A 429,683-nucleotide genomic window follows, 5' to 3' on the forward strand; every position below is an offset into this window, starting at 1 on the left:
CTGATACCATATGGAACATTATACTAAGTAAAATAATCCAGACAGAGAAAGACAAATACTGTATGAGCTCACTTATATGTGGGGGAAAAAAAGGTTGAACTCATAGAAACAGAGAGTAGAATGGTAGTTACCAGGGGTTGGAGGTGGGGAAGATGGAGAGATATTGGTCAAAGCGTACAAGCCTTCAGTTATAAGATGAATAAATTCTGGGGCTCCAACATATAGTATGGTGACCATAGTTAATAATACTGTGTTGTATACTTGAAATTTACTAAGAGAGTAGATCTTAAATATTCTCACCACACACAAAAAAGATAATTATATGAAGTGATAGATGTGTTAATTAACCTGATCGTGGTAATCATTTCACAGAGTATACATATATCAAATCATCACATTGTAAGCTTTAACTATATACAATTTTCTTTGTCAATCATGCTTCAATAAATCTAGATTAAAAAAAAGAATAATTTAGTAAGATTTCACCTTAAAAAAATGTAAACTGCTCAAACATTTCAAGTTGGGCTTCCCTGGTGGCACAGTGGTTAAGAATCTGCCTGCCAATGCAGGGGACACAGGTTCGAGCCCTGGTCCGGGAAGATCCCACATGCCGTGGAGCAACTAAGCCCATGTGCCATAACTACTGAGCCTGTGCTCTAGAGCCCGCAAGCCACAACTACTGAAGCCTGCGTGCCTAGAGCCCATGCTCTGCAACAAGAGAAGCCACCACAATGAAAAGCCCACGCACCACAACGAAGAGTAGCCCTGGCTTGCAACAACTAGATAAAGCCCAAGTGCATCAACAAAGACCCAATGCAGCCAAAAAAATTTTTTTTAAATAAAATAAATAAATTTATTTTAAAAAAAAGCATTTCAAGTTGGTTACAAAGCTGCCATTCTACCAAAACAAATCCACCCTCTGGTGACAAACATATAAAACATCAAATATGCAAAGCCATCTTTTTTAACACAAAAATATTCATATAATGGGTCTCTTAAATATTTCTATACTTTATTCTAAAGCTTCCCAAGTTAAAAGATGTTTACCCATCTAAGAAGGCAGTTAAAATACTAGTTAAGTGAAGCTATTTACTAGCAGACACTTGGGGTGGGAGGCTGAGAAACCTTGTTTGAGGCCCTAATGGGCAACACTAAACTTGATATATGATTATGTTAATGATTCCATAACTTTAAGGTGGGGAGATAATTGAATGAAATGATACGATGTCTGGGATTTGCTTTAAAATACTCCAGACAAAAAAAGAAAAAGTTAATACATAAATACTGTATATCTAGGTACATAAATAGGGAGTGATCACCTAGCTGGCTTCCCTGGGTTCAATTTTTTTTTTTTTTTTTTTTTTGCAGTACGCGGGCCTCTCACTGTTGTGGCCTCTCCCATTGTGGAGCACAGGCTCTGGATGTGCAGTCTCAGCAGCCATGGCTCATGGGCCCAGCCGCTCCATGGCATGTGGGATCTTCCCAGACCGGGGCACGAACCCGTGTGCCCTGCATTGGCAGGCAGACTCTCAACCACTGCACCACCAGGGAAGCCCCCCTGGGTTCAATTTTTATGTTAGTTTTTTTTTCTCCCTAAAGTCTGCAGTTCCTACCCAAGTTGATCAATTTATTGAGTTTTGAAATTTTAAGATATATAAATGTATACATGTTGCTTAAAAAAGTAAATATATGTAAATGTCTCCAGAGACTCTTAAACTTGATGTTCTGTAGTAATGTCTTTTGCATTTAATTTTAACGTATAGCACCTGATGGAATTGGGCATTTTTCACAATCATAGGACTATATAGCTCTTAAGCATCCTTAAAATTTGATCCAGTTGAATTTTGGATATTTCGCATGGCTTCTTCTGACTCAAGGTCAGAACTTAAAAGGTTCATTCTACTAATATTCCCCTTGAGTCAGAAAATGTCTCCTAACTGCTCTCCTTAACAGTTTCTATATTCTTCATAATACCAGTAAAAGAGTTAATACTAACATGATTAACAAGCTCAACAGTAATCCTCAACAGTGCCTAAATTCTTGATTCTTTGATTGTATTTCCTTTCCTTTTAGACTGAAAACCTTGATTCCTAAAATAAAACACATCATCACTATTATGTGTTTTTGCATCAAATACAAGAAAATGTTTTTTAAAATACAGTATTAACATGATCAATAATGTTACAGAATAAAGTCCAAAAATAAAGAAGCACTCCTGATCTATTCCTCTGTTGATCACTTCAGACAAATTCACTTAGTATATGAAAAGTGATCCTTATTAAACACTACCAAGTTGTTCGCATTCAATTCTTGTAGTTGAGTGTTGAAAGGATACGGCAAGAAGAAGAAAAGCAAGGCAGCAACAAAAAGGCTACTGCCAAAGAGAGGTTTTGGAATTCATTTACACAGTAAACATTTATTGAGCGCTTACAATGTGCTAAACTCACTGGGGATACAAAGATTAGTGGGACTTTGTTGCTATCACTATGGATTTACAGTCTAATGGGGATGATATTGTATAAACAGAAATATTACATTCCAGTGTAGTAACTGCCATTACAGAGCGGTGAACAGAATGCTATAGGAACATAGAGGGCAGAGCAATCATTTGTGTGTAATACACATTGTCTGAAGCACAATGGTTAAAGGTTCAGCCTTTGAAGGGCTGTATTTAAATCCCACAATTTACAAGATGGAAAAGTTATTTAACTCCTCTAAATCTCAGGGGGTTTTATCTATAAAATGATAATAATACCACAGTATTTTTAAAAATATTTATTTATTTAGGCTGTGCCAGGTCAGTTGCAGCACATGGGATCTTTGTTGCAGCATGGGGGCTTCTTAGTTGCGGAATGCCAACTCTTAATTGCAGCATGTGAACTCTTAGTTGTGGCATGCAGACTTCTTAGTTACAGCATGTGGGATCTTCATTGCAGCATGAGGGCTTCTTAGTTGCGGCATGCCAACTCTTAGTTGCGGCATGCAAACTCAGTTGTGGCACACAGACTTCTTAGTTGTGGCACGCGGACTTCTTAGTTGCAGCACGCAGACTCTTCGTTGCGGCATGCATGTGGGATCTAGTTCCCCGACCAGGGATTGAACCCCTGCATTGGGAGCACAGAGTCTTACCACTGGACCACCAGGGAAGTCCCATATGACGGTATTGATTGAGGATTAAAATAAGCTAATGAACATAAATTTCTTAGTAAAACTGCTCAATAAATGATAGCTAGTTTGTGTTTCCTGAGAAGACATGTACACATTTTTTCCCTGAGAGTTAGAAGGTTATAGTGTGTACAAATGCATGGAGGTAATAGCATGTATGCAGGGATTTGAAATTCTGTATGGCTGAAGGTGAAGTGTTAGGTTGAAGCATGAAATCTGTCATTCATTCATGCTATAGGTATTTATTGCAGATTGTCTACATGTCAGACATGTGGAAGATGCTGTAGGGAAAAAAGCAAATTCCCCTTCTTAGACACCTAGGACATTGTCAGGTGAGGAAGAAAGAGAAGGACGTTCTAAGAGGGAATACAATGTGTTAAGACATGAGGACATAAAAGGGCCTGGTGTGTTTGTGGAATGGTGAGAAGCTTCATAGCTGGAGTTGGTGGTGGGGTAGGAAGTGAGGCTCATAAGGTAGACTGGATCCTAATATGCTAGACCAAGGAGTTTGGATTTTATCCTGTAGGAATTTGGAAGTCAAAAGAGTGGTTTTGTTTTTGTTTTGTAAAGATCATTTTGAAAGCAGTGTGGAAGCTGAACTGGTCTGGAGTGGGGAGGGAATGGTGACAGGACTAGTTAGCAGGTGTTGTAAGTAAGTAGTTCAAACTACTATTATAAGAGCCTGATCCCAGATTGTGGCAGTGCAGGCCAGGTTTGGCAGAATTATATTTCTGAGGTAGAATCAATAGAATTGCGTGCTGCTTGATTGAATATGCAGGGTTAGGAAGAAGAGGTAGTTGGGGCAAAAGCAAAGGTTTCTAGTTTGGGAACCTGGTTTGTGACTGAGAATGAGAATATAATTAAGGAATCCAATATATTGTGGAGGATTGGGGCAGTAGAGAACACAAGTCTGATTTCAGACCAGTGGAGCTTAAGGTACCCTTGTAGTCTATAGGTAGAGATGTTTATAAGTAACTTGGAAAGCTTAAGCAGGAATTTGGGGCTAGTATTAAAAAGTTGGGGATCTAGGGGCTTCCCTGGTGGCGCAGTGGTTGAGAGTCCGCCTGCCGATGCAGGGGACACGGGTTCGTGCCCCAGTCCGCAGAGCGGCTGGGCCCGTGAGCCATGGCCACTGAGCCTGTGCGTCCAGAGCCTGTGCTCCGCAGTGGGAGGCCACGGCAGTGCGAGGCCCACGTACCGCACACACACACACACACACACACACAAAAGTTGGGGATCTATCACTGTATAGTTGATAGTTGAAGCTGTGTAAGCAGATGAACTTCTTAACCCCAATGAGTAAGGATTGGACAGAAGAGGAGCGTCTGACAAAGGCAAGAAAGAAGAATGAGGAGACGGTAGTGTCCCAGAAACCAAAAAGAAGAACTTTTGAGAAATAAAAACAATAAATAGCTTTAGGCAATGTGACTACAAGCCAGTGAATTCAGCAACCAGGAAGCTTTCCTTTATAGTTTTATGGAATCTTGGCAGAAGCCAGACTGTAGTGAATTGAATGAATGGAAAAGGAGAAAGTACTGACAGTGGATATAGACTAATCCTTCCAGAAATCTGGCTATGAATGGAAGGAGGGAGAAAGGATAGGAGTTTGTGATGAAATAGGGTGGATATAAGTGTTTGTAGTTTGTTTCGAGTGGAGAAAGTTAAGTATGTCTGTAGGTAGACAAGAAAATGTTCCATAAAAAAAAAAAAAGAAAATGTTAAAAATAGAGGTGGGGCTTCCCTGGTGGTGCAGTGGTTGAGAGTCCGCCTGCTGATGCAGGGGACACGGGTTCGTGCCCCAGTCCGCGGAGAAGCTGGGCCCGTGAGCCATGGCTGCTGAGCCTGCGCGTCTGGAGCCTGTGCTCCGCAACGGGAGAGGCCACGGCAGTGAGAGGCCCGCGTACCGCAAAAAAAAAAAAAAAAAAAAAAAAAAGAGAGGTGAAAGGGGAAAATTGATAGAGACAGAGTCTAGAGAGACAGTCTTCCTTACAGAATCTTCTGGTGACCACCACATATAAGTTGGCTTAGGATGCTCAGAGTGTGGAACAAAACCAGAGAAGAGGCAAGAGAGAGAGAGACACAAGAGAACAAAAGCTTGGACTCCTGTCCATAACTTCCTTTTATATTCTAGAGAATACTTATCATAGAGTACAATCAGTCTCTCTCTGGGTCTGATCTACCGTGTTACTTTGTCCTAGAAGATTTTGTTTACTCCCTTAGTTGAAAAAGCTACTAGAAAATGCAACTCAGTTCAATTACTATTAAATGAACTGTCTCTGGGCTTCCCTCGTGGCACAGTGGTTAAGAATCCACCTGCCAATGCAGGGGAAAAGGGTTCGAGCCCTGGTCCGGGAAGGTCCCACATGCCACAGAGCAGCTAAGCCCGTGCGCCACAACTACTGAGCCTGCACTCTAGAGCCCGCGAGCCACAACTACTGAGCCCATGTGCCACAACTACTGAAGCCCGCACACCTAGAGCCCGTACTCCGCAACAAGAGAAGCCACCTTAATGAGAGGCCTGCGTACCGCAACGAAGAGTAGCCCCAGCTCGCTGCAACTAAAAAGAAAGCCTGTGCACAGCAACTAAGACCCAACGCAGCAAAAAATAAATAAATAAATAAGTAAATTTTTAAAAATAAATAAAAGAAATGCAAAAAAAAATGAACTGTCTCTCTGTTAATTGTTTTCTCCAGCTTTATTGAGATATAATTGACATATAACATTGTATAAGTTTAAGGTGTACAATGTGTTGATTTTATACACTTACATATTGCAAAATGATTACCACCAGCCACATAATTACCATTTCTTTCTTGTGGTGAGAATATTTAAGATCTACTCTTAGCAACTTTAAAGTATATAATACAATATTATTAATTATAATCACAATGCTGTATATTAGATACCCATAATTTATTGATCTTATAACTGGAATTATGTACCCTTTGAACATCTCTCCTTCTCCACTCCCCAGCCCTTGGAAACCACCACTATGCTCTCTGTTTCTATGAGTTCAGCTTTTTTAGATTCCACATATAAGTGATAGCATACAGTATTTGTCTTTCTCTGTCTGACTTATTTCACTTAGCATAATGCCCTCAAAGTTAATCCATGTTGTTGCAAATGGCAGAATTTCTCTTTCTTGAGGCTGAATATTCCATCGGATGTATGTATGTGTGTGTGTGTGTGTCTGTGTGTGTCTGTGTCTGTGTCTGTGTGTGTATCCCACAACTTTTTTATCCATTCATCTGTCAATAGACACTTAGGTTGTTTCCATATCTTGTCTGTCATGAATAATGCTGCAGTGAACATTGGGGTGCAGGTATCTCTGATATTCTGTTAGTTTTTTGAGGAACCTCCATACTGTTTTCCATAGAGGCTGTACCAATTTACATTCCCACCAACAGTATATAAGGGTTTCCTTTTCTCCACACCCTCTCCAGCATTTATTGTTTGTAGACTTTTTGATGATAGCCATTCTGACGGGTATGAGGTGATATCTCACTGTAGTTTTGATTTGCATTTCTCTAATAATTAGTGATGTTGTGCATCTTTTCATGCACCTGTTTGCCATCTGTATATCTTCTTTGGAAAACTATCTGTTCAGGTCTTCTGCCCATTTTTTAAATTCGGTTGCTTGATTTTTGATATTGAATTGTATGAGCTGTTTATATATTTTTTGATATTAACCCCTTGTTGGTCATATCATTTGCAAATATCTTCTTCCATTCCATAGTTTGTCTTTTCATTTTGTCAATGGTTTCCTTTGTTGTGCAAAAGTTTTTAAGTTTAATAAAGTTCTGTTTGTTTATTTTTGCTTTATTTCTTTTGCCTTAGGACACAGATCCAAAAAAATATTCCTGTGATTTATGTCAGAGAGTGTTCTGCCTATGTTCTCTTCAAGGAGTTTTATAGTTTCCAGGCTCTGGTGGGGTGTGTGTGGAGAGGGACTCCAGTGACTAGCATCAGCAAATGTGAGTACCTATGGAGCAAAGATGGTGAAATCTTTAGAGGGTCTTCAGCGGCTGGGTTGGCCTTTAGTTTCTTCAGTGGCAGAATCTGCTGTTTGTCTGCAGGGCAGGTCACTGTGAACTGCGATTGCTGCCACTGAATGACTGTATTGGTAGCCCCTGTTTTTTCCTTATTCCTAGCCATCTCTGTATGTCTCAGTTTTGATGGTCTGGGTGGAATGAAACTGAAGTGGGACCTTCATGTGGTGCCCAAAAGGCTGGAAACTGATCGCCCATCCCACTCTTCCTTTTCTGGTGAGGGGAACCCTCTACCTGAGAAAACCCCTCTTGGTACTGAACAATGCTTACTTGGGGGATGTGATGATGCAGGCAAAATGAACCTATCTTTTTTCTCTTCTTGGGCAGTTATTCTCAGGTTTTGTTTTTCTACTGTGTTGCCAAAGTTTCTTAATTGGACTACAGAGCTCTCCCACAGCTGTTTTTGTTAATGGATAGCTGTCTAATTGTTGATCTTTGTTGGGTGATGGAGGCCAGGGTCTCCTATGTCACCATTTTGGTGACGTCCTTAATAAATTTTATTGTTTGGAGTTTTTCTATTATAGTAGTTAACATGTTTATTTTAGGAACTTCAGGAAATACAGATAAACAAACAGAAAAGATAGAGAACTTGGGTACCCTACTCCCCAGAGATAATCAATACTAGCATTTTGGTATATGTTCTTCAGGCCCTTTTTTCTGTGTGTAATAGCTGTGCATAGAGCCAAACTCGATCTAACCACTTCCACAAGACTTTCATCTGTCAGATTCCAAATGGTCCCAGTTAGGTTTCTACAGTACTTATTTGATAAGCCACACAGTGTATTATGTTAATGTTATTTCTTCTGGGAATCACCAAGGAGTCACATTTTCATTTTCCATACATTCTAGATTTGAAAGCGTATCACTAACCATCTGTTTTAGGGATTCTAGTTTTTTTGTTCCTTCTTGCTACTGGACATGACTGTCTTACAATTCTCACTGGGAATTGATTAGTGTATAGATATTGCCAGGTAAAATAATTAGTGCTATAATGAGTATGTTGGAAGCTAAAAACTTGGAAAAAGAATTACTTACTGAAATTTTAATAAGAATTGTCATCTAAGAGATGAGATTAGCCATCTGTAGAAGTGGTTTACAAGTGTGTTATTAATGGAAACATAGGAAACAATCAAATTAATCAAGATACAGCTTTAGAACTGGGAGGTAACTAAAGAAAGCATTTCTACAAGCAATTTTTATAGGCTTTTAAGATTACAACAGTATTTCTACATGTCTTTTCGTTTTTCTACAACAGAAACTATGTAGAAATACTTCCTTGTTCGTATTACAGATCTGTCTCATTTTTCCCTTTTTTATTATGGTAAAATGTACATAGCCTAAAATTTACCCTTTTAATCATTTTTCATTGTACAGTTCAGTGGCATTAATTACATTCACATTTTTGTATAACCATCACCTCTATTCATTTCCAGAACTTTTTTATCATCCCAAGCTGAAACTCTGTACCCATTAAACAATAACTCTCCATTCCTCCCTCAGCCCCTGGAAACCACTATTCTACTTTCTGTCTCCATGAATTTAACAACTCTAGGTACCTCATGTAAGTGGAATCATACAATATTTGTCTCTTTGTGTCTGGCTTATTTCACTTAGCATTCTGTCTTTAGGGTTCACCCATGTTGTAGCGTGTTCAGAATTTCCTTCCTTTTTAAGTTTGAATAATATTCCATTGTATATATATATATATATATATATATATATATATATATATATATACCACATTTTGTTTATCCATTCATATGTTGATGGTCATTTGTGTTGTTTTCACCTTTTGGCTATTGTGAGTAGTGCTGCTATGAACACAGGTATACAAATATCTGTTCGAGTTCTTGTTTTCAGTTCTCTTTGGGTATATACCTAGATGTGGAATTGGTGACTCATATGGTAATTCTATGTTTAATTTTTTGTGAAACCTCTATACTGCACCATTTTACATTCCCACCAACAATGCACAAGGGTTCCAATTTCTCCACATCCTCACTAACACTTATTATTATCTTTTGATTTTTTAAAATAATAGCCATCCTAATATCCTAATGGGTATGAAGTGGTATCTCACTGTGGTTTTGATGTGCATTTCCCTAATGATTAGTGATGTTGAGCATCTTTTCATGTGTTTTTTGGCTATTTGTATATCTTCTTTGGAGAAATGTCTATTCAAGTCTTTTGCCTATCTTTAAATTAGGTTGGTTTTGTTGTTATCTTTTGAAGGATAAATTTGCTGGATACAGAATTCTAGGTTGGGTTTTTTCTTTCAACACTTTAGATATTTCACTGCACTCTCTTCTTGCTTGCATGGTTTTTGAAGCGAAGTCTGATGTAATTCTATCCTTGTACCTCTAGGTAAGGTGTTTTTTAACCCTGACTTCTTTAAAGATCTTGTCTTTGATTTTCTGTAATTTGAATATGATTTGCCTGTGTGTAGATTTTTTTTTTTTTTTGGTATTTATCCTGCTTGGTGTTCTCTGAGCTTCCTGGATCTGTGGTTTGTTATCTGTCACTAATTTTGGAAAATTCTCAGCCATTATTAGTTTAAACATTTCCTCTGTTCCTTTCTTTCTTTCTTCTCTTTCTGGTATTCCCTTTATGCATATATTACACCTTTCATAATTGTCTCACAATTTTTTCATATTCCATCTTTTTTCATTCTTTTTTCTTTTTGCATTCCATTTTTAGAAGTTTCTATTTACATATCTTCAAACTCACTGATTCTTGTTTTAATTTATTTTTTATTGAAATACAGGTGATTTACAATGTTGTGTTAATTACTGCTGTACAGCAAAGTAACTCAGTTATACATACATATATATATATACATTCTTTTTAATATTCTTTTCCATTATGGTTTATCACAGGATATTGAATATAGTTCCCTGTGCTATACAGTAGGACCTTGTTATTTATCCATTCTGTATATACCACAAACTCACTGATTCTTTCCTCATTTATGTCTCATCTACTGATGTGCCCATAGAAGACATTCTTCATTTCTGTTACAGTGGTTTTTATTTCTATCATTATTTTTTGGTTCTTTCTTAGAGTTTCCATTCTCTCTGCTTACATTACACATCTGTTCTTGTATGTTGTCCAGTTTTTCCAGTAGAGCCCTTAGCATATAGTTATTTTAAATTCCTGTTCTGGTAATTCCAAAATCTCTGCCATATCTGAGTCTGGTTCTGATGCTTGCTCTGTCTCTTTATACTGTGTTTTTTGCCTTTTAGTATGCCTTTTAATATGTTGTTGAAAGGTAGACATATGATATACTAGGTAAAAGGAACTCAGGTAAATTGACATGTAGTGTGAGATTGTATGTTTATTTGGCTAGGAGTTAGGCTGAGTTTACTGTTTACTGTAGCTGTGTCAGAGGTAAAATTTCCTACAGTGTCTGTTTTTTTGTCTCCCCTGTCATCTTTGAGTTTCCCTAGAGAGTCCTTCTTAAATAAGGTCTGAGATGTGCAGTTCTTTCCATTGTAATTCCCTGTTTTATACACGAGTCTTACTGATGTGGTGGTATGATATCAGAAGATGGGAAGGATTCTATATTCCTATTTCCTGGGCTGTAATCTTTATAAGTGCTTTTTCATTCCACACCCCACCCCTTCTTAGGTGAAACAGGAAAGCTAGAGGGTGCTGGATTGGGTATTTCTATTCCTCCAGATCAGCTAGGCTCTGATAGAACCCAAGGTGGAATCTAATCATCTGCAATGTTGGTGACTCCAACTTTAGAAATAATGAATACTGGACTTCCCTGGTGGCACAGTGGTTAAGAATCCACCTGCCAATGCAGGGGACATGGGTTCGATCCCTGGTCCGGGAAGATCCCACATGGTGCGGAGCAACTAAGCCCACGTGCCACAACTACTGAAGCCCACACGCCTAAAGCCTGTGAGCCACAACTGAGCCCACGTGCCACAACTACTGAAGCCCGCGTGCCTAGAGCCCATCCTCCACAACAAGAGAAGCCACCACAATGAGAAGCCCACACACCACAACGAAGAGTAGCCCCTACTGGCCACAACTAGAGAAAGCCCTCACGCAGCAACGAAGACCCAACGCAGCCAAAAATAAATAAATAAATTTATTTAAAAAACTAATAAAATAAAAATTAAAAAATAAAATGATAAGCATCTTCTAAAATATTGGATATTAATGCTTAGTGAGCTCTCAGGTTTGTAGTTCCTATGTCTGCCATGTACCTTCACATTTTCTATAGTGAGCCATTCCCCACCCCCCAACCCCTGTCCACGCATTTGCTTAATGTTTTCTGGCTTTCAGAATCAAGTGGCTGAAGGAAGAAAAGCTTAGTAAAGGGACTTAGGTTCCCTTTTTATCTACTGCTTCTTTATTGGCACCATTTCCTACTCCCCAAACAATAATTAAAAAAGCAAAAACTAATTTTCAATAAAAACCCTTTTATATTAACAGTTTTATGGCAGGTCAATGCCATATTGCTTATTCTTGGATTGTGGGGAGTGTATCTGTGGGGTTTCCCAAGACAAGGAGCCCCTAGAAAGCTGGAAACATCAACCCAATTATGCACTTAATTCCTTTGTCAAGGTGCTGTAACCAAAGACCACACAGAGATGGTAAACCATAACGGTTATATTTAGTATGAAGGGAAGAACAGGCATATAGAGGGATCACTCCAAGACTGTCACTTCGGGGACTTGCGGCCTTTCCCCAGTTCTCTCTGCCTGCCCAGTTAGTATTCCTACAGGAAGTGGGGCTATTGTTAGGGATGACCTTAAGTGAAAGTGCTTAAATGTTTTCTGTGTGAGGTTTATATGATAATAGTCAATCTTAGTTCTCTCTCTCCTCTCTTGCCTGTCTCTCTGTCCCCCACCACCACTAACAACTTTTACAACTACTGTGATTTATCTAGAAGTGAAATACCAGTCCAGAGAGCTCCAAAGTCAACATGGAAATGAAACCTCAGCAGAGCAATGTCCATTCTGTTACCTCCTGTCCAGGGCACTTTTTGCTACCCAGAGGTAGGCTGAGGCCAAAATTCTTGGTGGGTTTAACTCACCCCAGATAGTCAGAAACCAGATAGACAGGGAAGATAGGAAGGAAGGCTTGGTCCACAGAAACTGAAACGGCTCGACATTATAGTCAACTTAGTGCCGCTTGGCCCCACCTTAAACCCTTCTAATCTCTTCTGTACCTATCCCTGAAACCTTTATGACTCTGGCCTTTGTGTTCTTTTCTAGGTGACCAGGGTGATATTTAAAAGAAGACAGGAAGCTATAGTAACATGTAAAGCAGATTTGGAATTAGGGAATGTTCTCCTTGGCTCCAGGTTCCAGACTTCAATTTTTTCATTCAACTTAAATTTTATGAGTACTTACTTAGGCCAGGTATTTGGTGAGACTTTGAGATAAGGATTTGGGTAAGATTTAGTCCCTGTCCAGGAAGAGTTCATAATTTGGTGGGGAACACACAAATATGAACAAATAATTGCCATATTATAAAGTGCAAGTACTAGAATAGAGGTGCTGTGGGGGGCGCTGTCCGTAAAAAAATCCTCAGCCAGTCTGGTTTTGGGGCCAGACCCAGTCGACTCCTGCTGGTTTCCGGAGACAATCCGGAAAAAAGAAACTCAGGTGGAGTCTACAAGCTCATAATGCAAAGGCTGCGGAGCTGGGAAGGGGTAGTGGCTTGCCCACCACCTCCAGAGGCAGTGGGAGGGGGGCGGCTCAAGGAGCTCAGCGGGTGCCGTCACCTGTTTGCTCATTGCTCCCGAGGACCATCAGGGTCTCCTTCATTTCCCTCTACGGACACCAGAGCTGTTGGAAGGTAAGCTGAGGCATATTAAAATTTGGGGGAATTTGAGTAAAAACCAATTTGAATTGGGCAGCGCCAAACTGGAGGTGGTTGGGGTCGCTCTAACTATAGGAGGTGGGGGGAGAGACTTTTGTGGAGAAAAGGCAGAAGCAAAGTAAGGAAATTATTGATTGGCTATTACTTAAAGTCTAGTTGGCTGTGTGTGATTGGTTGTCCTTATCGCTGTGATTTTGAAACCTTGAGGCGTTTATAGGCTTAGATTCTGGCCTGCTTACATAGGCCACCATGGCATTAGAGCCACATCAGTCTAATGGCCTCCTTATTTAATTAATTTAACAACATATATATATAAATATTTATACATGTATCTGTATTAAGCTAAACATGAGTTCTTACTAATGTCTCCAATTCATATCTATTACCCTGTGGATCATTTTAGCTTCTTCCCTTTGCTTATCTGTACCTTCTCACTCCAACAGTAAGAAAACTGGCCCCTATAATCCACCATCAGGTACGTAATTGTTTAATTCCAGTATACATGTATAGTGGTTTCAGAATTGCTAGCCTGTACCCTCAGGGGAAACAACTTTATCAACCAGAATAGAGTGCTATGTACAATCCCTTTTGCCTATATTCTTAGACACAACTCATTTACAAAGTTACTTAGGTTTGCACCTTTGCCCCCACCCACTTCAGGAAGGTTCTTTCATACATTTGTAACACAGATTCTTTTTTCATATTCTGCATTCTGACCTTGTATCTCTTGATCTCCTAAATGATTTTTTGTTTTAGTTACATATATTAAGTTTTACTCTTTGTGCTATAAAGTTCTATGGCTTTTGAAAAACGTGTAAAGCATCCACCATTACAGTATCATAGAGAATAGTTTCACTGTCCACGAATATTCCCCTGTGCTTCACCTATTCAACCCTCCTCCTCTTCTCCAAATTCCTGTAAACCAGTGATGTTTTTACTGTCACTATAGTTTTGCCTCTTCTAGAACGTCATATAAATGGAATTATACAGTATGTAGTCTTTTCAGACTGGCTTCTTTCACCTAGAAATATATATTTATGATTCATCCATGTTTTTGCATGGGTTGATAGTCCATTCCCTTTTATCCCTCAATAGTATCCCGTTATTTGGATGTACCACAGTTTGTTTATTTAGTCACTTACTGGGGAACATCTTGGTTGCTTCTAGTAATTATGAATAAAGCTGCTATAAGCATTCACATCCAAAAAAAAAAAAGATCCTCACAGAAGAAATATTTGAGCTGAATATTGAAGGAAAAGGAAAAGTTTACTAAGCAGAATGAGTGAGAACAGCATGAGGAAGGGCAGAGAGGGATGAAAGAACATGGCATGTTTGGGGGCCATCAGAAAGTTTTCCCTAATTGAAATGGTACATTTATGATGACAAAGTTGGAAAGGTAGGATGGGACTAGATCATAAAGATTCATGGAGTGTGGACTTTATCCTTATAGACCAATGTTTTCCAACTTCACTTATTCATATTCTACCTTCACCATTTTAATTTCTTAAATCTAGGCAATAATATCTTTGAAATCATGAGTTTAATATATTTTCTTATGAATATTAAAATAAAAAGTATGCCTATTAAAATAAAAATGTATTCATTTGTCTCCCAACAGTGGTACACTATAACTGTTTAGAAAGATAATTCTGAGAGCGTTATATGAGAGAGAGTGGATGGAGGAGTCAAACAGGGGATTACTTTAAAGGCTATTGAAATACCGAGAGATGATGAAGTTCTGAACTAAAAAAAGCCTTATTGGCAGGGATGGTAAAGAGGGGAAGGACTTTAAAAGAGATTTAGGAACTAGAATAGACAAGATTTATTAATTAGAGGAAGGTAAGGATATTTATGAACTAAAATCTGGATTTGGTGACTAATTAAGTGGAAGGGTGGAAGATTACAGAAAAGGAAAGATCTAGAATTACTTGTAGGTCTCTTGTCTTGGAAGTGAATGATGGTACCAGTTCACCCAAGCAGAGAACAAGAGCAAAATTAGGTTTGAGGGAAAAAATTTATCTCGAAAATTTATTTAATTGAAATTTTCTTTTAAGTTACAAATACAGTATGTTCTCACTGTAACAAGTGAAATAAAAAATGCAAGAAGATAAAGTTAAAAATCTCCCCTTTCATATTCCCCTCCCCTCCCCTTGTAACATTGAGGGTACCAATTTGTGCAGCCTTTCACACCTTCTTCATGTGTGTGTATTTATGCACACAGATACGATGATTTTTTTTTTTTTTTTTTTTGTGGTACGCGGGCCTCTCACTGTTGTGGCCTCTCTCGTTGCGGAGCACAGGCTCCAGACGCGCAGGCTCAGGGGCCATGGATCACGGGCCAAGCCGCTCCGCGGCATGTGGGACCTTCCCAGACCGGGGCACGAACCCGTGTCCCCTGCATTGGCAGGACTCCCAACCACTGCACCACCAGGGAAGCTCGATGATTAATTTTTATAAAGATGAGGTCATATTCTCTCTCCCTCCCTCTCCCCCCTCCTCCACCTCCCTCTTTCTCCGCTTTGCGCTTCCCTCCACAGCACCTGCACATCACTCCGCAGTGGTAGCAGGCCCGAAGGGGTAGGTAACAGCAAGAACAGGGGGCCAAGAAACACAAGTCAGTAACAGCCATCCACGGGAGGCAAAACTCGTAGCTCGTATTGCACAGGCACAGGTCTGTATAGTCTCCCTAGGGTCCGACATACAGTGATAGAGCATGCTGTCCTCACCACATACAGCTCACCGCTTGAAGCAAAGTTCTCACGGAGTCAGGCGCGTCCTGACAGTGGCCCCTCTGGTTTTCCTCATGGTTGAAAGCGTCCTGGCAGTACGCGCACCGCCCACTCGGAGCGCTCCCTGTCCTCCTTCCACCACCGGGACTTGCCCCGGAATGGCTGTGTCTTGATCATGCTGGCCCCGCGCTGATGCCAAAGTCTGAGGAGTCCTCATGGGGGTAATTGTAGTCGTGCTTAAGGACCTTGTCCTTGGCGAAGCGCAGGTACGAGCCCGCGTCTTCCAAGGGGTTCAGGTATTTGTCCCTCGCCGGCGCCGGTAATCCTCGTAGTGTGCGTCATCCAGGTCTTCTCCCTGGGTTGATGTGCACGATCTCCTAGTCGTCCAGGAAGCTCACCTGGCAGTAGGGCCTTGCCATCAACTGTTCCAGGTGATAATGGTCTGTGGGGTATGTGTCGTGGAGGTGACCCAGGGTATAAATCCTCTGGTGCTCACAGGATGTGAGGGAGGAAATTGTCCGAATAAGTTGTTCCTTCTTCTGAGACGGATTATTGATAGAAGAACTGTCTGTAGCTGTTGTAAAAACGTCATCGCAAAGCTCACCTTCACTACGGATGGTGGAAGATGATGTTGAGCTTTCTATAAGGTCTTCGATTGCTTTCCTCACTCAAGGCTTCAGACAGTAAGTCAAAACTTACTATTGTTTGACCTTCCAATGATGAAAGATTGGGTTGGCTTTGGTGTAGGCCAATTCGTTTCTTAAATAGCGTTCCAATACCACCAGTCTGTCTTTCTGTCGTTCACCATGGATGAGAAAGCCGATTTGTCATCCGGGTGCGTGACCTTACCGATCCCACCTTCCTTCCTGTGGAAACCATCCCACCCGCTGGAGTCATCTGAGGTCATAACCACAGCTTTGACGCACACAATATAGCTGTCCTCACCTGCGTGTGTTTCTTTGGTCATTTTCCTGGTCACCTACATACCTGTCCTGTGGCGGTGGGCAGCCTTCATTTTGCTGTCCGCTCCCCCTCTGCTTTATTCACATCTTGGAGATTGCCTGATTTGGTTGGGGGTGGGGTGGCTAGAGCAAGGCGACTGAAGCGCCTGGGCAGGGGTGCATAGGCAAGGTGGCGGGGGCGGGGACTGAGCACCGTGGGGCCAGGGGGTGGAGGCCGGCAGGGGCTCTGGGGACTTGGGAGCGGGTAGAGGGGAGAAGGGAGTGATTTGGGTGGAAAAACAAGTGTGCCGCTGAGAGCCGGGGAGTGCTGAGAGAAGGAGAGGGCCAGCTGCCGGAGGGGGTTCAGTCCCAGGTTGCCCCCCTTCCCCACCCAGGCCAGACCAATCACGGTTTTGGAGGAGCTGTGCCTGCGAGGCGCTGCAGGGTACCCCACTGAGCTACATCTCTCTACTCCACCGATATACTCCATATGGGATTCTTACCATCGTCAAGAGGAGGAGCTTCCCTTTTCTTTTTTTTTTTTAACATCTTTATTGGAGTATAATTGCTTTACATTGCTGTGTTAGCTGCTGCTGTATAACAAAGTGAGTCAGCTATACATATACATATATCCCCATATCCCCTCCCTCTTGTGTCTCCCTTCCACCCTCCCTATCCCACCCCTCTAGGTGGTCACAGAGCACCGAGCTGATCTCCCTGTGCTATGCGGCTGCTTCCCACTAGCTATCTATTTTACATTTGGTAGTACTTTTAAGTCCATGCCACTCTCTCACTTCGTCCCAGCTTACCCTTCCCCCGCCCCTCAAGTCCATTCTCTACATCTGCGTCTTTATTCTTGTCCTGCCCCTAGGTTCTTCAGAAAACCTTTTTTTTTTTTTTGGTCCATATATATATGTTAGCATACGGTATTTTTTTTCTCTTTCTGACTTCACTCTGTATGACAGACTCTAGGTCCATCCACCTCATGACAAATAACTCAATTTCGTTTCTTTTTATGGCTGAGTAATATTCCATTGTATATATATGTGCCACATCTTCTTTATCCATTCATCTGTTGATGGACACTTAGGTTGCTTCCATATCCTGGCTATAGTAAATAGAGCTGCAATGAACATTTTGGTACATGACTCTTTTTGAATTATGGTTTTCTCAGGGTATATGCCCAGTAGTGGGATTGCTGGGTCGTATGGTAGTTCTATTTTCAGTTTTTTAAGGGACCTCCATACTGTTCTCCATAGTGGTTGTTATCAATTTACATTCCCACCAACAGTGCAAGAGGCATTCCTTTTCTCCAAACCCTCTCCAGCATTTATTGTTTGTAGATTTTTTGATGATGGCCATTCTGACTGGTGTGAGGTGATACCTCATTGTAGTTTTGATTTGCATTTCTCTAATGATTAGTGATGTTGAGCATCCTTTCATGTGTTTGTTGGCAATCTGTATATCTTCTTTGGAGAAATGTCTATTTAGGTCTTCTGCCCATTTTTGGATTGGGTTGTTTATTTTTTTGATATTGAGCTGCATGAGCTACTTGTATATTTTAGAGATTAATCCTTTGTCAGTTGCTTCATTTGCAAATATTTTCTCCCATTCTGAGGGTTGTCTTTTTGCTTTGTTTATTGCCAAAGCAATCTTGAGAAAGAAAAATAGAACTGGAGGAATCAGGCTCCCTGACTTCAGACTATACTACAAAGCTACAGTAATCAAGACAGTATGGTACTGGCACAAAAACAGAAATATAGACCAATGGAACAGGATAGAAAACCCAGAGATAAACCCACGCACATGTGGTCACCTTATCTTTGACAAAGGAGGCAAGAATATACAATGGAGAAAAGACAGCCTCTTCAATAAGTGGTGCTGGGAAAACTGGACAGCTACATGTAAAAGAATGAAATTAGAACACTCCCTAACACCATACACAAAAGTAAACTTAAAATGTATTAGAGGTCTAAATGTAAGGCCAGACACTATAAAACTCTTAGAGGAAAACATAGGCAGAACACTCTGACATAAATCACAGCAAGATCCTTTTTGACCCATCTCCTAGAGAAATAGAAATAAAAACAAAAATAAACAAATGGGACCTAATGAAACCCTTTTCTTATAAGGACAGAAGTCATATTATATTAGGGTCCACCCTGATGAATTCAACTTTACTTGACTACATCTGCAAAGACACTTGCTATAGACTGAATCTTCCTGTTCCCCCAAAATTCATATGTTGAAATCTGATTTCTAATGTGATAGTATTTGGAGGTGGGGGGCCTTGGGGGTGAATAAATTATGAGGGTAGAGTCCTCATGAATAAGAATTAGTGCTCTTTCAAAAGAGACCCCAGAGAGCTCCCTTTGCCCTTTCTGCCATGTGAGAATACAAGTCAGCAGTCTGCAACCAGGAAGAGAGCTCTCCCCAGAATTCAACCATGCTGGCACCCTGATCTCAAACTTCCAGCCACTAGAACTGTGAGAAATAAATTTCTGTTATTTATAAGCTACCCACTCTGTAGTACTTTGTTATAGAAGCCTGAACTAAGACAGCCCTATTTCCAAATAAGGCCACATTCACAGGTACGGGTGTTAGGACTTCAATATATCTTTTTATGGGATACAATTCAACCTATAATAGTAATTATTGATATGTTAAGGCTTGAGTCTGCCATTTTATTATTTCTTTTCTGTTTGTTTCCTCTGTTTCCTGTTCTTCTTTCTCTTTTTTTGCTTTCCTGTGCTTCCTTGAACATTTTTAAGGATTCTATCTTGATTTATTTATAGTATTTTTGGGCACACTGCTTTATATAGTTTTCTTAGTTGTTGCTCTAGGAATTGTAATATAAATATGTAACTTATAACAGTCTATTGATATTGGTATTTTACTACTTCAAGTGCAGTAGAGAGACCTTACTTTCATTTAGATCCCTTTACTGTATCCACTTTAAAAATGTATAATTGTCTTAAGTATTTCCTCTACATACACTGAGACACCACATCAGACGGTGTCATAATTTTAGCTTTAACCATCAAACATGGTTTCTTAAGAGGATAGTATACCCTTATTTTTGCCCATTCTGATGTTCTTTCCTTTCTAAAGTTCCAGGCCTCCTTCTTTTATCATTTCCTTTCTGTTTAGAGAACTTCCTTTAGCTGTTCTTTAAGGGCAGGTTTGTTAGCAACAAATTCTCTCAGTTTTCCTTTGTATCAGGGATAGTTTTACCAGACATAGAATTTGTGGTTGACAGGGTTTTTTTTGAATAATTATTTTTTAGAACAGTTTTAGGTTTACAGAAAAATTGAGAAGATAGTACAGAGAGCTTCCATATACCCCACATTCAATTTCGCCTATTGTTAATATCTTATATTAGTACATTAGTATGGTACATTTATTACAATTAATGAAGCAATATTGATACCTTATTATTAAAGTTTATACTTTATCCAAATTTCCTTTGTTTCAACCTAATGTCCTTTATCTGTTTCAGAACCATCCAGGATACCACATTACATTTAGTCATCATGTCTTCTTAGGCTCCTCTTGGCTGTGACAGTTTCTCAGATTTGTACTGCTTTTGATGACCTTGATAGTTTTGAGGATCACTGGAAAGCTGTTTTATAGAATATCCTCTGCTGGAATTTGTCTGATGCATAACAAAACTGGAGTTATGGGTTTTGTGGAGGAAGACCACAGAGGTGAAGTACCATTTTCATTGCATCATATCAAGGGTACATATTATCAGAATGACTTATCACTTTAGATATTCACCTTGAGCACCTGGCTGAGTTGGTGTTTGTCAGGTTTCTCCACAGTAAAGTTACTCTTCTATCGCCCTTCCCATATTGTACTCTTGGAAGTCACTGTGTGCACCCAAACTTGAGTAGAGTTTTGCTCTACCTCCTTGAGAGCAAACTATCTACATAAATTATTTAGAATTTTGATTGGGAGATTTGTCTCTTTCCCCCCATATATGTATGTATGTGTGTATGAATAAATGTATGTTTGTATGTATGTATTTATCCATCCAATCAGTCAATCATTATATCAGTATAGACTCATGGGTATTTATTTTATACTTTGGATTATAATCCAATACTACTTTTTTTTTTTTTTTTTTTTTTTGCGGTACGCGGGCCTCTCACTGTTGTAGCCTCTCCCGTTGCGGAGCACAGGCTCCAGACGCGCAGGCTCAGCAGCCATGGCTCACGGGCTCAGCCGCTTCGCGGCATGTGGGATCTTCCCGGACCGGGGCACGAACCCATGTCCCCTGCATCGGCAGGCGGACTGTCAACCACTGCGCCACCAGGGAAGCCCCAATACTACTTTTTTGTGTTGCTCAAATTGTTCTAGCTTTTGCCATTGGGAGCTCTTTTAGTTGGCTCCTGTGTCCCTTTGACATACCCCTATCATTGTGGTTATTTTTCCTTTTGAGCACTTTCTTACTTTCTGGCTCTACAAGGTGTTCTAGGCTCATCTTATGTGTTTCCTGCCCTAATCTGACAGTTCTGCTCTTTCTGTGCTTGAAAAATTTTGTGCCACTATCTTCTGGCCTGCTTGGTTTCAGGTGAGGAATCTGTTATCATTCAAATTGATGTCCACTTATAAGTAGTGCATCTTTTTTCTTTGGCTGACTTCAGGATTTTTTCTGTTTTTCATTTTCAGAAGTTCAATTATGATGTGTCTTAGCATGGATTTCTTTGTAATTCATCCTTTCTAATAGCCGCATACTATTCTATATGTGGAGATATCACAATTGAAATGTATGCTACAGACATATAATCACTAATACAAAAATATACATATAAAGAATATTTATTGCAGCATTATTGTTAGTGGCAAAAATTGGGAATAGACTGTAAGATCAAAGAGAGTGTGTTATTAATTGGGGGGATGTCCTCAGTGCTGTGGGCTGAGGGAATCATATTCCTCAGTTTATAACATATTGTCATCGTTGGCCCATGCAAGATTCCTCCCTTGTTTGTATGTTTTCTTTTAGCCCCATTCTCCACTCCCACCCCTCTTCACCCCTCAGGCAACCATTCCTTAATGTATATCCTTTTGTTTGAATATATTCTTATAAAATGCAATTTGTTAGTTTATGTGTATATTATTTTAATTTACATAAATCATATTGTGTTAGACATTCCAATGTTTTTTTTTCACTCTGCACACTGTTGTAGAAGCCACTCCAATCAGATGCTTGGGATGAACACAAACACACTACTGTATAGAAGATATATAACCAGCAAGGACCTACTGTATAGCACAGGGAACTGTACTCAATATTCTGTGATAATCTATATGAGAAAAGAATCTAAAAAAGAATGAATATATGTATATGTATAACTGAATCACTTTGCCATACACTTGAAACTGACACAACATTGTAAATCAGCTATACTCCAATAAAATAAAAAACAAAGAAAGAAAAAAAAGCATCTAAGGCATTCCCTCTAACTGCCGTATAGTACTCCAAGGTATATGTCTACCATATTTTCCCTATCAGCTTCTCCAGTGATGGACAAGCAGATTACCTTCACCTTCCTGTTAACACAAACAACAATGTGATGAGCATACTCATACATGCACCCTATGGACCTGTGTGGCAATTTCTTTGGTATATAAGGGATATATATATACATGTATTTCATATTTTAATAGATATTGCCAGATTACTTTCCTGAAAGGTTACAGTAAGTCTTACTTCTACCAGAGGTGTATGAGAGTCCCTATTATCCCTAATCTTTGACAACATTGGATGTTATCATTCTTGTGAATTTTTGCCAGCCTTGGTGAGAAACATTGCACTTATTGCTTTAATTTGCATTTTCCTGATTACTAGGTGAGATTGGGCATCTTCTCATATGTTTTTGGCAACTTGAATTTCTTCTGTAAATTGCCTTGTTTAGAATTGAATTCTGAATGTGTTCAGTTTGTCATCTAGGAGCATCTAGATGACCTGTCTAGTAGGCAACTCAGAATATGAGTTTGTAGTTCCAAAGAGAATTAGAGTTGGGAGATAGCAAATTGAGAGTTGACAGTTTATAGATGAGAGCCAAAATCATCTAAATGGGATCTAAATGATAGGATCATCCTTGAAAACAGTGTAAAGTGAGGAAAGAGCTGAACAGAACCCCTGCAAATACATTTAAGCAGCAGATAGAGTCAGGAAGGATGCGAGAAGGAAAAGTTACAGAGGAGGGAGAGAAGCAGGAGAGAGTGATGCCAGGGAAACCAAGGGAGGAGAGATCATCAAAGAAAAGGATGTGATCAGCCATGTCCAAGGCTACAGAGAGGCCCAGTGAGATTAGGACTGAAAAGTATCTGTTAGATTTGCAATTAGGGCATTATTTGTCACTTTAGTGAATGTAGTTCCAATAATATGGTGAGGTCAGAAACCAGATTGCAGCGGTTGAGAAGAGACTCAGAGGTAAGGAAGTAGATATAGTGAGAAATAGATGATCCTTTAAAGAAGTTCAGACCTAAAGGGAGGGAGAGAAGGTAGCAGTTAAAGGGATTATAAGGTTTGGGGAGGGCTTCATTTGTTTTAAGAGAAGAGACTTGATCATTTGTACAGGCTGAGAGAAGGAGAGGTTAGAGGCAAGAGGAAGAGAGATTTTCTAAAATGTCCAAAGTGGAATTCCTGATTTCCCTTCCAAAGTTGCTTCCCAAAACTTTCCAATCTCAGTAAATGGCACCACTATCACTTAGTTTCTCAACCCCCAAACCTGGATATGATGCTTGAGTCCTCCCTTTCATCCCTTTCTCTCATTCCATTTCATGAACAAATGGGAATGCTGGGAGAGCACCTACATTTTCTAATATTCCAATAACCTTACCTGGCTCATTGAAGCCCTCCCAGAGCAGGATGTAGGAGCCACGCAGGTCAGGGTCAGAAAGAGGGTGAGCTTGCTTTTTATTTCCTGACCACGTTCAAGGGTAATAGTCAATTTTGAGAACAGAGCAGATGCTAGCCTCTTTAGATATTAAGAACAATACTTTCGCTTCAGTGCTGTGTTTAGAATTCATGGTGAGAAGCATCAGCAAAATAGCACAAACTTGTGATGTAACTCCTCTTCATAATAGGTATTAATTCTGCTCTTCCTTCTAGTTCTCTGGCAAGGAAGAGAGAGGATTCGGCTCCTGTCTAATAATGAAAGAGAAGGACATGGGTAGGGGCTGAGTGTGAAGGAAATTAGCCTATGTTTGAAAATCTACTCTGGGCCTTAGAACTCACTAGACTTAAATCCTTAACAGCAAGGACTGTGTCTGTACCCTCAACACCCGGCACATAGTGTCGGTGCTCAATAGGTGTTTGAACCTAAAGAGCTAAATTACCTCATTTAATCCCCGCAATAACCCTATGAGGTAAATAATTTTACCCACATTGTATAGATTTGGATACAAAGGCTTAGAGAATTTAGTAGCCTGCTCATTATGGGAATGTGCATGTATAAAATGTGGTGCAGTGCAAACGCAGGTCTGTGGTTTGGGGTAAGGGGGTGAGGCTGTGGCAAAAAGGGTAGCTCTTTCTGGGCACTGACCTGTTTTAGAGCAGGGTTTCTCAGCCTTGAAATTTGATACTTACAGCTGGGTAATTCTTTGTTGTGGGGGGCTGTCCTATGCATATAAGACGTTCACTAGTATCTCTGGCCTCTACCCACTAGGTGTCAGTAGCACACCCTCCCACCCCACCACATGGTGCCAGTCAAAAATGTCTCCAGACATTGTGGACAGTTAAAATCACCCCTGGATGAGAATCATTGCTTTAGAGGCTCACAGAACAGGGCTGGTGCTGCCCAGGAGCCTCTTTATACTCAAAGAGAGGGACTCTTCCCCAGTCTTTTCTCCCTACAAAGTCAGTGGTAGAGAAACTGAAATGAATACAAGTTGACGTTGGCCAGTTCTAAGTCATAGACCTTTTCTGTGCCCTTTATTCTCCTTCCTCTCTTGTATATTTCTGTTTTTCCCTTCCTTGGGTCCCCCAACCCCGCCCCAGCCCTTTCTCCCATTTAGGCTAAAGTTATGCTTTGTATGAGAACCGCACCCCATGGGCACTAGAGTAGCAGTCACTCAGGGTGTTTTTGAACTTTCTGGTAAAATCCAGGCCCTTTCTGCTAACAAACTTTACTCCAGTCCCTGAGGCTGGTTGGCTCTCTCCCCCATGGTCTCCTTTGTCACATGGAGATACCAGTCATATTTGTGAGATTCCATCCATTATTAACAAAATGGTGGAGTCAGATCTATCCGAATCCAAGGCCCGTGTTCTTACCTTTACCCCTGTGGTTTTCAAACTTTAGCATGGGTCAGAATTACTTGGAGGTCAAGTTGCCAGATGTTGAAAAAATAATAAAAACCAACCAAACAAACAAAAACAAGACGCCCATTAAATTTTAATTTGAATATAATTATGTACCAAATATTGCAAATATTTATAGGAAAAAAATATTTGTTTATCTGAAATTCAAAATTAACTGGGCCATTTTGTATTTTATCTGGTAACCTTGTCTAGAAGGCTTATTAAAACACAGCTTTGGCTTCCCTGGTGGAGCAGTGGTTAAGAATCCGCCTGCCAATGCAGGGGACACGGGTTCGAGCCCTGGTCTGGGAAAATCCCACATGCTGCAGAGCAACTAAGCCCGTGCGCCACAACTACCAAGCCTGTGCTCTAGAGCCCGCGAGCCACAACTGCTGAATCTGCGTGCCACAGCTACTGAAGCCCGTGAGCCTAGAGCCCGTGCTCAGCAACAAGAGAAGCCACTGCAATGAGAAGCCTGAGCACGCAACGAAGAGTAGTCCCCACTCACCGCAACAAAGAGTAGCCCCCGCTCACCGCAACTAGAGAAAGCCTATGTGCAGCAACGAAGACCCAACACAGCCAAAAATAAATAAATAAATTTAATAAATTAAAAAAAAAACACACACAACTTGCTGGGCCTCACTTCCCAGAGATTTTGAATCTGTAGGCCTGGATGGGGCCTGAGAATTTACGCATGCTGGTCTAGAGACCACTTTTGAGATCCATGGCACATAGGTTAAATGGTGAAAGATAAGAATGTTTCTGTGAAGCTTTTCCCTTTGATCCTCACATCCCACCAAAGCAGAAGGGAAGAAATGGCTAAAACTTAAAGCAGGGTTCTACTTTTTTTTTTAACTACTGAACCACCTGATCAGAAATCCATTTGTGAAGGTATATGAATTTTTATTGATAACAATAGTCTGCTAGCTATTCAAAACTATGAATTTTGAACAATAATACAACAACATTCTAAAAGTGAAATTAGGAAACTTTATTCATACCATTTACCAAAGCCAAGTGTTAGTCATTGCTCAATTTTGGTTACGTCAATGAGAATGCTTCGTTTTATAAACTGATTCCTGAGAACTATGTGATTATCACAGTCTTTAAATTTTTTTCTTTAATCACTGCTTTCACTAATCACAGAAGTAATGTGTGCTCATTAAATTTTAAACAGACAACCTAGAAAGTTGTGACTTTGAAAGAAAAATTCTCTGTAATCCTAGTCCCAAGAGATAAGCTCTGTTAACTATTTGCTGTACATTTATAGGGGCCCTTTGCATAGTGCTGATATGTATGATTTTATTTATTTTTTAAACAAAAATTAAATCATTATGAACTCATGGATTTGAATATGTTTGATATCTCGGACTCACCTTGCACATTTCCTGCCCCAAACCTGGAATCAGCCACTTCTCCAAAAAGGCCTGGTTTCTTTTCAGTGGGAAATGGTATTTCAAGGCCACAGTCTAGATACTAGTGGTGCTCATAGGTGCAGGGCTGGTCACTATTTCTAAGCCTTTTAAGAAAAAATGCCTCATGAGTTCACACAGATATTTTAATTCAAAGTCAGGCCTACGGGATTTTAGTTAACTCCTGTGTTTTATTTGAATCTCCTTTCTTTCAAACTTGAGAATCTCGGTTCCCAAAGATACAGGGAATAATAGAATATCACATAATTATTCATTTGCTTTGTCCCACTGACATACACAACTGTCTCAGAATAACAATATTAATACTACCACCACCAGTATGATTACAAAAACAATTAAACATTTCTTTTGCATGTCATCTCTCCATTTACCCCCCTTCTGTAGCAATTATATTCTATGCTCTTACTTAGAACGTTCATTGAATCTTAGTGTGTGTGTGTGTTTATTATATTTATTTAATGCTCACTACCAGTCCTTATGTCAGTGTCTTTCTAGTTATTTTGGTTTTCTGAAGTTTATTCTCTAGTAGATTCCTCAGATAGGGTTCACAAGACCAATCTTTCCTGAGTGATTACATGTTGATAATATTTGTAGGCTCTAATCTAGAAAGTCAGTGTATTAGTTAGCTAGGGCTGCCGTAACAAAATATCACAGACTGGGTGAATTAAACAAAAGAAATTTATTTTCTCACTGTTCTGAAGGCTAGAAGTCCAAAACCTAGGTGTTGGCAGGTTTGATTCCTTCTCAGGCCTTTCTCCTTGGCTTGCAGATGGCCAACTTCTCAATGTGTCCTTGCATAATCTTTGCTATGTGCATATACATTCCTGGTATCTCTCTTTGTGTCCAAATTTCCTCTTATGAGGACAGTGGGATTGAATTACGGCCCACTCTGATGGCCCCATTTTAACTTAATCACCTTGAAAAGCCCTGCCTCCAAATATAGTTCACATTCTGAGATACTGGGCTTCAACATAAGAACACTGCGGGGGGGGGGACACAATTCAGCTCACACCAGTCAGTTTAGCTGGATATGAACTCTTTACCTCACATTTTCTTTCCTTGTATATCTTGAATATGTAAATTAATTTTCTTCCGGCATAAACCATTTCTGTCAATACATCTGATGACTGGCTGATTTTCTTTCCCTTGTTCTCTTTACTTGGATACATAAGATTTTTTTCCTTAAAGTCCAGTAATTTTACTACAATATGATCATTTTGGGTTAATCTTCTCAGTTACACAAATTCCCTTTTTTTTTTTTTTTTTTTTTTTTGCGGTACGCGGGCCTCTCACTAGGCTCACAGGCCTAGCCGCTCCACGGCATGTGGCATCTTCCCAGACCGGGGCACGAACCCGTGTACCCTGCATCGGCAGGTGGACTCTCAACCACTGCGCCACCAGGGAAGCCCCACAAATTCCCTTCTTAAATGTTGTTTCAAGTGTGTCAAAAGTTATTTCAAGAAAACTTTCCTATGGTCTTTATTATTCATTCTTTTTCCCTTCTTTGGTTTTCTTTATGTATGTTGGATTTTCTTTATCTTCTGAATTTGTCACTTTTCCTCAAATTTTCTATCTCTCTTTTCTTTTTAGTTTTAAATTTTTTCCTTCTTTTCATTTTCTTTTTCTCTTAAGGCATTGTGTGTTGCGTTTATTCACTCTTGTGCTCCTTCTAGTTTCGAATTCATTTCTGATTTTTTCTTTTATTTCCAATTCTTTCCTTATTTCTATCACCTAACTTTTGAGTTTTTCTAATTCTGCATTATGTTGTTCTTTCACATCTCGTATCATTTTCTTAATGTCTTTTTACTTGTTTTAAAATAGTAGGTTATAGTTTTCATATTTTGTTATTTATCTGCCATGTTTTTGTTGTCAAGGGATGTTATAAGCCTTATTTTTTCCATTATAATAAATATAACCTTGATCCTTTTCTGCTCATTTTTACATGAAAAGTTTTGTTTTTTTTCAAATTTTACAAGAAGGTTGGATTTAGAGTAGATTTTTAAATTTCATGGCTTTTGAGCTCCCTCTTCTGTTGCTTTTGTGTAATATTAAAACAAATGATATCATGGTGCTGCTCCCCTCTCCTATTTTCATCTGGACCTTCTATTGCTGCACTGCTTAGTTTGGATTCTACTCCCAGAAGTTTCTCCTCAGTGTGGGCTTTATCCTAGGATGGAGCTTTAGCTGGTTAGTTTTGAGAGTTCATGGGGCTCACACTACTCCAGGCCCAGATTGTTCCAGCCTCTTTGGGTCTTACCAATGCCCTGCTATAATCATGTGCAAAATCTCTCCCAGTTTTAGCTGCTGTCCTTAAATTGTCCCTCTGAGCTTTCCACTGAGTAACTTTGGCTATTTAGGGATTCTCTTGTCTTTTAGATGCCCCATTGCTTCCCTCTGCTTCCTTTTGCTGAAACCCACATATGTCTTATAGGTGCTGGTAATTTGTCCCCTTTCCTCATATTTTGAGGTTCATGGGGGTATCTTGTTACCTAGTTTTGTTGCAGATATTGTCCATAGGTTTTGGGTTTGGCTATCCTTTTTTTTTTTTTTTTTTTGTGGTACGCGGGCCTCTCACTGTTGTGGCCTCCTGTTGCGGAGCACAGGCTCCGGATATGCAGGCTCAGCGGCCATGGCTCACGGGCCTAGCCGCTCCGTGGCATGTGGGATCTTCCCGGACCAGGGCAGGAACCCGTGTCCCCTGCATCAGCAGGCGGACTCTCAACCACTGTGCCACCAGGGAAGTCCCTATTTTTTCTTTTCCACCTTCCAAGAATCACCCTGTCCCTTGTTTTTTTTCTTTTTTAAAAAAAATTTATTTATTTTTGGCTGCTTTGGGTCATCGTTGCTGTGCTCAGGCTTTCTCTAGTTGCGGAGCAAGCAGGGGCTACTCTTTGTTGCAGTGTGTGGGCTTCTCATTGTGGTGGCTGCTCTTTGTTGCAGAGCACAGGCTCTAGGCATGTGGGCTGCAGTAGTTGTGACACGTGGGCTCAGTAGTTGTGGCTCACGGACTCTAGAGCGCAGGCTTGGTAGTTGTGGCGCATGGGCTTAGTTGCTCTTCAGCATGTGGGATCTTCCTGGACCTGGGCTCGAACCCGTGTCCCCTGCATAGGCAGGTGGATTCTTAACCACTGTGCCACCAGAGAAGTCCCTCCATTACGTTTTAATTGCAATTATTATATCTCTCATTTTTACAAGTTTTTAAAGTTTTTAATCAACTTTCTGAAATATTATTTACATAAAATAAAATATAATACAGTGTACCTATTCTACACATATAGTTTGATGAGTTTTGGCAAATAAATACACCTGTGTAACTACCACCACTGTCAAGAGAAAACATTTTTATCATCCCAGAAAGTTCCCTTGTGCTCCTTCCCAGTCAATCCTTCTCACTCATGGCACCAGACAACCATTTATTTGCTTCCTGTTACTATAGATTTGCCTTTTCCAGAATGGCATATAAATGGAATCAACAGTATGTATACTTTTTTGTGTCTGGATTCTTTTGCTCAGTGTAATGTTTTTGAGATTCGTTATGTTGTTGCCTGTATCAATAGTTTGTTCCTTTTTAATGCTAAGTATATTCCTTTGTATGGATATGCCACTGTTTATTCATTTATTCTCCTGTTGGTGGATTGGTAATGTTTGACTTTTATTAATAAAGCTGCTATGAGTGTTCTTATACATGTCTTCTGATGGATATATACATTAATTTCTGTTGAATGTTTACCTAAGAAGTAGAATTGCTGAGTTGTAAAGTAAATGCATGTTTAGCTTTATTAGATACTACCAAATAGTTTTCCAAAGTGATTATACCTATTTACACTGCCATTAGTAATTATCAGTAATTATCACTCCACATTCTTGTCAAAATTGGTATTTTCAATATTAAAAAAATAGGCTTTCTGGTGAGAGAGGTGTGTTTTACTCATTTCTGAGAGTGAGCTGCTCATTTTCCTCAGGAAATTATTTGTGGGAGTTTTTCGAGGAGTAGGGTAAAAGAGCATTCTTTCAGAAAGCTAAAATCCAGGGGTACAGGAAGAAGGCTTTTTTTAGACTCCCCACCTTGGAGGGACCTAGGAGTCCACAAATGTTTTAGCTGAAGGTCACCAGGTTTTGCAAATGCTCCCAGGGCAAAACAGCTTCAGTGCATCACATGTCTATATGGGTTCCCTTTTATCTTATTAATTCTTTTTATCTTACCAGTTCTTTGATGCTTTTAATAAGGTGCTTTATGTTTTATCCAGTGTCTTAAGTGGTTTTCTGTCGGAGGTTTTGTTCAGATACCTAGTCCACCATATAACCAGGAATGCTTCATATTTCTGTTATTATTCTCCTGTATAGTTTTGTTTTTCCTGGATTTTCTAATTGCCTTTTATATTTTCTTTTTGAGGAAAGAGATCACTTTTTCTAATCATTAATATTTTCTAGCTTCTTAATTTATCCATCACTTGGAATCAATTTCATTCTTCTTGAAGACATTCTTTCTGTAGCACTCTGGTTTCTTATTCTAAATTGGACTGATTGCTTTCCAGGCCTACTTCCCAGTTGTCATCCTAGAGGGTTTTTGTCACTGGATTCATGAGTTAAGTCTCCTATTTCTTGTTTCCCATGTCTTTTTCTTTCTGGGATTTACCCTGGTTTTGTTGAAGTACATCTTAGAGTAACAAACTAAGAAAGGCTGTGCAGGAGTTATTCTTTTGAATCTTTACATTTCTGAAAATATCTTTTTGTACTCATACTTGATTGGTGATTTGGCTAGGTTTTAAATTCTAGGTTCAGAATAATTTTCCCTCAGAATTTTAGAGAGTTATTCTAACATCCAGTGTTGCTAATGAGAAACCTGATTTTTGTTTCTTTACAGGTAACCTGCTTTTTCTTTCTGGAAGCATTTATAATTTTCTCTATTTCTCATGGTATAAAATGATATAGTGTCTAAGTATGGGTCTTTTTTCCCCTTTGGTCTTAGTAGGCCCTTAAAATCTTCTCTTCTCTGAATTATCTGTTTCCTCTGAGGTTAATTCTGCTTGCTTCTCTTGGCCTTTCTTTTCATAATGCTGTTTTTCTTCATATGTCTGATGGTCTTTAATTGTCTCTTCATATTTATAAATGAAAGAATAGGCAGTTGATATAGGTTTTTCTGCTTTATGTATGTAGATCCATTTTCTTACTAGTTCTCTCCTCTAAATAAGGGATTGGACTAGACGTCTTTGTAACTGGTCAGGGCTTGTGACTAGCAGCCTTCTATTTAGACTTGTGTTTGGAAGTTGCCTTTAGGCGGGGGGACCCCAAATGCCAGATTAAGAAGCGTTTGCATTTGCACTGGAGCACCAAAACCTATACTACCCTTTAGTTTTCTCCAGGTGTTTATTTTATTTCTACTGAGTCCTCGTCTTCTTTTATTTTTTCTTTTTGTTTCTCTCTTTTCTTTCTTCCTTTCTCTCTTTGCTTGCTTTCTTTCGTTCATTCATTCTTTCTTTTTCTTCCTTTTCTTTTCTTTTTTTGCTGGGAGGTAAAGATTGGGTGAACTATGCTGAATGTGAGGATGATGGGTGGGGAGATCATGGGGAACCAGTGAGGACATTTGTTTCATAGACAGGCTTTCAATTCACCCCACAGTTTTCAGACTCCCTTCTTAGTTTGACCTTGAATACTTGCCAGCTCTGAAATAGGAGCCTTTCTGGGATTCTGCCAGGTACATTGCCTTGTTCCATTCTGTTTCATCAGTTGACACATTTCCAATCTTCCAGAAATTCGTTAAGCCCATTTTTTTCACTGTTAAGGCCTTATTCCTTTATTATCATTTTAATGGATGTCAAAAGGGAAGAGATAAGCACACATCTTTACTCAGATATCTTCAATTAGAACTCTCTTATCTTTATAATGGCTTCATGGTAGACCTTTGTGTAGATGTAATATAGTTTATTAAAGGTCCAATTGATGGGCATTTGGGTTCTTTCCAGTGTTTTCACTATTCAGACAATGCTGCAGTAGACATCCTTTGTACATACATCTTTGGGCACCCATGCAAGTATTTCTGTAGGATAAATTCATAAAGTAAATTTGGTAGATATTGCCAAATTGTACTCTTAAAACATAGACCCACATCACACTCCAACTATCAGTGAATGAGAGTATCCTCCCCCCACATCTTCACAACACTATTTGTCATTTATCATTTTCCATTTTTGCCACTCAAATGGGCAGAAGTATGCTCTCTCATTGTTTTAATTTGTATTTCTTAAATATGAGTGAGGTTGAGTATTTTTTCGGATGTATTAGTCATTAACCAATTTCTTCTGTGAATTGCCTGTTGATGTCCTTCGCCCATATTGTTTGTCTTTTTTGAGTTGATTTGTACGAGTTCATTTTATATTATGCATCACAATTCTGACTCTGGGTTTACATAATTAATAAGTTTGGGATGTGCAGAGTGAAACAAAAGCTTAAAAAGCCTTTAGTGTGATAATGTACATTGTGAAAAAGTGAATTTAGTGTGCAGCATTTCCCAAACTAATCTGATCACAGAACTATTTTTTTTCTTGGAGTATCTTAAGGAACTAATTTTGAGGGACCAGTTTGGGAACTCCTGTCTTATCTAGCACTTAAACTCAGTGAGAGTGAAGACAATGTCTGTCTTATTCACCACTGTATATCCAGCGTCCAGTGCCTGGCACGTAGTAAACTCTAAGTAAATATTTCTTGAATAAATGAATGAATACTTTTTTTTTTTTTTTTTTTTTTGCGGTACACGGGCCTCTCACTGTTGTGGCCTCTCCCGTTGCGGAGCACAGGCTCCAGACGCGCAGGCCCAGTGGCCATGGCTCACGGGCCCAGCCACTCCACGGCATGTGGGATCTTCCCGGACCGGGGCACAAACCCGTGTCTCCTGCATCGGCAGGCGGACTCTCAACCACTGAGCCACCAGGGAAGCCTGAATACATTTTTTAATGCCCTATAATTGAGCTTTTTTTTTTTACACCTACTAGTATGGTACTCTAATTCAAGATGTAGAACTTGTATTTCATCTAATCTGAAACAGCATTGACTGTAAGACATACCCTTGTTTTATGCACCACTAAGAAAGAAAAAAAATTCACTTTGCTGTACACCAGAAACTAACACAACATTGTAAATCAACTATACTTCAATAAAAAATTAAATAAACAAAAAAGAAAGAAAAAATACAGCCAAATAAATTATAACACAATACTATTTTAGCTTTTATAATTTATACTTTATAATTATTGGGAGCGTTCTTTAAGACTTGTTTAGAAATGGATTTTTATCATCTATAACTCTTGTACATATGTTACAAAGAACCCTGAAATGAAAATTGGTTAAGGTATTTCTAAAACATCTTCACATTTGGAATCTGAGTCTTCTGAATTACTTTTTGGCTCAGTCAATATGTTCTGGATTTTCCTCACAATAGTATTCTTTGTCATTAAGGATATTGGCAATACAGTATTTCTGGTGGGGGGAAAGAAGTATTCTACTTTTGTCCAGGGTTTTCTTCCACGTCGCTGACAACCATTCTGCAAGTTTTGATGCTGGTACTTTCTCGATCTTACCAGAAGGTGTCAGGCAATGACAATTATATCACAACTGCTGCCTGGCCAACAGCAATTGTGACATTCCATTAATTATAAATTGCATGCCAATTTCAGAAATGTTAAAAACATGAAGAAATGTGCATTTAAAAATTTTTTTTATTTTATTTTCTTTGCGGTACGCGGGCCTCTCACCGTTGTGGCCTCTCCCGTTGCAGAGCACAGGCTCTGGATGCGCAGGCTCAGCGGCCATGGCTCACGGGCCCAGCCGCTCCACGGCATGTGGGATCCTCCCGGACCGGGGCACGAACCCGCGTCCCCTGCATCGGCAGGCGGACTCTCAACCACTGCGCCACCAGGGAAGTCCAGAAATGTGCATTTTTGAATCGATGAAATGCTATTAGATATTATCACTGTGCCCTTCCTGAATTCTGCATTTCTCTTTAGTTCAATTTATTTTTCTCTCTTCCTTCATAGCTCTGCTTTTAAAAAGAGCAGTCTGTATTTATTGTCTTCCTTTCCTCCCCTTTCATTCACCCTTTAATCTACTACATTCTAACCCCCATCACTCCAGTGGTGGTCTGCTTTCAGTCCTTATGCAGATTCATTCACCAGCCAGTGAATTCTTATAGTCTGTTTGGGAAGATAACAGTAGTATGGAGCAAATCACAGAATCTTAGAGCTAGAAGATTTCCTAATTCTGACCTTTTTTATGTGGCAAACCATCACATATTTGACTATTGTTCGTGGCTCCTTTCCCATCTGCCCATTTTAGATTCATTTTATTTAAGTTCAGTAGTTCTAGCTTATTTAGCCAGTTCTCATATGACAAGGTTTCCAGAAAACTTCCCACCTTTGTTGAACTTACATGTAGCTGGCAGAGCCCTTCTTAGATGTGGAGCCCCAAGTGAAATGCACAAAGCCCCCAAAGGAACCACAGTGACCTAGCAATCCTTTCACTATTACTAGCTAGATTTTGCTCCCATTCCCCATAGATGCTGTTTCAAACCTTCCCTCACCTCTCTTCTCAGGTTGCCTGCTCCGTCTCCATTCCCTCCCATTTTGAAGATGTTCTTGCCTCCCCTTAATAAAGAAAATTGAAGCCAAATACCAGCTCTTCTACTTCAAAATATAGTTACAAAATTTGTGCTCAGCCTTTCCTGTTTACCTCCCTTTGTGAAAAGCCAATAATCTTCTGCCTGTGCTCGGCGTCCTATATCCTCCCATCTCTACAGGGTCCTGACTTGGCCAATATTATTCCTTCTCTTTCTTATCTCTTAAACTTTTTTATCTTCATTACAGATTTTTGCCCTCAGCTAGTAAACATGCTTTAGGATCTACTGTATTGTGAGAAAAATGTATGCTTCATTAATTCTATATCCAGCTTTAGTTAACTTTATTTTCTTCCTTTTTTCATAAACTTAACTTAAAATTTTTATTAATATTTCTTTTTTTAAGATTTTTTTGATGTTGACCATTTTTAAAGTCTCTGTTGATCTTGTTACAATATTGCCTCCACTTTTTTTACCTTTTGGTTTTCTAGCCGCAAGGCATGTGGGATCCCAGATCCCTGACCAGAGATTGAACCTGCACCCCGCCCCCCCACCCCACCCCCTGCCACACTGGAAGACAAAGTCCCAACCAATGGACCACCAGGGAAGTCCCTATTAATATTTCTTTTTTGGTTCAAGATTCAAAAGTTATAAAAGGTCATACCAGGAAAAATTTCCCTCCCATTCCCATCCCAGTGGGAACCAGGGTTTTCAGTTTCTGCATACACACCCTTTGCAGCGCAGCCCTAATGCCCTAAGGCAGTGGTCCCCAACCTTTTTGTCACCAGGGACCAGTTTCATGCAAGACAGTTTTTCTACAGACCAGGGGTGGGGATGGTTTCAGGATGATTCAAGCGCATTACATTTATTGTGCACTTTATTTCTATTATTATTGCATTGTAATATATAATGAAATAATTATACAACTCACCATTATGTTGACAGGAGTTGGAACTCAGGCGGTAATGTGAGCAATGGGGAGCGGCTGTAAATACAGATGAAGCTTCGCTCGCTCACCTGCCGCTCATTTCCTGCTGTGCAGCCTGGTTCTTAACAGGCCAAGGACCGATACCGGTCCATGGCTCAGGGATTGGGGACCCCTGCCCTAAGGCATCCGTTGTATGTAATGAATAAACTTATCACCCGTGCATCTAGAATGGCATTAGTTATGTACAGTTCTTGGGAAAATTAAGAAAATATTCACACAAATAATGTTCTATAGGGCTTTAATCTCTGAACCCCAGTTGAGAAAAGCAGTAGAGATAAACTATGTATATAGCAGCAACTGTGCATATATATATTATATATGTATATAATTTTTCTTCTTTTTTAGAGAAATGATGTAATCTTATATGCTGTCTTACATCTTTATTCACTTAACCATATGTATTGGAGATCTATGTATGTATCTACATCTATTCTATTAGAGATATATATGTTTGTATACATCCACAAACCTAAAGATCTCCCTCATTAAAAAAAATTCACTTGGGGCTTCCCTGGTGGTGCAGTGGTTGAGGGTCCGCCTGCCGATGCAGGGGGTGCGGGTTCATGCCTCGGTCCGGGAAGATCCCACATGCCGCGGAGCGGCTGGGCCCGTGAGCCATGGCCGCTGAGCCTGTGCGTCCGGAGCCTGTGCTCTGCAACGGGAGAGACCACAGCAGTGAGAGGCCCGTGTACCACACACACACACACACAAATTCACTGGTATATTAAAAAAAAAGCTTTATTGAGCTATAATTCATGTACCATACAATTCATCTATTTAAATGGGTTTTAGTATATTCACAGAGTTTAGCAGTCATTCCTCATTCCTCTCAACCCTCCCAGCCCCTGGCAGCCACTAATATATTTTCCATATCTATAAATGTGCCTATTCTAGATATTTCATATAAATGGAATCATACAGTGTATGCTCTTTTGTGACTGTCTTCTTTCTCTTAGCATACAGTTTTCAAGGTTCATGTTATAACATGTGGCAGTGCTTCATTTCTTTTTCTTTCTTTTAGTATTTTTTTTAGTACTTCATTTCTTTATAATGAGAAATAATATTTGACTGTATGGACATACCACATTTTATTTTTCCATTCATCAATTGATAGACATTTGTTTCTATTTTTGGCTATTATAAATAATGCTGCTATCAATATTTGTGTACAAGTTTTTTTGTGGACATATGTTTTCATTTCTCTTGGGTATATATCTAGGTGTACATTTGCTGGGTCATATAGTAATTCTATGTTTAACCTTTGGAGAAATTGCCAAGATTGTTTTCCACAAAGACTGCACCATTTTACATTCCCACCAGCAATGTATGAGGCTTCCAATTAATCTACATCTTCACCAATACTTGTTATTATCTGTCTTTTTGATCATTCTAGTGGGTGTGAAGTGGTATATTACTGTGGGTTTTTTTTTTTCAGGGATCGAACCCACGGCCCCTGCAGTGGAAGTGTGGAGTCTTAACCACTGGACTGTCAGTGTGTTTTTTTTTAAATAAATTTATTTTATTTATTTATTTTTTTTTGGCTGTGTTGGGTCTTTGTTGCAGTGCGCGGGCTTCTTATTGCAGTGGGTTCTCTTATTGCAGCGAGCGGGGGCTGCTCTTCGTTGAGGTACACAGGCTTCTTATTGCGGTGGCTTCTCTTGTTGCAGAACGCAGGCTCTAGGCACACGGGCTTCAGTAGTTGTGGCACGCGGGCTCAGTAGTTGTGGCTCGCTGGCTGCAGAGTGCAGGCTCAGTAGTTGTGGCACCTGGGCTTACTTGCTCCGCGGCATGTGGGATCTTCCTGGACCAGGGCTCGAACCCGTGTCTCCTGCATTGGCAGGTGGATTCCTAACCACTGCACCACCAGGGAAACCCCTTATTGTGGTTTTGATTTGCACTTTCCTGATGGCTAGTGATGTTGAGTATCTTGTCATGTTCTTTTTGGCCATTTGCATATCTTCATTGGAGAAATGTCTATTCAGATCCTTTGCCCATTTTAAAACTGAGTTATTTATCTTATTTTTTATTGTTGTAAAATATACATAACATAAAATTTACCATTTTAACCATTTTAAAGCGTACAGTTCTGTGGCATAAAGTATGTTCACAGTGTTGTACAACCACCACCACCACCCATTGCCAGAACTTTCTCATCTTCCCCAGCTAAAACTCTGTACCTATTAAATAATAACTCTCCATTCTCACCTCTCCCCATCCCCTAGAAACTACCATTCTACTCTATGTCTCTATTCATTTGACTACTCTAGGAACCTCATATAAATGGAATCATATAATATTTGTCCTTTTGTGACTGGCTTATTTCCTCTAGCATGATGTCTTTAAGGTTTATCTATGTTGTAGCACATGTCAATATTTCCTTCCTTTTTAAGGTGGAATAATAGTCCATTGTATGTATATACCACATTTTGTTTATCCATTCATTTGTCAATGGACACTTGAGTTGTTCCACCTTTTTGGCTATTGTAAATAATACTGCTATGAGCATAGGTGTACAAATACCTGCTCAAGTCCCTGCTTTCAGTTCTTTTGGGTATATACTCAGAAGTGGAATTGCTGGATCATATAGTAATTCTATGTTTAAATTTTTTAGGAATCACCATACTGTTTTCCACAGCAACTGTACCGTTTTACATTCCCACCAGCAAGGCACAACAACACTTGTTATTTTCTGTTTTTTTTTTTATTTTAATAGTCGTCTTAGTGGATGCGAAGTGGTTATCTTTTTATTATTGAATTGTAAGACTTCATTATATATTCTAGACACAAATCTTTTATCAGATAAATGATTTGCAAATATTTCCCCCTATTTTATGGGTTGTCATTTCACTTTCTTCAAGGTGTCATTTGAAGAACAAAAGTTTTTAACTTTGATGAAATCCAATTTATCTATTAATTCTGTTGCTTGTGCATTTGGTGTCATATCTAAAATCCATTGCTGACTCCAAGGTCATGAAGATTTACACCTATGTTTTCTTATGAGAATTTTATAGTTTTGGCTTTTATATTTAGATCTTTGATCCATTTCGAGGTAATTTTTGTGTATGGTGTGAGATAGGCATCCAAAGTCATTCTTTTGCAAGTGACTATCTAGTTGTCCCAACATAATTTGTTGAAAAGATTATTCTGTCTCCCATTGAATTATCTTGGCACCCTTGTCAAAAATCAGTTAACCGTAAATGTGAAGGTTTATTTCTGGACTCTCAATTCTATTCCATTGAGTTATATATCTGTCCTTATGCCAGTATCACACTCTCTTGATTACTGTAGCTTTGTAGTAAGTTTTGAAATTGGAAAGTGTGAGTCTTCTAACTTTGTGCTTCTTTTTAAAGATGATTTTTACTATTCTGGGTCTCTTGAGTTTCCATATGAGCTTTAGAATCAGCTTGTCAGTTTTTGCAAAGAAGCCCATTGGAATTTTGATGAGTATTGCCTTATATCCATAGATAAATTTGGAGAGTATTGCCATCTTAATGTCAAGCCTTCTGGTCCATTAGCATGGGATGGCTTTCTTTTTTGTTGGTTTTTTTTTTTTTTTTTTGCGGTACGCGGGCCTCTCACCGCTGCGGCCTCTCCCGTCGCGGAGCACAGGCTCCGGACGCGCAGGCCCAGCAACCACGGCCCACGGGCCCAGCCGCTCCGTGGCACGTGGGATCTCCCCGGACCGAGGCATGAACCCGCACCCCCTGCATCGGCAGGCGGACCCTCAACCACTGCACCACCAGGGAATCCCCTGGCTTTCCATTTTTTAACATCTTCTTTGATTTCTGTCAACAATATTTTGTAGTTTTCAGAATGTAAGTTTTGTACTTCTTTTGATAAATGTATTATAAGTATTTTATTCTTTATTCTTTTTGATGCTGTTATAAATAAATGGAGTTACTTTTTTATTTCATTTTTGGTTTGTTTATTGCTCCTGTATAGAAATACAATTGACTTTTATATATTGATTTTGTACCCTGAAACCCAGCTGAACTCACTTATTAGTTCTGTTGGTTTTTAGTGGATTTCTTGGGATTTTCTATATGCAACATCATGTCATCTGCAAATAGTGACTGTTTCCAATCTGCATGCATCTTGTTTCTTTTCCTTGCCTAATTGCTCTAGCTCAAACTTCCAATGTTGAATGTAAGTAGTGAGAGTAGACATCTTTGTCTTGTTCCTGATTATAGGGGGAAAGCATTCAGTTTTTCACCATTAAGTATGATGTTACCTGTGGATTTGTGTGTGTGTGTGTGTGTGCTTCAACCACCTTTATTTTCTTTAATTAATTTTTATTGGAGTATGGTTGCTTTACAATGTTGTGTTAGCCTCCACTGCACAACAAAATGGATTTTTATAGCTCTTGAGAACTGCCTCTCCTCCTGAGCTAAGTCTCTGAGCCTCTACTCTGGAGATCAGGTCAGGGACAGTGGCCTCTTGGAGTGACACCCCTGTTTTATGAGCTGGGCACTGAAAAGGGCTGGTAGCCTCTGGTCTTCTAGGCTTGCCAGTGTGGAACCTCTGCCCTACAAGCTAGCTGGCCAAGGGCCTTAAGGACTTGCAGTAGTTTTTTCCTGCTGCACCTCCCCTCCCTGCTCTGAGATTAAAAAAAAAAAAAGATGTGTAGGATTTTTCCTAGTACTGTTATGGTTTCATTTTATATTTAAGTTTTTTATCCATATGGAATTTATTTTATTGTATTTTGGTACAAGATATATCTATGAATCCAACTTATTTGTTTCTAGATAGCTACCTATTTGTTCTACAGAATAGGGACGATTTTTCTTCATGTCTGCATCTCCAGTGCCTAACATAGCTCCTTGCCCATTGTAGGTTGTCTGTAAATGTGATTTGAATGAACAAGATGGATACTGTGCTTCTCTTATAATATTTAGTACCTGCCTTACTGGGGTGGACATACCCTAAAATGACCCCCAATTTGTCACACCCTGTATAATCCCCTCCCCTGAGTGCAGGTAGAACCTGTGACTTGCTTTTAATCCATAGAATATGGCAAAGGTGATGGTATGTCACTCTCATGATTACATTAGGTTATATAAGACTCTATCTCAGCAAACTAGAATGAGAGAAACTCTCCTGCTAGCTTTGAAGAAGCAAACTGCTAGGAAATAAACTGCCTATGGAGAGGGCCATGTAGCAGGGAACTGCTGGTGGCCTCTAGGAGCTGAGAGTCTCAGTCCCACAACCATAAGAAACTGAATTCTGCCAACTATGTGAGTTTGGAAGAGCATCCCAAGTTCCAGATGAGGCCCCAGTCCTGGCCTATACCTTGATTTCAGCCTACTGGGATCCTAAGCAGAGACCTAGCCAATCTGTGCTGGGACTCCTGACCCACAGAAACTATGCAGTAATAAATGGGATTGTTTTAAGTTGCTAAATTTGCAGTCATTTGTTACACAGCAACAGAAAACTGATTTACTTAAATTGTTGACCCATTTAGAGCTTCCAGGTTTTCTTCATATCATTTTAAGCCAGTTTATTCCATCTTATTCCTTCAAAGTCAAGTTTTAAAATTGAATATATGACATTTAAGTATTTATTACCATTAAATCCCACCTTCTTGGTTTGGAATCAGTGTTCTAGCATGTAGATTATTTGATAGGTTTTATCTCCTATTCTGTGAGTTCTTCCTGGATGGCTTTTCTCTTCCTTTTCCCCTAATACACTGTGGATTGTTCTTTCTTTTGAGATACAGTAAGTCGCCTGCATACGAACCTTCAAGTTGTGAACTTTCAAAGATGTGAACGTGCATGCCATCAATGTCAGGCGTGAGTGAAATTGCAGCTTGCCCTCTGTCTCCTGTTGCTGACGATCCTTCAGCTCTACCATCTCCCACCTCCTCTCCCTCCTCCAGTCAGTAACCCTTCTTGCCTGTTCGCTCGATGCCAGCCCCTGTATGCCAGCTGTTGTACTGTACTACTGTACTTTTCAAGGTAAGATTAAAAATGTTTTCTTTATTTTTGTGTTTGTTTGTTTTTTATGTATTATTTGTGTGAAAAGTATTATAAACCTATTACAGTATTGTACTATGTTGCCGGTTGTGTTAGTTGGGTACCTAGGCTAACTTTGTTGGACTTACGAATGCGCTCTCGGAACGGAACTCGTTTGTATGTAGGGGACTTACTGTGTAATAGCATTATTACAGCGTGTTGTAATTATCTGCTTACACGCTCATCTTTCCCTACTAGACTATGAACTCCTCAAAGACAGGGACCTTGACTTTTCATGTCTTAGTGCGGTGCCTGACATGTAATAGAAGCTCAATAATTCTTTTTGTTGTATGAATAAAATGAAAGAAGAGGTGATGAATAACAGGAAATGCTTCATAGGACTTAAACAGAAGAGGTTGAAGGAAGATACGATTTGAGGTCTCCATGAAAATTTCAAGCCCCCTCTAAGGTGAATTCTGCCCCTATTCTGTCACTTAGGGATAGAGTTATGATCATAGGCCTCCCTATGTCCATTGCAGCTTATGGTGACCCCTTTCCTGACCTAGCTGTGCTTGACAGGTACATTTAGTTCAAGACTATAATTCTGCACCCAGTTACAACACGCACACGTGTTGTTTTTCCCACACCACCAAGCAATTCTCAGACACTAGCTGGGTGTCCTAAATTCAACACAGTTCTGACACTATGTACCTGGAGATAACATCAGATCCCACAGGCTCAGTCCTACAAGACTGCCCTGCCTCCAACTTCAGACATCAATTCCAAGTCCAGGTTGTCACCTGTGCTTCTGAATGGCCAGCTATAGAATGGAGGTTCCAAAACCCACTCCTTGGTTTTAATTACTTGCTAGAGTAGTTCACAGAACTCAGAGAAATATTTTACTTACTAGATTACCAGTCTATTATAAAAAGGTACAACTCAGGAACAGCCCGATGGAAGAAATACATAGGGTATGAAGAAAGGGCACAGAGATTCCGTGCCCTCTCTGAGAGCACCCAGACCCCAGAAGCTCTTCAAACCTCCGTCTGTTGGGGCTTTTTTTTTTTTTTTTGCCGCACCACACAGCTTGCGGGATCTTAGTTCCCCGACCAGAGATTGAACCCAGGCCCTCGGCAGTGAAAGCGCCAAGTCCTAACCACTGGACTGCCAGGGAATTCCCTTTTTGGGGAGGTTTTTATGGCAGCTTCATTACATAGACATGGTTGATTATATCATTGGCCATTGATGATTGATTCACCCTCCAGAACCTTCCCCTCCCCCAAGGTCAGAGGGTGGGACTGATAGTTGTTTCTCCTGGCAACCAGCCCCCATTCTTAGGCTAGGTCCTAAAGTCACTCATTAACATAACAAAAGACACCTTGATTGCGCTCCTCTTTTAGGGAATTCCAAGGATTTTAGGATCTCTGTTCAAGAAAGGAGGCAAAGACCAAATCACAATATCACAAAGACACTCTCATGGCAGAAACTAATGGAGCCTGAGTACCTGAGTCACAGGTAGAATAGGCTAAATACATTTCACAGGGTAGGGAATTATTGCCAGCTCCTCCTCTTTCTGATATCTACATCAGTGCTTATTTCCTACTTTGTGATAGCGAACCCCCAAGAGTTGGGAGTGGAATCAAGAACTGACACCCTCTGAGCGTAGTGTATTACTTACGAGGCAAGGACATTCCCTAAATTTTTATCAGGGAAACCTGAATATCTTCCCTAACCTAAGGAAGAGCTCAGAGTAATTCTCAGATCTAACAGAGGGTATCAAGGCTAATCCTCAAGTCTGGAATGTAACCGATGTAAAGAAAATGAATTCATTTAATTGTATTATCAATTTAATCTGTTTGAGGTTGCCAGAAAGTTGGTATTCTATGAGAAGAATAGAAATAATGGAACCAAAAGTAAGAATTTGTGAGTATATCACCAGGCTTGACCTTGAGAGCAGACATAATTTTCTCCAGAGTACAGTACAGGAGTTAATCCAACTATTCTTATTTGATGAAAAATATATCTAAGAATATCCAATTTCCTATTCATTGAAGCATTCTTTATAATAGTGAAAATTTGAGAACAACATCAATTTACCATAATAGTTATTTTAGAATACTTCAAAAGGATATTACAGTAGATTTTGAAGAATGTTCAATGCTAAGGGTAATAGTTTACTAGAGCTGCCATAACAAAATACCACAGACTGGGCAGCTTAAACAATAGATTTTTATTTTATCATAGTTCTAGAGGCTAGAAGTCCAAAATCAAGGTGTTGGCAAGTCTGGTTTCTTCTGAAGCCTCTCTCCTTGGCTTGCAGATGACCACATTCTTGCTGTGTTCTCACATGATTTTATTTTTCAGTGTGCACCCATCCCTGGTGTGTCCAAATTTCCTCTTATAAGAATACTAGTCAGATTGGATTAGGGCCCACCCTGATGGCCTCATTTTAACTTGAAAGGCCCTATCTCCAAATAGAGTAACATTCTGAGGTCCTGGGAGTTAAGGCTTTGACATGTGAATTTTGGAGGAACACAGTTCAGTCCATACAACGGGAGAAAGTTTTACAATATGAATAAAAGTGAAGGATATAATATTTAGTGTGATTCTAATCGTATAAACATATGCTGAAAAAGACTGGAAGGAAATACTCAAAAATATTAATAATGGTTTTCTTAGGGTTTGGGAGTTATGAATAATTAAAAATTTTTCTTCTTTATGTATTTCTGTATTTTCTAAATTTTCTACAATGAGCACGTATTCTATAATGGAAAAATGCAATAAAAGTTACATTAAAAATTCATTCCTTTTTCCCTTAATTCTATGACTAAATCAATTTACCTTCAAGAACAGAAGACAAGGGGAGATAAATGTGGCAGAAAAATTGATATCAATTGTTAAATTATAAGTGGCATTCTGTTATAAGTCAAGCTCTAGTGAGGTTGACCCTATTGACTGGTTCTCTTTTGAGTAAAATAATTTAAAATGACTTGTTTTTATGCGTGAAGGGGATCAAAAGGTAAAACTTCCAGTTATAAAATGACTAAGTCATGGGATGTAATGTACAGCATGGTGACTATAGTTAATAATACTGTATTGCATATTTGAAAGTAGGAGAGTGGATCTTGAAAGTTCTCATCACAAGAAAAAAAAATTTTGTTACTGTGTGTGGTGATGGATGTTAACTTGGATTTATTGTGGTGATCATTTTGCAATACATACAAATGTTGTATCATTACATTGTACACCTGAAACGAATATAATGTTATGTCAATTGTACCTCAATTAAAAGATTTTTTTTAAACTTGTTTTTTTAATCTGAAAACCGGGGGATTCATTTCTGGACTGCAATAACACCACTATCCACTACCCTACAATGAAACCCTTGTAGAACCTTTCATCTGGCCCTTTCTTTGACATCTAACTATGAATTCCCATCCTGAGAAGATGTTTAAATCAAAGCATCCATATCATGTACTTTAGACTACTAATTTTCTCTTTCTATGGGACCACACTGTAAGAGATGTCAAAGCAGGAACCTTGTATTGCTGTGGTCTTCCAGGTTCATCCAACTATGATATTATGTCTCAACATATGAGCACACAGATTCCAAGCAACTGTTTCCAGATACCTTTATAATCACCTCCATTTTTACACTTTAGTATATCTGTGCCTTCTTATTGCTTTCTTTTTGGGCTCTCTCTTCCCACGCTGCTCTCAGCTCTGAAACTGCATACTTTTGCCCGTTCATCAGGAGCTGGTTCATCCAACTCTAGCATCCACCTTTGGGTGCATTTTCTCTTATCTAGTTCAAAGGTCATTGAATCATACGGGCTCCCCTCCATGAGGCAAACTTGCAGAACCTGTAATTAAGGAGACATAATCTAGATGCGGGGCAATATGGTTTTCATTAGAGTTAGCATTCCTAATATTAAGAGCTTATTAAAAGGCTAATAAGTAAGCATATAGATGAGCAACTAGTGGATGGAATCTAATGAAATTTCGAAAACCGTTTTTGAGAAGCTTTTATTTCAAAGGTCATTCAAAAGGAAATATCCTTTTTCTTTCCTCATAAAGACCAGCAACTTAGCAAGATACCAGGTGCTGGGGTTAGAAGAATAAAATGATCTTTATACTTGAGAAGGCCTGCCTAGTGGGGGATACGAAAAATATGAACACGATTATTCTTTTTTTTGGCCATGTGGCATGTGGGAGCTTAGTTTCCCAACCAGGGATCGAACACCTGAACCTCCTGCATGGGAAGCATGGAGTCTTAACCACTGGACTGCCAGGGAAGTCCCTGAATACGATTATTCTTTTATAGAAGAAGTACTATGTTAGATATATAAACAGAAGAAAAAGCTCTCTGGGCTCGGACCTAGGTTTTGGCGACATGGCTAAACGCACCAAGAAGGTCAGAATCGTGGGTAAATACGGGACCCGTTACGGTGCTTCCCTCAGGAAAATGGTGAAGAAAATTGAAATCAGCCAGCACGCAAAGTACACTTGCTCCTTCGGTGGCAAAACCAAGATGAAGAGATGAGCTATGGGCATTTGGCACTATGGTTCCTGCATGAAAACGGTAGCTGGTGGTGTTTGGACCACACCACCATTTCTGCTGTCACAGTGAAGTCTGCCATCAGAAGTCTGAAGGAATTGAAGGACCAGTAGAAGCACCACCTTTTGAAATGTTGCTAGCCTATAATAAATGGTTAATTTATGTAACAAAATTACTTTGGTTTGTTGTTAATTTTATTAGTTAAATGTTCTTATTTGCATTGCATTAATTTTGCTTTCTAAAAGAAGACTTGGATATTAAAATCCTTCTAATTTTTGTTGGAAAAAACAAAAACAAACAAACAAGACCAGAAGAACAAGAGATTAACACTACCTGAGTAGTGGATGTTAAGGTTTTAAAGGAGTCAATACATAATGCTTCCTTTTCCCCCTTCATAATTTCTAACCAACTGAGAAATAAGGCATAGGAGACCAGTAAATGGAGATTAAAATGTCAGCATTCTTACTGATGAAACTGTTGAGTGGACATGACTTTAGAGCTGCAGTCAAGTGGGCCTTTTAATTTTCTTTAATTCTCTGCCCTGAATTAGAGAGACTTAACTCACCTGGTCGGGCAACCTAGGCCACCCTCACAGAGAGCAAATCAGAATGCACCCTCTCTATAGGCAGGATGGTTTCAAAAGTGGGATTTCTGCTAAAATTGTCGCCTTGGTAGATCAATCGCTTTGGAACAAAATCTCATTTTCAAAACAAGCAAGATAGCAGAAATGACTGTGAAATGACTGTCTCACTTTGAAAAATAAACTGCTTGGAGTACTTTGTAAAAGGAGTAAGTTTTGCCTTAACAAATGTTAAAATATGGTAAAGCACCCATTATTTAAAATGTGCTGGGAAAAGAAACTAGAAACCACATAAATGTGCATAAATAGGAGACTGGTTAAATAAATTATGGGCCACCCCTACTGTGGAACACTAGGCAGCCATTTTAAAAAGTGAGGGGGGCCCATGAATACTGATCTGGAAAGCAGTTCAAAATATATTTTCAAGAAAAAAACCCCAGAAGAACATGTATATATAGTATAATCATATTTGTATTTTAAAAGGCTATCTGGGGACTTCCCTGGTGGCGCAGTGGTTAAGAATCCGCCTACCAATGCAGGGGACACGGGTTCGAGTCCTGGTTGGGGAAGACTCCACATGCCGCAGAGCAACTAAGCCCATGTGCCACAACTACTGAGACTGTGCTCTAGAGCCTGTGTGCCACAACGACTGAGCCCGCGTGCTGCAACGACTGAAGCCCACTCGCCTAGAGCCCGTGCTCTGCAACAAGAGAAGCCACCACAATGAGAAGCCCGTGCACCCCAACGAAGAGTAGCCCCCGCTCGCCGCAACTAGAGGAAGCCCGCGCACAGCAAGGAAGACCCAACACAGCCAAAAATTAATTAATTAATTAACTTAAAAAAAGCTATCTGTATTTAAATTATGTGTATATTTTCTTGTATAGGCACGGAATCTAGAAGAAAGCAAACCAAACTGTTAACAGTGGAGATCTCACAGTGGGTGGAAGTGGATTTTTATTTTCTGTCTTACATGTTTTGCTTTTGTAATTTTTAAATTAAAAACTAAATTTAATGTGCTGGCATAAAAGCAGACATAGATCAGTGAAAAATAGAGAATCCAGAGCTATATGCTAGTATATTTGAGAATTTACTACACGATAAAGTAGACATAATCAGACAGTCGAGAAAAAATGACTAATGAATTGTGTAAGGTCGGATCTTAACAAACGGCACCGCGAAACAGAGGAAAGCTTCAAGTGAGCTTTATTAGGGAGCGCTCCGGGGCGAGGTTCACTGGTCCGAGAGAAAGGGGCCAGAGAAGTCGCACCCGGGAGAGGGTTGGGCAAGATTTTATAGGGGAAGAAGGGAAAGGGGTGTGGTGAATCTGGGAGGGCGCAGGGTATTCCTTATTTGGTGGTCTTTTCGGGTATCCTGGGGGACCGTTAGTCCCGCCCCTCGAAAGGCGGGAAGGCTGGGCGGGGTGCAAAGTCCCCAGGTCATTTCCTGGAACTGGGTGGTCCCAAAGTCTCCAGGTCAGTTTCTGGAACTGGGTGGTCCGGAGAGTTTCGGTCTGATGCAACCTGTGAATCTGATTGTGTTCCCCTGCCTCGGGCTAGTTGGCCTTACAAATTGTATTAGGCCGACTGATTTGTATTTTGAGAAAACTTCAAATTATTTATATACATAATATATGTAATATCACATTTCAAATACCAAAGTAAATTCCAGATGGATTACAGGGTTAAGTAGAAAAAGTGAGATATCATCTATAAGAGGGTGATCATTTAAAACTTTTTTTTTTTTTTTTTTTTGCGGTACGCGGGCCTCTCACTGTTGTGGCCTCTCCCGTTGCAGAGCACAGGCTCCGGACGCGCAGGCTCAGCGGCCATGGCTCACGGGCCCAGCCGCTCCACGGCATGTGGGATCTTCCCGGACCGGGGCACGAACCTGTGTCCCCTGCATCGGCAGGCGGACTCTCAACCACTGCGCCACCAGGGAAGTCCCATTTAAAACTTTTAATTAAAAAAAATTCAAGCCTATGGATAATTTTAGTAGTGTAATGAATACCCATATACTGTTTACCTAAATTCACCAATTGTCAGTGTTTGCCACATTTGCTTTCTTTCTCTCCCTCTACACACACTCTCATGTGCATGCACGTGCATACACACATATGCACATTATTTTTGCTGACCCATTTGTGACACTTAATCCCTAAATACTCAGCACGTGTCTCCTAAGAACAAGGACATTCTCCTACATATACCATTATCATGCACAGGAAACTAGTACTGATACACTATCATCATCTAATACATAGTCCACATTCAAATTTCCCCAATAGCCCCAATAATGTCCTTTATAGTTGTTTTTAAAAAATATCAGAGTTCCATGGGCTTCCCTGGTGGTGCAGTGGTTGAGAGTCTGCCTGCCGATGCAGGGGACATGGGTTCAAGCCCTGGTCCGGGAAGATCCCACATGCCACAGAGCAACAAAGCCTGTGCACCACAACTACTGAAGCCCGTGTGCCTAGAGCCCGTGCTCCGCAACAAGGGAAGCCACCAGAATGAGAAGCCCATGCACTGCAACAAAGAGTAGCCCCCACTTGCTGCAACTAGAGAGAAAGCCTGCACGCAGCAAGGAAGACCCAACGCAGCCAAAAAAAAAAAAAAACCCCACAGCTAGCCATCATACTTAATGGTGAAAACCGGAGTGCTTTCCCCCTATAATCAGAAACAAGGCAAGGATGTCTACTCTCACCACTTCTATTCAACACTGTACTGGAAATTTGAGCTAGAGCAATTAGGTAAGGAAAAGAAATAAAGGGCATTCAGATTGGAAATGAAAAAGTGAAACCATCTCTGTTTGCAGATGATATGATCTTGTATATAGAAAGTCCTAAGGAATCCATTAAAACACTTTTAGAACTTATAGGTGAGCTCAGCCAGGTTGCAAGGTACAAGATCAATATACAGATATCAATTATATTTCTATAGGATCAATGAAAAAAATAAGGAAACATTTTATTTACAATAATATTAAAAAGAATAATATACTTGGGAATATATTTATCAAAAGAAGTACAAAACTTACTCTTTGAAAACTATAAAATATTGTTGACAGAAATTAAAAAGACCTTAAAAAATGGAAAGACATCCCATGTTCACAGTTCAGAAGAGTTGATATTGTTAAGATGGCAATACTATCCAAATTGATCTATGGATATAAGGCAATATCCATCAAAATTCCAGCTGTCTTCTTTGCAGAAATTGGCAAGCAGATCCTACATTTCACATGGAAATTCAGGGGACCCCAGAATAGTCGAAAGCATCTTGAAAGAGAAGAACAAAATTAAAGGACTTGCATTTTCAATTTCAAAACTTACTACAGAGCTACAGTAATCAAGAGTGTGGGACTGGCATAAGGACAGACATATAACTCAGTGGAATAGAATTGAGAGTCCAGGAATAAACGCTCACAATTTTGGTCAGCTGATTTTTGACAAGGGTGCCAAGACAATTCAATGGGGGAAAGAATAGTCTTTTCAATAAATGGTATTGGGACACTTGATATCCATTTGCAAAAGAATGGATTTGGACCCCTACCTCACACCTTGTACAGAAATTAACTCAAAAATGGATCAAAGACCTAAATATAAGAGGTAAAACCATAAAACTCTTAGAGGGAAATATAGGTGTAAATCTTTGTGACCATGGATTAGGCAATGGTTTCTTACATATGACACTTAAAGCAGAAGCAATCAAAGAAAAAATAGATAAATTGGACTTTGTCAAAATTAAAAACTTTTGTGTATCAAAAGACACTATGAAGAAAGTGAAAAGACAGCTCATAGAGTGGGCAAAAATATTAGCAAATCTTATATCTGATAAGGATCTAGTGTCTAGACTCTACAATAAAAAGACAATCCAGGGCTTCCCTGGTGGCGCAGCGGTTGAGAGTCCGCCTGCCGATGCAGGGGACACAGGTTCGTGCCCCGGTCCAGGAAGATCCCACATGCCGCGGAGCGGCTGGGCCCCTGAGCCATGGCCGCTGAGCCTGCACGTCCGGAGCCTGTGCTCCGCAACGGGAGAGGCCACAACAGTGAGAGGCCCTCATACCGCAAAAAAAAAAAAAAAAAAAAAGACAATCCAATTAAAAATGGATGAACGATTTAAATAGATTTTTCTTCAAAGAAGATGTCCAAATGGCTAATAAGCACATGAGAAGATGCTCAACATCATTAGTCATTAGGGAAATGCAAATCAAAACCACAATAAGATACCACTTCACACTTACTAGGATGGCTATGATAAAATAAAAGATGGATTATAACAAGTGTTGGTGAGAATGTCGAATAAATGGAACCCTCATAATACTGCTGGTGGGAATGTAAAGTGGTGCAGCCTTTGTGGAAAACAGTGGGGCAGTTCCTCAAAAGATTAAAGATAGAGTTACCATATGATTCAGCAATTCTACTCCTAGGTATGTACTCAAAATAATGTAACACATATGTCCACAGAAATACTTGTATACTAATGTTCATAGCAGCATTATTCATAATAGCAAAAAAAAAAGGGAGACAACCCAAATGTCCATTGGCTGATTAATGGATAAATAAGTTTTTTTTTCCCATACAATGGAACATTATCTGGCAATAAAAAGGAATGAAGTATGTACTTATACATGGTAGAACATCAATGAACCTTGAAAACATTATGCTAAATGAAAGAAGCTGGTTCACAAAAGACCACATACTGCATGGTTCCATTTAGGTGAAAATGTCTAGAAAAATAGGCAAATTTATGGAGACCGAAAGTAGAATTGTGGTTGCCTAGGGCTGGAGTGAGGGGTTTGGGAGGAAATAGGGAATGACTGGAAATGGGAACAGGGTTTCTTGTTGGGATGATGAATATGTATACAATTGATTGTAGTAATGGGTGTACAGCTCTGTGGCTATACTAAAAACTAGTGAATTGTTCACTTCAAAAGTTTGAATTTTACTTTTTTTTTTTTTTTTTTTTTGGCGATACGCGGGCCTCTTACTGTTGTGGCCTCCCCCGTTGCGGAGCACAGGCTCCAGACGCGCAGGCTCAGCGGCCATGGCTCACGGGCCCAGCCGCTCCGCGGCATGTGGGATCCTCCCGGACCGGGGCACGAACCCGTGTCCCCTGCATCGGCAGGTGGACTCTCAACCACTGCGCCACCAGGGAAGCCCCAAAAGGTTGAATTTTATGGTATGTGAATTTTATCTCAATTATCAAAAGAGTACGTACTATATGTTTCCATTTATATAAAGAACAAAAACAGGTAAAAAAAAATCTAGGCTGTTAGAAGTTGGGACAGAGGTTGCCCTTGTCAGAAGGGAAAGTAGTTACTGGAAGGAAGCATGAAGGGGATTTCTGGGGCACTGATAATGGTTTGTTTCTTGATGTGGGTGCTGTTACAGGAGTGTGTTCATTTTGTGAGCATTCATTGAGCTGTACACTTACGATACCAGTGTGCACATTTCTCTGTGTATACCATACCTCAATAAAAAGTTAAAAAATTTTAAGCTCTGTAAATGAAAGCAACAAACATAGGAAAATATTTGAATCGAATATTACAGAAGAAAGGCTAATATCTATATAAAGAATTAATTCTCATTTATGAGGAAAGGATCAGGACCCAAATAACTAAGTTGGAAAAAGAAAAGATATGAATAAACAATTTCCAAAAGAAATAGTAATTCTAAACAGAATGCACTTCTACTTTTATTTTATTAGCAAATGACTTGTTTAAATTATAGCTATGCTGGTGAGATTGTGGTAATGTTGCTTTGCTGTAACATGGCTGATAGCACTGTAAACTGATAAAAATCCTTTGGGAAAGCACTGTAACAAGTATCAAAATTTACAAATATGTTCATTATCTTTGACTCAGTAATCCCAATCCTGGGAATGAAGCTTAAGAAAGTAATTCAACTAGAGACATTGTATTAATGAAGGTGTTTCTTAGAACAAAGGAAAACTGGAAACAACCTGAATAAATGTTTAAATGGTTAAATAAATAATGGTACATCAGTGCTATGGAATATTATGCAACCACTAACAATGACAATTTTGAATACTAGAAGTAATTTGAAAAATATTTATTTGATCATGAAAACAGAAGCATGCAAAATTATATGATAATATTGGGTGGTTTTTTTCTTTTTTTGCAGTTTTCATTAGTGTTAAATTGTTTTATAATAAAAACAAACAAAAAAATTCAATGTTTTGCACCTGGCCATTATACCACAAGAAAGAGTTAATGAAGCTGGAGAAATCCATAATGGTGGAGGACATCAGGGAACTTCTGGAAAAATAAAAGCTGAGGAAGGAAATACGGTTGAATCCTACAAATTCATGAAAGGGATAGGTAGGTGAATGAGAAGAGTTGCATAAAATCTTGGAACGCTACAATTGGAGAGCACCTCCTAATGCTTCTAATTAACTGATCAAGTTTTTATTGAATAATTGAATGCCTATTAAGTCCACTGTTAACCTGCACATGCTAGGCTAGTCTCTACATGGGACCCTGACTTTACTTCATGCCTCAACCCCTTGCAAACTAAGAGGCCTTATTAGTTTCTACTTAGTTACTACTTCTTAGTATTCCAGTCTGTACCAAGGACTTCTTTCCCTGAATATTTACAACAGCAACTTGTTGATTAATCTCATAATTGAATCAATCATCTAATCTAAGTAACCAAATAATTATCATACACACCAAAGTATTATTCTGAATATGAATTAAGTTTTTATTGAATACTTCCCATGTGCCAGGCAGGAAGAGTTGACTTCATAATCTCATCTAAGCATCTCAACCACCCTGTGAAACGTGTATATTATATCCAAAAACTGAGGCTCAGAGATGTTAGGTAATTTGCTCAAGGCCACACAGTATCTGAGCTGGAAATTTAACCTAGGTCTAACGCCAAAGACTGCACTCCTAACCACTAGGTAATACAGTTTCAATTGTATTGTGTGTGTGTTCTTTCCCTAACTAGATTTTTAAGACTACGAGGGCCAGGATTTTATTTTCTGTATCCTTTGTAGCCTCTTCATTGCTATGCTAGCTGCTATACATAGTCAGTGCTCAATGAATACTTAAGGAAAGCCAAAATGGAGCTGTAGCTAGCTGAAACTATCAGTTACTTCAAAAAGGATTTATATTTTAGATAGATTTATTGGTGACATATTCATAATGGATTATTTAAAGGAAACAAGGATATTTAGGCCCATCCTTAATCCCTGAGATGTCTTGGTGGAAGAGAACCACACCTTCACAACCCTTGGTGCTCCATTCTAAGAACTGATTAGGCTGGATGGGGTTTTAGGGTCTGATACCTGGTGTGATCTTTCTTTGATTCTTCTGCTCCTCTTCTGTTTCCCAGAAACTGCTAGCCTAAAAGGGCTTGTCTCCATGCTGGTGCTTCTCCTGGTTTGGCTTTGCTTGCTGCCATGCCTCCTTTTCTTGCGCATTTAAGTGAGGTATGGTACCCATAGAGGCTGGTATTGAAGTCCAATACACCAGGTTTTACCAGTAAGGTGGTCAACAAATAATTATGGTGTATGTCAGGCAAGTTATGCCTCTGAGCCTCAGTTTACTCATCAGTAAAATGGAATTAAATAAGCTCCCTCCTCTAATATTTCAGTATTGTCAGAATTTCATAGTTAATATTTAGTTTAACATTTATAGGTAGCTGGAGGTACACTATGGAGAAACTGGGGCCTAGAAATCTAGATGGGATTAATTATCTGTGTACAGGTGGTAGTTGAAATCATCTTCCATTCTCCTGCTGACTGCATTAGGAAACACCCACAGTTGAGGGTCAGGGCTGAGGGGTTGGCGTCAGATGGCTGTCCACAATCTGGTAGGGTCCTTGGGAAAGATTTCAGGGGTGAGGTAACCTCATGTAGAAAAGAAAGCTTAGTAAGAATGAGAGTTGAGTTGGAGACTCCCCGGTGCTGTTTTCCCCTCCCCCTCTCACCCCCCTCCCCCTCTCACCCCCCTCCCCCACTCCTGCCAATCACCGATTCTGACTATCAAGGCACAAAGGTAGAAAATCCCCTGGGGTTTCAGGCCAGGAAGCCTCTTATTGTCCGGCTCTGACGCTCAGCGAGGAGAATGGGAAAAGGCTGCCCTCCCCCCTTTCTCGCTCCCTGCCACGCTCGTCTTGCTTTTGCAAGTGGGAAGCAATGTCAGGCCCCACGCAATCCCTTTTGCAAAGCTGGAGAGAGAGAGAGAGAGAAAGAGAGAGAGGGAGGGAGGGGCGGGCGAGAGAGAGAGAGGGTGTGTGTGTGTGTGTGTGTGTGTGTGTGTGTGTGTGTGTGTGTGTGTGTGTGTGTGTGTGTGTGTGTGTGTGTGTGTGTGTGTGTGTGTGTGTGTGTGTGTGCGCGCGCGCGCGTGTGTGTGTGTGTGTGTGTGTGTGTGCGCGTGTGTGTGTGTGTGTGTTGTGTAGCGAGGAGGATTGGGGGTGGGATTTCATGACGTTACCGGCTCCGCCTCCCGGTGTATAAAACGGGCGCTTGGCGCGCAACGACCCCAAGCAGCAGCTTTGAAGCTTGAGCAACCGAGCTCGGCATCCCCAACCCAACTCGGCTGAACTCAGCCTCACCGAACCCTATCCGAGACGCTCCGCGCTCTGGGCTTGCAAAAGCTCCCCGGTAAGCGTTGGAGGCCGACAAGTGTGTCGGAGGGGGCGGGCGAGGGTCTGGGCATACCTAGGATTCTCTGGCAACCATGGCATGCAGTTGCATCAACACGGCCGTGACCTGTTGCTGGCGAGACCCCAGCCCTGGGAGCCAAGGCTCCCATTTCCACCTCAGCCCCAGACCTTTTCTAGATGGGGGCATAAGAAACTGGGAGCTGAGTCGCGGGGCATAGGGCGGAACCCCTCCTCTCGGATGTGAGCAATTTCTGGCTGCTCAGGGGCCCCTCTCGGGGGGCGTCTCCAAATCTTTAGATGTCGAAGCCCCGCCTCACTGTTGATCCTTGCTGGTCAGCCTTGCTGGGCGGGAGGAAGTGGGGGAACATTTGCTTACCCCCCTGGGCGATGGCAGCGCCAGTTACACGGTGTGGGCTTGGAGAGGAAGGATGGAACTGAGTCGGTGCTCACTTTTGATCTGTAGCCGAGGTCGGTCCCCCCTCCCTCCGGGAGATCTAGGAACCTTGCTTATTTGAAGCCCTGGGGGCGAGCGCCGAAAAGGAATGTGGATATTGGGTGTGAGAAGGGGGTTCTCCCCAGAGCTGCTGGCCTTTCCTGGGTTGAGTTCTGTTTAATCCCCAAAGAACCACAGGCCAGGGAACGGACACAATTGAGCTTCTCTGGCTCCTGGGTTGGGGTCTAGGATAAACGCTATAGTTTCCCCGCCAAAGAAAGAAGAGACTAATATTGATTGATCACCTACTAGGTGCCAGGCCACTGAACTATCGGGAGGTTTCACATGCCTTTTCTGAAATTAGTCCTTCCACAAACCTGTGAGGTATTGTTATTCCTACTTGCATATGAAGAAACTGAGGTTAGAGGAAAAGTGACTTGCCTTTGTCCCTTCAACATCCTCCTCCCATCCCCCCGCCAGCTCCTTTACTTGGTGGAGTGGGTATTGTAATTCACTCTTAGAGCTTAGGGATAATGAGCCCTATTGAAGGTCTTTTGTCTTGTTTTTCACCAGATCCTTCCTAGCATCCTCTTCAATTCCAGCCAGAATGCTGTGGCAGGCGCTTTGCAGATTTGGTCAAAAGCTGGTACGCAGACGTACACTGGAGCCAGGCATGGCTGAGACTCGCCTTGCTAGATGCCTGACCACTCTGGATTTAGTGGCCCTAGGTGTGGGCAGCACATTGGGTGCAGGCGTGTATGTCCTGGCTGGCGAGGTGGCCAAAGATAAAGCAGGACCATCCATTGTGATCTGCTTTTTGGTGGCCGCCCTATCTTCTATGTTGGCTGGGCTGTGCTATGCGGAGTTTGGTGCTCGGGTTCCCCGTTCTGGTTCTGCGTATCTCTACAGCTATGTCACTGTGGGTGAACTCTGGGCCTTCACCACTGGCTGGAACCTCATCCTCTCCTATGTCATCGGTGAGATGGTGGGGCAGGGGGCAACTGCACAACCAATGAAGGGGCATGGAGTCAGGAAATCTGGGTGGAGTGGTGAAGTGAGGTGTTCATTCACAGGACTTAAATATCCATAAATGCGTGTATTTGTTGGGGGGCTGGGAGGGTTGAAGTTGTGGAGAAATTGTTTGTTCTACTTACCTCTGTCTTGGTGTCCTTAATTGACTGGCTTTGGTTCTTAAAAGGTAAGAGTAGGTGAAAATAGCAGGTATTCTTGTGAGACTGGTCTGGGGGAGGGAGGAGAGGAGAGAGGAAACTTGACCCCGTGTTTCTGCCTCTGGTCCACCAGGTACAGCCAGTGTGGCCCGGGCCTGGAGCTCAGCTTTTGACAACCTGATTGGGAACCACATCTCTCAGACCCTGCAGGGGAGCATCTCACTGCACGTTCCCCATGTCCTCGCAGAATATCCAGACTTTTTTGCTATGGGCCTTGTGTTGTTGCTCACCGGTGAGGCAAGGGACAGGGACAGTGACGGGGGTGGGGCTAGTGGGGACTAGGCCTGGGAGCTTGTGGAGGTGAGAGCAGTGAGAAAGAAGAAGCTGGGAAGGAAAGGTCTGCACATAGAGGCAAGGAAACAAAGCTTGGACTGAGGCCTTTCTTTCCCACAGGATTGCTGGCTCTGGGGGCTAGTGAGTCAGCCCTGGTTACCAAAGTGTTCACGGTGGTGAATCTTTTGGTTCTCGGTTTTGTCATCATCTCTGGCTTCATTAAGGGAGATCTGCACAACTGGAAGCTCACAGAAGAGGACTACAAACTGGCCGTGGCTGGACTCAATGACACCTATAGGTTAGGAGATTCAGGAGATGCAGAGCTGGGAGCATGACGCGGAACAGAGGGATCTGCGCTGAGGGATTCTGGATTGGCAGTGGGGAGGAATGGGAGCCTAGGCCTTGAAGACCCAGCTAAATAGTTGGGCCTTAGAGAAAAGGAACAAGAGTTGGCTGAACACGCTCTTACCTTTTCTACCCCTTCTTTCACTTTAGCTTGGGCCCTCTGGGCTCTGGAGGGTTTGTGCCTTTCGGCTTCGAGGGGATTCTCCGTGGAGCAGCGACCTGTTTCTATGCATTTGTTGGTTTCGACTGTATTGCTACCACTGGTAACACAGTCATTCCGTTCTGTCTGGGGCTTGGGCATCTGCGTGTGCTCAGGTGGTGTGCGGGTTGGAGTGGTAGAGGAGCGAGCCTGCTTCTCTGATTCAGAACCTTGTGCCCCTTCCTGCAGGGGAAGAGGCCCAGAATCCCCAGCGTTCCATCCCCACAGGCATTGTGATTTCACTCTTCGTCTGCTTTTTGGCCTATTTTGGTGTCTCTTCGGCACTCACACTCATGATGCCTTACTACCAGCTTCAACCCGAGAGCCCCTTGCCTGAGGCCTTTCTCTATACTGGATGGGACCCTGCCCGCTATGTTGTAGCCATCGGATCCCTCTGTGCTCTTTCTACCAGGTCAGTGTCAAATGTTTGTTTTCCTCTGCTGTCAGAGTCTCAGGTGATAGCGTTCCACACCAGAGAATACCCCTTAAAAGGCCCTTAAGTAGTCCCTAAAACGGCTGTGAGCAGAAGGTGGAGACTCGTTAAGCTCACAGTCCTGAGGACAGAGATGCCCCGTCAACGCCGCTCTGGGCGTACTTCTCTCCAGCCTCTTGGGCTCTATGTTCCCCATGCCTCGGGTGATCTACGCGATGGCAGAGGATGGCCTCCTGTTTCGTGTCCTTGCCCGGATCTACACCGGCACACACACCCCCATTGTGGCCACTGTGGTCTCTGGCATTATCGCAGGTGAAAACTCTTCTTTGCCCTTCCCCTCGTTGTTTCAGCAACTCCGTTCACTTTGCTCTTGCCTTTGCTCATGTTTTCTGCCCATCAATTTCAGCATTCATGGCATTCCTCTTTGAACTCACTGATCTGGTGGACCTCATGTCAATTGGGACCCTGCTTGCTTACTCCCTGGTGGCTATTTGTGTTCTCATCCTCAGGTGAGACTCCTTTCCTCTGCATGCTGTGGTTTGGGTTTTGAGTCTGAGATGAGGAGTGATGGGGACCTGCTCCTCCTTCTCTTCCTTCATCATCCTGACTTTCCTTGAGGAATAGGGACATCCCTCCCTGCCAAAAAGAGTGGCTACCCTTAATGGTGACGAGGAAGGTTAAGCTGCCTGGGAGAAGATGGTATAGTGGTTAAGGGTTGTTCTTAATACTGCCATCTTCCTCTTGTCTCAGGTATCAGCCTGACCAGGAGATGAGGAATGAGGAAGGTGAAGTGGAGTTGCAGGAGGAGAAGATCCATGAAGCAGAGAAGCTGACCCTACAGGGACTATTTTGTCCACTCAACTCCATCCCCACTCCACTCTCTGGCCAAGTTGTCTATGTTTGTTCCTCACTACTTGGTGAGCATTGGCATTTTTCTCTTGGGTCAGCACGATGGGAAGGAGGGGAGTGTGTGGCATTTGGTGGCTGAGAGAGGGTGACCCTCCTTGGAGCGGGGTGCCTAATGTCTTAATATGTTGCTCTCAAGAACTGGTTTTGATGTTTCTCAACTTGACCCTTGAAGCTCTACTGCTGAGTGTCCTTTGCCTGGTGCTGGCCCAGTGGTCCACTCCACTGCTTTCTGGAGACCCAGTGTGGATTGCAGTGTTTGTGCTGCTCCTGATGCTCATTACTGGGATCACTGGAGTCATCTGGAGACAGCCACAGAGCTCCACTCCACTTCACTTTAAGGTAAATGACCTCTTTTTTTCCCCTCCACCAACCCATCTTGGAAGAATACGTTCCAGATACCTTGCAGTCTCATACATATTCTTTCATTGGACAAGAAGGGAAAGATATAGGAGATACCTAGGCCAAAGATGTCTTCTCTGACCCTTCCTTTTCCATTTCCACAAATTCTGCATATTCTTGGAGTCCCATATGAGGTACACTACATGAATGGACACTGAAATACACAGCATGAGTAGGAGTCGGACTCTCCCTTTCCTGGCTTGAGTAGGTTAGGGATCTCTTTCTATATCACCCTGTGGTCTGTACAAAGAAGATTTTGCTTTGTTCCCAGGTACCTGCTTTGCCTCTCCTCCCACTAATGAGCATCTTTGTGAATATTTACCTTATGATGCAGATGACAGCTGGTACCTGGGCCCGATTTGGGGTCTGGATGCTGATTGGTAGGTATCCACTTGGGAAGAGTAGGCCTCTCGGGTCTCCTTTCCCACCTCCTTTCCCTCTTGAGAAGGAGCCCTATTAAGCTTTTACAGGCCACTATTTCCCCTACCTCACAGCTACCTTTCCCTACTAGGGTTTGCTATCTACTTCGGCTATGGGATGCAGCACAGCCTGGAAGAGGTTAAGAGTGACCAACCCCCACTCAAGTCTAGGGCCAAAACTGTAGACCTGGATCTCAGCAGTGCCTGTACACATTCGATTTGACATCATCACACCTGAATGCTGTCTGTTCTCCCCGCACAATAATGGAGAGTACTCCTGACCACACAGAGAGCTAGGCTTCCCATGGGATGTTGGTGGGGCAACACAGATAGAGCTCTGTATTTATTATGGAGTGAAGGATGTGTCTGCTCTTTCTTGTCTTTTTTTTTTTCACTCGTCTACTTTTTAACTGTATCTGTAGCTGCTTACTGGCTTTTAAAAAATTATTAAAAGAAACTAGAAATAGAAACTATGTCTTGTTCTTTGCTTACTGGAGATGATATGGAGCCTGACTTTCAGTGTGGAGAGCTTCAGATAAGTGTCCTTTGTTTGCTGCCGTCACCGCAAAAGTATCTGCTGTGCCTGTGTGTGCTTTCTTGTTGGCTTGGGGTTTGAGTAGGGTGGTGTAAGTAGCCATCTAGTCTAGTCACACTTCAAGGAACGATCTTGAGATATGTTTTCCCCTTGCTACACAAAAGGTTAGGTTCTGAATCAGTAGACAGCAAGACTCGTCTCTGGGATTTGGGGGTGGACTCTGATCTCAACACTGGCATTGGTCAGGGCCTACACTGAGACCATTGTCTTCTGTTCCACCCCTTCTAGTTGGACCAGTCCCAGACTCCTATGACTACCTGGACAACAGAAATTTTGGCTGTGGTGTTTAGTACTTCTGGGAAGGGGTGGACAATAGGAGAGGATGGGTAAAGGACTGTGTATATGTATAGCTACTGGTTGTTGTAAGGAAACTGAGGTTAGAGCTGCTCAGACCAAGAACTATTCATTCCTCCATTTACTCAACAAACATATGAGGAGTGCCTGTAAAATGCTAGGCCCGTGCTGGGTGCTGGGGATACGAACATGAATAAAACATAGTCCCTCCCCTCAAGGAACTCACGATCTAGTGGGGGAGACAAGCAGGTAAACAGGAAACAATGCGATTTGTCTCAGGGCAGGGGTAAGTGCCGAGAGCTGCAGAGGCACAAAGAAGGATGTGCTTGACCTGAGTGCACCCTGCGGCTTGTGGGATCTTAGTTCCCCGACCAGGGATTAAACCCGGACCTTCTGCAGTGAAAGCGTGGAGTCCTAACCACTGGACCGCCAGTGAATTCCCTTGAGTAGGTGTTCATGCAGTGGACTGAGGGGGAGGGCTTATCTGCCAGTGAACAGTGTGAAAAGGCGTACTGTGTTGGGGGTATGACATAGTTTAATGTGGCTGGAGGGCAGCATATATGGGGTTGTGGTGAAAGGTAAGAGACCACACGAATAGCCTTGTATACCCTACCTAGGAATTCAGATGTTATCTTAAAATGGTGTGTGTGTGTGGAGCGGGGGAGGGGGTGTTGTCACTGAATGATTCCAAGCAAAAGGGGTGGTTGGATTTATTAGTCTGGCAGCAGCAAGGAGGATGGCTTGGAAGAGGGTGGGGGAAGTTAGAGCAGTGTGATAATAGCTGCCATTTATTCAGTATTTATTTTATGCCAGATACTGTGCATATAATCTCTTTTTAGTTCTTGCAATGACCCAATGAAGTAGATGTTATGGTAATTATTTTTTACAGATGAGGAAAACAGGTTTGTGGTAAGAGATATGCTGTAGGTCACATAACTTGGAGTGATCAGGGCTGGGATATGCACCCAGTTCTGACTCTGCAGCCTGTGCTCTTTAACCACTGTGTGACATTGCTAGCAGTAATTAGTTAGAAGAGCATCATAGTCATTTGGGCAAAATATTTCAGGATTTTTGGTCATTTGGATGTTGGAGCTAAGAAAGAAGTGGATGACTTAGATTTCTGGGTGAACTTTCTGGGTGAATGGTCAAATTATTAGCCAAGATGGAGAGCGTAAGAGGAAGAGCATATCTGGGGAAAGATAAATTCAGTTCCAGATATGCTGAGTTTATAAACATGTACATGAGTTTAGCTTCATATAGGTGAAGATACATAATCACCCATTGGAACTTGGAGCTAGGCTAGAGGTCTAGGCTAGAGTTACAGATTTAGGAATCATCAACTTAGAGGGCAAATGAGTATGTAATGGAAGCTGTGTGTGGGGCTAAAGATTGCCTTGGGGCAAAATAAACAATCAAACTTTTGAAGCACAAATGATATCATTTCCTTTATGTACAAAGAACTCATAAAAAATAAGAAAGATGAATAACTTGATAGAAAAATGAGTACAGGTTATAGTGTTCAGAAAAAGAATATCAGATACCAACAAATATAAAAAAAGATACTGAACCTCACTCAACAAGAAATGCTAATTAAAACAACCATGAGAATTCAGTTCTTACCTTCCAGACTGGCAAAACAAATTTCGATGACAAGGCATTGGCAAAAGTGAGGGTAAACAGGCAATCTTATACATGATGGGGATATACATTCTTGTGACTTTTGCGGAGGGTAATTTGATGATACCAGAATTAAAAACACATTCTTTTTGATCTGACAATTTCATTTATAGGAATTAAAAATTTACATATATGAGGATATTTACAGTAACATTATTCATAATAGTGTAAAACTTGGAAGCTACCTGATGTGCACTGGCCAGGAACTAGTTAAGTTATATTAATTCAGTGGAAGACATACAGCCATTTAAAAGATGAGATCTTGCTTTCCTGGACATAAAAGCTCATTATAAATCTAGGTTAAATAAAACAACATGGCATTTACTCAAAAAAAGAGAAAAAAAAGATAGAATTATATGTGCCAAGAGGTGATATGGAAAGAGCTCCAAGTCACACTTTAAGTAGAGACAAAACAAAATGGAACAAAAACCCCAAGGTGCAGAATATTTGTGTGAAAGAGCAAAAGAGGATGCATTTATACCTTTTATTTTTTTTGAAAAATTAACCAGAAACCTCTGGTTTCTCCTCTGTACTTTTTCAGTTTTTCACCAGGTACAAACATTATTTTATTTTATTTTATTTTATTTATTTATTTTTTTTATTTTATTTTTTAAAAAATTAAAAAGAAAAATTTTTTTTGGCTGCACGTATGGGATCTTAGTTCCCTGTCCAGGGATCCAACGTATGTCCCCTGTGGTGGAAGCGTGGAGTCAACCACTGGACCGCCAGGGAAGTCCCCAAACATTAGTTTTTAAATTCCTTTTAAAAATCATTATGATAGTAAAAGATTGGAGGAACTCTAACATTGAAGTGATACAGGAGGAGGAGGACTCAGTGTAGGAGGAGGTGGAAACAGGAGAGTGATGTGGAAGTCTAGGGAGGAAGGGACCTCTCAGGTAGCAGTCAACAATGCCAAATGCTGCCTAGAGAGCCGAGTTAAATAAGATGAGGACAGAAAGGGTTCATTGGTTTTGTCAGTTAGTAGGTAATTGATCACTTCAAGAACAGTTTCTGTCAAGATGGTGGGGGGGACTGCAGTGGATTGTGAATGGAGGGTGAGGAAGAGGACCTGGGCTATAGGCGAGCATTTCAGGGCACCGCTGGAGGGAGCTGAAGGAGAGGTTTGGGTTTTTTGTTTTGTTTCAAGATGGGCAATTCTTGCATTTACATGCTTAAAGGAGATTGTCAGTGGAGAGAGCGATAAATCCCGGCACTACTGTTTAAATAAATCTTTTGTGGAGGAAGGAGTAGTTCTTTGATTTGGTACTCTAGGTCTTTTTTCATTCAGTGCCGTGTTTCCCAGACCTCAGACAGGTAAGTATAGCCTTCATGAATTTTTCTCTTTTTGTGTAATTCCTGTACTATTTAAAAAAAAACACCAAATTTTAAGCTTAAATACACTTCTTTAAAAAAGAAAACATTTACCACTATCATAAGTGGAAAACAAAGTATTTTCCTAATACACATTAAAATATCCAACTATTAAAAAATGTTTGGCTGTGCACCACCTAAAATAATCACATATACCATATTTTGGAAACAGTTAACACAGTGAATAATATCTCCGTAGGACACTATGCTTGACGCTGGAGTAGAAAATTGCTTTAGGCATGGTCTAACCTTGATCTCCTCAAGGAGCCAGAGATAAAATTGGCCCAAATAAGTACAGACACAAAGTGGGAAATAATAGAGGTCTAAGAGAGGTCTGAACGAAGTACCATGGGAATTCACATGAAGGAGTTCTGTGAAGTCTTCATGGAAGCTGAGGCTTTTAAGCTGTGCTTTAAAGGATGGGTAAAATACGTAATTTCAGATATGGTGGGAGAGCATTTCAGGAAGAGGGAACCTTGTGCACAAAGGCAAGAAGATGGGAAAGTTTATAATTCAGTTTGCCCAGAGCCTAGGATTTTGAAGTGGTGAAGTGGAAAAAGAAGGCAGGAAAGGCAGATTCCAGTCACTCTAGAACTCAATTCCAGGGCCTGCAAGTAAAAGGCAGGAAGTGTGTGGACAAGAGTGTTATAATATGTGAAGGAGAGAGTGGGTCTGTGATTTGTTTCAATGAATTAACCTCAGCTACCTACTCATATGGTTATATCCTAGATTTTGCCAGAATGTCACCTCTGAAATCACTATTTCAAACATCAAATTCTCTGTCTACATCTTCCCAAGCTCCAGCTCATTTGCTCAAGTAACCCCACTGCAACAATTCTTTGACCTCGTGAATCCTCCAATTCACACTCCCCTGCTCCCCAGATACACCTTCTCTGTGTTTATCAGTTTCCTCCAATCTTTGCTTGTTCCCTTTACCACTTAAATTTCTGAATTTATTATCATTATCACTCTTGCGAATATCTTCACCTCACTAGGCAATACTCCCGAGTCCTCTCCACCCCACCCGGAGGAATCCAAACATCTTCTCCATACTGTCACCTGTGTAGCTCAGGATTGTTGGAGGCAATCACACAGCTGGGCAGATTAATGATCATCAACCTTGATCAGGCCCTCAAAGAGGATTTCTGCCGGAAATAATCTTTTTCTCTCCGATTCCCCTGCTCTCTGAGACAACTGTTTCTTACCTTCCTCACATTCTTCAAATCTCTCCCTCCTACTGTCTGCTGTTGACTTTGCCTCATACTTTATTGCAAAAACGCATGCCCATCAGATAAAAACTCCCTTACCTTCCTGTGGATTTTTCTTTTAATGGAAATAGCTTTTCTTTTTTTCCCCTAATGATAAAAATGTGTTCATTGTAGTACATTGAAAAACTGAAAGATATAAAGAAGAAAGTAAAGATTCTCCCAAATCCCAACACTCAAAGATAAACATTGTTAATATTTTGGTAAATACTCTTCCAGACATTTTCATTCAAATATGCATACATAAGTGTTTATCTTTTCTGTGAGACAGTTTACATATTAGTGGGATTGGTTGGTCGCTGTAGCCACTTCTGTCTCTTCCCATTCACACCCAGGTGGAGACCATCCCAATAGTTTTCTTAAATTGAAGTATATAGTTGATTTACAATATTCTGTTAGTTTCAGGTGTACAGCATAGTGATTCAGCTTTGTTGCAGATTGTTTTCCATTTATAGGTTATTATAATATATTGGCTATAATTCCCTGTGCTATACAGTAAATCCTTGTTGCTTATCTATTGTATGTGTAGTAGTTTTTTTAGTCACTCAAATCTATAAAATCATACTTCTTAAAAATTAGTTAATTAATTGATTTTTATTTTTGGCTGCATTGGGTCTTCATTGCTGTGTGCGAGCTTTCTCTAGTTGCGGCGAGCAGGGGCTTCTCACTGCGGTGGCTTTTCTTGTTGCGGAGCACGGGCTCTAGGCATGTGGGCTTCAGTAGTGTGGCACGCAGGCTCAGTAGTTGTGGCACACGGGCTTAGTTGCTTTGCGGCATGTGGGATCTTCCCGGACCAGGGCCCCAACCCGTGTCCCCTGCATTGGCAGGCGGATTCTTAACCACTGCACCACCAGGGAAGTCCCTACACCTTTTTGAGCAGTTGGTAACTTTTTTCTTTTTTTAAACTCAACGGTAGGATATAGGTATTTCCCAAGTTTTATACCTCTACGTTGTTTTCACAGCAGTGTTTTTAAAGGCTGTATAAGTATGCCACTATATGGTACTAATGTACACTAGGTTGTATAAATAGTCCACATTTAACTAGGTGAACACATAAGAGATTTACAACGCCTCAGTGAACATTTCTGTTAATCTATCTTTGCAAAATTTTCCAATTTCTTCTTTAGGAAAATTCCTAGAAGAGGAATTGTTGGGAAACGGTACACACATTTAAGACTTTGATACCAATTGCCAAACTGCCCTCCAGAAAATTTGCAGTAATTTGTACTCCTAACCAACAGTGCACAAGAGTGCCTGTTTTGTGCATCTTGTCAATTTGAGGTTTTGTTAATCTTTTTAACCTTTGCCAATCCGATAAATGAAAAAAATTCACCTTGCTTTATTATTTGCGTTTCTTTGATTACTGGTGGGGTTGAACATCTCTTCATGTGTTTATTGGCTATTTATATTTCTTCCTGTGCAAATTGTCTGATCAAGTCCTTCGCTGATTTATGTGCTAGACTATTTGTTTTTTTAATTTTAAGAGCTCTTACTGTTTATCTGTTATATATGTTGAAAAAATCTTTTTCTTATCTGTGGTTTGTCTTTCAACCTTGCTTATAGTACCATTCAGAAGATTTTAATTTTTATGTGGTAAAACTTATCATTATTTTTCCTTTTGATTCTGGTTTCAGGTCACGTTTAGATCTTGTCATGTTTATAAAATACTCACCCAAACTTCCTTTAGAAGTTTTATGATTCAATTTAATCTTTGATGAATCCAGAGTTCATTTTGGTATATGAAGTAAGGCAGGGATCTGGTTTTATTTATTTTTTTAAATGGCTATCCGGTTGTTTCAATACTTTTTCCGGACCAGCTCTTTTCTCCACTGATTTGAATCATTTCTATATATACTCGGGCCTGTTTGTGGACTGTATTTTGTTCCATTTATCTGTCTGCATGCACTATTACCATACAGTTGTATTTACGGTAGTTTTAATATCTGGTAGAACAAGCCCCTGTCCCTTACTTTATTATTACTTTTGTTTTTAGAATTTTCCAGACTATAATTGCGTATTTACTCTGGAGGTGTTTTTCTTCTTTTAACAAGGTGTAATGCTACCTTCTGCACTACTTTGCATTCTCGGTTGCTTACTCTCTTTTAATCCAGTCTATTAATGAGAGTCTTAATAAGCGCTCATTAGAGTCCAAGTTGTTCACCTGCCTTATGTAACAATCTCTTTCAACATTTCTGCACTAAATTGTTAAAGGGTTGCAGTGGAAAATTTATAGTTTATGCTGGGGGTAAGGTAAGATAATTTACAGCATGTTGAGTGCTGCTTAATGGTATTTTACTACTCACTCTTGCATGTCCTCCCCAATATGTAACTGCTTCTTTTATGATCTCTTTTCCTCTTCTCTCTTTGACTTTTTTTTTCTGTCTCTTAATTCTCATTTACTTTTAACATCTAGAGAGGCCATCTAGATCAAAACCAAAAACATTGGGGCCACCCATACAACATAAGGGTTTTTTACCCTTTCTGCATATTTTCCTTTATTCCACTGGCCCTTTCAGTGCAGTGGTGTCAGCTCAGTGAGTAGCCCTGACTTTGGAGTCTTATTTGCAGTCAGTATTAATCAACAGAGTCATTTGATTCCTGTATGCCTGATATAATCTTGGATAATATAATATCCATTCTACTACAGACATTATTAATCACTAAGAGCTCTAAAAGGACCCCTGTGGGCTTGAGAGCTGAGGTCTAATTATTGTCCTGTTTCTTCATCTGTTCATCCGTGAACAAAGGAGTTATGCTAGAGCCAGGAGCTTGGGTGGAATGATAGAAGTTGGGAGCCCTTAACTGCCAACCAGGAAATGGGGAGTGATAATGGGAACTAACATTCTTTAAGTACCTACCATATGCCAGCCACTGTTCTAGATGCTTTATGTACACTATTGCATTGAACCAGAAGCCTAGAATTACTTTTACTTTTATTCCCATCTTACAGATGAGGAAATTGAGGCGCTGAGATTCTAAGTAGCTAGCGCCAGCTCACGCAGTATGTAGTGCGTGAGGATTCAGTCAATTATGGGATACCACCAGACTTCTTCCCCTAATTTAGCAATCTAGGATTGTGAAATATATATTAAGTTGCAGGATTTAATAGAGGAGGATCCAAAAGAAAAGTAGTTAATAGCAGTACTTCCTGTTTTCCCCCTTTTCTTCACTATACTATGTGATCTAGATGCAGAAAATTTTGAAGAGGGAAAAGAAATTATTTTTAGAAATCCCATCTTTTCCACGATAAATAACGACTGACTCTGAGACTCTTAGGGTCAGGAGGCAACTCTGTTAGTGTTCCCAGACTTGAAGCCACAATCTCTTCTCTTCATCTTGTTAGCCAGCTCCACATCTGGCTTGACTGAGGTGCACAAGGCTTAAAAGAGGGATATGTGAGGGAAGGGGTGGGAGGCTTGTTAATGCTTTGATTTGGCGTGTCCCCAAATTTGGAGGCCTCATGCCTTAACACTGTTGTCTCTGAGTAGAGATTTCAGTAGAGGCCAACTCCTTGGTTGCAAGCATCACTCATAGATTTAGCTGGAATCAAACATGTTCACATATATATATTCCACACCATCCCTGAAACCATTTGTTTGGAGTTGGGTAGGACCCCTGCCCTTGCTGTGAGCCTGCAGGGGAGTCACTGTGTAGTTTCCTTCAGATTTGACAATGGCAGGGCAGCAGAAACATGTCTTGGAACTACAGGGTTGTTCAGTCTCCTCAACTTCTTTTTTTTTTAATTAATTAATTAGTTTTTATTTTTGGCTGCATTTGGTCTTCATTGCTGCTCGCAAGCTTTCTCTAGTTGCAGCAAGCGGAGGCTACCCTTTGTTGCTGTGCGTGGGCTTCTCATTGCAGTGGCTTCTCTTGTTGCGGAGCATGGGCTCTAGGCGCGTGGGCTTCAGTCGTTGTGGCTCTCCGGCTCTAGAGTGAAGCCTCAGTAGCTGTGGTGCACGGGCTTGGTTGCTCTGAGGCATGTGGGATCTTCCCAGACCAGGGCTCGAACTCGTGTCCCCTGCATTGGCAGGCGGATTCTTTTTTTTTTTTATAAATTTATTTATTTTATTTATTTATTTTTGGCTATGTTGGGTCTTCGTTGCTGTGTGTGGGCTTTCTCTAGCTGCGGTGAGTGGGGGCTACTCTTCATTGTGGTGTGCAGGCTTCTCACTGCGGTGGCTTTTTTTGTTGCGGAACACGGGCTCTAGGTGCAGGGGCTTCAGTAGTTGTGGCTCACGGGCTCTTAAGAGTGCAGGCTGAGCAGTTGTGGTGCACGGGCTTAGTTGCTCTGCGGCATGTGGGATCTTCCCGGACCAGGGCTCGAACCCGTGTTCCCTGCATTGGCAGGCGGATTCTTAACCACTGCGCTACCAGGGAAGCCCTTCTCAACTTCTTATATTTCTGACCTTTGCACTCTTGAATAACCATTGGGCAATACTGTTTACTTTCCGTTTCTTCCTCCCTCCCTCTGTCCCTGTTCTTTCTTTTGTTTGTTTTTGCAGTATGCGGGCCTCTCACTGCTGTGGCCTCTCCCGTTGCGGAGCACAGGCTTCCGGATGCGCAGGCTCAGCGGCCATGGCTCACGGGCCCAGCCGCTCCATGGCATGTGGGATCTTCCCAGACCGGGGCACGAACCCGTGTCCCCTGCATCGGCAGGCAGACTCTCAACCACTGTGCCACCAGGGAAGCCTTTTCTTTTTTTCTTTCTTTTCTTTTTTTCTTTCGAAGGCCTGCTCTCCTCTTTCCTGTAACCCTCGCCATCTGCACTCTTCCCGCAGTAACTGCAGTATGTTTCAGTATTGCACTATACTCCCTCACTTTCATTGATTCTCACCCCGGCTCTCTGAACTGCATCCCCAGAACTTCACGCCTGGACTGTGCCCAGAAACTCAGGCTTCGAGATGAAGGGAAAACGTCAATTGGGAGAGGCCTCTCATTGACATCGCTATGGGGGGAGGAGCTTTCCAAGCGTCTTCACTGGCACTGGGGACTTGGTTTGCGCAGGGAGCACTGTGGCGTCGGCTGTCCTGGCGGAGGTGTACAGGTTAGTTGTTTCTAACTAGCAAGGAGATGCGGTCATTAGGTCAACACTTTTTAAAGTGGCCCTGAGGCAGTGATTTTGAACTATGGAGCTGACTCTCCGGTGAAGGAAGACGGGGAAAGACAGGGTTTTGGGACTTGAAGTATGGGGAGTGGTGCGGCGGAGGGACTTGGATGAAGTATGTGGAGTGGTGCGGCGGCGCGGGACTTGGATGAAGTATGTGGAGTGGTGCGCCGGCCCGGGGGTGGGTGGGTGGGGGGGCGAAGGACCGTCAGTGATTGGATGCTTAGAACGTATGTGCGTCGGGGTCAGGGGATTTTGAACCAATTAGGCGGATTGTCCTTAGAAAAGAAGTCCGACGAAAATTTCCCCTGAGCCGGAAAGCCGTGGCCGGAGTCCCGTTGCTGGACCGCTTGCTGCTGCCTCTCATTAACTGCTTTTTCTGGGTTTTAAAATTTCATCAGCATTTTTTTTGGGTAACAACTAACAGGAAAACTTTGAAAAGAAATTTATTGAGAAGCTGGAGAATAAAGGACAGAATATTAAAATATTTTCTTATTTCGTAGGCCTGAACAGGAGATTTAAAAATGGACGCCGTTGATATTCGTTTCATGGACTTTAAAGGTATTTAGCTTTGCACTAGAAAATGTCAGACTGTTCGCTACCTTATCTAAGATCTTCTGAATGTATTTTCTTTCCTAATTTTATCTCTTTGGCCTATCCACAGCTCCAAGTTTTCTCCTATAGGTATCGGAAAGCAGTGTTGATGTTTAAGACACCGGAACCCTTTTATAAACTAGCGTAGGGAAATAGAATTCACAATTCACAGCTTGTTTTCTCAGGATTTTTGTGGCATGCATAATAACACTGGTTTAATCTGAAATAGAAATCTCCTGCGTTAAAAGTACATTAAAAAATTACGGCTAGATCCTGAAGTGCCTTTCCATAATCATCAGTTAAAAATAAATTATATCCTGTGAAGCTTTAGTTTTTTTTTTTTTTTTTTTTGGCGGTACGCGGGCCTGTCACTATTGTGGCCTCTCGCGTTGCGGAGCACACAGGCTCCGGATGCGCGGGCTCAGCCGCCATGGCTCACGGGCGCAGCCGCTCCGCGGCATGTGAGATCCTCCTGGACCGGGGCACGAACCCTTGTCTCCTGCATCGACAGGCGGACTCTCAACCATTGCGCCACCAGGGAAGCCCCCTATGAATGATATTTGTGGGAGTTCTTAGTAAACAGAAGCAATTCGATGGACTAGACCCCAGATTCCTCGACCATGCCAGATATGGGAGAGTTCACCATACTTCTTTTTTTCTGGGGACATGATTAGACCTGTGGTACATTTGCATTCACGTTTATATAATAATGAAATATGTTGTAACCAGGGTGGCTACAAATCTATGCTTTAAGGAAGTTTAGGTCAGTATTTTGTTAATGCTTGTCATTTTAAAACAACAACAAAGCCCACTACCACCTACCAGAAGTTTTAATTTAGGATATACTATCTTAAAGATATAAGTATTGAATAGGGATTATGACTTTTAAGTATATGATATTTGAGACCTGGTATTTACATAAATATTTGATGCACACAGAAAAGTAAGGAGAATAATATAATGAACGCCTCTAAAACTACCACTAAGTTTTGTTGAATCTTCACATTTTGTCATATGCTTCAGATATTTCACTGTTCCAAAGAATGAAAAGATTGAGGTGCCTGTTTTTCATCATTTGAAGTATTACATAAATTGTATCATTTTGTATAGTTTTTTCACTGCAACTTGTATTTTTTGCTCAGTATTATGTTTTGGATATTTACCCATATGGATATTTTAGCTCTAGTTCATTTATTTACACCACTGACTAGTAATAATACATTGAATATAAGTGTACCACAATTTATCTAATCTCAACAGCATTACAACATTGTGTTTTGTAGTGTTTATTAGGAGCTTTCAAAAATTTTTGACTGCCACCTATGGCAAGGAAATATTATATTTTACATCACATCCCAGTATCAAAAGTTTAATGAAATCATTTTACCCTTATTACACACAGCACACTATGATATTTCCTATTCTATGCTTTTTCATTTACAAAATGTTGGTTATGACTCACTAAATTTATTTCTTGAGCACTAGTGGGTGAGGCTCTAGGGCAGTGCTGTACAGTTGAAACACAGTGCAAACATAAATAATTTTATATTTCCTAGTACCATATTAGAAAAGGTTAAACAGATGAAATTAATTTTAACAATACAGATTATTTAGCTCAGTACATCAAAAATGTTATCATACCAACATGTAATTGATATAAAAATTATTAATGATATTTACATTCTTTTTTTTTCTGTACAAAGTCTTTGAAGTTTGGTATGTATTTTATAGTTAAAGCATATCTCATTTTGGACTTGCCACATTTCAAGCGCTCAATAGTCACATGTGGCTAGTGGCTGCTCTATAGTGGCAGTGCTATTCTCGGGTGTACATTAAGAAGTTTTACTGCTGGGTCAAAAGCTACAAGCATGTTTAACTTAACAAATATTACCAAATTGCTGTCCACAGTAGTTTTAACAATTTATACTCCCTCTTCTTTTCTCTTTCCCTATATTATTGCTAATACTCGGTATTGCCAGACTTTAGAAATTGTTCATGAGTGAAGGGTTTTTAAAATTAATTAATTAATTAGTTTTGGCTGCATTGGGTCTTCATTGCTGCGCGCAGCCTTTCTCTAGTTGCGGTGAGTGGGGGCTGCTCTTTGTTGTGGTGTGAAGGCTTCTTATTGTGGTGGCTTCTCTTGTTGCGGAGCATGGGCTCTAGGTGTGCGGGCTTCAGTAGTTGTGGCACGTGGGCTTAGTAGTTGTGGCTTGCAGGCTCTAGAGTGCAAGCTCAGTAGTTGTGGTGCACGGGCTTCTTATCGCGGTGGCTTCTCTTGTTGCGGAGCACGGGCTCTAGGTGCACGGGCTTCAGTAGCTGTGGTACGCGGGCTCTAGAGCGCAGGCTCAATAGTTGCAGTGTGCGGGCTTAGTTGCTCTGTGGCATGCGGGATCTTCCCGGACCAGGGATTGAACCCACGTCCCCTGCATCGGCAGGCGGATGCTTAACCACTGCGCCACCAAGGAAGTCTGGTGGTGGTGTTTTTAATTAACATTTTATCCTGGGGTAATGTTAGATTTACAGAATAGTTACAGAGATAGTGCAGAGAGTTCCCAGAAACCTATCAGCCAGTTCTATTTTTCTCTCATGTTATCATATTACATGGGTGTTTTAATTTGCATTTCTCTGTCAACTAGTGAACTTGGATATATTTTCATAAATTTATGGACCATTTGAGTTTTCTTTTCTGTGTACACAGCCTTTTCAGTCAGATTTTGTAAAAATGGACCACAAAGGGCCATGTGATGGCTTAGCTTATTTTCTTCTCAGGGAGAATTGACATAACATCCCTCTTTTTGTACCATCAATTCCAATCAATTTCAAGGCCAAAAAGGAATACAAATTGGTCTAAGTTATACTCACTGGGTCTAAATAATTATAATTCCTTTTCTGCATGTCAGCTCTTCAACTATTTGAAGGTAGTTATGTCCCCTGGGAAGTCTTTTCTTCAGATTCAGCATTTTTAGTTCTTTTAGTCATTTCTCATATTACATGGTTTCTAGTCCTCTCATCATTTTGTGTGCTGTCCTCTGAACATGCTCTGTTCCTTTCATGTTATTCCTTAAAGTATGGTACCCAGAACAGAACACAATTCTCTAGGTTCGATATGATCAGCTCAAAATAATCTTTCTCTTTAGATTTAGGAATGATCATCATTGTCTTTAGATACCGATATAGCTAAGATTGATTTTTTTTTTCTTTTTTTGAGTGGTGGCAGTCACACCACACTAATGACTCATTTTGAGCTTTTGGTCCCCAGAAGACCCTCAGTCTTTTTTTTCTTTTTCCGGTACGTGGGCCTCTCACTGTTGTGGCCTCTCCCATTGCGGACCACAGGCTCCGGATGCGCAGGCTCAGCGGCCATGGCTCACGGGCCCAGCCGCTCCGCGGCATGTGGGATCTTCTCAGACTGGGGCACGAACCCGTGTCCCCTGCATCGGCAGGCGGACTCTCAACCACTGCGCCACCAGGGAAGCCCCCTCAGTCTTTTCTTAATACATGCTTCTATTAAGCTACATCTTGCCTGTCATATATTGGTGCAGTTAGTTTTGGAGACATAAGTGCAGGGCTTTAATTTTTTCTTACATTAATGTCATTGCTATAACTGGAGATTTAATTTTTGTTCCTGATTATATCTTCTGTCTTATTTGTTATCTGTTTCTCTCTCAACTTCTTCATCCAAATCATAGATAAATTTGTTAAATAGGAGAGGGCCAAGGACAGAATGTTATGTCATTAAAAACTTCACTTCAGGGACTTCCCTGGTGGTCCAGTTGCTAAGACTCTGCGCTCCCAATGCAGGGGGCCTGGGTTTGATCCCTGGTCAGGGAACTAGATACCACATGCTGCAACTAAGAGTTCGCATGATGCAACTAAAAATCCCGCATGCCGTAAGTAAAGGTCCCGCATACCTTAACTAAAGATCCCGCATGCCACACTGAAGATCCCACATGCCACAACTAAGACCTGATGCAGCCAAATAAATAAATAAATATTAAAAAAATAAAAACTTCAGGTTGACATCAGTTCATTAAGCAGCAAGCTCGAGTATGCTTTTTAAAAAATATTTGTTTATTTTAAAATTAATTTTCATTGGAGTATAGTTGATTTACAATGTTGTGTTTGTTTCTGCTGTACAGCAAAGTGAATCGGTTATACATATGTCCACTCTTTTTTAGATTCTATTGCCATATAGGTCAGTACAGAGTATTGAGTAGAGTTCCCTGTGCTATACAGTAGATTCTTAGTTATCTATTTTTTTTTTTTTTTTTTTTTGCGGTACACAGGCCTCTCACTGTTGTGGCCTCTCCCGTTGCGGAGCACAGGCTCTGGACGCGCAGGCTTGGGCCATGGCTCACGGACCTGGCCGCTCCGCGGCACATGGGGTCTTCCTGGACTGGGGCATGAACCCGCGTCCCCTGCATCGGCAGGTGGACTCTCAACCACTGCGCCACCAGGGAAGCCCCCTAGTTATCTATTTTATGTATAGTAGTGTGTATATGTCAATCCCAATCTCCCAATTTATCCCTCCCCCCTCTTTCCCCCTTGGTGACCATAAGTTTGTTTTCTACATCTGTGACTCTATTTCTGTTTTATAGATAGGTTCATTTGTACCATTTTTTTAGATTCCACATATAAGTGATATCACATGATATTTGTCTTTGAGATCTACTTCACTCAGTATGACAGTCTCTAGGTCCATCCATTTTGATGCAAATGGCATTATTTTGTTCTTTTTTATGGATGAGTAATATTTCATTGTATATATATATACCACATCTTCTTCTTTCATTCCTCTGTCGATGGACATTTAGGTTGCTTCCATGTCCCAGGTATTATAAATAGTGCTGTAGTGAACATTGGGGTACATGTATCTTTTCGAATTATGGTTTTCTCCCGGTATATGCCCAGGAGTGGGATTGCAGGATCATATGGTAGCTCTATTTTTACTTTTTTAAAGGAACCTCCGTAGTGTTCTCCATAGTGGCTGCACCAATTTACATTCCCACCAACAGTGTAGGAGGAGGGTTCCCTTTTCTCCACACCCTCTCCAGCATTTATCGTTTGTAGATTTTTTGATGGCCATTGTGACTGGTGTGAGGTGATAACTTGTAGTTTTGATTTGCATTTCTCTAATAATTAGTGATGTTAAGCATCTTTTCATGTGTCTGTTGGCCATCTGTAGCCTTCTATGGAGAAACGTCTACTTAGGTCTTCTGCCCATTTTTTGATTGGGTTGTTTGTTTTTTTGATACTGAACTGCATGAGCTGCTTGTATATTTTGGAGATTAATTCCTTGTTGGTCGCTTCTTTGCAAATATTTTCTCCCATTCTGTGGGTTGTCCTTTTGTATTGTTTATGGTTTCCTTTGCTGTACAAAAGCTTTTAAGTTTCATTAGGTCCCATTTGTTTATTTTTGTTTTTATTTTCATTACTCTAGGAGGTAGATCAAAAAAGATCTTGCTGAGATTTATGTCAGAGTGTGTTCTGCCTGTTTTCCTCTAAGAGTTTTATAGTATCTGGTCTTATATTTAGGTCTTTAATCCATTTTGAGTTTATTTTTGTGTGTGGTGTTAAAGAATGTTCTAATTTTATTTTTTTACATGGGGCTGTCCAGTTTTTCCAGCACCATTTATTGAAGATACTCTCTTTTCCCCATTGTGTATTCTTGCCTCCTTTGTCATAGATCAGTTGACCGTAGTTGCGTGGGTTTATCTCTGGGCTTTCTATCCTGTTCCATTGATCTATTTGTCTTTTTTTCTGCCAGTACCATACTGTTTTTTTTTTTGTGTGTGGTATGCGGGCCTCTCAATTTTGTGGCCTCTCCTGTTGTGGAGCACATGCTCTGAACGCACAGGCTCAGCAGCCATGGCTCACGGGCCTAGCCGCTCTGTGGCATGTGGGGTCTTCCCGGACTGGGGCACGAACCTGTGTCCCCTGCATCGGCAGGCGGACTCTCAACCACTGCACCACCAGGGAAGCCCCATACTGTTTTGATTATTGTAGCTGTGTAGTATAGTCTGAAGTCAGGGAGCCTGATTCCTCCAGCTCCATTATTCTTTCTCAAGATTGCTTCGCTATTCATGGTCTTTTGTGTTTCCATACAAATGGTAAATTTTTTTGTTCTAGTCATGTGAAAAATGCCATTGGTAATTTGATAGGTTTTGCATGGAATCTGTAGATTGCTTTGGGTAGTATAGTCATTTTGATAATATTGATTCTTCCCTTCCAAGAATATGGTATAGCTCTCCATCTGCTTGTGTCATCTTTGATTTCTTTCATCAGTATCTTATAGTTTTCTGAGTACAGGTCTTTTGCCTCCTTCGGTAGGTTTATTCCTAGTTATTTTTTTTCTTTTTAATGCGATGGTAAATGGGATTGTTTCCTTAACTTCTCTTTCTGATCTTTCATTGTTAGTGTATAGGAATGCAAGAGATTTCTGTGTATTATTTTTATATCCTGCAACTTTACCAAATTCATTGATGAGTTCTAGTCCTCTGAGTATGCTTATTCCACCTGCCTGATTTGCTCTAGTATACTGAGAATGCCTATTCAACCTGCCTGACAAAGCCTGGCAACTGTCTTGTTTTATACTTGGCTTTATCTCTAGACTTAGAATTTTCGTTCATCTCTTTGAAGGGTTCTTGGGGCTCTCTGTATGTGAATGTCTGTTACCAACTCTTATTCAACGTTTTCTCCTAGCTTTATTGAGATATAATTGACATATAATATTGTATAAGTTTAAGGTGTATGGCATAGTGATTTTTATATATGTATGTACTGCAAAGTGATTATGGAAATAATGTTAAGACATTTGTCACCTCACATAGTTACAGTTTTGGGGAGGGATGAGGGAAATGGGTGAGGGTGGTGAAAGTGGACGAACCTCCTGTTCACCGTTGAGGCTGCCTTCTTGATGGTGAACAAAGTTTGATGCCACACTATGCTATCCTGCTCCTGACCTACAGCCTCCAGGGATTTCAGCTCTGTAGTACTTTTTCCTTCTTTCTCTCTCCTCAACTTCCTCTTTCCTTTTCCTTTTCTTTTCTTATTCTTTCTTTCTTAGAAATTAACTTTATTGAGATATACTTTACATACAATAAAATTCACACACTTTAAAAAACAGTTATTTATTCTTTGGCTGCATCGGGTCTTCGTTGCTGCATGCGGGCTTCCTCTAGTTGTGGCTAGTGGGGGCTACTCTTCGTTGCAGTGTGCGGGCTTCTCATTTTGGTGGCTTCTCTTGTTGTGGAGCATGGGCTCTAGGCATATGGGCTTCAGTAGTTGCAGCACGCAGGCTCCGTAGTTGCAGCACATGGGTCCTAGAGCACGCGGGCTTCAGTAGTTGCGGTGCGTGGACTCTAGGGTGCGTGGGCTTCAGTAGTTGTGCGTGGGCTCTGTAGTTGTGGCTTGCGGGCTCTAGAGCACAGGCTCAGTAGTTGTGGTACACAGGCTTAGTTGCTCCACGGCATGTGGGATCTTCCCGGACAAGGGATTGAACTTGTGTCCCCTGCATTGGCAGGCGGATTCTTAACCACTGTGTCACCAGGGAAGTCCAAAATTCACACACTTTAAGTGTATAGGTTGATGCTTTTTGTGTGTGTGTGTGTGTGTGTGTGTGTGTGTGTGTGTGGGCAAATGTAACCTGTATAACCGCCATTACAATCAAGAAATAGAACATTTTAATCTCAGAGAATTCTACCATACCCCTTTGCTGTCAATCTACCCACAACCCTCTACCCCAGTCAACCACTGTTCTGATTTCTGTCACTGCAGATTAGTTTATAAATGAAATCATTCAGTATATACTCTTTTTTCCTATGGTGTCCTTTTTTTTTTTGCGGTACACGGGCCTCTCTTGTGGCCTCTCTGGTTGCGGAGCACAGACTCTGTGGCCATGGCTCATGGGCCTAGCTGCTCCGCGGCAGGTGGGATCTTCCCGGACTGGGGCATGAACCTGTGTCCCCTGCATCAGCAGGCGGACTCTTAACCACTCTGCCACCAGGGAAGCCCCGCTATGGTGTCTTTCACTAAGCATAATCGTTTTGAGAGTCATCCATATTGTTTCATATATAAATAGTTAATTCTTTTTTATTGTTTAGTAGCATTCCACTGAATGACTAGATCACAATTTGTTTATTCATCAGTTGGTGGACATTTTCGACTATCGTGACTAAAGTTGCTATGAATATTCATGTATAAGTTTTAAGTGATTTAGGTTTTCATTTCTCTTGGGGAGAATATCTAGGAATGGATTTGCTGAGATGTAAAGTGCTTTTGTAACCAGGTTTTACAGATTATTTCCTTTTTGGAGGACAGGTTTTGAAAGGCCCAAATTCTTAATTTAAGAAACAGTAGCATCTGGGCTGGGGGTGTTTCCTAAAACTGTCCTGCTTGATTCAGAAAGAAAAAGTTCCTCATCTTGACAAGCACCAGGACCATACAAAATAGAAGGTGACTTAACATGGGAATAGCAAAAAGTTGAGTGTTGTTGAATAGTAGTACCAAGATAATTCAGGCCAGTTTTCCACCTCAACATGAGCGTTATTTCTTCTTAAAGAATGGCAACTGTTTATCAAGCTTTGGAACTCCCTTTCCTGTTGTTAATTTGAAGACAATTCTCCTTTTTCTAGATTTCTAACATCTTTGTATTTGCTCTAATGTAAATATCCTTATGGTCTATTAAAATAACCAAGTTTTGGGGCTTCCCTGGTGGCGCAGTGGTTGAGAGTCTGCCTGCCGATGCAGGGGACGTGGGTTCGTGCCCTGGTCCGGGAGGATCCCACATGCCGCGGAGCGGCTGGGCCCGTGAGCCATGGCCTTTGGGCCTGCGCGTCCGGAGCCTGTGCCCCGCAACGGGAGAGGCCAAAGCAGTGAGAGGCCGGCGAAAAAAAAAAATCCAAGTTTTTACTTTCTTTTTTCTGTTAAATCTGTGACAACTGTTAAGGAAGTAGGTATTAACAAGTTTGTATCATTAAATCTTCAGAAGCCAATGACAGTATATACTTTAGACCAGCCCTGTACAATAGAAATATAATGCGAGCTACAGTGTAATTTAAAAATTTCTAGTAGCCACATTTAAAAAGCAGAGAGAAACAGGTACAATTATTTTAAATAATAATAATAGTAATAATAATTTTGATACTCTGTTTATAGCCCTACACATCCAGAATATTATTTTAACATCTAATCAATATAGAAGATTACTGAGATATTTTACATTTTTTATACTAAATCTTTGAAATCTGGTGTGTACTTTACAATTATAGCCCATCTCAATTTGGACTAACGACATTTCAGGTGCTTAGTAATCACATGTGACTGCCATGTTAGACTGCAGGTCTAGACTGAAAAGTTTAGTAGGAAAACTCATCAAGATAATTGACTTTCATTGAATCTCAAAGGACTTTATTCATTTGAAAGCCTCCCTCAACAATTTTTTCCCATTCCTTTAAATGCCACAGTGGGATCCTCAGATTAGGAGTGATGGAATTATTAGGAAGTGTCCCAAGAGTGTGCCATGTAGCTCAGAGTCATAAGCACAGCGTCTGTTTGGCCTGTGCAGAAATCTTGTTGATATACTTGTTGGAGTCATCTGGTATGCACATATTAGGTAGAAATAATATAGTTTATGAAATAAAGAGACAGTGTTAACTAACAAAGTGGAACTTTGTTAGTATACCATACAGTGTGTTTCAAGCTCTGGCCCCTACATACCTTTCTAATGGTATTTCCTGTAATCTTCCTTTACCCTTTTTTCCAGCCATACATAACTACTTATGGTTATTTGAACCCATTGTGCTTTCCACACCTGCATGTTTTTTCCTTCTGTTTGGTATGTTGCCTGGCAAACTCTTAAGTGATCCATCAAGACCCACCTCAAATAGCACTCAGTGAAGCCTATTCTGCCATCCCTATATCCCAACTCTCAAACGGGTAGTTACTTAATTCTTCCTTTATATTTCTGTAGTGTCTTGCACTCACAGCACTTATTATTTTGTAAGTTTTCTCATTTTAATTCCTGTTAATATTGTGTGATCTGCTTGATGGTATAGACTGTTTCACTCATCTTTGTATTCCTAGTAAGTAAGATCCCTAGTATCTGCCTGATACCAAGCATTCAATAAATGTTTGTTGTATTAACTTTTACAAGGAGAAATATAGACACCAGCCAAAGCAGAAAGTACAGTTGTGGATTTTGTTCATGCTGTACTACTAATAGCTTTGATCTTGGGCAAGTTAATTAACTTTCCTGTAGCTTATTTTAATTAATTGTAAAATTAGAGTGGGTTACTAGAATTTTAAGGTGACTTAGAGCTCTAAAAAGTTGGTTGATTGATACATGTGTATACCATACATCTTGTGTGGAAATGTGTGTAAGCTCCTCAAGGGAGGGAACTGTGTCTTGTTTACATTATTCTTGGTGCTTAGCAGAATACTTGATTATCATTAAATGTTTATTGAATTAATGAATGAAATAACTCTTGTCTCATTCATTCATATTGCCCACAAGGATAGTAACACTGTCACCAGGAATGATGCTATATATTTCTGATGATGATTTGGAAATGCACATGGGCTCAGATAAAACTTTCCTGTGTTATTCTATCACCATCAAAAGCAGTTCATGGGGCTTCCCTGGTGGCGCAGTGGTTGAGAGTCCGCCTGCCGATGCAGGGGACACGGGTTCGTGCCCCGGCCCGGGAAGATCCCACATGCCGCGGAGCGGCTGGGCCCGTGAACCGTGGCCGCTGAGCCTGCGCGTCCGGAGCCTGTGCTCCACAACGGGAGAGGCTGCAACAGTGAGAGGCCCACGTGTCGCAAAAAAAAAAAAAAAAAAAAAAAAAAAAAGGCAGTTCATAAGATGCTTAATTGTTTATGACATTTTGCTTAGCAATCCTCTAAATAACTAGTGCATTCTGTTAGGAATGGAAAGGCTAAAGATATCTTGTGTGGAAGATTAGCCGTCATGCATTTGGTTTCATTAAATATTTGACGTCTTTTGCAAGCAAGTTTTATGTGTATTATGTGTAGTTTACAATAGTATAGAGAGAAGAAATCACAAAGACAGTTGAATCAACTTAGGTTTCTTTCTTCCTTCAAAGACCTCTTTGGTGAGAGTTGCTATAATGTACTCAGCTAATCCACTTCAACCTTCCAACTGTGTTGTTATAGTCTACTTACTGCATTCCCAACGTTTCTATGTATGTTTTTGGTCTGATTTAGATGTGAATCTACTGGGAAGGTGTCTTGGATAAGTCTGTCTTCAGTGCCTAGTGCATTGTTAACACTCAGTAAACAAGTTAATTAATTAAGTTGTTAAATAGACAGAAATAGCCTTTGGTAACCATGGTAACTAAAACAAAGCAGATATTAGCTGAATAGAAGACTCAGTCAAGAGCAGTAGGGTTCAGCTACAATGGGTAAGATGATGTAATGAGAATAAAAGAGTAATACATACAGATACTTTGTAAATATATACAGATGCTTAGGGGTAGGATTGGATGAATTGGCAAATTGAGATTGGTTATTGACCTTGCATTTTATAGGAGTGTGAAAGAAATAAAATACCAGATTCATTGCAACATTTATACAATGTGCATTTGGTTGAAAGGACTAAGTTGTGGCTTTTTTGAGATATTCCTCCTACTGCTATGGTTTGTTCAATGTAAGTATAATTCTACCCTTTAGTCTTTAAAGTTTAGTACCCTGGATGTGACTGGATGTCTTTCCTCACCAGAATCAAGTTGGAAATTCCTTTTTTGGTTAGCATGATATAGTCAGCTCTTGCCTTTTTACCTCCCGCCACCATCCAGCCAGTTGCCCTCCAAAATTTTACATAGCTTTATCTCCTAATGAGCCCAGGTCTAGGTTTGTTTCAGTCCCTGAGCCAGTTCTGTACAGGGCAAGAAAGAATAACAGTATTATGTTGTAGGGAAGAGACTCGTTTGGAATGAAGTCATACTGGCCATCAGATTTGAGATTTAACATGCTAGGGGCATACTGTAGGCACCTGTTGAGCTTTAGAACTGTATCTTTACTGACTGTCATGATTTTCATGGAGCGAGCCTGCCCTGTATCCTTTCCTAGTTGCTCTCCAGGACCAAGATGCTGCTCAGAACTACAATACACTGCTGTGAATAATTCTCTTGGAACTATGGTTCATGCAGTTTCATCTGACTTGTGCATTATGAATCGCTGCTTGGATTCTCTTGTGCCATACCCAGTTTGTCAGTTGGGTCCTCCTGGAACATTGTATATGAAAAATGATCGTCTCTCTGACCATTAGATAGAAAGTATGATTTACAGTGTGGTTTTATCTGTCACTAAACCTGTTTGTCCTGAGTTTGCTTGAGTTTTTTTGCCATGCCCTTTTGATACTGTTTTGGACATTTTGACTGTCCTCATTAAAAGTAGCCTCTGCTGGAATAGTTTTTCTTAGCTTACAGTCAGAATTATAGCTATTTTACGTTTGGTAGTGTATATATGTACATGCCACTCTCTCACTTTGTCCCAGCTTACCCTTCCCTCTCCCAGTATCCTCAACACTCTGAATGGTGTTGGCTCATTTTTTCTCTTTCTACTGTTTTTTAGTTGTCTCAGAGTCCTGGCAAGTCAGTTCTTCCAGACCTTTTCCAATAGGCCTAGTATAGTGGAAGGACAGGATTTCAAATTAGAAAGCCTGAGTTCAGCTCCTAGTTTGCTACTTCCTCTTTCTGTCACCTTTGAGAAGTCACTATACTTTGTTATATCTCAGTTCCTGCGTCTTATAAAAGTATCTCCTTTACAGAGTAGATTGATGATTAAATGAGAATGCATGTGAAAAAGCTTTGAGACTGTAAAGCATTATGCAAATGTTAATTTTATTGTCATTTTTGGTTCTTTTCTCACTGAAGAAATTGCAAGTAATCATTGTGATTTGGAGTAAAATCTTGAATTGACCCTGGCAAGTCTTTGAACTGCTTTGGCTTTTGAATGACTGGTTGAGTTGATGGAGGTCACTGGGAGAGACTTGGCAGGACTGTTGATAGATTTTTTTCCATGTTGTAACAGAAGCTCCCTTCCTCAAGGAAAGGGAAGAAGTTTATTTTCTATTATACTGTACCTAGAATGCTGTCTATCTAATCAGAATTAATTGGTACAGATTAACGTGGTTGCCTCAATAGAGTGACTCCCCAGTTTTAACTAGGATGCATCTCATTTAAATTAAATAGACTGGGGGCTTCCCTGGTGGCGCAGTGGTTGAGAGTCCACCTGCTGATGCAGGGGGCACGGGTTCGTGCCTCGGTCCGGGAGGATCCCACATGCCGCGGAGTGTCTGTGCCCATAAGCCATGGCTGCTGAGCCCGTGCGTCCGGAGCCTGTGCTCCGCAACGGGAGAGGCCACAATAGTGAGAGGCCCACAGATCGCAAAAAAAATTAAAAAAAAAATTGACTGCAATCATGTTGTAAATCATAGTTTATTTCGGTAGCCAGGAAGATAATTTAATCATTTTTTTCAAAATGTACAATATTGCCTGATATAACCTTAATACAGAGTGTTGTTTTCACATCTCAGGAATAGGCTGTATTTATAGAAGCTCTTTTCTGAGCTTCTCCCAGAAGCAAGTCTCTCCTTCATAGTGTAACTCTCAACCATTCAGCTATGTGATCTCTATTACTTACTCAGCTTTGCTGACTGCATTTTATCCTCAAGAACTGCAGTGCTCTCATTGCCTCAGCTGGTGTTAGTCAAGTTGCTCAACTGAATGACACTGAAAATATGTTTTGAAAGGACCAGAATTATTTTGACAAAGAATGAATTATATAAAATATTAAGAGAACATTCACAAATCAAAATTAACGCCTTCACAGTCTCATATACTATGTCACTAGGACTTATAATTGGTATTCTAATAAAATATATTTGGATTTTTTTTAAAAGGAAGTCAAATTAAAAAATTTATATTGGATTTTTTCTTTTCAAAAACATTTCAAGAAATCTGTTTTTAAAAGATATTTGGATTTTTAAAAACACTGTTTAAAAACTTTCCTAATTATTTTTTAAACTGAGGTATAATTGACGTACATTATATTAGTTTCAGGTGTACAACATAATGATTCAATATTCGTGTATATTACAAAATGATCAGCACAATAAGTCTAGTTTAACATCCATCACCATACATAGTTAGAAAATTTTTTTCTTGTGTTGATAACTTTTAATATTTACTCTTTTTTTTAAACATTTTTATTGGAGTATAATTGCTTTACAAAGGTGTGTTAATTTCTGCTTTATAACAAAGTGAATCAGTTATACATATGCATATGTCCCCATATCTCTTCCCTCTTGCCCCTCCCTCCCTCCCACCCTCCCTATCCCACCCCTCTACGTGGTCACAAAGCAACGAGCTGATCTCCCTGTGCTATGGGGCTGCTTCCCACTAGCTAGCTATTTTACGTTTGGTAGTGTATATATGTCCATGCCACTCTTTCACTTTGTCCTAGCTTCCCCTTCCCCCTCCCTGTGTCCTCAAGTCCATTCTCTAATAGGTCTGCGTCTTAATTCCCATCTTGTCCCTAGGTTCTTCATGACCAATTTTTTTTTTTTTTAGATTCCATATATATGTGTGAGCATACGGTATTTGTTTTTCTCTTTCCGACTTACTTCACTCTGTATGACAGACTCTAGGTCCATCCACCTCATGACAAATAACTCAATTTCGTTTCTTTTTATGGCTGAGTAATATTCCATTGTATATATGTGCCACATCTTCTTTATCCATTCATCTGTTGATGGACACTTAGGTTGCTTTCATGTCCTATCTATTGTAAATAGAGCTGCAATGAACATTTTGGTACATGACTCTTTTTGAATAGTGGTTTTCTCAGGGTATATGCCCAGTAGTGGGATTACTGGGTTGTATGGTAGTTCTACTTTTAGTTTTTTAAGGAACCTCCATACTGTTCTCCACAGTGGATGTATGAATTTACGTTCCCACCAACAGTGCAATTAGGGTTTCCTTTTCTCCACACCGTCTCCAGCATTTATTGTTTGTAGATTTTTTGATGATGGCCATTCTGACCGGTGTGAGATGATATCTCATTGTAGTTTTGATTCACGTTTCTCTAATGATTAATGATGTTGAGCATTCTTTCATGTGTTTGTTGGCAATCTGTATATCTTCTTTGGAGAAATATCCATTTAGGTCTTCTGCCCATTTTTGGATAGGGTTGTTCGTTTTTTTTGATATTGAGCTGCATGAGCTGCTTGTAAATTTTGGAGATTAATCCTTTGTCAGTTGTTTCATTTGCAAATATTTTCTCCCATTCTGAGGGTTGTCTTTTGGTCTTGTTTATGGTTTCCTTTGCTGTGCAAAAGCTTTGAAGTTTCATTAGGTCCCATTTGTTTATTTTTGTTTTTATTTCCATTTCTCTAGGAGGTGGGTCAAAAAGAATCTTGCTGTGATTTATGTCATAGTGTTCTGCCTATTTTTTCCTCTTAAGAGTTTGATAGTGTCTGGCCTTACATTTAGGTCTTTAATCCATTTTGAGTTTATTTTTGTGTATTGTGTTAGGTAGTGTTCTAACTTCATTGTTTTATGTGTAGCTGTCCAGTTTTCCCAGCACCACTTATTGAAGAGGCTGTCTTTTCTCCATTGTATATTCTTGCCTCCTTTATCAAAAATAAGGTGACCATATGTGCTTGGGTTTATCTCTGGGCTTTCTATCCTGTTCCATTGATCTATATTTCTGTTTTTGTGCCAGTACCATACTGTCTTGATTACTGTAGCTTTGTAGTATAGTCTGAAGTCAGGGAGCCTGATTCCTCCAGCTCTGTTTTTCTTTCTCAGGATTGCTTTTCGGGGTCTTTCGTGTTTCCATACGAATTGTGAGATTTTTTGTTCTAGTTCTGTGACAAATGCCAATGGCAGTATATTGGGATTGCATTGAATCTGTACATTGCTTTGGGTAGAATAGTCATTTTCACAATGTTGATTCTTCCAATCCAAGAACATGGTTATACCTCTCCATCTATTAGTATCATCTTTAATTTCTTTCATCAGTGTCTTATAATTTTCTGCATACAGGTGTTTTGTCTCCTTAGGTAGGTTTATTCCTAGATATTTTATTCTTTTTGTTGCAGTGGTAAATGGGAGCGTTTTCTTGATTTCCCTTTCAGATTTTTCATCATTAGTGTATAGGAATGCCAGAGATTTCTGTGCATTAATTTTGTATGCTGCTACTTTACCAAATTCATTGATTAGCTCTAGTAGTTTTCTGGTAGCATCTTTAGGATTCTCTATAGTATCATGTCATTTGCAAACAGTGACAGCTTTACTTTTTCTTTTCCGATTTGGATTCCTTTTATTTCTTTTTCTTCTCTGATTTCTGTGACTAAAACTTCCAAAACTATGTTGAATAATAGTGGTGAGAATGGGCAACCTTGTCTTGTTCCTGATCTTAGTGGAAATGCTTTCAGTTTTTCACCATTGAGGACGATGTTGGCTGTGGGTCTGTCATATATGGCCTTTATTATGTTGAGGAAAATTCCCTCTGTGCCTACTTTCTGCAGGGTTTTTATCATAAATGGGTGTTGAATTTTGTCGAAAGCTTTCTCTGCATCTATTGAGATGATCATATGGTTTTTCTCCTTCAATTTGTTAATATGGTGTATCACATTGATTGATTTGCGTATATTGAAGAATCCTTGCATTCCTGGGATAAACCTAACTTGATCATGGTGTATGATCCTTTTAATGTGCTGTTGGATTCTGTTTGCTAGTATTTTGTTGAGGATTTTTGCATCTATGTTCATCATTGGCCTGTAGTTTTCTTTTTTTGTGACATCTTTGTCTGGTTTTGGTATCAGGGTGATGGTGGACTCGTAGAATGAGTTTGGGAGTGTTCCTGCCTCTGCTATATTTTGGAAGAGTTTGAGAAGAATAGGTGTTAGCTCTTCTCTAAATGTTGCATAGAATTCTCCTGTGAAGCCATCTGGTCCCGGGCTTTTGTTTGTTGGAAGTTTTTTAATCATAGTCTCAATTTCAGTGCTTGTGATTGGTCTGTTCATATTTTCTATTTCTTCCTGGTTCAGTCTTGGAAGGTTGTGCATTTCTAAGAATTTGTCCATTTTTTCCAGGTTGTTCAGTTTATTGGCATAGAGTTGCTTGTAGTAATCTCTCATGATCCTTTGTATTTCTGCCGTGTTAGTTGTTACTTCTCCTTTTTCAATTCTAATTCTACTGATTTGAGTCTTCCTTTTTTTCTTGATGAGTCTGGCTAATGGTTTATCAATTTTGTTTATCTTCTCGAAGAACCAGCTTTTAGTTTTACTGATCTCTGCTATCGTTTCCTTCATTTCTTTTTCACTTATTTCTGATCTGATCTTTATGATTTCTTTCCTTCTGCTAAATTTGGGGTTTTTTTGTTCTCCTTTCTCTAATTGCTTTAGGTGTAAGGTTAGGTTGTTTGAGATGTTTCTTGTTTCTTAAGGTAGGATTGTATTGCTATAAACTTCCCTCTTAGAACTGTTCTTGCTGTATCCCATAGGTTTTGGGTTGTCGTGTTTTCACTGTCATTTGTTTCTAGGTATTTCTTGATTTCCTCTTTGATTTCTTCAGTGATCTCTTGGTTATTAAGTAGTGTATTGTTTAGCCTCCATGTGTTTGTATGTTTTACAGATCTTTTCCTGTAATTGATACCTAGTCTCATAGCGTTGTGGTCGGAAAAGATATTTGACACGATTTCAATTTTCTTAAATTTACCAAGGCTTGATTTGTGGCCCAAGATATGATGTATCCTGGAGAATGTTCCATGAGCACTTGAGAAGAATGTGTATTCTGTTGTTTTTGGATGCCATGTCCTATAAATATCAGTTAAGTCCATCTTGTTGAATGTATCATTTGAAGCTTGTGTTTCCTTATTTATTTTCATTTTGGATGATCTGTGCATTAGTGAAAGTGGGGTGTTAAAGTCCCCTACTATGCTGGTGTTTCTGTTGACTTGCCCTTTTATAGCTGTTAGTATTTGCCTTATATATTGAGGTTCTCCTTTGTTGGGTGCATAACTATTTACAATTGTTATATCTTCTTCTTGGATTGATCATTATGTAGTGTCCTTCATTGTCTCTTGTAATAGTCTTTGTTTTAAAGTCTTATTTTGTCTGATATGAGAATTGCTACTCCAGCGTTCTTTTGATTTCCCTTTGCATGGAATATCTTTTTCCATCCCCTCACTTTCAGTCTGTATGTGTTCCTAGGTCTGAAGTGGGTCTTTTTATACAGCATATATACGGGTTGTTGTTTTTGTATCCATTCAGCCAGTGTATGTCTTTTGGTTGTAGCATTTAATCCATTTACATTTAAGGTAATTATCGATAAGTATGTTTCTATTACCATTTTCTTAATTGTTTGGGGTTTGTTATTGTAGGTCTTTTCCTTCTCTTGTGTTTCCTGCCTAGAGAAGTTCCTTTAGCATTTGTTGTAATGCTGGTTTGGTGGTGCTGAATTCTCTTAGCTTTGGCTTGTCTGTAAAGGTATTAATTTCTCCATCAAATCTGAATGAGATCCTTGCTGGGTAGAGTCATCTTGGTTGTAGGTTTTTCTCCTTCATCACTTTAAATATGTTCTGCCCCTCCCTTATGGCTTGCAGAGTTTTTGTTGAAAGATCATCTGTCAAACTTATGGGGATTCCCTTGCATGTTGTTTGTTGTTTTTCCCTTGCTGATTTTAATATTTTTCTTTGTAATTAATTTTTGATAGTTTGAAATATGTGTCTTGGCGTGTTTCTCCTTGGATTTATCCTGTATGGGACTCTCTGTGCTTCCTGGACTTGATTAACTATTTCCTTTCCCCTATTAGGGAAGTTTTGAACTATAATCTCTTGCAATATTTTCTCAGTCCCTTTCTTTTCTCTTTTTTGTTTTTGTTTTTGTTTTGCGGTACGCGGGCCTCTCACTGATGTGGCCTCTCCCGTTGCGGAGCACAGGCTCCGGATGCGCAGGCTCAGCGGCCACGGCTCACGGGCCCAGCCGCTCCACGGCACGTGGGATCCTCCTGCACTGGGGCATGAACCCGCGCCCCCTACATCGGCAGGCGGACTCCCAACCACTGTGCCACCAGGGAAGCCCCTCAGTCCCTTTCTTTTTGTCTTCTTCTTCTGGGACCTCTGTAGTTCGAATGTTGGTGCGTTTAATATTGTTCCAGAGGTCTCTGAGACTGTCCTCAGTTCTTTTCATTCTTTTTTCTTTATTCTGCTCTGCACTAGTTATTTCCACTATTTTATCTCCCAGGTCACTTATCCGTTCTTCTGCCTCAGTTATTCTGCTATTGATCCCTTCTAGAGAATTTTTAATTTCATTTATTGTGTTGTTCATCACTGTTTGTTTGCTCTTTAGTTCTTCTAGGTCCTTGTTAAACGTTTCTTGTATTTTCTCCATTCTATTTCCAAGAATTTGGATCATCTTTACTATCATTATTCTGAATTCTTTTTCAGGTAGACTACCTATTTCCTCTTCATTTGTTTGGTGTGGTGGGTTTTTGCCTTGCTCCTTCATCTGCTGTGTGTTTCTCTGTCTTCTCATTTTGCTTAACTTACCGTGTTTGGGTTCTCCTTTTTGCAGGCTGCAGGTTCGTAGTTCCCATTGTTTTTGGTGTCTCCCCCAGTGGCTAAGGTTGGTTCTGTGGGTTGTGTAGGCCTCCTGGTGGAGGGGAGTAGTGTCTGTGTTCTGGTGAATAAGGCTGGATCTTGTCTTTCTGGTGGGCAGGTCCACATCTGGTGGTGTGTTTTGTTGTGTCTGTGGCCTTATTATGATTTTAGGCAGCCTCTCTGCTCCTGGGTAGGGTTGTGTTCCTGTCTTTTTAGTTGTTTGGCATAGGGTGTCCAGCACTGTAGCTTGCTGGTCGTGGAGTGAAGCTGGGTGTTGGTGTTGAGATGGAGATCTCTTGGAGATTTTCGCCGTTTGATATTACGTGGAGCTGGGAGGTCTGTTGTGGACCAGTGTCCTGAACTTGGCTCTCCCACCTTAGAGGCATAGCCCTGATGCCTGGCTGGAGCACCAAGAGCCTGTCATTCACACGGCTCAGGATCAAAGGGAGAATAAAAAGAAAGAAAGAAAGGGGAAGATAAAATAAAGTTATTAAAATAAAAAATAATTTAAAATTTTTAAGTAATAAAAAAAGAGGAGGAAAGAAATAGAGAGCAACCAAAGCAAACCAAAAAACAAATCCATCAATGATAACAAGTGCTAAATACTATACTAAAAACAACAGCAACAAAAAAAATGGACAGACAGAACCCTAGGACAAATGGTAAAAGCAAAGCTATGCAGAGAAAATCACACACAGAAGCACACATATACACACTCACAAAAAGAGAAAAAGGGAAAAAAATATATATCATTGCTCCCAAAGTCCACCTCATCAATTTAGGATGATTCGTTGTCTATTTAGGTATTTCACAGATGCAGGGTACATCAGGTTGATTGTGGAGATTTAATCCGCTGCTCCTGAGGCTTCTGGGAGAAATTTCCCTTTCTCTTCTTTGTTAGCACAGCTCCTGGGCTTCAGCTTTGGAGTTGGACCCACCTCTCTGTGTAGGTTGCCTGAGGGTATCTGTTCTTCGCTCAGACAGGACGGGGTTAAAGGAACAGCTGATTCGGGTGCTCTGCATCACTCAGGCTGGGGGGGAAGGGAGGGGTACGGAGTTTGGGGTGAGCCTGCGGCGGCAGAGCCCAGCATGACGTTGCAGCAGCCTGAGGCGGGCCATGTGTTCTCCCCGGGGAAGTTATCCCTGGATCCCGAAACCCTGGCAGTGGCGGGGTGCACAGGCTCCCGGGAGGGGCGGTGTTGATAGTGAACTGTGCTTGCACACAGGCTTCTTGGTGGCTGCAACAGCAGCCTTAGCGTCTCATGCCCCTCTTTGGGGTCCGCGCTGATAGCCGCGGCTTGCGCCCGTCTCTGGAGCTCCTTTATGTGCACTCTGAACCCTTCTCCTTGCGCACCAGGAAACAAAGAGGCAAGAAAAAGTGTTTTGCCTCTTTGGCAGCTCCAGATTCTTTCCTGGACTCCCTCCTGGCTACCTGTGGCATACTAGCCCCCTTCAGGCTGTGTTCACGCAGGCAACCCTAGTCCTCTCCCTGGGATCCGACCTTCGAAGCCCGAGCCTCAGCTCGCAGACCCCGCCCGCCCCGGCGGGTGAGCAGACAAGCCTCTCGGGCTGGTGAGTGCTGGTCGGCACCTATCTTCTGTGCGGGAATCTCTCCTCTTTGCCCTCTGCACCCCTGTTGCTGTGCTCTCCTCTGTGGCTCTGAAGCTTCCCCCCTCCGCCACCCGCTGTCTCCGCCCGCGAAGGGGCTTCCTAGTGTGTGGAAACCTTTCCTCCTTCACAGCTCCCTCCCAGAGGTCCAGGTCCCACTCCTGTTCTTTTGTGTCTGTTTTTTCTTTTTTCTTTTGCCATACCCAGGTAGGTGGGGAGTTTCTTGCCTTTTGAGAAGTCTGAGGTCTTCTGCCAGTATTCAGTAGATGTTCTGTAGGAATTGTTCCACATGTAGAGGTATTTCTGATGTATTTGTGGGGAGGAAGGTGATCTCCACGTCTTACTCCTCTGCCATCTTGAAACTTCTCCCAAGATTTACTCATAACAGTTTTAAAATATACAGTATAGTAATAACTATGGTTGCCATGCTGTATATTGCATCCCTATGACCTATTTATTTCATAACTGGAAGTTTGTACCTTTTGACTTCCTTTACCCATTTGGCCCCCCCTCCACTTCCTGCTTCTGACAACCACCAGTCTGTTTCCTGTATCTCTGAGCCTTTTTTTTAAAAAAAATGATTCCACATGTAAGTGAGATCATACGGTATTTGTCTTTCTCTGTGTGACTTATTTCACTTAGTATAATGCCTTTAAGGTCCATACCTGTTGCAGATGGCAAGATTTCATTCTTTTTTATCGCTGAATAACATTTTATTGTACATATTTAGCACATTTTTTTAAGCCATTCATCGATGGAGACTTAGGTTCTTTCCACATCTTGGCTATTGTAAATAATGCTGCAATGAACATGGGGTTGCACAGGTCTTTTCAGGTTAGTGTTTTCATTTTCTTCAGATAAATACCCAGAAGTGGAATTGCTGGATCATATGGTAGTCCTATTTTTAATTTTTTGAGGAACCTGCCTACTGTTTTCCATAGTGGCTGCACCAATTTACATTTCCACGAACAGTGTTGAGGGTTCCCTTTTCTCCACATCCCCACCATCACTTGTTATTGATTGTCTTTTTGTGATGGCCATTCTAACAGGTGTGAGGTGGTATCTCATTATGGTTTTGCTTTGCATTTCCTTGATGATTAATGATGTTGAACATCTTTTTTTTCATGTACCTGTTGGCCTTCACTGTGTTTTCTTTGGAAAAGGGTCTATTCAGGCATTTTTAAATTGGATTTTCTTTTGCTATTAAATTGTATGATTTCTTTATATATTTTGAATATTAAGCCCTTATCAGATATATGATTTGCAAATATTTTCTCCCAGTCTAAACTTTCCTAGTTCTGTTATCAATATTTTGAGCAAGGACTATAATATATATATATTTCTCAGCCTAATGCTTACCTAATCTTAGATGAATCAAGATATTTAATATTAGTCCTTCTGTTAACCAATTTATGGGATTAAGGAAGCTAGAGGGTTTTTTTTTCATATGTATCATTACTTGAGGCATATGAAATATGTATGGTATATTTTCCCTAATATCTTTGATCATGCAGTGGGTACTAAAGAGTCTATGAGCTTTAAAAAATGTTTGAGTGTATTTGAAAATAAGTTTCTTTGTGAAGTCTCTATGTGAATCTGTTTTCTGATATTTAACTGAAAAGTTTTCTTTTTAAAGAAATATTTTATTTATTTATTTATTTTTGGCTGCGTTGGGTCTTTGTTGCTGCTCGCGGGCTTTCTCTAGTTGCGGCGAGTGGGGGCTACTTTTTGTTGTGGTGTGCGGGTTTCTCATTGTGGTGACTTCTCTTGTTGCAGAGCATGGGCTCTAGGCACGCGGGCTCAGTAGTTGTGGCTTACGGGCTCTGGAGTGCAGGCTCAGTAGTTGAGGCGCACGGGCTTATTTGCTTCTGTAGAATGTTGGATCTTCCTGGACCAGGGCTCGAACCCGTACCTCCTGCATTGTTAGGCAGATTCTTAACTACTGTGCCACCAGCAAAGTCCTGAAGATTTTTCAGTTAGCAGATTTATTGTTTGTTGTAGCAGGTTAAAAACCTGTTTATTGTAGCAGATTAAAAATCTTCCAGAAGGTGCTCCTTATGGTATTGTTATGAATGTTAACAACATTCTTTTTAGTTAATGCTCAGAAATGTTGCAAGAAATTAGAGACATGTAGGTTATGGAGACCTCTGTTACACGAGTTTGGAAAAACCTCAATTTTGATAATATGAAAGGCATCAATTATGGTTCTACATCATGTTTGGGTTTTAAGGAATTCTATGGCCTAATAAGATTCAGCTATATCGGGTCTGGAGCTCAAGACCGTTTAGAAAATGGTGACATCATTTGTACAGATTCAGTAACTGGTTAATGTTGTTGCTAATTGAGCATGTCATTTTTTTTCTCTCAAAGTAAGGTCAAGACTTCAGCGTATGTCTGTCTAATGCTTTAAAGTATTAATAAGTATTTTAGTTTTACAGGGCATGTATCTAAGTCTCCCTTCAGAATTTCTACATTTTGTAATTTTGAAGACATTGTTAATTTCTCTTCTGTAGTTTTAAGATGACCTATAATAACATGACTATTTGTGAAGTCAATGCATTTTACTTTGAGAATGAGTAATGATGATTAAGTTATCAACAAGTGACTCCCAGGAAATACAAATGTTATTTGAAAATTATACTTTGCCTTTAGCTAGAATAAACTTTATCTCCAGTTTGGTTTTACTCTAAGGAGTATTGAAGTTTCTCCATGCTGTATTCATTTGACAAAAGGTCTAGGAACAGATTTCAGAATGATTTGCTACTTTCAGCCAGTGGTGATAGTTCACAGCACTTTTATCATTTATTGTTATTTCAGAAATGGTTGAAAACCTGCTTATAAAAGACGGTTCATCTATGATACCTGAGACAATTGATAGACTCTTCGCGGACATAGCAAATATCAACAGGGAGTCTATGGCTGAAATGCAGGACTCTCAGGTTGGTATTTTGTTTATAAGTTTTGATGATTTTGTTTATAAGTTTTGATGATTCACTGTTTTAATTAATGTATAAGTAAAAAAATAGACTTCATGATTAACATGAAATCTAAATACATGGAAATCAAGCCTAATGGCACATTTAGGGAAAATACTGTTTTAGAAACCAATGGAAAAATATGCCTCAAATTTAATATGTACTATTTAATCTGTCTAGGCTTCAGTTTTCTCATCTGTTAAAAGGAGCATAATAAAACCCACCTCCCAGTGTTGTTGTGAATAGTAAACAAAATAACATATTTAAGGTCCTGGGTGCATAGCAGTTAGTCACTTAATAATAGTTCTTGGGCTTCTCTGGTGGCACAGTGGTTAAGAATATGCCTGCCAACGCAGGGGACATGGGTTCGAGCCCTGGTCCTGGAAGATCCCACATGCCACGGAGCAACTAAGCCCGTGTGCCACAATAAGATAAGCCACTATGATGAGAAGCCTGCACACCACAACGAAGAGTAGCCTCTGCTCGCTGCAACTAGAGAAAGCCTGCGCACAGCAGTGAAGACCCAACACAGCCAATAAATAAAATTAATACATAAAAAAAATAATAATGTTCTCTTTTCCTTCCTTCTTCAGCAAAGTAAGAAACTACATGGTACTTGGTAGTGGGGAACTCAGTTGAATATAAGGCTTCAGTGGTGCTTTTTTGGGTTTTTTTTTCTAGTGTTTAATTGGAGGTCTGTCACTTAATTTAGAAATTGCCTTGAGGTTCTGAAATACTTTTGGGAATGTTTACCTTGGGCAGATCCTTCCATTTTGGTGATTGCACACATGGAAAGGTGAGAATAAAGTTTGTTGTAAATACGTCTCATATATATATAACTTTATATGTAATTCATATGCCATATAATTTACCCATTTGAAGTGTACAATTCAGTGATTTTTAGTATTTCACAGAGTTGCGCACCCATCACCACAGTTAACTTTAGAACATTTTCATCACCTCCAAAAGAAACCTTGCACCCATTCACAGACACTCTCCATTTCCTCCTCTCTCCTCCAGCTCTAGGCAACCTCTAGTTTACTTTCCATCTCTGTGGATTTGCCTATCCTGGACATGTTATATAAATGGAATCATACAGTATGTGGTCTTTTGGGACTGACTTCTGTCACTTAGCATAATGTTTTCAAGGTTCTTCCATGTTGTAGCATGTATCTGTACTTCATTACTTTTATTTTTAATTCTAATTTCCATTTGAAAGCTTGAGTTTTATTTATTGATTGATTGGCTGCGTTGGGTCTTCATTGATGAGCGTGGGCTTTCTCTAGTTGTGGCGAGCGGGGGGCTACTCTTTGTTGTGGTGTGAAGGCTTCTCATTGCGGTGACTTCTCTAGTTGTAAAGCACCGGTTCTAGGCACGCGGGCTTCGGTAGTTGTGGCTCGTGGGCTCTAGAGCACAGGCTTAGTAGTTGTGGCACATGGGATTAGTTGCTCTGCGGCATGTAGGATCTTCGCAGAGCAGGGCTCGAACCCATGTCCCCTGCATTGGCAGGCAGATTCTTAACCACTGCGCCACCAGGGAAGTCCCATGTACTGCATTACCTTTTATGGCTGATAATATTCCATTCTTCGGATATATCATGTTTTGTATATCCATTCAACCGTTGATGAACGTTTGGGTTGTTTACACCTTTCGGCTACTATGAATGATGCTGCTATGAACATTCATGTACAGGTTTTTATGTTTTTATTTCTCTTAGGTATATACCTAGAAGTGACATTGCTGGTCATATGGTAACTCTGTTTAAATTTTGAGGAACTGCCAGATTGTTTTCCAAAGTGACTGTACCATTTTACATTCCCACCGGCAGCATATCAAATTGGGTCAAAAATTGACCCAGTTTTTCCACATCATCACCAATACTTATTATTAGCTTTTTGATTATAGCCATCCTAGTGAGTGTGAAGTAGTATCTCATTGTGTTTGTTTTATTTTTAGTTGTGGTAAAGTATACATAATGTAAAATTTACCATCTTAACTATTTTTAAATGTAAAATTCAGTAGTATTGAATACATTCACATCGTTTTGCAACCAATCTCCAGAACTCTTTTCATCTTGCAAAACTGAAATTCTATACCTATTAAACAACAACTCCCAATTCTCCCTTTCCCCCAGACCCTGGCAACCACAATTCTACTTTCTATCTCTATAAGTTTGACTACTCTTGGTACTTCATATAAGTGGAATCATACAGTATTTCTCACATTGTGACTGGCATATTTCACTCAGTATAATGTCCTCAGATTTATCCATGGTGTAGTATGTGTCAGAATTTCTGCCTTCTTTTTTTCCCCTCCCCCAGAATTTCTGTCCTTTTTAAGGCTTCATAATATTCCTTTATGTGTACATACCACATTTTGTTTATCTATATATCAGTCCATAGATACCTGAACTGCTTCCACCTTTTGGCTTTTGTGAATAATGCAGCTATGAACATGGGTATAAAAGTATCTGTTCAAGTCCTTGCTTTCAATTCTTTTGGGTATATACCCAGAAGTGGAATTGCTGGATCATCTGGTAATTCTATTTTTTTTTTTTTGAGGAACTGCCATACTGTTTACCATAGTGGCTGCACCATTTTAAATTCCCATCAGTAGTGCACAAGGGTTCCAGTTTCTCTGCATCCTTACCAACACTTGTTATTTCTATTTTTTGATAGTAGTCATCCTAATGGGTGTGAGGTGGTATCTCATTGTGGTTAATTTGTTTCCCTGATGGCTGATGATGTTGAGCATCTTCTCATGTGCTTATTGGTCATTTGCATATTTTATTTGGAGAAATATCTATTAAGATCCTGTGCCAATTTTTAAACTGAGTTGTCTTTTTATTATGAGTAGTAGGAGTTCTTTATATATTACAGATACAAGTCACTTATCAGATACGTGACTTGCAAAATATTTTCTCCCATTCTGTGAGTTATCTTTTCACTTTCTTGATTGTATCCTCTGAAGTAAAAAAGTTTAAAATTTTGTAAAAGTCTAACTTATCAAGTCTTTCTTTTACTGTTTATACTTTCGGTGTCATATCTAAGGAGGCTTTTCCTAACCCAAGGTCGTGAAGACTTACTGTTATGTTTTCTTCTGAGAGTTTTATAGTTTTAGTTCTTACCTTTAGGTTTATGATCCATTTTGAGTTTACTTTTGCATATCATATGAGGAAGGGATCCAAATTCATTCTTTTGCATGTGGATATCAAGCTGTCCCAGTATGTTTGTTGACTGTTCTTTCCCCATTAAATTTGTGTTAGTATCCTTATCAAAAATCAATTGACCATAAATATGAGGGTATATTTCTGGATTCTCAGGTCTATTCCATTGATCTATATGTCTGTCCTTATGCCAGTACTACACTCTCCTGATTATTGTAGCTTTGTAGAAAGTTTTGAAATTGGAAATGTGAGTCCTTTAACTTTGTTCTTCTCTTTTAAGATTCTTTTGACTATTCTGGGGTCCCTTGAATTTCCATATGAAATTTAGGATCTGCTTGCCAATTTCTGCAAAGAAGACAGCTGGAATTTTGATGGGTAGTGCATAAATCCATAGATCAATTTGGGGAGTATTGCCAACTTAACAATATTAAGTGTTCTAAGCCATAAAATGGCGTGTCTTTCCATTTATTGTTTAATTTTTCAGCGTTTTTAGTTTGGAGTGTAAGTTTTGTAGTTTTTTGTTAAATTTTCTACGTTTCATTTCTTTTGATGTTATCATAGATGTACTGTTTTCGTAATTTAATTTTCAGATTATTCATTGCTAATGTAATTGTTTTTCGTGTATTGATCTTGTATCCTGCAACCTTGTTAAATTTGTTAATTAGTTCTAAAGTTGTTAGTGTATTTTTTTACATAGAAGTCTCTTTTTAGAATGCTCAACATCATTAATCATTAGAGAAATGCAAATCAAAACTACAATGAGATATCATCTCACACCGGTCAGAATGGCCATCATTAAAAAATCTACAAACAATAAATGCTGGAGAGGGTGTGGAGAAAAGGGAACCCTCTTGCACTGTTGGTGGGAATGTAAATTGATACAGCCACTATGGAGGTTCCTTAAAAAACTAAAAATAGAACTACCATATGACACAGCAATCCCACTACTGGGCATATACCCTGAGAAAACCATAATTCAGAAAGACTGATGTACCACAATGTTCATTGCAGCTCTATTTACAATAGCCAGGACATGGAAGCAACCTAAGTGTCCATCAACAGATGAGTGGATAAAGAAGATGTGGCACAGATATACAATGGAATATTACTCAGCCATAAAAAGAAAAGAAATTGAGTTATTTGTAGTGAGGTGGGTGGACCTAGAGTCTGTCATACAGAGTGAAGTAAGTCAGAAAGAGAAAAACAAATACCATATGGTAACACATATATATGGAATCTAAAAAAAAAAAAGTTCATGAAGAACCTAGGGGCGAGACGGGAATAAAGTCGCAGACCTACTAGAGAATGGACTTGAAGATACGGGGAGGGGGAAGGGGAAGCTGGGACAAAGTGAGAGAGTGGCATGGACATATGTACACTACCGAATGTAAAATAGATAGCTAGTGGGAAGCAGCCACATAGCACAGGGAGAACAGCTCGATGCTTTGTGACCACCTAGAGGGGTGGGATAGGGAGGGTGGGAGGGAGGGAGAGGCAAGAGGGAAGAGATATGGGGACATATGTATATGTATAACTGATTCACTTTGTTATAAAGCAGAAACTAACACACCATTGTAAAGCAATTATAATCCAATAAAGATGTTAAAAAAAAGGAAGTCTCTTTTTAGATTATAACCTCTTTTTACTCTGTTAAGTTGTTAGTGAAAAGAGGTTATGAGGTTCAGAGTAAGAGTCTTGGTCTTATTTTGCAAGAAGTTCTGTTTGGTTTTAGAAGTACCTTGAATTTTTCTTTTCTAGAAAGCCTAATCATCATATTATTTACCTCTGCTGCATATATTTATTGTGTTTATCATTACACATTTATATAAACCTAGCACAAGTCTTGCCACATATTAGGTGCTCAGTATATATTAGCTGAATAAATCTGCATTTTGTGAATATGCAGTGTTTATAGTCAGAATTAATCTTACCCTTTTATTTTTTTGCAATGTCATTTTTTAAAATTAAAAAGAATTTTATTGAAGTATAGTCGATTTATAATATTGTGTTAGTTTCAGGTGTACAGCAGAGTGATTCAGATATATGTTCTTTTTCAGATTCTTTTCCATTATAGGTTATTACGATACACTGAATATAGTTCCCCGAGCTATACAGTTGGTCCTTGTTTACCTGTTTTATATACAGTAGTGTATATCTGTTAATCCCAAACTCCTAATTTATCCCTCCCCCACATTTCTTTTTTTCTAAATATTTATTTGTTTCTTTATTTTGGCTGTGCTGGATCTTGGTTGCAGCACTTGGGATCTTGGCTGCAGCATGTGGGATCTAGTTGCGGCATGCTGACTTCTTAGTTACAGCATGTGGACTCCTTAGTTGCGGCATGAATGCGGGATCTAGTTCCTTAACCAGGAATTGAACCTGGGCCACCTGCATTGGGAGCACAGAGTCTTACCCACTGGACCACCAGGGAAGCCCCATAAGTTTGTTTTCTGTCTGTGAGTCTATTTCTGTTTTGTAAATAAGTTCAGTTGTATCATTTTTTTTTTAGATTCCACAAATAGGTGATATCATATGATATTTGTCTTTCTATGTCTGACTTACTTCACATTATGCACATGGCATTATTTCATTCTTTTTTTTTTCCTTTGGCCATGCTGCATGGCTTGTGAGATCTCCGCTCCCTGACCAGGGATTGAACCCAGGCCATGGTAGTGAAAGCCTGGAGTCCTAACCACTAGGCAACCAGGGAGCTCTCTCTTTCTTTTTTATGGCTGAGTAACATTCCATTGTGTATGTATGTATGTATACATATACACACACACACACACACACACACAAACACACACATATACCACATATTCTTTATCCATTCATCTGTTGATAGACATTTAGGTTGCCTCCATGCCTTGGCTATTGTAAATAGCACTGCTATGAGCATTGGGGTATATATATCTTTTTGAATTAGTTTTTTGTCTTCTCTGGATATATGCCCAGGAGTGACATTGCTGGATCATATGGTAACTCTATTTTTGTTTTTTTAAGGAACTTCCATACTGTTCTCCATAGTGGCTGTATCAATTTACATTCCCACCAACAGTTTTCTCCACACTGTCTTTAGTATTTATTATTTGTAAACTTATTGATAACTTGTAGTTGCCATTCTGACTTGTATGAGATGATACCTCACTGTAGTTTTGATTTGCATTTATCTAATAGTGATGTTGAGCATCTTTTCATGTGCCTGTTGGCCAGCTGTATGTTTTCTTTGGAGAAATGTCTATTTGGGTTTTCTTCCCAATTTATTTATTTTTTAAAAAATGTTTATTTTTTATTTATATATTTTTTAACATCTTTATTGGAGTATAATTGCTTTACAATGGTGTGTTAGTTTCTGGTTTATAAAAAAGTGAATGAGTTATACATATACATATGTCCCCATATCTCTTCCCTCTTGCATCTCCCTCCCTCCCACCCTCCCTATCCCACCCCTCTAGGTGGTCACAAAGCACCGAGCTGATCTCCCTGTGTGCCCAATTTTTGATTGGGTTTTTTCGATACTGAGTTTTATGAGCTATTTGTATATTTTGGCAATTAAGCCCTTATCAGTTCCATAATTTGCACATATTTTCTTCCATTCTTTAGGTTGTCTTTTCATTTTGTTGATGGTTTTTTTTTTTTTGCTGTGGAAAAACTTTTAAGTTTAATTATGTCCCATTTGTTTATTTTTAAAAATTAATTTATTTTTGATTGCATTGGTTCTTCATTGCTGCACGCGGGCCTTCTCTAGTTGTGGCGAGCAGGGACTACTCTTTATTGCGGTGCGCGTGCTTCTCATTGCGGTGGCTTCTCTTGTTGCGGAGCATGGGCTCTAGGCGTGCGGGCTTCAACAGATGTGGAACGCAGGCTCTAGAGCGCAGGCTCAGTAGTTGTGGCACATGGGCTTAGTTGCTCCGTGGCATGTGGGATCTTGCTGGACCAGGGCTCGAACCCGTGTCCCCTGCATTGGCAGGCGGATTCTTAATCACTGTGCCACCAGGGAAGTCCCTAATGGGTTTATTTTTGCTTCTATTTCTTTTGCCTTGGGAGACAGATCTGAGAAGATACTGCTATTATTTATGTCTGAGAATGTTTTGCCTATGTTCTCTTCTAGGAGTTTTATGGTGTCATGTCTTCTATTTAAGCATTTAAGCCATTTTGAGTTTATTTCTACATATGGTGTGAGGGAGTGTTCTAACTTCATGGATTTACATGCGGCTGTCCAGCTTTCCCAATACTAGTTGCTGAAGAGATTGTCTTTTCCCCATTGTATATTCTTGCCTCCTTTGTCTTTGTCATAGATTAATTGACCATAGGTACATGGGTTTATTTCTGGGCTCTCTATTGTGTTCCATTGATCTATATGTCTATTTTTGTGCCAATGTGACCACTATTTTAAATGGATGAATAATATTCCTTCTAGTGGATTTAGCGTATTTTTTCTGTGTATTTCTTTATTATTGGACACGTATGTTGTTCTTAACTTTTCACTATTGTAAATAATGATTTATGGAACACTATTCAGTGCAGAGGTTATCCCCTCCATATTTTGGATTATTTCCAAAGGATAGAGTCTCAGAAAAGCAATTACTGTGTCAAAAGATACGAACATCACAAGCACTGACACTGAAACTGTGATTAAAAATCTTCCAACAAATAAAAGTCCAGGACCAGATGGCTTCACAGGCAAATTCTATGAAACATTTAGAGAAGAGCTAACACCTATCCTTCTCAAACCCTTCCAAAATATAGCAGAGGGAGGAACACTCCCAAGCTCATTGTACGAGACCACCATCACCCTGATACCAAAACCAGACAAAGATGTCACAAAAAAAGAAAACTACAGGCCAATATCACTGATGAACATAGATGCAAAAATCCTCAACAAAATACTAGCAAACAGAGTCCAGCAGCACATTAAAAGGATCTTACACCACGATCAAGTGGGGTTTATCCCAGGAATGCAAGGATTCTTCAATATATGCAAATCAGTCAATGTGATACACCATATTAACAACTTGAAGGAGAAAAAGCATGTGGTCATCTCAGTAGATGCAGAGAAAGCTTTTGACAAAATTCAACAACCATTTATGATAAAAACCCTCCAGAAAGTAGGCATAGAGGGAACTTACCTCAACATAATAAAGGCCATATATGACAGACCCACAGCCTACATCGTGCTCAACGGTGAAAAACTGAAACCATTTCCACTAAGGTCAGGAAAAAGACAAGGTTGCCCATTCTCACCACTATTATTCAACATAGTTTTGGAAGTTTTAGCCATAGAAATCAGAGAAGAAAAAGAAATAAAAGGAATCCAAATCAGAAAAGAAGAAGTAAAGCTGTCACTGTTTGCAGATGACATGATACTATACATAGAGAATCCTAAAGATGCTACCAGAAAACTACTAGAGCTAATCAATGAATTTGGTAAAGTAGCAGGAAACAAAATTAATGCACAGAAATCTCTGGCATTCCTATACACTAATGATGAAAAATCTGAAAGTGAAATTAAGAAAACACTCCCATTTACCACTGCAACAAAAAGAATAAAATACCTAGGAATAAACCTACCTAAGGAGACAAAAGACCTGTATGCAGAAAATTATAAGACACTGATAAAAGAAATTAAAGATGATACTAATAGATGGAGAGATATACCATGTTCTTGGATTGGAAGAATCAACATTGTGAAAATGACTCTACTACCCAAAGCAATCGACAGATTCAATGCAATCCCTATCAAACTACCACTGGCATTTTTCATATAACTAGAACAAAACATCTCACAATTTGTAGGGAAACACAAAAGACCCTGAATAGCGAAAACAATCTTGAGAAAGAAAAACGGAGCTGGAGGAATCAGGCTCCCTGACTTCAGACTATACTACAAAGCTACAGTAATCAAGACAATATGGCACTGGTACAAAAACAGAAATATAGATGAATGGAACAGGATAGAAAGCCCAGAGATAAACCCATGAACATATGGTCACCTTATCTTTGATAAAGGAGGCAAGAATATACAATGGAGAAAAGACAGCCTCTTCAGTAAGTGGTGCTGGGAAACTGGATAGCTACATGTAAAAGAATGAAATTTCAACAGTCCCTAACACCATACACAAAAATAAGCTCAAAATGGATTAAAGACCTAAATGTAAGGCCAGAAACTATCAAACTCTTAGAGGAAAACATAGGCAGAACACTCTATGATATAAATCACAGCAAGATCCTTTATGACCGAGCTCCTAGAGCAATGGAAGTAAAAACAAATAAACCAAGGAGACCTAATGAAACTTAAAAGCTTTCGCACAGCAAAGGAAACCATAAACAAGGTGAAAAGACAACCTTGAGAATGGGAGAAGATATTTGCAAATGAAGCAACTGACAAAGGATTAATGTCCACAATTTACAAGAGCTCATGCAGCTCAATATCAAAAAAACAAAGAATCCAATCCAAAAGTGGGCAGAAGACCTAAGTAGACATTTCTCCAAAGAAGATATACAGATTGCCAACAAACACGTGAAAGAATGCTCAACATCATTAATCATTAGAGAAATGCAAATCAAAACTACAATGAGGGGCTTCCCTGGTGTTGCAGTGGGTGGGAATCTGCCTGCTAATGCAGGGGACATGGGTTTGATCCCTGCCCCAGGAAGATTCCCACATGCCACAGAGCAACTAAGGCTGTGTGCCACAACTACTGAGACTGTGCTCTAGAGCCCATGCTCTGTAACAAGAGAAGCCACGACAATGAGAAGCCCACACACCACTCGCTGCAACTAGAGAAAGCCCATGCACAGAACGAAGACCCGACACAGCCAAAAACAAAAACAAATACAAATAAATAAATTAATTAAAAAACAAAAAACTACAATGCGATATCATCTCACACCGGTCAGAATGGCCATCATCAAAAAATCTACAAACAATAAATGCTGGAGAGGGTGTGGAGAAAAGAGAACCCTCTTGCACTGTTGGTTGGAATGTAAATTGATACAGCCACTATGGAGAACAGTATGGAGGTTCCTTAAAAAACTAAAAATAGCACTACCATACAACCCAGCAATCCCACTACTGGGCATATACCCTGAGAAAACTATAATTCAAAAAGAGTCATGTACCACAATGTTCATTGCAGCTCTGTTTACAATAGCCAGGACATGGAAGCAACCTAAGTGTCCATCAATAGATGAATGGATAAAGAAGATGTGGCACATATATACAGTGGAATATTACTCAGGCATAAAAAGCAACAAAATTGAGTTATTTGTAGTGAGGTGGATCAACCTAGAGTCTCATACAGAGTGAAGTAAGTCAGAAGGAGAAAACCAAATACCGTATGAGAACACATATATATGGAATTCAAAAAAAAATTTGTCTTGAAGAACCTAGGTGCAGGGACTCCCCTGGTGGTGCAGTGGTTAAGAATCTGCCTGCCAATGCGGGGGACATGGGTTCGAGCCCTGGTTTGGGAAGATTCCACATGCCGCGGAGCACCTAAGCCCGTGCACCACAACTAGTGAGCCCGCGTGCCACAACTACTGAAGCCCACATGCCTAGAGCCTGTGCCCTGCAACATGAGAAGCCCGCGCACTGCAACGAAGAGTAGCCCCTTCTCGCCACAACTAGAGAAAGCCCGTGAGGAGCAGTGAAGACCTAAGGCAACCAAAAATAAATAAATATATATATTAAAAGAAAAAAAAAGAGGACTTAGAGGCAAGGCGGGAATAAAGAGGCCGACCTACTACAGAATGGACTTGAGGACGTGGGGAGGGGGAAGGGTAAGCTGGGAGAAAGTGAGAGAGTGGTAGTGTATATATGGACATATGTACACTACCAAATGTAAAATAAATAGCTAGTGAGAATCAGTCACATAGCACGGGGAGATCAGCTTGGTGCTATATGACCAGCTAGAAGGGTGGGATCGGGAGGGTGGGAGGGAGGGAGGCGCAAGAGGGAAGAGATATCGGCACATATGTACATGTATAACTGTTTCACTTTGTAATAAAGCAGAAAGTAACACACCATTGTAAAGCAATTATACTCCAATAAAAATGTTAGAAAAAAAAAGGTATGAACATTTTTTGGCTCATGTTGTGAAATTGCTTTCCAAAATACCCAAAGTGGCAGCTTTAAGCTGTTTTACTGTGCATGTTTATTTTTCCACCTAAATACCATTTGTTCCTCTGGAAATTTTTTTTTTTTTCCTCTGGGAAATTTTAAGTCAAATATTAACTCCATGTGCTTCTGATGAAACAAATCAAATAATATTTCATATGAAAGTCATCATTAGGTCAACTGTGGCATGGGGATACTGTGTGAGAGAGATGGAGATGAGCATAATAATTAGCTGCAGAATAGTAGTGAAATGATGGCCATGCTACATAAATAATCCATTTAAAGGGAAGCTCATCAGGGAAATGAATTGTAGGGGGAAAAAGTGGTCTTGAGGAAATAAACTAAAATACAATTGTGCACCGTTATTGTACACAAACTGAGTTTAATTTTTTTTCCAGTTATTCCTTTTAGTCATATTACTACCAATATGTTTATGATAAGATAATGGTATATAGCTTCTATCATAGTCACTATAGCACACCAGAAGATTTAGGCCAGAGGTATGGCATATTGGTCTGAGGCAATAGTAGCACCCAGGACCAACTGTTGGCCTTCAGAGATCTCTTGCCAGAAACCAATCTACTGCAAATTTTATTCCTGAGATACTATGAGCTTGATTTATTTTTCCGTCCAGTTGACTGTGTTCCATCTGATAGATAAAACCAGAAGAAGCTACTAGAATCTTTGCCCCCATAATCCCTAGAACAGAACATAATAAAACAATAAATCTTATTATTTTAATATGTATTCTTTATTTAGCACTTTGGCAGGTAGTATAAGTGCTACATAAATTGAGTGAGATATGATCTTTGATTTCAGGGAGTCTAGTTGGGAAATGAGAGTAACAATAAAAACAAAGAATAAATGATACACAGTAGCATAGTTAATTGCTCAATTATGTAAAACTTAGTTAATATAGGAATTCAAAGAAGAGAGAGACCAATGAAGACTGTAATGGTTGCTGAAAACTTTATGTATGTTCTTGGTGCGGGTGAATTTGGATTTGAGTTACATAAAGATCATGGGAGGAGGTATATCAGGTGAAGCCAACAGTATGAATAAAGGTACGCAGGAATGAACAAGTTGTGTTCATGGGACAATAAGATAATTATTCTGTGGGTAAGTTTTTGGGAGAAAAGTTAAAATGGGACTAGATTATGGAGGACCTGTAAATGACCCACAGTAGTCACATAAACGTGAAACATGCACGAAAGAAAATATTATTGGAGGTGGACAGTATTTTAAGTGGCTAAGAAAATGTTTCTGTTGTACAGATTGAAGAAATGGCAGTAAACCTGTGGAACTGGGCAATTATCAAGAAAGGAGCTTTGGGTTTAAGTGAAGAGCAGAGCGCTAAATGTACGTATATGTTTTGTGACTCATATTATGAGGAGTATTCTTATTATACATGAGATTGTGTTCCTGCAGTTTAAATAATATTTTGACCTGTTCTTAGATGCAGATTTGTTAAAAGAAAACTAAACAAAACAACCCATAAGCAGTGGTTTCCAAGCAAACCCTGCCTTGGTTTTGTGGTTTTTCAGAGCTTAGCTCCTTATTAATAGAAATTTAAAAGCGTAACTGCAAGAAATAGTCTGCTGGTGAAAAATGAGGCAGGAAAATGAGAACTTGAAAAATTTCAAAGGACGTGGATTATTTCCTTGGAGGAGAGATGATCAGAATCTTCAGGATTCTGAAGAACCATCAAATAGTAGTTTTTCCTCTCCATTAATTAATAAAATAATGAAAAATGTTGCTATGTGAGGAATTCAGATTAAAAAATCTGTAAAGAATAGTGTCTTCATGAGGTGGGTTAATGAACATTGGACTGAGTTACTGAGAAAAATTATAGAAGTTTTTTGTGAGAGCAAACAAGAATAATAACAACAAAACAAAACCCCAAAACCATATTCAGCTGCTTAGATGTGTTAAATGTGATCTACTGTCTGGCAGAGTTTGAGTGCTTTAGCTAAATGGGCAGGGTCTAGTGTGCTGACAGTTAACTGATTTCCATCAAGGATAGGGACAGTTAATGCATTTATGGAAAGTATATGTCCCATTATAAAGGATACATTGAGGCAACAAACCAAGAGGTGAATCTCTGGAGTGCTTGGCTTGTAGACAAATGAATTTTGTCTGTATGCAACAAATAGAATTTAATACTAAGTATTTATCTTTATGAATATAAACCAAACTGTATACGACTTCAGTGTATGTATAGGGTAATTAGTGGTTGATACAGTCAATAATATACTGACTTTTTAGCCCACTCCTCTATTAGGATGTTTAGAGAACAGTTCTGTCTCTTTAACTCTCAGATAAATGTTGATATCATTGCTCCTAGAAGCCTTAGATCTTATAGTTGTGAGGAGGGAAGAGTTGGAAATTCATCTGTGGGAGAAATTTAGTACACAGGTGAACTGTGCGATGTTAAAATGCTTTAATTCTAAACTTCTCGCATTCCGCATATCAAGGAACATTGCTCTGGCTGTTTTTCACTGCTTGTCAAATAGTGGGGATTTGGTAGATGAAGTGGGAGCTGCAGCCCTAGGACCGACCTTTCCTAATGTACTTACTCTGTATGTAGCAGTTCTTAGATATTTGGGTGCTTATTACGTGTATAATACTTTTAAGATACAGTGGAAAACAGGGTGTAGTGCAGGAAGCCTCTGATTTTAAAAAGTTTTATTCTCAAAATCTGTTGATTGGAAGATACTTTGTCTCAAAAACAAATTCAGTGTGCCTGGATTGTGTTGTGATCAAAACGTCATTAAGATTTATGCACTACAATTTATTATTATTGGGAAGAATTATGGAACAATGAACAGAAATAGGAAAGGCAGAAGTAGAAGAATGACTCTTAAACTTTAGTTTTAGACCTGTTGTATTTGAGGTGACAATAAGGTTGGAGATGTGAGACTGGAGCTTGTGAGAAAGGTCGGGCTGCCTGTAGATTTGATGGTTATTCACATGGAGATGACTGTTGAAGCCACAAGAATTGTTGAGTTCTCTGAGGGAGAAAATAAAGAGCAGTGGTTCTTAGATACTGGTATAAATGAGAGTAACCTGTGGAGCCTTTTAAAATACAGATGCCCAGGCTCCACCATTGGAGGTTTTGATCTGGGGGGTTTAGGATGAAACCTGGGCATGTCTGTAATTTGAAAAAATTTCTCAGGAATTCTCATGCACACCAAATATTAAGAACCAATGGTGTTGAGAGAACAGAGTACTGAGATTTTAACCTTAATTCTTCCAGTTACGGACTGGGAAGAAAAAGAGCAAGGATAGGATACCACAAGTAACAGTCAAAATATTATAGAGGAGACTCGCTACCCACTTATTGAGTACATACTGTCTCTCTCTTTTTTTTTTTTCTGGTACGCGGGCCTCTCACTGCTGCGGCCTCTCCCGTTGCGGAGCACAGGCTCCGGACGCGCAGGCTCAGCGGCCATGGCTCGCGAGCCCAGCCACTCCGCGGTATGTGGGATCTTCCCGGACCGGGGCACGAACCCGTGTCCCCTGCATCGGCAGGCGGACTCTTAACCACTGCGCCACCAGGGAAGCCCGAGTACATAATCTTTTATAGGGTTGTCAAACCATGTTATGGCAGGCAGTAGGTGAAAGGGACAAGGTAAGACTCCAGGGCAAAAATACCAGGCATACATTATGCTTGAGGATTTAGGAAGGAATGGGTTAAAGCTAAATAAACAGTAAAAATAAAGAATTCACAAATGCCAGAGGATGCAAATTTATATGTTGTTTAAAGTCAATTCAAATACCAAGCTGTGGGCACTGATGGAGCAGAGTAAGGCAGATGCAAGGAGTCAGTCAGCAAGCACCTAACCAAGATGTTTATAGTATAGAGGGGCCAAGAAGAGGCTGATGAGAAGACAAGGGTAGAGCAACAGCAACAAAGACAACATCTTTATACTGAAGTAGCATTCTGTCTGAGCCTCAGGTGCCTTTGGCCTGAAGGCTTTATTGGTGATAACTATATACACAGCTGGATCAAGAATGTGGGGCTGGAGCAAAGTTCTTAGACTAAGACATTTCCCACAGAGGGACACTGCTCAATGCTGAACCAGGATAGAGTGAGGCATAGGAAGTAGTATTTTTCAAAAAGGTTATTATGATCATTGTGAAATGTAGGTGTGAAGTCAGGGAAGGTGATCTTTGGGAGTGCAGCTTTAGTAAAGTGGTAAAGATGCAAAACAGATTGCAGGGCATTAAGGAGACGAGGGAGTAGCAATAAAACATAGTAGCTCATTCAGTTCAAGAAGTTTGACAATGGGAGGAAGAGGAGAAATGGGAGGGAAGCTTGAAGCACAGTGGGGTTAGTTGAATTTTTTCAAGGAAGGGAGATGGATATATTTGAAGGTAGAGGGAAAGGAGTAAATTGAGAGGGAAGCACTGAAGATATCTTTGGAGAGGGAAAATAATTGAGATCAGGGTCCTTGAGAGTACAGAAGAATTAGTAAACTTTGAAAACAATAAAGGAAACATTTTCAAAACTGGAAATGTGGGTTTCCCTGGTGGCGCAGTGGTTGGGAGTCCGCCTGCCGATGCGGGGGGCGTGGGTTTGTGCCCCGGTCCGGGAGGATCCCGCGTGCCGTGGAGCGGCTGGGCCCGTGGGCCGTGGCCGCTGGGCCTGCGCGTCCGGAGCCTGTGCTCCGTGGCGGGAGGGGCCGCAGCGGTGAGAGGCCCGCGTACCTCAGAAAAACAAAACAAAACAAAACTGGAAATGCAGGACAATGTAAATATATGTTTAGAAATTATTTTACTGAAAGTTTTTTTCCCAGAAACAAATTAAATTTGTTGAGGGATGAATAAATTTTACATTTTGTAATGTTAATAAAAATTTGACTACATGGGGCTTCCCTGGTGGCGCAGTGGTTGAGAGTCCGCCTGCTGATGCAGGGGACACGTGTTCGTGCCCTGGTCCGGGAAGATCCCGTATGCCGCGGAGCGGCTGGGCCTATGAGCCATGGCCGCTGAGCCTGCACGTCTGGAGCCTGTGCTCTACAACGCGACAGGCCACAACAGTGAGAGGCCCGCGTACCGCAAAAAAAAAAAAAAAAAAAAAATTTGACTACTTCAATTACCCGTAATTTAAGCTGGGCAAATCTTCTCTTTTTCATTGGAATATTAATTAAAAATGGTGTTAGCATAAGTAGAATGGCTGCTGAGATTTAATAACATCAAGACAACTAGTTCAGTTATATGTGAAGTCATCTTTAATAAATTGGGTATGTTTTATGATGAAAGAAACCACACAACTAAAGAGGTTACAATTATTCAAACTTTCCTATTTTCAGGGTAAATGAACTGTGTAATGACGATACCTGTATTTTCTAAGTTATGCTTCAAGAACTTTTACCTCATCTGCAGAAAATAATATATTTAGACCGTTTCACATTTTAGGAGAATAATCTTAAACTATTCTGATGTTCAGGAATTTTGTCAGATGTTGAATAGCTTTAGATTCCAATTCTACTTAGAATTATTTTGCTGCCAGCATGGTACATACAAGAGCATCATGTGAGTCTTTGGGATTTAAGACAGGCAGAAATTAAAATTTGAAAATTAGATATCTGTCTGACTAAAGCATTAAGCCCATGATTCATTTGGTAGTTTTCAGGTCATTTACTTTTGATAATTGATTTTTTAAAAAGACCTTTAAAGTTCTTATTTTTAACAACAAAAGTGGTTTCACTTCACTCCTCTTTTCTCTTTATATGTGTATATAAAAGGGGAATGAATGTTTTGTGTTTATGGGTATCTAATTACTGTTTTGCAGTACGGCACGTTGCTTGCAAGTTGATGTGTATGTGTGAAGGCTCAGCTGCTTCAGAAGAAGCTATTCAAAGACAAATTTTGGTAAGTCCTAATTAAATCAGGAGAAAGTGCAGATTCAGTGAGAGAGTCATTATTCCTGTGTAGATGGTTGAAGTTAGTGTAAACCTGGAAGGGGGTTATATCCTTTAGTTCTGGCAATGTTACTTTTATAATAATTATATCTATTACAATTAAAGGTCTCAGCAGTACTGTAGTTGTTATTACAGTGATTTAGTGGACTAAATATTGAACTTATAATTCAGGATTTATGAAAAGTAAGGAAAATAATAAAAGGTAATAGTTTTCTGCTCCATCCCTTTCTACCCCCTGTCTTGCTTCCTAGAGGCAAGTATGTTTTTTTAGTGGAAAGTATTTTTCCTAGTGTTTTAAAACAATATTTTATTGAAAAGCTCAAATGTACACATGAAGTAGAAAAGATAATATGATTCCCCTATTTACCTATCACTCAGCTAGAGTAATCATCAACTCATGACCACTCTTGTTTCTTCTATATCTCCTCTAACAGCAAACCCCTGGCCCCATGGATTATTTTGAAATAAATCCAAAGAAGCATTATTTTTCCCATAAATATTTCAGTACATGTCTCTAAAAGACCGGATATCTTTTTTATTCAAACCCAATATCCATTATCATACCTGATAAAATTCAATAAAGATTTTTCTAAAATCATCAAATATCTAGTCTTCCCTCCCCCCAACTCTTCCCACCTCCCTCCCCCCACTTCTTTCCAGTTGGTTTTTTAGAATCAGGATTAAAGTCCACACCTTGTATTTTGTTAATATGTTCTATAGTTTACCTAAATTCTGGATTCTGATAACTGCATCCTTATGGTGTCATTTAATGTAGTACTTTGTCCTCTGTTTTTCCTGTAAACTGGTAGTTAGATTTAGAAGCTTGATCTGATTCAGGTTCATTTTTGTCAAGAATAATTCATAGGCGGTATGGTGTACTTCCATCAGGAGGCACTAATGTCTACTTGTCTCTTTTCTGTTGTGTTAGTGTCCTTTGATGATTATTGTCCCCAGATCCATTATTTCTGTGGGGATCTGCATATTCTAATTCTGTAGTTATTTTGTTTATTAACTGGAATAGAGAGAAACTTTCATCAACTATTTGGTTACTCTGAAGTATATTTTGTATACGAAAGTCCTGACTCTTCCCCTTTATTTAACAGTTTTCAGAATAATGAGTTGATTCTGTAACATCCTTAAATGATGACTGAGTGGGTTTTTTTTTTTAAAGTATTACTGTGAACTCATGGATTTTAACATATTTAATGACTTTCAGTTCATTGTAGTTATTATGCTTATTGAAGCACAATGTCCTATTTTGGGCTGGAAGGAGCTTCTTTAAGTGATTCTGAGTCCTTTTGGCACGACCTCAGCAGTCTTTAATAGTTTCATTTGGTTTCCGATATGGCAAGATATCCAGGCTTATCTTGTATAGTTCCTACCCTAGACCTGGAATCAGCCATTCCTCTAAGGAGCTCCGCTTTCTTTTAGTGGAGAATGTTGTTTAGAACCCACAGTCTGGACGTCACAAATGCTCATTACTATTGCATTGATTATTGTTTCTAGACCTTTTTAGTGGACAGAGCTATGACATATATATTTTTTAAGAGAGAAAGTATATAATGAGTTCATACTGATATTTCCAATTGATAATTAGGATTATAGGGTTTTACTTAGCTTCTTGATTTTATATTTGTGTGTCTTTGGTGCTAAAAATCTTGGTGCCTAACATTAAAGTAATGAATAACCTCTTTTATCCTAGAAAATGTATTTTTGAAACAGTTTCAGGATATAGCAATATCGATATTATTACTAAGAATGATTTCTAAAAACGTTTAGGAATTTTTTTGCACTTTTGTTCTTAGGATATACCTCACTAGGGATGTACAGTCAAAATATTGTGTTCATATTATTAAAATATCTTAAAATTACCTGAAATAATTCCTTTCCCTATGATTAAGCTATCGACTTGATATATAGCTAGGTTTATTTGCTTCTGCTTGCTTTTGATTTTTGTGATTGCTCCCACCTACCCATTTTGATTGAATTTTGTTTTATTTTATTTATTTATTTATGGCTGCATTGGGTCTTTGTTGCTGCACCCAGGCTTTCTCTGGTTGTGGCGAGCGGGGGCTACTCTTGTTGCGGTGCCTGGGCTTCTCATCACGGTGGCTTCTCTTTGTTATGGAGCACTAGCTCTACGCACGTGGGCTTCAGTAGTTGCAGCACGTGGGCTCAGTAGTTGCGGAACGTGGGCCCTAGGGTGCGTGGGCTTCAGTAGTTGTGGCGTGTGGGCTCAGTAGTTGTGGTGCACGGGCTTAGTTGCTCTGCGGCATGTGGGCTCTTCCTAGACCAGGGATCAAATCCATGTCCCCTGAATTGGCAGGCGGATTCTTAACCACTGCACCACCAGGGAAGTCCCTGAATTTTGTTTTATAATTATGTAAAATACTGACATGGTTCTGAAGTCAAGTCAAATCTAAAGGAAGTATATTCAGAGAAGTCTAGCTTCTATCTCTGTCCTCTTTACTCTGTTCCCTCCCTTCCCCTGTTGGTAACTATTTTGTTTATTTTATTGTTTATCCTTTTGATATGTGTGTATGTATGCATGTATGTATGACTTTATGTATTTTATTGAAGTATAGTTAATTTACAATAGGAGTTTCATGTGTACAACATAGTGATTCAATATTTTTATAGATTATACTCCATTTAAATTTATTTCAAAATAATGGCTGTATTTCCCTGTGCTGTGCAATATACCCTTGTTGCTTATTTATTTTATACATAATAGTTTGCATCTCTAAATCCCCAACCCCTTTCTTGTCCTTTCTTCCTTCCCTCTACCGACTGGTAACCACTAGTTTGTTCTCTATATCTGTGAGTTTGTTTCTGTTTTGTTATATATATTTGTTTGTCTTATCTTTTAGATTCCACATATAAGTGATAACATAGATTATTTGTCTTTCTCTCCTATTGTTTTTTTGAAACTTAAAAATATTTATTAATTCATTTATAATAACAATAATCAAGGTATTACGTGTCAGCATAAATCACATTTTTAGCAGAAAATATCTATATTTTCCAAAGCAAGAGAAAATATGTGAGAAGAGTGACATTGTTTTGCATTAAGTTCTTTTTACATAAAGTTACATCACATTTTTTTATTCAAACAGAAAGTCACAAAAATTATCATCATCCTCATCAGTTCACTCACTCCCATGTAATTAATATTTATTTCATCTTGATCTGTTGTTAGCACTTTTATGAATTCATCAGTTTTCCATTAGAGTTCAGAAAATGCTTATTCATTCAGTTCAGCAGTATAGTCAGTTACCAGAAACCTGTACTTATCAGAGTCTTTTCCATGAATTCCTTGAAGATGAAACCCTTTTATAGGAAAATTTTTTTTTTTTGTGGTACGCGGGCTTCTCACTGTCGTGGCCTCTCCTGTTGCAGAGCACAGGCTCCGGACGCGCAGGCTCAGCGGCCATGGCTCACGGGCCCAGCCGCTCTGCAGCATGTGGGATCTTCCCGGACTGGGGCACGAACCCGTGTCCCCTGCATCGGCAGGCGGACTGTCAACCACTGCGCCACCAGGGAAGCCCTATAGGAACATTTTTGCAAAAGAATCAGAGTACAGGCAGAACTGTCTGTAAATGACAAAAGACTTAAAAATGACCACGGTTAAAGATTTGATGGAAGTTCATAATAATGCAATTGACAAGGAAATCTAGTTATTTCTGACATATACATTTTAAAGTAATAACTAGAATTATGACTTATAACATTATACCAGAACATATAAGATTTTTAGGAATTTCATGTAATGTCTGAAACATTTATATTAACATATTTCCATACAAATAACCCAAAGAAAGTTTAGTATTAGTTTTTTTAAATTTAATTTTATTTTTTTAAATAGCAGCTTCTTATTAGTCATCAATTTTATACACATCAGTGTATATATGCCAATCCCAATTGCCCAATTCAGCACACCACCATCCCCACCCCACCGTGACTTTCCCCCCTTGGTGTCCATACGTTTGTTCTCTACATCTGTGTCTCAACTTCTGCCTTGCAAACCAGTTCATATGTACCATTTTCTAGGTTCCACATACATGCGTTAATATACAATATTTGTTTTTCTTTTTCTGACTTACTTCACTCTCTATGACAGTCTCTGGATCCATCCACATCTCAGCAAATGACTCAATTTCGTTCCTTTTTATGGCTGAGTAATATTCCATTGTATATATGTACCACAACTTCTTTATCCATTTGTCTGTCAATGGGCATTTAGGTTGCTTCCATGCCCTGGCTACTTTAAATAGTGCTGCAGTGAACATTGGGGTGCATGTGTCTTTTTGAATTATGGTTTTCTCTGGGTATATGCCGAGTAGTGGCATTGCTGGATCATATGGTAATTCTATTTTTAGTTTTTTAAGGAACCTCCACACTGTTCTCCATAGTGGCTATATCAGTTTACATTCCCACCAACAGTGCAAGAGGTTTCCCTTTTCTCCACACCCTCTCCAGCATTTGTTGTTTGTAGATTTGCTGATGATGCCCATTCTAACTGGTGTGAGGTGATACCTCATTGCAGGTTTGATTTGCATTTCTCTAATAATTAGTGATGTTGAGCAGCTTTTCATGTGCTTCTTGGCCATCTGTATGTCTTCTTTGGAGAAATGTGTATTTAGGTCTTCTGACAGTTTTGGGATTGGGTTCTTTGTTTCTTTAATATTGAGCTGCATGAGCTGTTTATATATTTTGGAGATTAATCCTTTGTCCGTTGATTCGTTTGCAAATATTTTCTCCCATTCTGAGGGTTGTTTCTTCATTTTGTTTATGGTTTCCCTTGCTGTGCAAAAGCTTTTAAGTTTCATTAGGTCCCATTTGTTTATTTTTGTTTTTATTTCCATTACTCTAGGAGATGGATCAAAAGAGATCTTGCTCTGATTTATGTCAAAGTGTGTTCTGCCTGTTTTCCTCTAAGAGTTTTATAGTGCCCGGTCTTACATTTATGTCTCTAATCCATTTTGAGTTTATTTTTGTGTATGATGTTAGGGAGTGTTCTAATTTCATTCTTTTACATGTAGCTGTCCAGTTTTCCCAGCACCACTTATTGAAGAGACTGTCTTTTCTCCATTGTATATCCTTGCCTCCTTTGTCATAGATTAGTTGACCATAGGTGCGTGGGTTTATCTCTGGGCTTTCTACCCTGTTCCATTGATCTACCTTTCTGTTTTTGTGCCAGTACCATATTGTCTTGATTACTGTAGCTTTATAGTATAGTCTGAAGTTAGGGAGTCTGATTCCTCCAGCTCTGTTTTATTCCCTCAGGACTGCTTTGGCTATTCGGGGTCTTTGGTGTCTCCATACAAATTTTAAGATTTTTTGTTCTAGTTATGTAAAAAATGCCATTTGTAATTTGATATGGATTGCCTTGAATCTGTAGATTGCTTTGGGTAATATAGTCATTTTCACAGTATTGATTCTTGAAATCCAAGAACATGGTATATCTCTCCATCTGTTGGTATCATCTTTAATTTCTTCATCAGTGTCTTATAGTTTTTTGCATACAGATCTTTTAACTCCCTAGGTATGTTTATTCCTAGGTATTTTATTCTTTTTGTTGCAATGGTAAATGGGAGTGTTCTCTTAATTTCTCTTTCAGATTTTTATCATTAGTGTATAGGAATGCCAGAGATTTCTGTGCATTAATTTTGTATCCTGCAACTTTACCAAATTCATTGATTAGCTCTAGTAGTTTTCTGGTGGCATCTTTAGGGTACTCTATGTATAGTATCATGTCATCTGCAAACAGTGACAGTTTTACTTTTTCTTTTCCAATTTGTATTCCTTTTATTTCTTTTTCTTCTCTGATTTCCGTGGCTAGGAGTTGCAAAACTATGTTGAATAATAGTGGTGAGAGTGGACATCCTTGTCTTGTTCCTGATCTTAGAGGAAATGCTTTCAGTTTTTCACCACTGAGAATGATGTTTGTCATATATGGCCTCTATTATGTTGAGGTAGGTTCCCTCTCTGCCCACTTTCTGAAGTTTTTATCATAAATGGGTGTTGAGTTCTGTCAAAAGCTTTTTCTGCTTCCATTGAGATGATCATATGGTTTTTATTCTTCAGTTTGTTAATATGGTGTATCACATTGATTGATTTGTGTATATTGAAGAATCCTTGCATCCCTGGGGTAAACCCCACTTTATCATGGTGTATGATTCTTTTAACGTGTTGTTGGATTCTGTTTGCTAGTATTTTTGCATCTGTATTCATCAGTGATATTGGTCTGTAGTTTTCTTTTTTTGTAGTATCTTTGCCTGGTTTTGGTATCTGGTTGATGGTGGCCTCATAGAGTGAGTTTGGGAGTGTTCCTTCCTCTGTGGTTTTTTGGAAGGGTTTGAGAAGGATGGGTGTTAGCTCTTCGCTAAATGTTTGATAGAATTCACCTGTGAAGCCATCTGGTCCTGGACTTTTGTTTGTTGGAAGATTTTTAATCACAGTTTCAATTTTATTACTTGTGATTGGTCTGTTCATATTTTCTGTTTCTTCCTGGTTCAGTCTTGCAAGGTTATATACCTTTCTAAGAATTTGTCCATTTCTTCCAGGTTGTCCATCTTATTGGCATAGAGTTGCTTGTAGTAGTCTCTTAGTATGCTTTGTATTTCTGCAGTGTCTGTTGTAACTTCTTTTTCATTTCTAATTTTATTGATTTGAGTCCTCTCCCTCTTTTTCTTGATGAGTTTGGCTAATGGTTTATCAATTTTGTTTATCTTCTCAAAGAACCAGCTTTTGGTTTTATTTGCTATTGTTTTATGTGCTATTGTTTTCTTTGTTTCTATTTCATTTATTTCTGGTCTGATCTGTGTGATTTCTTTCCTTCTGCTAACTTTGGGTTGTGTTTGTTCTTCTTTCTACAGTTCCTTTAGGTGTAAGGTTAGATCGTTTATTTGAGGCTTTTCTTGTTTCTTGAGGTAGGCTTGTATAGCTATAAATTTCCCTCTTGGAACTGCTTTTGCTGCATCCCATAGGTTTTGGATTGTGTTTTTATTGTCATTTGTCTCTATGTACTTTTTGATGTCCTCTTTGATTTCTTCAGTGATCTCTTGGTTATTTAGTAATGTATTGTTTAGCCTCCATGTGGTTGTGTTTTTTACGTTTTTCTCCCTGTAGTTCATTTCTAATCTCATAGCGTTGAGGTCAGAAAAGATGCTTGATGTGATTTCAATTTTCTTAAATTTACTGAGGGTTGATTTGTGACCCAAGATGTGATCTATCCTGGAGAATGTTCCGTGCTCACTTGAGAAGAAAGTGTAATCTGTTTTTGGATGGAATGTCCTATAAATATCAATTACATCTATGTGGTCTATTGTGTCATTTAAAGCTTGTGTTTCCTTGTTTATTTTCATTTTGGATGATCTGTCCATTGGTGTAAGTGAGGTGTTAATGTCCCCCACTATTATTGTGTTACTGTCAATTTCCTCTTTTATAGCTGTTTGCAGTTGCCTTATGTATTGAGGTGCTCCTGTGTTGGGTGCATATATATTTATGATTGTTATATCTTCTTCTTGGATTGATCCCTTGATGTAGTGTCCTTCCTTGTCTCTTGTAATATTCTTTATTTTAAAGTCTATTTTATCTGATATGAGTATTGTTACTCCAACTTTCTTTTGATTTCCATTTGCATGGAATATCTTTTTCCATCCCCTCACTTTCAGTCTGTATGTGTCCCTAGGTCTGAGGTGGGTCTCTTGTAGACAGCTTATAGATGGATCTTGTGTTTGTATCCATTCAGCAAGCCTGTGTCTTTTGGTTGGAGCATTTAATCCATTTACGTTTAAGGTAATTAACGATATGTATGTTCCTATGACCATTTTCTTAATTGTTTTGGGTTTGTGTTTGTAGGTGCTTTTCTTCTCTTGTGTTTCCCACTTAGAGAAGTTCCTTTAGCTTTTGTTGTAGAGCTGGTTTGGTGGTGCTGAATTCCCTTAGCTTTTGCTTGTCTGTAAAGCTTTTGATTTCTCCATAGAATCTGAATGAGATCCTTGCCCGGTAGAGTAATCTTGGTTATAGGTTCTTCACTTTCATCACTTAAAGAGTATCGTGACACTCCCTTCTGGCTTGTGGAGTTTCTGCTGAGAAATCAGCTGTTAACCTTATGGGAATTCTCTGGTATGTTATCTGTCATTTTTCCCTTACTGCTTTCAATAATTTTTCTTTGTCTTTAATTTTTGCCAATTTGATTACTATGTGTCTCGGCGTGTTTCTGCTTGGGTTTATACTGTATGGGACTTGTTGCGCTTCCTGGACTTGGGTGGTTATTTCCTTTCCCATGTTAGGGAAGTTTTCGACTATAATGTCTTCAAATATTTTCTCTCGTCCTCTCTCTCTCTCTTCTCCTTCTGGGACCCCTATAATGCGAAAGTTGTTGCATTTAATGTTGTCCCACAGGTCTCTTAGGCTGTCTTCATTTCTTTTCATTCTTTTTTCTTTATTCTGTTCTGCAGCAGTGAATTCCATCATTCTGTCTTCCAGGTCACTTATCCGTTTTTCTGCCTCACTTATTCTGTTATTGATTCTTTCTAATGTAGTTTTCATTTCAGTTATTGTATTCTTCATCTCTGTTTGTTTGTTCTTTAATTCTTCTTGGTCTTTGTTAAATGTTTCTTGCATCTTCTCGATCTTTGCCTCCATTCTTTTTCTGAGGTCCTGGATCATCTTCACTCTCATTCTGAATTCTTTTTCTGGAAGGTTGCCTATCTCCACTTCATTTAGATTTTTTTGGGGGGGTTATCTTATTCCTTCATGTGGTACAAATCCCACTTGGCTTCAAAGTCTGATTCTCTAGGAATTCCTCCTTCCGTTGCCGGACCCCCAGGTTGGGAAGCCTGACATGAGGTTCAGAACCTTCATTCCAGTGGGTGGACTTCTGTTGTATAAGTGTTCTCCAGTCTGTGAGTCACCCACCCAGCAGTTATTGGATTGGATTTTCCTGTGATTGCGCCCCTCCTACCGTCTCATTGTGGCTTCTCCTTTGTCTTTGGATGTGGGGTATCTTTTTTGGTGAGTTCCAGTGTCTTCCTGTCGATGATTTCCAGCAGCTCGTTGTGATTCTGGTGTTCTCACAAGAGGGAGTGAGAGCACGTCCTTCTGCTCCACCATCTTGTTTCCTCTCTCTACTTTTGCTTTTTAAATATAAGCAAATAGGTATTTATTCATATCTCTGCCTGCCCCGAGTGTCTTAGATAATTGGTAGTATTCCATATGTATACTTTTCTCCACCTTTTTTTTTACCCAATTTAACATTATATCTGACAGATCACTCCATAGCAGTATATAGAGATATGCGTTTTTGTTTTTTTTTTAGCTACATAGCATTCAGTTGGTGCATGTAACTTGTCATATTCAAGCAGCCCTCTTTGATGGACATTTGGATGTTGCAGTGAATTGCCTTGTGCATATATCTTTTCCTATTTTAAGGCTATTGCTTGTAACCATTTTTGTTTTTACTTCTCACGTTTACTTTCATATATCTTAATCATATGGTTGTATCACTGTATTAGTTTGCTAGGGGTGCCATAACAAAATACTATACAGTGGGTGGTCTAAACAGTAGAAATTTATTTTCCCACAATTGTGTCCAATATCATGATCCAAAATCAAGTCCAGGATCAAGGTGTTGGAAGGTTTGTTTTCTCCTGAGGCCTCTCTCCTTGGCTTGCAGATGGCTGCCTTTTCTCTGTGTCCTCATATGGCATTTCCTCTGTGTGGGCACACACCTGGTGTCCCTTTGTGTGTCCAAATTTCTTCTTAAAAGGACACCAGTCAGATTGGATTGGGGCACACCTAATGGTGTCATTTTAACGTCATCATTTTGTTAAAGGCCCTATCTTTAAATACAGTCACATTCTGAGGTACTGGGAGCTGGGACTTCAACTTATGAATTTTTTGGTGGGAGGGGTCGACACAATTCAGCCTACAATAATTAAATCTTGATTTATCAGCTCCGTATATGATCTGTTTCTTTCTGTTATGATAGATGAAGATTTATCTCATCATATATTACCTCCCCTACTCCTTTCAGTTTTTGTTAATGATACTGTTTTTAATTTATTTTATTTATTATTATTTTAATTGAAATTTATTTATTTTAATATATTTAAGTTTTTATTTCTCCATCAGTTTTGGAGAGTATATCTTTACTTTCAACTCTGTGAAGATATTAGTACCTTTATCATTCTCTCTCCCTTTCCCCACCATTACCCTTCCAACTTCTGTTACCTCTCACATTTGCATTTTTGGCTTTATTGATTTCAAAGAATGGAACCTAAAAGGAACATTTTATCGATTATGACTACTGTTTAATTCTGTGGATAATAATGGTATTTCTCTTTTTATGTTTCCATCTACTTGCTGTCTTAATTCTATTTCCTTAGGTATTCTGTTTGTTGAGTGTGATGTCCTTTCATATTATTGGTTACCCTCAAACATTTGGTGATTCTTGCTTGTATTTAATTTGAGATTCCTTGATAGTCTTCTGTGTCACACTATTTACTGTAACTGAATCCAGTGACTGATGGAGAATTAAGATCAGAGGTTTTGCATTGACCTGTGTTGTCAGCCACCTGGAACTCTGTTTTTCTCTAGCCTAAGTGATTGTACTTACTGTTCCTTTATGGGGAGGAGGGGAGAATATATCTGTTGGGGATGAAGCCTACTGCCTGATACTCCTCCTGTTCATATCCAGAATGTTTCCACATTTTGCATTTTCGTGCATTTTAGGATATGGGATTTTGCCTCATTCCATTTGCTGTTTTTCAGAGGTTCTTCATTATTTCATATCAACTGAAAATGCCCCTTATTTTTCAGGACTATTATTAATAAGAAAAATATGTATATTTTTCTTTTATTTCTAGAAAATATATATAAATCCCTAGAAAGGATATATATATATATATATATATATATATATATATACTATATCATATAAATATATATATATATCCTTTCTAGGGGTTCATAGTATATAAAATTTATAGTATATATTATATATATATATCATAGTATGTACTATATACACATCATTTCTAGGGATTTATAATAGAAGGGGTGGCTGTAGTGTGTGCTCAATCCTCTATCTTGATTCAGTCCTTGTTTGCTTCCACAGTATTTGTGCATATTACTTAACTATTTATTTAGGTGTCTGTCAGTTATAATACTGTGAGCTTCTTCAGGGTGCCTGGCATGTAAAGGATACATAATAAACGTTTGCTGGATTAAGAAAAATTTTATTAGAGACATAGTTAAAAACTAGAACCGAGGTATGTTGACTTACAGTCTAGTGCTTATCATATAACTTTCTTCAAGTATGTGAGGCATTAAGTTTTTCTTTTTAAGATGGTGGTAGGAGTTTATTAATTTATTTTTGCTGTGTTGTGTCTTCGTTTCTGTGCATGGGCTTTCTCTAGTTGTGGCAAGCGGGGGCCACTCTTCATGGTGGTGCGTGGGCCTCTCGCTATCGCGGCCTCTCTTGTTGTGGAGCACAGGCTCCAGACGCGCAGGCTCAGTAGTTGTGGCTCACAGGCCTAGTTGCTCCGTGGCATGTGGGATGCTCCCAGACCAGGGCTCGAACCCGTGTCCCCTGCATTAGCAGGCAGATTCTCAAGCCCCGCGCCACCAGGGAAGCCCCAGGCATTAAGTTTTAGAACTTTCTCTTCCTGTCTCAATTACCTCAATGTTTTCTTTTAGTATTTTCTTAGAAGATGTGTTTTCAAGTATATTAATTTTTTATTATTGCTTTTCTTAAGACCGTTTCTCTTTAATTATGGAGTTCTGAGGAGAGCACAGAAGTCTAATAAATGCTGTTAGTTTTTTGTTTTCTGTGGATTACACTACTGAATATGAACAGAGGATTAAATATTTTCTCCAATATAATCCTCAGTCAGTTTTGAAGAGGTGTGAGTTTTTAAAAATTATTTTCTAACTTCTTTCTTCCAGCTGAATATGAAAACAGGAAAAGGATGGGTGGATGGTGGAAATGCTGTGATCGCTGATGAATTTTTTCAAGCTGCCATGGCTGTAAGTTACCATTGATTTTTAGCTGTGGCAGTTATTAGTAACAATTGTGGTTATTCTCATCATTACATTGTATTGTGGTTTATTTTCCAGGGTCTGGAGAAGTTATATGTCAAATTAATGCAGAGTTGCTCCACTGAGGTCCATGTGACTATGCAGAAGACTGCTACGGAGAGTGACCTTTTCAGAGTGCTTTCTTACCAAGCAGAGTCAGTAGGTATCATAGTCAGTAGGGCCTCACAGTGGGGCATTTTATATACGTAAATGCAAAAGTGATGACATATAACCTATTAGAAGAAAGTCAGGTGTCATTGGTCTTTTATAGGATATTATATTTGGCCTTTTAAATCTCTGTTTTATATCTGAAGGTGACATTACTAATGGTGATTGGTACCTATCGGGGTGGGTGAGATTGAAAAGACTTATATAACTAATCATCATTTTCAACCACTGCATGTAATACTTATCATTTATTTGTGGCAGTGGCTTCTACTTGAAATACCTGTCTCTGTGGATATCTTACATTCACAGTCTACCTAAAATATTTGCCCAAAAAGAGCCTTCACATTTGCAATTATTCTGGGTTGTTTGCTGATGTTTTCTAAAAGTCTGCTGGTGTCAGTGTTCAGAGTTGTACTTTACCTCAGTTTGGCTTGTGGGTTTTCTTCTTTTGTCACCATGCAGTTAGGTGTGCATTTTCAGTTGAAAAAATGTAAGCTGTGATGAGTTTACTCTCTGAAATTATGTAATTCTAGAAATGAAAGAGACCTTAAGAATCATCTAGCGTAATCTTAGTTTTATTTAAATAATAAATAATAATAATAAATAATAATAATAAATCTTAATAATAATAAATATATAATAAATATAATATATATATAATAATTATATATAATAATATATATTATATTATATATAATAATTATATATATAATTATTATATTATATATTATAATAATTATTATAGTATATATTATATACATTAATATATATTATATTAATATATATTATAATAATATATAATATATAATATATTATTATATAATAATTAATATATTAATAATTAATATAATATATAATATATAATATATATAATATATTATTATATATTATATTATAATAATAATTATTATATTATATATTATAATTATAATATATATATAATAATTACATATATAATAATATATATAATATATAATAAATAAATATATAATAAATAAATAATAATAAATAATAATAATAAATCTTAGTTTTATTTCTTAACATCTTCATCATATTTATAATTTGTATACTATAAAATTAACACATTTTAAATGTACAATTCAATGGTTTTAGTATATTCATAGAATTGTACAACCTTCACCACAGTCTTAAGTTTAAAACATTTTCATTACCCCAAAAGAAACCCCCTATCCATTAGCAGTCACTCCCTATTCCTCCTGACCCCAGCACTAGCAACCACTAATATACTTTCTGTCTTTATAGATTTACCTGTTCTGGGCATTTCATATAAATGAAATCATACAATATTTGATCTTTTGTGATTAGCTTCTTTTACTTAGCATGTTTTCAAGGTTCATCTATGTTGCAGCATGTATCAATATTTTTATTACTAAATAATGTTATACTGTATGGATATACCAGATTTTGTTTATCCATTCATCTATTGATGAACATTTGGATTGTTTCCAGTTTGGGGCTATTATGAATAACTCTACTGTGAACATTCATGTACATAGTTTTGTGTGTACATTTTTACATTTGTCTTGGATATATACCTTGGAGTAGAATTGCTGAATAACATTATTACTCTATGTTTAACCTTTTGTGAAACTGCCAGACTGTTTTCCACTGTGGCTGTACCATTTTACACTGCCACTAGTCTCTGAGGGCTCCAATTTCTGCATATCTTTGAGTTTTATAGATTTAGCACTTACATTTAGGTCTTTGATCCATTTCAAGTTAATTTTTGAGTATGGCATGAGGTGGGAGTCCAGCTGCATTCTTTTGCATATAGCTATCCAGTTGTCCCAGCACCATTTATTGAAAAGACTATTCTTTCCCCATTGAATGGTCTTAGCACTCTTGTCAAAAATTGATTCTGGCGAGGCTCTGGAACTCTTATTTGACTTTGTGGCGTGGAGAGTTTGTGAGGTGGTGTTATCCCGGTTTTACAAATGAGGAGCCTGAAGCTCAGATAGAATGCCCTAAAACCAATAACAGATTGAGTAAATAATACTTAAATAAGAAGGCTACTAGAGGAGAACTTCAGGATGGCAGAGGAGTAAGACGTGGAGATCACCTTCCTCCCCACACATACATCAGAAATACATCTACATGTGGAACAACTCCTACAGAACACCTACTGAATGCTGAAGAAGACCTCAGACTTCCCAAAAGGCAAGAAACTCCCCACGTACCTGGGTAGGGCAGAATAATAAAGAAAAAACAGAGACAAAAGAATAAGGATGGGACCTGGACCTCTGGGAATGAGCTGTGAAGGAGGAAAAGTTTCCACACACTGGGAAGCCCCTTCCCTGGTGGAGACAGCAGCTGGTCAGGGGAAGGTTTGGGGCCGTGGAGGACAGCGCAGCAACAGAGGTGCAGAGGGCAAAGCAGAGAGATTCCCACACAGAGGATTGGTGCGGACCAGCACTCACCAGCCTGAGAGGCTTGTCTGTTCACTTGCTGGGACGGGCGGGGGCTGGGAGCTGAGGCTCCGGCTTTGGAAGACAGATCCCAGGGAGAGGACCGGGGTTGGCTGTGTGAACACAGCCTGAAGGGGGCTAGTGTGCCACAGCTAGCCAGGAGGAAAAAGTCTGGAACTGCCTAAGAGGAAGGAGACCACTGTTTTGGGGTGCACGAGGAGAAGGGATTCAGAGCACCACCTAAACAAGCTCGAGAGACGGGTGTGAGCTGCGGCTATCAGCGCGGGCACCAGAGACGGGCATGAAACGCTAAGGCTGCTGCTGCAGCCACCAAGAAGCCAGTGTGCAAGCACAGGTCACTATCCACACCTCCATTTCCAGGAGCCCGTGCAGCCTGCCACTGCCTGGGTCCTGTGATCCAGGGACAACTTCTCTGGGAGAAGACACGGCACGCCTCAGGCTGTTGCAGCGTCATGTTGGTGGTCTCTGCTGCCGCAGGCTTGCCCCACATTCCATAACCCTCCCTCCCCCCCGGCCTGAGTGAGCCAGAGCCCCCTAATCAGCTGCTACTTTAACCCCGTCCTGTCTGAGTGCAGAACAGACACGCTCAGGTGACCTACACGCAGAGGCGGGTCCAAATCCAAAGCTGAACCCCAGGAGCTGTGTGAACAAACAAGAGAAAGGGAAATTTCTCCCAGCAGCCTCAGGAGCAGCGGATTAAATCTCCACAGTCAACTTAATGTACCCTGCATCTGTGGAATACCTGAATAGACAACGAATCATCCCAAAATTGAGGCGGTGGACTTTGGGAGCAACTGTAGACTTGTGGTTTGCTTTCTGCATCTAATTTGTATCTGGTTTTATGTTTATCTTAGTTTAGTATTTAGAGCTTATTATCATTGGTACATTTGTTTATTGATTTGGTTGTTCTCTTCCTTTTCCTTATATATATATATAGATAGATAGGTAGATACTTTTTTCCTTTTTCTCTTTTGGTGAGTGTGTATGTGTACACTTCTTTGTGTGATATTTTTCTATATACCTTTGCTTTTACTGTTTGTTCTAGGGTTCTGTTTGTCCTTTTTTTTTTTTAGTAGAGATTTTAGTGCTTGTTATCATTGGTGGATATTTTTTTGGTTTGGTTGCTCTCTTCTTTCTTTTTTTCTTGCTTTGCTTCTGAGCCGTGTAGCTGACAGGGTCTTGGTGTTATGGCAGGGTGTCATGCCTGTGCCTCTGAGGTGGGAGAGCCAAGTTCAGGACATTGGTCCACCAGAGACCTCCCGGCTCCACGCAATATCAAACAGCGATAGCTCTCCTGGATATCTTCATCTTGACGATAAGACCCAGCTCCACTCAACGAACAGCAAGCTACAGTGCTGGACACCCTATGCCAAACAACTAGCAAGACAGGAATACAACCCCAGCCATTAGCAGAGAGGCTGCCTAAAATCATAATAAGGTCACAGACACCCCAAAACACACCACTGGTCACGGTCCTGGCCAGCAGAAAGACAAGATCCAGCCTCATCCACCAGAACACAGACACCAGGCCGCTCCACCAGGAAGCCTACAGAACCGACTGAACCAACCTTAGCCACTGGGGGCAGACAACAAAAACAACGGGAACTATGAACCTGCAGCTTGCGAAAAGGAGACCCCAAACAGAGTAAGTTAAGCAAAATGAGAAGACAGAGAAACACACAGCAGATGAAGGAGCAAGGCAAAAACCCATGAGACCAAACAAATGAAGAGGAAATAGGCAGTCTACCTGAAGAAGAATTCAGAATAGTAACAGTAAAGAAGATCCAAAATCTTGGAAATAGAATGGAGAAGATATAAGAAACCTTTAACAAGGACCTAGAAGAACTAAGAGTAAACAATGATGAATAACACAATAAATGAAATTCAAAATTCTCTAGAAGGGATCAATAGGAGAATAACTGAGGCAGAAGAATGGATAAGTGACCTGGAAGGTAAAATAGTGGAAATAACTACAGCAGAGCAGAATAAAGAAAAAAGAATGAAAAGAATTGAGGAGAGTCTCAGAGACCTCTGGGACAACATTAAACGCACCAACATTCAAATAATAGGTATCCCGGAAGAAGAAGAGAAGAAGAAAGGGACTGACAAAATATTCGAAGAGATTATAGTTGAAAACTTCCCTAATATGGGAAAGGAAATAGTTAATCAAGTCCACGAAGCACAGAGGATCCCATATACAATAAATCCAAGGAGAAACATGCCAAGGCACATGTTAATCAGACTATCAAAAATTAAATACAAAGAAAAAATATTAAAAGCAGCAAGGGAAAAACAACAAATAACATGGAAGGGAATCCCCATAAGGTTAACAGCTGATGTTTCAGCAGAAACTCTGCAAGCCAGAAGGGAGTGGCAGGACATATTTAAAGTGATGAAAGGGAAAGACCTACAGCCAAGATTACTCTAGCCAGCAAGGATCGCATTCCGATTTGATGGAGAAATTAAAACCTTTACAGACAAGCAAAAGCTAAGAGAATTCAGCACCATTAAGACAGCTTTATAACATATGCTAAAGGAAATTCTCTAGGTAGGAAATACAAGAGAAGGAAAAGACCTACAGTAACACACCCAAGACAACTAAAAATGAAAATAGGAACATACATATTGATAACTACCTTAAATGTAAATGGATTAAATGCTCCAACCAAAAGACATAGACTGGCTGAATGGATACAAAAGCAAGACCCGTATATATGCTGGGTCACTTCAGACCTAGGGACACATACAGACAGAAAGTGAGGGGATGGAAAAAGATATTCCATACAAAGGGAAATCAGAGGAAAGCTGGAGTAGCAATTCTCATATCAGACAAAAGAAAACCTAAAGAGTATTACAAGAAACAAAGAAGGACACCGTGTAATGATCAAGGGATCAATCCAAGAAGAAGGTATAACAATTGTAAATATGTATGCACCCAAAATAGGAGCATCTCAATACATAAGGGATATGCTAACAGCCATATAATGGGAAATCGACAGTAACACACTCTTAGTAGGGGACTTTGACACCCCACTTTCACCAATGGACAGATTATCGAAAATGAAAATAAATAAGGAAACACAAGCTTTAAATATATTAAACAAGATCGACTTATTTGATGTTTATAGGAAATTCCAACCAAAAACAACAGAATACAGTTTCTTCTCCAGTACTCATGGAACATTCTCCAGGATAGATCGTATCTTGGGTCAGAAATCAAGCCTTGGTAAATTTAAGAAAATTGAACTTGTATCAAGTATCTTTTCCGACCACAGTGCTATGAGAGTAGGTATCAGTTACAGGGAAAAATCTGTAAAAAATACAGACACATGGAGGCTAAACAATACACTATTTAATAACCAAGGGATCACTGTGGAAATCAAGAAATACCTAGAAACAAATGACAATGAAAACAGGATGGCCCAAAACGTATGGCATGCAGCAAAAGCAGTTCTAAGAGGGAAGTTTATCGCAATACAATCCTACCTTAAGAAACAAGAAACATCTCAAACAACCTAACCTTTCACGTAAATCAGTTAGAGAAAGAAGAAGAAAAAACACCCAAATGTAACAGATGGAAAGAAATTATAAAGATTAGATCAGAAATAAATGAAAAAGAAATGAAGGAAACAGCAAAGATCAATGAAACTAAAAGCTGGTTCTTTGAGAAGATAAACAAAATTGATAAACCATTAGCCAGACTCTTCAAGAAAAAAAGGGAGAAGACTCAATAAAATTAGAAATGAAAAAGGAGAAGTAACAACTGACACTCCAGAAGTACAACGGATCATGAGAGATTAGTACAAGCAATTATATGCCAGTAAAATAGACAACCTGCAAGAAAGGGACAGATTCTTAGAAAAGCACAACCTTCTGAGACTGAACGAGGAAGAAATAGAAAACGTAAACAGAGCAATCACAAGCACTGTAATCGAGACTGATTAAAAATCTTCAAACAAACAAAAGCCCAGGACGAGATGGCCTGACAGGCGAATTCTATCAAAAACTTAGAGAAGGGCAAACACCTATCCTTCTCAAACTCTTCCAAAATATAGCATAGGGAACGACACTCCCAAACTCATTCTATGAGTCCGCCATCACCCTGATACCAAAACCAGACAAAGACATCACAAAGAAAGAAAACTACAGGCCAATATCACTGATGAACATAGATGCAAAAATCGTTAACAAAATACTAGCAAACAGAATCCAACAGCACATTAAAAGGATCATACACCATGATCAAGTGGGGTTTATCCCAGGAATGCAAGGATTCTTCAGTATATGCAAATCAATCAATATGATAAACCATATTAACAAATGGAAGGAGAAAATCCATATGATCATCTCAATAGATGCAGAAAAAGCTTTTGACAAAATTCAGCACACATTTATGATAAAAACCCTCCAGAAAGTAGGCATAGTGGGAACTTACCTCAACGTAATAAAGGCCATATATGACAAACCCGCAGCCAACGTTGTTCTCAGTGGTGAAAAACTGAAACGATTTCCACTAAGATCAGGAAGAAGACAAGGTTGTCCACTCTCGCCACTGTAACTCAAAATAGTTTTGTAAGTCTTAGCCACAGCACTCAGAGAAGAAAAAGAATGAAAATGAATCCAAATCGGAAGAGAAGAAGTCAAGCTGTCACTGTTTGCAGATGACATGATACTATGCAAAGAGAATCCAAAAGATGCTTCCAGAAAACTACTAGAGCTAATCAGTGAATTTGGTAAAGTAGTAGGATACAAAATTAATGTACAGAAATCTCTTGCATTCCTATACACTGAGGAAGAAAAATCTGAAATAGAGATTAAGGAAACACCCTCATTTACCACTGCAACAAATAGAATAAAATAGCTAAGAGTAAACCTACCTAAGGAGACAAAAGACATGTATGTAGAAAACTGTTAAGACACTAATGAAAAAAATTAAAGATGATACAACCAGATGGAGAGCTATATTACGTTCTTGGATTGGAAGAATCAGCATTGTGAAAATGACTGTACTACCCTAAGCAATCTACAGATTCAATGCAATCCCTCTTAACTTCCCAATGGTATTTATCACAGGACTGGAACAAAAAATTTCACAATTTGTAGGGAAACACAAAAGACTCCGATTAGCCAAAGCAGTCTTAAGAAAGAAAAACAGAGTTGTAGGAATCAGGCTCCCGGTCTTCAGACTATAGTACAAAGCTACAGTAATCAAGACAGTATGGTACTGGCACACAAGCAGAAATATAGATCAATGGAACAGGATAGAAAGCCCAGAGATAAACCCACGCACATATGGTCACCTTATTTTTGATAAAGGAGGCAAGAATATACAATGGAGAAAAGACAGCCTCTTCAATATGTGGTGCTCGAAAAACTGGACAGCTACATATAAAGGAATGAAATTAGAATACTCCCCAACACCACGCACAAAAATCAGCTCAAAATGGATCAAAGACCTAAATGTAAGGCCAGGCACTATCAAACTCTTAGAGGAAAACATAGGCAGAATACTCTGACATAAATCACAGCAAGATCCTTTTTGGCCCACCTCCTTGAGAAATGGAAATAAAAACAAAAATAAACAAAGGGTACCTAATGAAAGTTAAAAGCTTTTGCACAGCAAAGGAAACCATAAACAAGACCAAAAGACAACTCTCAGAATGGGAGAAAATATTTGCAAGCAAAGCAACTGAGAAAGGATTAATCTCCAAAATTTACAAGCAGCTCATGCAGCTCAATATCAAAAAAACAAACAACCCAATCCAAAAATGAGCAGAAGACGTAAATAGACATTTTTGCAAAGAAGATATACAGATTTCCATCAGACACATGAAAGGATGCTGAACATCACTAATCATTAGAGAAATGCAAATCAAACCTACACTGAGGTATCGCCTCACACCACTCAGAATACCAGCATCAAAAAATCTAGAGACAGTAGATGCTGGACAGGGTGTGGAGAAAAGGGAACCCTCTTGCACTGTTGGTGGGAATGTAAATTGATAACAGCCACTATGGAGGGCAGTATGGAGGTTCCTTAAAACTACAACCGTGCAATCCCACTACTGGGCATATACCCTGAGAAAATCATAATTCAGAAAATGTCATGTACCACAGTGTTCATTGCAGCTCTATTTACAATAGCCAGGACATTGAAACAACCTAAGTGTCAGTCAACAGATGAATGGATAAAGAAGATGTGGCAGATATATACAGTGGAATATTATTCAGCCAGATATATACAGTGGAATATTATTCAGCCATAAAAAGAAAGAAAACTGAGTTATTTGTAGTGAGGTGGATGGACGTAGAGCGTGTCATACAGAGTGAAGTAAGTCAGAAAGAGAAAAACAAATACTGTATGCTTACACATATATATGGAATCTAAAAAAAAAAAGAGGACTGAAGAACCTAGGGCCAGGGCAAGAATAAAGATGCAGACATAGGGAATGGACTTAGGACACAGGGAGGGGAAACGGTAAGCTGGGAGGAAGTGAGAGAGTGGCACGGACATATATACAGTACAAAATGTAAAATAGATAGCTAGTGAGAAGCAGCTACATGGCACAGGGAGATCAGCTCGGTGCTTTGTGATCACCTAGAGGGGTGGGATAGGGAGGGTGGGAGGGAAGCGCAAGAGGGACGAGATATGGGAATATATATGTATAGCTGAATCATTTTGTTATAAAGCAGAAAGTAACACACCATTGTAAAGCAATTATGCTCCAATAAAGAAGTTAAAAAGAAAAAGCCCCCAAAAAGGCTATAATTTTTAGATCTGTGTCAACTAAACATAGGAGGAATAGAGAGTTACAATAATGTTATCTTTGAAACTAAAAATCAAGTTTAATGATCTAGAGAACAAATCAAATTGATCTAATTTGGCCACTGTTTTTAAAAATTTTACCTCTATTTATCAGTCTGGGATTGCACCGCCTTTCCGATTCCAAAGGCTGTTCCAACCAAGAGCCTTTTGATGAGGAAATGACACAGGGAATGGAGTGTAATAAAATACCAAGTGTGTTATTTTGAATTATTCTCATGCTTTAGAATGGAAATACTTTAAGCTTTGTTAAAATGGTGCAATTTTATATTTTCCATTTGACTACCTTAAAACGTTCATTGTCTTTTAATGAAACTACAGGGGGCAAGAGCAGAGATGAAAAGATGTGATACTGTAAAAGGGATGGCTTTTAGCTTCTAGTACTTGAGTGAAGACACTACAATAAAGTAAGATGGAGTGCAGCAACAAGTTTTGTGCCTTGAAGCCTCCTCTTCTCTGTGGCAGTGATTTGGAGTTAATTTGTGCAGCTTCTCAATAAAAGACTTTGTGTTTAAAAAAAACATTAATTGATCCTAAATGTGAGGGTTTATTTCTGGACTCTTGATTCTCTTCCATTGATCTATATGTTTGTCCTTTTACCAGTGCCACACTGTCTTGATTACAGTAGCTATGTAGTCAGTTTTGAAATCAGGAAGTGTGAGTTTCTAGCTTTGTTATTTTTCAAGGTTATTCAGCTCTTCTGGGTCTCTTGCATTCCCATATGAATTTTAGGATATGCCTGTCAATAATTGCAACAAATCAGCTGGGATCCTGATAGGAATAGCGTTCAATCTGGATCAGTTTGAGGAGTATTGCTATCTTAATAATGTTAAGTATTCTGATCCATGAATATGAGATATCTACCCATTTATTTAGGTTTTGTTTAATTCCTTCTTATTTTTTAAATGATGAAACTGAGGTTCAGAGAGAAGGTGTGAGTTAGTTGAAGATCTAAGACCAGAACCAAGATTTTCTGACTTTTAGTCTAACGCTCCCTACCCTACAACGTAGGTTGACTATTTAAAAAGAGAACCCCTTGTGGTAATTTTGTCTTGCCTTGTAATGTTAATATCCTTTGTGGGCTACTTTAATGCAACTACTATAAAAAACTGATATGAAGTCCAGCAGGTCTTGGTCTTATATCTCACCTATTACACGAACTTGCTGTATGACCTTGGGCTGTTACTTAAACTTCTCAAGCCTATAAGATTTCAATATTTAAGAAACCAACTCCCTGTGTAATACACTGTGTCACTGGTACATTTGGCTTGATAGCAGTTCACGTGAGAAAAAAACCTGAGTGCTTTATATAATTTTTTATTGACATATACTTGATGTACAATATTATGTTACATGTGTACAATATGATTGACAATTTTTAAGGTTATACTCCAGTTACAGTTATTATAAAATATTGGCTATATTCCTGTGTTACACAGTACATCCTTGTAGCTTATTTTATACATAGTAGTATCTTTTTCTCTTTCTTTTTCTTTTAAATTTTTTAAACATTTTTATTGGAGTATAATTGCTTTACAATGGTATGTTAGTTTCTGCTTTATAACAAAATGAAACAGTTATACATATACATATATCGCCATATCTCTTTCCCCTTGTGTCTCCCTCCCTCCCACTCTCCCTATCCCACCCTTTAGCTGGTCACAAAGCGCCGAGCTGATCTCCCTGTGCTATGCGACTGCTTCCCACTAGCTATCTATTTTACATTTGGTAGTGTATATATGTTCATATATACACTACCACTCTCTCACTTTGTCCCAGCTTACCCTTCCTCCTCCCCGTGTCCTCAAGTCCATTCTCTAGTAGGTCTTCGTGTTTATTCGATCTTGCCCCTAGGTTCTTCATGAGCATTTTTTTTTGATTCCATATATATGTGTTAGCATACGGTATTTGTTTTTCTCTTTCTGACTTACTTCACTCTGTATGACAGATTCTAGGTCCATCCTCACTACAAATAACTCAATTTCGTTTCTTTTTATGGCTGGGTAATAGTCCATTGTATATATGTGCCACATCTTCTTTATCCATTCATCTGTTGATGGACACTTAGGTTGCTTCCATGTCCTGAGTCTTGTAATTAGAGCTTCAGTGAACATTGTGGTACATGCCTCTTTTTGAATTATAGTTTTCTTACTCAGGGTATATGCCCAGTAGTGGGATTGCTGGGTCGTATGGTATTTCCATTTTTAGTTTTTTAAGGAACATCCATACTGTTCTCCATAGTGGCTGTATCAACAACTTACATTCCCACCAACAGTGCAAGAGGGTTCCCTTTTCTCCACACCCTCTGCAGCCTTTATTGTTTGTAGATATTTTGATGATGGCCATTCTGACCAGTGTGAGATGATATTGCATTGTAGTTTTGAGTTGCATTTCTCTAATGATTAATGATGTTGAGCATTCTTTCATATGTTTGTTTTCAATCTGTATATCATCTTTGGAGAAATGTCTGTTTAGGTCTTCTGCCCATGTTTGGATTGGGTTGTTTGTTTTTTTTGATATTGAGCTGCATGAGCTGCTTGTAAATTTTGGAGATTAATCCTTTGTCAGTTGCTTCATTTGCACATATTTTCTCCCATTCTGAGGGTTGTCTTTTGGTCTTGTTTATGGTTTCCTTTGCTGTGCAAAAGCTTTTAAGTTTCATTAGGTCCCATTTGTTTATTTTTGTTTTTATTTCCATTTCTCAAGGAGGTGGGTCAAAAAGGATCTTGCTGTGATTTATGTCATAGAGTGTTCTGCCTATTTTTTCCTCTAAGAGTTTGATAGTGTCTGGCCTTACATTTAGGTCTTTAATCCATTTTGAGTGTATTTTTGTGTATGGTGTTAGGGAGTGTTCTACTTTCATTCTTTTACATGTAGCTGTCCACTTTTCCAGTTTTATGGTTTTTATAGTTCAGTTTGTTAATATGGTGTATCACATTGATTGATTTGCGTGTACTGAAGAATCCTTGCATACCTGGGATAAAACCCAGTTGATTATGATCCTTCAAACGTGCTGTTGGATTCTGTTTGCTTGTATTTTATTGAATATTTTTGCATATATGTTCATCAGTGATACTGGCCTGTAGTTTTCTTTTTTTGTGACATCGTTGTCTGGTTTTGGTATCAGGGTGATGGTGGCCTCGTAGAATGAGTTTGGGTGTGTTCCTCCCTCTGCTGTATTTTGGAGGAGTTTGAGAAAGTTAGGTGTTAGCTTTTCTGTAAATATTTGATAGAATTCGTCTGTGAAGCCATCTGGTCCTGGGCTTTTGTTTGTTGGAAGATTTTTAATCACAGTTTAAATTTCAGTGCTTGTGATTGGTCTGTTCATATTTTCTATTTCTTCCTGGTTCAGTCACTCAAGGTTGTGTATTTCTAAGAATTTGTCCATTTCTTGCAGGTTGTCCATTTTATTGGCATATAGTTGCTTGTGGTAATCTCTCATGATCCTTTGTATTTCTGCAGGGTCAGTTGTTACTTCTCCTTTTTCATTTCTAATTCTATTTTTTTTTCATTTCCAATTCTATTGATTTGAGTCTTCTTCCTTTTTTTCTTGATGAGTCTGGCTAATGGTTTATCAATTTTGTTTATCTTCTCAAAGAACCAGCTTTTAGTTTTATTGATCTCTGCTATCGTTTACTTCATTTCTTTTTCATTTATTTCTGATGTGATCTTTATGATTTCTTTCCTTCTGCTAACTTTGGGGTGTTTTTGTTCTCCTTTCTCTAATTGCTTTAGGTGTAAGGTTAGGTTGTTTATTTGAGATGTTTCTTGTTTCTTAAGGTAGGATTGTATTGCTATAAACTTCCCTCTTAGAACTGCTTTTGTTGCATCCCATAGGTTTTGTGTCATTGTGTTTTCATTGTCATTTGCTTCTAGGTATTTCTTGATTTCCTCAGTGATCCCTTGGTTATTAAGTAGTATATTGTTTAGCCTCCATGTGTTTGTATTTTTTACAGATTTTTTCCTCTAATTGATATCTAGTCTCATAGTGTTGTGGTCAGAAAAGATACTTGATACGATTTCAATTTTCTTAAATTTACCAAGGCTTCATTTGTGACCCAGGATATGATCTATCCTGGAGAATGTTCCATGAGCACTTGAGAAGAAAGTGTATTCTGTTGTTTTCCGATGGAATGTCCTATAAATATCAATTAAGTCCATCTTGTTTAATGTATCATTTAAAGCTTGTGTTTCCTTATTTATTTTCGTTTTGGATGATCTGTCCATTGGTGAAAGTGGGGTGTTAATGTCTGCTACTATGATGGTGTTACTGTTGATTTCCTGTTTTATGGCTGTTAGTATTTGCCTTATGTATCAAGGTGCTCCTGTGTTGGGTGCATAAATATTTACAATTGTTATATCTTCTTCTTGGATTGTTCCCTTGATCATTATGTAGTGTCCTTCTTTGTCTCTTGTAATAGCTTTGTTTTAAAGTCTGTTTTGTCTGATATGAGAATTGCTACTCCAGCTTTCTTTTGGTTTCCATTTGCATGGAATATCTTTTTCCATCCCCTCACTTTCAGTCTGTATGTGTCCCTAGGTCTGAAGTGGGTCTCTTGTAGACAGCATATATATTGGTGTTGTTTTTGTATCTATTCAGTAAGTCTGTGTCTTTTGGTTGGAGCATTTAATCCATTTACATTTAAGGTAATTATCGATAAGTATGTTCCTGTTACCATTTTCTTAATTGTTTTGGGTTTGTTATTGTAGGTCTTTTCCTTCTCTTGTGTTTCCTGCCTAGAGATGTTCCTTTAGCATTTGTTGTATAGCTGGTTTGGTGGTGCTGAATTCTCTTTGCTTCTGCTTGTCTCTAAAGGTTTTAGTTTCTTCATCAAATCTGAATGAGATCCTTGCTGGGTAGAGTAATCTTGGGTTGTAGGTTTTCCCCTTTCATCACTTTAAATATGTCCTACCCCTCCCTTCTGGATTGCAGAGTTTCTGCTGAAAGATCAGCTGTTAATAACCTTATGGGGATTCCCTTGTGTGTTATTTGTTGTTTTTCCCTTGCTGCTTTTAATATTTTTTCTTTGTATTTAATTTTTGATAGTTTGATTCATATGTGTCTTGGTGTGTTTCTCCCTGGATTTTTCCTGTATGGCAGTCTGTGTGCCTCCTGGAGTTGATTAACTATTTCCTTTCCCATATTAGGGAAGTTTTAAACTCTAATCTCTTCAAATGTTTTCTCAGTCCCTTTCTTTTTCTCTTCTTCTTCTGGGACCCCTGTAATTCGAATGTTGGTAAGTTTAATATTGTCCCAGAGCTCTCTGAGACTCGCCTCAATTCTTTTCATTCTTTTTTCTTTATTCTGCTCTGCAGTAGTTATTTCCACGATTTTATTTTCCAGGTCACTTATGTTTTCTTCTTCCTCAGTTATTCTGCTATTGATTCCTTCCAGAGAATTTTAAATTTCATTTATAGTGTTGTTCATGATTGTTTGTTTGCCGTTTAGTTCATCTAGGTCCTTGTTAAAGGTTTCTTATATTTTCTCCATTCTGTTTTCAAGATTTTGGATCATATTTACTATCACTATTCTGAATTCTTTTTCAGGTCGACTGCCTATTTCCTCTTCCTTTGTTTGGTCTGATGGGTTTTTGCCTTGCTCCTTCATCTGCTGTGTGTTTCTCTGTCTTCTCATTTTGCTTAACTTACTCTGTTTGGGGTCTCCTTTTCGCAAGCTGCAGGTTCGTAGTTCCCGTTTTTTTTGTTGTCTGCCCCCAGTGGCTAAGGTTGGTTCAGTGGGTTGTGTAGGCTTCCTGGTGGAGGGGACTAGTGCCTGTGTTCTGGTGGATGACACTGGATATTGTCTTTCTGTGGCAGGTCCACATCTGCTGGTGTGTTTTGGGGTGTCTGTGACCTTATTATGATTTTAGGCAGCCTCTCTGCTACTGGGTGGGGTTGTGTTCCTGTCTTTCTAGTTGTTTGACCTAGGGCATCAAGCACTGTAGCTTACTGTTCGTTGAGTGGAGCTGGGTCTTGGCGTTGAGATGGAGATCTCTGGGAGATTTTTGCCGTTTGATATTATGTGGAGCTGGGAGGTCTCTTGTGGACCAATCTCCGGAACTTGGGTGTCTCACCTCAGAGGCACGGCCCTGACCCCTGGCTGGATCACCAAGAGCCTGTTATCCATATGGCTCAGAATAAAAGGGAGGAAAAAAGAAGGAAAGAAAGAAAAAGATAAAATAAAATATAATAAAATAAAAATGTCATTAAAAAACAAAATATAGTTATTTAAAAATTCTTTTAAAGTAATTGAAAAGAAAGAAAGAAAGAAAAGAAGATCCAAACAAAAAAAGAAGTTCACCAATGATAACAAACACTGTAAAGTATACTAAAAATACCCCCCAAAAACGGACAGACAGAACCGTAGGACAAATGGTAAAAGCAAAGCTATACAGACAAAGTCACACACAGAAGCGTACACATACACACTGACAAAAAGGGAAAAAGAGAGAAAAAAATATATATCATTGATCCCAAAGTCCACCTCCTCAATTTGGGATGATTCGTTGTCTATCGAGGTATTCCACAGATGCAGGGTATATCAAGTTGGTTGTGAACATTTAATCCGTTGCTCCTGCGGCTGCTGGGAGAAATTTCCCTTTCTCTTCTTTGTTCACACAGCTCCTCGGATCAGCTTTGGATTTGGCCCTGCCTCTGTGTGTAGGTTGCCTGAGGGAGTCTGTTCTTACTTAGACAGGACGGGGTTAAAGGAGCAGCTAATTCAGGGGTCTGGCTTACTTAGGCCAGGGGGAGGGAGGGGTGCGGATGCGGGGCAGGCCTGCGGCGGCAGAGGTCGGCGTGACGTAGCATCAGCCTGAGATGCGCTGTGTGTTCTCCTGGGGACGTCTTCCGTGCATCTCGGGATCCTGGCAGTGGCGGGCTGCACATGCTCCTGGGAAGGGCGGTGTGGATAGTGACTTGTGCTAGCATACAGGCTTCTTGGTGGCTGCAGAAGCAGCCTGAGCATCTCGCTCTTAATCCCCTCTCCTCACGCACCAGGAAACCAAGAGGCAAGAAAAAGTCTCTTGCGTCTTCGGCAGCTCCAGACTTTTTCCCAGACTCCATCCCGGCTAGCTGTGGCACACTAGCCCCCTTCTGGCTGTGTTCACGCAGCCAATCCTAGTCCTGTCCCTGGGATCTGTCCTCCTAAGCCGGAGCCTCAGCTCCCACCCCCTGCCTGTCCTGGCGGGTGAACAGAGAAGCGTCTCGGGCTGGTAAGTGCTGGTCGGCACTGATCATCTGTGTGGGAATCTCTCCGCTTTGCCCTCTGCAGCCCTGTTGCTGCGCTCTCTCCATGGCTCCGAAGCTTCCCCCCTCCGCCACGTGCAGTCTTTGCCTGCGACTTGGCTTCCTAGTGTGTGGAAACCTTTCCTCCTTCACAGCTCCCTCCCACTGTTGCAGCTCCCGTCCCTATTGTTTTGTCTCTGTTTTTTTCTTTTTTGTTGTGGGCTACCCAGGTACGTGGGGAGTTTCTTGCCTTTTGGGAGGTCTTAGGTCTTCTGCCAGAGTTCAGTAGGTGTTCTGTAGGAGTTGTTCCACTTGCAGATGTATTTCTGAGGTATTTGTGGGGAAGAAGGTGATCTCCGCGTCTTACTCTTTTGCCATCTTGAAGCTCCCCTCTACCTATTTATTTATTTATTTATTTATTTATTTATTTATGGCTGTGTTGGGACTTTGTTGCTGTGCACAGGCTTTCTTTAGTTGTGCTGAGTGGGCTTCATATTGTCGTGGCTTCTCGTTGTGGAGCATGGGCTCTAGGCGCGCAGGCTTCATTAGTTGTGGCACATGGGCTCAGTAGTTGTGGCTTGTGGGCTCTAGAGCTCAGGCTCAGTAGTTGTAGCGCACGGGCTTAGTTGCTCCGCGGCATGTGGGATCTTCCCAGGCCACAGCTCGCATGTCCCTTGCATTGTCAGGCAGATTCTTAACCACTGTGCCACCAGGGAAGCCCCTACCTATTTATTTTTAAAGAGACTCTCAAACGTTTTTTTAGAGTGGCTGTGATATTTTAATTCCCACCAGCAGTATATTAGAGATCCCATTCTCTGCATCCATGCCAGCATTTGGTATTGTGACTTATTTTAGCTGTTCTATTAGATGTGTTGTGATAGCTCATCATTTTCAGTTTGCCTTTCACTAATGGCTAATGATGTTGAATTTTTTTTATGTACTTATTTGCCGTTTGTATATTCTGTTTTTTAAAAAGTTTAGTTATTTGTTTATTTTTGGCTGCTTTGGGTCTTCGTTGCTGTGTGCAGGCTTTCTCTAGTTGCGGCGAGCGGAGACTACTCTTCGTTGTGGTGTGTGGGCTTCTCATTGTGGTGGCTTTTCTTGTTGGGGAGCACAGGGTCTAGGCACACGGGTTTCAGTAGTTGTGGCAGTAGTTGTGGCTCAGTAGTTGTGGCTTGTGGGCTCTAGAGTGCAGGCCCAGTAATTGTGGCGCACGGGCTTAGTTGCTCCGCCGCATGTGGGATCTTCTCGGACCAGGGCTCGAACCCATGTCCCCTCCATTGGCAGGCGGATTCTTAACGACTGTACTACCAGGGAAGTCCCGCCATTTGTATATACTCTTAGGTGAGATGTCTCTTCATGTCTCTTGGCCATTTTGTCATTGGATTATTTGATTTTTTACTGTGAATTTTGAGAATTATGTATTCTAGATTTGAGTCCTTTGTCCAATATGTGTTTGTAAATATTGTCACTTAGTCTGTAGCTTGTCTGATCAGTCTTTTAATCGGATTGCAGAACAAAAGTAATTTTGATGAAGTGCAGTTAATTTTTTTCTATTATGAATTATGCTTTTGGTATTCTGTCTCAAAACTCTTCACCAAGCCTTAGATCTGAAAGATTTTTCCCTATATTTTCTTCTAAAAGTTTTATAGCTTTACCTTTTACGTTTAAATCTGTGATTGATTTTGAGTTATTTTTTGTGTAAGGTGTGAGGTTTAGGTTGAGGTTCCTTTTTTGTTTATGGATATCCAATTGCTCCAGCACCTGTAGTTGAAAAGAGTATCCCTCCACCATTGAATTGCTTTTGCTCATTTGTGAATTATCAGTTGGCCATACTTGTGTGGATGGATCTCTTTCTGCGATCTCTATTCTTTCCTTTTGATTTATGGGTGTATCCTTCTTTCAGTACCACACTGTCTTGGTTACTATAGCTATAAAGTCTTGAAAATGTGTAGTCATTCTTTCCATTTTATTATTATTTTTCAGAATTATTTTAGCTATTCTAATTCCGTTTTCTTTACATATAAATTTTAGAATAATCTTGTTCACATTTACACAGAGTTTTTGCTGTAATTTTCATTGAAATTATGTTCAGCCTATATATCAATTTGGGGAGAATTGACGTCTATTATTTTCATTTGTTGCTTGTGCTTTAGTTGTCATATCTGAGAAACCATTGCCTAATCCAGGATCATGAAGATTTACTCCTGTATTTTAGTCTAAGAATTTTATAGCTTTTAGCTTTACATTTAAGCCTTTGATCTACTTTGAGTCAATTTTTCATATGACATGAGGTAGGTATTCAGTTTCATTCTTTTGTATTGGGTATTCAGTCCTAGCACCATTTTTTAAAAGAGACTGTTCTTTCCTCATTGAATTGTCTTTGCAGCCTTTTCAAAAATCAATTGACCCTAAATTTAAGCATTTCTTTCTGGACTGTTAGTTTTATTCTGTTGATTTATATGTCTCTCCTTATGCCAATACCATAGTCTCGAGTGTGGTAGCTTTGTAGTAAATTTTGAAATAGTAAGTGTGAGCCTTGTGACTTTGTTCTTGTTTTTCAAAATGGTTTTGCTTGTTGTGGGTCCCTTAAATTTTTAGATGAATCTTAAGATCAGCATATCAGTGTCTGCAGAAAAAGCCATCTAGAATTTTGATGCGAATTACATTGAATCTTTGGCTCAATTTGTGGAGCATTGCCATCTTAAGACTATTAAGTCTTCTGATCTGTGAACATGGGATATCTGTCTGTTTATTTAGGCCTTCTTTAATTTCTTTCAACAATGTTTTGTAGTCCTTAGTGTATAAGTCTTGCAGTTGTTTTGTTAAATTTATTTCTAATTTTTTGTTGTAATTTAAGTGGAATTGATTTCTTAATTTCATTTTTGGTTTACTCATTGTTAGTGAATAGAAATACAACTGATTTTTGTTTATTGAACCCTGTAACCTGGCTGAACTTCTTTATTAGTTCTTCTAGTTTTTTTGTGTGGATTTCTAGGGATATTCTCTGTATAAGATCATGTCATTTGAGAATAGAGAATTTTATTTAGGGATTATACTCATGAATAAATTTAACAAAAGAAGTGAAAGAAAGCCATAAAATTTTATTGAAAGAAGTTAAGAAGATCAAAATAAATGGAAAAATATTCTATATTCATGGATTGGAAGGCTTAATATTGTTAATATGGCAATATTCCCGCAAATTTATCTACAGATTGTATTCAATCCCTATCAAAATTCCAGCTTCCTTGTTTTTTGCAGATATTGATACCCTTATCCTAAAATTCATATCAGCACTCATGAGACGTAAAACAGGCAAAACGATCTTGAAAAAGAACAAAGTTGGAGGACTCACATTTTTTTTTTTTTTTTTGTGGTACGCGGGCCTCTCACTGTTGTGGCCTCTCCCGTTGCGGAGCACAGGCTCTGGATGTGCAGGCTCAGCAGCCATGGCTCACGGGCCTAGCCGCTCTGCGGCATGTGGGATCTTCCTGGACTGGGGCACGAACCCGTGTCCCCTGCATCAGCAGACGGACTCTCAACCACTGCGCTACCAGGGAAGCCCGGAGGACTCACATTTGTTAATTTCAAAACTTGCTGCAAAACTATAGTATCAAGATAGTGTGCTGCTGGCGTGAAGACAGACATATAGATCAATTGAAAAGAACTGAGAGTCCAGAAATATAGCCCCATATTTATGGTCAAATATCTAAAAGTAAGTGTTGAAAATATAAAACTCTTAGAATAAAACATAGGTATAAATCTTTGTGACCTTAGGTAAGGGCAATGATTTCTTAGATATGACACCTCAAGCACAAGCAAAGAAAAAATCGCTAAATTGGAGTTCACCAAAATTTTAAACTTTCTTTTATAAAAATTTATTTATTTATTTATTTTTGGCTGTGTTGGGTCTTCATTGCTGCGTGCAGGCTTTCTCTAGCTGTGGTGAGTGGGGGCTACTCTTTGTTGCTGTGCACGTGCTTCTCATTGCGCTGACTTCTCGTTGCGGAGCACGGGTTCTAGGCATGCGGGCTTAGTAATTGTGGCTCGCGGGTTCTAAAATAAGTGTCGGATCCTGACTTAAAGCCTGCCACCAGATGCAACTGTACAATTGAAGTACATCAACTCACTTGCCACTATAAAGCCTGGCACCAGATGGAGCTTAATTGTCTCTCGCCACTCACTGATAGGGTTTTGATATGAGTCTGCAAGCGATTGATTTATTATGGTCTCTGTGCAGTCAAACCTCTCTGCTAATGATAATCTGTATTTGTAGCCACTCCCCAGCTCTAGCATCACTGCCTCAGCTCCACCTCAGATCATCAGGCAGTGGATTCTCATAAGGAGTGCACAACCTAGATCCCTCGCTTGTGCAGTTCCCAGTAGGGTTCACACTCCTATGAGAATCTAATGACGCTGCTGATCTGACAGGAGGTGGAGCTCAGGTGGTAATGTGAGCGATGGGGAGTGGCTGTAAATACAGATGAAGCTTCGCTCAGTGGCCCGCTGCTCACCTCCTGCTATGTGGCCTGGTTAGGGACCCCTGCCGCAAGCCACGTGAGTGGTGTGGCCAAAAAAATAATCATGTTAACGTGTGGTTCCTCTCTTATAGGAGCTTAAGGTAAGTTTTGTGGAAGATACAGATGTATAAGCAGATATATTACACTAGGATAATTGCTTTCATATGAATGAAGTTCCAGTTCCACAGTAAAACAAAAGGTGAACAACTAATTATGCTGTGAAAAATTAAGAAGATTGTGAATTTTCTCTGGTTAGGAAAGGGACATAAGTTAGGTATTTTACACTGCAAAGAAGAATTAGATGTTGAGGAGCGCATGAGTTTTTTTTAACAAGGTGGCAGGTGAAGTAATTTTTGGGAGAGGTGCAGTAGGAGGTTGTGGTATGTTATGGAGCACTTGAAGAATACGAAGAAGGGCTGGAACATCTGGGTGGGAAATGACCTAAGAAAATCAACAAAGAAGGAAACTAATTTTTACTGAGCATTTACTATATACTTGACATGGTACTAGGGGCTGTAACATTCTTGTTTGCTGAGCTAAAGTGAAGGTCCAGTTGAAGTTAGCATAAATTTTTAGTGGATCCATTCAGCATAGTTTACTGTCTTTGGATTGATTGTGTTGTCATCATCACTTAGTAGCATATTAGGTGATAGTCTGTCTAACATTTAATTCCTTGCATAATGGCAATAATCCTTTGCAGCAGCAGTTCAGGTCCAGCCTTGGAGTTTTTCTTCTCTCTTCTAAGGAAGGGAAACTTAAGATTCCTTGATCCATTAGTATAAGCTATAATACTTTATAGACCTGCTAGCATATGATTTTACAAGCAATGAGTACCACACAAGAACAGATAACTTCCTTTGTTACAATTCTTGGCACTGGTGGTAGTTTTGACTGTTAAATATGTTAACATTTTTGTATACTGCCTTACAGTTTACAAAGTGCCTTCATATCTGTAGTCTCATTTGATCCTCATAAGATCAGTCCTGTGTGGTAGACATTACTATCCCTATTTTACGGTTAAGGAAATTGAGGCTCAAAGAGGTTGTGACTTGCCTAAGTTCACTGAGCAAAGAAGAGGGGAAGCTGGGAATCCAAATCCTATATTCTTTTTACTACATCAGTATAGGCTGGGCATTGTCCTAGACCTAATGATTCAGAATCTCCAAGTGGTGGGACCTGGGCGTGTGATTTTCAGAAAGCTCCACTGGTAAGTATGATGCTCACCAAAGGTTTCTACAGCATTACATCATGCTGCCTCTTCCTTAAGACTTCTTTTACTGGAATTCTATATTGTTTGGATTTGAAATATTGATTTCTGGCCCAACAAGATGAATAAATTTTCAAAACTAGCTTGAATTATTAGACCTGTTATTTCCTCTGTGATAAAATCTCAGTATATTTTTTGTTATTGAAAGAAAAAGATGTTTAATTTTAGATACTTTACTTAACAATTCAAATTTAGAAATTAAATAAAACAAGATCCAAACTCTATAAATATAAACCTAGATGGTTTTGAAAGGAAATACACCCGAATATCAGTAGTGATCATCTGAGTTTGGAGATTACAGTTGATTTTATTCTTTAAAAATATTCTTTTTTTTTTTTTCGGTACGCGGGCCTCTCACTGTTGTGGCCTTTTCCGTTGTGGAGCATAGGCTCCAGACGTGCAGACTCAGCAGCCATGGCTCACGGGCCCAGCCGCTCTGTGGCATGTGGGATCCTCCCGGACCGGGGCACGAACCCGTGTCCCCTGCATCAGCAGGCAGACTCTCAACCACTGCGCCACCAGGAAAGCCCATTCTGTATTTTTAAAGATCTCTGTAAAAGTCATATATTCTTTTTTAACAAGAAAAAACCAATAAATTGTATTTTATCAATTTCTCATTGAATAAGTTTTTTTTTTTTTAAGCCCTGCCTTCCCTGGCTCTTAGCCTCATTCTCCCATCTTCAAAGGCACCAGTGTTGCATCTCTCTGTGCCTTTATTCAGTAGTCAGGACTTCCTCTGACCACAGCCAGGAAATGTTCTCTCTGATTTTTTAAAATTAATTAATTAATTAGTTTATTTATTTTGGGCTGTGTTGTGTCTTCATTTCTGTGTGAGGGCTTTCTCTAGTTGTGGCAGGTGGGGGCCACTCTTCATCGCAGTGCGTGGGCCTCTCACTATCGCGCCCTCTCTTGTTGCGGAGCGTAGGCTCAGTAGTTGTGGCTTTTATTATCCAAAGCACAAAAATATTTGACACCACGTAAAGAAAAGAAAATAGTGAATGTAGGGATTTTTCCCCCGAGAAAGTACTTCAGAAAATTATTTTTTTGTGTATGTCCACATTTCTTTTAATATGCCTCATCAGCTAAATTCTTTAATGACTGAAACAAGCCTCTTCTACAGGTGTGGAAGTAATGTGTGATTGATGTTTTTGTTCATTTAAGTGTCATAGAATGGTAGAGCTGAAAGAAATCTTAAGAGATAATTTAGTACAGTATCCTCGTTTTATAGATGAGGAAGCTAAAGCCATGAGAGCATAAGGTTCAAGGTTATACGTAATGAATATCAGAGTAGCTCTTCTAGCTCCAAGATAGGATTGCACTAAACTGCCTTTCATAGCAGATGCTCACAGCATTTCAGACTATGAAGTTACTATGAGCCTGTTTTAGGACAAAAGACTGCTATTTAATGTAAAAAACTCCTCTAATGTGGAGATAAATACAAGAGCTCTTCAAGCTGGGGAAACATTATCAGACATGGCATTATATCATAATATAATAACATAAGATTGTATAATACACCAATTTTGATATTTCCAGAAAAATGAAATAACTCTTGTCATTCAGTGTCAACTTTGTCTTACCCAAGATTCTTATCACTTATTTCTCTGTATTTTGAGCTGGCTATTATGTTTAGCTCAACCAGTTAGCATTGCTAAGAAGATTAGAAAAGAAATTAAGACTTTTTAACACCAGTTAAAAATATGTTAGATTTGACTTATAGACAAATAGCTTGTTATTTCATTTTAACCAGTTACTGACTTTTTTTTGCTTTCCCAGGCAGTTGCTCAACAGGATTTTCAAAGAGCATCTACATGTGTACTGCGCTGTAAAGATATGTTGATAAGGCTGCCCAAAATGGTGAGTGAAATCTCTGCCTTTATTCTCCAAGCATTTGAAAATATGCTATATCAAGTTCTAGGAAGAATCATTACTACTTCATGTGATCCTTTAGAGGTTATATTTTAGATCAGATATACTTACTTAGCCAAGCTTTGAAATATTTTGCTTCCTTTGTTCTTTACTAGAAAGGGTTTCTGAAAAAGTGATACGGGTTATTTCTTTTTTTTTAATAGATTTGATTGGAGTATAATTGCTTCATAATACTGTGTTAGCTTCTGTTGTACAACAAAGTGTATCAGTCATATGCATACATATATCCCCATATCCCCTCCCTCTTGAGACTCCCTCCCACCCTCCCTATCCCACCCATCTAGGTGGTCACAAAGCACCGAGCTGATCTCTCTGTGCTATGCAGCAGCTTCCCACTAGCTATCTGTTTTACATTTGGTAGCATATATATGTCCATGCTACTCTCTCACTTCATCCCAGCTTATCCTTCCTTCCTCACCCTGTGTCCTCAAGTCCATTCTCGATGTCTGTATTCCTGCCCTACCACTAGGTTCATTAGTACCATTTTTTATTTTTTAGATTCCATATGTATATGTTAGTATACAGTATTTGTTTTTCTTTTTCTGACTTAACTTCACTCTGTATGACAGACTCTAGGTCCATCCACCTCACTATAAATATATCAATTTTGTTTCTTTTTATGGCTGAGTAATGTTCCATTGTATATATGTGCCACATCTTCTTTATCCATTCGTCTGTTGATGGACACTTAGGTTGCTTCCATGTCCAGGCTATTTGTAAATAGTGCTGCAGTGAACATTGTGCTACATGTACGTTTTTGAATTATGGTTTTCTCAGGATATATGCCCAGTAGTGGGATTGCTGGGTCATATGGTAGTTCTATTTTTAGTTTTATAAGGAACCTCCATACTGTTTTACATAGTGGTTATATCAGTTCACATTCCCACCAACAGTGCAGGAGGGTTCCCTTTTCACCACACCCTTTCCAGCATTTATTGTTTCTAGATTTTTTGATAATGGCCACTCTGACCGGTTTGAGGTGTTAACCTCATTGTAATTTTGATTTGCATTTTTCTAATAATTAGTGATGTTGAGCATCTTATCATGTGCCTCTTGGCCATCTGTATGTTTTCTTTGGAGAAATGTCTATTTAGGTCTTCAGCCCATTGTTTAATTGGATTGTTTGTTTTTTTGATTTTGATCTCCATGAGCTGTTTGTATATTTTGGAGATTAATCTTTTGTCCATTGTTTCATTTGCAAATATTTTCTCCCATTCTGAGGGTTGTCTTTTCTTCTTGTTTATGGTTTCCTTTGCTGTGTAAAAGCTTCGCAGTTTCATTAGGTACCATTTCTTTATTTTTGCTTTTATTTTCATTACTCTAGGAGGTGGGTCAAAAAAGATCTTGCTGTGGTTTATGTCAAAGAGTGTTTTTCCTATGTTTTCCTCTAAGAGTTTTATAGTGTCTGGTCTTACATTTAGGTCTTTAATCCATTTTGAGTTTATTTTTGTATATGGTGTTAGGGAGTGTCCTAATTTCATTCTTTTCCATGTAGCTGTCCAGTTTTCCCAGCACCACTTACTGAAGAGTCTGTCTTTCCTCCATTCTATGGTCTTGCCTCCTTTGTCATAAATTAGGTGACCACATATGTGTGGGTTTATCTCTGGGCTTTCTATCCTGTACCATTGGTCTATATTTCTGTTTTTGTGCCAGTACCATACTGTCTTGATTATTGTAGCTTTGTAGTATAGTTTGAAGTTGGGGAGCCTGTTCCTCCAGCTCTGTTTTTCTTTCTCAAGATTGCTTTGGCTATTCATGGTCTTTTGTGTTTCCATACCAGTTGTAAAATTTTTTGTTCTAATTCTGTGAAGAATGCCATTGGTAGTTCCATAGGGATTGCATGGAATCTGTAGATTGCTTTGGGTAGTATAGTCATTTTCACAATATTGATTCTTCCAATCCAAGAACATGGTATATTTCTCCATCTGTTTATGTCATCTTTGATTTCTTTCATCAGTGTTTTATAGTTTTCTGAGTCCCAGTCTTTTGCCTCCTTAGGTAGGTTTATTCCTAGGTATATTCGTCTTTTTATTGTGATGGTAAATGGGATTGTTTCCTTAATTTCTCTTTCTGATTTTTCATTGTTAGTGTATAGGAATGCCAGAGATTTCTGTGCATTAATTTTGTATCCTGCAACCTTCCCAAATTCCTTGATTAGTTCTAGCAGTTTTCTGGTAGATCTTTAGGATTTTCTATGTACAGTATCATGTCATCTGCAAACTGTGACAGGTTTACTTCTTCTTTCCCAATTTGTATTCCTTTTATATCTTTTTCTTCTCTGATTGCCATGGCTAAGACTTCCAAAACTATGTTGAATAAGAGTGGCGAGAGTGGACATCCTTGTCCTGTCCCTGATTTTAGTGGAAACGCTTTCAGTTTTTCACCATTGAGAATGATGTTTGCTGTGGGTTTGTCATATATCGCCTTTATTGTGTTGAGGTAGGTTCTCTCTGTGCCCATTTTCTGGAGAGATTTTATCATAAATTGGTGTTGAATGTTGTCAAAAGCTTTTTCTGCATCTATTGAGATGATCATATGGTTTTTATTCCTTAATTTGTTAATATGGTGTATCACATTGGTTTGCGTATATTGAAGAATCCTTGCATCACTGGGATAAATCCCACTTGATCATGGGGTATGATCCTTTTAGTATGTTGTTGGAGTCTGTTTGCTAGTATTTTGTTCAGGATTTTTGCATCTATGTTCATCAGTGATATTGGTCTATATTTTTCTTTTATTGTGATATTTTTTTTGGTTTTGGTATCAGGGTGATGGTGGCTTGGTAGAATGAATTTGGGAGTGTTCCTTCCTCTGCAGTTTTTCGGAAGAGTTTGAGAAGGATTGGTGTTAGCTCTGCTCTGTATGTTTGATAGAATTAGGCTGTGAAGCCATCTGGTCTTTGACTTTTGTTTGTTGGAAGATTTTTACTTATAGTTTCAACTTCATTATTTGTGATAGGTCTGTTTATATTTTCTAATTCTTCCTGGTTCAGTCTTGGAAAATTGTACTTTTCCAATAATTTGTCCTTTTCTTCGTGGTTGTCCATTTTATTGGCTTATAGTTGTTTGTAGTAGTCTCTTATAATCCTTTGTATTTCTGCAGTGTTAGTTGTGATTTCTCCTTTTTCATTTCTAATTTTATTGATTTGCATACCCTCCTTTTTTTTCTTGATGAGCCTGGCTAAGGGTTTATCAATTTTGTTTATCTTTTCAAAGAACCAAGTTTTAGTTTTATTGATCTTTGCTATTGTTTTCTTCACTTCTGTTTCATTTATTTCTGGTCTGATCTTTATGATTTCTTTCCTTCTACTGACTTTGGGTTTTCTTTGTTCTTCTTTCTCTAGTTGCTTTAGGTATAGGGTTAGATTGTTTATTTGAGATTTTTCTTGTTTCTTGAGGTGAGATTGAATTGCTATAAACTTCCCTCTTAGAGCTGCTTTTGCTGTGTCCCATAGGTTTTGGGTCATTGTGTTTTCATTGTCATTTGTTTCTATGTATTTTTAAAATTTCTTCTTTAATTTCTTCAATTTCTGACATTTTATTTAATTTCTTATTAAATCTTATTAAACATCTTCTTTAATTTCTTATTTATTAGTGCACTGTTTAGCCTCCTTGTATTTGTGTATTTTACAGATATTTTCCTGTAATTGATTGGCAGTCTTACAGCATTTTGGGCAGAAAAGATGCTTGATATGATTTCAATTTTCTTAAATTTTCTGAGTCTTGATTTGTGACCCAAGATGTGATCTGTCCTGGAGAATATTCCATGTGCACTTGAGAAGAAAGTGTATTCTGCCAGTTTTGGGTGGAGTGTTCTGTAAATATCAGTTAAATCTATCTGTGTCTATTGTGTCATTTAAAGCTTGTGTTTTCTTATTTATTTTCTGTTTGGATGAACTGTCTATTGGTGTAAGTGGGGTGTTAAAGTCCCCTACTATTATTATGTTACTGTTGATTTTGGCTTTCATGGTTGTTAGCATTTGACTTATGTATTGAGGTGCTCCTATGTTGGGTGCATACATATTTATAATTGTTATATCTTCTTCTTGGATTGATCCCTTGATCATTATGTAGTGTCCTTCCTTATTTCTTGTAAGAGTCTTTATTTTAAAGTCTATTTTATCTGATACGAGTAATGCTATTCCAGCTTTCTTTTGATTTCCCTTTGCATGGAATATCTTTTTCCATCCCTTAGCTTTCTGTCTGTATGTGTCCCTAGGTCTGAAGTGGGTCTCTTGTAGACAGCATATATATGGGTCTTGTTTTTGTATCCATTCAGCCAGTTTGTGTCTTTTGGTTAGGGCATTTAATCCATTTACATTCAAGGTTATTATTGATATGTATGTTCCTATTGACATTTTATTAATTGTCTTGGGTTTGTTTTTGTGGGTCTTTTTCTTGTCTTGTGTTTCCCCCCTAGAGAAGTTTCTTTAGCATTTGCTGTAAAGCTGGTGTGGTGGTGCTGAATTCTCTTGCCTTTTGTTTGTCTGAAAAGCTTCTGATTTCTCCGTCGAATCTGAATGAAATCCTTGCTGGGTAGAGTAATCTTGGTTGTAGGTTTTTCTCTTTCCTCACTTTAAGTATATCCTGCCACTCCCTTCTGGCCTGCAGAGTTTCTGCTGAAAAATCAGCTGATAACCTTATGGGGATTCCTGTGTATATTATTGTTTGTTTTTCCCTTGCTGCTTTTAATATTTTTTCTTTGAATTTAATTTTTGTTAGTTTGATTAATATATGTCCTGATGTGTTTCTCCTAGAGTTTATCCTTATGGGACTCTCTGCACTTCTGGACTTAGTGACTATTTCATTTCCCATGTTATGGAAGTTTTTGACTATAATCTCTTCACGTATTTTCTCAGACCCTTTCTTTTTCTCTTCTTCTGGGACCCCTATAATTCGAATATTGGTGCATTTAGTGTTGTTACAGAGGTCTCTGAGATTGTCTTCAATTGTTTTCATTCTTTTTTCTTTATTCTGCTCCTTGGCAGTTATTTCCACCATTTTGTCTTCCACCTCACTTATTCCTCCTTTTGCCTAAATTCTTCTGTTATTGATTCCTTCTAGTGTATATTTCATTTCAGTTATTGTGTTGTTCATCTCTGTTAAACATTTCTTGTATTTTTTCAATCTGTGCCTCCATTCTATTTCTGAGATTCTGGATCATCTTTGCTATCATTACTGTGATCCTTTTCAGGTAGATTACTTACCTATTTCCTCCTAATTTATTTGATCTTGTAGGTTTTTACCTTCTTCATCTGTGGTGTATTTTTTTTTCAGAACCTGTTGGGGGTAGGAGTTTATTAATTTATTTATTTTTGCTGTGTTGGGTCTTCGTTTCTGTGTGAGGGCTTTCTCTAGTTGTGGCAAGCGGGGGCCACTCTTCATCGTGGTGCATGGGCCTCTCACTATCATGGCTTCTCTTGTTGCAGAGCACAGGCTCCAGATGCGCAGGCTCAGTAATTGTGGCTCACGGGCCTAGTTGCTCCGTGGCATGTGGGATCCTCCCAGAGCAGGGCTCGAACTCATGTCCCTCGCATTAGCAGGCAGATTCTCAACCACTGCGCCACCAGGGAAGCCCCTGTGATGTATTTTTTTTGCTGTCTATGTTTTTTTTGTTTGTTTCTGATTTTTTGATGAGTCGGATTGTGTTCCTGTCTTACTGGTTGTTTGGACTGAGGCTTCCAATACTGGATTTGTAGGCTGTTTGGTAGAGCTGGGTCTTGGTGCTGAGATGAGGACCTCCGTGAGACCTCATCCTATGAATATTCCCTGGGGTCTGAGGCTCTCTGTTAATCCAGTGGTTCAGACTTGGAGGTCCCACCGCAGGAACTTCAGCCCAACCCCCAACTTGTGAACCAAGATCCTGCAAGCCACATGGGGTGGAAAAGGAAAAAAGAACAAAAACAAAGTAAAAAATAAAATTAGACTAGGAAACTAACAGACATGTTAGAAAGAGTATAAAAATAAACATATAGATGAAACAGCTGGAAGGTAAAACTGAACCACAATAGTAAAAAAGAGGAGGAGAAAAAAGAAAAAGTGGAAAAGGCCTTGGCTGTGGTCAGTGGGGCCTAAGCAGGGGCAGGGTTTGGATGGATGGTGGGTGGGACCTATGCTTAGGACCCACAGGGCTGGAAAAGGCCCTTGGGGCGTTTAGGGGGTGGGGCTTAGGCTCAAAGGAACTGAAGGGGTCCTGGCATGTCCCCCACCCCTGATCTCCCTGGCCTCCCTCCTATGCCCCCAGGACCCACGTGGCCTCGAGGGGGCCATTGAGGGCGGGGGACCCGACCTGGGAGCCCAGCAGGTCTCCCGGGCTTGGGTTGGCAGGGCCAACGCCCTCCACTCCTCTCCCACTCCTCTGGTCCTGGAGGGGCCCTCCTGACTGCCTCTCTTCTCCCCTCCACCTCTGGCCTCTCCTGTTCTCCCCCTGCACTCCCAGGACCAACACGGCCCAGAGGGGGCCTCTCATGGCGTAAGACCCTGCCCGAGAGCCAGACAGACTTCCCCAGCCTTGAGCAGGGAAATGCTGGGTGCACTCACCCCTGATCCAAGCCCTCGAGGGTCCCTCCAGGTGTGGTAATCCCTCCTGCCTCTCAGCCACCCCTCAGGGGTTACAAAACTATTATAGGAATAGTACAAAGAACTCTTGTATACCCTTTTACCAGTGACCCCGTTCAAGTTTCTCAATATTGTTCTTTACACAAAATGGATTCAACGTAGGATTTATCTAGTCACCAGTCTCTTTCAGTGGAACACTTTCTCATTCTTGCCTTGACTTTCATGACCCTGACACTTTTGAAGATCACAGAACAGTCATTTTGTAGAATGTGACTTAATTTGTTTTTTAAAAATTAAAAAGAAATTTTATTGAGATATAATTGACATATAATATTGTGTAAATTTGATGTGTATGACCTGTTGATTTGATACACTTATATGTTGCAGTATGATTACTGCAGTAGTGTTAGCTAACACCTTTATCATGTCACAGTAATATCGTTTTGTTGTGTTGAGAACAGTTAAGCTCTAGTCTTCTAGCAATTTTAAAATTTATAGAACAGTATTGTTGACTGTAATCACTATGTTGTACATTAGATTTCCAGAACTTATCTACTAGTTGCAAGTTTGAACCCTTAAAGTATATCTTCCCAGTTCCCCCATCCTAACCAAATTAAGGTTTGTTCAAAGTTTCCTCATGATTAGACCAGGTTATGAATTTGGGGCTAGAAAATCACAGAAGTGATTCTATTGGGTGGCATGCAGGATCAATTTACTCTATTGTTGGTGGTGCTAACTTTGATTTCTTGGTTAAAATGGTGTCTTCCAGGTTTTGCCAGTATAAACTTATGTATTTTTTCCCTTTGTTATTCCTAAGTGTTTTGTGAGGTGATAGTTTGAGACTGTGTAAAATCCAGTTTCTCATCCCACTTTCACCATCCATGGAGACTTCTTGCCTAAATTAGTACTGTGAAGGTTGACAACTGGCTATTTTTCTAATTCCATCCTTCTTTTTATATTCATTTGCTGACATTCTACTATAATTTTTACTACGCTAAAATATATAAAATTTGCCATTTTAACCATTTTAAGTGTACAATTCAGTGGCATTAAGTACATTCACAGTGTTGTACAACCATCACCACTCTGTACCCATAGAAATTCTGTACCCATTACACAATTACCCCTCATTACTGCCTCCCCTGGTAACCTCTAATTTACTTTCTGTCTCTGTGAATTTGCTTGTTCTAGATATTTCATATAAGTGGAATCATACAATATTTATCCTTTTGTGTCTGGCTTATTTCATTTAGCATTAATATTTTCAGGGTCCATGTTGTGGCATGTATCAGAACTGTATTCCTTCCTATGGTTGAATAATATTTCATTTTATGTATATACCTCATTTTATTTATCTGTTCATCAGTTGATGGATGCTTGAGTTGTTGCCACCTTTTGGTTATTGTGAATAGTGCTGCTGTGAACATCGATGTACAAGTATCTGTTCGAATCCCTGTTTTTATTTAATTCTTTTGGATATATATCTGGGACCGGAATGTTTGGTAACATGGTAATTTTATGTTTAACTTTTTGAAGAACCACCAAACTGTTTTTCATAGTGGCTGTACCATTTTACATTTCCACCAGCAGTTGAATGAGGGTTCTAGTTTCTCCACATCCTCACCAACACTTTTTATTTTCTGGGCTTAAAAAATATATATTATTATAGCCATCTTAGTAGGTGTGAAGTGGTTTCTCATTGTGCCTTTGGTTTGCATTTTCCTGATATCTAATGACATTGAGCATCTTTTCATGTGCTTATTGGCTATTTACATAGCTTCTTTGGAGAAATGTCTATTAAAGTTCTTTGCCTCTTTTAAAATTGGTTTTTTTTAAGATTACAAATGTATTAATATCATGTTAAATGTTGTTATAAATGGTGTTATAAGCTGATGAACATTAAAAATATTAGCATTTCTGCTGGTGCCAGTTTTTACAAAATGCTGTGAACTGAACTGTGTCCCCTCTGCCCCAGGTTCAGATGCTGAAGCCCAAACTCTCAATGTGTTTGGTGATAGCACCTTTGGGAGGTAATTAGGTTTAGACGAGGTAGGGCCCTTGTGATGAGATTAGTACCCTTATAAGAAGAGGCACCAGAGAACTTGCTTTCCTCGCACCCCCTGCCCCCACCATGCAAGAAGGAAGCTGTCTGCAAGCCAGGAAGAGAGCCTTCACCATAGAAGAGTGTTGGCTAAACCTTGATCTTGGACTTTCTAGCCTTCAGAACTGTAAGAAAAATTCTTCTGTTGTTTAAATAAAAAATAAATAAATAAAATTGGGTTGTTTTTCCTATAGTGAGGTATCACCTCACTCCAGTCAGAATGGCCATCATCGAGGGACTTCTCTGGTGGCGCAGTGATTAAGAATCTGCCTGCCAGTGCAGGGGACAAGGGTTCGAGCCCTGGTCCAGGAAGATCCCACATGCTGCAGAGCAACTAAGCCTGTGTGCCACAACTACTGAGCCTGAACTCTAGAGCCTGCGAGCCACAACTACTGAGGCCACATGCCACAACTACTGAAGCCCGTGCACCTAGAGCCCGTGCTTCACAACAAGAGAAGCCACCACAGTGAGAAGCCTGTGCACTGCAACGAAGAGTAGCCCCTACTCGCCACAACTAGAGAAAGCCTGTGCGCAGCAACGGAGACCCAGTGCAGCCATAAATAAATAAATAAATAAATTTTAAAAAAATTTAAAAAAAGGAATGGCTGTCATCGAAAAGTCTACAAATAATAAATGCTGGAGAGTGTGTGGAGCAAAAGGAACCCTCCTACACTGTCAGAGGAAATGTAAATTGATGCAGCCACTCTGGAGAACAGTGTGGAGGTTCCTTAAAAAACTAAAAATAGAGTTACCATATATGATCCTGCAATCCAACTCCTGAGCATATATCCGGAGAAAGCTATAATTCAAAAAGATACTTGCACCCCAATGTTTATTGCAGCACTATTTACAGTAGCCACGACATGGAAGCAACCTAAGTGTCCATCAACAGATAAATGGATAAAGAAGATGTGGTGTGTGTGTGTATATATATTTATATATATATAAACACAATGGAATATTATTCAGCCATAAGAAAGAATGAAATAATGCTATTTGCAGCAACATGGGTGGACATAGAGGTTATCATACTAAGTGAAGTAAGCCAGCCAAAGACAAATATGATACTGCTTATATGTGAAATCCCCCAAAAAAGATACAAATGAGCTTATTTACAATATACAAACAGACTCAGAGACATAGAAAACAAACTTTTGTTTACCAAAGGGGAAGAGTCGGGGGAGGGATAAATTAGGGGTTGGGATTAACATATACACACTACTATTTATATAAAATAGATAACTAACAAGGACCTACTGTATAGCACAGGGAACTATACTTCATACTCTGTAATAACCTATATGGGAAAAGAATCTCTCTCTCTCTCCCTCTCTCTCTCTCTCCCTCTCTCTCTCTCTCTCTCTCTCTCTCTCTCTCTCTCTCTCTCTCTCTCTCTCTATATATATATATATATACACACACACATACACACACACGTATATATAATATACATATATATGTACATATATAAACATGTATATATATATACATACGTATATATATATATCTGAATCACTGTGCTGTACACCTGATAGGATGACATTGTAAATCAACTATACTTCAGGAAAAATAGGGTTGTTTTTCTTTTGGTTGTTGAGTTGTAAGACTTCTTTATATAGTCTGAATATTAAACCCTTATATGATTTGCAAGTATTTTTGCCCATTTTGTGGGTTGTCTTTTCACTTTTTTTGATAGTGTCCTTTGATGAACAAAATTTTTTTCATTTTGATGAAGTACAATTTATTGGTTTCTTTTGTTGCCTGTGCTTTTCGTGTCATATTTAAGAAACTATGACCAAATTCAGGGTCATGAAGGTTTTCCCCTATGTTTTTCTCTGAGAGTTTTACAGCTTTAGCTCTTAAATTCAGGTATTTGATCCATTTTGAGTTAATTTTGTGTGTGGTGTAAGGTAAGGGCCTAACTTCGTTATTTTACATGTGCATATCCAATTATTCTAGTAAAATTTGTTGAAGAGATTATTCTTTCCCAATTGAATGGTCTTGCATCCTTGTCAAAAATCAATTGACCAGGGGCTTCCCTGGTGGTGCAGTGGTTGAGAATCTGCATGCTTCTGCAGGGGACACGGATTCAAGCCCTGGTCTGGGAGGATCCCACATGCCGCGGAGCAACTAGGCCCGTGAGCCACAACTACTGAGCCTGCGCGTCTGGAGCCTGTGCTCCGCAACAAGAGAGGCCGCGATAATGAGAGGCCCAGGCGCCATGATGAAGAGTGGCCCCTGCTTGCCACAACTAGAGAAAGTACTCGCACAGAAACAAAGACCCAATGCAGCCAAAAATAAATAAATTAATGTAAAAAAAATCAATTGACCATAGATATCAGAGTTATATTTCTGTGCTTTCTGTTGTATTGTATTGGTATATATGTCTATCTGTATACCAGTACCACACTGATTATTGTAACTTGGTTGTACTATACATTTGAAATAGGGAAGTGGGAGACCTCCAACTTTGTTCTTTTCCAAAATTATTTTGGCTCCTCTGGGTCCCTTGAGAATCTATATGAATTTTAGGATAGGTTTTCAAAATTTCTTCACAAAGGGCCATTGGGCTTTTGGTAGGTGTTACGTTGAATCTATGTATCTCTTTGGGTAGTGTCATTTTTACAATACTGTCTTTCTACCCATGAGAGTGAGATGTTTTTCCATTTATTTAGGTCTTTAATTTCTTTCAGCAATGTTTTCTAGTTTTCAGTGTACAAGTCTACACCTCCTTGGTTAAGTTTATTCCTAAATATTTTATTCTTTTTGATGATATTGTAAATGGGATTTTAAAAAAAAATTTCTTAATTGATTGCTCATTTCTGGTGTATAGAAATGTAACTGAGTTTTGTGTGTTGGTTTTGTAACCTGCAGTTTTGCTGAATTCACTTATTACTTCCACATTTTTAAAAGGTTCTTTAAGATTTTATACATACAAGATCATGTCACCTGTGAATAGAGATAGTTTTACTTCTTCCTTTCCAATATGGATGTCTTTTGTTTCTTTTTCTTGTTTAATTGCTCTGACTAGAACTTCTAGTACTATGTTGAATAGAAGTGATGAAAGCTGGCATCATGTCTTATTCTTGATTTTAGAGGACAAGCTTTCTGTCTTTCACCATTGAATATGATGTTAGCTGCTTCTCATATACAGCTTTCATCATGTTGAAGAAGTTACCTTCTATTCCTAGTTTGTGTGTTTTTATTGTGAAAGGTTGTTGGATTTTGTGAAATGCTTTATTTTTAATCAGTTGAGATTTGCGTGTTTTTTTCTGTAAATTTTGATACATCATATTGTTTTCTTTATTGAGAGAAGATTGCACTCCTCAGGCAGCTTTACTGCTTAGTACTTCAGTGTATATTTCTTAAGAATAGAATAGCCCCTCTTTATAAACACAGTACAGTGATCAAATTCAAGAGATTTAACATTCATAAGTTCTTTTTTTTTTTAAGGGCATGTCCTAAAGTTTTATTTTATTTTATTTATTTTTTGGCTGCTTTGGGTTTTCATTGCTGCATGCGGGCTTTCTCTAGTTGCAGCGAGCGGGGGCTACTCTTTGTTTCAGTGCACGGGCTTCTTATTGCGGTGGCTTCTCTTGTTGCAGAGCACAGGCTCTAGGTGCACAGGCTTCAGTAGTTGTGGCTCGCGGGCTCTAGAGCGCAGGCTCAGTAGTTGTGGCGCACGGGCTTAGTTGTTCTGCGGCATGCGGGATCTTCCTGGGCCAGGGATTGAACCCGTGGCCCCTGCATTGACAGGTGGATTCTTAACCACTGCGCCACCAGGGAAATCCCATAAATTCTTTAATGTACAATCCATATTCTAATTTTGTTAATTGTACTTTATTATTAATTTTTTTAAATAATTGTTTTTTGGCCTCGCAGCATGTGGGATCTTAGTTCCCTGACCAGGGTTCAAACCTGTGCCGCCTGCATTGGAGGCACGGTGTCTTAACCACTGGGCCACCAGGGAAGTCCTAATTGTACTTTATAGCATATGTTTTTCCCCTCCAGTCCAGGATCCAGTTCAGGGTTATGCTTTGCATTTAGTTGTTCTCTCTCTTTAGTATCCTTAGTAATTTGCCTTTATCTTTTATGAAATTGGCATTTTCAGAAGAGGTTTATTGAGGTATAGTAAATCACATACATTTAAATTGTACAGTTGTATGAGTTTTGGCATATGTGTACACCCATGAAACCATCATTACAGTCAAGATTATGAGCCTTTCCATAACCCCCAAAAGTTTTCTTTTGTCCCTCCTCTTCCCCCTCCCCTGCCACCTCCTTCATACCCAAGCACCACTGATTAATTTTCTGTCTTTACAAATTTGTCTGCATTTTCTGGAATTTTTATGTAAATGGAATCATACAGTATATATCCTTTTTTTTTTTTTTTTGTGGTACGTGGGCCTCTCACTGTTGTGGCCTCTCCCTTTGCAGAGCACAGGCTCTGGACGCGCAGGCTCAGCGGCCATGGCATACGGGCCTAGCTGCTCCGCGGCATGTGGGATCCTCCCGGACCGGGGCATGAACCCATGTCCCCTGCATCGGCAGGCGGACTCTGAACCACTGCGCCACCAGGGAAGCCCTATCCTTTTTTTGATTTGGCTTCTTTCACTCAGTATAATGAGTTTGAGATTTATCCATGTGTTTTTTCATATCAATAGTTTGTTCTTTTTTATTGCAGAGTAAAATTCTGTTATATGGATATACCACAATTTGGTTATCCAGTCACCTGTTGATGTATATGCAGATTATTGCCAGTTTTTAGCTGTTTTTAAATCTAATGCAAGTAGAACTGCTTTAAATATTCAAGTATAAGTTTCTGTCTGGATATATGTTTTTATTTCTCTTGGGTATCGTAGGAGTGGAATGGCTGAGTCACATGTTAGATGTATGTTTAACATTTTATGAAGATAGTACAGTGTTTTCCAAAGAGGTTGAACCATTTTATGCTCCCACCAGCAGCGTATGAGAGTGCAGGTTGCTTTACATCCTTACCAACACTTGGTATGGTCAGTCCTTTTACTTTTACCTATTAGAGTTGTGATATAGTGGTTTTATTGTTCCTTTATTAGAACTGCATTGTTTTTCTATTTGTTTTCATGATTATTCCTTTGTCTTTAGTTTTCAGCAGTTTGCTTATGGTGTGTCTGAGCATGATATTTTTTGGACTTATCCTGTTAGGGATTTGCTGAGCTTCATTTTTTTAAACAATTTTATTGAGGTGTGATTGACAAACCAAAAACTGCATAATTAATATATAAAGTTTGACAAGTTTAGAGGTAAGTATACATCTGAGAATTCATCACCACCAATCTGTGCCACAAACATATTAATTACCTCCAAAAGTTTCCTACCACCCTCTTCATTTATTATTATTTTTATAAGAACATTTAAATATAAGATCTACCCTCTTAGAAAAATTTAAAGTATACAATACAGTATTGTTAACCACAGGCAATATGCTGTAAAGTAGATCTCTAGGACTTATTCATCTTGCATAAGTGAAACTTTGTACCTTTTGACTAGTATCTCCTCATTTTCTCCTTCCTCCACCCCTGGAAGCTACCATTTTACTCTATTTCTATGAGTTGGACTATTTTAAATTCCTCATATAAGTCAGATCATGTAATATATTTGTCCTTTTGCACCTGCTTTTTTAATGTAGCATAATGTCCTCCAGGTTCATCAGTGCTGTCACAACTGGCAGTTTTTCCTTCTTTTTTTATGGCTGAATGATATTCCAGTGTATACCTATACCACGTTTTATCCATTCTTCCATCAGTGGACATTTAAGTTGCTTCCATGTCTTAGCCATTGTGACTAATGCTGCAGTGAACGTGGCAGTGCAGATATCAGTTTGAGATTATGATTTCAGTTCCTTTGGTTGGATCACGTGGTAGTTATGTTTTCAATTTTTTGAGGAACCCATAGTGTTTTCCATAGTGGCTGTACCAATTTACCAATTTACACTGCATTACAAGGATTCCATTTTCTCCACATCCTCAGTAGCATTTGCTATCTCTTGTCTTTTTGATAATTGCCATTCTAAAAGGTGTGAGGTGATATCTCATTGTGGTTTTGATCTACAATATCCTGATGATTAGTGATGTTGAGTACATTTTCATGTACATATCAGCCAAGTGCCTGGGACACCAATGGTTGGGAATTTAGGGTTTTTTAAATTATAATATTATAGGTACTTGATGCTCTGTTCTCTTTTTTTTCAGTCTTTTTTCCTGTCTGCTTTTTAGACTGGATAATTTATATTGATCTATTTTCAAGTTTACTGTCTCTCTCCTTTTTCACATCCATTCTGCTATTGAGTCCATCCCATGAGGTGTTTGGGTTTTTTGTTTTTTAATTTTGCTTATTATATTTTCCAGTTTGAACATTCCCATTTGGTTCTTTATAGCTTCTATTTCAGGTGTTAGCAAACTTTCTGTAAAGGACAAGGTATCTTTTAGGCTTTGTGAATCACGTACAGTCTATGTTGCATACTCTTTTTCAACAATCTTTCAAAATGTAAAAATAATTTTTGCTCATAGTCTGCGTTGGCCCACAGCTTGCAGTTTGCTGATCTCTGTTCTGTTTATTTGATGAGAGTTTCTGTTTTTCTGTTTCTGTTGAGAGTGTTCATAATTGCATGTTCAAACAGTTTTATAATGGCTGCTTTAAAGTTCTTACTTGGTAATTCCAAATTCTGTGTCATCTCATTGTCAACTTCTGTTGATTGTCTTTTTTCATGTGAGTTGAGATTTTTAAGGTCTTCATAGATTAGTTTTTTGTTGTGTCTAGATATTTTGAATATTATGTTATGAGTCTCTGGGTCTTGTCTAAATTTTATAGAAATGTTGATGTTTTTATTTTAGCTGTCAATCAACCTGGTTAAATTCATGCCACAGTTTTCAAATTCTGGGGGCTGTGGTTCCAATATCAATTTAGTTTTCAAAGCCTGTGCAGTGCTATTCAGATTTGTCCTGCATATGCAGGACACTCATTGGTCAGTCTGGTACTAGTGGATGTCTGTCCCTTAGTTCAGTTCTCACAGTCTTTGGTATGCTAATCAGGATCAGATCCATGCTTGCTCAGGCTGTTTATAAACAACATGATGGTGTTACTTTTCTGGACTCCTCTCTCCATCATCTTTTTAGTAGTTTCTGGTTCCCTTGAGCTACCCTTTTCAGTCCTCCAGCCAGTGACTCTCCATATCTGCAGTCAGACTACATCTGGGGCCAACCAGTGGGAAGTCAGAGAGGAAAAAAGCAATGTTTTTTCCCCATCCTCTTGGAACTGAAGCTCCCTGAACGGAGAGAAAGGTTTCTCTCCTCAAAGTTTCAATTCTTGTGGTTTCCCCTAGCTGCATTGTTGCCACCATGGAATTGCCTGGGGACTGAGTCACAGAGAATGGAGGAAAGAAAAAATAAAAACCAAAACAGGATTTCTGTACTCTCTCTGAATAACTCAAGCCAGAACTAGAGATGCTTTCTCAGTCTGAAGCACAATGCTCACTGCTTAGTTTTTGGCTGTGCATTAATTTAGACTAGGGTATACCAGAGGAAAAGAATGGTAAATTCACTACCAGGTTGGTGTTGCTTTGAATTCTGGTATTCTTCCCCTATCTGCTTTTTGTTCTTTTCTCTTCCGAGACTTTGAATAGCTCCATGAAGTTAGTTCAGGTTTTATAGTTAACATTCAGTGGGAGAGAAAGGGTGGCATGTGTTTATTACATCTTACGTACTCAGAACTGTAACTGCATTTATTTTGATACTCAAATTTTCCCAGATTTGGCCACTAGGAGCCCCTTTAAGCTGACTTCTATGTCTTTTTAACATATTGCCATCACTTGTGAACATTTCTTTCCTTTCTGGCTCACTAAAATGTTCCACGCTCATCCTGTACTCTGCTGCTCAAGCCATGGAATTAACTCTTTTTCTCTCAGGAGCCTTGGTTCCTTTTGGTGGAAAATGTTATTCAGAAGCCAAAATCTGGGCACTAGGTGTGCTTATTGTTTTGGGGTGTCACTGCTGTCAGATCCTCTCAGTGAACTGAGCATATTATATACACTTACACTTGTTTATATACATATATATTTATATATAATATATACATATGTAATATATACACACATTTCTACCCATATTTATCTGTCATCTATCTATCTATCTATCTAATCTACTGAAAACCATGATACCTTCAATTCTAGTCCAACACCAAAGTATTCATCTTAGTGTTCTTCCTTTCCATGTTTCTAATTGTCTTCTCCAGTAATGAGGAACCTGGCTTCTATTAGCCTTAATATATTTGCTTATTTAATCAGTCCCTCTGTATGTAACCAGTCTCCCATCCCCTCTGCCACCCTTTCCAGTGTGAGGGTGCCCTACTCTCCCTGTTCATGCTCTGAATCTTTATTCTGGGTGTACATCCTCCTCACCCTGGTCCAACACCGTATGCCTGGCCATTACTCCATGTAGATGCTCTGTTACTGGGCTCTGACTCTCTATGCTCATCCCCTGGGTGAATGAACAATACATTCTTATACTGCTAGAATCTTATCAAGGAAACCACGCAGTCGCCAGAGTCTCTCTCCCTCTGGAAAATTATAGAGCTATAAAAATAAATTCCAAAAATCCTGTAAGTCAAGTGATTATGTTACAGAGAAGAGAAAGTATACACAGAAACTGGGTATGAGGCATGGCTGACTTGATGTCAACATGTCTCTATTCCTTAGAATAGGATTTTATGAAGTTCTAAAAAACCAAAAACCAAAATACCTACTCTAAAGTAAAACTTAATTAGCTTCTATTTTAAAGTACATGTATGCCACACAACACTTCTAGGAGCTTGATGGAAGTGTTGCAAAATCATTGAGAATCATGCGAAATAATGAAATGGTTGGAAATAATTGGTTTGGTGTATAGCTTATGTAGGTGCATAGTGAAAAAATTAACTGGATTAATTGGGACATAGTGATATGTTGTTTAACTGAACTTCGTTTTGTGAGAGTTAGAAAATTCTAGTAATTTAAGCATTTATTTAAAAGTTTGCATATACTTACTTACCTTGGTAAGTAGAACATAGAGACACTTTCTTTGATATTTGAGACTCTTGTAATTACTCAAAACAAGGTTCATGATCTGTGTAGAATATTATAGAAGGGGCTACTTACTAGTGTGGCCAGTGGTAAGATACTTCACTGCTCTGAAAATCATTGTCCTCATCTGTAAAATGATTGCATGACAACAAGTTCACAAGTGTCCCTTCAGTACAAAAATTCCTACTTCTTGATTTAGCGAAGCCCTGGGCCAGATCCTAGAATGTATGTGTCTGTGTGTGCATTTTTTTTTTTTTTTTTTTTTTTTTTTTTTTTTGCGATTCGCGGGCCTCTCACTGTTGTGGCCTCTCCCGTTGTGGAGCACAGGCTCTGGACGCGCAGGCTCAGCGGCCATGGCTCACGGGCCCAGCCGCTCCGCGGCATGTGGGATCTTCCCGGACTGGGGCACGAACCCGTGTCCCCCCCATCGGCAGGCGGACTCTCAACCACTGCGCCACCAGGGAAGCCCTATGTGTGCATTTTTAATGGCAGAAATCTCTTAACAGGGTTGTTTACTTATTTAACTATTTCTCCTCAAAGTTTGAAACTTTAATCAGAATTTTATTTTCATTAGTTGATTTGTGTGTTCGACTGCTTTTATCTTTCATTTCTATTCTTAGCTTGCTCTAGAATTTATTTTCAGTGTAGAGTTCTAATTCATTATGAAAGTTTCATTTACACAAGGAAAATGGCCAGTGGGCCTCTGGAACCCTTCGAAGTAATTAATTCAAGATTCAGCTAGATTTCATTGCTATTCTGTAGGGGCACAAAGCTTTTAAGTGAAGTCTAGGCTGCCTGGACTTTATTACCGTGATTTTATTCTCTTGCCTACTTAAACTTACCATCTTATAGCCAAATATTTGAAACATATGTGTAAGATTGTGTACGTCTCTCCTTCCATAGTAAAATCTAATCTTATAGCACACAAATGAATTACTCCTCTGAAAGTAAAATTCAGTTTTCTGCCTGTTGTGGCTAGTGGGATATGATTGCATTCTCTGACCCTTCCCACCCACTGCTTCGTGTATCTGGGAGAGCGTTAACTCACTTAAGGGTATCAACTTCATTACAAACTCAGAATCATTTGAGCCTTAAATATGACTTACTGGAATCTTTGTAATGGCATGTTCCATTAAATGTTAAGTGAGTTATATACTTTTTAACTAAATACCTATAGCATATGGAAAGCCTGGTCAGACTTGTTTATGTTCTTGGCTGCAGTGAGGCTCTTTATGTAGCCATTAGAACATTAATGCTTCCAACAAATATCGATGTTTATTTTTAATTCAGGCTATCATTGTTATTTTTAAATGTATATGGTTAACTCCTTTTTTTTTTTTTTTGCGGTATGCGGGCCTCTCACTGTTGTGGCCTCTCCCGTTGCGGAGCACAGGCTCCTGACACGCAGGCTCAGCGGCCATGGCTCACGGGCCCAGCTGCTCCGCGGCATGTGGGATCTTCCCGGACCGGGGCACGAACCCCTGTCCCCTGCATTGGCAGGCGGACTCTCAACCACTGCACCACCAGGGAAGCCCTGGTTTACTTTTTATGCCTACTTTTTATGCATAATTTTAATTTTTTATCAGTGTATATATGTACATAGTTTAAAGAGAAAAATAATTCTACAATTCATGTTTCAAAATTACCTGTCCCACACCCCTCTTCTTTTAGTACCTTTAAAATGTTATGCTACCATCACTTCTATCTAGTTACAAAACATTTTTAGCACCCCAAAGTAAAATTCCATACTGTTGGAAACACCAATCTGCTTTCTATATCTGTGGATTTAATTTGTGACTGAATGATATTCCATTGTATGGATATACCACAGTTTCTTTATCCATCATTGGTTGATGGACATCTGAGTTGTTTCCACCTTTTGACTATTGTGAATATTGCAGTTATGAACATTTGAATACAAGTATCTGAGTACCTGTTTTCAATTTTTTTAGATATATACCTAGGACTGGAATTGCTGGGTCATATGATAATTCTGTGTTCAACTTTTTGATGAAGTGTCAAATTGTTTTCCACATTGGCTATATATACCACTTTACATTACCATCAACAATGTATGAGGGTTCCAATTTCTCCATTTCGTCACCAATGCTTCTTATTTTCCGACTTTTAAAATTAAAGCCATCGTAGTGCGTGTGAAGTGGTATCTTGATTTGCATTTCCTTAATGACTTAATGTTGAATGACTTAATGTTGAACATCTTTTCATGTGCTTGTACAAATGTTCACCATTTGTATGGCCATTTTCTGTTCTTTGGAGGAATGTGTGTTCAAGTCTGTGCATTAAAAAATTTTTTTTTAATTAAAAAAATTTTTGACTGTACCGCATAGCTTGCAGGATCTTAGTTCCCCGAACAGAGATTAAACCTGTCCTCCCTGCAATGGAAGTGTGCAATGGAAGCGTGGAGTCCTGACCACTGGACTGCCAGGGAATTACCATTTGCCCATTTTAAATTGGATTATCTTTTGGTGACTGAGTTGTAGTATTTTGGTTCCTACACCTGTGTCAGATATATCGTATGATTTGCAGATATTTTCTGTATATTCTGTGTTGTATATTCATTCTCTTGATAGTATCCTTTCACGTACAAAAGTTTAAAATTTTTTAAAGTTTTTTTAATGCTTTTCTTTTTTTAAAATTTATTTAATTTATTTATTTTTGGCTGCATTGGGTCTTCGTTGCTGTGCGTGGGCTTTCTCTAGTTGCGGAGAATGGGGGCTACTCTTCGTTGCGGTGCATGGGCTTCTCATTGTGGTGGCTTCTCTTGTTGCATAGCACGGGCTTTAGAGCGCAGGCTTAGTAGTTGTGGTGCACGGGCTTAGCTGCTCTGTGGCATGTGGGATCTTCCCAGACCAGGGCTCAAACCCGTGTCCCCTGCATCGGCAGGCAGATTCTTAACCACTGCGCCACGAGGGAAGCCCCAAAAGTTTTAAATTTTGATGAAATCCAACTTATTCACTTTTTCTTCCGTTGCTTGTGCTTTGGGGTGTCAGATCTAGGATTCCACTGCCAAATCCAAGGTTATGATCGTTTACCCATGTGTTTTCTCCTAAGATTTTTTTTTATAGTTTTAGCAGTTAAAATGGTAAGAATCTTTGACTCATTTTGACTTAATTTTTGTATATGGTGTTAGGTAGGGGTCCAAATTCATGTAGAAATCCAGTTTATCATTTGTTGAAGAGAGTAATTTTTCTCTTAATTGGTTTTGGCACTTTTGTCAAAAATCAATTGACCTTAGATGTCAGAGTTTATTTCTGTGTTCTCAGTTCTATTCCATTGGTCTCTGTGTCTTTTCATTATGCCAGTACCATACTGGTGTTTTAAATTTTTTTATTTTACTTATTTTTAAAATTTTATTTTATATTGAAATAGTTGATTTACAATATAGTGTTAGTTTTACGTGTGAAGCAAAGTGATTCAGTTGTACCTCTACATATATCCATTCTTTTTCAGTTTCTTTTTCCATATCGGTTATTACAGAATACTGAGTATCGTTCCCTGTTATATACAGTACCATATTGTTTCAATTGCTGTAGCTTTGTTGTATTGTACATCTGAAAAACAGATGTTTGAGACTTCCAAATTGTTTTTCTTTTTCAAGATTATTTTGACTATTCAGGGTTCATTGCAATTCCATCTCAGTTAGAGGATTGGCTTTTCTATTTTTGCAAAAAAAGGTTATTGGGATTTCGATAGGGATTCCATTGAATCTGTAGATCACTTTGGGGAGTATTGCCATCTTAACAATGTTAATTTTCCCATTCCAGGAACATGGGATGTCCTCACATTTATTTATGTTTTCTTTAGTTTCTTTCAGCAATATTTTATAGTTTTCAGTGTACAAGTCTCGTACCTTCTTGATTAAATTTATTCCTAAGTATTTTAATCTTTCTGATGGTGTCGTAAATGGAATTGTTTTCTTACTTTCCTTTTCAAGTTGTTCGTTACTAACATATAGAAATATAACTGATTTTTGTGTGTTGATTTTGTATCCTGCAACTGTGCTAAATTCACTTATTCTAGTAAGAATGTGTGTGTGTGTGCACTTAGCTTGTGTGTATTCCTCAGTATTTTCTACATTTGAGATCATGTCATATGTGAATAAGAGATAATTTTACTTCTTCCTTTCTAATCTGGAGGCCTTTTATTTGTTTTCCTTGTCTAATTCCTCCAGTTAGAACTTCCAGTACAATGTTGAATGAAGTGGTGAAGGCAGGCATCCTCGTTCTTCATCTTAAGGGGAAAGTTTTCGGTCTTTTATCATTGAGTATTATGTTAGCTGAGGGTTTTTCACAAATGCCCTTTATTAGATGGATGAAGTTCTCTTTTTTTTTTGAAGTTCTCTTTTATTTCTAGTTTGTTTAGAGGTTTTTTTCATGGAAGAGTGTCGGGTTATTGTTAAATGCATTTTTCCGTGTCAGTTGAGCTATCATGTGTTTTTTTTTTCTTTCATCCTATTAATGTGGTGTGGTACATTGATTTATTTTCTTATGTTGGACCACCTTTGTATTCCTGGGATAAATTCCACTTGGACATGATGTATAAATTAATCCTTTTTGTGTATTCCAGGATTCTATTAGCTAGTACAGTAAGTCCCCTACATACGAACCTTCAAGTTTAGAACTTTCAAAGATGCGAACGTGTGTTTGCATGTCCAGTCATGTAAGTTAGTTCACGTGTCTGGTGTACATTGTCTGTGCATGCGTCCTCTACAAGTGGTTGTGCTTTTTTGTGCTTTAATGTACATTACTGTATAGAGCATAGTAGTACAGTAACTTTATTTCAAGCCCAGGATGTCTGGAAGCAAACGTAAAAGCAGCGGTGATGTAGCTGGTACTGCTAAGAAGCGCCAAGCGATAATGATGGAAACAAAAGTGAAAATAATTGAGAGAGTGGAGCAAGCGAAAAGATGGTAGACGTTGCTCATTATTATAACATGAGTCATTCAACCATCGGCACGATTCTAGAGAACAAGGACAAGATCATGGAACATGTGAGGTCTGCTGTGCCAATGATGTCGACAATAATATCGAAGAAGTGTGGAAAAGTGATGGAGGAGATGGAGAAACTTCTCAGTGTGTGGATGCAGGATCAGCATCAGCATTAGCGTCGAGTCCTCCTCAGTTTAATGCTGATTCAAGAGAAAGCTAAAAGGCTTCAAGAGAAACCTAAAAGACTTGAGAAAGAAACATGGCGAAGAATCAGAGGGAGCATCTTTTAATGCCAGCCATGGGTGGTTTCATCGGTTCAAGGCTAGAGCCAGCCTTCACAACGTAAAAGTAAGTGGTGAGGCAGCGAGTGCAGATATGGTAGCTGCCTGGTGAGGCAGCGAGTGCAGATATGGTAGCTGCCTGGGAATTTCCTGAAACGCTTTGAGAAATTATTGATGAAGGCACGTATTTACCTGAGCAGGTTTTTAATGTGGATGAGATAGGACTGTACTGGAAGAGGATGCCAGACCAAAGTTACATCAGTAAGAAAGAAAAGTTGATGCCCAGCTATAAAGCAGCAAAATAGGCTAACTCTGTTGTTTGTTGGCAATGCTTCTGGCAATCTGAAGCTGAAGCCTCCCTTAGTTTATCATTCAGAGAACCCAAGAGCCCTTAAAAGCATAGCCAAGGGCTCTCTTCCTGTTGTGTGGAAGAGTAACCCCAAAGCCTGATTACACAGGCCATTTTCCATGACTGGTTTTTCCACCACTTTATCCTGGAGGTAGAGAAATATTGCTTGGAGAAGGACATCCCATTCAACATTCTTTTGCTGCTCGACAGTGCTCCAGGCCATCCCCCATTCATGGACGACTTTCATCCCAATGTCAGAGTAGTGCATCTGCCACCAAATACTACTGAATACATTGCTCATCCAGCCTATGGACCAGGGATTTATAGCGACTTTCAAGAAATGTTATTTACGTCACACTTTTCATCAGACAGTAAAGGTTAGTGACGAATCAGGAACAACTTTGCAGCAATTTCGGGAGGATGATAATATCTACAAGGCCATAAAAAACATTGACTTTGCTTTTTGTGAGGTTACGGCTGTCACCATGAATGGGGTTTGGAAGAACCTTTGGCTGCAGTTTGTTCACGATTTTTGTGGATTTGAGAAGGTAGATGAGGAGTCCAAAGAGGTCTTCAGCAACTTAGTGACCCTCAGCGAGAAGCTGGAGCTAGATGTGCAAGAGGACGACTGCACTGAACTCCTTGCTGTGCAACACGAGGAGCTTACTAATGAAGACCTGATGGAATTGGAGACCCAGAGAAAGGACGAAGAGAGACAAGAGGAAGAAGTAACTGAAGTACTGAAGAGATTCACGATGCAGGAAATGGCAGCGGATTTTCTTTATTTGAGGAGGCACTGTTAGTTTTTGAGGCATAGGACCAAACGTAGAACAGTGCGCGAAGGTTGTAGCAGCCGTTCAGAAAGCAATCCAGTGGTATGGTGTCACCTATGACGAGAAAAAAAGAGCTACTACCCAGACATCACTGGACCGTTTTTTCAAGAGAGTAGATAGAATTGAATCCAGCAAGGAACCAGAACCTGTGCCACCAGCATCAGGCATGAGTGAAATTGCAGCTTGCCCTCCGTCACCTATTGCTGATGATCCTTCAGCTCTACCATCTCCCGCCTCCTCTCCTGTTCACTTCACTCAGTGCCAACCCCTGTATGCCAGCTGTTGTACTACTCTACTTTTCAAGGTACTGTACTGTAAGATGAAAAATTTCTTTGTGTGTGTTTTTTATGCATTATTTGTGTAAAAAAGTACTATAAACCTATTACAGTAGAGTACTATATATCCGATTGTGTTACTTGGCTAACTTTGTTGGACTTATGAACAAATTAGACTTATGAATACGCTGTCGGAATGGAACTCGTTTGTATGTAGGGGACTTACTGTATTTTGTTGAAGATTTTGCATCTGTATTCATAAAGGACATTGTAGTTTCCTTATTTTGTGATATCTTTATGTGGCTTTGGGATTAGGACAATGTTGGCTTCATGGCATGAGTTAGGAAGGGTTCCCTCATATTGTATTTTTTTGGAAGAGTTTTAGAAAGATTGGTGTTAAATCTTCTTTAATTGATGGATAAAATTCACCAGGGAATCCATTTGGTCCTGGACTTTTTTCAGAGGAGTTTTTTGATTCCTGATTCAATCTCTTGTTATAAATCTGTTCAGATTTTCTGTTTCTTCTTGAATCAGTTTTGGTAGTTTATATGTTTCTAGGAGTTGTCCATCTAGGTTATCTTACTTCTTGGCATACTATGTTCATGGTAATTTCTTATAATCCTTTTTATTTCTGTAAGGTCCATAGAAATATTCCCACTTTCATTTATGATTTTAGTAATTCTTTTTAGAAACTTCTTTTTTTGTTAGTCTAGCTAAAGGTTTGTCAGTTTTATTGATCTTCCAAATAACAAACTTTTGGTTTGATTAATTCTATTGATTTTCTTTTCTCTGTTTTATTTATCTCCATTTTTTTATTATTTTCTTCCTTCTGCTAGCTTTTGGTTTAGTTTGCTCTTCTTTTCCTACGTGTTGATTTGAGATCTTTATTTTTAAAATTTATTTTATTGAAGTATAGTTGATTTACAGTGTTGTGTTAATTTCTGCTGTACAGCAAAGTGACTCAGTTATACATAATTCTTTTTCATATTCTTTTCCATTATGGTTTATCACAGGATACTGTATATAGTTCCCTGTGCTATACAGCAGGACTGTTGTTTATCCATTCTATATATACTAGTTTGCATCTCCTAATTCCAAATTCCCAATCCATCCCTCCCCCAACCCCCTCCCCCTTGACAACCACAAGTCTGTTCTCTATGTCTGTGAGTCTGTTTCTGTTTCATAGATAAGTTCACTTGTGTTGTATTTTAGATTCTGCATATAAGTGATATCATATGGTGTTTGTCTTTCTCTTTCTGACTTCACTTAGTATGATAATCTCTAGGTCCATCCATGTTTTTGCAAATGGAATTATTTCATTATTTTTTGTGGCTGAGTAATTAATATTCCTTTATATATACACCACATCTTCTTTATCCATTCATCTTTTGATGGACATTTAGGTTGCTTCCATCTCTTGGCTATTGTGAATAGTGCTGTGAACATAGGGGTTTATGTATCTTTTTTGAATTATAGTTTTGTAAGATCTGTTTTTTTTTTTTTTTTTGTGGTAGGTGGGCCTCTCACTGCTGTGGCCTCTCCCGTTGCGGAGCACAGGCTCCGGACGCGCAGGCCCAGCGGCCATGGCTCACGGGCCCAGCCGCTCCGCGGCATGTGGGATCTTCCCGGACCGGGGCACGAACCCGCGTCCCCTGCATCGGCAGGCGGACTCCCAACCAGTGCGCCACCAGGGAAGCCCCAAGATCTGTTTTTTTTAATGTAGGTGTATATAGCTATAAATTTCCTTCTGAGCATTGCCTTTGCTGAATCCCGTAAGTTTTATTTGCATTCATCTCTACATATTTTCTAATTTCGTTTGTGATTTCTTCTTTGACCCATTGGTTGTTTAAGAGTTTGTTGTTTAATTTACACATATTTTTGAATTTTCCAGTTTTCAAGTTTTATTCCATTGTGGTAGGAAAAGATGCTTTGTATGATTTCAGTGTTGTAAAATTTATTGAGACTTGTGGCATAACATATGGTCTGTCCTGGAGAATGTTCCATGTGTACCTGAGGAGAATGAGTATTGTGCTGGTTTGGGGTTGAGTGTTCTGTATATGTTTATTAAGTCTAGGTGGTTTATAGTATTGTTCAAGTCTTCTATTTCCTTTTTGATCTTTTGTCTGGCTTTGTACATGATTGAAAGTGAGGTGTTGATATCTCCAACTGTAATTGTAGAACTGTTTGTCCTTTCACTTGTGTCAGTTTTAGCTGCATATATTTTAGGGGTCTGTTGTTAGGTGTATATATGTTTATAATTGTTATATTTTCTTGATAAATTTACCCTTTTTTCAATATGTAATGTTCTTTGTCTTTTGTAACAATTTTTGACTTAAAGTCTATTTTGTCTGATATTAGTATAGGCACTCAGCTCTCTTTTGGTTCCTATTTGCTTAGAATATCTTTTTTTCATGTTTTCACTTTCAATCTATTTTTGTCTTTGGATGTAAACTGAGATTTTGTAACCAGCATATAGTTTGATCACGATGTGTTTTAAAAAAAAAATTTAGCCAATCTGCCAATCTCTGCCTTTTAATTGGAGAGTTAAATTACATGTAATTACTGATAAGAAAGGTCTTCTGCCATTTTCCTGTTTGTTTTCTATATATCTATATATGTGTCTTATATCTTTTTCTTCCTCATTCCCTCCACTACTACCTTCTTTTTTGTTTAATTGCTTTTATCTAGTATTCCATTTTGATTTCCTTCTCATACCTTTTTCACCATATGTTTCAGTTACTTTCTTATTGGTTATTCTGAAAAATATAATTAACGTCATAAACTTGTAAGAATCCAGTTTGAATCAATACCTATTAGCTTCAACATTATACAAAAAGTCTGCTGCTATACATCTCCATTTACAAATTACATATTTGTATATTATGTGCCCATTAGCATAGACTTATACTTTTTTTTTTTGCGGTATGCGGGTCTCTCACTGTTGTGGCCTCTCCCGTTGTGGAGCATAGGCTCCAGACGCGCAGGCTCAGCGGCCATGGCTCATGGGCCCAGCTGCTCCGCGGCATGTGGGAATCTTCCCGGACCAGGGCTCGAACCCGTGTCCCCTGCATCGGCAGGCGGACTCTCAACTGCTGAGCCACCAGGGAAGCCCTATGCTTATTTTTAAGTGTATTTTTCCTTTAAATCGTATAGAAAAAAAAAAAAGAGGAGTTATGAACCAAAAATGCAATAACTCTGACTTTTATATTTACCTAGTTACCTTTACCCTTATTTGTATTTATTTGCATTACTACCTAGCATGCTTTTATTTCAGCCTGAAAAATTCTATTTAGCATTGTAGAACAGGTCTACTAGAGACAAACTCTCAACTTTTGTGTATATGAGAATGTCTTAATTTCTCCTTCATTTCTGAAAGGATAGTTTTGCCACATAGAGAAATTTTGGTTGAAAGTTGTTTTTTCATCACTTTAAATATGTCATTTCACTGCGTTCTGGCTTGTATGGGAAATCAGCTGAAGTTTGAGGATCCCTTGTACATGACTAAGTGCATCTTGCTTGTTGCCTTCAAGATTCTTTGTCTTCTGATGGTTTGATTATAATGTGTCTCAGTGTGGATATCTTTTTTTGTTGTTTGTTTTTAATAAATTTATTTATTTAATTTTGGCTGCGTTGGGTCTTCATTGCTGCGTGTGGGCTTTCTCTAGTTGCGGCGAGCAGGGGCTACTCTTCATTGTGGTGTGTGGGCTTCTCATTGTGGTGGCTTCTCTTGTTGTAGAACACGGGCTCTAGGCGCAAGGGCTTCAGTAGTTGTGGCACGTGGGCTCAGTAGTTGTGGCTTGCAGGCTCTAGAGCACAGGCTCAGTAGTTGTGACGCATGGGCTTAGTTGCTCTGCGGCATGTGGGATCTTCCCGGACCAGGGCTTGAACCCGAGTCCCCTGCATTGGCAGGCAGATTCTTTCTGTTTTTTTTTTTTGCGGTACATGGGCCTCTCACTGTTGTGGCCCTTCCCGTTGCGGAGCACAGGCTCCGGATGCGCAGGTTCAGTGGCCATGGCTCACAGGCCCAGCCGCTCTGCGGCATGTGGGATCGTCCTGGACTGGAGCACGAGCCTGCGTCCCCTGCATCGGCCGGTGGACTCTCAACCACTGCGCCATCAGGGAAGCCCTAGCAGGTGGATTCTTAACCACTGAGCCACCAGGGAAGTCCTGGATATCTTTGTGTTTATTCTATTTAAAATTTGTTTAGCTTCTTGGACTTGCAGATTTGTATCTTTTTATCAAATGTTGAAGTTTTGGGCCAATATTTCTTTGAGTATTCTTTCTGCTTTTTTCTCTGTCTTCTCTCCTTCAGGGACTCTGATTTTACATACATTGTTGTTGTCTCATGGGTCTCAGGCTCTGTTCATTGTTCTTCATTCCTTTTTCTTTCTGCTCCTCAAACTGAATAATTTCTATTGATCTTACTTTCAAGTTTGTTGAAAGCTGTGCTATGCAGCTGCTTCCCACTAGCTATCTACCTTATGTTTGGTAGTGTATATATGTCCATGCCTCTCTCTCGCTTTGTCATAGCTTAGGGGTAAGACAGGAATAAAGACACAGACCTACTAGAGAATGGATTTGAGGATATGGGGAGGGGGAATGGTAAGCTATATGAGGTATTTAAAGTAGTCAAACTCACAGAAACAAAGTAGAATGGTGATTGCCAGTGGTTTAGGGAGGGGCAAATGAAGGGTTATTGTTCAATGGGTAAAGAGTTTCAGTTTTACAAGATGAAAAAGTTCTGGAGATCTCTTGCACAACAATATGAATATAGTTAACACTACTAAATTCTACACTTAAAAATGGTTAAGATGGTACATTTCGTTACATGCATTTTACCACAATTAAAAACTTTTCTTCTTTTACTATCATTTTACTGGGGTGTTAGGAGACAGCAGAGGTAGTTGTGTGTGCTCAGTCTGACATCTTTAACAGGAATGTGATGCTGGCTTTTTTGTTTGTTTTCTCTGCTTTTTGTTTCCTGTCTACTTTTTCCCACCTTCCTGTGGGTTAGATGAACATTTTTAGAATTACATTTTATCTATATTATTTTTGAGTTCTGTTTTTGTAAGGACAGTCATGATGGATTTAGGATGCACCCTAATCCAGTATTACCTCACCTTGATTATACTGCAAAGACCCTATTTCCAAATAAGGTAAAGTTCACTGGTTCCAGATGGACATGAATTTTGGGAGGAGGGCATTATTTAACTCAGTATAGTCTTGATAGCATAAGTCCTTTTACTTTATTCTTCTTCAATGTTGTTTTAGCTGTTCTGGGCCTTTTACTCTTCTATATTCCTTATAGAGTCACCTTGTCAAGTTTGGTGAAAAACTATTGAAATTTTGATTGAAATGGCATTTGATTTATAATTAATTTGGAGGGTATCACTGTCTTTATAATGTTGAGTCTTCTTATCAATGAATGTGATATGTCCTAATTTATATAGTCGTCTTTAATGTATTTCAACATAGTTTTGTAATTTTCTGTATAAAGATATTTCAGTCAACTTGCTGTCATAAGTGATATCTTAAGAGTTTACATTTTTATTTGTCATTGGTTGCATTTCAAAGCAATTGCTTTTAAATGTTTATTTAATATCCAGCAACTTCTCTGAACTCTTTTATTAATTCTAATAATTTCATCTGTAAAGTTTCTTGGATTGTTTGCATTTGCATGTTTTTACCATCTCTTTCTTTTGTCTCCAGCTCTGTTGCTATCTATTTCACATTATAAATTACTAGAGGACGGACACCTTTCTTTAATATGCTTTGTAGAGTAAATGGACATTGAATTGCATATTGAAAGATATGAAAGGAGACTCATAGCTGGTGTTTAGGGAAAGAAAACGTTTGGTATCTTGCACAGAGTTAGAGATGATAAAGGGAAAAGCAAATGTAAAGAGAGGGGAAAGGACTGAATTAGAGGATCAAGGATATGTAACAGAAAAGTAATTATTAACTATGCCTTCGTTAGGATGGGGCTACCAGTAAAGGACCTTGAAGTTCAGAGTTGAGAGTTTGTATATTGTTTAGAAGGTGATTGATAAAACTATACTGCTAGAAAACTCATGATTTTCATTCTAAAGGTCAATGAAATTATTTAGTGTGCTTTTGATGGGCTTAAGGTTTAGACAAGACCTGAAAATCCAGGGCAAGAAATCTTATAATGAGAGGAAATGATCGGATAAAGGTTGGAGAGGAGCTAACTGTAGTGTTATTCACTTAAAAAGAATTAATGAATTAAATAAGCCAACTCTCTTATTTCTGAGACATCCTTCCTGTATCCCAAAACTAGATTAGGAATTACTTAAGGTGTTGACATGATGGCAGAAGGTAATGCTGTATTGTTTAGAGGCAGAGAAATAAAGTGTTTGGAAAATTGTATCTTAGAGCACCAGGAGAAATAACGAATGACCTGTTGTTTATTATTACTGAGACATCTGAGGATTAGAGAAAGCTGAGTAAGGGAGGATTGGAAGGTAAACGTCTTAAAGCCATTAAGGAAGAAAGGCAGGCAATTATCATTCAGTTATTGTTACACAATTATAATTGAACAAAATGTAAAAATACATGATCTATAAATGTTTAAAAGACAGCAAAATCACAAAGAAAAATAACTTGGAACTAAAAAAATAATAGGTTTGCTTTTTCTGAATTTTAAGAACCTAATTTATAAAGTAATTCACAGAAAATGAAATTATCTAGTTAATTAAAAATAAAAAGGGGACTTCCCTGGTGGTCCAGTGGTTAAGATTCCGTGCTCCCAGTGCAGCGGGCACGGGTTCAATCCCTGGTCAGGGAACTATCAATAGATACCTCATGCCACAACTAAGAGCCCGCATGCCGCAACTAAAAGATCCCACATGCCGTAACTAAAGGTCCTGCACACCTCAACGAAGATCCCGCGTGCTGTAGCTAAGACCCAGCACAGCCTAATAAATAAATAAATATTTTTTTAAGAAGCCTCATACTGAACTCAGAAGTTAGTGATCAAACTCATTTTCAGCTGCAGTATCTAACTGAGTTTTAAAAATCATCTATATAGTCTCATCGTGGCATTGTAAATTAGGTATTCGGTTGGATCTTTTATTTCTGGGCCAGTAGATGTAGCAGTGGCTGGAGTTTCTAGAGATTCCATGAGTTCTGGTCCCATACGTCCGTTTCTATATGACCAATATACAACAGACTTACAGATCTACTTTCTTTGTGTTTTTTTGCCACTGTGTATTACTTGCAAAACGAGATGTTACCACTCCATGGAAGGCCAGGAACGTATTTTTTAAAGAGATATTTGTATAAATCTTAGTACTAAATACCCCATTAGAAATATTTCATGAGGACAGAGATTTTTGTCTGCTTTGTTCACTTATATGTCTCTAAGGCCTAAAATAGTACCTAATAGATAAGACATGCTTAGTAAATATTAATCATTGAATATATAAATGAATGAGTGAATGGAGCAGTACTGGTAGTTAAAAGATTTTTTTTCGGTCATTACATTGAAAATATTGTGCAGGTCTCTTGAAAGATATCTTAGTATTTTGTAGCTTTGGTCTTATAAGTTTATTGTTTTGTATTCTTTTCTCCCTTAGGAAGTAGTATATAATGTAAGTACACTTGAAGGGATTGTGAGGGAAGAAAAAAAAACACTGAGGAAATTGAATAAAGACTCAGTACATTTAAATGTTCATCAAAAGTTTTACTTTCCATTTTTCTCTGTGTAAGTTAGTTGCAAGCCTCTCTACAGCAAGTGGGTATAAGCTGCATTATTCCAGTATAGCTACATAACTGGTGTAGCCCTGTGTGAACCTATGGGATCTGGGGCATGTAATGAGTTAAGCTTTTTCTGCTGAAATTTTTCTGCTGAAATGTCGAGAATGCATTTAAATACTTCTGGATTCTTGCCAGACCCACATTACCAAGACTGTTCTTTATTTTAGATTCAAATATGCAGTAGGTCTGATGTGCTCAGGCATGCATATTGAACTTCTGCTTTCTGAATGTACTGTACTGTAATTCAAAGGGAAACTTTTTTGAAGCAAGACAGCTCTTTACACATTACTTATGAATAACTTCCCTCAGATCTTGGATTCTTAATTGAGGATCTGCTTCTGTAGTCTTACTCAGGTTAAACTTATAAAGGACTCCTTTATATGGATATAATCAGTTTCTGGATAGATGGTTTCTATAAATAGTGATGGGATATTTGGGTAAATTATTAGAATTAAGGTTTTTTTCTTTTATGCCATTTCCCAGTATTTTGATGAATGAAAATTCTGTATGATATGACATTCACACAGCGACTGAGATGCTGATTAATCTGTAAGAGTATTTTCCTATGGCATCATTCACATACTTGTTCCTACCTTCATCTCAGTGGTAATTTATGTAAAGAAAATTTTTGTTGTTATCAAGAGATCCATTAAATTAACTTTCTAAAGTCTTATGACTAGATAGTGCTTTGGACACATTTCACGTTTTTTAAAGTTGTCTTAATTTTGAAAGGTATTCATTCATTTTTTTGCCCCCCTCAGTGGTGATTTTGTTTTCTTTGAATATACTCTTTTCTAACGCCTTTTACTGAATCTGGCAACCTACAGAGGCATTTTTAGCCTGCTCTTTTGCTGGGCAATGATTAGTTTTCCCATTTCCTGTTACAAAGGACCTTTTAGTAATGTATTGTATTACCTTTCCATAGGGAACTAATGCCACACCCTGAGTATTTTTTAGTTCCTCTTTATATAAATTGAGAGGTTTTGATAAGGATGAGTGGGTTATTTTGATGTACAGAACACTAAGTATGTCTTAAAGACTCTGAAATGCTATAGATTTTTTTAACGTTAAGAGAATCATGAATCTGACGTATCTTGTTTTTTTTTTTTAATATTGTAGAGCGGATATCTTCATATTCTCTGTTATAGCTTTGGAATAGAAACCTACAAGCAGAATAAATATGAAGAAAGTTCTTTCTGGCTCAGGTAATATAAAAAAATAATGAATATAAATTAACGATTATTATCATAGAGTTCAGTTAATACTTACTGTAGGGTACTTTGGCAGTTTAAACATTTTCTGATTTCAAAAGTCAACATGCTAAATTTAGTTACTCCTTTAACATGTATTGTTTATTATTCTTATATGTTGCCAGTTGATAGAAAAATGTATTCTATTGTTAATAACATAAAAGCATGTTCTCCCTCCATTCCTCCTGTGTATCTTCATCAAGAATATGGAAATCCTTATTTTTTGCTTTGGTATGTATTGCTGTCTGCTAACCCCAGAGTATAAGGGCAGGTGGGTAAATAGTAGGATCACCTAAAATTATTAGTTTTAAGAGAATCTTGGTATTTTAATATCAGTTAAGTAAGTATATATTAAGCACTTACTATATGCTTAGAACTACACTAAGATTTGTACTGTTGTGTTGAATCTGGAAATACCAGGGAATAGTGCAAAAATACAGCAACTATATGCAAGAATCCTGTGTTTCACTGAATACCTATGCCCAGTACAGGTCCTGACATAATAGTAGATACTCAGTAATTGCTAGTGAATTTCTGTGAAAAATCTATTTTTCTGGAGATGTCACATAAAGTGCTTCGCATTTTCTTTTCCTTTTTAATTAATTAATTAATGGCTATGTTGGGTCTTCGTTGCTGTGCATGGACTTTCTCTAGTTGTGGCGAGTGGGGGCTACTCTTCTTTGCAGTGCGCGGGCCTCTCATTGCAGTGGCTTCTCTTGTTGCAGAGCACGGGCTCTAGGTGTGCGGGCTTCAGTAAGTTGTGGCTCGTGGGCTCTAGAGTGCAGGCTCAGTAGTTGTGGCGCATGGGCTTAGTTGCTCTGTGGCATGTGGGATCTTCCCGGACCAGGGCTTGAACCTGTGTCCCCTGCATTGGCAGGTGGATTCTTAACCACTGCACCACCAGGGAAGTCCCAAGTCTTTTGAATATCAGAAGATTATGGAGTAAAATATAGCAAATCAATTCCTAAATGTTTCCCTTCTTTGAGTATGGGGTTAGTTCTAGTTATTTGGAGATATTCTCTTGATTAGTCTAACTATTGTGAAAATTACATTTACCATTAATGAAATAAATAGAAATATGGTCATTAAGATTATAGTACTCATAGGCGTATATATCTCTAATAAAATACTTATGCAAATAACTTGTTTATGTAAAAGACTTTTTAGAGCTCAAAGATTGATCAAACTCTGTAATGAACTATGCCTGACAGAGCAGGCTTATGCAGTTACAAGAGGTATACTTGTCTCAATTTAGAATGTTTCATACAAGTGGAATATACTTGAAATGTTTATTATAAATCACATTTATCAATTGAATTATTAAAAATATACTAAAGGAGCTAGCTAGTTTAGCATAGGTTTACAACAAGTTTCCTTTAAATGAACAACCTTTTTATAAAGTGAATTGAATGAGTTCTATTCCAGGATTTGGCAGTATTTAGGGGAGCAGCAATCACAAAGGTTATGGCATCAACCTATCAAAAGATTAGTATGCCAAGGAGACAGGAATGGGAAGGACAAAAAAAAAAAAGAAAAAAAGGATACTGTGGTGCCATGGATGGCTTCTGGAAGCTTAAGACTATGGAGGTGAGCCTGTAGTTTATGCCAGAATGAACATAAACATGAATGCTCTCTAGCAACTGCTTATAAGAGTAGGCTGAGGCTTGAAGTGGCATAAATGTAGGTTATTATCGTATATGCCATGGATTGTTGATCTCTTATCTGTCATCATCTTTTTTAGAAAACCGTACAGAAGGAAAATATGACAGTGACAGAGCATGACTGATATTTATATCATAAGCTGACTATATCAGATTTTTACTCTGTTTAGTGTCTGTATTATTAGGAACATTATTTGACCCACAGTCATATTTAGATAATAACAAATTTATAGAGCACCACTATATTTTTGACTCTTTTTGTATTCTTGTCACTAGAATGAGATTGGGAAAAACAGGAAGGACTTGAATTCTAGCCCTAGTTATTATATATTATTTTAATCTTTCTGCCAGATTATTTTTCCACATCTTTTGGGGATATAAAAATAACTTAGTGAAGTATTGTCAAATGCCTTGAAAAGGGTTATATTTTAATGTATTTAAAAAGAGGCAAAAATAATTATCAACATTGTGATACCTACTTTTTAGAATTATTCTAGAGATTAAATACGATGATGCATATATTGTAGAGTATTTAGTAACATGGCTTGGAAAATAGAAACTGCTCAATATATGGCAGTAGCTGCTGCTATTGCTAGGTGATGTGTTTGCTATTTACTGCAAATGGGCACTAATGTGGCTGCTTCACTAGTATATTCTAAAATTTATCACAGTGAAATCAAACACAGATTACTTGTTGACTTCCCAAGTAAAAATATTATAAAGACAGACACCCACATCTTTTTATCATATACTGCCATTCTTGGGGGCAGTTCTTCTTTGTGCTTTAATTATCTGTGTGTTGAGAAAACTGTTGGGAGGAGTTGGTGATACAAGCAGGAATGAATAGCTGCTAATTAAGCACCTTTCTCTGTAGGTTTTGTACTAGAAGGAGGGCATGGAAGGTGAGTGTACTTTCTACAGGCTTAACTCTTTTGAGAACAGTGGATATCTTAAGCTAGTGGTTACATACAATTTGGAAATACCCATTCAGTCTAAAAGGGAAACCCCTCATTTTTTCACAAATGATAAGATACCAAAATTGCTGTAGTATATTAGAATTTTGTTGAAGTAGAAGCCTAGAACATAAAGGGTGGTAGTGGGTATTGCTTATAAAGCTCTTTTCTTTCTCTCAGTTCTTGTTAACAGATCTCAGTTTAGGACCTTGATCAGTCTTTGTCTCCCTCTTGCCTTTTCTTTTGCTAAGAAAACTTCATAAACAGCTGCTGCTTTCCTTGATTTCTGCCACATTTTTTTGCGGGGGGGATTTTTTAAAAATTTATTTATTTTTGGCTGCTTTGGGTCTTCATTGCTGCATGCAGGCTTTCTCTAGTTGCAGCCAGCAGGGGCTACTCTTCGTTGCAGTGCGCAGGATTCACATTGTGGTGGCTTCTCTTGTTGCGGAGCACGGGCTCTAGGCACGCAGGCTTCAGTAGTTGTGGCTTGTGGGCTCTAGAGCACAGGCTCAGTAGTTGTGGCTCACGGGCTTAGCTACTCCACGGCATGTGGGATCTTCCTGGACTGGGGATCGAACCCGTGTCCCCTGCATTGGCAGGCGGACTCTTAACCATTGCGCCACCAGGGAAGTCCCTCTGACACACTTTTTTGATTATGTCCCCTTATTAGAGATGCCACAGATTAAGAAAGGTCGCTATAATTCTGAATGAAATTGGGAATCCTTAATCTTACTTTACTGTTGGCGTCAAGGTACCTGCCTCATTGTATTCAAATGACAAATTCAGTTAGGACTCCATAGAATATAAAATTTCAGATCTTTGAAATGAGCTTTGGAAATATGTTTAAGAGGTTTTCTTGTTTAATAAAGTACAGTTTTTCTTTTTCTCCCCTTTTGTAATTCTTGCTATACTGAGCTCCTCTGTCTGCTCCTGGCAAAGGCAAGAATAAGTAGGTGGGAAGAGACTCTTGATATAGAACTTTCTTCTGCGCTCTAGGGGATTTGTTAGTGGCCTCTCAGTTGCCCTGGTAGAATTTAAATTTAGTGTTTAGTCTTTTAAAGTCCTGTCTAACAATTTGGACATATATTTTGCTGAACTTGGCTTTTTAGAAAAGGTTTACAGAAATTGTGCTCTAACTAATTAGTATTATACAAGAAGTACTGTAAACCAAACAATAGAAATGAGTCCAACTCAAAAGGCTTTGCAATTACACTGATTTACTGCAAAGACTTTGGAGATTATTTTTCCCCTGGGAGAAAAATGTCCTCATCCCCATATCTTAGTCATATTCTTTTTTTTTATCATGATAGAATTTGTTTATTTTAAATTTATTTTAAAAAACTTATTTATTTTATTTATTTTTGGCTGCGTTGGGTCTTCATTGCTGCACGTGGGCTTTCTCTAGTTGCAGTGAGCGGGGACTACTCTTCCTTGAGGTGCGTAGGCTTCTCATTGCACTGACTTCTTTTGTTGTGGAGCACGGGCTCTAGGCACGTGAGCTTCAGTAGTTGTGGCACGTGGGCTCAGTAGTTGTGGCACACGGGCTTAGTTGCTCCGCGACATGTAGGATCTTCCTGGACCAGGGCTCAAGCCCGTGTCCCCTGCATTGGCAGGCGGATTCTTAACCACTGCACCACCAGGAAGTCCCACCTTAATCATATTCTTTATCAAGGATGATTTTTCCTTGATTTCTAGTAGTTCTTTCTAATTCACTCCTGTGTTCCTTGGAGCTACTGGCTGGTAAACATTTGGGGAGCCTTACTTTTCCCCTTTTGCTGTAAGACCTATTTTCTAATTACGGCAAATTAAATTTGGGAGCGAAGAATCAAAATGAAAGGGTAATACCCATGGATATAGTAAAAATAATGTTTAAAACTTCTTTGCTGATTGGGGACTTCCCTGGTGGTCCATTGGTTAAGACTCTGCACTTCCGGTGCAGTGAGCATGGGGTCGATCCCTGGTCAGGAACTGAGATCTCACATGCCACGCTGAGTGGCCAAATTAAAAATAAATAAATAGAATTAATTTTTAAAAAAACTTATTTGCTGGGCTTCCCTGGTGGCACAGTGGTTGAGAGTCTGCCTGCCGATGCAGGGGACACGTGTTCGTGCCCTGTTTCGGGAAGATCCCATATGCCGCGGAGCGGCTGGGCCCATGAGCCATGGCCGCTGAGCCTGCATGTCCGGAGCCTGTGCTCCGCAACGGGAGAGGCCACGGCAGTGAGAGGCCCGCGTACCGCAAAAAAAAAAAAAAAAACAACAACAAAAAAACCTGCTTTGCTGATTAAAGCAGTTGTATGTGCTAAATATAAAAATTTAAATGTCGCAGAAAAAGTAATATGGAAAGTAAAAGTCCCCTGTAATCCCACACTCATAAATGCTCAGTATTAACATTTTACTTTGTTCTCTTTATTTTTTTTCAAAAATAGTTTTTAAAAACTCTTAATATATTAAACGACAAGGAAAACGTGAGAATCCTTGACATGTATTTGGAAGATTTAAGGAGTTGTGTTTTTACAAAACGTATAGTAAATAAAGAAGGTTAGTGAAATGAAACTGAGCCCAAAACTATACACAGGAAAATTCCTAATTGGTGACCTCTTGTAGTAGAGACAGTGAAATAAATTGGGAAAATGACAGAAAACATTTGAATTGGATAGAATCCTGAAGAATTGGATAAAACCCTCAAAGTGTTTTGTAAACAATAATCTAATATTGATCTTAATAACTGAAATTTAAATGACCCTGCTGCCTTAACCTACACGTCAGAGACTAAGTGCTTATAAATTTCTGAAGAGGAGAGGCCTTTGTAGGTTACCAAAGATGAGAATATTTCTCAGCTCCTTGTGTGAGGGGCCTGGGTTGCTTTTCTCCTCTCAGCATCCAAAGAAAGCATGATTTCTTTAGCATCCTTCTGAGACCATAAGGTCTCATTTCGTATTTTCTTAAAAACACACACACACACACACACACACACACGCACACACACACACACACACACACACACGCAACCTAAACTTAATGTTGCTAGACTTTTGGATGTGAATAAATAATTGGGTAAGTAGTATGTTAGAGGAGGAGTAATTTTTTAGCCCCTTTTCTAACACCATTTTAAATTTCTCTAAAACGAATCTAAAGCCTGTCTTAGTTGGCAGCTAATGTGAGTTGTTTCTTAGTAGTTGGGGATAGTTTTTATGTTAGACGTAGTATCCTCAAGTGGGAAGAGAAGTGTGTTTCTTTCCTGTTCTATAAAACTTTTTGTATCTCTTATGGAATCGAAAGAGGAGAATTTAACAAAAATTATAGTGTTAGTTTCTAAATTTATAGTGCTTAGAGTTAGTAAACCCAGATTATGTAATTTCTATGATGGTTTTAAAAAGTAGTTATGTTTACAATAAGGACAGTATTAATGAGATATTTTTATTTATCAGTATTTAGCCTTTACTATGGTTGTATAGGAATATGTGACACCAGAGGTCTTCTAATAAGAAGGGAAACAGTAAAGGAAATATACATAAATGGATTTATATGCACAAATATTAATGGTTCAGTATATGAGCCCAAGGGCAGTTTGTATCAGTTTTAATGCTACTTAATATTCATTGCTTTATTTTTGCTTCTGTCTCAGCCTGAGACCTTGAGATTTTGACAATATTATCTGTAATCAGGCAGTGTGATCCAGGGAAAGAACACAGAACTAGCATTAGAAAATCTGTTACTAATCAACTGTGTGACCTTGGGTCACTTACCTAACTACTATGTGCTGTGATATCATCATCTGAAAAATTAGTGCAACATTATTTGTGTAGGTGGCTTGTAATGAAGATAACATAAGTAATACAATAGTACTTTGAAAAGTTAAGGGTATTATATGATCATAGACTATGATAAAATTATTAACTGTAAAAATGATCATATAGAAGACATGTTTTAATGGAAAATGGAATGTATTAGCACCATCTTGTGGAAATATAACAAATTGTATAGTAGAAATTTTAATAAGATAATTTACTATAGATAACACTTTATAGCTGTAAGAACCCTTACAGATCATCTAGTTCAGAAATTAAGAAACTGTTCTGTGGTACCCTTAGGTTCTGCCAGAAGAGCTTCAGAATCTCCTTTAACAGGAGGAGACTTATTCACACTTCTCCAAGATCCCCATCTTGCTTCAGAGAAATTAGGCTTTAATCAGTTTCCTATGTAGTATGTCCTTTTAAGATTTTGTTTGAAAAAAATGATTCATCTGCTTAGAGTTTAAAAAATGATATCGATCAACTTCATCTTGTACAGATAAGGAAATGGAAATTTGGAGAGATTAAGAGATTTATACAAGAGATTTATGAATAGTCTTTCTCCAAATGTCAGTAGTGATGTCACCCCTATTTGATTCCTGATTTTAGTAATTTGAGTCTTTTCTCTTCTTGGTTAGTCTAGCCTAGCTAAAGTTTTGTCAATTTGTTGGATCTTTTCAGTGAACCAATTTTTGGTTTTCGTGATTTTCTCTATTGTTTTTTTAAGTATTCTATTCCATTTATTTCCACTGTAATCTTTATGACTTTTCTCCTCTGTGCTTGCTTTAGGTTTAGTGTGCTGGCTTTTTTTTCCCCCTAAGATGAAAGGTTGAGATCTTTTTTAATATTGCTGTTTATGGCTAGGATATTTCCCCTAACCATTGCTTTAGTTCCATCCAGTAAGTTTTGGTATGTTTTGTTTTCCTTTTTCATTCAGCTCAAGGTATTTTCTAATTTCCCTTGTGATTTATTCTTTGACCCGTTGGTTATTTAGGAGTGTGTTGTTTAATTTCCAAATAACTTCTTTTTGTTCTTTACTTCTAATTTATTTCCATGTAAGGAGAGAACATATTTTGTATGATTTCAATCCTGTTAAGTCAACTGAGGCTTTTTAAGGCCTAGAATGTGTTCCATTCTAGAAGAATGTGTAGTCTGCTGTTATCTGGTGCAGTGTGGTGTAGTTGTCTGTTAGGTTAGTAGGTTCATAGTGTTGTTCAAATCTTCTGTATCCTTTTTGATGCTCTGCCTAGTTGTAATATGCATTACTGAAAGTGGGACACTGACACCCCCAAATATCATTGTTTAATTATGTACCTCTCCATTCAATATTGTTGACTTTTGCTTCATGTATTTTGGGGCTCTGTTGTTAGGTCCATATATGTTTATAATTGTTGTATCTTCCTGATGGATTAGCCTTTTTTATCATTACAAAATATCCTTCTTTATCTCTAGTAACATTTTCTTTTGTTTTGAAGTCTGTTTTGTCTGATATTAGTATAGCTATTCTAGTGCTCTTATGGTTGTTATTTACATGGTATATCTTCTTCCATTCCTTTACTTTCATCCTCTTTGTTTCTTTGAATCTAAAGTGTGTCTCTCATCAACAGCATATAGTTGGATCTCGTTTTTGAATTTAGTCTGAAAATCCCTGCCATCTGACTGTATTGTTTAATCCATTCTTATTTCATGTTAATATTTTAAAAATTTAATTTGCTTATTTATCTGTTTTATACATACTAGTGTATATATGTCAATCCCAATCTCCCAATTCATCCAACCACCACCACCCCCTCCCACTATCCCCCCTTGGTGTACATACGTTTGTTCTCTACATCTGTGTCTCTATTCTGCCTTGCAAACCAGGTCATCTGTACCATTTTTCTAGATTCCACATATATGTGTTAATATACGATACTTGTTTTTCTCTTTCTGACTTACTTCACTGTGTATGACAGTCTCTAGATCCATCCACGTCTTTACAAATGACCCAATTTCATTCCTTTTAATGGCTGAGTAATACTCCATTGTATATATGTACCACATCTTCTTTATCCATTCGTCGATGGGCATTTAGGTTGCTTCCATGACCTAGCTATTGTAAATAGTGCTGCAATGAATATTGGGGTGCATGTGTCTTTTTAAATTATAGCTCTCTCTGGGTATATGCCCAGTAGTGGGATTGCTGGGTCATCTGGTAGATCTATATTTAGTTTTCTGAGGAACCTCCATACTATTCTCCATAGTGGCTGTATCAAGTTACATTCCCACCAACAAAGCAAGAGGGTTCTCTTTTCTCCACTCCCTCTCCAGCATTTTCTGTTTGTAGATTTTCTGATGATTCTAACTGGTGTGAGGTGATACCTCATTGTAGTTTTGATTTGCATTTCTCTAATAATTAGTGATGTTGAGTATCTTTTCATGTGCCTCTTGGCCATCTGTATGTCTTCTTTGGAGAAATGTCTGTTTAGGTCTTCATCCCATTTTTTGATTGGGTTGTTTGCTTTTTTGATTTTGAGCTCCATGAGCTGTTTATATATTTTGGAGATTAATCCTTTGTCCATTGATTCGTTTGCAAATATTTTCTCCCATTCTGACAGTTGTCTTTTCGTCTTGTTTATGGTTTGCTTTGCTGTGAAAAAGATTCATTAGTTCGCACTTGTTTATTTTTGTTTTTATTTCCATTACTCTAGGAGGTGGGTCAAAAAAGATCTTGTTGTGATTTATGTAAAAGAGTGTTCTTCCTATGTTTTCCTTTAAGAGTTTTATAGTGTCCAGTTTTACATTTAGGTCTTTAATCCATTTTGAGTTTATTTTTGTGTATGGTGTTAGGGAGTGTTCTAATTTCATTCTTTTACATGTAGCTGTCCAGTTTTCCCAGCACCGCTTATTGAAGAGACTGTCTTTTCTCCATTGTATATTCTTGCCTCGTTTGTTGTAGATTAATTGACCGTTGGTGTGTGCATTTATTCATGGGCTTTCTATCCTGTTTCATTGATCTATATTTCTGTTTTTGTGCCAGTACCATGCTGATTTGATTACTGTAGCTTTGTAGTATAGTTTGAAGTCAGGGAGCCTGATTCCTCCAGCTCCGTTTTTTTTTCTTAAGATTGCTTTGGCTATTCTGGGACTTCTGCATTTCCATACAAATTGTGAAATTTTTTGTTCTAGTTCTGTGAAAAATGGCATTAGTAATTTGATAGGGATTGCATTGAATCTGTAGATTGCTTTGGGTAGAATAGTCTTTTTGACAGTATTTATTCTTCCAGTCCAAGAACATGGTATATTTCTCCATCTGTTTGTGTCATCTTTGATTTCTTTCATCAGTGTCTTATAGTTTTGTGAGTATAGGTCTTTTGTCTCCTTAGGTAGGTTTATTCCTATGTATTTTATTCTTTCTGTTGCAGTGGTGAATGGGATTATTTCCTTAATTTCTCATTCTGATCTTTTGTTGTTACTGTATATGAATGCCAGAGATTTCTGTGCATTAATTTTGTATCCTGCAACTTTACCAAATTCACTGATTGGCTCTAGGAGTTTTCTGGTAGTATCTTTAGGATTATCTATGTATAGTATCATGTCATCTGCAGTGACAGTTTTACTTCTTCTTTTCCGATTTGGATTCATTTTATTTCTTTTCCTTCTGATTGCTGTGGCTAGGATATCCAAAACTGTGTTGAGTAATAGTGGCAAGAGTGGACATCCTTGTCTTCTTCCTGATCTTAGAGGAAATGCTTTCAGTTTTTCACCATTGAGAATGATGTTTGCTGTGGGTTTGTCATATATGATCTTTATTATGTTGAGGTAGGTTCCCTCTATGCCTACTTTCTGGAGAGTTTTTATCGTAAGTGGGTGTTGAATTTTCTCAAAAGCTTTTTCTGCATCTATTGAGATGATCATAGGGTTTTTATTCTACAGTTTGTTAATATGGTGTATCGCATCGATTGATTTGCATATATTGAAGAATCCTTGCATCCCTGGGATAAATTCTACTTGATCATGGTGTATGATCCTTTTAATGTGTAGTTGGATTCTGTTTGCTAGTATTTTGTTGAGGATTTTTGCATCTATCTTCATCAGTGATATTAATCAGTAATTTTCTTTTTTTGTCATATCTTTGTCTGGTTTTGGTGTCAGGGTGATGGTGGCCTCGTAGAATGAGTTTGGAGTTCCTTCCTCTGCGATTTTGTGGAAGTGTTTGAGAAGAATGGGTGTTAGCTCTTTTCGAAATGTTTGATAGAATTCACCTGTTAAGCCATCTGGCCCTGGACTTTTGTTTGTTTGCATTTTTTTTTTTTTCTGCAGTATGTGGGCCTCTCACTGTTGTGGCCTCTCCTGTTGCGGAGCACAGGCTCCCGACGCGCAGACTCAGTGGCCATGGCTCACGGGCCTAGCTGCTCCACGGCATGTGGGATCTTCCCGGACCGGGGCATTAACCCATGTCCCCTGCATTGGCAGGCGGACTCTCAACCACTGCGCCACCAGGGAAGCCCTGTTTGGATATTTTTAATCACAGTTTCAATTTCATTACTTGTGATTGGTCTGTTCATATTTTCTGTTTATTCCTGGTTCGGCCTTGGCAGGTTATACATTTCTAAGAATTTGTCCATTTCTTCCAGGCTGTCCATTTTATTGGCATAGAGTTGCTTGTTGTAGTCTCTTATGCTTTGTATTTCTGCGAGGTCCATTGTAACTTCTCCTTTTTCATTTATAATTTTATTGATTTGAGTCCTCTCCCTCTTTTTCTTGATGAGTCTGGCTAAAGGTTTATCAATTTTGTTTATCTTCTCAAAGAACCAGCTTTTAGTTTTATTGATCTTTGATATTTTCTCTTTTTCTATTTCATTTATTTCTCCTGTGATCTTTATGATTTCTTTCCTTCTGCTAACTTTGGGGTTTTTTTGTTCATCTTTCTCTCGTTCCTTTAGGTGTAAGGTTAGATTGTTTATTTGAGATTTTTCTTGTTTTTTGAGGTAGGCATGTATTGCTATAAACTTCTCTCTTAGAACTGCTTTTGCTGCATCCCATAGGTTTTGGATAATTGTGTTTTCATTGTCATTTGTGTCTAGGTATGTTTTGATTTCCTCTTTGACTTCTTCAGTGATCTCTTGGTTATTTAGTAACATATCGTTTAGTCTCCATGTGTTTGTGTTTTTTACATTTTTTCCCCTGTAAATTATTTCTAATCTCATAGCATTGTGGTCAGAAAAAATGCTTGATATGCTTTCAGTTTTCTTAAATTTACCAAGGCTTGATTTGTGACCCCCAATATGTGATCTATCCTGGACAGTGTTTTGTGTGCACTTGAGAAGAAAGGGTAATCTTCTGTTTTTGGTTGGTATGTCCTATAAATATCAATTAAATCTACCTTGTCTATTGTGTCATTTAAAGCTTCTGTTTCCTTATTTATTTTCTGTCTGGCTAATCTGTCCATTGGTGTAAGTGAGGTGTTGAAGTCCCCCAGTATTATTGTGTTACTGTTGACTTCCTCTTTTATAGCTGTTAGCAGTTGCCTTATGTATTGAGGTGCTCCTGTCTTGGGTGCATATATATTTATAATTGTTATATCTTCTTCTTGAGTTGATCCCTTGATCATTATGTAGTGCCCTTCCTTGTCTATTGTAACATTCTTTATTTTATACTCCATTTTATCTGATGAATATTGCTACTCCAGCTTTCTTTTGATTTCCATTTGCGTGGAATATCTTTTTCCATCCCCTCACTTTCAGTCTGTTTGTGTCCCTAGGTCTGAAGTGGGTCTCCTGTAGACAGCATATATATGGGTCTTGTGTTTGTATCCATTCAGCGAGCCTGTGTCTTTTGGTTGGAGCATTTAATCCATTCACATTTAAGGCAATTATCAATATGTATATTCCTGTTGACATTTTCTTAATTGGTTTTGGTTTGTTTTTGTAGGTCCTTTTCTTCTCTTGTGTTTCCCACTTAGAGACATTCCTTTAGCATTTGTTGTAGAGCTGGTTTGGTGGTGCTGAATTCTCTTAGCTTTTGCTTGTCTGTAAAGCTTTTGATTTCTCCATCAAATCTGAATGAGATCCTTGCCAGGTAGAGTAATCTTGGTTGTAGGTTCTTCCCTTTCATCACTTTAAATATATCGTGTCACTCCCTTCTTGCTTGTAGAGTTTCTGCTGAGAAATCAGCTGTTAACTTCATGGGATTTCCCTTGTATGTTATTTGTCATTTTTCCCTTGTTGCTTTCAGTAATTTTTCTTTGTCTTTAATTTTTGTCAATTTGATTACTGTGTGTCTCAGTGTGTTTCTCCTTGGATTTATCCGACCTGGGATTCTCTGTGGTTCGTGGACTTGGGTGGCTATTTCCTTACCCATGTTAGGGAATTTTAGACTATAATCTCTTCAGATATTTTCTCTGGTGCTTTCTCTCTCTCTTCTCCTTCTGCGACCCCTATAATGCGAATGTTGGTGTGTTTAATGTTGTCCCAGAGGTCTCTTAGGGTGTCTTCATTTCTTTTAATTCTTTTTTCTTTATTCTGTTCTGTAGCAGTGAATTCCACCATTCTCTCTTTCAGGTCACTTATCCGTTCTTCTGTCTCAGTTATTCTGCTATGATTCCTTCTAGTGTATTTTTCATTTCAGTTATTTTATTTTTCATCTTTATTTGTTCTTTGATTCTTCTAGGTGTTTGTTCTGTAATTCTTCTAGGTGTCTGTTAAGTATTTCTTGCATCTTGTTGATCTTTGCCTTCATTCTTTTCCGAGGTCCTGGATCATCTTCACTGTCAGTATTCTGATTCTTTTTCTGGAGGGTTGCCTATCTACTACATTTAGTTGTTTTTCTGGGGTTTTATCTTGTTCATTTATCTGGTACATAGTCCTCTGGCTTTTCATTTTGTCTCTCTTTCCGTGAATGTGGTTTTCATTCCACATTCTTCAGGATTGTAGTTCTTCTTGCTTCTGCTGTCTGCCCTCCTCATGTGTAATATTATTTTTGGATTTATACCTGATATTTTGCTTTTTGTTTTCATGTTTTGTTTCATAACTACTTTCCCCCTCTTTTTCACCTTTACTACCTCCTTTTGTCTTAAAAGTGGATATTTTTTGAAAAGTAATGCATTTATTTTTTATTGTGGTTATGTATATATCATAAAATTTGCTATTTTAATCATTCTAAGTATAATTCAGTGACATTAATTACATTAGCTCTGTTATGCACCTCTCATCACTATTTCCAAAACCTTTTCATCAACCCAAACAGAAACTCTGTAACTGTTAAACATTAGCTCCTACTTCCTCCCTCCCGCTCATCCGCAGAAAGCTAATCTGCTTTCTGTCTCTATGAGTTTGCCTATTCTGTGTACTTCATATAAGTGGAATCACACAATATTTGTCCTTTTGTGTCTGGCTTATTTCACTTAACGTGATATTTTCCAGTTTCATCCATGTTGTATAATGTATGGATACTTCATTCCTTTTGTTTTTTTCTTTTAACTCATGACTTATTTTACTGTGGTAAAATGTATATAACATAAAGTTTACCATTTTAACCATTTTGAAGTGTACAATTCAGTGGCACTTAAGTACATTCACAGTATTGTGCATCCATTAGCACCCTCCATTTGCAGAATGTTTTCATCACTCCAATCAAATTCTGTTCCCATTAAACAATAACTCAACTCCTCCCACTCCTCTCAGCCCCTGGTAACCTCTATTCTACTTTGTCTCTATGACTTTGCATATTCTAGGTTGATCATATAAGTAGAGTCATATATTATTTTTTCTTTTTTGATTGGCTTATTTTACCTAGCATAATGTTTTCAGGTTCATCCATGTTGTAGCATGTATTAGTATTTCGTTGCCTTTTATGGATGAATAATATTGTTTTATGGATTTACCACATTTTGTTTATCCATTCATCAAGTGATGAACATTTGGGTTGTTTCCATCTTTTTTGCTATCGTGAATAATGCAGCTATGAACATTGGTATATAACTCTGCTTGAGTCCCTGCTTTCAATTCTTTTGTGTATATACCTAGAAGTGGAATTGCTGGGTCTTAAGTGGGTATTTTATACTGTATCATTTAAATTTATTGAGCAATTTCAAAAATTATATATTCTTTGAGTTATTTTCTTTCTGGTTGTTCTGGGGCTTACAACATACATCTTAATTTATTAGAAGTTACTTCGGATGTATGCTAACTTTATTCCAGTAAAATATAGGAACTTCTATATAACTCCATTCCCTTCTCTCTTTTCTTTGCTATTATTTTTATACATATGATGTCTGTATATATTTTAAAACTCAAGAATATATGCTTATAATTATTGCTTTATATAATCTTAATGTATTCCAAAGAGTAGAGAAAAAAGGAGAGCATAAATATATTTATAGAATTTTAAAATATATTGACCTTCTTATCAGTTTTGGTTTTCTTCATTTATTCATGTAGATTTGAATTACCATCTGGTGTCATTTCCTTACTCTAATTATAATTTCATTCCAACCTGTGCTTCTTTGTGTTGTTATTGTCAAATATATTACATATGTAATGCCCCAACAATAAAATTTTATGGACTTTTATACAGGTGCTTTTTAAATAAGAAAGGAAAAAGAAGAAATATGTAATCATGCTGTTTTTTTAAATAATTATCTACTTAATTACTTTACTAACACTTTTTTTTTCTTATGAATTCAAATTGATATCTGATGCCACATGCTTTCAGCCTGGAGACTGTCCTTTTGTCTTTTATGTAAGGCTAGCAAGAAATTCTCAGTTTTTGTTTGCCTGGGAATGTAATTTACTTAGTCTTCATTTTGAAAAATACTTTTCCTAATATAGGATTCTTAGTTGATAGTTTTTTTTTCTCTCTGAGCCTTTTGAATATGTCATCCCTGCCTCCTGGCCCCCACTGTTTCTGATGAGGAGTCAGCTGTTACTTACTATCATTCCCTTTACATGAGGAAACATTTTTCTCTTATTGCTTTCAGTACTTTCTCTTTGACTTTGAATACTTTGACCATAATGTGTCTGGTTATGGATTTCTTTGTGTTATCCTACATGGAGCCTTTTAAGCTTCTTGATGTGTAGATTATTGTTTTTCATCAAATTTGGGACATTTTCAACCATTATTTCTATCCCTTTCTCTCACTTCTCTCCTTTCGGTACTCTTGATTGTGCATATGTTGGTGTGCTTAATGATGTCTCACATTTCTCTGAGGCACTGTTCTTTTTCCTCATCTTTTTTTATTCTTTAGATTTGTATAATCACTATCAGTCTATCTTCAAGTTTATGTATTCTCTTTTTGCCTGCTCAGATCGACTTTGAGCCTCTTCTAGTGAATTCTTCATTTCAGTTATTGTACTTTTCAACTTGAGAATTTCCACTTTTTTAAAATGATTTCTATCATTTAATATATTCTTACTCTCTATTTGATGAATCATTGTTATTCTTCCTTCCTTTAATTATTTAAACATGGTTTCCTAAAGTTTTTTTTTTTTTTTTTTTTGCAGTTCGTGGCCCTCTCACTGTCACAGCCTCTCTCACTGTGGAGCACAGGCTCCGGACGCGCAGGCTCAGCGGCCATGGCTCATGGGCCCAGCCGCTCCGTGGCATGTGGGATCCTCCCAGACCGGGGCAGGAACCCATGTCCCCTGCATCAGCAGGCGGACTCTGAACCACTGCGCCACCAGGGAAGCCCTCCAGTAGCTTCTTTGAAGTATTTTTCTACTAAGTGTAATGTCTGGGACCTCTCAAAGGCAGTTTCTATTGCCTGCTCCTTTTCTTCTGTATGAGTCACATTTTACTGTTTTATTGCATGTCATGTAATATTTTGTTGAAAACTAGACATTTTGGATAATATATTGTAGCAATTTTGGATACCAGTTCCCCCACTTTCAGGAACTTATTTTTCTTTTTATTGCTTGTTTGGTCATCTATTTGTTTGGTCACTTGACTGGACTAATTCTGTGAAGTCTATTTTTCTCACAGTATGTGACCTCTAATGTCCCTGCTGAGAGTTTTTTCTCCTGTTTTTATCTTTTCATGGTTTTCCCCTGCATCTGGATACACAAGCCCCTTGTTGGTCAAAGGTTGTTTTAAGCCAGTTCAACTTTCACTCTTTCCTGTTGGATGTGTGTTTGGCTTAAAGACTATCTTCACAGTTCAGTGAATTTATCATTTTGCCCTGTATTCATCCAGGGGGTGGTAGCTAGTAGGTCCTTTCTCTGGTCATGCCTGAGTAGGCAGTCTTGAGCATGTTCACAGTCTCCAACACCCCCCTCCCCAGTTATGAGTGTGATTTGATTATTTTTAAGACAGAATTTTTTAGAGCAGTTTTAGGTTTACAGCAAAATTGAGAGGACGGTACAGAGATTTCCCACATACTCCCTTCCCTACCACATGCATAGCCTCCCCCATAATCAATATCACTCACCAGAATGGTGCTTTTTTTTTTAACTAAGGGTAAACCTACATTGACACATCATAATCACCTAAGTCCATAGCTTACCTTAGGGCTCACTGTTGCTGTTGTACATTCTGTGGGTTTGGACAAGTGTATAATGATATGTATCCATCAGTATAGCATTTTAGTATCATACAGAATAGTTTGACTGCCCTAAAAATCATCTGTGCTGTGCCTATTCATGTCTCCCTCCCCACAACCCCTGTCAACCACTGATGTTTTTAGTCTCCAAAGTTTTGCCTTTTCTGGAATGTCATATAGGTTGGAGTCATATAGTATGTAGCCTTTTCAGGTTGGCTTCTTTCACTTAGTAATAATACATTTAGGGTTCCTTCATGTTTTTTCTTGGCTTGATAGCTCATTTCTTTTTCATGCTGAATAATATTCCATTATCTGGAATGTACCACAGTTTATACATTCACCTACTGAAGGACATCTTTGTTGTTTCCAAGTTTTGTCACTTATGAATAAAGCTGCTATAAGCATCCATGGGCAGCTTTTGATATAAGTTTTCAGTTTCTTTGGGTAAATACCAAGGAGCATGATTGCTGGGTTATATGTTAAGAGTGTGTTTAGTTTTATAAGGAACCACCTAACTGTCTTGCAAAGTGGCTGTACCATTTTGCATTCCCACCAGCAGTATATGAGTTATGTTCTCCCACATTCTCACCAGCATTTGGTGTTGTCAGTGTTTTGGATTTTGGCCATTCTAGTAGGTGCATAATGGTATTTTATGATTGTTTTAATTTGCATTTCCTGATGACATATGATGCATGGAGCATCTTTTCACAGGCTTATTTACCATCTGTATATCTTTTTTCATGAGATATCTGTTAAGAACTTTGGCCCATTTTTAAATTGGGTTATTTGGTTTTTTGTTAAGAGTCTTTGTACATTTTGGACATCAGTCTTTTATCAGATGTGTCTTTTGCAAATCTTTCCTCTGACTCTGTGACTTGTCTTCTAAATCACTTGATATTATCTTTCACAAAGCAAATGTTTTTAATTTTTAACGAAGTCTGGCTTATCAATGAGTTCTTTCATGGATTGTGTCTGTGTCTTTGGTGTTATATACTTCTTTTAATTTTATTTTTGGCTGCATTGGGTCTTCATTGCTGCATGTGGGCTTTCTCTAGTTGTGGTGAGTGGGGGCTACTCTTTGTTGTGGTTTGCAGGCTTCTCATTGTGGTGGCTTCTCTGTTGCAGAGCATGGGCTCTAGGCACACGGGCTTCAATGGTTGTGGCACGGGGGCTCAGTAGTTGTGGCTCACAGGCTTAGTTGCTCCATGGCATGTGGGATCTTCCCAGACTAGGGATCGAAACTGTGTCCCCTGCATTGGCAGGCAGATTCTTAATCGCTGCGCCACCCGGGAAGTCCTTTGGTGTTATATCTAAAAAGGCATCACCATACCCAAGGTCATGTAGGTTTTCTCCTATGTTATCTTCTAGAAGTTTTATAGTTTTGCACTTTGCATTTCAGGCTATGATCCATTTTGAGCTAATTTAAAATTTTTGTGAAAGATGTAAGGTCTGTATCTAGATTCCTTTTTTTTTTTTTGCATGTAGATGTCCAGTTGTTCCTGCACCATTTGTTGAAGAGACTAACTTTGCTCCACTGTATTGCTTATGCTCCTTTGACAAAGATCAGTTGACTATATTTATGGTGGGCTCTCTATTCTGTTCCACTGATCTATTTGTGTTTTCTTTTGCCAATATCTTGATTAATAAGGAACTGTCTTTGTGAGCTATAGCTTTATAGTAAGTATTGAAGTCAAGTAGCAGCAGTCCTATATTTGTCAATTTCTTTTCCTTCCATATTGTGTTGGCTGTTTGGTCTTCTGCCTCTTCATAGAAACTTTAGGATCATTTTGTCAGTCTCTAATATAACTTGCTAGGATTTTGATTGGGATTGCATCTGATCTATATAGATCAAGCTGGGAAGAATTGATATCTTGAATTTTTCTATCCATGAACATGGAATTTTCTCAACTTGTTTAGTTTTTCTTTGATTTCATTTATCAGAGTTTTATAGTTTTCCTCATATATTGAAATAGATCTTGTACCTATTTTGTTAGATTTATATCTAAGTATTTCATCTTTTGGGTGCTAATATAAATAGTATTTTTTTTTGTTTGTTTTTTTTTTAGTATTGTGTTTTTAATTTTAAATTCCACATGTTCATTACTGGTACATACGAAAGCTATTGATTTTGTATGTTAACCTTGTATCCTGAAACCTTACTATAATCACTTATTAGTTCCAGGAGTTTTTTTGTTGATTCTTTCATTTTTTGTAAATTTTCTCTTTTTTTTTTTTTTTTTTTGTGGTGGTACGCAGGCCTCTCACTGTTGTGGCCTCTCCCGCTGCGGAGCACAGGCTCCGGACGCGCAGGCTCAGCGGCCATGGCTCACGGGCCCAGCCGTTCCCCGGCACGTGGGATCTTCCCGGACTGGGACACGAACCCGTGTCCCCTGCATCGGCAGGTGGACTCTCAACTGCTGCGCCACCAGGGAAGCCCTGTAAATTTTCTCTTTTTAAAAAATTAATTAATTAATTAATTTTTGTCTGTGTTGGGTCTTTGTTGCTGCACACGGGCTTTTCTCTAGTTGTGGCGAGCAGGGGCTACTCTTTGTTGCAGTGCATGGGCTTCTCATTGCGGTGGCTGGCTTCTCTTGTTGCAGAGTACGGGCTATAGGCACACGGGCTTCAGTAGTTGTGGCTTGCAGGCTCTACAGTGCAGGCTCAGTAGTTGTGGCGCACGGGCTTAGTTGCCCGTGCATGTGTGATCTTTCTGGACCAGGGCTCGAACCTGTGTCCCCTGCATTGGCAGGTGGATTCTCAACCACTGCGCCACCAGGGAAGCTCTTTGTCAGTTTTCTACATAGATTATCATGTCATTTGTGAGCAAAGATAGTTTTATATCTTCTTTCTCAATCTGCATATCTTTGATTTCTCATTTTTGCCTTACTGCATTTGCAAGGACTTCCAGTATGATGTTGAAAAGGAGTTGTGAGAAGGGACATCCTTGTCTTTTTCCTGAATTACTGGAAAAGTTTCAATCTTCTTACCATTAAGTATGATGTTAGCTGTATATTATTTGTAGGTAGTCTTTATCAAGTTGTTACTAGTTTAATGAAAGGTTTTTTATTTTTTGATCATGAATGGGTATTTGATTTTTTTCAAATGCTTTTCCTGCATCTACTGATATGATTATGTGATTTTTTTAGTCTGTTGATGTCATAGATTACATTAACTGATTTTTGAATGTTGAACCAGCCTTGCATATTTGGGATAAATCCCACTTTGTTGTGTATAATTTTAAAAAATTTGTTTTTGGATTCAATTTGCTAATATTTTGTTGAGGATTTTGAGGATTTTTGCATCTATGTTCATGACAGATATTGGTCTATTCATTTTCTTTTAATGTCTGTTTGGTTTGGGTATTAGGGTAATGTTGGCCTCATAGAATGAATTAGGAAGCTTTCCTTCTGCTTCTGTCCTCTGAAAGAGATTATAGAGAATTTATATAATTTCATCCTTAAATATTTTGTAGAATTCCAAAAAACTACTAGAATTCATCAGTGAATTCAGAAAAGTTGTATTTCTGAATTCTGTTATATTTCTATACTTTAACAATGAACTTATCAGAAAGAGAAATTAAGAAAACTATCCTATCAATCACATCAAAAAAATATCTAGGAATAAATCTAAAGAGGTAAAAGATTTGCATTCATACACAAACACACACACACAGTGGAATATTACTCAGCCGTAAAAAGAATGAAATATTCTCATTTGCAACAACATGGATGAACCTAGAGAGTATTATGCCAAGTGAAATAAATTTAGAGAAAGATAAATACTGTAAGATTTCACTTCTTTGTGGAATCTAGAAAGAAAGCAAATGAATAAATATAACAAAAGTTATAGATACAGAGAACAAACGAGTGGTTGCCAAAGGGGAGGGGTTGGTGGGGAGGAGAGAAATAGGTGAGGGAGATTAAGAGGTACAAACCTCCAGTTGCAAAATAAATGTCAGAGGTATGAAATGAATGGTATGGGGAATATAGTCAGTCAATAACTATCTAATATCTCTGCATGGTGACATATCATAACTAGACTTATCATTGTGAACATTTTGAAATGTATAGGGAATGTCCAATGACTGTGTTTTGTAACAGGAACTAACATAGTGTTGCAGGTCAATTATACTTCAGAAACAAACTCATAGGAAAAGAGATCAGATCTGTGGTTACTAGAGGTGGGGAGTAGGGAGAGGGAGGATTGGATGAAGGCAGTCAAAAGGTGCAAACTTCCAGTTATAAGATAAGTAAGTACTAGGATTTTAATGTACAACATGATAAATATGACTAACAGTGCTGTGTGTTATATATGAAAGTTGTTGAGTTAATAAATCCTAAGAGTTCTCATCACAAGGAAACAATTTTTTCTATTGATTTAATTTTGTATCCATATGAGATGATGGATGCTCACTAAATCATTGTGATAATCATTTCACGATGTATGTAAGTCAAATCATTATGCTGTACACCTTAAACTTGTACAGTGCTGTTTGTCAATTATATCTCAATAAAACTGGAAGAAAAATTTGATAGAATTCAGCCATGAACCCATCTGGGCCTGGTGCTTTCTATTTTGGAAGGTTAATAATTTTTTTTTTGATCAGCTCTTTCTTTTAATGTTGCTCCATAGAAGTTCAGAAACACTGACCTGTAGGGTCAAGTGCAAACTCCTTAGAGCAACATGTGTCTTATCTCCATCACCCTCCAGCCTCCATCCTGCACCTTCCCCCATGCCTGCTTCTTACTTGACTAGAGCTGGAAGGTTAATAATTTTTGATTCAATTTATAAAATAGATAAAGGTCTAATCAGACTGTCATTTCTTTTCATGTGAGTTTTGGCTGCTTGGGTCTTTCAAAGAATTGGGCCATTTAATCCAGGTTCTCAAATTTGTGGACATAGAGTTGTTCATAGTATTCCTTTTAATGCTCTTTAAATTTTTCAAGGGTTCTATAGTGATGTTCCCTCTTTCATTTCTGATGTTAATAATTTGTGCCTTCAACATTTAGAGAAGAGCTAACACCTATCCTTCTCAAACTCTTCCAAAATATAGCAGAGGCAGGAACACTCCCAAACTTATTTTATGAGGCCACCATCACCCTGATACCAAAACCAGACAAGGATGTCACAAAGAAAGAAAACTACAGGCCAATATCACTGATGAACACAGATGCAAAAATCCTCAGCAAAATACTAGCAAACAGAATCCAACAGCACGTTAAAAGGATCATACACCATGATCAAGTGGGCTTTATTCCAGGAATGCAAGGATTCTTCAATATACGCAGATCAATCAACATGATACACCATATTAACAAATTGAAGGAGAAAAACCATATGATCATCTCAATAGATGCAGAGAAAGCTTTCGACAAAATTCAACACCCATTTATGATAAAAACCCTGCAGCAAGTAGGCATAGAGGGAACTTTCCTCAACACAATAAAGGCCATATTATGACAAACCCACAGCCAACATCGTCCTCAATGGTGAAAAACTGAAAGCATTACCACTAAGATCAGGAACAAGACAAGGTTACCCACTCTCACCACTCTTATTCAACATAGTTTTGGAAGTTTTAGCCACAGTAATCAGAGAAGAAAAGGAAATAAAAGGAATCCAAATCAGAAAAGAAGAAGTAAAGCTGTCACTGCTTTCAGATGACATGATACTATACATAGAGAATCCTAAAGATGCTACCAGAAAACTACTAGAGCTAATCAATGAATTTGGTAAAGTAGCGGGATACAAAATTAATGCACAGAAATCTCTGGCATTCCTATACACTAATGATGAAAAATCTGAAAGTGAAATCAAGAAAACATTCCCATTTACCACTGCAACAAAAAGAATAAAATATCTAGGAATAAACCTACCTAAGGAGACAAAAGACTGGTATGGAGAAAATTATAAGACACTGGTGAAAGAAATTAAAGATGATACAAATAGATGGAGAGATATACCATGTTCTTGCGTTGGAAGAATCAACATTGTGAAAATGATTCTACTACCCAAAGCAATCTACAGATTCAGTGCAATCCGTATCAAACTACCACTGGAATTTTTGATATAATTAGAACAAAAAATTTCCCAATTTGTATGGAAACACAAAAGACCCCGAATAGCCAAAGCAATCTTGAGAACGAAAAACGGAGCTGGAGAAGTCAGGCTCCCTGACTTCAGACCATACTACAAAGCTACAGTAACCAAGACAGTATGGTACTGGCACAAAAACAGAAAGGTAGATCAATGGAACAGGGTAGAAAGCTCAGAGATACACCCATGAACATATGGTCGCCTTATCTTTGATAAAGGAGGCAGGAATGTACAGTGGAGAAAGGACAGCCTCTTCGGTAAGTGGTGCTGGGAAAACTGGACAGGTACATGTAAAAGTATGAAATTAGATCACTCCTTAACAGCATACACAAAAATAAGCTCAAAATGGATTAAAGACCTAAATGTAAGGCCAGACACTATCAAACTCTTAGAGGAAAACATAGGCAGAACACTCTATGACATAAATCACAGCAAGATCCTTTGTGATCCACTTCCTAGAGAAATGGAAATAAAAACAAAAATAAACAAATGGGACCTAATGAAACTTCAAAGCTTTTGCACAGCAAAGGAAACCATAAACAAGACCAAAAGACAACCCTCAGAATGGGAGAAAATATTTTCAAATGAAGTAACTGACAAAGGATTAATCTCTAAAATTTATAAGCAGGCCATGCAGCTCAATAACAAAAAAACAAACAACCCAATCCAAAAATGGGCAGAAGCCCTAAATAGACATTTCTCCAAAGAAGATATACAGACTGCCAACAAACACATGAAAGAATGCTCAACATCATTAATCATTAGAGAAATGCAAATCAAAACTACAATGAGATATTATCTCATACCAGTCAGAATGGCCATCATCAAAAAATCTAGAAACAATATATGCTGGAGAGGGTGTGGAGAAAAGGCAACACTCTTGCACTGCTGGTGGGAATGTGAATTGGTACAGCCACTATGGAGAACAGTATGGAGGTTCCTTAAAAAACTACAAATAGAACTACCATATGACCCAGCAATCCCACTACTGGGCATATACCCTGAGAAAACCATAATTCAAAAAGAGTCATGTACCAAAATGTTCATTGCAGCTCTATTTACAATAGCCAGGTGATGGAAACAACCTAAGTGTCCATCATCGGATGAATGAATAAAGAAGATGTGGAACATATGTACAATGGAATATTACTCAGCCCTAAAAAGAAATGAAATTGAGCTATTTGTAATGAGGTGGATGGACCTAGAGTCTGTCATACAGAGTGAAGTAAGTCAGAAAGAGAAAGGCAAATACCGTATGCTAACACATATATATGGAATTTAAGAAAAAATGTCATGAAGAACCTAGGGGTAAGACAGGAATAAAGACACAGACCTACTGGAGAATGGACTTGAGGATATGGGGAAGGGGAAGGGTAAGCTGTGACAAAGTGAGAGAGTGGCATGGATATATATACACTACCGAACGTAAAATAGATAGCTAGTGGGAAGCAGCCACATAGCACAGGGAGATCAGCTCTGTGCTTTGTGACCACCTAGAGGGGTGGGATAGGGAGGGTGGGAGGGAGGGAGATGCAAGAGGGAAGAAATATGGGAACATATGTATATGTATAATTGATTAACTTTGTTATAAAGCAGAAACTAACACACCATTGTAAAGCAATTATACTCCAAAAAAGATGTAAAAAAAAAAAGAACTAAGAAAAATAATTTGTGTCTTCTTTTTTTCTTAGCCTGGTTAACAGGCTTATTAATTTTATCAGTTGTTTAAATACCAGCTTTTGTTTTCATTTATTTTCTCTATTGATTTCCTTTTTTAAATTTCATTGATTTCTGCTCTAATTCTTATTATTCCTCTTCTTTCTGCTTGCTTTTGATTTAATTTCCTCTTTTTTCCAGTTACTTAAGGTGGAAACTTACTGATTTTAGATATTTCTTATTTTCTAATATATGCATTGAATGTTACAAATTTCCTTCTATGTACTGCTTTTGCTGCATCCCACACATTTTGATAAGTTGTGTTTTCATTTTCATTTAAATTATTTTAAAGTTTCTGTTGAAATTTCTGCTTTGACCCATGTTTTATTTACAGTATTGTTTAATCTCTACATATTTTGGAATTTTCATGTTATCTTTCTATTATTGATTTCTATTTTAATTCCATTGTGGTCTGACAGCAGATATTATATGATTTCTATACTTCAGATTTGTTAAAGTATGTTTTATGGCTCAGAATGTGGTCTTTCTTGGTGAATATTCCATTTGAATTTGGTAAGAATGGATCTAGTAGTCTGTACATTTCAATTATATCCAATTGATTGATGGTGTTGCTGCATTCGACTATGTTCTTACTGATTTTGTGCCTGCTCTGTCTGTCCATTTCTGAGAGAGAGGTGTTGAAATCTTCAAAAATGATAGTAGATTCATCTGTTTCTCCTTGCTGTTCTATCAGTTTTTGCCTAACATAATTTGATGCTCTGTTGTTAGGCTCATACATGTTAAGACTTGTTATGTTTTCTTGGAGAACTGACCTCTTTATCATTATGTAATGCCCTTCTTTATCCCTGATAATTTTCCTTACATTGAAATGTGCTCTATCTGAAATTAATATAGCTACTCCTGCTTTCTTAGGATAGTGTTAGCATGGTATATTTTTCTCCATCCATTTACTTTTTATCTCTATGTGTCTTTATATTTAAAGTGGGTTTCTTGTAGACAATGTATAGTTCAGGCATTTAAAAAAATCCGTTTGGACAATCTCTTTTTAATTGGTGCACTTAGGCCATTGAAATTCAAAATGATGATAGATACAGTTGGATTAATATCTACAATATTGTACTGTTACAGTCTTCTATTTGTTGTTCTTGTTCTTTTTTCCTGTGGTTGTCTTCCACTCTTCTTCTGCCTTTTGTGGTTTTAGTTGAGTATTTTATATGATTCCATTTTCGCTCTTTTCTTAGCATATAGGTTATACTTTAAAAAACTTTTCTTAGTGGTTGCTCTAGAGTTTGCAATATACATGTACCACTAATCCAAGTACACTTTCAAATAACACTGTACCACTTCATGAGTAGTGTGAGTACCTTATAATATCAAAATTCCTCCCTCCCACCCCTTGTATCATTGCTGTTATTTATTTCACTTTATTCTAAGTGTTATTTATTTCCCTTTATTCTCTCTATATGTACATATATATATACACAGAGAGAAGATATATAAATATGCACACAGTATTGAACACATTTTTATTGTTATTATTTTGAACAGTTATCTGTTAGATCAGTTAAGGGCAAGAAAAAAATTTTTATTTTACCTTCACTTATCCCATCTTCCATGCTCTTACTTTATGTACATCCAAGTTTCTGACCTGTATTATTTCTCTTCTCTCTGGAGAACTTCTTTTACCATTTCTTGCAAGGTCAGACGGTTGGCAACAAATTGCCTCAATTTTTGTTTGTCTGAGAAAGTCTTTATGTTTCCTTTACTTTTGAATGATATTTTCACAGGGTATAGAATTGTAAGTTGATGCTGTTTTTATCTCAGTACTAAATATTTCACTCCACTCTCTTCTTGCTTGTATGGCTTCTAAGAAGTTGGATATAATTCTTACCTTTGCACCTAAATTTTAAGATAAGGTGTTTTTTTCCTCTGGCTTGTTTCAGGACTTTTTTCTTTATCTTTGATTTTCTGTAATTGGAAAATTATATGCATAGGTATAGTTTTTGGTATTTATCCTGCTTGGTGTTCTCAGAGCTTCCTGGGTCTGTGGTTTGGTATTGGACATTAATTTGGGGAAATTTTCAGTCATTATTGTTTCAAATGTGTCTTCTGTTCCTTTCTTTTTTCTTTTGGTATTCCCATTACACTTATATTATACCTTTTGCAGTTGTCCCACAGTCCGTTGACATTCTCTTCTTTTTTTTTTCAGTCTTTGTTCTCTTTGCTTTTCTGTTTTCAAGGATTCTCTAGCTCATAGATTCTTTCCTCAGCCATGTCAAGTTTATTAAAAAGTCCATCAAAGACAATCTTCATGTTTGTTACAGTGTTTTTTACCTCTGGCGTTTCTTTTTGCTTCTTTCTTAGCCTATCCAGCTCTCTGCTTATGTTGCCTGTCTACTTTATTCATTGGAACCCTTAGCATATTAATCATAGTTATTTTAAATTCCTGGCCTGATAATTCCAACATCACTGCCATGTCTGGTTCTGATGCTTACTGTCTCTTCAAATTGTGTTTTTTGCCTTTTGGTATGCCTTGTACTTTTTTCTTGGTAGTGGGATTTGACATACTTGGTAAACGGAACTACTGTAAATAGGCCTTTAGTAATGTGGTGGCTAGGTGTGGAAGAGGGAGAGCCCTATAGTCCTATGACTAGTTTTCAGTCTTTTCATGAGTCTCTGCCTCTGAACTGTGAACTTCACACATTTCTCTTTTTTTTCCTCCCCTCTTAACGTGGTACAGAATGGCTAGCGTACACTGGGGTTGAGTATTTCTCTTCCCCAGGTCAGTTAGTCTCTGATAATACCCCAGTAGGTTAGGCCCTGGTTCACTAGTTTCCCATGAGGGCAGGCCTTGTTAAGAACAGATTGCTTTAAGCTGTTTCAAAATGGTTCCTTTTTACCTTTTCCTGCCAAAGCCCAAGTGGATTTTTCTATGATATTTACTGTGGGAATCTGGTTGAGCTCCTGGAGATTAATCTGACGATATTGTGGGTATCCCCCTGTAACTATGTCCTCTTGGAGTTTTAACTCTCAGACTTGTCCACACTGAACCTCCAGCAGTCTGTCAACTACAGTTCTCAATTTCCTGCCCTAGCAGTGGTGCCCTTGGTAGTTTTTACTTGTGAATCTCTCTTGTGCAATGCGTCAACTCCTTGTATTTTTGCCAGTCTCCCCAATCTTGGGGGTAGTGGTTTGCCCTGTGTCCTCACCTCTCTTTTGGATCCAAGAAGAGTTGTTGATTTTTAAAAGTCTTTCCAGTTTTTTACTTGTTAGGATGGAGTTGTGCCTTCCAAGATCCTTACATGTGGAGCCATAAACTGGAAGTGTGATTTGATTTTTAAGCTTGGCTTCCTTACCATCACCCCTGGATCAGAATACCTTAATTTTCAGTCTGTGTTTGGTCAGAGGTTCTGATAAGCTCCTTGAGCCACTCAGGCTCAAGTCTCTTCGCTGATGGATCTGTGTATGCCTTGAGGAATGCTTTCTAGTCCCACATTTCCCTCTGATTGTTCCTGAGCGGGTGCAGCCTAGAACATATGCATAGCCTTTTGTATCCCCAGGGATGAGTGTGACCCTAGGATTATTCTTCTTGTCTCTCCCTGGTTCTCTCTGTTCAAACTTCTGGCTTGTCTGCTATTTCACTTGTTGCTACTACTATCTTGGAGGTACCAGCCCCTTCTTAATTGCTTACCAGCAAGATCTCCATTGTTTTTGACTATGCCCTTAGGTAGGAATCTCTCCTTGCTCTGTTCCAAATAAAGTCATTCCCCTTAGGCAGAAATGCTGAGCTCTTCCTCTTTGTTGCCCACTTCTTCCCCTGGGTAGAAACTGGCACACCGCTGCAGCTGGGGGCAGGAGTATGGCAGCTACTCTTGCAGTGACACCCCTACTATATGAGTAGATGTTGGGGAGATGGTAGCCCCTAATCTACTTAGCATGCCCTCCTGTCCTGCATCCTCTGCCAAATGAGCCAGCCTGGGTGAAGGGGGTTAGGGTCCCAGTATTCTTCAGCTGTTACCCCTGGGGTAGAGCCCTTACCCTAAGAGTGAGAACTGAGTGGGGAAAGGAAGACCCAGTCCTCTCGTTGTGCCTGCCAATAATAGCACTTCTGCAACACAGATCTGGGAATGATGAGAGTGGCTGGCAGCCTGAGTCTAGGACCTGGAGGGAGAGGTAATTCCCGCTTTCTTTTTGTTTTAAATTGAAGTTGATTTTCAACATTATATCAGTTTCCGGTGTACAGCATAGTGATTTGATATTTTTGTATATTACAAAATGATACCACAATAAGTCGTTACCACTTTTCACCATACAAAGTTATTATAGTATTATTGCCTATATTCCCTATACTGTACATTATGTCCCCGTGACTTACTTATTTTATAACTGGAAGTTTGTGCCTCTCTATCTCCGTCACCTATTTCACTCATCTCCCTACCCCACTCCTGAATTCCTATTTTCTTGACAGCACTCATCTGGTGTAGCCTCCATGACATGGAGGTGGTGTGGATAGGAGCAGGTCATGGCTCAAATGCCACAGACTCCCACTGTTGTTACTGAGATTCAGTTGATTTTTTAAAAATAAATGTTTTTCCATTTGCTGTATGCCCTTAGGACACTTTCCAGAGACCTTAAATGGTTGTTTTAATGATTTTTCCAGGCAAGTGGTTGTTTCACTGGGGAGAGGGGGTCCAAGAGCTCCTTAATACCACTGTTGCAGAAGTTCCATTTTCATTGATTATTTTGAAAACTGGAAGTAGGAGGTTTAATGTACCAACAGAGACCTCTATGAGATAGGGCTTACAATGAGGCCATTATAATGTAGGCCAGCATTATATCCTTGTTGGCAAGCTGAAAACTCAGTTTGGTAGCTATGGGTCTTTTAAAAAGTAAAAGTAAAAGGAATACTTCAAAGTAATGGCTTCAATTTACTCCAGTTCACCAAAATTTTATTGACTTCCTCCCTTGGAATACCAATTTTATGGTGAGTGATCTTTGTTTTACTTTAAAGCTTTTTTTAGAAAACCTGAGGCTCATATTAATACATTATTTGTGGTTATTAGAATGTCCCATAGGTAATATGGTATGGTAACTAAAGCAGAGAACTGAAAGTCAAATTTCTTTTCTCCCCATCCCCTTACTCTCATTTTTAATACCAATCTAGGAAATATTAGAAATCACTTCACTGCTAAATTGGTTCATTCAGCTGCAAAATGGAACTAATATTGTGCGTCACAAGGGTGTTGTGAAGCTTAATAAATATTGCTAAAGCATTTGTTTCCATGAAAACTCCTGTATTTGTTTTATTTTAAAAATATATTTCTTACACTTTAAAATGTGCCCATAAAGTAAGGGCTTGTACACACATGTAAAATAGTTTAATCTAGTGTATATATAGCCAAATGGAAAAGAGCAGTAATATAATTATAGTGTTGATTTATTGGATATATATCCTGAGGAAGTTGTGGTTTTCCTTTCTTTTTTTTTAAATGGGTGTTGAATTTTGTCAAAAGCTTTTTCTGCATCTATTGAGATGATCATATGGTTTTTATTCTTCAGTTTGTTAATATGGTGTATCACATTGATTGATTTGTGTATATCAAAGAATCCTTGCATCCCTGGGAAAAATGCCACTTGATCATGGTGTATGATCCTTTTAATGTGTTGTAGGATTCTGTTTGCTAGTATTTTGTTGAGGATTTTTGCATCCATGTTCATCAGTGGTATTGGTCTGTAATTTTCTTTTTTTGTAGTATCTTTGGTGATGGTAGCCTCATAGAATGAGTTTGGGAGTGTTCCTTGCTCCGCAATTTTTTGGAAGAGTTTGAGAAAGATGGGTGTTAGCTCTTCTCTAAATGTTAGAATTCGCCTGTGAAGCCATCTGGTCCTAGACTTTTGTTTGTTGGAAGATTTTTAATCACAGTTTCAATTTCATTACTTGTGATTGTTCTTTTCATATTTTCTATTTCTTCCTGGTTCAGGCTTGGAAGGTTATACCTTTCTAAGATTTGTCCATTTCTTCCAGGTTGTCCATTTTATTGGCATAGAGTTGCTTGTAGTAGTCTCTTAGGATGCTTTGTATTTCTGAAGTGTCTGCTGTAACTTCTCCTTTTTCATTTCTAATTTTATTGATTTGAATCCTCTCCCTCTTTTTCTTGATGAGTCTGCTAATGGTTTATCAATTTTATCTTCTCAAAGAACCAGCTTTTAGTTTTATTGATCTGTGCTGTTGTTTTCTTTGTATCTATGTCATTTATTTCTGCTCTGATCTTCATGATTTCTTTCCTTCTGCTAACTTTGGGTTTGGTTCTTCTTTCTCTAGTTCCTTTAGGTGTAAGGTTAGATTATTTATTTGAGATTTTTCTTGTTTCTTGAGGTAGCCTTGTATAGCTATAAACTTCCCTCTTAGAACTGCTTTTGCTACATCCCATTGGTTTTGGATTGTCGTGTTTTCATTGTCATTTGTCTCTAGGTATTTTTTGATTTCCTCTTTGATTTCTTCAGTGATCTCTTAGTTATTTAGTAACGTATTGTTTAGCGTCCATGTGTTTGTGTTTTTTACGATTTTCTCCCTGTAGTTCATTTCTAATCTCATAGCATTGTGGTCAGAAAAGATGCTTGATATGATTTCAGTTTTCTTAAAGTTGCTGAGGCTAGATTTGTGACCCAAGATGTGAACTGTCCTGGAGAATGTTCCGTGCGTACTTGAGAAGAAAGTGTAATCTACTGTTTTTGAATGGAATGTCCTATAAATATCAGTTACATCTATCTGGTCTATCGTGTCATTTAAAGCTTGTGTTTCCTTATTTATTTTCATTTTGGATGATCTGTCCATTGGTGTAAGTGAGGTGTTAATGTCCCCCACTATTATTGTGTTACTGTCAATTTCCTCTTTTATAGCTGTTAGCAGTTGCCTTATGTATTGAGGTGCTTCTATGTTGGGTGCATATATATTTATAATTGTTATATCTTCTTCTTGGATTGATCCCTTGATCATTATTATATAGTGTCCTTTCTTGTCTCTTGTAACATTCTTTATTTTAAAGTCTATTTTATCTGATATGAGTATTGCTACTCCAGCTTTCTTTTGATTTCCATTTTCATGGAATATCTTTTTCCATCCCCTCACTTTCAGTCTGTATGTGTCCCTAGGTCTGAAGTGGGTCTCTTGTAGATAGCATATAGATGGGTCTTGTTTTTGTGTACATTCAGCAAGCCTGTGTCTTTTGGTTGGAGCATTTAATCCATTCACGTTTAAGGTAATTATTGATATGTATGTTTCTGTGACCATTTTCTTAATTGTTTTTGGTTTGTTTTTGTAGGTCCTTTTCTTCTCTTGTGTTTCCCACTTAGAGAAGTTCCTTTAGCATTTGTTGTAGAGCTGGTTTGGTGGTGCTGAATTCTCTTAGCTTTTGCTTGTCTGTAAAGCTTTTGATTCTCCATCGAATCTGAATGAGATCCTTGCCAGGTAGAGTAATCTTGGTTGTAGGTTCTTCCCTTTCATCACTTTAAGTATATCATGCCGCTCCCTTCTGGCTTGTAGAGTTTCTGCTGAGAAATCAGCTGTTAACCTTATGGGAGTTCCCTTGTATGTTATTTGTCGTTTTTCCCTTGCTGCTTTCTATAATTTTTCTTTGTCTTCAAGTTTTGCCAATTTGATTACTGTGTGTCTTGGCATGTTTCTCCTTGGGTTTATCCTGTATGGGACTCGCTGCACTTCCTGGACTTGGGTGGCTATTTCCTTTCCCGTGTTAGGGAAGTTTAGACTATAATCTCTTCAGATATTTTCTCTGGTCCTTTCTCTCTCTCTTCTCCTTCTGGGACCCCTATAATGCGAATGTTGTTACGTTTAATGTTGTCCCAGAGGTCTGTTAGGCTGTCTTCATTTCTTTTCATTCTCTTTTCTTTATTCTGTTCCACAGCACTGAATTCCACCATTCTGTCTTCCAGGTCACTTATCCGTTCTTCTGCCTCAGTCATTCTGCTATTGATTCCTTCTAGTGTAGTTGTCATTTCAGTTATTGTATTGTTTATCTCTGTTCTTTAATTCTTCTAGGTCTTTGTTAAACATTCTTGCATCTTCTCGATCTTTACCTCCATTGTTTTTCCGAGGTCCTGGATCATCTTCACCGTCTTTATTCTGAATTCTTTTTCTGGAAGGTTGCCTATCTCCACTTCATTTAGTTGTTTTTCTGGGGTTTTATCTTGTTCCTTCATCTGGGACATAGCCCTCTGCCTTTTCATCTTGTGTATCTGTCTGTGAATGTGGTTTTTGTTCCACAGGCTGCAGGATTGTAGTTCTTCTTGCTTCAGCTGTCTGCCCTCTGGTGAATGAGGCTATCTCTGTGGTTTTCTAAAGTTAGAAAGTATTGCTTTATGTAATTGATTTTTATGTATCAATTGGCTAATCATCTGTTGTAGTGCAAAATAGAAAAGTTGTAATTAAGTATAATTATAACACGTCTTCTTAGTAATATGTAGTCTTGAAAAAATATATATAATTTGAAATAAATATGTATTTATATGTATTTTTTTCCTTTTTTAATGATAGACAAAGCTATGATACTGGGAAGATGGATAAGCTTTCTGTTCCACAGGAAATGCTGGTAAGGATTATGTTAAATATTGCAGAAGTAGGTTCAAGAAATACAGTTTATGTTATTGTATGAAAATTATGATAGGCTGTCCCTCCATTTGTGAGTAGATTATTCACTGGGCACATCATTTAATATCTCAGTGCATTAGTTTCTGTAAAGTTGATATAGAATTACCCTCCAGGTAAATTCTTGTACCCATGAATTAATTAATACATGTAAAGTGCTTAGGACAATGTTTGGCTATATAAGTTTTAGTTTTTGTTTGCATGTTCAAAAATTCTAGGTTTCTTTAACCACCCAGATAGAACATGCTTGGTATGGAAGTTAATTTTAATATTTTATCAAGTAAAATGTGATTATGTAAATAAATCTGATTTAAAACTAATTTAATACATGCCATAGCAGAATGGAATTTTTTTGAATATCCGTCTCTGCTTCTTACCATTATTACAGTATATCCCACAAAATGTAACTGAATACATACACACACATACACATATATATCTATACATATATTTATATGTATATACACACACACATATATATATATCAATATATCTAACAATGTGGTAGATGGGAAAAAAAGAGAAGTATAAAACGTGGCCTCTGCCCTTAAATAGCTTATGTTTAAAGGATGAAACTAATACAGGTGAATACAATGGAATATTATTCAGCCACAAAAAGGAAGGAAATTCTGACACATGCTACAACATAGATGAACCTTGAGGACATTATGCTAAGTGAAATAAGCCATTATCAAAAAGACATACTGTATGATTCCAGTTCAGTGAGATACGTTGGGTAGTCAAATTCATAGAGGTGGAAAATAGAATGGTGGTTGCAGAGGTTTGGAGGGAGGAGAACATGGGGAGCTATTGTTTAATGGGTAGAGAGTTCAATTTTGTGAGATTAAAAGAGTTCTGGAGATGTATGGTGGTGCTGGTTGCACAACAGTGTGAGTATACTTAATGCTACTGAACTGTACACTTAAAAATGGTTAAAATGGTCAATTTTATGTTATGTGTATTTCATCACAATTAAAAATAATGAAAATATATTATGATAGTGTCATATAATAGAATATCGTATAACAACGGGAATAGACTACAATAATTGTAACAGTATGGATGTTCTCACATATAATGTTGAACAAACAGAGCAAAATACAAAGTAGTACATACTGTATGATTCCATAAATGTGAATGCCAAAAGCAGGTAGAACTAATACATGGTGTTGGAAGTCAGATAATTGGTTACCCTTGTTTGGAATTGTGTCTGAAAAGAGATATGAGATGAGACTAATGTTCTGTTTCTTGATTTCTGTGTTGTTAACATATGTGTGCTCACTTTGTGAAAATTCAGAGTTGTACCATTGAGATTTTGGAACTTTTTTGTATGTATTTTATACTTCAATTAAAATTTCAAAAAAAGATTTATAAAAATGAGTACAAGTGAAACAATTTGGGAAAAATAAGTGATAAACTGTGTGGTACTAACCTGAAGTATACGCAAAGGCATGCAGAAAAGGGGAATATTAATGTTGACTAGAATAGTTGAAGAAGCCTTTTGGTAGGAGATAGGCCTCGAAAAGCAGATGGGGTTCATGTAGTTAAAAGGGAGGGAGAAGGGAATATGAGGCAAGGGATCTAGGTGAGAAGACGTCTGGAGGAGGAAATGAGGATGGAAGGTAGGATTTAAGTGTGATTGAAATCTAATATTCATATTGCAAGGTATGGAGAAGTAAGATTATAAAATAGTTTTTCTTTCATGCTAGCAGTATTTTATTGTGGTATAACTTAAATAAATATATACACTAAATTGCACAAATTTTAAAGTTGTACAGCCTGATGAGTTTCAGTTTATCTATATAGTTTTGTAACTACCACACAGATCAAGATACAGAAGTTTCCATCACCCTCAAAAGTTACCTTGGCCCCTTTCCAGTTAATAGCCATTCATACCCCCATGATAAAACCACTGTTCTGACTTTTATTGCTGTAGAATATTTTTGGCTTATCTTGAACTGTGTATAAATGAAATCATACAGTATGTACTGTTTTATGTCTGGCTTCTTTTGCTTAACATAATAGTTTTGAGGTTCATCCATTTTGTTTTATCTTTCTGATTATTTGACCCTTTTACTATTATGAAATAGCTACAGTCTTTCTCAGAGATGCCATATTTACTCCATCAGAGTCCTCTGGGGAAGTTTATAAGTTGAGAGTTGCTCCACAATAATAATAATGATATTAAGTACATTATATCCATCTTGGTTTTTGAATTAAAAAACTGAAAGGTATCACACCCTAAAAGTCATTTTTCTAGGGTCCACAGAGCCCTAATATGCTTAACATTTTTTTTTAAATTAGAAGAACACCTTTGCCTGATCCTACTGTCCTCATTACACTTAGAGGCAGAATAGAGTCTTCATTGAAATAGGCCTCCTACTTTCAAAATGTGAATCTATAGTTAAATAAGTCTGTGCTAAGTAGAGTTATTCCCCTTGTCAGTGTAGATCTGGCTGGAGAAACTGAATTATGAAATACTTTATTAATTTTAAAACTTGGTTGAGTTGGGAAAAATCTTGTCTATAGGAAAGTATATCTGCTCCTAGTGAAATGGTGGTATATGAGCCCTTGGTCCAATTGGTTAATCTCAACTAGGCTATAAAGTCTTTGAGAGAGGGATTATGTCTTTCTATTTATTTCTTTTGATGGAGGCCTAATATAATGTTACCTAAACAGTAGGTGGTAAGATGATTACATTAAATATTGCTGTGCTTTAATTTCCTTATTTTTAAAGTGGGGATGATTAAGTACTTTACCACTAAAACAGTGTTAAGAAAATAATTATATTAACACAATTATATTAAATTTAAATAAGCTATTACTGTAAAATTCTCAGATGGTATTTGGTGTGGGTAGCATAATGATGAGACATATCCCAAGACTATGTGGTTGCTTAAGGAAATGCTATTTCATAATTATGACTGAGGTTTGAGAAATGCCTGTCACTGTGTAAGTGCTAGTCAGCTGTTGTATTGCAGTTAAACCCTCAGCTGTGTGTGTTTTTTTTCTATTTTTAATTATAGGGTAAAGTTCTACGGTTACTAGCCACTGCTTATATGGATTGGGACGGCAAAGAATATTATAAGGCTCTCAGCGCTGTAAACCTAGCAAACAAGGTATAAGAGGTTTTTTACTTTTGAAAATTAACTTAATGAAATTTTGAAAGCATTGATGCACATTTTGAAATCCAGTGTAGACATTTGCTCCAGTATTCCTGTTTTTTTTTAAAAACAACAGATTGTTGCAATCTCTTCTGCAGCACAGAAAGGAAGAATAAAATATACCTCTGACAACAGATATTTTTGAAAAAAATTTTCTTTTGCACAAAACAGAAAAGGTTCTCCAATGTGAATAAATTTTAGGATAAAGAAGTAAATGATAAAATAGGCAGATAATGGGATTTAGTTTAAGAAAACCAACATCAGTCTTTCACTTTCAGCTGATGCTCATACATACATACATACTCATATACATACATACATACATACATACAATACCTCTATACTCCTGGATAAGGAATATTGATAGGCTGATGCCTGTTTAAAGAGATTCAATTAGGATCAATGTGTTTTACTCTATAAGGCGATTAAATATACTGATACATTTTTAAAAATTTTTATTTATTTTGGCTGCATTGGATCTTCGTTGCTGGGCGCGGGCTTTCTCTAGTTGCGGTGAGCAGGGGCTACTCTTTGGTGCGGTGCACGGGCTTCTCATTGCGGTGGCTTCTCTTGTTGTAGAGCATGGGCTATAGGCACGCAGCTTCAGTAGTTGTAGCACATAGGCTCAGTCGTTGTAGCACGTGGGCTCTAGAGCGCGGGCTCAGTAGTTGTGGCACATGGGCTTATTGCTCCATGGCATGTGGGATCTTCCCAGACCAGGGATGGAACGCTTGTCCCCTGCATTGGCAGGCGGATTCTTTTTTTTTTTTTTTTTCGGTACGCAGGCCTCCCACTGTTGTGGCCTCTCCCATTGCAGAGCACAGGCTCTGGACGCGCAGGCTCAGCGGCCACGGCTCACGGGCCTAGCCGCTCCGCGGCACGTGGGATCTTCCCGGACCGGGGCACGAACCCATGTCCCCTGCATCGGCAGGCGGACTCTCAACCACTGCGCCACCAGGGAAGCCCGGCAGGCGGATTCTTAACCACTGCACCACCAAGGAAGTCCCTGATACATTTTCAAAAGATTTTTTTTGACAAGATGGGAAGCATGAAAGTGAATAGTTGAATTTATCAGAATATTAAATTGCCCAAAGAAACCATTTACTTGAATTATATTTTCCTGAAATTTGTCAACGTGGTTGGGGTTATTTAATGCTGAAAAACTTATTTTATATTAATATTTTTAAATTAAAAATATTAATATACATGAACATATTCAAAAGCTGCATCCTTTTTTTTTTTTTTGCATTTGCTAAGATGCAAATCTAAATAAAAAATAGGATCCAAGACAACGGAGGAGGCTGCATACTAGCTACATGGCTTCTTGTCAGCATGTCTCTTTGTTCACTGGATACAGAAGTTGCAGTTTTTATTACAATAATCGTCCATCTGCATTACTCCTGACATCACATTTAATAGCCTAATTATTGACCCTGGACATTGATGAACTGGGTGCATTAGGATTTCAGTGGCAATATACACTTAAAAGAGTTTTATTTGTAAATAATTTCAAACCTAGAGAAAGATTGAAAGGATAAGAATAGTTCAAAGAATACCCGTCTATTTACTTTACCCAGAATCACCTGTTATTAACATTTTGTGCATTCTCTCTTCTCTGTATTATTGAGGAAATATAATTCATACATTCATCTTATTGAGGGTAATATATATTGATATCTATAATAATAATATATGTTATATACACTCAGTAGTGAACTGTATAGCATGTTTTTCTCTCCAGCATAGGACTAATCAATCTAGGATTAGGTATTGCATTTATGAGACATGTCTCTTTAGTCCCCTGTAATCTGGAACATTTCTGTAGCCTTTCTTTTGACTTTTGTGTCACTGATATTTTGGAAGAATACATTAGCTTCCTACCTTGTTTTAAATGAAAATTCATTTGAGATTTATCTGATGTTTCCTTGTGATTAGACTCATATTATGCATTTGTGACTGGAATACTGCATGAGTGATATTGTGTCCCTTCTCAGGGCATCACATTTGGAGGCCCCTGATGTCCATCTGCTCCTCATTGGTGATAATACTGATCACCTGTTCAAAAGTGTGTATCTTCACTGTATATTAACCATTTTTCCCTTGCAACCAATAAACACTTTAAAATTATGCATATACCCTGCTTTTTATTAAAAATTTCCTTAAGGGCTTCCCTGGTGGGGCAGTGGTTGAGAGTCCGCGTGCCGATGCAGGGGACATGGGTTCGTGCCCTGGTCCAGGAAGATCCCACATGCCGCGGAGCGGCTGGGCCCGTGAGCCATGGACGCTGAGCCTGCGCGTCTGTGCTCCGCAGCGGGAGAGGCCACAACAGTGAGAGGCCCGCGTACCGCCAAAAAAAAAAAAAAAATCCTTAAGAATTAGTGTTCTTGCCTGAATCAATCTTATGATGGTTGCCAAATAATCATTTTCTAACTGTAGCATTCCCTTCTTATTTACCAGTTGGCACTCAGCATTCTACTGTAAGCAAGAGCTCTCCCTTCTCCCATTTATTTAATATTTATTTATTTACTTATTGATTTATTCATTTGTTATCAGGATTTATCAGGGTTTTTGTATTCCTATTTTTCCACTGACATAATTCATTACTCTTAATTATCTTTTAACAGTTTTATTTAGGTATAATTAACATACAGTAAACTGCCCATATTTAAAGTAAAAAATTTGATGAGTTTTGACATGTGTGTGTATCTATGAAACAATCACCACAATCCGGATACTGAATATATACATCATTCCTCAAAGTTTCTTCACACCCTTTTGTCACCCCTCTTTCCCACTCTTCCCTAGGTAACAACTGATCTGCTTTCATAGATTAGTTTGCATTTTCTAGAGTTTTATACCAATGGAATCATAGAGAATGTACTCTAGTTTTGAATGGCTTCTTGCATTCAGTACAGTTATTCTGAGATGTTGTGTGTGTGCATAGTTTATTCCCAGGGTTCCGTAATATCTTATTGTATGGATATATACCATATTTGCTCTTAAATCTACTTTATTTTTTATTGATATAGTTACTTTAGCTTTTTTTTGACTAGCGTTAGCATGGTGTATCTTGTTCTATTTGTTTTCCTATTTATGTCTTTATGTTTAAAATGCATCTCTTGTAAGCTGTATACAGTTGGGTTTTGCTTTTTTATCCACTCTGACAATCTCAGTCTTTTGACTGGGGTGTTTAGAATATTTACATTTGATGTGATTATTGATGTGGTTAAGTTTGAGTCTATCACCGTGTAATTGTTTATTTGTCCTGCATATTCTTTATTCCCCTTTTCTTCTTTTTTTTCTGCCTTCTTTTGTAAGTTTGTATTCAAGTGAGTTTTTCTTCAAAACAATTTATGAGTCCAATGTAGTTTTTATTCCAACCTCCTGAAGAATCCATGTTGAAATATTATGAAAATACGGATTTCCCTGGTGGCACAGTGGTTAAGAATACACCTGCCAACGCAGGGGACAAGGGTTTGAGCTCTGGTCTGGGAAGATCCCACATGCCGTGGAGCAAATAAGCCCTGTGACACAACTACAGAGCCTGCGAGCCACGACTACTGAAGCCCACATGCCTAGAGCCCGTGCTCCACAACAAGAGAAGCCACTGCAGTAAGACTGCGCACCACAACAAAGAGTAGCCCCCACTCTCCGCAACTAGAGAAAAGCCCGCATGCAGCAACAAAGACCCAATGCAGCTAAAGATAAATAAATAAATAATTTATTTATTTAAAAAAAGAGGAGTATTATGAAAATATTTGCAGGATCATCTGGAGGAATAAACAGTGAGACTACTCAGGGAAATACTGAAAAAGGAGAGTGATCATAGAGGCTTTGTCACATTACATATTTGAATAATTTTTTAGATTCAGTTTTATTTCTTCTGTTGGCTTATTAGTTGTAACTCTTTGTTTTGCTTTTCTACTGGTTTCTTTAGGGCTTATATATATATCTTATCTTGGTCTACCTTCATATGTCATAATAGTGTACTTTTATATCTCCCAGCCTTGGCCTTTATGCTACTGTTGTCATATGTTTTACTTTTACATATGTTATAAAATCCACAATACTATGTTATTATTTTTGTTTAAATTGTCAATTTTATTTTAAAAGAGATACAAATAAGAAAAAAACCTACGCATTTACACATGTAGTTACCATTTCAAGTAATCGTTATTCCTTTGTATACATCCAAATTTCCATTTGTTATTTTTCTTCTGCCTGAAGAACATTGTTTTGGGATTCTCCAAAGAGACTTTATAAAGAATTGGCTCATGCAGTTATGGAGGCTGGTGGGTCTCAAGATCTGCAGGATAAGTTGGCAAGACAGAGACTCAGGAAGGCTGATGGTATGGTTCCAGTCTGAGTCCAAAGGCCTGAGAACCAGGAGAGCCAATGATGTAGTTTCAGTCCAAAGGCTGGCAGGCCTGAAACGCAAGAAGGACCAGTGTTTCAGTTCCAGTCCGAATGCAGGAAAAAGCTGATGTCCAGTTCAAAAGCAGTCAGTCAGGAAGAGTTCTCTGTTACTCGGGAGAGGGTCAGCTTTTTTGTTCTGTTCAGGCCTTCAACTCATTGGATAAGGCGCACCCACATGCTGGGAAATTTGCTTTACCCAGTCTGTTTATCTATCTGTCTGTCTATCTATTTTTTTTTTCCGGTACGCGGGCCTCTCACTGTTGTGGCCTCTCCCATTGTGGAGCACAGGCTCTGGATGTGCAGGCTCAGTGGCCATGGCTCACGGGCCCAGCCGCTCCGCGGCATGTGAGATCTTCCCGGACCGGGGCACGAACCCATGTCCCCTGCATCGGCAGGCGGACTCTCAACCACTGTGCCACCAGGGAAGCCCTATCTATTTATTTATTTATAAATTTATTTACTTATTTATTTTTGGCTGCATTGGGTCTTCGTTGCTGCATGCAGGCTTTCTCTAGTTGTGGCGAGTGGGGGCTACTTTTCGTTGTGGTGTGTGGGCTTCTCACTGTGGTGGCTACTCTTGTTGTGGCTCACGGACTCTAGAGCACAGGCTCAGTAGCTGTGGGGCACGGGCTTATTTGCTCTGCGGCATGTGGGATCTTCCCGGACCAGGGCTCGAAACCGTTTCCCCTGCATTGGCAGGTGGATTCTTAACCACTGCACCACCAGGGAAGCCCCAGTCTATTGATTTAAATGTTAATCTCATCCAGAAGCACTCTCACAGAAAGACCAGAATAATGTTTGACAAAATATCTGGGTACCCTGTGGCGCAGTCAAGTTGACATATAAAATTAACCATCATTGACACCTTTTAACATTTCTTGTAGTGCTGGTCTATTGGTGATGACTTATTTCAGCATTTGTGCCTTTGAAAATGTCTTTATGTCACATTATTAAAAATATATTTATTTATTTGGCTGCAGTTGGTCTTAGTTGTGGCATGTGGGATCTTCAATCTGTGTTGCAGCATGTGGGTTCTTAAGTTGCGGCATGCAAACTCTTAGTTGCAGCATGCATGTGGGATCTAGTTTCCCAACCAGGGATTGAACCAGGGCCCCCTGCATTGGGAGTGCGGAGGCTCAACCACTGGACCACCAGGGAAGTCCCTATTTCACATTATTTTTAAAAAATCTTTTTATTTTTAATACTTATAGAGTAACAGGAAGTTGCAAAAATGGTACAAAGAAAAATAATTAAAATAAAAGCAATAGATTCAGAAGAAAATTTTAACACCCCCCCCCGAAACAGTACAAAGAAGTCCCATGTACCCTTTACCAAGTTTCCTCTGATGGTTAACTGCTGCATTACTATAATACATCAAAAACAGCAGATTGTCATTGGTACATTGTACGTGTATAGTTTTATGCCATTTTATCCCATGTGTAGATGCATGTAAGTACCACTGCAGTAATATACAGAACTATCCCATCACCCCAAAGATTTTCCTCATACTACCCCTTCATATGCACACCCATACCTGCTCCACCCCCCACCATCCCTAAGCCCTTGCAAACACTATTCTTCATCTCTATAATTTTGTCATTCCAAGAATATTATATAAATGTAATCATACAGTTTATGACTTTTAGAAGATTAGCTTTTTTTACTTAGCATAATGCCCTTGAAATCCATTCAAGTTTCTGTGTGTATTAATACTTGGTTTCTTTTATCACTGAGTGGTGCATGGTATGGATGGTATCACAGTGTGTTTAACCATTCACCTACTAAAGGAAATATTGGTTGTTTTCAGATTTTGGCTATTATGAGTAAAGCTGCTATGATATTTGTGTATAGGTTTTTGTGTGGGATGTAAGTTTTCATTTTCCTGGATAAATGACTAGGTGTACAATTGTTGGGCTATTTTGTTTTTAAGAAATTGTCAAACCGTTTACCAGAGTGGCTGTACCATGTTGCATTCCTACCAACAATGTATGAGAGTTTTAGTTTCTTTTCGTTCTTGCTGGCATTTGTCATTGTCCCTGTTTTTATATTTTAGCTGTTCTAATAGGTATGTAGTGATTTTAATTTATACTTTCTTACTGGCTAATGATGTTGAACACCTTTGCAGGTGCTCCTCTTTGGTGAAATGTCTCTTTGTAACGCTTGTGCATTTCATACTTGGATTGCTCAAATTTTACTGTTGAGTTTGATAAGATATTCTAGATAAGAGTTGTTTGTCACATATGTGGATTGCAAATATTTTCTCCCTGTCTGTAAGCTGTCTTTTCATCTTCTTAACAGGGTGTGATTTATGGCCCAGGATATAGTATATCTTGGTAAATGTCCTGTGGACACTTGGGGGAAAAAAAGTGTATTCAGCTCTTTTGGGGTGGAATGTTGTATAAATGTCAATTACAGTTGACCCTTGAACAACATGGGTTGACACCCTGCACAGTTGAAAAGCCATGTATAACTTTATAGTGGGCCAGTCGTATCTGTAGTTCCATATGCATGGATCATGTAGTACTGTAGTATTTATTGAAAAAAATCCACATATAAGTGGACCTGCACAATTCAAACCCTTGTTGTTCAAGGGTCAGCTGTAGATCCTGTTGATTGATGATGTTGAGATCTTCTATATCTTTGCTGAGTTTTTGTCTAGTTCTATGAATTTTGAAGGTAGGGATGTTTAAATTTCCAACTATAATTGTGGATTTGTCTATTTCCTCTTTTATTTCTGTAAATTTTTACTTCAGATATTTTACAGCTCTTTTGTTTGGTGCATATGTATTTAGAGTTACTACTTCTTCATGGTAAATTGAGCCTTTTATCATTCTATAATGTCTCTTTCTGTCCCTGGTAATTATTTTTTTGATGTACAGTCTACTTTATCTGATATGAATATAGCTATTCCTACTTTCATATTGTTAAATTTTTCACAGCATATAATTTGCCATCTTAACTGTTTTTAATTATACAGTATAGTGGCCTTGAGTACATTCATATTGTGAAACCATCACCAACATTCTTCTCCAGAACTCTTCATCTTGTAAAATGTAAACTCTGTACCCAATATATAATAACTCCCTATTCCTCTCTCTTCCAGTTCCTGGAAACCACCATTCTACTTTCAGTCTCTATGAATTTGACTACTCTAGATATCTCATATAAGTTAAAAAAAACAGTATTTGTCCTTTTGTGACTGGTGTATTTCACGTAGCATAATGTCCTTGAGGTTCATCCACGTTGTAACATGTGTCAGAATTTCCTTTCTTTTTAAGACTGAATAATATTCCACTGTATGTATATACCACATTTTGCTTATACATTCATCCATTTATGCGCATGTTGGTTGTTTTCACCTTTGGCTATTGTGAATAATGCTGCTGTGAATGTGGGTGTACAAATAGCTGTTTGGTTCCCTGATTTCAATTTTTTGGGGGTATAAACCCAGAAGTGGAACTTCTAGATCATATTGCAATTCTATTTTTAATTTTTTTGAGGAAACACACTACTGTTTTTTCCGTAACAGCTGCACCATTTTAAATTTCAGCCAAAAGTATACAAGGGTTTCAATTTCTCCACATCCCTGCAAACACTGTTATTATTATTTTTTGATAGTAGACATGCTAATGGGTGTAGGGTGCACCATTTGATTTTTTTTTTTTTTTGTCTGCATTCGGTCTTCGTTGCTGTGTGTGGGCTTTCGTGTGTTGTGGCGAGCGGGGGCTACACTTTGTTTCAGTGTGCAGCCTTCTCATTGAAGTGGCTTCTCTTGGTTGTGGAGCACAGGCTCTAGGCATGCGGGCTGCAGCAGTTGTGGCTCGTGGGCTCTAGAGCGCAGGCTCAGTAGTTGTGGCACATGGGCTTAGTTGCTCCGTGGCATGTGGGATCTTCCTGGGTCAGGGCTCAAACCCGTGTCCCCTTCATTGGCAGGCGGATTCTTAACCACTGCGCCACTAGGGAAGTCCCCCATTTTTTTTTTTTGCGGTACCGGGGCGTCTCACTGTTGTTGCCTCGCCCGTTGTGGAGCACAGGCTCTGGACGCACAGTCTCAGTGGCCATGGCTCATGGGCCCAGCTGCTCCACGGCATGTGGGATCCTCCTGGACTGGGGCACAATCCCGTGTCCCCTGCATCGGCAGTCGGACTCTCAACCACTGCGCCACCAGGGAAGCCCCTCCATTTGTTTTTGAATGATACTGTTTCTGGGTATAGAATTTGAAATGGAGAGCTTTTTTTTTTTGAGAATTTTAAAGATATTGTTTACAGTTTGCATGTTACATCGTTTCTGATAAGAAATATGACACAGTCCTTATTTTTGTTCTTTATGTAACATGCCCTTTTTCTCTGGCTAATATTTGGATTTTCTGTTTGTCACTGGTTTTGAGCAGTTTGTTGATAATGTACTTTGAAGTAATTTTCTTTGTTTCTTGTGCTTGGGGCTCTTTGAGCATCTTGAATCTCTGGGATCATGGCTTTCATTATGTTTGGAAAGTTACAGTATTTTTTGAAATATTTTTTTATGCTTCACCCTCAGACACTAATTACTCATATATTAGGTTGTTTGAAGTCGTTCCCACAGTTCACTTATGCTGTTGACATTTAAAAAGATTTTGGGGGGCAGGCTTCAAGATGGCAGAAGAGTAAGAGGTGGAGATCACCTTCCTTCCCACAAATACATCAGAAACACATCTACATGTGGAACAACTCCTACAGAACACCTACTGAACACTGGTAGACCTCAGACCTCCCAAAAGGCAAGAAACTCCCCATGTACCTGGGTAGGGCAAAAGAAAAAAGAGAGACAAAAGAATAGGGACGGGACCTGCACCAGTGGGAGGGAGCTGTGAAGGAGGAAAGGTTTCCACACACTTGGAAGACCCTTCGCGGGTGGAGACTGCGGGTGGCGGAGGGGGGAAGCTTTGGAGCCATGGAGGAGAGCGCAGCAAGTGGTGCGGAGGGCAAAGCGGAGAGATTCCTACACAGAGGATCGGTGCTGACCAGCACTCACCAGCTCGAGAGGCTTGTCTGCTCACCCACCAGGGCAAGTGGGGGCTGCGAGCTGAGGCGGCTTTGGTCGGATCCCAGGGAGAAGACTGGGGTTGGCTGCATGAACACAGCCTGAAGGGGGCTAGTGTGCCAGAGCTAGCCGGGAGGGAGTCTAGGAAAACGTCTGGAGCTGCTGAAGAGGCAAGAGACTTTTTCTTGCCTCTTTGTTTCCTGCTGCGCGAGGAGACAGGATTAAGAGCACCGCTTATAAGAGCTCCAGAGACGGGCGTGAGCCACGGCTGTCAGTGCAGATCCCAGAGACGGGGATGAGACACTAAGGCTGCTGCTGCTGCAGCAGCCACCAAGAAGCCTGTGTGCAGGCACAGGTCACTATCCACACCTACCTTCCCAGGAGCCTGTGCAGCCCGCCACTGCCAGGGTCCTGTCATCCAGGCACAACTTCCCCGGGAGAACACACAGCACACCTCAGGCTGGTGCAACGTCACACTGGCCTCTGCCGCTGCAGGCTTGCCCTGCATTCCATACTCCTCCCTCCACCTGGCCTGAGTGAGTCAGCTCAGGCCAATCAGCTGCCCAATCAGCTGCTCCTTTAACCCCGTCCTGTCTGAGTGAAGAACAGATGCCCTCAGGCGACCTACACGCATAGGCGGGTCCAAATCCAAAGCTGAACTCTAGGAACTGTGCGAACAAAGAAGAGAAAGGGAAATTTCTCCCAGCAGCCTCAGGAACAGCAGATTAAATCTCCACAATCAACTTGATGTACCCTGCATCTGTGGAATACCTGAATAGACAACAAATCATCCCAAATTGAAGAGGTGGACTTCGGGAGCAACAATATATATATATATTTTTTCCCTTTTCCTCTTTTTGTGAGTGTGTATGTGTGTGCTTCTGTGTGTTATTTTGTCTGTATAGCTTTGCTTTTAACATTTGTCTTAGGGTTGTGCTGTCCTTTTTTTTTTTAGATATAGTTTTTAGTGCTTGTTATCATTGGTGGATTTGTTTTTTTGTAAGGTTGCTCTCTTCTTTCTTTTTTTATTACTTAAAATTTTTTTAATAATTATTTTTTAATAACTTTACATTATTTTATTTTATTTTTTTCTTTCATTATTTATTTTTTTTTCCCTTTTATTCTGAGCCATGTGGATGACAGGCTCTTGGTGCTCCAGCCAGGCGTCAGGGCTGTGCCTCTGAGGTGGGAGAGCCAAGTTCAGGACATTGGTCCACAAGAGACCTCCCAGCTCCATGTAATATCAAACAGCGAAAATCTCTCAGAGATCTCCATCTCAATTCCAACACCCAGCTCCACTCAATGACCAGCAAGTTACAGTGCTGGACACACTATGCCAAACAACTAGCAAGACAGGAACACAACCCCACCCATTAGCAGAGAGGCTGGCTAAAATCATATTAAGGTCACAGACAACCTAAAAACACCACCAGATGTGAACTTGCCCACCAGAAAGATAAGATGCAGCCTCATCCACCAGAACACAGGCATTAGTCCTCTCCACCAGGAAGCCTACACAACCCACGGAACCAACCTTAGCCACTGGGGGAGACACCAAAAACAATGGGAACTACGAACCTGCAGCCTGCAAAAAGGAGAACCCAAACACAGCAAGTTAAGCAAAATGAGAAGACAGAGAAACACACAGCAGATGAAGGAGCAAGGTAAAAACCCACCAGACCTAACAAATGAAGAGGAAATAGGCAGTCTACCTGAAAAAGAATTCAGAATAATGATAGTAAAGGTGATGCAAAAGCTTCGAAATAGATTGGAGAAAATACAAGAAACATTTAACAAGGACATAGAAGAACTAAAGAGCAAATGAACAATGATGAACAACACAATAAATATAATATAAAATTCTCTAGAAGGGATCAATAGCAGAATAACTGAGGCAAAAGAACAGATAAGTGACCTGGAAGATAAAATAGTGGAAATAACTACAGCAGAGCAGAATAAAGAAAAAAGAATGAAAAGAATTGAGGACAGTCTCAGAGACCTCTGGGACAACATTAAATGCACCAACATTTGAATGATACGGGTCCCAGAAGAAGAAGAAAAAAAGAAAGGGACTGAGAAAATATTCCAAGATATTATAGTTGAAGATTTTCCTAATATGGGAAAGGAAATAGTTAATCCAGTCCAGAAAGCATTCAGATCAATTGAATTCGAAATGAAAAAGGAGAAGTAACAACTGATACTGCAGAAATACAAAGGATCATGAGAGATTACAAGCAACTGTATACCAATAAAATGGACAACCTGGAAGAAATGGACAAATTCGTAGAAATGCACAACCTTCTGAGACTGAACCAGGAAGAAATAGAAAATATGAACAGGCTAGTCACAAGCACTGAAATTGAAAGTGTAATTAAAAATCTTCCAACAAACAAAAGCCCAGGACCAGATGGCTTCACAGGCGAATTCTATCAAACATTTAGAGAAGAGCTAACACGTATCCTTCTCAAACTCTTCCAAAATATAGCAGAGGGAGGAACACTGCCAAACACGTTCTGTGAGGCCACCATCACCCTGGTACCAAAACCAGATAATGATTTCACAAAGAAAGAAAACTACAGGCCAATATCACTGATGAATAGAGATGCAAAAATCCTCAACAAAATACTAGGAAACAGAATCCAACAGCACATTAAAAGGATCATACACCATGATCAAGTGGGGTTTATCCCAGGAATGCAAGGACTCTTCAACGTATGCAAGTCAATCAGTGTGATACACCATATTAACAAATTGAAGGAGAAAAACCATATGATCATCTCAATAGATGCAGAGAAAGCTTTTGACAGAATTCAACACCCATTTATGATAAAAACTCTCCAGAATATAGGCATAGAGGGAACTTACCTCAACATAATAAAGGCTTTATTATGACAAACCCACAGCCAACATCGTCCTCAATGGTGAAAAATTGAAATCATTTCCAATAAGATCAGGAACAAGACATGGTTACCCACTCTCACCACTAGTATTTAACATAATTTTGGAAATTTTGACCACAGCAATCAGAGAAGAAAAAGAAATAAAAGGAATCCAAATCAGAAAAGAAGTAAAGTTGTCACTGTTTGCAGATGACATATACTATACATAGAGAATCCTGAAGAAGCTACCAGAAAACTACTAGAGCTGGTCAATGAATTTGGTAAAGTAGCAGGATACAAAATTAATGCAGAGAAGTCTCTTGCATTTCTGTATACTAATGATGAAAAATCTGAAAGTGAAGTTAAGAAAACTCTCCCATTTACCATTGCAACAAAAGGAATAAACTACCTAGGAATAAAGCTACCTAAGGAGACAAAACACCTGTATGCAAAAAATTTTAAGACACTGATGAAAGAAATTAAAGATGATACAAATAGATGGAGAGATATACCATGTTCTTGGATTAGAAGAATCAACATTGTGAAAATGACTCTACTACCCAAAGCAATCTACAGATTCTATGCAATCCCTATCAAGCTACCAATGGGATTTTTCACAGAACTAGAACAAAAAATTTCACAATCTGCATTAAAACACAAAAGACCCCAAATAGCCAAAACAATCTTGAGAAGGAAAAACGGAGCTGGGGGAATCAGGCTCCCTGAATTCAGAATATATTACAAAGCTACAGTCGAGACAGTATGGTACTGACACAAAAACAAATATAGATCACTGGAACAGGATAGAAAGCCCAGAAATAAACCCACACACATATGTCACCCTATGTTTGATAAAGGAGGCAAGAATATACAATGGAGAAAAGACAGCCTCTTCAATAAGTGGTGCTGGGAAAACTGGACAGCTACGTGTAAAAGAATGAAATTAGAACAGTCCCTAACACCGTACATAAAAATAAACTCAAAATGGATTAAAGACCTAAATGTAAGGCCAGACACTATCAAACTCTTAAGAGGAAAACATAGGCAGAACACTCTGTGACATAAATCACAGCAAGATCCTTTTTGACCCACCTCCTAGAGAATTGAAAATAAAAACAAAAATAAACAAATGGGACCTAATGAAACTTCAAAGCTTTTGCACAGCAAAGGAAAACATAAACAAGACCAAACGACAACCCTTAGAATGGGAGAAAATATTTGCAAATGAAGCAACTGAGAAAGGATTAATCTTCAAAATTTACAAGCAGCTCATGCAGCTCAATATCAAAAACACAAACAACCCAATCCAAAAATGGGCAGAAGACCTAAATAGACGTTTCTCCAAAGAAGACATACAGATTGCCAACAAACACATGAAAGAATGCTCACCATCATTAATCATTAGAGAAATGCAAATCAGAACTGCAATGAGATATCATCTCACACCGGTCAGAATGGCCATCATCAAAAAATCTACAAACAAAAAATGCTGGAGATGGTGTGGAGAAAAGGGAACACTTTTACGCTGTTGGTGGGAATGCAAATTGCTACAGCCACTATGGAGAGCAGTATGGAGGTTCCTTAAAAAACTAACAGTAGAACTACTGTACGACCCAGTACTGGTCATATACCCTGAGAAAACCATAATTCAAAAAGAGTCATGTACCACAATATTCATTGCAGCTGTATTCACAGTAGCCAGGACATGGAAGCCACCTAAGTGTCCATCAAGAGATGGATGGATAAAGTTGATGTGGCACATATATGCAATGGAATATTACTCAGCCATAAAAAGAAACGAAATTGAGTTATTTCTAGTGAAATGCATGGACCTGGAGTCTGTCATACAGAGTGAAGTAAGTCAGTAAGAGAAAAAGAAGTACCGTATGCTAACACATATATATGGAATCTAAGAAAAAAAAGAAAAGAAAAAAAGAAGCTCCTGAAGAACCTAAGGGCAAGACGCGAATAAAGACACAGACCTACTAGAGAATGGACTTGAGGATACGGGGAGGTGGAAGGGTTAGCTGTGACAAAGCGAGAGAGTGGCATGGATATATACACACTACCAAATGTAAAATTGATAGCTAGTGTGAAGCAGCCGCATAGCACAGGGAGATCAGCTCGGTGCTTTGTGACCACCTAGAGGGGTGGGATAAGGAGGGTGGGAGGGAGGGAGATGCAAGAGGGAAGAGATATGGGAACATATATATATGTATAACTGATTCACTTTGTTATTAAGCAGAAACTAACACAATTTTAAAGCAATTATACTCCAATAAAGATGTTTTTAAAAAAAACAAGATGCAGACGTACTGGAGAATGGACTTGAGGATGCGGGGAGGGGGAAGGATAAGCTGGGACAAAGTGAGAGAGTGGCATGGACATATATGCACTACCGAATGTAAAATAGATAGCTAGTGGGAGGCAGCCACGTAGTACATGGAGATCAGCTCGATGCTTTGTGACCACCTAGAGGGGTGGGAGGGAGGGAGATGCAAGAGGGAAGAGAGATGAAGATATATGTATATGTATAACTGATTCATTTTGTTATAAACAGATACTAACACACCATTGTAAAGCAATTGTACTCCCATAAAGATGTTAAAAAATTTAAAAATTTGAAAAATAAAAAGGTTTTTTTTGTCTGTGTTTCATTTTGGAATGTTTTGTATTGCTATGACTTGAAGTTCATTAATTTTTGTTTTTCAGTGTCTGAACTTCTGTTAATCCCATCTGCTATAAGCTGAATATTTGTGTCCCCCGACCCCAAATTCATACACTGAAATTCTAACTCCAAGGTGATGGTATTAGGAGGTGGGGTCTTTGCAGGTGATTACATCCTGAGGGCAGAGTCCTGATGATTGGGATTAGTGCCTTTATATAGGATGCCTGAGAGAGAGCTCCCTCACCCCTTTTGCCATTTAAGATTCCAGTGAGAAAGGAGACATTTATGAGGAAGTGGGCTCTTACCAGACACTGAATATGCTGGTGCTATGATTTTGGACCTCCCAGCCTCCAGAACTGTGAGAAATAGATGTTTGTTGTTTATAAGACACCCAGTTTATGCTGTTTTTGTTATAGCAGCCCAAATGGACTGACACCATCTCATATAGTTTTCACGTCAGATTTTGCAATTTTTATTTGTGGAAGTTTGATTTGGATCATTTTTATGTCTTCCGTGTCTCTGTTTAGCTTTTTGAGCATATGAAATATAATTTTACTCACTCTTTTAATGTCCTTCTCTGCTAATTCTTGTATCTGTGTCACTTCTGGGTCAGTTTCCGTTGGTTATCTCCCCGGTATGGATCATGTTTTCCTGCCTCTTCCCAGGCCTCATCGTCTTTCATTGGATGTCAAGTGTTGTGAATTTTACATTGTTGGGTGCTAGATATTTTTGTAATAGTATAAATCTTGTTGAGCTTTATTACAGGAAGCAGCAAGTTATAGGCGTACCTCAGAGATATTGTAAGTTAGTTCCAGACCACCACAATAAAGTATCACAATAACGTGAGTCACACGAATTTTTTGTTTTCCTAGTGCATATGAAAGTACGTTTATAATGTAGTCTATTAAGTGTGTAATAGCATTATGTCTAAAAAACAATATCAGTACCTTAATTAAAAATATTTTATTGCTAAAAAATGCTAACCATTGTCTGAGCATTCAGCAAATCATAGTAATCTTTTTGCTGGTGGAGGGTCCTGCCTCGATTTTGATGGCTCCGGACTGATCAGGGAGGTTGTTGCTGAAGGTTGGGGTGGCTGTGGCATTTTCTTAAAATAAGATGAGAAAGAAGTTTGTCCCATCAATCAAATCTTCCTTTTACAGACGATTTGTTTTTAGCATACAATGCTATTTTGATAGCATTTTACCCACAGTAAAACTTTCAAATTTGGAGTCAATCCTCTCAAACCCTACTTCTGCTTTATCAACTAAGTTTAATATTCTAAATCTTTTGTTGTCATTTCAACAGTCTTCACAGCATCTTCACCAGGAGTAGATTCCATCTCCAGAAACCACTTTCTTTGCTCATCTATAGGAAGCAACTCTTCATTCATTAAAGTTTTTTTTTAACATCTTTATTGGAGTATAATTGCTTTACAATGGTGTGTTAGTTTCTGCTTTATAACAAAGTGAATCAGTTATACATATACACATGTTCCCATATCTCTTCCCTCTTGCGTCTCCCTGCCTCCCACCCTCCCTATCCCACCCCTCTAGGTGGTCACAAAGCACTGAGCTGATCTCCCTGTGCTATGCAGCTGCTTCCCACTAGCTATCTACCTTACATTTGGTAGTGTATTATGTCCATGCCTCTCTCTCGCTTTGTCACAGCTTACCCTTCCCCCTCCCCATATCCTCAAGTCCATTCTCTAGTAGGTCTGTGTCTTTATTCCTGTCTTACCCCTAGGTTCTTCACATTCATTAAACTTTTATCATGAGATTACAGCAGTTCAGTTCCATCTTTAGGTACTGCTTCCAATTCTAGTTCTCTTGCTCTTTCTACCACATCTGCAGTTACTTCCTCCACTAAAGTCTTGAACCACTCAAAGTCATCCATGTGGGTTGATGTCAGCTCCTTCCAAACTCCTATTAATGTTGATATTTTGACCTTTCCGCATGAATCACAAATGTTTATAATGGCATCTAGAATGGCGAATCCTTTCCAGAAGATTTTCTGTTTACTTTGCCTGGATCCATCAGAGGAATCACTATCATGGCAGCTATAGTGTTATGAAATATATTTGTTAAATAATAAAACTCAAAATTTAAAATTCCTCCTTGATTCGTAGGCTGCAGAATGGATGTTGTGTTAGCAAGCATGAAAACATTAATTTTATTGTACATCTCCATCAGAGTTCTTGGGTGACCAAGTGCATTGTCAAAGTAATATTTTGAAAGGAATCTTTTTTCCTGAGCAGTAGTCCTCAACAGTGGGCTTAAAATATTCAGTAGACCATGTTGTGAACAGATGTGCTGTCATGCAGGCTTTGTTGTTCCATTTACAGAGCACAGAAGAGTAGATTTAGCGTAATTCTTAAGGGCCCTAGGATTTTAGGAGTGGTTAATGAGCATTGGCTTCAACTGAAGGTCACCAGCTACATTAGTCTCTAACAAGAGAGTTAGCCTGGCCTTGGAAGCTTTGAAGCCAAGCATTGACTTCTCTCTAGCTATGAAAGTCCTAGATGGCATCCTCTTCCATTAGAAGGCTGTTTTGCCTACAGTGAAAATCTGTTGTTTAATGTAGCTACCTTCATTGATTATCTTAGCTAGATATTGTGGATAGCTTGCTGTAGCTGTTACATTAGCACTTGCTGCTTCACCTTGTACTTATATGTTAAGGAGTCAGCTTCTTTCTTTAAACCTCAGGAACTAATCTCGGCTAGCTTTAAACTTTTGTTCTGTAGCTTCCTCACCTCTCTCAACCTTCAAACAATTGAAGAGAGATAGGACCTTGCTCTGGATTAGGCTTTGGCTTAAGGGAATGTTTTGGCTGGTTTGGTCTTCTTTCCAGACCACTAAAACTTTCTGTATCGGTAATAAGACTGTTTCACTGTCTTATCATTCATGTGTTCACTGGAGTTGCACTTCTAATTTCCTTCAAGAATTTTTCCTTTGCATTCAGAACTTGGCTAACTGGTACAAGAGGCCTAGGTTTCAGCTTATCTTGGCTTTCAGCATGCCTTCCTCACTAAGCTTAATTATTTCTAGCTTTTGATTTAAAGTGAGAGGCATACGACTCTTCATGTGAACACTTAGAGGCCTTTGTAGGGTTATTAATTGGTTAATTTCAATACTGTTGGGTCTCAGGGACTAGGGAGGCCTGAGGAGAGGGAGAGAGATGGGGGACTGCCCAGTTGGTGGAGCAGTCAGAATACAGACAAAGTGTAAGTTCGCTGTCTTATATGGACACAGTTCATGGCATCCCAGAACAATTACAATAGTAACATCAAAAATCACTGAGAACAGATCACCATAACAAATATAATAATATAAAATTTGAAATATTGCAAACCAAAATGTGACACAGAAACACAAAGTGAGTAAATGCTATCAGAAAAATGGCACTGATAGAGTTGCTTGACGCAGGATTAACACAAAATGTAAAAACACAGTATCTGTGTTTGTAAAAAACACAGTATCTGTGTTTAGTATGTATGTATGTATGTATGTATGTATGTATGTAAAAAACACAGTATCTGTGAAGTGCAATAAAGTGAAGTGCAGTAAAATGAGGTATTCCTGTACTTGGAAACAGTTTGATCCTGCAGTTAGTAGTACTCCTAACTCTTGCTTGGTATGAAACATTTCCTCATGTGCTTTGTAATTTGGGATTGTTAGTTTATCTTTAGTGTTAATCTTTTAGAATCCTTTACAACCTGGATTGAGGACATGGCCATATATCTATTTTTTTTTTTGATGTGGACCATTTTTAAAGTCTTTATTGAATTTGTTACAATATTGTTTCTGTTTTATGTTTTGGTTTTTTGGCCCCGAGGCATGTGGGATCTTAGCTCCCCAACAAGGGATTGAACCCACACCCCCTGCATTGGAAGGCGAAGTCTTAACCACTGGACCACCAGGGAAGTCCATGGCCCTACATCTATTTGCCTTAGCCAGATGTCTAAGAGATATCACTCTTTTGGCTACTTCTATTTTGATTTTTCAGCATTACACATGAGTAGTATAAATTTTTAAAATAAAATTTATTTATTTATTTTGGGCTGTTTTGGGTCTTCGTTGCTGCATGCGGGCTTTCTCTAGTTGCGGCAAGCAGGGACTACTCTTTGTTGTGGTGCACAGGCTTCTCATCATAGTGGCTTCTCTTGCTGTGGACCACGGGCTCTAGGCACGCGGGCTTCAGTAGCTGTGGCACGTGGGCTCCATAGTTGCGGCTCGTGGGCTCTAGAGCACAGGCTTAGTAGTTGTGGCACACGGGCTTAGCTGCTTCGCGGCATGTGGGATCCTCCCGGACCAAGGCTCAAACCTGTGTCCCCAGCATTGGCAGGCGGATTCTTAACCATTGCGCCACCAGGGAAGTCCGAGTAGTATAAATTTGAACTCCATATCTATGTGAAGGTAGAGCCTGTTAAAAAATCCTCCAGACTCCCCTCCCCCCGCATGCGCCAATCATCCAGACAAACATTTCTTTTTGGCCTCATTCAGAGATTTGGCACAAGACAGACAAACTTCCAATACCATTAGATAAAAGAGAAAAAAGCCCCCAGGATACTCACCATTCCCATACAGTCCACTTCTCCATGTTTTGATGACTCACTACAATCTTTCTGCTTTTGTTTACTTTTCAGAGTCCTCAGGTTGTTGCTTTGTAGATCTTGTTCAGGGCTTTTAGTTGTAATTAGTGGAGGATATAGACTATAGTTATCATGCTCCATCTTGGCTGGAACTGGAACAGATAGTAATATTTTTAAAAATTAGTTTTTGAGGAGAAATTAAAATTTGGTAGCCTTATGTTATTCCACAAAGTTGTTTTTGAAAATTTATCAGTACAGTGAAATTGGAAAAGTCTTGGTTGCTTAGGTAAGACACCAAAAGCACAAGAGAAAAAGGAAAATTAGATGATGTCGGGCTTCATTAAAGTTAAAATTTTTGGGACTTCCCTGGTGGCACAGTGGTTAAGAATCTGCCTGCCAATGCAGGGGACATGGGTTCAAGCCCCTGTCTGGGAAGATCGCATGTGCCACAGAGCAACTGAGCCCATGCACCACAACTACTGAGCCTGTGCTCTAGAGCCTGCGAGCCACAACTACTGAGCCCGTGCGCCACAACTACTGAAGCCCATGCGCCTAGAGCCTGTGCTCCGCAACAAGAGAAGCCACCGCAGTGAGAAGCCCGTGCACCACAACGAAGAGTAGCCCCCGCTCGCCGCAACTAGAGAAAGCCTGCGTGCAGCAACGAAGACCCAACACAGCCAAAAATAAATAAATAAATAAATAAATAAATTTAAAATTTTTGCTTCAAATGAAACCATCAGGAAAGTAAAAACACAACCCATGGGGTCCTCCCAAAAGAATGGGAGAAAATATTTGCAAATTATGTATAAGCGTCTGGTATCCAGGATATATTTTTATAAAAACCTCTTACTACTCAGTAGTAAGAAGACAACCCAATTAAAAATGAGCAAAGGATTTGAATAGGTATTTCTCCAAAGAAGGTATACCATAGGCCAATAATAAGAACATGGAAAGATGCTCAATATCACTAATTATCAGGGAAATGCAAATCAGAAGCACAATGAGGGACCACTTCACACTCACTAAAATGGCTATATTTTTTTAAATGGACAAAAACAATTATTGGTGTGAATGTGGAATAATTAAAACATTTATACACTGCTGGTGGGAATGGTACAACCACTTTGGAAGACAGTTTGGCAGTTCCTCTAAAAGTTAAACATAGAGATACCATATGACCCAGCAATTCCACTCCTAGGTGTATACTCAAGAGAACTGAAAACATGTGTCCACATAAATACTCGTGCATGAATGTTTATAGCACCACTATTTACAACAGCCAAAATATGGAAACAGCCCATATGTCCATCAATTGATGAACAGATAAAATGTGGTATATCCACACTAAAGAATATTATTTGGCCATAAAAATGAATGTAGTGCTGATACATGGTACAACATTAATGAACCCTGAAAACATTATGCCAATTGAAGAAAACCAGCCACAAAAGAACACATATTGTATCATTCCATTTACATGAAATGTCCCAAATAGGCAAATATATAGATACAGAAAGTAGAATAGTGTTTGCCTGGGTGTTGGGGTGAGGTGGCACTGGAGGGAGTAGAGAATGACTATTAAAGGGTACAAGGTTTCTTTTTGTGGTGATGAAACTGTTCTAAAACTGATAAACAACTTTGTGTATATACTAAAACCCATTGAGTTGTGTACTTTATTTTTTAAAAAATATTTATTTATTTTTGGCTGCATCGTTGTTTTTTAAATCAACTCTTGAGTTTACGTCTTTATTTTGTTTTGATTTTAATTGGAGTGTTCTTTTTTTTTAGAGACAACTTTTTAGAGCAGTTTAAGTTCACAGCAAAATTAAGCAGAAGGTACAGAGATTTCCCATACACATCCTGCCCCTACTCGTGCACAGCCTTCCTAGCTATCAAAGTCCCCACCAAAGTAGTGCGTTTGTTACAACTGATGAGCCTGCATTGACACGTCATTATCACCTGAAGTCCACTGTTTACATTAGAGTTCACTCTTAGTGTTGTATGTTCTCAGGGTTTGGAAAAATGTGTAATGGCATGTATCCATTTATACTTATCATACAGAGTAGTTTCACTGCCCTAGAACTCCTCTGTGCTCCACCTATTCATCCCTCCCTTTCCCCTAACCCTTGCCAACCACTGATCTTTTTACTGACTCTGTAGTTTTGCCTTTTCCACAGTGTTATATAATTGGAATCCTATAGTATGTAGCCTTTTCAGATTGGCTTCTTTCAGTTAGTAATATGCATTTAAGACTCCTCCATGTCTTTTCATAGCTTGATAGCTCATTTCTTTGTAACTTTGAACAATATTCCATTGTCTGAATGTTCCACAGTTTATTTATCTATTCACCTACTCAAGGATGTCTTGGTTGCTTCCAAGTTTTGGCAATTATGAATAAAATACCATCAGCTGTTTTCCTTTTTCTTTCATTTTTGTGAAAATGTCTGCCAAATACCCATGTTGGAATAACTGAGGTTTGTCTAAAAATGGTATTCTGTGACAAATATGGCTTGTTCAGCTTGCAGTTCAAATAATCACACAAGTGTTTTTTTCCTGGAAACAGCTACCACGGTACTTCAACATGCAGGAAAAATGCTTTATGCATACTTCTCATTTCATCATATTGGATATTAAAAAGACATGAACTGGTACAGCCACTTTGGAAGACAGTTTGGCAATTTCTTACAAAACTAAACATACTTTTACTATATAGTCCAGTAATTGCACTCCATGCTATTTGCCCAAAGAAGTTGAAAACTTATGTACACACAAAACCTACACATGGTTGTTTATAGCAGCTTTATTCATAATTGCATCGGATCTTAGTTGTGGCATGCAGGATCTTTCATTGCAGCATGCTGGCTTTTTGTTGAAGTATGCGGGCTTCTCTCTAGTTATGGTGTGCGGGCTCAGTAGTTGCGGCACGCAGGCTCTCTAGTTGTGGCGCGCGGGCTCCAGAGCACATGGGCTCTGTAGTTGTAGCACGAGGGCCTAGATGCCCTGCAGCATGTGGGATCTTAGTTCCCCAGCCAGGGATCGAACCCATGTCCCCTACATTGGAAGGCAGATTCTAAACCACTGGACCACCAGCAAAGTCCCAAGTTGTGTACTTTATTATTTTTATTTATTTATTTTAATGTCATGGGTATTTTAAAAATTTATTTATTTATTTAGGGCTGTGTTGGGTCTTCGTTGCTGGGTGCGGGCTTTTCTCTAGTTGCAGTGAGCGGGGGCCACTCTTAATTGCGGTGCGTGGGTCTCTCATTGCAGTGACTTCTTTTGTTGCAGAGCACAGGTTCTAGGTGCACGGGCTTCAGTAGTTGTGGCTCGCTGGCTTAGTTGCTCCACACCATGTGGGATCTTCCCAGACCAGGGCTCAAACCCGTGTCTCCTGCATTGGCAGGTGGATTCTTAACCACTGTGCCATCAGGGAAGTCCTCTGAGTTGTGTACTTTAAATGGGTGAATTGTATGATATGTTTATTATAGCTCCTTAAAGCTGTTAACCCCCAAAAAAGTCTTTCAACAAATTTTTTTTTACCTAAAATGATATTTGTAGCCTGAAAAATGGGTAAGATTTCTGAAGGAGAGAATGTAGGAAAAGGAGTAGTTTTATAGAAGCTGAGCCTTAGGAAAGCCTCACAGTAAGGGGCTAGGAAGATAAGAACACCTTAAAGTAGGTAAAATACCCAGTAGATTGGCAAAAACTTAGAGGTCCGATAATTCCAGGTGTTGACAAGGATGTGGAACACTGGGAATTCTCATCCACAGCTGATGTTAGTGTGAAGTGGTATACCACTTTGGAATTGCAAGCATGAGTCCTGCTTTGTTCTATTTCAAGATTTTTTCAGCATCCCTTGCACTTTCATGTGAATTTTGGGGTCAGCCTGTCAATTTCTACAAAGAAACCAGCTGGAAATTTGATTGCATTGAATCTGTAGATCAATTGGGGGATTACTGCTATCTGAACAATATTAAGTTTTCCAATCAGGAATATGGGATGTATTTTTATTTATTTAGGTCTTTAATTTCTTTCAATGTTTTGTAGTTTTCAGTATAGAAGTCTTGCCCATATTTTTAAAATTTATTCCTATGTATTTTATTCTTTTTGATGCTATTACAAATGGAATTATTTTCTTAACTTCACTTTTGGATTGTTCATTGCTAATATGTGGAATATGTCTTGAGCCCAAGAGATATTCCAACATGCCCGTTAGGAAAGGTGCTAATGCAATAAGTTATAATTATAATGCAATCTTAGTTTATTCTTTGGACTGATATTATCTTTATTTGCAAATGCTTTTAATACCAGTAGTTACTTTTCCCCTAACTTTCCATTTTTCAGGCATCTCACCCATGAATCGCAGTAATTTTTTGCAGAGCTTGGAGCTAATGAGTACAGTGTTCATGTAGAGATTAATTGACATTGTAGAGAGAAAAATTCTATTCTGTGAACCTAGACTGCACTTTTAATCGTAGACTGCTGTGTAAAGATGTACACTGTCACGCAAAAGTGGTAGCAGGTCCAACTAGCAAGGACTTGGAAAAACCATTCAGAGTACATTGTTATTAATAGTAAATATGATAGGCGTATCCTATAGGAAAGACAATATGTTTTCTATTTCATTCAGCCATTGTTTGCAGAGGACCTTCGTTGTTATTAAAGTCTCAAAAGAAAACAAACCTAATTGATGTTTGGGGTTTTGCTTACCAAGACAAGAATATGGTCTTAACATTCTCACAGTTTAAGTATTGGCCTTGCCATTAAATGCTTGCCACTCAACAGAAATGTTTACATGTTCTTTTCCTTTTACTATTTCATTTAGATTGAATAAAATACCAGAAAATATCCTCAGGAATAGACCGGATGTTATGATTTGATTTTTTATAATTTTGATTTCCTTTGGTCATGATACATCTTGCTGTGGTTGAATAAAAACAGGCAGTTACTTGAAAATTGTCTTTTACATTTCACAGTGTTAATATCATTGTGATTTCTTTGTTTAAAATAGGAACATTTAACTCCAGGTGGGCTTTCCTTAAAGATGAAAATCCTCTTGAAGTATGAAACAGCTAAAGAAGAATTTCTTGGAGGTAAGTAACATCTCTGTGTGTGAAGAGTACACAATTTTGAAATATTAACACCAATTTGTTGAATGTAAGATTTTTTGTAGTATACTAGCATAGGTATAATTTGATGGTGACTGAGAAGGAAATTGAGCACATAAGATTGTCAGTCAGGAAGAAAAGGAGAAGGAAGAAAGAATAGTAGCAAATTTAACAAGTAGTAAAAAAGAGCTGGATAAAAGCTATCAGTTTTCCTTTAGTCTAGCAGAAAATTGCAGCTGCCCAACCTGCCCACCATGAAGAAAGATAACCTATTGATAGAAAAAGCCTTTGTAATGCTGTGCCATTTATAATTACTTGTATAAATATTGCTATTTGTTTTTCAAAATTCTCAAGGGACTAGAATGTGCACATCACAACATAAACATCCTGATACACAGCTGTGGGTCATTTGGCAAGTGACAACTTTTCTGTGCTTCAGTTTCTTCATCTTTAAAAGAAATGTAATATTAATGTCTACCTCACTGTGTTGTTTTGAGAATCCTATGAGAAAAAGTATGTAAAGCATTTAGTTCCATGCCTGGTACATAGTTAGTGTGCAATAAATATTACCTATTATTGTAGTTATTATTATTGTTGTTATTACTACTGTATAGATAAATTAAGTGAGGCATAATATCTCTATGCACACTGGCCCCTTAACAGTATTTCAATTATGTTTAGTCATAAAAATAATTTACTCTAAATTTTTTAATGTATACATGCTTTTTTTACTGCATAAAAATTTAATTGCATTATAGAGCTGCATTATTTTTACTATATAAAATGATATGTTAGTATAATAACTGATTATCCAGTAAGCAATAAGAATTTATAATAAGTAGGACAGTAATCAGATTTGGAAGTTGCTCTAAATTTAGTGCCAGTTTAGTACTGCTGAAACTTTCTGTGACTTCTAGAATATTAGCCAATCACTAAGAGACCTCAGAAGCTGAAATATATAGAGGATTCTGCATGTCTAGGTAACAGTATCAGCTCAGATATACACAGGTTGAAATTTATTAGGAGCCAGAAAGACAACTCCTCTTTTTTTGCAGTACAGGAATAAACAAACCAACAAACCAATTAAGGGAGTAGTCTTACTCAAGCTAATATAATATGGGAAGATCAGAGATTATTGGAGTCACCTAGTTTGAAGTTGATTAATTTTGGACTAGAATTCCCCATTACAGTTTTTTATCAAAATGTAGAAAAGAAACAGAGTTTAAAATGAAATTATTCTTTATTTCCAGATTGTTTTTACTTAACTTAATCTAGATGCTCATGATAGAGTTGCAACATCAGATTACAAACTAGGAAACTTCATGAATTTAAGTTTCCTATAGTTTAAAATAATAAAGTTATCTTTCACTTTGTATTAAAAGTATATATGGGGACTTCCCTGGTGGTGCAGTGGTTAAGAATCTGCCTGCCAATGCAGAGGACACGGGTTCGAGCCCTGGCCTGGGAAGATCCCACATGCCCTGAAGCAACTAAGCCCGTGTGCCACAACTACTGAACCTGTGCTCTAGAGCCCGTGAGCCACAGCTGTTGAGCCCACAAGCCAGAGCTACTGAAACCCACGCCTAGAGCCCGTGTTCCGCAACAAGAGAAGCCACTGCAATGAGAAGCCCACACATCACAATGAAGAGTAGCCCCCACTTGCTGCAACTAGAGAAAGCCCACACGCAGCAACAAAGACCCAATGCAGCCAAAAATTAATTAAAAAAAAAGTATATATGAAACTTGTATGTTTATAATCTCTTCATTTCTTTGCTAATGAAAATACTTCAAGAATGGTCAACCTGGGCTTCCCTGGTGGCACAGTGGTTAAGAATCCACCTGCCAGGGCTTCCCTGGTGGCGCAGTGGTTGAGAGTCCGCCTGCCGATGCAGGGGACACGGGTTCGTGCCCTGGTCCGGGAAGATCCCGCATGCCGCAGAGCGGCTGGGCCCGTGAGCCATGGCCCCTGAGCCTGCACGTCCAGAAGCCTGTGCTCTGCAACGGGAGAGGCCACAACAGTGAGAGGCCCGCGTACCGCAAAAAAAAAAAGAAAGAAAGAAAGAAAAAGAATCCACCTGCCAGCGCAGGGGACATGGATTAGAGCCCTGGTCTGGGAAGATCCCACATGCCGTGGAGTAACTAAGCCCGTGTGCCACAACTACTGAGCCTGCGAGCCACAACTACTGAAGCCCTCACGCCTAGAGCTCATGCTCTGCAACAAGAAAGGCCACCACAATGGGAAGCCTGTGCACCCACTCGCCACAACTAGAGAAAGCCCATGCACAACAATAAAGACCCAACATAGCCAAAAATAAATAAATAAAATAAATACATTTTAAAAAAAAAAAAAAAAGAATGGTCAACCTAAGTGGTATTTTTCATTAGAACTTCACTGGTATTTTTTACAGTAGGAAAAGTAGAAATTAAAAAAAATATATAATTTTTTTATTGTGAAAAGGTATAACATACCCATTAAGGAAGTTTCTGGAAAATAGTAAAAATATCCATTGTCCACCATCCATTGGAATATCAGCTCCTTGGTAGCAGAGATTTTTGTGTGTTTTGTCCACTGCTGGATTCCCAGCACCAAGCACAGTTCCTGGCACAGAGAATACACTCATCAGTTATTTTTTGAATAAATAATCTAAACACAATCACTTTTAGAAATTTGATGATTTATTTACAGTATTTTTCTATATTAATTTGCTTGTTTTACAGAATTGTGACTATATAGTACAGACAGCCTTTGTTTTCCAATTTTGTTTTTTTACTAATCTTATAACCATTTTTCATATTGGTGCATATTCATTTTTTAAATGAAAAACAGTTTTATTTCATATTTAACAGTTTTAATGGTTGCATAGTAATTTATCACTACCCTACAGTGGACACTCAGTATATGTCCTTTTTATTGTTGTTATAATTTATATTGCTTTTAATATCCTGTTCATTACATTTCCCCACATTTATTTCAGATGAATTTTCAGAAGTACAATTTCTGAAGTAAAGGGAATAATAATAACAGCAACTTTCATTTACTGAATGCTTACTAAGTGCTAGGTCCTTTGCTATGTAATTTACATACATTATCTCCCGTAACTCTTTCATCAGCCCTGAGAGATTGGTGATTTGTTCCCCACTTTACAGATGACAAAACTAAGGTGCAGAAAAACTAAGTAACTTGCTTATGGCCATGAAAGTGGAAAGTGGTTTCAAATATGGATCTGTCTGACTTCAGATCCCAAGTTTTTATCCACTGTGTTCTTAGCAGATAGTAGTCAAATTGCTTTTCAAAAAGTTACTTTGCCTGTTTTACTGTACTCTCTCTAGCATTGGATATTATTGCTATATAAAAAGACTTTGGTAAATTGTTAGGCAAGACGTGGTATATGGCAAACATTTAGAAAGTAGATTTTGAACAGAGGAAAATTACTGAAAATAGCTAAGGTTCCTAAAAAGTGAAACTAATTTGATTATTTCCTTTGTTCTATTTGTTAGCTATCATGGAAATACTACATCGTGACATGTCTTTAGACTTTTGTCTGAGCATTGCTAAACTGCTGATGTATCATGAAAGGTATAGAAGAAATGATTTTTTCTTTAAAGACTAACATTTTTCTAAGGTTTCCATTAACATATATTGAATTATATCTGTCTATATCTATATATCTACCTCCCTCCATCCATATTCACAGAGCACAATATTTGCCATTGTGCTAATCAAATTAGAAGATGGAACTGCTTGCTTAAATGATTTAAACAATCCGTAGTCAAGTCAATTTTAAAATTTATATTAAAATTTTTTAAAATAAAATGAGAAAGGAGTAAGGTAGGGTTTTATAAAACAGGAGTTGACTAGGTTAACTTGTAGGCCAGTGGCATGTGGAACAGGAAGGCATGTGCAAGTGTAGTTCTGCAAATGATATACCTCTCTGGCTCTATCTTCATGGGATCATTAATGTCAAAAGGGACCTTAATGTACTTGCAGACCTCTTAGTGGTTTTCAGACTTCAGTGTTCATCACAGTTACTGGGGAATCACTTGAAAAGATGCTCAACATCGTTAGCCATCAGGGAAATGCAAATCAAAACCACAGTGAGAAGCTGCTTCACACTACTAGGATGGCTGTAATCAAAACGATAGATAATAACAGAAATTGACAAGGATGTGGAAAAATTGTAACCCTCATACACTGCTGGTGGGAATGTGAAATGGTGCAGCCACTTTGGAAACAGCCTGTTAGTTCCTCAATAAGTTAAATAGAGTTACCATATGACCCAGCAGTTCCACTCCTAAATTAAACAGGAAATGTGTCCATACAAACACGTGTATATGAATGTTCATAACAGCATTATTTTTAATAATCAGATGTGGAAACAACCAGAATGTCTGTCAGCTGATGAAAAGATAAACAAAATGTAGTATACTCATTTGGCAATAAAAAGAAACAGAGTACTGATACATGTTATAACGTGGATGAACCTTAAAAACATGGTAAGTGAAAGAAGCCAGTCACAAAGACCACATATTGTATCATTCCATTTTTATGATATTTCCAGAACAGGCACATTTATAGAAGCAGATAGTAGATTTGTGGTTGCCTAGGGCTTTGAGAATTGGGGGGATACGGGGAGTAACTACTAATGGGCATGGGGTCTCTCTTTGGCATAATGAAAATGTTCTAAAATTGTATGATGGTTGCACAACTCTGGGAATATACTAAAAAACATTGAATCATATACTTTAAATGGATGAATTGTATGGTATGTGAATTATACCTCAATAAAGCTTATTAAAAAATAATCACTAGTGAATGTGGTAAAAACAGAGAGATCAGGCCCTACCTTACTCCAACAAGCCCAGACCTCTGTATTCTATATTAGTCCTCCAGGTGGTTCTGAGAACCACTGTTTTGTTTAATTTTTTAATTTTTAAAATTGAAGTATAGTTGATTTACAATATTAGTGTCAGGTGTACGACATAGTGATTCAATATTTTTATAGATTATACTCCATTTAAAGTTATAAAATACTGACTATATTCCCTGTGGTGTACAATATATCCTTGTAGCTTATTTATTTCATACATAGTAGTTCGTGCCTCTTAATCCCCTACCCCTGTTTGCCACTACCCCCTTCCCTCTCCTCATTGGTAACCACTACTCTGTTTTCTATATGTGTGAGTCTATTTCTGTTTTGTTACATTCATTCATTCTAGTTTTTAGATTCCACATGTAAGTGATAACATACAGTATTGGTCTTTCTATGTCTGACCTATTTCACTAAGCATAATACCCTCTAAGTCCATCTATGTTGTTGCAATGGCAAGATTTCATTCTTTTTTATGGCTGAGTAACATTCCATTTTATATATATACCACATCTTCTTTATCCATTTATCTGTTGATGGGTTGCTTCTGTATCTTGGCAGTTGTAAATAATGCTGCTGTGAACATTGGGGTGCATGTATCTTTTCGAATTAGTGTTTTTGTTTGTTTTGAATATATACCCAGGAGTGGAATTGCTGCATCATATGGTAGTTCTATTTTTAGTTTTTTGAGGAACCTCCATACTGTTTTTCACAGTGGCTGCACCAATTTACATTCCCACCAACAGTGCAAGAGGGTTCCCTTTTCTCTACATCCTCACCAACGTTTGTTATTTGTGGTCTTTTTGGTCATAGCCATTCTGACGGGTGTGAGGTGACATCTCAGTGTGGTTTTGATTTGCATTTCTCTGATGATTAGTGATGTTGAGCATATTTCATGTGCCTGTTGGCCATCTGTATATCTTCTTTGGAAAAATGTCTATTCAGGTCCTCTGCCCTTTTTTTAATCAGGTTGTTTGTTTTCTTGATATTGAGTTGTATGAGCTGTTGATGTATTTTGCATCTTAACCCCTATTGGTCATATCATTTGCAAATATTTTCTCCTGTTCAGTAGGTTATCTTTTCATTTTGTTGATGGTTTCCTTTGCTGTGCAAGAGCTTTTACTTAATTAGGTCCCATTTGTTTATTTTTGCTTCTGTTTCCTTTGCCTTAGGAGACAGATCCAAAAAAATAACTGCTACTATTTATGTCAAAGAGTGTTCTGCCTATATTTTCTTCTAGGAGTTTTATAATTTCAAGTCTTAACGTTTAGGTCTTTAATCCATGTTGAATTTATTTTTGTATATTGTCTGAGAAAATGTTCTAATTCCATTCTTTTACATGTAAGCTATCCAGTTTTCCCAGCACCAGTTGTTGAAGAGACTGTCTTTTCTCTGTTGTATATTTTTGCCTCCTTTGTTGTAGATTAATTGACCATAGGTGCGTGGGTTTATTTCTGGGCTGTCTATTCTGTTGCATTGATCTGTGTGTCTGTTTGTGCCAATACCATACTGTTTTGATTACTGTAGCTTTGTAGTATAGCCTGAAGTCAGGGAGTGTGATACCTCCAACTTTATTCTTTTTTCTCAAGATTGTTTTGACTATTTGCAGTCTTTTGTGGTTCCATATAAATTTTAGGATTTTTTGTTCCAGTTCTGTGAAAAATGTCACGGGTATTTTGATAGGGATTGCATTAAATCTGTAGATTGCTTTGGGCAGTATGGACATTTTAACAATGCTCCTAGTGTTCTTATCACCTTAGGAAATTATAAGGGCTGTAGAGGCTCAGTTCTAAGAATCGGGGGCAGAGACCAACATATATTTTCTGTTATCTCATACATATTTCATAAGCTGTTAAGTTTCAACCTGATTGTTACAGCTTATTCTTTTTCAGTTCCGATTTTTGTGAATTTTGATTCTGTCACGCAGTATATTAACTACTCCTCCCAGTTTATGTCATCCTCAGATTTGGTAGGCATGCCCACCTGTCTTCATTTAATTCGGATTTGCACACTTTTTCTTAAAGGACAAGATAGTATATATTTTAGATTTGCGGGCCACAGAGTTTCTGTCACAACTCCTCAACTCTGCCATTATAGTGCAAAAGCAGCCATAGACAATATATAAACAAATGTGGGTGGCTGTGTCTCAATAAAACTCTTTCCCAGTTTCTTTTATTGTGGTAAAATACACATAACTTACTATACTAATCATAAAGTGTACACTTCATTGGTAACGAGTACATTCATATTCTGCAAATATCACCACAGTCCATCTCCAGAACTCTTTTCATCTTGCAAAACTGAAAGTCTTTACCCATTAAACAATAAATTCTCTGTTCCCCACTTCTCCCAGTCCTTGGCAACCACCATTCTACTTTTCATCTCTATGAATTTGACTACTCTAGGTACGTTATTTAAGTGGAATCATACAGTATTTGTCTTTTTGTGACTGACTCATTTCACTTAACATAATGTCCTCAAGTTTCACCCATGTTGTAGCATGTGTCAGAATTTTGTTCCATTTTAAGGCTTAAGAATATTCCATTGTGTGTATATACCACATTTTGCTTATCCATTTATTTACAGATGGAAGATAAAACTTCCATGTTTTAGCTATTATGACTAATGCTGCTGTGAATGTGGGTGTAAAAATATTTCTTTGAGAACATGCTTTCGATTCTTTTGGTTATATGCCCAGAAGTGGAACTGCTGGATAATGTAATTCTATTTTTAATTTTTTGAGGAACTGTCATACTGTTTTCACAGTGGATGTACCATTTTGCATTCCCACTAGCAGTACACTAGAGTTCTAATTTCTCTACATTCTCATCAACTTTTAAAAAAAAAATATATTAGTAGCTATCCTAATGAGTGTGAGGTGGTATCATGTAGTTTTGATTTGCATTTCCTTAATGACTAGTCATGTTGACCATCTTTTCATGTCATTTTTGGCCATTTGTATATCTTCTTTGGAGAAATGTCTGTTTTAGTCCTCTGCCTGTTTTTTAATCAAGTCGTTTGGTGTTTAATGTTGAGTTTTAGGAGTTCTCTATGTATTCTGGATATCAATCCCTTATCATATAAATCATTTGCAAATATTTTCTTCCATTCTTTGGGTTGCCTTTTTACTCTATTGATAGTGCCTTCTGATGCAAAATACTTAAAATTTTTCATAAAATCCAATTTGTGGGTTTTTTTTGTTTGTTTCCTGTTCTTTTGTTGTCATATCTAAGAAATCATTAACAAATCCAATGACTTGAAGATTTTCCCCTTTGTTTTCTTCTAGGAGTTTTATAGTTTTAGGTCTTAACATTTAGGTCGTGGATCTATTTTGAGTTAATTTTTGTACATGGTGTAAAGTAAGGGTCCAACTTCATTCTTTTGCATGTGATACTGGTTTTCTCAGTATCATTTGTTGAGAAGACTGTCTTTTCCCCATTGAATGGTCTTGGCACTCTTGTCAAAAATCATTTGAATATGTATGTGAGTTTATTTCTGTGTATTCTGTTCTCTTCCATTGCTTTTTTTTAAAACTGTTATTTTGTAAGTAAGTTTTGAAATCAGTTAATATGAGTTCTCCAGCTTTGTTCTTTTTCAGAATCATTTTGATTCTTCACAGTTCCTTGAGATTACATATGAATTTTAGGATGAATTGTTCTATTTCTTCAAAAAAATCATTGGGATTTTGATAGGGACTTCATTTAATCTGTAGATCACTTTGGATAGTATTGGCATCTTAACAATACTGTCTTCCAATTCATGAACGTGGAATTTCTTTCCTTTTATTTATGTGTCCTCTAATTTTGTTTAGAAATGTCTTGCAGATTTTATCATACAAGTCCTTCACTTCCTTGGTTAAGTTAATGCTTAAGTATTTTTTATGCTATTGTATATGAGATTGTTTTCTTAATTTTCTTTTCAGATTGTTTATCGTCTGTATATAGAAATGCAACTGATTTTTGCATGTTGACTTTGTGTCCTGCTACTTCGTTGAATTCACTTAGTAGTTTTAATAGGTTTTTTTGTGGAATCTTTAGGGTTTTTTACATATAAGATCATAATCATCTATGAACAAAGATAATTTTACTTCTTCCCTTCCAATTTGAATGGATGGCTTTTATTTCTTTTCCTTGCTTTATTTCTCTGGCTAGGATGTCCAATACTATGTTGAACAAAAGTGGCTAAGGCAGGCCTCCTTGCCTTGTTCCTGATCTTAGAGGAAAAAGTTTCAGCCTTTCACTGTTGAGTATGATGTTCACTATGGGTTTTTCCAATATGGCTTTTTAAAAAAAAGTTTATTTCCTTCCTTCCTTCCTTCCTTCCTTCCTTCCTTCCTCCCTCCCTCCCTCCCTCCCTCCCTCCCTCCCTCCCTCCCTCCCTCCCTCCCTTTCTCTCTCTTTCTTTCTTGGCTGCATTGGGTCTTAGTTGTGGCATGCAGGATCTGCGTTGAGGCATGCGAGATCCTTTTGTTGCGGCACATGGGCACTTTGTTGTGGTGTGCAGAGCTTCTCTCTAGTTGTGGGGTGCGGGTTTTTCTGTCTCTAGTGCGGGCTTCAGAGCTCATGGGCTCTGTAGTTTGTGGCACGTGGGCTCTCTCGTTGAGGTGTGCGAGCTCAGTAGTTGTGGCACGTGGGCTTAGTTGCCCTGTGGCACGTGGGATCTTAGTTCACTGACCAGGGGTTGAACCTGTGTTCCCTGCATTGGAAGGCGGATTCTTTACCACTGGACCACCAGGGAATTTCCACATATGGCTTTTATTATGTTGAGGTAGTTTCCTACCCTTAGCTTGTTGTGTGTGTTTATTATGAAAGGGTGTTGAATTTTTCAGATGATTCTTCTGCATTTGTTGAGATGATCATGTGATTTTTATCTTTCATCCTGTTAATGTGGTATATAACATTTACTGATTTTTGTATTTTGAACCATCTTTACATCCCAGGAATAAGTCCCACTTGGTCATGGTGTATGATCTTTTTAATATGCTGTTGAATTTGGTTTGGTGGTATTTTGTTGAGGATTTTTACACTATATTCATCAGTGATATTGGCCTGTTGTTTTCTTTTCTCATAGTGTCTTTTTCTGTTTTTGTATCAGGGTAATGCTGGCATCATAAAATAAGTATGGAAGTGTTCCTTCCTCTTCAATTTTTTGGAAGAGTTTGAGAAGAATTGCCATTAATTTTTCTTTAAATATTTGGTAGAATTTATGAGTGAAGCCATCAGATCCTGGGCTTTTCTATGTTAGAAGGTTTTTGATTACTGCTTCAATCTCTTTACTAGTTATACGTCTGTCAGGTTTTCTATTTCTTCATGATTCAGGCTTGGTACATGATATATTTCTAGGAATTCATGCATTTATTTCTTCTAGATTATCTAATTTATTAGTGTATAAGTTTTAGTAGTGGTCTTTTATAATCCTTTTGATTTCTGTGGCATCAGTCCTAATGTCTCCTCTTTCATCTCTGATTTTATTTATTTGAGTCTTCTTGCTTTTTTTCTTAGTTAACTATCTAGCTAAAGGTTTGTCAGTTTTATCATTTAAAAAACCCAACTCTTAGTTTCATTGAGTATTTTATTGTTTTTTTCTGGCCTCTATTTCATTTATTTCTGCTCTAATTTTATTATTTCCTCCCTTCTGCTAGCTTTTGGTTTAGTTCTTCTCCTCATTCCCTAAGTTCTAAAGTTAGGTGGTTGATTTGAGACTTTTCTTGTTTTAATGTAAGCTTTTATAGTTATAAATTTCTCCCATAGCGCTGCTTTTTCTGTGTCCCATAAGTCTTGGTATGTTGTGTTTCCATTTTTATTCTTCCCTAAGTATTTTCTAATCTCCCTTGTGATTTCTTCTTTGATTCATTGGTTGCTTAAGGCTTGTTTAATTTCTACAGTTTCTGAATTTTCCAGACTTCAAGACTGAGAAACTTATCCCCCCAATACTACATTCAAAAGGAATTTATCACATAAGAGTGAGTTTGCAAATCAGTGGACCTATGACCTGGGTATGACCACAGATGTGTTGCATAGGGATGCATTAATTGCCAGCATTTAACAATTTCACATAAAAATTTGGATTTTTGAGTTCTCTTGAAAAAAATCTGGAAACACTTGGTTAATATTCCCACTAAGCAATAATCAGTTGGAACCAAGTGGCAGTTGTTACCTTCAGACGTGGGACATGTATTCTCCAGTTTGACATAGTCCCCACAATGCCTTATTTTCTCCCATATCCTGTGTGTCAGGTTGTCATTTATCATCTTCTTTGTGTCATTATTCTTATAGCAGATATAAGAGGAAAATAAATGTCCATGGCATCCACATCTCTATCAAAAGTGAGGAAATGAAAGCTAGACTGAAAGGAAATTAAAAAATATTCCTGTGTTTAATATGCAAAGAAGTGTGTTGGTATCAAATGAGTACAACTTAATAGTTCATTATGAAATGAAATAAAGTAGAAACTGTGGCTAGTATACACAAAAGCAATGTAATGAAAACTTATCAAATTCAATAACAGGACTGAAATTTCAACCAGGTTTATTTTGGAAAGTTAATAAAATAAGCTATCCTATTGTAAAATGCAGTTATATAGTTTTATATTAAGGAAAACAATTGCCCAGGCGTTAAACCCTTTTAAAGATGACAAGTTTACAAAAGTGCGTCTACTGAGTGAGTCATAAAATGTATTCTTAAGTTTCAGGTGTAAATCTAACCAGAAATGCTGTTGTTTGGCATGTTGAAGGTATGGCTGATAATTTATTAGACAGGTTGCTTTAAAAGAGTTATTTGTGGTATTTCTGTTGCATGGACATATGTAATACTGCACAGTAAAGTATATTGTGGTGTCAATGAAAATTTTGATAAGACAGAACTTTTGAACATAGTACCTGTGTCGTATAAGTTTAATGTAGATTGATCAAAACAATTTGTGTGTGACTACAGGAGATATTTCTGCAATGGTTAGTTATTAGGATAAATCTTGATTTGGAACTTAAATCCAAGGTGGAAGTATTTTTTAAGAATATAAGACAAGTCTGTTAATTGTATAATTTACCAGGAAACACTGTGCTAAAAAGCTAAAAATGAAACATGTGGATGTAGTAATAACACATGTATGCTGGATATTCTTCTGTGGCTTCAAAAGAGATTATTGCTTTGCTGGGTGAATTTGATGCACAGTAGAGTAGTTGCCTCTACTTCTTGGAACTTAAGGGGCTTAGTTGGATGTGGTGCTGTCACATGTTGGGTTACCCTAGAAGTGGATTTTAAAGATGGAGATTAGTGTACAGATAATTTATTAAGGGGTGGTGTCAGGATCAACACCTATGAGGGAAAGGAAAGGAGGCAGGGCTAGGTAAAGGGAGAAGTTGGGCTGATGTAAAGTCACCATAAGGCTTCAGCTTTACCCCATGGGATGCTCTGAAGCTGGGATGGCCATTCAGAATTGTCCTCAGTTAGGGTGAGAAAACCAGGTCTAGCCCAGTGTTTACTAGTCACTGGATGCCAGCTGCCTTGGGAAGGGAGCATAACCTTGGATGAGGTAGCTCTCTTCAGCCTAGGTAATTCCTAAAGAGCAACCTGGAAATAAATATTTTAGTGTTGAAGGGAAAATCTGGGTGATGCAGCACAGCATTCATGACAGGTGCTAAAGAGATCTTTTTGAACTGTTGAAAGAATTAAACTTATGTCATCTATGGGAAACACCCCTGCCTCAGCTCAAAGACTTGACCTCTGTGGTGAATATGACAACTCATGTAAACACTCTGAATCTCTCTACAAATGCAGTAAGTAAATGAATGTAAGTTTAAATTCACATGTTCTTAGGGAAGTCGTTTCTTTGGGAAACTCATTTAGCAGGGACTAATCTGACTCACTTTTCTATGCTGAAATTGATTTCCAAAGATGGAAGTGATTACCTGAACTACATACTCAGAGTTTTAGACTTGAAGATTGAATTCTTAAGAATATGTTTTCTGATTTCCAACATTATAATAGTGAAAAATATTGTTTATTTTGCCTTTCTCAAGTAATATTACTAATGTGAATAAAGAACTACAAATTGACCTTCACTATACTGTGGTACAAAATTCTAATTAGACAAATATGGAATATCAGATGTAGTAGACATTTACTGCTTTTGGTCAGTCATCACTCATTCATCTACTTTCTTATTGATAACATTATCCAAATTTCCATTTAGGTATCTACTTCTTCCCTATCAGTATGCATGGACATTGACATATTGGTGTAGAAGAAAAAGTTTCAGTTTTCTGTTTCCAAATCAAGAAGATAATCAGTTTCAGAAGGAAAATTTGATAAATTAAGTGTTTATATTTTTAGATTTCAAATTTAAAATATAGCTTCTATTTTTTACAGGTTTGTACTATGTTAGCATGCTTGTACTATCATTCAGTTAATAATAAAGCTTGATTACATATCTGGCAGGTTTTTGTTTTAACATCTTTATTGGAGTATAATTGCTTTACAGTGGTGTGTTAGTTTCTGCTATATAACAAAGTGAATCAGCTATATGTATACATACATCCCCATATCTCCTCCCTCTTGCATCTCCCTTCCACCCTACCTATCCCACTCCTCTAGGTGGGCACAAAGCACTGAGCTGATCTCCCTGTGCTATGCGGCTGTTTCCCACTAGCTATCTGTTTTACATTAGGTAGTCTCTATGTATCCATGCCAATCTCTCACTTCATCCCAGCTTCCCCTTCCCCTCCCCGAGTCCTCAAGTCCATTCTCTACATCTGCATCTTTATTCCTGTCCCGCCCCTAGGTTCTTCAAAATGATGTTTGTTTGTTTTTTTAGATTCCATATATATGTGTTAGCATATGGTATTGTTTTTTCTCTTTCTGACTTACTTCACTCTGTATGACACACTCTAGGTCTATCCACCTCAATACAAATAACTCAATTTTGTTTCTTTTTATGGCTGAGTAATATTCCATTATATATATGTACCACATCTTCTTTATCCATTTATCTGTCAGTGGGCAGTTAGATTGCTTCCATGTCCTGGCTATTGTAAATAGTGCTGCAGTGAACATTGTGGTACGTGACTCTTTTTTATTTGAACATTGTGGTACATGACTCTTTTTTTTTTTTTGCGGTATGCGGGCCTCTCACTGCTGTGCTCTCTCCCGTTGCGGAGCACAGGCTCCGGATGTGCAGGCTCAGCGGCCATGGCTCATGGGCCCAGCTGCTCCGCGGCACATGGGATCCTCCCGGACCAGGGCACGAACCCATGTCCCCTGCATCGGCAGGCAGACTCTCAACCACTGCACCACCAGGGAAGCCTTACGTGACTCTTTTGAATTATGGTTTTCTCAGATTATATGCCCAGGAGTGGGATTGCTGGATCATATGGTAGCTCTGTTTTCTGTTTTTTAAGGATCCTCCATACTGTTCTCCATAGTGGCTGTACCAGTTTACATTCCCACTAGCAGTGTAGGAGGGTTCCCTTTTAGGCACATCCTCTCCAGCATTTATTACTTGTAGACTTTTTGATGATGGCCATTTGGACTGGTGTGAGGTGATACCTCATTGTACTTTTGATTTTCATTTTTCTAATAATTAGTGATGTTGAGCATCTTTTCATGTGGTTTTTAGCCATCTGTATGTTTTACTTGGAGAAATGTCTATTTAGATCTTCCACCCATTTTTTGATTGGGTAGTTTGTTTTTCTTATGTTGAGCTGTGTGAGCTGTTTGTATATTTTGGAGATGAATCCCTTGTCAGTTGCTTTGTTTTCAAATATTTTCTCCCATTCTGAGGGTTGTCTTTTCGTTTTGTTTATGGTTTCCTTTGCTGTGCAAAAGCTTTTAAGTTTAATAAGATCACATTTGTTTATTTTTGTTTTTATTTTCATTACTCTAGGAGGTGGATCAAAAAAGATCTTGCTACTATTTATGTCAAAGAGTCTTCTGCCTATGTTTTCCTCTAAGAATTTTATAGTATCCAGGCTTACATTTAGGTCTTTAATCCATTTTGATTTTATTTTTGTGTACGGTGTTAGCAAGTGTTCTAATTTCATTCTTTTACATATAGCTGTCCAGTTTTCCCAGCACCACTTATTGGAGAGACTGTCTTTTCTCCATTGTATATTCTTATCTCCTCTTTCATAGATTTGGTGACCATAAGTGCATGGATTTATCTCTGGACTTTTATCCTATTCCATTAATCTATATCTCTGTTTTTGTGCCAGTACCATACTGTCTTGATTACTGTAGCTTTGTAGTGTAGTGTGAAGTCGGGGAGCCTGATTCCTCCAGCTCTGTTTTTCTTTCTCAAGATTGCTTTGGCTCTTTGGGGTCTTTTGTGTTTCCAACAAATTGTGAAATTTTTTGTTCTCTTTCTGTGAAAAATGCCATTGGTAGTTTGATAGGGATTGCATTGAATCTGTAGATTGCTTTGGGTAGTAGAGTCATTTTCACAATGTTATTCTTCCAATCCAAGAACATGGTATATTTCTCCATCTGTGTCACCTTGATTTCTTTCATCAATATCTTATAGTTTTCTGAGTACAGGTCTTTTGCCTCTTTAAGTACGTTTATTCATAGGTATTTTATTCTTTTTGTTGCAGTGGTAAATGGGGTTGTTTCCTTAATCTCTCTTTCTGATCTTTCACTGTTAGTGTATAGGAATGCAAGAGATTTCTGTGTATGAGTTTTCTATTGTGAAACTTTGCCAAATTCATTAATGAACTCTAGTAGTTTTCTAGTAGCATCTTTAGGATTTTTCTATGTATAGTATCATGTCATCTGTAAGCAGTGACAGTTTTACTTCTTCTTTTCCAATTTAGATTCCTTTTATTTCTTCTTCTTCTCTGATAGCCATGGCTAGGACTTCCAAAACTATGTTGAATAGAAGTGGCAAGAGTGGACCTCCTTATTACTGATCTTAGAGGAAATGCTTTCACCTTTTCACCATTGAGAATGATGTTGGCTGTGGGTTTGTCATATATGTCCTTTATTATGTTGAGGTGGGTTCCCTCTAAGCCCACTTTCTGGACAACACTATGAGATTAGAAAATCAGTTACAGGAAAAAAAACTGTGAAAAACCACAAACCCATGGAAGCTAACAATATGTTACTACGTATTCAATGGATCACTGAAGAAAGAAATCAAAGAGGATATCAAAAAATACCTAGAGACAAACAACAATGAAAACACAGCAATCCAAAACCTATAGGACACTGCAAAAGCAGTTCTAAGAGAGAAGTTTATAGCAATACAATCTTACTTCAAGAAACAAGAAAAATCTCAAATAAACCACCTATCTTCACACCTATAGCAACCAGAGAAAGAAGACAAACAAAACCCAAAGTTAGTAGAAGGAAAGAAATCATAAAGATCACAGCAGAAATAAATGAAATAGAGATGAAGACAATAACAGCAACGATTAATGAAACTGAAAGCTGGTTCTTTGAGAAGATGAACAAAATTTATAAACCTTTAGCTGGACTCATCAAGAAAAAGAGGGAGAGGAATTAAATCAATAAAATTAGAAATGAAAAAGGAAATGTTATAACAGATACCACAGAAATACAAAGGATCATGAGAGATTACTACAAGCAACTATATGCCAATAAAATGGACAACCAGAAGAAATGGACAAATTCTTAGAAAGATACAACCGTCCAGGTCTGAGCCAGGAAGAAATAGAAAATATGAACAGACCAGTCACAAGTACTGAAATTGAAGCTGTGATTAAAAGTCTTAAAACAAACAAAAGTCCAAGATCAGATGGCTTCACAGGCGAATTCTATGAGACATTTATAGAAGAGTTAACACCTACTCTTCTGAAACTCTTCCAAAAATTTGCAGAGGAAGGAACACTCCCAAGCTCATTTTATGAGGCCACCATCACCCTGATACCAAAATGAGACAAAGATATCCCCAAAAAAGGAAATTACAGGCCAGTATCACTGATGAATAGAGATGCTAAAATCCTCAACAAAATACTAGCACACTGAATCCAACAACACATTAAAAGGATCATACACCTTGATCAAGTGGGATTTATCTCAGGGATGCAAGGATTCGTCAGTATATGCAAATCAATCAGTGTGATACACCACATTAACAAATTGAAGAATAAAAACCATATGATCATTTCAGTAGATGCAGAAAAGCTCAACACCGATTTGTGATATTTTCATTTTTTAATTAAAAATTTTTTGAAGTTTTAAATTGTGGTAAAATACACAAAGCATAAAACATACCATGTTAACTGTTTTTAAGTGTACAGTTCATCAGTGTTAAGTACATTCACATTGTTAAGTTTGTTACAATTAACATTCATAGTGTTAAGTATGTTAACCAAACTCCAGAGCTATTTTCGTCTTGCACATTTAAAACTTTGCACCCATTAAGCAGCAAGTCCCTATTCTCCCCTTTCCCAGTCCCTGGCATACACCGTTCTACTTGCCGTCTCTATTAATTTGACTACTGTAAGTACCTCATATTAGTGAGATCATACACTATTTTTCCTTTTGTTACTATTTCATTTAGCATAGTGTCCTCAAGGTTCATCAGTGTTGTAGCATGTGTCAGAATTTCCTCCTTCTGAAAGGCTGAATAACATTCCACTGTGTGTATATACTGCATTTTTTTTAATCCATTCATCCATCGATGGAGACTTGTATTACTTGCACCTTTTGGCTATCGTGAATAATACTGCTATGCAAGTGGGTGTAAAAATATTTCTTTGAGACCCTGCGTTCAGTTATTTTGGGTTTATACCCAGAAGTAGAATTAGTAGATCATATGGAAATTCTGTTTTTAATTTTTTAAAGGAATCACCATACTGTTTTCCATAGTAGTTGCACCATTTTACATTCCCAGCAACAGTGCACAGGTTTCCAGTATTCCCACATTCTTGCCAACACTTGTTATTTTTTGTTTCTGTGACAGTAGCCATCCTAATGGGTGTGAGGTATATCTCATTGTGGCTTTGATTTGCATTTCCCTAATGATTAGTGATGTCAAGTATTTCATGTGATTTTTGCCAGTTGTATAATCTTCTTTGGAAAAATGTCTATTCAAGCCCTTTGCCCATTTTTAAGTCAGCTGATTTTTCATTGTTGAGTTTTAGGGGTTCCTTATATATCTGGATATTAACTCTGTATCAGACGTATGATTTGCAAATATTTTCTCCCATTTCATAGGTTGCCTTTTCAACTCTGTTGATTGTGTTCTTTTATACACAAAATTTTAAAATTTTGACGTAGTCCAGTTTATTTTTACTTTGTTACTTGTGCTTTTGGTGTCATATCAAAGAAATCATTGCCAAATCCAGTGTTGTAAAGATTTTTCCCTTATATTTTCTTCTAAAAGTTTTATATTTTAGCTCTTCCATTTAGGTCTTTGATCCGTTTGGAGTTCATTTTTGTATATGGTGTAAGGTAAAAGTCCAATTTCATTCTTTTGCTTATGGATATCCAGTTGTCCCTGCACCGTTTATTGACAAGACGGTTTTTTTTCCTCCATGGAATGCTCTTGGCACCTTTGTCGAAAATCATTTGACCATATATGTGAGAATTTATTTCTAGACTCTCTTCTATTCCATTGGTGTATTTGTGTCTTTATGCCAGTACCACATTATTTTGATTACTGTATCTTTGTAGTAAATTTTGATGTCATGAAGTATGAGCCCTCCAGCTTTGTTCTTCTGTTTCAGGATTGTTTTGGCTCTTCTGGGTACCTTGATATTCTGTTTTATTTTTAGGATGGAGTTTTTCATTTCTGCAAAAAATGTCAGTGGGATTTTCATAGGGATTGCATTACATCTGTAGATCACTTTGGGAGTATTGCCATCTTAACAATATTAAGTCTTCCAATCCATGAGCTGTTTGCATTTAAAATAATCATTATCTACTGGTATATTATTTGTGTAATAAGCATAAATAAATTTTTAAAAGAATTGTTGGCAGAGGGAATTGGTAAATTTCTTTTTCTTCTTTCACTTTTCTTGAGATATAATTGACATTCAGCACTGTATAAATTTAAGCTATACAGCATAATGACTTGAAATGGTGGTCAAAAGGTAGAAACTTCCAGTTATAAGATAAATAAATACTGGGGATGTAATGTACATGATGACTATAGTAAACAGTGCTGTATGGTATATTTGAAAGTTGCTAAGAAAGTATAAAAGTTCTCGTGAACAGGGACTGATAAGTTTGTAATGTCAGTTTATGTATCTTCACTTTATGGATCTCATGTTCCAATATTTATAAACTGACATAAGTTTTGGAGAAAAAGAACCAATTTCATATTAGTAGAGAAATGATTATCTGACTCTATGTGTTCATAAAAAGAAAATGTTTGTGGCTTGATAAATTAAACAAATTGAATTAAATTATTTACTGTTAACCAGTAGGCTTATTTAGACATTTAATGATATTAACTAAGTTCAGATATAGTTTTATCTTGTCTGTTTTGCTCATACTCAAACAAACTTTCACCTTGTTAATTAAAAATGTTATTTTATTCACACCACTTAAAATTGTGTCTCATTGAACAGAGAATCTCTTGGGTCTTATTTCCTGAAGATTATCTGTGAACATTTTAAGTCATCAGAAAATATTGGTAAAGCTCTACTGTTCCATGTTGAAATGCTTTTACAAAGGAAGGAAGAATTGCTTGCCACGGAGAAGATTGAAGAAATCATTATAGGTCAGTAGGATTTCTGCAGGTGTTTTAGAAAGGTGTTAATATGCATGTAGTTCTAAGATGGAGGTCAGAACAGTAGCAAAATCCTCAGGTCAACAGATTTTTTCCTTTCTCTCACTTCCTTTTTTTTTTCTCCTTAATACCCTTTGACTATAACAACTCACCTATCCAGATTCCACATATTTGGCAAGCTAGAATGAAAGCTAAACAAAGATAACAAAACATCAACAAAAACAGACAAACCTCTGAGCTTAAACCTCATGTGTAATGGAAAATTGTGAGATTATAAGCCTAATTTCATGTTTCAGTTTGATCTCAAATTAGCTGTGTACCTTCAGGCAAGTCAGTAATATCTCTGGATCTTTTTCCAACTATAAAATGAAGGTTGTGAACTACATTCCTACTTTTTAACTTCTTTTTAGCAGCAGCAGCAGCATCCTTTTGTGATGCAATTGTATATGAACCCTGCCCCCAATAAAATAGACTAGAGTTGCTGTGGTTAAAGCAGAGATGTAGAGCCAGATCTCAGCATTCCATTAATCCCCCATCTCTCTGTAGAACCCTATACCCTGAAGAACACAGAGAGTATGATCCCTTTATTAGAAAATTCTTGCCCTGATCTGTCTTTCCTACTCTATACATATATAGAGATATAACTGGAATGATAGTCACTAATGTTAACACTGGAATTTATTCTGAGTGGTGGCAGTTTAGGTGATTTATTGCTTTCTTTGTTTTTTACCAGATTGCTTGAATTTTTATAAGTATGTATCATGTTTTTATAAAAACAAAGTCATTGATTTTTTTAAAGGAAATCTTTTGACTAGATAATCTCTAAGGGTCTTTTGAACTCTAGATTCTATGAACTGTATTTTACTGATGACACCCTTCCTCCATATCCTCACTAAGAATCCAGTTATTTTTAGACCCAGTGTTGTTAAGCTTGGTTATCTGGTTTTCCAACCCTCAGCATTTTAATGGTAGCATATTATAAAGGGAGAAAGGACCTACAGGGAAATATACAGATAACCCGATCACAAGGGAGGGAAAAACCTTATAAATTATATAAAACAATTTCAAGTATTTAAAAAAGTATAATAATCTGTACTACATAATAATTACTGAAGGCATCATTATGATATACTATCAGTACAGTAAAATACAATAGTTGTTAGTGTTGACCTTGAATAGTCAAGCAAAAGTTAAATTGTGCTTCAGAAAACTAGAATGTATGTTTAGAAAAACATAATTCATAAAACATAATTTTTAGAAAAATTAAGAACTTTAAATGATTTAGACTTTTTAAAATAAAAAATTATTTTATGTTTAATGAAAGTAAACTGCCATGTAACTAGAAAACTTTGCTATCCAGAATAACTAATTTTCTAAGATTACAGTTAACCCAAGTTATATTGTTATATCTAATTATACACTTACACTTTCAAAGTATGATAATATTTTAACACACAAGCTTTATGTAGCTTTTTACTCTCATGTGAGTATTTTTAACTAAGTCATGGAACAAACTATGTCTGCTGAGGGGTCAGAGACTCTCAGTTTTCTAATCAAGACTTTCATGGAAATTGATAGTGCCAAAGGGGTGGAAGTGAAAGGGATATAGAATTCTATTATAGCTTAAACTTTACCTTAGTGTGTGATAATGTATTTGAACCCTGTAAATGTCTAGACCAGAAACAATCAGACATGAGTTACAATTTAAAGTAATAGAGTTTATGTGTAAACGTGGTCTTAAAGTATTTTACAAAGGCTTTAAGGTATAATTGGCCTTTCTTGGGAACTTGATCTGATCTAGTTAGTACGTAATAGTATAAACACTTCTTATTAATGATTTCCAGCATTGCTGTCTGTTCATTGATAATAACATTAAGGCACCAGATGATGATCAAATTTGGAACTTAGAAAATACGTTAAAAAGAGACTAGGCTGGAAAACTATTACAGATTGATGGGCGAATTACTACAGTGATTCTAGCAAACTCTGATTGTATTGCATAATCAATTTTGCTAGTAAATCTAAAATTGATGATGAAAACCTGTCTGAATGTGATTGTGTTTGTAGCCATTACTTAAAGAGTATAGGTTCTGAAGAGCACAGTTAGTGCTCTTTATTTAATGTAATAGATCTTGATTCTTGTTTTTAGAACTTGGTTTTTTTTTTTTCAGGTCACCAAACAGGAAGACAACTGACAACAGAATTAGTAGGCTGTTTACACAACATTCTATGGAAAAAAGCTGCCCAAAGTTTTCAGGTTTGGGAATAATCTATTTTCATTCTTTATATTCTTTCTTCACCCCAACAAATAAAACAATGTATTCACTATAAAAATCATAGAGCATTAAGTACTTTAATAATCTCTTTCTGCTTAGGTACTATTTATTAAATATTTATAATGTAGAATTTTAATGTGCATTGGACAAGAATTTATTTAAAAATTCTAAGATGTGGACTTCCCTGGTGGCGCAGTGGTTAAGAATCCGCCTGCCAATGGAGGGGACACGGGTTTGATCCCTGGTCCAGGAAAATCCCACGTGCCGCGGAAGCAACTAAGCCCATGCTCCTCAACTACTGAGCCTGCACTCTAGAGCCCACGAGCCACAACTGCTGAGCCCACGTGCCTAGAGCCCGTGCTCTGCAACAAGAGAAGCCACCACAATGAGAAGCCCGCACGCCACAATGAAGAGTAGCCCCCACTCGCCGCAACTAGAGAAAGCCCACATGCAGCAACAAAGACTCACCGCAGCCAAAAATAAATAAAGTAACTTATTTATTTTTTAAAAAATAAACTAAAAATAAAGATACTAAGATGTGATTCATCCCCATTGGGAGTTTACAGTGTAGGGAAATGACATCACTGATATTAAGATATAGGAAAGTATAATTTATTTTAACATGAGGAGCAAGAAAGAGGGTTTTATTTCCTTTAAAAATTGAGGTATGGAGCACAGAGGATTTTTAGGGCAGTGAAAATACTTTGAATGATACTATAATGATGGACGCATGTCATTATCCATTTGTCTAAATCCATAGAATGTACAACACCAAGAGTGAACCCTAATGTAAGTTCATCAGTTGTAACAAATACACCATTCTGGTAGAGGATGTTGATGATGGGGGAGGCTGTACATGTGTTGGGTCAGGAGGTATCTAGCAGATATCTGTACATTCCTCTCACTTTTGCTGTGATCCCAAAACTGCTCTTAAAAAAAACCTTTTAAAAACATTGTGGTGTAATAAAAATGGAAAAAAATGTAGTAATATTTTTTCTTTATACAAAACAGTCCAGGTTTACTGTAGAAAATTTGAAACCACAGATAAGTTTTTTAAAAAGAATAGTTATTCTTAATCCAATCACTCTTAAAATTTTATATATTGCCTTCTAATCCATATGCATTTGTGTGTGTATGTGTAAGAAAGGACGTACTGTTTTAGTGAATTTCCACTTCCAACCAAAATGTAAGAGACCTGGTTGATGTCCTTGCCTGAATAACACCTTGCTTCCTCTCCCTACCTCCAAAAAATCAAGACAAAACACATGAAAAAAATGGTTTTCAAGACACTGGACATTAGGCAATGGAGAGTGATCTCTGGTAGATAGGAAATAAACAAGGTGAGCACTGCAGTTGTTCAGCTTACTACCTTGAGTTTCCAGGCTGTAGCATAGGAATAGAAACTGAAGTGGACTATGACATAAATCACAGTAAGATCATTTTTGACCCACCTCCTAGAGAAATGGAAATAAAAACAAAAATAAACAAATAGGACCTAATGAAACTTCGAAGCTTTTGCACAGCAAAGGAAAGCATAAACAAGATGAAAAGACAACCCTTAGAATGGGAGAAAATATTTGCAAATGAAGCAACTGACAAAGGATTAATCTCCAAAATATACAAGCAGCTCATGCACCTCAATATCAAAAACACAAACAGCCCAATCCAAAAAGGGGCAGAAGACCTAAATAGACATTTCTCCAAAGAAGATGTACAGATTGCCAACAAATACATGAAAGGATGCTCAACATCACTAATCATTAGAGAAATGCCAATGAAAGCTACAATGAGGTATCACCTCACACCAGTCAGAATGGCCATCATCAAAAAATCTACAAACAATAAATGTTGGAGAGGGTGTGGAGAAAAGGGAACCCTCTTGCACTGTTGGTGGGAATGTAAATTGATACAGCCACTATGGAGAACCGTATGGAGGTTGCTTAAACTAAAAATAGAACTACCATATGACCCAGCAATCCCACTTGAGGGCATATACGCTGAGAAAACCATAATTCAAAAAGAGTCATGTACCACAATGTTCGTTGCAGGTCTATTTACAGTAGCCAGGACATGGAAACAACCTAAGTGTCCATTGACAGATGAATGGATAAAGAAGATATGGCTCATATATACAATGTAATATTACTCAGCCATAAAAAGAAAGTTGAGTTATTTGTAGTGAGGTGGATGGACCTGGAGTCTGTCATACAGAGTGACGTAAGTCAAAGAGAATAACAAATACCATATGCTAACACATATATATGGAATCTAAAAAAAAAATGGTTCTGAAGAACCTAGGGGCAGGACAGGAATAAAGACACAGATGTAGAGAATGTGGACTTGAGGACACGGGGACAGGGAAGGGTAAGCTGGGGCAAAGTGAGAGAGTGGCATTGACATATATACACTACTAAATGTAAAATAGATAGCTAGTGGGAAGGAGCTACATCACTCGGGGAGATCAGCTCGGTGCTATGTAACCACCGAGAGGAGTGGGATAGGGAGGGTGGGAGGGAGTTGCAAGAGGGAGGGGATATGGGGATATATGTATACATATAGCTGATTCACTTTGTTATACATCAGAAACTAACCATTGTAAAGCAATTATACTCCAATAAAGATGTTGGAAAAAAAAAAGGAAAGAAACTGAAGTGGATCCTAGCAGGCTTCCTAATTTGAGGAGTTGGAGCTGAGAGTCTGGGAAGACTGATGTAGCTAGAATTCATAGGACAGAGTATCAGAGAGGAGAACAGAGCAAGAAAGAGAACTCCACAATCAGAGAATCCTTCTCAAGTGTTTAGTGGAGTACTGATCAAGATAATATGGGATGAAAATACCTAAAGCCAGATGAGTCACCATCTAAAAGTATTAGAACAGTGCCTGGCACTCACACAGGTCTGGGAATAGAACCTGTTCATACCAGCCAGACTGGAAAACTTCTAATTCATGGGGCATTGGGTAGAGAATTCAGAAAGGTCTTGTTTTGCTAGTGGGGAGTAATTAGTCCTAAACTGAGCACTGTTCCAGACCAACCTGAAAAATCATAAAAGTATGACCTGAAAGGATCAAATTGGTCCCAAGGAATTTAAGTGCTTGCCAGAGTAGAGGTCAAGGATATTTACCAGAATGCAGAACTATCCAGCACCCGACAAGGTAAAGTTTATAATGTCTGGCATCTAATAATAAATTACCGGGCTTCCCTGGTGGCACAGTGGTTGAGAGTCCACCTGCCGATGCAGGGGACACGGGTTCATGCCCCGGTCTGGGAAGATCCCACATGCTGTGGAGCGGCTGGGCCCGTGAGCCATGGCCGCTGAGCCTGTGTGTCCGGAGCCTGTGCTCCGCAATGGGAGAGGCTACAACAGTGAGAGGCCCGCATACTGCAAAATAAATAAATTACCAAGCATACAAACAGGCAGGAAAATACAACCTATAATGAAGAAAAGAAGCAACAATTGAAACTAACATAGAAGTTAACATTAGCAGAGGACATTAAAATAGCTCTTATAATTGTATTCTATATATTCAAGAAGTTAGGTAGAGACATGGAAGATACAAAAGACCCAAATCAAACTTCCAGAGATGAAAAGTATGTCTAGGATCAAAAATATACTGCATAGTATTAACATCAGATTAGACATTGCAGAAGGATGGATATGTTAATTGTGGTCGTCATTTCACAGTGTATACATATATCAAAACATCTTGTTTTATACATTAAGGTGCTGCAAAATAGAATGATATTCTTATTTTCTTTTAGAGGGTCTCTGTTTCTTTACTGAGCAAGTAAAAAATTATTTCAGAATTCCCTTCTCGTATTGAATCTTTTTTTCTCTCATTTTCCAGTCTTGCAGGATAATTTTTTTAACTCCCACTTCCAAAACTGTAGAAGAATGTAATCTTAATTCTAAATAGTCAAAGGCAGTGTTATACCTCCTCAGCACCGTTGTTTCTAGTAGGGAGTGAGTTTTATTCCTTTTAGGTACTAATGACTCCTGTCTTTCATTGAAAAATGTGAAGTTTCTTGGTAGGGTACAGGGGACTCATCTACGTTACCTTGGTGTGCATGAGCAATCTTAATTTTCTTATCTTAAAAAAAGTTATCCAGGTCATTTCTATTAGATTTTTTGTAATAGCTTCTTACCATTGAAAATTTTAAAGTGCCTCAAAAGTAAGAAAATATTTTTGTACAAAAACATAGCATTTGGGGCTTCCCTGGGGGCACAATGGTTGAGAGTCCGCCTGCCGATGCAGGGGACACAGGTTCGTGCCCCAGTCCAGGAAGATCCCACATGCTGCAGAGTGGCTGGGCCTGTGAGCCATGGCCGCTGAGCCTGCGCATCTGGAGCCTGTGCTCTGCAACGGGAGAGGCCACAACAGTGAGAGGCCTGCGTACTGCAAAAAAAAAAAAAAAAAAACCACACACACAAAAAAACCACAAAAAAAACACCCATAGCATTTAATTAAAATAGTGAAAAACCTGGAAATTTACTAAAATATCTTACATTTTCTTATCCTACATAGCAACATAGATTAATATTTACAAAATGAAGTTAAATGGAAAGAATAGAAAATGAAATTGTAATATAAAGTGTGATTACAACTATATAAAAATACAAAAGGGTAAAATTAAAATGGAATGTGGAAAAATGAAAATAGCTGTATTCGAATGGTAAATTATGGGTGTTCTCTTTTAACATTTTTATCATTGTTGTTTTAATAACTTTTAAATCGTATTCTGAGTTTTCTAGGGTGGCTCACCACCCTCTCTGACTCTTCATCCCATATGTGAAATTTCATTTTTTTTGGCTTTATTGAAGTATAATTGACAAAATTATGATTAAAGTGTACAATGTGATGATTTAATTTGATATACATATACATTGTGAAAGGGGTCTAATGACTTATTTAACACGTCCGTCACCTCACATATTTACCTTTTTTCTTTTTGGTGAGAACATTTAAGTTCTGCTCTCTTAGCAAAATTCAGTTATACAATCCAGTATTACCAACTATAGTCACCATATATCTAATGTATGTATTAGATCCTCGGACCGTTTTCATCTTATAACTGAAAGTTTGTACCCTTTTACCAACCATTCTCCATTTCCCCCACCCTCAAACCCCTGGAAAACACCACTCTACTCTGTGTTTCTATGAGTTTGACTTTTTTTTCTTTACTTCAGATTCTACATATAAGTGATACCATGCAATGTTTGTCTTTCTCTTTCTGGCTTATATCATTTAGCATAATGTCCTCCAAATTCATCCATGTTGTCACAAATGGCAGGATTTCATTCTTTTTTAAGGCTAATATTCCATTGTATACATGTACTGTACTTTCTTTACCCACATTCATCAGTAAACAACAACTTAGGTTGTTTCCATACCTTGGCTTGCTGCAGTGGACATGGCAGTACAATTATCTCTTTGAGATAATGATTTCATTTTCTTTGGGTATCCCACACAGAAGTGGGATTACTGGATTGTATGGTAGTTCTATTTTTAATTTCTTAGGAAACCTCCAACTGTTTTCCATAGTGGCTATACCAGTTTACATTCCCACCAACAGTGTACAAGGTTTCCCTTTTCTGTACATCCTCACCATCATTTGTTATCTCTTGTCTTTCTGATGTTAGCCATTGTAGCAGATGTGAAGTGATATCTCATTGTGGTTTTGATTTGCATTTTCCTGATGATAAGTGATGTTGAGCACCTTATCATGTACCTGTTGGCCATTTGTATGTCTTCTTTGGGAAAGTCTGTCCAGATCCTTTGCCCATTTTTAATCGGGTTTTGTTTTTGTTCTTGTTTTTATTTTTTGCTACTGAGTTGTAGTATTTTCTTATATATTTTGGATATTACCCCCCCAAAATACTGCAAATATTTTCTCTGATTTCATAGGTTGCCTTTTAATTTTGTTGGTTTCCGTGAAACCTCTAATGTGAGGGAAGAAGAGAGAATATCGATTACCACTTTATCTATAACTTTATATTGATCAAGCCTGATAGTAAAATGCATTCAGCATTCAACTAAAGAGGATGTTGTGTTTTGGTTGCCTAAAAATGTAAACAGTGCCATTTTTTTGTTTCTAAAGGTGACTTGGAACAATTAGGGTCAAATATAGAAATATCTGTGTGATTTTGTTATTTCTTTTTAAACTTTAGGTAGAAGATTATGCTGATGCCCTACACTGGTACTGCTGTTCTCTGAGATTTTATGCATGTGATCAAACGTTCCTGGACTTTGCCAGGCTACAGAGGAACATGGCTGCTTGTTACCTGCATTTGGGACAATTTGATAAGGTCTTTTGATTTATTTGTTTTTCAAAGGCAGCAAATGTTGTTATGTGCAATGGCAGAGAGATGGTTGTAGTGGTGTGACTTCTTGGCTATTAGGTTAGGATGTCTGAGAGTTACTTCATACAGAACAAAGTCAAATTGATATTTTCCTGACTTGCACACTATAAACATTAATGAATGGAACTTCCCAAAAGGAGAGAAAATTTGGAGACTCTTAATTCCATTACTTACTGTTTATTTTTAACACCCTGTTCTGAAAGGTAATATATCATTGCAATTCATGAACAAAGTTATCTGCTGCTAACCATCTGCAGTATTGTCCTTTGAAGCAGAATAAATTTTAAGTTACACATTTTTTTGGGTCAAGCATTCAGTGAGAGCAAACACTGGGATGAAATTCGTTCTTTTACTTTCTGGGTTATCTTTTGCCTTTCCAACCAATCTAAAAAAATGTTCAGCATTTGATTTCTTATCAGAACAAAATTCTAGAAGGTAAAAGGGATAAAACTTGCTTGAGGATAGAGCCGTTCATACTCCCCCAAAGCATTTGGGACATTTCTTCCTTTGGTTATCATATAGTATGCACATAATGGGGTGGGGCGTATTGTCTTGTGGTAAGAGAAAAAACAAGAAGTACAAGTATGGATCCAGGTAAAATATGAAGGTTTTTGTTGCTTTTTAAGTTTTAATAACAAATTTAGGGGGAAATACGTGATTAAGGGTTGTAATTTTAGACATTTTCTTTGAAGATTTGTTTACTTTGAAGGGTTGTTTATCTTAGTAAATACTTCAGATTTTCTTTCAAAAGAATATTTACCATTTAGTTTGTTTGTTATAAATTCACGGTCCTGAAAGAGAAGTTGAAAGGTTACTTAATTCATCGTATTTCTACACAGGCTAGCATTTAAGTGTTTCAGAAAGATGGTTGACTACTGTTTACTTAAAGACCTGAAAAGAAGATGTCACATAGATTTTGTTACTTAATTCATTATATTTCTGCTCAGAATACTGTTACCTATTTCAGAAAGGTAGTTTCCTACTGCTTACTTAAAGACCTGTAAAGAAGGTAATCACAAGGCTTTTGTAACTCTATGATTTATATTAACCTGGCAGATTGGGATGGACCTGGACCTGGAGCTAGACATGCCAACTGGGGGGATGGATACATCTGCAGGCCAAGGAAGGATATCTAATCACCTAGTCAAGATAGAAAGAACATAGTATGAGATACTGTGATAGTCTCTGAAGTTACAGAGATGAACAAGTTGCCTTTGACTCAGCCAATTAGCTGGCATCACGGTATCCTAATGGGCAGATCAGATTATGGCAATGGGGGCAATTTAAGTGTTGGAAAGATTCCATAAGTTAGACACATAGGTAGTTGGCATCACATAAGCTTATCAGCAGGGAACAGGTCTTCAATCATAGAGATTTGGACTCAGATGCAGGACTCAAATCTTTGCATCACTGGGGGTATGTGTAGATAGACTAGAAAGAGCAAGGTCGAGCTCCAAACCTAAAGTGAAAGGAACATGAGGCTCTTTTTAAGAGTGGAGCTCAGGCATAGGGAGCCAGACTGGGATGCAATTACCGGAAAAAGAATACAAAGTGAATAGATGATACAGTCTTCTAAGACTTGAAGCACTGCTTCTTAAATTTCCTCTAACTAATGTCAAGTTTGGTCCTAGAGCCTAGTGTAGGACTGAACCTATAATTGGGAGTTCAAATGATATTAGTAGTAAGGAGGGGAAGAAGAAGAGAGCAGGAAACCAGGCAGGTCCTAATATGTATACTCAGTTTGTGATTATGTCATTTAAGGCCAGATTGCCTTGTTGATTACTGTTAGTATATTTCTCCATTTCATCCTTCCTGTCTTAAACTTAGCAGAAATTGATCTGATACCTCCATATGTAAGGAATACTCTACTGTGCACTAAGACAGATGAAGAAAAGGTGAAACAGTTAGGCAGTTCATCATATTTTACTATTTTGCTATTGCCACCTAGTCTTGTTAATTTTTATTGTCTGCTTTTTTCACTCCTTCCCTTGATCTTCTTGAGTACTGTTCAGAAATTTTGTGAAAGCATATTTATTGCATCTGCTAAAATTTCATAGTTTTCATATAGGCACTAAGTAAAACTGACTCTTGTTGACTTTCTGTCATACTCCTCACCAATCCTTGGTGATTCCAAAACATTTTTTTTATCCCTAAGCCCCTATGCCTTATCCTTCCTTTTAGCAGAAAACCTTATCTTCTAATTTCCTGGGCTTGTAGCCACTGACATGAACTTCATCACCTTCTCTCTTTATCCATTCTTTCTTCTCCCTTATCTCTGAGAAAGAAGTTACTTTCTCAGGGGACCTTCCCTACAAATCTCAACCCTAACTCTTTTATCTTTCTCTCTCTACTGTTTCTTTCCCCTGTCACTACAATTATTTTTAGGTCTTCTTTATTCAAAAACCTTTCTTCAACCATGTCATCCTCCCCAAATTATAGTTTGTCCTTCCTTTCATCACCAAACTTTATAACCTAAAATTACTGCCTATATCTTTTTAGTATTCATTCATTCAAAAAATATTTATTAACTGTCTACTACTATATGTTAAATACTGTCCTAGGCAAATAGACAAAACCCCCTACCCCCACAGAGTTTATATTCTACTAGGAGACACAGACAATAAAAAGATAAATATTATGGTATATTAGAGAGGTCAGTAAATTTTCTATGCAGAACCACACAGTAAATATTTTAGGTTTTCTAGGCCATACAGTCTCTCTTGCAGCTACTCAACTCTGCTGTTGTACCATGAAAATAGGCGTAGACCATATGTAAACAAATTGGCATGGCTTTGTTCCAACAAAACTTTATATTTAGGAACACTGAAATTTGAATTTCATATAATTTTTTGTGTCGTAAAGTATTCTTTTTTGATTTTTTTAGCCTTTTAAAAAAGTAAAACTTAGCTATTCATAGATGGTAGGCTGGATGGAGCCCAAAGGCCACAGTTTTCTGACCCTGTTATATTAGATAGTGATAAGTGCTAAAGAGAAAACTAAGTAGGAAAGGGTAGTATTAAATGTTTTAGAGGAGGAGTGAAGGGTTGGAATTCTAGGCAAGGTGGCCAGAGGGGGCCTCAGTGAGAAGGTAGTTTTTTAGTAGAGACCTGAGGAAATGAGGGATATGGCTATGAGGATACCTTTAAAAAGAGCATTCCAGACAGAGGGAGCAGCAAATGCAAAGGCTCTGGTGTGTGGGGTAGGAGCATATATGTGGTGTTTGAGGAACAGCAAAGAGACTAGTGTGGCTGGAGCAGAGGGAATATTAGGGAAAACAGGAAATGTGATCAAGGAAGTAGTGGGGAAACAGATCATGTAAGAAAGACATTGTAGTTCATTGTAAAGATTTGTGTCATTAAGTCTAAGTGAGATGGGGAGCCAGTGGGAGGGTTTGGGGGCACAAGAGTGTCAAGATCTGACTTGCATTTTAATAAAATCACTTGGCCACCGTGTTGAATAGACTGAGCTGGATGCAAGGGTGGAAGCAGGGAGACCAGTTAGGAGGCCACTGAAATAATCTAGGCAAGAGATGATGGTGGCATGGACCAGCATGAAGGAAGTATGGATGGTGAGAAGTGGTCAGATTCTGTATAGAATATGAAAATAAAGCTGACAGAATTCTCTGACAAACCAGATGTAGGATAAGAGAGAAAAAAAGAGACAAGAATGACTCTAAGGTTTTTGGCCTCACCACCTACTTCCCTTTTGATGATTTTTGCATCTGATTCTATAAACTGCTCTTTTGAATATCACTAGTGACCTTTTTTTAAATAAATGTATTTATTTTTGGCTGCATTGGGTCTTTGTTGCTGGGCACCGGCTTTCTCTAGTTTCGGCGAGCAGGGGCTACTCTTCATTGCAGTGCGCGGGCTTCTCATTGCGGTGGCTTCTCTTGTTGCGGAGCATGGGCGCTAGGCATGTGTGCTTCAGTAGTTGTGGCTAGCGGGCTCTAGAGCGCAGGGTCAGTAGTTGTGGCGCTCGGGCTTAGTTGCTCCACGGCATGTGGGATCTTCCTGGACTAGGGCTCGAACCCGTGTCCCCTGCATTGGCAGGCGGATTCTTGACCACTGTACCACCAGGGAAGCCCCGCTAGTGACCTTTTAATGATAAAGTCTAATGATTTTTTCCCTCAGTCCATTTTGTCCTCTGGTCTCTCTAGCACGAGAGAATATAATACTACTTTTTCCTTCCAGAAACTTTCTCTTTGGCTTCTAATGACATACTCGCTTTTTTTTATTGAAGTGTAGATGATTTACAGTGTTGTGTTGTTAGTTTCTGCTGTACAGCAAAGTGATCCAGATATATCTGTATATATCTTTATCATATTCTTTCCCATTATGGTTTATTACAAGATATTGAATATAGTTCCTGTGTTGTACAGTAGGACCTTGTTGTTTTATCTGTTCTATGTATAGTAGTTTGTATCTGCTAATCTCAGACTCCTAATTTATCCCTCCCCCACCTCCCTTCCTCTTTGGTAATTGTTAATTTGTTTTCTGTTTATGACATACTCTCTTAATCCTATTGCTCTGACCGTTCCTTTTTTATTTATGTTATTGGTAGTCTCTTTTCCCAAATAAATGTTGGATGAGGGCAGGTACTGTTTATCTCATTCTCCATTTTATCCTCAACACTCATGAACATGCTTGGTACATGGTAAGTTTTCAGTAAACATTTGTTGAGTTTATTCTCTGCTCCCTTCTTTTGTTTCTGTTGTACACTATCCCCACAGAAATTCATCAACTGTTTTCTTAGGTTCAGCTCTCCATATGCAAATCTATATCTATAGCCCTGATGTTTCTCATAGCCCACATCCACTTTTCTACTGTCTTTGGGTATATACAGCTATCTAAGACTGAAATCTTAGATTCATGGATTCCTTCTTCTCCCCCTATATTCAGTCGTGTGCCACATCTGGTCAATTCTACCTCTGCAATATTTTTGCCAGCTGTCTCCCTTTCCATCTTTACCTCACTACCCTAGTCCAAGCCCTCATTACCTCTAAGACTACTGGAATAATCTAACTGATTATTGTATCTTGCTCAATAATTTTCAGTGGCACCCTGTAAATAAAGACCAAATTTCTTAGACTTAAGGTCCTCCATAATCTTTATTTTTAAAATTAAAAAAAAATCTGTTCTAGTATAATTGCTTTACAAGGTTGTGTTAGTTTCTGCGGTATAACAAAGTGAATCAGCTATATGTATGCATATATCCCCATATGCCCTCCCTCTTGCGTCTCCCACCCAAATTCCCTATCCCACCCCTCTAGGTGGTCACAAAGCACTGAGCTGATCTCCCCGTGCGATGCAGCTGCTTCCCACTAGCTATCTATTTTACATTTGGTAGTGTATATATGTCCATGCCATTCTCTCGTTTTGTCCCAGCTTACCCTTCCCCCTCCCCATATCCTCAAGTCCATTCTCTAGTAGGTCTGTGTCTTTATTCCTGTCTTACCCCTAGGTTCTTCATGACATTTTTTTCTTAGATTCCATATATGCGTTAATATACGATATTTGTTTTCTCTTTCTGACTTACTTCACTCGGTATGACAGACTTTAGGTCCATCCACCTCACTACAAATAACTCAATTTCGTTTCTTTTTATGGCTGAGAAATATTGCACTATAGATATGTGGCACATCTTCTTTATCCATTCATCTGTCAGTGGACACTTAGGTGGCTTTCATGTCCTGGATATTGTAAATAGAGCTGCAATGAACATTGCAGTACATGACTCTTTTTGAATTATGGTTTCTCAGGGTATATGACAAGTAGTGGGATTCCTGGGTCGTATGAGGGTTCTATCTTTAGTTTTTCAAGGAACCTCCATATTGTTCTCCATAGTGGCTGTATCAATTTACATTCCCACCAACAGTGCAGGAGGGTTCCCTTTTCTCCACACCCTCTCCAGCATTTATTGTTTGTAGACTTTTTGATGATGGCCATTCTGACTGCTGTGAGGTGATACTGAACTCTAGTTTTGATTTGCATTTATCTAATGATTAGTGATGTTGACCATTCTTTCATGTGTGTGTTGGCAATCTGTATATCTTCTTTGGAGAAATGTCTATATAGGTCTTCTTCCCATTTTTGGATTGAGTTGTTTGTTTTTTTGATACTGAGCTGCATGACCTGCATGTAAATTTTGGAGATGGATCCTTTATCAGTTGCTTCATTTGCAAATATTTTCTCCCATTCTGAGAGTTGTCTTTCGTCTTGTTTATGGTTTCCGTTGCTCTTCAAAAGCTTTTGAGTTTCATTAGGTCCCATTAGTTTATTTATTTATTTTTACATCTTTATTGGAGTATAATTGCTTTACAATGGTGTGTTTCTGCTGTATAACAAAGTGAATCAGTTATACATATACATATGTTCCCATATCTCCTCCCTCCTGCATCTCCCTCCCTCCCATCCTCCCTATCCCACCCCTCCAGGCGGTCACAAAGCACTGAGCTGATCTCCCTGTGCTATGCGGCTGCCTCCCACTAGCTATCTGTCTTACACTTGGTAGTGTATATATGTCCATGCCACTCTCTCACTTCGTCACAGCTTCCCCTTCCCCCTCCCCATATCCTCAAGTCCATTCTCTAGTAGGTCTGTGTCTTTATTCCTGTCTTACCCCTAGGTTCTTCATGACATTTTTTTTCTTAAATTCCATATATATGTGTTAGCATATGGTACCTGTCTCTCTCTTTCTGACTTACTTCACTCTGTATGACAGACTCCAGGTCCATCTACCTCATTACAAATAGCTCAATTTCGTTGCTTTTTAGGGCTGAGTAATATTCCATTGTATATATGTGCCACATCTTCTTTATCCATTCATCCGATGATGGACACTTAGGTTGTTTCCATCTCTGGGCTATTGTGAATAGAGCTGCAATGAACATTTTGGTATATGACTCTTTTTGAATTATGGTTTTCTCAGGGTATATGCCCAGTAGTGGGATTGCTGGGTCATATGGTAGTTCTATTTGTAGTTTTTTAAGGAACCTCCATACTGTTCTCCATAGTGGCTGTACCAATTCACATTCCCACCAGCAGTGCAAGAGTGTTCCCTTTTCTCCACACCCTCTCCAGGATTTATTATTTGTAGATTTTTTGATGGTGGCCATTTTGACCAGTGTGAGGTGATACCTCATTGTAGTTTTGATTTGCATTTCTCTAATGATTAGTGATGTTCAGCATCCTTTCATGTGTTTGTTGACAATCTGTATATCTTCTTTGTAGAAATGTCTATTTAGGTCTTCTGTCCGTTTTTGAATTGGGTTGTTTGTTGTTTTGATATTGAGGTACATGAGCTGCTTGTATATTTTGGAAATTAATCCTTTGTCAGTTGCCTCATTTGCAAATATTTTCTCCCATTCTGAGGGTTGTCTTTTCATCTTGTTTATGGTTTCCTTTGCTGTGCAAAAGCTTTTAAGTTTCATTAGGTCACAGTTGTTTATTTTTATTTTTATTTCCATTTCTCTAGGAGGTGAGTCAAAAAGGATCTTGCTGTGATTTATGTCAAAGAGTGTTCTTCCTTTGTTTTACTCCAAGAGTTTTATAGTGTCTGGCCTTACATTTAGGTCTTTATCCATATTGTGTTTATTTTTTGTATGGTGTTAGGAAGTGTTCTAATTTCATTCTTTACAACTGGCTGTCCAGTTTTCCAAGCACCACTTACTGAAGACGCTGTCTATTCTCCATTGTATATTCTTGCTACCTGTATCAAAGATAAGGTGACCATATGTGTGTGGGCTCTGGGCTTTCTATCCTGGGCTTTCTATCCTGTTTCATTGATCTATATTTCTGGTTATTTGCCAGTACCGTACTGTCTTGATTACTGTAGCTTTGTAGTATAGTCTGATGTCTAGGAGTCTGATTCCTCCAGCTCCGTTTTTGTTTCTCAGGATTGCTCTGGCTATTTGGGGTCTTTTGTGTTTCCAACAAATTGTGAAATTTTTTCTTCTAGTTCTGTGAAAAATGCCCGTGGTAGTTTGATAGGGATTCCATTGAATCTGTAGATTGCTTTGGGTAGTAGAGTCATTTTCACAATGTTGATTCTTCCAATCCAGAAGCATGGTATAATCTCTACATCTGTTTGTATCATCTTTGATTTCTTTCATCAGTCTTATAATTTTCTGCATACAGGTCTTTTGTCTCCTTAGGTAGGTTTGTTCCTAGGTATTTTATTCTTTTCGTTGCAGTGGCAAATGGGAGTGTTTCCTTATTTACTCTTGCAGGTTTTTCATCCTTAGAGTATAGAAATGCAAGAGATTTCTGTGCATTAATTTTGTATCCTGCTACTTTACCAAACTCATTGATTAGCTCTAGTAGTTTTCTGGTCGCATCTTTAGAATTCTCTATGTATAGTATCATGTCATCTGCAAACAGTGACAGCTTTACTTCTTCTTTTCTGATTTAGGTTCCTTTAATTTCTTTTTCTTCTCTGATTGCTGTGGCTAAAACTTCCAAAGCTATGTTGAATAATAGTGGTGAGAGTGGGCATCCTTGTCTTGTCCCTGATTTTAGAGGAAGTGGTTTCAATTTTTCACCATTGAGGACGATGTTGGCTGTGGGTTTGTCATATACTGCCTTTATTATGTTGAGGTAGGTTCCCTCTATGCCTACTTTCTGGAGAGTTTTTTTTATCATAAATAGGTGTTGAATTTTGTCAAAAGCTTTTTCTGCATCTATTGAGATTAACATATGGATTTGTCCTTCAGTTTGTTAATATGGTGTATCACATTGATTGATTTCTATTTACTGAAGAATCTTTGCATTCCTCGGATAAACCCCAGTTGATCATGGTGTATGATCCTTTTAATGTGCTGTTGGATTCTGTTTCCTAGTATTTTGTTGAGGATATTTTCATCTATGTTCATCAGTGATATTGGTCTGAAGATTTCTTTTTTTGTGACATCTTGGTCTGGTTTTGATATCAGGGTGACAGTGGCCTCGTAGAATGAATTTAGGAGTGCTCCTCCCTCTGCTATATTTTGTAGAGTTTGAGAAGGATAGGTGTTAGCTCTTCTATAAATGTTTGATAGAATTCACCTGTGAAGCCATCTGGTCCTGGGCTTTTGTTCGCTGGAAGATTTTTAATCACAGTTTCAATTTCAGTGCTTGTGATTGGTCTGTTCATATTTTCTATTTCTTCCTGGTTCAGTCTCGGCAGTTTGTGCATTTCTAAGAATTTGTCCATTTCTTTAAGATTGTCCATTTTATTGGCATATTGTTGCTTGTAGTAATCTCTCATGATCCTTTGTAGTTCTGCAGTATCAGTTGTTACTTCTCCCTTTTCATTTGTCATTCTATTGATTTGAGTCTTCTCCCTTTTTTTCTTCATGAGTCTGCCTAATGATTTATCAATTTTGTTTAAATTCTCAAAGAACCAGCTTTTAGTTTTATTGATCTTTGCTATAGTGTCCTTCATTTCTTTTTCATTTCTTTCTGTTCAGATCTTTATGATTTCTTTCCTTCTGCCTACTTTGGGTTTTTTTTTTCTTTCTGTAATTGCTTTAGGTGTAAGGTTAGGTTGTTTACTTGAGATGTTTCTTGTTTCTTGAGGTAGGATTATGTTGCTATAAACTTCCCTCTTAGAACTGCTTTGGCTGCATCCCGTAGGTTTTGGGTTGTTGTGTTTTCATTGTCATTTGTTTCTAGGTATTGTTTGATTTCCTCTTTGATTTCTTCAGTTATCTCTTGGTTATTTAGTAGTGTAATGTTTAGCCTCCATGTGTTTGTATTTTTTACAGATTTTTTTTTACTGTAATTGATATCTAGTTTCATTGCTTTGTGGTCAGAAAAGATGCTTGATACAATTTCAGTTTTTAAAAATTTACCAAGGCTTGATTTGTGACCCAAGATGTGATCTATCCTGGAGAATGTTCCATGAGCAGTTGAGAAGAAAGTGTGTTCTGTTGTTTTTGATGGAATGTCCTATAAATATCAATTAAGTCCATTTTGTTTAATGTGTCATTTAAAGTTTTTGTTTCCTTAGTTTTTTTTCATTTTGGATGATCTATTCATTGGTGAAAGTGGGGTGTTAATGTCCCCTACGATTATTGTGTTACTGTCGATTTCCCCTTTTTTGGCTTCTAGCATTTGCCTTATGTATCGAAGTGCTCCTATGTTGGATGCATAAATATTTACAATTGTTATATCTTCTTCTTGGATTGATCCCTTGATCATTATGTAGTGTCCTTCTTTGTCTGTTGTAATAGTCTTTATTTTAAAGTCTATTTTGTCTGATATGAGAATTGCTACTCCAGCTTTCTTTTGATTTCCATTTGCATTGAATATCTTTTTCCATCCCCTCACTTTCAGTCTGCATGTGTCCCTAGGTCTGAAGTAGGTCTCTTGTAGACAGCATATATACAGGCCTTGTTTTTTATCCATTCAGCCAGTCTGTGTGTTTTGGTTGGAGTATTTGATCCATTTACATTTAAGGTAATTATTGATATGTATGTTCCTGTTACCATTTTCTTTAGTGTTTTGGGTTTGTTTTTGTAGGCCTTTTACTTCTCTTGTGTTTCCTGCCTAGAGAAGTTCCTTTGAGATTTGTTGTAAAGGTCGTTTGGTGGTGCTGAATTCTCTTAACTTTTGCTTTGTCTGTAAGTGTTTCAATTTCTCTGTCAAAGCTGAATGAGATCCTTGCTGGGTAGAGTAATCTTGGTTGTAGGTTTTTTCCTCTCATCATTTTAAATATGTCCTGCCACTCCCTTCTGGCTTGCAGAGTTTCTGCTGAAAAATCAGCTTTTAACCGTATGGGGATTCCTTTGTATATTATTTGTTGCTTTTCCCTTGCTGCTTTTAATATTTTTACCTTGTATTTAATTTTTGATAGTTTGGTTAATATGTGTCTTGGCGTATTTCTCCTTGGATTTATCATGTATGGGATTTCTGCACTTCCAGAACTTGGTTGTCTATTTCCTTTCTCATGTTAGGGAAGTTTTCAACTGTAATCTTTTCAAATATTTTCTCAGTCCCTTTCTTTTGCTCTTCTTCTTCTGGGACCTGTATTATTCAAATGTTCGTACGTTTAATGTTGTCCCAGAAGTCTCTAAGACTGTCCTCAATTCTTTTCATTCTTTTTTCTTTGTTCTGCTCTGTGGTAGGTATTTCCACTATTTTGTCTTCCAGGTCACTTATCTGTTCTTCTGCCTCAGTTATTCTGGTATTGCTTCCTTCTAGAGAATTTTAAATTTCATTTATTGTGTTGTTCATCACTGTTTGTTTGGTCTTTGGTTCTTTTAGGTTCTTGTTAAACATATTTTTTATTTTCTCCATTCTATATCCAAGATCTTGGATCAACTTTACTATCATTGCTCTGAATTCTTCTTCAGGTAGACTGCCTATTTCCTCTTCATTTGTTTGGTCTGGTGGGTTTTTACATTGCTTCTTCATCTGCTGTGTGTTTCTCTGTCATCTTATTTTGTTTAACTTACTGTGTTTGGGGTCTCCTTTTCGGAGGCTGAAGGTTCGTAGTTCCTGTTGTTTTTGGTGTCTGCCTCTAGTGGGTAAGGTTTGTTCAGTGGCTTCTCTAGGCTTCCTGCTGAGGGGACTCCTAGTGGGTAAGGTTTGTTCAGTGGCTTCTCTAGGCTTCCTGCTGAGGGGACTCGTGCCTGTGTTCTGCTGGGTGGGGCTAGCTCTTGTCTTTCCAGTGGGTAGGGCTGCATCCGGTGGTATGTTTTGGGCTGTCTGTGAACTTAGTATGATTTTAAACAGCCTGTCTGCTAATGGGTAGGGTTGTGTTCCTGTCTTGCTAGTTGTTTGGCATGGGGCATCCAGCACTGGAGCTTCCTCGATGCTGGGTGGAGCTGGGCCTTAGCATTGAGACGGAGATCTCTGGGAGAGCTCTCACCAATTGATATTATGTGGGCCCGGTAGGTCTCTGGTTGTCCAGTGTCCTGAACTCGGCTCTCCCACCTCAGAGGCTCAGGCCTGACACCAGGCCAGAGTACCAACACCCTGTCAGCCACACAGCTCAGAAGAAAAGTGAGGGAAAAAAAGAAAGAAAAAATAATTTAAAATAAAATAAAATTATTAAAATAAAATTTTTTTAAAAAAAGGAGCAGCCAAACCAATAAACAAATCTGTCAATGAAGAGAAATGCTAAAAACTATACTAACATAAATGTAAAAATCAGAAACACGTCAGCTGCAGACAGCAAACCCCAAGTCTACAGTTGCTCCCAAAGTCTACTGCCTCAGTTTTGGGTTGATTTGTTGTCTCTTCAGGTGTTCCACAGATGCAAGGTACCTCAAGTTGATTGTGGGGATTTAATCTGCTGTTCCTGATGCGGCATGGAGAAATTTCCCTTTTTCTTCTTTGTTCACACAGTTCCTTGAGTTTAGCTTTGGTTTTGGCCCCACCTCTGCATGTAAGTTGTCCTCAGGCTTCTCTTCCCGCCCAGACAGGACGGGGTTAAAGCAGTGGATTAAGGGGCTCTGGCTCACTTATGGTGGGGGAGGGAAGGGTACAGTAGTTATAATTGGAATGCAGGGCGAGCCTGTGGCAGCAGAGGCCAGTGTGTCGTTACAACAGCCTGAAGCCTGCCGTGTGTTCTCCCGGGGAAGTTGTCCCTGGATCATGGGACACTGGCAGTGGTGGGTTGCACAGGCTCTTGGGGGGTGGTGTGGATAGTGACCTGTGCTTGCACACAGGCTTCTTGGTGGCTGCAGCAGCAGTGTTAGCGTTTCATGCCCATGTGTGGTGTCTGAGCTGATAGCTGCAGCTTGCTCCTGTCTCTGGAGCTCATTTAGGTGGTGCTCTTCCTTCTGTGGGCAGACCAGGAAGGAATCCCTTCTCCTCATGCTCCCCGAAACAATGGTCTCTTGTTCCTTAGTCAGGACTGGAGTTTTTCCCAGATTCCCTCCCGGCTAGCTGTGGCGCACTAGCCCCCTTCAGGCTGTGTTCACGCAGCCATCCGCAGTCCTCTCCCTGGGGTCTGACCTCCAAAGCCTGAGCCTTAGCTCCCAGCCCCCACCCGCCCCACCCAGCCCTGGTGGGTGAGCATACAAGCCTGTCAGGCTGATGAGTGCTGGTCGGCACTGATGCTCTGTGCAGGAATCTCTCTGCTTTGCCCTCTGCACCCCTGTTGCTGTGTTCTCCTCTGTGGCTCTGAAGCTTCCCCCCCCTGCCCATCCCCCATCTCCGCCAGCGAAGGGGCTTCCTAGTGTGTGGAAACTTTTCCTCCTTCACAGCTCCCTCCCAGAGGTGCAGGTCCTGTCCCTATTCTTTTGTCTTTGTCATTTCTTTTTTCTTTTGCCGTACCCAGGTATGTGGGGATTTTCTTGCCTTTTGAGAAGTCTGAGGTCTTCTACCAGCATTCAATAGGTGTTCTGTGGGAGCTGTTCCACATGTCGATGTATTTTTGATGCATTTGTGAGGAGGAGGGTGATCTCCACATCTTACTCCTCTGCCATCTTGAAGGTACCCCCCTCCATAATCTTTAAATAAAATAATCCTCTTTTATTTCCTCTACACATGTACTATGTTTGTTCCCACCTGGAGTACCTGCTGCTTCCTAACCATGATCTATGCTTTTCTACCTCTGTAACCTCATCCATTCTTCTCTATTGCAAATTACCTCTTCCGTGCATCCCTACCTTTTGAAATTCCTTTTTGAAAGCTTAGATCCTAATGACAGTCTAAGGAAATTACTGAGTCTTGGTCTTCCTCTAAGAATTTGTAACACTTCTATTTATACCTTGGTACTTATGTTCTTCCTTGTATTCTAGTTGTTTTTATACCTGTCTTAGCTCCCTATTAAATCTCTTTCTCCTTGAAGATGGGACCATGTCTTATCTTTATTTTGTCTGATGTCTAGCATAGAGCCTAATGCATAGTAAGCACTCATTACATTAAAAAAATAGTCATGGAGATTCCATAAATACCTGTGAATCAGGTTCCCTAATACAGGAATTCCATTTGTTCATGCTATTTCTATCCTTGCTACTGTGGATAATTGGAAATTAAAAGTGATCAAGATCTGTGAGTGCCTTTGATTCCCAGAACTGAATGAGATTATGTTATTTAAAAAATCACCCCGTTATTCCTTTCACTAGCTCAGTTCCTTTCTTTTCAACATGAAATATTGAATCATAGGTGAGAAGTTAATTTGGGTGGGTTAAAGAATTTGGAGAATATATTCCTCTGAACTCTTAGTAGATTATGTTACAGATTCATCAGTTCATGCATTTGGTGACATCATTTTGAGATAACAGTGCTAAATTTAGCTAATTTCTTTATTTTCTGATTTGTATAAATGTAAATTTAAATTGCCATTATCTGTTGAGTATCCCACCTCAGAGTATCCCACCTCTTGAGTATCTCCAGTACATTTTATGAGGCAATATTAGACTACATAGTTTCATAGACATCAACTCTGCCTTTGGGGAATTTATAGCACCTTAAGCCCAATAACCTAATTTTATTATATTATTTTTGAAGAATTTAAAGTGTTTCATTTGTGAAAGTCATAGGTTTGCATGGACAGACTTAGTATGGAGGAAATGAACTTGGGTTACAAGTATAGGAGCAATTTATCACTACTTGATATAATGGGATTTGCTGCAAATCATAATAAAGTTTAATTTTTGTTAAGAGAGAGATAATGGATTGTTTTGGTGATAGTCTGTAAGTTAATAGTAATACATAATGGGGTACTCTTTAACTCAGTACAGAAATTCCATCCTCAGCTTGCAACTGCAGTTCAGGTACATGAATGTCGTTGGTATTACTATAGATTGATAAAACTAAAGCATAATCTCAAAGCACAGTATGGTCATAAGATCTACAACAGCCCTAAGATGAGACTATTTAATAGAATATTTATATGACTTAAAATGAAAACAACCGCGACTCATGTGCTGGTTTTATATTGGTTCTATTTGCTGTATGAAGTTCTAAAAATCATGCCTTTACATTACAGGAGTGAAAATGAGCTTGTGATCAGCAGAAGTAAACTAGTAATGTTCACTAGATGGCACTGTGGCCTCTGTTTGTACTATAATAACTCATTGATGATTTTGAAGTGATTTTGTGATGCTTTGGCTGGTATAGCCTTTCCCACAAATGTATCTGTATGGATGTAAAAGAAAGTTAGCCCTTACGTAACCATGAGATGAAGGTCAGTTGTGACTCATTCTTGGTACAGCCATAGTGTAAAAACACTCTAATTTAGCTTTTAAGTCAACAAATATTTATTGAATACCTAATCTATGCCTCATACTATAGAACAAGTAGAAGACATGATCCTTTCTATAGATAAGCTTAAAATATTTTTGTTAAAACAAGATTTACACGTATGAAATAGTTAGAAATTAAGAAGTTTGCAATTGAATATCAAATTGTGTGGTATATACCATATGAATTTAGAATAATATGTAGATGAGGACCTTTTGTAAATATTGATTGAATGTACATATGACCAATATTCACCTTTTGTGAATATTGATTGAACGTACATATGACCTAAAACTGAGTAAGTAATGTGTTAGAAGACAAAGTCAGATCTGAAGGCACCTCAACAGGCTGAAATGATGAGCCCATTTTAAAAAGATGAAGACCAACAGGGAACAACAAAACACCTTATACTTGGATCCCTAAAACCAACCGTATAAGAACAGAATAGATGAAATGTGGCTTAATAGCAGCATACGTGGAACATTTGGGTTTGTTGGTTGACTGTAAGCTCAACATAAGCCAATAATGCTAAGAACGTTCATTGAAATTAAGTAGCATCAGTAGACATATAATATATAGAAGAGTGGTCATCACCCTGTATTCTGCTCTGGTTACAGCATACCTGAAGTATTGTGTTGGACTGGGGGGCAACACTCTTGAAGGAGGATGTTGGCAAACCCTAATGTGTCAGAGGGAAGGCACTCAGGATGGTGAGAACACCCAAAACCATCTTATTTGAAGAATAGTTAAAGGAAATATGGATGTTAAACTTGGAAAATTTAGGAAGAACATGATAGCTCCCTCCTAATATTTGAATGGCTGTCAGGGAGAAAAGAATTCGATTTATTCCATGCATGTTTCCATAGGTGAGACCTACAAGGAGTGAGATTTCAGGTAATTATAAGGAAACTCTGTCTAATAATTAGACCTGTCCAAAAACTGAAATGGGCTCAAGGTATTTAAGCAGAGACTGAATGACTACTTGGTGTGAATGTTAGAGAGACGATTCAGGCATCAGAAGAATTTTTGACTAAGAGAACTTTGAGGTCTTTTCCAACCATATTGCCTTAAGATATCAGATAATATGATAAAAATCTATAATAGTCAAAGAAGATTTTATAGGTTTATAAATTCATAGATCATTGAATTTTAGAGCTAAAGAGACCTTTACAAATCATTATTAATTTCTTTTAAAAATCATATTTATTGAAGTATAATTTACATTTAAAACACTAATTTTAAATATACTGCTAGATGATTTTGACATATATATATATCCCAGTGGACACAGTTCACCAATCTATATATAGAATACTTTCATTACCCTAAAAGATTTCCTTGTGCTCCTTCCCAGTCAGTCCCCATCTCTACTCCCAGCCCCAGGCAATGACTGATATGCTTTCTATTACTATCGATTAGATTATATTTTCTAGATTTTCATATAAATGGAATCATACAGTATGTAGGGTTTTTCTGGGAGTGGGGATCTGGCTGCTTTCACTCAAGATAATGTTTTGGAGAGTCACTCATCTGTTGATGGACATTTTGATTGTTCCCACTTTGAGGCTATTATGAATGAAACTACTATGAACTTTCAAGGTAAAAGTCTTTGTATGGATATTTGTTTTGATTTCTCTTGGGGAAATATCTAGAAGTAGAGTTGCTGCGTCATATGGTAAGTATATTTCTAAGTTTATAAGAAGCCATCCAGCTGTTTTCCAAAGGAGTTATGCCATTTTACATTCCTGCCAGCAATGAATGAGAGTTCCAGTTCATCCACATCTTTGTCAATGTATGGTATCTTTTGTCTTACCTTAAGAATCTTAGTAGGCGTGTTGTGGGATTTCTTTTAATAAAATCAAATTTATTGTACTTTTATGGTTTATGTTTATTGTGTCCTAAGAAATCTTTGCCTGTCCGAGATTGCAAATTTTTTCTTCTATGCTTTCTTCTATAAATTTTACAGTTTTTAGCTTTTATGTTTTGGCCTATGATCCATTTTGAGTGTGTGTGTGTGACAGAGAGAGAGAAAGAAAAAGATCAAGGTTCATTTTTTCCCATATAGATATGTTGTTCTAGCCCCAGTGTTGAGAGACTATTCTTACCCAGTTGAATTACTTGGTACTCAGGTCAAAAATCAGTAATTGATCATAAGTATTTGGCTCTGCTTCTGTACTCTGTTCTGTTGCTTCTACGTGTCTGTCATGCTAATACCTCACTTTTTAGATTATTGTAGTTTTATAGTAAGTCTTAAAATCAAGCTGTGTAAGTTCCTGACTTTGTTCTTTTTCAGAATCTTTTGGCTTAGCTCTAAGTCCTTTATATTTTTACACGAATTGTAAAAGCAGCCTGTTAATTACTCCAAAAGTGCCTGGTGGGGTTTTTACTGGGATTACATTGAATCTATAGGTCATTTTGAGAACAGTTAACATCATAATACTTTTGTGTTCTAACCCATTAACACAGCGTAGCTCTCTATTTAGGTCGTCTTTAATTTCTCTCATCAATAGCTTATACTTTTCAGCATAAAAATCTCGCACATATTTTGTTAACTTTATCCCAAAGAATTCATGTTTTGATGAAGTTGCAAATGGTATTACTTTGTTAATTTTAATTTCCAGTTGTTCATTGCTAGCATCTAGAAATAAAATTGATTTTTTAAGATTATGGTAAAATTTACCATCTTAACCATTTTTAAGTGTACAGTTCACTGGCATTAAGTACATACTGTACACAGTATTGTGCAACCACCACCACTACCCATTTCTAGAACTCTTCATCACACAAAACTGAAACTCTGTGCCCATTAAACAATAACTCCCCACTCCCCCCATTCCTCAGCCCCTGGCAACACAATTCTATGTTCTGTCTCTGTGACTTTGACTGCTTTAAGTACCTCATAGAAATAGAATTATGCAGTTTGTCTATTTGTGACTGGCTTATTCCATATAGCATAATGTCCTCAATTTTTATCCATGTCATAGCATGTGTCAGAATTCCCTACCTTTTAAAGACTGAATAATATTCTATTGAATTTATATACCACTTTTTGTTTATCCATTTATCTGTTGATGGACACTTGGGTTGCTTCCACCTTTAGGCTATTGTGAATAATGTTGCTATGAATAAGGGTGTGCAAGTATCTGAGTCCCTACTTTCAATTTTTGGGGGTATATACCTAGGAGTAGACTTGTTGGATCATATGGTAATTCTATGTTCTTTTTTCCTGAGCTCTAGCACCTCATTTCTGAGTTTTTCTGTTTTATGCTATTCTTTCATATCGTGTATCATTTTTCTTGATGTCTTTTAGCTCATTTTGAAATAGTTACAGTTTTGATCTGTTTTGTGGGCACATTTTTCTTGCACGCTTTCATTTTCTGTGGAGGTATTTTTCTGCTCTTTATTTTTTTAAAAACAACTTTTGGGGTATTTATCTTGAAACTTTACTGTTTCTCATTTTAATGTGAAATTAGTTTTTCTTAAATTTTACAGTGAGGTGGGGTTTTGGAAAGTGTTACTAACTTCACAAAGCTCCTTTTTCTGTGTGTGGTGGTTGTTTTGATTTTTGTTTTTATAGTGCTTTAAAATAAGGCAGCTTTCTTTTTGAGATTTCCCAGCCCTACACCCCCTGCCTACTTCATTTTTGTTGTAGACTTGTACTATTCAATATGATAGCCACTAGCCACATGCGGCTATGCACGTTTAAATTTAAATTAATTAAAATTCAAAAAATTTAGTTCTTCAGTTGTACTAGTCACATTTCAAATGCTAAATAGCCACATGTGGCTAGTGGTTACTGCATTAAATAGCACAGATGTAGAATATTTCCATCATCACAGAAGTGCTGTTGGGCAGCACTGGTCTATACCTTTTCTTTCTTTCATCTCTATTGTCTCTGTCCTATTCAATTTTGATTGTACTCTTATCAGTTTCTTCTCACTGTGGAGCCTTAGAAGAGAACTCTGGTCGGTCAAGTTTGAGGATTCATGGGGGCTGCACTGCTTCAACTTCTTTAGTCTATTTATATGAAGCCCTTGTACTCACTCAATAATGGGGAAGGCAAATTCCCTCCCAATTTGAACTGCTGTTCTTAAATTTCCCCATCGTACTTTTAGTGAATTTCTGTGAGCTATTTGGAGTTCTCCTTTTCTATAGTCTATTAGATGCTTGCATGTTACCTCCTTTTCTTCTTCTTCCTGTACAGATGCTGATATAATGCAGGTCTTGTAGTTGTTGGTGTTTTGTTACCACCCGTTTTTATTTAGGAATTCTTGGGGATACTTTGTCATCCAGTTTTGTTGTAAATGTTGTCTTATCAGGTTTTGGTCTGCCATCTACATGCTCAGTATTTTTTCTTTCCTTGTTTTTTTGTTTTCACTGCACTGTGCAGCATGCGGGATCTTAGTTCCCCAACCAGGGAGTGAACCCGTGCCCCCTCCAGTAGAAGCACAGAGTCCTAACCACTGGACCACAGGGAATTCCTGCTCAGTCTTTTATCATGTGGGGATTCAGAGAAATTGAAAAACTGTACTGCCATCACTACCATATTTCCAGACCCCTTCCATACAGTTACCTTTCTAGACTCTTTAAATAATTAACAATAATTCACTTATAAATTCTTTTGAGTTTTCTACATATCCAATTATATCAACTGTGAATAATGACAGTTATGTTTCTTCCTTTTCAGTCCTTATACCTTGTATATTTCTTGCCTTATTGTGTTGGCTAATGCTTCCAGTATCATGTGGAATAAAACTGGTGTTCCTGATCTAAAATGGAAAGTTGCCATAAATTGCCATTAAGTATGATATTTGCTTTAGGGTGTTTCTTGTTTTTTTGTTATTTAAATATAAATATAGGTATTGGTTTCCCAGGGCTGCTATAGCAAAGGGTCACAAGCTGGTTGGCTTAAAACAACAGAAATTTATTCTTCTCGGGGTTAGATGTCCAAAGTCATGCGCTCTCTGAAGTCTCTAGTGGAGGATCCTTCCTTGTCTCTCATTTGCAGAGAGATTTTCTGATTTGTTTTAAGACGGTCATAAGATTTTTTCTCCTTTATGTCATTAATGTCTGGATTAATGGATTTTCTAGTGTTAAATAAACCTTGCATTCCCAGGAGAAACCCAACCCTGTCATGACGTTATTCTTTTTCTATTTTACTAGGTTTTGTTTTTCAGTATTTGTTGAGGATATTTGCATCAGTCTTTGTGAGTGAAATTGAGCTTTAATATTTCTTTCTCATTTTGTCTGTGTTACATTTTGATATTGAAGGTTATGCTAGCCTCACAAAATAACTTGCAGGGAATTCCCTGACAGTCCAGTGGTTAGGATGCCACACTTTCACTGCTGAGGGCCCGGGTTAATCGCTGGTCGGAGAACTAAGCTCCCTGCAATCCACATGGTGGAGCCAAAAAAAATAATAATGTTTTTAAAAAAGTTGCAGAGGGTTCCTTTTTTTCCTATTCTCTAGAAAAGTTTGTAGGACTTGAATTATTTCTTCCCTAAAATGGGATGCTATCTGGGATTTGACTTTTTATGGGAAGATTTTAGACTTAATTAATTACATTAATAGTTATAGGAGTATTCAAGTATTTATGGTTCTTGTTTAATCATTAAGTTTTAGTAAATTATATTTTTCTAGAAATGTATTTATGCTGTCTAAATTCTCAACTTTATTGGCCTAAAGTTGTTCAGATATCTTCTTGGTAACTTCTACCTTCTCTCTTTTTGTTTGTTGTCTTACCAGAGATTTGTTCATTTTATTAGGATTTTGAAAGAACAAAGTTTTGGCCCTGTACATCCTTTCTATTGTATGTTTGCTTTATATTTCAGCAATTTCTGCTGGTATCTTTATTGTTTTCTTCTTTATACTTTCTTTGGATTTATCTTGCAATTCTTTTTCTAACTTCTTAAGATGGATCCTTAGCCAATGTTCTTCTCAAAATATATTTATTACCTAATGTATTTAATACATTTTCATCTAAGTGCTGCTTTAGCTGTAGCCCATGATATTTTAAGTAAATTTTTATTGATGTATAACCTATAGAGAGAAAAACACACAAATTATAAGTGTATGGCCTAATGAATTATCACAAAGTGAACAAACTCATGTAGCCACTACCTAGAGAATAATTAGAACATTAACAGCATCCCTGAATATTGCTCATACCTAGTTTACAAATTTTGATATGTAGTATCTTTGCTTTACTATTGAAAGTACTTTTCAGTTCTTATAGTTTCTTTAACCCATGAATTATGGATAAATGGTATATATAAATTTTGAAAAACATGGGGATTTTCTTGGTAGCTACTTAGTGATTCTTTTGTACTTTAATTGCATTGTAATTGATTTTGGACCTTTGAAATAGGTTGAGATTTGCTATGAATATGTTCCATTTTAAAAAAATATTCTGTGTATTCTTGATAGAAATGTGTTCTCTGCAGTTATAGGGGAGATAGAAAGATAAAGTTTATTGTTCATTTCATTTGAATCTTCTATATCCAAATCTTGTGTGATTACTCTATCAATTACTGAGGTGAAGTGTTAAAATGTCCTCTTGAACTTATGAATTTCTGCATTTCTCCATCTAATTTTGTCTTTTTTGTGTTATATATCTAAGACTGTACTTTTCATGCATACAGATTTAGCACTGTAATATATTCCCATTAATTACAGTTTTTATTGGTATGAAATAATCCTATTTCTAGTATCGCTTTTTGCCTTAATGTCATTTTTGTCTGATATTAATACATCCACACTAGCTTTCTTTGATTAGTATTTTCCAGGTATATCTTCCTTAATCCTTTTACTTTTAACTTTTCTGTATCCTTATGTTTTAGGTATGCAAGTTGTAAATAGCATATAGTTCAATATTTTTAATCCAGTCTTCACCATTTTTGTTTTTTAACTGGAGCACTTCTTATACATTTAATGTGATAATTGATGTATTTGAGGTTAAATATACATCTGTGTGCTTTATACTTGTCACCTCCATCCTGTTTCCTTCTCATTTCTTGCTTTCTTTAGAAACATTTTAAAAAATTAATAGACGTTACTTTTAGATTTATAGGAAAACTGAGTAGAAAGTAGAGTTCTCATATACTTCCTCACCACCACCACCCCTGCACATACTCAGTTTCTCCTATGTTAACATCCTGCATTAGTGTGGTATATTTGTTAAAACATTGAGCCAATACTGATATTTTATTTTGAACTAAGGTCCATAGATTACATTAGGGTTTGCTCTTTGTATTGTATGTCCTATGGGTCTTAACAAATGTATAATGACATCCGTGTACCATTACTGTATCTTAGAGAATAGTTTCAATCCCCTATGCTTCCCTATTCATCCCTTGTTCCCTCCCACTGAACTCCTGGCAACCACAGGTTGTTTTACTTTTGCCATAGTTTTGATTTTTCCAGAATGTCGTATAGTTGGAATCATAGAGGATGTAGCCTTTGCAGACTGGTTTCTTTCCCCTAGCAATAAGCATTTAAGATTCCTCCATGTCTCTTCATGGCTTCATAGCTCATTTCTTGTATCACCAAATAATATTGTAAGGAATCACTACAGTTTGTTTGCCCATTCACTTATTGAAGGGCATCTCTTTTTATCCAGCTTTATTGAAATATAATTAACATATCATGATATATAAGTTTAAGGTGTACAACTCAATTTGATACACACACATACTGTGAAATGATTACCACAATAAAGTTAGATAATATATCCATCACCTCACATAATTACCTTTTTATTGTGGTGAAAAACACTTAAGACCTACTCTCTTAGCAGCATTCAAATATATAGTACAGTATTGTTAACTACAGTCACCATGCTATATATTAGATCTCCAGGGCCTATTCATTTTATAACTGGAAGTTTATACGTTTGACCAACAGTTCATTTCCTTCATCCCCCAGCCTGTGGCAACCACCACTCTACTCTCTTTTTCTATGAGTTCAGCTTTTTGTTGATTCCACATGTAAATGAGATCATACAGTATTTGTCTTTCCCTGTCTGACTTATTTCACTGAACACAATGCCCTCAAGGTCCATCCATGTTGCCACAAATGGCAGGATTTCCTTCTTTCTTTATGGCAGAATATTTCATTGTATATATACCACACTTTATCCATTCCTCTGTTGTTTCCATGTCTTGAATATTGTGAATAATGCTGCCATGAACATGGTGGTGCGGATATCTCTTCAAGATAGTGATTTCATTTCCTTTGTATATATACCCAGACGTGGAATTGCTGAATCATATGTGGCTCTATTTTTAATTTTTTGAGGAAGCTCCATACTGTTTTTCATAGTGGCTGCACCAATTTACCTTCCCACCAGCAGTGTACTAGAGTTCTTTTTTCTCCACACCCTCCCTAACACTTGTTATCTGTTGTATTTTTGGTAGTAGCTATTCTGACAGGTGTGAGATGATACCTTATTGTTGTTTTGATTTTCATTTTCCTGATGATTAGTGATGTGGAGCATCTTTTCATGTATTTGTTGGTCATTTGGATATCTTCTTCGGAAAAATGTCTGTTAGGTCCTCTGCCCATTCATTATTCTGATTATTTGGGTTTTTGCTATTGAGTTATACAAGTTCCTTATGTATTTTGGATAGTAGCCCTTTATCAGATTTATAGTTTGAAAATATTTTCTCCCATTCAATAGGTTACTTCTTCATTTTGTTAATTGATTCTTTTGCTGTGCAGAAGCTTTTTAGTTTGATATGGTACTACTTGTTTATTTTTGCTTTTGTTGCTTCTGCTTTTGATGTTATATTAAAAAGTCATTGTTAAGATCAATGTCAAGGAGCTTTTCCCCTATGTTTTCTTCTAGGAGTTTTACAATTTCAGCTCTTACATTAAAACCTTTAATCCATTTTGTGTTAATTTTTCTGAGTGGTATAAGACAGGGATCCAATTTCATTCTTCTGTGAGTGAACACCATTTTTTTAACACCATTATTGGAGTATAATTGCTTTACAATGCTGTTAGTTTCTGCTGTATAACAAAGTGAATCAGCTACATATACATATATTACTATATCCCCTCCCTCTTGCTTCTCCCTCCCACCCTCCCTGTCCCACCCCTCTAGGTGGTCACAAAGCACCGAGCTGACCTCCCTGTGCTATGCAGCTGCTTCCCACTAGCTATCTGTTTTACATTTGGTAGTGTATGTATGTCCATGCTACTCTCTCACTTCGTCCCAGCTTACCCTTTCCCCTCCACGTGTCCTCAAGTCCATTCTCTACGTCTGCGTCTTTCTGTCCTGCCTCTAGTTTCTTCAGAACCATTTTTTTTAGATTCCATATATATGTGTTAGCATACGGTATTTATTTTTCTCTTTCTGACTTACTTCACTCTGTATGACAGACTCTACGTCCATCCACCTCACTACAGATAACTCAATTTTGTTTCTTTTTGTTTCTTCTGAGTAATATTTCATTATATGTATGTGCCACATCTTCCTTACCATTCATATTTTGATGGACGCTTAGGTTGCTTCCATGCCCTGGCTATTGTAAATAGTACTGCAACAAAAATTGTGGTACATGTCTCTTTTTGAATTATGGTTTTGCCAGGGTATATGCCCAGGAGTGGGACTGCTGGGTCATATGGTAGTTCTATTTTTAGTTTTTTAAGGAATCTCCATACTGTTCTCCATAGTGTCTGTATCAATTTACCTTCCCACCAACAGTGCAAGAGGGTTCCCTTTTCTCCACACCCTCTCCAGAATTTACTGTTTGTAGATTTTTTGATGATGGCCATTCTGTCCGGTGTGAGGTGATACCTCATTGTAGTTTTGATTTGCATTTCTCTAAAGATTAGTGATGTTGAGCATCCTTTCATGCGTTTGTTGGCAATCTGTGTATCTTCTTTGGAGAAATGTCTATTTAGGTCTTCTGCCCATTTTTGGATTGGGTTGGTTGTTGTTTTGATATTGGACTGCATGAACTGCTTGAATATTTTGGAGATTAATCCTTTGTCCATTGATTCACTTGAAAATATTTTCTCCCATTCTAAGGGTTGTCTTTTCATCTTGTTTATGGTTTCCTTTGCTGTGCAAAAGCTTTTAAGTTTCATTAGGTCCCATTTGTTTGTTTTTGTTTTTATTTCCATTTCTCTAGGAGGTGGGTCAAAAAGGATCTTGCTGTGATTTACGTTACAGAGTGTTCTTCCTATGTTTTCCTCTAAGAGTTCTATAGTGTCTGGCCTTACATTTACATCTTTAATCCATTATGAGTTTATTTTTGTGTATGGTGTTAGGAAGTGTTCTAATTTCATTCTTTTCCATTTAGCTGTCCAGTTTTCCCAGCACCACTTATTGAAGAGGCTGTCTTTTCTCCATTGTATATTCTTGCCTCCTTTATCAAAGATAAGGTGACCATATGTGCATGGGTTTATCTCTGGGCTTTTATCCTGTTCCACTGATCTATATTTCTGTTTTTGTGCCAATACCGTACTGTCTTGATTACTGTAGCTTTGTAGTATCATCTGAAGTCCGGAGTCTTGATTCCTCCAGCTCTGTTTTTCTTTCTCAAGATTGCTTTGTCTATTCGGGGTCTTTTGTGTTTGCATACAAATTGTGAAATTTTTTGTTCTAGTTCTGTGAAAAGTGCCATTGGTAGTTTGATAGGGATTGCATTGAATCTGTAGACTGCTTTGGGTAGTATAGTCATTTTTACAATGTAGATTCTTCGAATCCAAGAACGTGGTATATCTCTCCATCTGTTTGTATTATCTTTGATATCTTTTATCAGTGTCTTACAGTTTTCTGCATACAGGTCTTTTGTCTTCTTAGGTAGGTTTATTCCTAGGTATTTTATTCTTTTTGTTGCAATGGTAAATGAGAGTGTTTCCTTAATTTCTCTTTCATATTTTTCATCCTTAGTGTATAGGAATGCAAGAGATTTCTGTGCATTACTTTTGTATCCCGCTACTTTACCAAATTCATTGATTAGCTCTAGTAGTTTTCTGGTAGCATCTTTAGGATTCTCTATGTATTGTCATGTCATCTGCCAACAGTGACAGCTTTACTTCTTCTTTTCTGATTTAGGTTCCTTTTATTTCTTTTTCTTCTCTGAGTGCTGTGACTAAAACTTCCAAAACCGTGTTGAATAATAGTGGTGAGAGTGGACAACCTTGTCTTGTTTCTGGTCTTAGAGGAAATGCTTTTAGTTTTTCACCATTGAGAACAGTGTTGGCTGTGGGTTTGTCATATATTGCCTTTATTATGTTGATGTAAGTTCTCTCTATGCCTACTTTCTGGAGAGTTTTTATCATAAGTGGGTGTTGAATTTTGTCAAAAGCTTTTTCTGCATCTATCGAGATGATCATGTTTTTTATCCTTCAGTTTGTTAATATGGTGTATCACATTGATTGATTTGCGTATATTGAAGAATGCTTGCATTCCTGGGATAAACCCCACTTTCTCATGGTGTATGATTCTTTTATTGTGCTGTTGGGTTCTGTCTGCTAGTATTTGGTTGAGGATTTTTGCATCTATGTTCATCAGTGATACTGGCATGTAGTTTTCTTTTTTGTGACATCTTTGTCTCGTTTTTGTATCAGGGTGATGGTGGCCTCATAGAATGACTTTGGGAGTTGATGAACACCATTTATTAAGAAAACTATTTTCCCCCACAGAGGGCTCCCTTATCAAATAATTGACCATATATGCCTGGGTTTATTTATCGGCTCTCAATTCTGTTCCTTTGGTCTGTGTGTCTGTTTTTATACCAATACCATACTGTTTTGATTACTGTGGCTTTGTAATGTAGTTTGAAATCAGTGATGCCTTTATCTTTCTTTGTCTTTCTCAAAATTGACTTTTTGGGTCATTTGTGGTTCCCCAGGAATTTCAAGATGGTTGTTTTCTACTTCTGTTAAATATGCCATTGGAATTTTGGTAGGATTTGAGTTGAATCTCTAGATATCTTTGGATAGATGGACAATTTAACAATGTTAATTCTTCACATGCATGATGTGTATCTTTCCATTTATAGGAGTCTTCAGTTTCTTTTATCAATCTCTTGCAGTTTTAAGTGTACAGAAATTTCTCCTCCTTTGTTAAATTTGTTTCTTTAAATTTATTGTTTTTAATGCTATTGTAAATGGGATTGTTTTCTTTATTTCTCTAACATAATTCATTGTTAGTATATAGAAACACAACCGATTTTTGTATGTAGATTTTATATCCTGCAACCTCACTGAATTTGTTTATTTTAACAGTTTTTTTGGTGGAGTCTTTAGGGTTTTCTATGTATAAGATCCTGTCCTCTGAAAACAGAGGCAATTTTTCTTCGTCCTTTCCAGTTTAGATGCTTTTCTTTTTCTTTTTTGCCTAATTGCTCTGGTTAGAACTTAAAGTACTATGTTGAAAACTCACCTCCTTTCAAGAAAACATCAAAATCACAATCAATTGCTGAAGAACCATCAACAAGAAACACTGAAACCTACCAAAAAACATATTCTACATCCAAAGACAAAGAAGAAGCCACAGTGGGATAGTAGGAGGGGCACTGTTGCTATATAATCAAATCCCATGCCTACTGGGTGGGCGACCCACAAACTGGGAAATAATTATATTGCAGAGGTTCTCCCAGAGGAGTGAGAGTTCTGAGCCCCACATCAGGCTCCCCAGCCTGGGGGTCTGGCATTGGGAGGAATAGTGCCCAGAACATTTGGCTTTTAAGGCCAGCAGGGCTTAAGTGCAGGAGCTGCACAGGACTGGGAGAAACAGAGACTCCACTCTGAGAGAGCACACAGAAGGTTTCATGTATGCTGGGATCCAGAGCAAAGCAGTGACTCCACAGGAGCCTGGGCCAGACCTACTTGCGGATCTTGGAGGGTCTCCTGGGAAGGCGGGGATCGGTTGTGGCTCACTGTGGGGGCAGGGACACTGGTGGAAGAGGCCCCAGGGAATATTAATTGGTGTGAGCTCTCCCAGAGGTTGCCATTTTGTCACCGAGGCCTGGCCCTACCTAACAGCCTGCAGGCTCCAGTGGTGGTACACCTCAGGCCAAACAACCAACAGAGTGGGAATAAAGCTTCACCCATCAGCAGACAGGCTGCCTAAAATTATCCTGAGCTCACAGCCGCCTCTATACACACCCCTTGACATGGCCCTGCCCACCAGAGGGACAAGACCAAGCTCCACCTACCAGTGGACAGGCACCAGTCCCTCCCACCAGGAAGCCTGCACAAGCTCCTGGACCAAACTCACTCAGTGGATGGCAGGCAACACCAGAAGTAAGAGGAACTACAGACCTTTAGCCTGAGAAAGGGAGATCGCAAGCACAGAAAGTTGACAAAATTAGACGGCAGAGAATATGTTCTAGAAGAAGAAACAAGACAAAACCCCAGAACAACAACTAAGTGAAGTGGAGATGGGCAATCTGCCTGAAAAAATATTCAGAGTAATGAGAGTAAAGATGATCCACGATCTCAAAAAAAGAATGGTGGCACAGGGAGATCAGCTCGGTGCTTTGTGACCACCTGGAGGGGTGGGATAGGGAGGATAGGAGGAAGACACTAGAGGGAGAGAATATGGGTATATATGTATACATACAGCTGATTCATTTTGTTATACAGTAGAAACTAACACAACATTGTAAAGCCATTATACTCCAGTAAAGATGTTAAAAAAAAATGGCAGCACAGACCAAGAAGATATAAGATTCAAAGAACACACAGAGATAAATGATACAGTAACTGAAATGAAAAATACACGAGAAGGAATCAGTAGCAGAATAAATGAGGCAGAAGAGTGAATGAGTGAGCTGGAAGACAGATTTGTGGAAATCACTGCTGTGAAACAGAATTTTTAAAAAATGAAAAGAAATGAGGACAGTCTGAGACCTCTGGGGCAACACTAAACACACCAACATTCGCATTATAGGGCTCCCAGAAGGAAAAGAGAGAGAGAAAGAGCCTGAGAAACTATTTGAAGAGATAATAGCTGAAAACTTCCCTAACACGGGAAAGGAAACACTCAAGTCCAGGAAGCACAGAGAGTCCCATACGGGATAAACCCGAGGAGGAACATGCCAAGACACATATTAATAAAATTGACAAAAATTAAAGACAAATAGGAAATATTAAAAGCAACAAAGGAAAAAGCAACAAATAACATACAAGGGAATGCTCATATGGTTATATGCTGATTTTTCAGCAGAAACTCTGCAGGCCAAAAGGGAGTGGCATGATATATTTAAAGAGATGAAAGAGACAAACATACAACCAAGAATGCTCTACCCTGCAATGCTCTCATTCACATATGATGGAGACATCAAAAGCTTTATAGACAAGCAAAAGCTAAGAGAATTCAACACCACCAAACCAGCTTTACAGCAAATGCTAAAGGAACTTCTCTAGGCAGAAAGGAAAGTGCCACAACTAGAAAAAAAAATTATGAAAGGGAAAGCTCACTGGTAACAACAAACATACAGTAAAGGTAGGAGATCATCAACACACAAATATGATATCAAAATCAGCAATTGTGAGGAGGGATATTGGAAATGCATTTGAAATTAAGAGACCAGCAACTTAAAACAATCTTGTGTGTGTGTGTGTGTGTGTGTGTGTGTGTGTGTGTGTGTGTGTGTGTACTGGTATATCAAAACCTCATGGTAACCACAAACCAAAAATATACAGTAGATACATACACAAAAAAAGAAAGCAATCTAAACAGAACTCTAAATATACTCATCTAATCAGAAGAGAAGAGAACAAAAGAGGAAGAGAAGAAAAAATATCTACAAAAACAAATTCTGAACAATTAATAAAATGGCAGTAAGAACATACATATTGATAATTACCTTAGATGTAAATGGATTAAATGCTCCAACCAAAGACATAGACTGGCTGAATGGATACAAAAACAAGATCTGTATATATGCTGTCTGCAAGAGACCCACTTCAGATCTAGGGACACATACAGACTGATAGTGAGGGGATGGAAAAAGTCATTCCATGGAAATGGAAATCAAAAGAAAGCTGGAGTAGCAATACTCATATAAGACAAAATAGACTTTAAAATAAAGACTGTTACAGGAGACAACGAAGGACACTACATAATGATCAAGAGATCAATCCAAGAAGATATAACAATCGTAAATATATATGCACCCAATATAGGAACATCTCAATATATAAGGCAAATGTTAACATCCATAAAAGGAGAAATAACAGTAATGCAATAATAGTGGGGGACATTAACACCAGACTTACATCAGTGAACAGATCATCCAGACAGAAAATCAATAAGGAAACACAAACCTTAAATGACACATTAGACCAGAGGGACTTAATTCATATTTATAGAATATTCCATCCAAAAGCAGCAGAATACACGTTCTTCTCAAGTGCACATGGACCTCCTTCTCCAAGATAGATCACATGCTGGGCCACAAAGCAAACCTCAGTGAATTTAAGAAAATTGAAATCATATCAAGCGTCTTTTCTGAGCACAACACTATGAGATTAGAAATCAACTACAAGAAAAAAAACTGTAAAAAACACAAACACATGGAAGCTAAACAACATGTTATGGAACAACCAATGGATCACTGAAGAAATCAAAGAGGAAATTTAAAAAATTACCTAGAGACAAGTGAAAATGAAAATATGACGATCCAAAATCTTTGGGATGCAGCAAAAGCAGTTCTAGGAGAGAAGTTTATAGCAATACAGTCTTACCACAGGAAACAAGAAAAATCTCAAACAACCTAACCTTACATCTAAAGCAACTAGACAAAGAAGAACAAACAAAACCCAAAGTTAGTAGAAGGAAAAAAAACCCATAAAGATCAGAGCAGAAAGAAATGAAATAGGGACGAAGAAAACAGTAGCAAAGATCAATGAAACTAAAATCTGGTTCTTTGAGAAGATAAACAAAATTGATAAACCTTTAGCCACACTCATCAAGAAACAATGGGAAAGGGCTCAAATCAATAAAATTAGAAGTGGAAAACGAAAAGTTACAACTGACACCACAGAAACACAACGGATAATAAACAACTAGTAGAAGCAACTATACACCGATAAAATGGACAACCTGGAAGAAATGGAAAAATTCTAAGAAAGGGACAGTCTTCCCAGACTGAACCCGGAAGAAACAGAAAATATGAACAGACCAGTCACAAGTACTGAAATTGAAACTGTGATTTTAAAACTTACAACAAACAAAAATCCAGGACCAGATGCCTTCACAGGTGAATTCTATTCAACATTTAGAGAAAAATTAACACCTATTCTTATGAAATTATTCCAAAAAATTGCAGAGGAAGGAACACTCCCAAACTCTTTATCTGAGGACACCATCATCCTAATACCAAAACCAGACAAAGATACCACAAAAAAAGAAAATTATAGGCCAATATCACTGATGAACATAGATGCAAAAATACTCAACAAAATACTAGCAAACTGAATCCAACAATACATTAAAAGGATCATACACCTCTTTCAAGTGAGATTTATTCCAGGGATGCAAGGATTTTTCAATATCTGCAAATCAGTGTGATACACCACATTAACAAATTGAAGAAGAAAAAGCATACGATCATCTCAATAGATGCAGAAAAAGCTTTTGACAAAATCCAACACCAATTCTTGATAAAAGCTCTCCAGAAAGTGGGCATAGAGGGAACCTACCTCAACATAATAAAGGCCTTTATGAAAAACCCACAGCTAATAACATACTCAACAGTGAAAAGCTGAAAGCATTTCCTCTAAGATCGGGAACAAGACAAGGATATCTACTGTCACTTTTATTCCACATAGTTTTGGAAGTCCTAGCCATGGCAGTCAGAGAAGGAAAAGAAATAAAAGGAATCCAAATTGGAAAAGAAGAAGTAGAACCATCACTGTATGCAGATGACATGATACTATACATAGAAAATCCTAAAGTTGCTACTGGAAAACTACTAGAGCTCATCAATGAATTCAGTGAGGTTGCAGAATGCAAAATTAATACACAGAAACCTGTTGCATTTCTATACAGTAACAACGAAAGTTCATAAAGAGATATTAAGGAAACAATCCCGTTTACCATCACAACAAAAAGAATAAAATACCTAGGAATAAATGTACCTAAGGAGGCAAAAGACCTGTACTCTGAAAACTATAAGACACTGACTGATAAAAGAAATCAAAGATGACAGAACCAGATGGAAAGATATACCATGTTTTTGTATTGGAAGAATCAACATTGTGAAAATGAGTGTACTACCCAAAGCAATCTACAGATTCAGTGCAATCCCTATCAAATTACCAATGGCCTTTTTACCAGAACTAGAACAAAAGAATTTTACAGTTTGTATGGAAACACAAAAGACCCTGAATAGCCAAAGCAATCTTGAGAAAGAAAAACAGAGCTGCAGGAATTAGGCTCCCTGACTTCAGACTATACTACAAAGCTACAGTAATCAAGACAATATGGTACTGGCACAAAAATAGAAATATAGATCAGTGGTACAGGATAGAAAGCCCATAAATAAACTCGCCCGCCTATGGTCACCTAAACTATGACAAAGGAGGCAAGAATATACAATGGAGAAAAGACAGTCTCTTCAATAAGTGGTGCTGAGAAAACTGTACAGCTACATGGAAAAGAATGAAATTAGAACATTCTCTAACACCACACACAAAAATAAACTCAGAATAGATTACAGTAAGTCCCCTACATATGAACCTTCAAGTTGCCAACTTTCAAAGATGCGAACATGCGTTTGCATGTCCAGTCACATTAAGTTAGTTCACGTGTCTGGCATACATTGTCATATGTGTGTATCCTCTACAAGTTGTGCTTTTGTGTACTCTACTATACTGTATAGAGTACAGTAGTACAGTGTCTTTATTTCAAGCCCAGGATGTCTGGAAGCAAGTGTAAAAGCAGCAGTGATGTAGCTGATAACTGCTAAGAAGTGCCAAGCAATAACAATGGAAACAAAAGTGAAAACAATTGAGAGAGTGGAGTGAGGCGAAAAGATGGTAGACGTCGCTCATTCTTATAACATGAGTCATTCAACCTTCGGCACAATTCTAAAGAACAAGGACAAGATCATGGAACATGTGAAGTCTACTGTGCCGATGATGTCGGCAGTAATATCGAAGAAATGTGTAAAAGTGGTGGAGGAGATGAAGAAACTTTTCAGTGTGTGGATGCAGGATCAGCATCAGCGTTGAGTCCTGTTCAGCTTAATGCTGATTCAAGAGAAAGCTAAAAGCCTTCAAGAGAAACCTAAAAGACTTGAGAAAGAAACATGGCGAAGAATCAGAGGGAGCATCTTTTAACACCAGCCATGGGTGGTTTCGTCGGTTCAAGGCTAGAGCCAACCTTCACAACATAAAAGTAAGTGGCAAGGCAGTGAGTGCAGATATGGTAGCTGCCTGGGAATTTCCTGAAACGCTTTGAGAAATTATTGATGAAGGCACGTATTTACCTGAGCAGGGTTTTAATGTGGATGAGATAGGACTGTACTGGAAGAGGATGCCAGATCAAAGTTACATCAGTAAGAAGGAAAAGTTGATGCCCGGCTATAAAGCAGCAAAGGATAGGCTAACTCTGTTGGCAATGCTTCTGATGATCTGAAGCTGAAGCCTTCCTTAGTTTATCATTCAGAGAACCCAAGAGCCCTTAAAAACATAGCCAAGGGCTCTCTTCCTGTTGTGTGGAAGAGTAACCCCAAAGCCTGGATTACACAGGCCATTTTCCATGACTGGTTTTTCCACCACTTTATCCTGGAGGTAGAGAAATATTGCTTGGAGAAAGACGTCCCATTCAACATTCTTTTGCTGCTTGACAGTGCTCCAGGCCACTCCCCATTCATGGATGACTTTCATCCCAACGTCAAAGTAGTGCATCTGCCACTGAATGCTATTGAGTACGTTGCTCATCCAACCTTTGGACCAGGGAGTTATAGCGACTTTCAAGAAATATCATTTATGTCACACTTTTCATCAGACAGTAAAGGTTAGTGATCAGTCAGGAACAATCTTGTGACAATTTTGGAAGGACTATAACATCTGTAAGGCCGTAAAAAACATTGACTTTTCTTGTCGTAAGGTTATGGCCGTCACCATGAATGGGGTTTGGAAGAACCTTTGGCCGCAGTTTGTTCACGATTTTTGTGGATTTGAGAATGTGGATGAGGAGTACAAAGAGGTCTTCAGCAACTTCATGACCCTCAGCAAGAAGCTGGAGCTATATCTGCAAGAGGACAGCTTCACTGAACTCCTTTCTGTGCAACATGAGGAGCTTACTAATGAAGACCTGATGGAATTGGAGACCCAGAGAAAGGATGAGGAGAGACAAGAGGAAGAAAAAGTAACTGAAGAACCAAAGAAATTCATGATGCAGGAAATGGCAAGGGGGTTTTCTTTATATGAGGAGGTACTGTTAGTTTTTGAGGCACAGGACCCGAACGTAGAGCAATACCCAAAGGTTGCAGCAGCCATTCAGAATGCCATCCAGTGCTACCATGTCATATATGACGAGAAGAAAAGAGCTACCCAGACATCACTGGATTGTTTTTTTCAAGAGAGTAGATAGAATTGAATCCAGCAAGGAACCAGAACCTGTGCCATCAGTGTCAGGCATGAGTGAAATTGCAATTTGCCCTCCGTCACCTATGGCTGATGATCCTTCAGCTATACCATCTCCCACCTCCCCTCCCTCCTCCAGTCAGTAACTCTTTTTCCTGTTCACTTGATGCCAGCACGTGTATGCCAGCTGTTGTAGTGTACTACTGTACTTTTCAGGGTACTGTACTATAAGATTAAAATGTTTTATTTTTTGTGTTTGCTTGTTTTTATGTATTATTTGTGTGAAAAGTATTATAAATCTATTACAGTACAGTACTATATAGCCGATTTTGTTAGTTGGGTACCTAGGCTAACTTTGTTGGACTTAGAAACAAATTGGACTTAGGAACGCGCTCTTGCAGTGGAACTTGTTCGTGTGTAGGGGAGTTACTGTAACGATCTAAATGTAAGAGCAGATACTATAAAACTCTTAGAGGAAAACATAGGCAGAACACTCTTTGACATAAATTGCAGCAATATCTTTTTGGATCCACCCCTAGAGTAATGAAAGTAAAAACAAAAATAAACGGGACCTAATTAAACTTAAAAACTTTTGCACATTAAAGGAAACTGTCAACAAAACGAAAAGACAACCACAGAATGGGAGAAAATATTTGCAAACAAAGTGACCAACAGGGGATTAATCTCCAAAATGTATAAATAGCTCATGCAGCTCAATAACAAAAAAAACCAGACAACCCAATCAAAAAAGGGGCTGAAGACCTAAATAGACATGTCTCCAGAGAAGACATACAGATGGCCAAAAAGCACATGAAAAGATGCTCAGCATCACTAATTATTAGAGAAACGCAAATCAGTAGTACAGTGATGTATCTCCTCACACCTGTCAGAATGGCCATCATCAAAAAGCCACAAACATGAGCTTCCCTGGTGGCGCAGTGGTTGCAAGCCCGCCTGCCAGTGCAGGGGACACGGGTTTGTGCCCCGGTCGGGGAGGATCCCACATGCTGTGGAGAAGCTAGGCCTGTGAGCCATGGCCGCTGGGCCTGCACGTCTGGAGCCTGTGCTCCGCAACAGGAGAGGCCACAGCAGTGAGAGGCCCACGTACCGCAAAAAAAAAAAAAAAAAAAAAAAAAAAGCCACAATAAATGCTGGAGAGAGTGTGGAGAAAAGGGAACACTCCTACACTCTTTGCGGGAATATAAATTGATACAACCACTATGGAGAACAGTATGGAGTTTTCTTAAAAAACTAAAAATAGAACTACCATATGGTCTAGCAGTCCCACTCCTGGGCATATATCTGGATAAAACCATAATTTGAAAAGATACATGCACCCCAATATTTATTGCAGCACTATTTACAACAGCCAAGACATGGAAAGAACCTAAATGTCCATTGACAGAGGAATGGATAAAGACGGTGTTGTACATATGTACAGTGGAGTATTACTCGGCCATAAAAAGAGTGAAATAACGCCATCCATAATGCAGCAACATGGATGGACCTAGAGATAATCATACTAAGTGAACTAAGACAGAGAAAGACAAATATCATATGAGATCACTTATATGTGGAATCTAAAAAGATGATACAAATGAACTTATTTACAAAACAGAAACCAACTCACAGACTTTGAAAACAAACTTATGGTTATCAAACGGGAAAGGTGGAGGGAGGTATAAATTAGGAGTTTGGGATCAACATATGCACACTACTATATATAAAATAGATAATCAACAAGGACGTCCTGTATAGCACAGGGAACTCTACTCAATATTCTCTAATCATCTATATGCGAAAAGACTCTGAAGAAGAATGGATATATGTATATGTATAATTGAACCACTTTGCCGTACACCTGAAACTAACAACACATTGTAAATCAACTATACCCCAATATAAAATAAAAATTAAATTGAATAAAAAGAACTTAAATCAACTATACCCCAATATAAAATAAAAATTAAATTGAATAAAAAGAACTTAAAAATAAAGTTTAGGGCTTCCCTGGTGGTGCAGTGGTTGAGAGTCCGCCTGCCGATGCAGGGGACACGGGTTCGTGCCCTGGTCCAGGAAGATCCCACATGCCGTGGAGCGGCTAGGCCCGTGAGCCATGGCCTCTGAGCCTGCGCATCTGGAGCCTATGCTCCGCATCGGGAGAAGCCACAACAGTGAGAGGCCTGCGTACCGCAAAAAAAAAAAAAAAATTAAAAATAAATTACTTAGGTCTAAAAAAAAGTACTATGTTGAACAGAAGTCGTGAGAATGAACATCCTTGTCTTGTTCCTGAATTTAGAGGAAAACCTTTCACATTTCACCACTGAGTATGTTGTTAGCTGTTTTTTTGTCATATGGCCTTTGTTATTTTGAGATAGGCTCCTTTTATACCCAGTTTTTTGAGAGCTTTTATTATGAAAGAGTGTTGAATTTTGTCAAATGCTTTATCTGTATCTGTTGAGAGAATCATAGTATTTTTATCTTTCATTCTTTTACTGTAATGCATTATTTTTATTGATTTGTGTATGAACCATCCTTGCATCCGAGGAATAAATTCCACTTGATCATGGTGTATGATCTTTTTAATGGGCTGTTGAATTCTGTTTGCTAGTATTTTGTTGAGAATGTTTGCATCTATATTCATCAGGGATATTGGCCTGTTGCTTTTTTCTTGTGGTATTTTTATCTGACTTTGGTATCAGGGTAATGCTGGCCTCGTGATATGAGTTTTGGAGTGTTCCCTCTTCAATTGGAAGAGTTTGAGAAAGATTGGCATTAATTCTTCTTCAAATGTTTGATATAAATCACCACTAAAACCATCTGGTCCTGGTATTTTCTTTGTTGGGCCGTTTTTGATTACTGATTCAGTCTCCTTATTATTGGTCTGTTCTGATTTTCTGTTTCTTCCTGATTCAGTCTTAGTGGGTTGTCTGTTTAACTTTGTTTCATTAATTTTTTTCTATTATCTTTCTAGTCTCTATTTCATTTATTTCTGCTCTAATCTTTAATTCCCTCTTGCTAAATTTGGGCTTAGTTTTTTCTTTATACTTCCTTGAGAAGTAAAGTTAGGTTGTTTATTTGAGATCTTTTCTTAATGTAGGCATTTATTGCTATAAACTTCCTTCTTAGAACTATCTTTGCTGCATTCCCTAAGCTTTGATATATTTTCTTTGTTGTTTTTGTTCTCAAAATACTTTATGATTTGCCTTTTGATTTCTTCTTTGATCCGTTGATTATTCAGGAGTGTGTTGTTTAATTTCCATGCATTTGTAAATTTTTCATTTTTCTTCATGTTATGTTTTTCTAGTTTCATGCCATTGCAGTGGGAAAAGATACTTGATATGATTACAGTCTTCTTAAATTTGTTAAGGCTTGCTTTCTGGCCCAATATATGATTTATCCTAGAATATGTTCCTTGTGTATGTGAGAGGAATATATATTCTGGTGCTGTTGAATGGAATGTTCTGTATGTGTCTATTCGGTCAGTTTTGTCTGTAGTGTTAGGTCCACTATTGATTAATTTTCTGTTTGGATACCTATGTATCGTTGAAAGTGGGTTTTGAAATGTTCCCTACTGTTATTTATTTCTATTACTCCCTTCAGTTCAGCTAATGTTTGCTTTAAATATTTAGTTGCTCTAGTGTTGAATGTGTATGTATATACGGTTGTGATATCCTCTTGATGAATTGACCCCTTTGTCACTATATGGTGTCCTTCTTTGTCTCTTGTGACTGATTTTGAGTAAAGTCTATTTTGTCTGATAATTATAGCCACTCTTGCTCTCTTTTTGTTACCATTTGCATGGAATATCTTTTTCCATCTCTTCACTTTCAGCTTATGTGTGTCCTTAAAGCTAAAGTTAGTCTCTTGTAGATAGCACATTGTTGGATCTTGTTTTTGTTTGTTTTTTATCCATTCAACCACTCTGTGTCTTTGATTGGATAGTTTAGTTCATTTACATTTAAATATTGACAGTTAAGTGCTTACTAGTCCCATCTTGTTAATTGTTTGAGTTTTTAGTTCCTCTCTTGCTTTTTTCCTTTTTGATTTATTTTTATAATGGTGTGTCCTAATTCCTTTATCATATATGTGTTTTGCAAATATTTTCTCCCATTTTGTGGCTTGCCTTTTCATTCTCTTAACAGTGTCTTTCACAGAGCAGAAGTTTCTAATTTTAGTGAAGTCCAGCTTCTTTTTTCTTTCATGAATTGTGCTTTCAGTGTTGTTTAAAAAGTCATCAGTAAACCAAATGTCACGTAGTTTTCCCCTATGTTACCTCTAAGAGTTCTGTAGTTTGAGGTCTTACATTTAGATTTATGATTGTTTTTGAATTAATTTTTGTGAAAGGTTTAAGGTCTGTGCTCAGATTTTTTTTCTTTTTTGCATGTGGATGTCCAGTTGTTCCAGCACCAATTGTTTTAAAAAGACTATCCTCATTTTTTTGTACTTCCTGGTTCCCCCTTCTACTAGTGTAGAAATTAATTACTGTTTGTATTCTTTTAATGATTGTCCTAAAAGAATAGAATCCTTACTTAACTGTCCACCATGTTTGTAGTCTCTCTCTGCTGCACTTTAGCTGCATATTTATTATGTCTTATCTTTCAGTTCACTAATTTTCTCTTCATCTGCTTATAAATTGCTGTTAGTAAGCCTATCCATTATGTTGCCATTTGGGTTATTATATCTTTCATTTCAAGTAGTTCTTTTTGCCCAAATCAGCAAGGTCACATTTTATAGTTTCTGTTTCTTATAAACTTGTGTGATGTGCAAAGTGTTCAACAACTGATACGGCTTGGGCAATTATCAGTCAGAATGGATACCAGCTGGAAACAACCACTGTAACTGTATCAATATGTACTATTGAATATCAACCTAGTTATATACTTTTTGAGCATATCTTTTATTTCCTTAAACTTTGAAAACAGAGATGTTTTATAGGCAGTTTTTGATACTTCTTTTATTTATATCCTGAGAATCTGTTTCTGCTGATTCTCATTTATGGTGTCTTGTTTCCTACTGTGCTTGATTTTTTTATGTTTCTACTCAAGATTCTTGAAAAATTATTTATGGAAATATTTTGAAGCCTAAGATGAAGGTATCTTCCCCCAGAGAGGATTTACATTTGCTTCTTCCTATGTTTGGGACCAATGAAAACTAAATTCATAGCTTGACATCTTTTGGCCTCCCATATAATGTAATTTGGGGCTGTAAATACATGAGAAAGTCTGTTTGTATTACACCTTAGGGACTGGTTTTCCGTACCCCATTTTGTTGGATTCTTCTCAGAACCAAGGTATCTTTCATTGCAGTCCCCTGAGGATGTGGATGAAAGTGGGTTTACTTCTGGTTTTCCCTTAGCCTAAAAGTGTGATCCCTTGAGCCTTGATGTCTATTTTCCTGACCTAGTAAGGTACATTAAAACTAAAGTTAACATTTGCCTAGGTTTACAAATGCCCAGCAGGAAAAAAAAAAGTAGCTTTAATTCTCCATTTACTTCTCTGGGACCTCACTTTTCCTTAGATATTGCTTGGTAATTGCTTTACTAGTCACTTGCTTTTGGAATTTAAAAAAAAAACGTTATCCAACATTTTTTGGTTGTTTTCAGTAGGAGGGTTGGTTTGACATATATAATGTGCCCTATTTTCAGAAGCAGAGTTCAGTATTTCCATAGCATTTTAATAGAACAGTTCTTCAAAGATTTTTCTCAGATTCATGTCTTTTCATTATGAGTATCCCTCAGCCATTGTGACTATGTTAATAGTATTAGTAAAATATGGTAAAGTCTTCCTTATATGCTTTGTAAAAGAAACCCAATATTTCTTTTTTCAGGCTAAAGAGGCGGTGACAGAAGCTGAACGACGTGATCCTACAAATATTTTCACTAAATTTTATGTATTCAGGATTGCAATCCTAGAGGGCAACTCTGACAGAGGTATAAATGTTATTTATGAGTTATATTTGACTGTTAACACAAAGAATAATTCTCTTTGGCCGTAATAGAGAAAAATAGCTTTTAAGACAATGGAGTCGAATATATATGCTAGCTTTCCTATGTAAAGATGATACAACCATACAAAAAGAAACTATGGAAGGTTGCATAAAAATAAAAGAACAGGGTTTGCCTATTGAAGGAGTAGGAACTAGGCAGATGTGGGGCAAGAATTGGGGGAAAGTCTTGTTCCTGTATACTTTTTTGTACTTTGTCATTTGAACCAGCCTATTAAAAATTAACTTTAAAAAACTGTGAGAGCAGGGAGAAATTATAATGCAGTCATTTAAGAATTGTCATTAGAGAATAGAAGTCTCCAGGATACCTTTTGATTGTACTTATTTGGGAAGTTATCGGTGAGAGATCTGGCCCTGAAATGTAGTTTCTCTCCACAGGGTTGACAGTGGTACAGTTGCTCACATGAACCTTATCCCATTAGTGCTTTGTCCTTTCCATTAAGTTAAGCGTAGTTTCCTAGCTAGTTGTCTGCACACACGTGTATCTTGACTTGGTCACAGATTTACCTGTGCTGTGATATTATTCCTGCTCAGCTCTGGGTAGCTGAGCAAATCCTGGAGCTGTTTGAGCTTCGGACTGGTTGCCCTTTGTGAAGGGCACAAGTAGAGAAATTGAGAAGCTTGAGTTAATGGGTTCAAACAGAATTTATACAAGTCCAATTAAGCAACTATTTGTGAATACCTACTAAATATGCAGTGGAGTCTGTTATTCACTCTGTAAGAAAAAGAAAGATGATTTATTCTGCTTTGAAAAAGAAATGTTCCACGGTAGTAAAGTATATCTGTATGTTAATTAAGGACTAACAAATTGGAATCAACTCTTTATCAAGGTTAATATTGCTGTTATGTCCATCATCAGGGTTTTCACTAGAGACTTCTGGGCATTTGTTTTTCTTGATATATTATGCTGAAGTATAGAAAAACTTGAACCTTTTGCCGGTAGAAATGGCAAAAAAAATAACCCCACACAACCAGATTTCCTTTTTTTTTTTAACATCTTTATTGGGGTATAATTGCTTTACAATGGTGTGTTAGTTTCTGCTTTATAACAAAGTGAATCAGTTATACATATACATATGTTCCCATACGTCTTCCCTGTTGCGTCTCCCTCCCTCCCACCCTCCCTATCCCACCCCTCCAGGCTGTCACAAAGCACCGAGCCGATATCCCTGTGCCATGCGGCTGCTTCCCACTAGCTATCTACCTTACGTTTGTTAGTGTGTATATGTCCATGACTCTCTCTCGCCCTGTCACAGCTCACCCTTCCCCCTCTCCATATCCTCAAGTCCGTTCTCCAGTAGGTCTGCGTCTTTACTCCTGTCTTACCCCTAGGTTGTTCATGACATTTTTTTTCTTAAATTCCATATATATGTGTTAGCATACGGTATTTGTCTTTTTCTTTCTGACTTACTTCACTCTGTATGACAGACTCTAGGTCTGTCCACCTCATTACAAATAGCTCAATTTCGTTTCTTTTTATGGCTGAGTAATATTCCATTGTATATATGTGCCACATCTTCTTTATCCATTCATCCGATGATGGGCACTTAGGCAGATTTCCTATTAAGGCTTTTCTTTTAACATTCTATTAAAATAAAATTATTTTACTTTTTTTTTTTTTTTTTTTTTTTTTTTGCGGTACGCGGGCCTCTCACTGCCGTGGCCTCTCCCGTTGTGGAGCACAGGCTCCGGACGCGCAGGCTCAGCGGCCATGGCTCACGGGCCCAGCCGCTCCATGGCATGTGGGATCCTCCAGGACTGGGGCACGAACCCATGCCCCCTGCATCAGCAGGTGGACTGTCAACCACTGCGCCACCAAGGAAGCCCTATTTTACTTTTTAAGCATAGCATTAGGTCAGTATTTTCATTTCTTCCCCAGTTATCTGTGTCCACTTTTTAGTCATGTTTATTGAAAATACATACAATAAAATTTACTCTTGCCTAGTGTATGATTTTATAAGGTTTATTTATATTAGTAATTCTATGAGTTTTGACAATTGCTTACAGTCATGTAGCCAGCACCACAATCAAGATATAGAACAAAAAAGTAACTCAGGCCCCTTTGTTGTCACTCCTTCCCACCACTTCCAGCCCTGATTCCTAGTAATCTCATTTCTATCCCTATAATTTTGCCTTTTCCAGAATGTCATATAAATGGAATCATATAGTATGAAGCTTTTTGAGCCTTCTTTCACTTAGCATAATACATTTGAAACTCATTCATACTGTTGTGTGTTCCCATAGTTTGTTCTTTTTTATTGCTAAGTAGTATTTCGTAAGTATGGATGTACCAAAATTTATACATTTACCAGTTGAAGGATATTTGGATGGTTTCCGGTTTGGGTGATTATAAATAAAGGTGCTATAAACATCTGTTTACAGATTTTGTGTGATGACAATATTTCACTTCTCTAGGGTAAATATCGAGGAATGGGTTTGCTGGGTTGTAAGTATATGTTTAACTTTGTTAGAAACTGCCAAACTCTTTTCTAAAGTGGCTGTACAGTTTTATGTTCTAACTAGCTATGTATGAAAGTTCGAGTTGATCTACAGCCTCACCAGCACTTGGAATTGTCTACTGATAAATTTCTTTAACCATTCTAATAATGAGGTAGAGATATAGTACTGTGATTATAATTAGCATTTCCACAGTGTCCAATATTTGACATCCATATATCTTCTTTGGTGGAGTGTTTGTACAGATCTTTTGCCCAGTTTTCTATAAGAAGCTTTGTGTTCTTATTGAGTTTCGAAGTTCTTTATATATTCTAGATACAAGTTATTTATCAGATATGTGTTTTACAAATTTTTCTTTTTATTTTCTTATCAGTGCATTTCATGACAAGATGATGAAGTCTAATTTATCTTCTTTTATGGATTTTTGGGTATTGTATCTAAGAAATCTTTACCTAATCCATGGTCACAAAAAATTTTCCCTGTTTTCTTCAAGAAATTTTACAGTTTTAGGTTTAAGTTTGTGGTTAGTTCTGTGGTCCATTTTGCATTAATTTTTTATATTTGACTTAAGGTGTGGATTGAAGTTCATTTTTTTTTGCACATGGTTACCTAATCATTCCAGCTTCATTTATTTAAAAATTCTGTCCTTTCCCAACTGATTGCCTTTGTACCTTTAATGAAAATCAATTGTCATATGTGCATGGGTCTCTTCTGGACTCTTCATTCTGTTCCACGGAACTACTCCTCTTTACCCCATTCCCACACTGTCTTGATTAATGTAGCTATGTAGTAAATTTGAAATCATGTAGTGTTAGTCCTCCAACTTTATTCTTCTCTTTTAAGTTGTTTGGGCTATTCTAAGTCCTTTGTATATCTCTGTGAATTTTAAATTTTAAATAAGTTTTTCAGTTTCTACAAAGGTAAATATTGATTGGGATTACACTGACTCTGTAGATCAGTTTGGAGAGAATTGACATCTTCCAACCTGTGAACAAGTTATATTTAGATCTTTAATTTCTCTCAGCAATCTTTTCTGTCTTTCAACATATAAGGTTTTGTGCACCTTTTGTCAGATTTATCGCTAAGTATACCATATTTTATGCTATTTCAAATGGCATTTTTAAAAATCCTTCAGTTTCTGACTGTTCATCGCAAGTATGTAGAAACAGAATTGACTTTTGTATATTGATTTGTATCCTACAGAGTTGCTAAACTCACTAGTTCCAGTGGCTTTCTTGTAGATTATTATGTTGTCTGTGAATAAAGACAATTTTACTTCTTCCTGTCCAATCTGGGTACAGTTTTTCATACTTTATTGTACTTGTTAGAATCTCCAGTAAAATTGGTAAAAAGCAGACATCCTTGACTTTTTCCTGATTTTAGAGGGAAAGCATCCAGTTTTCAATTATTAAGTATGATGTTAGCTGTAGGTTTTTCATAGATACCTTTTATCAGGTTGAGGAAGTTCCCTTCTGTTTCCTGTTTCCAGTTTCCAGGGAGTTTTTAATCAGGAGTGGATGTTGAATTTGGTCATATGATTTTTCTGCATCTATTGAAATGATCAACTTTTTAAAAACATTTTTGGAGTACAGTTGATTTACAATGTTGTGTTAGTTTCAGGTGTACAGCAAAGTGAACCTGTTATACCTATACATATATCCACTCCTTTTTAGATTCTTTTCCCGTGTAGGCCATAACAGAGTATTGAGTAGAGTTCCCTGTGCTATACAGCAGGTCCTTACTAGTTATCTATTTTATATATAGTAGTGTGTGTATGTCAATCCCAGTCTCCCAATTTACCCATCCCCCCCACCCCCGAACCATAAGTTTGTTTTCTACATCTGTAACTCTATTCTGGTTTTGTAGATAAGTTCATTTGTAACCTTTTTTTTAGATTCCACATATAAGCGATATCATATGATATTTGTCTTTGACTTACTTCATTCAGTATGACAATCTCTAGGTCTATCCATGTTGCTGCCAATGGAATTATTTCATTCTTCTTTATGGCTGAGTAATATTCCATTGTATATATGTACCACATCTTCTTTATCCATTCCTCTGTTGATGGAAATTTAGGTTGCTTCCATGTCCTGGCTATCATAAATAGTGCTGCAGTGAACATTGGGGTGCATGTATCTTTTCGAATTACGATTTTCTCCAGATATATGCCCAGGAGTGGGATTGCTGGATCATATGTTAGCTCTATTTTTAGTTTTTTAAGGAACCTGCATACTGTCCTCCATAGTGGCTGTACCAGTTTACATTCCCACTAAGAGTCTAATAGTGTTCCCTTTTCTCCACACCCTCTCCAGCATTTATAATTTGTAGACGTTTTGATGATGGCCATTCTGACCAGTGTGAGGTGATACCTCACTGTAGTTTTGATTTGCATTTCTCTGATAATTAGTGATGTTGAGCATCTTTTCATGTGTTTTTTAGCCATCTGTATGTCTTCTTTGGAGAAATGTTTATTTAGATCTTCTGCCTTTTTTTTTCTTTTTTGCGGTATGCGGGCCTCTCACTGTTGTGGCCTCTCCCGTTGCGGAGCACAGGCTCCCGAAGCTCAGGCTCAGCGGCCATGGCTCACGGGCCTAGCCACTCCGCGGCATGTGGGATCTTCCCAGACAGGGGCATGAACCCGTGTCCTCTGCATCGGCAGGTGGATTCTCAACCACTGCGCCACCAGGGAAGCCCTTCTGCCCATTTTTTGACAGGGTTTTTTTTTGTTTGGTTTTTTTTGTTTTTGATATTGACCTGCATGAGCTGTTTGTGTATTTTGGAGAGATTAATTTGTACTGGCACAAGAACAGAAATACACATCAATGGAACAGGATAGAAAGTCCAGAGATAAACCCACACACCTATGGTCAACTAATCTATGACAAAGTAGGGAAGAATATACAATGGAGAAAAGACAATCTCTTCAGTAAGTGGTGCTGGGAAAACTGGACGGCTATATGTAAAAGAATGAAATTAGAACACTCCCTAACACCATACAGAAAAATAAACTCAAAATGTATTAAAGACCTAGATATAAGGCTGGATACTATAAAACTCCTAGAGTAAAAAATAGGCAAAACACTCTTTGACATAACTCACAGTAACATCTTGTTTGTTTGTTTGTTTGTTTGTTTGCGGTACGCGGGCCTCTCACTGTTGTGGCCTCTCCCATTGCGGAGCACAGGCTCCGGACGCACAGGCCCAGTGGCCATGGCTCACGGGCCCAGCCGTTCCGCGGCATGTGGGATCCTCCCGGACCGGGGCACGAACCCGTGTCCCCTGCATCGGCAGGCGGACTCTCAGCCACTGTGCCACCAGGGAAGCCCCACAGTAACGTCTTTTTTGATCCCCCTCCTAGAGTAATGAAAGTAAAAACCAAAAATGAACAAATGGAACCTAATTAAACTTAAAAACTTTTGCCCAGCAAAGGAAACCACAAACAAAACAAAAAGACAATCCGCAGAATGGGAGAAAACATTTGGAAATGAAATGATCATTTTTTTTTTAAAGTTTGTTAATATGGTCAGTTACATTGATTTTTTTCAACAGATAAACCAATGCTGCATTCCTGGGATAAGCTCCACTTAGTCATGATGTGTTCTTTTTTTAAATATAATGTTAGATTTTATTTGCTAACAGTTTAAGGATATTTGTACCTGTGTCCATGAGTGATACTGGTCTCTAGTTTTCCTGTAATGTTTTCGGGTTTGCAATTAGGGTAATGCTTACTACATAGAATGAATTGGAAAATACACCCTCTTTTTCCATCTTCTAGAAGAATTTGTGTTGCTCAGTTGGTATTATTTCTTTGTTAAATGTTTGCTAGAGTTCACAAGTGAAGCCATCTGGGGCTGGAGTTTTCTTTATGAGAAGGTTTTTAATTATAAACTCAATTTCTTTAATAGACAAAAGGTTTCTTCAGGTTATCTATTATTTCCAAACTGAGCTTTGGTAGTTTGTGTCTTTCAAGAAATTTGTCTGTTTTATCTAAGTTGTTGAAATTATTGGCCTAAAGTCATTCATTATATCATCCATTATCCTTCTGACATCTGTCAAATCTTTAGTGATGTCACCTTTATCATTCCTGATATTTGTAATTTGTGTCTTCTCTCTTTTCTCCCTGTCAGAGTGGCTACAAGTTGATCAATGTTATTGCTCTCAAAGAACCAGCTTTTGGTTTCATTAATTTTTCTCTATTGTTTTTTTCTGTTTTCTATTTCAGTTATTAATGTTCTGATCTTTATCATTTCCATTCTTCTACTTACTTTGAGTTTCATTTGCTCTTTCTTTTCTGGTTTCCAAAGGTGAAAGCTGACGTCATTGATTTAAGACTTTTATTCTGGTTTAACATAAACAGTTAATGCTCTAAATTACCTTCTAAGTATTGCTTTAGTGACAATACACAAATTTTGATATATTGTGTTTTCATTTTAATTCATTTCAAAATACTTTGCAATATGACCGTTGACTCCAGTGTAAACCCATGGATTATTTAGAAGTATGCTATTTATTTTCCAAACATTTGCAGATTTCCAGAGAACTTTTCTATTAATTTAATTCTGTTTTAGTGTAAGATCATAAGTTTGTATGACTTGAATCTTTTAAAATATGTTGATGCTTTTTATATGGCTCAGAATATTCTCTTTCTCGGTAAATGTTCCATGTGCACCAGAGGGGAATGTGTATTTTGCTGGTGTAAGGTCAAGTGTTCTATAAATGTCAGTCAGGTAAAGTTGATTAATAGTGTTAAATATCCTTGCTGATTTTCTGTCTACTTCTCCTGTCAGTTATTTGAGAGAGGTTATTGAAATCTTGGACAATAATTATGGATTTGTTTATTACTCCTCATAGTTCTATCAGTTTTTGCTTCTTGTATTTTGAAATTTTGTTATTGGATACATAAACATTTAGGATTATGTCCTCATAATGAATTGATTCCTTTACCATCATGAAATAACCTACTACCACTGGTAATAATCTTTGCTCTGAAGTCTATTTTGTCTGATATTAATATAACCCCTCCAGCTTTCTTTTGATTATCTCTACTATATATATATTATCCCATCATTTTCTTTTAACCAATTTTGGCTTTATATTTAAAGTGTGTTTCTTGTAGGTAGCATATAGTTTAAAGTTGCTTTCTTCAATTCAATCTACCTCTCTTTTTTTTTTACATCATTATTGGAGTATAATTGCTTTACAATGGTGTGTTACTTTCTGCTTTATAACAAAATGAATCAGCTATACATACACATATATCCCCATATCTCCGCCCTCTTGCGTCTCCCTCCCACCCCTCTGGGGGTCAGAAAGCACCAAGCTTATCTTCCTGTGCTATGTGGCTGCTTCCCACTAGCTATCTATTTTACATTTGGTAGTGTATATATGTCCATGCCACTCTCTTACTGCGTCCCAGCTTACCCTTCCCAATCCCCATGTCCTCAAGTCCATTCTCTACATCTGCATCTTTATTCCTGTCCTGCCCCTAGGATCTTCGGAACCATGTATTTTTTTTTAGATTCCATATATATGTGTTAGCATACAGTATTTGTTTTTCTTTCTGACTTATTTCACTCTGTATGACAGACTCTAGGTCCGTCCACCTCACTACAAGTAACTCAATTTCGTTTCTTTTTATGGATGAGTAATATTCCATTGTATATATGCGCCACATCTTCTTTATGCATTCATCTGTCAGTGCACACTTAGGTTGCTTGCATGTCCTGGCTACTGTAGATAGAGCTGCAGTGAACATTTTGGTACATGTCTCTTTTTAAATTATGGTTTTCTCAGGGTATATGCCCAGTAGTGGGATTGCTGGGTCATATGGTAGTTCTATTTTTAGTTTTATAAGGAACTTCCATAACTGTTCTCCATAGTGGCTGTATCAATTTACATTCCCAACAACAGTGCAAGAGGGTTCACTTTTCTCCGCACCCTCTCCAACATTTACTGTTTGTAGATTTTTTGATGCTGGCCATTCTGACTGGTGTGAGCTGATACCTCATTGTAGTTTTGATTTGCATTTCTCTCATGATTAGTGATGTTGAGCATCCTTTCATGTGTTTTTTGGCAATCTGTATATCTTCTTTGGAGAAATGTCTATTTAGGTCTTCTGCCCATTTGTGGACTGGGTTGTTTGTGTTTTTTTTATACTGAGCTGCATGTGCTGCTTGTATATTTTGGAGATTAATCCTTTGTCAGTTGCTTCATTTACAAACATTTCCTCCCATTCTGAGGGTTCTCTTTTCATCTTGTTTGTGTTTTCCTTTGCTATGCAAAAGATTTTAAGTTTCATTAGGTCCCATTTGTTTATTTTTGTTTTTATTACCATTTCTCTAGGAGGTGGGTCAAAAAGGATCTTGCTGTGATTTATGTCATAGAGTGTTCTGCCTATGTTTTCCTCTAAGAGTTTGATAGTGTCTGGCCTTACATTTAGGTCTTTAATCCATTTTGAGTTTAGTTTTGTGTATGGTGATCCATTTTGAGTTTTTTTTGTGTATGGTGTTAGGGAGTGTTCGAATTTCATTCTTTTACATGTACTGTCCAGTTTTCCCAGTGCTACTTATTGAAGAGTCTGTCTTTTCTCCATTGTATGTTCTTGCCTCCTTCATCAAAGATAAGGTGACCATATGTACATGGGTTTATCTCTGGGCTTTCTATCCTGTTCCATTGATCTATGTTTCTGTTTTTGTGCCAGTACCATACTGTCTTGATTATTGTAGCCTCGTAGTATAGTCTGAAGTCCAGAGCCTGATTCCTCTAGCTCCGTTTTTCTTTCTCAAGATTGCTTTGGCTATTCGGGGTCTTTTGTGTTTCCCTACAAGTTGTGAAATTTTTTCTTCTAGTTCTATGAAAAATGCCATTGGTAGTTGGATAGGAATTGCATTCAATCTGTACATTGCTTTGGGTAGTATAGTCATTTTCACAGTGTTGATTCTTCCAATCCAAGAACATGGTATATCTCTCCATCTGTGTGTATCATCTTTAATTTCTTTCATCAGTGTCTTATAGTTTTCCGCGTACAGGTCTGTTGTCTCCTTAGGTAGGTTTATTCCTAGGTATTTTATTCTTTTTGTTGCAGTGGTAAATGGAAGTGTTTCCTTAATTTCTCTTTGACATTTTTCATCTTTAGTGTATAGGAATGCAAGCGATTTCTGTGCATTAATTAATTTTGTGTCCTGCTACTTTACCAAATTCATTCATTAGCTCTAGTAGTTTTCTGATAGAATCTTTAGGATTCTCTATGTATAGTATCATGTCATCTGCAAATAGTGACAGCTTTACTTCTTTTCCCATTTGGATTCCTTTTATTTCTTTTTCTTCTCTGATTGCTGTGACTATAACTTCTAAAACTATGTTGCATATTGATGGTGAGAGTGGACAACCTTGTCTTGTTCCTGATCGTAGAGGAAATGGTTTCAGTTTTTCACTATTGAGAACGATGTTGGCTGTGGGTTTGTCATATATGGCCTTTATTATGTTGAGGTAAGTTCCCTCTATGCCTACATTCTGGAGGGTTTTTATCATAAATGTGTGTTGAATTTTGTCAAAAGCTTTTTCTGCATCTAATGAGATGATCGTGTGGTTTTTCTCCTTGAATTTGTTAATATGGTTTATCACATTGATTGATTTACATATATTGAAGAATTCTTGCATTCCTGAGATAAACCCCACTTGATCATGGTGTATGATCCTTTTAATTTGCTGTTGGATTCTGCTTGCGAGTATTTTGTTGAGGATTTTTGCATCTATGTTCATCAGTGATATTGGCCTGTAGTTTTCTTTCCTTGTGACATCTTTGTTTTTGTTTTTTGGCGGTACGCGGGCCTCTCACTGCCGTGGCCTCTCCCGCCGCAGAGCACAGGCTCCGGACGCGCAGGCTCAGTGGCCGTGGCTCACAGACCCAGCCGCTCTGCGGCATGTGGGATCTTCCTGGACCGGGACACGAACCCGTGTACCCTGCATCGGCAGGCGGACTCTCAACCAGTGTGCCACCAGGAAAGCCCTGTGACATCTTTGCCTGGTTTTGGTATCAGGGTGATGTTGGCCTCATAGTATGAGTTTGGGAGTGTTCCTCCCTCTGCTATATTTTGGAAGAGTTTGAGTAGGATAGGTATTGCTCTTCTCTAAATATATGTTAGAGTTCACCTGTGAAGCCTTCTGGTCCTGGGCTTTTTATGTTAGAAGATTTTTAATCACAGTCTCAATTTCACTGCTTGTGTTGGTCTGTTTATATTTTCTATTTCTTCCTGGTTCAGTCTCGGAAGGTTGTGCATTTCTGAGAATTTGTCCATTTCTTCCAGGTTGTCCATTTTATTGGCATATAGTTGCTTGTAGTAATCTCTCATGATCCTTTGTATTTCTGCAGTGTCAGTTGTTACTTTCTTTTCATTTTTAAATCTACTGATTTGAGTCTTCTCCCTTCTTTTCTTGATGAATCTACCTAATGGTTTATCAATTTTGTCTGTCTTCTCAAAGAACCAGCTTTTAGTTTTATTGATCTTTGCTGTCGTTTCCTTCATTTCTTCATTTATTTCTGATCTGATCTTTATGATTTTTTTCCTTCTGCTAACTTTGGGGGTTTTTGGTTCTTTTTTCTCTAACTGCATTAGGTGTAAAGTTAGGTTGTTTATATGAGATGTTTCTGGTTTCTTGAGGTAGGATTGTATTGTTGTGAACTTCCCTCTTAGAACTGCTTTTGCTGCATCCCATGGGTTTTGGGTCGTCATGTTTTCATTGTCATTTGTCTCTAGGTATTTTTTGATTTCCTCTTTGATTTCTTCAGTGACCTCTTGGTTATATAATAGTGTATTTTTTAGTTTCCACATGTTCGTACTTTTTACAGATTTTTTTCTGTAATTGATATCTAGATTCATAGCTTTGTGGTCAGAAAAGATACTTGATACAATTTCAATTTTCTTAAATTTAGCAAGGCTTGATTTCTGACCCACAGTATGATCTGTCCTGGAGAATGTTGCATGAGCACTTGAGAAGAAAATGTATTCTGTTGTTTTTGGATGCAATAATTCTGTAAATTATCAGTTAATTATCAGTTAAGTCGTCTTGTTTAGTATATTATTTAAAGCTTGGTTTCCTTATTTATTTTCATTTTGGATAATCTGTCCGTTGGTGAAAGTGGTGTGTTAAAGTCCCCTGCTATGACTGTGTTACTGTCGATTTCCCCTTTTATGGCTGTTAGCATTTGCTGTTAGGAGCATAAATATTTACAATTGTTATATGTTTTTCTTGGATTGATCCCTTGATCATTATGTAGTGTCCTTCTTTGTCTCTTTTAATAGTGTTTATTTTAAAGTCTATTTTGTCGGATATGAGAATTGCTACTCCAGCTTTCTTTCGATTTCCAATTGCGTGGAGTATCTTTTTCCATCCCCTCACTTTCAGTCTGTATGTGTCCCTAGGTCTGAAGTGGGTCTTTTGTAGACAGCGTATATATGGGTCTTATTTTTGTATCCATTCAGCCAGTCTGTGTCTTTTGGTGGGAGCATTTAATCCATTTACATTTAAGGTAGTTATCGATATGTATGTTCCTATTACCATTTTCTTAATTGTTTTGGGTTTGTTATTGTAGGTCTTTTCCTTCTCTTGTGTTTCCTGCCTATAGAAGTTGCCTTTGCATTTATTGTAAAGCTGGGTTGGTCGTGCTGAATTCTCTTAGCTTTTGTGTGTCTGTCAAGGTTTTAATTTCTCTATTGAATCTCAATGAGATCCTTGCTGGGTAGAGTAATCTTGGTTGTAGGTTTTTTCTTTTCATCACTTTAAATATGTCCTGCCACTCCCTTCTGGCTTGCAGAGTTTTTGCTGAAAGGTCAGCTGTTAACCTAATGGGGATTCCCCTGTATGTTATTTGTTGCTTTTCCCCTGCTGCTTTTAATAATTTTTCTTTTCATTTAAGTTTTGATAGTTTGATTAATATTTGTCTTCACATGTTTCTCCTTGGATTTATCATGTATGGGACTCTCTGCGGTTCCTGGAATTGATTGACTATTTCCTTTCCCATGTTACGGAAGTTTTCAACTATAATCTCTTCAAATATTTTCTCAGTCCCTTTCTTTTTCTCTTCTTCTTCTGGGACCCCTATGATTCGAATGTTGGTGCATTTAATGTTGTCTCAAAGGTCTCTGAGACTGTCCTGAATTCTTTTCATTCTCTTTTCTTTATTCTGCTCTGTGGTAGTTATTTCCACTATTTTATTTCCCAGGTCACTTTTCCGTTCTTCTGCCTCAGTTATTCTACTATTGATTCCTTCTAGAGAATTTTAATTTCATTTATTATTGTGTTGTTCATCATTCTTTGTTTGCTCTTTAGTTCCTTTTGATCCTTGTTAAATGATTCTTGTATTTTCTCCATTCTGTTTCCAAAATTTTGGATCATCTTTACTATCATTATTCTGAATTCTTTTTCAGGTAGACTGCCTATTTCGTCTTCACTTGTTAGGTCTGGTGGGTTTTTGCCTTCCTCCTTCATCTGCTGTGTGTTTCTTTGTCTTCTCATTTTGCTTAACTTACCGTGTTTGCCGTCTTCTTTTTGCAAGCTGCAGGTTCTTAGTTCTTGTTGTTTTTGGTGTCCGCTCCCAGTGGGTAAGTTTGGTTCAGTGGATTGTGTAGGCTTCCTGGTGGAGCTCACTGGTGCCTGTGTTCTGTTGGATGAGGCTGGATCTTGTCTTTCTGATGGGCAGGACTGCGCCCGGTGGTGTGTTTTGGGGTGTCTGTGACCTTATTATGATTTTAGGCAGCCTTTCTGCTAGTGGGTCGTGTTTTGTTCCTGTCTTGCTAGGTGTTTGGCATAAGGTGTCCAGCACTGTAGCTTGCTGGTCATTGAGTGGAGCTGGTCGTAGCGTTGAGATGGAGATCTCTGGGAGAGCTTTCGCTGTTTGATAATACATGGAGCAGGGAGGTCTCCTGTGGTCCAATGTCCTGAACTCGGGTCTCCCACCTCAGAGGCACAGGCCTGACACCCAGCTGGAGCACCAACACCCTGTCAGCCACACAGCTCGGAGGAAAAGGAGAAAAAAGGAAAGAAAGAAAGAAAAATAAAATAAAATGGAATTATTAAAATAAAATATTAAACATTAAAAAGTAATAAAAAAAGAAAGAAAGAAGAGAGCAACCAAACCAAAAAACCAATCCAACAATGATAACAAGTGCTAAAAACTATAGTAAAAAAAACCCAAAACAGTGGACAGACAGAACCCTAGGACAAATGGTAAAAGCAAACCTATACAGACAAAATCACCTACACATATACACGCATGAAAAGTGAAAAAGGAAAAAGTATATGTATCTATATATTAAAAAAAAGGAAGAGAGCAACCAAGTCAATACACAAATCTACCAGTGATTATAAACTCTAAATATTGAAATACGATAAACATAAAACCAAAAACAAATTAGATGCAGAAAGCAAACCCCAAGTCTACATTTGCTCCCAAAATCCACCGCCTCAATTTTGGGATGATTCGTTGTCTATTCAGGTATTCCAGAGATGCAGGGTACATCAAGTTGAATGTGGAGATTTAATCCACTGCTCCTGAGGCTGCTGGGAGAACCTTCCCTTTCTCTTCTTTGTTCGCACAGCTCCTGGGATTCAGCTTTGGATTTGGCTCCGCCTCTGCGTGTAGGTCTCCTGAGGGCATCTGTTTTTCTGCTCAGACAGGGAAAAAAAGTAGCAGCTGATTAAGGGGCTCTGGCTCACTCAGGCCAGGGGGAGGGAGGGGTACGGAATGTGTGGCGAGCCTGTGGCGGCAGAGGCCAGCGTGAAGTTGCAACAGCCTGAGGCATGCCGTATGTTCTCCTGGGGAAGTTGTCCTTGGATCATGGGACCCTGGCCGTGGTGGGCTGCACAGACTTTCGGGAGGGGCTGTGTGGATAGTGACCTGTGCTTGCACACAGGCTTCTTGGTCCTGCAGCAGCAGCCTTAACGTTTCATGCCCGTCTCTGGTGTCTGTGCTGATAAACGCAGCTCTCATCTGTCTCTGGAGCTTGTTTAGGCAGTGGTCTGAATTGCCTCTCCTTGCACACCCTGAAACAATGGTCTCTTTCCTCTTAGGCAGTTCCAGACTTTCTCCCAGACTCCCTCCCGTCTAGCTTTGGTGCCCTAGCCCCCTTCAGGCTGTGTTCAGCCAGCCAACCCCAGTCCTCTCCCTGGGACCTGACCTCCGACTCCGGAGCTTCAGCTCCCAGCCCCTGCCCACCCCAGCGGGTGAGCAGACAAGCCTCTCAGGCTGGTGAGTGCTGGTCGGCACTGATCCTCTGTGCGGGAATCTCTCTGCTTTGCCCTCTGCACCCCTATTTCTGCACTCTCCTCCATGGCTCTGAAGCTTCCCCTCCAACCCCCCTGCCCCCAGTCTCTGCCAGTGAAGGGCCTTCCTAGTGTATAGAAACTTTTCCTCCTTCACAGCTCCCTCCCAGAGGTGCAGGTCCTGTCCCTATTCTTTTGTCTCTGTTTTTTCTTTTTCCTTTTGCCCTACCCAGGTACATGGGTATTTTCTTGCCTTTTGGGAAGTCTGAGGTCTTCTTCCAGCGTTCAGTAGGTGTTCTCTAGGAGTTGTTTCACAAGTAGATGTATTTCTGATGTATTTGTGGGGGGGAAGGTGATCTCCACGTCTTACTCCTCCACCATCTTAAAGGTCTCTCTATCTCTGTCTTTTAATTGGATCATCTAGACCATTTATATATATATATATATATATATATATATTTTTTTTTTTTTTTTTTTTGCGGTACATGGGCCTCTCACTGTTGTGGCCTCTCCCATTGCGGAGCACAGGCTCTGGACTCGCAGGCTCAGTGGCCATGGCTCACGGGCCTAGCCGCTCCGTGGCATGTGGGATCTTCCCGGACCAGGGCACGAACCCGTGTCCCCTGCATCGGCAGGCGGACTCTCAACCACTGCGCCACCAGGGAAACCCTAGACCATTTATATTTTAACGTGATTACTGATATGGCTAAGTTTAAATTTAGCATCTTGTTATTTGTCTTCTAGTTGTCCTATCTGGTCTTTGTTGCCATTTTTCTTTTTTCTGCCCTTCTTTTAGATTAATTAATATTTTATAATTATGTTTATCTCATTCTTTGGCTTATTAGGTATAACTTTTTGTTTTGTTATTTTAGTTGTTACTTAAGGCCTATAGTACATATATATCTAACTTATCATGGTCTAACTTTAAGACATATAAGGAAATATAATACCACCATTCTTTTTTTTTACTTTATTCTGTATTAGAATCCACTATGTGGATGTGCCAAATTGTATTTAACCCATACATTATTGATGAAATTTAGGTTCATTCCATATTTCACTCTTACAAAAAATTGCTGTGTGAACATATTTGTATGTTTTTATTCACTTTTCGGATGTATCCATGGAATAAATTCATAGAGGTGAATTGCCTAGTTGGGCATTTTTGTGACATTCAAGTCCTCCTTGACAGTTCAGCAATTTAGATGACTTTATGAAAATTTATATTTTAAAGATATTAATGCTCTTAAAACAAATTCCAAAGTCATTGGGATATAATTAACCAGAGATAGCTATTATCTTTGATAAGAGTATCTCATTTTTTAATTGTTTCCTTGTTTTTCAGCTTTGCAGGCAATTGCTCCTTCAGAGAATTTATTAAGAGCTGAAGAACAAGAAGAGAATGATGTAGTTACAAATAGAAGTTTAGTTTCCATGTTCTTCAGTTTAGCTGCCCAGTGTGCTCTTCAGGTAATTCTTATGTACCCATCTATGAGATTTTTACCTCTTTTCCATTTTCAGAGACAATTAGAATGGAATCATCATCAGTTAGGCACAGGAGAGGCCTTTCTTTACCCTCTATTTTGCCTCATTGTTTTCACACCAAGCTTTGTTGCAGAATTGCTTTATTTCTCTTCATTGCTTTATGATATAGAGAAAAGTAAATAAAACAAAGTGAGGTAATAGTTTTGAGCTTAAAACAACAGAAAAACTAAGCATAGCAAAACATTAACTTTTATTAGAAACTTGAGATTTGAAGTACTATACCATGCAAAAAAATAGTCATCTATTTGGAAACTTATCTTTATCATCAGTTTGCAAAAAAAAAACAAACACAGTTTAAATCTTAATGGACCTTTTTAGTTTGTAACCAGAAAGCGACTTTAGTTTAGAAGTATTAAATACTTGCACCTCCTTTGTTTACTTGCAAAATTCTGGTCTTAGTAATATACAGGATTAGGAGAAGCATTGTAGCAACTGTGGAGCTCTTGGACTAGGTGATAGACTAGGTTTGAATTCTGGCTCTGCCACTTAAAGTTCTTCCCTTCTTTGAATCTTAATTTCATCATTTGTAAAATAAAGACAATACCTAACTTCAGTGTTATTGTGAAAATTGACTAAGAGGATGGCTGAAAATGTGATTTGTAATTAAAGAAGCTTGATCTACGCATATAGTGTTTCTGTTCTTATTAACGATATACAATCTGGCCACAGCTGTCTCTTCTACTTTATCTCATATTACTCCCCTGTATCATCATTATAGTGATGTAAGCCACCATTACGTTAGGCACAGGATCTAGAATGGTGGAGGCACAGGCCCTCTATAACTCCAAGCAAATACAGTGTCTGTCAAACAGGCCAGTCACATTCCTTTTTCTGTGTCTGGTTCATACCATCCCATCTTTTAAGAAATGTTCTTATTTAAATGCCACCTTTTCAAAGTCCAACTTAAGATTTCCTTCCGCTGTAGAGACTTCCCAAATCAATTCCAGTCCTCAATTGCTCTCTTTCTACTCTAAGTTTCAGTAATTTTTAACGTGTATGCTAGTTATTTGGTCTGTATCATATATACTGCCTTATATTGCTAATGCATGGATTGTCTGTCTAACTTGACTTATAAAGTCCTTGAGGGCCATATTTCTAGTCCCTTGCCCAATATCTTGCCCAAAGTAGTAGCTGAATACAGTTTTGAATGATATGTTTTGATGTTAATGAATAGGATAATAGAACTCTTGGAAGAGGAAAAATATTTGGCAGATGTAGATACATGATGTGCTTGTGCAGGAAATGAGAGAAAAATCTCTAATGGGGAACCCAAAGGCAAATATCTTTTTAAAGGAAGGTTTATAAAGTTACATTTGATGGAAAGCAGAAGAAAGCCAATGGAAGAATTATAGAACTATATTTCTGAAAAGAAAAATAATTTTAATAGAGGAGAAAGAATCAGGAAAAAAAAAGCCTCAAGTAGTTTGAATTAGAAGATGGAAGGAAGGATGGATGAGCCAAACCCAGGAAACTGAATATATCTCTACAAAAGAACAAGGGTGGAATCCAGTTTTTACTTACTACAATTGCTTTGCAAAAGGCATTTCAAGTGCTAGTGAAACTATCATTCATTCAGCAAATATTTATTGAGCACCTACTAAGTGCCAGGCACTGTTATAGTCTCTTGGGATAAATTAGTAAACAAAACAGTGATACGCCTTCTTGGAGCTAACATTCAAGCAGGAGGAGAGAAGATAATAATAGGCATAATAAATAAGAAATTATATAATATGTTAGAAGATGATAATATAGAAAAATAGAGCAGGATAACAATCCTCTGGGATTGGTGTGAGTTATTTTTTTTAAATAGGGTGGTGAAGATAGGTCTCATCGAGGAGATGACATTTGTACAAAGACTTGAAATTGTTGAGGGAGTTAGCCCTGTAGATATATGGGGGGAGTGAAGAGGAAGAGTAATACAGGCAGAGGTAACAGCCAATACAAAGGCCCTAAGGTATGTATCAAGGAAGCAAGTATGGCTAGAATGAATAAAGGGTGGGATTAGTGAGAGATGAAGTCAGAGAGGTGATAGTTTGGATTATGTAGATCCTTATAGGCCAGTGAAAGGACTTTGACTTTTACTCTGAATGACATGGGGAACCATTGGAAGGTTTTTAACAGAGCAGTGACATGATTTGACTTTCATCTTGGCTGTTTTATTGAAAATAGACCATAAAAAAACCAAGCAAGGAGACCTGTTAGGAAGTTTTCGAAGTAATCCAGGGAAGATTAAGGTGACTCAGATAAGGGAGATAACAGTGGAGGTAAATGATAACAGAATTTGCTGACAGATTGGATGATGGGTATAAGAGAAAGAGACTGGGTCATCAAGTGGAGTTGCCATCAGTTGAACTAGGAAAGGCTGCAAATAGAGTACGGTTGGGGTGAAAATCAGGAGTTCAGTTTGGACATGATGCATTTGAGATGTCTATTAGACTATCCAAGTAGAGATCTGAATAGTCAGTTGTATATATGACTCCGGAGTTGTGAAAGAGGTCTGGGCTGAAGAGAAAAGTTTAATAAGAGTCATTAATATATAGATGGTATATAAAGCTATGAGACTGGGATGTCATCACCAAGGGAGTGAGTATATATGCAGTAGAGATGAGGACCAGAGACTGAGCCTGAAACCCTCAAACATTAATGGTTTGGAGAAAAGAAGAGGAACCAGTAAAGGATAATGAAAGGGAGTAATCCATGAGGTAGGGGAAAACAAGGATGATGTGGTGTCTTGGAAGCCAAATGTGTTTCAAGGAGGAAAGAGTGATCAACTATGTTGAATGTTGCTGATAGGTCAAATACAGTGAGGACTGAGAACTGACCATTGGAATTTATAATATGGAGGTCATCGGTGAGTTTGACAAGAGCAGTTTTGGTAGAGGTAGGACAAACACCTGATTATAGTAGGCTCAAGAGAGAATTGAAGGAAAGGAATTGGATACAGTAAGGATAGACAATTCTTTAGAAGAGTTTACTACAAAGGGAAGAAAAGAAGTTGGGCAAGAAAACAAAATTTTTTTTTAAGTTGGGCAGTAGTTGGTGAGAGAAGTAGGATCAAGAGGTTTGTTTGTTTGCTTAAATGGGATGAGTGAGAATGTTTATTTGCTAATAGGAATGACCCAGTTAAGAGAACAAAAATTGACAATGTGAGAGAGAAAAATGAAAGTTGTTAGAGTAATGTCATTAAATAGGCAAGAGGTGATGGATGCAAGTGTATAAGTTTAGGGTTTGGCTCTAGGAAGAAACATGGATAGTTCATTTATGATAGCAGTTGAGAAGGCAGAGTATGTGGTGTGGTTCCTGGTGTGTGAATAGAAGTGGTAGTGGGAATCTGTGGAAGTTCTCTTTCTGCTTCAGTTTTCTCAGTGAAGTAGGAAACAAGGTCATCACCTGAGAGTGAGAATAGGAGAGGAGGTGTTAGGTGTTGAGAAAAGAGGATAAGATATCAACTAATCATCCAGAAAATCAAGAAAGTGAATGGCAAGGGTAGTGTGGTATGCTTGCCTTGTGGCAGTAAGGTCCATTTGATGAAGTTTTAAAAATAAAACAAATAGTTGTACAGGTTTTTACCCAGCTACTTTCAGCTGCATGGATGCAGGCACAAAAGTCACTAGAAAGTTGAATTTAACCAGGCTTATGGTTTTGCCAGGTGAATACAATGAAGCAAAAGAGGGGCAGGAAAATCAAGGAACAGGGAGTGATTATAATTAATCCCCATGGAATTTAAACTGGATACAGAGGAGGACTTCAAGGGGATGAGGGATGGTGAAATATTAGTAGTATCAATGTATTGGAGATCTTAATGCAGTTGAAGGATTGCTGGAGTGGTAGAGGGAGTGAATTAGAAAGGTAGGAGATGGTAGAATACATGAAATAGAGCAGGGTACAAGACAAGAGTGAGGGAGTGAGGCACCTAGAATTGGTCCATGCACAACCTGAGAATGAGTGTGTCCATAAATTGTGTACCCTAGGAGCCTCACTTGCATGACCTGGCTTTTAGTGATGACAGTGCCCAGTGAATGACTGTGCTAGTGAATGGCTAAGATAATTGGCAGAGTGGAATTCAAGGAAATAAGAGACTAGGATATTAAAAGGATCATCTATCTGTATAATGAAAATGCCAAAAATTGACAGGAGTATATTTTGGAAAAAATAACTGTGAGGAGTAGATAAATCATTAAGAAATGAGAAGAAATGGTCTGAGAGCAGTTCACCATAACAGTGAGGGATAATGGGTGATACAGTCTGGTGACAGGAAATTCAAAGCTGGGGGTTTTAGGGAGCAAGAGGGAGAATAATTCTAAAACAGCAATGAAGAGCAAAAATGATGCCTACTCCATCTCCAGGTCTAGGGAGATGAAAGAAAAACAGCCACTACTTGAGAGGGCTTTATTGGAAGCAGTGTCCTTGGAGAAACCTAGATTTCCATTAGAGAAAGAATGTAGAGGGAACTTTCTGGGAAGAAGTTGCTCATAGAGGAGACTTTGCTGATAATGGACTGAATTTCAGAAAGCATAGTGGAAGGGTTGGAGGAGTTGGGGAGAAATGAGAAAAGAGGACAAAAGGGATTTACAGAGGGTGCTGGAAATGAGGGTGACCTCAGAGTCCAGGGTTCTTTTGGCTACTGCTGACAAACAGGAATAAAGAGCACAGTAAGATTAGTCCTAGTGAATTCAAGGCAGTGTTGGCAAGGCTGTAAGTGTTTATGGATAGGGAGGAGTGGCTTTCTGGGGCCAATATGAACCTGTTCTGTTTTTGTCAATGAGTTATATCTTCATTCTACCATCTTGCAGTAGCTCTTTTTAGAATACAAAACAAACAAGTTCAGATTTTGTCTTCCCCTTAATGGACAGGAATATAGATAACATTTTATAAGTATCACTTTGAGATGTAATTTAACATATTATATTTGTTCTTTATAGAATGAACAACAAATCGTGGCAGAAAAAGCTTTGGAATATTTAGCTCAATATTCAGAAGACGGACAACAAGTCATTATAGCTTTAAAGTAAGTAATCCACATCCTGTGGATGTGAAAGGATCTCCTCTGTACATGTTACTCTTGGTCTATAAACTTTGCCAAAATAGTACTGATGGGATCAAGCTGAGTCAATGCCTACAATACCAAGTGGTTTTTTTCCTAGCTTTATTGAGATGTAACTGACAAATGGTGGCATTGTATAAGTTAAGATATGTAACCTGGTGATTTAATACACATTTGTATTATGAAATAGCACAGTAAGATTAGTTAATACATCCATCACCTCACAAAATTACACACTGTGTGTGGTGAGAACATTTAAGATTGACTCTCTTAGCAACTTTCAAATGTATAATACAGTATGGTTAACTACAGTCACCATGCTGTACGTTAGATCTTTGGAATGTATTCATCTTATAACTGGAAGTTTATACCCTTTGACCAACATCTCCCCATTTTCTCCACCCACAGGCCCTGGCAAACATCATTCTACTCTATTTCTATGTGTTTGGATTTTCTTTCTTTCTTTTTTTTTCTTTTGTTTTTTTTTTCTAGAGATCCCACATATAAGTGGACAATACAGTTTTTGTCTTTCTCTGTCTGACTTATTTCACTTAGTACAGTGCCTTCAAGGTCCATCTGTGTTGTCACAAAAGGCAGGATTTTCTTCTTTTATTTGGTTGAATAATATTCCTGTTTGTGTGTGTGTACATATACCACATTTTCTTTATTCCTCCACTGATGGACACTTAGGTTGTTTCCATGTCTTGGCTATTGTGGATAATGCTACCGTGAACATGGGGGTGCAGCTATCTCTTCAAGATAGTGATTTCCTTTCCTTTGGATATATACCCAGAAGTGGGATTGCTGGATTGTATAGTAGTTTTATTTTTACTTTTTAAGGAACCTCCATGCTGTTTTCCACAGTGGCTGTACCAGTTTGCATTCCCATCAACAATGCACTAGGGCTCCCTTTTCTCTACAGCACTTGTTATGTCTCGTCTTTTTGATAATAGCCATCCTAACAGGTGTGGGGTGATATTTCATTGTGGTTTTGATTTGCATTTCTCTGATGATTAGTAATGTTCAGCATCTTTTCATGTACCTGTTGGCCATTTGGATGTCTTCTTTGGTAAAATACCTATTCAGGGGCTCTGCCCTTTTTTTTTTTTTTTTTTTTTTGGCGGTACGCGGGCCTCTCACTGTTGTGGCCTCTCCTGTTGTGGAGCACAGGCTCCGGACGCGCAGGCTCAGCGGCCATGGCGCACGGGCCCAGCCACTCCGTGGCATGTGGGATCTTCCCGGACCGGGGCACAAACCCGTGTCCCCTGCATCGGCAGGCGGACTCTCAACCACTGCGCCACGAGGGAAGCCCATCTGTCCTTTTTTTTTTTTTTTGCCCATTTTTTAATAAGATTATTTGTTTTTTGCTGTGGAGTTTTAGGAGTTCCTTATATATTTTGTATATTAACCCCTTATCAGATATATTGTTTGCAAACATTTTCTCCCATTCCATAGGTTGCCTTTTCATTTTTTTTGATAGTTTCCTTTGCTGTGCAGAAGTTTTTTTACTTTGATGTAGCCCCACTTATTCATTTTTGCTTTTGTTGCTTGTGCTTTGGGTGTCATATCCAAAAAATCATTGTCAAGGAGCTTTTTCCCTGTGTTTTCTTCTAGGACGTTTATGGTTTCAAGTCTTATATTTAAGTCTTTAATCCATTTTGAGTTAGTTTTTCTGAGTAGTGAAAGATAGGGGTCCAATTGCATTCTTTTGTATGTGGATATCCAGTTTTCCCAGTACCACTTATTGAAAAGGTTATCTTTCCTCCATTAAATATTCTTGTCTCCCTTGTCGTATATTAGTTGACAGTATATATATGGGTTTATTTCTGGGCTCTCTGTTCTATCGGTCTATGTGACTATTTTTATGCCAATACCATGCTGTTTTGATTACTATAGCTTTGTAGTATAGTTTGAAAACAAGAAATGTGATGGCTCTAGCTTTGTTCTTTTTCAAGCTTGCTTTTGTTGTTCAGGGTCTTTTGTGGTTTCATTTGAATTTTAGGATTTTTTTTTTCTATTTATGTGAAAAATGCTATTGGAAATTTGGTAGGGATGCTTAAGGTAAAAAAAGATATCAGTTGAAACTGATCTTCCCCTTTCTCTGTTTGTATGAAGGAAAATGGTTTATCAAAAGGGAACTTTTACATACAATAATGAGACAGAGGAAGGTGAGGTTAGGACATGGTAACTCCTAATGATGTAACTGAGAATATGCCAGTGGGAAAAATAAACCAGAACGGTTCTATAGTGATTCTCCCATTGGTTAACTGTACTTGAGGCCATACTTCTGAAGGGAAATGGAGTCACAGATACAAAAGTATCAGAAGGAGTCTTGAGATACATACGTTTAGTCAGATAAATATCTAAAATTATTCTGGATGATTGATGGTGTTTTTTCTTTTTAAAGATTTTTAGGATTTGAAACTTTACAAACTACCTTATTTTGTCAGTTTGTCATCATGCCGTCAGATCCCTTCAAAAAATATTCATCCTAGTTTATGTGGAACCCAAAGGCCAGTTCCAGGTTCCTTTATAGAAAGAAAAATATAAAAGACTTGTACACTATATCTGATGTTCTGGCAGGTGATTTGGGGCAATTATATAAACTGTGGAACTATTTAAGAATTTGTCAAGCAACATTTTCGTTTTAAAATTATTTTATTAAATTACTCTTCCAAAATTACAAAGTTGGTATGTTTTCATTGCAACCATTAAGACATACAAAGACCTATAAATAAAATAATCTCCTTTTTTACCTCTCTTTTCTCACTTCTGCCTCCTGGGCTAATCAAGATTAATAACTTGGTATATATTCTTTCACATATTTCTTCCTAAGCATCACTTTTTATATTACTTTATCATACAGGTGTTTGCTTCGTCTTGTTCTTCCAAAAGTTTCTCACATGCCAGAATCTGAAAACAAGTAAGTTATAATTCAACAGAAATGATGTATTCACCGTTAGAAAAAAATATAACAATTTTCACTAGAAACCTTGTAGTGAGAGATATATAGTATACTGGGTAAGGTCAATATAGGCTCTGGGGCCAGTCTTCCTGGGTTCATATTTTGGCTCTGCCACTTATTAGAATATGTAACCTGGGCTTCTGTTTCCTGATCTGTAAAATGGGTATAATAATAGTACCTACCTTATGAGGTTGCTGTGATGACCTGATGAATAAATACGTGTAAAACACTTAGAATAGTGCCAGGCATTTACCATGCCCTCAGTAATGTTCACTATGATTTCATTATGATATTGTGTCTGTTTCCCCCTTTCTTAACAGGAGACTTAAATATAGACATAGCTCTTAGCTCTTACTTTCCCATAGAAACATAAATAACCTGGTTGGCTTGTTGATTCTGATTCTGTATCAGCTCAGCTGGGAGTATTCAAATATCTTTCTGCTCACAGTTTCTATGGCATAAGATATAAAGAACTTAACAATACATGGAAGAATTGGGTCACCCATATTTCATTCACAAAATTCACTTCGTCCTAATGATTTAAAAGAAAACTCTATTCAAGGTCTTGACTAGGGATAACTTTCAGAGAAATACCACCTATCTCTATTTTCTCTACTCGGACAAAAACTCTGTAATAATGTATCACTACTTCATTTTTGCTTTGTATATTTGTACCTGGAGGCAATATTTTTTTTTAGCTAAATTCTTTGGGAACTATCTATGACTGAGATAATATTAGATTGATGACATAACTTTTTTCATAATGCAAATTTTACCCGGACATATATGGTAAGTTTTGCCCCTTGTTTACAGGCTCTATGAATCCATTTGAAGGGCACTCAAGCTAACTAAAAAAAAAAAAACATATTGAGATAATTGAAAATTTGAGTAATGACCAAATATTTGATATTAAGAAATTATTAACTTTTAGGCATATAATGGTAGTATAGCTATGTTTTTAAAAGGATCCTTATATCTTATAGGCACATCCTAAAATATTTATGGATGAAATGATGTGATGTCTGGAATTTGCTTCTACAAACAGTAAATGCTGGAGAGGGTTTGGAGAAAAGGGAACTCTCTTGCACTGTTGGTGGGAATATAAATTGATACAGCCACTATGGAGAACAGTATGGGTGTTCCTTAAAAAACTAAAAATAGAACTACCATACAACCCAGCAATCCCACTACTGGGCATATACCCTGAGAAAACCATAATTCAAAAAAGTCATGCACCAAACTGTTCACTGCAGCTCTATTTACAATAGCCAGGACATGGAAGCAACCTAAGTGTCTATCAACAGATAATGCATAAAGAAGATGTGGCACATATATACAATGGAATATTACTCAGCCATAAAAAGAAACGAAATTGAGCTATTTGTAGTGAGGTGGATGGACCTAGAGCCTGTCATACAGAGTGAAGTAAGTCAGAAAGAGAAAAACAAATACTGTATGCTAACACACATATATGGAATATTTTTTTTAAAAAGTTCTGAAGAACTTAGGGGCAAGACGGGAATAAAGACACAGACCTACTAGAGAATGGACTTGAGGATACGGGGAGGGGGGAAGGGTAAGCTGGGACAAAGAGAGAGAGTGGCATGGACATACGTACACTACCAAAAGTAAAATAGCTAGCTAGTGGGAAGCAGCTGCATAGCACAGGGAGATCAGCTCGGTGCTTTGTGACCACCTAGAGGGGTGAGATAGGGAGGGTGGGAGGGAGGGAGACGCAAGAGGGAAGAGATATGGGGACATATGTATATGTATAACTCATTCACTTTGTTATAAAGCAGAAACTAACACACCATTGTAAAGCAATTATACTCCAATAAAGATGTTTAATAATAATGTGGGAGAAGGGGGGTAGGTGGAGGTATCATTAAAATAAGATTGATGATGAGTTAATAATTATTGAAGCTGGGCCATGGATACATGGAGATTCATTCATCTGTTAAATATAAACATCTTTGAAATTTTCAACGATAAAAAGTTAAAAAATGAAATAAACTCAGAGACTAAATTTTGATAGCTAATAGACTGTGAGAGCTTCTCAAAGGCTAGTACTATTTGTATTTATCTTTGTATCTCTGGAACCTAGGACAGTATCTAGCACATAATAGCCACTCAATTTATTTAAATGGCTGAATATCAGTCCTTCACAGGAAGATCTTATATTGGATTTAAAAGATGCTTCATATTCCATGTAATTGTGATGCACAGTCAGATCCCACTCATTAAAACTAATTTAAAGATGGGGAGAAGGAAAGGGATCTTGTTCAAATTAATGACAAACTTTAATTACAGAATATTTTGGAAATATACCTTTATTGTTCTCAAGTAAATATAGTAATAAAGAACATCTACTAGCAGTGTTTTCAAGTAGAGGTCAGGACCTGATTTAACAAATAGATTAGACTAACTTATAAAAGAAAAAAAAAAGCCTAATTCAATGGGAAGAGTCAGAGAATTGAGCTCTAGTTTTAGCTGTTTCACTAACTTCTGGTTTACCTTAGACAATAACAACTTATTTAACTTCTCTAAGCTTTATTTTCTTCACTTATTAAATAAAAGAAGATGAACTGGAAAAGTTCTGTCCTCTTCTAAAAATCTTATGTTTTTCAATTACAGTATCTACCTAAGTATTAACAATTCGTGTGCTACAATTTTTGAAAGCAGTTTGTCTCTTAAATAGACTATACATCCCTTTCCATGTGCTCATTCTTACTTGTACTATTTATTTGCATTAATGGACCCTCCCTAGATTATTTTATATAGTCACTGAATTAAATAGTGAAGTCGGGCTTCCCTGGTGGCGCAGTGGTTGAGAGTCTGCCTGCCGATGCAGGGGAAACGGGTTCGTGCCCCGGTCCGGGAGGATCCCACATGCCGCGGAGTGGCTGGGCCCGGGAGCCATGGCCGCTGAGCCTGCAGGTCCGGAGCCTGTGCTCCGCAATGGGAGAGGCCACAACAGTGAGAGGCCCGCGTACCGCAAAAAAAAAAAAAAGTTAAATAGTGAAGTCAACTTTAGCTCAGCTGAAATTCAGATTAATAAAATTTACTGTTAGAAGTTACTTTATATAAAGCAGATGTTTAATGTTTATCCCTAAGAAAGCTGCTACTTTTCCTGAAGCACAGTCTGTATTGTATAATACTAGACATTCTCCTGATAAGGCCAGTCTTATAGTGTGTTCTACCCTACTTACCATAAACTTCCTTAGTTGAGTTTGCTGATACTTCCATATTCAATCCTTTGTTTAAGCATAATGGGATGTTTTTCTCTGTTAAAATTTATGTTGCCCCTAAAGAAGCTTAACTAAGGGTCAAGAGACCTAGGTAGTAGTAGTCTTGGCATTGTCATTGCATGACCTTAGACAGAACATCCCGCATTTCCAGATCTGTTTCCTCATCTGTAAAATGAAGGGTATGGATAAGTGGTTTTTAAACTATATTCCTTAGAAACCTGGAAATTCTGTGGCACTGCCTCAGGGACTTCCAGGAAGCTGAGACTCTAGGCCTCCACCTACCACTGGTTCAACCAGAGCAGATACACTTTTGTCTCTTCTTGTATATTAGACTTTTATAAAATTTTATTTGAAACACAGGTTCCAGTTCCCCCTCTTCAAAAAAAACCAAAGCTTGAAAATCACAGAGATCACTACCTGCTCTCAAATTCTATGACCCTGTAATATAAAACCTTATCAGTCATTGAAATCCTTTGCTTGAGAGTAGGTGTAGAAGGGGAAGAGAGAAAAAAATATGAGGACATTGGAGATGAGGAACAGTGTCCTATAATGAGGAAAAAGAGTGTTGAAATGATAGGTTGGAGCCTTGAACAACAAACTTCACAATTTAACATTTTCCTTGAGCTGCTCTCAGGCAAATATAGAGTCTCTTTTTGATACTTTTCTGTAGTAAAGCTTTGGAACAGTATGAAAATACTCTTTTCTTTATTTTTTAGAAAGAAACAAATGGATAGACTTTTGACTTGCTTGAATACAGGTAAATATCTCCTTGGTTATTTTCACTCCTTCATTTTGCCTCTATCCTCTATTAAATTCTCCAAGTACATTGAGCACACTGACTCAGGCTTCGTGTTTGAGTTAAGCTTCATGCTTTTACTAACATACGTCACAGCAGTATACCTGTTTATTTATTCACAAGCAGAGAAAAGTTTGTCATCATTAGCATTCATCTCCAAATGTGATTTCACCTCTGTTTTTATTCCAGTTTTTTGAAAGACCTTTTCCTTCCTTCCTTCCTTCCTTCCTTCCTTCCTTCCTTCCTTCCTTCCTTCCTTCTTCCCTCCCTCCCTCCCTCCCTCCCTCTCTCCCTCCCTCCCTCCCTCCCTCCCTCCCTCCCTCCCTCTCTCTCTCTCTCTCTCTCTCTCTCTCTCTCTCTCTCTCCCTCCCTCCCTCCTCCCGCCCTCCTCCCTCCCTCCCTCCCTTCCATGTCTATTGCCACTTGGTCCTAACCTAGAAATTGAACAGGTGAAAAAGGGTCAAGACAAATAAAAATATTCTGAGCCCTGCTAATTTTCATGTTCTCTGAATCAAATTCAGATTGTTTACTCTGTTGTTTTGAAGCTGTCCATCTGTCTATCCAAGTCTGTGTCATCTCCTCTATCTACTAATTGCTCCCTGTCCGCTTCATTCAGCTAACGTCCTAGCTACATTGCATTCCTTTTTCCAACTCTATGCTTTCTTTCTTGGTGTCCCTTTTGCCTAATAGGTCTTCCAGTTTCTACTGCCCATGTACCTATTTCCTTATGTCTAAAACACACCAAAAACTCCATATCTTAGAAATTCAGTTCCATTTATTGCAGTAGTTCAATTTTATACCTCAAATACCTGTCAACAGGGTGCAAATGTAGCAAAGTGGTTTAGAAACTACAGCTTTTCAAAAGATAAAAAGTTTTCTGTTGGCATTCTTATCTCTCAGAAGGGCACATGAGTATGTAATAAATGCTTTCTGATGATGACGGCACATTCTAGTTCCATACTGTGCTTGCTGTAGGAGCTCAGTAAATATTATGCCAACCTATCAATACTCTTCCAATCCTCAATCTCCTTTTCAGTGTTTTAAATGATTATTCCTCTTCTTTGTTTCCTTACACGTAAATCATATCTTTCTACCTCAGGTGGTGAATGATTGCTCTAATTAAAATTATAAATCTCTCCAAAGATGTGTTTGTTCCCCAGAGTTTGAGTTAACAGTTCCTTGGAGCTTGGTAATGCTTTTTGTCATTTAAATTACTTTTGGTATGCACCCATGCACACGCATAAAAAAAGAACTTTCTATATTCAAGCTCATGTTTGACTGTTTTTAAAGCAGGATTAACAACTTTGCTAGAGTATAAAGTAAAAGACCTCAATATCAGATTTTCCTGTTTGACTGCAGCACTCCCGAAACTTGCTCAGTATTTTGATGGAGAAGTCTCGACTTCAGGCTCAAGGACTAATGAAGCTCATTGGTTTCGAAAAACAGGTAAAAGGAAATTCTGTGGCTATGGGAAACATTGTGGGGTGGTAGAATCAGATGTGGATTCAAATTCTGGATCTTCCATTTGTAGCTATGGGTACAAGGATAACTTGCTTAATCTCAGTCGGTGAACTCCTCACTGTGATCCTCATTTTTTAGATGGATTTGTGCCAAGTAAGAATTTATCATATGTCCCCAATTTTAAAAAATCCAACACTATCTCCATTGGCCATTGTCCTAGAATTAAAGATTGGAAGTGATGGAAGTCTCTAAATTTACCTGGAAAAAATTTCTCTAAAAACCTAAAGTTAGCTTTTTTTAACCCCTGAGAAACCCCTCATTAGTGTGTTAATATTAAAGATGTAGGTAGTGGAGATTATAATGGTACAGGTTAAACAGTAAATTTTCATAATTATGTTATTTCATGTTAACTTTCAGCTTGGAACTTGGCTGTGCAATGTAACAAAGACCCAGTGACAATGAGAGAATTTTTCATAATTTCTTATAAGGTAAGTCTCTTCCAACAAGTATCTCACATATGGATCACAACAAGGATATGACCACTATGAGTATAGTCAATGACTAAGTATAGAGTGAGATTGGCTTTTAATCTAGGAATTTTTAATATATGTTTAAGCAGGAATGACCTAAGGGGAATTTGATCCCTATAGGGTATAATATGAGAACATGAGGCAGGTCTCCCCATACTGAAGTATCACAAACAACCATCATGGAGCCTAAAGTTCTACCATAAGAGACTTATTCCTTTATCTTTGAAGGAATTTCAGTCTCTCAGAACCTATATCAAAATATAGCTATCTTTAGGAGGGAATACTCTAAGAAGTTGTCAATTACCAAAACATTAGGAAGGGTTATGGGTATAAGTCTATAGGAATATTGAATAGGTATCTGGGGACAACAGGAGGTTAAAAGGATGCTAAGAAGCTTGGACCTGCTTTATAATTTTTCTGAGAGCAGGTTTTGTGTGTAAGGATTTGTGAGCTTGTTTTGCAGTTATAAGCCTTTTAAAATAGGTGTTATCCTCCAAGGTAAAGGTTAAATGCCAGAAAGAGGATCAAGTATTGATTAGAGGATGAAAGGAGAGGTGGCAAAGAATATCCCTCATACACATTCTGGAGTATGCAGTCTGATATGTTGAGGTAGATTAAATATTTTAGAACTGGAACGAACTATAGAGATAATCTAGCACAACTCCCTCATTTTATATATGAGTCACCTGAGATGTACAGAGATTGGGTGTCTTGAAATGCTATTAGTTAAATGATGGCGATGATTATGATCACTAAATATTTGGGGAGATTAAGAAATAATGTTTGAAAGTTTAGGTATAATTTCCATTTTAATTAGGTGAAATAAATTAGCTTCAGTTTTGACATTCATGATAGCACTAGTCGGATTCCATGTTAGAATCAAGTAGCCTAGAATTTTACTGTACTACAAAGCTGGGAGGTTTGGTTTTTTTTTGAGGTTAATTTGTGCTTTTATTTGCTAGTATAACTTAACTACAGTGGCCTGCAAACTTTTGATCTAAAAAATACCTTTTACATCACAGTCCAACAAACACACACACATATATAATATGCATGCATATATAAGCAAAACAAAAGTTTTGCCAAAAATGTCTACCCTGAGTGTTAATTCTCTTTTTTTTTGAGACTTTTTTTTTAAAGCAGTTTTAGGTTTACCACAAAATTGACAGGAAGGTACAGAAATTCCCCCATATACCCCGTCCTGACACATGCGTAGCCATTATCAACAGAGTCGTACCTTTTCTTTTTTTTTTGCGGTATGCGGGCCTCTCACTGCTGTGGCCTCTCCCGTTGTGGAGCACAGGCTCCGGACGCGCAGGCTCAGTGGCCGTGGCACACGGGCCCAGCCGCTCCACGGCATGTGGGATCCTCCCGGACCGGGGCACGAACCCGTGTACCCCGCATCGGCAGGCGGACTCTCAACCACTGCACCACCAGGGAAGCCCCCTTTTCTTTTTTAAACCAATGACAAACTGCATTGACACATCATAAAACCACAGTCCACAGTTCACCTTAGGGTTCACTTTACTGAAGTGAGTAGTGTTGCATGTTCTGTGGGTTTGGACAAAAGTATAATGACATATATCCATCATTACAATGTCATACAAAGTATTTCACTGCTCAATAAAAACTTCTGTACTCTGTGTATTCAGCTCCCCTCTCCCCCCGAAACTCCTGGCAACCGTTGATCTTTTTATTGTCTGCATAGTTTTGCCTTTCCAGAATGGCATATAGTTGGAATCTATTTTTTTCCCTTGAATAAAGAGATTCAAAGTCTTTATGTCTGTAAGACCACTTATGGCCCACTCATGTGTGGACCTCACTGGCTCTAGGTGGCAAACCTCCCCACTAAATACTGTAGCTTTTCTTCCAATATTGAGACCTGTCCCACTGGTCCTACCCAGAAGCCATGTGGAGCTACAGGGGGACATGTGTTGGGTATTTGTTCATAGGAAGGCCACAAGTTTGTGCCCCTTGTCACAGTGAACTCAGATTTCTGTTGGGTGTGTTGTAAATTGAGGAGCCATTTCTTCAGGCCCCCTGCTCTGAGCACAGCCCATGGGATTTTTTTTCTAAAGCTGGAGGAGAAGGTTTAATGATGAGGTTATGCCTAATGCCTGTCAAGATTTGACATTGTCTCTTTCAACCATGAACAATATAGGTACTAATTTCAGCTCTATTCAGTGCAAAGGGGAAATCTATTTGCCAGGGGGAAAATCACTTAGAAATTACAACGTAAACCAAGAAGTAAATCACTAGATAGAAATACAGGGCCAAATGACAGTACTTGTCATTGGGAAAGATAGGAAAATTGTGAAGAAATGAAGCTTTTTAATCTCTAGAAAGGTGCTAAAAAAACAATAGAAAGTAATAGAAAATTAAAACCATAGATCAGTGTTACAGTCTATATCATTTTTAAGGTGAGATGTGCTTTTCCAGCTGAATTTTGTCATTCAGACAGGATTTTGCTGATTTTCATTCTGATTGTTTGTGTTCACCTGGCAGAATTCTCACTATTCATTGATGTTCTGGTTATTTCTTATCAGCTGTCCCAGTTTTGTCCTTCTGATCAAGCAGTTCTGATTGCACAGAAAACATGTTTACTTGTGGCATCTGCAGTTGATCTAGAGAAAGGGAGAAAAGCTTCAACAATTTCCGAACAGGTAATGTGCAACCTTCAGGAAAAACACAAGCATTCAGTGTGCTGTTTGGTATGTTTGCTTTCCCTGATGCAATTGTTTTTGATTCTCTTTAAAGAATCCGTTCCTCCATTCTAGCAACATGTTGATTTCAAAGATTTGTAATGGCTACTTCCTTCCTAAGGAAAGGTCACATTTCGCTTGGCCTCTTCTTTTAAAATGCCCCTTGCCATGAATCATTATTTCTGAATCTGTTTTGAAATAGTCTTTATCTTAATCATCTCCCTGTGATCACATGTGGTCCATAGGAGTGTTTTCTCTATTTCTGTTTCCTTTCACACATCCTCTAAGGAAGCACTCATTTACTTCAACAGCTTTGATAGCCATCTGAAATTATTTAGTTGGCTTGTTTTTCGTCACTCAATTGCATTTGCTTTCTTTGGCCCACATTCTTAAATATTTTATCATTAACTCAGTTTTAACAAGAAGAAGACAGAATTCCTACTTTTACCTGAATTCCACTCTCAGCTTAAACCTTACCGCTTTTAGGAGATACCAACATGAACATCTTGCTCTCCCATCTACCAGAGTATTCTTCGGTTTGTCTTTAGTTCTTTACCTTCCTTCTTTCAAGCTAAGAAAGTTGTCACCAAGTTGGACCACTAGCATTTTTGCATGGTTTTAAGTTCTAGGTCTCTCTGCTTTTTTCTCTTCCCTAGACAAAGAAAACGTCACCATCTCCCATACCTACCAGCTTCTTTTCTTTCCAGTTGGTATAAAATCCTTCTTGGTGCTTATTCTCTTCCTTCTGTTAATCTGTTCTTTTATATGATTCTTCACATCTGGAACAAACTCTTAGCAGATCTCTGCCAACATATTTTGTTTTCTTTCTCTTCCCTTGTTGAGTTCAACTTGAAAAACATATGAGTACCAAGCACTCTGCTAGGTACTGGGGATAAAGAAGATAAAGTCGTTGTCCTGAGGAGTAAAGGGGCTTCTTTTTAGAAACCTTTCCATCGTAAAAGAAGATGAAAAAAAGAATCTACGCGCCTCAGAGCAAAACCAAAACAAACATTTTGCTTCTAACAAGTAAGGGTGTTGTCGAACTCAAGTTCATGTGCCCCACACACAGTGAGGCCAAACAAACTGAAATGTCAGAGTTTGGAGCAGAGAAAGGCTTATTGCAAGGGCCATGCACGGAGAACGGGTGGCTCATGCTCAAAAGACCCAAACTCCCCAATGGATTTCAGGGAAGAAGTTTTTATATGCAAAATTTGGGGGGAAGGTGATGCAGAGTGTGTAACCCTCCTCTGATTGGTTGGTGGTGAGGTAACAGGATGGTGTTCCAGGAATCTCAATCATCAGCCTTCTGGTTCCAACCAGTCTGGGGTCCACATGTTTGTGCTCAGCCTAAAGTTATCATCCTCCACCTGGGTGGGGGCCTTAGTTCCTGTAGAAGAACTCAGAGATATATATCAAACTGTTATCCACATCCCCCAAGGAGGAACCAGGACCACCATCCTGCAGTATTGTATTCTTTCTGCATTCCCTCACACTTCTAATTAGTAACTGTTTGAATCTGCCCTTTGGAACTCGGGGAAGGTCTAGGAGGCTGAAAACCTTTATTCTACAAACAAGAAATGGGGGAACAGAAAGGTTTTTATTCCCCAGGAGGGCCCCACAGGGTCGTGCTCTGTTTCAATGGTATTCTCACAATAAGGTCTTTTGCTTTACTAAGAAAACAGTAACATCTTGTTTTCACATAGCAGTTTTAACTTTTTAAAAGCTTTCCCTCTTAAGTTGGTAGTCCTGAGTCTGTTAAATTTGTATCTCAGTGAATAGAGATCAAATTGACGTGAGGGAAATTTCACAAACTCTTAAGTATGATCCTTAATTATTTTGTTTGTTTCTAACACTGTTCTTTTTTTCCTGTGTTCTTTCTCTTGCACACACTTATGTTTCCTAAGAACTCTCTAACCTAGTAACCTTTCTATAATCTTCTTTGCTTTTGAATGGATATCTGTTTAGATAATTGAAGATGTAGTTCTGCCTTGCCCCATGTTAGTCTGGCCCCTATGAGTTAGACCATGGTGCTCTTTCTCTAATGAAGATTTGTTGGATTCTATTATTTACATCTGTTCCTTGTTCTCTAAATCCTCATCAACTGAAGTATTTCCAAATAAGTATATTATGAAGCAATATAGACTGCATAATCCTATCAACATTGCATCTAGTCTCCTGAGTATGAGCTGGGGAAAGTGAGGGATGCTTTAAAATATATATAGTAATTGTAAGTCATCAAGGAACCACATCTTTATCCTAGAACAGGACAATTTGTTACTGAAGGGGAAGCTAGGGAAGAGATCTGGTCTTCTGTTAACTACTTATCCTTCATTTCTACTTCTTTGATCTAAGGAAAGAACCAACAGGTTAGGCAAGGTATTGTGTGATCAAAAGATTTGAAAGGTGTGCTTGGGCCAAAGATGAGTAGAGCATGGGGATGCCTGATTTAAAAGTTAGTTACAATATAGCTTTGCTGAATTGACAAGAAAAGGGGTTTCCTGCTGAGGGCAGTTTCCTACAAAGAGCTGCTTACAAAGGTAAGCCCAAAACCTAATGGGGAAAACAACATTAAACCCCAAGGCTTAAAAACAATCCTCCTTGTCTTGGTGCCCCACATTTTGAACCCACTGGGGCTACAGTTGGGCCCCCAAGCCTCTAGACCCCACCTGCATGGCTCTGCCAGGTGCAGTACATGCTGCAGCTCTCACAAGTTAGGGTTCAGGCTGGAATTCCACAAGGTGGCTCTACTGGTCTGGGGTAGGAGGCTCTGTGGGGCATTGCCCTAGTGAGGGCTTTCTGCAGTGGTTCTCCCCTACAGAGGTTCTTTGCCTGGGCCCTGACGGTCTCTGGGGCATCTTTTGAAATTTAGGAGAGGGCAGCAGTGCCCCCCAGCTCTTGGACTCTGAATACCGGGGAGAAAACACCAAGCTGATGCCTTCCAGAGGTTTGCAACCTGTGCCTTCTGGAGGGACAACCACAGCAGCCTGTACTGCACTTGGGGTGTCTGAGGAGCATGGTGTGGGAACTTGAGGAGCACAGCCCAGGAGATGAGATGGCTCTGGGCTGCAGTGGGCCCCTCCTTTGAAATCCTTCCGCCCCGCAGGCCCTTGCACTCTGGGCCCCTGATGGGAGGGCCAGCCCCAAAGATCTCTGATCTGCTGTTGAGGTTATTCTTCCTTTGCCTTGGACAATAGGTCCTGGCTTCTGTTTAGATGGCTGACCAATCTGCCCATTGTCTTGATGAATAGCTCCTAGCTTCTGTTGAGATGGTTCATCCACAGCAATCTCTTATCAATTCAGCCACACCCTTGGTGTTCTCTCCCTTTGATGCTTTCTTATTTCTTTCAATATTAATGGGCTGAGAATTTTCCACATTTTAAAATTCTGCTTAATTTTTTTTTTTTTTTTTGCGGTACGCAGGCCTCTCACTGTTGTGGCCTCTCCTGTTGCGGAGCACAGGCTCCGGACATGCAGGCTCAGCGGCCGTGGCTCACGGGCCCAGCCGCTCCTCGGCATGTGGGATCTTCACGGACCGGGGCACGAACCCGTGTCCCCTGCATCGGCAGGCGGACTCTCAACCACTGCGCCACCAGGGAAGCCCCTCTGATTAATTTTTGATTAACAATTCCACCTTTAAATCATTTCTCTCTTCTCACATTTTACTATAAGCATTCAAGAGAAACCAAGCCACTCTTCAACACTTTGCTTAGAAATTTCTTCAGCCAAATATCAATTTCATCGCTCACAAGTACTACCTTCTATAAAACACTGGGAACACAAACACAATTCAGCCAAGCTCTTTGCCACTTTATAGCAAGGATGGCCTTTCCTCCTTTCCTCTAGTTTCCAGTGTTCCTAATTTCCATCTGAGACCTCATCAGAATGACATTTACTATCCATATTTCTACCAACATTCGGTTCACAACCACTTAGATATTCTCTAAGAAGACTGAGGCTTTCTCTACAGCTCTCCTCTTCTCTTTCTTGGTCCTCAAGAGAATTTCCCTTAACAGTCCATTCATGGCAAAGTAGACTTTCTAGCATGCACCTCCAAACTCTTCCAGTCTCTGCCCATTACCCAGTTCCAAAGCTGCTTCCATATTTTTAGGTATTTGTTACAGCAGCACCCCACCAATCAGTACCAATTTTCTGTCTCAGTCCATTCAAGCTGCTATAACAAAACACAATAGACTGGGTAGCTTATAAACAACAGAAATTCATTTCTCACAGTTCTGGATGCTGGAAGTCCCAAGATCAAGGTGCCAGCAGGGTTGTGTTCTTTGATGAGGTCTCTCTTCCTCCTTTATAGCTGACACCTTTTCGCTGTGTCCTCCCATGATGGAAAGCGCCAAGGATCTCTTTGGAACCTTCTTATAAAAAGCACAAATCTCATGTATGAGGGCTGCATCCTTATGACTTTAGCATCTCTCAAAGGCCCCACCTGCTAATACCTTCACCTCTGGGGTATGATTTTAACATATGAATTTGGGGGCATACATTCAGACCATAGCATCATAGCTTGAGCAGCATCCCATAAGTATTGGTTTGTTTGTTTTTCTCTTTTCATTCATCGCAAAATATTTTCTAATTTTCATTATGATTTCTTCTTTGACCCATTGTTTATTTAGGAATCTATTGTTTAATATCCACATGTTTGTTTCCAAAATTTATTATTTATTATTATCTTACTGATTTCTAATCTTGTTCCACTGTGGACAGAGTACATACTTTGTGTGACTTCAAGTTATTTTATTATTTTTTTTTTTTTTGTGGTACGCGGGTCTCTCACTGTTGTGGCCTCTCCCGTTGTGGAGCACAGGCTCCGGATGCGCGGGCTCAGCGGCCATGACTCATGGGCCTAGCCACTCCGCGGCATGTGGGATCTTCCTGGACCGGGTCACGAACCCATGTCCCCTGCATCGGCAGGCGGACTCTCAACCACTGCGCCACCAGGGAAGCCCGACTTCAAGTTATTTTAAATTTATTTGAAGTCTGTGTTGTGGCCTAACAAATGGTCTGTCCTGGATAAAGTGCCATGTGTGCTTGAGAAAGAATGTATTTTCTTCTTGGGTTGGTGAAATGGTATTTAAAAACCTATATATAGTTTTATACAGTTGTTTTTTTAAAACGAGAAGAAAGAAGAAATATATATTTATACTTTCTTTTACAGTTACATAATTACTTTTATCAGTACACTTTGTTTTTTCCTTTGGATTCAGATTACTGTCTGGTGTCACTTGCTTTCAGCCTGAAGAATCTCTCTTAGCATTTTTATAAAATGGTTCTGCTAGCAAAAAGATTCTCTCAGCTTTTTTTAATCTGAGAATTTATTTTGCTTTCAGCTCTGAAAGATAGTTTTGCTGGATATTAGATTCTTGGATGACTGATATTTTATTTCATTACATTGAATATGTTATCCCACTGCCTTTTTAATCAAGATTCTGCATTTCCTGACATTGTCATCATACCTTCCTTCTTTAAGTGTGGTTTCCTTTAGTTGTTTGAACATATTTAGAATAGCTACTTTGAAATCTATGTCTGCTAAATTCCAACATTGGACCTTTCCAAAGTCAGTTCCTGTTGCCTACTTTATTCCTGTGTATTCCTGTGTATGGGTCATACTTCTTGTTTCTTTGCATATCTTATAATTTTTGGTTGAAAACTGGACATTTTGCATAATATATTGGAACATCTTTGGATACTGATTCCCCCCCATCTGGGACTTGCTGTTAATATTTGCTTGTTTATTTGTTTAGTGATTTGGCTGGGCTAGTTCAGTGCAGTCTATTTCCCACAGCTGTATAGTAGTATACAGCTTCTGATATTACTTGTCAGAGATTACAGTCTTTGCCTTTGCAGTCACCCTGACCCCTCCCCTGAAAAGGGATGAAAGAAGTTTTAGCAGGGTTATTTTTGACTATCTCTTTCTGTGATCTCCCTGTTAAGCTTCTGAATGGGCTTCTTTTATTGGTATCACACACAGATGTAAATCTTGACTAACTACTAGGTGACTGCTGTGTGTGTGTGTGTGTGTGTGTGTGTGTGTGTGTGTGTGTGTGTGTGTGTGTGTGTGTGTGTGTGTGTGTGTGTGTGTGTGTGTGTGTGTGTGTGTGTGTACGTCTATCCAATTAAAGTAATGCCCCTTTGAAGGGATAGGGAATCTTCTTAGCTTTCTCTTCCCCTGGTTCTCTCTGTAAACTTCTAACTGGTCTACTGTTTGGCTTGTCGATATCATTAGTTACCAACCTCCTGTTAATTGCCCACACCAAAATCTCCACTTTTTTATAGTGCCCTTAGACTCGAACTTCCTCAGATTCTATGTCAATAAAAGTCAGTCTCCTTAGGGTGATTACAGAGCTCACTCTTCTAATGGCCTTCCTCTCCTCCTGAGCAGAAACTCTATACCACTGCTTTGAAACTAGAGGCAGGGACAGTGACCCATTTATATCAGAGTGACAATACAGCTCTATGAGTCAGGGCTAGGCAAAAGTCGTAGTCCCTAGCATTCTTGGCTTGCCTCTTCCAGCATGGAAACTCTATCTTATAAGCAAGCTGAGGTGAGGGCGATTGAGACCCAGTATTCTCAATTTGCAATGTCTGGTATGGGGACTGGGTAGAAAAAGAGAGCTCAAGTCTTCTCAGTTGTGCCTATTTATAATAGAACTCATGCAATACAGATCTTGGGGAGGGAGATGAGAAGTACTGGCAGCATGCCCATTCTGGTCATCCCTAGCCTGGAAACTAAGGATAGAGTGAGCCCCATCTTCTTGGCCACACCCACCTAAAGTGCACTTACATCACACTGAGCTTGGGGGAGAGTGAGCAGATCATGGCTCAACTGCTACAGGTATTCACTCTTCTTACTGAGACTTCTTAGATTTCCTGGAATAGATGTTTCCCCATTTGCTATATGCCCTCAGGGCAATTTCCAGAGACTTTATATGATTGTGTTTTAAAATTCTCACCAGTTATGGTAGTTTTGCTGGGGAGAGGATCCATGGCTCTCCTTATACCACCATTCTGGAAGTGCTTCTCGTCTATCCTAGATTATTAAAGAAATTGATAATGTTCAAGATTTTCTATATAATCCTCATTTTCCTGGAACATTAAGGAAAAGTAAAAAAATATAGAGAGAGGCTAATATTTATATATAAATTCCAAATATTCACTTTATACTTTCATTTTTCTATAGTTTTATTTTTAACTGTTTTTAGTGAAAATGATATTTTTATTTGCTTAAAGTTTGGTTTGGTTGAGACTAATTTTCTCATGGCTTTCTTACCAAATAGACCATGTTACTGAATCGTGCACTTGATCAGATCCATAAATGCAGAGACATCTGGAATCTCCTGAAAGAAACAGGTACAGTGGGACTGGGAGTTTGGTAACACAGTTATAAAAGGGGTTTCAAATCTTACTAACCTAGTCTTTATCACCAGAAATTTGTCCCAATGCAATACTTGATAACCAGTCAAATGATTCTTTAAGAGCTAGCTTTTCCCCGTGGTATGTCTGTATTTTGACTCTTTGGCATACTACTTAGAGTAAGAACATTTTTTACCTTGATTTTTATTGAAGTATAGTATTGAGTATAAAAATAGGACCATAATTGTTCAACATGACTTTATTGCTCTTAGGTCACTAGATTTGATGTCTAATTTAATCAAGTTTTAACTTTGACTAAATGTAGGGTACAGAGTTTTCCAAACCAAAATTACAATATCGGATACTGCTAACATTTTGTTATGAAATAATCAAAATAATAGTAAACCTTTTGAACTTACATAGTAGTTTGCTACTGTTCCCTGATTAAGGATGGTATTATTAGATAGACTTTATTATGTCCATCTGTTTCTGTTTTAGTTAGAATTTTTAAAAAACTCAATAGATATTGAATTGAATTACATGTCTTTTAAGCTTCTATAGAGATAATCATATGGTTTTTCTCTTTTGAAGTATTAATATATTGAATTATAATAATATATTTCCTAAAATTGAGTCATTGTTGCATTTCTGGAATAACCCCTATTTGGTCATGGTGTATTATTATTTTTTAAAAGGCTGATGAATTTGGCTTCCTAATATTTAGAAATTATTGGTCTGTCATTTTGTGTGTGTTCATGCATGATATCTTTGATGGATTTTGATATCAAACTATAGGAATTATAAGGAAGAACATAAACACATGAAATTTAGTTCACCTCTCTCAATCTATGGCAGGAATTTAAAAGAATACAAACAATAAAAAGAAAGGACAGAGAATACCTAAATAACATTCTTAGTATGGAAGATTTAATAGAAATGTACTGTATAACCTGAAAACATACTTTATAGCCTGAGAATAGAATACTCATTTTCTTTTCATGTGCCCTTTGAACATTTACAAAATTGATCACAAGAAAAACCTGAATAAAAAAAGAAAAACGTGAATAAAATTCTAAGACATAGAAATAAAACAGACAACATTATCTGATCACAATGCAGTAAAACTAGAAATTAATAATGGAATCAGGAAACAAAACCCTTGACCAGTTGGACATTTTAAACAACAGTAATAATGGAAAATCAAGAAAATCATGATAACAAGAATACCTCATAACAGAATCTGAATTACTAAAGCAGTGCCCAGCATGAACTTCATACCGTCAGTGCCTTTTATTTAAAAAGTATATCAGGGCTTCCCTGGTGGCGCAGTGGTTGAGAGTCCGCCTGCCGATGCAGGGGACACGGGTTTGTGCCCCAGTCCGGAAAGATCCCACATGCCGTGGAGCAGCTGGGCCCGTGAGCCATGGCCGCTGAGCCTGCGTGTCCGAAGCCTGTGCTCCACAACAAGAGAGGCCGCAATAGTGAGAGGCTCACACACCTCGATGTAGAGCGGCCCCCGCTCGCCGCAACTAGAGAAAGCCCTTGCACAGAAACGAAGACCCAACACAGCCAAAAATAAATAATTAATTTTAAAAAAATCTTCCAGCAAACAAAAGCCCAGGACCAGATGGCTTCACAGGCGAATTCTATCAAACATTTAGAGAAGAGCTAGCACCTATCCTTCTCAAACTCTTCCAAAATATAGCAGAGGGAGGAACACTCCGAAACTCCTTCTATGAGGCCACCATCAGTCTGATACCAAAACCAGGCAAAGATGTCACAAAGAAAGAAAACTACAGGCCAATATCACTGATGAACATAGATTCAAAAATCCTCAACAAAATACTCGCAAGCAGAATCCAGCAACACATTAAAAGGATCATACACTATGATCAAGTGGGGTTTATCCCAGGAATGCAAGGCTTCTTCAGTATATGCAAATCAATCAACGTGATACACCATATTAACAAATTGAAGGTCAAAAACCATATGATCATCTCAATAGATGCAGAGAAAGCTTTTGACAAAATTCACCACCTATTTATGATAAAATCCCTCCAGAATATAGGCATAGAGGGAACTTTCTTCAACATAATAAAGGCCATATATGACAGACCCACAGCCAACATCATCCTCAATGGTGAAAAACTGAAACCATTTCCACTAAGATCAGGAAAAAGACAAGGTTGCCCACTCTCACCACGGTTATTCAACATAGTTTTGAAAGTTTTAGCCACAGCAATCAGAGAAGAAAAAGAAATAAAAGGAGTCCAAGTTGGAAAAGAAAAAGTGAAGCTGTCATTGTTTGTAGATGACATGATACTATACATAGAGAATCCTAAAGATGCTACCAGAAAACTATTAGAGCTAATCAATGAATTTGGCAAAGTAGCAGGATACAAAATTAATGCACGGAAATCTCTTGCATTCCTATACAGTGAAGATGAAAAATCTGAAAGTGAAATTAAGAAAACACTCCCATTTACCATTGCAACAAAAAGAATAAAATACCTAGGAAAATCTACCTAAAGAGGCAAAAGATCTGTATGCAGAAAATTATAAGACACTGATGAAAGAAATTAAAGATGATACAAATAGATGGAGAGATATACCATGTTCTTGGGTAGGAAGAATCAACATTGTGAAAATGACTCTACTACCCAAAGGAATCTACAGATTCAATGCAATCCCTGTCAAACTACAACTGGCATTTTTCACAGAACTAGAACAAAAAATTTCACAATTTGTATGGAAACACAAAAGACCCCGAATAGCCAAAGCAGTCTTGAGAAAGAATAATGGAGCTGGAGGTATCAGGCTCCCTGACTTCAGACTATACTACAAAGCTACAGTAATCAAGCCAGTATGGTACTGGCACAGAAACAGAAACATAGATCAATGGAACAGGATAGAAAGCCCAGAGATAAACCCACGCATGTATGGTCACCTTATCTTTGATAAAGGAGTCAAGAATATACAGTGGGGAAAAGACAGCCTCTTCAATAAATGGTGCTGGGTAAACTGGGCAGCTACATGTAAAAGAATGAAATTAGAACATTCGCTAACATCATACACAAAAATAAACTCAAAATGGATTAAAGACCTAAATGTAAACCAGGCACCATCAAACTCTTAGAGGAAAACATAGGCAGAACACTGTGACATAAATCACAGCAAGATACTTTGACCCACCTCCTAGAGAAATGGAAATAAATCCAAAAATAAACAAATGGGACCTAATGAAACTTAAAATCTTTTGCACAGCAAAGGAAACCATAAACAAGACGAAAAGACAACCCTCAGAATGGGAGAATATATTTGCAAATGAAGCAACTGACAAAGGATTTTTTTTGAGAAATTTTTGTAAATTTTTTTGTAAATTTTTGAGAAATTTACAAGCAGCTGAGCTGCAGCTCAATATTTAAAAAAAAACAACCCAATCCAAAACTGGGCAGAAGACCTAAATAGACATTTCTCCAAAAAAGATGTATAGATTGCCAACAGACACACGAAAGAATGCTCAACATCATTAATCATTAGAGAAATGCAAATCAAAACTACAATGAGATATCATGTCACACTGGTCAGAATGGCCATCATCAAAACATCTACAAACATTAAATGCTGGAGAGGGTGTGGAGCAAAGGGAACCCTCTTGCACTGTTGGTGGGAATGTAAATTGATACATCCACTATGGAAAACAGTATGGACATTGGTTAAAAAACTACAAATAGAACTACCATATGACCCAGCAATCCCGCTACTGGGCATATACACTGAGAAAACCATAATTCAAAAAGAATCATGTACCAAAACGTTCATTGCAGCCCTGTTTACAAAAGCCAGGACATGGAAGCAACCTAATTGTCCTTCGACAGATGAATGGATAAAGGAGATGTGTCACATATATACAATGGAATATTACTCAGCCATAAAAAGGAATGAAACTGAGTTATTTGTAGTGAGGTGGATGGGGCCTAGACACTGTCATACAGAGTGAAGTAAGTCAGAAGGAGAAAAACAAATACTGTATGCTAACACATATGTATGGAATCTAAAAAAAAATGATCATGAAGAACCTAGGGGCAAGACAGGAATAAAGATGCAGATGTACTAGAGAATGGACTTGAGGATACGGGGAGGGGGAAGGGTAAGCTGGGACAAAGTGAGAGAGTGGCACAGACATATATACACTACCAAACGTAAAATCGATAGCTAGTGGGAATCAGCCGTATAGCACAGGGAGATCAGCTCAGTGGTTTGTGACCACCTAGAGGGGTGGGTTAGGGAGGGTGCGCGGGAGGGAGCTGCAAGAGGGCAGAGGTGTGGGAACATATGTATATGTGTAAATGATTCACTTTTTTATAAAGCAGAAACTAACACACCATTGTAAAGCAATTATACTCCAATAAAGATGTTAAACAAAAAAAAACCAGAATGACTGTCATCAAAAAGGCAAGGGAGAGGGCTTCCCTGGTGACGTAGTGATTGAGAATCCGCCTGCCAATGCAGGGGACATGGGTTTGAGCCCTAGTCCGGGAAGATCCTTCATGCCACAGAGCAACTAAGCCTGCATTCCACAACTACTGAAGCCCGCGTGCCTAGAGCCTGTCTTCCGCAGCAGGAGAAGCCACCACAACGAGAACACCGTGCACCACAGCAAAGAGTAGCCCCCGCTCTCCGCAAGTAGAGAAAAGCCCACATGCAGCAACGATGACCCAGTGCAGCCAAAAATAAATTAATTTTTTTTTTAATTTAAAAAGGCAAGGCAGGATGTGGAGAAAAGGCAATCCTTGTGTACTGTTGATGGGACTGTAAATTCTTACAGCTACTATGGAAAACAATGTGGAGGTTTCTCAAAAAATTAAAAATAGAACCACCATATGATCCAGAAATCCCACTACTGCGTATATATCCGAAGGAAATGAAGTCACTATTGCAAGGAGATATCTGCAGCACCATGTTCACTGCAGCATTATTCACAATAGCCAAGACATGGAAATAGTCTAAGTATCCATTGAAGGATGAATGGATAAAGAAAATGTGACATACATACACGTATATATGTATGTCTGTATGTACCATTAGGTACAGCTCCAAGGATGATGGGTTGTAAATGTTATTAAAAACGGATTTTATTTCAGTGTAAAAAAAATAAAGTAAATCTATTAATTAAAAAATAAATGTGGTAACAGAAAAGACTATAAAAAGAAATTTCTGAGTGTTGGCGAGTCTTAGTTTTTCTGGAATACAGTGTGCTTTTTCAATTTGTAAATTCAAGTGTTCCTCTTTTTCTAGAAATTTTTCTAGAACGGTTTTTAAACATTTGGTTTTATTTTTTTCCATTTTCTTCTTCAGGAACTCTAGGTATGTTTTGGATCTCCTTTGCTTGTTTCCAAATCTACCATCTTCTCTCTTTTTAGCGTTTTAATTTCCTTTCTCATTTTTTGAACACGTTAAATATTTAACTTGTTAATTAATAAAGGAACCAGTATGATGTTATAGCTGTTTCAAAAGATGAGTAAAACACACACACACACAGGCAATTAGGAGATGGATTTACAAGTATATTCAAAACTGAATTGCCGGGCTTCCCTGGTGGCGCAGTGGTTGAGAGTCCGCCTGCCGATGCAGGGGACACGGGTTCGTGCCCCGGTCTGGGAAGATCCCACATGCTGCGGAGCGGCTGGGCCCGTGAGCCATGCCCGCTGAGCCTGCGTGTCCGGAGCCTGTGCTCCGCAACGGGAGGGGCCACAGCAGTGAGAGGCCTGCAAACCCCCCCCCAAAAAAAAAAAACTGAATTGCCCATAGGTGTGTGTGAATGTGCATGGGTATGTTATCATTTGCTAGGACACAAAGGCCAAGAAACTCTCTCCACCAGATTTACCTGTAGTACTTGTAAATTTGAGGAAAATCATCTTTTTTCAAGGTCCTTCAAATTTACTAAGGTTCCTGGCCTTATGGAAAGTGAACTTTTTATCACATTTAGACTGGGAACCCTCCCTATAAGTCAGGTACCAGGACAGTTCCCTGAGAGGACTTTGTAGGCATTTACTCCATACAGCTGAGGTAAGATCAACCTTATTCCTTAAAAGTATCTTATCATACCTTATTAAGTGGCTGTCTTTCTTAAATATGGATAGTTCATGCAAGGCCTTTGTTGCACAATGAGTGCATATATATCCTGGTTGCACAATGAGTCCATTTATATCCTGGTTTAAAAAGTGGAAGATTTTTATAGAACCAATGCAAATAACTATATTGCCATGAACAATAAGGAGACTTAGGAACAGTTTCTGAATTCATAAGGGAGGGGTAGGATGGGGAGGAGGTAAGTGAGAATCATATCATTTTAAAATATTTTAATTTAGTTTACAGAAGCAGCATCTACTAAATTGTTTTTTTTAACATCTTTATTGGCGTATAATTGCTTTACGATGGTGTGTTAGTTTATTCTTTATAACAAAGTGAATCAGTTATACATATACCTATGTTCCCATATCTCTTCCCTTTTGTGTCGCCCTCCCTCCCACCCTCCCTATCCCACCCCCCCAGGTGGTCACAAAGCACCGAGCTGATATCCCTGTGCTATGCGGCTGCTTCCTACTAGCTATCTACCTTACGTTTGGTAGTGTATATGTGTCCATGCCTCTCTCTCGCTTTGTCACAGCTCACCCTTCCCCCTCCCCATATCCTCAAGTCCATTCTCCAGTAGGTCTGTGTCTTTATTCCTGTCTTACCCCTAGGTTCTTCATGACATTTTTTTTCTTAAATTCCATATATATGTGTTAGCATACGGTATTTGTCTTTCTCTTTCTGACTTACTTCACTCTTTTTGACAGACTCTAGGTCTATCCACCTCATTACAAATAGCTCAATTTCGTTTCTTTTTATGGCTGAGTAATATTCCATTGTATATATGTGCCACTTCTTCTTTATCCATTCATCTGTCGATGGACACTTAGAGTGCTTCCATGTCCTGGCTACTGTAAATAGAGCTGCAGTGAACAGTTTGGTGCATGACTTTTTTGAATTATGGTTTTCTCAGGGTATATGCCCAGTAGTGGGATTGCTGGGTCATATGGTAGTTCTATTTGTAGTTTTTTAAGGAACCTCCATACTGTTCTCCATAGTGGCTGTATCAATTTACATTCCCACCAACAGTGCAGGAGGGTTCCCTTTTCTCCACACCATCTCCAGCATTTATTGTTTGTAGATTTTTTGATGGTGGCCATTCTGACCAGTGTGAGAGGATATCTCATTGTAGTTTTGATTTGCATTTCTCTAATGAATAATGATTCTGAGCATTCTTTCATGTGTCTATTGGCAATCTGTATATCTTCTTTGGAGAAATGTCTATTTAGGTCTTCTGCCCATTTTGGGGTTGGGTTGTTTGGTTTTTTTGATACTGAGCTCCATGAGCTGCTTGTAAATTTTGGAGATTAATCCTCTGTCAGTTGCTTCATTTGCAAATATGTTCTCCCATTCTGAGGGTTGTCTTTTCGTCTTGTTTATGGTTTCCTTTACTGTGCAAAAACTTTTAAGTTTCATTAGGTCCCATTTGTTTATTTTCATTTTATTTCCATTTCTCTAGGAGGTGGGTCAAAAAGGATCTTGCTGTGATTTATGTCATAGAGTGTTCTGCCTGTTTTCCTCTAAGAGTTTGATAGTTTCTGGCCTTACATTTAGGTCTTTAATCCATTTTGAGCTTATTTTTGTGTATGGTGTTAGGGAGTGATCTAATCTCAAACATTTACATGTACCTGTCCAGTTTCCCCAGCACCACTTATTGAAGAAGCTGTCCTTTCTGTACATTCCTGCCTCCTTTATCAAAGATAAGATGACCATATGTGCATGGGTTTATCTCTGGGCTTTCTATCCTGTTCCATTGATCTATATTTCTGTTTTTGTGCCAGTACTATACTGTCTTGGTTACTGTAGCTTTGTAGTATAGTCTGAAGTCAGGGAGCCTGATTCCTCCAGCTCCGTTTTTCGTTCTCCAGATTGCTTTGACTATTCGGGGTCTTTTGTGTTTCCATACAAATAGTGAGTTTTTTTGTTCTAGTTCTATGAAAAATGCCAGTGGTAGTTTGTTAGGGATTGCATTGAATCTGTAGATTGCTTTGGGTAGTAGAGTCATTTTCACAATGTTGATTCTTCCAATCCAAAACACGGTATATTTCTCCATGTATTTGTATCATCTTTAATTTCTTTCATCAGTGTCCTATAATTTTCTGCATACAGGTCTTTTGTCTCCTTAGGTAGGTTTATTCCGAGATATTTTATTCTCTTCATTGCCATGGGAAATAGGAGTGTTTTCTTAATTTCACTTTCAGATTTTTCATCATTAGTGTATAGGAATGCAAGAGATTTCTCTACATTATCTTTGTACCCTGCTACTTTACCAGATTCATTGATTAGTTCTAGTAGCCTTCTGGTAGCATCATTAGGATTCTCTGTGTATTTCATCTACATCTACAAACAGTTGTCATCTACAAACAATGACAGCTTTACTTCTTCTTTTCCCATTTGGATTCCTTTTATTTCTTTTTCTTCTCTGATTGCTGTGGCTAAAACTTCCAAAAGTATGTTGAATAATAGTGGTGCGAGTGGGCAACCTTGTCTTGTTCGTGATCTTAGTGAAAATGGTTTCAGTTTTTCACCATTGAGGATGATGTTGGCTGTGGGTTTGTCATATATGGCCTTTGTTATGTTGAGGAAAGTTCCCTCTATGCCTACTTTCTGGGTTTTTTTTTTTAATCATAAATAGGTGTTGAATTTTGTCAAAAGCTTTCCCTGCATCTATTGTGATGATCATATGGTTTTTGTCCTTCAGTTTGTTAATATGGTGTATCACATTGATTGATTTGCATATATTGAAGAATCCCTGCGTTCCTGGTATGATTACCACTTGTTTATGGTGTATGATCCTTTTAATGTGCTGGCTGTTGGATTCTGTTTGCTAGTATTTTGTTGAGGATTTTTGCATCTGTGTTTATCAGTGATATTGGCCTGTAGTTTTCTTTCTTTGTGACATCTTTGGTTTTGGTATCAGGGTGATGGTGGCCTCGTAGAATGAGTTTGGGAGTGTTCCTCCCTCTGCTATATTTTGGAAGAGTTTGAGAAGGATAGAGGTTAGCTCTTCTCTAAATGTTTGATACAATTCGCCTGTGAAGCCATCTGGTCCTGGACTTTTGTTTGTTGGAAGATTTTTAATCACGGTTTCAATTTCAGTGCTTGTGATTGGTCTGTTCATATTTTCTGTTTCTTCCTGGTTCAGTCTCGGAAGGTGGTGCATTTCTAAGAATTTGCCCATTTTTTCCAGGTTGTCCATTTTATTGGCATAGAGTTGCTTATAGTAATCTCTCATGACCCTTTGTATTTCTGCAGTGTCATTTGTTGCTTCTCCTTTTTCATTTCAAATTCTGTTGATTTCAGTCTTCTCCATTTTTTTCTTGATGAGTCTGGCTAATGGTTTATCAATTTTGTTTATCGTATCAAAGAATCACCTTTTAGTTTTACTGATCTTTGCTATTGTTTCCTTCATTTCTTTTTCATTTATTTCTGATCTCATCTTTATGATTTATTTCCTTCTGCTAACTTTGGGGATTTTTGTTCTTCTTTCTGTAACTGCTTTAGGTGTAAGGTTAGGTTGTTTATTTCAGATGTTTCTTGTTTCTTAAGGTAGGATTGTATTGCTATAAACTTCCCTCTTAGAACTGCTTTTGCTGCATCCCATAGGTTTTGGGTCGTCGTGTTTTCATTGTCATTTGTTTCTAGGTATTTCTTGATTTCCTCTTTGATTTCTTCAGTGATCTCTTGGTTATTAAGTAGTGTATTGTTTAGCCTCCATGTGTTTGTATTTTTCCAGATTTTTTCCTGTAATTGATATCTAGTCTCATAGTGTTGTGGTCAGAAAAGATATGTGATATGATTTCAATTTTCTTAAATTTACCAATGCTTGATTTATGACCCAAGATATGATCTATCCTGGAGAATGTTCCATGAGCCCTTGAGAAGAATGTGTATTCTGTTGTTTTTGGATGGAATGTCCTATAAATATCAATTAAGGCCATCTTGTTTAATGTATCATTTAAAGCTTGTGTTTCCTTATGTGTTTTCATTTTGGATGATCTGTGCATTGGTGAAAGTGGGGTGTTAAAGTCCCCTACTATGATTTTGTTACTGTCGATTTCCCCTTTTTTGGCTTCTAGCATTTGCCTTATGTATCGAGGTGCTCCTATGTTGGATGCATAAATATTTATAATTGTTATATCTTCTTCTTGGATTGATCCCTTGATCATTATGTAGTGTCCTTCTTTGTCTCTTATAATAATCTTTCTTTTAAAGTCTATTTTGTCTGATATGAGAATTGCTACTCTAGCTGTCTTTTGATTTCCATTTGCATGGAATATCTTTTTCCATTCCCTCACTTTCTGTCTGTATGTGTCCCTAGGTCTGAAGTGGGTCTCTTGTAGACGGCATATATACGGGTCTTGTTTTTGTATCCATTCAGCCAGTCTATGTCTTTTGGTTGGAGCATTTAATCCATTTACATGTAAGGTAATTATCGAAAAACATTAAGAAAAAAATTATCGAAAAACATTATCGAAAAAAATTATCGAAAAACATTAAAATTATCGAAAAACATTAAGAAAAAACATTTTCTTAATTGTTTTGGGTTTGTTATTGTAGGTCTTTTCCTTCTCTTGTGTTTCCTGCCTAGAGAAATTCCTTTAGCATTTGTTGTAAAGCTGGTTTGGTGGTGCTGAATTCTCTTAGCTTTTGCTTGTCTGTAAAGGTTCTAATTTCTCTGTCAAATCTGAATGAGATCCTTGCTGGGTAGAGTAATCTTGGTTATAGGTTTTTGCCCTTCATCACTTTAAATATATCCTGCCACTCCCGTCTGTCTTGCAGAGTTTCTGCTGAAAGATCAGCTGTTAACCTTATGGGGATTCCCTTATGTGTTATGTGTTGTTTTTCCCTTGCTGCTTTTAATATTCTTTTTATTTAATTTTGATAGTTTGATTAATATGTGTCTTGGTGTGTTTCTCCTTGTAATTATCCTGTATGGGACTCTCTCTGCTTTCTGGACTTGATTAACTCTTTCCTTTCCCATATTAGGGAAGTTTTCAACTCTAATCTCTTCAAATATTTTCTCAGTCCCTTTCTTTTTCTCTTCTGGGACCCCTGTAATTCGAATGTTGGTGCATTTAATGTTGTCCCAGAGGTCTCTGAGACTGTCCTCAATTTTTTTAATTCTTTTCTCTTAATTCTGCTCTGCAGTAGTTTTTTCCACTATTTTATCTTCCAGGTCAGTTTTCCGTTCTTTTGCTTCAGTTATTCTGCTATTGATCCCTTCTAGAGCAGTTTTAATTTCATTTATTGTTTTGTTCGTCACTGTTTGTTTGTTCTTTAGTTCTTCTAGGTCCATGTTAAAGGTTTCTTATATTTTCTCCATTCTATTTCCATGATTTTGGATCATCTTTACTATCATTATTCTGAATTCTTTTTCAGTTAGACTGCCTATTTCCTCTTCTTTTTTCAGGTCTGGTGAGTTTTTGCATTGCTCCTTCATCTGCTGTGTGGTTCTTTGTCTTCTCATTTTGCTTAACTTAATGGTGATTGGGGTCTCCTTTTCACAGGCTACAGGTTTGTAGTTCCTGTTGTTTTTGGTGTCTGTCCCCAGTGCCTAAGGTTGGTTCAGTGCATTGTGTAGGCTTCCTGGTGGAGGGGACTAGTTCCTGCGTTCTGGTGGATGACACTGGATCTTGTCTTTCTGATGGGCAGGTCCATGTCTGCTGGTGTGTTTTGGGGTGTCTGTGGCCTTATTATTGTTTTAGGCATCCTCTCTGCTAATGGACGGGGTTGTGTTCGTGTCTTGCTAGTTGTTTGGCATAGGGCTTGCTGGTCGTTGAGTGGAGCTGTGTCTTGGCGCTGAGATAGAGATCTCTGGGATATTTTTGCCGTTTGATGTTACATGGAGCTGGGAGGTCTCTTGTGGAGCAGTGTACTGAACTTGGCTCTCCCACCTCAGAGGCACAGCCCTGATGCCTGGCTGGAGCACCAAGAGCCTGTCATCCACACAGCTCAGAATAAAAGGGAGAAAAGGGGAAGAAAGAAAGAAGAAGGTAAAATTAAAAAAGGAAAATAAAATAAAGTTATTAAAATAAAAATAAAGAATAATTATTAAAACAATTATTTTAAAAAATTAATAAATTTTTTATAAAAAAAGAGAGGAAGAGGAGAGCAACCAAACCAAAAAGCAAATCCACCAATGATAAGAGTGCTAAAAACTATAATAAAAGGGCTTCCCTGGTGGCGCAGTGGTTGAGCGTTCTCCTGCCAATGCAGGGGACACGGGTTTGTGTCCTGGTCCAGGAAGATCCCACATGCCACGGAGCGGCTAGGCCTGTGAGCCGTGGCTGCTGAGCCTGTGTGTCCAGAGCTTGTGCTCCACAATGGGAGAGGCCACAACAGTGAGAGGCCTGCGTACCGCAGAAATATAATAATAATAACATTAAAAAGTTAAAAAACCTATAATAAAAATAAAATACAGACAGAACCCTAGAACAGATGGTAAAAGCAAAGCTATACTGACAAAAACACACACAGAAGCATACATATACGCACTCACAAAAAGAGAAAAAGGGAATAATATATGTATATCATTGCTCCCAAAGTCCACCTCCTCAATTTGGGATGATTCATCGTCTATTCAGGTATTCCACAGATGCAGGGTACATCAGGTTGATTGCGGAGATTTAATCCGCTGCTCCTGAGGCTGCTGGGAGAAATTTCCCTTTGTCTTCTTTGTTCACACAACTCCTGGGGTTCATCTTTGGACTTGGACCCGCCTCTTCGTGTAGGCCTCCTGAGGGCGTCTGTTCTTTTTTCAGACAGGACAGGGTTAAAGCAGCAGCTTATTCTGGGGCTCTGGCTCACTCAGGCTTGGGGGAGGGAGGGGTACGGAGTTCGGGGCAAGCCTGCCGCGGCAGAGGCCTGTGTGATGTTGAACCAGCCTGAGGCACCGTGTGTTCTCCTGGGCACTTTGTCCCTGGATCACGGGACCCTGGCAGTGGCGGGCTGCACAGGCTCCTGGGAGGGGAGGTGTGGATAGTGACCTGTGCTTGCACACAGGCTTCTTGGTGGCGGCAACAGCAGCCTCAGCATCTCATGCCCGTATCTGGGGTCCGCGCTGATAGCCGCAGCTCGCCCCCGTCCCTAGAGCTCCTTTAAGCGGCACTCTTAATCCCCTCTCCTTGCGCACCAGGAAACAAAGAGACAAGAAAAAGTCTGTTGCCTCTACGGCAGCTCCAGACTTTTTCCCGGACTCCCTCCCGGCTAGCCGTGGCTCACTAGCCCCCTTCAGGCTGTGTTCCCGCAACCAACTGCAGTCTTTTCCCTGGGATCCGACCAAAGCCGGAGCCTCAGCTCCCAGCCCCCACTGGTCCTGGCGGGTGAGCAGACAAGCCTCTCGGGCTGGTGAGTGCTGGTCAGCACTGATCCTCTGTGCGGGAATCCCTCCACTTTGCCCTCCGCACCCCTGTTGCTGTGCTCTCTTCCGTGCCTCCAAAGTTCGCCGCCCCCACACCGTGTCCACTCCCCTGTCTTTACCCGCAAAGGGGCTTCCTAGTGTGTGGAACCTTTTCCTCCGTCACAGCTCCCTCCTACTGGTGCAGGTCCCATCCGTATCCTTTTGTCTCTGTTTTTTTCTTTTTTGTTTTGCCCTACCCAAGTACGTGGGGGGTTTCTTGCCTTTTGTAGGTCTGAGGTCTTCTGCCAGCATTCAGTAGGTGTTCTGTAGGAGTTGTTCCACATGTAGATGTATTTCTGATGTATTTGTGGGGAGTAAGGTGATCTCCACGTCTTACTCTTCCACCATCTTTAAGCTCCCCTCTCCGTGACTCTGTTTAATTGTTTGAGGACCTGCCAGACCATTTTCCTAAGTGGCTGCACCATTTTATATTGTCACCAGTTGTGTAAGGCTTCTGATTTCACCACCAGCTTGCCAACACTTGTATTATCTGACTTTTTGATTCTAGCCATCCTTCTGAGTGTAGAGTGATATCCCATTGTGGTTTTGATTTCCTGATGACTGATTTTCTTTTTTAAAAAATTAATTTATTTATTAGTTATTTTTGGCCGTGTTGGGTCTTCGTTGCTGCACGTGGGCTTTCTGTACTTGTGGCACACGAGGGCTACTGTTCGTTGCAGTGTGCGGGCTTCTCATTGTGGTGGCTTCTCTTGTTGCAGAGCATGGGCTCTAGACACTCGGGCTTCAGTAGTTGTGGCTCGGGAGCTCTAGAGCACAGGCTCAGTAGTTGTGGTGCACGGGCTGAGTTGCTCTGTGGCATGTGGGATCTTCCCGGAGCAGGGCTCAAACCCCTGTTCCCTGCATTGGCAGGTGCATTCTTAACCACTGCACCAGCAAGGAAGTCCCAATGACTGATTTTCTTGACAACTAATGGTATTGAGCATTTTTTCATATGCCTATTGGCGATTTGTACGTATTTTTTGGAGGAATGTCTGTTTAGATCGTTTGCCCAATTGTTAATTGTTTTTTAAATTATTAAGTCATAAGAGTCCTTTATATATTCTAGATGCAGGTCCGTGATCAGATATATGACTTGCAAATATTTTCTCCCATTCTGTGGGTTTTTTCCTTTTCTCAGTAGCATCCTTTGAAGCACTTTTTTTTTTAACTTTTATGAGGTACAATTTATCTATTTTTCTTTTCTTGTTCCTGCTTCTGGTGTCATATCTAATAACTGCCAATCCAAAGTCATAAAGGTTTACTCCTATGTTTTCTTCTAAACAGTTTTATAGTTTTAGTTCTTACATGTAGGTCTTTGATCCATTTTGAGTTAACTTTTGTATGTGGTATGAAGTAGGGTCCAGTTTCATTATTTTCCATGTGGCTATACAGATCCATTTTTTTGAAAAAGCTATTCTTGGGAATTCCGTGGTGGTTCATTGGTTGGAACTCTGTGCTTTTACTTCTGAGGTTGCGGGTTTAATCCCTGGTTAGGGAACTAAGATCCTGAAAGCCATGCGGCACAGCCAAAAAGGAAAGAAAATAAGTTATTGTTTCCCCATTGGATGGTCTTTGTCTCCTTGTAGAAAATTGTTGACCATAGACACATGGAAATGTTAGTCTCCAAATGTGTTCTTTTTCTTCTTTTTGTGTGTGTGTGTGTGTGTGTGTGTGTGCACTCTTCTTTTTCAAGATTGTTTTGGCTATTCTGGATCCCTTGAATTTCCACATGAATTTTAGGATCAGCCTGTTAGTTTCTGAAAAAAGAAAAAAGCCAGCTGGGATTCTGGTAGGGATTCTGTTGAATATATAGATCATTTTGAGGGGTATTGCTATTTTAACAATGTCAAGCCTTCTAATCCATGAACATGGAATATTTTTCCATTTATTTACATCTTCCTTAATTTCTTTCAATGATGTTTTAAAGTTTTCAGTGTACAAGTCCTGCACTTCTTTAATTTAATCCTAAATAGTTTATTTTTGATGGTATTATAAATGGAATTGTTTTCTTAATCTTATTCTCATTTTGCTCATGGCTATTGTATAGAAATAGAATTGATTTTTGTACATTAATATTATTAAACTTCTTTATTAGTTCTAATGGTATTTTACTGGAATGCCTAGGAATTTTATTTACAAGATCACATTGTGTATTAATAGTTTCACTACTTCTTTTCCAGTCTCGATGTTTATTATTTCTTTTTCTTGCCTAATTTCTTTAGGTAGGACTTACAGTACAGTGTTGAATAGCAATGGTAGGGGTGGGCATATGTGTCTCTTTCTTCATCTTAGAGGGAAAGAATCCAGTCTTTCACCATTAAGTATGTTTTTAGCTGTGATTTTTTCATAGATGCCCTTTATCTGGTTGAGGAAGTTCCCTTCCACTCCTAGTTTGTTAATTGTTTTTATCATGACAGTGTTTTATCAGGTTTATTGGATTCTGTAAAATGCTTTCCACCTCTATTGAGATCATCATGTAGTCTCTGTTTTGTTGATATGGTATATTATATTAATTGGTTTTCACTTGTTAAAGCAACCTTACATTCCTGGGAAAAATCCCACTTGATCACACTGTATAATTCTTTTATATGTTTCTGGATGCAGAATACTAGTATTTTGTTGGGTATTTTTGTGTCTATATTCATAAGAGACCTTTGTCTAATTTTCTTTACTTGTGATATCTTTGTCTGGTTTTGGTATCATAGTAATCCTGGCCTTATAACATAAGTTGTGAAATGTTCCATCCCTTTCAATTTTTGAAAGAATTAGTAAATACTTAGTATTAATTATTCTTTAAATGTTTGCTCCAGTCCTGTGGTGAAGCTGTATAAGCCTGGACTTTTCTTTTTCTGTAGTTTTTTTTTTTTTTTAATATTTATTTATTTATTTATTTTGGCTGTGCCGGGTCTTAGTTGTGGCATGTGGGATCTTTTACTTGTGGCATGCAGCATCTTTAGTTGCGGCATGCAGGCTCATAGTTGTGGCATGCGAACTCTTAGTTGCAGCATGTATGTGGGATCTAGTTCCCCAACCAGGGATCAAACCCAGGCCCCCTGCATTGGGAGTGTGGAGTCTTACCCACTGGACCACTAGGGAAGTCCCTGTAGTTTTTAAAATTACTAACTCAATGTCTTCCTTCATTATACATCTATACAGATGTCTGTTTCTTCTTGAGTCAGTTTCAGTAGTTTGTCTTTCTAGGAAATTGTTCATTTTATCCAGATTGTCCAATTTATTGGCATACATTTTCTTTTTTTTCTTTTTTTTTTGCTGTACGCGGGCCTCTCACTGTTGTGGCCTCTCCCGTTGCGGAGCACAGGCTCCGGACACGCAGGCCCAGCGGCCATGGCTCATGGGCCCAGCTGCTCCGCAGCATGTGGGATCCCCCCAGACCGGGGCACGAACCCGCGTCCCCTGCACCGGCAGGCGGACTCTCAACCACTGCGCCACCAGGGAAGACCCTTGGCATACATTTTTCATTGCATTCCTTTGTAATCCTTTTTATTTCTCTAAGGTTGGTAATGATGTCTCTTTTTTTGTTTCTGATTCTAGCAATGAGGCTTCTCTCCTTTTTTCTTAGTCAATCTAGCTAAAGTTTTGTCAATTTTGTTTGTCTTTTTAAAGAATCAGCTTCTGGTTTCATTAATTTTCTCTATTGTTTTCCTATTCTCTCATTCATTTCCACTCCAATTTTTATTATTCTCTACCTTCTACTTCTTTGGGTTTAGTTTGCTCTTAACTAATGTGGAGGGTTATATTATTGATTTGAAATCAATTTTTCCTTCTTTTAAGTTTCATTTTATTTTTTTCCAGGTTTATTGAGGTATAATTAACATACAGCACTATATAAGTTTAAGGTGTACAGCATATTTTCTGTAAAGATATAATTAATTATATGTGTATATGTTTACCAATCTAATTATATGTTTATGAATATAATTTTCCATCTAAGCACTTTAGCTGCATCCCATTAGTTTTATTATATTGTGTCTTCATTTTCAAAATATTTTCTAATTTCTCTGTTGATTTGTTTTTTCACCCATTGGTTGTTTAAAAATGTCTTGTTTACTTTCTGTATATTTGTGAGTTTCCCAATTTCTTTTTTCTTATTCTAATTTCATTCCACTGTGGTCACAGAACATACATTGTATCATTTTATATTTTGAAATTTATGGAGGTTTGTTTTACGACCTAGCATATCATTAATTCTAGAGAATATTCTGTATGCATTTGAGAAGAATGTCTATTCTGCTGCTGTTGAGTGTTCTCTAAAGGTCTGGTAGTTCTAGTTGGCTTACAGTGTTTTTCAAGACATGTTTCCTTCTTGATCTTCTAATTGTTCTAAGTATAATTCAGTTTAATAAAGTTCAAGAACACCCAACTATATCAATAATTGCATTAAATATAAATCATCTAAATCAGAGGTCAGGACATGTTTCTTAAAGACCCAATAGTAAATATTTTCAGCTAACAGGCCATAGGGTCTCAGGCACAACTACTCCACTCTGCCATTATAGGCAGGAAAATAGACATAGATAATATTTAAACAAATGAACATGACTGGATTCCCAGAAAACTTCATTGCCAAACAAGCGGCCAGCCCATAGATTGTAGTTTGCTCACCCCTGGTCTAAACACACCAATTAAAAGATCAAGAAAAGAAATAAAGAATGTCAGATTGGCTAAAAAATCAACACCCAAAACTACATGCTGTCTATAAGAAACCCACTTATATATGAATACATAGGTAGGTTAAAAATAAAAGGAATTGAAAAAAGTACACTATGCAAACACTAATCCAAAGAAAGCTGGAATGGCTATATTATCAGAGAAGACACTTTAAAGCAAGGAATATTACTAAGGATAAAGAGGGATATAATGAAAAAGTGGTCAATTAAACGTGACAACATAACTATCCTAAATTTGTAATGTACCAAACAACAGAGCTTCAAAATACATGAAACAAAAACTGATAGAACTGAAAGGAGGAATAGACAAATCCACCCTATGGTTGGAGAGAGACTCCAATACAGGAGTTAATAGAATAAGTCAACAGATACTCAACAAGGATATAGAAGACATAACTAACACTATCAACCAACTTGATCTAATTGACATTTATAAAATGCTCTACCCAACACCACCAGAATACACATTTATTTTCAAATGCACGTGGATCATTCAACATAGGCCATATTCTGAACCATAAAACAAACCTGAAAAGAGTTAAAAGTATTGAAATCATGCAAAGTATTTTCTCTTACCATAATGGAGTTAAATGATAAATTTATAAAGTATATGTAAAATATATTTTACAGTTCTATTTTTCCAAATATATATTTGGAAATTAAACAACATACTTCTAGTTGATATAGAGGGAACATATATCAACATATTAAAGGCCATTTATGACGAACTCACAGCTACCATCATACTCAATGGTGAAATACTGAAAGTCTTTAAGATCAGGAAGACAACAAGGATGCCCTCTCTTGCTACTTATATTTAACATAGCAATAGAAGTTCTAGCCACTGCAATCAGACAAGACAAAGAAATAAAGTGCATCCAAATTGGAAGGGAAGAAATAAAACTCTATTTCCAGATGACATGATACTATATATAAGAAACCCTAAAGTCTCCACCAAAAAAGTATTGGAACTAATAAATGAATTCAGTAAAGTTGCAAGATACAAGATTAATATATAGAAATCTGTTGCTTTTCTATACACTAATAATGGACTATCAGAAAGATAAAGCAAGAAAATAATCGTGAATAAAATCACATCAAAAAGAATAAAATACCTAGGAATAAACTTAACCAAGGAGGTGAAAGACCTGTACTCTGAAAACTGTAAAACATTGATGAAGGAATTTGAAAATGATACAAAGAAATGGAAAGATATCCCATGTTCTTGGATTGGGAGAATTAATATTGTTTAAAATGTCCATACTACCCAAAGTGATCTACAGATTTAAGGCAATCCTTATCAAAATAACCCATGACATTTTTCACAGAACTTGAACAAATAATCCTAAAATTTTTATGGAACCACAAGAAACCCCGAACTGCCAAAGAAATCTTGAGAAAAAAGAACAAAGCTGGGGTATCATGCTCCCTGACTTCAGACTGTACTACAAAGCTACTGATACTCAACAAGTGTATAGAAGACATAAATGACACTATCAACCAACTTGATCTAATGGATATTTATAGAATGCTCTACCCAACAACACCAGAATACACATTTATTGTAATCAAAACAACACATTTATTTGTAATGAAAACAACATGGTACTGGCCAAAAAATAGACACATAGATCAGTGGAACAGAATAGAGAACCCAGAAATAAACCCATGCACCTACGGTCAATTGATCTATGACAAAGGAGGCAAGAATATACAATGGAGAAAAGACAGTCTCTTCAATAAGTGGTGCTGGGAAAACTGTACAGGCACATGTAAAAGAATGAGATTAGAACATTTCCTCACACCATACACAAAAATAAACTAAAAATGGATTAAAGACCTAAATGTAAGACCTGAAACCATAAAACTTCTAGAAGAGAACATAGGCAGAACACTCTTTGACATAAGTCATAGCAATATTTTTTGGATCTGTCTCCTACAGCAAAAGAAATAAAAGCAAAATAAACAAATGGGACCTAATTAAACATAAAAACTTTTGCACAGCAAAGGAAACCATTGACAAAACGAAGAGACAGACTATGGAATGGAAGAAAATATTTGCAAATGATATGATCAATAAGGGGTTAATATCCAAAATATATAAAGAGCTCATACAACTCAGCATCAAGAAAAAAACCAACAAACCAATTAAAAATGGGCAGAAGGGCTTCCCTGGTGGCGCAGTGGTTGGGAGTCCGCCTGCCGATGCAGGGGATGCGGGTTCGTGCCCCAGTCCGGGAGGATCCCGCATGCCGCAGAGCGGCTGGGCCCGTGAGTCATGGCTGCTGAGCCTGCGCATCCAGGGCCTGTGCTCTGCGATGGGAGAGGCCTCAGCAGTGGGAGGCCCATGTACCGGAAAAAAAGGGCAGAAGTCTTAAATAGACATTTTTCCCAAGAAGACATACAGATGGCTAACAGGCACATGAAAAGATGCTCAGCATCACTAATCATTAGAGAAATGCAAATCAAAACCACAATGAGCTATCATCTCACACCTGTTAGAATGTCTACAAATAACAAATGTTGGTGGGGATGTGGAGAAAAGGGAACCCTTGTACAATGTTGGTGGGAATGTAAATTGGTGCAGCCACTGTGGAAAACAGTATAAGGTTCCTCAAAAACCTAAAAATAGAACTACCATGTGATCATGCAATTCCCTCCTGGGTATATATCTACAAAAAAAGAAGACAATAATTCAAAAAGATATATGTACCCCAATGTTCATAGCAGGATTATTTACAATAGCAAAGATACGGAAGCAACCTAAGTGTCTATCAACAGATGAATGGGTAAAGAAGATGTGGTGTAATATATAAAATGGAATATTACTCAGCCATAAAAAGGAATGAAATTCTGCCATTTGCAACAACTTGGATGGACTTAGAGAATATTACCCTTAGTGAAATAAGTAAGACCGAGAAAGACAAATACTCTATGTTATCCCTTATATGTGGAATCTAAAAAATGAAACAAACCAATGTACATAACAAAGCAGAAACAGATTCACAGATACAGAGGACAAAATAGTGGTTGCCACTGGGGAGAGTGAAGTGGGGAGGGGGCAGGACAGGAGTATGGGATTAAGAGATGCAAACTACTATGTATAAAATAGATAAGCAGGGCTTCCCTGGTGGCGCAGTGGTTGAGAGTCTGCCTGCCAGTGCAGGGGACACAGGTTCGTGCCCCGGTCCGGGAGGATCCCACATGCCGCGGAGTGGCTGTGCCTGTGAGCCGTGGCCGCTGGGCCTGCGCGTCCGGAGCCTGTGCTTCACAACAGGAGAGGCCACAACAGTGAGAGGCCCGTGTACCGCAAAAAAACAAAACAAAAAAAATTTGGAGGATACAGCTAAAGCAGTGTTTAGACAAAACTGTAGAAATAAATGCCTCTATTAGAAAAAGAAAGATCTTAAATAAGCCTCCACCTTAGGGAAAAAATTAGCAAATTGAACCAAATCAAGCAGAATGAAAGGAGTAATATAAGAGCAGAAGTCAATAAGATTTAAAACAGAAAATAATAGATAAAATTGATGAAACCAAAAGCTGTATTGTTGTTTTTGTTTGAAAAGATCAGTGCAGTTGAGAAAACTCTAGCCAGGCAGATCAAGACACAAATTAACAATATCAAGAATGATAGTGTAGACATCACTACAGATGCTGCAGACATTAAAAAAAAGATAACAAGGGAATATTCTGAAGAAATTTATGCCCATTAACTTGAAGGGTTAGATGAGATTGACAAATTCCTTGAAAGTCAAACTACCAAAGCTCCCACAAAAAGAAATAGATAACCTGAATTGTCCTATACCCATTGAATTCATAGTTTAAAATCTAGTAAAACATGAAAAGGATAATAGATTATAACCAAGTAAGTTTTATCCTGGGTTCAGCATTGTAAACTCAATCATTTAATTCACCATATCAACAGATTAAGTGACAAGACTCAACATCCATTTATTATAGAAACTCTCAGCTAAACAGGAATAGTAGGGAAGTTCCTCAAGCTGATAAAGACCATCCACAAAAATGAAACCTACAGCTAATGTCATTTTAAATGATGAAAGACTGAATGCTTTCCCTCTAAGGACATAAGTCAAGGATGTCTACTCTCACCACTCCTGGTCATCATCATCCTGGTGGTCCTAGCCAATGCAATAAGGCAAGCGAAAGAGTGGGAAAAGACATACATAGAGTGAAAAAGATCAAATAAAACTATCTGTATTTGCAGAGGACACATGATTCTCTATATAGAAAGTCCAAAGAATCTACAAAAAAGTTATGTGAACTAATAAATGAGTTAAGCAAGTCACAGTATACAGGTCAATATTCAAAAGTTGATTATAGTTATACATGCTATCACTGAAGTTCAATAAAAAATACACATCAGTAGTGATAGAAGTCAAAATAGTTGTTAACTCTGCAAAGGTGGTATTGACTGGAAAGGAGCACGAGTGTTGGAAGTGTTCTATATCATGATCTGGGTAGTGGTTTGAACATATATAAAAATTCATCACCCTGTTTAAGATTAATGCACTTCCCTCAGTTTATTGTATGTATGCTATACCTCCAAACTTTTGAAAACGTTCAGTCTAACAAGGGTGATTGGAAACCATCTCACATAGTATGATAGATGCTACCTGATACAAGATTCTGCCCATGGCGATAACCAAGAAATATTGTTGACTGACTAAATGAAGCAGTTTGGAAACTTCCCCTTGCTTTGTTTAAAATAAAACCACAGTTGGTTTATATTGCACTGCATTTTCTGGTTAACTCAGTCATTAAAGTAAGGCAGGTAAACGTATTTGAATTAGATAGCAACAAGACTTTTCCAGGCTATTTAGGAATATCATCGTAATAATTTCAGGAAATGTAGACAACTCTAGTGAATGCATTTCAGGGTGTGAAAGTATTGGTGAGTTTATATATTTTAAAATGTAAAAGATCTGTCTACAGGAGCTGGGATAACCTTCAAATTATAAGTAAAATTAATTTTCCTCAATAGGAAAATCTCCCCAGAAGAGAGATTAGAATAGAAGAGAATGATAAAATGTAATCACAGAGAATGTTGCATTTTTGCCTCTTTCTTAGGGGACTTCTCAAGTGATCCATGTGAGACATTGCTTCTGCTGTATGAGTTTGAAGTTAAAGCCAAAATGAATGACCCATTACTGGACAGCTTCCTGGAATCAGTGTGGGAACTGCCTCATTTAGAAAGTAAAACATTGGAAACAATCGCATGTAAGAGCTGTATTTATGTTTTTGGAAGGCTGGTACCCATTTAAGTCGTACTACTTTTTTCTTTCTTCTCTCTCTTCTCTCTTTCCTCCAGGTGGGAAGCAATGTATCCTCATAGCGCTTTGTTTCTCCTTCTCTAATGGCATTCTCAAACTATTTTGTATTATAATCGTTTGTGCATTTATCTTTTTCTTTAGGCTCCTTAGGGTCATGAGTAATAATTACTTGTATTTGTTGTACTTATAAACCCTAGCAAAGTGCATTGCTCATATTTATTTTATGTGTAGAATCGAATAATATAACTACACAATAGAGGTAGCTCAAACTTCAGAAAGTTAGTTTTGCTCAGCTAGTTAGAAATAGGCAATCAGCTGCTTCACTAATCAAAAGTAATACACTCTTAGCCGTTTATGAAAGTGTACAGAGAAATATTGGTGATATTTTTAACACAATTGCCAACCTCAAATTTGTCATTGGGCTATAAGTAGTATTGGGGGGCTCAGAGCCTCTATGAGGATATACTGCAAGAAATGGCCTCATTATGTTCCCTTTATATCTTTCACCCTCCTCAGGAGCCTATGTGTGGCTAATAAAGGTATTAGGTAGCCCCAAGTGCACAAGAGTCACATTTACCTTTCCTTGTCTTGCCAAGACAGAATTTCTAGACCTGTGGAGCTGGTGGCGTATACTTTATAGACGTGATGGTGACCACTGTTCCTTGTATAATGGAACTCCAATTCTAGAGGCCTGGTAAATGCGTCTAGAAGTTTTAGGGGTTTTACCTCTGATACTTACTCTTATGTCAAGTGTTTCCTGTTTTTAATGTTAGGCAGAAACAGTATATTTAGTATAAATCTGTTTTTGATTAGTACCCTTTTACTTATCTGCTTTCTGTTTCCTTCTTAGTGTGCCCCTCCTTCACTTTGGTTCCTAAGATTATTGCTTCACCTGTATGACTATGCGCAGGCTTACAGAAACAGTAGGTTCTCTGTTGATGTTTGCTGAAGAAAAAATATAACCTGGTGATCCTACCATGTTACTCTGCCCAGAAAGTAGAAGCTATCTCTGAAAGCCACCATGGATTCATCATTTTATAAAATTCATTTTTGGGTTTTTGTCTTTGTTTATTTATTTGTTTTTGTTCATCTGTCTCAGGTCAGTTTCATTAGAGAAAGTCAGTTGTAACGTGGGATGAAAACTGTGATGGATGAGATTATGGTATTCACAATCTTTTTGCTTCCCTTCCTGTAGCATTAGCAATGGAAATGCCTGCACACTATCCTTCTATTGCTCTAAAGGCCTTGAAAAAGGCTTTATTTCTCCACAAAAAGAAAGAATCAGTTGATGTTTTGAGATACAGGTTAGTAAATATAATTCAACACTGAATCCTAGTTTTATTTTTTTGTTGTTGTTTTTTTTTCTTTGCGGTACAAGGGCCTCTCACTGTTGTGGCCTCTCCCACTGCGGAGCGCAGGCTCAGCGACCATGGCTCACGGGCCTAGCCGCTCCGCAGCATGTGGGATCTTCCCGGACCGGGGCACGAACCCGTGTCCCCTGCATCAGCAGGCGGACTCTCAACCACTGCGCCACCAGGGAAGCCCGAATCCTAGTTTTTGATAGCCAAAAGTGCTATAGTCAATGTCCCATAAGTCATCAATCATACTCAACTGACTCAAAAGATGATTGGGCCACTCCTGTAACTCCTGGACTAAAAAGCCCTCAGAATAGCTCCATATTTAGAGTTGTGTGATAGACCAAGGCAAGGTAAAGGAGTCTGGTTTTCCCAAAGGAGAAAAGAGGGAGAAAGTTGCTTCTTTGTGTGAGCCTGTATATATAATAAAATTACTAATTAAGTACCTTTCTTTCGTTCATTACTGAATATGCCAAATATACAGAAAAGTAGAGAGATTAATATAACAAACACGAGTGTATCCACCACTCAAATTTAACAGATGTTAACATTTTGCTACATTTGCCTCATATATTCTTTTCTAAGCACCTTTCTTTAAGGACCAATAAGTGCTGTACGTAATATAAAATAGTATTTATTGAAGATTTTATGTTCTCTACGCCTAGACATGGGGGAAAAATAGATATTGTGTGATTTTTCTCTGGAAAACTTCATTACAGTCTTCCTTTTCTGAGACATGAGAGAGTTCTCCTGGAATTACTCCCAGTTTAAATCCCAATTCCCTTCTGCATTTGAGGATGTAACGAGATGCTTTAAAGTATCTGTAGATTAAACCAGCTCATAAAATATAGTAAACAGACACAACTCCTTAGTTCAGGAAACTAAAAAAAATATATATATAGTGAAAGACAACCGTAGGCATAATAAAAGGAAGGATTGGTCAGCCCCCTTTATATCTTCAAAAATCTGTCTTCTGAGCTTGGAGGCCAGATAAAATTGAAGGAAGAACAGACGTGTTTTGAAGCTCTTAGTCTGGGATGAGATCCAGATTTTACTTATCTTAGCCATGAAGTCAATGATTTCTTTCCTTATGGGATGCGTTTTCTCTTTTTGATTTTCAGCAAATGTATGCACAGCTTGATTAACCTCTTCGTGCCAGATGGGGTGCCGAATGAAGAACTCTGTCCCCTGGAAGAAATTTGGGGCTGCTGTGAAGATGCTCTGAGCCTTATTAGCCACACTGTAAGTCAAACAATGATATTAAACTTTAAGCTAATTTTAAAGAACTAAATGATCTTATGTATTAGAAATTACATAGAATAATGCTTTTCGATATGAGTTTTAATGTAAATAAATTTGTATTAAAATGTGGTTACACACTATAAAATTTCCCTGGGTTTGTGAAATGTAAATAGTTAAAAGTAGAAAATTTCTAATACAGGTATACTATGGATTAGGTCGAAGTAGCAGTACCATCTGGCATTTTGAATTACTTTGTATTTTCAAAACCTGGTAGAATTATTCCCCTGTGATGAGACTAACCCTTTGAAAAAGTTTATTATTATTCTGCCACTTCTGAGACAGGTGATAATAGAGTAGAAGGAACAATGAAGACCTGTGTTTTAGTCCCTCCTCTGCTGCTTTTTTTTCTTTTCAGTGCAGGTTTATTCAGTAATTTTTAGATCAGCTTTATTAAGATGTAATTTATATACTGTAATATTCACCCATTATATGTATATAATTCAGTGATTTTTAGTAAATGTATGGTTATGCAACTGACACCATAATCCAGTTTTAGAATATTTTCATTACTCCAAAAATTTTCCCATTGCCCATTTGCAGTCAATCCCTGCTCCCATTTTCAGGCCCAGGGAACCACTGATCTGCTTTCTAGCTCTATAGATTTTCTCATTCTAGACACTTCATATAAATGGAGTCATATTTGTGACCTCTTGTGTCTGGTTTCTTTCAGTTTAGCTTACTGTTTTTGAGGTTCACCCATGCTGTAGCATGTATCACTCTTTCATTCCTTTTTATTGCTGAATAAATAGAATATTTTTATAGGCTATTGAATTTGTATGTCACATTTTGTTTATCCACTCACTAGTTGATAAATATTTTATTTGTTTCCACTTTTTGGCTATTACAAATAATGCTGCTATGAACAGTTGTGTCTAAGTCTTCGTTTTCAAAGGTTTGTTTTCAATTTTCTTGAGTACATGAATTAATGGCTCATATGGTAACGCTCTAAACTTTTTGAAGAACTGCGATCTGTTTTCCAAAGTTGCTGCACCTTTTACATTCCTCCCAGCAGTGTATGAGGGTTCCAACTTCTCCACATCCTTATTAACACTTGTTATTGTCCATCTTTTTTATTATAGCCATTCTAGTGGGTATGTAATGGTAGTTCATTGTGGTTTTGATTTGAATTTCCGTGATAGCTAACACTGTTGATCATTTTTTCATGTGCTTATTGACCATTTGTTTATCTTTTTTGGAAAGATATCTATTCAATTATTTTCCCATTTTTTAAATTAGATTCTCAGTAAGTTATGTGTTCTTTATGTATTCTAGATATAAATCCTTTATCAAATATATTACTTGTAAATATTTTCTCCCAGTCTCTGGTTTGTCTTTTCATTTTCTTAATGGCAGCATTTAAAAAGCAAATATTCTGAATTTTGATGAAGACCAATTTATTATTTTTTCTTTTATGGGTCATGTTTTTAGTCATGATAAGAAGTCTTTGCCGATTCCAAATTTACAAAGATTTTCTTCTATGTTTTCTTGTAGCTTTTATAGTTTTATTTCTTACATATAGGTCTGTGATTCATTTTGAGTTAATTTTTGTTTATGGTGTATGAGGTAAGGGTCTAAATGGTTTCTCATTTGTTTGTTTTTGCATATGGATATTCCTCCTCTGCTGTTTGACTTCAGTTTTCTCATTTGTAAAATGGAAATAATACCTTTTCTGACTCCCATACTGAGGTTTTAAGGATCAATTAAAATAATAATATGTGTTGTGAACTTTAACAACTCATACACAGGTAAGGTAAGGTAGTACTGTTATTATAAGGGAGCTATAAAATACTAAGAAGGTCAAATGGCTTGCTTAAAGTCACACAAAAGTCATTACTTGAGTCCATGTTAATATCCAAGGCTCCTGACTTGCCCAACTGCTTCTTCATATACAAACGTCTGCAAACCACAACAGATGGTGGAACAATATAGCAGGGTGACAACCTGGTACAAACTAGCATCATCTTACAGAAACCCAGAATTCTGGAGCTATGTAATTATGGCCTGTGTAAATTTAAGTTTAAAAAAAAACTTTAGCATTGAACATTTTGGAGATATATACATCTTTTTTTTCCCCTCATCTTAACTTTCTTTTGGGAAGAAGAGAAAATTAAATTTCTAAGCTATGAGCCTCATCTGGACCTTCAGATGTGTTTGCCATAGTAACAAATACAAACTAAAATTAAATTGTACTATAAATTCAAATTGATCAATTTCCATAGTCGCTATATAAGGCCAAAACTGCTCTGAGCATTTTGCCACTTTTATTCTGTCTAATGTATTACTGTTCCATCTCTCCGAATCTTGGGTTGCCTGTTAGAGAGGTTAATATTTTTTTAGTTTTTTGACCAGCCTCCCATCCATTATTGCTAATTCCCTGAAACATGATGGGATAGTTAGCTTTTCTATACAGAGATTAATTTAATAACCCTCTTGGCTCTTTACATAGTATATGTTGCTTTTTACTGTTTGATTGAATGTGCTATGCATCCCTTTTTTAAATACTTGGAAAAAAAATTTGCCCTTATTTGACTTTTCTGATGACCAGTCACTCATTCATTATTTATTAAGCAGATAACCTTTATCAAGTGCCTCCATACAGTGGTAAAATGGCTATTGCACAAATATAAAACCTCAAGCCCACACTATCATACTTTACATTTTACAGAGCATTCTTACATCCATTATTTCATTTGACAGTCCGCCCCCCAGTAATTCTATGAAGTAGGAAATGCTGGTATTATCCTTGATATACAAATAAGGAAATTTTTAAGATTCAAAAAAGTCAAGTTACCAATTTGCCTAAGTTCATATGGCTAATGAATGAAAATCAGAACTAGAACCGTCTGACCTCAGTTCCAGGGCTCTTTCCACCAGAACACACGTCTTATTTACCTGCTTTTGCTAGGAATTTCAGTTCAAAGGAGAGGCTCAAGTTGGTATCTAGTACACTTTTTGCCTAGCCCTATATCCCAAAGATTTTCTCCTCTTTTTTTAAGTTTTATAGTTTTATATTTTACATTTAAGTTCATAATACATTTTACGTTAATTTTTGTATGAGGTGTGAGATTTAGGTTGAGGTTCATTTTTGCTGTGATATCCAGTTGCTCTAGCACCATTTGTTGACAAGGCTGTCTTTCCTCCATTAAATTGCTTTTGTACTTTTTTTTTTTTTTCTTCTGTACGCGGGCCTCTCACTGTTGTGGCCTCTCCTGTTGTGGAGCACAGGCTCCGGACGCACAAGCTCAGCGGCCAGGGCTCACGGGCCCAGCCGCTCCGCGGCATGTGGGATGTTCCCGCACCGGGGTACGAACCCGCGTCCCCTGCATTGGCAGGCGGACTCAACCACTGCGCCACCAGGGAAGCCCGCGCTTTTGTACTTTTGACAAAAAATCAGTTGGGCATATTTGTGAGTCTCTTACTGAGTTCTCTATTTTCTCTATGTGTCAGTCCCTCTGCGAGTACCTGATTACTATAGCTACACAATAAGTCTTAAAAGCAAGTAGAGTGATTGTACCCACTTTATTGTTATTAGCTATCTAGTTCCTTTGCCCTTCTATATTCATTTTAGAATAATCTTGTCTAAATCTACAAAAATTCCTCCTGGGATTTTGATAGGAATTGCATTAAACTGTATTTGTTTCCTAGAACTGTGATAACAAATTAGCACAAACTGGGTGACTTATAACAAGAGAAATTTATTCTCTTACAGTTCTGGAGGCCAGAAGTCTGAAATCAAGGTGTCAGTAGGCCATACTCTTTCTGAAGGCTCTATGGAGAGGATCCTTCTTTGCCTCGTCCTGTCTTTTTATGGTTGTTGGCAAACCTTGGTATTCCTTGGCTTATAGATTCATAACTCCAGTCTCTGTCACCACATGGCATTCTCCCTCTGTCTTTCTCTTTTTCTTATAAGTACACAGCCATTATTGGATTAAGGGTCCACTCTACTTCAGTATGATCTCAACTTAGTTACATCTGCAGTGCCCCTATTTCCAAATATGGTCACATGATGAAGTACCAGGAAGGACATGAATTTTGGGGGAGGACTCCATCGAACCTAGTACACTTTATATCAAGAATTGACATCTTTAATTATATCTCAATTTAAAAATAGAATTGACATCTTTATTATACCGAATCTTCCAATCCATGAACAGGGTATGTCTCTTCATTTATTTAGATTTTTTATTTCTTTCATCAGCATTATGTAGTTTCCAGCATACAATTCCTGTACATGTATTGTTAGATTTATATCTAAGTGCTGTGGGTTTTTTTTTTTTTGAGTGATCGTAAGTGGTGTCCTGTGTTAATTTCTAGTATGAAGAAATGCAGTTGCTATTTCTGTGTTTATTTTGTATCCCACAACCTTGCTGAACTCACTCATTTCAGGAATTTTCTTTGAAGATTCCTTAGGATTTCCTATGTAAACAACCATGTCATCTGCAAATAGAGACAGTTTTTTTCTTCCTTTCCAATCTATGTGCCTTCTCTTTCCTTTTCTTGCCTTACTGCACAGACTAGAACTTTCAGCACCATGTTAGTTAAGAGTAATGAGAGTGGATATTCTTGCCTTGTTCACTCTCTTAGGGGGAAAACATTCAGTCTTTCACCGTTAAGTATAATGTTAGCCATAGGATTTTTGTAGAAGCTCTTTATCAAGTTGAGGAAGTTCCCACTATTCCTTTTCTCTGCTAGTTTCATGAATGAGTATTGAATTTTGTCACATGCTTCTCCTGCATCAATTGATATGATCATGTGATTTTTCTTCTTTAACCTGTTAATATGGGGGATTACATTGACTGATCTCAAATATTGAACCAGCCTTGCATCGTTAGAATAAACCCCACATGGTCATAGTGTATAATTCTTTTTTTTTCTTATCATTTTTATTGGAGTATAATTGCTTTACAATGGTGTGTTAGTTTCTGCTTTATAACACAGTGAATCAGTTATACATATACATATATCCCCATATCCCTTCCCTTTTGTGTCTCCCTCCCTCCCATAATTCTTTTTATATATTGCTGAACTCTGTTTGCTAGCATATTGTTAAAGATTTTTTATCTATATTCATTGGTCAGTAGTTTTTTTTCTGTACAGTCTTTGGTTTTGGTATCAGGGTAATACTAGATTCATAAAATGAATTGCAACGTGTTTCCTCATATTTTTGGAAAAGATTGTGTAGAATTTATGTCAGTTCTTTTCTTAATGTTTGGTAGAATTCTGCAGTGTAACTGGGCCTGGAGATTTTTTTCAAGAGTTTAAAACTACATATTCTATTTCCTTAATAGTTATAGACTGTTCACATTATCTATTTTATATTGGGTGATTTCTGATAATTTGTGTTTTTCAGTGAAGTGACCCATTTCGTCTAAGTTGTCAAAAAATTTTTTATATATAAATTGGTATGGCCAAGGCTGACAACATCAGCATTTTATTTTTTAAAATTTATTTTATTTATTTATTTTTGTCTGCATTGGGTTTTTATTGCTTCATGCGGGCTTTCTCTAGTTGCAGCAAGTAGGGGGCTACTGAGCAGGGGCTACTCTTCGTTGTGGTGCATAGGCTTCTTACTGTGGTGGCTTCTCTTGTTGCAGAGCACGGGCTGTAGGCACGTGGGCTTCAGTAGTTGTGGCATGCAGGCTCTATAGAGGGCAGGCTCAGTAGTTGTGGTGCACGGGCTTAGTTGCTCCATGGCATGTGGCATCTTCCCAGACCAGAGCTTGAACCCATGACCCCTGCATTGGCAAGCGGATTCTTAACCACTGCACCACCAGGGAAGTCCCCTAAGTTGTCAAATTTATATGTATAGAGTTCTTTGTATTATTATTCCCTTATTATTCTTTTGATGTGTGCAGGGTCTGTAGTGATATTTACTGTTTTATTCCTGATATTGATAATTTACATCTTCCCTTCTTTTCTCTCTGTCATTCTTGCCAAGAGTTAGTAGATTTTATCCACCTTTTCAAAGAACCATCTCCTCCATTGATTTTCTCTATTGCCTTTGTATTTTCAGTGTTGTTGATTTCTGCTCTTTATTATTCACTTCATTCTGCTTGCTTTGCATTTAGTTTGCTCTTCTTTTCTAGGTTCTTGAGATGGGAACTTAAATTATTGAGACCTTTCCTCTTTTCTAATGTATGTATTTAGTGCTGTAAATTTCCCTCACTGAGCTGCTTTAGCTGTAGCCCACAAATTTTGCTATATTGTATTTTCATTTTCATTTACTTCAATGTATTTTTTTATTTCCTTTGAGACTTCCTCTTTGACCCATAGATTACTTCGTAGTGTGTTGTTTAGTTTCTAAGTGTTTACAGATTTTCCTGTTATCTTTCTGTTACTGAATTCTAGTTTTATTCCATTATGGTCAGAGAACACAACTTGTATAATTTCAGTTATTTAAACTTTTTGAGATTTATTTTATGGCCCAGGATATGATCTTAGTAAATGTTCCATGGGCACTTGAAAAGAATGTGTATTCTGCTGTTGTTGGGAGGAGTAGTCTATAAATGTTGATTAGATCTCACTGGTTCATGGTGTTGCCAAGTTCTTGTATACTTTTCCTTATTTTCTGGCTAATTGTTCTATTATTTGTTGAGCAGGCACATTAAAATCTTCAACTATAACTGTGGAGTTATCTAGCTCTTCTCACTCCTATTGGTTTTTGCTTCATATTTTGTAACACTGTTATTGGATGCATGCACATTTATGATTGCTATGTCTTCTTTGTGGATTTCACCTTTTATCATTGTATAATGTTCCTGTCTGTCTCAAGTAATTTTCTTTGCTCTGAAATTACAATAACTAATATAATATTGCTACTCTTGCTATCCTTTGATTACTGTTTATATAATATACCTATTTCCATCCTTTTATTTTCAGTCTGCCTATAATGTTATATTTGAAGGAAATTTCTTGTAGCCAGCATATAGACAACACATTTTTTAATCCACTTTGCCAATCTCTCTTTTTTAATTTTCTCTCTTTTTTAATTATATTAAAAGTTTCAGGTGTACAACATTATAATTCAACACTGGTATACACTACAAAGTGATCACCTCAAAAAGTCTAGTTACCATCTGTCACCATATAATTGGCTCCCTTTACCACTTTTGCCCAATCCCCAGCATTCTTCCCCTCTGGTAAACACCAATCTAGTCTCTGTATCTCTGAGTTTGTTTTCAATTTGTTTTGTTTTTCATTTGTTTTGTTTTTATTTTTTAGATTCTACATATGAGTGAAATCATAGCCTATTTATCTTTTTTCTTCAGACTCATTTAGCATAATGCCCTCAATCCATGTTGTCACAAATGGCAAGATTTATTCATTTTTATGACTGAGTAGCATTCCACTGTGTGTGTGTGTGTGTGTGTGTGTGTGTGTGTGTGTGTGTGTACACACACATATGCACATATATGCCACATCTTTATCCATTTATCCATCCATGGACACTTAGATTTCCCCATATCTCAGCTATTATAAATAATGCTGCAACGAACATAGGGGTGCATATATCTTTTTGAATTAGTGTTTCATGTTCTTTGGATAAATACCCAAAAGTGGAATAGTTGGATAATATGGTAGTCCTAGTCTAAATTTTTAAAAGAATCTCCATAATGTTTTCCATACTGGCTGTACCAATTTACATTCCAAACAACAGTGCACAAGGGTTTTCCTTTCTCCACGTGCTCGTCAACACTTATTTGTCTTTTTGAAAATAACCATTCTAACAGGTGTAAGGTGGTATCTCATTGTGATATTGATTTTCATTTCTCTAATAATTAATGATGTTGAGCATCACTTCATGTATGTGCCTCTTGGGCATCTCTATGTATTCTTTGGAAAAATGTCTACTCAGGTCCTCTGCCCATCTTTTTTTTTTATAAATTTATTTATTTATTTATGGCTACATTGGGTCTTTGTTGCTGCACGCGGGCTTTTGTCTAGTTGCAGTGAGCGTGGGCTTCTCATTGCACTGGCTTCTCTTGTTGCAGAGCACGGGCTCTAGGCACACGGGCTTCAGTACTTGTGGCATGCAGGCTCACTAGTTGTGGCTCGCGGGCTCTAGAGCACAGGCTGAGTAGTTGTGGTGCATGGGCTTAGTTGCTCCACGGCTTGTGGGATCTTTCCAGACCAGGGCTTGAACCTGTGTCCCCTGCATTGGCAGGCGGATTCTTAACCACTGTGCCACTAGGGAAGTCCCTGTTTTCTTATTATTAATTACTGCCTGTTTTTTCAGCTTAGAGAATCCCTTTAACATTTCTTGTAAGGCCTTCTTAGTGGTATGAACTCCTAAAGGAGTTAAAGCTTTTGCTTATCTGGAAAACTCTTAATCACTCCTTCAATTCTGAGTGATAACCTTGCTGGGTAGAGAATTCATGATTGGAAGTTTTTTCTTTTTAGCACTTTGAATATGTCATGCCACTCTCTTCTAACCTGTAAATTTTCTGCTGAAATATCTGCTGACAGTCTTATGCGGTTTCCCTTGTTATGTAGTAAGTTGTTTTTCTCTTGCTGCTTTTAAGGTTCTCTCTTTATTTTTAACTTTTACCATTTTAAGTATAATATATCTTGGTGTGTTTTTTGGGGGGTTCATCTTATTTGGAACTCTCTGGGTTTCCTGGACCTGGATGTCTGTTTCCTTCCCCAGATGGAGGATGTTTTCAGCCATTATTTCTTCAAATAATTTTTCCAGCCCTTCTTCTCTCTCTTCTCCTTCTGGGACACCTTTGATGTGCATATTAATACTCTTGATGTTATCCAAGAGGTCCCTTAAAATATCTTCACTTTTTTAAAATTCTTTTTTCATTTTGCTGCTCTGAGTGATTCCTATTGCTTTATCTTCCAGCTCACTAATTTGTTCTTCTACTTCATCCAGTCTGCTGTTAAACCCCTCAAGTGTATTTTTTAGCTCAGATATTACTTCTGTTTGCTTCTTTCTTATATTTTCTCTTCCAGTATCCTCCCAAGTTTGGTGAGCATCTTTGTGACCATTACTTTGAACACTTTATAAGGCAGGTTGTTTATGTCCATTTCATTAAGGTCTTTTTTCTGGGGATTTGTTCTTAGGTTTGGAACATATTCTTCTGTCTCTTCATTTTGTCTGACTCTTTGTTTGTCTATGTATATTAGGTGAAACAGCTACCTCCCCAGGTCTTGAAGGAGGGTTCTAGTGTAGCAGATGATCCATGGGGCCTGGAAACACATTCTCCCCTGGACATCAGAGCCAGACACTCAAGAGGTGTCCCTTGTGTGGGCTCTTGTGGGGCCATAGCTGCTAATGGGGAGGGTGAGGCAAGGTGTGTGTGCTCACCCCCTTGATTGTAGCACAGCTGTTTCATGGAAGGTTGGGGATGAGGCACATGCCTGGCCTGGTTGCAGAACAATTGTTGCATGGTGTGGGGGTGGACTCAGGGTGCTCTCATGGCCCAGTTGTGGTGAGATTGCTGCACAGGTGGACAGTACACAGGGTACCCGCCTGGTCTGATTGCATCGCAACTGCTGCGCTTAGGCGGGGGAGGGGGGTAGTGCTCTCACCTGGCCCAGGTGTGGGGCAGCTGTGTGTGAAGTGGGTGGGTGCTCAAGGTGCTCACACAGTCAGGCTGTTTTGCAGGGTGTGCAGAGCATGCCCAATGGTGTAACCAGGCTAGAGGGAGGGCACCAAAAATGACACCTGCCAGCTCTGTCATCACCAAGTTAGGATATGATTGCAAAATGTTGTCAGCCACAAAAAGACAACCCTCAGAATGGGAGAAGATATTTGCAAATGGACAAAGGGTTCATCTCCAAAATATATAAACAGCTCATGCAGCTCAATATTAAAAAAACAAACAACCCCATTAAAAAATGGGCAGAAGACCTAAATAGACACTTCTCCAAAGAAGACATACAGATGGCCAAGAAGCACATGAAGAGCTGCTCAACATCACTAATTATTAGAGAAATGCAAATCAAAACTACAATGAGGTATCACCTCACACCAGTTAGAATGGGCATCATCAGAATATCTACAAACAATAAATGCTGGAGAGGGTGTGGAGAAAAGGGAGCCCTCTTGCACTGTTGGTGGGAATGTAAATTGATACAGCCACTGTGGAGAACAGTATGGAGGTTCCTTAAAAAACTAAAGATAGAATTACCATATGACCCAGCAATCCCACTACTGGGCATATACCCAGAGAAAACCACAATTCTGAAAGACACATGCACCCCAATGTTCATTGCAGCACTATTTACAATAGCCAGGTCATGGAAGCAACCTAAATGCCCATTGACAGACGAATGGATAAAGAAGATATGGTACATATATACAATGAAATATTACTCAGCCATAAAAAGGAATGAAATCGGGTCATTGTAGAGACGTGGATGGACCTAGAGACTGTCATACAGAGTGAAGTAAGTCAGAAAAAGAAAAACAAATATCGTATATTAACGCATATATGTGGAACCTAGAAAAATGGTACAGATGAACCAGTTTGCAGGGCAGAAATAGAGACACAGATGTAGAGAACAAACGTATGGACACCAAGGGGGGAAAGTGGTGGGGGGAGGGGTGGTGTGATGAATTGGGAGATTGGGATTGACATATATACACTATATGTATAAAATGGATAACTAATAAGAACCTGCTGTATAAAAAAATAAATTTAAAAAAAGAAAAGAGAGGCTTCCCTGGTGGCGCAGTGGTTGAGAGTCCGCCTGCCAATGCAGGGGACACGGGTTCGTGCCCCGGTCCGGGAAGATCCCACATGCCGCGGAGCAGCTGGGCCTGTGAGCCATGGCCGCTGAGCCTGCGCGTCCGGAGCCTGTGCTCTGCAACGGGAGAGGCCACAACAGTGAGAGGCCTGCATACCGAAGGAAAAAAATAAGAAAAGAAAAATGGTGTCAGCCAATGCTTCCGTCCCTGGGAAAAGTCTCAGGAGGTTCCTGCCTCCCCAGCAGCTACTTTAAGATTAGTAAGTGGGTCTCCCTTACTTACAGCTTAGGTGCTTTTCAAACTGTTGCTTTTTCTCTGGATCTCCATGTGAAATGGATTGTGCATGAACTGTTTAAGAGCAGGTTTCTTGTTCCCTGTAGTTCTGTGGTTCTTCTGACCTCTTAATCCCCATTGATTTTCAAAACCAGACATTTTGGGAGCTTGTCTTTCTGGTGCTGGACCCAGGGATTGCGGTGCTTGATGTGGGGTTCAATCCCTTCACATCTCAAGGGAAAATACCATATTGTGGTATCCCTCCTCACTTTGGGTCACTGCTCCTAGAGTGGAATCCATGGCAAGACCATGTCTCTGCCTCTCCTATCTGTCTCAAAGTTTATCTTTTAGCTTTTGTTTGTGGAGGTGCTATTCATCTAGTTTTCAGGTCTTTTTCAAAGGAAAATCGTTCCAAATATAGCTGAAAATTTGTTGTGTCTGTGAGAGGAACTGTGTTCATGGTCTTCCTGTGCTGCCATTTTGAACCTCAACCTTCAGTCTCTGTCTTTTTTTTTAATTAAAGTTTAAGTGACTTAAAATATTTTGTTAGTTTCAGGTATACATCAAAGTGATTATTTTATATATATGTTTTTTTTCAGATTATTTCCATTATAGGTTATTATAAGATACTGAATATCATTCCCTGTGCTATACAGTAGGACCTTGTTACTTATCTATTTTATGTATAGTAGTTTGTATCTGTTAATCCAGTACTCCTAATTTATCTATCCTCCCCTTTCCCTTCCCCTTTGGTAACCATAAGTTTGTTTTCTATGTCTGTGAGTCTGTTTATATTTTGTATGTAGATTCACTTGTGTTATTTTTTACCTTCCACATAGAATATTTGTCTTTCTCTGTCTTACTTCACTTAGTATGATATTCCCTAGGTCCATCCATGTTGCTGCAAATGCAATATTTCGTTCTTTTTTATGGCTAATATTTCATTGTGTGTATATGTGTGTGTGTGTGTGTGTGTATGTGTATATATATATATATATATATATATATATATATACCACATCTCCTTAAGCCAATTGTCTGTTGATGGGCATTTGAGTTGTTTCCATGTTTTGGCTATTGTAAATAATGTTGTTATGAACATTGGGGTACATGTATCTTTTCAAAATAGAGTTTTCATCTTTTCCACATACATACCTAGGAGTGGGATTGCTGGATCATATGGTAGCTCTATTTTTAGTTTTTTAAGGAACCTCCATACTGTTTTCCATAGTGGCTCCACCAATTTACATTCCCACCAACAGTGTAGGAGGGTCCTCTTCTCCACACCCTTTCTAGAATTTATTATTTGTAGACTCTTTGATGATGGCCATTCTGACCAATGATCACTCATTGTGGTTTTGATTTGTGTTTCTCTAATAACGATCTTGAGCATCTTTTCATTGTGCCTATTGGCCATCTGTCTGTCTTCTTTGGAGAAATGTCTGTTTAAGTCTTCTGCCCATTTTTTGATTGATTTTTTTTGATATTGAGTTGTATCAGCTGTTTTTATATTTTGGATATTAAACCCCTGTTGGTTGCATCATTTGCAAATATTTTCTCCCATTCTGTAGGTTGTCTTTTTGTTTTGTTGATTGTTTCCTTTGCTGTGCAAAAGCTTATAATTTGCTTTTATTTCTTTTGCCCTGGGAGACTGACCTAAGAAACTATTGCTATGATTTATGTCAGGGAATGTTTTGCCTATGTTCACTTCTAAGAGTTTCTTGGCATCATGTCTTATATTATATTTAGGTCTTTAAACCATATTGAGTTTATTTTTGTATATGGTGTGAGGGAATGTTCTAATTTTATTACATGTAACTGTCCAGCATTCCCAACACCACTTGCTGAAGAGACTGTCTTTTCTCTATTGTATATTCTTGCCTCCTTTGTCAATTAAACGTTAGTGTGTGGGTTTATTTCTGAGCTCTCTGTTCTGTTCCATTGATCCATATGTCTGTTTTTCTGTCAGTACCATGCCATTTTTATTACTGTAACTTTGTAGTAGTATCTGAAGTCTGGGAAGGTTATGCCTCCAGCTTTGTTCTTTTTCTTCAGGCTTGCTTTGGCAATTCTGGGTCTTTTGTGGTTCCATATAAATTTTAGGATTATTTGTTCTAGTTCTGTGGAAAATGTCATGGGTATTTTGATAGGGATGACATTAAATCTGTAGATTGCTCTGGGCAGTATGGCCATTTCAACAATATTAACTCTTCCGGTCCAAGAGCATGGGATATATTTCCATTTCTTTAAATCATATTCAGTTTTCTTTATCAGTGTTCTATCATTTTCAGCATATAGGTCTTTCACCTCCTTGATTAAGTTTATCCCTAGGTATTTTTGATGCAATTTTAAATGGGAATTATTATTTTTTTAACATCTTTATTGGGGTAAATGGGAATTATTTTAAACTTTCTTTTTCTGATATTTTATTGTTAGTGCAAAGAAATGCAACAGATTTCTCTATATTAATCTTGTAGCCTGCTACCTTTCTGAATTCATTTATCACTTTTAATAGTTTTTGTGTGAAGTCTTTAGGGTGCTCTATATAGAGTATCATGTTATCTACAAATAGTCACAGTTTTAATTCTTCCCTTCCAATTTGGATACCTTTTATTTATTTTTCTTCTCTGATGGCTATGGTTAGGACTTCAAATACTATGGTGAATAGAAGTGGTGAGAGTGGGCATCCTTGTCTTGTTCCTGAATTTATTGGGAAGGCTTTCATCTTTTCACCATTGAGTATTATGTGGCTGTCGGTTTGTCGTAAATGGCTTTTATTGTGTTGAGATATGTTCCCTCTATACACACCTTGATGGATGAGAGTTTTTGTCATGAATGGATGTTGAATTTTATCAAGCACTTTTTCTGCGTCTATTGAGATAATCGTATGGTTTTTGTGTTTTATTCATGTGGTGTATCACATTGATTGAGTTGCATATATTGAAGCATCATGGCAACCCTGGATTGAATCCAACTTGAACATGGTGTATGATCCTTTTTATGTATTATTGTATTCGGTATGCTAAAAATATTTTTTGAGGATATTTGCCTCTATAGTTGTCAAAGATATTGGCTTATAATTTTCTTTTTTTTGTAGTGTCTTTGGTTTTGGTATCAGGGTGATAGTGGCTTCATAGAATGAATTTTTGGGAGTGTTCCCTCCTCCTCAGTTTTTTGGAATAGTTTGAGAAGGATAGGTATAAGTTCTTTGTATATTTGGTAGAATTCCCCAGTGAAGCCATCCAGTCCTGGACTTTTTTTTTGCAGGGACTTTTTATTATTATTACAGATTCTATTTTCACTTCTAGTGATTGGTCTGTTCAAATTATCTGTTTCTTCATGGAAAGATATCCCATGCTCTTGGATTGGAAGAATTAATAATGTTAAAATGTCCATACTGAGCTTCCCTGGTGGCGCAGTGGTTGAGGGTCCGCCTGCCGATGCAGGGGACACGGGTTTGTGCCCCGGTCCGGGAGTATCCCACATGCCGCGGAGCGGCTGGTCCCGTGAGCCGTGGCCGCTGAGCCTGCGCGTCCAGAGACTGTGCTCTGCATCGGGAGAGGCCACAACAGTGAGAGGCCCACATACCACAAAAAAAAAAATGTCCATACTACCCAAAACAATCTACAGATTCAATGCAACCCCTATCAAATTACCCATGATACTTTTCACAGAACTAGAAGAAATAATCCTAAAATTTATATAGAACCATAAAAGATCCAGAATTGACAAAGCAGTCCTGAGGAAAAAGAACAAAGCTGGAGGCATAACCCTCCCAGACTTCAGATAATACTACAAAGCTCCAGTAATCAAAATGGCATCATATCGACACAAAAGCACACATGGATCAATGGAGCAGAATAGAGAGCTCAGAAATAAACCCACAAGGGCTTCCCTGGTGGTGCAGTGGTTGGGAGTCCGCCTGCCGATGCAGGGGACATGGGTTCGTTCCCCGGTCCGGGAGGATCCCACATGCCACAGAGCGGCTGGGCCTGTGAGCCGTGGCTGCTGAGCCTGCACGTCCGGAGCCTGTGCTCCACAACAGGAGAGGCCACAGCAGTGAGAGGCCCGTGTACCGCAAAAAATAAAAATAAAAAAAAGAAAGAAACCCACAAATCTCCAGTCAATTACTCTATGAAAAAGGAGGCAAGAATATACAATGGAGAAGACAGTTTCTTCAGCAAGTGGTGCTGGGAAAACTGGATATACCCCCTAACACCATACATAAAAATAAACTCAGAATGTCTTAAAGACTTAAATATAAAACATGACACCAAAGAACTCCTAGAAGTGAACATAGGCAAAACATCCTCTGACATAAATCGTACCAATGTTTTCTTAGGTCAACCTCACAAGGCAATAGAAATAAAAGCAAAAATAAACAAATGGGACATAATCAAAAGCTTTTGCACAGCAAATGAAACCATCAATGAAATGAAAAGATAGCCTACAGACTGGGAGAAAATATTTACAAATGATGTGACCAACAAGGGCTTAATTTCCAAAATATACAAACAGCTCATACAACTCAATAACAAAAACAACCCCATCAAAAAATGGGCAGAAGACCTAAACAGACATTTCTCCAAAGAAGACATACAGATGGTACATGAAAATATGCTCAACATCACTAATAGAGAAATGCAAATCAAAACTACAATGAGGTATCACCTCACACCGGTTAGAATGGGCATGATCAGAGAAATCTACAAACAACAAATGCTGGAGAGGGTGTGGAGAAAAGGGAATACTCTTGCACTGTTGGTGGGAATGTAAATTGATACAGCCAATATGGAGAACAGTATGGAGGTTCCTTATAAAACTAAAAATATAGTTACCATATCATCCTGCAGTTCTGGGCATGTATCCGGAGCAAACTCTAATTGAAAAAGATACATGCACCCAATGTTCATACCAGCACTATTTACAATAGCCAAGACGTGGAAGCAACCTAAATGTCTGTCAGCAGATGAACGGATAAAGAAGATATGATAGATAGATAGATAGATAGATAGATAGATATACATGCACACACAAATACTACTCAACCATAAAAAAGAACAAAATAATGCCATTTGCAGCAACATGGATGGACCTAGAGATTACCATATTAAGTCAAGTAAGTCCGACAAAGACAAATATCATTTGATGTCACGTATATGTGGAATCTAAAATATGATACGAATAAACGTATTTACAGAACAGAAAGAGACTCACAGACATGGAAAACAAACTTACGGTTACCAAAAGGGAAAGGGAGTGGGGGAGGGATAAATTAGGGGTTTAGGATTAGCAGATACAAACTACTCTGTATAAAATAGATAAACAACAAGGTCCTACTGTATAGCACAGTGAACTATATTCAATATCTTGTGATTAACCATAATGGAAAAGGAAAAAAATTATCTGTTTCTTCTTAACTCAGTTTTGGCAGGCTATGTTTCTAGAAACTTGTCCACTTCTTTTAGGTTCTCCAATTTGTTGGCGTATAACTGTTCATAGTAATCTCTTATAATATTTTGTATTTCTGTGGTATTGGTCATTATTTTTCTGCCTCCATTTCTTATTTTGTTTATTTGGGTACTATCTCTTTCCTTGGTGATCCTGGATAGTGGTTTGTCAATTTTGTTTATCTTCTTAAAAAACCAGCTCTCGGTTTTACTGATTTTTTCTATTTTTTAAAAAAATATCTTGGGCTTCCCTGGTGACGCAGTGGTTGAGAGTCCGCCTGCTGATGCAGGGGACACGGGTTTGTGTCCCGGTCCGGTAAGACCCCACATGCCACGGAGCGGCTGGGCCCGTGAGCCATGGCCGCTGAGCCTGCTCGTCTGGAGCCTGTGCTCCACAATGGGAGAGGCCACAACAGTGAGAGGCCCACATACCGCAAAAAAATAAATTAAAAATTAAAAAAAAAATATATATATATACAGGGTAACCAGTCAAAGGAGCACTCAACCAAGAGTGAGTGCCCCTGGCTTCTAGTCTCAGCTGTGCCACAAACACACTGTGGCTCTAGGCAGATGGCACCACCTCTCTTGGTCTGTTTTCTTATCAATAAAATGAGTTTTCTAGAGATTTCCACTTTTGGAGTGGCAGCATGAGAACCTGATAGGACCAGCTGCCCAGCAAAACAACCACAAACTTGGATAAAATATTTTAAACCTATTTAAATTAGTAATCAGTAAGAGAAATATTACCAACATTGGAAGAAATGGGCAAAAAAAAATACAGAAAAAAACATTTAAAGTCTCTGGAAATTGTCCTTAGAGCATACATAAAATGAAGAAAGATCTATAGAATATCTACTAAATCTTGGAAAGAAACGTGAGTCTGTGGTACTTGAGCCATGACCTACTCCCTTCCTGTCTCTCCCCCAGATTAGCATGAGGGAAGCTCCATTCCAGGCAAGTATGGCCAGGAAAACAATGCTCACACCCCCCTCAAGTGATATGGTATGCCACAAAGAGCAGCAGGCTGCCAACACTTCTCATTCCACCTTGAGATGCAAGTTGCAAAGCCTCAGTTCCTGGCAAGTATGGCCAAGAGAATGAGCCTCCCTTCCTTCACCCAGCCTCCACTTATAGGGCAGATTATGTACCTCAGGCAAGTCAGACCAAGAATATTAGAGCCCTGGTTTTCCTTTTCCCAGCTAACTCTTAGGGCAGTGGTTCCATACCCAAAGAGGCAATCCAAGAAAACCAGAGACTACTACTACTACCCTACCCAGCACCCTTCTGTTAAACAAGAGGTATCACTCAGAGGAAAGGAGTCCACTGCCCCCCCCCACCCCTCAAAGGTCTGGAGCAGAGGCTCAGAGATCTTCCCCAGGGAGAAAGGCAGTCCATAAGAACAGGGAGCTTCAAACTTCTCTCTAAAGGAACTTACTTCACTTGAAACAGGGTGTGGGAAAGTTCAAGCCAAAGAGTAGTCTTGAAAATAATGGAGATTTTGGTGGTAAGCAATTAAGAGAAGGATAGTAGCTCTGTTTGAACAAGTAACTCACAGACCAGCTATATTACCATAGAGAGCTATGGAAAAAGACAGCTCAGAAGAGCCTTACTGGCGTCAGAACAAACCTCAAAGATTTGCATTAAAGACCATCCCTACAAAGTTGTCTGAATATAACTGGTTTAGACTGTAGAGCAGTTTACACCTCCAGGCATTGTTGAAAACAATAGAGCAATCATCATGCAATTAGAGGAGCATAACAGCTGGATGTGATACCAGCAGTCAGCCAGCTTAATAGAGACATCAGAGAAAGAGAAAGTTAAAGAGAGCCCTACTCAACACTGTCAGCCCATGGTGACTACTGCACGTAACCAAGTCTGTGTCCTCTGAGAAGCAACATAAGAAGCTTCACATGTGAGGAAACTAGACTTTCCTAAAATAGTCCAGTAGAGTTACTACACAAATAAATACACAAACAACAACAAAAACAAGCCCCAGGGTTGGGGGAATCAGTCTCTAGAGTTGCCACCTAAAATGTTTCTAATATATTACATAAAATACTCAGTTTTCAAAAAAAAATATGAGACATACAAAGAAACAAGAAAGTGTGACCCATACACAGGAAAAAAAGCAAGTAACACTAACTCTGTGACATGACCCAGATATCAGACTTAACAAAGATGTCAAAGTAACCATTACAAATATGTTCACAGAACTAAATGAAGCTAAAAGAAATAAAGGAAGGTGTGATAACAATGTCTTAACAAATAGAGAATATCAATAAAGACATAGAATATTGTTTTCAAGAATTATATGAAAAATCTGGAAGTGTAAACTACAATCAGTGAAATTAAAAATTCACTAGAGGGGCTGAACAGTAGATTGTAACTTGCAGAACCCAGCTGTTTCAAATCACCAAATTTGAAGATAGATTGATAGATTATGCAATCTGAAGATAAGGGAGAAAAAAGAATTTTAAAAATGCCTCAAAGAAAAGTGGAACATCATTAACTACACCAACATACACATAATGGGAGTATCAAGAATGGGAGAGAGAAGAACAGGAAAAAATATTCAAAGAAATAATGGCTGAAAGCTTCCCAAATTTGACAAAAAATATTAATCTACACATCCAAGAAGGTCAGCGAACTTCAAATCAAATACACAAAGTGATCCACACACAGAAACATAATACTAAAAATACTGAAAGCCAACTGCAAAGAGAATATCTGAAAGGAGTGAGAAAAAATGATTTATCACTTAGAAAGGAACCCCAATTATCAGTACTGAAATCAAATCAGTAATTTAAAAACTCCCAATAAACAAAACTCCAGGACCAGGTGGCTTCACAGGTGAATTCCACTAAACATTTAGAGAAGAGTTAACACCTATCCTTCTGAAACTATTCCAAAAAATTACAGAGGAAGGAACACTTCCAAATTCATTATATGAGGCTGCCATTACCCTGATACCAAAACCAGACAAAGATATTACAAAAAAGAAAATTGTAGGCCAATATCACTGATGAACATAGGTGCAAAAATCCTCAACAAAATACTAGCAAACTTGGTGGTGTGATGAATTGGGTGATTGGGATTGACATGTATATGCTGATGTGTATAAAATTGATGACTAATAAGGACCTGCTGTATAAAAAATAAATAAAATTTAAAAATTTAAAGAAACTAGCAAACCAAATGCAACTTTATATTAAAAGGATCATACACCGTGAGCAAGTAGGATTTATCCCAGGGATGCAAAGGTTTTTCATAATCCCCAAATCAATCAATGTGATACACCACATTAACAAATTGAAGAAGAAAAACCATATGATCATCTTAATAGATGCAGAAAAAGCTTGATAAAATTCAACATCCATTTATGATTAAAAAAAACTCTTCAGAAAGTGGGCACAGAGAGAACATACCTTAACATAATAAAGGCCATATACAACAAACCTACGGCTAACAACATACTCAATGGTGAAAAGCTGAAAGCATTTCCTCTAAGATCAGGAACAAGACAAGGATGCCCACTCTCACCACTTTCATTCAACATAGTTTTGGAAGTCCTATCCAGAGCAATCAGAGAAAAAAAAGAAATAAAAGGAATCCAAATTGGAAAAGAAGAAGTAAAACCATCACTGTTTGCAGATGACATGATACTATACATAGAAAATCCTAAAGACACTACCAGAAAACTACTATAGCTCATTAATGAATCTGGTAAAGTCGCTGGATAGAAAATTAATATACAGAAATCTGTTGCATTTCTATACACTAAAAAAGAACTATCAAAAAGAGAAATTAAGGAATCAATCCCATTTACCGTCACATCAAAAACATTAAAATCCCTAGGAATAAACCTACCTAAGGAGGCAAAAGATCTGTACTCCAAAAACTAGAAAGTGCTCATGAAAAAAAATTGAAGACCACACAAACAGATGGAAAGATAGACCATGTTCTAGGATTGGAAGAATCAATATTGTTAAAATGACCTTACTACCCAAGGCAATCTGCAGATTCAGTGCAATCCCTATCAGGTTACCTATGGCATTTTTCACAGAACTAGAACAAAAAAATTTTAATTTGTACAGAAACACAAAAGACCCCAAATAGCCAAAACAGTCTTGAGAAAGAAGAACAGAGCTGGAAGAATCGTGCTTGCTGATGTCAGACTATACTACAAAGCTACAGTCATCAAAAGAGTATGGTACTGTTAAAACAGACATAGATCAATGGAACAGGATAGAAAAACAGACATATAGATCAGTGGAACAGGATAGGAAGCCCAGAAATAAACGCACGCACTTATGGTCAGTTAATCTGTGACAAAGGAGGCAACGATACACAATGGAGAAAAAATAGTCTCTTCAATAAGTGGTGCTGGAAAAACTGGACAGCTACATGTAAAGGAATGAAATTAGAACATTCTTTAACACCATACACAAAATGGATTAAAGACCTAAATGTAAGACTGGATGCTATAAAACTCCTAGAGGAAAACATAGGCAGAACACTCTTTGACATAAACCACAGTAATATTTTCTTGGATCACTCTCCTAGAGTAATGGAAAGAAAAGAAAAAGTAAACAAATGGGACCTAATCAAACTTAAAAGCTTTTGCACAGCAAAGGAAACCATAAAACAAAATGAAAAGACAACCTACCGAATGGGAGAAAATATTTGCAAACCATGTTACCAAAAAGGGATTAATTTCCAAAATATACAGACAGCTCATATAGTTTAATATCAAAAAACCCAGACAACTCAATCAAGAAATGGGCAGAAGATCTAAATAGACATTTCTCCAAAGAAGACATACAGATGGCCATTAGGCACATGAAAAGATGCTCCAACACTAGCAGATAACATTCTTTGCTGAACCAAGATGGCGGAGTAGAAGGACATGCTTTCACTCCCTCTTGTGAGAACACCAGAATCACAACTAGCTGCTGGACAGTCATTGACAGGAAGACACTGGAACTCACCAAATAAGATACCTCACATCCAAAGACAAAGGAGAAGCCACAATGAGATGGTAGGAGGGGTGCAATCACAGTAAAATCAAATCCCATAACTGCTGGGTGGGTGACTCACAGACTGGAGAACACTTACATCACAGAAGTCCACCCACTGGAGTGAAGGTTCTGAGCCCCATGTCAGGCTTCCCAACCTGGGGGTCCGGCAGCAGGAGGAGGAATTCCTAGAGGATCAGACTTTGGAGGCTAGTGGGATTTGATGGCAGGACTTTGACAGGACTGGGGGAAACAGAGACTCCACTCTTGGAGGGCATACACAAAGTAGTGAGTGCATAGGGGCCCAGGGGAAGGAGCAGTGACCCCAGGGGAGACTGAAGCAGACCTACCTGCTAGTGTTGGAGGGTCTCCTGCAGAGGCGGGTGGTGGCTGTGGCTCACCATGGGGATGGGGACACTGGCAGCAGAAGTTCTGGGAAGTACTCCTTGGAGTGAGCCCTCCCAGAGTCTGCCATTAGCCCCACCAAAGAGCCCAGGTAGGCTCCAGTGTTGGGTCACCTAAGGCCAAAGAACCAACAGGGAAGGAACCCAGCCCCACCCATCAGCAGTCAAGTGGATTAAAGTTTTACTGAGCTCTTCCCACCAAAGCAGCACCCAGATCTACCCACCACCAGTCCCTCCCATCAGGAAACCTGCACAAGCCTCTTAGATAGCCTCATGCATCAGAGGACATACAGCAGAAAAATAAGAACTACAATCCTGCAGCCTGTGGAACAAAAACCACATTCACAGAAAGATAGACAAGATGAAAAGGCAGAGGGCTATGTACCAGATGAAGGAAGAAGATAAAACCCCAGAAAAACAACTAAATGAAGTGGAGATAGGCAACCTTCCAGAAAAAGAATTCAGATAGTGAAGATGATCCAGGACCTCAGAAAAAGAATGGAGGCAAAGATTGAGAAGATGCAAGAAATGTTTAACAAAGACCTAGAAGAAGTAAAGAACAAACAGAGATGAACAATACAATAACTGAAATGAAAACTACACTAGAAGGAATCCATAGCAGAATAACTGAGGCAGAAGAATGGATAAGTGACCTGGAAGACAGAATGGTGGAATTCAGTGCTGCAGAACAGAGTAAAGAAAAGAGAATGAAAAGAAATGAAGACAGCCTAACAGACGTCTGGGACAACATTAAACGCAACAACATTTGCCTTATAGGGTTCCCAGAAGGAGAAGGGAGAGAGAAAGGATCAAAGAAAATATTTGAAGAGATTATAGTCAAAACTTCCCTAACATGGGAAAGGAAATAGCCACGCAAGTCCAGGAAGTGCAACAAGTCCCATACAGGATAAACCCAAGGAGAAACATGCCGAGACACATGGTAATCAAACTGTCAAAAATTAAAGACAAAGAAAAATTATTGAAAGCAGCAAGGGAAAAACAACAAATAACATACAAGGGAACTCCCATAAGGTTAACAGCTGATTTCTCAGCAGAAACTCTACGAGCCAGGAGTGGCATGATATACTTAAAGTGATGAAAGGGAAGAACCTACAACCAAGATTACTCTACCTGGCAAGGATCTCATTCAGATTCTATGGAGAAATCAAAAGCTTTACAGACAAGCAAAAGCTAAGGGAATTCAGCACCACCAAACCAGCTCTACAACAAAAGCTAAAGGAACTTCTCTAAGTGGGAAACACAAGAGAAGAAAAGGACCTACAAACACAAACCCAAAACAATTAAGAAAATGGTCATAGGAACATACATATCGTTAGTTACGTTAAATGTGAATGGATTAAATACTTCAAAAGACACAGGCTTGCTGAATGTATACAAAAACAAGGCCCATATATATGCTGTCTACAAGAGACCCACTTCAGACCTAGGGACACATACAGACTGAAAGTGAGGGGGTGGAAAAAGATATTCCATGCAAATGGAAATTAAAAGAAAGCTGGAGTAGCAATACTCATATCAGATAAAATAGACTTTAAAATAAAGAATATTACAAGAGACAAGGAAGGACACTACATAATGATCAAGGGATCAATCCGAGAAAAAGATATAACAGTTATTAATATATATGCACCCAACATAGGAGCACCTCAATACATAAGGCAACTGCTAACAGCTGTAAAAGAGGAAATTGACAGAAACACAGTAATAGTGGTGGACTTTAACACCTCTTACACCAATGGACAGATCATCCAAAATGAAAATAAATAAGGAAACACAAGCTTTAAATGACACGATAGACCAGATAGATTTAATTGATATTTATATGACACTCCATCCAAAAACAGCAGATTACAATTTCTTCTCAAGTGTGCACGGAACATTCTCCAGGATAGATCACATCTTGGGTCACAAATCAAGCCTCAGTAATTTTAATAAAATTGAAATCATATCAAGCATCTTTTCTGACCACAGCGCTATGAGATTAGAAATGAATTATAGGGGGAAAAAACGTAAAAAACACAACCACATGGAGGCTAAACACTACTTTACTAAATAACCAAGAGATCACTGAAGAAATCAAAGAGGAAATCAAGAAATACTTAGAGACAAATGACAATGAATAGACGACAATCCAAAATCTATGGGATGCAGCAAAAGCAGTTCTAAGAGGGAAGTTTATAGCTATACAAGCCTACCTCAAGAAACAAGAAAAATCTCAAATAAATAATCTAACCTTACACCTAAAGGAACTAGAGAAGGAAGAACAAAGAAAACCCAAAGTTAGCAGAAGGAAAGAAATCATAAAGATCAGAGCAGAAATAAATGACATAGAAACAAAGAAAACAATAGCAAACATCAATAAAACTAAAAGCTGATTCTTTGGGAAGATAAACAAAATTGATAAACCATTAGCCAGAGTCATCAAGAAAAAGAGGGAGAGGACTCAAATCAATAAAATTAGAAATGAAGAAGGAGAAGTTACAACAGACACCGCAGAAATACAAAGCATCCTAAGAGACTACTACAAGCAACTCTATGCCAATAAGATGGACAACCTGGAAGAAATGGACAAATTCTTAGAAATGCACAACCTGCTGAGACTGAAACAGGAAGAAATAGAAAATATGAACAGACCAATCACAAGTAATGAAATTGAAACTGTGATTAAAAATCTTCCAACAGGGCTTCACTGGTGGTGCAGCATTTGAGAGTCCGCCTGCCGATGCAGGGGACACAGGTTCGTGCACCAGTCTGAAAAGATCCCACATGCCACAGAGCGGCTAGGCCTGTGAGCCATGGCCACTGAGCCTGCGCGTCCGGAGCCTGTGCTCCGCAATGGGAGAGGCCTCAACAGTGAGAGGCCCGCGTACCGCAAAAAAAAAAAAAATCTTCCAACAAACAAAAGTCCAGGACCAGATGGCTTCACAGGCGAATTCTGTCAAACATTTAGAGAAGAGCTAACACCCTTCCTTCTCGACTCTTCCAAAAAATTGCAGAGGAAGGAACACTCCCAAAGTCCTTCTATGAGGCCACAATCACCCTGATACCAAAACCATACAAAAATACTACTAAAAAATAAAATTACAGTCCAATATCACTGATTAATATAGATTCAAAAAACCTCAACAAAATACTAGCAAACAGAATCCAACAACATATTGAAAGGATCATACACCATGATCAAGTGCGATTTATCCCAGGGATGCAAGGATTCTTCAGTGTATGCAAAGCAATCAGTGTGATACACCATATTAACAAACTGAAGAATAAAAACCATATGATCATCTCAGTAGATGCAGAAAAAGCTTTGGATGAAATTCAACACTCATTTGTGATAAAAACTCTCCACAAAGTGGGCATAGAGGGAACCTACCTCAACATAATAAAGGCCATATACGACAAACCCACAGCAAACATCATTCTCAGTGGTGAAAAACTGAAACCATTCCTCTAAGCTCAGGAACAAGACAAGGATGTCCACTCTCATCGCTATTATTCAACATAGTTTTGGAAGTCCTAGCCTCTGCAATCAGAGAAGAAAAAGAAATGAATACAAATTGGAAAAGAAGTAGTGAAACTGTCACTGTTTGTAGATGACATGATACTATACTTAGAGAATGCTAAAGATGCCACCAGAAAACGACTAGAGTTAATCAATGACTTTGGTGAAGTTGCAGGATACAAAATTAATGCACAGAAATCTTTTGCATTCCTATACACTAATGATGAAATATCTGAAAGAGAAATTAAGGAAACACTCCCATTTACCATTGCAACAAAAAGAATAATATACCTAGGAATGAACCTACCTAGGGAGACAAAAGACCTGTATGCAGAAAACTGTAAGACACTGTTGAAAGAAATTAAAGGCGATACCAACAGATGGAGAGATATACCATGTTCTTCGATTGGAAGAATCAATATTGTGAAAATGACTGTACTACCCAAAGCAATCTACAGATTCAATGCAATCCCTATCAAACTACCACTGGCATTTCTCACAGAACTAGAACAAAAAATTTCACAATTTGTATGGTAACACAGAAGACCCCGAATAGCCAAAGAAGTCTTGAGGGAAAAAAACTGGAGCTGGAGGAATCAGACTCCCTGACTTCAGAGTATACTACAAAGCCACAGTAATCAAAAGACAATATGGTACTGCCATAAAAATAGAAATACAGATCAATGGAACAGGATAGAAAGCCCAGTGATAAACCCACGCTCCTATGGTCAACTAATCTATGACAAAGGAGGCAAGGATATACAATGGAGAAAAGACAGTCTCTTCAGTAAGTGGTGCTGGGAAAACTGGGCAGCTACATGTAAAAGAATGAAAATAGAATACTCCCTAACACCATACACAAAAATAAACTCAAAATGGATTAGAGACCTAAATGTAAGACCAGACTCTATAAAACTCTTAGAGGAAAACATAGGCAGAACACTCCATGACATAAATCACAGCAAGATCTTTTTTGACCCACCTCCTAGAGTAATGGAAATAAAAACAAAAATAAACAAATGGGTCCTAATGAAACTTAAAAGCTTTTGCACAGCCAAGGAAACCATAAACAAGATGAAAAGACAACCATCAGAAGGGGAGAAAATATTTGCAAACGAATCAATGTACAAAGGATTAATCTCCAAAATATATAAACAGCTCATGCAGCTTGATATTAAAAAAACAAACAACCCAATCCAAAAATGGGCCGAAGACCTAAATAGACATTTCTCCAAGACATACAGATGCCCAAGAAGCACATGAAAAGTTGCTCAACATCACTAATTATTAGAGAAATGCAAATCAAACCTGCAATGAGGTATCACCTCACACCAGTTAGAATGGGCTTCATTAGAAAATCTACAAACAACAAATGCTGAAGAGGGTGTGGAGAAAAGGGAACCCTCTTGCACTGTTGGTGGGAATGTAAACTGATAACAGCCACTATGGAGAACAGTATGGAGGTTCCTTACAAAACTAAAAATAGAAATACCATATGATCCAGCAATCCCACTACTGGGCATATACTCAGAGAAAACCACAATTCAAAAAGACACATGCACCCCACTGTTCATTGCAGCACTATTTACAATAGCCAGTTCATGAAGCAACCTAAATGCCCATCCTCAGACGAATGGATAAGGAAGATATGGTACATATATACAATGGAATATTACTCAGCCATAAAAAGGAACGAAATTGGGTCATTTTTTGAGACGTGGATGGATCTAGAGACTGTCATACAGAGTGAAGTAAGTCAGAAAGAGGAAAACAAATACCGTATATTAACGCATATATGTGGAACCTAGAATAATGGTACAGATGAACTGGTTTTCAGGGCAGAAATTGAGACACAGATGTAGAGAACAAACGTATGGACACCAAGGGGGGAAAGCCGTGGGGGCTTGGGGGTGGTGGTGTGATGAATTGGGAGATTGGGATTGACATGTATACTCTGATGAGTATAAAATTGATGAGTAATGAGAACCTGCTGTATAAAAAGAAAAAGAAAAAAGGTAACATTCTTTTCTCCCAGTTAATGTTTTCTCTTTTTTGTTGATTTTCATGGCATGGGATAGCACTACTTTTCCAATTTTGTCTGAAGAGCCATGTCTTGGAAACAACAGATGTGAACTTTTTTCTATTAATATAAAAATCATTGTCTTTCAGTAGGGTAGTATATTCTACTTATAGCTATTTTAGTGTGTTTTTCTTTTCAGTCTCTTCACGTTTTTCTTTACTAAAATGTCATGTTTACTTTCTTGTATATTCATTCCTCCATATTCATGCATTAAATCATTCAAAATATTTATTAAGCAAAAAGAAAAAAGAAAAGATGCTCAACATCACTAAATATTGGAAAAAGTTCAAATCAAAACTGCAACAGGGTATCAACTCACAGCAGTCAGAATGGCCATCATTAAAAAGTCTACAAATAATAAATACAGGAGAGGCTATGGAGAAAATGGAATCCTCCTACACTGTTGGTGGGAATGTACATTGGTGCAGCCACTGTGGAAAACAGTATGGGGGTTCCTTAAAAAACTAAGAGTTACCATATCATCCACCAATCGTACTCCCAGGCATATATCTGGAGAAAATTCTAATTTTAAAAGATACATGCACCCCAGTATTCATAGCAGCACTATTTACAATAGCCAAGAAATGGAAGCAACCCAAATGTTCAACAACAGATGAATGGATAAAGAAGATATGGTGTGTGTGTGTGTGTGTGTGTGTGATATATTTGCATACATATACACACTCAGTGGAATATTACTCAGCTATAAGAAAAAATGAAATAATGCCATTTGCAGCAACATGGATGGACCTAGAGATTATCATATTAAGTGAAGTAAGTCAGATAGAGAAAGACAAATGTTATCACTTATATGTAGAATCTAAAAAAATGATACAAATGAACTTATTTACAAAACAGAGATAGACTCACAGACCTAGAAAACAAACTTATGGTTACCAAAGTGGATAGCGGAGGATGGGGGGAGATAAATTAGGAGCTTGGGATTAACAAATACACACTACTAGGTATGAAATAGATAAACAAGGACCTGCTGTATATCACAGGGAACTATACAGTAAGTCCCCTACATACAAACCTCCAAGTTGCAAACTTTCAAAGATGCAAATGTGGATTTGCATGTCCAGTCATGTAAGGCATGAGTGAAATTGCAGCTTGCCCTCCGTCTCCTACTGCTGATGATCCTTCAGCTCTGCCGTCTCCCACCTCCCCTCCCTCCTCCAGTCGGTAACTCTTCTTGCCTGTTCACTCGATGCCAATCCCTGTATGCCAGCTGTTGTACTGTACTGCTGTACTTTTCAAGGTACCGTACTGTAAGATTAAAAATGTTTTCTTTATTTTGTTTGTTTTTTATGTATTATTTTGTGTGAAAAGTATTATAAACCTATAATAGTACAGTACTATGTAGCTGATTGTGTTAGTTGAGTACCTAGGTTAACTTTGTTGGACTTAGGAACACACTCTCGGAATGGAACTCATTTGTATGTAGGGGACTTACTGTATTCAATATCTTGTAATAACTTATAATGTAAAAGAATCTGAATCACTTTGCTGTACATCTGAAACTAACACAACATTGTAAATTAACTACACTTCAATTTTTAAAAATGGTTACAAAAAAAAGGAACCCCAAAGAGAGTGACTGTTGACTTCTCACCAGAAACAGTGGGGACCAGAAGGCAGTGGCATATTCAGAATGATAGGAAAAAAGTAACAGCTAACCAGGAATCCTATAATCAGCAAAATTATCTCACAAAAATGAAGATATTAACAAATAAAGAAAAACTGAGAATTTCTTGCTAGCTGACCTGCCTGCAAGAAATACTAAAGGAAGTTCTTTAGGTTGATAGCAAGTGAAACAAAAAGCATTGGTAATTAGGTAATTATACAACAGTATAAATGCATACTTCTTTTCCTTTCTTCTCTTGTATTATTTAAAAAGCAAATGTATAAAACATACAGTTGTTAGTTGGGCTTTTATCGTATAAAATGTAATATAAAAATAACAGCACAAAGAAGGAAGGTGGGAGCCAGTTTGGGAATAAGGAATGACACTAGAGAATAACTCTGAGCCATGGGGAGAAACGAAAAGAACCAGATATGGTAAATAAGAAAGTTAATATAGGGGCTTCCCTGGTGGCGCAGTGGTTGAGAGTCCGCCTGCCGATGCAGGGGACACGGGTTCATGCCCTGGTCCGGGAGGATCCCACATGCCGCAGAGCGGCTGGGCCCGTGAGCCATGGCTGCTGGGCCTGCGCATCCGGAGCCTGTGCTCCGCAACGGGAGAGGCCACAACGGTGAGAGGCCCGCGTACTGCAAAAAAAAAAAAAAAAAAAGAAAGAAAGTTAATATAACAAATTATAAATATATACTTTCATTCTTTACTTCTCTTAGCTTCTTTGAAACACATAAAATTATATGAAGTAATTAAAACTTTTATTGTTGCATTGTCTATTTCAAAACTTACCACAGGGCTTCCCTGGTGGTGCGGTGGTTGGGAGTCTGCCTGCCGATGCAGGGGACAGGGTTCGTGCCCCAGTCCGGGAGGATCCCACATGCTGCGGAGCGGCTGGGCCCGTGAGCCATGGCTGCTGGGCCTGCGCGTCTGGAGCCTGCGCTCCGCAACAGGGGAGGCCGCGGCAGTGAGAGGCCCGTGTACCGCCAAAAAAAAAAAAAAAAAAAACTTACCACAAAGCTATAGTAATCAAGACAGTGTGGTACTGACATAAGGATAGACATAGAGATCAGTGAAATAGAATTAAGAGTCCGGAAACAAACCCTCACCTTTATGGTCAGTTGATTTTTGACCAGATTGTGAAGACTATTCAATGTGAAAATGTAGTCTTTCTAACAATGGTTCTGGGACAAGTGTGTAGCCACATGGAAAAGAATGAAGTTTGGACCCCTATCTCGAAATGGATCAAAGACCTAAATGAAAGAGCTAAAATTATAAAACTATAATTATACATAAGCTAAAATAATAAGACTTTTAGAAATATAGGCTTAAATCTTTGTAACCTTGGGTTAGACAGTGTTTTCTTAGATATGACACCAAGAGCACAAGCAATAAAATAAAAAATCAATTAATTAGATATCAGCAAAATTAAAACTTTTCTGTGAAGGACCAACAAAGAAGTGAAAAGATAACCCACAGAATGGCAGTAAATGTTGGAAATCATATATTTGTTAAAGAACTTGTACTTAGAATCTATAAAGAGCTCTTACAACTTGATAATATAAAGACAACTAATTTTTTTAATGGGTAAAGATCTGAGTAGACAGTTCTCCAAAGAAAATATTCAAATGACCAGTAAGCATATGGAAAGATTCTTGACATCATTAGTCATCAGAGATAGGCAAATCGAAACACAGTGATATACCACTTGGCACCCACTAAGATGACTGTAGTCAAAAAGACAGATAATAACAAGTATTGACAAGGATGTGGAGAAATTGGTGCCCTCATACACCATGTTACTGTACAGTGGTACAGCTGCTTTGGAAAACGGTCTGGCTAAGTTCCTTAGAAAGTTAAACGTGAAGTTACCATATGACCCAGCAATTTCAATTCTAGGTATATACCCATAAGAAATGAAAACAAATGCCAAACAAAGACTTGTACACAGATGTTCATAGCAGCCCAAAGTGGGAGCAACCCAGATGTCTATCAACTGATGAATGGATAAACAAAATGTGGTATTTCCATACAGTGGAATATTAATTGGCCATAACAAAGAATGAAGTATTGACACATGCTACAACATGGATGGACCTTGAAAACATTATGCTAAGTGAAAGATTCCGGTCATAAAGGACTACATACTGTGTGACTCTGGACATTTAACTGAAATGTCCAGAATAGGCCAATCTATAAAAGACAGAGATGGGGGTTATTTGGGGAGATGGGGAGTGACTGCAAATGGGCATGGGGGTTTCCTTTTAGGGGGATGAAAATATTCTACAATTGACTGTGGTGACAGTGGCAGAACTCTGTGAATGTACTAAAAGCCATTGAATTGTACACTTTTTTTTTTTAGCAACTTTCATGGTTTGGATGCTTTTTTTATTTTCAAATTTATTTATTTATTTATATTTATTTTTGGCTGTGTTGGGTCTTTGTTTCTGTGCAAGGGCTTTCTCTAGTTGTGGCAAGCAGGGGCCGCTCTTCATCGCGGTGCACGGGCCTCTCACTATCGCAGCCTCTCCTGTTGCAGAGCACAGGCTCCAGACGCGCAGGCTCAGTAGTTGTGGCTCACGGGCATAGTTGCTCCGCGGCATGTGGGATCCTCCCTTACCAGGGCTCAAACCTGCATCCCCTGCATTGGCAGGCAGACTCTCAACCACTGCGCCACCAGGGAAGCCCTGTACACTTTTAAGTAGGTAAATTGTATGGTATGTGAATTATATCTCAGTAAAGCTGATGTACACAATATTCACTTCAGTAACCCTGAAGAGAGCCTAAAAAGACAGCATTTGTGTTCCAAAACACGTACAGTTTTGTTAGACTGTTATATGACTGCCATGTTTATTAAGATGTTGAAGGCAGAGAAAACTGGCTTCAAATATGAGCCCCAGAAAATCATAAGCGCAAACATCTCTACTTGCTGGCATTGATTTGTATGTTACCACAGGCAAGCCTATGTTGCACTGGGGTGAGTAGCTGCACGGTTGCATTTCTTCGTTGAAGATGAGTGATTCTCCTGAGCAGTGCTGGACATGAGAGTAGCTAACGCAAATGAAAATAAAACTCCTCCAGTTCCCTAACTCATTGAATGGCACCATCATTCCTCCAGTTGCCCAAGCCAAACATCTCGGAGTCATCCTCAATTCCTCCCTCACTCCCATTTCTAATCTATCACTAAGTCCTGTCAATTCTGCCTCCTAAATATCATATATTCATTTACTTTTCCCCATCTTCCACCATCACCAACCTAGTTCAGGTTATCTCTTACCTCAGCTACTGCAGGAACCTTTTAGCTGGTCTTCTTGCATCTCTTGCTTTCTTCATTTCTCCATCCAGCAACCAGAGTGATCTTTTAAATTTTAGAATATATGTGACCTTGCTTAATCTTCTTCAGTAGTTTCTCATTGCTCTTAAAAACCAAAATCCTAAACATGGCCTACAAGGTCCTGCGTACCTGTCTGTCCTCATCTTGAGCCACTCTTTCCGTCACTCTCTGTACTGCTAGCCACACAGTACTCCACTAATTACCACCTCCTAGACAAATTTGATGGCCTCTTTCTTTACCCTGGCCTTCATTATTGACCACTGCCTCCTTATTGAAATTGTCTTTTCTTTTGTCCTTTATGTTCTCATCACTCTTCTGTTTTATCTTTTCCCTCTTGCCACCCAACTATGAACATTTCCAATATTCTCTACTCTTTCCTTCTCCATATTCTATACTCTGTCCTTTAAGTGGATTGATATTTTTCAACTATTACCTGAGTTCCAGTCCATATCTGCAACAGCCCACATGATATCGCCAAAGTTACCTCAATCTCAACATGATTAAAATAGAAGTTAACATTATTTTGATCCTTTATCCCCAGAAACATTTCCTTCCAATTTCTTCTTTCAGTGGTATCAGCATTCTCTCAGCCATTCAAACTATGTACTTCAGAGCCATTTTTAATTGACCTATCTTCCATTCCCCATATCAAATCAGTTACCAAGTTCTACTGATTCTTCCTTTAGAGTGTTTCTTACATCTTTCCATTTCCATTGTCACTATTTCTGACCCTCATCCACTTCATTCTTCATCTCTTAACAAGTCCATTTAAACAGTTCTCGCTGTATGTGTTTTCTCACACTCATGTCTGTTCTAAACACCACTGGCATTTCAATCTTATTAAAACTCCAGTTTCATCATATAACTTACCTTCTCAAAAAGTTTCAGTAACTTCTCATTGCCAGCAGAATAAGTCCCAAAATCTGTGGCCTGTTATGCAAAACCCTTAACACTCCAGCCCGATGTTTCACAAATTACATTCCACAAGATGTTAGTAAATGATCTACATACTCTGGATTAAACAAAGTTACATGGTTTCTTCACTGTAAAAGTTCCTAAAACTTTTAATGAACTAATGTGCATTAAAACTCTCCAAGAGGTTGTATATAGAATGCAGCATTTCCAAAATGTATTTGACTAAAGAACCCTATTTTTATACACCATCTGTTAACATTTTTCATGACACTAATGTTCTAAGGAAAAGCATCTAGGAAGTGCTTAGGTAGCCCCATCCTACATTTCCAGTCCTGTTTCCCATTAATTTCCCTATATCAGTTGTCTGCTTGGGCCAAATGACTGTTAGTTCCCCTGAGACGTGCTTAGTCTCAAGCACAATCTGAGTCTTTATTGATTCTGTTCTGCCCACATGGAATGCCCTTCTCTTTCTCTATATATATTTTTTAAGTTGAGATACAATTCATATATAAAATTCACAATTTTAAGGTATACAATTCAGTGGTTTTTAGTATATTCACAAAATTCTGCAACTATCACCAGTATCCAAATCCAGAACATTTTCATCACCCCAAAAAGAAACCCCATAACCATTAGCAGTCACTCCCCATTCCCCTCTCCCCCAGCCCCTGGCAACTACCAATCTGCTGTCTCTCTGGAATTGCCTGTTCTGGACATTTCATATAACCTCTCTATAGCTAGATATCCTGCTCATCTACTCTAAGATCATGTCTATTTGTTCAGTCATTTGTTAAGTCATTCAGTTAAAATCACAACACGGTCATGTGTCAGGCTGTGAATACGCAAAGGTAGATGACATTCTGCCTTTAAGGAACTCCCAGCCTAGTGAAGGAGACAGACAATAGGTGCCGTGAACAAAGTGCCATAGGAACAAAGTGGTACAGATAACAAATTGTGGAGAGTCAGGCAAAGCCTGAATGAGGAGGTAGCATTTTAATAACTGGATATTAATTCATTTGTTCATTCATTCATTCAGCAAATATCTGTTGGACCCTTATTATGTGTCAGGCACAGTGTTGGACTCTGAGGATACAAAAATGAAGAAGAAAAATTCCCTGTACTCAAGGAGCTCAGCCTGGAGGAGATATATATATACACAGTTTCAAAACAATGTGATATAAGTTGTATTAGAGGAATGTAAAGCTTGCTGTGGCAACAGAGAGAAAGGAATAACTAACTCCGTTTGTTAATTTGAAGAAAAGGTAGAAGTTTACCAAGTGGATAAAGATTGGGTGGGGGACTGGCATTTCAAGCAGAGAGACTAGACCTCTGACTGTGCCAGCCCAGTGCTCATTTGTTTGACTGAGCTGGAGCACCTAATGCCTGTGTCCCTCTGACTAGCCCTTAATCACATTCCTGGTGTGGTCCTCTTTATACGTGGATGCCTTGTCTCCCCAGAGGCATTATGTATCATTTAGGATAAGAGCTTTGTCTTGTCACTCTTAGCACCCTCATTCTCATAGTGTTTTATGCATAGTAATTTTTTATAGATCCACATGGGTGAAAGGACAGCTGAGACAATGTCATTGACACTCTCAACAACCTGCTGCCCAGGTCTTCTGTCACATATCCCCCTTCAAGGGCCTGAGACCTCTTGTGTAGATGAAGGACTTTAACATGGAATGAGCACACAAGTGCTCCCTCTGTGGTCCATCTCCTATACAAGAACGACAAAAGTAGGTCCTTAGACTAATCCTTTTTGCTATTGCAAAATCTTGTGATCAGCCATGTTAAAAGACAAAGGGACCATCTTAGAAATGTGCCCTGTGTTCATAGCAAGGTAGATACTGTCAACACTAAAGATCATTTTTAAATTGTAATCAGTTGACTTGAAGTACAATAAAACAGATTACACTCCATAATCAGTTTTTGCCTTCAAAGTGGAATCTGAGGTTTCCCGGAGAAGGAATTCTGCCTCAAGATTCTAACAGAAATTCTGCCTGAGTTTCCAGCCTGCTGGCCTGCCCTACAAATTTCAGACTCAAGATCACAACATCAAGTCTTACCTGATTTTACAGCCTGCTGGCCTACCCTACAGATTTCAAACTTGCCAGCCCCTACATTGTGTGAGCCAGTTCCTTAAAATAAATCTCTCTATACATATGCAAAAAATAAAGATTAATATAATTTCTATTCCAAACACAGACTGATTCAGGTCAAGGAAATTAAGAGATTCAATAAAACTGCTGCTTCACAACCTTCTCTGAAAATTAGAGATAGGTACTGGGGAGATAATCGACTGAGGACAGCAACAAGGGAAGCCCCAAACAGGATACAGGTTTTTCTCCTGCTTCAGAAAGACAGAACTCAGTGCAAGAGGGCTTCATTGCTTTTTTAGTGTATATGTCACTTCATGAGGTCTTGCTATGGAGCATCCTACAGCTGACAGACCTTCAAGGTGGTCTCCTCCTACTCTCCAGGAGCACAGGATTGCTCGTGGGGGCCGCGGGCTCCTTCCTCAGTGTCAGCAGAGCACCCATTGTTTAATAATACTGGGATGCAGCCCTCATAGAGTCAGGGCTACAGTGATTGTGACAGTAATAACTGTAAACCCACTGTTCTTGGATTTCAGGAAGGCTACCCAGAAATGGAGATTCTCTGGCTGATGATCAAGTCCTGGAATATTGGAATATTTATGTACAGCAGCAACAAGTATACGTCTAGTGAAAAGTGGTGTGGCCTGGCACTGCGTTTCCTTGACCACCTTGGCTCCCTTAAGAGAAGCTATGAAACTCAGGTGAGGAGGGAGAGGGCTACGGGTGGATGGCATGACTCAGGGACAGAGAGGTTCTACATAGCTCTCGTTAAGGACACAACCCTACCTTCCTTGGCTAGGAAAGGATCTTGACCATTGTTCCTCTCAGTGGTTCCACAAAAGTGCAAGAGTTATGGGACTATAAACAGTAATTTTTTATAGTGAAAACCAGGAAGAATGGTGAACAAGGCAAACTTAGGAATAGAAAATGGAATCTAATTAAGAAGAATGCCAAGAGTGGGCTCTGGAAAGATGCATCCCTGTCAATGCCAGTGCACGTAGGGAAGGACCAGCCTCTGTGCAAACAATGAGTGTTTAAAAAGACATTTTCTGCAGGAACTTTTTTTTTTTTGCGGTACGCGGGCTTCTCACTGCTGTGGCCTCTCCCGTTGCGGAGCACAGGCTCCGGACACGCAGGCTCAGCGGCCATGGCTCACGGGCCCAGCCGCTCCGCGGCATGTGGGATCTTCCCGGACGGGGCACGAACCCGCATCCCCTGCATCGGCAGGCGGACTCTCAACCACTGCACCACCAGGGAAGCCCAGGAACTATTCTGAGTAGCAGACTTCTGGGCCCTTAGCTAACGAGGAGAGGCTTGATAGAGAAAAAGGTTTTGTATCACATAAGAGCAAAGGATCTTTTATGTTTTAAGTACTTCCTCCCTTCTTCTGCCTATCTCTGGTGAACAGACCTAGTGTCATGGGATCCCTTTTCCCCAGGTGAGTACTGTATGTTCTTCCCAGAGTGGTGCCTCAGGTCTCTCATGCCATCACCATGGATCCGGGAAGATTTCCCACATTTCCTTTCCTCTCAAGAAATCTATTTGCTGTTCTCTTTCCCAGATTCATGTTCTGTACAGTGAGCTTCTGGAAACATTAAATAATAAAAAAGGGCCCACTTGTTAATGAAGAGTGAGAACTGCTGGAACAGAGCAAGCTGCCAGTGACTTGAAGATGTGTGTTCCTGAGATGTTGAATGTTTAAATTCTTACCAAACTTACTCTTGAGTTTTTGTTTCTGTTTTCTCCTGCCCTATTTTCATGTTGTTAAATGACATGTTCTAAAATAAAAGCATTTTGACTTTTAGTGCTGTGACCAGCTAATTTCTGGGGGACAAATGATTTTTTCCAAAGTGCTAAGGAGCTAAGGAACATTTTATATATATATATACATATATATATATATACACACACACACACACACACACACACACAGAAATAGCCCATGTGAGAGCAAGCTGATTCATGCCCCATGTGACCAAAAGGGGATGTTCATCCCAGTCCCACACAGGTTGCATTTTATTAGAGAAGTGCTGAAATTCGCAATACCTGAAGATAACAGAGAACCATAGACTCTTCATCGGAAGGACCTTAGTGGTCTTTGGGCCCAGCATCGATCAGATTTCATGAAATCGATGACATCCTTGAGACTTGGTTGTGCAGTCTGTATCAGAACATAGCCTGTGACAAACTCCCGAGACAACGCAATCTGCCTTTTTTTTGCTAATTGGTAAAATACCCTTCCTCATACGGAACAGAAATGTGTCTCCCTGTAACAAGTTTGTTTCCTCTTTCCCCCATCCTGCTGACTTTCTTGTCTTCCGGTTAAACATCCTCAGACCCCCTTAGCTGTTCCTCATATGATGTAGTCACCTCACCTTTCCCAGAGCCAAGGCCCATGTTCCAGTGAGATCTGACCCACACAGAGTTCAGCAGCCTCATTCTGGCTAGACTTGCATTAGTGTACCGTAAGATGACACTGGCTTCTTTTTCCCTGTTGATTTGTATTAACATTTTTTAACTTTTGATTTTGAAATAGTTTCATACTTACAGAAAAGGTGCAAATTGCCACATACCCTTTACCCAGATTCCCCATTTGTTACCATTTTACCACATTGCCTTATCATTCTCTCTTTGTGTATTTCTTTCTGAACCATTTGAGATTAATTTACAGACTTCTTGCTCCATTACCCCTTAATGCCGCATTGTGTATTTCCTAAAAGCAAGGATACTATTCTCCTAAGTCAGGGGTCCCCAATCCCCGGGCTGCAGACCACAACTGGTCCGCGGCCTGTTAGGAGCCGGGCTGCACAACAGTAGGTGAGCAGTGGGCGAGCAAGCGAAGCTTCATCTGCCGTTCCCCATTGCTCACATTCCCCGCCCACCGCCCCCCACCGCCATCCGTGGAAAAATTGTCTTCCATGAAACCGGTCCCCGGTGCCAAAAAGGTCGGGGACCGCTGTCCTAAACGACCACAGTACAACCATCAAAATTAGAAAATAACGATACAGGTCTACCATCTAATCCACAGGCTCCATTCCAATTTCATTGATTGTCCTAATAAAGTCTTTCATAAGTTCAGGATCATAAGTTGCATTTAGATGTCATGTCTCTTTCGTCCCCTGCAAATGGAAACAGTTTCTCAGTCTTTCCTGATCTTTCATGACCTTGACATTTTTTAAGAGTACCGGCCAGTTAACTTTGTAACATGAACCTCAATTTCTGTGTTTCTGGTGTTTCCTAATGATTAATTTACGCATTTTTGGTAGGCACACCACAGAAGAGATGTGTTCTTCTCAGTGCATCATACCAACAGACAGACAATGTCAGTTTGTCCCACTGATGGTTCAAGTTAAGACGGTGTCTACCATATTAGTAATTCATAAGTAATTAGGAAGTATTTTGTGGAAGACACCTTGAGACCAAATATCCTGTTCCTCATTGAACTCCCACTCACTAGTTTTAGCATCCATTGATGACTCTTGCTGGAATCCCTTTTTACTGTGATGGTTGCTAAATGTTGATTTTTAAATTTCCATCATTCTGTCTTCATTTATTAGTTGGCGTTTGTTAGGGAGAGCATTTTCTTCTCCCCTACTTATTCATATTTTAAAAATATGTTTTAGTACAGACTAATGGATCTTATTCAATGAGTTATAATCCACTATTTTGCTGCTCAAAGCTGGCTCCTATGTCCTTTTGACATGTCCCCATCATTCTTTGAACACTTCCTTACTTTGTGACATAGTAAGATGTTCCAGGCTCATCTTGTACTTTCCCTGCTCCTGCACTGGAATCAGTTATTTCTCCAAGGAGCCCTCATTCCTTTTAATGGAGAATGGTAGTATCCAAGATTTGGGTGCTAGGTGTACTCATTATTACTGGGGTGCCATTGTTTCTAGAGCCTCTCAGTGGACAGAGTTAGGAAATGTGTGGATGTGTATATATCTATATGTGCATATATGTATACATAAAGCCGAGTTCATACTGATACCTCCATTTTCAATCCAACACCAGAGGGTTCATTCTAGCCTTCCTCCCTTTCCATATTTGCAACTATCTCTTCCAACATTGAGAAATCTGGCTCCTATTAACCTCAAATATTCACTTATTTGCTCAATCATCTCCCTGCTTGAGAATAATCTCCCAGTCATGCCTCAGTCCTGACCCCACCATCCTGACCATGAGGGCCACCCCTTCAGCCGAGAAGCCCTGGCAAACACTGGCCAAGTCATCAGCCGAGCTTCCAGCCCAGGGAGTGAGCAAGCTGAGTCCCTCGCTGAGCCCCCACCAAGGGGAAGGCCTCAAGCAGGCATTTCATATTGTTGACTCATGGGACTTACTGTTTACTCTCCCCTGCTTTCACCTTGGTGTTTTTCCTATTTAGTTTTGAGAAGTCAGCTCAAGGGTCAGTTCCTCAGAGAAACCTTCCTCCACAAGGTCAGGCTCTCTTGTCATGTGCTCTCTTAGTGCTCTGTTTTATTCTTCATAGTTTATAAACATATATTTCCCTGTGGACTGATTTGATTAACATCTGTCTCCCTCAATAGTCTTTAAGCTGCAGAAGGGCAGACAGTATGTTTCCTCACCACTGTATATCCCAGTGTCTAGCACAGTGCCTGGCACTTTCAACAAATATTGGTTAAAAGAATGAATGAAAACTTCGAAATCTTCTTTTCATACATCCTGCTATTAACTGATGTCTCAGCTTTTACTTCCAGTCTGTTTAAGTGCATTTATCACTATTAAATTGCTCTTGCCAGTTCTTTTTGGATACAGTGTCTATCTTTATTACAGTGTTATCCCACTCAGACCCACATTATCTGCATATTTGATCAGTGCGCCATCTAATGTCTTTATCCAAATAGGTGATAAGACGTACTGAATAGGGGAGGGCTGAGACAAAGCTTGGTGACAGGCCTTGCAGTCCTACCCACAACTTCATGCATTCATGCAACAAACAAACACTTTCTGAGCACTTTCTACTATGTACTGGGCACGGTTATAGGTACTGGGGATAAAGTCATGAGCAAACTAGAGGATGAAGTCTCTCCTTTGAGGAGCTTACATCCGAGTGGGTGTGTCAGATAATAAATTAGTATATAAATGAACTTTGTTCTTTTAACTAGGAGACTTTGGGATGATCATTCACCCATTCCATAATTGTACTGTCTACATTTCCCCAACTTTTTCACAAGGAACAAGTCACACATGAATGATTTTGTCAATGCCTTGCTAGGATCCTGATACACTGTGTCTACAATGTTCCCCTGCTTTACCCACTTACATATACTCACCTCATTTCAGAAAAGAAAATGAGCTTAGTCTATCTTGTGCTATTAGGTAGAGGGTTTTATAAATCCTTTGTGATCACTAGTTCCCTTCCAGGTCTCATGCAAACCATCCTTTCCCATAACGTATAGAAATTTGCCTGGGATTAAGAGGAAATCTACCTGTCTAAAGCTTGTGAAACCTATCATCCTCCCTTTAAAAAGGAGCATATGTCCTCTCTAGGCTTCCAGCATCTTTCTTATTCCCCATGGTTACAAACACCAGTGCAGTGATCTCATCAACAGGTTCTCTCAACATCGTGAAATACAATTTGGGCCAGGAGACTCAAAATCATTTAAAGCACCCTGAGGCTTTCTTACAATTTTCGTATTTACTGTGATCCTCAGGTCCCTCTTACCAATGTCTGCTTGACCCTTTCCAGTCTAATGGACAGAGTTTGTATGGCAGAGAAGACCAGAGCAAAGGAGGAATTAAAGAGGTCCTCTGTATCTTTGTTGTCTGGCAACATTACACCATTTCATTTTTCATTTTATACCCTGTGGTACTATTGGAATTATTTTTACATGTGCTTATATAACATAATTTTAAAAACTAATTATTTTTAAAAATTTATATTTTATTTTTATTTTTGGCTGCCTTGGGTCTTTGTTGCTGTGCACGGGCTTTCTCTAGTTGCGGCGAGCGGGGCCTACTCTTCGTTGCGGTGCACGGACTTATTGAGGCGACTTCTGTTGCGGAGCATGGGCTCTAGGCACACGACTTCAGTAGTTGCAGCACGCGGGCTTCAGTAGTTGTGGCTTGTGGGCTCTGGAGCGCAGGCTCAGTAGTTGTGGCACACGGACTTAGTTGCTCCATGGCAATGTGGGATCTTCCTGGACCAGGGCTCGAACCCGTGTCCCCTGTATTGGCAGGTGGATTCTTAACCACTGTGCCACCAGGGAAGTCCTTAAAAACTAATTCTAATTAAAACGAAACATACTATCTGCCCCAACTTGCAGACTTTTTAAGGCCTCCTTGATCTGCTTCTTGGCATAAACAAAACTGAAAACAGCCTCTTTTTCTTACTCTTAGAATTAGCTCATTTGGGGTCAGGCCTCCCCGATATGATTCTGACAGCTCCGTGTTACTACTTTATATTCATCTGTGGTCAGATGCCCTCTCTCCACCTTTTTAATGTCTCATCATCAAAGAACTCCCTCACTTACATCATTTTCTTTCCATACTGTTACTTCTTCATTAAAATACTTCACAATTATATGGTCAGAATTTAGTTTCTAAGAGCTTTTCAACCCTTTTGGGAGGGTGGTTAAGTAGAAAGTGCAAGAAAACTAACAGTTGATGCACCCCTACTAAGAGCTGAGCCCTTCATGTGTGCCATCCCCTCTGTCATCACAACCCCAGGAAGGAGGTGGTGTCATTCTATTGTTGCCATTCCTTCCTTCCTTCTTTCCTTTCTTCCTCCCTCCCTTCCCTGTCATTCCTGTGGGAAACTGAGGCTCAGAGAGTGTACGTCACTTAGTCAAGGTCACACAGCAGGTAAATGGCAGAGCCATGATTTAAAGCTAGATCTATGGGACCCCTGCTCTTTCTTTGCCCTCATGATACCTTTCTTTTCTCTGAAACATCTGAAGTCTGCCCTCTTAAATTCTAGGACAAAATACCTTACTATGTCCAGCCTTATGCTCTCACAAGCCCTGAGCTAATACGGTTGCTCTTTAAGTTTCCACTTCGCCAATCAGTTCTTTGTTATTGGTCAGAATTAGGTCATGGAGAACAAACAGTTCTCTTGTGGATTTCTTTACTTTCTAAGGGGCAATATTGTCAGCAAGACAAGTAAAAAATTTTGAAACGTTTTTCTTTTAAGCAAATGAAGCAAGAGAAGCCCTGGACAAAGTCCCTCATTGCTGCTAGATCTTGTCCAATGCCATTTTTGTGATCTGCATCACGAATACATCATCCATTTCTCCCATTTTGTAAAGTGCTGTGTGATGTACTTACACTATATTACTCCTGGTCCTTTCTCCTTTCAACTTCACCAAAACTCTGTAAAGGACTCTGTCCTCACGTTTGTGGATATCTATGCACACAGCACAATACCACCTCCCATTCTCAAGGGCACCTTTCTTCTTTACAATGTGCTCCTCCTGATACCAAATTCCAGTTGTAAGTTTCATTCCTCCAAGTCTTAATGATATCTCTTAGGTGATATTTACTTCCTTGAATTAAAACTTCAAGTTTCCCTCATAATCTTAGGTTGAACCATATGAAGTTGCCATTTTTGTAGGTCAAAACCATGGAATACTGGCAATTTCATGTGGTTCAACCCAATGCACGTGCTGTGTATTGATACAGAAAACAGCTTAAGCCGTAAGTTCTATTTATGACTCTTCCCAGATGTATTCTCCTATGACTGAACAGGCACCTCTCCCAGTGCTGTTCTTGTTGTCATATCTGATATCATCCATAGTCATTGATTTTATAACATCATCAGGTCATTTTTCTCCTTTCCCCTCCATTTTCAATTTACAGTTCTCTATATCAGATCAGCAAGGCTCTGGGTAAACACATTTTTCCCAGTTATCATAGAGAACTCTGTCCCTAGCCAAGAGCCCAGCAATCCAGTATTTTAAACAATGGTTCAGACAAAGCAAATCCTATTCTACAGTTCCATCTCTACAGGCAACTATTTCACCACCCATCTATTCTTTTCTAAAGTACCGGTTTTCTTTTGCAAGAAAAAAAAAACCCAAAACACCACCTGGTCCGTCACATCCTTGGATTTTCTGGGCACAACTTCATAGTCCTTGGAGATGGTTTCTATGTCTCCTTTGGTGGGGCCACTCATCCCTACAGGAGATCCACCTGTTAGATCAAGAGGTGGAGGAAGGTGGAAATGGGCAGCATTTGTTTGATTTGATAGCTTTCCCATGGCTCTCTGCTAAACTGCAATGAAAATACATGATCAAAGAAAATATTCGTATTATGTCTGCATACTTATGGCCCCCTCCACATTGTCAATCATGAAGCCACCAACTATTCATTCATTCATTCATTCATTCATTCATCTGTCCATCCAGCCAATGAGTAATTGTGGTTTAGACCCAGATCCTACCCTCAGTGAGCTTACAGGAAGGGAACTGGGTAGGCTTACATTTATTATATTACAGTGATTATAATATTAAAGACAGAACGTGAATGCTATAAAAGTAGGGGAAACGTGCTGAGATTTCAAAGGAGGGGATCAGGAAATGCTTTGTGGAGAAGGTTGAACTGGACTTAAAAGATGTATAGTATTTGAACATAAGGGGACAAGGGGAAGGGTATTCTAGGCAAAAAAACAAACCAAACCAAACAAACAAAAAAACAGCATGGCAAAGGCATGTAGTCTTTCCATACAAGGAACGATGAATGTTTATTTGCAGCATAGAGTACTTGAAGGTGAGTATTGGGGGAAAGCTTTAAAAGGTGGGTTGGAACCAGGTTATGGAGCATCTCCAATACCTGGCTAAGGTGTTTGAACTTTATTCTGTAAGCCATGGAAGGAAATTGAGCTGGGGAGTGGTGTGGTCAGAGACAGACTCTGGGAACATTAATCAGGGCAACAGTGGGTGCAGTGGATTGGAGAAGGGAGAATCTAGAGGTAGACTAATTTGGAGGTCATTGTAACTTCTCTATTTCACCCTTTTATAAAGCCCCATACTTTTTGTGAACAGCACTTATCACTTTGTAAATATCTCTTTGCGTGATTGTCTGATGCCTGTCTCCTCCACAGTAAGCTCTATAAGGGCAGAGACTTATCTGCTTTGCTCACCATTGTATCCCCAGGGTCTGACATGTGGAATTATGTGTTTGTCGAATGAATGAAAATAATGAAGAATCAAATTGGGATAATAGCAGTGAAAACAGTGATGGTGGACGTGAGGACTATTAGAGAGACATAGAGATGATGCAAAGCTTTCATGTCTGGGTGGAGAGGATGTTTCAACAGCATCAAATATGGCTGAGAGCTTTGTATACCTCTATGAAGGTATCAAATCTGGTGACTTGGATGACTTTTGAGAGCACTTTTAATGGAGTGGTGAGGGCAAAAGCCAGACTGCAAAGAAATACAGAGGTGGGAAGTGGTAAGAAATAGACGAAGCAGCACAGCATGGTGGCGTAACCCGGGACCAAACTGCCCAGGTTCGAATCCTTGCTCTCCCACTTGCTGGATGGCTTTTGGTGAGGTACTTAACCTCTCTCCAGGCCTCAGGTTCTTGTCTATAAAGCTTCCATAACAATCCTAGAGTTGTTGTAAAGAGTAAATAAGTAAATACATGCAAAGCTGGTAGAGCGATGCCTGACACCCAGTAAGTGCTTCTGAAGGTTTGCAATTATTATTCCGCTCTTGCTCTCTAGCAGGGTCATGTGTTTCCCTCCACCCACTAACTCTTGATACCCTCTTGTCATTCTGTTTCTCCAGGAGATCTGAATTTTCCAGCCCCAGGAAAGGCTTCCTACCTTTATGGGGCAGCTAGAGTGATGTGGGGTTTTTAACTCTTTTCTGTTGTTTTGCAGTCTTCTGCTCATTGGAGTCTCGACTCTGGTTTTTATTCCCCTTTACTTTCTCTGTTGCCTGTTGTTATTTCTTCTCTAGAAATAGTGCGGTGAACTCTAGCAGACCCCGGAGAGCAAGCACCATTTTTGTCTCCTCTGCTTAACAATAAGGAGGGTGGGTTCCCCCTTGGCTTTTTTAGGATCTTTTTACCTTTACCTTTTGAGTTCTTTTTTTTTTTTTTTTCAGTTTTCCCCTCATTCGGCCTAGGAAACTTCAACCTCTCTGATAAGGCAAAGGCCTGGGAACCTTTTTTCTTTTTTTTTTTGCGGTACACGGGCCTCTCACTGTTGTGGCCTCTCCTGTTGCGGAGCACAGGCTCCGGACACACAGGCTCAGCGGCCATGGCTCACGGGCCCAGCCGCTCCGCGTTATGTTGGATCCTCCCGGACCAGGGCACGAGCCCGTGTCCCCTGCATCGGCAGGCGGACTCTCAACCACTGCGCCACCAGGGAGGCCCCCTGGGAACCTTTTTAATGCCTCAAGAAAAGTTGAAAGTTGATAAGCTCACATTTAATTTAACAAACACAAAGCCAGCAATTGCTCTGACTAAAAGCCAAACCTGGTGCATCACTGCCTGCAGGGGCCCCGGAACCAGGAAGTACTTCCTGGTTGGCGTCTCACAGCTGACGGCCCTCATGCTCTCGTGGGAACCACCACCAGGAACTACTATTTGCCACCGTGGGGCACCTACACTCTCCTTAGGAGGGCATCTAGTGGCACGTTTGACACCTCCATTCCCATATTTCCCTAGCGCCATTTCTTTGTATAACAGTAAGTAATGAGAAGCAGTGCCCTCTTCTACCACAGTTTTCTATTATTTTAAGCTGTCCTGGGATCGTGTGCCTCCACCCAACTGGGGAAAGGAAATTTCCCATGTCCTAGTCCACACATCTGTGGCTCCTTTTGCCCCCTCCTTTCCAGCAGGCACCTAGCCTCTGTGTGTAACGTGTGATCATGTATAAACCTTGGGCCATGTTCTTTGGCAGCCGTATTTAAGCCGTTCACGTCACCTGCATCACTGTTCATTTGTTTTTTTCCAACTGTAAGTCCACACAAGGCATGAACTTCCTTTTTGTGAGGGATTCCGCACAGTACATGTCCTTTAGAATTCTATTTTATCATTGTCAATAAGCGTTAAGGGCCAGAAGAGGCCGTAGAGATCATCTGTGCAACTTCCTCCTGTTTTAGATAGTGAGGCCCAGAGAGAGGGAGCTCATTCAACAGTCCTATATTGAGCATGTAGCATTGTAGTAGCTGCTGTGACGGCTACAAAGATACACCAGATGCAATCCCAGCCTTCTAGAAGCTTTTTGTCTAGTTGAAGTATGTTATGGACGAGGAAGAACAGAGTAAGTTCGTATAAACTGCTAAAGTGGTGCAAAGGAAGGGAGGGGGAAGCTCTTCTGGAGAGACCAGTGACGTCATCATGAAAAATGCCATTGAAGCCGAAACCTGAAGGGTTTCATAGCGATCGGGACTGGAAACATTCCAGACGGAGGCTTTGCTCACAGGTGAAAAGGCAAGTAGTCTAGATTGGTTTATAGAGAAATACAGGAGATAATGGGGAAAAGCAGATCGGGGCCCGCAGAGGGTGTTCATTCAGTACTTCGCTTGCCTACATCCCACACCCCTCCCCCACCAGGCTAGCCCTGCTGACCTTATAGGTCTGACCTGAACGTCTACCTCCTCAGAGAAGCCGTCTCTAAGCAGGGCCCCTGGCTATATTACCCTCTATTGCTGCATCCTATTTATTTCTTTCACAGCGTTTAGTATAACACGTAATTATATATACTTAGTTACTTGTTTGTTGCCTCCCCCCACTAGACTAGAAGCTCCCTGAGGGCAGGGACTGTCTTTGTTTGATTTGTGGCTCTTATTGCAAGGGTAGGGGCAGTGATAATGAAAACAAAGCACTAAATTGAACAGACAGACACTAAAGAATCAAGTTTTGGTAGGAGACTGGCTATGATGACCAAAGGAGAGAAATCAGATTTTGAGCTTAGGTGACTAGGAAAATGGTAGCACTTAGGATGGGGGAGAAGAGTGGGTGAAGCAGTCTTCCTTGCAGCCATAGGGCTCCAGGGAGGAATGGAGTCACTGTGAGGAGCGGGGGATGTGGCATGTTCATCTTTCTCTGACGCTATGGCTGAGAGAGGAGTCTTTGAAAGTCATGCTTGGGAGGTCCTGGCTGACCCTGAGAGCTTCTGGGCACTGGATAAACTTGTGCTGAACGAACAAATGGTCAGTAAGTGGGAGCAGAGCTGGGGGACTGTTCAGTTCCTGGTGAACAGGCAGCAGAGTGAAAAGAAGGGGAAGGAGCTAAAGGAGAGGAAGTGGTTGGAGATGGAAAGGAGTCATAATTGGAGCAAGATCCCAGAGGAAGTAGCAGGAACTCCAGAATGGAGGTTCTCCATAAAACAGAAAACAAAATTCACATTCACCACAGGTTTGGGCCTCGTCAAATCTCTTCCCTCCAAGCTTGAGCCAAAGACTAGGACATCTTCTCTTTTACTGAGTACCTGCTATGCGACAGATACTGTGCCGAATGCTGGAGATGGGAAGGGAAATAGTCTCTGCTCGCAAAGAGGAGTCAAGGAGAGGAAGCCAGATGTCAAGAGAGAAGGGCCAGAAAACGTGTGGCAGAGGAAGAAGCAGCGCAGCGCTTGAGAGCACAGCCACTGCAGCTGGCCTGCGCTTGACTCACTGCTGCGTATTAGCTGCATGACCTCCGTGTGCCTCAGTTTCAACGGGAAAATAAGGATAAGAGCACCAACCTCATAGGGCTGTTTTTGGCAATAAATGATTTAAAATGCACAAAGCACTGAGCACGGTGCCTGTCACATAGTAAGCGTGAAATAAGTGTTAGCGGTTACGATGATGGTGAAAGTTCTTACAGGGTCTAACAACAGCACAAAGGAAGGAAGGGTCATTGTGACCCACGGCATGGGGGCAGAAGAGGTACTTCAGGAAAGGCAGCATAGAACGAGGGGAATTCTTGAATGGAGTCTTAAAATGTTGACAGGAGTTTTGCAGGTGATCAAGGGGGTGGCAGCGAGGGCATTTATGGGCAGAAAAAAAAAGTCAGCAAAGACACAGGGTTGTGCTGCATTCAGAGAACTCATGGCTGGAGCAGACGGGGCCACAGCAAGACGAGGCAGGAGGGAAAGGGCAGGGACGCCATGATAAGGAGTTTGGGCTCTTCTTCCCTGTAGGCAACAGAGCCCCCATGGGGAGGGAGGGCACTTTAATAGGCCGATTCTATCAGCTACAGGGAGGATGGCTGTGGTGACAGGAAGGCCAGTCAGGAGAGCATCCGCTTGCACATGTTCTTCACCACCAGCAGGCAGGTCTGACTCCTTCTTCTCAAACCACCCACTTTCCAGTCCCCTGCCGTGTGCTAGATGCTTCTGGTGACAGTGCGAGTGCCGGGGGAGGGACAGGACGCAGAGGGAGTCCATTAGGTCTAATGTGGAAACCACCAGTGGGTATCCCCCTGCGACAACAGGCTCAGTGCTTCAGATAAAATCTAGTTGGGGCTTCACAGCTGAAACAGACTATCCTCTGCGAAAGCTCTTGCTACCAAGACCCCACTGCAACCAAGACCCCCAGGAACCAAGGTGTGCGGGGAGTGGGGGGAAGGGGGGGTGCCAGTTCTGCTGTTTCTGGGAAGTGATGAGGAAGAGAGGCTTTGGAGGAAATTGGAATTTGAGCTTCAGAAAGTTACTTGCAGTAATAATAGAATGTCCTAGAGGTGCCACGGAACTGACTGAACGGGTAAGAGGATTAGTGGCATCGAGGCCATGAAACCCTAGTTGGGGACAGGGATGAAGGGCAAAACGTGGGAGCACTGAGGTGAGCGTCTCCCGCAGGCGCTCGCTCGTGGGGTTGTCTTGAGAAAGCTAAGGCTCTCTCTCTCAGCAGCCACTCTGACACCGTGAGCCTCCAGTGGTTCGCACCAGGCAAGTGCTGTCCCCGTGGAGAGGGCTCCGTTGTCCTTTAGTACTGACCTTTCTGCTCAAGGAGCCCAGTGTCCCTTTGCAGTCCCATCCTTTTTAGCTTGACTTGGACCTGCTCAGGATACTCCCCCTGTAGTCCCTTCCCAGTCCTGCAGCTCAACCCCTACCTTCCTCTCTATCTATCTGTATTAGCTTCATCCTTGAGCATAACTTCCACGCTAGTTTTGGTAAAGATTTTGCTTTCATTAGCTAATTTCTAGAACCACTTTCACCTTAAGACAAAGTTGGTCATTTGCATCTGAACAAATACTTTATGTAGTCAGCATCATCCTAGGAATGTTTTAATTTAAGGTCTGTTAGAGACGAAGAGGCTGGGGTGGGACTGGCTGCGTTGTCAGCAGCAGAGCCGGGGAGAGAGCACAGCGTTGCCTCCCAGTGGAGAAGGCGGCGGTAGAGTTCAGGGTCAGGGTGTCCACCTCTGCTCTTTCCAAGTTGCTCAGCATCTTCCCTCCGGGGCTGCGTTTTCTTCAGCCGCGCCGCCTCTAGGAGGGACAGCAGCTGTGGAGCCAGAGTCTCAGCACAGCGGGATCGGAGGCCAGCTCTTTGTGCCCTTTACACTTAGGAGGTGGATTTCCTTAAAACCCCACAGAGCACTTTGGGGACTCCTTTTTGTTAGGCTGCCTTCTAGCAAATGAGAATGTGTGAAAAGAAGCACCCTGCAAACAGCTAAGCACTGTTGTCCTTGCTGTGGTTCGGCCCCCACACAGTCATCGCTCTTGAGCTGAACCACAGCAGGACGTCCTCAGGCTTCTTCACACAAGCTACAGGGACATCAGCCACGTCACAGGCACCTGCTCTAAGCGCTCCTCCTCTCATCACAGGGCTGCTGGGATGACTGCCACCCTGCTCTGCAAACTGGGCCCATCTCACCCTCATTCCCCCTGGGCTCTAATGCTTTCTGGTAGCTGGGAGCCCAGCTTTTTCTTGCCATGTTTATTACTCGGCTCTCTGCTCCTGCCTTGGCTCCCGCTGTCTCTAACAAACGTCTGTGCTGCA

At 38.5% G+C, this 429,683-nt stretch overlaps 2 protein-coding genes, 1 non-coding gene and 2 pseudogenes across 3 annotated transcripts; 3 read left to right on the top strand and 2 right to left on the bottom strand.

Moving 5' to 3' along the window:
- Nucleotides 1-12,965: 12,965 nt before the first annotated feature.
- LOC132513143 (sprouty-related, EVH1 domain-containing protein 2-like) lies at nucleotides 12,966-16,751 on the bottom strand (annotated as a pseudogene).
- Nucleotides 16,752-46,381: 29,630 nt separating this feature from the next.
- Nucleotides 46,382-46,684, top strand: LOC132513745 (large ribosomal subunit protein eL43-like; annotated as a pseudogene).
- A 10,121-nt stretch (nucleotides 46,685-56,805) lies between these two features.
- SLC7A3 (solute carrier family 7 member 3) lies at nucleotides 56,806-60,773 on the top strand. Its single transcript, XM_060137574.1, has 11 exons — nucleotides 56,806-57,190; nucleotides 57,516-57,674; nucleotides 57,836-58,013; nucleotides 58,211-58,323; nucleotides 58,449-58,671; nucleotides 58,865-59,004; nucleotides 59,099-59,201; nucleotides 59,443-59,609; nucleotides 59,774-59,940; nucleotides 60,272-60,380; nucleotides 60,512-60,773. The coding sequence occupies exons 1-11, from the start codon at nucleotides 56,821-56,823 to the stop codon at nucleotides 60,640-60,642; spliced, it is 1,860 nt and encodes a 619-aa protein (XP_059993557.1). The 5' UTR covers nucleotides 56,806-56,820; the 3' UTR covers nucleotides 60,643-60,773.
- Nucleotides 60,774-62,470: 1,697 nt separating this feature from the next.
- Nucleotides 62,471-416,409, top strand: TEX11 (testis expressed 11). The gene is made up of 32 exons (XM_060137334.1): nucleotides 62,471-62,479; nucleotides 64,274-64,299; nucleotides 70,350-70,665; nucleotides 91,763-91,778; nucleotides 95,374-95,495; nucleotides 108,091-108,175; nucleotides 112,614-112,693; nucleotides 124,699-124,779; nucleotides 124,870-124,989; nucleotides 149,059-149,139; nucleotides 182,546-182,631; nucleotides 215,924-215,978; nucleotides 219,061-219,153; nucleotides 243,783-243,864; nucleotides 247,378-247,456; nucleotides 263,278-263,429; nucleotides 265,610-265,695; nucleotides 271,882-272,019; nucleotides 312,640-312,742; nucleotides 328,883-329,007; nucleotides 334,005-334,090; nucleotides 336,993-337,049; nucleotides 341,056-341,096; nucleotides 342,495-342,581; nucleotides 343,014-343,084; nucleotides 345,673-345,789; nucleotides 353,118-353,190; nucleotides 376,507-376,656; nucleotides 377,905-378,013; nucleotides 379,186-379,306; nucleotides 415,322-415,486; nucleotides 416,347-416,409. Exons 1-32 carry the CDS (start codon nucleotides 62,471-62,473, stop codon nucleotides 416,407-416,409), a joined length of 3,075 nt encoding a protein of 1,024 aa, XP_059993317.1.
- On the bottom strand, nucleotides 345,056-345,184 carry LOC132514176 (small nucleolar RNA SNORA11). Its single transcript, XR_009538666.1, has one exon. It is a non-coding gene; the product is annotated as a small nucleolar RNA SNORA11 (small nucleolar RNA).
- Nucleotides 416,410-429,683: the final 13,274 nt, after the last annotated feature.

The sequence above is a fragment of the Lagenorhynchus albirostris genome, chromosome X (genome assembly GCF_949774975.1).
Source record: "Lagenorhynchus albirostris chromosome X, mLagAlb1.1, whole genome shotgun sequence".
Taxonomy (NCBI): domain Eukaryota; kingdom Metazoa; phylum Chordata; class Mammalia; order Artiodactyla; family Delphinidae; genus Lagenorhynchus; species Lagenorhynchus albirostris.

Bases quoted from the DNA above. Each gene is read 5' to 3' on its own strand.
- SLC7A3 (XM_060137574.1), top strand. From the start codon at position 56,821: ATGCTGTGGCAGGCGCTTTGCAGATTTGGTCAAAAGCTGGTACGCAGA. The intron at 59,202-59,442 runs GTGAGACTCCTT...CTCTTGTCTCAG, and splicing joins ATTTGTGTTCTCATCCTCAG to GTATCAGCCTGACCAGGAGA. The intron at 59,610-59,773 runs GTGAGCATTGGC...TGACCCTTGAAG, and splicing joins TGTTTGTTCCTCACTACTTG to CTCTACTGCTGAGTGTCCTT.
- TEX11 (XM_060137334.1), top strand. The intron at 64,300-70,349 runs GTAAGTATAGCC...TTTCTTTCGAAG, and splicing joins GTTTCCCAGACCTCAGACAG to GCCTGCTCTCCTCTTTCCTG. The intron at 124,990-149,058 runs GTAGGTATCATA...TTGCTTTCCCAG, and splicing joins TTTCTTACCAAGCAGAGTCA to GCAGTTGCTCAACAGGATTT.